Below are 514,211 nucleotides of genomic sequence, written 5' to 3'. Positions count from 1 at the left end.
TTACATTTTGTTTTCTTTCTCATTTTTTTCCCTTTTGATCTGATTTTTCTTGTGCAGCATGTTAATTGTAGAAATATGTATAGAAGAATTGCACATATTTAACATATACTGGATTACTTGCCATCTAGAGGAGAGGGGGAAAGGAGGGAGAAAAAAATTTGGAACAACAAAGGTGAATGCTGAAAATTATCTATGCATATGTTTTGAAAATAAAAAAAACAAAAAGTAGTATTTAATTGTTCTAAACACATGCAAAGATAGTTCCTAAGTCCACCCCTGAAAAACCTATGTTCCAAATCTCTCCCTCTCTCTTCCCCTCCCCTAGAAAGTAAGTAATCCTATATAGAGTAGACATGTACAATTATTCCAAACATATTTCTAGATTCATCATGCTGCATAAGAAAAATGAGATCAAGAGAGAAAAAACATGAGAAAGAAAAAAATAAAACAATCAAAAGATAAAAACACTATGCTTCTATCCACATTCAATCTCCATAGCTCTCTCTGCATGCTGATGGCTCTATCACAAGTCTATTGGAAATGCCTTATTTCGAGAAGAGCCAAGTCCACTACAGTTGATCATCACATAATCTTCTTGTTGCTGTGCACAATGTTCTCTTGGCTCTGCTTATCTCACCCAACATCAGTCCATGCAAGTCCCTCCAGGCTTCTCTGAAAATGGCCTGCTCATCACTTCCTAGAGAACAATACATTCCATCACATTCACCCAAATAAACCTATTTAGCTATTCCCGAATGGGAATCCATCCAACTCCTGCCTTTCCCTACCCCCTGCCACCACAAAAAGGGCTGCCAGAAACATCTCTGCACACGGACTCATTCTCTCTTAACCTACATATTACATTAATTCTAAAGCCTGAACCACTATTACTGTCTTTCTTCTCTGATCTTAGTCATGTGCTTCTGATTGGATCAAATACAGATTCCATGTTGGAGAGCATCTATCTCTCACCCTATTAATAGGATGTTATCCAGGGTCATCTAATCTTCACTTGATTTTTGCTTTGATATGGTAAAACTTTGATATTCTTCTCTCAATAGTTGTTCCAAACTTTATCTCTGTCTTCCAGTGCCTCCTCTTTCCCTCTCAGTAAATGTCTTCAATTTCTCCTTTACTGAGAAAAATTGAAGTCATTTATCATGACTGTCTTCTTCATCTTCATCCATTCTTCCTTCCTGTAGATCTTTTCCTTGCCAAAGTTAATGTCTCTGCCCTTCATCTCTTCCTATTTCCTCCAGCAATTTCATCTTCAGTCTCTTCCTCTGCTGGCTGTTTCCTGTCTGCCTACAGTAATGCTCAGGTCTATCCTCATCCTTAAAACAAAAACAAACAAACAAAAAAAACCTCTTTATTTGACTCATATTCATTCAGTCTATCAGTCTGTTGTTCTGTTCCCATTCCCTGCCAAACTATTAAAAGCAATAGTCTATTCTGCCTATCTCAATGACCACTCCACACACTTCCCTTGCCATCTGGTTTCCACCTCCACCACTCTCCTGAACTGCTTTCTTCAACTGTTTACTCCATTGGTGTAGTGTTTTCTTCTCTAAAATATAGTTGTTCTCTGGGAGCAGGTTTCTTGGGAGCTTCTGGAAGCAGCTTTAGTTTCAGTTCTGAGTAATAATCACCTCAAATGCAGCCAGCTGTTAAAAATTCAGATCCTTTATTGTCTCTTCCAAAAGAGCCAAGTTAGCTTTCTTGTTACTAGTTTTTTTTAGCTCTTCCAGCTTCTGCCTCTAGCTCAACGCCGAATCCTTCGTTCTGCCCAACTGAATTCTGACTTCTCAATCTCCCCAACTGACTCCTGGCTGAGGCTCAAAGAGCTTCTTATATATGATCTCTTAAGGGTGTGAACTCAAAGGTTCAAGTGGGACTCTTCACCTAGAGTGGGATTGTGGGAGCTGTGACTTGTGAATCTCCTCCACTGGACTTGTGAATCACCCGAAGTCAAACTTAGATGAGGCTCTTAGCTTAAAATATGCTCTCCAAAGGTGTGAATTCCAATGTGTGAACCAATTACATAAGCACTGTTTCTATCAACTCTAGTGACTTAACACCTTGTTTCAATTTCTGGCCCATAACACTTTGGTATCTTCCAAGTCCTCATCCTCCTTGACCTTCTTGCAGCTTTTGTAACACTTCTTTTCTGGTTGACTATTCCTTCTTATTCTCTTTTATTGAATCACCATCCATATCCTAGAATCTTGCCCAAGGTTTTGTCCTGTTCCTCTTCTCTTTTTGTCTCTTTATTCTTTCCCTGATGATCTCATCTGTTCCATATATGTTCAAGAATCATCTCAATGTGGATAACTCCCAAATATCCAGCCCTGATCTCTCTTCTAAAATTCAGTCATACATACTAGATATTATTTGGATAGAAAGTTCAAATGTGACCTTAGAGCCTAGTTACTTGACCTCGGCTAAGTCACTTAACCTATGTCTGCCTCAGTTTTCTCAACTATAAAATAGGAATCATAATAATCTCTCTTTTAGGATTGTTGTAGAGGATAAAATGAGACAATATTTGTAAAATGCCTTTTAATCCTTAAAATGCTATATAAAAAGAAGGGAAGGAAACAAGCATTTACTAAGAACTTACTTTGTGTGAGACACTATGTTAAGCATTATAAATACTATTATTAAGCTCTCCATATCTCAAATGGAATTCATTATTTTCCTTCCTAAAACTGTCCTTCCTCTAACCTTCCCTGTTTTTTTCTTGGTTGATTGTGGGATTAATCAAACCCTCTAATCCTGCAAGCATTTTTTTTTTATTTTAATAGTATTTTATTTTTTCAAATATACACAAAAATGGTTTTCAGCATTCATCTTTGCAAAATATTGGATTTCAAATTTGTCTCCCTCTCCTTACCCCTATTCCTCCCCAAGATAGCAAGCAATCCAATATAGGTTAAACATGTGAGTAGCCATTCTTAAAATACTCTATATTTACCTGTTAGGTGATTACAGAATCTCTTAATATATGAAATATAAGCAAAAGTGAATGTTAACATGTTTACTGCATCTAGATAGCATGCTTAATACAGGTTTATTTTACTGAATGCTTAGATCTCCCAGTCAATTAGCTGAAGACTTTGTTTGACCGAAGACAGTAGGCTTACATAAAACAGGTTTATGTAAATCTCAGATGGTGTGAAAATATACATATACACAAATGTACAACACCTGATTTACACAGTCAACTAGAATTTATAAAGTGCCTACAATGTGCTAGGTATGTAGCACTACTATGTGCTAAGCAACATAGAAAACTCTTGGCTTCATATCTTTAGCAGAATTTCCTTTTGACCTTTGCTACTTTCAAAGGGAATCTGATCCTAATAAACTCTTCAGAAACCTACTTGGAGCCATATGATAATTGAATTCATCCAGAAAGGCTCTTAGGTTCACAGACCTCTGATGCCCCATCAGCCACTCTTTCCTATGAGAAGCAGTTTTATTCTCATAAGTCTTTGAAGTCCTTCCATTTGGGCAGAGCAGAAGTTAGAACAAAAGCCACCTCTCTGGAGCTTACATGGATAATGAGGCAGTTGTAGAATATCCTGGGATACTCTGGTCTGTTCATTGGCTAATAACAGATGGCTAACAACAGTCAATATAACTTATGAAAATGAAAATGAGGGTAACCTAAGTCTGGATAAGTTGGTGGTAAATTACTATGAAAGAAAGCTTTATGGAGGAAAAGAGAAGGGGAGAGTCCCAAGCTGATGCAGAGTCCTGTTAAATGTATTCATTGGTACCCAAGTGTGGTGTTTTTCTTCTTTAAAATAGAATAATGGTTCTCTCTGGGAGAAAGCAGGTTTCTCAGGGAGATTTTCTGGAGGCAGCCTTAGTTTCGGTTAAGAGTAATAATCACCCAAAATGCAGCCAGCTGGTAAAAATGCAAACGTTTATTTTCTCCTTCCAAAATAGTCTGGTTAGTTGAATCCTATCTCTCTGCTTGGTTCCAAGAGCTCTTGCAGATTGTCCTTTGCTTCTGCCTCTGCTTTCTTCAGCCTCCAGCCAGCCAAGTGGAAAACGGAATGAATCTCTCTTGCCTCAGAGAGAGGGCTTGTGGGCTTCCTCCCAGAGTGCTCCTCTCCAACCCCAGTCAATGTTCTGAAGTAACTCTCTCTAACCCAAAACTAAGAGCCTCTTTATATATGATCTCCCAAAGGTTGACTCCTCCTTCTGGAGGCACACCTAAAGGAGGTGTGAATTCACAAAGTTACAAAGTTTACTTTGTGACCATCCCATACTTATGAACTCCAATGAATACTGGTGTGAACACAAGCATTGTATCAATTAGTTCTACTTAGTACCTTGTTTCAGGTTCTGGCCCAAAATATCTTCTTGTAAGATCAGATCAGTGATACTGAACCATGCTAAATTAGATAATTATTGTCTCTATCAACTCTAATGACTTAACAATTTGTAAAGATTCCAACACCCGAGGACCTAGGTTATACTGGCATAGTGTTTTTGACAATGATCTCCAGAAAGGGACCACCATGTCAGCTGTACGACTGACAAAGACTGGATTCTACCAAACTGGCTAAAAAGGAGATCAACAAAAAGATCTTGTTCTGAAGAAACCAAGGAAAATGATAGCTTCGAAAGATATATGCCCAATTCTGATAATACATAATTTGGGTGCCTATGGTACAATCAGTTCTTTTAGGTTTAGGTTCCCAAAGTGAAATGAAGAACCCTAATCCTAACCCTAGAATTATCCTTTGGCCCATGTGAATACACAGAATACCATGAAATTAACGGAATTTCTTCAATAAACTCCCAGGATAAGAGTATAATGGGCCAGATTGCCCTCCTTCTTATATATATCTCTAACTGGCACAGGAAGAGAAATAAAAATTGCTCTGTTGAGGTAGCAGAAAGTCATAAGAGATGTTTGGAGAACATATGAGTAGATAGGAGGCCATACTCTTTTCTGCTCTACAAGAAGGGAATTAAAAATCATGAAAGCAAAAAATTCATCTCTTCTATTTCTCTCTATTATTCTGCTGTAATATTTACCACTTCTTGTGTTTATCCATTGAAACTCCCCCAGGTCCAAGGGCTACTACCAAAAGAAGGCCTCCCATTACCGACATTGTGTGAAAAAAGTCATACTTCATAAAATCATGGAGAGGCCTGTTGGCAGGGATGGTCCAAAATGGGTTCTCTAACACATTGATAAGGAGTAGCCAGAATACAAGAGTGAGAGCAGCAAGTTTTGTTTTGAACCCAATGGCCACCAGGATGATGAGAACCATATTGAAGGCATCTTGGAAGATCTAAGCAGCAAGATAGAAAGAGATATGAAAGAAAAATAATCAGTCTAATGACTTCTTGAATGTATTCCTCTTTTCCCTCCAAAGCTGAGTCTATTTAAAAGATGGCATTGCATTTGGTTTTATTTCTCAAATGCACAGAGAACAGTGGAGCCTATAATGAAATTGTGGGTTGACTGAGATAGAGAAGAGAAATAGATTCACAGAATAGTGCTCTGATTGCCTAATTGGTTTGATTTTAAACTATACTGTTACTTCTGGGGCAGATTAGTCCCAAAGGGTAAAGAAACTGGAAAGACTCAATGGGGGTTAAATGGCTCAATTCTACATGGAATATCTATGGCCTGCAATAAACACAAAGAACATGGGGCTACAGGTTGTGGACTGATCTCTGCAGGACATGAGGGTTGTACATTTATGAGTATTGTAACATAACTTGTATTAAGCTGATAGTTGGATTAATTTAAGTATGGGTGAGCTATTGGCCAATTTCCCTTATTAAGGTGAGGGACACTGTTCTCAACAAATGTTGGGAACAGGAGATAAATCCTTCTGGTCAGTCTCCTGAAGAGCCCTTTTCAAAAACCCTGCAGCCCTAATGGACTTTTCTGTATGGCTGCTTTACTAATATATATTGGCAGATGAAAGGGATGAGCTGAACTAAAGATAAAATAAATAATAGTAATGTGTCAAGAGAAGGGAAGTGATTGGAAAAATCAAGGGGAAAAGATGAAACAGAAGTCTGTTGTTTGACTACTGTGGGAGTAGAGGAAAACTTTGAAATGTAGGAGAAAAAAGGATAAATGGCCAGGGAAAGGAGAATGAAAGAAAAGTTTGCAGGTCACTTACAGCGAACATGCTCACTTCAAAGTGTAGGAGTGATATGAACATGAGGAGGAGAAGAACTCTTCCTCCCAGCTGAATGTACTGATGGGGGCAGATGTAATCCAAGGTGGGGACACCTGCAAACATGGACTTTCCTTTTGCTTGGCTCTCAGCTAAGAGGAACAGCAGACCACCACTCAAAGAAACATTTCTAGGAAACCAGGGAGAGAGCAGAAGGGGAAAAAAGATCAGTATGTCATGCAGCTCGAATCTATCAAAGCAAGAACATGTGACAAATGATAATGTTCAACAAAATTAAGCAATTCCTTCATAGAAATTTCTATATCATCCTCATTCTTGCCTTGACAGGAGGACATTTGAGGAGATACATTCTTTTTTCGACATCCAAATGTCTCCAATTTAACAGTAGGCAGATGTTGAGAAAAAATGTATCTGTTTATTTTCATTGTTCAGGAAAGAGATGATTATTTGGTGCTACTTAACCTTTCTAAATCTGTTTCCTTATCTGTAAAATAATCAGATGGGGTTAGACAGGCTCTTTTTATTGTTGAAAGTTCAATCCGTGCTTGTTAAACTGAATTTAAACTGAGGTTCTCTTGAAATTATGATGATAGAAACAGGAAAGGTCTATATTACCCAAACCTCAATTAGTTCCCCTTCTAGAGCTAAAAATGATCATCCAGAGGCAGGACAATGCACAGCTTTGCAAAATTGCCTCGAGCAAATCTAATGTGCATCCATACACATGGTCACCTTCTGGTGAAAGGAGCATTATATTAAATATACCCTGGCTCAGGGCACAACTGCTTTTCCCCTTTTTGGCTCCACTCCCCAAAGGCCAGGCCTTCTGCTTTTCCGTGACTTATTCACCCACAGCAGCACTAAGCATGCTAGACAATCCCCAACAGTTAATTTCATTTACCTCATCAGGAATCTGAGGTTCCACAAAAGGCCATAGGCCATGACCTACAAAAAGAAGGAAAAAATTAACTCAAGAACAAATTCCCACTTGACACTGGCTACATGTGACCACCCTTTACAAAAATCCTTGGATAAAGGAGGAAATTTGAAAAACAAAACAAAACAAAACAAAAAGAGCATCTGTTCACAATTACTCATTCACATGCTGCTTGTGAGGGACTATGGGAAGTTTAGAGGAGGGGGGTTTTATTTTACTGATGTCAAATGGAAGCATGTCCAACAATATAATTAATTTTTTCCATTAATACAATTCATTTAGACAAATACTTGTTAGGCAAAATGGCAAAAAAAAAAAAAAAAAGAGGGATAAGAAAAAAAAAAGGGAGATCTTCCCTTTTCCGTAATAAAATAAGAGGAGCTCCTTTGAGACCAGACAGACACCATCCCCTTACAGGGCCTGCAGCAGGAACAGAAAATATCAAAATATCTTTAGCCTGAGGAGCTCCAAACAATTCAAGTGCTTCTGTTCACCATCACAACACATTGCCTTTATTCTGAAGGTTTCCAGGACTTTAAAATAAAAGAATGAATTTTCTGCTACTTAACTGATGAGATGGTGCTCTAGGAAGGAAAGTATGATCTTGAGGGACCTAGTATTCCTGAAATGTAAAGATGAGGTTTGGAAACAGAGATGCCTGTTGTTTTTCAATGGTCACAAAACATAGATTTCCTTTTTCTGACTGGATACAAAGAAATCAGTTATCTTTTTTTGATCGGTTACAAAGTATCATTTTCTTTTTCTGGTTGGGCACAAAGAATTGTTATCTTTTTCTGATTAATCACAAAGGATAAGTTTTCTTTTTTCAAATTGGTCACAAAGTATCTGTTCTTTTTTTTTTTCTAATGTTTTATTGATGCTTAAAAAATACACTCACTTAGTGTCTCTGCACCCACAACAGAATCTCTTGTATAATAAATAAGAAAAATTAAAAAAAATTGTTTTACTTCAAACAAATTGACCCATTAGGCAGGTGCTGCATCTGCTGCCTACCACCTCTTTGTTATGAGGACAGAGAAGGGGCATCCTTCATTATTAAGTGCCTGTGGTTTTCTTAAGGCTAGGAAACGAGTTATTAAACAGAATTACAAGTAAAAGGTTATTATTAGCTTGGCAAGAGCAAAGGAGATACAAGGAAAGGGACTCTTCAATTCGGCTTTCTTGGTTCAGTGGTGGTGTTTTATTCACCAAATCCTGTTGCTTCTTCTTATTTTTTTTTAAATTAAATGTTTTATTGACAATTAAAAAAAAAAACTACATCACAGCAATTTCCAGATTTGCCAATATCCTCTTCATGCCTAGCTCTCTGACCTTGCAACAGAAAAATGATTAAATAAAACTAATGAACACAGTGACTGCATCTGACTGTATATGCAATGTTTTTGTGCCCATAACCCTCATCTCTCTAGAAAGGAAGGAGGTGCACTTTCTGATCTTTTCTCCAGCACCAATAATGTTGGTTATTTACAATTATGTAGCATGGAATTCATTTTAGTGGGTTTTTTTTTTTATGTTCTTGTATCATTGTTTTCTTGGTTTTGCTATATCAATCGGGTAAATCTTCCCATGTAAAATCTTTCCAAATCTTTGAATTCCTCAAAATGGTAATTTTGTTCTCAGGATTTTGCTACCATAAAAAATGCTTCTATGAGTATAATGGGAATGCTTTCCATTTTTGACTGTCTAGCAGTGGATTTGTGGGTCAAAAGGTATGGACTGCTGATTTTCCCCAAAGATTTTCCAATATTGTTTTCTTAAACGGTCAGACCAATTCTCAATTCTGTATGTGATAATAACAATAAAGCTTATATTTATTTATCATTTTAAGTCTTGTAAAATGCTTTATAAATATTTTCTCATTTTTATCCTCACAGCCATGATGATTAGATACTATTATTATCCTTATTTTAGAGATGAGGAAACTTAAGACAGACAACTAACACAGGCACAGCTAAGTGACTTGACCCTGGATCACACATTTAGTAAGTGTCTAAGACCAAATTTAAACTCAAGTCTTCGTCACTCTAGTCCTAGCACTCTGTGCACTGAATCACCTAGCTTCCCCAGGGATAAAATACTCATGAATTTTCCATTCCTGGCAGACAAAGTTTAATTGGCTTGCCCAGAGAAAGTGTGTAAGCTCCCACAGCTAAGAAGGCTCTAAAGCTAGATTTGAACTCAGGCCTCCCTGACTCTAGCCACTATACTACCTAAAAGCCTTAAATATATTAGGGAACCTGTTATCCTGTAAACACCCCCTCTCCCCAAGACTATTTTAATCTTTTATCATCTTCATCAATTTTGCTGAATGTGAGATGAAACTTCAGAGTTGTTTTGATTCACATTTCTTTTATTCATGTGGAATATTCTTTCCTGTAGTTGTTAACAGTTTGTGATTCTTCTTTTGAAAATTGTCTGTTCATCTCTTTTGACCACTTACCCAATGGAGAAGTGGTTTCTATAGTTGTACTAGTATCCTTCTCACTATTGATCACTATTCTTCTAAAATCTTCAGAGAAAATGCCTTTAAGATGAAAAGCACCTGTGGACCATGATTCTTCTCTCAACTCAATTCACTGATGTAAATATGGAAAGGAAAAGAGGAAATTGGGAGGAATCCTTATAATCCAACTAATCCGATGTCCTAATTTTACACATGGAAGCTAAGGTCTGGATGGAGGAAGGGACTTTGATAAGTTATAGTAAATGGCAAAAAGGGATCCAAACTTTTCTGATTTGAAGTTCAATGTTATTTCCATTAAACTGTAACCTGAAAAAATAGAGGACTCTGTTGGTGACCTTTGAGATAAAGGAAGAGACTCCTGGATGCAGCTCAAGAGACCTGCCAGCTTATATGTAAGAATGCTGGTGTCAGGGAAGTCAATATTTGTAATGCAAATATTCTGGAAGCAGAAAGGTCAGGCAAGTAGAATTTGACTGCAAAGTACATTGCAAAGCAAAGGTCACTTTCTCAGAGATTTCAAGGAAGTTCTGCTTAGATGAAGTGGCCATATTTTTGGCAGCATCATAGGTTTCATAAGATTTTAAACTGGTGGGGAAAGGGCCTCAATCCAAAGCTCTCTATTCATAGAGGATGAAAACAAGGTTCAGAGAATGGAAGTGACATGACCAAAGTCACAAAGAGTGTAATCAGTGAAGAACTGGGACCTAAGCCCAGGCGATTTTTATTCCAAGTATATCAGTCTCCTTAGGGATCAGCATCTTTACTGACACAGTTGCCTATTAACTTACCTGCATGAAAATGATTCCATACAGCACAAAACAGGCACAAGGAACACACTTTTGGACTAAAATCAACACACATCCCACTGTAATGGAAAAAATGGAGAAACAGTTTTAGAGGTGATAGCATTAACTCTCCTCCCTGCATTTTTCAGCCAAGCCTTCCCTTTTCTCCCCAAGTTGTGCTTACCGAAACCTTTATTGACCCACTAACATTTCTGTATCTAATCTCCAGCTGCCTTTTTCCACTGTGATGAGCCCAAGATTAGCAAGAAATCTTACCCAATTGCCCAAATGTATTGAGCATCCCCAAAATTAATGCCAGGAAAGAGTTGCTGATCCAAGACATCTTAATGGATTCCTGTTTATTCCACTGCCACCAGGTGTGAATGCCATCCTCCAGGAAGGTGCTGATCAGACAGAGACGAGCCAAATGGGGCAGGAATCTCTTTGTCAGATGAAGGAACTGGCAAATGTAACAATCAGAAGAAAAATGAGGAGGCCAAAAAATGCAGAATCGAGGGGCAAGAAACAGGGTGATGTTTCTAAGATACCAGTGTCAGATAATTGAAAAAATCTGCCTTCAAAAAGAGTTTAGTTTATAAATTCTTAGTCCATTGGGAGTAGGGATTAGGGCAGGGGAGGCAGGGGATTATTGCTCTGGATTCTTAGAACATTGCACACTTGTTTTCTGGTATTCTCGCTCTAGCATCCTGATGTACTGGCAGAGAAACCAATACAAAATGGTTAACTCAAAGCTGCCATGGCTGGACAGCTGCAGATCCGGGGACATTACCCTGGACCTTGAGGTGGCTCTGGATCAATGGATATATTGCTGGGCCTCGACTCAGGAAGACTTGCATTCAAATCCTATCTCAGACCTTTTTGATCTGATTTTTTTTTGTGCAGCATGATAAATGTGGAAAATATGTATAGAAGAATTGCACATGTTTAACCTATATTAGGGAGGGAGAGAAGGGAAGGAGAAAAATTTGAAACACAAGGTTTTGCAAGGGTGAATGCTGAAAACTAATTTTTGCATGTATTTTGAAAATAAAAACTTATTACTAAAAAAAAAAAAAGAAAGAAAAGAACATCACTATACTCATATAATAGCTTATGGTTTAGTTCTCTCTGTTTAGAATATGTCCTTTCTCTCCCCCATCACTGTCTATCAAAATGCCACCAATCCTTTTGGATCAGCTCAAGTCTTTCCTCCTTTATGATGCCTTCCCCAATCCCAACTCATCATGAATGATCTTCAATGATGAACAACCCCTATGCTAATTTTCTTGTTCTGCATGGTATTCATCATATTCTCCTTTGCATTCTAGTCATATATCTGCTTGAGTAAACGGCTAGAAGATAAGATTTGGGGCAAAGACCTGAATCTAAATCCAGTTTCAAAAATTTGCTATCTCTATGGCAGTCATTTAACCAAGCTCTCTCAGCTGTAAAAAGGGATAGCACTTATCAATTTCCAGGATGTTGTGAGGATCAAATGAGATTCCATATGTAAAGAACTCTTTTTGAATGAACCTTAAGGCATTATATAAGTACTAGCTAACCTACCAAATGGCATCACAAAGAGTCAGACATGACTGAATAAGAACAACTGGAATTTCAAGTTGGAGAAGGAAATGGCAAGCCCTTTTAGTATCTTTGCCAAGAAAATCCCAAATGGGGTCAGGAAAAGTTGATCATGACTGAAATGACTGAACTAAAAAATGAAAAAGCAAAGATTATTAGTTGTTTTAGCTTTCCTAAGAAGATATGTTTCTTAAAGGCAAGAACGCCATAGAATTAATTTCTGCATCACTAGGCGTGCTCACAGCATAACATTAAATAAATTTTTGATTAAATTAGCAAATTTAAATTCATCTTCTTATTCTCATTCCTGGATTCCATTGTCATTTATTAAGTGTTTAATACCTTCAAAATACTGTTGGCACTGGGGGAGACACAAAGGTCGATATGATCTAGTAAGGAAAATAAGACATGTACATTTATAGGAATGACTATAAAACAAAGACATGATAAAAACATAATAAGTATTATGGTTGGGAAGAAGGGTAAGAGCAGAGAGGAAACTTTTTAGGAACAGGTAACTTTCAACTCTTCTTGGAGGACAAGTGGAACAGAAATCTCATGTGGTGTAATTGATGGAAGTTTCCAAATCATTTAACATAGCAATGCCAGCCAAACTACAATTCCTATTCCCTCTCATCTCCTCCAATATATGTGGCCATGAAATATATCACCAGGGTGTCTTGTGCTTAAATACCATAATTCCCTACAAACAAGCTCCTGCTGTTGCTGTGTTCACCACCACCCTAATTTACTTGTTAGAGTTAGGATTAATGAGTACAGCCAAGTGGTAACAATAGTTTGAGAAGAGCTACCACTGGAGGAAGTGTTTGTGGAGCCAGCACTGGAGGCTGGAAGCAGGGCCAAAGCCAAGGAATGACATCCAGAAGTAAAACTACATGAGGCTAGACAAGTAATGAGCTAATTCCTTGTCAAAGATTTGTCACAGCCGGATGGCATGGCCCTGGAAGATTACCTAGTCCAGTACCTTCACTTTGTAGAGGAAGGATCTCATTCTAAATATGTTATCTAATTTGATTCTTAGAACAACTTTAAGACATGGGAAGCTAGGTGACACAGTGGATAGAGCTCTGGACCTAAAGTCAGGAAAACCTGAGTTCAAATTCAGTCTCAGACCCAACCAGGTACTAGTTGTGTGATTTGGGCAAGTCACCCTGTCTAACTCAGGAAATATAAAGGAAAATATAAAAGGAATTGGCAAACCACTCTAGTATCTCTGCCAAGAAACCTCCAAATAGGGTCATTGAGAGTCAGATGCTACTGAATAACAGTAAAATCCCTCTTTTACAGATGAGAAAGATTAAATGATTGAAACTGCAGGATAATGAAGAATTACACAGTGGCCCAATAGGATCAGAATCCAGGTCTTTGACTCCCATTTCTATGTTCTTATCATTATATCTAGTATGCCCTAATAATCAAAACAAGTCAACAAATTTTGACACTTGAATGCAAAACCCACCAGTCTCAGTACCGGAGAAACTTTAGTTCTTTGGTTAAAGACAATACTCTTTGAAAGCAGGAATTGTCTTTTACTTTTCTTTGTGACCCCAGTGCTTAGCACAGTGCCTGGCACATAGTAGTCATGTAATAAATACTAGTTGACTGACAAAAACCCTTAACAAATTAGATAAACATATTACAGTTCTTGAACCTCAATTTCTGATAATAATTATTAGATATTTGTATCCACATGTAAAAAAGTCATTAAAAAAAGTTTATGATCTGCAGGATCAAAGGATTTAGAACTGGAAAGCCTTTTAGACATGACTTAATCCAATCTTCTCATTTTACATTTAGTCAAACTGATACCATTGAAGAGAGGTGATTTAACCAAGTTAAGCAGTACAACTGGGATCTATCTTGGTAATGAGTGGGATATCTAGATGGCTTCTGTAGCTATTACTCAACCTATTACCCTAGGCTCTTTACACCCAAATTTATGAGTATAATTCATGAGCAAATGGATTTCAAATGTAAGCATATTTTTTATTTAAAAAGAGATTAATTTTGGAACTATAATATTATATAGATGGTCATGCTTGGAAAGAATACAGAAATTGAAGTCAGAAGTCCTGGATTTAAGACCCTGTTATTTATTAGCTGTGTGATTCTGAAATCTGGATAATACTATAGAATTGAAGATCAACTCTTTGATCTTCATTTTCATTTTTAATGGGAATAATTATGTTTGCACCACCTACCTCACAGGGTTATTATGAGGAACATGCATTGTAATCTTTAAAGCATTGTAGAAATAAGAGCTATGTAATGTAAAAATAAAACCCTTTGATTTTGGCACATTGATTCATAAGATTTTAATCCAGAAAGAACTTTGGATAGCATCTAATCCGAGTCTCATTTTACAGATGTGGAAATAAAATTTTAGTGACTTGCTCCAAATCATTAAGGTAGTAAATAATAATGAAGGGATATGTTTTAAAGTAGAGGCATATCTCCATTTTTAATCCTCATCAGCTCAGTTGTAATCATGAAGAATTATACATATGACTCAATATTATTAAAGGGATGCTTGTTTGCACTACTCAAAATAGCTTATACTACAGTTGGTAGATTAAAAAAATAAAACTACTGTTTTCTTTTAAGTCAGTCAACAAGCATTTATTACACTTTTACTATGTGTGAGGTATTATAATAGAAGTTAAGAATACAAAGAAGCAAAAACAGTCACTAGCAAGAATCTTGTTGACTGTGGGCACTTGCAGGAGAACAGAGTGTCTAGTTTCAGTTCCAGGGCAGAGAGGATAGCTGTAGTTTGCAAGGTATTGGAGGGACCATAAGGAACAAAATCATTTGTAGGATAGTGTGGCTGGGACCCCTAACTTTGGCTTAACAGTGCAGAGGAGAGCCCTGAGACAGACCTTAAAAAATAATAGTAAGGAGGACCTGAGACTTGGGGCCTTATTCCCCAAATCTTAGAACTACAAATTGATTAATTAATAGCTGTTAAAAAGCAAAATAAAACAAAAATAAATAAAAGCAACTGAGCAAAGGAGAAATAATTCAACCATAGATAGTTAGTGTGGGAATAAGTCTGGGTTCATATTCAAAAGAAGATAGTACAGCTAAAAAAAAAAAAAAGCCATTCTATTTTCAACAAGAAAGATCAAATGGTCCCAAGCGCAGAGTTCTTGGAAGAACTTAAGAAGGACTTTAAAATAAAATAAGAGAGGTCAAAGAAAAATAAGGAAAAAATAGCAATTGGAGAAAATCAAGAAAATTATGAAAAGAAAGCCAACCAACTAGAAAAAGAGAAACAAAAATTTAAGGAAGACAATAATTCCTTGAAAACTAGAATTGGGTGAAGGGAAGCTAATGATGTTCTAGGACCCCAAGAACCCATAAAGCAAAATCAAAGAAAGAAAAAAAATAGAAGATAAAGTGAAACATCACATCTGAAAAATAACTGATTTGAAGAAAAGCTCAAAGAGAAATAATATAGGAACAGTCAGGCAAGTGAAAATAATGATAAAAATATCTTGATGCAATATTATAAGAAATTATCAATGAAAATTATTCTTTAAGTTCTAGAACAAAAAGGCAAAATAAAAATATATTAAAAAAATCTAATGATCACTACATGAAAAAGATCCCAGGAGGAAAACTTATAGGAATGTCATAGTTAGGTTTTAAAGCTCCTAGGTTAAGGAGAAAGTTTTGCAAGCAACAAGAAAAAAAAGACAATTTAAATATCATGGCATTATAAGGATTACACAAGACCTAATAGCTACTACATTGAAGGACTTTAGATCTTGGAATACTATATTTCATAGAGCAACACAATTGGGGGTTATAACCAAAAATGACTTAAATATAATCCTAAGTGGAAAAAATAGACATTTAATGACTTTCTTGGTTTTGTGACAAAAACTCCAGAACTAGAGGGAAAATTTGATATATAACATTCATGAGAAATATAAAGTAAAAATTAAAGACCAATTATAAGGACTCAATAAAGTCAAATTGTTTACTTCACATATATGAAAATATTATTATTGTCTTATGATTGTCATCCTTATTTGAAAAAAATAGGTTTTAAAAAAGGTGTAGGCTGAACTGAGGATGATGGAGTGAGTCTTAAAAAACTGTAGGGAGAGATAAAAAATAGCAATTCTCTCATACTAATGAGGCATAAAAGGAAAAACTGATACAAAAGAAGCTAGTGGTAGGGATGGGGTAGTCCTAGCATCTTACTATCATTGGGAATGAATTAAAAAGGAAACAATATAAAAATACAGAATGGCATTAATCTTCTAAATTTAGAAAGAATTAAGAAAACCAGGGTATGGAGTGTGAGGAGAGATTAAAGGAGGGACTTTTAAAGGGGTGGGTAAGTTAAGAAATAGGAGGGAAAGGTATCTTGTAGAAATAAAGCAAAGGAATGAGAATGGGGTAAATAGAGTCAGAAGGATACTGAAGAAAAATAGGAAAAAATACTGAAAAAATGAGAAAAATTATACAAGTAATTTTAACTTAAAATGTGAATGGGATGAATTTACCCATAAAACAAATGGATAGCAGATTAAAAATTTGAATTGAACAGTATATTACTATCAGGAAACATTATAACAATGAGAGATAAACACAGAGATAAAGAAAAGGGCAGGAGTCGAATTTAGAATGTAAAAAAAAGTAGGGATATAGTAATGAGCTCAAAGTTAAAGTTTAAATAGATTTAATCAAAAGTGACCTTGTGGCAGTTAAAAAAAAAAAAATTTTTTTACTGAATTAAAAAAAAATCATTTGAAAGAACAAAAGGTCAAGGAACTTCAAAGAAACCGGGGGAAAAGATGTAAAAGAAGTAGATTCAACAGGTCTTAAACTAAATTATAACATAACAGCATTGTTGAAATGTAAAAAGGATAATTTCAATTATTTTAAGTTAAAATTTTCTTGAATAAACCAAATTTATGTAGTCAAGAAATGCAGAAAATTAGGGGAAAATATTCATAGACAATCTCTCAGATAGGATGTAATTGGATTGGAATATTGCTGTGGAAGAGGAAATGAGTTTGGTTGATTTAGAAAAACATGGAAAAACTTGGACTTATGAGAGAAAATGCTATCTACTTTCAGAGAAACAGATGATAGGAGAAAGAAATATATGTAATATGATCTTACATATTTATGTATATTTATATCTATCTCCATGTTTAATTGAAGTCTTCTTTAGGGTGGTGATGGGAGGGAAAGGAAAAAAAAAACAGTAAAAAGTATATAGCAGAAAACCAATAAGGAAGCAAAGAAAAGCTGGACAGCTTTGAAAACAATATATAGTGTTCATTATATAGGTTTTTATAAAATGGAAATTTGCTTTATATTGGATCCTCTCTTATGATCTGGGTTTTTTTTCTCATTTTGTATTTAAGTTTAAAATAAAAATTTCATCCCCAAAGCCTCAAACTCCAATTCAACAAGGCAAAACCCCAGTTGCTAAGTGGAAGAAATGGGGTAGGGCCTGAAATTGGAAAGCTGGATATTGAAGCACTATTATTGCGGAGATTTAAAAAGAGAGTGGAAATTTTCTTAGCATGACTTGAAAATACCTGGAAATTAAGACTAAATGGGATGCTTGTTTTGGTCCTTACTACCTTGAGATAATTGATTTTAAAACTGCAAAGGAACCCTAGAGATCTTGTTTGTTTCCTTTCCTTCCTCCTTGCTCCACTTCCTTCATCCAGACTAAAAAAGAAAAAAAGAAAAAAAAAAGAGAAAGAAAAAGAAAAAGTCAAAAGAAACAGGCCTGGGAAAGGAAAATTAATTGCTCAAGTTCAAATGTCTAGTAAGTAGCAGAGCCTGTATTCAAACCCAGGTTTTCTGCCTCAAAATCCAGTGCTAGAGTAAAGTTCAAATTATACAGATCAAAGAATGCAGCAGTTCTATGTTTTCATACTTAAATCGGAGAGGAGGATATACTTAGGTCCCTTACACCTTCCAAGAGACATTTCCTACTTTACTACATGTATAAACTTTTTTTATTATTATTAAAGCTTTTTATTTTAAAAACATATGCACTGATAATTTTCGACAGTGACCCTTGCAAAAGTTCCAAATTTTTCCTTCCCTTTCTCCCTCACTCTCCCTTAATCAACAAGTAATCCAATATATGTTAAACATGTGCAATTCTTCTATATATATTTCCACAATTATCATGCTGCACAAGAAAAATCAGATCAAAAAGGAAAAAAGAGAAAGAAAACAAAATGTAAGCAAAAAACAATTAAAAAAAGTGAAAATACATGTGTTAACTTGAGCATGTCTCATCTCATTTGGTCCTGTTTTCACAATCTATCATATATAGAGCTTGCCTTGTATAAATTTGTTTGCCTATTATCTTCTCCATTAGATTATAAATTCTTTAAGGACAGGAATTGTTTTTTGCTTCCTTTTGTATCCCCAGGCTTAGCATAGTGCCTGGAGTAAAGAAGGCGCTTAGTAAAAGTTTATTGAATGATAAATGTACACGAAAGAATTGGATTAGATAATGCCTTCCAACCTCAAATCCCAGAAGTTTGTTTATAATTTTTTTTTTTTTTTTTGTCACCAGGGCGCACGTGGTACAAGCAATTGTCAGTTTAGTCTGTTTGACTCCCACACTCCATCCCTCTACTATCCTCTAAAGGGGCCGTCAGCATTCTCCTCAAACAACCCATCCGGGAAGAGAAAAAAGATACACAGAGCAACTACTCTTTTGGTGCAGAAAAGTTTTCCCGTTTCCCATATCTATCCAAATTTCTTTAAAACTGCCCCCAAATAAGTGCAAGCAAAACTAGTCCCGCCCTCTAAAGCACCTGCTCTCTACACTCCCGAGAGAGTGGTATAATCCAGCTCCGCTCTCGGGGCTGAAGGAGCTGGGAAGTACCATTGCGATGCTGGAATAGGGGAGGGTGAGTTGTGGATGGAAACCTAGCTCACCTGGTCCGAAAGCTCTTCCGCCGCTTCCATCACGTTGCAGCCTCTGGGTGCCATTGTCGAATCCCAATTACTAGTCGACTGCTCTCTTCTCTTTCCGTGTGAGCCTTAGGGACCGCCCAGCACGCTTCTCCATCACCCTAGGGACCGAGAGCAAGCACGCGGGAACTGGATGCTTGTTCACACCGAGAGGAAGGCGTGGGGTGCCAGACCCTGGGAGGGGCCAAGTTGTGGGGACCGGTTCCTGGTCTGCAAGCAACGAGACTACATTAAAAGTCTGTGACAGGCTACTAAGCCTCAGGATACTAAGCGCTCAGGATAAAAAGAACCGCAAAATGCAGTCTTTGCCTGTAAGAAGCTCACGGTGTTACGAAGAGGTGTTAAGAGAGACAACATGCAAACTACTATGTACAAATAAGTTTTTAAAAGGATAAATTGGATATCATCACTGTGCAGAGCATTATTCTAGGAACCTCTGGAAGATACAAAATTTAGATAAAATGTAGTGCCTGCATACATCAGCGTTCATAATGTCTTTTGGATAAGACATAAATGCAAATTCAATTCCTCATTGGTTTTTTTTTAATTCAATAGTATATTTTTAATCAACAGAAATCTTACCTTTGACCCAATATGGGGTGGAAGAGAAAAAAAATCTGACAAATTGCAAAATTGTAACAAAACAAATTCCATTATAGGTCATATTCAAGTATATGGATACACAGACATAGATATACATATATACATACATACATATATATGTATATATATACACATATAATATCAACAACAAAATACAAAATGTTCTTATAAACATGTAAAATTTGGGAAAGGATTATAATACATGGGGCAGATTTCTTTACAGAAAGGTGCATATATATAATATATATATTATCTTCCGGCAAGAAACTACATATAGCAAGCTCTGTTAAATGCATTGTAACTCTTTAAATGTGCTTATAATTTATTATATACTATTATGTTTAATGGAATACTATTCAAATACATTATTACAACTATATGCATATCCTTGATGTTTGTTAATGCTTCAATTACATTATCTGTAATCTCGATATCCCAGGATAGGATGTACCAAGGCAATCATCAACCCCCTGATATCGGAATATCTCTTAAACATCTCCTTCCGTCCTCTCCTCCCCACTTGTAGGCTTCTTGAGCACATGCGTAGTTGCTGAGGCAATGGGGAAAAATCCCTGGTGGGAAAAACAAGTACCTCTCAGGTCCTTCTGCCTTTCCTCTGCTCAAAAGCAGGTCTAGGCCACAGACCCAACTAGTCCTTCTTGCTCTAGTGACCCTGATTTACTTTTATGGACCTTTCCAACTGTTGACTTTTTCCATATATTTCATACTTTCTGCATAGCTCTGTAGGTTATGGTTCATATCATATAGTTACAGAATGAATGAATTAAATCATTATTCACTAATCTAGCAAACTTTTACTAAATGCCTAGAACAGTCAATGTTCTGTAATAGATGCTGTGAGGGAAATAATTGCCCAGAGGATGATCTTAGTACAGGATATATTTTGGGGCTGCTGTTCCAGGTCCTTAGTTATACTGGCAGGTTGGGTCCATAGAGAATAGCCACTACTTTTGCTTAGGAAAAATAGGACTTGGTGGTTTTCTAATAGTATAATTCACAAGCTCCCACTTTCACCATGATTATCAGTTGATCAGCCAGACTTAATTAACTTTTAGAAATGTAACTTCTAAAATTAGCTTTTAGAAATGGGTATTCACTAAGGTGGTAAGGTATGAACAGGTGGTACAAAACATCTCTAAAAGTCTGTGATAAAGATTATCTGATGATCAACCATGATGGACTTGGCTCTTTTCAACAATGAGGTGATTCAGGCTCATTCCGATTTGTGATGGAGAGTCATCTGCATCCAGAAAAAGGACTATGGGGACTGAGTGTGGATCACAACATAGTATTTTCACCTTTTTGTTGTTGTTGTTTGCTTGCTTTTTATTTCTTTCTTACTATTTTTTCTTTTTGATCTGTGCAGCATGATAAATGTGGGAATATGTTTAGAAGAACTGCACATGTTTAATATATATTGGACTGCTTGCTGTCTAGGGAAAGGGGGTAAGGGGAAGGGAGGGAAAAAAATTTGAAACACAGTTTTTTTGCAAGGGTGAATTTTGAAAATTATCTTTGCAGGTATTTTGAAACTAGCAAGCTATTTTTAAAAATAAAAATATAAAAAAAGAAATAAAATTTAATTTTAAAATTTTGTTTTAAAAAAGTCTATGATGAATTTTGAATCTCCGCCCCATTCTTCCTCTACCCCCAAGAATATGCAGAGTCTAGGGTAAAGTGGTCTCAATCTTAGAACATGTGATTGATAGCTCCTCAAAATCCATCATAGGAAAGTTCTTTTTCTTGATTCATGTGATCCTTATGAAGTTTTCTATAATATGAGGTGGTTATTTGTAGGGTTCATTGTAGAAATGTGAGACTACCTTATCTTTGACCCCTGTTACAGACACTTTTGCAAATCACACAATTAAAGAGAAGTTCAAATTCTTTAACAGAAGGCAGGGTGAGGAAAGAGACACCTTTATCCTTCAAACAGGTCTTTCTCAGGAGCATGAATCTGCTGACCAGACACTGGAATTCTAGGTTTCAAACTGGTTTGTTGTTTTATATTAAATTCATAGGGTGTGAGTAAATCACTTCAGTCAACCTCAGTAAATTTGTTGTACAGAATTACAGAATGACCCCCTTTCATATCGTTTTTTCTTCTTTCCAAATTAATAACCTTTCCAGTTAGGTTTTTGCCATTGATTGATTCAATAAAGGTATACTCACTTAATAAAGGTATCTGGGCTTATCTTGTTAATTAAATCAATTTAGATAAGAATAATTGATTCAATACATCCCCTATCATTACATTAAAGCATCCAGATGGCATAGTGGATAGAACTCGCTTCATATATATTTGTATGTTGTCTCCATTAGATTGTAAGCTCCTTGAGGGTAGTAACTATCTTTTGTTTCTTTTTGTATCCTCAGTGCTTAGCACAATGTTTGGCACAGAGTTGAAGCTTAGTAAATGAATATTAATTGATTTAACAGAAATTATTGAGTCACGGGGATAAAAAATCAGTTTGGAATACTCTGGGAATGGATGCTAAAAATGGGACTGCTAGTGTAGAGCAAGAATTTTGCCTATCCTCCTCATAACAACCAATTCTGGAAGTGGCTGCTTTTATTATCCACAGTTTACCTATGGAGAAACTAAAGCTAAGAGGTGAAATATTTTGTCCAGTATCACTTAGTGACACAGCTTTGGGAGACATGAGCAGAATGCCTACTATTCTGAGAGGGTGACTAAGGATGTAGTATCTTCTAGGGAAGGCTAGTTTCCTGCTGATCCTTGAATGTGGAAAGAGTTTAAAGGGGAGAGCTCTGAATTAAAAGGGAGTTTGGTAATAATAAAGGTTATTTGGTTTCTGGAAAGCATATTAGAACAGGAAGAGAGAGAACAATCTGGACCATGGAAGGGTAAAGTTGAGGTGGATAGATAAGAGGAGGGAGAAAGAACCTTTGGCTCAGTAGAGGCTGATTTTTGATCACAAAGGGGAAGAGGAGCTGGGAAACTGACAGTAACAACAAAGAGCTTGATCAAGGCTCCTAACTTCAGCCTAAGACTATCTCTAGAGTTTTGCAATGTAGTAAGCATGAGCACAAGTATACCTGTGTGCTCATGCAAAACACGTTTCATTAACATTTCTCTTTTTTTGAAAGGAGCATGGAACATTCTAAGTTAAATGATTTGACCAGAGTCACACAGCTAGCAAGAGTCTGAGACTGGATTTGAATTAAGGTCCTCCTGACTCCAGGTCTGGTGGTCTATCCACTGTGTCACCTAAATTTTAATTTTTAATAAAATTTTGAATTCCAAATTTTCTCCCTCCTCCCTAAGATGGTAAGCAATTTGATGTAGGCTATATATATATATATATATATATATATATATATATATATATATATATATATATATACATAGATATTATTATTATAAAGAGTCTATTGTGTGCAATAATGTCTTAAACACGAGATACAAAACATCCTCTTTCTAAAGTTTACATTCCATCTAGATTCAAATTAAACAAATCAGTCTGACCACTTGGGGGAGTACTAGTCAGTGAATTCAGAAGCTGTTAGTCATAAGGTTTCCATGGCAGTGTCATTATGTTGAACACACATGTCCAATTGATGCTTTACAGCTAGATTGCTGTGTCTGCCCCACTCACAGTCTCCATTCTACTCTAGAGGTTATTCTTCTGGAAAGAAGGGGGAAACAAGGCTGCTTCAAGCCTATTACTGAAGCAGTAGTAGCCTCTCTTTCACCTATAACTTACTGCTTTGGGTTCCTTTTTTTTTATTTAAAGAATAGATGCAGGATTCTATCTTTTGGGTACTTTTGAAAGATTTGTGGAAGATAACATTAGTTCTGTAGATACAGCTCCCAGCTTAATCATACTGGACAGAAACGTAATTTTCACCTCTAGAAAGGGAAACATGGGTCTTTTGTTGGTCAGACTTTATTTCAGGGTTAATAACTTAAGAAAGCAAGTAATCATTTGGGAGAAAAGCAGAGCTTCTCAAATTCACCTGCATAGTAGGGTTAAATGGAAGGAAGGGGTATGTGGTCAGGCACAAATAGTTCATAATGAACATATGGAATAGAGATGTCTCTAAATTTGCAAAGCATGAAATAGGTGATCTTTTGATTTGCACATAAATTAGATTTAGATGAAGCAGAGTTATGCAAAATCTATCTTCCAGAATTATTGGTGTACAGTGGCACGATAAAAGTTAAGATGACTGGGTATACCTTGGGATGCAATGGATGACCTTGACATTTTCTATGTTTAACCAAATTTTAAGTACTCTACATCACCTGCTTCAACTGCCTTTATGGTCATTGGAACAAATTATTCTCATCTACCTATGTCACTTGGGGAAGTCTTCACATGCTTGGTGTAGACACCCCCTATCTCACTGATACTCAACTGATAACTCAAGACCCCTTGGTTACCCTCAACCTGGTTCAGTCTCATCTGCTGAGATGATTTACCAGGGTATGACTGCTATACATACTATATATTTTTTGGAGCTACATGTCACAGTTTGGCAGATCAGTGGGCCATCAAAGGTGAAAAGCATCACTGAAAAGGGCAATCCTCATACCAAAGATACTAGTTTCCCCTGAATAGCTATATACCCCAAAGAGGAAGGAAGAGAGAATGAATAGCATCCATAAACATTCAGCTTTTCCACGGAGAAGGAAAAAGCAACAAAGATTCAGTCTACACATTCCAAAGATCTCTACTGTCTCTTCTCCCTCACTCCTCATGGCTTTTAGTATCCTCCCCCTCCTTTTTTATTTCGCACAAGCTCCTTCATTTCAAGGTCAGGACTCAACACTGGAAATTGAGAATAATGGGTAAATGTCCCAGTCAGCAAATTGGTTTCCTCCCCCAACCTTCTCCCTGTGTGTAGTCTAAAGATGGGCTATATAAGAATATATATACTAATTTGAAGAGGGAGAGAACCCTACAGAATTAGGGAGTCGGGAAAAGCTTTTCACAGGAGATGGGACATGAGCTGAGCTTTGAAGGAAGTTAGGGAGTCTAAGAAATGGAGATGGGGAGAGAATTCAGATATGAGAAGAAAGGCTTAGAGAGGGGTATGTGTGTAATAAAATGCCAGGAGTCCAATATGGAGGTTGTAACAATAGTCTAGACAAGAATTTATGAGATTCTGAGCTAGGTGTTAACTGAGTAGAGAAAACTAGATGGTTGTGAGATGAGTTGTGGAAGAAAAATCAAGATTTGGCTGCTGATTGGATATAGAAGGTGATTGAGAGGGAATAATTGAGAATGAGGCTGAGGTTATCAACCTGGATAATGAGAAGGAAGATAGTATCTTTGACAAAGAGGAGAAAGTTTGGAAGAAAGATCTGTTTGGGAGTGATAATAATTTCTATTTTGTACATGTTTAATATAAGATGTTGGTGGGACATCCAGTTGGAGTTATCTAATAGGGAGTGGGTGATGTAGAACTGGACCTCAGAAGAGAGACTGGATTTATAGATTGGGGAGCTATCTGCAAAGAAATAATTGAATTATTGAACCCAGGGGAACCTATGCAATGAGAAAGAGACACATATATACACATGCTCATGCACACATACACACAGACACACAGAGACACAAAGAGAACACAGAGACAGAGAGACACAGAGATATAGAGACACAAACAGAGAGCGATAAAGACACACACACACACACACACACACAGATAGAAGCTTGAGGTTAGGTTGTAAGGACATGAATGGTGATCCAGCAAAGAAGGATGAGAAGGAATAATGAGACAGAGAGGAGAATAAGGAGAGAACAATGTCAGGGAAACTGAGAGAAAAAGAAAACATCTTTAGGAGGAGAGGATGGTCAGCAGTGTCAAAAGTTGCAAAGAGATAAAGATGAGGTTGATCTTTTGTATTTAACGATTAAGATCTTTCTCTGTCTCTGTTTCTGTGTCTTTGTATATTTCTGTCTGTCTCTGTCTCTCTGTATCTCTGTATATCTCTACCTCTCTGTCTCTGTCTCTGGCTCTGTTGGGACCTTTCAACTGCATCTCACAGGAGACACTTCATCTTCCAGCTCCATTCATTTTTACTGTCTCCCATATCTAGAATTTTCTTCCTCCTCATCTCCATTTCCTGACTTCATTGTTTTTCTTTAAGTCCAGATAAAATCCTTCTTCCTACAAGAAGCCTTTCCTAATCCCTCTTAATGCCAGTGTCTTCCCTCTATGATTATATCTAATTTATCCTACTATATCATTTTTATACATAATTGTTTGCATTAAAATGGGAAGATCAGGGATGAGCAGTTTTTTGCCTTTTGAGAGAAATTATTATTTTGCTATCATATTAACAAGCCAGTTATTATATTAGGATTAAGGCTTTCCCCTATTATTTCCTCATTTATTAGTCAGTCATTTATTAGTGGGTCAGTCAGTCAGTGTCTGAAGGACTTGGCTTGATAAATGCTTTGATATGATTTAGCTGATATAATCACAGAAAATGTTAATATGTTAAAATAGACTAACCCCTCTTATCCCTTTATGAAGTATAAAAGGTCTTTCCTTGATTGAATCAAGATAGGTGCTGATTGACCAAGATCCTGATGGACTTTAAAAAAAGTAAACCTGTCAAATTTTTAAGGGCGAAAGGGACAGAGAGAGCCACATAAAAAGACAAAGGACAGGACAGGGTTCTGCTTGTGTTCCCTGGCAGTTCAGAAAAGAGAACCTTGGAGAAAGAAGAGAGGCAGTCAGGAGATGAGCTGGGGTGAAAAGCAAGGTTAGGAAGCCCAGATGAATGACCTGGCTCCAGGGTTGGTAATCCTTCATTTTTTTCCTGAGGCAATTGGGGTTCAGGGACTTGCCCAGGGCCCCACAACGAGGACGTGTTAAGTATCTGAGGCCAAATTTGAGCTTGTATCTTCCTGACTTCAGGGCTGGTACTCTATCCACTACAGCATCTAGCTGCCCCAGTCCTTCATTCTTAAAGAGAACCATGACATCAGGAAATGATGCTATGACATGCAAGTGAATTGGATTTAAGTGAGGCAAGAATGTGTGAAGTTACCAGCCTCACTTTCCCCTTCAGAGCCCTCTGGCTCTCAGGCCCAGGGAGAAGGGGTAGGAACACCACCCTAACAGAAAGGCCTTCGGGGCCTGACATGAGGGTTGCTTTAGTCAGTGTTCCCTGTCTATGGGCCTTACTAGCAGGGTAAATCTGTGCTCATTCTTTTACAAATACCCCCAACATTTGTGAGAAGCCTGGAGACAAACTTAGAGCACAACAGCTTGAATTTCTCTAGGGTTTATCAAAAAGAGGCTCAGCTTTCTAAAAGATATAAAAGATGTGGAAAACTTCAGGTAGCCAATGGCCATGCTGCCATTAATAAAAGGTAACCATATTCCTTTGCTTTGTTTTAAGATATTAATATCTTGTCGCCTCTGCTATTGGGCATCTAGATGGTGCCATATGCATAGAGCACCCAGTCTGGAGTCAGGAAGACTCATTTTTATGAGTTCAAAACTGACTGCAGACACTTATTAGCTATATGATCCCAAATCGTGCCTCAGTTTCCTCATCTGTAAAATGAGCTTGAGAAGGAAATGACAAACCAGTCTGATGTCTTTGCCAAGAAAACCCCAAATGGGGCCACAATACTGAAATGACACAATAGCAACCAAACCTTTGTTACTTTCTTTTTATTTTCTGTGATTGCATCTATTAGACTTGGGCGTGTGGGGAAGGGAATAAATTTCCTATACTACATTTGGTTTCCTTTGAAAAACCAATTTCGCTTGAGTGGTAAAGGTGGGCTGAGAAGAAAATTAAAAGGAAGGAAAGGAAGCCAGTAGTTTGGCTGAAAGGAAGATCGTTTCCTATTTTAATTAGGATATATCTGGCCACTGTGCCAGGATGAAAGGCATTGATGTACATGACACAACTGTGTCCAGTTGTATAGACTGGCCAATTTAGATCATGTTTTTACCTTGTCCCTTGCCATCTGTGTTATGACAGATATGGATTTGTGCCTATACAAATTTTATGTGTAATATTTCGTGTTAAATGATTCTCAGAAATAAATTACTTGTGATTGTTTCTCTGTGCCAGACATTAAATAGCTCTGTAAAAATGTAATTTTAAATAAGTGGGAAAGGTCTGATAATTTTCACTAATCTACTTTCTTTTCCATTTTTTCTTATCATTTATTATTAAAAATTATTTTATTTTTTCTAACTACCAGTAAAGAACATTTTTAACGTTCTTTTTTTAAAACAAAATTTTTTTCATATTCTCTCCCTTCTTCTTTTCCTCCCACTCCCTAAGATGGCAAGCAATTTGACATATGTTATATATGTGAATCAGGTGTTAATATTAAATAACTAATAATAATTAAATCAAAACCACATTTAATAATTAATATTAATAACATCATCTTTGTTTTCATATGACCCTAGATACCCATTTCTTTCTGTTTTTATTTTTGTGGAGGAGGTTCAGCTCTAGATAGGGGGTAGCAAGGCTTTAGAACCTTCTATAGAGTCAGATTTATAGGATCATAAATTTAGAATTGACAGAGACTTCAGAAGCCATCTAGTCCAATGCTCTCCTTTTACAGATAAAAAAACTGAGACAGGCCCAGGAGAGTTAAATGACTTGTCCAAGATCACATGGGTTATAGCATCATAGGTGGAGTTTGAATTCAAGTCTTCTAAATTCTGACTTCAAAGCTCTTTCCAGTATGAATAAAAAGCATTTTTTGAAGGGCTTCCTATATTCCAGGCATTGTGTTTAGTGCTGTGAATATAAACAGAAAAAAAGGGAATACTGTGTGTATTCTTTAAACATAAATGGCATTCAGCCGTTAGAAATTTGTGGGAATATGCTTTTCATTTTTAAGGATCTTGCAGATCAAGATGGTGATGATGATGGGGTGGGAACTGATATATTGTAGGTAGATCCGCTGGGCTCTGGATTCTGGGTCTTGCTAGAAAATGTGTTGAATCCTGTTGAAGCCAGGATCATTAAGAAAGAAACAGGAGGAGTGAAAATGAAAACGGAGAATTTGTTTTGGTTAGTGAGAGAGCCTCTGGGCTAGAGAGGGCTTGGTTTCCTTTACAGGGAGGGCAGGCTTCCACCACCCAAAACTGGAGAGGCTGCAGAAATTTAACGAAAAACAACTCTGAGTCACTGGGGCAATGGCAGCTTAGGGTGTGGTTCAATGGGGCCAGTGCCGACCTCTTCCTTTCAAAAATTTCTGGGACTCTGGACATTTCACACATTGACTTTCGTGAAGCCTGTTAAACCAGTTAGAACCTCTGAATGAGAAAAGTTCTTTGTCTCTTCTTTAGTGACTGAGATGGGTAATTACGCTTGCTTGACCCCTTGAAGCCTGCTGGATAGAGCACCAGACTTGGAGTCAGGATGCCTCGAGTTTGAATTTTGCCTCAGGCAACTCACTTAATTCCTCTGTGTCTCAGTTTCTTCATCTGTAAAATGAAGATAATAATAGCATTTATTTCAGGATTGTGAGGATTAAATGAGTTGACACATGTTAAGAGCTTTGCAAACATTAAATTGCTAAGCAAATACTAAGTATTATTATTAAAGACAGTGCTAGATAAATTTATTTTTTATAATAATGTTTCCGGTTGCTCTCATTGAATTGAGAGATACACTGTGAATTATCTCTCATATTGGTCTCATTATATGGGCTGTCCTTTCTCAGGGATTTTTATATTATGTTCTATCTAACTACTATCTGTCATCTTTGCATTCAGGTCTTCCAATGCTACCTGTTCCAGGATTTTTACATTTCTCAGATCACTAAGTAAATTTTTGGAAAATTTACACCAAAGAGTGGGATGTGGTGGGAATACCATCTGTTTTCCATAGACTAGGCTGTTTTTATTTAAAGGAGTAAGAACTTTATTGGTCTGAACTGGAAACATTGGGGATGCTTTCTGCTTGCATGAAGTATAAAATACCCAATTGTTCCTTAGGCTTGATATAGTCCCCCATTGCTGGCTAATTTATATATATATATATATATATTTTAAATAAGTGCTGCTGCTGTGTGCAAATGCAGATGGAAGGGACTTCGCACAAATGAATCCTGTAAACATTTTTTTATTAAGTAAATTCCTTTTCACTTAATTTTCCATGGATAGCTCATTGCGTTCCATTTCTGAGTCTGAATCACAAGATTTACTTGAGTTAGGACTGGTCTGTAACATCTTCCCATTCCCACAACCCCACTCCTGACCTTCACTTGTCTGGGAGATGCCCAGGCATAAGAAGTGGAGCTTTTAACTTCCTTGCATCATAGTAGCTGGGAGGTGATGGACAAACTGAATTCTCCAGAAGACTTCTGAGATTCTGTGCTTTTCTTCTTTGAGGTCTCCCAATTTTCCCCTTTTCAAAATTTAATCTCTTCATAGTTGCAAAACTCTCCAAAAGTTTTCTTCACAATCCCTTCTTTTTTTCCTCCTTCATACTTAATATTGACTATTTTATAAAAGAGAAAACTTTACCCAAAGAAAGAACTGATTGAATCTGAATACAAATTGAAGCAAACTCTTTCTCTTCCTCCCTCCCTCCCTCCTTTTTTCTCTTTCTCTCTGTCTCTCTCTCTGTCTCTCTGTCTCTCTCTCTGTCTTTCTGTCTCTCTCTTTGTCTCTCTCCTCTCTGTCTCTGTCTCTCTCTCTCTCCTCCTCCTCTTTCTCTCCATGCATGTGTGTTTTTCTATCTTTTCTTCTCTCCTTCTCTCTCTACCTACTTTCCTCCCTCTTTCCCTTCTTCCTCCCCACCTTTTTGCTTTATTTTTCTTGAGTTTTTTGGGGGGAGGGGCGGATCTTTTTTCTTTCACAACATAACTTTTATGGAAATTTGCATAACTTCACATGTGCTTTCTTAATAAGGGCTGGGGGTGGGAATAAGGGAGAGAATCTGGAACTCAAAGTTTTAAAAGTAAAAGTAAAAAATTATTTTAAATGTAATTGAGGAAAAATAAAAATATTAAATAAATTGTAAAAATTAGAAAAAATAAAAGAGATAACTTATAAAAAGTTAATCTGTTACTAGCCATCGAGTTTAAACAGGAAAGGTTTCTTCAGGATTATTTTTGTAGTCTCTTTGTTCTTCATTCATAGTGGGAGGAAAGAATATCTTTATTTTATTTATTACTGGGCTGTACATACAAATTTGAAACACCATTTCAATTTCAATCTTCTTGTTGACCACATGATGGCATAACAATTCTAAAAACACTACCATTATAGAATCTTAGAATTTAAATTTGAAAGAGATATCAGTGGCCATCTAGATCAATGGATACCTGAAAAAGGAATCCCTCCTAGTTCACACCTAGCAAACAGTCATCTAGTGTTTGTTCTTTGTATACTTTTTTGGGAGGTAATCAGGGTTAAGTGACTTGCCCAAGATCACACAGCAAGTAAGTGAGAAGTGTCTGAGGGTGGATTTGAACAAAGGTTCAGCTGACTCGAAGGCTGGTGCTCTACCTACCACATCACCTGGCTACTCTTAGCCTTTGCTTGAGGTCCTCTTGTGAGGGGCAATTCATTGTTGCCATGGCAATCCATTACACTATCCAACTGCTCTCATTGTTGAGATTTTCATTACTGGAAACCTAAATTTTCATCTTTCCAACCTCTATCCATTACTTCTAGTTTTAACCTTTGCGGCTAAATAGAACATGAAGTGTTTCCACATGACAGTATTTCAAAGACTTTAAGAGAGTTATAATATGCATCTTTCTCACCCCACTTTGTCCCCCCATTCCCCAGCCCTCTCTGTTTCAAGATAAACAGCTTTAGTTTCTTCAGTCAATTGTCTTATATGGTACAGACTTGATGCTGTTCACAATTCTGATTGTAGGTCTTTCTATGCTCTCTAGCTTATCAATGTCCTTTCTAAGACTGAGTGCTTAGGACTAAAGACAATACTCCTGAAGTGCCAGAGAACAAAGGAACTATCAGTTTCTTTATTGTTGCTTATCTTGCCTTTCAAAGCAGACCAGGTTTTGATTACTTTTTTGGGATTAGCCAAAACTTGCTATGGGCAGCAAGATGGCTCAGTGGATAGAGTGCTGAACCTGAGTCAGGAAGATTCATCTTCCTGAGTTTAATTGGCCTCTGATAGTAGGTATGAGACTCTAGGCAAGCCACTTAATCCTAGTTGGTTCAGTTTCTTCTTCTATAAAATGAGCTGAAAAAGGAAAAATAAATCATTCCAGTATCTTTGCCAAGAAAACCCCAAGTGGGGTTCCAAAGTAGAACATGAGGGAATGACAACAGCAAAATCACACTACGGACTCACTGAGTTTTCAATCCATTAAAAAAGCACAATTTTTATTTTAGACAAATTTCTGTTTAGCCATGACTTTTATTTGTAAAGTTGATTTTTTGAACCTAAATACTACTTTACATTTATCCTTTTAAAAATTTCATCTTATTAGACCCAGACTAATTTTTTAGTTTGTCAAGATATTTTTGTATCTGGATTCTAACGGACAATATTAGATGTTCCTTCAAACATCTGGAAATTTAATAAAGACACTATCTAGTCTTTGTATGCATTGCATAGAGTTATTTTGCCTTTGTAGATTATGGATGTCCACCTGGATGTTTAGATGTGGCTAGAAGAATAGACATCTTCAGAATCTCCTCCCTCCCTCCATCCATCTCCAAGGGACACTTTGATTCCTGACAAAAGGGAAAGTAGGAGGTTGGGACCAAGGTTGACCATAGTGCTTTCCTCAGGGAGAGGAGGCACTGGGCTGGAATTATATCTGTTTTGTACCCTTAAATACTGTTAGTTGAGAAGTGATTTTTAGATTTTAGTTGAGCCCCTTATCACTATCTCTTAATAGGAAATATAGCCTTAGGTTACATAAGGAAGGTTACCTTCCTTTCTAACAAATGCCTGCTCTACAATGAATATTTGCAGCAACTAGTGGAAAAACTCATTTATCTAAATAGATATGAAACAGAAAATGGATTAAGTATACACAGGAAAGTAAACACCAGACAATCCATAGAGTAATGAAGTTTCTCAATGAGCAAACTAACACAGTTCAACCAATAGAGAGTCTGTTATCTCACTGTTGTAACACCGAAGCTGTTGGAATACACGGGAGCCATCTGAGTGGCTGCTGGAGATCCAACTCAGACCTGCAGAATGGATCTCCTCTTGTGAGAGGATGATACAAGGAGACTGAGAGGCAGTTGCTGTTCTCTAACCTCTCTCTTTTTCCCTTTGCTTCCAATTTATCTCATTCCCAGTCCCCAACACCTGTGTTAGCAAAGGCTGCTTCGCAACTCCTTCAGATGCTATGATCCACAGCTGTGGAGGGTCTTGGAGAATTGACCTGTCCCTTAACATCTCGCAAATGGAAATTCTTCTAAGTGTCTAGTGTGGCAAGTTTAGAAGAGGGACACATTTGAGATCAGCAGCTTCTCTCATATTGACTTCTTCCTAGAATCTTTTTCTCAGTTCAGGGACTTGAAGAGAATGTGTATTCTTTCTTAAAAGTAGAAGTCAGAAGATGGGAATCTCTTCTCTAGAGCTCTTACCAGTTCTGCCTCTCATAGAGGTACAATCTCCTCCAAGTTCCAAACAAATGGCCCTTTGAGACAAGAGTTATACCTTTATCCAATTCAATGATAACATTGTTAAATAGTATAGGACCAAGCAAGTTCTACTTGGTGGAGGTAGAACCATTCTGGACTAATTTAATCAGGAAGTGGTCTTGGTAACTGCACTAATCTGATCTTATTTAATGGTAAAAATCAAGAATTTGGTCTCAGTCTGATAATTATGGTCCTCATCCCATTGAATGTTCATACTGAAGAACTGTCAAATTCCTTATGCTTATCAAAACACAGACTATCTTCTATCCCTTAGTGATACTTTTCATTAAAGGCTCAAGAATTCTGAATTTGAATCTCTGTTCCTTTTCACAGTGGAAGGGACAGAGACTTGGGGCTTGATGTGTACTAAAGCATCTGACCACTATGTTCTGTTGCTGGAAGGGATCTTTGACTGCTGCTCATCCTCAGCTGGTCCATCTTGAAAAATGGGGGAATGGAGTCCAAATCAGCACTTGGCAAATAGAAGCTAGTCCCCAGTGTTCCAACTTAGTATCTTTGACCTAGAGGCCTTTCATTCAAGTTTTCTGTAGATGAGAGGTATGTTATACTTGCTTTGGTTCCTCTGAGTGTTGGATTTATCCCTCCTGGCCATCTTGTCTTTTCACTTCCACTTCCATACTTCTTTCTTGTTCCCTGAAGTTCGTCAAAGTCCTGTTGCAAGAGATGTATGGGTAAAAGACCAAGAGCTGCTATGCTAGCAAAGAGACAACTTGATGAAATGTTTTTGTGTAAATGCTCTAAGTATTAGACAATTCAAGTATTTTTTCAGAAGGGTTTATAGGAGGATCTTTTTGGTGACAATTTTGACAGTTAAAATTTAAATTCAGATCCTGGAGATATATCCTTGAAAACATCAACTGTGTGGAACAAAAGTGGAAGGATTTTTTTGTTTTTTTTTTGTTTTTGCTTTTGCTCAAAAATGTACACACACTGACTCCTAAGCTACTCATTGACATTGAAACAATAATGGAGTTTTAGGATGCTTTTGGTCTGTTTTAGAATAAAATCCAACTTCTTGGTTTGGCATTTAGGACTCTCAGGAATCTGGTTTCAAATCACCTTTATAAAAGTTAGATTTTCTTTTTGATTATGAACTTAATCATCAATAAATATAGATATTTCCACATACAAACAAAAACAAAAACAGCCCCAAAAAAAGATTTTTAAAGAGACTATGAACTTCTGATATGTATAATTTTAAGAAAAAAGAAATATCTTTACATTTAACCAAGTAGTAACAAAATTCTCTATTCATTTGTGTCCCCTGTGGTTTTTTTTTCTCCTTGATTGCATTTAAAAATGTTTTGTTGATTCTCTTTTCCCCTTTCTTATCATTACTTCCTAACCTGCCTCCTTCCAGAAAGGTCTCTCTTGTAACACCCAATGGTTATGTTGGAATTCATGCTCCATTTTGCATATCTAGTTAATCAGCTCTCCACCAAGGGTTGGGAGGTTTGGTTCCTCTGCTTAATTTACTCTGCAGCAGTTCATATAAGCCTTTCCAATGTTTCTCTGAATAGCTCATGTTCCTCATTTCCTCATTACAATAATATTCCATTACATTCATATACCACAGTTTGTTCCAGCATTCCACAAACTACCTTTCCAATTTTATCTCTTGCCATTCCCCCATAGAAATCTTTGGCTTCATCCAAGCTGATCTCAGAGTCATTGCTAGGAATTTGGTGCCGAAGGCAAATTCAGTCTGGAAAAGTGACTTGGTGAGAGGCCTCTGAAATAAGAGTCCGCATGAACCACAGGATTGGTCTCATGGGTATAGATTCTGGGATATGCTGCTGGGAAAATGGCCCAGGAAGAGAAAATGGGATAGAATAAATAGGTCCAGAGTATAAGTAGGACTCAGGATCATACTCTGGCTGACTAATCATTCTTCACTTACATTAACCATGTGTGAACTACTCATAGCTGCTTGCAGTCACGATGATAAAGAGGTACCACAAAATGGGGCCCTTTTTTGTGGAGCTAGGCAAGGAGGCAGGGGTAATTATACTTTATAGGGAAGAGTTGTTGGGTCATAGGGCTCTTTCAGGGAAGGGAGTATTTCCTGTCTCTACTGATGGGGGTGAACCCTGAAAAATGATGGGGGTGAACTCTGAAACTCTCCTCTGACAGAGACCCACCCTTCAGGGCAGTTAAGTGGTCTCATTCAGTTGGAGATCTGGGACTACTCCAGTAGCTCCAACTTCCAGTTATTGAGTGGCAAGATACTGTACTCTCTTTTCAACTGGAAATCTAGGCCTGGGGGTATTGACAACATTGATGGAATCTCCTTCAATGGAAGCCCTAGCCCCAGACTGCCAATAAAAAACAACTCTGAACCCCAAATCTTTGTAGAAGTCCAAAGTAGGATTATGCTTTGCCAGTGAAGCTCTCTTCTTGGCAATGCTGCCTAATCAGGACTCTTGCCCACTATGAAGATATTCTCTTCTTAGTGTTAATCATTATTTCTCTTTTGCCTTTTGCCACTAAAGAGTCTGTCTTCCTGGCAAAGCTGGCTTCTCAGTGCCAAAAAAATCCCTTTTCTTGCTGCAAACAGATTTCAGGTTTGTGAATTCTTTCATGTTGAACTTGCGTTGACCAGAGGGGATTCCCCACCCCAATGCTCACTACCACTGGCACTGCATCACTACCATGTTCGTGTTCTGGGGTGAAGTCCTAATTGCCCCTTGCTAATTATGAGTTTGAGCCTATATACTTTCCTCTGAAAATAATGTGACCATGAGCATGACTGCAGATTTAGAATGAGATCATTGGTGTCTGCTTGACTTTATTTATGTTGTTTTCCCCATCTGCCTTGTCCTGTCCTTTCCCCTTGCTAAATCACTTAACTATAACCTGCCTCAGTTTCCTTATCTGTAAAAAATACCACTAATAATAGTACCCATCTCCCAGGGTTGTTGTGAAGATAAATATGGAATAACATTTGGTACTTTGAAAACCATAAAGTACTATACAAATGCTATCATCAACATTATTGTTATTATTTAGCATAGGCACATAATTTTGTATTTGATTTCATTCTTTCTGTAAATATTTTATTTAGCACCTACTATGTATAAGATACTGTGTTAGGCACTCTAGGGGATACACAGAAGAGGAAGACAGTTAGTCCTTTATTCCCTTTCCTTTTCTAACCCACTTTTCATTATACATGCTGAGGAGGCTGTTACTCAAATCAAGAAAGCATTTGTTTTTTTTTATGTCATGCTGTTTCCCTTCAATACTCCCACATTCTCTCCATGTGATCCAGTGATTATAACAGGCATTTCACCAACAGGATTCATTTATATTGGGCTGCTCCATTATTCACTTTGGGAAGAAACTTTGTCCTTTTCTCATTTTATGTGTTGATGAGAAAGAAAAAAATGCAGCTTAAGATCAATGAGTCCTTAACTTTGGAATTCTGCTAGATCTCAAGGTATAAGTTTTTAAATTGGTTCAGATACCATGCTAAAGAAATATTTCATCTTGTCATTCTGAATGACCTTTGGCTAAGGACATAGTTTATTAAGAACAGTCCAGTTCCTTTTTTCCTTTTTTTGAATAAACATTCTGTATTTATACTGCATTAGTCACTTACCAGGGAGGAATGCTAATGGTTCCCACATTTGACTTAGTATGTCACCATGTACTATGAAAAACTCTGTCCTAAACTGGAAATCAGTATGTTTGCATCCCTATGCCCCTGCACTTTTTATAGTTCCTTTCTATCTCTTTCTCCTCCCACTTTAGTTTGCTGAATTCAACAGATACTTTAAGTATATATGTACTCCTTTGGATTCTGTTCATTTGATCTTTGACTTCTGGATTTTGTCTATGAAAAAAAGAATTGGCACCAAGATTGGAACCCACTTATGAATCTTATAAAAGAGAATTATTGAATAGAGTTTCTTGAACTGCTTATAGGATGCTTAGTTAAGTCAGCAATTTTAACTTTCTTCCTTTTTAATCTTTGTAATTGTTCAATGTGACCCAGAAAATTTGGTAGTAGTTTCAGATAAATTATAAACAGCTGGCATAGACCAAAAGGAGTTGAGCTTCCCTAGCACTAGCCCCAATCCTTTTACATAAGACAGATGTGAAGTTTGAGGCTATATGTATAGGGGGTAACAAAAGGTACAGGCACAAAAAATACAAAAGAGAAATTTCTGAGTTGACGATTATGTGATAGAAAGCTTGAACATCATCTAGAGTGAGGGAACTGAAGTTTGAAAGTGCAGACACTGGTCTTCCAGAGTCAAGAAAATGGTTCAGCTAGAGTCATACCAGAGGCAGAGAAGAGATGCTACATTTGTCCTTGCACTAGATTTGTTGACTTGGAATTTTTATCAAGGCTGTCATTCTACTTTTGGTTCAGAGATTTCACTAATTGGTGCTTGGAGTTTGTGGCAATTATGAGTTGAACCTCTGAGGAGAGAAACAGTGAATGACTTTCCTTACACTGAGGCCTTGGATGCAGGTCCTCAGATCATAGATCTGTAGTGGAAAAAACTTAGAGGTTATCCACTCCAATCTCCTAATTTTACAGATAAGGAAGCTTTTGGGGTGGGTGGGGAGGAGGGTTCATTATTGCCTTAAATAAACCTGTTACTTATTTAACGTTTTGTTAGCCTAAGTATTTTAAGGAGAGTTTAAGGCCCTTTGAGAGACAAGAGCTAGATTCTACTGTTTCTATGGGATCCCTATGATCCATTTAAGATTATCATTGCAGAGAGACTGCATGGTAGGATTTGAAAAGGTTATAGATAAGGCTATCTATTTAGAATTGTAAAGGACTTCTAATGCCATGGAACAAAATTCCTTCATCTTATTGATGCTGATGCTGAGGGTTGTGAAGGTTAGGTTGAAGAGAGGAAAGAAAGCATTAGGGATAAAAAGATCGAATATTATTTGATATTATATTAAAAATCATAAGGAGACTAGCAGATATGTTATATGAAAAGATGTCAAATAAAGATTGGAAATTTTGGGTTTTTTGGCAGGTAGAAACAATAAAGGCAAGAATTTAGAACAAAAGATTTAAAGATGAGACTTTATTCTTGTCTTCTTGTGGATTTGTTTGGCAACCGGTAGCATTTTGAGAGCTGAGAACTGAGCATGAGGTCCCCTTCTCTCCATACAGCAACTTTGTAGTTTTATTGAGTAGAGTTGTTGAAATGGGCCAAAGGGATACAAATTGATCATTAGGGATTTGACAGGAATGAATAACACAGCTAGGTGATATAGTAGAGAGAGCTCTGAACTTGGAATCCTCTTATTTTAAGTCATAGTTGGCTGGAGATAGGGATTTGAGAAATCCCTAATACTAACCTGAGAGCATCTATTTGCTTTTGCTGGATGTCAGATTGAGTATAACTGCATAATTCTTGTGATATGCTCTAAGCCTATAAGATTAAAAATTTAACCCTTTCTTATAAGGGAAAGGCTTACCAGTAGTTATAGTACAGAAGATAGTAACTTAGAGCATCTGAGTGGAAATTGCCACAAAAACTCAGCAGGGATAGTTTGCCTTTATTTTACCAAAGCTTAGAACAAGTATCTCATGTTATTCTTATAAAGAAAATGAAAAGATATGGGTTAACCCAGCAGCATCAAACTCAAAAGAAGTAGGTTTGTTAACCATACCAGGTTACATTTAGAAGTGTTACAGGCTACGGTACAACTCTTGTATTGACACCTTTTATTAGATCATAATACAATTAGGTGAACTAAGACATGATACTCTGCTGTGGAATTAACTGCTCTTTGAGCCCCAAAACTCAAAAGCATCTTGAACAGGCTAGAACATTGACCTGAATTTAATAAGACAGATAAATATAAAATCTTAGACATGGGTACAAAAAAAATCAATATCACAAGTACAAAATGTGGGGGAGATATGTTTTTCTAGACAGCACTTGTTCTGAAAAAGATCTTGGGATTTTAGTGGGCTGCAAGGTTAATATGAATTTAATACACACTTAGGCTTTGTTGAGAGAGGCACAGTTTCCAAGAATGTGAAGGTGGTTATTCCATTATATACTCATTTTATTCTGCTCTTATTTCACCTGGAATGTTGTGTTTAGTTTTAGGTATCTTGGTTTAAGGAGGACATTGATAAGTTGGAAAAGGAAGGCAAGTAGGAAATTCCACCTTTATTATATGAGATTTGGTTGAAGGAAATAGACATGTTTAGTCTGGAGAAGAGAAGACTAAGAAGAAATAAGATAGCTGTCTTAAAAAGTTAAAGGACTGTTCCATGCAAGAAGGATTAAATTGGTTCTATTGGGCACTAGATAGTAGAACCAGGGGTAATGGATAGTGCAAAGTGATCAGTTTGTTTAATGTTAGGAAAACCTTCCTATCTATCAGAGTTGACCAAAAGTAGAATGGGCCACTTCAGAAAGCAGTGGGTTGCCTTCCTTTGAGGTCTGCAAGCAGAGGCTGGATGACCACTTGTTGTGTATGTTCTAATGGAGATTCCTTGAGTTTGAGATGGACTAGATGGCAGCTGGGGTTATTTCTAACTCTCAAATACTGTGATTCCTTTCAAAATTATAATTTAAGTCTTAACTGTTTTGACATTTTGAAGAACTTGGTTAAGGAAACTGTTAGTTGATAACATGTCCTAATTTCAGGGTTGTCCATTTGTACCCAGATTTGGAAATATATGGCAGGCTATTTTTTCAGGCATAGTTTTTCTCCCTTTTTCAAAGCCTTCTTTTGACATTTAATCATTCTGAAATGTATGCAATACACACGCTTCATTTGTCTGACATGCTGTGAAAGGGCGTTTTAAACAGCTCTATTTTGAGATCTTGGCAAAGAAATTCCCTTACCCACCCACTACCTCAACTAAATCTGTTTCCATGAGGGCAGCAAGGCATTCACTTGCCCTGTTTCTTCCATCAGCAGGGCCCCTGTTTTCTCTTCCAGTTGCCTCCGCAATGATGTACCCATTTCCACATAAAACCATCTTTCAGTTTTTTCTTCACCCAAAACAAAACTAGGGGAAAAAACTTTTCACCCTTAAAAACATAAGATACAACCCACTATCACCAAATAAATCATAAATCCTAAGTCTTAAGATTCATCTCTGAACACCTTTGGGAGGTTTCTCCATCTGTGTAGTGATCTCCCCCACTGGTAAGTTTCTCTCAGGTCCTCCATTTTGAGGAACATGCCTAAGTCAGCCATGTTAATGAGCTCCTTTATTCCGCTTACTCTGGTCCTGACTCTCTAGACATGTGGGTACCACAACTCCTATATTTTTTCAGGTCTCTTATGTGTTGTCTTCTCCCATTGAATGTAGAGTACTTAAGGTCAAAGACTTTTTTTTTTTTTAATTTAAATTATCTTTAGCACAATGCCCCAAACCAAGTAAGAGCTTAATAAATGCTGGTTGACTTGACATGAAGCAAGATTTCTTCTATCCTTGAATAATTTCTAGGTGAGTCTTCCAGATAACTGAATCAAACAGTTTTAAGTGACTTGCCCAAGGACTCATAGCTAGCAAGTAAATATCTGAGGTCAGATTTAAATTTAGGAAAATGAGTCTTTTGGACTGACCCCCTTTCCACTGTGCCAGTAGATGCCCTGAACTGGTACTAAAATCAATATTTTATTGCCAGATAATAAAGGTTTGCATACATCTTTAGCATAAGTTTGAAGATCTGATTAAAATCAGACTGGGTTTTCAGACTAAAATCAGACTAAAATTTAGCCTCAAGTCAGTAGTCTGCAATGCAGAAGGATTATGCAAATTTTGAGCTTCCTTTGGTGAACCAAAGGCATTAGAATCAGACCCAGATAGTCAAGAATTCATAGTCACAGCCAACTTTATATACCATATTTTAATCTATGATTTCTTCTAATTGCTGATCAATTTGAACAAGTGTTTCTTTTCCATCTTTAATGATTATTTTTCTTGTACCATTTTTAGCTATTACATTTTTCCAATTAAAAAAAATCCATATGTAATTTTAGTCTTATCATCCCATGAAATTCCTATAGGTCTTTTAGCCTTTAAAATTGTTCTTTCATAGATGCTCCAAGCCATTATTAATCAGAGAAATGCAAATTAAAACAACTCTGAGATACCACTACACACCTGTCAGACTGGCTAAAACGACAGGGAAAGATAATGCAGAATGTTGGAGGGGATGTGGAAAAACAGGGACACTGATACATTGCTGATGGAATTGTGAATACATTCAACCATTCTGGAGAGCAATTTGGAACTATACTTATCAAACTGTGTATACCCTTTGATCCAGCAGTGTCTCTACTGGACTTATATCCCAAAGAGATCTTAAAGAAGGGAAAGGGTCCTGTATGTGCCAAAATGTTTGTGGCAGCCCTCTTTGTAGTGGCCAGAAACTGGAAACTGAGCAGATGCCCATTAATTGGAGAATGTCTGAATAAACTGTGGTATATGAATATTATGGAATATTATTGTTCGGTAAGAAATGACCAACAGGATGATTTCAGAAAGGCTTGGAGAGACTTACATGAAGTGATGCTGAGTGAAATTAGCAGAACCAGGAAATCATTATATACTTCAACAATAATATTATGTGATGATCAATTCTGATGGACGTGGCCATCTTCAGTAATGAGATGAACCAAATCAGTTCTGATGGAGCAGTAATGAACTGAATCAGCTACACCCAGCAAAAGAACTCTGGGAGATGCCTAAGAACCATTACATTGAATTCCCAATCCCTATATTTTTGCCCGCCTGCATTTTTTATTTTCTTCACAGGCTAATTGTACAATATTTCAGAATCTGATTCTTTTTGTACAGCAAAATAACGGTTTGGACATGTATACTTATTTTGTATTTAATTTATACTTTAATATATTTAACATGTATTGGTCATCCTGCCATCTAGAGGAAGGGGTGGGGGGAAGGAGGGGAAAAATTGGAACAAAAGGTTTGACAATTGTCAATGCTGTAAAATTATCCATGCATATAACTTGTAAATAAAAAGCTATTTAAAATTTAAAAAAATAATAAAAAATAAAAAAAAAATTGCTCTTTCATGACCAAGCTATTGCTTTAAGGGCCTCAGACTGGGCTCCAAGTACTTGGGCCTCAAGCAAGGTACCTTCAACTTTACATACAAATTTGAAGCTTTTCATTAGTGTGGTGTTTTCTGGCTTCCTGTTTGATCAATATGAATTTGCTGTTTTTTGTTTTTTTTTTAAATAAAAGCATCAAAAAAAGATGAAAAGATCTAGCTCTTTAACTTTCTTTACAAATTTTATTTTAAGTGAATATTTGATTAATGCCTTCTGTTTTTTTTTCACAGTCATTTCTGAATATAACCTACGGTTTCCCTCCTCAGGGAGCCTTCCCTTATAACCAAAGAAAATTGTGAAACAGTAAATCCATCTGTCACCACATATAGCTTTTGGTATCCATGGTCCCTCACCTCTTTGGAAAGGAAGATTGTATATTTCCTCTTTTATTCTTCAAGGACAAGACTGATTATTGCAATTTAGCTTCATTTAACTTTCTTCTTGGAATTTGCTTTTAAAAAAATTTAATATTTTCCTCCAGGTACATTTAAAACTTTTTTTTACATTTTTTTTTAAACTTTTCAGTTCCAGTTTCTTTTCCTTATCTCCACTCCAATCCCCATTAAGAAACCATATGTGAGGTTGTGCACAAAATTTCCATAAAAATTTCATTTTAATATTCTTTTAATTTAATTTATATTATTGTAATCAGTGTACATTGTTTTTCTAGTTCTAACTTTTGCTGTTGTGTCTGATTTTCTGTTTCTTCATTTGGGATTTTCTTGGCAAAGATACTGGAGTGGTTTGCTGTTTCCTTCTCCAGTTCATTTTACAGATGAGGAACTGAAATAAACAAGGTTTGAATAGGGTTTCATAGCCAGTAAATATCTGAGGCTGGATTTGAATTCAAGATAAATCTTTCTGATTCCAAGCCCAATACTCTGTGCACTATGGCATCACCTAGCTGCCCTTCTAACTTTATTCTGCATTAGTTCATCTATGTCTTCCTATGTTTCTATGTATTCTTTTTTTAATTGCAGGACAACAATACTCCATTACATTTTATGCCATAATCACTTCAGCGATTCTCTTATCTATGAACATCCATTTTGTTACCAGCATTTTGATTACAAAAAATGCTGCTATGAATATTTTAGCATATATGGGGACTTTTGTTTTTCTGTTGTTGAATTTCTTGGAGTATTTTTCCAGCAGTGGAATCTCTGGATCAAACGGTATGAACAATTTAATTACTTTTTTGGTTAAAATTTCAAATTGTTTCTATGAATGATTAAATCAGTTACAATTCCACTAATAGTAGAATGGGCCTGTGAAGATATACATTAAAAGTTCTGATTATATAACTTTGCAAATGTAAAATATATATGTGTGCTTCTGTACATATCCACATGTATTTGTCAAAATGTGGCTTGCAAGAGATAGAAAAAAAATGTTTCTGGAGTCTTCTTTATTCCTCTCAAAGGGAGATTTTGATTCCTGCCAGGAAGACTGGGGCCATGAGGTGGGCCACTTTGCTCTGTTTGGAGAGCAGATATCAGATAAGAGTCATATCTATCTGCCATTCTCCCTCCTGATATTGTTAATGTAGAAGAAATAATATTTATGCTCAAGCCACTTTTCCTTATTCCTTATTCCTTAAGGGAGGAGTACTCAAAGCTATGACTGAAGGCTTGATTTTCTTCCTATTAAAAAACCAGTTACATGAAGGCCATCATAGTGAGTAGTGGATAAATACATTTATTCAAGCAGATAGCAAACAAAAATCATAGAAGTTATTCAGATTGGAAGAGACCAGACAATATATAGAAAGAATGAACTCTTTTATTGGAAGGGTGAGATCTCTGAGAGTCAGAGAAAGATTGAGCCAGAGAAAGAGAGACACAGAGATAGAGACACAGACACAGACAGATATAGGGAGACAGAGGAACAGATGGATAGACAGATATCTTCATCTCATCCAATGGGACATTCCCTGAAGCTTGAAGGCAATCTGGGAGAAGGACATGCTTAAGTCACAGAGTCTTTCTCTTCTTCCAGGGTCTTCTCCCTAGAGAGATCCTAGAACCTAGTATGAATTCTCCCAAAGCTAGAAGTCAGAATCAAAAACCTCTCCTCTCCCAAACTTTTACCATCTCAGTCTTGCTCAAAAAACTTCAGTGGCTACTATTTGACTTTAGAATAAAATACAAAAATTCCAAATTAAGGAGTTCCTCACAGTCTGGCTCCAGTCTATTTCAAGGCTGATAATACATTTCTCCCTTTTCTCCTCTATGTTCTAACCAAATTGGCCTCCTTAGGATTCCCCATATACACCATTCCATTTCTGTTTCTGTGCCCCAGGCTTAGAATGCTCTCCATGCTTCTGTTTCTTGTAACCCCTAACTCCCTTCAAAACCAATTTAAATGCCACATCCTTTAAGAATCCACTTTGAAGCCCTAGTAATTAGTGTTCCTTCCTCAAATTACTTGCTTATTTTGTATGTAATTCCTTCTAAGGTACCTTCTTAGAGATTATCTATTTCCCTCAGGTTACCCTCTATGGATCTGCATTGCTAAAGCAAAGGCTTATGTGTCCCTATCAGTGAGTTTATCTTTAATAGACAGTCATTAGAAACAATTAACTCAGTGAAAAGGCATTACTAAGATGGTGCTAAGAACAGGAGTTAGAAAATATTGTCCCTATAAACCTGGTATGTATTCTCTATAAATACACATAAAACTAGCAGGGAAAATTGCTACCAATTTAGGGTACACTGGTACATTTGGTTAGAGCAACTTGGACCTATGGCACCCCAGATATTCTTTCTTTCCTTGTGAAGTTTTCATGTTGCCTGCTTCTTCCCTCCTCCTCTTTAGTAGCATGGTCCCAGCCAATGGTTAGATTTTCCTAATTCAATCAAGAATTTTTTTCCCCTACTGAATGGATACTTTACATTTAGTTTAACAATTTGTTTTCTGACTCTTACTTTTTGTGGTACATCCTGGGCTGTGAGATTAATCAGGGATCAACTCCTTTCTGCTACATGACAGAGTACTGGGTTTAGAATCAGGAAGGCTCTTCTTCCTGAGTTCAAATCTGGCCTCAGACACTTCCTTGATGTGTGACTCTGTGCAAGACACTTTGTAATACCAGGGAAATTGAGGTGAGTAGAAACTGGTTTAATTTTTAAATGGAGAATTTAATAATAAGCTAGCTGATCGAATGGGAATATGTTTCCAAAGCATTTGGTGCAAAGGAACTGAGGCACAGAGTTTATATAGGATTGTAACTAGCAAAGCAAGCAGGTGATAACAGAAGCAAAAAGAATGAAGTTAGGTGATTTCCTTATTTATCATCAGGCAGCTGTTATTCAAGAAAAGTATGTTTTTCACAGCCTACTGCAGGGGTCCTCAAACTATGGCCCATGGGCCAGATGCAGCAGCTGAGGATAATTATCCTCCCTCACCCAGGGCTATGAAGTTTCTTTATTTAAAGGCAAACAAAACAAAGTTTTTGTTTTTACTATAGTCCCACCCTCCAACAGTCTGAGGGACAGTGAACTGGCTCCCTATTTTAAAAGTTTAAGGACCCCTGTCTTATAGCAATAACAAAATGCATACAATGATGGGAGAATGGGCTTGGGATATATACAATGGTGGGAATGGCTTAAAGGGACCTTCCAGGGTCAGTATTTTTGGAGAACAATAATTGATCTTATCTATAGAAGTATGTCACAGGTGTGATGCCCACTTAAGCAGAAGAACAGAAATAGGCAAGGTAACTTTATGATCATGCTTGTTACTTTGATCTAGTGTGTGAGGCGGCTAAGTTCAGATTCTCGTGAGAAATTTACAGGGTCCTTTTTGGTTCAACAACTTAACTCTGTTTGCCTCAGTTCCTCATCTATAAAATGAGCTGAAGAAGGAAATGGCAAGCCATTCCAGTAACTTTGCCAAGAAAACTCTAAATAGTATCATAAAGAGTCGGACATAATTGAAATGACTGTGTGTGCGCACACATAAGCATATACACATATACATACACACACATTGCATGTTATATCCATCCCTCTCCTTGAATAGAAAGTAAGCTCCTTGAAGGCAGGGAATCACTTGTGTACTTGTATGCCCAGTTTCTGGCATAATATCTGGTACATAATAGACCCTTAATAAACATTTGCGGATTAATTGATAGTTATGTGATAATGGCTGGTAAAATACACTAATCACCAGCTTTCCATGATTTCTTTTTTGAGAAGTCTGATGTTCAAGTCTTCATAAAATATTTAGACTTGTTAGGCTTCTAATTATATACAGAAAAACTAATCGTTTTGGGGGCACAATTTTGCTGCTTCTCAGCAGAAATCCCTCCAAGTCTACTTACTATTTATGTTAGGGTGAGGAAGTTCTCTATAGCTACCATTATATTCTTGCTAGTGCCAAAAAAATTACCAAGGGACTGCACTTTAAAAAATGGGAAAGATACAAAGAGGAAATGCTCTGCATTTGTTGTAAAATCCATATCCCTCTTGCTTACTACTCTTTCACTTATTTTCAGTTTCTCCTTTTCTATTGGCCTGCCTACAAATGTTTCTCCTATCCTGAAAAAAATCCTTCCTTTTTTGTCATTCCATATTGATGAGGGGAGCCCTGAAACTCTTTCTCTTTCTCTCTCTCTGACTTTGGGAATGAGCCATGAGGTAAAACATTTGACGCTCCTTGAAGGAGAGATTCTCCTTGAACCCTGCCTCTGTGAGAGACCACCTCAGGGAATCAGATAAAGTGGTTTAATCTAGGTGGGGCTATTTGAGTCCAAGCTGGAGAGTTCCTATTGAACTGAAGAAAGACTCATTCAATTTTATTAAATTCCAGCTTAAACTCCACCCATCAGCTCCTACCCAGAGCAGGCCTCAGCTTGTAGGTAAGGCTTCTATTATAAAAAGAGCCAATTTTAAACTCACTTCTTGCAGAGGACCTAACATGCCATACCATGCCATACTATGCCAAAGAAACCCCTTCCTGCTGAAATGATATTCTCTTTCAGTGTTACCCTCTCTTTATCTTCACTTATTTCCCTAAGGAAACTTTATACTTCTCTGTTGGGATCTCTCTACTAGAGACTTTACTTCCCTGTTGGGACCTTGCCACTAAGGAATTCTGGCTTTCTATTCATGCATAGCAAAGGCTGACTTCCCAATGACTATAATAAACTTCTTTTTATCAGTCTAGCTTTGTGGGTTCAAAAATTCTTTTACAAAGGACCTCTGTGCTGCCAGAAGGGGCTTCCCACAGCTCCCTACCTTGTGTGAATCTTAAAGAGGATTTAGGGAAGCCAACCTCTTCATTTGGTTCCCTGAATCCCAAACCTGCCACTAACCTCATCATTTAACTCCCTGATCACCAAGAATCCTACTCTCATCATTTTGGTTCCCTGAATCTAATCTCTTCAATATCTCTTTCTCTTTGTAGCTAAACTCTCTGAAAAGGCCAACTACATCAGGTGCCTCCATGTTTTCTCCTCTCACTCTCTTCTTAATCCTTTACAATTTGACTTCTGACTTTCTTATTGAAACTTCGCTCTCCAAAGTTACTAATCATCTCTTAGTTGCTAAATCCAGTGACCTTTACTCAATCATCACTACTTGATGTCTCTGCCATCTTTTTCCACTCTTGATTACCCTTTTTTCCTTGATTTTCTCTTTAGGTTTTTGGGAAACTACTCCTTCTTCGTTCTCCTTTGAACTCTGACCACTTCTTTGTCCCCTTTGCTGGATCCTCCTCTAGATCACCTTCTCTAACTATAGGTGTCATTCAGGATTCAGTTCCTGGGCCCTTTTCTTTTTTCCTACTATACTAAATTACTTGGTGATCTCATCAGCTCCCATGGATTTAATTACCATTTCTATGCTGATGATTGATGATTCTCAAATCTACCTTTTTTCGGGGGAGGGGGAGAATGAAGTGTATATATATATATATAAATAAAAATAATAACTTTTTATTTTTCAAAATATATGTAAAGATAGTTTTCAACATTCACCCTTGCAAACCTTATGTTCCAAACCTATCCCCTCTCCTAGACAGCAAGTAATCTAATATAGGTTAAATCTGTGCAATTTTTCTAAATATATTTCTGTATTTATCATGCTGCACAAGAAAAATCAGATCAGAAGGTTAAAAAATGAGAAAGAAAAAAACAAGCAAACAACCAACAATAACAAAAAAAGATGAAAATACAATGCTGTGATCCACATTCAGTCTCCATAATCCTCTCTCTGGATTCAGATGGCTCTTTTCATCACAAGTCTATTGGAATTGGCTTGAATCACCTCATTGCTGAAAAAAACCAAGTCCATCACAGTTGATCATCACATCATCTTGTTGTGTGTACAATATTCTCTTGATTCTACTCACTTCACTTAGTATCAGTTCACGTAAGTCTTTCCAGGCTTTTCTGAAATTAGTTTGCTCGTTATTTCTTACAGAATGATAATATTACATCACATTCATATAGCATAACTTATTCAGCCATTCCCCAACTGATGGGCATCTACTCATTTTCCAGTTTCTTGCTGGTACAAAAAGGGTTGCTGCCAATGTTATATTTATCTTTCTTTTCCCAATCTCTTTTCTGACCTTCAATTTTATATCTTCAACTCCCTTTCAGACATCTTCAATTGCATTTTCAGTAGACATCTTAAACTCAATATGTCCAAAACAGAACTTATCTTTTGCTCTAAACTCCCCATCCTTCACTTTTTCCCTTATTATGGAAGGCAACATCATCCTTCCATTTTCTCAGACTCACATCATAGAAGTCATTCTGGACTTTTCTGTATCCAATCTATTGCCAAGGCCTGCTGATTTCACCTTTGCAACATCTCTTGATTGTATTTTCTTCTCTTCTCTGATGCTGTCCTGATCACTTCATATCTATTAGAGATATGTATGCTTGCCTCAACACACTCCAATCAATTCTCCATTTAGTTACTGAAGTGTTTTTTCCCCTAAAGGGCAGGTCTGATCTCCCTTACAACCCCTTAATAAACTCCAGTGGTTTCCTATTGCCTCCAGGAGAAAATACAAAATATTTTGTGGTATTCAAAGTCCTTTACAATGTTACACCTTCTTACCTTTCCAGTATCCTTACACCTTATTTCTTGACATACTTTTTGATCCTCTGATACTGGCCTTTTGGCTATTACATACACAAGACACTGTTTCTCAACTTTGGGAATTCTTTTTTGACTATCCCCAATCTCTGGAATTCTCTTCTTCCTCCTCTCTGAATATTGATTTCTTTGGTTTTCTCTAAGTCCAAACTAAAGTCCTATCTTCAATAGGAAGCCTTCCTGAAACTGTCTTAATTCTAGTGCATTACTTCTGTTAATTATTTTCTATTTCTCCTGCATTTAGCTTGCTTTGTATATTTGTTTGCATGTTATTGTCTTCTGTACCCTCTCCCCCAGATTATAAGTTCCTTGAAGACAGGGAGATTTTATCTCTTTTTTTGTATCTCTAGTGCTTAGCACAGTGCTTGGAACTCAGCTATAGCAGTAAATAATCAATCATAATTAATAAATAATAATTTTAAAAATAATTAATAGTAGACACTTAATAAATGTTTATTGATTGTGTTGAGAGATGGGAAGAAACAGATGTGTATTGAATGGGGAATGGATAAAATAACATTAATAGTTGTAACAGAGGTATAGAACATCTATCCTTGTTCTAAGATAATTCCTTTGATTTAATTTTAGAATGAATTCACTTTTTGTCTTTCTAAAAAAACTGACAAATGTATATTGAATGCACATGTTCTGATTGTCTGGCAGGAAGCTTCTTTTTCAAACATTCACTAAATCTATCACATGATATATAGTTAAGAGACAGTTTTGCTTGCAGTATTGAGCAGCAGTTGCTGCCATAAATATAACTTGACTCTTTAAGGCCAATGGGGAGAAATGCCTACTCAGAAATCCCTTGCAGAGATTAGGGAGAACAAAAAATCTAAAGGTAGGAAGTTTAAAAATGAAGTTAATCAAGCCTAGAGATGTTCAGGTTTTGGATCTGCATTCAATAAGATAAGAATAAGGAAAAACTGGGCTGTCAGACAAAACTTTAGTTCCAGATTGCAGAAAATATCTATTTAGTTCTGGGGTGAAATGATATGCCTATTCAAGATGAAGCTTTTTTTTTTTTCCCTAAATAAAAGAGGCTCTATTGTTGCAAGGCTTTATGGGAGCAGGTGCTCTGAAAGGTAAATAGAGGCACTTTTTTGTATATTGTGGGGAAAACAGAGGGTTCTTTCATATCTATTTTTACTGGAATTAGTAGATATTGTCCAATGTTAAAAGCTGAGATCTTGATGACAGCTTAAGAGGCTAGCTTTGTAATTATGTGTTAATATTTGCAATGTAACCTTTAAGTCACTTCCCCTTTTTTTCTTTCCTGTTCTTCAGTGTTGAGAGGCTATTTCTGGGAAAATGGGAAGGAATGCATTATAGAATTATATTTCAAGTGTTTAGATTTCATAGTGGTAGAATGAACCTGGATTTTAGACTTTAGCTTTTATGTGAAGAAAATTTTGAGTTTTGGTTATCTCTAGGGAATAAAGAAAGACCTTTGGTGAAGGTTAGATGAGAAAAAAGAGATATGGAAGGTATAAATATGCCTCTTCCACGATTTGTTCAATACGGCTGCCCAAGAAATGCTCTCTAGTCCTTATTCCCAAAGAATTATTCTTTGTCTTTATATGGTATCTCATTGAGAATTTGGCAGTGGAAATAGAAAACTCAAACAAAGACCAGACCCAAATTCACTGGCCTTAGCTTTTTGGCACTTATTATAGTCTTCTAGGGAAAAAAAAAAGTTAAGAGAGGATTGATCATCTTACTAGTTGTCATGATTTTCTATTGATCAGGAAGCATGTGGTAGACAAGACACAGTAGTGTGCCTGATCTGTAAATGCTGCTCCACTGTCCCACCTGGTCCATGACTGTGATTTCCTTTTGCAAACTGTAGTAGGAATTGGATTGGAGGAAACCTCATGGAGTGCTGAGCCTTTGCTCTAGCTATTTCCAGAGAAATAGCTTGGGGCTGAAGGACTTGGGTATTTTGGAATGATGAAGCAATAACTTCATTGTCTGCTGAGCAGGAAGAGCTGCTGACTTAGTGTACCTTTAAGAGGTAATAACCTACTAGTGACTTCCTTCCCCCAGCCAGCAGCATGGCAACTGGTCCTGCAAGATAACTAGAGGTAGGGTTCAGTGAATTGAGCTCGACTCTGGGCCTTTGGTTTTCTCCACTATTTTGTATTTCTTTGTCTGATCTTAGGTGATTAGGTAGCCATCCTGAGATGGACATTTCCAAGTTTGTAGGCTCCCTTGTGACTTTATGAGATCAGAGACTCTGAGTTCTTAGGTTGGTGTACACTGTGTTAAAAATAACACTCTTGATACTGAAAATCAGGTATCAAGGAAAATTTATTAAAGAAAAATCTCAATATTTCTGGCCAGAAATGGGCCCCACTCCTCTTTGGGAAGAGGGAGCACTGAATACAGAAATGGGGGAACCTTTATACATGCTGGTGTGACATAGCTCCTCCCTTCAGAAAATGAATTGGTTCGTTTTATCTGGGTTACAGTCTTTCTGATACACCCACTACATGTTTCCCCTTAATATGCAAAAAACATGTCCCCTTCCCCATCATACATCCCATGTCCAAAAATGGCAGAAAACTCCTCCTCTGGGGTGTGTTGTTTAATATTCAATTAGCCTATTAAGCAGGCACAGTAGTGATTTCATCAAATCAGGTCACTGATCCCAACTAGTTTGGGCTGGATGGCTATTATCTTAAATTTGTGGTTTTCTCAAAACCACAAGACTCTTCCTGAGTCTTTCTGAATCTACCTGTGCCTTCCTAACTCCCCAATTTCTTGTTTTCTCAAGGCTTCTATTGATCATTTAATTGTTCTGTGAATCTTAATCTTCCTTAACCTCTCACATTCTGAAAACCTCTGGGTCAGTGGTACCCACTATCTCAATCCCACACACCTCAAAGCTTGCAGCACTGTGGAAACCCAACTTCTCAGAATTTTCCACAACTGGTAGCAGAAGTTCTTACATTGGAAAGGATGACCACCAATACTGGCAGAATCTCAGCCCCTTAAAAATCCTGGAGAAAACGTTTATAAAATATAGAACTGAGATGAGATGTAAAATGTCTATTCAACAGTTCTGCAAAAGCCTTTATGTTTTGAGTCTTAATCTCTTGGAAGAGTAGTTAAGTTCCCATCACTTGTTTTAAGTCTTTGTTAATGAGCATTTGTAAGAATTTTGTGCTTAGTAGATCTTTTGTGTGAAGGCACTGAAATGGCTATCATGTTGAACACTGGTTAAATTTCTACTCTCCTCTTTGGAGAGACTCTATACATTAGCCAAAACCTACAATTTAAGTAGTGCTGTTGTGCCACAACAGCACTTTTATTGTTCTGCCTCAGTTTCCCTTAATTGTTCTGCCTCAATCTCCCTGGTTCAACTCCCCTCCCCCTTTCCTCTTTATTTGACTGAGATAATTAGGGCTGTGGAGATCTGGCCACTCCGGCATTCCAAAAGAGCCATAAAACTCTAGATGTCCTATCTTAAATACCTAATTGGCATCCTTTACCTCTATCTCTCAGACTTCCTGTCTCTAACTGAATATTTCCTTCACTCCCAATTTATCAGAAATTATGGCCCTCACCCTCCAACCTGTCAGAACCTGATTTATGGTTCGTTCCTAGAAATTCCTGCTCACCAGTGTTTGGACTTTACCTTTTGCCTTTGTCTCCCTGATCACTAGAGCCCTATAAAAATCATTGGAATCTCACATTTGATGCTGAATTCTTTGATATAAAAGTGTAATTCAGCCCTGGGGGAAAAAAAAGTCTGCTCTGCTCTCAGACAATCTCTCCCTCTCAGAAATTCAAATAAAATATTAAAAACTTTAAAATCTCTATTTTGCCTCAGTTTCTCTGGCATTACAATGCTTATCCAGGGCTGGGGTGGGTTAGACAAAGTCCAACAACTGAAAGGGACTTTTTAGTGGAGAGAGATTATGGAGTGCCAAGTTTCCCTGGGCCTATTATTGGCTTTCTATTTGTTATGATACAATGTGGGATAGAAACTGAGGAAATGCCTTTTCTTTCAGCTGAGAAATTAAAGGGCATGTTGATAACATTACAAAACAGCCATTTGGAACTTTTCTCCTTTACTGGTAGCTCAGATAGCTATTTTCTGATAAATAATATATCTCTCAAGTGCTCACTATTATTATTACTTATAAATCAGTTTCCTTTCCTTTATATAAAAGAAAAATTAGGTAGTTACTAAATTCTTCTGGTAACAATAAGAAATGTAAATTTTGATCATGGATATCTTGCAAGATATCTTGGGATTTAAGGGCTAGTTTCTTTCTTAAGGACCATGCCTTAAACCCAAATTATTCTGTCTTTCATTGATTGGTCAATTGTGGATACTGGCCCAAGCCTATAGGGTCATTGTTTGGTTCCTAATTGTCTCAGGGTGAATGTAAATAACAATTGTTTCTGGTTTGGCTAGAAACCCTGAGGGTCTTCCTCTCCCAGATAATTTTTTTTTGACTAGATAAAAGAAGCCATTCTCTGCCTCATTTCTTACCTAGCCTTAATCACTGAATGGCCATTTTGCTTCAGTCAGACTGGGATCTGGGAAAGACTTCAGGCCATTTTCACATCTTGCTACTAGACCCAGATATAAATGGATCTAGTGAGGAGGACAGGTGAGACTGGTGACTTTGCATGGCACTTCCTCATTTAAATCCAATTCATTTTGCATGTGATGTCCTTCTTGATGTCTTGATGTCCTCTTTGAGAACAAAATATGAACAACAATAACCAAGAGCATTTAGGCCAACCTTTTTTTTTCTTTTCTTTCTTAAGGTATGATAGCAACTGCTTTACTTCAAATATGAAGGACTTTGAGTTATTGTGGAGTCAGAATTCTAGCTAGACCTATCTCATTTTGCTGTGCACCTAGAGTCCGACACAGCTGCAAAGAACTGTAGGTAAAGCAGATATTGTCATTATGAAGATACAATGGGTAAAAGTATGTCTATGGGAAAAAATGCTGTCCATAGACCTTTTTCCTAGTGTGCTTCAATCACTAACTATGCTATCATCAGTTATCTAATTTTATACTTTCCAACTGAAGAGTTGTTTTTTGATGTTCAGTCCTTTTAGTAGTGACTGATTTTTTATGACTTCATTTGAGGTATTCTTGGCAAAGATATTGCAGTGGTTTGACATTTCCTTCCCCATCCCATTTGACAGATGAAGAGACTGAAGCAAACAGGTGAAACATAAGAGACACTGGCATAGGACTGTTCAGTATGGTGTGCCCACATGGAACAAGAGAAGAGCAAAGCAGAATTATAGTAGCTCAAAAGAAATGTGAGATGTGCAAATTTAGAGATTTTTCTACTCCAAATGTTCATAAGGACCATTTATATCCAACCTGTAGTAGAGCTTTCCAACCTCATATTATTCTATAATCAATCACAGTCAAACACATTGTAATGAGATCCTAAAATAGTAATGTCTCTTTGTTCCTTTTCAGGAATGAAGGCCACCAACTAACTAATCAACCCTTCTATTCATCTTTCAATTCTTTATTACCTACTTACTTATCACTACCAATTTATTTTCTATCTTCCCAACTGAACTAGAAAACTTTAATTTGATTAGTCTTACTCCATTTGGTTGGAAATTATGATTATGAGACTTTGTCCATGGTCTCATTCTATTCTTATGAACACAAAGAAATAAAAATGCCTTGGCTAAAAGGAAATTCAGAATATTAAATTACTTCTTCAACAATATGAACTATGATGAATTGGAAATTCATAGGATAGTTCAGAATCTAGCTTGAGAGATGGTTCTAAATTGTTTTTTGGCAGCTTTATCGATTTGCCCAATTCTTTGGGTTGGGTTAAATTCAGGAAATATTGATTAAGTGCCTTATTCTAAAAGTATCACTATGTTAGATACTAGGAAGTTCATTTCTTTCTTAGTCCAGAGCCCTAGGCTTGTTTCCTTAAAACCAATCTCTTCCTCTCTCAGATTTATTTCATTGCTTCTTCAGAAATATACTCTTTTCTGTTCTATTTAAACAACCAAAAAGCCCAAACAACTTTTCTTCAATCCCCAATGCCTGATTTTTCTTGTCCTCTATTTCTAAGCAAGTATTCCATGATTTTCTTTTTTTTTTTTTTCTTTCTTGAGGCATTTAGAGTTAAATTACTTGTCCAGGGTCATATAGCTAATAAGTGTTAAGTGTCTGAGGCTGGATTTGAACTCAGGACTTCCGGACTCTAGAACTGGTGCTTTATCCATTGGTCACCTAGTCATCCCTATGATTTTCTTTTTTTAAAAAATATTGGTATCTTTCAATTTTGTATCACCTTCATTTCCAAATATAGCCTTTTCCTCTAATCCTCAGTGATGCATCCTGCATAACAAAAAATTTAAAAGGGGAGAAAAAAAGGAGGTTCAGCAAAAACAATAATTGTATTCACTGTTTTCAAAAACATATGCAATTTCATACACTCATAGTTATCCACCTCTGCAAAGAAGGGAGGCAGGTGCGTTTTTTCTACTTTCTTCCAGGACAAGATCTGGCCATTATAATTATACAGCAGTCATTTTTGTTTTGTTTTGTTTTTTCCATTTACATTATTGTTTTAGCGTATATTGATAGAGCACTTTGTTTCATTAAAGAGGCTGCCTTGAAAAGGACTGACAGACCCATCTTCTTGCTTTGTAAAGCCCCAGAGTAAGTGACAAGTTCTGGCTCAATGTCTAATATTATTATATGATAACACCTCCCTATCATAAGATCCAAATCAGTCAGGAGCCTTAGTTTGTGCATGTTCCTTAGCAAAGAGCAGAGAGAACATCTAACTAGGAGAGGAACAACTCCAGGGTCATTGATCTAATCCAAGCATACTGTTTTTGCTTTTTATTGTGTATTCTGTATTAGTTTTTATATGCCTCCCCATGTGTCCTTAATATTCATTTTGCATTCTTCACATTCATTTGTTCTTTTTTTTTTAAGATGTCTTTTTATTCTTTGTCATCCAAACTTGACAAATACTGGGAAATATAAGCATTTTCATATACAAGTTTGCTTTATGTACAGTTTTAACATATCCATCTTTCCATCCATCCATTTGTCCATCCGTCCATTCTATCTATCTATCTATCTATCTATCTATCTATCTATCTATCTATCTATCTATCTATCCATCCATCTATCTATCTATCAGCTAGCAGCTAAGTAGAACAGTGGATAGAGTGCTAGCCCTGGAATCAAGAAGACATCTTCCTGAGTTCAAATATGATCTCAAACACCTACCAGCTACATGATCCTGGTCAGTGAGTATCACCTAACCCTATTTGCCTCGGTTTTCTCATCTGTTAACTAGCTGGATAAGGAAATGGCAAACTATTCCAGTATCTTTGCCAATAAAACCCCAAATGAAGTCGCTAAGAATGTGTAAGTGTGTACATACACACTTATACATAACACATACACATACACACACACACATATATACGCACATATACAAACATATAGACATATAGGCATATATTTCAATTTGTACTCAGAATTCATAACTTTTTTTTCTGTGGAGTTGGATAGCATTTTTCATCATGAGTCTTATGGAATTGTCTTAGATCACTGTATTGCTGAGAATAGCTGAGTCTTTCACAGTTGATCATAGTGCAACATTGTTGTTACTGTGTATAATGATCTTCTGGTTAAGATATATATTCCAAACATAATGTTCTGCTGATCTGAATTTCTAGTTCTTTTCCATTAACTGAGATGACACTAATCAAATGCAAACACCAGTGGTTTTGTGCTTAGGGACAAATATCCCATGATTATAGTGTTTGGATCATTGTGTAATCTTTTAGCTTCCTTTTCATCTTTTTATTTCAGTTTTAGGCATAGCTTCTGGGAAATAAGTGTCATGCAATATTAGCCTAGGTGCCTCTCCCTTTTAAAGCAATGAAATAAAATTCTAACAGTCTAGCAGTTATCATTCTGTTAATAAGAGAAGAACTAGAGCTCTGCCAATACTTAGGATTTGATACGGGCTGGCTCAGCTGGATTTTGGAAGAAGGCAAGAGTTTTAACATTTCATTCCTTTTTTCTCCCCTGTGTTCTTTTGCTACCACAGATATGTTTATGGAATGTCTAATGACCAATCTTCCATGGGTTGAGTGGAACCTTTCAAAGTGGGTATCAACAAGAAAAGAAAAGCAGAAAGTAACTTTGGATTCAGTATCTTATATAAAGAACAGTGAATGTGCTTGTACTAGGGAAAGACTGAATGTGAGCAAATAGGCCCATTTCCAATTTCAGCAAGTCATTTGGGCAGTAAAAGCTATATCACTGGAGTGTTGCTAAATCTTTTCTGTTTACCAAATCCAAATTTAGGGAAATGGATTTCACAGTGGTAATGAAGGTTTAGTGTAGCATCTCCATTTTCATGATTTTTTTTTGGTACCTTACAATGAGCAACAGCCACATTGATTGTCTTTTTTACTGTTCCTCTCCTATTCTCCAAGATTATCTGTTGTTAACTTAAAATCATAGAATTTTAGAGTTTATAGAGAATTCTACTACTTTATTTTATAGATGAGAAAAATGAAATCTAGAGAGACCAAGAGAGAACTTGCTAAGTCTCATATAGCTAATCCCAAAGTAGTGTTCTTTTATATCCTTTAATATAAGATTAATCAAGTCAGTCAAAAAACATTTATTAAGCACCTACTTACTGTGTGCCAAGTACTCAATTTCTGAGGATACAAATACAAATAAAGATAGTCTCTGCCATCAAGGAATGTCAGTCCAGTGTTGTGAAATCATTTGCTAAGGCAACTGCAGTTGATGATTAACTGAAAATCAATTACAACAATCTCCCAAATTCTTTGAGTTCTATAAGTTGATAATTTTGTATGGCCCATGAAAAGCGTTATAAATATGGCCCTTAATAGAAAAAAGGTTCCCCATCTCTGGATGGAAGAAGACAACACAAAAAAGGAAGCAGAAAAGCAGGAGGGAGAAAAAGAAGGAAGAGAAAGTACTTTGCAAGGATACATGATACAGAATTTCAAAAGAGTGAAATGTTTCAAGAAAGAAGCCCTAATTTAAAATAATCTAATAGCTAGAATTCTTTTTCATTAAAAGTGTTATTCCTTGAGAGCCATCTGCATCCAGAAAGAGGAATGTAGGGACTGAGTGTGGATCACAACTTAGTATTTTCATGTTGGTTATTATTTGTTTGCTTTTTGTTTTCTCATTTCCCCCATTTTTAATCTGATTTTTCTTGTGCAGCAAGAATTGTGGATAATTGTGGAAATACACGTAGAAGAATTGCACGTTTAACATATATTGGATTACTTGCTGTCTAGGAGTGGGGAGGGAGGGAGAAAAAATTTGGAACACAAGGTTTAGCAAGGATGAATGTTGAAATATCTTGGCATATATTTTGAAAATAAAATATTATTTTTTCTTTTCTTGTTTGGGGTCTTATATAAGTGAATATCACTTTATATAAATCATATCTCTCAAAAATTGACTGTAAAGTGAATTTTTCTTTTTTTTTAAATTTTTTAAATTTTTATTTATTTTTTTAAATAATTTTTTATTGATAGAACGCATGCCAGGGTAATTTTTTACAGCATTATCCCTTGCATTCATTTCTGTTCCGATTTTTCCCCTCCCTCCCTCCACCCCTTCCCCCAGATGGCAAGAGTCCTTTACATGTTGAATGGGTTGCAGTATATCCTAGATACAATATATGTGTGTAGAACCAAACAGTTTTCTTGTTGCACAGGGAGAATTGAATTCAAAAGGTATAAATAACCCGGGAGGAAAAACATAAATGCAAGCAGTTTATATTCATTTCCAGTGTTCTTTCTCTGGGTGTAGCTGCTTCTGTCCATCTTTGATCAATTAAGGCTCTCTTTATCGAAGAGGTCCACTTCCATCAGAATACATCCTCAAACAGTATCATTGTTGAGGTATATAATGATCTCCTGGTTCTGCTCATTTCACTCAGCATCAGTTCATGTAAGTCTTGCCAGTCCTCTCTGTATTCATCCTGCTCCTTACAGAACAATAATATTCCATAACGTTCATATACCACAATTTACTCAACCATTCTCCAATTGATGGGCATCCTTTCATTTTCCAGCTTCTAGCCACTACAAACAGGGCTGCCACAAACATTTTGGCACATACAGGTACCTTTCCTTTCTTTAGTATCTCTTTGGGGTATAAGCCCAGTAGAAACACTGCTGGATCAAAGGGTATGCACAGCTTGATAACTTTTTGAGCATAGTTCCAAATTGCTCTCCAGAATGGCTGGATGTGTTCACAATTCCACCAACAATGTATCAGTGTCCCTGTTTTCCCACATCCCCTCCAACATTCCCCATTATCTTTCCCTGTCATTCTAGCCAATCTGACAGGTGTGCAGTGGTATCTCAGAGTTGTCTTAATTTGCATTTCTCTGATTAATAATGATTTGGAGCATATTTTCATATGTCTATAAATAGTTTCAATTTCTTCGTCTGAGAATTGTCTGTTCATATCCTTTGACCATTTATCAATTGGAGAATGGTTTGATTTCTTATAGATTAGGGTCAGTTCTCTATATATTTTGGAAATGAGGCCTTTATCAGAACTTTTGATTGTAAAAATGTTTTCCCAGTTTATTGTTTCCCTTCTAATCTTGTTTGCATTTGTTTTGTTTGTACAAAAACTTTTCAATTTGATATAATCAAAATTTTCTATGTTGTGGTCAATAGTGATCTCTAGTTCTTCTTTGGTCATAAATTCCTCCCTCTTCCACAGGTCTGACAGGTAAACTATCCTATGCTCTTCCAATTTATTTATAATCTCATTCTTTATGCCTAGGTCATGAACCCATTTTGACCTTATCTTGGTGTACGGTGTTAAGTGTGGGTCAATGCCTAGTTTCTGCCATACTGATTTCCAATTTTCCCAGCAATTTTTGTCAAATAATGCATTCTTATCCCAGAAACTGGTGTCTTTGGGTTTGTCAAACACTATATTATTAAAGTTATTGGCTGTTTTGTCCTTTGAACCTAACTAAAGTGAATTTTTCTAATGATAGTTCTCTATTGACTTGCAAAAAAAAATTAGAGCTCCATTTCTATGGAAAATTTTTTTGAGTTGTAAAATTACATTTAAATGTAGGGTATGTGTTTTGCCCATCCATATTATATGTATGTCCACCTGGGTTTGTCTAAGTAAGGCTTGGAAAAATTTCTCTGGAATCTTAGACACTCTGCTCCAAGAGAGACTTTGATTCTTGCCTGGAGGGCATGGGTTTGGTCACTGTCCTTCACAGCAGAGATGGAGAACTGGACTAGAATTATATTTTTATTTGCCCATTGAATATTGCTAATCTAGGGAATTTTTTTCCTTAAGTTGAGGCTGCTTTCCTGATTGTTATACCTTAAAGAAGAAGGGATGTCCCAAACATCTTCTGAAGGCTGGTCCCCTTTCCAACAAATGTTGGTAACACAAAAGGCCATCACAAATAGTGAATAATAGATAAATCCGTTTATGCAAACACCAAACAGAAATCAGAAAAATTAGAATATATCAGACAATACACATAGTGAATACATTCTATTAAGAGTGAAGTATCTCATCTTAGCCGAGAGCAATTTTGAAATCAGGGACAGGTTGGGGTGCTGAATTTCCCTTATATTTCTGCCTTTAAAAAAAAGTCTATCTTTTTGTTTTTTTGTTTTTTCTTCTAAAGAAGGTCTGGAGCCACATGTGGTTTCAGGAAGGAAGAAGAATGACTCTTCTCTCCCAAGCTCTCATGGCAACTCCACCCTCACTGAGACATGCATTAGTGAATCATTCTCTCCACCAATGAGGAAATGCTCCAGGCTTGAATCCAAGGTTATATTCCAATGCAGAAAACTTGTATTAATTCTATTTTTAAAGGAAAATAATTGTTTATAAAACATAGTTACTAAAACTATTTTAAAATAACCTATATTATCAATTTAAGTAAGCATTTATTAAGCATCTACTACATTCAGAGTCTGGTCAATAAAGACAATACGGCAAGTTTCTTCTTCAGGGAACTTAAATTTTATAGGGGGACTTAACATATACACAAATAAGCATAGCACTTAGGACATCCCCTTTCCCCATGTGGGACCATCAGAAAAACTATTCTGGGTTTAAGGTATATATGTCTGTCTACTTAAAACTATGACTCATGAATATCCACCACATGTTTACTTTTACTAATCATTCAGAAGACATAATTAGTTCAAAGCAAAGGCATTTAAAGAACTAGCATAATAAGAAAAGTAGTAACTGAACATCCATAAATGTAGGACATAGTCTTCCATAGATATACACCATCTGTGGAAAGAGTGATCATACTTAGGGAACATCTGTGCCCAGAGTACTTGTAGAAGAGGGGCACACAAACAGGGAATACATGGGGCCAGGGCACAAGCGTGGAAGGGCAATTCATGCATTTGACCTTTTAGAATTGCCACTATCTTATGGCAATGTCATAAAAGAGCTTCCGCTGGCAGACATTCTATATGTTCCTTGCCAAGCAGTTCTGCTGGTCATGGTTTTGAAGTTTCTCTGTTTCTAGCTTCTTGGTTTTGGGCCAATTCCTCAGAACTACCAGCTGCCCACCTCAGCTTCCATTTGAGAGAGTGTAATCATTATAAAGATATTTCATAATTAGGGGAAGACAGGCAGCTCAAAGCTCTTAGTTCTAGCATCTAGGAGCCACACATCCAGCTATGCAGAACCAAAGCCATCAGCATGCCCTCAACCTAAGATTCAAACTCCCTGAGTCTGAGGTCAAGTCCCAGTCCTTTGTCCACGTGAACTTCTTTCATTGTTGTTGTTCAGTCCTTTTAGTGACATCCATCTTCATGGCATCATTTGGGATTGTCTTGACAAAGATACTGGAATGGTTTGCCATTTCCTTCTCCAGCTTACTTGATAGATGAGGAAACTGAGGCACACAGGGTTAAGTGACCTGCCCAGGGACACATGATTATTTTGAATCCAGAAAGGTGACTGTTCCTGATACCAGGTCTGGTATCCTATCCATTGTACCACCTACCTGCCTTTCCACAAACATCTTACTTAGTCTTAAAATTTCCCAAGATCTCTGGCTTGATATGAAAATAAATTTGAACCAGAATAAAAGCTGAGAAAAGGAGAGATAACGTTATTGTCTTCTATCTACCTGGTATGTATTCCTGAATTCATTCTGCATAGCTGGCCATCAACAAGTCTCCCAGGTTTTGAACTGTCCTACCGAAGTAAAAATTAAGTATATACAGAACATAGTATAAGCTCCTACAGAGCAGAGGCTGTGTTGTTTCTATTTTTCTATCACAGATACTTAGCACACACTCTTGCACACAGTACATGCTTAATGAATGTTAATGAATGCTTGTTGAGTTGAATTAAAAAAAAACTTTAAAATTTTAAATAATATTTTATTTTTCCAAACATATATTCCAACTACATACAACAAGATTATGTGATGATCAATTGTGATGGACTTGGCTCTTTTCACCAATGAGGTGATTCAAGGCAATTCCAACAGACTTGTGATGGAAAGTGGTATCCAAATCCAGAGGGAGAACTATGGAGACTGAATGTGAATCAGAGCATAGTATTTTTACCCTTGTTATTGTTGTTGTTTGTTTGCTTGGTTTTTTTTTTTTCTTTCTCATGTTTTGTTTTCCCTTTTGATCTGATTTTTCTTGTACAGCATAATGAATATGGAAATATGTTTAGAAGAATTGTACATGTTTAACCTATATTGGATTGTTTGCTATCTTAAAGAGGGAGAAAAATTTGGAGCACAAGGTTTTGCAAAGATGAATATTGAAAATTATCTTTGCATGTATTTGGAAAAATAAAATACTATTAACAAAAAAAGACTTTGTGTTCTAAATTTTTTTCCTCCTTCCTTTGCCTCCCTCCCCAAGACAGCAAGCAATCTGATGTAGGTTAAATATGTACATTGATTAAAATTTCTTGAATTGTTCATGGATATTGGAAAGTAGACCATAAATGCATGTTGTTGGAGCTTAATAAACTTCGGAGAAATGTGCTTTGTATGTTGCTAACCTTTAAAGACAGTGTGTTAGTTTTGTCTTTGTCCCAAGGTAAGTATTCTAATCCTTAGAAAAGTGATATACTGGAAAAAGAAGCCCTGGTTTTCTTTGCTGAAGATTCTAGTTCTGGCTCCAATAATGGCTTTGTGAGTCAGGACAAGTCAGTTGACTTCTCTGAGCCTCAGTTTCCAAATTTGTAAAGTGAGTATATTACTTATCTATCTAGCTCAGAGGGCTATTGTCAGGAAAGGGCTTTATAAACATTAAAATGTAATATAAATATGAATTAGTGCTTTCAAAAGCCAAGGCATATAGGCCTCTTCCCAGGTGGGTATGAATTTAAGAATATTGTTTCCATAATTTATTTATATAAGCAAAGATGTTAATAATATGTTACATCTCTTTTGGTATAGATATACATAGTATTTTCATCTTTATTAATAAAACCTGGGCTTTAAGTTTATATATATACATACACACACACGCACACATACATACATATATGGAAGCAAACAGGGTAAAGTGACTTGCCCAGGAACACACAGCTACTAAGTGTAAGAGGTTAGATTTGTACTCAGGTTTTCCAGACTCCAGCTGCAGTGTTCTATCCATTGTATCATTTGGCCGTCCCATGTATACCTTGAGTAAATGCTTGACTGGATATCCTGAACCTTAATTTGAAAGTTGTGATCTTGCACTTCAGTCATACTTTTCATTCATCCCAGCTAAACTTCTTGGCCCAAAAGTAACTCAGGGCATTAGTTGGGTAGAGTGGCTCCAGAAGGCTGCCCAATGAAAGATAACCTGTTTGAGCCACTTACTCTTTTGCTTGACTGTCACTCCCCAAGATCTTGAGGCTACTGTTCATCTTTGCTGGGAGGTAAACATATCATTGGAGCAGTTTTCCCCGAAAATTCCATCTGACTTGAGGACCCAGGATGGGAGGAAGGCCAGGAAGGAAGGAGACACACTCTTAAAGTTATTTATCTAGCCCTATTATAAGTTCAAATGTAGCCTGCCCCAGTCCCTCCCTATCTTTTGCATTCCTAATCTTCTGTGCCTCTGAGAACCTCTCTCTATTATTGTTAGTTTTAAATCTTACTCTGTTATTTCTTCCAACTTTTGGAGCTCATAGAAAACTAGCTTTCTCCTGAAGACATGCCATCCCTTGGCTCCCTTTTCTAAGGATAGTTGCTCCTTTTGTCATACCTCTTGACACACAGTGCCAGAAGGAAGAGTTGGCAAACTCCTTGTTCTCCACTGCTTCTTTCAGATACTCCCTCTGCCACCATGATTCAGCAATATCTTTCCTCTATCATGTTTAACATAATCTAATGCCTATAATTATAACTCTCATCATGTCCAAATCCTCACCACTGTCACATAGGTCCTTTAGATTGTCTTCTCTGGCCTTCTTTGGTTTAATTTTCAAACTCCCGTTCTCCCCGAACTTCTTATTTTCATCTCTTTGTTGCTGTTGTTGAAGTTTTTCAGTTGGTCTGACTCATTGTGACCCCATTTGGGGTTTTCTTGGCAAAGATACTATTGAGTAGTTTACTATTTTCCTCTCCAGTTAATTTGACAAGTGAAGAAACTGAGGCAAGCAGAATTAAGCGACTTGCCTACAGCCACACAGCTTGTAAGTTTCTGAAATCAGATTTGAACCCAGGTCCTCCAAACTCCAGCATTCTATTCACTGTGCCACCTGGCTGCCCTATTTTTGTCTCGGCTGCCTTAAACTTGCATGGGAGTACTCATCCCTTAATTAGCTCCTGCAGGTCTCTATCCCTACCCCTGCCAACTAAATTTGTCTAAGTGCCAGAATTCCTAGTTTTGCCCACACTGATGCAATCACAAGATTTTTGGAAGCGTAAAAGTCCTTTGCTTAGAGGAAAATTAAAGGCAACATGCAATTGAGAACACTAAACATAAACCAAGGTTCAATTTCTGTCTCTAGTACTGAATTATATAGGCTCACTCTATGGTTCCCAAAATTGTGCTCACAGGTTTGGTCTCCAAGGCCAAATGACCTTGGATTCAAGGTACTTTAGGGGTCTGAATTATCAAAATGCTAGCTCAAATCCCTACTAGTCAAGTCCCTTTAATGTTAGTGAGTTGACACAAATAGCTCAGAGCAAAGGCATTTATTTTTTTAAATAGTATTTATTTTTTTCCCCAAATACATGCAAACTTCCCCTTGTGTTCCAAATTTCTCCCTCTTCTCCCCCCTTCCCCTAGACAATAAGCAATCTGACATAGGTTAAATATGTGTAATTCTTCTAAATGTTATTTCCATATTCATTATGCTGCACAAGAAAAATCTGATCAAAAGTGACAAATTCATGAAAAAGGAAAAAAAGCCAAACAAACAACAACAAAAAGGTGAAAATACTATTCTTTGATCCACATTCAGTTTCAATAGCTTTCTCTCTAGATGTGAATGGCACTTTCCATCACAAATCTATTGTAATTGCCTTGAATTATCTCGTTGAAAAGAGCCAACTCCATCATAGTGGATCATCACATATTCTTGTTATTACTATATACAATATTTCCTTAGTTCTGCTCACTTCATTTAGCATCAGTTCATGTAAGTCTTTTCAGGCTTTTCTGAAATCAGCCTATTCACCATCTCTTATGGAATAATAACACTCCATTACATTCATATATCATAACTTATTCAGCCATTCCCCAACTGATGGACATCCACCCAGTTTCCAGTTCATTGACATTACAAAAAGGGCAAACAAAGGCATTTTCTAAAATAGATAATAAACACAATTATAACAAAATATATCTTCTGTAAACTAGGAGCACCTTCTTCAAAAACACCACAAAGTGTCAGCAGAAGGGAGTGGGTACTCATATGGATATAGTAGAGAGCTATGTAGTACATGTGGCCAAGGCAATTTACACTTGTGATTCTGTAGGATTCTTGTGTTCTTTCATTTCATTCTCTGGCATTTGACAGTTATGTAATATGGTGGATAGAGTGCTTGGCCTGGAGTCAAGAAGACATCTTCCTTTTTTTTTTTTATTAAAACTTTTTATTTTCAAAACATATGCATAGATAATATATGTTAAACATGTGCAATTCTTCTATACATATTTCCACAGTTAGGATGTTGCACAAGAAAAATCATATCAAAAAGAAAAAAATGAAAAAGAAAACAAAATACAAACAATAATTGAAAAAGTGAAAATACAATATTGTGATCCACACTCAGTCCCCATAGTCTTCTCTCTGGGTGCAGATGGCTCTCTCTATCACAAGGCCATTGGAACTGGCCTAAATCACCTTGCTGTTGAAAAGAGTCATGTCCTTCAGAATTGATCATCACATAATCTTCTTGTTCTCCTGGTTCTACTCACTTCACTTAGCATCAGTTCATGTAGTTCTCTCCAAGCCTCTCTGAAATCATCCTGTTGGTCATTTCTTATAGAACAATAATATTCCATCACATTCATATGTCATAACTTATTCAGCCATTCTCCAATTGATAGGCATCCATCAGTTCCTTGCCACCACAAAAAGGGTTGCTACAAACATTTTTGTACATGTGAGTCCTTTTTCCTATTTTATGATCTCTTTGGAATACAGGCCCAGGAGAGACACTGCTGGATCAAAGGGCATGCATGGTTTGATAACCCTTTGGGCATAGTTCCAAATGTCTCTCCAGAATGGTTAGATCTGTTCATAATTCCACCAATAATACATAAGTGTTCCAGTTTTCCCACATCCCCTCTAACATTCATCATTATCTTTTCCAGTCATCTCAGCCGATCTGAGAGATGTGTTGTGATACCTCAGAGTTGTCTTAATTTGCATTTCTCTGATCAATAGTGATTTCGAGCATTTTTTCATATGACTATAAATGGTTTTAATTTCATTTGAAAATTGTCTGTTCATATTCTTTAACCATTTATCAATTGGAGAATGGCTCAAGAAATCATTTTCCTGAGTTTATATCTGGCCTCAGACACTTATTAACTGTGTGACGCTGAATTAGTCACTTATTCCTGTTTGTTTCAGTTTCCTCCTCTGTCAAATGAACTGGAGAAGAAAATGACAAACTGCTGTGGTATTATTGCCAAGAAAACCCCAAAAGGGATCATGAAGAGTAGGACACAATTGAAATGGTTGAATAACACCCAGGGTTCTTGTGTCCTTTTCCTTCTCTAGAGGCCTTTATGCTACTCACATTGAGTAAAATGAGTAGTGAACCTCACAGAGTTCTTGCCCAGACAGATTGTTCAGTTAGGGTTCATTTATTTTCATAGCTCAACTTCTCATGGCCAGAAATGGTCCTCTTCTCAATTTCAGAGGTCACACTCATTAGAGCCATTTCCTGCCTTAACTCTCTGGACCTACTCCCTACTGGATGCAATGGATGTTTTCTACTGAAAGAGTAGTTTTGTGGCTGATGGGAAGGAGGACAGAAATTCTTTCCCCCCATCTCCCAAGGATTTCCTCTCAGGGATGGGTCCTTCTATTGCTCACTCGTGTTCAGCTTCTGGAATTCATACTCTACAGAATTGCATATTGCCTTCAATGACTTCTTAAAGAGTGAGATTATCAGCAGGATGCCTGATCTTGTAAACTCTTTTCCATCTTTGACAAGAGATAATAGACATTTTTTAACTTTAAAAAAACAGATGTTAACACCTCATTGTGATTTCACTAATTGTATTGAAAGGAATTCAAATGATTCTGGTTTGTCCTGGTCAATTACTCCTCACTCCACTACAATGATTAATAATTATCAATTATAATGCTTTGAAGTTTTCTAAGTCTTTACAAATATTCTCTCTTTTGATCTTCACAAAAAACCTGGAAAGTGAGTGATATTATTATTTCCATTTTAAAGAAGAGGAAACTGAGTCACAAAGCAGTCATATGATTTGTCCAGACTCACATATTTCAGATCTTCCTGACTTTAGGTCTACTAGCTACTACATTGCATCAATGTGATAAAGAATAGCTCATATAACACTTAAATATCTATCTATTAAATGAGGTACTTGATACCTTTTAGCCCTCTCAAATCCATTGTGAATATTTGAAGTATTAATAAATACTTATTACTCTTTTGAGGGAGCATTTATTATTTTAATGGTTTTTCATGAACATTAACAATACATCTTATCCTATTACGTCATTTTACTCATAGTCATTGGTAATTTATATGCACTTTAAGATGTTCAAAGTTTTTTATATACGTCATCTCATTTGATCCTCTGGGCCCCCCCCATAAGGTGATCTCCAAAGGATTATTGATTCAGAACTTAGAGGTCTGATGCAGAAAATTGAGACTTAGAGCTGTAAAGTGATTTGTTTAGGATCACATAGGTAGTAAATACCAGATGTGAGACTTGATGTGGGATATCCTGATTCCCAGTCTAGCATTTTATCTGCTATTTTATCCACACTGCCTCTGGGAAGAGAAAGTGCTTGTGTGTGCCTGCTGTAGTGCCAATGATCAAATGTCTTGGTGGAAGATTATGTGTTGACACAGGAAGGGAAAAGAAAAAGTGGCCAGCCTCCCAACATAGTAATGATAGCATATCACATTGAATGAGCAAAATGAAATTGTTTACAAAACCTCTTGAGGGAGTAAGAGACCAAAAAACCTAATTTTACCACAGAATAGGAAGTGCTAAATGATGATTTAAAGAGAAATGAATTTAGTACTATATTTTTACCTCTCCTTTACCTCCCTCCCCTTCACCATCTTCACATTTTTTTAGCATCATATTCTTTTCTCTGATTCTACTTTCTTTTGTTTCTTCAACTTCTTGTTCCTGTGATATTTTTAGTTCTCTTAATCTTCTACTATTTCTACTATCATCAGTTGACCTTGTTTTTATAAGTCTTCTTTTTTCCCTCTATAAAATCTGGCTTTTCACCCATTAACCTCTTCCTGGTATTACTTACCATACCAGTACATCATATACAAACTCATAGGAGTTTGTACCTATGTAGAAAGAATATTTCTATAAGATATACTTTCGGGCAAAATCTACTGATACTCTCAGATATAGGATATCTCAGTTCCCTAGAGCTGTAGTGGGATAGAAAATTCAGAATTCAAGGAATCATATATTTAGAGCTGGAAGGGACCTTAGAGATAATTTTTTTTTCAATTCTTCCTCAGAAGAAGAAACTGAAGAAACAGAGAAATTAAGTGAGTTGTCTAAGGCCACATAGCTATTAAGTTTCAGAGTTGAGTTTTGAGCTTACATCTCCTGATTCTGAGTAAATTCTATTTTCTACTATATCATTACCATATAATATATGATTAATAATGTAATATATGACTAATATATGGTATTATGAGATCTTTTCTAGTCTATTTCTTCTTTCCCCAACCTCATATGACAAAGACTAGGCTTCATTATGGGAAATAGAGCTTGCTCTAGTATTTAGCACAGACTCTGGCTTAATAAATATTTATAGATTGATTGATATTAAACCTGAAGTGTTCTAAAAGTAATTGCCATATTTGGGATCCAAGATATTCTAGCTCTTTCTTTGGGTTTGGACACATTTTTGTAAGGGAGTAGATACATAAAACTATTAGATCTTTACTATGCTGTCCTTTGACTAAGTAAATGGAAAGCTTAGGGCCTATTGTAAGACACGCGGGGATATGAAAGAATTGGGCTTTAAGATAATAAAGGTTTCATGGCAAAATATTCATCTAAGTTGATAGAGTGGAAAGGAAAAACTGGGTCTCTGTTTTAAGAATATGCAGTGATTAGGGCAGTTAGATGGTGCAGTGGATAGAGCACCTGCTCTGAAGTCAGAAGGACCTGAATTCAAATTTGACTTCATTCACTTAATACTTATTAGCTGTGATATCGTAGGCAAGTCACTTAACCCCAATTGCCTTATTAAAAAAACCCCTCCAAAAAACAAAACAATAACCCCAAACCCAAACAAACAAGAACATACAATGGTTTTTGGTTGCAGAAAGACTAGGAAGAGGGTCAGTGATGGTCCTATAAAAATTGCCCTAGGACTTGGAATGCCTAAATTATCAGAATTACAGAAGTTGAGAATTAGAAGGGACCTCAGTGGCCAGCTATTCAAATGCATGCATTTTAAAGAATTCCCACTTTAACCTACCCAACAAGGAGTCACCCATCCTTTTCTTGAAGATCTAAAAAAGGAAGATTATGTCCGAATCTTGTAATTCTTCCTAGTTGATGGGTAGTTTTTTGGGGCAATCATCACTTCCATACTGGGGCAGCTTATCTAGGCAAGTGAGTGCTATGAGATGTTCATATTCAGACAAGTGGATTTCTAACTCTGATGTCATAGGGAGGAATATTGCCAAAGATTGGCTAGAGAAAAACTGTAAAAGTGTGGGGCATGGAAATTTCCAGAGGTTTTCAGAAAAAAGCAGGAACATGTATCGATTTAAGGCAAAAAAAAAAAAAAAAGATTCAAAACAGAGGTAGGCTGCTATAAAAAACAAAAGCTAAAGGCCAAGCCTCCCAACTCCAAAGAGGCTTTTTGGTCTATCACATTAAGTATTAAAGATCTGAATGGCTACTGTTCTTCTAAGAAAAAATTACTTTCATGGCAATAGAATATCCATGAATTTTTCATTTGTGGAAAATGTATACAAGTGAAAGTTCAACTTAATATTTGATTGATTTTTGTGTGATAGCTGTAGCTCATGTGCAATGCTATGAGCAAACCTGTCTGCTTGTGTGTTTTAGGATAGACATTCTTAAACCCACAGGAATACAGTGGAAATTATTCCATGAGAGAGAACAATATCTTCATTGTCCAAAAGGTGGCACTCTACTTGAACTAATAGCAGAATGTTGAAATTTCAATTCTTTAGTCATGTCTGATTGTTCATGACTCCCATGACCCTACTGACCATAGTATGAATCACGTCCATGGGATTTTCTTGAAAAAAGATACTGGAGTGGTTTGCCATTTTTTTCTCCAATGGATTAAGGCAGAGAGTTTAAGTGATCTAGCCAAGGTCATATAACTAATAAGTGCCCAAGACTGAATTTGAATTCAGGTCTTCCTGACTCCAGGCCCAAGTTGCTAAACCATTTAGCTGCCCTATAATAGCCACCCTCATTACTAATTCCCTCATTAATAATCTGCCTTTGAAATCCTGCATCATCCCCACTATTTATCAAAGAGTGTTAATATGGTCTGGTTCAATCTTGCTGCCTGGGTCCAGAATTAATTTAGGGAATGAAATGTATTAAAATACAATTTTTTTTTTTGGAATACAGTTCACAATTCCCCTATATTCATGGATTCAAAGTCTTAGCAGTCTGTTACTACATTGTTTATTGGATAGAGTGAAAAAATGAAAGGAAATGGGTCAAATACCCTCATGTGAAATCGTTTGCCTCCAGCCATTACCTAAACCTTATCCTGTTTGCTGTCCCAGATCTTGTATGTATCAAAGGGATTCTTGAACTACATATACCGCAGTTAGTGGAAGGGGAAAAGAAAAGAGTTTTGGTCAGGATGCCGTATTCATATCATAGAATATAAACAAGGAGAAGCAGGGAGGAAAATTGTACCCAGTAAGATTGTACAGCAAAGTAACAGAGTGGATAAAGTTCTGGTCCCAGGGTCAGGAAGGTAACCTTCCTTAATTTTCTCAGCTATAAAATGGGGACATTAAGAGTATTCACCTCTCAGGGTTTCTACGAGGATCAAATGAGATAAATGGTTAAGTACTTAGCCTAATGCCTGCTACATAGTAAGCACTGTATAAATATTAGCTATTATTGTTATTGTTCACCATGGATATCTCTCTCTCTCTCTCTTTTTATTTTTAAATAACTTTTTATTGACAGAACCTATGCCAGGGTAATTTTTTACAACATTATCCCTTGCACTCACTTCTGTTCCGATTTTTCCCCTCCTTCCCTCCATCCCCTCCCCTAGATGGCAAGCAGTCTTATACATGTTAAATAGGTTACAGTATATCCTAGATACAGTATATGTGTGCAGAACCGAACAGTTTTCTTGTTGCACAGGGAGAATTGGATTCAGAAGGTATAAATAACCTGGGAAGAAAAACAAAAATGCAAGCAGTTTATATTCATTTCATAGTGTTCTTTCTTTGGGTGTAGCTGCTTCTGTCCATCCTTGATCAATTGAAATTGAATTAGATCTCTTTATCAAAGAGATCCACTTCATGGATATCTCTCAATACTCTATTTTTGTCCTTTTTCCTCCTTCATCTGTACTATATCATTTGGTGAACTTATCAGCTTTCATAGATTCAGTTATGCCTTTCTGCTTATCATTCTCAGATCTATTTATCTAACCTAACTTCTTTCTTGACCTCTAGTCTGAATACTACCAACTGTCTACTAGACATTAACAGCAGCTTTCTGGTTGGCTTCTCTGCCTCAAGTCTTTCCTTGCTCTAATTCATCTTTCCCTGGGTTGTCAAATTGATCTTTCTAAAGCTCAGGTCTGACCAAATCTCCCTCTTGTTCAATGAACTCCTTTAGATGGTACAGTAGATAGAGTAGTGGGCTTGGGATCAGAAAGATTCATCTTCAAGAGTTCAACTAGCCTCAGACACTTATTGATTGTGTGACCCTGGGAAAGTCACTTAATCCTGTTTGCCTTTGTTTTCCCATCTGTTAGATGGTCTGGAGACGAAAAGAGCAACTCACTCCAGTGTCTTTGCCAAAAAAATTCTAAAGATCATGAAGAGTTGGACGTGACCAAACAACACCAATAACTATTTGGCTTTTAAGGTCCCTTTCATATCCTTCCCTTTTTTTACCTTTCTATGTATATTGTGACACAGTAACACTGGCCTACTTGCAGTTCCTCACATAGGAGAGTCCATCACCTAATTAAGAATTGTAGAGGACCGAAGATATTGGGGAAAATATCTGGAAAGATATCTGGAAAAGTATACTTGAAGCAAAGATACTTACAGCAGGGTGTTAACTCAGTGTGATTGATGAGATGATGTTTCTCTAGTTCACATATACTTAGTACTTAGTATGGTGATGTAATGGTTCTACAGTTGACACATGCTCAGTATACTATAGTGATGTAATTGTACTAAGGTTTATAAGGACTGGGAGGACTTGAAATAAGTAGACTTGACAGAGACTTGAGTGAATGTGTGCTTGAGCTCGGTCTCAGACACAGAGAAACTCTGAACATTACAAGAACATTTTTGTTGGCTGTCCCTCAAGCCTGAACTCTCTTCCTTCCTCATCATCACTTCTGAGCTTCATTGGTTTCCTTCAAGACTCAACTAACCGCCTAACTTCTATAAGAAGTCTTTCCCAGGCCTCCTTAATCTTAGTGTCTTCTCTCGGATCATCTCCAACTCATCTATATCTGTCCTGTTTGTATATAACTGTTTGTGTCATTAGGTTGGGAGCTCCTTGAGAGTATAAACTGTTTTGTTTTATTTTGTTTTTGGCTTCAATTTGTATCCCCAGATTTTAGTTTAGCATCTGGAACACAATAGACACTTAATAAATGCTGGTTGACTTGATTCTTGTTGAAAAGAGAAATCAGTCTTCTCTTTAAGCTTATCAGCTGAATGGGATTTATAATAATAGTTGATATTCTTGGCACGTAGGATATTTTCTCTTGATTTTTATTCCTGAGAAAATGCTAGGAAAGATCAATAGAGATGATTGGCAAACATCTATAAAAAGGGAAATGGTGATTACAGAGGACTAGCATGGCTTCATCAAGAACAGATAATGACGGACAAACCTTATTTTCTTTTTTGAAAAACTTTTAAGCTAGTTTATGAAAGAAAGGCTATGGATATAAACAACTTATAGTTTAGTGAAACTTTTGATCAAGTGGCTATAGACAGTTATAAATGAGATGATAACATAATAAGTGAACACAGAACTGGCTGGCTGGCCATATTCCAAAAGTAATCACGTCAAATGGGTCAATGTCAATGTGGTAGAAAGTCTACAATGGAGTACCCCAGGGAGCTGAACTTGGTCTTATGCTATTATGGATGACCCCCATCTGGGATTAGAGTAGAGATTAATTAATATACTGGATGACAGAGCCAGGATCCAAAAGAATTGTGACAGACTAGAGGAATGAATCTAATGAAAGTCGGTATGAATAAATATCAAGTCTTATACTTGGGGTACCAAAAATCAACTTCAAAAGTATAAGATGAGTGAAACATATTTAGATGGCAGTCCTGAAAATGATTTGGGGGTCTTAGTGGACTACAAGCTCTACATGAATCAGCTGTGTAACGTGGCATTCAGGAAAGATAAGGCAATTAGGGCTGCATTAGGAGGAACTCTTCCTTCCAGGAACCACTAGGGAAGTGATAATCCCACTGTACTCTCCCCTCATCAGATCTCATTTAGAGAATTGTGTTCAGTTCTGGGCACCAGAATTTAAGAAGTATATATATAGTCTGGAGAATGTCTAGAGGAAGCAGAATGGTAAAGGGCTCAGCATCCATAACATTTGAAAATAGGTTGAAGAAACCAGGCATGTTTAGCCTGTAGAAAAGTAGGCATGGAGAAGGGCAATGATAGCTGTTTTCAATCTGAATGGCTGCCATGTAGAAGACCAGGAAAAGCTTCTTGCAGAAAGTAATATTTTAGCTGGGACTTGAAGGAAGACAGGAAAATCAGGAGGTGGAAAGGAGAACAGGCAGGGGAAAGGAATGGGATTGGGATAGAGTGGTATGTGCCAGGAACAAGACCAATGTGGGCAGCTAGGTGGCTATAGTGATAGAGGGCCAACCTTGGAGTCAGGGAAACTCGAATTCAAATCCAACCTTACTAGCTGTGTGACTCTGGACAAGTCACTTAACCCTGTCTGCCTCAGTTTCCTCATCTATAAAATGAAGCTGGAGAAGAAAATGGCAAATAATTCCAGTGTTGGAATTCCAGCTTTGCCAAGAAAACCCCAAATGAGATCATGAAAAGTCAGACATGACTAAATAACAGCAAAAGTGTACGAAGACAAGCAGAGTAGGATGATGCTAGGTTTTGAAGAGCTTAAAAACTAGAGGATTTTTTATTTGATTCTGGAGATTGTGGGGAGTCACTGGAATTGCTTAATTGGAAAATCATATGGTTAAATCACATTTTCAAGATCATTTTGGCAGCTGAATGGAAGATGGGCTGGAATGGAGAAAGACTTGAAGAGGGAGACTAAATAGACCACGATTGTAATGATCTAGCTTCCAACCCGGTGCTGGAAGTGTCAGAGATGAGAAGGGGGTTGTGTACACATGAGATGGTTTAAATCTACAGACCTTGGCAATAAATCAGATATGGGGAATGAATTGGTGATAACACTTCGATTTTGAGCCTGAGTCACTGGGAATATTCTTTTGACAGACCCAGTTATTCTAGTCTATGACATGGAAATCCAGGGATATGAATTTAGTGGTTGTAGAAGCTAACTTATGTAGCTGAGATCACTGAGATCAGAATGTCAAATCTTTAAGGGCACTGGGAAAAAAGGAGGCAGCGAGCCCCAAACACACAGTATACAGATGATGCACTCTTCTCTTTTCATGAGACTTTTCGCTTGTTGCAAGCATGCATTTCCCAAGACTCCCAGTGATGGAGGAAGGATGATCACTTCTCATGTGTGCCAGTATTGTCTAAAACATCTGCTAGTCTCCCTCTCTATAAATCACAATTACCTTGGGCCTAGAGGAAAATAATAATTCAAAAATATAAGGCAGGGCAAGGACATAGGTTATATCTTTTCCCCAAGTGAGATTTACAACCCAGAATTTAGTGAAGAACAAAGCAAATCTAGTTCTTTTCCCCTGCATTTTGTTCTCAAGTATATGGTACTGGAAAGTCTCACAAAATCCATTTGCTGAATAGAGATCCCCTACTGTATTGCAATCAATCTGCCAACACTGGAGAACCTTAATAGCATTTAACACTACAGAATCAATTCAGCCACTGTTACCATGTAAGCTGACATCCTGCTTTCAAAATCACTAATATTCTGCAAATTCTGGGTACAGTTTATTTTCTCAGCAGTTGTGACTCAGAATACATAGTCCAGTTAGAAAATATCAAAGAAACAATGGCAAGATATACCTAAGACTACCTTCCCCCTTTTCCCATCCACCCCCTTACATTTTGAAAGTCAAGATGACTAGAGAGGTAGGAAATATATATTTTTAAATAATAGCTTTTTATTTTCAAAATGCATGCAAAGATAGTTTTCAACATTCACCCTTAAAAAACCTTATGTTCCAATTTTTTTCTCCCTCCTTTTCTCCCACCCCTCTTCTAGACAGCAAGTAATTCAATATATATTAAACGTGTTATTCTTCCATACATATTTCCACAATTAAGGAGATAAATTTTTCTAAAGAAATATTTTTACATTTTTTATTGATCTGAAATACCCTAATAAAACATAGCTTTAGAACCTTCACTTTTCCTTCTCTCTAAGGAGACTCTATAGATCCTAGGATACTGGGGAAAAAATGGATGCTAAAACATTTAATTGTTTTTCTTGTTCTCTAATTTTCCCCTATGTTTTACATAGCTTTTGAGATTGAATGGAATATTGGTCTAAGCTGAAATGGAAATAACATTTTTCATGTATTTTTGGTGTTGTTGCTACTGCAACTTGTTTTTTTGTTTTTTTTTTCTTCCCACTATTGATTATAATTTCCCCTCAGGCAACAGAGTCAGAGTATTGAGTGTCGAGTTGTATCCCATATTGCCATCCTAATTAATGGGAACCAGATGACATGTTGAAGCTTTTTGCAAGAAAACCTCAATTTCCAAATTATGGAACCAGGGTAGAAATAATCAAATAGTGGGAAACCTATCATGATAACTTCCCAAAGTGGTAGTATATTTAGGTGCATTCTCAGAACTTTAATACCAGACAGAATAAATGACTATTAAAAAACAAAACATATACTTCATTAAACAGTAGGTGGTAAAAACAAGGCAGAAAACAGGAATGGGTTTTAGGAAGTTATTTGTTGTCAGCTTCGGATCTGAAATTAAACAGTAACACTATCATGTTTCCAGTTACCTAAATAGTCTGGCAGATTTCAAAATCTGATCTTGTCATCTGCTTGGGTGGCAGATGTGACTGTCTCTTTATTCCCCCAGGGCACATCTGGCTGTGGTGATAGCCACAGGTTCTTTTTAATTATTTGATAATGACAAAGATGATGACACAAAAGACAGGTTGGGAGTTAACAGTCATCATGTGATTAGAATCTTTTCAAATGTGTAGGTGGGTTATTAAAGCTCCATTTGCTAAATTCCTTCCTAACAATTGGTGCTACTACAGTTAGACAGTAATGATATTGTTGTTTCAGTGGTGTCTCCCTCTGTTACCCCATTTGGGATTTTCTTGGCAAAAATCCTGCAGTGGTTTGCTATTTACTTCTCCAGTTGGGGAAACTGAAGCAAACCAGGTTAAGTGACTTAAGCTAGCAAATATCTGAGGCCAGATTTGAATTTAGGAAGATGAGCCTTTATGGTTCCAGTTCAGTCACTTCATATATGGTACCACCTAGACGCTAATGTTGGTAGTGCTAATTCCCAGTGCTTACTGAGGGGGAAACCTGGCTCTGGTCTTAGGACTGGTGTTTGCTATCAATAACTGCCCTAATGCCCCATAGAATCATAGCATCATAAATTGAAGATTGAAGGCTCCCTTTGAGACCATCTAGATGACTCTTCCCACTAATTTAACAGATGAGGGAAAGGAGGCCCCAATAAGTGATTTGTCCAAAGTTTTGCAGATAGTAAGAAGCCAAAATGGAATTTGAATCCAGGTTCTCTGACTCCAAATCCAGTGCTTTTAAGAACATACTTTCAGTTCTAAAATTTTTCTAGACAATAAGGAATTTATATCAGTATCTGGTGAAGAGATAATTCCCTGAGACTTGGGTCTCCTTAGAGTTTGTCCTAGATAATGGTTCCTAAACCTGGGCAACACAATAGATAGAGTGCTGGGTCTGGAATCAAGGACAAGAACTTCATTCTTACTAGCTGTGTAATCCTGGGCAAATCAACTAATTCTATTTACCTCAGTTTCCTCATCTGTTCAATGAGCTGGAAAAGGAAAGGGTAAACCATTCCAGTTTCTTTGCCATGAAAACTCAAATGGGATCAATATACAAATCCCAAGTGGGGGTTAGGGAACAATAGCAATGTTCCCCAAAAGCAAATGTATTTGGATAAATGAGGGGAAAAAGTTCCTTTTTATATAAAGAACTTTATTCTCCCTTTTACTTTGGGGATAAAAAATGTATATTTCCTAGGCTATGACTTGCTTCCATAAAATCCCACTCTTGTGCCATATCATAGCATGGAGATGATCCTTAGTTCTTAAAAATAATGTTAGTGAAGTATAATGTCAGATTCTATTTGGGAAGACTTTGAGTGTCCCTTGCACCAGATCTGTCTGTTGTCTGAATAGCATTCTAAATACAAAGAGCCTGGCCATTAATAGGTTGGACAATGCGGGATGAATTCTTTGGCCATGGCTACTTAATGAAATAAGGCAAAAAGCATAACATGGACCCCAATCCTGTGTGGCCAGCTTTTGCTGCTTTAAGGACTGTGGTAGAGTGGTGAAAAGGGGGAAAGGAGTCCATTGATTAGATACTGCTGCCAATCACTGACTCAATGACATAGAAATAGTTATTTGTAGATTTTTATTTCCTCTGAGAGTGCATGCTCATATGGATGAAAAGTAAAAGAGCCCAGAGTATCAGCTCCAGCAACTCTATATAGCATGGCAATATTTGAATAGGATGAGTACAATGGAAGGTTGTGGAAAGCAGCAGGCAAGAAGAAGGTATAGACATCAGATGGAGAAAGCTAAGGATTCCCTACCTCAGAAAGGTCAAGGAACTAGGTGGTCAAAACTAGAGCCTGAAGTTTATATCTCAAGATTGACTGTGCAGTTAGTGTGACAAAAGCATCATCATCCTTTATCATAGCAACAGCAAGAACTCTGAGCTAAAGTTTCATTCCTATCACGGTTTTTTCTCTTATTGCAGTGGCAGCAAGAGGTCCAAGCCAGAAGTTCTCTGGCCACAGTTTTAAGAATTTCAGTCTTTAGACTATCTGTAAACATAAACATCATTTGAATTGAATACTCTAAATATGAGGTGTCTGGACATTGATTGGTTAATTTGATATATTATGAGGGGAACTGAGTAATATCATCACTGATACTTTTTTGTTTTATTTTTCTTAATAACATTTTATTTTTTCAATTATATGTAAAGATAATTTTCAACATTCATTTTTGTAAGATTCTGAGTTCCAATTTTTCCCCTTCATTCTTTGCTTCCTTCTTCCCCAACAAAGCAAGCATATAGATTATACATGTACAGCAATTTTGAACATATTTCTATGTCAGTCATGTGAAAGAAAAATTAGAGCAAAAGGGAAAAACTACAAGAAAGTAAAAACAAACAAAAAAGGTGAAAATAGTGTGCTTTGATTCATAATCAGTCTCCATAATTCTTTCTTTGGCTGTGAATGGCATGTTTTCATCCCAAGCCTATTGGAATTGTCTTGGATCACCACATTGTTTAGAAGAGCTAAGTCTATCATAGTTGATCATCACATAATCTTGCCATTACTGTATACAATGTTCTCCTCATTTTGTTCACTTCACTCAGCATTGGTTCATATCATTGATACTCTTGCTGGAAACAACCAGATGGCATTAGGAAGTTGTAGCTAAAAGAAAAGATCACTCTCAGGTGTTCTTTAGAGAGGCAAGAAAAAGAATTGGAAATGTTGACTTTATCATGCACTCAAAGAAAACAAGCAACAGCATGAGATTTGATCATCAAGCCTGAAACACTGAGGGTCTTTCTCTCCCAGATTCATTCATTTATTTATTTATTTATTTTGACTAGGTAAAAGAGGTTATTCTTTGCATCCTTTCTCACCTAGCCTTAATGAATGAATGGGAATTTTGCTTCAATCAAAATAAAATCTATTAAAGACCTTAGCTTAAAAAGGTCAAGGTCTCTCACATCATCCAGAGCCATCTCCAATAGTTGTGCTCTCCATTTTGCTACTGGACAGAGATGGTTCTGGAGGAGAAAGTGGGACTGGTGACTTTGCACAGTACTCCCTTACATCAATCCAATTGACTTGCATATCATGATATCACCTTTCTGATATCATGGTCCTCTTTGAAAATGAAGTACAAATAACAATCACATAGGACAATAGGACAATAAGATGGCCACAAAGATAATTGCATCATAGTAATCAAGGATGTTGTTAGAGAGAATGCAGTGGAGAAATTCCAGGGAGAACTTGGTAAAATCATCCAAATTCATATTTTAACACTGAGTGACTTCAATGTTAAGGTGTCCCACCTTTTTAAAAAACATCCTCGTTGGCTTTATTATTTGTTGTAGTTCTGTCTTGGACAAATTGAGTTAGAGATGAATACAAGACCTCTAAGGTCCAAAAGGTAACTGATGATTTCTCACTAGCTCAAGAGAGGGACTAGGCTGTATATGGAGATCTGGGAACCATCTTTATAGAGATGATAATTGAACTCATGAGAGCTGATGAGATCACCATCAAAAAAGAAGTCCCATGACAAATCCTTGGGGGACACCTCTAGTTAGTGGTTGTGACATGGATGAAGAACCAGCAAAAGGCTGAGAGGTAACAATCAGATATATAGAAGAACCAGGAGAAAGTATTGTCACAAAATATCACTGAGAAGAAGGTGATCCACATTATTTAATACTGCATAGATGTTAAGAAGGATGAGGATTGAGAAAAGTTGATCAGTTTGAAAAGATCATCGGTAACTTTGGAAAGGGCAATTTTAGTTCAGTTTGCTATTCAACACCTCACCTCCCCCAGTTACCTCTCTTCTGATTGGAGGGCTGGAGACTGGCTGGAGCTATAAACTCCTTTTTTTTTTTTTTAAATAACTTTTTATTGACAGAACCCATGCCGGGGTAATTTTTTACAGCATTATCCCTTGCACTCACTTCTGTTCCGATTTTTCCCCTCCCTCCCTCCACCCCCTTCCCCAGATGGTAAACAGTCCTTTACATGTTTAATAGGTTACAGTATATCCTAGATACAATATATGTGTGCAGAACCGAACAGTTTTCTTGTTGCACAGGGAGAATTGGATTCAGAAAGGTATAAATAACCCGGGAAGAAAAACAAAAATGCAAGCAGTTTATATTTATTTCCCAGTGTTCTTTCTTTGGGTGTAGCTGCTTCTGTCCATCCTCGATCAATTGAAACTGAATTAGCTCTCTTTATCGAAGAGATCCACTTCCATCAGAATACATCCTCAAACAGTATCGTTGTTGAGGTATATAATGATCTCCTGGTTCTACTCATTTCACTTAGCATCAGTTCATGTATGTCTCGCCAGTCCTCTCTGTATTCATCCTGCTGGTCATTCCTTACAGAACAATAATATTCCATAACCTTCATATACCACAATTTACTCAACCATTCTCCAATTGATGGGCATCCATTCATTTTCCAGCTTCTAGCCATTACAAGCAAGGCTGCCACAAACATTTTGGCACATACAGGTCCTTTTCCCTTCTTTAGTATCTCTTTGGGGTATAAGCCCAGTAGAAACACTGCTGGATCAAAGGGTATGCACAGTTTGATAACTTTTTGAGCATAGTTTCAAATTACTCTTGGAGCTATAAACTCCTAAAGTCTTCCTTTAAAGAGGGCTAAGTACTTTCCAGGTAACTTCATTTCTTATCAGTGTCTCTGATCAATTTTGACTTCACATCCTATCTTTCCCAGGATAAGCTGATGACCTGAAGTCTCATCATCATGTAGATGACTCAGGTTTTGATATGCAATACTATCTCAGCCCCATCAGTCAGTTGCCTCTTTTTTTATGATCTGAAAGCTAGAGACAGGGCAATAATCTTCCCACGAAGCTATCCTTTACAGAAGGCTCAGAACTTCCCAGATATCTCTTTATTTTCTATCAGCTGTTCTGCTTGGTTGCTCTGGGTACTCCTGGTACATCTTCCTTTCAATTCCTTTTCCTAGATTGTGGAGGCAAATGGATAAAGTGGAGGGCTTGGAGTCTGTAGGCATTCAAATTTGCCTCAGACTCTTACTAGCTGTGTGACCCTGGGCAAGTCACTTTGACTCAGTTTCCTTATTTGTAAAAGGAACTAGAGAAGGAAATGGGGAAAAAACACTCTAAGTATCTTTGCTGAGAAAATCCCAAATGGGGTCAAGAAGAGTTGCACATGACTGAATAACAACTAGAGTTACTTGAAGGCAGAGATTGTTTTTATTTTTCTTATTTGAATGCCCTTAATTTAGCACTGTATCTGGAACATGGTAGGCACTTATTAAATGTTTATTGAATCGAATTGAATCAATGGTGAATTGGGAAGCCAGACTGCAGAGGCTTTCGAAGTCACTGAGAGGAGAGACAATTCAGGCACGGAAGGTTTTCTCAAAGAATATAGCTATGAAAAAGAGGGAATATATAGTACAATAACTATAAGAGACTGTAGAATCTAATGAGGCTTTTTTTGTCTTGTCTGCTGTTAAGAATAAGGGAGATTTGTTAGTGTTTGAAATCAGCAGGGAAGGAACCAGAAGCGAGGGAGAAGTGTAAGATAAGAGAGAATGGGAATGATAGTGGGAATGACAGCTGGAGAAAATGAGAGGGGATGGATAGGCTTTGGGAAGAAGTATCACCATCATGTGAGATAGTAGTGAAGAAGGAGATAGTGGGGGAAGGGATTTGAATGGTATGAGATGAAGAATAGATGGGGCAGATGGTCTGTTTTTGTTTTTCTGTGAGAAATGAGATGAGATCTTTAGTTGAGATAGAGGAAAGAGAAAGAGGATACCATGGGGGCTTTAGGGAGGATTTAAAAGTTTCGAGTAGCTGCTGTGTCGAGTAGAATGGTAAATCAAGCGACAAGTGCTGGGCTTGAAGTCAGGAAGACATCTTCTTGAGTTCAAATTTGACTTCAGACATTACTAGTTGTGTGACCCTGGGCAAGTTACTTAATCCTATTTGCCTCAGTTTCCTCATCTATAAAAATAAGCTGGAATAGGAAATGGTAAACCACTCCAGTATCTTTTCCAAGAAAACTCCAGATGGAATCACAAAGAGTTGGACATAACTGAATAACAACAAACACATAATGTACATATAGCATATACATATTTGTATATTCAAAAATATGTATGTATATATGAGTGTGTGTAAATGTATGTGTGAATAAAATGTTAAAACTTATAATTTTGCTAGTGTAGAAAGCTCCTAGATGAAGAAACTCTGTCAATATAGTGGCAACCATTCAACAAATTAGAATCTTCCCTCCAAGGGGAGGGGGGAGAGCACTGAGAACTTCAGCAAATAGATCAGTTGTAAATATTTTGTATTTCTAAGCTCAAGTTTTCTTGGCTTTCAGAGCAGTGCTTTATCCACTGTGCTAGTTGCCTCTCAAGACAGATAAGAAAAGTTAAACAACAATTCCAGAGTTAAATCATCATATAATATAGCATCATAATAGATGACATTACATGGTAGTATATGATTAAGCAATGTATAAATGTTGGAAAGACAAGGCTATAGAATTTCAGAGAAGAGAGAGATCACTGTGTGTGGGAATGATTGAGGGAATGATTCATGGAAGATATTAGACTGGAATTGGGTCTCAAATTACGGCTGGGATTTGGCTTAGCAGAGAAAAGGGGGAGAGCACATTTCAGGCTGGGTGAATAGCATGTGAAGAGGCGGCAATGGGAATGTCATATGTGACAGACTGTGGAGGGTTTTGAATGCTAAGGTGAAAAGTTTGAACCTCATCCAATAGGTAATAGGGAAATCATTGAAGGTTTATGAACAGGGAAGTGACATGATGAAAAGTGTTTTAGTAAGATTGATCTGGCAACAGTATATGGGATGGGTTGTATGAGAGACAGGAGGTAGGAGGCAGGAAGCCAAGTTAAGAGGAAATTGCAGTAATCCAGGATGAAAGCCCTATGGTCAGGGCTGGTGTGGTAGCACAGAAATGGAAAAGATAATTCCATTCCAAATCTGGGTCTGGAAGCATCACTAACATGGATGAATGGCTCTTGGGAGCATCCTTGGTTTATGCAATAAAATCAAACAGATAAAATTTGAAGCTTAATGCTCAGAATGAAGAAGAAAACTACACAAATGAATTATTTGTGAGTACATTGTGATAAATAGATATTTATTATCTTCAGCCTTGAAGCAGGAAACAAAATATACATGGTTTTGTATTTAACTTTTTCCTTTCCTATAAATGGTGTTCTATCAGTAGCTGGGACACTTTCCACAATCAATTTCTTCCTTAAGAAGTACAAGCTTGACACATTAAAAATGGAAATGAGATGGTGAATGAAGAAGGGATTAAAAAACATGTAATCATAAAATCACAGATTTTCATAAGTAGAAGGTTAGAAGATTAGAAGTCTAACTCTAGGGGCAGCTAGGTGGGGCAGTGGATAGAGCACTAGCCCTGAAGTCAGGAGGACCTGAGCTCAAACCTGGCCTCAGACACTTAACACTTCCCAGCTGTGTGACTCTGGGTAAGTCACTTAACCCCAATTGCCTCAGCAAAAAAAAAAAAAAAATCTAATCTCTGTCTTCCATTTAACAGATAGGGAAAACCAATTGTTCCAAAGGGCAAATGGTCAAAGTTTGTTGTTGTTATGACTTCACTGGGATTTTCTTGGCAAAGATACTGGAATGGGTTTGCTATTTCCTTCTTCAGCTTATTTTACATATGAGGAAACTGAGGTAAACAGGGTTAGGTGATTTGCCCAGAGTCAAATAGCCAGTAAGTGTCTGAGGCTAGATTTGAACCCAGATCCTTATAACTCCAAGCCCAGCACTGTATTCACTATTCTGTTGCTGTCCAGTGATCTAAGATTCTGATTCTTGTCCCTTTTAAGCAAGGGAGAGGGGTATTGAACTAGATGATCTCTAAGGTTTCTCCTATTTCTAATATTCCATTAAACTAGGAACCTTGCAAGAACATCTTTGCCTATCTCTACCAGGCATAATTTCTGTTCTTTCTTGTCAGTACTTACATGTTTTTTTTGGTGCATCCTTGACAAAGGAAACTTCTGCAACTACTGGAGGGCTTTGGAAAAACAGGGCAAGGCAGTTTTAAAAACACTTACTTTATGCTGGGGGTAGAGGATGGATGGTGCTATGTGATTATTGTTTTAGCCCCTTAATTATTTCCTTAACTCAGTAATCCCTGGCAGGTGGGTGCCAGTATTTTTTTCTCCCTCTTTTCTCATTCTGGCTGTTAATCTCTAAGAAATGACCTATACTTTCCTGCTTGCTGCTCAAATATCCTGAACTATTCTTGGGCAGGTTCATTATCACTAGTTACATTTCCCCTTTTTCATTTATAAGTGACTAACTTGGCCTCTCCAAGCAAGAGGCCATAGTTCTTTTAACTCTCAGGTGTTATTCTGTCGTGGGTGTTATTCTGCTGTGGGTTTGTGCATAAGAATAAGCTTACTCATTCCTGCATTACTCATGATGACTAGACAATGCTATAGGGATGTAAGCAAAATGAGCCAGGAGACTGAAGGTCTAGCTCTGATTCTGAGGCTGATTAGCTAGGTGACTTTGTCCTTTTTGGGAAAATGTAAAGCAAGGGAGAAGGATGCTGAAATAGAGGATTCTAAGAAATAGAACTACTTCTAATGTTCTATTAAATTAGGAACCTTGCAAGAAAATCTTTTCCCTATCTCTATCATGTGTGATTTCGGTTCTTTCTTGTCAATACTCCCATAGGACTTTTTTGGGGGGAACCTTTGAGACATTTATCCTATGCTATAGGATCAATGTTTGTATCCTATCGCCTTACAATTCTATAAATTCCAGGAGGGCAAGGGTTGTGTTTGATCTAAACTTTGTAATTTCTCCAGCCCTTAGCTTGGTACTCGGCATTTAGAAGATCACAGATGCTTAATAGGTCTTAGTATAGCATCATCTTTGGTCCTCTTTCCCCATCCCAACTTGCAAGTTCTCTCGAGGCACAGACAACTATTTCAAGGTACTTTATGGATTTGTAAAAAAAAAAAAAAAAAAAGCCCTGATCTGTGCATTCATGTTTAATAGTCAGCCATGTAACAATTAACTCAAAGCAAAGGCATTTATTTGCTCTTTCTCTTTCTGTCTCTGACTCTGTCTCCCCACCTTTTCTCCGTCTCTTTGTCTCTGTCTCTGCTTTCTGTTTTTGTTTTTTCTCCCAATCTCTGTCAGTTTATCTCTTTTTCTTGTCTTTCCAAAATCATAAATATGAGAAGTAACTGTTCTCATTCTCTTCTAGTTTTTTTGTGCTATGGATTTTTATATTCAAGTTACATTTTGAGGTTAATAAGTTATATGATATGAGATGTTGGTATAAATTTATAATACTAACATTTTTATTCTGATTAAACATAAAAAAAATTTCTTAAGTTCTTCCTTTGTTCCTGGACTCTGAAGACATATAAACAAAAACCAAAACAATCTTTGTCCTCAGGGAGTTTATGGTTAGAGAAAAGCACAAATACATAGTTAACTAAATACAAAATGAACATAAAGTAAATACAAAGTAGCTTTTTAAGGGGGGAAACACTAACAAACAGAGACACTAGTCAAATAGAAAGAATGAGGGGTAACACGAACAATTCACATATATTATGATTGAAGTAAGAGGAACCGCTGCCTCTAGCTAGGCAGCAGAGTGCATAGAGAGCTAGATCTGGACATCAGGAGACCTGAGTTCAAATTCACCCTTAAATATTTACTAGCTATGTAACCCTGGGCATGTCACCTAAACTTTCTTTTTCTCAATTTCCTCAACGATAAAATGGGGGCTGTTTGAGGAACAGATGAGATCATGTTTGCAAAGCACTTAAGAACAGAGAAGGTGATTAATAAATGTTTATTTCCTCTCCAATGAGATCACTTATCAATCAATTCCATTGACAACTATTTATTAAGTACCTCTTGTGTACTACTGCTGAGGATACATATTTATTTATTTTTTATTATAGCTTTTTATTTACAAAACATATTCAGGGGTAATTTTTCAACACTGACCCTTGCAAAGCCTTCTGTTCCAAATTTTCCCTTCCTGCCCCTCATTCCCTCCTCTAGATGGCAGGTATTCTAATATATGTTAAAATATGTTAAATCCAATATATGTATACATATCTATACATTTATCTTGCTGCACAAGAAAAATCGGATCTAGAAAGAAAAAAAAAACTGAGAGAAAACAAAAATGCAAGCAAACAATAAACAGAAAGAGTGGAAATGCTATGTTGAGGTCCACACTCAGTTCCCAGATCCTCTCCCTGGGTGTAAATGGCTCTCTTCATTACTGAACAATTGGAACTGGTCTAAATCAATTCGTTGTTGCAGAGAGCTATGTCTATCAGAATTGATCATTGTATAGTCTTGTGGTTGCCATGTATAATGATCTCCTGGTTCTATTCATTTCACTCAGCATTAGTTCATGTAAATCTCTCCAGGCCTCTCTGAAATTATCTTGTTGGTTGTTTCTTACAGAACAATAATATTCCATAACATTTATATACCACAATTTATTTAGTCATTCTTCAACTGATGGGCATCCATTCAATTTCCAGTTTTTTGCCACTACAAAAAGGGCTGCCACATACATTTTTGCATATGTGGGTCCCTTTTCCTCTAAGATCTCTTTGGGATACAAGCCTAGTAATAACACTGTTAGGTCATAGGGTTTGAACAGTTTGATAATTTTTTGACAGTAGTTCCAAACTGCTCTCCAGAATGGTTGGATTCATTCACAGTTCCAATAACAATATGAGAATGCATGTTTAAAGATGAAATAATTTCTAATGCTAATAAGAAGTACATATAGCATAAATGTAAAGTGAAAATATAAATACATACAAATAATTAAATGCAAGATAATTTAGGAGAGTAGTAGGGACATGTTGGAACCAGCATAATAAAATGAGAATGGATAACAAAAATTTCAGTACATTTATATCTTAGAAATACCCAAATGCTACGAGTCAGGACTTGGTTCATCATATTATTGGTTGTCTAGACTGAAGAAAGTGAGGGGATTATGTTAATGCAAATTAAATTTAAAAGTGTGTAGTATGTAATTTTCCCCCCTTGGAGAGCCAGTTGGTGAACATTTACCCACATACCTTGGGAGTGAAGGCACAGGAAGTTGGGGAATCAGGAAAGGGAAGGAAAGAAGGAAAAAAAGAAGGAAGAAAGGAAGGAAAGAAGGAAAAAAGGAAGGAAAGAAGGAAGGAAGGAAGGAAGGAAAGAAAGAGGATAACTGAGCTTCATTTGAATGGAAGAGGACTCTATGAGATAAAAGTAAGAACAAACTGCATTCCAGGTATGGAAGGCAACCAGGGCAAAGATACAGAGATGCGAGAAAGAGTATATGGACTGAAGAATATAAAGAAGGACTACTTGGCTATTTGTAGGAAGATAAATAATGTCCGGAGAAATTAAAAAAAATAATTTGAGACCATTCTGTGAAAGGCTATTTATTAAAGGTATATTTATTGAGTTTATTGAGTTCAGTGCTTTTGCAGGTTAATGTTATCAAGAATATAGATATGCACAGGCCATTGTAGTAGTCTCTCTTCTTACAATCCAACATAATCCCTCAGGGACAATGCTGATGTTCATGGGCAGAGCTGTCTAGGTGCCATTGGGTTGAATCTTATCAGGTCCAGAGGAGTCTAGCAATATCCAGTTAGTGGTCAGTGAGGTAATTGGTTTTGAAGACAACAGGACTTTTGTCTTAAGGTGCAGGGCAGTGTTAGGTAGGTTATTATCAAAGTCTAGTGCTATGTCTATAAGATTATCCTCAAGATGGCGCTGCATTTGTTGGTAGAACACCAGGTGTTCAATGTTGGAAATGCAAGTCAAAAGATTTAAGAATACTTTTATTTTGTATATATATAGTTTCACTATAGACTAACAAATCCTACTTTGCCAAGTATAAACTATCACTGATTACATTAGGGTCAGATTAAATGCTACACGCTATTGGTTCCTTCTAACTATATGCCTTAATATTTTCCCTCCAATAACAAAAATTTATTTTCTCACCCTCCTACTTTCCCCAATCAAGAAAAAGGAAAGTAAAACTTTCATAAGAAATATGTTGAGACAACAAATTCCTGCATATTCTCTCTCTCTCTCTCTCTCTCTCTCTCTCTCTCTCTCTCTCTCTCTCTCTCTCTCTCTCTCTCTCTCTCTCTCTCTCGCCCTTTCTCTCCCTCTCCCCATCCATCCATGTAATTCTTCATCTTGAATCCAACACTTCTTTGTCAAGAAATGGACACTATAGTTCATTCTCAATCCTCTGGAATCCTAATTAATCATTGCATTGGTCTTAAGTCCTTCAAAGTCATATATCATTATGATATTTTATAAGTTGTTCTCCTGGTTCTGTTCATTTCATTCTACATTAGTTCTCACAAGTCTCCCCTGTTGTCCCTGAAAGCATCTCTTATTGGTCATTTCAAACTCACATACTATAATTTGTTCATCCATCTGAAGGTACTTCCTTAGTTTCCAGATTTTTACTACTTCAAAGACAATTCCTATAAACTTATTTTTTGTTTATTAAGACCTTTTTATTTTCTTTTGTGTATATGGATCCTTTTCTTTTTTGAAGGAAACAACTCACTGAGTCAAAGGATATGCACAGTATGGTGACTTTTTGAGGATAACTCTAAATTGATTTGCAGAATATGTAGTCCAATTCACAACTCTGCCAATAGTGCATTAACGCATCTGTTTTCCTGTATCTCTTCCAATATTTATCATTTCACTTTCTTGTTACCTTTTCAAATTGGAAGAGAATAAGATAGAACTCAAAAGCTGCTTTAATGTGCATTTCTCTAATTGTTAATGATTTGGAACATTTGAAAAATATGGCTATTGATAAGTTTCCTAGCCTGATTGCCGAAGTGGGGTCCATGACACAAAAAAGGTCAAGAACTCCTGGTCTAGAATGATGTTCTAAATTGCATTGTTCTCTTCGAATAAGACTTTTTTTTTTTTTTGGCATGTGAGATTTCATGGTTGTGATTCAGAGACTATGAAGGATTTAAATCATTAAATGCTCTAGCCCTGGTACTAGTGTGGTGTGCATTTAATCATTTCACTTGTGGCTGGCTTTTGCTTCACTTGGGGTTTTCTTGGCAAAGAAAAAAAAATCTTGGCAAAGATACTGAAATGGTTTGTCATTTCTTTCTCCAGCTCATTTTTCAAATGTGAAACTGAGGCAGGCAGGATAAGGGACTCGCCCAGAGTCATATTGCTAGTAATTGTCTGAAGTCAAATTTGAATTCAGGTCTTCCTGCCTGGCTCTCTAGCCACTGCACTTAGCTTCTGCCCAGTGTATCTTCCCTACCAAAAAGACCATGGAAGGGTCAGGACCATGGAGGTCCTTCATAAAGACAGTTATGAACCATACAGGCATGAAGGAGAAATAACTAGAAATCCTATTTCTCCCTATATTTAGCTGATGCTATGCTATTTGTCCAATATGATGTTACTCCAAATTCATTCTCATCTCTTTCATGTTCCATGCTCCCCTTATAATTCTGCTATTTGAGGTAGGTACCTTTTTAATGCAAAAGTCAGTAAGGGTATATATAGATATATATGTCTATATAGATAGATATAGATATAGATATCTATCTATAGAACATAAGACTATCTATACATGTAAATATAGAATATCTATAGTGTATAATATATCTATGAATATATTCTATATTCTAGAATATTCTCTCTCTATATAGTGTATTCTATATCCATACTAGTAGATATAGAATATATGATATATATAGATATATAGATATAGAATGTCTATAGTATATAGTATACTTATGAATATAATATAGATATAGATTATAAAACATCTATAGTATAGAACATAGAATATCTATACTATAGATATAGAATTTACTTATAGTATAGATTATACAGTACAGAATATCTATATCTATGGATAAGAATATCCATAATATAGATATGGAAATAGAATATCTGTATATTATAGATGTTAAGTATCTATAATATATAGTATATCTATAGAATATCTATAAATATAATATGGATATAGAATATCTATAGTACAGATTATAGAATGTCTATATTTATATAGTATATTTATGAATATATTATAGATATAGAATGTAAAATATCTATAGTCTAGAACACAGAATATCTATACTATAAATATAGAATATACTTATGGATAAGAATACCTACAGTATAAATGTACACTATAAAATACCCATACTTTTAGATAACAATATCCATAACATAGATATAGAAATAACATATATGTGGAATACTTATAATATAGCTATAGAATAAATAGATCTTTCTCTCTCTCTCTCAGTTATACTTACATCTTTTGGTGTCAACTGAAGTAACAAAGTTAAAGCTTAAGTAGAATCATCAGGGGTTTCTTCTGATAGTATAGTAGAAAACATCCTGGTTTTGGAGTCACAAGACCTGACTATAGAATGGCACAAAATGACATCGCTATCTTCATAGGTTTGTTGTGAAGATCAAGTAAGAGAACTTTTGTAAAGGGCTTTGTAAATGAAATTTCTTATTTGTCATAGAATTTTGAATAAGAGGTCATTGGGTTTATTTAATCAGGACTTTTATTCTGCAGGTAAGAAAGCAGGTCTAGAGAAGGAAAGTGACTTGCTTAGTAGAACACAAATAGAAAACAGTGGAATAGTCTTCAAATCCAGGGCTCTGATTCCATCTTTGACACTGTTCACTAGAGCACACGTACTCTCCTTTGGATTAGATTAGAGTTTGAACTTTTATCTTAAAGCTAAAAGAAACATAGGCATAGGGCAACATTTATAAAGAGTGAAAGCTCTCTTCATTCAAGGCTCCAGAAAAACCAAAATGTAGATCTTCAGGAACTGTGGTTTTGGCTTTTAAAATAGAAGCTAAATCCATTTGCAAGTCAGGTCTCTGACTAGCAAGATCACGTCTCCTTTTAGAGTTAAAAATTAGCCATTTCATGACAAGGTATAGATGTACTCAGCAGCTGTATAGAAACAATGGGCCTATTGTCTGGGTGATTTACTATTGTGCTGGCATTGTCTCTCAACTCTCAATTCACCTTTTAGTTTTATTTTCAATATTTATTTATTTATTTATTTCAATAGTACTTTATTTTTACCAAATACATATATAATTTTCAGCATTCATTTCTGTAAAACCTTGTGTTCTAAGTTTTTCTCTCTCCTCCCTCCCCAAGACAGCAAGCAATCTGATATAGGTTAAATATATGCAATCCTTTTAAACTGCTCTTAATATTTAAGTCTGTAAATAAGTACATGTTTCTACATGATTTTCTACTTTGATCATCTTCAGTCAGAGTGTCTTCTTTAGAAAACAAATGATGTAAAGTTAATACAGTTATAATAAGGAAGTTAATTTGATTTTAGTAGGAGAGCATTAGGGTTTGTAAAGTAGGAGAGCATCTCTTAGTAACAAATTGGGTGATAAATGCTTTATATCCTACTGTATTTGCCTCAATTTTCCTTATCTGTAAAATAATCTGGAGAAGAAAATGGCAAGTCATTTGAATATCTCTGCCAAGAAAACCCCAAATGGGATCATGAAGAGTTGGACATGACTGAACAGGACTGATTTCATTAGCTACACTAAAAACCCATGTAGGAGATCCAGAATGAATTTTTTTTTCTGGTGAAACAGAACAATTTAATATCCATGAAGATAAAATTTCAAGTTTCACCTGCTGATTTGACTGCTAAATTGTTTATGAAATGTTTAAGCCGTAGGCCAGACTGTTAAATCTCTCAGCGTTAATGCTTGTTCAGATAACAGAGAGAGAATTATCTTCATTTTCTTTAGAAAAACTTTGATTTGAAAGAAAACACAAGTTCTGCATAGTCTCTAGATTTTTCAAAACTGTTTTGACATCTCCAAAAAGTTTTTCCACACCTTACCTTAGTAGTTAGGGCTTCTTCTTTCTCTGGGATTATAAAGCACCCTGCTTACTTGGCATTTAGACCTATATCATATCACCCTGTGCCTTCTAGAGGATGTCTTTGGCTCAGCAGTGTCTGGCACGGTGTCCATAGCATACTGTAGTTGTTGCTTACTGAATGCTTGCTGAATTTAATCATTGAATAAGGCCATATAATGGGATACTGTCATTGCATAAATACAAAAGAGGGAAATTTCTTAACTTTGGCTGTTTAATTTTATAAATTGAGATCAGTAGGTTAGGATGAGACCTTTCCTAAGCATCATGGCTTGCTGAGTTGACATGATCTCTGGCTTCCAAACCAAGTCTAGTCCACAGTATCTGAGGCTAGATTTGAACTCAAGCTTTCCTGACTCCAGGGCTGGCATTCTATCCACCTAGTTGCCCACATTAAATGAGTAATCTGGTAAAAATGACTAACACCAGAAAAGCTTTGTGGACTGATCAAAGAGTGGGAGTTAAGAAAATTGAGCTCCATCATTGACTTTTTCTGTCACTGCAACAAAAATCAACAAACCCCTCTGCTTCAGTTTCCTGTCTTTGACTAGTAGTTATAATTCTGACCATCTGCCTGGGTAGTACAGTATGGATTAAATCATGAGTCATATGAAACCCTTTGTGTTAATTTATGGTCTGTGCTAAGTTTGGGGATCCTTGAATGTAAAGACCCATAGAAATCTTCAGATGTGAACCACTAGATTCCCCCCATTCAAAAACAGACTATATGAACTGTGACCTAGAAGGGACTGTGAGTTCATATTTGCCAGAAGATGCTGTTTTTCCTCTTTTTTCCTCTTTTTAGTGCTTAGCAAAGTAGTAACACAAAACTGGCACACAATAGGCACTTAATAAGTGCTTGTTGATTTGGTTTGACTGACCTAATACATTTAATTTTGCATTATCTACTCAAAAGTACATGAAATAAGACTGAAGGACACTTGGTTAAACAGCATAGTAAATTAAATGATAAAACAAGATCTGACCCATTTTATAAAGAGCACGATATTCTGTAGGTATGTCTCATACCATCTAGGGGGAAGAACTACATGTGGCCAGGGGCACATGTGTGGCCAAAGTAAAGCAGTGCCCATTTCTGATGCTGTAGACGTGGCAGTGAATGCTTGGGATGTCATTGTGCTGCATCCTGCTGGACGTTGTGTTTCTGCTCCCTTCTGGGAGTTGTATTATCTCTGCTAGCCTCAAGCCGCAGTATTTGCTGAGCTTCCCTCGGTGGCCATCTGTTAATACTTAACTCATTTATGCCATGTGTTGCTCTCTGCCACCATCTGCTGGGGGGCATTGGCTAGTTTTTAGGGAGGGCTAAAGTTCTTTAAGTCCACAGTGTAAGGTCAGGCAGCTATCAAAAGCAAGCAGATGTTCTTTGGTTAAGACTGTCTGCCCTTTGATTTGGTTTTCTCCTACTGCCAAAGCTTCTTACTGATTGTAGCTCTTTGAATTAGGAGCTAGAAAATTATTTTTAACTCCTTTAAAGTTCCTGATTATCAGTCCATGTCTTCTCTATAAGTATACACAGGTAATTAGGTAGAACAGTTGGGATAGAGTGCCAGGTTTTAAGTCAGAAAGATTTATCTTCCTGAATTCAAATATGGCCTCAGATACTTACTAGCTGTATGAACCTGGGCAAATCACTTAACCCTGTTTGCTTCAACAGTTGGAGAAGGAAATGGCAAACTATTCCAGTAACTCCGCCAAGAAAACAGAGTCAAGATGATGTAGTAGCAAAAAGTATACCTGAGTTTCCCTCCATAAAACTCCTTCAAACAGATGTAGAAAATATATCAGACTAAATCCTAATGGTAAATCCAGAAGAAATAACAGTGAGCCATTTGTTCAGCTTAGGTCAGCATAGAGAGATAGACAAAGAAGTCTGTGGACACTGGGGATGGGTTAGTACAGGAGCATACTGCCAGGTCAATACTCCAGCACCTAGAGAGAAGTAAAGGAGGTCACAGACCCATATCAGGGCACTGAGATTGGGATAAGTGTTAGTTGTTAGTTTTATTGACCACTATGGAGTTCTGGGCCACAGACTTAGGGAAGACTTAGATGACCAAAAAAGATACTAGACTTCTTTTTTTTTTTTTTTCAAGAAATACTTGAAAAAGAAAGAAGAAAAAAAGAAATACTAAAAGAAAAATATCCAAATCTCTTAGAACCTAAGGGCAAAATAGAAATAGAAGGAATCCATGTTATCTCCTGAAAGAAACCCCAAACTGTAAATTTCCATGAACATGACAGTGAAAATCTACAACTTCCAGGTCAAAAAATATTGCAAGCAACCAGAAAGCATGAATTCAAGTACTTTGAAACCTCAGTCAGGATCTTACATGATTTAGCACTTGTATCTAAAAAGGAGTGCAGAGTTCGGAATGAACCATTGCAGAAAGCAAAGGATATGGGCTTCTAGTGAAGAAAAATTTACCCAGCAAACTGAATATAATGCTATTTACGGGAGGGGTGGGAGTTGGGGAATAGATACTTAATGAAATAAGAGGGCTTCTAATCATTCTTGATGAAAAGACAAGAGCTGCATAAAACTTTGAACTGCAAATACAAGAATTAAAGTAAACATGAAAAACAATGGTATGTGACTAAACAAGGATAAACTGTTCATAGTCAAATATGGGGAGATGATACATATGTTTCCTCTTAACTCTATCATTGTCACGAAGTCTAATTATATCTAGAAGTTTTTTCTATTAGTTTTGATGACTTTAAGAGAAGAATTGAAAGAGGGGAAGAGAAGGAAGTAGAAGGAAGATTAAGTCATTATTTCATGTAATTAAGGTTCACAAATAGATATCTATAAAAACTAGGAGGGGGTGGGTAGGATGAACTTCACTTCAAACTCTTATCTGAATTGGTTAAAGGAAGGAAGAACACACACACACACACACACACACACACACACACACACACACACTAGTGGATACAGAAATATCCTTCACTCAATAGGGAAACTGGAGGGAAAGGGAAAAAGGTGACTTAGAGGAAGGGTAAATTAAGGGAGTGATTAGGTCTAAGCAAAACAAACCTTAACTAAGAATATACAAAAATATTTTGAGTACGAGGAATGGGAACCTGAGGTAGTACCCATAATTTGGAGAATGGGTGAACAAATTATGGTATATAGATGTAATGGAATAATATAGAACTATTAGAAAGATGAAGGAAATGGTTTCAGAGAAACCTGGAAAGACTTGTATTAATTGATGCAATAAAGTAAATAGAACCAGCAGAGTAATTTATATGACAACAATTTGGTAAAGTCAAACAACTTTGAAAGAATAAGTAATTCTCATCAGAATAATGAAGAACCATGATTTCATAAAATTAATGCTACCCATCTTCTGACAAAAGTGAAAGATTCAGCATGCAGAAATGAGACACCTTAAAAATTGTTTAATTGATTATACATGTTGATAATGAGTTTTGTTTTTCTCTTGTTCTCAATGGGGAGGGAGTTGTGGTGAGCAGGTGAGAAAAAATTTTGATGATTAAAAGACATATAATTAAAAAAATAAAACAAAAGAGTACACAAAAATTGAGTTCTGTTTTGAACTTGTTAAGTTTGAGGTATTGATGGATTTCCACTTGGAGATGTGCCAGGCATAGAAAGTTAAAGGTGCTTTACGTACCAAGTGAACTGTTTGAATTTTTGATAATTGTATACTTCTGATGACTATACAATTTGAAGCGTAAGTTTTTCATGTAGTTTTGTAAGAATTCAAAACTTTAATTGGTGAGAACAACTAAAATGTGGAAGAGAGACTGGGGTATTGGATTTGGGATATATTGGACATATTGATTTGGGAGTTGTATTCATAGAAGTAATAGCTGAATCCATGGACATTGATTAGATTACCAGAGAGAAAGTATCAAGAAAGAAGAGACTAGAGGACAGAACACTATTATACACCATTGCCTACTAGATAGACATGAATGGTAATTTGGAGGAAAATCTGGAGATAAGAGTGTCCAAAAAAAAAAAATCCAGAGCAGTGGAGTGTCTAGGAGGAAAGGTGGTCACATTTTAAAATGCTATAGAAGTTTCTGTTAATGTTTGCTTGCATTTTTGTTTTTTTCTTCTCAGGTTCTTTTTACCATCTTTCTAAATCTGATCTTTCCTGTGCAACAAGATAACTGCATAAATATGTGTATACATATAATATTTAACATATACTTTAATATATTTAACATGTATTGGACTACCTGCCATCTAGGGGAGGGGTGAAGGGAGGGAGGGGAAAAGTTGGAACAGAAGTTTTTGCAAGGGTCAGTGTTGAAAAATTACCCATGCATATGTTTTGTATATAAAAAGCTATAATAAAAAATAAAATTTAATTTAAAAATGTTATAGAAGTACTGAGAAAGGCCATCATACCTTGGAAAGAGTAGTTTGTTTTAGAACTTCCAAGTATGTGTCTGAGGTTCTAGAAAGAAGGAATTTTAATTTGGAAGAATTCTGCCGCTCTATCCTAAGTAAATTAATTTATTGCTTTTGAGAAAACAATTGAGAAAAATGAGAAACTATGAGCAATGTTTACTTTCTCAGTAAAGTTGCTTATAACACTGAAGATTGTCAGTTGTTACTGACTGTTTAATGGTGGTGGGTTTGCATATGTAACTACTGTATGTAACTATCTCATCAATTTGTAAAGTGCTTACCTCAGGTAAGGGAAAGATATTAGAAAAAACACATGGGTTAAACCTGTTTTGATTGTTGATAGAGCTTAGGAAAAAAAGGCCAATCATGGAATAAAAACCCTATACATTCTAGGGCAGGGTGTAAGGGAAAGAAAGAAAAAAAAAGTTACATGATAATTTTATTATATATTTTAAAAGGAATAGGAAATTGTACATAATAGGTTTGCAGTTTCATCTACAATTATCTTTTTTCCCTATTCTACTATGTTATGGAAAACTTGTTTTATTTCTTAAATAAAGAATAAAATAAATTAAAAATTAAAAAACCCCACACATTGCTAATTCTGTGGATCTCATTTTGGAAAGATGAGGGTGAAACAACAAATTGTTTTCTTGACAATTAACAGTGATGCTCTTATGACAAACAGGTAGAATGTTAGATAAGAAATTAAAATAGAAACATGTTGTAGTTTTGGCTTTACCAGTAATTGTGTGCTTTTGGATATATCCTTTGGTTTCTTAGAATCTCAGTTTCTTCACCTAAAAGTGGAGCTAATATCCCTGCCTGCTTTCAAGAATTGTTGTGAAGATCCAATGAAAGAATGTAAGGTATTTTGAAAAGCATAAAGTTATAATAATAATAGTTATTTATTGATATTAGCTGACCTTAGAGTTAGGAAGATCTGGATTTAGCTCTGCCTCTGAGAAAACTTGGCTGTGTAGTCTTAGGAAATTAATTTAATCTCTCAGTTCTCAGAGCAGAAACTCAGAAATTATAACCTGCAGAGAAGATGAAGCTTTATGTTGGTAAAGGAAATCTTATCATCTGAAGTTTCTTGTACAATAACAATGAAACCACAGGTCTTGGCTCTATTTCATTGTTATTAATACTTTCACACATCATTAATTGCCTAATGGACATTTCAAACTGGATGTTCAGTATTCCTAAACTAAAAAAACAAAAAGAAAAAAAGAAAAAATGGAACAGTTGTAAATTGCAGTTGTCAAAAAGAACCCAGCAGAAGTATAATTGCTTTAGGACTTGGAAGTATTTTTTCATATTTTTTTGTGAATACAAATAAGATTTATATTAAACTTAAAATATATTTTAAAACAGTTAAAATTATGTACAAACAAGGTATATATAGAATAAGGAGGGCTAGGAATGGTTTCTTGCAGAAGGTAGGACTATAGCTGAGACTTGATGGAAGCCAAGGATGTTAGGAAGCAAAGAAGGAGAGAACTCCAGGCATTAGGTACAACTGGTGAAATGTTTGGAAGTGGAAGATGAAAGTGCTGTTTTAGAGGAACATAAAGAAGGTCAATATATGTGTCCCAAAGGCTATAAGACTGTGCATACCCTTTGATCCAATAGTCTCACTAGTGAGTCTATATCCCAAAGAGATCATAAAAGAGGAAAAGGTGCAAAAATGTAGCAATTCTTTTTTTTTGAAGTGGCAAGGAATTGGAATTGGATGAAAAAATTATGGTATATGAATGTAGTAGAATATTATTATTCTATAAGAAATGATGAGCAGACAGTAACAAAAAGATTATGTGGTGGTCAACCATTATGGACTTAACTCTTCTTAAAAATGAGGTGATTCAAGGATAAAAAATGCCATTCGAATTCAGAGAGAGAACTATGGAGACTGAATGTAGATCGAAGCATACTCTTTTTTCCTTTTTGGGGGGGGGTTCATTCTCATGGCTTTTCCCCCTTTGGTCTGTTTTTTTTCCTGTACAACAAGACAAATATGGAAATACATTTAAAAGAATTGTACATATTTAAGCTATATCACATTGATTGCTGTCTTGGGGAGAGGGAGAGTTCAGGAAAGGAGGGAGAAAAATTTGAAACATAGTCTTATGAAAATGAATATTTTTCCATATACATGTATTCAGAAAAGTAAAATACTATCAAAATTTTAAAAAAGTGAGTGTAACTGGATCCTCAAGTACAAAGTAAGATGTGAAGGAGGAAATATAAGATGTAAGAAGACTGGAAAGGTAAGCAGGAGTCAGAGGATAGAAGGCTTTAAATGCCAAAAAGGATTTTTTATTTTATCTTGGAGGTAAAAAAAAAACCATTGGAGTTTGCTGAATAAGGAAGTTACATGATCAGATTTTGTATTTTTGGAAGATCAATATGATAGCTGAATGGAAGATGGATTGATGTTAGGAGAGTCTTGAGATGGGAGACCAACCTACCAGGCTACTGTGATCATCCAGGTATGAGATCTCTGGGTACCAGAATGTGAAATACATTATTCTCCTTTTCTCACTATCCTCTGAATAGTGGATGATCAGGGCCTGCATTTAGGAGTTTGCAGTATCAAAGGAGTATGCAAAGTATCAAAAGAAGGGGACAAATGCCAGATGTCAGAAGGGTAGATATATCTGTACTTGGCAAGCGATTGGATGTAGGGGTTGAGAGTGAGGAGGTTAGAATGATACCTATGTGGCAAGCCTGGGTGACTAAGAAGATGATGGTACACTCAATAGTAATAGTGAAGTTACAAAGTGGGTAGAGTTTGGGGGAAGGAGAAAAAATAATGAATTCATTTTTAGACATGTTGAATCTGTCTTTGAAAAATCTAATTGGAGATATTATATAAAAGGCAGTTGAAGATGCAAGACTAGAAGTTAAGAAAGAGGTCCTATAGAGGTGGACAAGTAACTTTGAGAATCATTTGTATAGAGGTGACAGTCGTATCCATGAGAGCTGATGACATTGCCAAGTAAAGCAGTATGAGGATGAAGAAAAGAGAGTCCAGGACAATGCCTTGGGGGACGTGTGGTTAGTGCACATGACCCACAAAAAGGCTCAGCAAAGGAGACAGAATAAATGCAATCAGCATTTAATCAGGAGAATCAGAAAAGAGTCTTGTCACAAAAATACAGAGAAAAAAGTATCAGAAAGAGTGGCTGACAGTATTGAAGGTTGCAAAAAGACAAAAAGGATGAGTATGTAAAAAAGGCCATTTAATTTGGCAATAAGGACATTGTTGACTTGGGAGAGAAGTTCTAGTTACACACAGATCCCCTCCTCACACACTTCAGATCAAAGGCGTTCTGCCTCCAAGGTACATCATCTCCAGCTTGTATACCGTGTTCTGGCTGGAATGTACTGCCTCCACTTCTGTCTCAGAGTGCCTAATTTCCTTCAAGGTTCACTTCAAGAGTCGTTTTTTCCTGCAATCTTTCCTAATTTCTCCATCTGCTCATGTCCCTCAAAATTACTCTGTATATATTCTATCTATTCTCTGTCTCTGTCTCTTATCTTCCTCTGTCTCTGTCTCTGTCTTTCTCTATTTCAACCATGAGCTACTTGGGGGCGAAGACTGTTTTTGCTTTTGTCACTGTGTTCCCAGCATTTAGCACAGTGCTTGGCATATAGTAGGTGCTTAACAAATAACTGATATGCATAAAACCAAGAGGGAGATGATCAGAGAGGCACAGACATGGTAGGATAGTGAGAAAAGGAGAATAATGTATTTCACATTCTGGTACCCAGAGATCTAACAGAAGTGACCAGGAAAACCCCTGATCTTGGACTGGGATACCTTCTGTGGATCTGGTCATGTGCTCTGGCTTGGTACTAGGCACGTGTGCTTTTCGGGGGAGACATAACAATTTTTAATTGATACTTGGGACTGTGATTGGGGTGGGGTGGAGGAAGGGTTGTTGATGACTGGTCACGGAGAATCAGGAGAAGAGCTTCTAGTCAATGAGGAAGATGGACTTTAGTGCGGTCATAAAGATGTGGAAATTTTCTTCTCCTTTATCTTCTTTTGGACCCTTTTCTCTAGGTCTTCTCTTTTGGACTTCAGGCAATGGGTTGGAAGAAAGTGGATTTCTTTACACTTCTCCAGCAGCCGGACATGTGCTTGCCTAGATAAATGGTAAGTCATGAATTCCAGATTCACTTATCAACTAACAGGAGAGCAGAGAGCTTCTTAGACATTTTTCCCATAGCTGAAGGGTTAACTCTGACTGGCCAGAAACTATGGATCTTATGAATTCTGGACCTTATTATGTGTACTAAATGACAGTCTAGGTCTAAGATGAATGTGAAATATCTGCCCAGACATCCCTCAAAGAGTCTTTACCATTTTTATGGGGGGTTATATAATGAATACTTGAGATTTTTGTTCATTTTTCGGGCTTGTGATTGGTTTCTCACCTACAAGTCTTTTTCATCTTAAATATTTTCAGTGGTGAAAGAAATAAACAATTGTCCTATATATAATACCTACATTCACATTTTGGGAATACTCTAAACATGAGTCATGCCTAAGTTTTGTGAGAGATCACTGGAATGCTATTCTAGGGTAGAGCAAGAGCAGTGATATGCTGGTAATTGTTTAACAGCCAACTCTCTGAAAAAAAAATATATATATATATACACATACACAGGACACACTTTTAAATTTAATTTTCATTATTAACATTTTCTTCATCAATTTCTTATGTCTAGATAATCAAAATAATGAATTAAGTTCTGATTTGTAGAATTTGTTTATATCTGAAATAAATGTTTATATTGAAAAATTAGGAATTGGTTCCAGGAGCACCCTTGTGGTAGCATTGGTACAAGAAAATAATGACACTCTTTACTCCCTTCATCTTCCCTCTCATCCTCCAAATAAATTTGGACCAGTATGAGTCCACAGCAAGGGAGGATGTTCTTTGGCCATAGGTGTGAAAGACAGAAACACACTTTAAATATGAAATCAAAAATCCTAAAACTATAAACATTTCTACTGTGATATAAAAAACAAAGTTGTAAATATAGAAGTGCTAAACTATGAATGACAAGTCCATAAGGATGACATGCAGTATCTCATTGCTAAACATCTTGAATAGCTATAAAAATGTCTTAAACTCATTGCCAAAATAAATTTTAAAAAGAGTTCAGTTCATGAGCAAATGTCCATTCTCCACTTTATATGTATTCATCCTCCTAGAGAAAAAAAGTTTAATTTTGATCACTTTTACTGAATACTGAAATTCAGCATTACTTCAGTGTTTGGAGCCATGCTTTCATTGTTGTGTATATTTCGTTCATTGATATAGATCATAGTCTCCCTTTCTCTTAGTAGATAGCATCTAGGAGTTGTTCAGGTCCAAAACACTCATCACTTTGTAGTTAACTACACACTTTCTGGTGATAAGAATTCAATATTAATTCAACAACACTTTATACTTTTCTAGCCTTGTCTAAGTTATAAATTATTAAATAAGCTAAGGATGTCATTTTACTGAAGAAAAAATTGACAGTGATATAGTGGAAAGAACATTGAACTTGAAATCAGTGACCTAGATTTGAGTCTTGACTCTCTTGCTTAACTAGCTTGGTGACTCTCTCTGCCTACTAGCTATATAATCATGGATGATTCATTTAAACTCTTGAGTTTTTTTCTGTATATTTTCGACGTATCTGGGTCCACAGCAGCTAAGGAATGCTTCTTCTAATTAAGGCTATTAAGTTCACTTTTCTGATACTCTTCAGATCATTAACAAACCCCAATCTGGGCATGCTGTTGACATATTTACTCTTGAATTAAGTTATGGCTCATGTCTGTATTTACCCAAAACTGGTAATAAAAAACTTACCTAATGTATACTATGAATTGAGTATAGGAGATGGAGTTTATGCTTATTTGCAAAAAAGAATACTAAGCATGAATGGATGTTAGTACACATTACAGAATGACTACAACAGAATTCAGGAACATAATAATTATGATTAAAACAGGTTGAAAGGCTAATATTAAAGCCTTATGGAGATACACAGAAGTTTAAAAGACTTCTAGTTAACCATGTTATATTTTATCTCAGTTTGCCATTGTCTGATCAACTCTTGGCATCAGTCTGCTAGTGAAATAGCAAAGCTAGACCAATCATCTTTCCAATGGCCTCTTTCTTCGATACAGATCTGTCCAATGCTTTTAGTCCACTTTCTGTCATTGTCATAACTATAGCTTCAGTCAACTACTCTGGTAGAAATTATAATCGCCACATTCTCAAACCTCCCAGAATTTTTTTTTTTATCTTTTAGAACTCACAATCCTAGATATGTCTACTCTGGGATACTTATATGTCCATGATCAGGGAAAAAAATACAATAGGGTTAGAAGTGGTCTCTGTCACATAGAAACTAGGTAGGAGGTAGGGTACCTGCCTTCTCCCCAACCTGGGTCTCAGGACCACTTTAAAATATTTCCCTTACGAAAGGGACCTGTATGTGCCAAAATGTTTGTAGCAGCCCTGTTTGTAGTGGCTAGAAACTGGAAAATGAATGGATGCCCATCAATTGGAGAATGGCTGGGTAAATTGTGGTATATGAATGTTATGGAATATTATTGTTCTGTAAGAAATGACCAGCAGGATGAATACAGAGAGGCTTGGAGAGACTTACATGAACTGATGCTGAGTGAAATGAGCAGAACCAGGAGATCATTATACACTTCAACAATGACACTGTATGAGGATGTATTCTGATGGAAGTGGATCTCTTTGACAAAGAGACCTGAGTTTCAATTGATAAACGATGGACAAAAGCAGCTACACCCAAAGAAAGAACACTGGGAAATGAATGTGAACTATCTGCATTTTTGTTTTTCTTCCCGGGTTATTTATACCTTCTGAATCCAATTCTCCCTATGCAACAAGAGAACTGTTCGGTTCTGCAAACATATATTGTATCTAGGATATACTGCAACATATCCAACATATAAAGGACTGCTTGCCATATAGGGGAGGGGGTGGAAGGAGGGAGGGAAAAAAAATCGGAACAGAAACGAGTGTCAATATAAAGTAATTATTAAATAAAAATTTAAAAAACAAAACAAAACAAAACAAAAAAATATTTCCCTTACTTTACAGAGTTAAAGAGCCCAGTTTCTTGCTCTTGTATATCCCCTGAGATATCAGTTGCTGTGATTTAACATCCATTTAGAGAACTCTTCACTATCACACGATCCAGGGGCATGGCTAGAAGTGAGCTTCCTTTCACAAGGTAGAGACAGACAGAGAATATCTGCACATTTTCAAGGGAATGCCCACTATTGGCCAGTTACTCATGTGATAGATATAAAACGAGAATAATACATGTAGTAGAAACCTTATAGAGTTGCTATAAGAAATGTGTCTTAACTCTGAGATACCACTACACACCTGTCAGATTGGCCAAGATGATGGGAAAAAATAATGATGAATGTTGGAGGGGATGCGGGCAAACTGGGACACTGATGCATTGTTGGTGGAACTGTGAACGAATCCAACCATTCTGGAGAGCAATCTGGAATTATGCCCCAAAAGTTATCACAGTTCGATCCAGCAGCGCTACTACTGGGCTTATACCCCAAAGAGATACTAAAGAAGGAAAAGGGATCTGAATGTACCAAAATGTTTGTGGCAGCCCTGTTTGTAGTGGCTAGAAACTGGAAATTGAATGGATGCCCATCAATTGGAGAATGGCTGAATAAATTGTGGTATATGAATGTTATGGAATATTATTGTTCTGTAAGAAATGACCAGCAGGATGAATACAGAGAGGCTTGGAGAGACTTACATGAACTGATGCTGAGTGAAATGAGCAGAACCAGGAGATCATTATACACTTCAACAACGACACTGTATGAGGATGTATTCTGATGGAAGTGGATCTCTTTGAAAAAGAGAAGATCTAACTCAGTTTCAATTGATCAAGGATGGACAGAAGCAGCTACACCCAAAGAAAGAACACTGGGAAATGAATGTAAACTGTTTGCATTTTTGTTTTTCTTCCCAGGTTATTTCTACCTGCTGAATCCAATTCTCCCTGGGCAACAAGAGAACTGTTCAGTTCTGCACACATATATTGTATCTATACCGTGACATATTTAACATATATAGGACTACTTGCCATCTGGGGGAGGGGGTGGAGGGAGGGAGGGGAAAAATCGGAACAGAAGTGAGTGCCAGGGATAATGTTGTAAAAAATTACCCTGGCATGGGTTCTGTCAATAAAAAGTTATTTAAAAAAAAGAAATGTGTCTTATAAATCTTAAAAACTTATGTGCTGAGGAATTATTATGGATAATGATAATAATAGAACAATAACAGCAATTAGAAGTTGAATATCATAGTTAAACGTATGCCCTTATCCCTATTCATATGGCCAGTACCATAGTTCAAGATGTAATCACTTTTCACCATCTAGGTGCTATAGTAGACAAGGAATAGGATTGGAATCATGAAGACTTGAATTCAAATCCTAACTCAGTCACTTACTATGCAATCTTAGGCAAGTCCCTTAACCATTTTGGGCTAATGAGCTGGACCAAGTGGTTAATGAAGAGCAGAGAGCCACTCAGAGCATCCTTGACCAAGAAAATGAACAAATGAGCAGCATAGAAGAGTGTGAGAATCCACAACTTATCATGCCCCTCAATCTCTTAGTCAAAGGGACTGCCCTCTGTGTCTCATTCAAAGGTAGTGACAGGGAAGACATTCTACAGGTAGAGGTCCTTCTTGCCTGATATCAGAAATAGGCCCTTTTCACTCTTATCAATGGCCTTGGTTAGGCTCAGGGCAACCAGATGCTTCTGGTAACCATCACAATATACATGGGCAGAAAAGGATGCTTTCCTACTCAGGTGATCAGCTGCTCTTTGGTCAGGAGGTTTTTCCATCTCTCTGGGAACTCCAAATAGGGAGAGACGATAAAGATGAGGCTTGAGAGTTAATGGGCCAACACTCTGGAGTTTGGGGTTTTCATCATCCTTGCATATTACTTATAGAAGCCACAGTTATTGATAGTCTCATGGTGGAAATTTTCATTCCATGAGCCTCGAAGAACATGGCATCCTCTGGTTGAGGAGGCCATCAGTCTTCTCCACATCTTTAGTGACCTTGGGAAGCCAGGTTCAGGGGGTCTGGGAGACCCACTCATTAATGGACTGCAGAGTGTTCTACTTGTCTCAGAAGCCGGTTCTAGAGTGTTTATCATGTCTCCTGTTGCTCTGGACAGAGTCATCAGCAAAACCAGTAGAGCTGGGTCCACAGAGGCAGTTCCCTGGTTCCCATGTCACATTGTGAGTCAGGAGATGCTGATGGCTGCAAGCAGATTGGGTTATACCTTTTATCAGCATTGCCTTGGCCTGTGAAGCTGTCTTCCCTCTCTGAGATAAGCCTTAGGGATGAAGTTACTGCAAGGGGGAGAGTGAGATGTTCACCTCTCCCTCCACCTCTGGGCAGTAGAATAGTAGAGTCAAAGGCCAAGTTACAGCCATACTTTGCCAGTCATCATTTCTCACTTTGTTCTGCTTCCCTGCCCTGCTGCCTGCTAGTTTCTTGACCTTCTGCCTAGAGGGAGAGATTGCTAATGAGTTGTGTCAGTCACATGGCTGTTGGGAGACCAAGGCCCTGCTTCTTGCTTCTAGGAACCTTGAAACTCACCCAAAGGAGGGTCAGTGCTTGTCTTGGGGGCACAGAATTGAGGGCTGTTCCCTCAGCTTTATCCTGGCACTCATTCTCCCATAATGGTTACTTTTCACCAAATAATAATTTTCCTTCTAAAAATCAGAACAAAAACCATTTTTACATCAAATAGTACCATATTCATCATTATTATTTCACCAAAACTAAATTTTGGCATTTTCTATAATGTGATTTTTCTATTGTCACCATCTGCTAAGGTCACAATAGTTGGCTTTGATGTTAGAATCTCTTGCTTTCATTATTGTTGTTTTCTACCTGGAGCTTGTGTGTGTGTGTGTGTGTGTGTGTGTGTGTGTGTGTGTATAAAACAAGGGAGATTTCACAATTCAGTTTAATTTCTACCAGATTGGAATGTTTCTGATGCCCAAGAACACACAAAGCTGAGGTGGGGGAAGGGTATCTCATGAGGAAGGTGGATGGTTATAGTTTAAATATAGCACTTCTGGGAAGCACCTCTTAAGGTGCTTTGAACTTGTCATTTTATTAAATTTGGTCATGTAGAGGCGTATTTAGTACCTAGCAAAATATTGGGTATAGTATGGACATTTATTTTATTCTTAAAAAATTTCTTTTGCATTATGAAATGATTATCAATAAACATTAATGTTTCATTTTGCAAAGAACCAAAAAAGGGGATTCTATATGAAACTGCAAACTTGTTACCTAGTTACTCTCCTTCCTTCCTTCTTTCCTTCCTTCCTTCCTTCCTTTTTTTCTCTCTTTCTTTCTTTTTTCTTTCTTCTTTTCTATTACTCACTCATATTCACACATGGCTCCTTCATTGCCCAATAGATGTTGTCCCTTGTAGTTAAAAAATATAGTCAAACAAAACTAATCAACACAAAGGCCATATGTGGAAACCTCTGGTCTATCCTCTCCTTCCTAAAGAGAAATTGGCCTGCTTCATGATCAGTATTCAGAAATTATGATTTGTTGCTGCATTGATTAGTCTTTCAAAGTTGTTTTCTTTTATATTATGTTGTAATATGCTGTGTAAACATATTATATAATATTATTTTAAATATATTGTATAAATTGTTTTTCTGCTTCTGTTCACTTCACTTTGCATCAGCTCATATAAGGCTTCCCAAGTTCATGTGAATTTGTCATATTTGTTCTTCTTATGGCACAATAATGTTCTATTACATCCACATACCACAGTTTGTTCAGCACTCATTAGTTAATGGCCACCCAATTGATTTCCAATTATTAGTAACAACAAAAAAATTGCTAAAATATTTTTGTTTACATGATTTATTTCCATAGTTTAGTCATTTTAAAAAGACATTTAGTAAATATTTGTAGAATGATTATATTCAGTTTTACCATTTTCTTTCATAGAGTGACTCAACATATGTGCTGTGTAAATAATTAATAGGTGCTTAGTAAATTTTGTTTAATTCACTATATTGATCTTGAACAAACATGTTTCTCTGAAACTTGGAAACTTATGGTTATGCTGAACATTTATTAGACTCTCATCTCATTCAGAATATAGAGGAAGAAATAGGGGTTATGTTTGTTAAGTTTGTTGCAGTTTCTTTCTAAATCCTATAATGATATTGCCATTTACACAGGCTGCATTAGGTTTAATCAATAAGTAATGACAACTTTATCTATTGTTCCTTTCGTAAAAGATATTTTTGGCTTAATCAGTACCTTAGCTTGAAACCTTTAAATATACTTCCCTACAGGAGATGAATTGAATTTTGAATAATCTATTAAGACTAGGTAGAGGGAAAAGGAAGTTTACAGAAAAAAAAAATAACCCAGATCATTTCAAGAGCTTTCAAGAATGAAACAGGAAGAGCAACAAATAGAAGAAAAATAGACAGGATCTGTTAAGATTATTGTAAACATTTTTTCTCTGTATCAGTAACAACAGAGTCACTGTATTTTGACTTTAATGTTAGTCTCTAATACTTTACACAAGGAAGTAGAAATAACACTACAGAAAACAATGATGAGAAGAGAAGTAAAATTAGACCAACCACATACAGAAGAGGTCCATGCAGTATTTTACACAATTTTGAAGGCATTGATCTCTTTGGTGGGGGGATAGGGCAGAGTGTCTATGCCTAGTGGTACCATCACTAATATATACACACAGTTTAGTGACTTTTTGGGTATAGTTTGGAATTGCTTTCCAGATAGACTAGACCAATTTGGGATTCTGCCAACCCTGGTGTGCCTGTCCTCCCACATCTCTGCCAACAATTGTAATTTTCCATTTTTTGTCATCTTTGTCAATTTGATGGCTTGGAAGTAGAAACTCACAGTTATTTAAATTTACATTTCTATTATTATTAGTAATTTGGAGCATTTTCATATATTTGCAGACAGCTTGCATTTCTTCTTTTGAGAACTGTTTGTTTATATCCTTTGACTAATGGATGATGACTCATTTTTATATATGTTATATATATATGGGAGGGGGTTGTCTAAATATATATAGACAAGGCTCATGGGTAGCATATAGCATATATAGAGATACGATCTATAATCTGGTCCACTTTTTTGGAGAGTAGGAGGAAGAACACACAAGAGCAAATGGTTCTTCATCTGGGAGTCAGATAAGATTTTAGCTCAACCAGGGAGAAAGTTCTGCATAGCCTTTCTATTGAGAAGCTTGATGAGGCCATTATGCATCGCATGCTATTTAGGGAACTCAAGTCATTCAGACTCTGGGTCTAAACCAGGGAGCACTCTGCATCTGAGAACGCTCTCTATATTAAGTGCCTTTACTTCCTTTTACTCACTTCTAAACTCTTCACAGTCTGATTTCTTACCTCAACACTCATCTAAACCTATCCTTTCCAAATTTCTAAGTATCTATTAATTGCTAAATCTAATGGTGTTTTTCCCATATTCATCATTCTCTACTTTACAATTTTTGCCATTGTTGATCACCTTTTCCACCTAGATATTCCCTCTTCATTAGATTTTTGTGATTCTGCTCCTTGGTTCTCCTGTCTGACCATTACTCCTTTGTTGATTTTTCCCACTTGTTTCATACCCACTAATTTTGAGTGCCTGCCTTCTTCTCATTTCTAGTTTTCTAAAGTACTGCTTTGGTGGTTTATTTGTATGGCACTGAATAGGTAAATTAATTTCAGTATTATAATTTTAATTATATTACCATGGTCTACTCATGAGCAATTAATATCTCTTTCATATGTGTCTGTCTTTATTTTTGTAAAATATATTTTGTAGCTATATTAATACAGTTCTTATATGCATTTCAGTAATTACATCCCCAATTTTATATATTGTGTTATTTCTGCCTTGCTTGGAAACAAGCCCTGAAGAACTAATCTTTCAGTCTCTGGAATTCCAATTTTGGGGCCCCTGCTTGTCTAATTGGTAAGCACTTCCTGAAGCCTATGGTTTCAGAAATGATATTTAATAACCAATGATTAATTGTTAAACAATTGGATTGATTCTCACTTTGAGGAACACTTATTCTTTGAAGGATATATAAACTGTGAGCCCACTGCCATGATTGTCTTTGGTCTAAGAGAGATGGCCAAATGATCATCCCTTTATTAATAAATGTGCTTACCCAGATATTATATCTTTTGAACTTTTTTGATCCCAATAGTGACCTTGCTTTACTTTAATCTGCTCTCATCTCCTTGCCAATTGCTTTGTTACCGTATGTACCCTTATTTCTCTCTCCCTATCCTGCCTTTCCAGTTACAGAACCATAATCAAACCGATAGTGTTACTATGGTTAGAAAAGATAATCTATTCTCCTATGGCTCTACTCATTAAACTGACAATTTTCCAAAACCCAAATACCCCAGCACAGCCACTATAATGTTTTACATCTCCCATTAGAATGTAAACTCCTTGAGGGCAGAGACTAAATTTGTTTTTGTTTTTGTTTTTAAATCCCTTAAACTTAGGTTATAGTAAATACTTAATAAATGCTCTTTGTTTCATACATTCATCATTCATTTCTATTTCTTCCTGAGGAGTTTACTATTATACAGAAAGACTGATATACACTTGTTTTTGTTAAATGATATCCTATAGCTTAAAACCAAAGACTGGAACTTATAAGAGAGGTCAGTGTTGACATATAATAGATGTTTAATAAGTGTTTGTTATTTGAATTGAAACAAGTGGATGAAGAATGCCTTTTGTTCTTGTGATATACATATGGGTGTCTATGGAGTAGATTTGTAAGTATCTATATTTTGGACACATACTAGATCCAGAAGTGAATGGTAGGATGAGAATGGACTGGATTGCATTGGGAAATTGTACATTGCTTTTAATGACCCTGTACCTTAGGGTCATTATTTTACCTGCTATGTGAAGGTTGGATTAAGGGAGAGGCTAGTGGTATGGAGATCAATTAAGTGGCTATTGGCAGTTGAGGAAAGTGATGAGGGCCTGAACCAGAGTGGTGGCTGGTATAAATGGAGAAAATAGGATTGATGTGAAATATGACATGACTTGGCAGCTGATTATATATGGAGGGGATAAGGGAGATGTCTGAGTTATGAATCTGAATCACTAGGAAGGTAATGATACTAACAATGTGATCTTGTGTAATTTTACCTCTGTCTGCCTCAGTTTTTCATATCAATGAAGATAAGATTAGCATTTACCTCCTGGGGTGGTTGTGATGATAAAATTAGATAATATTTATAAAGTATTTTGAAAACTTTAAAATACTATATAAATGCTAGCTATTTTAAGTAGTATTATTAAATAGGGAAGTTTTAAAGAGGAATAAGTTTAGAGAGAGAAGATAATCCTGTTTCTACATCTTGAGTTTGAGATGCTGGAAGTGTTTCTTGAGGAAGATGATCAATAAATAGGCAATTGGAGATGTGGAACTATAGTTTAGGAAGAAGGATCAGGGGTGAAATATATAGATTTTGGGCATCATTACTGGGATAAAGAGTATTAAGAAAAGAAGAGGGTCCAGGTCTTAGTGTTGAGGGGCAACCAAGCTTAGGATATGGGAGATGGACAAGAGACAGAGAAGACTGAAATGTTGAGAAAGGTAAAATAACCAGGAGAGATTTTATTTGTAGGCATCAGGAAAAAGGACAGCAGATAAGATACTAGATTAAAGACAAAACAGAGAAAAGGAATGACCTATGAGCCAGCTGATGAAGGAACCAGGGCCGGATAGAAATGAGCGCTCAAGTAGACAGGGTCATTTTGGAAAGAAGTATCACCTCACTCTGAGACTAGAATAAAGGAGGAGATAAATGAAGACATAGAGCAAGGACTGTCAGTCTGAGGTTCATGGATCTCCAAGGGGTCTGAGGATAGATTTGAAGGGTTCTATGAACTTAGATGGGAAAATTGCATCTTTATTTCAATATAATTGGCTTTATTTGTGATGCTATATATTTCATTTTATGTATTTGAAAATATTATTCTCAGAAAGGATCAACCAAAGAGAGACTTTGACACATAAAAAAGATAAGAACCCTGACATAGGAGTTTTAAAACCATAGTAAAAAGGACATTGGTAAGTTCACAAAAGATAAAGTTGGTTACCACAGTAAAGAGGAAGGGGAATTCATCTGCTGAAAAGGAGGGTGATATGAATGTTGGGAACTTAAAAGAGTAGGAGAAGTAAATTTAGAATAGTAAATCAATAAATATTTATTAATCATCTACTATGTTCTAGGCACTGTGCTAATTGTGGAGTTACAAAGAAAGTCAAAAGATAGTTTCTGTTCCCAAGGAGCTCAAACTAAAGGAAGTATAGTTGTTGTTCAGTCATTTTCTGTCACAAATTATTCTTTGTGACTCCATTTGATTTCCTTGGCAAAGATTCTTGAGTGGTTTGCCATTTCCTTCTCCAGCTCATTTTACAAGAAGGAAACTGAGGCAAAGTGGATTAAGTGACTTGTCCAGGATCACACAGCTAGTAAGAATCTGAAGCCATATTTAAATGTGGGTCTTCCTGACTTCAGACCTAATACTCTATTGCATTACCTAGCTGTCCCCAGACTAGTTCCCAGTTTCAATTTGTCATTTCTCTTCCTGGAATTCCTCATTCTTCTTTTCCTTTAATGATTAAGTAATAAGGATAAAGGAATAGTTGTGCACATTAAGGGACAATAGCTTTGGAAGTTTCATTGGAACTGTAGGAACATAGTAAACTTTAGTCTCCTTTTAGAAATATTCATATATTCAGAGGATTAACTAGCCAGCAACCAAACTACTTCAAATAACACAGAATTGAGAAGTTATATTAGCCTTAATTAGGTGTTGATTCAGGAATCCCAGGTCAGGGAAATAACCGTAGAAAATGTATACTTTTTATATCCTGGGCTTCCCTTTTTTTTCCTGGTCCTGTTTTGGGATTTTCTCTTATGTTCCTGGCTGAATTCCAGGTTCCATAGAATGCTTGGTCTCTTATGGTACTTTTGATTAACAGTGAAAGCAATATTAGTAAACTTGATAGGCTTAATATACTTTGCATGGCTTTCTCTCCCTAATGTTCTTGAAGATAGTCTAGGAATGATGTAGGAAAAAGGGAAGGAGTTAAGGGGATTCAGGTCTAAGATTGCTCAACAGTATCCTATCTGCGGGTCCTGTGAAGTCCCTTAGAACACTTTAAGGGGCCCATGGACATGTAGCATGTTCATGCCTCAGCTCTACAGCCAGAAGCTTCCAGGTTTTCAGAAAGGGAAAGGACATAAAGAGAGAGGAAAAGAAAGGGAAACTATAGAGAATAAAAGATCAAAAAGAAGGAGGATTGATGAAAAGGTACAAGACAAAGAAAGGGTGGGAAAATATCCTTATGGATTTGAAATTCATGAAGGATGAAATAGAACTGCCAGGTCCTGATTAATGTGACTATAATGAATCCTGTGAAGTGGTCACATGTATTTGAATTCACACTATTCCAAATTATAATTATGTAAAATATGGTTATTGGTTCCAGCTTAAAAGAAATAAGCAGTGCAATTTGGAATAATGCAACCATTTCATAGGATTCAGTATTTATACTCATTTTGTGTTTCTGGAGGCTGTGAGATGTCTAGTTTAACCTGGTCATCAATATACATAAATCTATAGTCACATATTTTTAACATCTAGTCATTTGCCAAGCCTTATTGATTTTACCTCTATAGCGTCTATGCCCTTCTCTCCACTCACATAGCCTTTCCCCTAAGTCTGGCCCCCATTACCTTTTTTGGATTTCTTCTTTCCTCTCTCTTCCCTTCCCCTGCTCTCTCATCCTCTCCTCTCTCTTCCCTCCTCTCCTCTTTTCTTCTCTTATGAATCTCATAATAATTTCTACTTAGCTAACTCCCATATATCCTGCTTCACTCTCCTAATGCTTCACTCCCTCATCACTAATTGTTTATTGGATATTTCAAACTGATTATCTCCAAGACATCTCAAAACTAGCATGTACAAAGCATAGATCATTCTCTTTTCCCTCCAACCTTCCTATTTACATCAAAAGCAATTGCATTTAATTCAAGCCAATTCTAATAGACTTGGGATAGAAAATACCACTTGCATCCAGAGAGAAAACTATAGAGACTGAATGCAGATCAAAACATATTATTTTCACCTTTTTTTTGGTTTGCTTTTTTTCTCGTAGTTTTTTTCTCTTTTGGTCTTATTTTTCTTGCACAACATGACAAATATGGAAATATGTTTAAAAGGATTGCACATATTTAACCTTATATTAGATTGCTTGCTGTTTTGGGGAGGAGAAAGGGAGGGGAAGGAAGAAGAAAAATTTAGAACACATAGCTTTACAAAAATAAATTTTGAAAACTGTCTTTATATGTATTTGGAAAAATAAAATACTATTGATTAAAAAAAGTGATTCCATTTTTTCAGTCTTTTAGATTTATAACCTGGTAGGTATTCATCCTTGATTACTCATTCTTCCTTGCCTTGGATATCCAATCAGTTGCCAAATCTCTCATCTGACCCCTTCTCTTCACAAATCTACTACTTTAATTCTGACTCTCATTCCCTCTCATCCCAACTGACCTCCCTGCATCTGGTATCTCCCCATTCCAGTATATCCTAAACATTGCTTCCAAAGTGACTTTTCTGAAAGACAGATCTGATTGTGTCATTTCTCCATTCAGTAAATTCCAGTGGCTTTTTCTTGCCTCTAAGATAATAATATAAACTTGTATTTTAGCTTTCAAAGCCTTTTACAACCTGACTCCAAACTATTTTTCCAGCCCTATTGTACATTAATTCCCCTTCCACACTCTATGATCCATTCAAATTGGACTTCTATCTGTTCCTTACATAGAACACTCTATCTTCCATCTCAAGCCTATGCACTAGTCCCTGCTCCTTGTAATTACACATAGAATCCTCCTCATAAAAGCCCACTTTTCTTTTAAGACAGACTTCAAGCCATAGCTTCTATGAGAAGCCTTTCCTGATTTCCTCAAATAGCAATGCTTTCTTTTTAAAATACCTTTATATTTAACTACATTGTATTTCTTTTCATATAAATGAGAATATTAATATATTTTTATTCTCACATGAGAGTGCATTAATAAATATATGAGAATATATTTGTTCTTATATATGAAAATATATTAATAAATACATTCATTATCACATATAGTATGCTCATATATATAAGTAAACATTTACTTTCACATATGAGAATCAACATATTCTCCTACATGAGAATATTTTAATAAATATATTATTCTTATAGCTATTATTTTCATATCTATTTATTTATTTACCTATTTATTTATTTATCTCTCACTTTGATTGTAACCTCCTTGAGAGAAGGGAGTACTTCATACTTTTATTTGTAACCCTCGCATCTAATAGACTCTAGCACAGAGTAAGTACTTGGTCAATGCACTGTGACTGATAGATTCATTGGACTATTGTAATAGCTTTCTGATTTGCCTTCTTGCTTTTTCCAATCCATCCTCCACAGAGCCACCAAACTGTTATTTCTAAATCACAGGTCTGACCATGACACTCTCCTATGAAAACAATCTTCATATTTCTAATGCTTATAGGATAAAATATTTCACCTATATTTCCAGTTCAATTTTTACTGATTCCCCTACACATATTCTCTATTCCAGTGAACCTGAGCAAACTGTTGGCCAAACATGCCATTCTGTCTCCTGTTTCTAGGGCTCTCTTTATACAGATGGCCCCTCATGTTTAGAATGCATTGCTTTTTATCTAGTGGATTGTGATTTCAGTTCTATTTCTATATAAGGCTTTTCCTGATCCTTTTAGTCAATCACCCTTTTCCCCTCTTGAAATCACTTTGTAAAACTGTAAGGGAAGGTGGTCAATGAGTCAATTAGTCATGCTATTCTACCTAAAGTTAAAAAAATACACTGGCCTGGGTATCTTTATCAGGTTAAGAACATCTCTATTGAATCAAAGACATTGAATTAATGTTCACCTTATTATGCCATGAATCTTCTACAAAACAGCAAGCTAGTTTGGAACCTGGTCTTCAACCTTCTGGCAACTTAGAGAAGAGAGCAATTCCAGCCAAGACAAAATGAGTGTTGTGGCATGAATGATTTCTAAATTTCTGCCTAGCTTGGCATTCTGTTACTTGAATATTATTTTGTGAAACCTAGGCACAAAAAGGTCACCAATAAGAAGGATTCAGGTGGCTACTTCAGGCTGGATACAGGTACTGGGTTACAGAGATGAGAAATCTCTTATTTGCATTAGTTGTCTTTCTCACTTCCTTGCTCTGATCAGTGCCTTTTTGAAAGTCTGATTTTGAGTGCCATACCTAAGAAGAATTGGAAACTGATTAGAATTGTGTGAATATGTCCAATTTTCTACTAATTAGCTATACACTTTACCTTTCCCCCTACTTTGAATTCACTCTGGTTGGTTATACATTGAACATCACTGATTCCATCATTATCCCAGGGCTTTACTCTGGACCTATTCATTTGGTGAATTCTGCTTCAGGGACCCCTTCTAGCCTCCAGACTTATAGCACTATTCTGTGATTGAGGCTCCCCTAAAAGGAAACTCATCTGAGATCAATAGAATTGTAAATCCTACTGGACTAAGTAGCAAGCATGGGTGTGGATAGAGCACAGAATGGGTGCCAGCTTCTATATATACCAATAGTGCCACTATGGTTTTCTCCCCATCCAGAAAAAAAGAAATACACTTAGAGTTGCTAGAGAATCAACACGATTAGATCTACCCATTCCAAATAACCTATAAATATATTGGAGGACCAGGCTTGCTTTTCTACATTGTAAATAGTACTCTTCTATCTAGGAGACTTGGTTCAATAATTTGAGTGGAAGCCTTATTCTCTTTTGGAGACTGAGTCTGTGAGTTCTCAGTGCTTTACAATGCTTTCAGCTATTGCCATCTATGAGACTGAGGAAACCTAAAAGGACAAAATCCTTTCTTTCCCTATTGGTTCAATTTCATTCATAGGATATGTTTCAAGGTACAGATCAGACCCACCATAGCATTCATATGCTATGATTTACTCATAGCATTGATTTAATCAAGCACACAGTTCTAAGGGATTCTTTATACCCTATCATCAAGGGACTCTTTATACCCTAGCATGAATATGTGATGATAATCCCAAATATCATATCAATGGAGATGTTCACACTTTCCATAGAAAGGTCTTAACAAAGACTTAATCTTTTAAGTCTGTTGAGTTGGTCATTATCACTAAATAGTCAATATGAAGTCATATCAATTAATACTTTGCAGTCTAAAGGCAGAGAAACTCTATATAGTCAGCTAATAAAGACCTGGAACTGACTATAGCTTACATCATGAATTTCTTATTGCAATATTTAGATTTCCATTGAAAAAGTAGAGAACAATATCAGATTGTATAGATATGACAAATAACATCATTTATGAACACAAAGTAAAAATGGTGAATAAAGTTAAGGAATTGTAGACAGGGTGCACAAAGAACTATGGAAGAGGTTCACAATATTATATGAGATAGCAAGAAAAAACATTTTAAAGAAAAAGAAGAACAAGAAGATAAAATAACTTCTGATGAAGCTTTATAAATACTTAAGGATAGAAAGAAGGCAAAAACTAAAGGAAAAAGGGGAAAATATACCTAGCTGAATAAAGAATTCCAGAGCATGACATAAGGTTTTCTTAAATGATCAAGACATAGAAAAAAACAATAAAATAAGAAAGACAAGGGATTTCTTTTAAAAAAAATGAGAGACATCAAGGGAATATTTCATGCCAAAATGGATATGATAAAAGACTAAAATGGTAGGGACTTAACAAAAGTAGAAGAGATTAAGAAGAGGAGGCAAGAATATATAGAAGAACTATACAAGAAAATAATGTCATCAATAATCATGAATGATGATGTGTTTACTAATCTAGACTCAGACATCCTGGAGAATGAAATCAAATGGGCAGAAGCATTACTAATAATTAGACTAGTGGAAATGATGGAATTCCAGCTGAGCTATTTAAAACCCCAAAAGATCATGCTGTTAAAATGTTGCTCTCAATATGCTAGCAATTTTGGAAAACTCAGCAGTGTATAATGGATTGGAAAATGACATTTTATGTCCCAAATACCAAGAAGGGCAATATCAAAGAATGCTCAAATTATTAAACAATTGTACTCATTTGACCTGCCAGTAGCTTTATGTTCTGCAAGCTAGGCTTCAGCAATATGTGAATCAAGAATTACCAGAAGAGCAGGATGGTTTTCAAAGAGGAAGAGGAACTAGAGACCAAATTGCCAACATTTGCTGGATTATAAAGAAGGCAAAGGAGTTTGGAAAAAAAATATCAACTTCTATACATTAAAGCCTTTGTGTGGATCAGGACAAAATGTGGAAAGTCCTTAAAGTGAGAGGAATAGCAGATCATCTTACTTGTTGCATGAGTGAAGTGGGAGTGAAACTGTTCCCTTTACTGTGTTCCCTTTTCCTTTAAAATTATCACTCTGAGATTGTGTCCCCTTTTTGATTTGAGAGCTCAGGATCTCCCAGGCTCCAAAGAGTTTAGAAAGGGCCCATCTTCCCTGGATGAGAGAAGTAACACTATTCAAGGGCAAATCAACTCCCATTGATCTTTTTTGAAATTCTAAATTCTCATTCAATTGAGAAATCCTGGTCTGATCAGCTTAGGCTGTCCCAGCCCCCCACCAAGATACCCATATGACAAGCTTCTTTCAGCTCAATTCCTTGCAGAGGGCCAAGCAATTTGCTAGGACCCTGCCCACTGAGCATTCTTAGTGTAAGATTCCATTTCCCCGATAGGACTCTGCCACTATAAAAGTCAGTCTTTTAGCAAAGTTGTTTCTATCCAACAATAAACCTTTCTTTTTGTAATTAATAATTCAGGAATAAATGAATTCTTTCACTTTGAACCTGTGGCCTATTAAAAGGGGATTTTAAACAACTCTCTTGTTGCCACTAACCTCATCACCACCAGGAATTGAGAGGATACAAACCTTATCATGAGGAACTCTCCTGAGAGCCAAGAAGCAACAGTTAGAAACAAGGAACAACTGACTGGTTTAAGATTGGAAAAAGAGTATGACTAAGCTGTATACATTGTCACCTTATTCATTTAACTTATGTGCAGAATACATTTTGTGAGATGCCAGTCTGGAAGAATTAAAAATCAGAATTAAGGTTTCTGGGAGAAATAACAATCTCAGATGAATAGACAATACCACTTTGTTGGTGGAAAATGAAGAAGAATTAAGAAATCTCTTGATGAGGATGAATGAGATTATAAAAGCTGGTTTGAGGCTTAATATAAACAAAATATCAAGATCTTGATAACTGATTCTATCACCTCATGGTAAAGAGGAAGAAATGATTTTATATTTTTGGATTCAAAGATCACTGCAGATGGCAACTACAGTATGAAATTAAAAGATGTTTGCTAATTGGAAGGAAAACTATGACAAATCTGGGCAGAGACATCACATTGTTGACAAAGGTCAGTCTAGTCAAAGCTGTGGTTTTTCCACTTTCATCATGTAGTGCTGAAGACTTATTAATTCATTCAGACTATTCATTGAAAGATCAAATACTGAAGCTGAAGCTTAAAACTTGGACCCCATAATGAGAAGACAGGACTCATTGGAAAAGACCCCAGTGATGGAAAAGGTTGAAGGCAGAAGGAAAAGGGGATGATAGGAGATGAGATGGATAGACAATGTCATGGAAACAATGGACACAAGATTGGTAAAATTTAGGGAGATAGTAGATATTAGAAAGGGTTGCTGTAATAGTCTATAAAGACATGAGTTAGACATGACTGCACAACAAAAACAGGCTTTCCAATTCCTCTCTTGGACACTATATTCTAGTATAAGAAAATGGATTAATCCTAGAATTATAGATTTAGAACTAGAAGGGGCCATAGAAGTCATCCAACCCAATGGTTTCATTTTATACTTGATGAAATTGAAGCCCTAAAGAGGTTAAGTGACTTGAAAGGTCTCAGGAAGCAGAAATGCCTTGGATGTGAGTTAGTAAAGTTAGTAAGAGAAATAACTGATTTCCCACCCCCCTCCTATTTTCTCTTTTCTTCTACAACCCCCCACCCCATCCACTTGTTATGACTTCTCTTCTGCTAGTTGACTGTGGAGAAAATATTCTCTACAGTTACACAGGTAATTAGGATTTGAACTCAGGTCTCTGACTCCCAATGCAGTATTATTTTGTTATGGACATTTCCAGATGGAAAAAAGGAAATAGTATTGCTATTTTAAAGTGACTTTTAAGTCACTGAACAAAAGTTAGAAGAAACAAGATGATTATTTTTCCCAACCTAGGGTCTGGTCACTCTGTTCCTTAGGTGACTCATATAATCAGTATGGTTTGAAAATGAGAATACTTAAGCACTCATGGTAAACTACACACACATACACACACACACACACACACACACACACACATTCATCCTAAGCACATGCCACAAACCACAAACACTATGTCATTGTATGATGGAGAAAGTTGAAGAAGAATACAATTAAAAATGGTTATTCAAAACTGGGAAATTTCCCTTTGCTTCTTAAAGGGGAGAAATTAAATGAGCTCTGGAAGAATCCAACCCAGGTTTTCCTTTTTGCTTTGGAACTCAGCCCTGATTCTTAAGGACAGTGTCTCTTACAGAGTCCAACTCCCATTATGTAGCTGACACATGATCTAGTCAATGGGGTAAGAAGGATTCCCAGCTTGGGCTCATCTAATCCAATCCCATGGGAAAGCTACTTTCTTCTCCCTTCCCTGATTCTACTTTAAGAAAAAGGTGAAAATTATTTCCCCAGATACATCTTACAACAAAGAGACAAAATGTTTTCTGGGGTTTTTGTTTGTTTTGTCTTGGTTTGTTGTTAAAAAAAAAAAAAAAGACACTGCATCCCTTGATTTTCCAGACATCAAAGCCAGTACAACTGAGTCTTGGTACTTAAGAAACAAAATGATTCTGATTGAATTTTTGCTGAATTCCCTTTCTTCTCCTCTCCTTCCCCCTTTTTAATAATATAGTTCTCAATCCAAGGAAGAGGTAGAAAAGGCAATTTAGAGTTAATTGGGATAGGAATGAACAAAACAGCCCAAGGGGAAGATTTGGAACTGTTTTTTAATCCTTTTTTTAAAGGCATAAATAATTTAACTGCATTTGGTTTTAATCTATTTTAATTGGTTAATAACTATAGCAAGGTGACAGGAAACAGAAATGACTTGGGATGTGAATTAGTGGAGATGGTAAGAGAAATAAAAGACCAAAAAAAAATCACCCCCTAAAACCTGGATTATTTTCTCTTTTATTTTACAACCCCACCCCCATCCCCCTTGTTTTGACTTCTCCTCTGCTAGTTGGCTATGGAGGAAATGTTCTCTACCTGGTCTGGGGTGGCAGATGTATCCCCTCCCCCCTTCATCCCTATGGTTTTGTTGGTGATGTTGATTGTTGTTAAAGAAAGCACAAAGCAGAAAGGAGCTGGTGAGAGAACTACCATTATTCTTGAAAATGACTAAATATCAGAGAAGTTAGTGTACTATTTAAAGGGAAACGAAAGACTGCATTTTGTCTGGGAAGTTGGTAGGGTGAAATACACTTGGCCAGGTTCCTGTCTCCAAATCGTGTCCCCTTGAAATACTTCAAGCTGATGATGAGCTGGGTTGGATGACTGGTTCTCTTGCTTTCCTGCTTCTTTCCCTTCCTTCTAGCATAAGGGAAACCTCCCCTCTCCTCCTCCTCCCATCTCTTCTTTTTTTTTCTCCTCCTCCTGCTTGTCCTCCTCCTCCTCCCCCCTCTCCTCCTCCTTTCCCTCCCCTCCAGCAGCCAGGACTCTGGCAACTGGCACATCAGCTTTCTTCTGTTGTTGCTTTTAATGGGAAGCATGAAGCTGTGAACAGAGCTGATCTTCCCATCTCTTCCAGCTACTTCAGAACCCCTTCAGATCCCTTGCCTCTTTTTGACACCCCCCCAGTTATGTTGGAAATGGATTCTTGGCCTTCAGAAGGGATGGGCAGACTAGAAAAGAAGCTGTGGGATACTCAGTGCAGCTGGATCCATTAACCCTTCGCTCACTAGCTGCTTTGCTTTCCCCCCAAGAATCTAATAAAATACAGGTGAGTACATATTGGAAAGAAGGGTTGAATTGGGGGCGTGTGGGGGAAAGAAGTCAGGTAAGGAAGGCTGTTACCAGGAAAGTAGTTATCTCTCATTTTGTGTTGCTACATCAGGTTGATAGGCAGAAATGAAAGTAGAAATGTTCCTTTCCATTTCTCATTTCTATTATTTCTATAGAGGGAGGGCAAACTCAAGCTTATCACATATTTGTTTGGAATTTTCATTTAAAAAAGCTACTTCCTTCCATCCATATTTAACTTTAGTCCAATGTCTGATAAGTTCTTTATCTGAACTGGGTAAGAACTGACTGTTGACACACTGTTCCAGGTACCAGTATGATTTCTGACCACAGTTAATTTTCTTTTGTTAAATTTCTTCCACTTCAAACATTCACTCTGTCTTTCTCACTTCAACATTCAGGCAGGCAAATCATCCCTAGCAAATGACTTGGGTTTAGTTTGGTATCTCATTATCCCATGGTCAGAGGCTTTAGGTACCTATCAAGTTCTTAGACATTCTGGTCTGGGCTCTTGTTTTATGAATAAAATGCAGTATGTATGCATTAGTGAAAGGCAGATGATTGGCAGATGTGATTCACAACTTAGGAACCATTTCTTCCACTTAATATTTAGTCCCTTTACTTCTTATCTTCTTCTGTATCCCACTCAAAATAAGGGATATTAAAAATCTTTATGCCTCCTTTCTACTAATTTATTTTGGTACAGAATTCTCCCTTCAAGATATATAATGCTTTTGTCTCAGATTTTAGAAAGGTATTAAGAAACCAGAATGAGAGAGATTCTAGAGCCCTTCTCCTTCCTGATGGCTTCATAGAACAGATGCTTCTAGGAGGCATACAGTGAAAACATAAACATTCCCAGACTGTCTTTTCCAGGTTTTGCATGTTGGCCTGAGGGTGAGAAACTGTCAGTAGAGAAAGGAGCAAGGGTAGAGGAAGTATGAGCCCAAAGCATCTTTGTTCTGACAGTGGTTTCAGCTGAGCTGATTTGAGTTGATACCTCTCCATCTTTCCCTCCTGAAGAATTTATCATAGTTTCTTAATTCATGGGGTCATCAGTATAGAACTTGGAGAAATCTTAAAGATCATTCAGTCTGACATTATCATTTTACTGATGGGGAAACTGAGATTCAGAGAAATTAGGTGATTTGCCTAATGTCACACAGGTGGTAGTTAGGATTTGAACTTAGGGCCTATCACTCAAGGTTGAATAGTCTTTCCATGATACCTTGAGGGAGAGTTTGACATGAAAAGGTTCAGTTATTTCTAGAGATGAAAAAAAATTTTTTTTTAAAGAATGGTTTAGGAGCTACGTGACAAAAAGCAAAGATTCTCACCAATCAGAAATCACTTCAATGTTATTGTGGGCATTCAGGATTTCTCTAATTTAAACTGGTCCCCTTTCTGCGTGATTTCTAGGAATTTACTGTCCATAATGACCCCAATCTTCAAAGAAGCAAAAGATTGAAGAGAGCTTAAAGCAGGAGTGGTATGAGCCTCAAATTCAAATTTGTAAACCTTAAAGCACTGAAGATGTCTATTGCTGCTGCTGCTGTGGTTGTTGTTGTTGTTGTTGTTGGTGGTGGTGGTATTTTCTAGTCTGATGATGGCTTCTTTCCTTGAGCCTTCTACATCATTCCTGCTCAGCTCAAGAAAGGTTTTAGAACAATTCAGGGGTATGCAATAAGCTAGCTCCTCTGTAAAAATTATATGCACACATACTTCTCAGTTTAACCTGAATTACTCATTTTATTATTGCTTAGTTGTTTCAGTAGGGTCCAATCTTAGTGAACCCAATTGGAATTTTCTTGGTAAAGATAGTGAACGGTTTGCCATTTCCTTCTCCAGCCATTTTTTAAAAAATGAAAACTGAGGCAAACAGAGCTAAGTTATTTGCCTCACTGTAAGTGTCTGAGGCTGGATATGAACTCAGGTTTTCAGGGTCTTCAGGTCAGGGAGGGCCTATTCACTGCAGCATCCAGGTTCCCCAAAATTATTAATATTAATATTAATAAAACAAAGCAAAACAAAAAACAAGAAAAAAAACACTCAATACATCAAGCCCTATTTAATGGCTTATTTCTGAGATGTAAATGCCCACCTTGAAAATTGAACGGTTTATTCTTAAACTAGTTAGAGCTGGCTCCAGCACAATCACCCCTGGCTATATCTAGAGACTGGTTCCTCATTCTACTCATTGGTAAACTGTCAAAGAGAAAGGGCAATCTCTTATCTAAACACTGCATCTCATCCAATGACTCATAATCCCTTCATACCGTTTGGGTGTTAAATGGAATCCCTGGGAAGACTTTTTTCAGACCCTGGAGAGCTCCTATGCTATATCTCTTAGTAAAGTAAGTTTAAATTTCTAGAAATAGCTGAACCCATTTCATGTGAATCTTCTTTTCAAAGTACTGGGGAAAGAGCAAAGAGCACTGAATTTCAAGCCATAGGATTAGAGTTCAAAGCTTGCCTATGCCACCCTATTACTTATGTAATCCTAGGCATGTAAAGAGACACTAATAGGGCCCTGGTTAAGCCGAGGTGCACCCAGCAGCATCTTTGTGACAACTGGTTTGACTTTTTACCTTTGGAACATCTCTATTATAAGACCCCTCTGTGTAGACATTTATCACTTCACACCTGGAGAAATAACAGAGATTGTTATTTGTCCTTAGTTCTGGAAGAGGATCATGACATCAGAGAGGAGATGCCATGACGTGCAAGTGAATTGGATTTAAGTGAGGGAAGGTTGTGCAAAGTCATTTGCCTCACTTTCCCCTCCAGAGCCATCTAGGTCCAATGACCAGATAGGGATCAGTACTATTGGAAATGGGACTTTGGAAGCAATAGGAGGCACTGGGCTTTTTAAACCAAGGTCTTCAACACATCTCATTTTGACTGAGGCTGAACCCATCTAGTGATTTGCTAAGTAGCAATTGAGGCAAAGAATCTTTTCTTTTACTTAGTCAAAAAATCTAAATTATTGGGAGGGGAAGATCCTCAGGATTTCTGGCCAAAGCATAAATGATTGTTATTTACATTCAATCTGACTCAACTGGGACCCAAACATTGACCAAATCGGGTTTGGCCTGGAACCTATTGGTGGCCAGTCAATGAGAATCAGAGTGGTTTTACTTTAGTACTGATCTATATCTGGCCACTGAACCAAGATGGCTCTAGAGAGGAAAGTGAGGCAGGTGACCTTGCACAGCCCTCCCTCACTTAAATCGAATTCACTTCCATATCATGGCATCCCCTCCTTGATGTCATGGTCTCTCCAAGAACAAAGGATAAACAACAACAACCTGGAGTACTGTAATAGCATTCAGGTGGGTCTCCCTGTCATAAGTATTTCCCCATTCCAGTCCATGTTCCATTCAGATGGCTCCTGAAGTGTGGGTCTGACCACATCACTTCACTACTCCCTAAATTCTAGTGACTCTCTATTATCTCCAGGATCAAAGAGAAGATACTCTGGTTTTTAAAGCCCTTTCTAGCCCCCTTCCTGTCATATTAAACCCTACTCAGCATCTTCACTTGCTGTCTGGAATTCTCTCCTTCCTAATTTCTGCTGTTTAGCTTCTCTGACTTCTTTCAGGTTCCAACTAAAATCTAAAAGAAGCCTTTCCATAGTTCCTTTAATGTTAATACTATCTCTCTGTAATTATTACTCTTGAGGAAACTGAGGCAGATATAGAGGTGAAGTGACTTGCCCAAAGTCACATATCCTATAAATATCTGAGGTTAGATTTGGACACTGGTCTTGCGAATTCCAAGCCCAGTGCTCTATCTACCATATCACATGCTGGGGTTAGGGGAAGGGGAAGAAAGGAAACAGTTCAGCAAAAAGAATCACATTTTTAAAAAATCTAGTGTTATATGTCGTATTCTACTACCACAGTATCCCACTTTAACACAAAGGGGTGGAGAGAGGTATCTTTTCATAACTCTTCATTTGGAGTTGTCTGGTCTTTTTTGTTCAAGTTTTTTTAGTCATATCTGATTCTTCCTGTCCTCTTTTGGGGTTTTTTTTTGGCAAAGATATTTGAGTGGTTTGGCATTTCCTTCTCCAATTCATTTGACAGATGAGAAAACTGAGGTAAATAGGGTTAAGTCCAGGGTCACACAGCAAGTCTGAAGTCGGTTTTGGAACTCAAGTTTTCTTGACTCCAGAGCCAGTGTTCTAGATATTTATATATTATAATTATCAAGATAGTCTATAAGAATCTTTGATTCCCTCTTAGTTCCTAGCATGGTCCTTTGAAAAGATTGTATTTGATAAAAGTAAATCTTATATGAGGGTTGGAAAATAATCAGTTGCACAAGTACTAGGAAAGGTGAGCTGGGGGAAATGTGGCTCCATGATCATTTGTCTGAAAGACTTGAGGATTTTAGTACATTGCAAGAACAATGTAATTTTATGAGAACACCAAAGATCTCTGACTTCCTTAGTTTCATTATGTGACTTATACAGGAGGATACAGCTACTGAGTGCCAGAGACAATAGATAAACTCAGGTCTTTTGGACTCCATGTTCAGCATTCTGTTTTCTGTTCCATAGTCTTAACTTTTACTAATGGAAGGTATTCAGAACAAGGGAAATGTGATAGGTCTCTTGTCTTTAGCTCTTTTCAGACCATATCTCTAACACTGGGTTCAGTTCTAGATTCAGAACCCACAGCTCTGGATATACATGGATGAAGTCCAAATCTGGGGTCTAGCTTGAACCATAACTCTTTTTCTCCTTGGTTTATTATGCTTCTATCCAGAGTTTTCTCTAAGAAATCTCCAAATAGACTACTATCTAAAGTTTCACAAATATGGATAATAAGGGTTTTTTGCTTCTGTATAATACTCAAGACAACCAAAACATTTTATTTTTTTATTTCATTCCATGAAAATGCAGAAGATGCTAAAGACTCACAGGAGCCCATAAAGAAATGGGGAAAATATAGAAGGTAACCAGAGGAATTTCTCTTCTTAACAGAACTGAATTTGGGATTGCTTTATGGGAAACCTTTTGACATGCCCACGAATTCCTAGCTCTCCAACATGACCCGACCCACCTCCCATCCCATCATATGGTGCTCTTGGGTGTGTGTAAAGAATATGTGATGTGTGTCACTCAGGCACATCCTGAGAAGAATTCCCCCAGGGAATAAAGAAGGGCCAATAGAAATGCTTCCCCAGGATGGGCTGCCCATGATCTGTGCCTACCTATGGGAGTACCCCATGTGTTGAGACTCCACCTAGTAGACAAGCATACTTTAGAGTTGCTAGGCAGCCAACCTCCTTTCCATCAGATCTGTACGTTTGGATAATTCATTGTAATAGCAGTGGAAGCAAAGTGCTGATATATTGTACTCCTCCTTCCCCACCCCCATGGGAGTTTTGCTTTCTAACTGTAATAGATTATATGTGGCCAATCCTCTTCTTTCTCCAAAATCCAAACCATTCAGGAAATTCCCTTCTTTTCTCTAGAAGCTCCTATTCCCATACTCCTGGGAGTGACTTTTGAGGAAACCCCTATGCCTGCCCAACACATGTTCCTTCTTGATTAGAAGGCCAGATTCCAGCATTTTAAAGCCTAGAGCATTTCCTCCTCTAACTAGGAGGTTAGGATTAAGGAGCATTGTCCATGAACTCTCGTTTCATGGTAATCGGGGCAACAAAATGTAGGTCTTTTTTAATAGCACAGTGGGGAAACTTGGGTTTAAATCCTGTCTCTGAAGATTATTGACTATCTTGGCTAAATCATTTGACAGGAAATACAAAGTGGAAAATGAGATTTCTTTGTGAATCTGTTTATGAGGTAGAATGGACCTTGTAATAAAAAACAACTAGGAATATTGTTTGGTTTAGTTGTCCTTCACTTAGTACTTGTGTGGTCTTGGGCAAGTTGCATACTTCCTAAGCCTCAGTTTCCTTATCTGTAAAATGAAGAGGTAGGGGTCCTTTCTAACTTTGATTCTCTGGTTCTCAAATCTTCTAGTCCTATGACCTAGTGATAGAGCATAATAGTCCCTTTGACCTTATTCTTGCCCCTGACACCATCTTAAAAGTCAATATAATTTGATTATTAGTTACAGGGCCTAATATCCAGGAGACAATTTGCATAATTGAATGCTGTCTTTCTCTCTTTAAATTTCATTCTCTTCTTGTAGGGGATGCTGTAGAAGCATTAAACCAGACATCCTTTAAGTTCTCACATATTCCATGATTCTAGATGGAAACCAGAAATTCTAGATGAAAAAAATGCCATTGTCTAATACAAAGAATATTGTACTTGGAATCCCAAGTCATAGAATTAAAAACCTCCTCAGAGGCCTAATGATAATAATATTAATAGTAATAATGCTGCTGCTGATTGCTGATATATATATATATATAATATATATATATATATATATATATATATAATCACTTTAAGGTTTGGAAAAGTCCTTATACACATCATCTCATTTGGTCCTTACAACAGCCATTTGAAGTATCAATATTTCCATTATACAGGTGAAGAAACTGAGGTCAAGAAGGTTAATTGATTTGTCACTATAAAATGCTGCTTCACCAATCATTCCACATCACCTCATCTATACTTGAATGAGAATCTGCTCTAAAACATACCTGAAGAATTGACATCCAGCCTCTTGAAGACTTCTGGTGAGTGGTGATTGTTTCCCAAGGCAACCAGTCCTGATTTTGAATAACTATAATTATTAGGAGATTTCCCCTAACATTTCCCCTTACATCTAAACCTGCCTTTACAGCTCTCACCCTTTGCTCCTAGTTTTGACCTCTGGAATTTAGCATGATAAAAACTAATTTCTCTTCTATACATCAGCTTTTTAAATACACAAAGACAACTATTATGACCCTACTAAGTCTGCTTCAGGTTTCTCATCTCTGGCTCCTTTGATTAGTTCTCATATGGTGTGACCTTCTGTCCACCTATCATCCCGATCACTTTTCTTTATACATTTTCCAGGTTATTCATGTCCTTTCCAAAATGTGAAGCTCAGAATTGGACACAATAAGCTCCAGAGGTGGTCTGATCAAGACAAAGTACAATGGGATTTTATCACTTCTCTTGTTCTGAACATAATTCATCTTATTATATTGGGTCAAAATTTCAAAATCGTTCCTATCTTTTTGGTTCTCAATTCTAACATCTTAGCTATCCCTCACAAATTCAGTGTGATTTGATCTATGCCTTTATTCAAGTCAGTTAGAATAAGATTTGAGTTAGAAGGAATCTTAGAAGGAGGAGTATGCTAGAGGACCTTCCAGAGCCAACTGTTAAATATTTGGTGAGCATTTACACCTGGGAAATCACTAAATCAGGATTTGATTTGTTGGTTTCTTGACTGTCTAGATTTAAGAAAGATTGCAGATTAAACTCAAAAGAATATCATCTAGGTTCTTTTTTTTTTGAGCTGGTTGTTCAACATTTACCAGCATACCCCTGCTTAGAAATGATCTAGCTACCCTTATTTCACAGATGAGATAGCTATGGCTCTAGGACAGCTAGATGATGCAGTGGATAGAGCCCTAAGCCTGAAGTGAGGAAGATCTGAGATCAAACCCACCCTCAGACACTTACTAGCTGTACCCTGGGCAAGTCACTTATCCCAGTTTGCCTCAGTTCATGAGCCAGAGAAGGAAATGCAAACCATTTTATTATTTTTGCCAAGAAAACCTCAAATGGGATCACAAAGAATCTGATACACTGAAACAAATGAACAATGAAATTGTGGCTCTAGTAAAGTATGATTTTTCTAATATCCAGATAGCAGCAGAGTGAACGTATTTAACTCCAAATTCAGTTCTCTCTCCACTGTATTACCCTGTGCATTGATAAAAACATTATACAGAACAGGGCCAGGCACAGATCCCTATAGTATTCCACCAAAGATCTCTTTCCAAATTGACCTTGAATAGATAGATACTAAGTCTAAATCTACTTCTCTCCAACCTTCATCTTTTGAATGAAAAGGTCATCCAACTAGTTTTAAATCCATCTAATTTTAGGTGAAAACCAGAAAATTATTCTAGGTAATAAAGATGCTATTATGTAATGAAAAGAATATTGTACTTGGAATCCCAGAGTCATAAAATTTGAAAGGTCATCAAACGCATAATAATAATAGTAACAATGATGATGATGATGATTGCTGATATTTATATATCATTTTAAGGTTTGGAAAATCCCTATAGATTTGTATCATTTGATACTCACAAACAACCATCTGAGGTATTAGCATTCCCATTATACAAGTAAAGAAATCAAGAAGGTTAATTTATTTCCACTACACAATGCTACCTAACCAATTTTTAAAAAACTTTCCGTTAGAAAAGCATGAGAGATTTTATCAGTTTGTTAATGTCTATGTAAATCGTATGTATGACATAATCTTGTACTACCAGTCTAGTGATATGGTCAGTAATTAAAATAAAAAGTGGTGAGTCTGGTCCACCCTCTGCTTGATCAAAGGATGATAGGTTCAGAACTGGGGGTGATGGAGAACCTTAGATGAAGCCATCCTTGCTCCCCATACTTATTGCTTCTTTGTCTAGTTGTTCACTAACCATTCCTTTTAATAATACATTCCAGAATTTGTCAAGAATTGAAGTCAAATTCATTGATTTGTAATCTACAGATTACATTCTCTTCCCTTTTGGTCTTAGGGCAAATTTTGAAACCTCAGTGTTATCCACAACTAAATGAGCTCTGATATCCATTGCCTCTAAATCTATGGTTCTGTGATGTCACGGTTCTATTCAAGAACGAAGGACAAATAACAACAACCTCTATGAAATTGGTAGTCAAGGATTATAGGAAGCGCAGGCTGGGAAAGAGACCAGCTGTGACATGGTTTATTCTCACTAGGAAGTAATCAGTTCTAGCTGCATTTTGGGTTGCTTGCAAATTTGTCTTCTCTATCGTGACCCAGCACATAGGCTCTGCCATATGCTCTGAAATTTTATTTAGTTTTGTTCTTATGTATGTGGGGCAGTTCTGGAGTTTTTTTCCCCCAAGCAAATTTAGCACAGTGAAAACCGTTACTCAGGGTCTCACTTTAGCTTGGTTTAACCTTGCTGTTAGTTCATTTGGATGCAAGAATCTCTTTTGTTTATTTACAAGACAGATAACTATGTTGGGGTCAGCTTAGGCTCACTGCTTCAGCCAGATCATCAGGGAGCTGAATAGCACCATGGAAAGTGCATCACTTGAATTATACCCCAAGCTTAACCTTCCTTTGGGCACTATCACTATCCCCACAGGAGCTAGTGAAATGAAAGCTGTATGAGAACTAATAATTTTTTCCTGAAGAATGTCAATTTGAGGTCTTCTCCAGGTGAGTTTTGAATCCTGGGTAGGCTGTCAACACTCATCATATTCCTGGCCACTTTCCTTAATGCCCTGCTATATATGCTCTCAGGGGATGCAAACTAATTTTAATACCAGACTAAACAAAACATAATTAGGAAGATTAATCTGCACTGCATGTCTCTTTCCCCCTCCAACACACCCCATCATAATGTATTCCAAGGCCCAATATAAATAACATTTTCATTATCCCAATCTTATGCCTCTTCAGGAGTGTGGGGAAAGATAAATGATTACACAATTCATACCTGATAATTTTCATGTTACTTTTTATCCTAAATCAGAGGGAGAGAGAAATCATTTCTCCTGGATTTCAGCAGAGTTGGGATTAGAAAATCCAAGTTCCAGTGCTGACTGGGCTATTTCGTATTTGTGTGACATTGGGGAAGTCTTTTTACCTCTCTAAGTCATAGGGTTTTTCCGGCCATTTCAGTCATGAAATATGTGACCTCATCCAGGGTTTTCTTGATAAAGATATTTGAGTGGTTTGCCATTTTCTTCTCCAGCTCATTTTACAGATGAGGAAATTGAGGCAGAGTTAAATGAATTGTCCAGTGTCATACAGCTAATGATTGAGGTTGGATTTGAACACAGATATTCCTCATTCTCACTGTGCATCCTACTTGTCCATAGTTCTCAGTTTTCTCCACTATAAAACAAAGAGGTTGAACTAGAGACTGTATAAAGTCTTCCCAGCACTAGCTTCTATATAGCCTGACACCTGAAATCAGGTGGTTTGTCTGGACCTCAGTGTCCGTATCTGTAAAGTCAAGGTACTGGCCAATATGATTATTATTATCCCTTTTAATTCTATGAATCTATCTCATCCTTTGCTCAAGATTGGGCTAGAAATCCATAATGAAATAATATATACTCCCTGGTGGAACAAGTGTTAAGAATAATTTTTGAAGGAGGAAATACAAATTGTTAATAACCACATTAAAAATGCTTAAATTCCCTAATGATCAGAAGATGCAAGTCAAGAAAACTTTATGAATTAATTAATCAGAGATATGAACTAGGTATAAACAGGGTCCTAGATATGTCACTGAATGACTCAATCATAATTCTACCCCACTTAAAACAACCACTTACACAAACCGGATGAGAATATCTCCATTGAATCAATCAATGAAAGGCATTAGATAAAATGTAGTGACACTGAGTAGAAGGTATATCGATATAGATTGAGCATACACATTCACATCCTTTGGGAATGTCTATAAAATAACTAACTTAATTTGGAACTCTAGACTTCAGTGAAGAGAGAAAATAATTCTAACTAAGTTTATATGAAGGAGGAAAAGAAGAGAAAACCTCTTTAACCTCCCCTATCCCTGTTGACCAGAAGAGAAAATTATAAATTTTGGAGAGTTTGAGGATTTGGATTTACTGATGTCCTAGCAGTGTTCTCAGAATAGCACTGTTGCCAGTAATGTCTGCTCAGGAGCTGAGGACAAGCTAGACACCCTGAGGAAAAGCAGCTTCATGATGCTACAAAGAGCTCAGCAGGAAGCTAGACTATGCCTCAGGAGAACTTCATGAGAATCCTCATAAAAGGAAGAAAAGGACTTTCAGCAAACAGCAACTGTGAATTACTTCTTCTCCACAAGTGTTCTCTAAGCTACGTTTTCCTGGACTCTGTGTGTACAAGTTGAGGATGTTTTATTCCCTCTGCTTTTTCTATAATACTTGAGTAAATACTTCTTCCTTTTTTTCTCAGTAGTATTTTATTTTCCAAAATAAATGTAAAGGTAATTTTCAACATTCATTTCTATAAGATTTTGTGTTCCAAATTTTTTCTTTCTCCCTCCTTTACCTCCCCTTAGGACAGCAAGTAATCCAATATAGGTCAAACATATACATTCTTTCTAAACATATTTCTATATTTGTCATGTTGAAAATTCCTTTCTAAAAGCTAATTAAGTCTGGCTGACTAATTGATATGGACTGATAATGACTGGGGAAAAATACTAAGGGGGGACTTCTGAGTTATAAAGTTAGGGGGGAAAATCCCAGTCCTTAACTCCTCTGGGACAACTAGGTAGTGCAATGGTTAGAGAGCTTGACCTGGAGTCAAGAAGACTCATCTAAATCTGGCCTCAGATATTTACTGTGTGACTGTAGGCAAGTCACAACCTTATTTTGCTTCAATTTTCTCATCTGTAAAATGAACCGGAGAAGGAAATGGCAAACCATTTTAGTCAGTATATTTTCCAAGAAAACCTCAGATGGGATCACAAAGATCAACAAAGTTGGAAAATGACTCAACAATAACTCCTTTACCTTACTTCTAGACCTGGAAGGGGAGGAGTGGCAGCCTTTGGGAGTGGAGAGTAGCTCCAGAATATGTGGTTCATCAGTACAATCCAATGACAAAATTCAATAAGTCATAAAGTTATGATGACTTTTGATTCAGCAACTCTATTGCTAGGATTTTATACAAAAATATCAAAAAGGACCAATTTATACAAAATATTCATAACTATGCTACATGTCTACATGGTTAGAAAATGAATAAATAAATTATGATCTAATCAATGTCATAGAAGATTATGATTCAATAGAAGTATGTAGAGTGAAGGTCTACACCCTCAAGGGGCCATCATCAACCAATTTAAGAGACAGAAATATGAGTCACATCTCACTTACTCCCTATTAACCAATCATGGGCTCATCTCCAACATAAATACTTCTGCCTCCCCCACTTCACTCAGTATCACTCAATATAATTCTATTCTACATAGTCCTACAATTGTCCTAATCTGCATAGAGTCATTCCCTCAGGATGATTATAACCTAACTGGTAACCTAGGTATTTTCAGCAGCTGTAGGAGGCAAAATATTCTATCCCTCTGCTTTTTCCCTCCATCATACCTTATTTCTTCCCTCTCATATCATCTTATGGTTATGGCAGATGCCCAGAACAGGCTCTATGCTCCAGGACAGTGGCCTATGAGTAATAGGAACATCCTCCCTCCTCTCCCTCATTACTGTTTTCACAGAAACAGAGTGAGTCACAAAAGATGAGCAGGCATGGATGGATTGTGTTCTAGAGCAGAGATTTCATTACCTTATCTTTGTCTCTAAACTCTTTCACTTCTCTTTATTACCTTTAAAGTACCACCATTCACAAACCTCCACATCCAATCAGTTGTCAAACCCCGCCATTACTCTCTTCATAGTCTCCTGCATCTGACCCCTTCTTTCTATTCACAGAACTATCACCACAGTCCCTTATTACTTGGATTATTGCAGTAGTTCTAATTGGCCTCCCAGCCTCATCTCTCCCCTTTCACATCTATCCTCCACACATTTGCCAAAGTAATTTTCCCAAAGTGTGTGTCCCTCTACTACTCTATAAATGCCACTGGCTCCCTACTGACACTAGGATCTTGTATTATTTTGTTTTTTATTTCATTATTTTCTAATTTCTATTCTTGTGTAAATTTTATAACACATTCAATGGGGTGGAGAATATGGAGCTATATGCTCAAGAAATTTTTGTTGATAGATGTGTATAATCCAAAAAAATTGGAGACCATTGCTATGAGGGAATGATTTCTTCCCCATGAGGATACTCTAATCCATGCAAATTGCTTTTAACTTACTCTGTAACTTGGAGTCTAAGAGGATTAGCCAGGTCATCGAAAAGTTAAAGGATTTGCCTAGTGTTTCAGAATCCAGGTCTACTAGGTACAAGTTCAATTTTCTGTTCACTATACCATGCTGCTTTTCATGCTATGGAAATAATAAATATGAAGCATACAAGGCAATCTGAAGAGAACTAAGCAAAATGGTATAATTCAGGACCAGCAGAATCATAACTGTATACATGTTGACTCTGTCTGAAAGAAAGGAAACAACATCAAGGTTGTGAAACTTCAAGACCCCTGGCAAGGGGCACAAAACAAAACACTTGTTTTGTTTGATACCAAATTTGGCTCTTTTATTAATGCCAAGGGAAATTTTTGACTTGTGCTTGTTTTTGTTAATGACTCAATTATATTTATAATTTTAAAGTTTTCATTTTATTATAATTTTAAAGTTTTCATTTTATTAAAATTAAAAAAATTTTTTTAAAGAAAACTAAGTGGGAGTGAGGAACAGACTGACCTTGAAAGGAGAGAATCTGTTTAGGACAGAGAGAAACAAGACTATGAAAAGGAGGAGTGGGCCCTAAAGAAGGGAGAGCCGGGAGAGCAGAGCTGAGAGGAGCGGTTTGCTTTAGGGCTGGCCTGTCATGTGTGAAAGGTTTTTATTTTTAGCTTCTTTATAATTAACACTTTGGTGCCCCTGACATTCTGGCTACTGAAGTACTAACACCAATAATGCCAAAATATTATAAAATAACTTAAATAGAATTCACATTGATCCTGTAAAGTGGGAATCCTTTCCCCACAGTGGACCTCTCTGTGAGCAGAAGGTGTTGAGAGAGAGATAGAGAGAGAAAGAGAGAGACAGAGACAGAGACACAGAGACAGAGACAGAGACAGAGAAGAGAGAGAGAAAAGGGAAGGAAAGGGGAGAGGAGAGGAAAGAAAGGGAAAGAGGAAGAAAGAGAAGGAGGAAGAAAGGAAGGGAGGGAGAGAGGAAGGGAGAAAGAGAGGGAGTAGAAGAGGGAGAGAGAGAGAAAAAGAGAGAGAGAGAGAGAGAGAGAGAGAGAGAGAGAGAGAGAGAGAGAGAGAAGAGAGGGGGGATGGAGAGAGGGGAAAGAAAGAGAGAAAGAGAGAGAGAGAAATAGAGGCAGGGGAAGGAGAAAGGGAGGGAGAGAGAAGAAGCAGAGAGGAAGAGGGGGAGAGAGAGGTGGACTTACTAGGCTGTTTTGGAGAGTCTAGCCATGTGGCATTTGGACACCACAAGGTGGTGCTGTGTGGCTTTACTGAAAGATTGTCCAGATTATTCACCAGGGCCATTAAAAAGAACAATATACTCCAAACTGAGCCAATTTATAACTGCTGGCCTGCCTTTCAGATTGCTTTGGCCAGCTGTTCAGCTGATTGGTTCTTAGGGGCGCCAAACTGATTTTAATATTGGCCTAAGTGAAAGATAATTAGGAAAGGAAAATGTTGCTATTACTTTTTATTTATACTTCCTGATGCTTAGGTGATACTTAGGATATATTTGCTGAATGAATGTATGCTATAAAGTCATATAATGCATTACTATAAAAATATAGAAATGATTTTTGGTTATTTTCTCCCCATTAGTATGACTGGAAACTCCTTTCCCTTTGCCAGAAAAGGGAATTAATTTATTTGTAAAGTGAAAGAATTGGGTTATATGATCTCTTAAGGGATTTTGCAATTTCTAAAGCTTATGAAACCCTGCAATGAAGAGTTAATTTTATTAAGTACAACACTCAGTCTGATATCTTGCTCATATTTACTTCCAAAATCTATAATTTCATTGATATGGGTGCTTCCTCTAATGACGGACATTGTACTCCCTCCATGCCTTGGTAGATTGCTGTGGCCTAATCCTCCATCACTTTGTGGAGTTGAGTTTCTCCAAGCTTCAAGTCAGGGACTTCTTCCACTTTGGGCTTAGAATTATGTTTCTTTCATTCTTTTTAATAATAGCTTTATGTTTTTGAAATACACACAAGGATAGTTTTCAATATTTAATATTTAAAAACCTTGTGTTCCAATTTTTTCTCCCTCCCCTCATCCCATCTCCATCCCTAGATAGCAAGTAATCCAATATATATTAAGCATGTGCAATTCCACTATACATATTTCCACATTTATCATGCTACACAAGAAAAATCAGATCAAAGAGGAAAAAATTAGAAAAAAAACAAGCAAAGAACAACAAAAAGGGTGAAAATACTATGTTGTGATCCACATTCAGTCTCCATAGTCTTCTCTCTGGATGTAATGGCTCTCTCCATCACGTCTATTGCAATTGGCCTGCATCATCTTATTGTTGAAAAGAGCCATGTCTATCAAAGTTGAACATCACATAATTTTGTTGTTGCTGTGTACAATGTTCTTTCACTTCACTTCACTTAGTATCAATTCATGTAAGTCTCTCCAGCCCTTTCTGAAGTCATCCTGCTGATCGTTTCTTATACAACAATAACATTCCATTACCTTCAAATACCATAACTTATTCAGCCATTCCCCCACTGATGGGCATCCACTCAATTTCCAGTTCCTTGCCACTACAAAAAGGGCTGTTTTTTCCATACATGGTCCTTTTCCCTTGTTTATGATTCTTTGAGATATAGGTTCTTTCATTCTTTAATCCCACTCTCATAAGCCCTTAGGCCCACAAAACTCAAAATATTAAAAAAATATTTTTCAAATTAATGGATATAGAGGAAAATTATGTAGTATCTCCTTCTTGCTACCTTCCCAACTCAGACATCTATAAAACATTTTTTCCCTCAACCTGAGACCCACTTTATCACCTATATATTTATCATTCATGGGAGAAGAAGATGTAGACAAAGTACAGTGCTAGTGAGGAATATACATAGCCATGGCTAAAGATATGGTGAGACTTCAACATCTTTTCTGCCCTGTTGGAATCCTTATGCTGCTCCCTGAGTGTCTACAAGTGTCTCACCTTCTTTGTATGTAATTCACCTCTTAATTGCCAGGGCTGGTTCTTGGAATTATGCTGGTTTTCTTCATTGCTGCCAGAGATAATGCTTCTTGAAAGCTGTTTTCTTGCTCCCTATTCTATATCTGTGTCTCTCTAGAAAATGTAGCTTTGTATCTTTAACTGTGCCTCAAATTTTCTTAAACTGAATTCTTGAATTGCTGGAGAGAAGGAAGAATGTTGAATCCTGTTGCTTGAGTACTTGTGCTACAAGATGCCTTCACTGGTTGTGAGGAAGGAGAGAAAATTTCTTCTTTGTTCCTTACTGGTCACTGGTTTAGGTTACAGAATCTCATCTACAAAGCAGCTCTTGTTTTACCAGCTTAATCTTTTAGAAGCCTCCAGGATCTGGCCAATTTTTCTCTTAGTCAATGGTGAGCAAGTCAATCAGAAAAAGATGTGTAGAAAGGGACCAGAAGAGTTAACTCCTTGTCATTTGGGATTATAAACTGGTGGAGTAAATAAATTGTCTACTGAAAAATTCCCTCTCTTACATTTGCATTTGGGCCTACAGAATCAAGAAGCCCCTTACCAGAGGTTCCTTCACCTCTTTCTACTTACACAGTCCATGAGCTATGGTACTTCTCTAACTGGGGCTAGAGGAAGATGGGAAAACAGGCTTTTTTTTTCCCCCCTGGGTTTTATTGCTCCCTTCTGAGGTCCCTTCATTGGCCCTGTGGCATTCTTCCTGCCTGTTCAATGGTTTTTAGATTGTCCCCTCCCCTCTTTACCCTCATCCCCAAATCATCTTCTCTTCTCTTCCGACTATATAGAACAATTCCTCTGGACTCTCTGCCTCAGCTTGGTAGGGACTTCTAGAGCTTGAACTTCTCTGGGATAGTCTAAGAACCCCAGGGTTCTTTGTATGTCATGAAGATGGGTGTGTATATTGCTCAAAAATATTTTGGAGCCAACTTTAGGGCCTTCTTTTTAAAATCAGTTTTTGTACACTTGAGTCCCATAATCCCTCCCCTTTCATGCAGAATTTCTCTCTGGTTGCTATGAGAACACTGTCTTCTTGCACTGTTAAATAAACCTCTATCTTCAGCCCTGTTTAAGGTTATAATAGGGGTTGTAGTCTCATTAAGCTTCTACACCTCTACCACTTTGGCTCCATTTCTCACCCCTGTTTGTACTTCTCATGGAGTCTTGGGATTTAGAGGTGCACCCTTACCCTTCCATTACCTATGTTTTCCACTAGTCCTGGGCTTCTTAAACTTTCTTCTTGTGAAACCCTTTTTCACTGAGAAATTTTTATGTTACCTTGGGTATATAGGTATATAAAACAGATATATAAATCAAACTTTCCTGATAATCAATTATAAATTTATTTTAAAACAATTCTTTAAAACAATATCAATAAAATTTTATTATTTATTAAAGCAGAAAGTAAATTTGCATATTAAACAGATGGATATGCTTATTTATTTTTACATAAAGATTTAAATTTTGATTCTGTAGGACAGAAACCTTTTACTGTTGCCAAGTTTTTCTGTGACCCCCACAGTTAGTTATGTGACACCATCCCATATTAAGTATGGACCCACAGTTTAGGAAGCATTGCTCTACGCAGGGGTCCTCAAATTTTTTCAATAGGGGGCCAATTCACTGTCCCTCAGACTGCTGGAGGGCCAGACTATAGTAAAAACAAAAACTTTGCTTTGTGGGCCTTTAAATAAAGAAACTTCATAGCCCTGAGTGAGGGGAATAATCGTCCTCAGCTGCCGCATCTGGCCGCGGCCGTAGTTTGAGGACCCCTAGACTGTACATATATAACGTATATTGGATTGCTTGCTATCTTGGGGAAGAGAGAAATAAGGGAGGGAAGGAGAAAAATTTGGAATTCAAATCTTACCAAAATGAATGCTAAAAACTATCTTTCCATGTAATTCAAAAAATAAAATATATTGAGAAACAAGGAAAAAGAAAAAAGAAGCTTTACTCTAAACACCTGGACATGGTTATTCAAGCTTCATGGACTTGCATTTCCCTTTGCAAATATAGATGGGATATTTTGTTCACCTCCTTTATTATTTAGTAGTAACATTCAAGGACACACTGGTAATTTTTTTTCCTTTTTGCTGAGATAATTGGGGTTAAGTGACTTTCCAGAGTCACACAGCAAGAAAGTGTTAAGTATCTGAGTTCAGATTTGAACTCAGATCCTCCTGACTTCAGGCTTGGTGCTCTATCTACTACAACAAATAGCTGCCTCTACTGGTAAATTTTTTTTTAAAAACAAATGGCTCTCCAAAAATGTAGTCTTGATGTATTTTTAAGTTCAATTTACATTATTAACATTTTCTCTATAAGTCTCCTTAATTTAGAAAATCAACAAAATTATAAGTCAATTGTAGCATTTGTCAATTTCCAAGGTATAATTACTCCCACTGAGAATTTAACATTCGGCTCTTATGATTCTCTTAAGCTAGTTCTAGCACAATCCTACATTTCTATTTCTGCCACTTTAATTATGCTTCAACTTACTTTGATTTTTGTCAGTATGGGCACTCTTCTCCAACAGTCCAGATTGTGGCTCAGCTGTACCTTAGTAGATGAGTTACTATGGCTGAAATCCTTGCCAACCTGATGACCAAACTTGTGGCAATCAACCTTTCCTTACTTAGCTGGGTTAATGTACAGATGGTGTGTAGACACAGGCTTACTAAACCTCTTCAGCTTGGTAAGAACTGCTAGAGCTTGAATGTCACTAGAATAGTCTTTTAGAATCTGTGATTTATATATGTTTATATGTCATGATGAGGGACCAGAGTCAGTCTTTAGTGATTATATCATGCTGCAGATTTTATGTCAATATGATATAATAACATACCCTCTTTTCCCTCTTCCATCTCCTTATTTTACCAGCTAGGTGGTAAGGGGATAGAGTACCAGACCTGGAGTCAACAAAACTTTAATTCAAATCCAGTCTTAGATATTTGCTAGATGGGCAAGTCACTTAACCTATTTGCCTATTTGTAACATGAAGATAATACTAGTCCCTGCTTATTATAATCAAAACAACTTAATTGGATAAAATAAGATAATATTATAAAGTGCCTTGTAAATCTTAAAGCATTGTATAAATACTAGCTCATTATCATTGCTATCATTCATTCATTTGTTTATTTATTTATTTATTACCATTCGCTTTTCACAGGTAGGATATATGGGATTTCTTCTTTCTCTTTAAGAGAAACATTCAGGAGAGAACTAGTATTTGTCAGTGACTGTCTGACACCTGAATATGAACTCCTAAAAGTCTAGAAGGATGGCAAGGATTGAGGGTAAAAGGGACTGGGGGTGGAAACTACAGTGAAGGATAGACTCATCTGTCCCCATACCATATTCTCTAACCCCTTCATTGCTCATTTCTTTCTATCATCTATCTATCAATCTATCATTTATTCATCTATATTTCTGTCAATCAATCATCTATTTATCTATCAACTATCATCCAATTATCATCTACCATCACTTCATCTGTCTATCAGCTATGTAAATATGCTCCACACATTTTGCTATTGAATTATTTTCTTTCAATGACTCAACCCAAATTTCTTCCTTTTAGTTTATTTAACGGTTTCTTCCTTTTTCTTCCTCTGCATTTCACTGTTGATAATGAATGTTTATTCTCATAGACACTGGTCACGTTCTGAAAAAGTGTTCTTTTAATCACAGGTGTATTTTTATGACAATTGATGACATAGGTATACATATATATATCTATGTATCTATATATCTATATCCTACGTACATATATACACATGCATTGTGGCCACCCATTTTGAGGACAGATACATTGCCAGGGTAACTTAGCAGTCTGTTGACATGTTTGCTTTTCAGGTGTACACATATGACTCCTATCTGGCAGCTGTGTCTCTGTAAAAACTGTTTGTTAATGTCTCATCCCAGCGCCCTTTGTTTTGTTTCCCTCTGATCATCTAGCCAGGAGCAGCTGTTCTATTTCCCCTACTCTGTGGTTGCTATCCCTCCTGAGTTTTCCCCTCCCTTCCTGGATCATACACTTTGGAAAATATCTGGGGAAACAGAATCAATCCGAAGTCACTCAGCTTAAGATATAAAAAATGACCTAGGCAGCCTCATTCCCAGGAACACCCCTTCTGATTGCTTTCTAAGATTTTGTTCACCAGTGGGAAGAGTGTTCTGGGCTACTTTTCAGACTTGTGGAATTGTTCAGGGGAACTTTCTCAGCTTTCCGTGGAGATCTGGTATGTAGCACTTCTTCTTCTGAGGAGATTCACTCCAGCTTGGTTTGTGTGGTATTAGTACTGGAAAAGATGCTGTCCTGGGCAGCCAGTCAGTAAACATTTATTTATGTGCCTTCATGTACCAAACACTATGATAAGCTCCGGGATATAAAGAAAGGCAAAAGACAGCCCTTGTTCTTAAACTTCCCTCTCATGAGGGAGACAACAGGAAAGCAATTATGTACAAGTAAGTTATATGTAGAGGATCAATTGGGGGAGGAGAAAGAGAGAGGGAACTAGGATGAAGAGGAAAGTCTTCCTGTGGAAGGTGAAATTTTAGCTGGAACTTGAAGGAAGTCAGGGAAGAAAAGAGGGGAGAGGAGGAAAGTTTTCCAGAAGTGGGGAACAACCAGTAACAATACCCAGAGCTAGTGTTTTGTTCATGGAATAGCAAAGAAATCAGGGTCTCTAGAAGGAGGGGTACGTGGGATTAGTGGTAATGAAAGGAGTAAGAAGAATTGAAGGGTGGGAAGTGGGGAGACTACTAAGTTATAAAGAGCTCTGAGAGGCAAACAGAGGCTTTTATATTTGATTTTGGAGTTAATTGAATAGAGGTGTGACATGATAGGTCCTATGCTTTAGGAAAATTACTTTGGTGGCTGAATTGAGGATGTGCTAGAGTTAAGAGATACTTGTAGCAGGTAGATTAATTAGTAGGCTATTACAATAGTCCAAGTATGAGGTGATGCCAGGGTAGTGGCAGTATCAAAAGAGACAAAGGGGACTATTTGAAATACATACAAAGGTTAAATATCAAGCCATGGCAAAGATTGCATATGGTGGAATGGGATGAGATAGGGGAAGGAAGAGTTGAGCATGATACCTAGACTGCAAGGCTGGGGGACTAAGAGGATGGTGGTACCCTCAGTATTAATAGGGAAGCTTGGAATGGAGGGTATTAGAGGAAAAGATAATAAATTCAGTTTGAGACATATTGAGTTTATCTACTGGACATGCAAAAAGTATTCTTTCTCAATATATAAACTATGGTGCTTCAAGAATTGCTGTGGAAAGAACTTAGAATTGAATTTGCATCCTCTGTGGTCCTGTGGGATTTAGGGTCCCTGACAGATTGCAGTAGAGCATTCTCGGTTTTACTTTTCTCGTCTGTAAAAGAGAAGGAGGAAGGTAGTGCTTTCCTTTTAGGAATGGTTGTAAGAAATAATAGATTTAAAAAAACACACAAAGCAATTTACCAAACATAAAGGACTCCAAATATAAACGTGTGATTGTAAGAGTTAGAATGAAATTTGGCAGTAGAAAATTGAAACTGAATATCTAATAGACCTGTTAAACCTCATTAGTTACACTGAATATTAAATTGATCCCATCAGGGAAGCAAGGAGAGTCTCTTTAGTTTGGGTCCTTAAGATAATTTTAGAGAAAATGGATTAAGAGTAAAATCCTGCCTTCCCACATTCTCAAATTGGTTTGTATTCCTAAGCAGCTGCACTGGCAGAACCCATTTAATTATATCATTGGGTTTTAAAAATGCATTATAATTTTTTTTGCATTCCATTTATTTTCTAATTATGACTGGTTCAGGCTAATATCTAAAAAATCTTATCTTTCTTGAGTGTAAAAGAGAACACTGTAAGATAGATGGAAGGGCCAATAGTGGAGTCAAGAAGACCTGGATTCAATTTCTGTCCCTGATAATATAAAGTTTATGATCATGGGCAAGTCACAATTCCTCAGCATCCCAAAGGAATTTTCAAATGCTATAAATTGCAGATAATTTGCTTAATATATATTAATGAAAGGAGTTTCCACATCAGAAGCTGTCTCTATTGATGAAATCACAAATCTGAACCTTCAATTTTCACTTTCCCAGTTTTCTTCCCTCCTTCCTCCTCCAGCATGTAAAGGCTTCACAGTAAAGAAATTGGTATGAGGCTTAAAATTCTGCAATGAATAATTTACCTATACTTTGGGGACTGGAAAATATATTGTTTTGGAACACAGAGAATTCACTGTCAAATGTATTGGGAAAGGGGCTAGATTTGGAATTAGAGAGATACAAGTTACAATGTTACTTCAGAAACAAATTGTCTGAGTGCCTCTGGGAAAATCACCTGGTCTCTTTCTGCCTCAGCTTCTTCACATGTGAAATAAGAAAAAAACTAGCTCTTCCTTCATAGGGTTACTTAAGGGTTGAATGAGATACTGTATGTAAAATCCTTTGTAAATCTTGAGTGTCTTTCAGACACCTCCAACTGAATGGTCTTTAGACATCTGAAATTCAATACATCCAAAATTGAACTCATTATCTTTCCCACTGCCTTCCCCACCCCTCCAAACTTCCCTATTACTGTTGAAAGCACCATCATTCTCCGAGTCCCTCAGTCTTGAGGCCAGATATCATCCTTATCTCAAAACTATCTCTCACTTACCATATGCAATCTGTTGCCAACACCAGTCAATTTCATCTTTACCACATCTCTGGAATAAGTTCTTTTCTTTCCTTTGATACTGCCATCATCCTGGTGCAGGCTCAGAGGAAGTAATCTTCCTGAAGTGAAAGTCTGACTTTGTAACCCTTCCATTCAATAAACTCTAGTGTCTCCCTAATATTTCCAGAATCAAATATATAATCCTCATAGTCTCATCCCCAATCCCAACCTTTCCAATCATTTTACATCCTACACCCCCTACAGGTCCTCTTTGATTCAGAGACACTGACCTCCCGACAGTTCTTTGAAGGAGAAGCTCCCATTTTTCTGATTCCAGGTATTTTCTCTGTCTCCCATGGCTGAGATTCTCTTCACTTTTAAATCTGTCTCCTGCCTTTCCTGGCTTCCTTTAAATATCAGCCCAGGGCTTCTTAAACCGTTTTCATTTGTGACCTTTTACATGACTCCAGGTATGTAGATATAGAAAATATTTACTGATAATCATAATTTTCTTATCCCCACGTTCAGTTATGAGATCCCATATAGGGTTGCAAACCACAGGTTAGTAATCTGGGAGCAAAAATATCACTTTTTACTTTTGAAATAGACTTTCTAAGATCTTCCTTAATTCTAGTGCCCTTTCTGTTGAACATTTTCAATTTATCCTATATATATCTTGTTTGTACATAGTTGTTTTCATGTCACCTCACCTATTAAATTGTGAGTTCCTTGAGAACAGCAACTTTCTTCTACTTTTGTGTCCTTGAAATTTAGCACAGTGCTGGACACATAGAAGGCACTTGATAATAGTTTATTGACTGACTGATATATAAATATAAGCTAATAGATGTGATTTTTGTTCAAGCATAAATTGGACAGGATGACTCCAAATATTTTCTAGCTGTGAACTTTTATAAATTTGAAAACGCAATTTGGAAAAAATTTACACATGAATTTTTTCATCTAGTAATAATTTTTTTCCAGTGGTGCAAAGTAAAATTTCTCAAAACATTCAAGAAAAATGTACTTATTCTGAATCCAATTCTTCCTTTGCAACAAGAGAACTGTTCGGTTCTGTACACATATATTGTATCTAGGATATACTGTGACATATTTAACTTGTATAGAACTGCTTGCCATCTGGGGGATGGGATGAAAGGAGGGAGGGAAAAAGTCAGAACAGAAGTGAGTGTAAGGGATAATGTTGTAAAAAAATTACCCAGGCATGGGCTTTGTCAATAAAAAGTTATTAAAAAAAAGAAAAATGCATTTATTTAAATAGAAGAGAAGTAGAACCACAGAAAGATTATAGAACCATTTTTAGTAATCTCCAGACCTTCCAGATTTAAAAAAAATCATTATTAATCAGGAACTATACTATCATTATATGAAGAAATTTTAATATAAAAATTTCCTCTTCCCTTGCTACCTGGTAACTTTTCTTCAAATTATAGTTTTAATTAGTTGTCTGGTTTCTGAAACGTAAGTGACTTGTCTGTGGTCCTGCAGGTAAAATATATCAGATGCAGAACTAGAACTACAAGTTTCCTTGACTGCACGGCCAGGTCTCTATCTACCAAAAACACTACTTCTCACAGTTTTTATATAGGCAATTATAAACTATTCCATTTTTTCTAGTCAAGGGATTTGTCTGAATAATTTGGACATTTAATTCAGCATTTGATGCAGTTATAAGTAAATAGCCACCATCCTTCACACTCATTGTGGACAGGAAATCCCATACTAAACACGGTGGAATTAATTACAGGGGTCCTCAAACTTTTAAAATAGGGGGTTACTTCATTGTCCCTCAGACTGTTGGAGGGCTGGGCTATAGTAAAAACAAAAACTTTGTTTTGTGGGCCTTTAAATAAAGAAACTTCCTAGCACGGGTTGAGAGGGATAATCATCCTCAGCTGCCGCATCTGGCCCACAGGCGGTAGTTTGAGGACCCCTGCATGGATGCTTGATAAAATTGTCACTGATGAAGATGCTCTCCCCTTCCATTTTCAGATCTGCCGCCTCTCCCTTCCCACTCTCCCAAAGAAAGCAACACCTCCTTAAAACAGAAAACAAAAACAAAATCTTTGTTAAAAAGAAGCTTTGTCAAACAAACCAACGAAAAAAGCCTCAAATGGCTCCTATGTCTTAATCTATATTCTGAGTCTTCCACCTCTCTATTAGGAGTTTCATCTTAAGTTTTCTGGACTGTGTTGATTATTATGTTGATCAGAGTTCTTAAATCTTTCAAAGTTGTTTATGTTTACAATATTGTTATTGCATGACTTCTCCTGGTTCTACTTACTTCACTTGGTATCAGTACATACAATTCTTCTCAAGTTTTCCATCACATATATAGAACAAAACTTGTTCAACCATTCCCCAGTCAATAGACTCCCACCCCATCCCTTGCCATTAGCAATTTTTGCACCACAAAAAGAACTGCATTAAATATATTTGCATATCATATCATATATATATATATATATGTAATATATAATATAGTTTTGTAACTTTGGGCGCATATTTCCAATTTGCTTTCTAGAATGATTGGATCAAAAGAACTATAATTTTATGTAATAATTGTTAAGCACTTACTATTGCGTTCAAAGTATAATATTGGGTATTATAGATACCAAGACAAAAAGAAAACAGGTCCTTCCCTTAAGTAACTTAAATGAAGCTCAATAAAACTCAATTTTAAAAAGTAGCTTTAATAATTCATTTCTTCTAAAGAGAACATAGTAATTTGCTTGCATTTTCTTACCTATACTCATGTCCTCTCCAAAGTTTTTGCTTGGAGAGAAGACCAGTAACCAGAACACCCATTTTGCAGAAGGGAAAACTGATATGCAGAGAAACTAAATCTTCATTTGATGCTGCTTAATGTGATGGAAGTGGGCTTAGTATCTAGGTCTCTTAATTTGCTCCTTGGACTTATTTCTACTAGTTTACAATGCTTCTTTTGATGAGCAGCTCTTAGGAATTATGTTTCAGTAATATGAATCACGAAGGGACAAGCTGGCCCTGAGGTATGGATGGCTCATGATTCTATATTCCATGAAGCAAGAAAGAAAGGATTATGGGATCTCAAGAAAGACCAAAGAATTTTAGAACTAAAAGGGACCTTGAAAACCATTTGGTCCAAAGACCTGGTCCATGTGGGGCTTTGCCTGAAGGTTCCATGTAGCCCAGAACATTCCAGAGTTCTGGAATACAGCTGGAAAACATTTAACAAAATAAATAGAAATATGATGAAACATAGATAACATAAACATATGATTTTCTAAGTCTATGTGTAGCTTGCAGGGATCCTTATGTACAGCTTAGTGACCCTCATTTCTTTTTAAGTCTGACAACACCGATCTGTCCAACCTTCTAATTTTGTAAGTGAGGGAACTGGTTTAAGAAAAAGGAAATGACTTGCCCAAAACTATTCAAGTAATAAATATCAGAGTCTGCATTTGAACTTAGATTTTCTTGCTCCTGGAATTCCTTCTTCCATTATAGGATGTTCCATAATCTCTTTATCTTTAAAATTTTTTCTTCTCCTTCTAGTTTTACCCTCAGAATAGTGGGGGCAGAAAATTTTGGACCTCCTTCCCAAAGACATATGGATGGCAAAGCCCCACATGGACCAGGCCCCAATGCTGTCTCCACCAAGTTATTATGATATTCTACAAGAACAAGATTCTGGACTCTCTGGCTTGGACTATCCTTTTTTAGGCAAGCCCAGAAACCTGCAAGACATGCACTACCATCAGATGAATGAGAGCCAAGACGGACCCTCTTTCAAGCGTCGAGGTGGTGTAGTGGACCATCGGGATATCATCTTGGCTCACCAGGCCCACAAAATCCACAGTACCCCACAAGCCAAGAGGAAGGAATGGGAGTAAGTATTGAATAGAATTCCTTAAGACCCAGTTAGAACGTGGGCAAGGGGCAAGTATTTTTATCAAATGCAAAGCATTCTACACATGTTTAGCATTATTTGTGCCTCATGTATGGGGATGTGAAAACTAGGCTAGTCATATTTTTAGCCAAGTATCATTTTGTTTCCCTTTCTTCCTCCCACTTAGATGTCAGAGAAAGGCAGGAATGCATGAAACAACAATAAAATATTGCTGAAATCAAAGCTTAGGGATAGTTACTTCAAGTCTTTGGAAGGGGTTTTCATTTGCAGAAGGATGAAAAGAACATTAAGTGGTACCATCACTAGTGCAGGGGAAACTGGGGGCTTTGATAGTCTTCCATGAGATGCCTGATTTCCAGCAATGTTGACCCCCTACCCTTACCTAACTAAAGCTACCTCTACCTGAGGGTGCTACATCATTATTATATCCCTTATTCAGGTTCTGCCTTTTCCCACACCATTCTAGACTGGATGACCCAAAAAATACTATCATGCTAGTGCCATGCTGTGTGGAACATTGAGAATCAGTGGCACTGGGGAGGTGTGCTGACTTTCCCAACAATAGCCTTAGCATTCTTATCTTCCCTACTCTTCTCAGCTGAATTTGTCTTAATTATGGTTTGGGGGTTGGGGCAGGAAAAACAGAAACTACTTTCTAATAGATTTCTAATACTATCTAATAACAGTATGTTTATTTAACTTTTTAAAAAAATTTTTATTTAATAATTACTTTATATTGACAGAATCCATGCCAGAGTAATTTTTTTTACAACATTATCCCTTGCACTCGTTTCTGTTCCAATTTTTCCCCTCCCTCCCTCCACCCCCTCCCCTAGATGGCAAGCAGTTTTATATATGTTAGATATGTTGCAGTATATTCTAGATACAATATATGTTTGCAGAACCGAACAGTTCTCTTGTTGCACAGGGAGATTTGGATTCAGAAGGTATAAGTAACCCGGGAAGAAAAACAAAAATGCAGATAGTTCACATTCGTTTGCCAGTATTCTTTCTTTGGGTGTAGCTCTTCTGTCCGTCATTTATCAATTGAAACTCAGTTAGGTCTCTTTGTCAAAGAAATCCACTTCCATCAGAATACATCCTCATACAATATCGTTGTCGAAGTGTATAATGATCTCCTGGTTCTGCTCATTTCACTTAGCATCAGTTCATGTAAGTCTCACCAGTCCTCTCTGTATTCATCCTGCTGGTCGTTCCTTACAGAACAATAATATTCCATAACATTCATATACCACAATTTACCCAGCCATTCTCCAATTGATGGGCATCCATTCATTTTCCAGTTTCTAGCCACTACAAACAGGGCTGCCACAAACATTTTGGCACATACATGTCCCTTTCCTTTCTTTAGTATTTCTTTGGGATATAAGCCCAGAAGTAACACTGCTGGATCAAAGGGTATGCACAATTTGATAACTTTTTGGGCATAATTCCAGATTGCGCTCCAGAATGATTGGATTCGTTCACAACTCCACCAACAATGCATTAGTGTCCCAGTTTTCATGTTTATTTAACTTAATGGAATTAATAGTAGCCCCTATCTAATTTCTATTTCTTCTTCTCTTTACCAGTGATACACAGAAAAGACCTTTTAATGCCTTTTAGCTAGATGGTGCAATATAGAAAATGCTGGGCCTAGAGTCAGGAAAAGCTGAGTTCAAATTTGACCCTAAACACTGATTAGTTGTGTGACCCTGCACAAGTCATTTAATCTCAGTTTCTTCAGTTTCCTGAACTATAAAAAGGAAATAATAGACTCTACATCTCACAGTTATTGTAAAAATCAAATGAGATAATATTTGTAAAGTGATTAATACCATATTGGTACTTAAAAAATGATTGCTCCTACTCTCTAACCTTCCTCCCTCCCTTCCTCTTTCTTTCCTCTTTCTTCCCTCCCTCCTTCCCTCTCTCTTCCCTCCCTCACTCTTTTTTTCTTCTTTCCTTCCTTCCTTCCTTCCTTCCTTCCTTCCTTCCTTCCTTCCTTCCTTCCTTCCTTCCTTCCTTCCTTCCTTCCTTCCTTCCTTCCTTCTTTCCTTCCTACCTTCCTGGGTGTGTGTGTGTGGGAAAGCATCAATATAATACAACATAATCTTTCTACAATAGAAAGCACTTTGACTTTGGAATCAGAAGAGCTAAGTTCAAATCTTTCTACTCCAATTTACTGTCTTTGTGAATCTGGTCAAATCATTTAAATTCCTTGGGCCTCCATTTCCGCATCTGTAAATTGTCTTTGAAGAAACCTAAGTTTTTGACAGTGCTAAATCTATGACCTTATAATCCTTTGCCCATGCAAAGTCTCTTCTTACAAGGAACCTCAGAGCAGAGGCATATGAAAACTACATGTATTTGGCCACAGCTTATGAATACATATGAGATACTAGTTATTTCAAGGGACTGACCCAAAGCTATTACTGGAAATTACTCAGATACTGCAAGTCTACAGGAAATAGATTTCTTGTTCAGCAACCCTAAGTTTGCTTGCCTTCTGGAGGAGGAGAGGTAGGTGGAAACCATAGGGTGACACTATGAGTCTTGGTACAAATATTAAAGACTGTGGCAAAGAGTGACTCACTGAATGTTATTCAGTTCTCTTCTGAAAGAATCTGATGGGCTGGAGTTGATGACTATCATATGATATAAGTTTATGGGCCCTTATGAGTCCTTTAAGTCTTCTATATTTTTTGGTGGGGTAAACTAAAAGCTGTACTGTGCTGGCTACTAGGTTGGTGTCTTGAATGCCTGTATTGGAGCTGGGACTTACCTAGAAACTTTGATGTAAGCTGCACCTGAGTTCTTTTGGATGTGTTCATGGAGTAATTCTAGATGGGAACAATGAGTCAAAGTTAAATAATGAGATCATTTGTGAGATTAGGTACCCATTAGTGAACATGGGTCCATATGAGCCCCGTCTTGGAGGAATCCTGGGTCCTGAATTACACTAGTAACTATAGTTGCACTAATTCCATTTTAAAATGGGATATGGGGTAAATAATTCGTCGGAGGTTTGAACAAAGGCCAGTTACATCTACACTAAAGATAAGAATAATGATTATAGCTACTCTTCCCACATGTGCTCCTTCAGCCACTGAGTCCTTACATTTTTCACATTTGTTCCCTTCTCTTCGTTTGAAAATCACTCTCTTATTTTAGGCCCTCACACATCTGGCTATTACAACAGCAGCCTCCTAATAGGTGTCTACCTTAATTCTTTTCCAGATTCCAAGTGTCCACATGGTGGCCAAAGTGATTGCCCTGAAATGCATTTCAGTTCATGTCACTCCCCTTGTTTATTAAACTTCTCTATTATCTCTAGGATAAAATGCAATTTCCTCTCTTTTGTATTTAAAGCCCTTTTTAAACCTCAGGGTTCAACCTATTTTTTTCCAGCCACAATAACAAAAATAACCTGTTGTAAGACAGGTTAAGTAGCTTGTCCTGGGTCACACAGCCAGCATGTGTCAAAGGAAGACAGAGAACAGGATAGGATCCAAGTCATGGGGAAGCATGTGGTATAATGGGATGATCATGACTAGGGAGTCAGAGTCTTGGGTTCATATCCTACTTCTGATGCTTACTACCTATGTACCTTTGAACAATTATTTAGCTTCCTGGGGTCTCAGTTTCCCCATGTGTAAAATGAGTAGATTGTACTGCATGAACCTTTAAGTCTCTTCCAGCCCTAGAGCTATGGTGCCTATGATCTTGAGTAGCTAGGTAGAGCAGCCCTGGAGTTGGGAGGATCTGAGTTCCAATCTGGTCTTAAATACTACTAGCCGTGTGACCCTGGACAAGTCACTTCACTCTTTTTGCCTCAGTTTCCTTATCTGTAAAATTTTCTGGAGAAGGAAATGGCAAACCACTTCAGTATCTTTGCCAAGAAAACCCCAAATGGAGCCACGAAGAATCAGACACAACTAAATGAACTAAATGACAATTACACTCCCCATCTTCTTCCCATAGTACATAAAGGGTTGATCATGGAATCAGGAAGACCTGGATTCCATTCTCCCTTCTGACAGGTGCAATGACTCTTGGGCAAGTCATTGAAACTCTCAGGGCTTTAGACAAATCTGAAATGTTTTTTTTTTTATTTTAAATCCAGTTACATTTAAAACAATTTTTTACCAATTTTTTTTTAAACTTTTGAGTTCTAGATTCTTTCCCTTATCTCTATCCTCACCTCCCATTAAGAAACCACATGTGAAGTTATGTAAAGCATTAGGCAACTCTTTAAAATTATTGATTGTAGAGAAGATGCTGACCTGCCTTGGTAGAAGGAGTTTCCTTGTCTAGAAGTTCCCCATACCACTGAAATCCCAAGTTTAGTCTTTAGCCCTTTTTCAAGTACTTGGCGATGCACCCAAATCACCTTTCTTGTTCCTCATATACAGAAAAATGCCAGTAAATATTTGCCAATTGGCTTTCATGAAATTGATACTTTTAAATTACATATACATAATGAACACATTATATATTGTATCTGATACATTGGCATAATATACTACATATAACATAATAATGCATTGATATTCATTATTTTTCTAGACAATCAACAAAGCAATAAGGCCTTGATTTGTGGTACTTGCTGATTTCTCAGGAGTGAAGGCTCACACTAAAAATTTTTATGAGTTAGCCCCAGAACACCTTATGTGTGGTTTTCCTTTTAGATTATAGGAAATTCTTCCTGTTCAGATAGCTGCCATTTAGCATTTCCACAAAAGGAATCCTTTTGTCTTTTCCTAATTTTTTTTTCTTTTCTATCATGTAAATAAAAAAGGTAAAGGTATTTCTAGATCAGGCAGATTTCTTGAATATCAGTCTACCAAGCATAGTTACAGGGGATTCAGACCACTGTAGTTCACTTTTCATCTATGAAAAAAATTGAAAAATGAGCATGGTTTTCTTTTCAGTGAGTCTGACTCTAAGTTGTAAATAGGACTTCAGAGGTTATCTCAACTATCCTATGAATTTCTTCTACAATCTCAACAAGTAGGAATCCATTCCCTCTTTCAGTCATCCATTCCACTTTTGCAAATCTTAAATTATTAGGGAATATCTCTTTATATTTATTTGAAATCTGCTTTTGGGTAATTTCTGCTCATTGACGCACATCTCTGTCTCTCTCTCTCTGGTGCCAAAGAATTATCTATTCTTCCATGAGTTTAAATATCACTTTTTTTAAATTAAAGCTTTTTATTTTCAAAACATATGAATGGATAAATTTCCAACATTAACTCTTGCAAAATCTTGCATTCTAATCCCCCCTTCCCTCACTCCCTCCCTAGATTGCGTTAAATATCATTTTAAATACATAGTAGTTGTATGATCCTGAGTAAATAATGTAATCTCTGTGTGTCTCAGAGGATCATAATACCACCTATTTCCCAAGATTGTTTCAAGGAGCAAATAAGATAATACTTGTAAAGTACTTAATATAGTGCCTGGTATATAGGAAACACTAAATTCTTTCTTCCTACCTACTTTCTTTTCTCCTTCCCTTCCTCATTTTCTCTATTCTTTCCTCCCTCCCTCCCTTTCATTTTTCCTCCCTCTCTCCCTTCTTTTTTTCTTTCTCTCTTCCTTTTTTTCTTGGTAGACAAAGTGCTACACCTGGAATCAAGAAGACCTGAATTTAGGGAAAGCTAGGTAGGGGAGTGAATAGAGCACCAGTCCTGAAGTCAGGAGAACCTAGGTTCAAATCTGGCCTCAGACACTTAACACTTCTTAGCTGTGTGACCCTGGGCAAGTCAATTAACCCCAATTGCTTCAGAAAAAAAAAAGAAAGAAAGAAAGACCTGAATTTAAATCCAGCTTCAGACATGTGCAGGTGATCCCACTAGATCTTATATGATCCTGGACTAGTTACTTAACTTCTTCTTATCTCAGTTTCCTTAACTGTAAAGTAGAGATAATAATAGCACCTATCTAACAGGATTGTTGTGAGACCCAAATGAGTTATTATTTGGAATTTAGCCCAGTGTCTGGCACATATTAAGCATAGTTATTATTATTATTATTCTTTCCATAAGACAATATTTCAAATATTTGAAGACAGAGGTCATGCCCTACTGAGTTTTCTCTTTCCAGGCTAAAATAAATATCTCCAAATTCTTAATTTGATTCTTGAGTGCAATGATTTCATGTTCTTTCATTGTATTTGTTGCATTCCACCAATTGCTTCACATTTTGTCCTCGTTCTTCCTAAAATATGGTACTTAGAGCTGAATATATTAGCTAAGGCTGTTACTTTCCTCATTCTACCCATCATATTTCTATTAATGTTGCTTAGGAATGGATTTGATTTGTTTTGGGCTATTATTCTTATTGATTGATCTTGAGCCCCCATAGGTGGTGAGTGGTAAGACTGACCAGTGTTTCCATAAAGTGCATAGACTAGATCTAGCCTGTGCTGCTGAAACCTATTGAGCCATTTTGCTTTGAGTCTTTCTCTTCCTTGGCCTGTCATGAGTCAGGACAATATGTCTCCAGATGTTCCTCGACAACACATTGATCTATTTATTAGTCCAGGCAAATCCATCAACACTACCTTTATAAACTGAGAGGCAACATTTTCTGCTCATAAGTTTCCTGAGGTAGTGCTGACATCTGGTGGCAATTTTGGTCATCACTTATGAAAGTAAAGTTGCTTCAGAGGGTGCTGTTAACACAATTCTCACTTGATTTCTGTCTTTGTTGTTTTTCATCTTAATGAAATACATTTCTCCCCCAATAAATGATATTATGATCATTTATTTACCAATCTTAATTTCTATTTTCTTCTTTTTATGCATTGTATGCTGGAACTAAAGTGGACAGGTCTTTCCCCCATGAACATGTGCTATGCTCACCTTTGTGTTTTTGCTGACATTGTGATGTCTTGAATATCCTTTATCCAGGAATATGCTGGAGCCAGCTCAAACAGGCTCTGGAGAGTTGATAATCAAATTTTCAGTGTGAGCCTTTACACTTCTGAAATGAGCAAATATTATAAATCACGGTTGATACATTATTTATGGTTGATTTTCTAGACTTAAGAAAGTTACGGATAAAATGCTAATAATGCAGATTAACTTAAAATTATATCATGGGTACATTCTCTCCCCCAAATGCTCTAAAAAGCCATTTGTCAAACTTCTTCCAGTGTACCCTTTCTGTCTCTATCCCACTTTGCCCGTTGAATTCCTGACCATTTTTTAAAACATAGTTCAAGTACCATCATCTCTGGGACCTTTCTCTTGATTTCTACCCTCCATTTCCAACTTGATAATGACCTGTCTCTCACTAGTTTTGTTTTGTAGTCCTTTAATACACTAGTGCAATATTTTGTATTATTTGTATTTGGATGTCATATCTCTGTTGTTATGGAGTCATCACTTGGAATTTTCTTTCAAAGATCCTGAACTAGTTTGTCATTTCCTTCTCCAGCTCCTTTGACAGATGAGGAAGCCAAGGCAAACAGGGTTAGGTAACTTAACTAGAATGACACAGCTCTGAGGTTGTATTTGAACTCAGATCTTCCTGACTCTAGTCCCAGCATTCTATCCACTGTGCCATTTAGCTGTCCTACCAGACTGTAAACTTGAGAGCAAGTTCCTTTGTCTTATGTAAATTTTGTATTTCTCCCTTTACAGAATGGTATTCTAAAGAGAGTAGTTCTTTAATAAGTACTTGTACTTCCCAGGTCATCTGAAAGGAAAGAGGATTTCTAAAGGAGGGAAATGTATTAAGTCTTTAAAATAAAAGTTAAATGTAATCTATGGCTCTGGACTTTCACAGACTAGTTTCAGTTCTGGAGTACACTCCATAAGTTAAAAGTCTTTGGCTCATTTTGCCCCTCAGTAAATCTTTTGTAAGTAATGTCTAGATCTCCATAGGTCTTCAGCTCTCATGCAAGCATGCTGGATAACAATGTATATCAGATACAGGAAACAGTTTAGTCTTCATTTCATATACACTAAGGATAATAGTAAGAGTACAAAACAATCAATACAATTCTCTATCATTTCCTAAAAGTCTTATTTTCCTCAGGGTCTGATATAATTCCATAGACTTATACCATCACCCTGTTATTTGGCCTCTCTTTTTAAAAATGTTATTTTTTCCAATGACATGAAAATAATTTTTAATATTCATTTAAAAATTTTTGAGTTCCACCATGCCCAAAGGGCTATAAGACTGTGCATATCTTTAAATCTGGCCATACCTCTACTAGGTCTGTATCATCAAGAAATTTATTAAAAATGAAGGAGAGAGGAAGGACTTATTTTTGAAAAAATATTTATAGCAGCTCTTTTTCTAGTATCAAAGAATTAAAAATTGGAGGGGATAATCATCAATTGGGGAGTGACTGAATAAGTTATAGTATCTAATTGTAATGGAGTAATATTGTAGTATAAGAAATGATGAGCAGGCCAATTTCAGAAGAACTTGAAAAGACTTAATATGAATTGCTGCAAAGTAAAGTGAATAGAACCAGGAGAAAATTGTACATAGTAACAGCAATACTGTATAATAATCAACTGTGAATGACAACTATTCTCAGTAATTCAGTGATTAAAGAGATTTCCAAAGAACTCATGATGAAAAATGCTATCTGACTCCAGAAAAAGAATTATAGACTTTGAATGTAGATCAAAGCATACTATTGGAAATTGACTGGATGCCCGTGAAGTTGGGGATGGCTGAACAACTTGTGGTATGTGACTGTAATGGAATAATACTGTATTAAAAGAAATGATGAGCAGGCTGATTTCAGAAGAACGTAGAAAGACTTAACATGAATTGCTATAAAGTGAAGTGAACAGAATCAAGAGAACATTGTAGTAACAGCAATACTAGACATAGTATACAATATAACTGTGAATGACAGCTGTTCTCAGCCATACAACGAGCCAAGATAATTTCAAAAAACTCATCATAAAATGCTCTCCATCTCCAGAAAAAAGAACTATAAAGTCTAAATGAAGATCAAAGCATACTATTTTTCACTTTACTATTTCCTGTGTGACTTTTCCCCCCCTTTGGGTTTGTGTCATCTTTCACATGAGTAATATAATATGTCTTCATGATTGAACATGTATACCTATCTCAAATTGCTTACCATCTCAGGGAGAGAGACAGGAGGAAGAGGAGAAAATTTGGATCTCAAAATTTTTAAAGATGAATGTGTAAAAGTCTTTATATGTAATTGAGTAAAAAATAAAATATTATTTAAAAAAATTGAGTTCCAAACTCTTTCCCTTTTCCCATCCTCCCCTTCATTAAGAAGACATGCAATTTGATATGTTATACATGTGCAATCATGCAAAACAGATTTCCATATTAGTCATGTTGTAAAAGAAAACACTGACCAAAAACCAAAACAAAACAAAAACAACCCCAAGAAAAATAAAGTTTAGAAAGTGTGCTTCGATCTATATTCAGATTCCATCAGTTCTTTTTTGGAGATAGATAGCATTTTCCATCATAAGATATTTGATTGTAGACAGCTTTTTTTTCTTCATCTGAAAAATTTGACTTCTCTTTAGAAGGGAAACAAACTTAGGGTTGCAAAGACAGGTACCCCCTGATATTTTGGTGAGTTAAGCTTTTGTTCCAGGAACTTTGGGGAGCATCAAACTTTGTTATTAATTCAAAAGGCTTGATTTCCAAAGAACAGAAATTGATTTAGAGGTTTCCATTGTACCCATGCTTTTTGGATAAGATAGAGTAATATTTATTGTTGGACAGAGTCCAGGGCTTTTGCTTCCTTGTTGTAGCTTTAGTCTTTTGAAACTCTCTGTGGAGCATGCATTCAATCCTATTTTCCCTAAGAGACTAATGCTGCCTAGGAATTCCCTTTTCTCTCTTTAGAGGACTGGGATTAGGAAACTCTCACTCCTTGACCTTGTGTTTCCCTTATCCTAGAACCATATAGTTGAGAATACATATAATTGTCATGTATCTGTGTCATTGTTTCTCCAGTTTTAGGTTGAGGTATGCAGAATTCCTGAATTCTCAGTTCTTCACAGCTTCCCTAGCTGTTGTCATCTGACCCCCTGCATTGAGATGGTTTGTGGGTGCCTAAGTGTAAAAGTCTCCTCCCATATTGTCAACCCCACAATTATATTCTCAGATCTTTGGTTTTTGACTTGTGCTCAGAAAAGGGGAAAAATGGGCAAAAAACCCTGATCCCTTGTAGGTTCAGTCCAAAGGCTTATTTTTAATCTTCAACAACCTGAGCCAATTAATTCAGACCTAATTAATATGAACAGAGTCCAAACAAAGTCTTATAACCCTGTAGGAAGGAAGAAAGGAGACCAGGAAATCTACTATGTTCCAAGCAATGTGCTAATTTACAAATACTATTTTTTAATACTCACAAACTATGAGGAGAGGGGGTAGGTGCTGTTATGATTCCCATTTTATAATTGAGGAAACTGAAGAAAGCAGAGGTTAAGTAATTTGTCCAGTCACACAGCTACTAAGTATCTGAGACTATACTTGATTTCAGGTCTTCCAGACTTTGAACCTACCCCTTTTCCCCCTGTATCATTTATCTTTTTACCCTTAGGTTGATCAGGAAATTCTTTTCATGAACTCCACACATATACACACATCCCTGACTCCTAAGAAAAGGAAAAATTTCCCCAAATTTTGAATATATATTTACTAACAAATAACAAACAGTGAAGACAAGTCAAAGAAGATAGTGATTGGAGAAGCCAGAATTTTTCTTATATACTGTTGACAACATCATTATAAGGAGGTTTGTCTGTATTTGGTAATAGTTGAATGATAGAGCTATACTTCTTCCTGAATCAATAATCAATAGTGTATGTGTGTGTGTGTGTGTTTGTGTGTGTGTGTAGTGAGGGGTTTTTCATCCTGGAGATGCCATATATATAGGTACCCAGAAACTATGTTGAGACATTTGTTATTGTGAAAGGCTGCGAAAGGCTTTTAAAGTGAGACTTGTGGTTCCCAGGAGGATTCAACTTAGTTATTTCCATTCCTCCTCCTCCAGATCCATCTGACCAAAGAGTTCTTCTTTGTATTGGTCATATTTCAGTTTTATCTAATGTCAAGGTTAAAAAGACCAATAACTCAAATGTTTTAGGGTAACACTAAAAAATGTTGTTGATCAATGAGATGAACCAAATCAGTTCCATTTGTTCAATAATGAAGAGAACCAGCTACACCCAGCCAAAGAACTATGGGCAATGAGTATGAACCACAACATAGCATTTCCACTCCCTCTGTTTTTGTCCACTTGCATTTTTTAATTTCCTTCTCAGGTTATTTTTACCTTATTTCTAAGTGATTTTTCTTGTGCAGCAAAATAACTGTATGATATGTATGCACATATTGTATTTAACATATACTTTAACATATTTAACATGTATTGGTCAACCTGCCATTTAGGGGAGGGGGTGGGGGGAAGGAGGGGAAAAGTTGGAACAGAAGGTTTTGCAAGGGTCAATGCTGAAAAATTATCCATGCATATAACTTGTAAATAAAAAGTTATAATAAAAATGTTGTTGATATTGCATGATATTGCATGTGGCAAGGAGACCAACCAGGTGACTCAAGAGAGAGTACTAAGTAGGCTTTCCATATGGTCCATTTCTCATCAGAATATAGGGAGTATGAACCAAAAGAACAAAGACCAGTTAGTCTCAATTACATGTTGCCTGCATCTAGCCCTGGGACAAAGCCGTATGTTGTGTTCATGGAAAGGGAATTAAGACTTGATAGTGGAAAATACACAAAAACAGCCCTCAGGTGCTCAGAATGGAAGACTCTGATTTTCTTTCTGATTAGCTTTGAACAGGATCTGGGGTAGAGAGAAAACCTAAATACAAAAGTTTGGTGGTGGATGTGACTGCTCATTAACACCAAAATAAAGAGTAGGTTAAAGATGGAGTCATTCATGTTCAGAGAGGGAAGATGCAGGGCCCCTTCTCTTTATGCCTCCATACCAGGCTCCTTCTGTGTAGTCCCAGGGATGCCCACAGGACATTGTGAATAATGAGCCTAATCAGGCTAGGAGATTTTAAAGACAGATTAATCTGGATATGAGGATCTTGGACAGAAATGTAATGCTGGGGTAGTTTGCTTTGCATCTTATATAGTTTTGGATTTTGTATTGCATTGTAGAACCCTCAAAGCTACTAAAGAAGCCTCTGCCTGCCCTCCCTCCCCTCCCCCCCACTTTCTCTCCCTTTGTTTCTCTGTCTCTCTCTGTCTCTCTCTCTGTCTCTCTCTCTCCATTACACACACACACACACACACACACACACACACACACACACACACACACACGTATACACATATGAGGAAGCATTGTACTAAGAATTGCAACATTTAAAAAACAAATTCAACAAATATTCTTTAAATGATTGCTGTGTGCAGGACCTTATACTAGGTGTTACAAGGAGGTAAAAGATCCTTCATTCTTCGCCTTTCAGGAAGTTTACATAAATGTATTCTGGCGCCACTCTCTAAGGGCTAGGTCTATTAATGTCCCCACAAGATTTTTATGGATTCTGAGGGGATTCGAAGTATTTTTTCTCTACTGCCATTGGCATAAGCTCCCACTATCTAGCTCACCTTCATTTGTTAGGGATGAAGTTACTGATATTCTAGTTCTATTTAGGTACACAATCCATTAGTTTTTACAAAAGTATATTTAATTCACAGATATGAAAGAATAAGTATAAGTACTCCTCCAGCCCATATATATATATATATATATATATATATATATATATATAGTCAATTGATAAAGGATCCTCCCAACCATGTGGTTAGCCAACCAGAAACCAGAACCAGTTACACATGTCAACACATGCTTCTCAGCCTCTCCAAGGCCCTTTCCTTACATGCCCTCATGATTCTCCCAGAAGCAGCTCCCTAGCATCTTTCAAATTAAGACACCATCAGGCCCCCATTACATATACACATAAGCTACAAGCTTGGTAGATGTGATAAGATTGAAAAATCAGAGAATGAGAGAAGGGGGAGGGAGGAAAGGAGAGAGAAAAAGAGGGAAGGGGAGAAGAAGGGGTAAGAAGAGGGAGGGAAGAAAAGAAGAGAGGAAGAAAGGAACAGTTTCAGTTAGGGGAAGTCAAGAAAGGCTGCATGAATGAGTTGCTACCTAAGCTGGGATTGTCAGGATGATATAAAGAGTAGACCATTAAAAGGGGAGAGGAATCCTGAGAACAAAATCCTCTTAAAGAATTTTATTGAGGGAAGAAACTATTTTCAGTTGGAAAGATCAAGAATTCTTGATTCCCTAAGAACCTTCTTATGCAACCTCTTCTAATTCATGTTTCTTCCCTTAGTTTGCCTTCATAATTATAGCACAAGAATTTCTAGGACTCTTTCTACAGCTTGACTACAAGAAGGTAGCAATCATTTCCTTGCTCCTTGGGAATAGCCCTTGCTACAGGGAATCAGAGGTCAAGCTTTGTTGACCCTAATAATTCAACAGCACCCTCTCTCCCATGAGTCCTGACCTTGTAGGGAAATTCAGACCACAATTTGGGATGTAGCATTTTTTTGTTGCAGTGAGAAACAGTATAATTATAATCACCATCATCAGAATGGTCCCAATTTTGTCATTGTTGTTAGTAATAACAATGTTTTGGAGCCCATTATACTTTTATGGAGAACTTTAATATCCATTAACTCTTTTAATTTTTATAGTAATCCTGTGAAGGAGGTAGGATTGGTATTTTTATTGCCCAGAATAAATGAAACCTATGTAGACTATGCATATAATAAATTTTGGGCAGGATCTATATAAGGATTCCTCAGAGCTTGACTTTTGGTCCAAAGTAAACACACACACCTCTATGTACGCAGGCATGTATATATACACATATACATGTATGTATATTTTAACACCAAGCACAGTACTTATTGATTACACGTATATACATGTGTTTACTCATAGACATGTGTATCGGCACATATTCACACACACACACATATATATATATATATATGTATGTATGTATATTGAGTCATCTATCATCAACCTTGTGGAATTATTTACCTAGTGTTATTAGTATGGTTGCCATGCAGGGGTTTAGCACTTTTAGTAGCTGGGGGAATCTCTGGGCATTTTATAGAGATGAAAGAGGCAAAGAAGGAGGATTCATCACTTTAAACTGATTTGTCTTCTATTTACTCAAGCAGTATCCTGTAGCCTTGCCCTGGAAGGTTAGAGTTATATAGAGATATTGAGTTAGGAATAGCACACTATGTCTACTTGCTAATGTTATTCCACAAAAAGAATCTACATGGGATCCCCATAATTTCTAGTTGCTATGAGCCAAGAGGTAAAGGGAGAAGGGGAGGACAGGAAGGACCAGGCATTTACCAAACACTTACCAAGTACCAGGCACTATGCTAAGTGCTTTATAGATATCTCATTTGATGATATTTGTTAAGAGTCAAGGGACCTGGGATTCTAGTACTGGCCTTACCACAATTTGCTGTGTAGCCCTGAGGTACACAGGTCATTTAACTTCTCTGGATCCCAGTTTATTCATAGGACTGAGAGCTGGAAAGTATTATAAAGATAATCTAGTCCCACTCAATTGTTTTTCAAGTGAAGAAATGAAGATATACAGATTAAATGACTAGATCAAGGTCACAAAGTTAATAAAGAGCAAACATAGAATTTGAACCAGCCATGAAGCCTTAGACAAGCCTGGATCATTTATGACTGCTAGAACTAACCTCTAGTGGTTCTTTATCACCTGGAGAATAAAATGTAAACTCCTTTCTTTGGCATTTGAAGTCTGTCAAGACATAACCTCCTTTTCTGGTCTCATTATACCTTACTTTGCTTTCCCACACTCTCCAATCCAGCCAAACTGGTCTTCTGGCTTTCCACCACTCAGGGCATTTTCATTTTCTGCTCTCTGCCTGTAGTCTGGCTGCCCCCAGGCCTGGAAGGCCCTGCCTCCTCACTTCTGTTTCAGAATTTTTTACTGCCTTTGATTTAACTGCTAGTGTCCCCAAAGCCCCCTAATTCTCACATACTTGTTTTCTCCGTCTTTAGAAGATAAGCTCCTTAAGAACAGGGAGTGTTTCATTGTTGCCAGTGTAACCCTATTAATTAACAAAGTGTCTGGTAGACCTAGAGGGTAAACTCTTTTTGGTTAATTTTTGGATTTATCTGTGTAACTTTCTGCATAGTGGTCAATGTGTCTGTTACATTGCATCCTATCTTTGTCAGTATTTAAACTGCATCTCTGGATACAATTGCCTTTCTCCATTTGCTCTCTGTTGAATTTTTCTCAGCAACAGACCAGTTCACCAGATGGCGTTGTTGTTCTCTTGATGCATGATTCCAGGCTGGGTAGGTTGCCAGAGGTTGAGGGGAAAACTGTCAGCAAACCCCTTTCTGGTCCCTATCTCCCAGGCCAGCTGAGTGTGTACTTTATCTGTACTGTTCCCTGTCCTTTTTTGAACTCCTTGTTCTTAAAAATGGAAAGATGCCTGAGATAAATAATCCAATTCATTTTATTATTTAATAATTAATGAAATTACATTTGTGGTGATTTTTCATCCAAAAAATACTTTGTAAACATACTAATAGGGAGACAAGGTTTTTGGGTTTAGCATCTATCTCCGAATAAAGGTAAATAGGATTAAATCAGACCCTAGGATCCTGCCTCCCGACTTCTATTTTTTAGTTCTGTCTTTGTTTTAACAACTTTTAAGGATAGTCTTTTAATTTTGGAGATTCATTTTGCCCATCTATAAAATGGAAATGGCATTAAGAAGTAGTGATTAAAATGGAATGTAGTAGATGAAGACAATTCATTAGCTTTAGAATATTCTTTCAAAATATTTCTAACCTAATTGATTGAAAAATGTGTCTGGTACCAAGGGGCTAGGTTTTCGGTTTAGTTGATAGATTTATAGTTCAATGAGTCCTGGAATTGTCCTTTGAATTATCATCTTGGGCTTATCAAAGTCAGCATGATCTAAGCAGGTTGGAGGAAGATGGTTATCTACATTTAAATTTGTGTTCTCCTCCCTAATTCCTCTGGGAATTAGACAAAGACAAAGAGAAAAATGAATAAAATCTTTAATGTTTAAAGATGTGAAAAAGATGAGGGTATGCAAAGAGATTTTGTTCACTAACCCTTTATATGAGAACTACAAAAAACCCTTTTAAATTCAAAAGAGACAAATTTAGCACAAATAAAAAGAAGTAAAAATGTTACATGTGTAGCATTTTATGCTTTTCAAAGGATTTTCCTATCCATTATATACTTTGATTCTCAGAGTGACCATATGTTAGAAAATATATATAAACCCCACTTTTACAGATAGAAAAAGAGAGACCAAAAAAAAATTAAGTTGTCCAGACTCAGATAGCAGGTTAGTGGCAGAGCAACAGTGCTTTTTCTATTATACCCGTAAAATCAGAGATCATCTAGTTCAATTCTCTCTTTTGTTAGTCAACCAACATTCCTCCCAGTTTCAATAATGAACAGAGTTGAGGTTCAAATACAATTCTGACTACAAATCCATTGTTTTCCACTATGTTCTCAAGCTAACTCTCTAAAATATTTATTACAGAATAAGTAAGGAAATTTATGAATCTGTAACCCCAAGAGGTGCATACAAATACATTCTAAAAGTGTCTAAGTTAAATTTTGGTAGGATAAATCCGTGATTTATTAAGAGAAAAGAAGTTTTGGGTATAAAACCCATTAGGGAGGATCTTTGTCACTTTTAACAAATCACCAAGCATTTATTAAGTGCTTACTATGTTTCAGGCACTGTGCCAAGCACATTTTAAAGGGGAAGATGACACATACATAAAAAAGGTATAATGCTTGCTTTGAATTATTTTTCTAATTTGCACTTAAAGGTTGAGTTCTCAAAGGCTGTTTGTTACTTTGGATTTTAGGCACAGTCTTGTGGGTGACTACTTCTACTACTGTAGCTCACAAGTCCCCATCAGTGTACTTCAGTACAGTGTACACAGTGATAGTAAAATTAAGCAATTCTTAGTAAAAATATCTTCTGTGATTCTATGTTAAGTATCATCAATTAGTCAACAAGCATTTATTAAGCACTTACTACATGTCAGTCACTGTACTCAATTTGAAAAATATGAATGAAGGCCAAAAAAAAAGAAAAAAAAAACTTTCACATAAACCTGAAGCATACTTTCCCTGAATACACACAGTTTCTAGAGGAAAGTGGGCTCAAATTCAGAATACAATTATAATGAGGGCAGGATTTACATGGAGCAATGAAAACTAATAATTCCTAGTACTGTGGAGTTTAGAAGTCCTTCTGGAAGAGGATCATGACATCAGAGAGCTGATGACATGACCTGCAAATGAATTGGATTGAAGGGAGGGAGGACTGTGCAAGGTCACCTGCCTCACTTTTCCCTCCAGAGCCATCTGGGTCCAGTGGCCAGATATAGATCAGGACAACTAGAAATGGCCTTGTTGTTTCTTGCTTCCTAGAGTCCTTATGAAGCTCCTTGTGAATTCAGCATTTTTTTCTGGGCAGGCCACTCAGCTAAGCCTCCAGGGTTTGCTGCTTTCTTGAATCCATCAGCTTTCCCCTCTGCTGGGAAGGATCATGTTTCCTGAAGTAGCTTTCTCCCTGGGTTGAATATTTCTCCGTGGTCTTGTCTGTCTCTGGGTGATTGTCTTTCCTCCCAACTGGATGATGTACCTCCAATAGCTCTAGACCAATAGCTCTAAAGATACAACTGATGGAAAGTGAGGAAGAAAACATTCTCTCCTCCTTACTGTCCTTGGGTATATCTTCAAAACTCAAATTCAAACTCCTCAACTGTTTTCTTTTAGGTTCAAGGAGTGTGATTGATTCTCTCTGACAACCACAAGATATTCATTTGTATCATCCTTGGGTGATCAGTCACACCTGTCTAGCAGCTAACCCCTTGTAATCTACTCAAATTCATTAAGGAATTGCTTCACATATTGTTGTGGGTTTTCAGGAAAATGCCTTAATACCTTATATTTATCATAATCATAATAACTAGCATTTATTTTGTATTTTCATATTCTAAGTAAGGGAAAAGAAAAGAAGAATGGAACAAGAATTTACAAAGTATTCAGTATGTACCAGGAAGTAAATAGTTTACAAATACCTCATTTGATTCTCACAACAAAGTTGGGAGATAGGTGCTATTATTATTTCTGTTTCACTGAAGAGGAAACTGATGCAAATAGAAATCAAATGATTTTCCCAGGTTCTTAAGTGTCTGAGGCTGGATTTGACCTTTTTTTCCTGACTCCAGTTCCAGCACTTTATTAACTTCTATTTTGTATATGTTTTACATTTACTTAAATTTGGTATTGTCATACCCATACACTGTATCTTCTCCCAGAGAATGTTAGCTTCTTGAGGTCTGGGACTGTTTTGCTTTGTCTTTATATATCTAGTCCTAGTGTATAGTGAGACAATTAAATAATTTCTGGGTAATTTAATCATTTTATTAATAAATCGAGCTGTTGCTATTTGTCCTTCATATTCAAAGACTAAGACATTAGGGAGGTGATACTATGACATACAAGTGAATTGGCTTTAAGTGAGGGAAGGCTACCTCACTTTCTCCTCCAGAGCTGTATGGTTCAGTGGCCAGATATAGATCAGAAGAACTAGAGATGGCCTTGGATGCAGTGGAAATCTTGGCTTTTTAAAGATAAGGTCTTTAACAGGTCTCAATTTGATTGAGGCACCCAGATTATTAATAAAAGAATGGTCATTTGGCCATCTCTCTTGGACCAAAGACAATAGCAGGTAGGACTCATTATTTATACACCCTTTAAAAGAGAAGATAGTCCATTAAACAGCAGTCAAATCTAATTGGTTAATATGATTACACATTCTGGGCTAAATTAAAATGAAGAGCTGTAGGATAGGGATAGATAAGTCTTGGATAGGGAAGTTATCTCAATACCCCAGCTTCTTAAATTATGGTTTGTGACCCCCCCCCCCCGGGGTTTCATAACTACATGTGAAGGTTGGAAAATTATGATTTCTTTTCAGTAAATTTTGATATGTATACCTATTTCATATATCTATCTAATCAGGGTTGCCTAAAAGTAAAATTTTCTCAGGCAAAAAGGGTCCCAAGTGGGAAAAGTTTAAGAAGCCCTACTATATAGCAAAAAATCTATAGTTTTAGGCTATCAGTTCAAAGAATGTATTCTTCACCCAAGCCTGAGCAGAACACAATGGGCTTCCCCACCCTAGATTAAATTCCTTGCAAGGTCCTTGCAAAGACCAAGATGAGGAGAGTCAATGCAATATGTATTATACATTATGTGCTTTAAGAGAAATGGCTTAAAGTCAGACTTTGGAAGAATTTGGGCAGGTCTGACAAGATATTGGTTATTAATAATCATTTCTCACAATAATATATGTAAAGTAACTGTTGAACTGAATCCAGAATTTTATCCCTATTAACATGTATATCAGCAACCAAAAATAAGAAATCTAGAACTCCTATTTTTATTCAAAGGCTAAAAGGAGGAGGAGGAAGAGAGAGGACATTAGAAAGTACCTCTTGAACTGAAATTATCTCTAAAAATCTAAAAAAAAATAGGAAGTCTGCTTTTAGGTAAGAAGTCTTACCTGTCTCAAGCATAGAACTAAAGAATTCTGAAGAGGAAAAGCAACTTGGGACTTTCTTTAAAATAGTTGTTTAAATTAGCATAGGCCCCTAAGTGCAAAGCTTGAAAGAAATCATCCAGGCTTTAAATGAAAACAGACTGTGGGCAAATGGGCATCATAATACAAAATGGGAAAATACTGATACTGGTCTTTTCTCATCTTCTGGTGTTCATTACCATTAAATGCAGCACCAGAATGCAGAAAGCATAGGAAACACTGGGAAAATGTGATGTGCTGGCATAAATACTTTATAGAATAATTGAGTTTTTAAGTTTATCTTCAAGACTGCTTTAAGATATATGGTAGTTTCTCTATTTACTTGCCTTCTCCTCTTTTGGAACTGAGCAAAGGACCCAATGATTTGTCTTTGTACATTGACATAGCATTCATTATGCCTGACAAGTGAAGCTACAATATAGTACAATATTCTTGTAATCTAACCTGTGAAGCATCTCCTCTCCTATGTGGGTCCTGAGAACAACTTTCCCAGATTTGAATCACTTTCTGGTTCTCTACCTACTCAAAAGCATAACTCACAGTTTTCCCTGATATGTTTATTTTAATCAACCAGTCAGAGAATACATTGGTTGAAAACAGTTAATTTTTTATCAACTAGTATAGCAGATAAAGTCATTAGGAAATATTCCTTTCCCATGAACACATTAGGTACCTATCTCATGCTGGGAGGAGAAAACATACATAGAGAACACATGTACTTGAAGTAGCACATGTGAGGAGTCTATGGGACCATATTAATACTCTCTGACTGTGTGTGTATATATATAAATTTCATATGTATATATACACACACACAAAATAATATAGATATACACTATATCTGTGTGTATATATGTATACATACATACATACACACATATATATGTGTGCAGTCCATATAGGAATAGGACCATTTATACTTTCAGTGATAATAGTGCTCTTCTCTGAGAGCCACTCTGCTGTTCTGCTCTTAGCTATCTCTACTTTTTACTAGATCATATTATTTCTATTGGGTGTTGCTGCTGGCCTAGTTGTCACTGAGATTTTTTCTGCTACCATTTTTTGATCCGCAGCTTTTCAGTTTTCTGTTAGATTCTTTGCTCCTATCTGTTAAGGTGCAATGATTAGAAAGCCTTTTTTTTATAAGTAAAGATTGATAGCTCTTTAAGTTCATAGTTGAGACTATGGGCTACTACACTCAGCTAAGGACTGCTAACAAAAGGCACTCAGAGTAATGCAAGCTAAGGTTGTATATTCTTTTGAGTGTCTCTGTCTAATGCTAATTCAAAATTCACGTGTCCAGATAACTCTATAGTTTAAGTTTAAGAAGTTGCAACTTCTTCCTAATGGGAATACTATTTTGCTAAAACCAAAAGGATCTCTGTGAAAGCAAGAGCAATGAAGCTCTCCATTAATTCTGAGATCTCCTTTAACTGATAACTTAAATAAAGTTGAATAGGAATAATAACTAAGTGAAGTAGGCAAATTTTCCTCCTTATCCACATATTGCTTTTATTTTGTATCTTTGCCTGTAACACAAATCTCAGGCCAGTGCAAACCTCATTGTTTCTTCTTACTAGTATTTTCTCTAAAAACAAGATGGCCCATTTAAAACAGCCTGTTTAAAATAGCAGGCCCTCTAAGGATATCTTTAATATTTTCAAATGAAAAATCTGTAGAGAAATGAAATGAGATGTTCTTTTCTTCTCTCAAACTCAAATTAATAACCATCTGGTAGGTAATATCACTTTTACCTTTTGATGTGTAATTCATTCTGATCCCCAGAGTTTACCCTTTACCTGTGCACGAATCCCCCATGCAATATTCCAACAAATTGCCATCCAGTCTTCATTGTAAAACCTCTAGTAAGGGGTCTTCATGTTGCTTCCCAAAGCAGCCTATTTTAATTTTGGATTGCTTTGATTGTTAAGAATTTCTTTTTCCTTATAGTGTATAAAATCTGCTTCTCTTCACCATTCTTCTTAGATCTGCTTCTGGGGTCCAGAAGAATATATTTCTTCTTTCATTTGACAGCCTTTCACATACAAGGTGTCCCAAAAGTCTTAGTGCAGTTGTAAGCTTTTCTAGCTTTAACAGACTTTTAGGACACTCTGAATTTAAATACCAAGATTGTGTCCTGACCAAGTCTTACCATTTGGGGGGCTACTTTTTTCCCATAAGTTTTATTTGATGTTTATGTCATAACCTGTTTGTCCCAAACTCTGCCCCTGACATTAGCAGATTATTTTTGTTTGTAAGGCTCTGTTTCCTTTTTAAGGGGAAGAGGGAGAAGGAGAGAGGAAGAGAAAAAAGGAGGGAGAAAAGAAGGAAGGGAGAGAGGGAAGAAAGGAGGGAGGGAGGGAGAGAAACAGAGAGACAGAGACAAAGAGACAGAGAGACAGACAGAGAGAAGGGGGGGAGGGAGGGAAGGAAAGAACTGAGTCCACATTGGGAGCCTAATATTTACTTATTTTATTATTGCTATGGTATTATTTCAGACACACCTCCATTGTAGATTTTTAATTCTAAGCTAATAATGGATTTTTTCTATTACCATTTGTCATTTTTCATACTTTAAAATCCAATGAAGGCTTCAAAATTTTCTTATTGAGTCTAAATGTCCTGTGATTGAATTCTTTCTGGTTCACCCATTTTTTCTTTTTCCTTTCTCTTCCAAATGATAATCCTTTACATTAAAATATTTTTCCAATTACACATAAAATTTTTTAACATTCAATTTTTAAAAGAAGTTTTGAGTTCTAAATTATTTCCTTCCTTCACCTCCCCCTCATTGAGAAGGCAAGCAACTTCATATAATTAACCCAATTTTAAAAAGTATTTTTAAAAAATCTACTAATCTGGTAGGTCAAGGAGACATAATAGATTTGATATACCTGAACTTTAGCAAGTTCAGGGAGAACTTGATAACAGAGATAGGTAAAACCTGCTTAATAGGGAGGAGGAAAAGGAGGGGGAGAGAAAGTTACAGTATAAATTACATTCATAAATCAAATGGGAATTATTATCATTATATCATCATCATCACTATCATTATTACTGACTTCAGTTATTAACTCTCTGCTGATGATTGCCAAATGTATATTTCCAGATCTGTTCTCTACCCAGGCAGTTTTCTATCTCCAAGTACACATTAAATATTTCTATTTGGATGTCTTTGCCATCAACTGAAACTCAGCATATCCAAAACTTAGCTTGAAAGCTGCTCCTCCTTCCAACTTCCCTATCTCTATTAATGACACCACCTTTTCTAGTCATTGTTCTTAATGTCATTGACTCACTCCATTTTTTCATTATCCCTATTCTTGCCAATTCTTGCTGATGAATGTCTCCAATCCCTTCCTCTCTATTTCAAGTACTCCTGTTTTGGTCCACCTCTGTTATCTGAGGCCTGAATTTTTGCAGCATTATCCTGATGAGTATTTCTGCTTTTAAGTTCTTTTATTTCTTATCTATCTTGCATAGCTCTGCTATACTAATCCTTCCTCCTTTATGATCCTTCTCAAAAATATTTTAGAGACTTGATGTATTAGGACACAGGAAAGCAAACTTCATTGCTGGATTTTAAAAGTAATTTTATTGATGTCTTCATGGTTTTTTTTACCTCATATTCTTTTCCTGATATACCCTTCCCATACCTAGAACACTCTTGTCATAAAGTCAAATTGAACTGCCTAAACCAGCCATTGATTCTGTCAGCATATTTTGCCTCAGATATCAAAAGAGTCCTTATGTTGCCTCCTCCTCCCCTTTCCCCACCCTCTTCCCCTGCTCTGGTTTCTTCATTGAGAGGAAGAAAAAGTGTTTCATCTTCTGGAATTAATATGGGTAATTTCAGGCTGGCTTTTAAATTTACTGAGTAACTGAGTCTAACTAGGGAAGAGAGAGAGATAAACATTTATATATCACCCATTATATGCCAGGCACTGTGTTAAGTACTTTTATAAATATTATCTCTTGGGACCCTCACAATAACCCTGTGAGGTAGGTGCTAATATTATTATTCCCATTTTACAACCGAGGCAAATAGAGGTTAAGTTATTTGTCCAGTGTCAGATGTGCAGTAAGTGTCTGATGCTGGATTTGACTTCCAGTTTTCCTGACTCCAAGGTTTTTTGGGGAGAGAAAGAGGGGAGATGTTCTACTATACCATCTACTGTCCCATTTTACAGATGTGGAAAGAGTCTAAGTGATTCATTCAATGTTATTGATAGTATCAGAGGCAAGATTTGAAACCATCTCTTCTGAATCTAGTACCAGTACACTTTCTACCATCCTATGGCTTGAGATCCTGGAGCCAGAGGTCTTTGGTACTGGACTGGCTCCTTGAAGTAAATGAAGCCTAATGTTGGAGGCTCAGGACAGAATTTTTGGGAGAAGGATGTGATAGCTAGCCAAGGGAAATTTATTTCAAAATATGTAAGTGATGAATTGGCTTAAACAATTGTAAATAAGTTTAAATATCTCTACTCTGAAAATAGTTGATTTGTTTAGATTAGGTGGATTCAGACTATATACTTTATTACATAAATATTATGAAATTATTGAAGGAGCACAAATGTCATAGGTAAGATCCTTCCTTTCCTTTCAGGTCCCTTTACTGTTCTGAAGGGCGGCCCAAGATCTGCCCTCACTGCAGAATCAGCAGCTTAAGCTGGTGGTGCCTTCAGAGTCTTCAGTGTATTTGTTAGAGCTTTAATTATAGTAACACATTGGTCACTCCAGAATGCACATCTATTACTGTCACCAGGACCTGATTAATAGGACTCAGTTCTCATTTCCTCTCTTCTTGCTGTTCTCCCTCAGTGCCTCTCCCCCCTTGCTGCTGTGCCATCTGTGTGACCAGAATGTAATCCTATTTGCCAGTTTGGCATAGAAATCTCAAAGCTCACCAGTTGTCCTGTTCTTAGCTTCTAAAGGGGCATGTTCTGGTACAGACAAATGCAGGTTGGGCTACTATAGGACCATATTGGAGGTGGGATTACATTTTTCCTACCTAAGCTTTTGTCCTTTGTCAAATTTGTTAATAAGCAACTCTCTAAGGTAATTTTACTAGTATTTGCCCTGGTGACCTGGATATTAACTGTTTGCACAGGTAGATAGTCCCAGATGGATTCAGAGTATTATGTGGTTTTAAGTGGGCATGGAGAAAGTTCTGAAAGTACAATTTCTGGAGACAGCATGGACTACTGAAAGGGCCCTGAATATCCTATGAGAGAAACAATTATAATAGAGCATGCTATGCTGGAAAGGAAAATTCACAGATCCCCATTGATGGACTCTAATCCATCCACTGGCAATTGGAGTTAGGAAGTGGCCCTTTTGCTAAAGCTAATCTATGTCCTTGATACCATCTTCTTCATGCTCTTCTAAACTCTGGGTCTATTTGTAGCCCCCATTACCATCATATTCAATCTCTTCTTTCTTCCTTTATGCTTACAAACATGATCACGCCCCCTCATTCTAAAAATGTCTTCCCTTTAAATATCATTCTAGCTTTCTGTGGTTCACATAAAACTTCAGTGAGTCTATACTCTTCTGTTGCTTCACGAACTACTCATTCCTCAATTACCTAAACCATGGCCTCTGTTCTCACCACCCTAAGGACAGCAACATCAATTTTTTAGTAACAATAACAAACTTAAACCACTGTGGAGCACAATAATAAGTATTGGGGAAGATAAGAAGAAAAAACTTTGCTTGAGAAAAGAGTTGAGTATGCTCATATTCTCTTCCATTGTTTCCCAAATAAGTGGCAAAATCCCCTGTACAAAGTTAAACTCTCCTGGGAACCTTTCACCCAAAGAAGAAGATAACTTCAGGGAAATGATCCCTTAAGAGAAGAAGAAGGCAAGGCAAGACCTCAAGAAAGGAGCAAATCAAATTCTTGGAGCCCAGTTGAGTGGCTCTCCAAGTAGAGAGTCACACTCAAAGGAACCTTTGTGAGGCTTCTATGAGAGTGGGCGAAAATAAGCGTTTATTCAATATCTATTATATGCCAGACACTGTGCTAAGCACATTATAAATATTATCTCATTTAAGGGGAAAGAGAACTTACTAGGTTACCGTGTAACCTTTTGTCCCACATGAATTCAACAAGTATGTCTTACTATGCATTTTACACTAAGTTTGAGCCTATATTTCCCATGATCCTTTGTATATTTGAGTTAGAATATATTTCAGGCTTTTGTGGTAATACCAATAATTTTGATTAATATCAATTGTTCTTGTTACACCTTCTTAGAAAATACCTTGGCTAAAAGCAAACCAAGTCTACTGACTGATAAATAATGGAAAGTGGGAATTGAAGAGCTACAGTATTACCAGTATAGTCCCACAGGCTTACCTAAAGAGCACTGAAAATAAGCCACAACACTCTGGGGATCTAACCTGTACATGTGAATAAGAGCACAAGTAGGGCCAGTGTTCCAGAGGTGATGCTGCAGAAGGAATAAAACAGGAAAATTATATTCCCCACAGTTGTTTTCCATTGTTATGGGGGTTTCTATTAATGGAAATCCATTCAATTTCTTCTTTATTCCAAATGGAAGTCCAAATGGAAAGGGATAATAAAATTCTCCAGATGTTCCTATTCACAGATGACATTGTATTGACTATATCAAGCCCTATAACACTGCAAAGCCTATCAAATGAGATCCATAATAACGTAATAGAATATGACCTAATTCACCATTTGGGGAAAAATTAAGTGAATGAAAAATGTCTGTTTTCCAGATTATGATTTGCAATTGTATGGATAGACCATAGTGCTGGCCCATTATCATATATATCTTGGACAGATACTTTAAATGGACAATGAATTGGGCCTAGATTGAATAGGTAGGAGGGGATGATTGATTACATTTGAACAATTATGCAATTTTTCAATGTTTCCAAATTCTTCTATGAAATTAAAAAACCCTAATTTTTAGTAACATTCTTTCAAACATGTAATTTTCTAAAGAATTAAAATTGCAGGTCAATAGTTAATCAGCTAGCATTTATCAAATGTTTATTATGTGCCAGCACTGTGTTAGGCCAGAGGGATGCAAAGAAAGGCAAAAAACAAAAATCAAGCAAAACCCAGAACAAAACAACCAATCAACAAACCAAAAAATAGTCTTTGCTCCCCCAGACTGCACATTCTAATGGAGAAGACAACATGTAAGTAACTACATATATACAAGATATATACAGAGTAGCTGAAAGGAAAACTACCTAAATTAATTTACTTATTCATCATGATACTAATCAAACAGAAAAAATGATGCAAGAGAAAGAGAAAATTATTAACAATTGAAAGTACCCTAAAAACCTTCTGTAGGAGATATATGTTGAAAGTATTGTCTTGAAGGAAGTCAGGGAAGACAAAAGGAGGAAGAGATGATGACCCAGGAAGGCAAAACAGTTAGTATAAAGTTATGGAGAGAGGAAAAGAGAATATTGTGATCAAGGAATTGTCAGTAGGTAGGTGGGCAAGTCACTTAACTCTGTTTGCCTCAGTTCCTCATTTATAAAATTATCTGAAGAAGAAAAGGGCAAACTTGTCTAGTATCTTTGCCAAGAAAACCCCAAATGGGGTTATAGAGAGCTGGACATGACTGAAACAACTCAACAACAACAACAGTGTGGCTGGATTGTAGAAGGGGAATATGGTGTAAGAAGATTTAGAATTTTTATTTTTTAAAAAGTTCATTATTTTTATTTTTTGAATTGACAACCATTTACAAAATTAATCTGTTTTTTTTCTATTAATTCCTTTTCCACATTGAGAAAAGTAAAGGAAAAAACAGAAAAAATTAAAGCTTTCATTACATAGCTTCATAGGATGGCAAAACAAACTTCCATATTAGCCATGTCCAAAAATGCAGTTGTCTTACTGCATTTTAAGTTCAAGCAAGTGGCATGTTTCATCTTAATTCTTTTGAACTCATGGTTTATCATTGTGACCAGAATTCTAAAGGTTTTCAATTTATTTAAAAAGCTGTATATTTAACAGCTATAATATTGTTATAGTTGAATAGATTATTCCTAATCCTCCTCACTTCACTCTATCAGTTCATAGAGATCTTTTCAGTTTCCTGCAAAAGCATCCATTTCACTATTTCTTATGGCACAATAACACCTCATTTATATACCCAATTTTGTTAACATTTCTCAATGGGATACTCCCTATAATTTCTGATTTTTGGTTACCACAAATGATTACAATAATAACTAGACATTTATATACCATTTAAGGTTTCTGAAGCATTTTACAAATATCTCATCTTCAAAATCCCTGGGAAGAAGACACTTTTAATATCCTCATTTTACAGATAAGAAAAATGAGGCAGTCAGAAGTTAAATGATGTGCTAGGGTCACATAGTAAGTATATTTAAACTTATGTATTACTGTCTCTAACTCCAGTGCTAATCATTGAAAAAGACTGCTATAAATATTTTTTGTACATATAGATCATTTCCCTTTCTTTGATTTCTTTTGGGCATAGTTCTAGTAGTGTTATAGCTAAATCAAAAGATATGTACCATTTGCTATTTTTCTGACCATAGTTCCAAATTGCTTTCTAAAATAGTTGAACCAACTCACAACTCCATCAACAGTGTAAGAATGTACCTGGTTTCCCCACAGTTCCTCTAGCATTTGTGATTTTCCTTTGTCATCTTTGCTAGTAGAAATGTATGAGCTGTACCTCAAGGTTTTTTGATTTGCACCTCTCTAATTATTACTGAATTAGAGTATTTTTATATGATTGTTAATGGCTTTGATATCTTTCTTTGAAAACTGGTTATTCTTATCCTTTGGCATTTATCTGTTAAGGAGTAACTCTTAGTATAAATTAGAATCAGTTCCTTATAAATCTTGAATATGAGATGTTTATCAGAGAAAACGCTGCAAAGATTTTTTCCCCCTAAGGTAACTCTTCCTAATTATTATTATAATACATTTTTTTGGCAAAATTTTATATTTTAAATAATTGAAATTATCCGTTTTATCTTGCAATCTTATCTATCATTTGTTTATTCACAACATTTTTGTCTTTCCATAGATTCAAAAGACAATGTCTTCTTTTCTTCTCTAATCTGTTTATGAGGTGACCTTTTTATATTTAGAGCAAGAATCTTGGTGTGTGGCATGTAGTATTGGTCTAAACCTAATTCCTGACAGACATTTTCTAATTCTAATATTATTCATTTAATATTTTCCCCAGTTACATTAAAAACAATTTTTTGTTCATTTGGTTTTAATATTTTTGAGTTCTAGGTTCTCTCCCTTATCCCCACCCTGACAGACAATTTTTTCTAGCAATTTTTGAATAGTTCCGTGAAATGGTTATTGTTATTTTCTTCAGTAACAGGGGGTTTTAAGTTTGTCACACATTGTGTTACTGTGTTTGTTTGCTTCTGTATAGTGCATAGCTAATCTGTTTCACTGATTGATGTAGAGCACCAGCTCTGAAGTCAAGAGGATCTGAGTTCAAATTTGACCTCAGACATTTAACATTTCCTAGCTGTATGGCCCTGGGCAAGTCACTTACCCCCAATTGCCTCAAGGGGAAAAAAAAGTATGAAACCTTTTTAATGATTACTGTTTTGTAGTACATTTTGATTACTTGTATTGATAGATGTCCTTCTTTCCCACTTTTTTCATTATTACCCTTGAGAATAATTTTTGATCCTCCAAATGAATTTCATCATCATCATTTTTTCTGTCTATAAAAATATTCCATTGGGAATTTGATTGGTACAACAATGAATAAGTAAATTGATCTAGATAGTATTATCGTTTTATCATATTGACTTTATCCCACAAGCAATTAATTTTCCTGCACTTAATGTGTCTGTTTCTATGAGAAATATTTCATAATTAGATTCAAAGAGCCCTGGGTGAATCTTGGTAAATATATTTCAAATATTTGTAGTTATTTTGAATGGAATTTACCTGTCTAGGTCTTCCTTCTAGTTTTTGTTGGTTAGCTATGGGAATGTTGATATTTATATGGATTAATTTTTATATCCTACAAATTCTATGAAATTATTAATTATTTCAATTAATTCTTCACCACCAACTCTCCAGAATTCTCTATATCATTTGCAAAAGTGATAATTTTGTTTCCTCTTTGCCTTATCATTTCTTATAGTACAATAATACTCCATTTTTATGTACCACAATTTATTAGCTATTCCTCAGTAAATGAACATCTATTGTGTTTCCAGTTCTATGTTACCAAAAAAAGTGCTACTATAAATATTTTGATGTATATATGACTTCTTACCATTGACCTCCTTGAGGTATATGCCTAGTAGCATAATCTTTGAGTAAAAGAATACAGACATTTTAATAACTTTGAATAAATCTAAATTGTTTTGCAAAATGTTTGTTCTTATTTTACAGTTTTATCAATAATGCAATAATGTATCTCTCCACAACAAATATTTTGTTATTGTTGCCAAATTAGAAAGGATGAAGTGAAATTTTAGGATTAATATGTGAGGTTATTTTAAGGATGCATGGGAGAGACAGACATCTTTTTGGACATGATGGCATGAATGGACTGCAATTAATTTTTTTTTGCAAGAGAGGTAGCATTAAAATATTATATTAGATCCATAGAATACTTAGATTCATGAAGTACCAATTTTAGAGAGAACAAATTCCCTGAACAGTTAAGATCTAGATATATTCCATTTTCATTAAGGAAACAGGGATTACTCATGCTTCTTAACCCATTCCCTCCTTCTTGATAAATTAACCTTAAGAAGTATTAGCAAGTCACAGAATACTTCCAAAATAATTAAACATTTACTTCATATATCATTGTAAAACTGACCATGGACAATGTGGGAATTCATCTTGCTTGACTATGCCTATTAGTTTCAAGGATTGTTATTTTTTCTTTTCTTTTTCTTTTAAATTGGTTGTAGAGTAGGAGGGGGAGAAAACTAAGGCTTGTTAATTGGAAAATAAAATAAAATAACAATTTTTTAAAAAAGATGTTATGAGAAGTATATGATTTAAAAAAAGTGAGCCAGTCATGTACTAAGAGTAAAAGATAAACAATATGCAGTGTCTGTAATTTATTGGTATCTAGGCAAAGTCAAAAGATCATAGGATTGTAGATTTAGAATTGGAAGGGACTTTAGAAGCTATGCAAGTCTAAAGAAAGTCCTCCTTGAATTGCTGAATAGATACCTTGTACAAGATTTATGAGAGGAAATGGATAAGCGTCACATAGGCTGAAAAAGTGAAGATGGCTTGTAATGTATTCCAATGGAGTAAGTAATCATATTGGTGATATCCCAAATCCATCAAAATATCAAATTAAATTGAATTTCAAAATCAGAGTTGTAAAATCTAAAAGCTGGAAAAAGCTTCAGAGTCCTAATCGAAAGTATATCTCATCAAGAATCACCTCTACAATATGCCTAAGGAGTGGTCATTTGGCTTTTGCTTGAAGCCCACCAGTGATTACCACCTCCAGAAGCAGCCCATTCCACGACTATCTAGGTGGTTCTAATTGTTAAGCAATGACAGTGTTGTCTAGTGCTTCATGCGATAAACTTGAAGCTCTTCAGCAAAATTGAACATAGTGCTCTGCATTTAATCCAACTGAGGTGGACCAGGAATATGATCATTCTTCTGGTCTTGAATATCATACATTTCTTAATACAAAGGCCCTTAAAATGTAATTTGCACCTAAAATTGTAATAGTATTTTTGGATATCATATTACACTGTTGATTCATCGGAAACTTGGAGTTAACCAGAACCCCAAACCCTTTTTCTGACACATTGATCTATAGTCTTATCTCCTTTTCTTTTTAAGCCAAAGTGAAAGATTTTAACATTTATCCCTATTGAATTTCATTTTGTTAGATTTAAATCAGCTTCCTAGCTTATTAAGTCCTGCTTCTGTCATCCAGAACTTTAGATATCTTTCCCAGCTTCTGCTATCCACAAATTTGATAAAACATTATCTGTCTTTAGCCAATCCATTGAAAAAAAAATATAAGTAGCCAAGAGGCTAGAATAGATCAGATCCCCAGGGCACTCCACTAGTAACTTGTTTCTAAGTTAACTTTAAACCCCTAATGACTACTCTTTGGGTCCAGATATTCAACAAATTCAAAATTCACCTAACTACACTATTGTCTAGTCCATATGTTTTCTACAGGAATGAGAGTCCTTATATAGTGCTTTGCTAAAATTTGGGTAAACAATTGTGAACAGAATTTTACTGTCTTTGTCTCTAAGCTGTGAATAGCTGGAGCCACACCAAGCAGGGCCAAGTGGCAGGTTTTAGAGATCAAGTAGCATATTGATTAATTACTTTAGAATGAAGAATACAATTTGTAAACTGGGAGTTCTCCTGGGCAGGAGACCTCCCCTATTGCAAGAAAGGTAAAGATTTCACACACAAATCATAAGTAGGGAGGGAACGGAAAAATGGATTACAATACAATCAGTTTCAGGGCCAGAGTGGTTTTCCATGGTAAGTTCATGAGTGTAAGATACTATGGGTGTTCTCCAGTCCTGTGGAAACAGTTCTTAAGTGATTGTTTCAAATCATGGGGGTCATTGCTTGATGGGGGCATAGGACCAGAGTTCTGTGACAGGAAGAGGTTCTACAATCTTTGATTCACTTCACTTAACATGCACAGGAGAACATTATCAAGAATTGATTATTTCAAGTAGCATTGTAATATTCTGATTTCCAAATCAGAATCTGCTGGGGAAAATCTAGATTATTAGTATATTCATTACACAATATCATGATAATTATAAAATTATAATCATTATTTCCCTCACTATATTTAGAGAATTCTCTTAATTTGTCAGTCTCCCAATCTTGTACCCCTATCAAAACATAAAATGTTCTTGACAAAGCCATGATGGCTTTTTGTTATCACTATTTCTTTTTCTGATTGTTCACTAAACTTCCCTTTAATTGTATCTTCTAAAAGATTACAAGAGGTTAAAGTCAAATGCAGTGGTCTAGAGTTTGCAGATTTTTGTCTCTTTTGAAATTTGTGTATTTTCTTATTCTAATTAAAATTAGAATCATAACTAAACATTTTCCCCCTCCCCCCATTGGGACAAGTACTATAAACCATACTCAAGGTGAGTCACATGAAGTATATAGCTGTGTGTGGTGAGATGGGAGGGGGATATGTGTGTGTGTGTGTATACTTACATACATACATGTATTTATATATATAGAACCTGGATAATTAGCTCAGGGCTGTTGGAAGCATCACTGATTGAAGACCAGGGCAAGAGGAGAGTTTACTTCAGTCTGATATCTGATAATTTTCGATTTTGCTGTTCAGTCATTTTTAATTGTGTCTGATTCCTTTATGATTCCATTTGGGGTTTTCTTGGCAAAGATACTGGCAAAATAACTTGACATTTCTTTCTCCAGCTTGCTTTACAGAGAGGAGACTGAGGCAAACAGGGTTAAGAGACTTGACCAGGATCACATAGTTATTAAGTATCTGAGGCAAGATCTGTGCTCAGGAAGACAAGTCTTCTTGACTCAGGTCTAGGACTCTATCCACTGAGCCACTTAGCTGCCCAGCTTTCTATTTTATCAACTTTTATTTGCTGACTAAATGAGGTGATAAATTTCTGCTGTTTTTGTGCTACTAAAGATCTACTTTTGGTTCTCTCTAAAGAGAAAGACCTCTAAATTTGGCACTGTGGGACAAATTTTTAGTTTCCCTGCCTTGGTTATACATCTGGACCTTGCTCTTATTCTTCATGATCTTTCAAACATGTTATCCATGACTCAGCAATCACACTGGCTAGTTCTTTCAATGCCTTAGGTATAGTACAATAAATCATTGATTCAATCAATTAACAAGTATTTCTTAAATGGCTATTGTATGCCAGGTACTGTACAGATTCAAGGTTTGCAAATAAACAATTTGCAAGGAGCTTATATGCCTGGACCTGGTGTCTTGAATCCACTGAGATAACTATGGATTTTCTTATAGCCTCCCTGCTTATCTTGGACATCAACTCCTCATTTTACCTATTTTTGACTAGTCCTTTCCACTCCAAAGATCCTTTTCCTTGGTAGAAAAAGGGAAATAATGAGGTTTCGACCTTCTCTTTCCTGTCCTGAACTTTATTTTCCCAACACAATTCCTGCAGGACTATGCCATGCTTTTCTATTCATTCTATAATAATATCTACATCTGACTCCACATATTACTGACATCTTATTAAAATGTAGGTTGATTAATAAAGTTCCTGCACATACACATTGTCTCTTTAGACAAGTTTCCCTTTTTTTTCTCATTAGAATTATTCTCTCTGTGTCTTCTTTTTAGAATTTTAGGCCATACTATTGATCCTACTTATCATTTTTTTCTGAATGTTTGAAATCTAATTGCTGAAATTCTAGGAATTGTGTCAGATTATATTTAAACTTCCTCTCATGGATCACAAATTCTAAATTGCTGGAAAAAATCAAAAATTTCCCTGAGATTCCCTTTAAAAAGATATCTTTAGATGAAGCAGCAAGGTCCCCTGAAGAAGAAGGACAGCATGTGCCCCTAAAATCAAACCACCACCATCATCTTGACTATCTCCCCTCAAACTTTGAAGGACATAGTCCAGGACTCTAAGCCCAAGAGCCTTGGGAATAGCAATGCTTCCAGCCCTGTGCCAGCAGCCATCATCCTGGGAATTTCCACTTCTGTGGAAATACAGCCTGGCTACTTCTGCAGGTGCCTCAGCCACAGCAACTGAAGACCGAGGAAAGAAAGTTCTTGCAACAAAAGTTCTTGGAACCATTAATTGGTTCAACATCAGACACTGATGTGATCTTTTCCAGGAAGATGACATTAGGGAAGAAGCATTACCATCTGCTTTGCTGCTGCACCCTAAGGACCATGAGACCTTTCCATCTGACTTCTCGCTGAAATCTTTCATATGTGTGGTTTTCCCCAATAGAAAGTGACCAATGAAAGCAGGGTCTGTTTTTATTTTCTCTTAATACCCCCAGTGCTTAGCACTGGGCTTTGCATATAATAAATGCTTGATAAATGCTTTTTTTTCGTTCATTGATTCATTCCTTATTGGTGAGAGAATTAGATCCAGAATAGCAATTACTCTTGCTTGTTCCCCCATCTTTTGATGTATAAAATAATCATCAAGGTAAATTAAGAAATGGTGAGCTGTTCTGCTTTCAGCAAAGAGAATACTTCCACTAATTGAAATCCCCCAACACTACTAGAACATTCATCCATGTGAGGCTTATGATGTGTTTCCCAAACTCTTCATCTTTCTGTCCTCTGATGACAATGCTACTTCTGATCTTTCCTCCATTGATCTTTATCCAAAAGCTTTCTACAGGCTTTCCCCCTCCATTTCCTGGAATTCCTGACATGAAAATATCTTCTTAATGTATAGTGATACTCTGTCCCTAACCCTAACTTTTGCTACTTATCCTAGTCTGTCCTTTCAGAGTTACATTTCAATTTTTGGATTCATCTTGCCAAATCTCAGTAATACCTGTGAGGTTCAATTTTGTTCCTTGTACATTTAGTTGTTACTTATATTTTGTGCTGTTGTATATAGATATCCTAGGCCATGGTTTTTATTGATGATTTCTTTCTTGGATTTTGTCTCCTGCGCATTTTTACAAATCTTTGTATGATTCTTTAACCACATTCTAGTTATTGTCTATGAAATATAATTTGGTAGAGAAACGTAGGTAGTTTTCTCCCTCCCTCCTCCTTCCTTTTCAGTATAAAGCTCTTTTGATTAGATTTGCAAGATTCCTGGCAAATACATTCTTACTGGCTCTTATTTTAGGGTGTGATCCACGTTTAGTCAGGAACATGTTATTCCTTTATTTAAATACATGGTCCAGCAATACAAATTATATTCTTTTAAGGCATCTTTTTGAACTAGCTGGTCACTTCCCAAATCTGCCTTTTTGTTCTTTATCTCTTGAACTTCATAGGCAATAATGGTGGAAATAACACTTATACTTATAAAATCTTCACTTCCTTTACCAAGACTTCTCAATCTTTAGGAATTCCTTCTATATAGCTCCCGACAGTACTGTTTGTGCCCAAATGAATCTCTAGAAGTAGGTCATAAACTTTCAGTCTGAAAGGTTCTCATTCATGCCCTGGATAAATGTCTTAAAATAGAAGATAATAGACTTTATTGTTGCTGTTGTTGCCAGATCAACAAATATTTTACTTCTTCTCTTTTCTTTCTCTGACTCTTGATGAATTCTGTAGATCAACTATTCCTTGGAGGTCAAGCAGATCCTTATCTTCAGTGGGTTGAGATTATTTCTCATTGGCAAGAAGTTCAGATCTCTAACTTAGTTTCAAATGTTTAGGGTTTCTTTTTTTTTTTCTGTCATTCTTTCACTCTCCATCTTTCTGACTTAAGTCAGGATTCTTCTTCTTTAAATTTTTTTCTTCTTTGTTTTCACAGTGCAGCCCTTTTGTTCTTTCTATCTTTTCTTTCTTTCTTTCTATCTTTGCTTTCTTTCTTCCTTTCTTTCACTCTCTCTCTTTTTCTCTTTCTCTCTCTCCTTTCCTCTCTCTTTCCCTCCCTTCCCCCTCCCTCCTCCTTCTTTCCTTCCTTTTTTCCTTCCTTCCTTCTTTCCCTCCTTCCTTCCTCTCCCCCTTCCTTCCTTCCTTTGTCTCTCTTTTTTCTTTATCTCCCTCCCTTTCTTTCTCCCTCCTCCTTTTCCTCCTTTCTTTTCCTTTCCTTTCCTTTCCTTTCTTTTTTTTCCTTCCTTCCTTCCTTCTCCTCCCTCCTCCTTCTCTCTCTCTCACTTTCCTTCCTTCCTTCTCTCTCTCTTCCTTCCTTCTTCCTTCCTTCCTTCTTCCTTCCTTCCTTCCTTCTTCCTTCCTTCTTTTCTTTCTTTCTTTCTTTCTTTCTTTCTTTCTTTCTTTCTTTCTTTCTTTCTTTCTTTCTTTCTTTCTTTCTTTCTTTCTTTCTTTCTTTTTCTTTCTTTCTTTTTCTTTCTTTTCTTTCTTTCTTTTTCTTTCTTTCTTTCTTTCTTTCTTTCTTTCTTTTTTTTCTTTCTTTCTTTCTTTCTTTTTCTTTCTTTCTTTCTTTCTTTCTTTCTTTCTTTTCTTTCTTTTCTTTCTTTTTCTTTCTTTCTTTCTTTCTTCTTTAGTTCATTCTCCTTGATAACTCATAGGATACTGATCAATGATAATACTTTGCACATGACAGAAATATAAATTCTATATACTTTACACAGGTTATTACAAAAACTTCTTTGATGAAAATGAGATCCTCAATCCATTTTTCTTTCCTCCCCCCCTCTACCTCAGAGAACTGAAATGATTTGAATGGAAGGGTATAAATTCTTTCCTGTGCCCTGAATACTTGTGGGGAAGAGATCAAATCCAGAGTACTACCATAAATCTGGAGGAGAGTTACCCTAATCTCAATCTAATCATGAGCATTCTTCTTGTGAATGGAGCCACTTTAGGTAGTATTATAAGATTAAAGTGCTGTGTAGGTCCCTAGGGGAGATAGAGGCTCATCAGAGAGAAGTTGTCTTGATTATTTATAGCCTCAACTAGATGCACTTTGCTTTTATGGCAGGGCTAAGTGAAATCTATTCTATATGTTTTATAACATGTTAGTTTGAGTACTTGAATGGGAATTGAGGTCTGTGTGTGTGTGTGTGTGTGTGTGTGTGTGTATACTTGGGAGCCAATGAAATACTTCTCATATTAAACTCTGTTCATGGCAGCACAGAACTATGGCAATTGGTCATTTGGATGTACTATAATGCACTCTATTATACATTAAGTGTAGTAGAAGTTTTTTTTTAAAGGTATTATGCATGATTATATATATGATGTAGATATGATAGATATGCATGATTATATATATAATATATAATGTATAACTTATTTTGTTAGGATATGTTCTCAGATAATTTTATTTTTTAAAAAAAGAACATTTATTAAATACTATGTCATGATTCAAGTGATTGGATATATGAGAAATGCTTTGCAAACCTTTTTGCTAGTCATAAAGGATAGGATTTTTAAAAAATATGATTCATTATGTGAAAATAAAACTTAACTAAGGTTAACAACTGAACTTAAAATTAAAATAAAAACTGACAAATCAGGAATAAAATAACTTTTTGGAGACATTAAAGTGTACCCTTTCCAAAGTTATCAATGATCTCTTAATTGAGGGTAGCTAGGTAGCACAATGGATAGATCACCGAGGTTGGAGTTAGGAATATCTGAATTCAAATATTTATTAGCTGTGTGATCCTGGACTATTCTTTTAGCTTCTGTATGCCTCAGGTTCCTTAACTATAGAATGGAAATAACAATAATACCCACCTCCCACAGTTATTATGATGATCAAATGAAATATTTGTAAAGTACTTAGTAAAGTGTCTGGAAATATAGTAGGCACTTAATGAATGCTTGTTCCTTTCTTCCCTCCCCTCTTAATTGCCCAGTCTAAAATGCCCAATTTCATCTAAATTCTCATTCTTCTTGATCTTTCTGCAATCTTTGATATTATCTGGGTGATCTCATTAAGCTCCCATGGATTCAATGAGAACACCTATGTTGATGATTCTCAAATCTATTTCTTTAACCCAAGCCTCTCTGCAAGCCTCCAGGCTTGCATTTACAACTGAATCTTGGCCATGTTGACCTGGATGTATCAAAGACATAAACATAAACTTAAATTGAACATCTTTCGCCACAAAAATTCCCTCTTCCTAATTTCTATATTTGCCAAAGATATTTTTAGTCATCTAGCCTCATAATCTAGTGGTGATTCTCAGTTCTTCTCTCTTCTATCCTCTGCCCAACTCCCTTCCCACAAAATCCAATCAGTTGCAAGAGCCTGTCACTTCTACTTTTGGAAAATCTCTCATATGGGTCCTCTTTTTTTTCCTCTCTGACAATACAACCTTCCTGGTTCAGGTCTTTAGCATTTATTGCACAGATTATTACAATTGTTTGCTAGTTGGTCTCTCTGCTTCAAGTTATTACAAAATAACTCCAACTCATCCTCTACCCCATATCACTTCTACTCAATAAACTTGTGGCTCCCTATTAACTCCATGATCAAATATAAAACCTCCACTTGGATTTTTAGAACTCTTTATCTGGCCTCTTCCATGTCATCTGGGAACCAGTGATTTTGACCTCCTTGAGGCTCTTTCATCTTCCAACTCAAGACTTTTCACTCTGCTCCCATGCTTAGAACTCTCTTTCATCTCATTTCAACTTCTTGAATTCCCTGACTTTCTTCTCTCTTTCTACCAAAAGTCCTGTTCAGTTTTCCTTAATTTTAGTGTGCTCTCTTTGAGATTATTCCCAATTTTTCTTGTATATAATTTATTTGTATATAATTGTGTGCGTATCTCTCCTGTCAGACTCTGAGCTCTCTGAGAGCTTTTGTTGTTGTTGTTGTCATCTTGTGTGTGTGCGTGTGCGTGTGCGTGCGTGTGTGTGTGTGTGTGTATGTGCTAGATTTAGCACAATGCCAGCCATATTATAGGTACTTAATAAATGCTTGCTGACTGTTTCACTGCTTGTATATGATCCTGTCATTATGTGAGGTCTGAAAGGAAGAGAAATTGTTTTCTAAGAAAAAAGACTTCTTAGAGAAGAGAGGTGGGAATTTGACAGATTAAGGGAGTAGAAAGGGAAGCACAGGCATAGAATAGATTCTGTGAGTTAACATCACTAAGTTATCCAAGTATCGTATATGTTTGGGAGACAGAGTTGTACAGGTTGGCTAGAGTACTGAGTCATTAGACAGCAGTAATATGAGATAAGGCAGAAATGGTAAAGTGACATCAGACTGTAGTGGACCTTAAGTGCCAGCCAGAGGAATCTGAACAGTACTCAGTAGCCAATAGGGAGCCATGGAAATTTTTGAGCCAAAGAATTTAGTGATCAGAAATATATGCTGGAATTGACAAGCAAGATAAAATAAAGAGTAACTACTGAAACCACTCTTTTCAAGTCACCAGTGACTTTAAGTCCTGGATGCAGCTGTCATGTTTTCAGGCCATTTCCTTTATCTTTCTATAGTTTTTATTTGTTTTACACCTTCTTGATACTTCCTCCATACTGCTGCTCTCCTGGTTATCCTCCTACTTCTTTGTCCTTTTTTGGGGAGAAATTGTTTTTTATTTTTGTTTTCACTGGTTTATCTTTCAACTCTCACTGCCTAAGTATTATGCCTAAGTATCTATTGTGGTTCTCTTTATATATGTTATCCTTTGACAATTTCATCTATTTCTATGGTTTCAGTTATTCTTTCTATGCAAATGAATCCTAAATTTGTCCATTTCTAGGCTCATCTGCTCCCCCAAGGAGCTGTCCCCAACATTGTCAACTGCCTATGAGGCGCCTCCTCTCTAGTGACTTGACCTTAAACATAATATGCTCTGACCAACATAAAATCATACTTATTAAATCTGCTTCTCTCTGTCTCTCTCTGTCTTTCTCACCTGCTTCTGTTGCTGGCATCATGACTCTCCCACTCATCCAGTCTCAAAAACTTGGAACTATTTTGTCACTTACCTTTCTCTCACTTCCTAATTCTAAGCAATAGTCAAGTCCTATTGTGTCTATCTACAAAATGCCCCCTAGCATTTCTGCCATCCTTTCCATTTCTATTGCCATCTCTCTAATTTGGGTCCTCTTACCTCTAGCCTGGATTACTGTAATAGCTTCCTAGCTGGTTCTTTTCTGTGTGCCTCTCTCTATGTTTTTCTCCCCTCTCCTTTTTCCTCCTCCCTCTCTCTTCTTTCCTCTTACACCTATTCTCTCTCTCTCCCTTTCCCTTTCTCTCCCTTTTTCTCTTCTTCTTTCCCTATTGTCTTCCCCCCCCCTCCCTCCCTCTGTCCCCATCCTGCTCTCTATTCCACCCCACCCAATTCATCTCTATACTGCTGCCAAAGTAACTTTCCTATTTGGACACTAATTTCTTCCCTATTCCATCTTCCTTCCTTTCCTAGAAGATGGTTATTTGAAGGAGATGTGAAGGTTTATGGAGGGAAAAAAAGGGAAAGAAGCCTGGTCAGAGCACAGGATTGATGGTCAAAAGGACCCTGAAAACCTTTCATTTTACAGATGGGGAAACTGAGGCCCAAAATCATGCACGTGGTAAGTGGTAGAACTAGGATAAAAAGCCAGAAATCTGACTCACAATGTAGTACTCTTTTTTTTATAACATGATACTGCTAACTTTTGATCTAATTCCAAGGTGGAGAGCACTATGATTGGCTTGCTTTTAATGAGCAAAGTAGAAAGGAGTGCCATCTTGTTTTTGGGACAAATCCATATGAACATATCAATAGCTCTTTATGACTTATATAATGGATGGAGGCCCTGAATATTAGGGTACCTGTTTCTACCACAAGCCATTGTTGCCGGCCCACTTCCTGGACCAATTATGAGAAACACATTCAAGGAACATAATCATACTCAAACTATGCTTCAATCAGAGAAACCCTTCATTTGCTCAGGAACTCGAGGGCCTGCAATCTGGATGAATATGATTCAGAGAGGCTTATTTGGAGCCCTATTTTCAGTTTTTTGTTTTGGAAGCATAAAAAATCCTTCTCTGTATTCCTCTGGTCTTTTCCCTAGAGGAGACAAGAATGGACTGGAATTTCTCCAATCTGCCAGACCAATGGATACGCTGAAACCGCGAGAGCTGGTTCTTAGCCTTTTTGCCTTGGAAGCACTTTCCCTGCCGTTCTAGCATCTTTGCCAGCTAGCTCTTCTGCCTCCTCGTATTCATCCCCTGCTCAGAGGCTTTACAAAGCTCTGAAATCTGAAAGTGCTGAGGCCAAGGGTCTTTTAAGTGCTTCAGTCTCCTGTGACCAAAAAGGACCTGCTGGGAAATTCTGTTAACTCCTTCCTGCTCAGGGTCACTTGTCCTGTTAGCTGAGGAGGAAGGAAGGAGGAGGGAAACTGGGTTGGCAAATGGTCCCAAAGCTCCAGTCCATCACCCTCAATATTGAGGGAGCCTAATACATAGTCACCTACCAAAGTCCCTTCCAAGTCTGTAATGAGAATGGAGCTGAGGGGGTCATGGCCATGGGCTAAGATCAGGGAAAATGTGGGCAAAGTTTTCTTCTGTACCTTCAAGTGAAAATACTTTCCAGTTTCCTACATCCTTTTAATTGGCTCTCTTCTCCTTTGCCCTTTCCCCTCCCCCTTTCCTCTGTCTCTTTGCCTGTCTATTTCTCTTTTGTAAAGTATTTTTATTTTTATTTTTTTCTGGGTGGTGCTGGAGGAGGGGAAGCTGGATTCATCTAATTCTCCTGTGTAGCCCCTAACCAGGAGCCAGGAAGACAAGAATGAACTAGATGAGAAAATCAATTTGGCCTGCTTGGGGAAGGGCGGGGAGAGCTTGAGTCAGCCATAATTGTACTGACACATTCCCCCCTTCTTTTTGTACCTGCATCTCCGGAGGGAGGGAGGGAGAAGGGAGGCTCCTAGCAGGTGGGCACTGGGGGTTAGGCTGTTGGCCACATTCGGAGCCGCCAAAGCAGAACAGGAAAGAGAGGTCTGGCCCATTCAAGTGCCACCTACTCTTTTGTCTGCCTGTCTGCAAGGTCCCTCTGCTACCTTCCCACACACCTAGCCTGCTGTTTAATCAGAGGGTAGGCTGTGCTGATGAGCCGGTAACAGAGCCACTGTTACCAGCACAGCTGTTGACTTCGCCTGCCCAGTTCTTTTCTAAATGAAATTTTTGGCAGCAGAAGGTGACATGTTGCTGCTGGCTGCTGCCCTCTTTTTATCCTTAGCGGGGATAGTGCCAGCTTCTTCATCTTTGCTCTCAGCCATTAGTCTTCCCTCCAGCTGAGAGAGCCCCCAGTCAGGAGAGGAGAGGTTGTCTTCCAGGTGGGGTGAGTTATTATGTTGAGGTGCACACCTGCCCAATCAGGACTGAGCCTGAGCTCCCTAACCATTTCCTATTTTGCTGCTTTACCCCTAGGCTACTCAGCCGTCAAGTGGTACCCTGTTTTCAATGTTTTTCTTTGCAAAGTAATATATATTTTTCTGTTGGAAAGATTGGTTCCTGTCCTAAGGGAATTTTTTGTTTAGTTAGGGAATCAAAATATATGAAAAGAGATTTAGAATCATAAAGCTACATAAATCTACAAATGAGCTCTAGAATCTCACTAATTTGGACTATGGAGGGGAAGGGGTTGATAAGTGATAGAATGACTAGTGAAAAGCCTGGGGAATATATTTTGAAAAGAAATGGAATCCACATGGTGACTAGAACTGAAATAATAGAACATCTTATTGCTCAACATAGGGCCTTCAGGAAGCTACGTAGATAAGAATAATTTGTAGCTAGCATATTAAATTTTTATATGAAAGATAATCCTTTTAGAATATTTGCTAATCATACTTTCAAATATGCTAAACATCCCCTTGCAAACTTTGTTCACCTTATTCATTTGCTTATGAGAGGCCTCTTTTTTCCTAGCCAAATATACTCTAGTTTGGATTATGACAAATTCTGAATTAATAATAATGATAACTAGCATTTATATAGTGCCTCCATGTGTCAGGCACTGTGCTAAACAAATATTACATCATGTAATATTACCTGTTTTAGATTGACCGATGTCTTGGGGAGTGTAAAAATATAAATTTAAAAAGAAAAAATATATCATTTGATATTATCTCCTCAATATCAATTACCCAGGTAATATCAATTAGCTTTTACAAAGAGATAGTATTGAAGAGGTGCTATAGCAAGGACCAAAGAACAAATAATATACAACAACAGGAGGCAGGTGCTATTATTAATTGCCATTTTATAATTTTATTATTAACTCAGGCAGACAGGGGATAACTGACTTATCCAAGAACATAAGTTGAGGCTAGTTTTGAACTAAGATCATACTGACTTCAGGCTTAGCATTTTACCCACTGTACTAGTTAGTTGCCAATTAGTGATTTCTGTATTAATGATCTTTTATTAAATAGTACAAACAGTAGTATATAGAACATAGGCTGTGATTAGAACCACATGAAGCATAATTTAATTTAAGGAAAATTTCCCCCTAATTTAAGGAAAGTTTTTCTGGAAATAGGGTACAAGGAATAAATTCTGGATTGAGTATTAAAGAAGAGGACATGGATAGCAGTGGATAAAATAGTGCACATTAAAGCAGGAATAAGAAATTATCTGGAATCAATATAGCCTAATAAATCTAGGTCTTGATTAGTGTGAACAATGACTGTTTCTAAAGTGGCTGCATTATTTGAATTCACACTGCATATTTCCATTGCGTTGGAACCAATAATCATGTTTTACATAATTATAAATTCTAATAATATGAATTCAAATATGTGCAACTGCTTCAGGAGATTCATTATTTGCACTAATTGGGATTTAGTTATAACGTAAAATGGCTAAGTTGGGAATTGGGAGCTTAGAATTCTAGTTTTTACTCTCCAATTAACCTGTGATTTAGGGTAGACCACTTAGCTTCTCTATGGTTCAGGTTCCTTATCTATTAATATTAATTAATCTATTAATAGTATGTATCCTCTATGGGCTCATTCTCCCAACTTCCTCTCACCCTGGCAGCTTAGGGTTTCCACCAGAGGGCTATTCTTCCCCCAAGGTTTTAGGGATAAACCTGAAGGAGCTGGGTATTCCATTATTACAACTCATTATCTCCCCAGTATCTATTAGCCAATTATCATCTCCTCAATATCAATTAGCTTTTACAAAGAGATAGTATTGAAGAGGTGCTATAGCAAGGACCAAAGAACAAAAACATCCCTCCAAATGGGAGGGGCAATATTCCTTCTACAATATCCAATCTACTGATTGGATAATCAGTCTCTGGGGAGAGTGGATAGACTCAAACTTGAAATAGTTTCCATAAAACATTTCTACAACCTGAGGTGGGTATGGGAACTCTCTTCTCCCTCAAATTCACTTTTAAATTTGTTTTAACCACTTGTCCAGTTGGGCTGGCTTGTTGTTATTCCTCAGGATTGCTATAAGATTTTCTTATCATACTTGACTATTGCTGCCACTGATTGTGGGAAAGATATCTAACTAATCTCTCAATCTCACAGTGGAAACACAATGGGAATAGTGTCACTATTCACAGATAAGCCTGTCAAGCCATTGCCTCTCCCATTACCTAAAAGTTTGCAGCAATCCTTTTTTTTTTTTTTTTTTTGAAAGTCATCAAGAAAGAGATGGGCACTTGGACCTTTTATAAGAACACTCAGATTCTAGCTTGATAGTCAATTAAAAGGCTTTTTAAAAAATCAACATTCAGTAAAGCAAACAGGAAATAGAAAATACTTTCTTGTGCTATGAAGATGAAGGAAGAGCCCTTCCATGATACATACCTGAAAACAGATTCACCAAGCTCCCACACGAGCTAGAACCAGGTAGACTGCATTTCACATATACTAAAAACAAGGGCCCTCAGCTATTACAGTGAGAAGACAACTATGTGCCTCGCAGAACGTGAGGTTAATTTAAAATGGTAATACCAAAGACATGAAAAACAGTGGGTAACTTTGGGTAATAAGTGTTTTATCTTTAAAGGTTTGAAGGTAAGAAACTCTATTTCCTTAAAAGGCTCTAAGGTAAAACAATTCTTTTTCCTTCTTCTTTCTTCTTCCTCTTCTTCTCCTTCTTCCTTCTCTCTTCTTTCTTCTTCTCTTCTTCTTTCTCCTCCTCTTCCTCCTCCTCCTCATTCCTCTTCCCCTCCTCCTGGTCTTCTTCTTCCTCCTCCTCCTCTTCTTCCTCCATCTCTCCTTCTTCCTCCTTCTCTTCTTCTCCATCTTCCTTCTCCTCCTCCTTCTCCTCCTCCTCATTTTCCTCCTGCTCCTCCTCCTCTTCCTTCTCTTCCTCCTTCTTCTCTTACTTCTCCTCCTCTTTCTCCTCCTCCTCCTCTTCTTCTTCCTCCTCCTCATCGTCTTCTTCTTTCTCCTCCTTGTTTTCCTCCTCCTCTTTCTCTCTATCCTCCTCTTCTTTCTCTTCCTTCTTTCCTCTTCTTCCTTTCTCTCCTTTCTTTCTTCTTCCTTCTCCTTCTTCATTATTATCATAATAAACATTTATACTACAAGTCTGCAAAACACTACAAATATTGGCTTATTTTTATTTTCAAAAAATCCTGGGAGATAGATGCTATTTATCATCTCCATTTTATAGATGAAGAAATGAAGACATACAAAAATTGAATGATTTTCCTGGAGACACATAGCTAAGTATCCAAGGTAGGCATGAACTCAGGTCTTCCTGATTTTGGGTATAGCATCTGATTCACTAACCCATCAACTGCCTAGATTCATGGTTATAATTAAGAAATAATCAACAATTTCAATCCATGAAGAAGGAGTCCTTACTTTGCACTGAATCTTCCCAGACCAAGCCAGGAAGAAATACAGTTTGTAAAAGATATTTACTTAAAATAGAATACAAGGTAAATAATAAAGGGTGTAATCAAGCAGCAAGCACATCCACCACCCAGTTCTTCAAATTGCAACTTTCTAAGCCTCTAAGATGGGTTCTCATTTTGTGTCATGAACCTTGCCCCCTCCATTTGGAAGTCTGCTGAACTTTATGGGCCCTTTCTGAAAAGAATGTTTTAAACGCATCATATAAAATACATAAGATTATAAAGGAAATGTTACTGAAATACAGACATCGAAATGTTAACAAAACAAAATAACCAAAAAAGTACACATATCCCAAGTTAAGAAACCTGCTTTGAAAACTGAAGACTGTGTGTGAGTCTCCCAGAGTTGCTTTTCAGACCAGCTCTAAAGCCTACAAAATGGGAATGAATGGATGCTAAAAGATTTGCCCAACATGAATGAAGAGAACATGCATGAAAAAAAATCTTTGTTTTAATACGGTAATGCCAAGGGTTGGGGGCACTTCTCTCCAAACAAATACTAAGACTTTAATAACCCCTGCTGCTCTCTTTCCTTGAAATACTGACATCAGCATGAGCTGATGGGAGAAATGTCCCATGCAGCTGGTCCTGGCAGGAGGTTGATGCAATCCTCATTCATTCTTTTCTCATATAACTTGCCACTTATTTGTTAGCCTTCTTGTGAGAATTCCTCCCAAATTTAAACTCTCTACCCAGAAATAATGATCACCTAGTATCTGATGATCTCTCCATGCCATGGAACCCTATAAGAGGTTCTGGGGAATATAGTCACCCCAAGAATTCGCATTCCCTTTACATTCAAGGAAGCTATAGACTAATTTCATGACCTAAATGCTGCAGAGGAAGATGCAGAAAACAGTCTGTGAGAAGCTCCAGGACTCCAGGGGAGATGCTGATTAAGTGGGAGGCAACTTTCCTAGGATGTGGAAAGAAAGAAAATGTGAGAATTCTTACCTCAGCTTTGACAAGAGCAGAAAATAGAGCAGGAAAACTCCCAAAGCTTCCTAAGGATTGTAGGATCCTAGACTGGAAGGGAACCCCCTGATTTTCGGATGAGGGAAACCAAGGCTGAGAGATCAAGTTACTTGTGTGGCATTATTCAGTTAGTAAATATTTGAGGCAGAAATTGAAGGCAGATTTTCATGATTCCAAGCCTACTGCTTTATCCATTATCCACTTAGCTGCCTCTACAGGACTCTTGGTGAAGGCAGAGCTGAGAAACACAAATGAGGGAACAGAAAGTCATCAAGAGTCAGGAGGTACTATTATTCAACTTTTGGTCTTTTTTCCTTGGTTAAAAAGCTTAGAAATTGGTAGCATATCCCCAGGAAGGAGAAGAGATCCTGGAACCCCTAGAGATTATTAGTGGAAAGAGAGCCTGCTAAGAAAAGTGAAGGGAGCCAGAATACTAGGGGAATGGAGTACCCCAAACTGGTAAGTCAACATGCCAAAGTAGTACCATTAGAGTAAGATGGGCACAAATCTCAATGGAGAATGAAGCAGCAACCAAAAGAATGGAGAAAAGGAGGAGGTGTTCAAAGAGCAATAAAACAGAAGCCCCCAGTATGGAAGAACAAACCAGAATCTCATCCAGGATAGCACTGCAGGTTTTGTGAAGTCTTTAGGTCTTTCAGGATGGTTGACCAACCAAAAGGTTTGGGGTTGTTGAAGGCATTAGAAAAAGCCAAATTCTTTTCCTTAGTACTATATTCCAAGAAGACTGGATGGGCCTTTGATGGAGGTTTACAGAAAAGTAATGAGCTATGAGACCATTTAGGAAATCTTGAGTTACTTCTCTTTAATGAGGGCCCTATCCAAAACAGTGCTCTAATCAAGGAGGCTATGAAAATGCCTAGGGGAAGGCAGAGTACTCTATCAGAGGGAAGCTTTCACTTTTGAGTTTGAGCTCTTTCTGTGTTCTTTGTTAAACTAATAAAGATTATTTCACATTTGATGCCTTTTGACTCTAAGTGCTTGTAAGGGTAACTTCTCCTTCTGGCAAGGCGCCATATCCTGATATTCTTAGGTGGGGAATGAAAGCCAGATTTATAAGATAAATGAGCTCATGGCAATTTTGGGGGGTAGTACCAAATAAATGAGTTCTCAAGAGCACCTGTGTAGGAGTTAATGAACCAGAGAGACTTATGAAATGCACCCCCTCAAAGGGTTACCAGCCTCTCATGTCAAGAAGGCTCTGACACAAAGGCTAAATTTTAGACTACTCCTAGGGAGGTGCAAGTGATACACAAATGAGGAGGAGAAATAAAGAGGAAACCCTGACACAGATTTATGCCCCCAGTAACTGCCATTTAACTCCTGTACTTTCTTCTTTTTTCACCCTTCCAGTCAGGGCCTCTGAAACTCTTGAGTTTAGGGATCTGAAAATCTATAAAGAAAATGGTGGGAGGCTAAAAATACAAGAAAAGATTACAACACGAGGAAAGGACCTGAGCTGTGGACTTTATGTAATGAGCACTAAAGCCTTGTAAACAAATCTCCTTTAGGAACACATCGGACTCACAAAAGCCAGGATGTGCTTTTCTTTTCCTTCCTGCAATTCTTGCCTAAAAGACCTTTCTTCCTATAGGTTGATGATTGATTTGTCAACATTTCCATGTGAGATATAATGAGCTCTGATAGCTAGCTACCACTTTATCACCAGGTGCAAAATTTGTAGACTGCTTTCAGGTTCTGAAGGCACAAACCCAATTCCCAGCTGGTGAAATGGAGAATACTTCAAGGACCAGCACGTGGTCATAAGCTGGCAAAGTTGAATTTGGTTGAATCTCCTTTAATGAGTTTTCTAGATTGCTGCCAGTTTCTATCTTTTACAGGATAGTGTTGAGAGGAAGTGTGGTATATTGGCTCTTTGAAACTAAGAAAACCTGGGTCAAAGTCTATTCTGTCATATATGCTAGATGAATAACCCTGGGGCAATCATTTAGCCTCTTAGTGCTCTGACAGTCTCTAAAACCATAAATTGCAGAATAGTTATCAACCTGCATTAGCAAATAAACTTTCCTAACTTGGGAGTTCCCTAGATTGATCATTGTAACAGTCCCTATCTATCTCTAAAGTTGTAGACAATTTTATTTGTTATAATGTTCTTTGGATCTTTCCATGTCAACCCCTTCTGGCTGGCTTCTTAAAGAAAGTATTCATAGTATGCAGGTCTCTTTTATAGGCCCATAGGGTTTAGAACTGGAAAGAATCCTGGAGATCATCTCATGCAATCCTATCACATTGCAGATGAGCAAACAGAGGCTCTGAGAAGTTAAAGTGATTTGTGTGAGATCACACAGATAGGCAGTAGTCAAGTTCCCACCCTTGACTATATATTTTACAGCTTTGTCCTCCCCCTGCTCACCTTGGCACTGAATTTACATAGTATACATAAACCCAATTTGGAGAATCTTTTCTTCTGCTAAAGATGTTCAATAATAATAATAAAATAATAGATAACTTGTAATAATCTTCATTATGGCCTATTTGCTTATGAAAACACTGAAAGATAAGATATCCCCAAATCCCGTGAAATGATGTTTCTTGTTGTTTTGGGGCTCACAATGAAATCAGCTCTCATAACTCCATTTTCACTTAGCGGTGACTTCTTTATGACTTTTGATTTCATTTATTATGTGACATAAGTATAGGTTGTTTAGGTGCAAGCTTGTTGAGTAGTCCGTGTCATTGCTTAAGGGACACTGGAATAGGGCAGACAGTTCAGCCCGACTCATATGTTGCCTCCCCAGGAAGGCAGGATGCCACTTTATTATTAAATCTGCGAAGATCTGTAAAATGTAATTTGACCACCAGGTGATGCTATACTAAAGACACAGCCTAGTGATCTTGTAAGAGTTGATCTGATTTCTGCTGTAAAAGAACCTTTTTAATAAACTCTCAGGCTACATTTCCTCCCTCTCCTTCCACTTCCTCCTTGGAATTTCTGGGCAGTTAAAAAAAATCCTGAATTTGGGGTTCGAATTTTAACAGGGGCATTGACAAAACATTTCCCAGAAATATTAAAGTAGGAAAAAAAAATCCCACAAACACACAATCTATGGATTGTTAGCTCCTAGCTCACATCTGGAACTTTCCTTTTTTTTCCAATTACAAGCCCCCATATTCATAAGACTCGGGCAAACAACATTCTGTAGCTGTCCTGTTTATTGGACATAAGGGGGGGAAATGGAAAAAGAAATTAATCAGGTATTCCTGCATGAAGCCCAACCATTTCCCAGTCTCCTTTCTCATTTCCTCCTAACTATCCTCAGGTTATAAGAAAATAAAAAGGAGTGTGTGTGTGTGTGTGTGTGTGTGTGTGTGTGTGTGTGTGTGTGTGTTTATGGGGTAAAAGGTCCATCTTTCTGACCCTGATTACTCTTTCACACTCTGCCACAGTTGATGTTCCCCATTACTTTGGAATTTCCTTGGGTAACAGTAATCCCTGCAGTCTCTAAAGGTAGTTTGCATTTCTGTGTTATGGGCCAGAACTTGAAACAAGGTGCCAAGTCAGTGGAATTGATAGAGACAATAGTTATCTGATTTAGCATGGTTCAGTATGATTGATTTAATTCTACAAGGAGATGTTATGGGCCAGAACTTGAAACAAGGTACTAAGTGGAAGTGAGGAGACAATGGTTAAATCTAGTTTAGCATTGATTTAATCCTACAACAAATAATGGTTTCCCAGTAATATAATGATTGATTTGTACTCAGTGTGGAGGATATAAGCAAGAAGCTCTCAGGGCCAGGAAGAACAAGCACTAGAAGCTCTCAGGGGCCGAGACAGATTCATTCCATCTTCCACCTTTGTTGTGGCTGGGGGCTGAAGCACAAACCCTTGGAAGTCGGGGAGATTCAGAGGGCAGAGAAGGAGGCAGGAGCTCAAGTTCTTGGAATCAAGGAGAGAGATAGGCCTCCAGAAAACTAGCCGAGCCCCAAGTGAAGGAGACGAGACTTTGAAGGAGACAATAAAGGATTTGGACTTTAACCCCTGGCTGCATTTGTGGTGATTACGGAACTGAAACGAAGGCTGCCTCCAGAGACCCCAAGGAAACCCCAACGAAAGAAGATTACATTTTTTAGAGAGAATATTACAGTTCTGCTCCAAATTTGGGTCTCAACTCTCTCCTATCTTGGCAGGTAGGGGCTTGAATTGTAGTCCCAGAAATTTAAGAGGTTCCATTATCAAAACTTTTTAGGCTCACCCACATGGTAAAGAATCAGTTCCAGTCAGACAGCCAGTCAGGCAAGTCAACAAGCATTGATGAAGTTCTTTAATAATTGCCAGGCACTCAGAATGTTTGTGGCAGCCCTGTTTGTAGTGGCTAGAAGCTGGAAAATGAAAGGATGTCCATCAATTGGAGAATGATTGAGTAAATTGTGGTATATGAATGTTATGGAATATTGTTGTTCTGTAAGAAATGACCAGCAGGATGAATACAGAAGGCTTGGAGAGACTTACATGAACTGATGCTGAGTGAAATGAGCAGAACCAGGAGATCATTATATACCTCAACAACAATACTGTTTGAGGATGTATTCTGATGGAAGTGGACCTCTTTGATAAAGAGAGCCTTAATTGATCAAAGATGGACAGAAGCAGCTACACCCAAAGAAAGAACACTGGGAAATGAATATAAACTGCTTGCATTTTTGTTTTTCTTCCCGGGTTATTTATACCTTCTGAATTCAATTCTCCCTGTGCAACAAGAAAACTGTTCGGTTCTGCACACATATGTTGTATCTAGGATATACTGCAACCCATTCAACATGTAAAGGACTCTTGCCATCTGGGGGAAGGGGTGGAGGGAGGAAGGGGGAAAATCGGAACAGAAGTGAATGCAAGGGATCATGCTGTAAAAAATTACCCTGGCATGCGTTCTATCAATAAAAAGTTATTTTAAAAAAATAATTGCCAGGCACTGTGTGAGTTAAGTTCTAGGGATACCAAAGGTAGGCAAAACCAGTCTGACTGCAGTGTCTTTATTAGCTCTTTAAAAGGCAGAGGGAGGAGCAATACTGCCACACCTGCATACAAAATGTCAACCCCTATCCTATCCTCTTGTTGACAATTCGTCCATCCTCAATGTACTTGGACACTACTTTATCTGGAAGTGTGGGATCCCTATTCATCTTTTAGGAACTTCAACTGATCTCCACCTTCCTCAAACTGTGCCCTATCAGCTAGATGGAAGAATAAATAAGAGTACTGGGGCAGTAATCAGGAAAATGTGAGTTCAAATCCTAGGCAAATTTAATCTCTTCATGTTTCAGTTTCTTCATTTGTAAAATTGAGATAATAGTATTTATCTCCCACAATGGTCAGGATCAAATTTGTAAATCATTTAGCATAGCACCTGGTATATAATAGATGCTTAATACCTCCCTTCCTCTCTCCCTCCCTCCCTTCTTTCCTCTATCCTTATCCTGCCTTCTTTATTCCCTTCCTTCCTTCCTTCCTTCCTTCCTTTCTTCCTTCCTTCCTTCCTTCCTTCCTTCCTTCCTTCCTTCCTTCTTCCTTCCTTCCTTCCTTCCTTCCTCCTTCCTTCCTTCCTCCTTCCTTCCTTCCTTCCTTCTTTTCTTCTTCCCTTCTTTCCTCTCTCCCTCCCTTTCTTCCTTCCCTCTTTCCTTTTCTTCCTCCCCAGGTAATTTCTTCCTTACTCCTCTAATTTGTTAACGATGTCAGGTTTTCTGTTTATATCATGGACCTATTTGGAGCTTGTACTTGGTATTGAATGCACCTTAATATACAATGCTCCCATCCCCTTATATTCCTATTTCTTTTGAATAAGGAATATGTGTTCAGTGTTGTGTCTTGATCCTCAGTTTTATTCCACAAAGTCTCAATGATATTTATAAGATTCCAAATTTGTCTCATTCCATTATGTCCTTTAGTTTATTTATTGCCTAAAATCTGGGCATTTATGTATAGATGTTTGAGGCCAGATTTTGTCTCCTGTGAACTTTAACTGTCTTCTTTGCTATTCTTTCTAGCTTATCTCTGTGGGATCTAATTTGGGGAATATGCATATATTGTCTACTCCCTTCTTCCATTCCTTTTGATTCATTTAATTGATTAGTTTTGCAAGTCACATGACAAATACATTCTAATCAGATTTTGTTAGGTGTACTCTCTGACCAGGAATCTATCATCTTTATATTACGCCATCATCCAGTGTAAGGAAGGGAGTTTTCCCACCCACCTCAGTTGGTGTAGTTATGGAGGATCCAGAATGTAATCCAGTTGTTAAGTAGGTAATAAGGAATCTTCCAGCACTCTTGTAATAATGTGTGAATTTGTTAGAGTCAGTTTGAGAAAATTCTTGGCCTTAAGCATTGAATGAAGAATATTGGTCCCTCACAAGAAACATTTGTGATGTGAATATCAGTCACATCCCTTGAAACTATATATAAAAGGAACAAGTAATTCAGTGATAGAGTAATCCAGATAGAATTCTTAGGTTGGTTCTAGAAGGCAACGAAAGGGAGAGGGGACTTTGTCTTCTTTCTACTCATGTTGGCCACATCAGTCCAGTTTTATTGGACTGGTAGATATATTCAGCCAGGAGCGGGGACATATTCATAGTCCCCTATCCTTCATAGTCACCCAAAAGAGCATAATCCTTTAAATCAGAGAATGGGGATGACTATCAAATAAAGAGATGAGCAGGCTCTGGGAGCACAGCTGACTGGCCTGCCAAGCAGAGATGCTTTGTTCAAGGGGAACTGTTGTATAACTACAAAAAAGAGATGGATTTCCAGACATGCAGTACCAGGAATTGTGAGTTACACTGCTACATATTAGAGAAAAAAAAAGATGCAAAGAAGGAAATAGAAACTTTAGTTGGGATAGATGGAATGTTAATTGCTGACATCAGAGGGAAGATAGAGCTTGTACAATTCATAATTTGTTTCTGCTCTTCTGCAAAGGAGAACAACCTTCATTCTGGGAAAAATAGAACAAAAATGAGCAATGAGGAGTTGATAGCCAAGATAAACATAGGTAGAGTGAATAATTTGCTTTCCTTTGTTCAAGTCACCTGGACCAGGTGAACTATAGCTTCAGATATTGAAAAAATTGGCATATGCCATTGCTAAACAACTATTAGTCATATATGAAAGATTATGGAAATTGGGAGAGGTACTCCAAGGTTCTACTTTTAAACCTCTCTAACCTATTAACTATCCCACTCACCCTTCTAGCTATTTCAAACCTTTTATTACCTCCTCAAGCCTCCCACTATATCTCCTGCTTTTTAACTGAGGCTTTTTCCTCATATTTCTCTGGGGAAAAATTGAGTTCATTTGCCTAGCTCCCTCTTTTTCCCTCCTTCTCATCCAATATCACTTGTCCATCTTTACTCACCATCTCCTCCCTCTCTCTTGTCTCACATGAAGTGGTGGTCCTTCTTCTTACCAAAACAAACCCTTTTACATACACAGATTTTTCTACACAAACTTGATACCATCTTCTCCCATCTTCTCCAGCTGATTTCCTCCTCCCTCAATTTCACTCTTTAAATTTCAGTCTCAAATTACTGGCTCCTTTCCTACTGCCTACAAACACACCCATGTCTCCCTGATACTTATAAAACCCTCACTTAATCTGACCCTTCCCTCTCTCATCTGCTATCTCTTCCTCCCTCTTGTCTGTACACCTAGAGAAAGACATCTACAATAGGTACCTGTGCTTTCTCTCCTAAATCCTTTGCAATCTTGTTTAAAATTTCAGTGAATAATTCACCCGAAATGACTATCTCCAAAGTTACCAATGTTCTCTTTCAGTTCTAATGACCTTTCCTCAGTCCTCATCTTTCTGGATCTTTCAACAGCATTTGACACATTCACTCATTTGCTCATTCTGGATACTATCACTGTCCTAGGTTTTCCTGACATTATTCTCTTCAGATTTTCTCATTTGGATACTCACTCTTCAAATTCTTTTGCTAGTTCCTCAACCTCATCTTTCTTGCCTTCTTTGTAGCACTTGATGCTATTGATCACCCATTCCATTCTGCTGGATACTCTCTCCCCTGTGGGATTTTAAAAATAAAATAAAATTTAAAATATATAAAAATAAAAAATTTTCAAACAAAATAAAATTTAAAATATGTAAAAATAAAAAATTTTCAAACAAAAATATGGTTTTTCCCACCCCTACCTCCATTAGGAGAAAGCAATAGAAACCTTTCAGGTTTTTGTGATGCTGATTTCTCCTATTTCTCTGCTGCTGAATCTTCATCCAGATCAAGTCCACTAATCATGGATTTCTCAAGGCTCTGTGTTGGATCCTCATCTCTTCTCTCTCTAGTCTAGCTTTATTGGTGAGTTCATTAATTCCCATACCATCAATTATCATCTTTCTATAGAGTAAAGCTTCTTAAGCTGTGGGGCATAACCTCACATAACTGAATGTATATTGTGGAGTTACAAAATTATTATTTATTATGTATAAATATTTGATTTGTATACCTATTTTATATACCCATCATCATGTAAAAAATTGGGGGGCAAAAAGGTGTTGTAAGGGGAAAAGGTTAAATAAGACTCCCAGATCTCAAATTTTAGGTCAATCTCTAATCTTTTCTCCTGAGCTATAGTCCCCTATCACCAACTGCCTTCTGGGCAACTTGAACTGGATGCGCTATTGGCATCTCAAACTCAACGTGTCTAGAACAAAACTCATTATCTTTCCTCCTAAACCTCTTCTTCCTTTCTTATTACTTTATTATTATTACCATCCTTTTCTAATTCACAATCTTGGTATAATATCTTGACTCCTTGCTCACATTCGCCTCACATAGCCAATCTATTGTCAAATCTTATCAGTTCTATCTCTATAGCATCTCTCATCTATGTCCCCCTTTCTCCACTCACACAACAAGTATACTAGTAGGGGTCCCCACCATTTCTTGTCTGCATTATTGCAACAGTTTTTTTTAAAACTGATTTCCCTGCTTCAAGTATTTCCTTCCTCATATTTATTCTAAAGTATCCCACTTTATGCAGAAGGCCTTTCCTAGTCCTTCTTGCTAATAGTACCTTTCCTTTGAGATCATCTTCTACATATTCTGTATATTCATGGATATCTATGTACATATTGTCTCCTTAGAATGTGAGCTACTTAAGGTTAATGATAGTGTTTTTCCTGGTACTTAGTAAACATTTAATCAATGTATATTGACTGACTGGTTCCATGTCAATATGGCAGGAAGTCTCTAGTGTAACACTTCATAAATCTGTTCTTGACTCTGTGCTATTTAACATTTTTAGCAATGTCTTGGATAGAGGCATAAATAGCTCTGTGTACATGACCCAAAGGTAGAAGGGATAACTAGCACCCTGGATGATCTTAAGCACAATCTAATAAAACGAAATTCGACAGGAATAAATGTAAAATCTTTTACACTTAAGTACCAAAAATTCAAATTTATAAATCTTAGATAGAGGAAATATGTTTGGGCAATAGTTGTTCTGAAAAAAGATCTAGGGGTTTTAGTGGGTTGCAAGATTAATATGAGTCAGAGTGTGGTGTGGTGTGACAGTCAAAAAAAAAAAAAAAACCCAATAAAACCCAAACCCAAATGCAATTGTGGGTTGTATTAAAAAAGCATAGCTTCCAGGAATAGCAAGGTGATAATTTTGCTTTTCTATGAAATTTCATCATTTTATGCTCAGAATAGTTGCTAGGGAGGTGGTTCCATGCTAGTAGTATGTATAGCTTCTTTTATGACCTACCTCCTGGTTTCTTCACCCAGTCAGTACTCAGCCAGCATAGCAAAAAGTGCCTCCAAAGTAACTTTTTGACTAATCCATTTACTTCTCAGGGAGAACTTCCCAAGGTCTATTTAATATTTCAATTAAGAGGTGTAAATGCCTTTCAACGTCCACCATGGTCTTGGTTGACCCCATCATTACACTGAAGCTTTACTTAGCTGCCTGGAAAGGCAGGATGGAGATGGTCACCATTGTTTTATATTTTGAAGTCATATAAAATTTTCCCCATTCTCTAATATGTCATGGCAGAATGACATATTGAATTGCCTGCTGTACTTGGTGCCAAGGTTCAATATCTTCCAATAAGCCTCAGTTTATGTAAAAGGGGAATAGCAATATTAGTAACATATTATAGTGCTGTGAGGATTAAAGGAAATAATATATGTCAGACAGTTTCAGAACTTTAAGATGCCATATAAATATTAATTATTGTAACATAGTCTAATTACCTTATTTCATAGATAAGAAAACGGAGACTCCAAGGGGTTAGGGCTCATAACAATCACATAACAGCAGAATCAATATTTGAGCCCAAATTTTCTTTCTTTTTTCCTTAGTTCTTTTTTTTCAAATTTTAATAGTATTTTATTTTTCAAATACATGCAAAGATAGTTTCCAGCATTCACTTTTGTAAAATCTTGTTACAAATTTTTCTCCTTCTTCCCCTCTCAAGAAGGAAGCAATTTGATGTGCAATTCTTATCGAAAAAACATTTCCATATTTGTCATGCTGTGCAAGAAAAATTAGATCAAAAGGTAAAATAAAACAAAAGAAAGAAACAAGCAAATAAATAACAATAGAAAGGTGAAAATACTATATACTTTGATCCACATTCAATTTCTATAATCCTCTCTCTGGCTGTAGATGGCATTTTCCATCACAAGTCTATTGAAATTGCTTTGCATCACCTCATTATTGAAAAGAAATGTCTATCACAGTTTTTCATCACATAATCTTATTGTCATTATGTACAATGTTCTCTTGGTTCTGCTCACTTCACAGCATCAGTTCATGTAAGTCTTTCTAGGCTTTTCTAAAATCTTCCTGCTCATCATTTCTCATAGAACAATGATTCATGTACCATAACTTATTTAGCCACCTTCCAACTGATGGGCATCCACTCAATTTTCAGTTCCTTGCGACTACAAAAAGAGCTACTACAAACATTTTTCACATGTGGGTCCTTTTCCCTCTTTTATAATCTCTTTGGGATCCAGACCCAGTAGAGACATTGCTAGATCAAAGGGTTGACATCAAATTTGTTGAGCTCAAACCCTATGCTCTGTTCTCAGTGTGCTGCCTTTAATAGTTTATGAATGGATAAATGCAAAAACCAATAATTATTATTTACTATGTGTGCTACTATAAGCATTTACTAGAATGTGCACTGTGTTAGTTATTGGGGATACAAGGACAAAATTCAAGGCTATCTTTACCCTTACATACTAGTAGAGAAAGGCAGCACATGTAAAGAAGTGGTGATCAAGAAGAACCACTTAGGTCTGGGAAGTCATTGGGATGGGAAATGGAGATGTAGGGCGATTGATTGACACACTTCTTCCAGGAATGGTAATATGGATTTAATCATTATTCTTAGAGCAAGAGAAGGAAAGTAAGGGGCTGAGAGAGGAATGGTACTGTAGGAAAATGGCTAGGTCATAGTGTGATCAAGTCTGGGGGCAGCTAGCTTTGATAAAATCTCATCAGTGACTATTGTGCATATCTGTGCAATAATTTCTCCATATACCAGTCAGTGAACAAGTAATCATCTTACCTGAGGTTTTTGCCTAAGCAGAGCTTCCACTAAGCGTAAGTGTTCATATGCAAATCTCTCTGGATTTTTAGGGTACATATCTTAAGATAAACTTATTCAATTTAAGCCTATGTATTCATGTTGTAAAGCAGTCGTTGGATAAAATTCAAGGATTTTGATTCAAAGTATTAGCATTTAAAATTTTAGCAAGCAGAATACAAACCAATATTGTTGCTTTTCCACTACCTCTTGGAGTGGCAGATTAATAGCAGAGAGAATGTTCTCTATTGGTTTCTAGAATCAATGAAGAACAAAGAAATTTCTCTCCTGGTGATCCTTTTTAAGAGTTTCCTATTCTAATCTTTTTTTTATTAAAGTTTTTTTATTTTCAAAATGTTCATGGATAATTTTTCAACATTAACTCTTGCAAAACCTTGTGTCCCAATTTCTCCCCTTCTTCTACTCCTTCCTGTATATAACAAGTAGTCCAGTATATGTTGAACATGGTAGAAATATGTTAAACCCAATATATGCCTATATATTTATCCAATTATCTTGTTGCACAAGAAAAATCAAATCAAACAGAAAAAAATGAGAAAGAAAAGCAAATGCAAGCAAACAACAACAAAAAGAGTCCTGCATTAACCTTACAAGATTGAGAAATTTGACAAAGCTGTCATGTAGTAGGAAGAAATGAGAGACCTAGGTGATCTTGACCAAGCCACTTAATGTTCATGGTCTTTAGTTTTCCCATTTCCAAAATGAAATCCCTTAAACTCAGCAGTTTTAGAAATTCCAATCCCTCCCTTGTTGGTTACATCATGAAAATGATTACATAATAAATTAATCTTTAATAATAATAATTGGCATTTGTATAGATAGTAATGTTTTTCAAGCTTTTTACACATGTTTACTCCTTTTATCCTCATAACAATCCTGAGAGGTAGGTTTTATAAATCCCCATTTTACAGATGAGAAAACTAAAGCTGAGAAAAATTAAATGTTTTGTCCAGGATCACAGAGCTAGTGAGTAGCTCATGCATGATTCAAACTCAGAACTTCCTGACTATACTCTATCTGTCATTTATCTGTTGGCCTGGGTCTGGAGGGTCATTCTTTGGAACATGCTGGAGTTGGATCCTGGCCCCTTCCCATGAACTCCATGTGCTCTGGCTCGCCTCTGTAGGATCTCTGCTTTGGGATCTCAGCATCCCTTTTTCAAGTGCTCCTGGACTTTCACTTGGGCATGATGTATGACATCTCAAGGATCATGCTTGGGGATGGGACCAAGTTTTAACCCTTGCCAAAAGATATGCGTGACCAGAGGTTTTTAGTTCCTGTTTTAACCCAGTTTTATTTTTAGTCAAGTCTGGAACATTTTACATAAGACGTTTGTAATTAGGGGAGAAAATGATGACACAATGACTGCATGAGAGAAGTTGGAGAGGGAAGATATTATTTATGCTGTTTTCAAGAGGACATGCTTGGTGTCAGAGGATTGACTCTAGACACATGGAGAGAGAAAGCAGAAGATAGGGAAAGCTGGTTCCTAATTTTGTAATCAAATCCTATAACTAGAGACTTTAGAAAATTTCCCCGTGGGTAGAATTGAAGGCTTCTTCTTTGGGTTTGAGTTGAGATATTTCAATCTGAATAGGAAAATCTCATTCACTCAGTATATTTTCTGGTATATTATAATCTACATAACTTCTCTGATTTCTCTGTGCTATTTACTATTCATTATTTGGGATAATCTTTTGTAACTATCATTTGGTGGGAAGGAATTAAATCTGTGGGTGTAAACTTGGTATAGTCTTCCTCCCAAGAGAGATCAGGAAAGTAATTTTCTTTTGAACCCATTATAGTTCTAGATGAGAACCATTTAGGGGGTCAGAGAAACATAAGAGGGGCAAGAAATATTTTAGAGATATCTGTCAATATTTTCTTTTGAGTTGCTTACCTATATGTTTAGATATCCCACATAGATATATTAAGGTTATAGGGGAATATACACATCTTACATTATTATCGGGGGGAGGAATTGAAACTGCACTAAGAGGACTGACCATAAAGCCAGGAAGAATCCTACCATTCACTAATTTTAGAAGAAATGGTTTCTGCTATCATTTTTTCTTTCTTGAAAGAAAGTATGAATTAGGATTCAGGAAGCTTTTCCTTGGGTATTTCCAGTGAGGTAAAGGAAAGGCAATTTCTCTTCCTTTTCTCTCCTCAGTAGCAGCTATGATAGTTACATGCAACATGACAACAAGAGAGTATTTGCCTGAGAGTGAATCTCAAGGTCCTTGTTATCTCTCAGTGTCTTTTCTGCTTTGTATTTCTTTCCCTGAGCATAGGTGACTAATGAATCTTTTTAGCCTTGGTTACCACCTCATGAATTTGAGAAGTTGAGTCATTTAGAGAGTTTGAATGTTGACAGCAGGAAGTTCTTAAGATTCCTTGAAAGAGAAAATAACCATTGACATAAAGATAAGGCATGCAATCATTTCTGGCTGACCAGAAAATGTGGATCTTGACTCAGTTGCTCAAAAGGTATAGTTAGAAAGTGAAAGTACAATATCTATTCAGCAGTCCTACAAAGTATCCTTGGAGTCTCTACCTCTTGAGAGCAAAATAAGAGGTACTGTTTCATGTTTTAAATATCTTTTATGAGAGTTTTATGTTGTAAGCATTTCTTGTATGGGGGAGGAAATGCATAGCTGATTTATACCTGATATCTAGTGCTCTGTAGATTTTCTAGAAGGGCCCTGTGAATATCTTTTGGGTAGATCCTTAGATATTAGCCAAACATAAGCTATATTTAAGTGATTTCCCCCAGTGCTTCAGAATAGGGGCAAAAAGAATTAAAGAATATGAAGGAAATTCTTAATTTCTTCTTTTAGAGGTCAGACAACTCCAGGGCTGAATTTCAATTTTAGTGAAGCAAGAGTTAGAGTCTGTTGGTGGGAGAATGATGTTTTTTGAATCATAAGAAGGAAGAAAGAAAGAAAAAGAGGGAAAAATAAGGAAAGCAAGAAGGAAGCAAGGAAGAAAAGAAGGAAGGAAGGAAGGGAAAAGGAAGGAAAAAAGGAAGGAAGAAGAGTGAGAAAGAAGGAAGGAAAGAGAGAAAGAAAAAAGTAAGAAAGGAAGAAGAAAGGAAGAAAGAAGGAAGGAACTTATTAAGTTCCTACTATGGGCCAGATTCCATGCTAAGTGTTTAAAGATATCTATTTTAAGCCTCATAACAACCTGAGGAGGTAGGTGATATTATTATTCCTATTTTATAGTTGAATAAATCGAGACAAGCAGAAATATAGTATATTGCCCAGATATGTGTCTGAGGTCAGATTAGAACTCAGGTTTTTCTGACTCTGGGAATCATTGCCATACCATAGGACATATATTTCACGAGCATAGATTTCATAGAAAAATAAGGAGATTGATCTTTCTAGTTCTGTCTCTGGTACTCGTTTGTAGCAGGAGTTCTGGCACACTTAGCTTTCTATTCTTCAATTTCCTCATCTATCAGATAGAGATTATAATATTTTATCTACTTTAGCTATTTCCACATTAAGTTTAAATTGTGGGAGTAAAAAGGCTTAGAAAAAATAAAGGATGGTCTTCTATGCACAAATTGACATACAGGTGATAGATGGATTCAAGAAGCAGATTGAGATATACTTTTTTTTTGAGACTAGTACCAGGCAGCATTTATAAGACACTTTAAAGTCTGCAAAACTCTTTTTTCAAATATTTCTTCATTTTATCTTCTCAACAACTCGAGGAGGTGGGTGCTATAATTATCCCCATTTTATAGGTATGAAAATTGAAACAGACATAGATTAAGTGACTTGTCCAGGATCAGAAAGTTAATAAGTGTTTGGGCAGGACTTGAACTCAAGTAAGGGTTTGTCTTCCTGACCTCACTATATATTGCATCATACCTACCTCTGACATAAAATCATGTGAGAATTTGTTTTTCTTGTTTATGCATATCTGTTACAAAAGCTGTTTTTTTCTTTTCTTTCCTCTTCCATGATGGTGATGGGAGAATGAGGGGGAATAGGGATAAGGTAGCAAAATAAAAAAGAAAGAAAGAAAAGGAAAGAAAAAAAGAGGTCATAGAGATAAGTTTTTAAAAAATACAGAGAAGAGAAAAGAAAGAAGGCAAGAAAAAGGAATAGACAAGGAAGACAACTTTGAAAGCTATAGGATGAACTTACAAAAAGAGTAAACAAGCTATACATAAGAGATATGAAGTTTAATGTGCAATCTTTTTTTTTACTGTTGTAATTTCTATATGCTCATTTTATTTCCTATTTTAAATTCACAATGAAAATTAAAACAAAACAAAAAACTCTTTCACATAAAAAAAGGGAAAAAAAGACGGGACAATAATATAGTATTATTATAATAAACTTTGGGGAAACATTTAAACTTCTCTAGAAGTACATTTAAAAGTGTCCTTTATAAAACTTTAAAGAAATAAGCTCCAAATTTTAAGAAAATGGAAATTATTAGTTAAAAATATACCTATAAGCATAGAATTATAAAATCAGAAGGGACCATCTGGTCCTGCTCCCCTACCTGAAGTCTTCACAATATATTCAGCACCCTTGTCTTGAAGACATCAAATAAAAATCTCCCAATCTAGTTCATTTTACTTTCTTTAGGAAGTTTTTTCCCTTACATTGAGCTTAATCTACCACTTTTCAATTTCCATCTACCAATCTTAATTCTTCCTTCTGGGGCCAAGCAGAATAAATCTAATTTCTCTTTCACAAGCCATCCATTCAAATACTTGAAGGCAGCATGCACAGCCCTTGCAAATCTTCCTAGTTCTTGCAACCAATCTGAATATGGTATGGTTTCTCATCCTTTCACCATCTTGGTGAAAATCTTTAAAATGTTATTTTATTTTTAATTTATGGAATAAAACAAGCATTTCTATAACGCTGTATAATATGAAAGACGATTGCACATGAAACTGTTAATCTACTGTGTACAATTTGCTATTCCTTTCAAATATACAATAAAGGTATGCAAATTTTTTTTTTCCTTTTTTCTTCCTTCTCACCCTTCACCCTAGAAATGTTCACTGTTAGACATAAATAGGAATGTAGATATGCATGTATGTAAAATAATTATATATATATAATTCTATTTAGGAGTTCTTTCTGTTCATAAATTCTTTATGGTTATTTTGGGTATTTCTAATAGTCAAAATGACTTATTTGCTCAAAATTGAAAAAATTAGGAAGTGGAGTCATCATATCCATTAATTTAGGATTTGATTTTATTGATAAATTGATAAAAATCAAATCTTTAATAAGTAATAAAGGATTTGAGATCTTCAGGTTTGGATCAGGATAATATAAACTCTTGTCTTCTTAAAAAAATTTCCTAACTTTGATATTTTTATATACTGTGCTTGTTTGAACATTTTAGTCCAATCTATGAACATAGGAAATCCAATACAAATCCAACCACCCAGGCCTTATTTAGAAATCACAACATTCTCTATGGCAAAATACTCACAAGAGGTGGAGAAACCCATATGTTAATATTCAAAGAGGGCCAAAGTGACTATGTGTAACGAATGGACATAAGTTGTGTTAGGGAAAAGTGCTATCTTATCTACCATATGCTCTTATCTTTCAGAGACTTCTGTTTGAAGAAGGTAATGTAAAGTCATGGTTAAGAACATGATTTAGAATACCTGAATTTGAATCCTGACTTTGCTCTCTATCTAACTTTCAGCAAATCAATGGCCCCAATGTTTCCTCATCTGAAAAAGAAACAGTTGGATGTGATGATGCTAAGATTCTTTCTAGTATTAGACTAGACTGTATGAGCTTTAGTTTAAAAGCCAACAAAACACATTTCACTTTGAGTCTGTGATAGAGACTCAGCCCTTTTTAAGAAGGCCAATAGGAGCTTAATTCCTAGAATTTGAGTGCTCAGTAAAGGATGAATTACTCAATTAAACTTTAAGTTGCTAGTTAACATCCATGAGGCACAGGGAAAGAAAGATATGAATTTATTTAAAGAATTTATCTTTCCACAGAGACATGAGAAAAAATTAAATAAAAGAGAATCGGGGTTCTGTGTCATCTATATCTTATCCATATTGTGATTGATTATAGTCATGGATTGTTGAATATGGTGACATAGATCAAATATTCTTTGTATCTCATACTAAGACCCTATAACCAATTTTAGAAGGGACACCAAGCAATTAGATAATAAGGATTTGAAGCCTTTGGATTTGGACCAGGAAGACAGAAAATTAAATCTTTGGATAGATCTGTTCTTCAAGAACACCACTGTATCATCTGGTAATTGTTTTTGAAACCAAATGTAATTTAAGGTAATTTGTTTCAGAAATTATTCTGGTGATGCTGCCCTGGTTAATTGAATAAAGCATTCAGAAATGGTTTAGTAATGCTGTTGCTGTGTGTTGATCTTGTGAAATTTGGTTTTGTTTGATACATGTAACCCCCAGGTAACAGATGTGAGTTAAAGATTTGAACTAGCCACCTGAGTTAATTTTTGCCAGTCTCTTCTTTTTGTGACTGAGATCTCTCTACTTGGCAAAGAGCAATAATTCAGATGATTGTGCAGTACTTGTCTAATGACTTTAGGAATTCTAGGAAGGTCAACAATACCTTACTCATTTACTAGCAGATACCCCAAATCTCACAATAAGGGGATTATTCCTTTGACTTAAAACTTATTACTTTGTTGCTTTCACCATTATACATAAAGCAAATCTCAACTCTCACATTTGAGAGAAACTCAGGAGCTTCTGGGCCACAAATGTCCCATTCTTCCTGGTGATCAACCTTCTAGCAAGGAACCTCTCCTCTCTTAGCTAGTCTGATTCTCTGAAAACAGACAGACATTCAGTCAGTCAGAGGACTTGTGAATCCTCTCTAGCTTGGCAGGATCTGCAATGAGAACTTCTGTTATGTTAGCATATCCTTAAGGAAACCAATATCTTTGATGAATCATCAGAAGGAACCTTTCCTGGAGTTTAAGACTTTTTTTGTGCCTATAAAATGGAAATATTTATCAGAAAAAGTATAAAAATTCCCACAATAGAATGTAAGTTTCCTGAAGACAGAGACTTTGTTTTTTTGTTTTTGTATCCCTAGCACTTAGCAAAGGTATCTTATTAATTTTTTTCTTTTTATAATAATAGCGTTTTATTTTTAAAATATATGCAAAGATAATTTTCAATATTCACCCTTGCAAAACCTTGTGTTTCAAATTTTATTTTGTTAATTTGGGATATAAATATAAATAAAGAGATGCCTTTCCATCCTTGGTAAGGGCAGAACTCTTTGAAAAAGTTTTCTATAATGCTGTCTCTACTTTTTCTTTTTTCACTTTCTAACGCCTTACAATCTGACTTCTAACATTAACATTCCACCAAACTGCTCTCTCCAAAGTTACTAATGATTTTTTAGTTTCCAAATCAATAACATTTTCTCAATCCTCATCCTCTTTAATCTCAGTGCAGCTTTTGACACTATAAATCATGCTTTTCTCTTGATACTGTCTTCTTAGGTTTCCAAGACACCACTCTCTCCTGGTTTTCCGCCGACCTCTCTGACTTTCTCTGTTCCCTTTTCTGGATCCTCTTCCAGATCATGTCCTTTAACTCTGTGTGCCCCAGATTCTTTTCTGAGATCTCTTCTTTCTATATACTACTTCTTTTAGTGATATTATCAATTCAAATAGATTTAATTATTATTTCTATGCTGATGATTCTCCAATCTATCTTGCCCCAAATTCTCTGCTGTCTTCCAGTCTCACATTTCCAACTACTTTTGAGTTCTCAGATTGTCCAGTCTTAAGCTCAATATGTCCTTAATGAATTTACCTTTGCAACATTTCTCATAAATGTCCTTTTCAACATTTCTCATAAATGTCTTCTTTTCTCTTCTGCCACTGCTATCACTCTTTTGTCACCTCATGCCTGGATTACTGCAATAGACTATTGGTGGATCTTCCTCCATTAAGTTTCTCCTCATTCCAATCTACCCTTCATTGAGCCACTAATATGATTTTCCTAAAGCATAGGTCTGATCATGTCACCTCCCTACTCAATAAACTCCAGTACATCCTTATTGCCTTGAGGACCAAGTATAAAAAGCTCTCTTTGATATTCAAAGCCTACCTTTCCAATAATCTTACATCCTACTCCTGACACATACTCTTTGATTCATTGACACTGACCTTCTGGATCTTTGGCAAACAAGACATTCCATTTCTGGGTTCCTGGAATGTCTTTTGGTGTTCTCCATGCCTGGAATGTTCTCTCTTCTCTCTACTGATCTTCCTGGCTCCTCTAAATCATTCATTCATTCAATAAACATTTATTAAATGCCTACTATGTGCTAAGCCAGGTGAGGGATATAAAAAGAGGCAAAAGACAATCTCTAACTATGAGGAGCTTACAATCTAATGGGAGAGACAATATACAAATGAATATAAAGCAACTGTATACAGGTTAAATAAAAAAAATTAAAGGATGGAAATCAATGGAATAAAGAAGGGTTAGGGAAGATTTCGTATAAAAGGTGAGGTTTTAGTTGAGATTTAAAGGAAACTTGGGAGGTCAGTAGTTGGAACAGAGGCAGGAGAGTTTTGCATGTCTAGGGAACATCCAGAGAAAATGCCCAGAGCTCGGCAGAGAAATTTCCAAAGAAATGGAGTGTCTTGTTCCTAGAACAGCCAGGAGGCCAATATTACTCCATCAAAGAGTATGTCAGGGAGTGACGTGTAAAAAGACTGGAAACATAGGAAGGGGCTGGGTTGAAAGCCTTTGAGTGCCAAACACTATTTTGTATTTACTCATAGAGGCAATAGGGAGCCACTAGAGTTTATTGAATGGGAGTGGAGGGGTGTATATGTGTGGGGGATTGTGTGTGACAGTTGAAATTCTATCTTCTATAGAAAGCCTTTCCTAAACTCTATTATAGTGTTTTCCCTTAATTATTTCCTATTTATACTATGTATAATTTGTACACACATATTTCTTTACTTGTCTCCCCTATCAGACTGTAAACTCTTTGTGGATAGGAACTTTTACCATTTTTTTTAGGTATCCCAAGCAGTGTCTGGCACATAGTAGGTACTTAAAAATGTTTATGGATTCATGAATTATTATTGATATCATTCTACTACACATTATTTCATTCAAATCAACCTGGACCACTCTACTTTCCCATCATTCCTTTACTTAAACTATTCCTTATATCTGAGAGATGCCACCTATCTCCTCTTTACCTGTTGAATTTTTACCTCAAAGACTTCTCTGATACTGTCTATCAATATCATTCTTCCTCCTGTGACATTCTGGTTTTACAACTAATGCGCTTTTGTAATATTCGATACTATAGCTATTTTCATTTGCGTATTAACTCCCTCCTAGACTTGTAAACTCTAGGAGGACAAGGTATTTATTATCTAAACTTTGTAGCTCCTCTCTAGCCCAGCCACCTTGGCACAGACACTTAATATGTTTATTTGGTGAATGAATGTTTCACTGTTTTGCCTAAGGCCTGCTCTGTAAACTATATTAACTGAGAAGAAATAATGGAATATATCAAGGCAGATTCAATAATAGCTCATACTCCCCTAAACTGAAACTTTGATTGATTTCCTTAACTAAGCAGGCTTAGAATAGATTTCTATGGTGGACAAGATACCTTCAGAACAGAGTTCTCAAACCTGAATGCTCGCAGCCCTTCAAAATGTATTATGTAGCCCTTGTCATTTGGTTTAGTAACTCGTAATCAAATGAACAAGAGAAGCAAAAATAATGTGTGTCTGTGTGCTACACACAGATACACATATACTTTTTATCTATCTACTATGTATAATATATGTATATATGTATAGGCAATGGATTAGACACTGAAATCAGAAAGACCTGACTTCAAATCCAATCTAAGTAACCCAGACAAATCACTTAACCCTGTTTGCCTCAATTGCCTCATCTGTAAAATGAGCTGGAGAAGAATATAGCAAACCACTCTATTCTGCCAAGAAAATTCCAAATAAGTCTTGAAGAATCAGACATGATTGAAATGATTGAGCAATAATAATTATACACACGTATACATACAGAGTTATACAGAAATATACATATGTATAAATAGATGTATACACACAGTATATGTTATCTCTCCTAAAAAAACAACAACAACAACAAAGCCACAGAGATTATACAATCACTGTTAACTCTAAAAAAGACTAAAGAGCTCATACAGGTTATCACAATCACAATTAACTCTAAAAAATCAAATCAAATCAAAATGAAATTAAAAAGCTATAGGTAGTTATAAACAAAAGGCTTTCTTTATTTTATTGGAGGAAGAAAACCAGACATATGTGCCAGGATCTCCTCTAGCTGTGGGCAAATTTAGTGTGGGTAAATCTCAGTACTTACATCAAATGGATACACAGTAAGCTGTAGCCCTGATAAGGTGGGGTAGGTAACAGCAACAAAGAGACAAGTTTGCTTCACAGCAGGGTTCCATGACCAGAACAAGGAAACAGCAGGATACAAGGATACAGCTCAGGACCAGAATACCAGTGTGAAACAATTCTGGGATTTTGCTATGTAGAGTTACCTGTCAGAAATTCTGAAAGTTCAGAGCCCTCTGTAAGGAAAGGCTCACCAATGATAAGCCTGTCTTGGGGAAAGTATGCTGTTCTGTGGAATTGAAACCAAGTAGAAGCACTGATGGAAAATATATCATGTGTACCTATATCTACACATATGTATGTATATAAACACACACATATAGATATATACACATTATATTCAGTTAAGTTTTAGTAGCTTAAAACCACAAGAATGGGGTCAGCTAGATGGTACAGTGGATAGAGCTCCAGTTCTGGATTCAGGGGGACCTGAGTTCAAATCTGGCTTCAGATACTTACTATTTACTAGCTGTGCAATGCTGAGCAACTCATTTAACCCCAATTGCCTTACTCCCCCCAAAAAGTGAATATATATTACTAATGACATTTTAAAGGATTAAATAATAATTTTAAAATACACTGATATCCTGTACACATATATACACATGGAAAAGATTATTTTTCTATCTAATAATAATAATAGCCTACATTTACATAGGGCTTTAAGGTATGCAGAGAATTTTATATGTGTTATATCTTTTAATCCTACCATTCTGCAAAGTAGATGCTATTATTAGCCCCATTATACAGATAAAAAAGCTGAGGCAAACAATAATTAAGTGACTTTTCCAGGATCATGTAGCTAGTAAGTATCTGAGGCAGGTTTTGAATTCAGGTCTTCTAGACTTTACTTTGGAGTCCCATCAAGGTGGGCCCCTTGATGGTACTTTGAATGTAGTTGTCTGTTTGGATTCACAGTTCTGAATTCTCACTATTGACACATCTTCTCTTACCACACCAATCCAGATAATATATAAATTCAAAGCAAAAAGCAGTTGGTGAAATAGAATTGCAAGATGATAATAAAGATAGTAAAGCTCTTAAGTTATTTTTCCAACCCACAGTAGTACTAGCAGGTCAGATTCCCAGAGCAAGGCTGCTGCTCTAGCTTTCTTTTAGGATTTTAGTGGTACCCCTGAATGGGTTTTTTTAATAATGCTATTGAGTCAACCCCCAATTCAAGTATTTTCTCCTCAAAATAAATGGGCAGTGATTACTTCTCCATTATTATCTACCACTACCAATCTCTCTGGTATAATTTGTTAATATCTTAATATTATTAATAAATAATTAACATCCATTAAATTTCACAAAGAAATATATTTTTAAATGGTCTTATTCAGTCACATCTCATTCCTTGTGATCCCATTTGGGATTTTCTTGGAAAAGATATTAGGAATGGTTTGCCATTTTCTTCTCTGGCTCAATTTACAGATGAGGAACTGAGGCAGAGTTAAATGACTAGACTAGGGTCACCTAGCTAGTAAATATCTGAGGCTGAATTTGAACTCAGAAAGATGAGTCTTCCTGACTTAAGGACCACTACTCTAGCCACTGCGCCACCCAGCTGCTTTCAAAAAACCAAAGTACAAAACATTTCCCCAAACCAGGAAATATTTTCTCCTCTATATCTAGATTCCTAGGGAGAGTGGACCCAGTCTTTTTTGTTTAAAAAAAAACAGTATTATGTTTTTTATCTTAATTCTTTCCCTCCCATCTTTTCCTTCCCCTTCCATTGAGAAAATATAAAAAGCAAAACATGTTACAAACATGTACAGTCAAGCAAAACAATTTTGAGTGGATTCAAACTTCAGGTAGCTCACTTAGTTCACTTCTGGATGAGGGAAAAGCTCTTTTGCCATGTCACTCCATTGCTGGGTGTCAATGCTGGTAGTTCTCCCAATCTCTTGAAATTCATAAGCATCCTCATTTACCTCTTTCCTCTGAGTAGAGGATTAGAAGGTAGAGAAATAAAAACTCCTCTCAAAGCCTTCCTTTAGGGTGGGTTAGATAACATCTAGATAACTACTTAACATTTTTAGGTAACATCAGCTGCTTTGCTTGGTTTCAACTCCAGGAACATCATGCCTCCTTCAGGATAAGCTTGAAATTTAGTCATCACACAGATTGACTCAGTTCTTTTCAATGCAGTTGATTGACTCAAATATTGAGTATATTTCTTCAGCTCCTTCAGGTGCCTCTCCCTTTGACAGGAGGGCTGAGAAATAAACAACTCCCCAACTTTTTTTTGGTAAAAGACTTAGAACTTTCCAGCTAATTCTTTCCACAAACATCATGTCTTATCGTAGGCATCCCCTGATGGCTCTCCCCTCTTCCCTTTTTAGCTTTCTTTTGTGTATTGTCTTCCCCCATTAGATTGTAAGGGTAGCTAGGTGGCACAGTGGAGAAAGCACTGGCCCTGGAGTCAGCCCACTTATTAGTGGTGTGACCCAGTAATTTAACCCTGTTTGTCTCCATTTCCTTATTTGTAAAATGAGCTGGGGAAGGAAGTGGCAAACTACTCCAGTATTTTTGCCAATAAAACCCCAAATGGGGGTTAGGAAGAGTCAGACATGACTGAAGACAAATGAACAACAAAACATTAGCTTGTTAGATTCTTCAATATTTAATACCTATCAAATGTTTATTTTCTGACTAGCATGGCTGTAGTCTGGTTCTTTCAATCCCAATACTCATGCCCTTATTGCTTGTGGGAGAAATTATAAAGCCCTTTGGCATTTAAAGTACTCCATAATATGTCTTTTCTCAATCTTTATTTCAAACTACTCACCTTCCTATACTCTGTATTCCGATCCTACTGGACTACTGGCCTACTATGGAGATTCCAGTCGCCATAGATAGCACTCTATCTCACCCCTACGTCAGACAATAGAATTCTTAGCCTCTTTCCAAACACAGCTGAAGAACTTGAATTGATTGTAGGAGGTGGGAGACACTGGCACAGGACCACCCAGCATGGCATGCCCTCATCAGAGAAGATGCTGTGCTCTATGAGCAAAACACAATTGAAGTAGTTCAGAAAAAGCACAAGATACACAAAATTAGAGAAGCCATCCCAAATATTCATACGGTCTATTTGTGCCAGAGCTGTGGCAGAGCATTCCAAGTTCCTATTGGTCTGATTAGTCAAAGCCAGATACACTAACTTGACTCTAACATAATGATGTCATTTTGGTCCTCTTTGAGAATGAAGGACAACAATCAACCAGCCAACCAGGTACCACCTTCTGTGAGATATTTTTAAAGAGGTTCCTCTTAAAGTTATTATGCATTCTATTCTATTTACTTATTTGGGTACATGTCATAATTGTTTCTTCCACTCCCAAAGGAAATGTAAGTTTCTTGAAGTCAGAAACTTTAATTTTTTATTTTGTCTTTGTCTACAAAGCCTTACATATAGTAGGTGACTAATAAATGTTTGTTGAATTCAGTAGGTGTTCAACAGTGATGATGACAGACCATGGAAAATATTTGTTGAGCCCTATGGTCTTACTAGCACTCAATCTTATTTTCTAATATTCTGATGACATTTTAGGTCAATAATGAGTGGATAAAGACAGGACCATCAAATCTGAAGATAACAAAACATGAGATGGATAGCTACCAATTAAAACACAGTATAATGCAAAGAAAAGAGCCCAGGAATGATTGTCTGGGAACCTGTTTCAAAGTCCAACCCTGTTATTTCCTGTCTGTGTAGTGTTAGGTAAATGACTTAAACTTTTTGGGAGTCACTTTACTGATTTGTAAAATTATCCCTTCTAGTCTTAAATCTATGATTGTAAGAGAATTCAAAAATATTCCAAAAGGCTAAGAGAATGAAATAAATAAAACAAAATTTAGCAGGGACAAAAATAAAATAATTTTCTAGTTCAAAAAAATCCATTAATAAGTACATTTGGAAAGGAGTGTGTGTGTGTGTGTGTGTGTGTGTGTGTGGTTTCCCTTAACATTCTTTACCAGCTTTATGTTATTTTGAACTTTTGGTATCCTGATAAAATTGGTATGGCACTAATATTACATTTTTGTAATATTACAAGACATTACATTACACATTATACAATTATATAATATAATATATACATTATGCAATACAAAATATTATATTATAAAATATTTTTCTGAGCCATTAGCTCTTGTTTTTTCCTTCCTCAAATACTTCTCAAGAACTGTTTGATCTTCACATTATTGTTGTTGTTCTTCAGTCATGTATGACTTTTCATAACCTCATGAACCATAGCATATCAGATCCTTTTTTCCTCCACTATCTCACTAAGTCTGTTATAGTTCATGTTTGATGTTTCTGTGACTCTATCCATCTTATTCTCTGCCTTCTCCTTTCCTTTTGCCTTCCATCTTTCCCAACATCAAGGTCTTTTTCAATGAGTCCTATCTTCTCATCCTCTTGTGTTTAAGTTTCACATCAGTATTTGACCTTCCAGTGAATAGCCTGAATTAATTCTTTAAATATCGACTGATTTGATCTTGTTGTTCAAAGGATCTCTCAAAAGTTTTCTTGAAAGCATTGATTCTGTAGTATTCAGCTTTCCTTTTAGTCCAATTCTTACAGTCATATATTGCTGCAAAAAATAATATCTTTGACTATATAGACCTTTGTCAGCAAGGTGATGTCTCTTCTTTTTAGTATGCTGTCCAGATTTGCTATAGCTTTCTTCCAATCAGCAAGTGTCTTTTAATTTCATGACTGCAGTCATTGTCTGCAGTGATCTTTGAGCTCAAGAATATAAAAACTGACACCCTTCTATTTCTTCTTTCTCCATTTTCCAGGAAATGATATGTCCACTTACCAAGGTCTTAGAGTTGTTTTTATTATTATTATTAAGTTTCAGACTAGTTTTTACTTTCTCCTCTTTTATTATTTCCTTTGAGCCCAGTAAAATTCCTTGAGGGCAGGGATTATTTCTTTTTCATTACCTGTCTCCTCCTTGAAATTCTTTTCTCTCAAGGTTTTTGTGACATTCCTTTATCTCTTTTGCTGCATCTGCATCTTGTTACATGTCATCTCACTAACTGTAGATGTCCCTCAAATCTCTATCCTGGGTACTCTTCTTTTTTCCCTCTTTATGATTTTACTTCATAATCCAATTCCCATGGATTCAATTATCATTTCTATGCAGAAAATTCTCAGATTTATAACTGTAACCTCTCCTTGTCTCAAAATGGATGTCTCTGAGACGTCTTATATTTAACATGTCCAAAATGGAACTCATTATCTCCCTCCCAACACACACACCTAAGTGTATACATACATGTTTGCTTTACTTTATATCTCCACTGCTTAGCACAGTGTCTTGCACATATGGAGCATGTAAACACATTTGTTGCATTCAATTTGATTGGATCCACACTGTTACCTGTCAAATGTGATAATATTTGTAAAGCACTTAGCAGAGGATGTAGCACATAAAAAGTGTTTCATAAAAGCTTATTCTTTCCTCTTTCCACTTCTTTGCTTCCATCTTCTATACATATCTTTAAAAAATATGCCTTATTCAATGAGTTCCTTTTGTAACCATAGTAGTCTCTTTAGACAGTTCCCCTTTTTCTTCATCAAAATTCCATTTGTGTCTCCAGTATTCAATTCATGAGAACTTTCTATCCCTTTAGGTCTGCCTTACCTTTGAAATTTTTAGGCTGTTCAATCTTATTTACCATTTGTTGAACCCTTTGAAATCTCTCTCAAAAATTTAGTGTTCATATCAGATGATACTTAGATTTCCCTTTTTTTCTCTCAATGGTTTCTAAGTTAGAGGTTCTGATCTTTTCTACTTCAAAAACTAGTTATTTATTAGAATCCAGTCCAGAATAAACAGAACTGTTTATGATTTCCTCTCTTCTTTGAAGAATGGAACAACCCAAGAATCTTATCAGCATCTCTGCTTTTGAAGTGATGTTAGAGCAATGGGTTTGGAGTAAGGAAGACTTCAGTTTAAATTCTGTCTCAGACACTTACTAGATGTGTGGTCCTGGGCAAGTCACAATGCCTGGCACATGGGAGGCATCAAAAATGCTCATTCCCTTTCTCTTTTTGATAAAGAAAGTGTTCTAGCAGTTGTTCAGCACTGAACCCATAGAAGCCCTACAACATGCTGTTTCATATCTCCGTGCTAATTTGTTATCCCAAATTTGTTGTTAATATTTCATCCTTCTGTCCAATATGGCTTTTGTTTCTCCTTTTCTTGCTCTTTATCCAAATTCTTTCTACCATCCTTAAGTGAGAATTTTCTCGCATATGAATGTGTTTTTTACATATAATACTTCTCCATTTTTTCTTTTGAATAATATGTGTTCTTCCAGACAGTCATGAGTCCTATCCCATCAACTTTCAGTAATATCTATGAAGGGGTAGCCCTGATTGCTTCTTTTTAGTTTCTCAGAAGGAAGTTAGGAATGAAGGGATAAGGAGAAGGGCAGCTGTCAGTAAGGCATTCCTTAAAGCCCAAGTAGATAGGAGGTGGCAGGTGAGAGAACCTATTTGGGAATAAATAAAATGTTTCCCACTCCTGACATCAGAGTCAGGAGTTATAGCTATGTTTCACAGATATGTAAGAGCTGCCTTTTTTCCCCGCTTCCTTTAACATTGTTCATCTTGGATTTACTTGTTAACTGTGATGCTAGGAATGTTACTTTTTATATGTAAGTCTCAAAGGGAGTTGGATTAGATGTTTTAAGATGATAGATAGTTAAGAAGCAATCTTAAGGTCATCTTGTCTATTTTCCCCATTTTATTGATGTGGAAAATGAGCCCCAGAAAAGTTAAATTACTTGCCAAAAATCATACAAGGCAATAAGTAGAAGAGCCAGAATTAGAAGATTGTTCTTTGGATTCCAAATCCATTATGCCATGTCAAAGATAGTCTACCTCCAAATCTTGTGATTTTTCTAGCTAACTTACACTGCATGCTAATAGAAGAGATTATGCAAAACAGTTAATAATTTAAAAAATTATTTATTTTTGTCCATTTGCTTTTAAATGCTCTCAGATTCACACAAAACCTTCATGGATTCACCCTTCTCTGTCCTGCCCTTCTTCAAACCCCTTCTTGGCTTAATAATACTTTCTGCAGTTTGATTGCATCGCTCTGGGGAGGATGGGTCCCTATGGACAGATAGCCTAAAAAGGATAACCCAATTGCAGAACCCAGGTAGGAAGAAAGAACACTTTTTAATGTAAAAAATAATGAAAAGAGAAATGGATTTAAGTCAGAAAATGTGAATTTGAATCCTGTATCATTAACAATCTATGTAACCTTGAGCAAATAACTCTGGGTATAGATTTTTTCCCTCCATAAAATGAATGGGTTTAACTCATTGGCCTCTAAGGCCCCTTCCAGCTTGGATACTTGTGAGCTGAGAATTAACTTTTCTCTGAAATTTCTGGGCAAGTTACCTTACCTCCCTGAGTGTCCTCTAGACAATTGGGGGGTGGAGGGGACGCTAATCAGATGGTCCCTTTGAACTCTAACATTCTAAGTTTCCCTGGTAAATTTAGTGAAGTCAGGACTTCCCAAGCCTTCCCAGAAGTCTATGTCAATTAATTGGTATTAATCCCATGGCCAACTAGAAGGAAGAGCTGGAGAAAAAGAGAAGGGAAGTAGGCCTGCTCCCACTGTAGCTGCCACCAGGTTAATTATCAGCCACAAAGAGATTAACCATTTCCTGCTTCTTTGCCTATGGGGACTTTCTGGGGCACTGACTCAGAATTTTCATAGCCCAAGGGTGGTTACTTGTTCCCTATTTGGGGTGCTAACATCTGATAGCAAAAAATAGACTATGGTTAGTTATTATTATTATTTTTTTTTAGTTTAGAAGAGAAACTCCAGAATTCCCAGAAGGGCTTGGTTTTTATTTCTCTTTCAAAAAGTATGTCGTTTTTTAGAGCTTGAGAAAGTAGGTACTATTTTTACATTTCACTCACCTTTCTTCAGCCAGTTTCTCCCCACACCCTCCTCAGGTTAGGAAGTGGGGAGAATCTTAGCAGTTTACCACTTACCATTGGAGTCCGTGTGGGAATAGTGGGGTAGGAAACAAGATCTTCTTTCCAGGCTTCTTGGGGGGAGGGGGATTTGTCCCAACTTCCCCTCTGCCTCTACACCATCTCTATCCCCCACAAACTCCAGTGGGTTTGTCGTGCAGTACCTCCTGTGATTGGTCCCCAAGACATCATGTGCTAAATATTTGGGCTGTTCTTTCCCACACTGAATTGATCAGTCTCTGCTCATTATAGCTCAGCTTGCCAGTGGTTCAGATCTTTTCTCCCATTTTTTTTTTCCTGACTCTCTTCTCTTTCCTTCCCTCTTGATTCCCCCCCCCCCCTTCTTATTTTAGCAAATTCAAGAAAGAAGAGACATTTAGCAGGAAAAAAAAAAGGGCAGACGTTGCAGCACCTAGGCAATGGTCAGGAGTAGATGGTGGATGACACACACTCCTCGAGCTTTCATGTTCGGATTTTACCGAATTTCCTTGCTGCATTCAAGCCCTAAGATGATGCCAAATTGAGACACACGCGCGCTCGCGCGCGCGCACACGCACACACATCAGGGCAGGAGCAGCAGCCACGGGTGGGGATACAGGAAGAGCAAACAGCCCTGCGTCTTCAAGGAGCCTAACGCGATCTTCCGAGCATCTTCCCTCACCCCCATCCCCAGCCCCTCTAACCCCCCAATCTTTTCCTCTTTTCCAACCCCCTTTTCTTTCCCTTTAATTTGTGTTTCCTTTTTTTCTACATATATTTCATATATATTTATTTATTTAGGGATCAGAAGCAAATGCTCAAGTGATATAGAACTGGGGGGGAGGGTATTATCTGCTGGTTTTTCTTTTCTTTGCCAAGAATACATTTTTTTAAATTTTATTTTTCTTTTTTAAATGATTTTTTTTGCGGGAGAAGATAGAACCGCACTCAGTTGCAGAGAGAGATCATTTTTGAAAAATGCAGTCCTGATCGGGACATCGGAGGGATTGAAGGTTGCATCGCGTTCCCGGTTGGGGGGCCGCTGAGGGGGGAGGGGAGCCTCATTTCTTTAACAACTGTCCGTGTGGCAGCTGGGATCTGGGAACCTGCGGTTGATTTTTTGGGGAAGGAAATTGACCTTTTGGAGGGGGTGGAGAGAGGTTTGCCTTGATTTCTTCATCAGGTATTATTTGCGTTGCTTGTCTTGCTCCCCCACCTCGTCCTCCGCCCCCCCTCCCCCCCGTGCCCCGCCCCCGCAACCTCTTTGCCCGCCCCTCCTCCCCCCGAACAGCAAGGAAGATGTCCCGAGCCGCTGCTGGCCCCTGCTCTGGCCGGGCTGCTGCCTGAGCCGCACAGCGCCCGCCCCGCCGAGCCGAGCCACTGCCGCCGCCCGATGGGATGGGATGTGGAGCTGCTCCGCAGTAGCAGCAGTAGCAGCAGCAGCAGCAGCAGCAGCAGCAACAGCAGCAGCAACCTTAGCAGCAACAGTAGCAGTAGCAGCAGCCGCCTTAGCAGCAGCAGCAGCAGCGTCCGCCGCAGCATCCGCCGCAGCCTCGTAACCCTCGGCCCTTTCCTCTTTGCAGGATGGCCCGGTTCGGAGACGAGATGCCTGCCCGCTACGGGGGAGGAGGCGCCGGAGGAGGCGCTGGGGCAGTCGTGGGAGGTGGAGGCGGCCGGGGTGCCGGGGGCAGCCGGCAGGGAGGACAGCCTGGGGCGCAAAGGATGTACAAGCAATCCATGGCGCAGCGAGCCCGGACCATGGCTCTGTACAACCCTATTCCGGTCCGACAGAACTGCCTCACGGTCAACCGGTCTCTGTTCCTCTTCAGCGAGGACAATGTGGTGAGGAAATACGCCAAAAAGATCACCGAATGGCCATATCCTTTGCCAAAGACCCTCTCACCTGCCACTCCCCACCTCCTCTCCCTTCCCCTGCCTTCCCCTCCCTGCCCCCACCACTTGCATGGCCACCCTAGTTTTCAAAAGGGATAGGGCCCTAGGGCAGTGGGTCGGGAGTCAGCCGGGTCCGGGCCCTGGTCGGGAGTAGGGAATCAGATGGAGGATTGGGGGGTAGAGGGGATGGAGGGTAATAAGAGGGAACTGCTTCAAAGGGTTAGGGTTTTGACAGACCAGGCACAAAGCTGGAGCTACCATGTTGCTCTGTGGGGAACTGGATTACTCTTAGTGACTCAAAATTAGGGCTGGGCAGGCCAGGCCATGCCATTCTCCTCCACCCAATGGGCTAAGATTGCAGAGGGGAGCTCTGCTTAGGGCTTTGAGGCCGGTCCAAAACAGTCATTTGGCCATGACAGGACAGGACAGGAGCATTTGAGAGAGGGAAGCTCGGAGGATGAAGAAGGGTGGTAGTTGCTGTGCTTCTGGTCTGCTGCTCCTGTTCATTGATGAGTGTTCAATACTAGCTCATCAGTTGTAGGCCAGTCCAAGGGAGAACCAAGTGAACTCTCCACTGTCTTCATGGGGTTTGGAAGAGAAACAATAGAGTGCCAAACTTGCTTTACCCAACTGCAGCTTTATAGGTAGAGCAGGAGAAGGGAGAAAGGGGACCGTGTGAAGTTTACATGGAAATTGTAGGACTTCTTGCTGCACCCTAGTTAATAGGGTACAGTATGGTCCTAGATGCTTGGACCAGATCTGTGAAGTGATGTATTTGTACATGGGGATTACTGCTATATGTCTGCATGCGCAGTTAACATATTCACTAAAAAATGGTCCTTGGAGGTGTTGGTTGCTATTAGTCAACTTGGTAGAGCAAGCATAGATTTCCACCATCAGCAGAAATCTGACATGCCTTCTTACCCTTGCCCGTGAAAACCCAGTTTGGGTCATTGTGGCAGAGAAGGGAAAAGAAATGAGTTTTCCAGGCTCAGCCACTCATTCCTAAGGCCTCCTCCCCTCCCTCAGTGATAAATACTACTTCAGGTGCCCTGGAGGACTGGGTGGAGAGAACCGGAAAATATTGTCATCTATTTGGATAGACCAACTTCGGTAGGTAAATACATTTTTTTTAAGACTCAAGGGAAAATGGTTGAGCATCACAAATAAAAGAAAATTTGACCCTCTATCAAAATAGACCTTAGAGCTTATCAGACCCCCTTTGGAGTCATCTCTCCTTGAAATGGAAATAAAGGAACATTTAGCATCGGTTGAGCTGTATTCAGAGATTGGTCTTTAATTTGTTGCATGGGTCTGTTCAGTTTCCTAGCAGGTACCTAATCATGACCTAGATTCCATGTGAGCAAATTTGCTGAGATTATCATAGATAATTTTACATCAAAATATGTTGGGTTTTTTTTTAAATTTAAGATTCTTTCTAAGATTCTCTTAATTTTTTTTAATTCTCTGTCTGGGAGCTAGTGGTTAAAAGCTCTGGATTTAATTTCCATTTTCTTTTTTATCCTAGAGTTGAGTGCTTTGTACCCACCAGGGACAGGCATATGCCTGAAGCCTACTAGCAGTGGTGGAATGTTATTGGTGGGCCAAACATTGAATAGAGCTGCTAACTTCTTTGTGTGGAAATTTTAGGGGGGAACCACACACAAATGTTTGGGGTGAATAATTTGATAAGACCTCAGTTTACCCTGAGGAGTGAGAATTAACTGGTTCTTTGGGAGGTCATGAGGGAGGGAAGGAAGAGGGAGAAAACATCTCTAATCATAGGAATTCTATGAAAATTATTGATGGAAAATGACCACTATGATTACACAGCTCTTCAAAGTGGTTCCCTCAGGAAGAGCCTCCTAAAATGAGAAAGGTATTGCTTTGAATAACGGCTGAGGGTTAACTCATCAAAATGGTTGGGAATCCCTTTTCCTTCTAGGGGTTTCTGATATGCTCAGTGATAATATCTGTATTTAGCTTTTCATACCTAAACTTGGGAAGCTGGAGGGGAAGCTCAGAAACTGCATCCTGTAGACTCTTAGAACATGTATCATGCAACAGTAGTTTTCTTTCAGTCCTCTCTCTCTTTTGGAAAATTGTTTCTGGAACAGGCATAATACTGACTTGTGTTTAAATTCACTTTTCCCATCTGATTTTGAAATTAAAGGAAATGAAGGGAACGAGAAGCTTTATGCTGTGTCCTTAACTCGCCTCTGCCTACCCTAGATTCCCTAGTAAGCATCGATGTTGAACAGGGGGACTTCAAAGGGTTTACCTGAAGGAAGGATTTCAGCTCAGCAGTGCAAGACCAGAGAATAGGCCTTCATTTGGAATGCCATCCTTTGCTGTGGTGAGCTCTCCCTGAGCTCTTTGTAGTCCCAAAATAAGACTTCCTGCATTTTCACTTGGCAGGTTGTGTGTGTCATCCAATTGCCCATGGGTGGTAAAGATAGTACTGTCCTCTCCTAAGGTGGAAGGTTTTTGCAGACAAATTTAATCAAGCCTAAGGGGACTGTGAATGGATCAGCCAGGACTAAATACCGAGGCTTAAAGTAATTTTAAGAAAGGGTTTGGGCTAGGTACAGAGAAATAGAATCATCCTCAGTGTATTCAATGCACAGAGAATGGAGGATCAAGGAAGACCCAAGTTTGTGTGCAGACTTCAAAGAATTAAGGTCCCAGGACAGAGCATGGATTTGTCTCCTATCTAGAGATGTTTTCCATTGCTTGTTAGGTTGGGCCTTCTATTTGATAATATCATTTAAGGAGCCGACTAGGAAGGATGTCTCTTTCTGACATGTGGAATAAAGAGAATATGTGTGTTTTTGCAGCTATATCTGCAAATCTAATTCAAATGCTTGCAGAAAGCACTAATTCAGGACATATCATTGTTTTCATAAGATTTAGAACTTAGAATGGTCCTATGATATTTTCCTCTAAGCATAATAATCCCCATATTGTATTGATGAGGAGACTGGAAATAGAATGACTGGCATTGAGGGCATCCAGCAAGTCAGTGGCAAAGCTGATATTCAAATAGAAGTCATGTTAGTACTGGTTCAGCTCTTTCCAAGACAGCGAGCCAACCTTAGAATCACTCCACCTTTTCAGTTGCCCACCTGCCACTCCCCTGGCATTCCTCCCTTCCCTCCATCTCTCCATTCCATGAAGCCTATAAAAAAGGAGGAATTCCTCTCTTTCTTTCAAAATGTAGATAATGGAAATTAATTAAATGTCATTAGAATTGTTGCTTACATTAGTACTTTCTATGAGTGTACAATTGTTTATCCATAAGTGGGCTAACTGCATCCTTCTGATACTAGGATTTTGTCGATTGATACCCAGATTTAAATAATGTCATACTGGCTCCTGATGGTTCCCAGAGAGTTTAAATCTGTCAGCTCAGGAACATACATCTGGTGACTTTGAATTGAGTGAGCTTCCCTTTAATGCTACTTTGTACTTTGAATTTCCTAGCAGAACAAGCAGCATTCGTGTCCTGTTTCTAGGTCTGCTGATGCCAGCAGATCTCTAAATGAACTTGTCAGGGGGGATTTGTCCGTAGAAGGGATGGCAAATTCAGACATCTGGGTTTTAACATAGTCGAGCCCTTCAGTAACAAACCTGTGGTTCCAGCTTTTATGTTCATGGGAAGCCACAGAAAATGAGTTGGAAAGAAGAGCAGAGACCATCCAGTTCAATCCATCCCTGAATAAAATCCCCCCTACAACATTTCACAGAAGCTGTTATTCTGTCTCCATTGGAAGACAGAAATGGGGACCCATAATGCAGCCTATTTGATTTTTGTAGATCTCTATTAGGAAATTTTTACTTTCTAAATTCTAAATTGAACTCTTTCCAGTTTCCATCCATTCTTCCTGCTCCGCACCTCTGAAGTCAAGCAGAACAAGCTTATGACAGCCCCTCAAATTCTTGAAGACTGCAATTGTGCCCTCCCTCTCTTCCTAGCTTTCTCTACAGGCAAAGCTTTTCCAACTGAGCCTCTTGTCTTCCTAATTTTTGAAGCCCAGACATATTGACACCAGGGTATTTATTAAATCCAATGGACCAAAATTTATAAAACATATATCTTTTTACAAGCAGAGCAATTGGGAATCTGAGGGAACTCTTAATTCTAAGAAGCTCTCTTTTTAGGTTCCTCTGAGCCTGTAGGTTGCTAGTGAATTATTGACCTGTACAAAGTAGATGCAATTCTTTTATTAGATGCAAAATTATATGGTACTTTAACTAAATTAACTTGACTGGTTTATTCTGAAGGCAAAGTGATGGGAATGAATTAATTTATCCTGTTTCATTGGGGGAGATGACTTTTTTTTGCTATTGTTAAAGTGAGGCCATAGTAGATTTAGGGCCTCAATAGATAAATCAGAAAAAGTAAATTGCTTCTAAAATGTATCTTTGCAGCAGTACAAAATAGACATGGTTGTTTTTTTTCTTAACAATGCAGTGCAGTAGACAAGATCCTCAGACATTAGGCTAATTGGTTCTGCCTCTATTGTGAATTAAATAGTGTTTTGAATGTTGTGCTCATGGATAATTTATTATTTCCTAAAATTGATAATAATTGTGGTCCTTGACCCGAATGTAAAGAAACTAGATTGTGGGTGGTAGGATGTTCATGAGGATGAATAAGCCAATACCAAAGATGGATTGAAAAAAAAAATATTGGCATTTCTCGAGAGGCATGCCAAAGTTGGAAAAGGCATGAGAGCCAAGTACTTATAATTCTATGGTGAAGCCGGTTGTCCAGAGTTTGGATTGGTTCTTTTCATTTGGGAGCAATTTCCCCCTAGTAAAGGCATTTAGTCCCTCTTTTCCATTTCTTTATCTTGAGCACCCACACTCAAGAATACCCATTTGACTTTGGGGACACCATGACAGTAAGTGTTCAAAGGACAGGAGACAGTACATTTCTGAATAAGCCCATTTGCTCCTTTTTTTTTTTTTTTCCAAATTGAGGGTGGGAATGTCTCCAGATTTGCACTGGGAAAGTACAACCACCAGAGAGAAATAAGAAAAGCACTTCAACTTGACTCTTCAACATCTGGAATCTAACCCTCATGTCCTCCTCTCCAGGCACATACAAAGAAAATGTCTTTTTCCCATTTAATCATAGGGTCATAGGATTTAAAGTTGGCAAGGTGCTTAGTAATCTTCTAGTTTAACCCTGTCAGCTGTAGCATTTCAGTAAATGATAGTTAGGAACCGTAGCAACTACAATAGATATTTTTTGATCACATATTATGACTCTAAGATAAGGAAGGAAGGTATTGGTGCAGGCTTCTTAATGATGCAATGGTCACTTTTCCCAAACTTGTTTAAATTCTGATTTTTAAAAAATGGGGGATTTATTTGTGGGAATTAGTGGGAGGGTGGGAGAAGTAGGAGCCAAGAAAAGAACCTTTTATCATGGTTGGAGAGGGTAGATTCATTGGCATTTATTAATTGGACTCCATTAGAAATAGTTCAAGGACTTCTTTTAACAGAGTTTTGGTATTCATTTCTCTCTGAGAGATTCAGGATGGAAACATCCATGTCCATTTGGCCTATTTCCTATTCCTATCAGTTGTTTTGTCTCTTTAGGAAGAATGAGTAGCTCATTAAGGGGGCAAATCCAGTGCATTTAGTGAGTTCTCAGCCACAGTCCAGAAGCTTAGGACTCTTGGGATCAATCTGAACTCCCTAAAATGATCCCTACACCAGTTATAGTAGCCACCCAGTTTCTGAAACAGAGCTGTGAGCTAAATTTGCTTGTAAACTCTAAAACCAGGAAATGCTATTATTTTCAGTGTGTTTCATTAAAGGCACACACACACGCACACACACACACACACACACACACACACACACACGCCATTCCCTTTCTTATCCAACCTTTTACTCCCCTTGCTGCTATCCAACTTCTTCCTCCCATCACGTCTTATGAGCACACCAGCTAGAAGAGATTTACAAAATGGAGGCCACAGAGATTAACAGGGACATTGTTAGCTGCTGCCTAGGCTAATAGGGCAATCCAAGGGGGAGAAATTGCACCTGCTTCTTTCCTTTGACCCTAATGAATTTTCCTGTTGTATTTCTTCTCTTACTCCATATTGTTCCACTCTTCTTCCTATTTCTAGTACAAGAAAGGAGAAGGTAGAAGGGGAGGTGGCCCGTGGGAAGATGCCATACTAGATTCCTTGTGTATTCCAGTTAGCAGTAATTTAAGCATTATTTTATCAGAGGTGCACACATTTGTAGAGAGGGAAGGAGAAGACAAGTCAGAGTGGTGTTGTCAGAGCATTGGTAGTGAGGTGATTTCTAGTGGAGCAAGTAAACTAGACCTTTTAGTGATGGCCATTTTATTTGAATGAATTCTGCTTAGAAGCTGACTTTATGGAGATGTCTAAAAGCAGGCTAGCATATTGTGACACAGGAGTTCTGAAGGCATCTTGCTTTCATTTGTTTCTGGGTTGAGCTTTGTTCCTTGTCTCAGAGTTGACTGAGGTGTCTATTTTGACATAGTAAATCCAGCGCATTTAGTGAGATCTCAGCCATGGTCTGGAAGCTTGGGACTCCTGGGATCAATCTGAGCTCACTAAAATGACCCTTACACCAGTTTTAATGTCTGTCCCATTTCTTAAATAGAGCTGTGAACTACCTTTGCTTGTAAATTCTAAAACCAGGAAAAGATGTGTCATTTTTTTTGGTCAGTTGTGAATGTTTTATCAATTTTCTTAGAACATTTATACATGAAATGGTATCTGAAGTAGGAACGTGAAACCTTGATAATGCTTTTTCAACCTGGAGACTAAATTAATTGATTCATCTTAAAATAAGACATTAATCCAGAATTTCCTACTCTGCAAGGGATACAAAGATAATGACCTTCAAGAACCAATATTAATAACTTTGTATTCTATTATCTCATTGACCTTTATTACTTTCTTTAGTCAGAATAATGGATGCTCAGTGACTCTGCTGACATTGCATTTTCCTCTATGAAATTTTTATGGTATGTTGTGGATTTTGTGAATGAGAAATCAAGAGTGGAAGTATCACAAAGATAGAAAGGGAGGAACTGGCAAAAGGAGATTTTAGAAGAAGGAAAAAAAATGGGCAGTCAAAGCGTTGATTTTAATTTGTTCTCTGTGGGATAGCTAGCTTCAGCTGGGTTCACCTGAGGTAACAGATGAGCCAGGATGTTCCCCCTTTTCAACCTTTCCAATGCTTAAAGGCAGGGTTCTGTGGCTAGAGAGGTTGTTCCTCTCAAATTAGGGAGCAATCCTTTGGGACTCTTGACAGGAAGTCTTGGATATTTTCAAGTCTCATCTATCCTTTGGCAGTCCATGGGTGAAATGTAGGCTTTCAAATTATGACTCATGAATGGGTTACTGTGCAACAATGGAATGTGGGTAGTGTTTGGCAGATTTTAGTGGGCAGCTGCAGGGAGGGCTCTATTTATTGTATTTCTTTTGGCCAGAGAATGACCGATTTCCCATCATTCCTTGTCAGGTGTAGTAGGCTACTGTTAATGGGTCCAGTTTCCTAAAAAGTACTAATTACGCCTATACAATGTCTTATTGCCCTCTGAATGAGCCCCATCTTGTTTTGAAATTCAAATGCTGAATGCGGTTGATAGTCAATTGAGTTTTTATGGAATGTTTGCTTAATGTTTAGCAGTATGCTAATAAATAGTAGAAAAACACAAGTTGTGTATATTTGAGCTATCTGACTTTGAGACATGAAGACATGATTAACATGCCTGAAACAGTCTGCTAATGATGCAAAACCACGTATGCTCAAATGCTTAATTATGCCTAGTGGATTGTAGTGATAAAGGAGTCAGAAAAAAGAGCTCTATTTGGCCTCGAATGGTCCAAGGAGTACTCCTTGGTGGAAGAAGGTGGAACTAGAGCTGAACCTTTTAAACTAATACTATTTAAATCATTGGAGAAGACAAAGTATAGGCAGAGAAGCAGAAGGGAGCCTAGCTGAGGAGATTCATTTGATGAAAGTGGCTGGCAGGTCTGTGTTGGAGAGTTGTGTAAAATAATGTGGGATAGTACCAATTTATGAATGTCTTTGAGAGCCATATGAAGAAGCTTAGATTTGATGTGGTAAGGAATGGGGAGCCACTACTGATTTGCTGGTTTAACAGAACAAGCAATAACAAGAAATATTTATTGAGCTCACTTTGGAGCAGGTGTTGGACTAAATATTGGGAATCCATATCTACATACAAAGAAAGACTGCCCCTTATTGCTCTCAGGGAGTTAAATTCTAATTGAGTAAGTCTATTGGGTAGCTGGGCAAAACAGTAGATAAAGCACTTGGAGTCAAGAAGATTTGGGTTCAAAACAGACCTTCAACACTTATTAGCTGTGTGATCTTGGGCAAGTCATTTAACCCCTATTTGCCTCACTTCTTCTGTAAAATGGGAACACACTGAAGAAGGAAATGATAAACCACTCCAGTAGCTTTGCTATGAGAATCTCATGAATAAAGTCCATGGGATCACCTAGAGTCAAACATGACTGAATGATTAAATAACAAGAAAGGCAATGCATTTAAAAAAAAAGAAATTAAAAAAGAGAGGTGGGAAGGATATCAAGGTACCTGGTCCAAAGACAGAAGAGAGGAAGTGAGAAGGGCAGCCTGGAAAACAATGAAGCTCTATCTGGCTTGAACCTCCTTCTTAGAATGGAGGCTTGGGGAGAAACCAGCCTGATCAGAGGAAGAGACTGAAGGGGTACAGAGTACTTCCAATTGAGAAATAGTCCAGGAGTGAAGGTGACTTCCAGGGGGAAGATAAAAGTTGTAACACTCTGGAAAAGTCTCTTAAGCTCTCCAAACCTCAGTGTTCTCATTTACAACAAGGGGTTGGGGAGACATAATATTATGTCAGTGTGGCAAATTAGGAGGCTGCTGCAGTAATCTAAGGGTGAAACAGAAAAAGCCTATACAAGGGAAAGGGAGAAGGTAAAAGGTAAGAGAAAAATTTCTAAGAAACAATGGATAGGAGTTAGTGATTGCATGGAGGAAGAGAGATCAGAGGTTTTGAGCTGGGGAGAATGGACAGCAAAATTATGAGAAGGAATCTGAATGGAAAGAGAGTCATTTTTCAGCTTCCAAGTAGACACTGTTATGGAGTAAAAACAAACAAACACCTGATGGATTTGGAGTGAAGAGAGAAAGAATATGGAATTGAATCCTGATTTTGCTACTTTTAGTAAGTGACTTTATATCTCTGAACTTCTGTTTCTCTACGATCTGTGAGGTTCCTTCCAGTTACAAATCTTGTGTTCCTATAAAATACTCAGATGTGAGAAGTGAGCTGGTAGATATAAAAAGACAGGAGATGTAAAAAAGTAGAGTAGGTGATGAGTTGGCCTGAGAAACTCCAAAACCTGGATTCAGGTTTCTAACCTTGGGCAAATGATGCCTCAGGTAGCTTTCAGAGAACTTACGTTGCAGAATAGTTGCTGATCTACAATGAGAGATTCCTCCATTGGTGAAATCATGGGTACAAATGATAATGATATTTTTTTCTTTTAAGAAGAAGAGAAGCTAACAGAATTTTGAGATATAGTTAGAAAGAATTTCACATATTGGAGCAGGAAGGATTTTTTTTCTTGGTCCTGTAAGACAGACCATAGCTCATGATAAGACTGTCTTGGCATTTAACACTTATCTTTATTACTTAGATCTTCTGTAAGCTAAATTTCCTAATTAATTTTGAATCTTGAAAGCTCCTTTGGATTTTTCTGCATTTACACCGTTCTGATGCTTCTTAGCTCAGCTCTAGAGCTAAAAGCCACTTCTTGCTGAGATGGTGTACCAGAAATAATGAGATGGTTGCAGCTCCAATAAGCATTGTTGCGGCATTCTTAGGAGATAGATTTCTCCAGGGCTCCCTGTATCTTTGCTGTAATCTCTTCAATGGCTTCTTCATCAGGTTTTTGAAGGTCTGGGTTATTTGCATTTATTACTTGTTTGGGAACCAGGTCAGGATCCTTTCAGGGTATCTCAGGTGAGTAAACTAGAGACCAGAATCCTTAAATAAGAAATCCTTCTGTCCTAAGGATAACCTCATTTTGTACTTACCTATCATCCCTGATTTCCTCAAGGCTCCTGAAGCTTTGGTGTCACTTCCTACAGAAAATCTATCCTGACTCTTCTATTTGCTAGTATCCTCCTGGTGGAGGTAATCCTTCTTACCGCTACACCTTAACCCCCTCAAATCTCACAGTTACTTTCTATATTTAGTCTTTAACAAAGTAAGAAGGAAAAAAAGAAAGAAGGAAGGAAGGAAGGAAGGAAGGAAGGAAGGAAGGAGGGAAGGAAGAAAGGAAGGAGAGAGGGAGAGAAAGAGGAAGGGAGGGAAGGAAGGAAGGAAAGGAGTTAAGAAGAGAAGGAGTGAGGAAACAAGCATTTAGTAGACACTATGTGCCAAGCAATGTACCAAGCACTTTAGAAATATTATCCCCTTTTATTCTCACAACAGCTTTGGGCAGTAAATGTTATTATGGTTCTCTTTTTATAACGGGGGAAACTGAAACAGATAGCAGTGAAATGATTTGCCCAGGATCACATAGCTAACAAGTTTCTAAGGCTGGATTTGAATTCAGGTCTTTCTGACTCCAGGCTCAGACGACTATCTACTGTGTCTCAGCAGAAATAAATGCTTGAGGGAAGGGACTGTTTTAGTTATGTGTTCCCAGAATCTAAGACATCTAGAATATAGTAGATACTTAGAAAAATCTTATTGAATGAATATTGAAACATGGCTGCCCTTGCTGTATAGTTTAGGAGTCCTGTGGTTGTAGGGGAGACAATGGGTTGATGGCATTACCGTTCCAATATCCTTTGGATCGTATGAGGAGCCCTAAGAGATGGTGGTTCTGTTTCATTCAGGAAGATGCTTATGATGAGCAGAGAAGCTTCAGGGAGGGGCACATGGTAGAGATGACATTCACACCAATTTGGAATGTTTGCCATTCTCTCACTGAGTGATGCTGAAGGTGACAGAGGCTTAGGACTTTTGGGTGACTTAGAGTTTAATTTATACATGCTTTTTATATAGAAGTTTAAGCCAGCTTTTTTTCTGACCTTTGGATACCACATGATCAACAGGCTTGCTGCAGACATATACACGAATACATGGCTGTATATATAGAAGACTATATTTAGAGAACTCTCACTCTATATCTGTTAGCGAATGTTGGGATGAAAGCTACTGCCTCCTCCTTTTCTTTCTCTTCCTCCTGGGTCTTTCAGACTGGGTGTTTGGCCCATTTTATGGATCGTGTCTCACTTGCATGTCTTGGCAGCCTAATTGCTCCTGGTATATATTATAGCTCTATAAGCCTTGATATGCCCAACCAGGTCTGACCTCGGCTGTAGATGGGAAAGGCAGTGGTCTATGTAGCGTGGTTTGGGGAGAGTCCCAATTGCCGCCAAATACATCAAATGTTTCCCCTTCCCTTGGTCCAAAGAGGCCAAAAATCTGTCATTACAGATGCATTTCTTTCAGAACAGATTATTAAAAGGATAGTTTGTTAACATTTAGAAAGGGGAGCTATAAGCACTAAGAATCAGCATAACTTTATCAAGAATAGGACTTGCCAGATTAATCCCATTTCAACTTTGTGATGAGAAGACTAGAATGACTTATCAGGAATACTATTGTCTTTGTAGATCTCGTTTTCAGGAGGCTATTTAACAAAGCCTCTCATGGCATCCTTATGTGGAAGATAGATATGTGGACTAGATGATAGTAAAGTTGGATGGATTTAAAACTGATCAAATTATGGGATCCGAGCAGTCATCGTTAAAGAATTAATATTTACTGGAAGAGTGAGATCTCCAATGGAGAGCCATAGGAATCTACCCTTGGTATTTTCTGTTTAATATTTCTACCAATGGCTTGGATGAAGGAATAGATGTGACGTTTGTTTCAGATGATACAAAGTTAGGAGGGATGTTTAGCACATGCTATATAAGAATGAGAATTTTAAAATGTCATCTAATAAAATGAAATTTTGTAGGAAGGAAGGAGGGAAATAAACATTTGCGAAACACTTACTGTGTATCAGGCACCATACTAGTGAAGTCCAATTTTTGCATTTGATTAAACCCATACAAGGTGGAGGATACATCGTGGGACTATGTATAGTGGAACTCATGTGAGAAAGATCTGGAGCCTTTGGTGGACTCAGCATTGAATGGAAATGAGACATACTAGTTGAATAAGTTAGGTAAACCTTGAATTAATAAAACATGGTGTTCAGTACTTTCCAACCATTGGTGAACCCACTTAGGGTTTTCTTGGCAAAGATACCAGAGTAATTTGCTATTTCTTTCTACAACTCATTTTACAAATGAGGCATTCAATGACTTGCTTTGGCTTATACTGCTAGTGTCTGAAGCTGGATTTGAATTCAGGTTTTCCTGACTTTAGTACTATATCCACTTCACCACTTTGCTGCCCTTTATGAAACAATATCTAGAACAAGAGAGGTGGCAATATCACTACTCTTTTTGTTTACATATTATGGGGAACACTGACAAATTTCCAGAAGAGAGTGGCCTGGGATGGTGAAGAAACTAGAAACTCTTAAATGAGAAGAATAGTGGAGGACCTAACGATGTCTAACTAGGGGAAGAAAAACCTTAGAGAGGGACATGAGAGTTGTCTTCATGTGTTTGAAGAGCTTTTCAATGGAGGAGGTACTTGATTTGTTCTTCCTAGCCCCAGAGGGCAGAACTAGCCTTAAGTTAGAAGTTGTAAAAAGGAAGATTTAGGTAGGAAAAAATGTCTAACTAGAACTGCCTAAATATAAAATGGACTGCCTTGGGAAGCAGCAAGTTTTCTTTCTCTGGAAGTCTGTAGGCAGAAGTTGAATGACTGTTAGTTTGGTTTATTAAAGAGATGATAGCTAGATTCCAAGGGCTCTTCCAATTCTTGAGATTCTGAGGCATTCTGGGCATGGGAATGACCTTAGATTGACTGCCTTTACAATTTTGCTGAGGATTAGCCATATAGTTAGCCATACTTTGGCAAATCGATATGATCTGATTCAGTCCACTTTTTTCTTCTTACTATTTTACTCAGAATGGTATCTTGGGCCTATAGCATCCCATGTTAATTCTATGACTCTCAGAGGATATAGTAGATTTCATTTGATTTTTAAATTCCCTTGGTAGGCAATGTGGCATAGAGTACTATGTGAATTGAAGTGTAAACTAAGATTCAAATCCTGCCTCAGACTTTTACTAGTTACATAACACAACTGCTGTCTATCTCAGTTTCCTCATCTATAAAATGAGGCTAATTGTAGCACTTATCTTTTAGGGTTATTGTGAGAATCAAATGAAATCACGCTTGTGAAGTACTTTGCAAATTCTAAATATCTAGTTATAATTGTTGTTCTTGTTATTTCCCATCATATTCCCATCACATACTTTGTGAACAGGTGCTCCCTTCTGACATTCAGATTCTTGAAAATTCCCTACACTAACCAGTTGCTTTTATTCATTGTCTTTTCCTGTGACCTGGACACCAGGAATGGATAGAAAGGGACAGCTAGATAAGGGAATCTCTATGATTTTTCCTCACATTTTAATTCCTCTGGAGATGAGAGAAAAATTCATCTTGCTTCTGTCCTTGGGTATCCATCTTCATGGAAGGTTAAAGTTAATTCTTCGTGAAGTCTATGTTGGGCTTGGAGGATGTCAGTTGAAGATATTGGAGAAGTGAATCAGCTAAGTGATTCTCTTATGGTGAGATAGTGGCTATTCAATTCAATATAGTTCAATAAATATTTATTAAGCACCTACTATATATGAAATCTTGTGTTGGGTGCTGGAGGGGATACAACTTATAACAGGCATGGTTGCTGTCCTCATGGAGTTCAGTGGGAAAAATGCCATATACATAGATAACTATAGCACAGAGTAATCCCGAGGAACATCACAGAGCTGTAAGCAAAGAGCTCTTCAAGGTCCAAGGAGAGGAAAAACATTGTGAACTGGGAAACTGGGGAAGGCTCCTTGAAAGAAAATAGTGTTAGTCTTTAAAAGCTTGGTAAAAATACAGCAGATAGACAATAGGAGGGTAGCAAAATGAAGCATTCTATGCATAAGAAATAACATGAGCCAATGGACATGTTCTTTACACCTATATACTTTTTGTGGGGAGATCCAATTGTTAAAAATTTGCTAGTACCCCTTCAACTGGTTGATAAAGGGAATCAGAAATCCTGTGAGGCATATGGGAGGGAACAGTATATTGAAAGCCAGTTTTAAGACATAGATCTAGTAAATGTAATGTCTTGTATGGGAAACTACACATAGATCAGTTTGCCTGGGAAAGAAAATGCACAAACAATGGTAATAGCAATTATCCTGGAAAAGTAGGCTGGAGCAATATTTTGAAGGGCTTGGAATATCAATAGAAGAGTGTTTATTTGATCCTAGAGGAAATGGGACCCATGGTAGCTTCCATAACAGGGGAATAATATGATCAGAACTGTGCTTTGGGAATATCAATTTGAAAGTCTTATGGGATGTATTAGAGAAAAGGGAGATACCATGAGGAGGGAGAACAATTAGAAGGTCAAGAGGTACTGAAGAGCAATGCTCACATGAGTGAAAATAAGAGTGCATGTGGGAGAGCTGCTAAGAAAGAAAAATCAACTTTGCAACTGGAGGTAAGTATCCCTTCTTCATTTTGTGGTGCGTTTGAAACTTCTGAGGAATCCTTGTAGATAAAATCTGAAAATAAATGGGGAGCCTTGAGAAGAATTTCAGGACTAGGGGAAGGTGAGATTAATACATGAATAGACTAGAAGATTCAACTGCCTGGAGGTCTTTAGTGCATGCAGGAGACCAGGATTGGATTCCTCAATGGGGAGAACACGTATTTGAGGGAAAATATAGTGTGATGGACAGCCTAGGGATTGAAATCAGAAGATCTGAGCTGGAATCTTAGTTCTTTTGGTTACTACCACTATGATCTTAGTCTGGTCCTTTTCTTCTTTCTATACTTCATTTGCAAAATGAGATGGTTGGACTACATGGTTTTTAAGGTGCCTTCCTAATCTAAATCCAATAATTCTTTGAAAAGAGAGAATTTTTTCTGGGTTAGGTGCCAGGAATGAAGTACTGTGCATTCAGATTCTTGAAAATTCCCTACACTAACCAGTTGGGGGTTATTTTTGCAGAAATATATAATGATATATATAAAATATAACATTTAGAATTCAGAGGTTCTTAACCTGGGGTCCAAGGTCCTGGATGAGGTCCATGGATTTGTGAACTTGGACAGAAAAAAATTACATCTTTATTTTAATTACCCTTTTGTTTCCTTTATAATCCCATGTATTTTATCCTATGTATTAAAAATCATAATTCTAAGCCATAGTCTTCACCAGACTCCCCAAAGTATTTATGACAAAAAAGTTAAGAATGCTGATTGAGATATTTGGAGGAGTCTCAGTTATCCAGAAGAGTCTCTGTCTTGCTTTTTTAAATGCTTGAAGAAAACATTGGTTTATTTGTTACTGAGATGAGGAGTGTTTCACAAAGTTATTCTTTTACCAAGCCTGAGTTACACACTTATCCAGAGGTGACTGAATGTGAGCAAAAGCTTTGTTTGCTTTGCCCTTTTTTCCTACACTCCCTTCCCAATGTTGCCAGTTTTTTGAACTAAATGATCTTCACTACAGTCCTTCCCTGCTCTAACATCCTCTGATTCATTGTTCTCCAAGTCATATGTAGTATTCCTATGCTAAAATGTTACCATCACCTTTCAGTGCTAATAGACAAGAATTCTCTCTGACTGTAAAATGGCAGAGCTCTTTCTGTGAAGCCACCTGTTTTCCTTCCTCGCTTTCCTAGGGAAGGTTCTTTGTAGAAGAGATTTCTCTCCATCTCTTCTTTCCTAATTAATTCCAAATGGGATAACATTATTAAGTGGGACCCATTCAAAAATATTTATTAGAGGGTTTTTATAATAGTAATAATAATAATAATAATAATAATAATAATAATACTCTACCTTGGTTACGTAGGGTGCTTTCATACCAAAAAAACATTATTTGAGGGTTTCCCTGGCTGGAAATGACCTGGCATATGGGAGTTTTAGCCCCCAAGAGGCAGCTCCACAAGATAGTCATGACTCATTAAAGTGCCTGCAATGGAATTTGCAAATAGCATAATGAAATAAATTCATATATGCTAAGTACATTCTAGCATCCCATTCTCTAGACCATTTAACTTCTCTTCATTCCACACCCTTTCCCCTCAGGAATCACAAAGCACCTTTTTCCTAACCTTTCTTGTACTATCTTCCATGATAAGATCCCTTATCAGTATCTCAAAGAAAACAGCCAAACACTACTTTGTTTCTTTCCTAACTGGCTTCTCTTGTACCCAGTGCCCACGGTCTCTACTACTTTTAAGGAAAATTCTTTGAACATTACATAAACAATATTGGAGTTGGGACAACATGCTCTACGTATTATAAATTGGGATCTTTATTTCCTTCCTTAGGAAAGTCTTGGAGGGAAATTAACATTGTATTATTTTGTGTATGTGTGTGTGTTTCTTTAAAATATTTTTTACAATTACATGTAAAAATAATTTTTAATATTCACTTTAAAAAATTTTGAATTTCAAATTCTCTCTCCTTTCTTCCTTCCCTCTTCATTGAGAAGACCAAGCATTTTGATATAGGTTATACATGTGCAGTCATGCAAAACATTTCTATATTAGTCATGTTATGAAAAATGTAGACCAAACCCTCCCCCAAATAAAGTAAAAATGTTATGCTTCAATCTGCATTCAGACTCCATCAGACTCTAGAAGTAGATAGCATTTTCTTCATTAAGTCCTTCAAAATTGTCTTAGATCATTGTATTTCTAAGTATTTCACAGTTGATCATTGTACAATGTTGCTATTGCTATATACTAAGTTCTTTTGGTTCTTCACCCTTTACTTTGTGTCACTTTTTTTTGAAGGCTTTTCTGAAAGCATCCTGCTCATTATTTCTTATAGTATAATAATATTTCACCACAATTATATACTACAGCTTCTTCAGCTATTCCCTAACTGACGAGTACCCACTCAATTTCTAATTCTTTACCACTACAAAAAGAGCTGCTATGAAAATTTTTGTATATATAGATACTTTTCCTTTTTCAAAAAATCTCTTTGGGATACAGAACTAGTAGAGATAGTGTTGGATCAAAGGGAATAAACAGTGTTATAGTAATTTGGGCATAATTCCATATTGCTCTGCAGCTGATTGGATTAGTTCACAACTCCATCAACAATGTATTAATATCTCAATTTTCTCACACTCCCTTCAACATTTATCACTTTCCTTTTCCATAATATTAGATATGACAGGTGTGAGGTAGTACCTCCCAGATGTTTTAATTTGCATTTCTCTAATCAAATAATGATTTAGAACACTTTTTCATATGAATGTAGATAGATAGTTTGATTTCTTTGTCTGTTCATATCCTTTGACCTAAGTGTTCTCCTTCACAAAAGAATTCAAGCTTCTTGAGGTGAGGGATAGTTCATGTTTGTCTTTGTATCCTGAGCTTAATAAATGCTAACTAATTAATTGATTTTTGCTTTTTCTCAAAGATGAGCTTAGAGTTGAAAGGAACTGTTTTGGTGTCCTATTTTTTCTTTCCTTAACTTTTACTTTTATTGTAATATTGAGATTTCATAGAACCATAGTCTGAATATTGAAATTTCATAGAACCATAGCCTTCAAGTTCTTTAGAATCAGAACACACCTTTTCCAAGCTTGGATACCTGCACATCAAAATAGTAGAAAAATACTTTTTTAAAAAAATTATTGGGCAGCAAGATCACTCCATAGAAGCAAAAAGTAACTATCTATAAGCTTTGTAGTCCATTGTCTCATGATTTTCTTAGTGAAAGAAAGATGCAATGCTAGATTTAGTGATCTTTTTCTCCAGTCTGACTCTTTACACTGAGCTCCCTGGGCTTTGCCCTGCTGAGAATGGGTGTAAGCTGGTTAATCCCAGCAGCAAGTCCCATGTCATACTCTCCAGGGTCCTGATATAAAGGCAAGGTTTCATCTCAGCTGGATTTCTCCTAGTTAAATATTTAATAAATAATACATGCAGCCTGTGATGCTGGGGATTGTTTGATAGTGAAATTAATGAGAGTTGTAGGCACTACACATGGCTATTTCAGAGCAAGCCAGCATTCACATTTCAGGTACCCTGGTGATGATGAACCATGCTGTTCATTTTTTTCTTCCCCCCCTTTTTCATTGATCTCTCTCTCTTCTTTTTTTTCCTTGATCATTCTTTTCTTGCACTTCCTTCCATCTTTCTACTTCCTCCCCATATTTCTTTTAGTTTTCTCTTTTCTCTTTCAATTCTCTCTTGGATATATTTTAATTTCTCACCTAGCTGCTGCCCCTTTCCTCCAAATCTATTAAAGACTTTCCCTCTATATTTATGGACCTTTTTCTGTATTCTTGTTTTCTTTTATCAGGTCTTTCTTTTCCCATCTCATCCATACTGCACTTTCCTTTGTCCTTCTATTGTCCCTCTGTCTAATCATAAGGACATACTTTAAAAACAAAACAAAACCATTGCTTAAAGGAGGATATCAGTTTCAAGTTTTTGTTGGATGTGCCCTTGAGATGAGATATTTGCTATAAATATCCTTTGATGGTCCAGTTAACAAGGACCACCATTGTACTTCCGCAGCCCATTAATCTGCCTGGAGAGTTTGTGGGGGGAATTGTATTTTATTATAGTAATAGTTAATATATTCATCAATATATAGTGGTACATCGTTCTATTTTATGTATGATCTGTTTAATGTAGGTATACCTTCAGTGATGCAGATTAAAACCTATCCATGCCTTCTCATCCTATATTATTCTTGTCTGTGTCTTTAAATCTTCAATAAAGGACTTTTCCAGTATGCTAGAAGCTTTCCTTTAAGATTTTCTTTTTATACTTGGGGCATTCAGCCACTGTTCTATGTTCTTATTGTGTGACGGTCTCTCTTTGTTTTCCCATCATATATGTCCTGAATGGTGTATTTTATGCCACCTATTATTTGCAAGGCTTACATGATAATATGATACATGTTACAGTTCTACCATACATTTATCCATAGGTCACCTACAATTTAAAATTTTTGGAGATTGTGACCTTTCATGATTCTTAGCCATATAGACCAATGTCCTGATTAGTACAAATAATGAATTCTGCAAAGTAGTCACTTTTATTTGAGTTCATACTGAACCTTTCCTTTGAACTGGAACCAATGACCATATTTTACATAATTATAACTTCAGATAGTATGAATTTGAATATTTGTGACTACTTCACAGGATTCATTATTCACATCAATGAAGATCTATTAGGGTGTTGTCACTGAAAATAAGTATGGAGCTAATGTGAAAGAACATCTAAGTCTTTGCACTGCATGAGTTCCGTGCACTTATCCTGGATTGATTACACACATTTGAGAGCATTGAAACAGTTGATGGATGTGACTGATAAGCCACTATTAGGAATATCTCAAAGGTTATGGGGACCCAGAGAGGTACCAGAGGATGTGCAACATCAAGTTGCACAAGTGCAAATGTTGATCTGGTTTTCCAAAAAAGAGGAGAGAATGGCTGCAGATTCTTTACCTGTTTTGGAGTCTGTCTTTAATTTTTGGCAAAATTGGGAACAAAATAAAGAAATGGTTAATGAACATCAATAAAAGGCTGCAATGAGCTTGGAGAAACAACTTAGCATCATCTAGAACAAGTCATGACAGACTAACCTCATTTCTGTGTTTGACAAGGTTGCTAGACTGAAAGGCCAGAGGATTGTTGTAGATAGGGCTTACAAAGATTTTAATGAAGAATTGGCAGCATCTCTCATGTTATTCTTGTAGACAAGATGAAGAGATACGTGCCCGATGTCAGTAGCATGAGGTGGATTTTAACTGGTTGAATGGCTCAAACCAAAGTATAATCATAAATGGCACCGTGTCAGCTTGGAAGAAGGTATCTAGTGGAGTGTCCCAGAGATATGTGCTTGGCATTGAGCTATTTAACAGTTTTATCAGTGCTTTCAATAGAGACATAAATCATATGCTTACTCAATTTGAAGAAGACACAAGCTGGAAGGGAAAGCTAACATACTAAATGACAGAATTCAAAAAGATCTTGAATGGCTTGTATCGGGCTGAATCTAATAAGAAGAAATATATTAGAAATAAATGTGCAGTGTTACATTTGAATTCAGAAAAGTGAGGGACTCTTGTCTGCAGTTTCTCTGAAAAAGATCTGGAGTTTTAGTGAATTGCAAACTTAATATGAATCAACACTGTAATTGACAGCAAGGAAAAACCAATGTCATGTCAGGAGCATTAATGTTCAGGATTATGGAAGCACTAGTCCCACTGTCCTGTTTCCTGGTCAAGCCATATTTGGAGCATGGTATTTGAATCTGGGTGCCACATTATGAGACACTGATAAGCTAGCGAATGTCCAGCAAAGGATAAATTGAAATTGAAGGAAAATGAAGGTTCATGAGGTCATGCTGTATGGAGATCAATTAAAAGAACTGAGTATAGTTAGCCCTGAGAAGAAGAAATCTAAGGTTGAGGGGAATGACATGATAGCATTGAAGGGTTGTCATATGAGGTCACAACTTGCTTTGTTTGTTGGCATAGTCCTAAGTTAGGAGCAATAGGCAGAAGATAAAGAGGAAGATTTAAGCTAAATAACAGAAACAACTTCCTAATAATTAGAATCCTTCAAAAATAGAATGGAATACCTCAGGAAATAGTGAGTTCCTCCTTACTAGAGATCTGCAAGTAAAATAGGGAGGATCATATATTTTGGTATGCTATAGAGAGGATTATTATTTTATATGTGAGTTGGACTAAATGGCTCGAGACATCATCCAGATGTGATATTCTGTGGCAAAAGTGAAGAACACATTTGAAAATGTCTCCTGATTCTATGACTCACGTGACATGGATAATTGGGGTTGTTGGACAAATAGATACAACTGCATATTTGTATCTGTTAAAGAATCTTGTATGATCTTAACATGAAAGATAGTTTATTTTTCCCTTTTTATTATCTAAAGAGAAAAGGAATACAAAACAAAACATTGTCATATGCACAGCAGAACATTAGGGAGGATTCAAAATATATAACAAGAAATACTAATTCAAGAAAGTATATATGTATATATGTTAGTAGAAGAAATTATATTCATGAGTATCCATCTTTTCTTTATTTCCTTGTAAATTGTTCTTTTGTTCTCTGCTATGTACCTTTTTACTTTATTCTTTTTCCCCCTTTCATCTCCACCAACACCCCCAAGCAGGCTGTAGTTAAGAAAAGACATATTTATATATACATATGTAGATATATACATACACATACTTATACACATACATACCCCCCCACATATACACATATCTTTTCCTCTCCCTGCTTACCCTTAACTTTAATTCTTCTTCTACCTTGCATTGCTATTACTTAATCTCCTTTCACCCATGGATCCCTCCTTTGGGTTCTTCCTGAACCCTTTGCTTCCTTATCCACCCTTCCTCCCACCTTGTTTCTTTATAGATTTTGAAGGGTACTATATTCTTCATTGTATATGTGCCATGTTGTCTATTTGACCCATTCCTGATGTGAGTAGCTTTTCAGAACTATGAGCCCTCTTCTCTATGCCTCTGTATCTATTCTTCCTTTGCACCTCATTTATATTATATATATTATATATATATATATATTTATATGACTCTTTTTGCCTTAACTCTGATCCAACCTTTCGAGCTGCCCTATTGTTGATGTCAGCCTTAAACATATGCTATACATTGCTCATGTTAAAAAAATATAAATATTTTGTCCATATTGAGTTCTTTCCCTCTCCTCTTATTTCTTTGTAGATTTTTGGAGGGTACTGTATCTACCCTTCATCATATATATGTAGTGAAAAATACTTTAGAAAGAGAACTTATAAGACTGCATTTTACTCTGCTGAGTTGAATGCCTTTTAAAACATAACTAGCAAACAATAAGCACAATGAGATCTTGTATTTTTCATAGCTTTTATACTTTAGTTTTATAATTATGAAGATATGCTTTGATGTAGTGAATCATCCGTTAATTTACCTGTTCTGTTCTGAGATTTTTATCAAGGATATCCACTATGTGAACAGATCATTCTCATAAAGAATTTGTCAAGGTAATTTGTAGAAAAAGTAGGCATAAAGGGGAAAATTGATGTCTTATTGCTCATATTTTTAGATAATGATACCACTTATTATTTTCCCCAATATTTTGATTCTTTTCCTTTCTCTAAGGTTTCTCAATAATGGCTTACTAAACATTTTCAAAATCTTCTCTCATTGCTAATTTCTTATATGTATTTTTTCTGGTCTAATTGTTCCTTTTTTCATTTTTTTTAGTAATATATATTCATATAGTATGACAGGGTCTAAAGAGTTAGTCTAAATGTGGTTCACTCCACTGTCATCAGTAATGAAAATACTTTGTTATAGAAATGCTTATATAGAACTGTTCCTTTTTTTGTCTGTTTGTTATCCTCTTGGTCTCATTTATAAATGCTCATTGGATGATCTGGATTAGTTGAATTTCATGCCAAAATTTTTTTGCAAACTCATTTTCCCTTTATGACTCAGATAATATATAAGACATGAAGGACTTATAGGAACTCATAAACAGATATAAAAATACATCAAATAATCAAATAGCCCATCATTTGGAGCTCATCAGCCCTTCCCTTGGAAGGGAATGAAACTTAATGTTGCTATCAGAATAATCCTTTGATAGTCTACCTGATCTCTTTCCCACAAAATCATAAGCTGTTTCCCTAGACTCTAAGACTATAGATAATATTAATTGTGATTTAGAGTCCCCTTCAAACATATTCTGAGCACTGTAATTTCCTTTTCACCAGACTTTCACTGTCCATGTTATTCACATTAACAGTGGGAAGTGAAGAGGTCTTTTCTCCCTGACACCAGACTTTAATCCATCAACTTTAGCTCCCAAAAAAACCTCACTTTAAAAGTGTCCAAACTCTTGAACTTAGGAACTTTCAAATTTAGGATCACTCACAAGGCAGACTAGGGCAGGACTTCCACCTTGGGCTGAGTGAGCATGTCCACCTCTTCTGTCAAATGCTTCCATAGGAAACTTTTTAACACCCAAGCTGCTGCCATCTTGAACTTGGAAAATTTACTCTCCTGGGCCTTTCTTTTTAAGCCACATGAAAGCTCATTCAGCTCTGCCATGTTTCTGCAGGAATGTTACCAGTGTTCCAACTGCTGCCATCTCTTAGGCTAGGAAAAGTCTCTCAGGAAATCAAGTTTCCACTAGTTGATAAGAAACTATGGGTGGAAACAGGTACATAGGAGTTACCTGTGTACTTCTATGTACTTCTATGTACTTCTATCCTAAGTTTCCTAGAGAAAAGTAAGAACAGGGAGGGTAGAAAAAGAAATCATCTTTTATTTCCCTCACTTCCTTCCCTCTAGAAGGAAGGGAATTGAAAGGAATTGAAGAAATCCAGAAGAGAAAATGAGATGGTTTATCAGCTCAATTTTATATCTTTGAAAAGGAACTTTCCTATTGAATTTCAACTAAACTCATCATGATTTCCTTGGCAAATGTACCTATGAGCATTCTCATACTCTATGGGGAAGTACCTTTCAGGTCTTTCAGATTCTTTTTACAAATAATTTGGTATTGATAAATACATAGATACAGACATATATACATACATACACATATATGTATATATCTTATTTTTATAAAGTGTTTAGCATAATGTCTGGCACAGAGTTTGTTGTTGTTTAGTCATGTCCAAATCTTTGTAACCTCATTTGGAGTTTTTTGGCAGAAATACTGCCCTTCAAGCCAGGGATATTTGAGTCCATTTTCCTGTAGCACATACAAGTTAAATAACTCTGGAAATCACACAAGCAGCCCTTAGTTGAAGGCCAAACCTAGTTCTCTTGACTCCCAGTCTTGGACTCTTTTCCAAAGAGGAACATGCATAATAACAAAAAGCGTTTATGTGATCTTTTAGGATTTACCAATGAGGAAATCCCAGATTAGAAAGATGAAGTAAATTGTGAGCTAGATTTACTGAATTTCCCCCCAACACCAAGGGAGCACGGTTTTTACTCCATCTTCTACCTGTCACATCTATACTTAATTCTTTTGGAACTCATCTTTTCACAGTGCTAGAATAAAGCCTGAACCTCTTCCCTTCTTGTATTCTTTCAGCTATTTTGGAGGACTCACTAAACAGGCAAGGGGACTTCTGGCTTCCTTTTTAGGGAGGTGTTAACTTAGCACTTTATAAATGTGGGGAAGAGAGGGGTACGGGGAAAAGGTCTGAAAGGGAGAAACTGGAGTGGGCTGGGCCAGGTGACCTCTAAGGCCCTTTCCAACTTTGGCATCTGTGATTCTGAGTCTTGAGAAATATCCAGGAGTTGTGCAGTCGCTAGGGTTTTTTCCTGGCTCTCTCTGATAGTGAGTGGCAATGTGCTTAGGAGTTACAATTCAGCAATATCTGCTTAAAAAGGAGATGAGGTGTTGTACCATTCATTCTAGAATGACATCCAAACAGGACTAAGATTTACTGGAAGCGATCAAGAAAATGTTCAGGGAAGGAGTGGTGCAGCATGTTGCCTTGGAAGATCTGCCAAAGCCACACCTTTAGTTTCTGGTTGTTGCTGTGGTTCTAAGGCTTATGTTTGAATCGTTGATGTGCCTGTCTCTGACAAAGGGGGAAGTGTCTTAGTAGGAAGATAGGGAGAGGGGCTTCTGTCCTTACAAACCTGTATGACTTTGGCTAAGCCTTTGTAGTTCTGTGTGCTGATATACTTATTTAGGAAGTACAGATGATATAATAAATATAGAAAAAGACTCAATAGATTTCAAATTAGGTAATATACCAAAAAAGTGCTTTGCAAATATTCACTAGATGAATTCTAGCTGTTATTATTATCATCATTATCCTACCCCTTTCCTAATACAAGTAAATATTTGGAGATCTTTTTTTAAGTAGCAAAGAATACATGACCAGATAATTCTTTGATTTTTGCTTGCAACTCAACAGATTTACATTTTGTTTACAATTAGTACCTATTATTTGTGGAATATATTAAATACTAAAGAAAATATGCAGTTTATATAAGATATATAAGACACAGTCCTTGCCTTCCTGGAGCTTATATTCTAATTTGTGACCTTTTAGAATTTCTTTACCAAAGTACAAAATCAAATGCCATATGTAGTCAGGGGTGGGGGTGGGAGGGAGGAGGAGGGAAGAGAAAGATTGTTACTGACAGGAGAAATCAGATAATGTTTCATGGAAGGAGAAATCATACAAAGCTTTCTCTTTGCTCTCCTTTCTCCCTCTAATGTTACATTATTTTTCTCCTTGCTTCTGCCCCTCCACCTTTGATTTGCTTATTATCTCTGGGGTCCCTCCCCTTGCATCCCTATCATTTCTCACTATCTCTTCATGCTCCATTTCTACTCCCTTGCTTTATTATCCCAAAAGACAGAAAGAACTCATTGTCTTTTCTTCAGAGAAAGAATGGTCCCTAAAGTGTTTCTTAGCCAATTTAGTTTGGTTCTTTCTATCTCCTTTCTCATACTTCCTTTTTCCTTGCCACCCCTCTTCCCCTCCCACCCCCCCCCACAATAAGTACACAGTATCAATATTTCCTCTTTACTTTGAGATTTTCTCTCTCTCTCTCTCTCTCTCTCTCTCTCTCTCTCTCTCTCTATATATATATATATATATATATATATATATATGTGAAAATACAATTCTTTGATCCATATTCACTATCCTTACAGTGGATACAGTGTATCCTAATTGGCTACAATAGGAATATTCCAAGTCTATTGAAATTGCCTTAAATCACCACATGAGACTTGAAAATTTCCATATAACATGTCTGACAAGACTTTCCCAGACCTGCCTGAGCAAACACAATGAGCAGGAATGCACCCATTAGCCCAAACTTAGAATTTCTTTTATTGTCTGATTAGATCTTAGCCATTCTGTCTGAAATGACTTTAGAAAGAAAGATTTCACACAATTGTTTATTTCTGGATGAGGAAGTAGAAAAGAGGAAAAATCTTGGCCCTGATGTAATAATTAGTTATTAAATTAAATAACAAGAGAGAAATATTTCTCACACTAGCCTTTTATTTCCTCAGGTTCCTCAAATTCCATGATCATCGCAAATATTCCATTTCCATATCAAGATTCCTGAAATTCCCTTATCTGACCATAATTTCCTATCAGTTCATTTCCCTTTATGCCTCTCTCCCTCTAAACCTATTTTCCATCCTTATTGTGATTTCCACTTCTCAGCCTTTTGCAGTGTGGCTTCTAACCTCATTACTCAACAGAGATTGCTTTCTCCCAAGTCAACAATAATCTTTTAATTATAAACCCAGTCATTTTATCTTAGTCTGCATCCTTCTTAATCTATAAATGCATCACTTAGCACTGTGGATCATTCTCTTTTCTGATATACTCTTTTCTTTCTGGGTTTTTATGACATTTGTTTCCTTTTATTCTCCTGTTTGACCTCTTCTCCATCTCTTCTGATGATTCATCTCCATATCCTGCACCCTAAATGTGGGTGTACCCTAAGGCTCTGTCCTGGGCTTCTTTTCTTTTCTCCATATGCTGTCTCACTTGGTGATCTGATCAGCTCATGATTTTAATTATCATTCCTATGCTAATGACTTCTAGATCTATTTTTTCCAAGTCTAGTCTCACTCCTAAGCTCCAGAGACATATGTCCAACTTCCTATTGGACATTTTGAATTGGATATCCTATAGGTATCTAATCCCCAACATTTCCAGAATAGATTTTATTATTCTTCCTCCCTAAGCCACCTCTCTTCCAAATTTTCCCATATCCATCTAGGATATTTCTGTTCTTTGAGTCACTCAGGTTCACAACCTCAGAATCACTTCAACTCCTCATTCTCCCTTCCATATCTAATCAGTTGCCTAGTTTTATTGTCTCTGATCCCACAGCATCTCTTATATCTATCCCCTTTTCTTTACTCAACTGGCCAATACCTTAATTCATGCCCTTATTTCTTCTTGCCTGGACTATTGTAATAGCCTCCTAATTGGTCTTCCTGCCTCCAGTCTCTTCTTCCTCCTTTCAATCCATCTTGTGCATAGCTGCCAGATTGATTTTTCTAAAGCACAGGTTTGACCATGTCACTTTCCTGCTCAAAAAGCTCTAGTGGCTTTGTTGGCTCTAGAATCAAGTATAAACTCATCTGTTTGTCTTTTAAAGCCTTTCACAACCTGGCTCCAACCCACCTTTCCAGCCTTATTATATACATTACTCTTCTTGATGCAGTCTGTGGTCCAGTCAAATTGGCCTGCTTACCATTCTTCAGTCATATTCTATATCCTATCTGTTCTTTTCCATTGGTTCTTCCCTTGTGTAAAACAACCCCCCTCCTTAATTTTCCTCTTTGAATCCCTAGCTTTCTTCAAAGCTCAGCTCAAATGTGACCTACAGAATCTTTTCTGAACCTTCCCTCCCTTCCCCTGCTGGTATGCTCCTCTTAAAACTTGTATTTATCTTGTAATTACGTGGGTACATATTGTCTCCCCAGAAGAAAGTAAGTTCCTTGAGAGCAGGGATTGTTTTATTTTTGTCTTCAAATTTCTTTAGCACTGCGTTAGACATTTAATAGATGCTTATTGGTTATCATGGGTTGAAGAATGATTTCTTTCTTTGCCATAGGATACCTTTTCATCTTCCTGCATTCCCCACTTCAAACACACCCTTCATTCCTTCCTACCTCTTTTTGCAAATTTGTCCTTGCTCGTGAAAGGAGTTCAGCTCACTTTCTGCCTCTGAGCATGTCTTTATACTGCTATTCAGCATCTCTGGCTTGGTCCAGCAACCTTGGTGACCAGTGTATGATGTGAAGCAGCAAACCATTCTGAAGTTTTAATATGTGAAAGCATTTTCTTCAACTTACTTAAGTATTCTCTATGAGCTTTTGTGTATCTCTTTCCTTCTCCTTTTGTAAATCTTCCTTCCTGAGTAAGAAAATCATCTGGGGTCAGTGAAGACCTAAGGAGGAGATCTTGGCAAGGGACCTTTTGATGTTAAGTCTGTACTGGGTGCTGTCATATTGATTAAACTCCTGGGATGGCTGCCAGGAGCCTCTAGGATTAAATCAATAAAGTTTGCAAAAGTAAAAGCTTCTTAGTGGAGGCACAGAGTATTTGAGTTTATTTTTTAATGATAAGGCTTCAAGGGGAGGCTTCACTGATAGCTTGGCCAATAAATCAGAAAACATGCAGACCCAAATATGCAGAGATATGGAAATAAAGCAAGAGAACCAAGGCACCAAGGTTGCATAATATGTCCTGGGTCTTCTAGACAGTTGATCCCTTCAAGTATTATAATTCAAAACAGTCACTGAAGGAGCTTAAGGATTGGAGATAGAAGTGAAATTCTGAGAAGGGAACATGGTTATAGCTGCCAGATTGATAGTCCTAAGGCATAAATATGATCATCTCACTTTCCTCCTCAGATAGCTTAAGTGGTTCTCTGTTGCCTCTAGGCTAAAATTTAAGCTCTTCTTTTTGGAATTTAAAACTTCATAGCCTAGTTTCAACCTAGCTTTTAGATTCATTTCATATTAGTCTTCCTTAGCCTTGCTCTACTTTATCCAGAGACTGTTCAGTCTATCTTTTGGGTGCAAAGCCCTCCTCTCATTCTTTAGAAGGGCCCATCCAGGCTCTCTTGGGGTTGTACTTGCTTTAGAACTTGTAATGGATTGGTCATCTCTTCAGTGTGGGTACTTCTGATTGCCTTTGGGGCAGATCCCAACATCTTTTCCTTTACATCCTTTGCTGTTGTTGTGTAAGTAGTATAAGGGCTATCCAGTTTTGAACCCCAACACTCCCTTTTTGGAAATTCTTCCATCATCACTGTAAAAAAAATAAAGGAGCCTCCTGGAACTGAAGGCTGTTTTATATTTTTCTGTCTTTCATTGATTATATTTGGAATCACTGATTTTTTTTTAAACTGACTTGGTTGGCATTTTATCCCATTTACTTCTTATTGATATATCATATTGTTTTTTTTTTGTGTGTGTGTGTGTGTGTGTTTTAAAATAAGTTTTTATTGATAGAACCCATGCCAGGGTAATTTTTTACAGCATTATCCCTTGCACTCACTTCTGTTCCGATTTTTCTCCTCCCTCCCTCCACCCCCTCCTCAATATGGCAAGCAGCCCTTTACATGTTGAATAGGTTACAGTGATATATCCTATTGTATAAATTTTGGGGTTTTCAGTTTTTTATTTCAGCAACTCTTGTGGCCATGGGCAAAAAAATTCATTTCCTAGTATCAGTCTTCTCTTGTTTAGCTAGCCTTTCCATGTTTTATTAAGCTAAGCATTGAACAGTGGATCCAATTCGACTAAACTAAAACCTTTCTAGTTTCATGGGGCTTATCAGGCTCATATTTTTCAGCATAGGCTTCAGGATCTCAGAATTGCTTCCACACTAGAATAAGGCATTTCATATTCTAAATAGCAACAGAACAGGAATGATGATGAGAAGAGGATGTCTATTCAGAGCTTGATCATATGGGGCAAATCCTGAAAATGCATCAGTGTGTGCAGAATGAGAAACACATTTTTGGACATGGCTGATGTGGGAATTTGTTTTGCTTGACTATGCATATTTTATAAGAGTTCCTTTTCTCTTTCTTTTTTCTTAATAGGGTGGAGTGGAGAGAAGAGAAAACAGGCTTTTGTTTATTGAAAAATTAAGAAAAATTCTTTTCAGTATCAATGTTTGATATCAATCAGTATCTTCCTAGAGTTGCTCTCAATTGTTGTTTGCTCTTCTTACTCCAAGATATTTCTATTTGCTTTCCAGTTTTTCTTGTTTTTCATAGCTGAAATTAACTAGTGAATATTGTTTCCATAAAAGTCCTTCTCAGACTTATCATGAAGATGACCCATGGTCCTTGAAAGCTATGTCAGTAGAATGTAAACTTTGACTGGCTAAGAACAAGCCCAGCAATAGATGTGTGTGAGTGTGTGGTGTGTGTGTGTGTGTGTGTGTTTCCAAAAGACTAGCCTGACTAAATCAAAAAAGGCTCACTGCCACAGGTTTGCCCATTGAGAGTGATAAAATTGGGGACCTTGTAATCTCTACATTGTGGAGTAGGCAATTCCCCAGTGAAATGATGGATGCTGGCAACAATAAAGGTTCAAGGCATTGGGGTAATTGTTGTATGTTTACATGATCATTTGAAAAGCAAAATTTTCAGGAGGACTCCTCTCATTCTTAGGTGAAAATATATTAACCCATATTCTATCACACATCAAGGTTTGCAAAATACTTCACTTACAACAGCTTTGTGAGGCAAGTGATGCAAATATTGCCTCTATTTTTTCAAAGGAGGAAACTGAGGTATATATCTATTACATGTCCATGGCAGGTTTTAGACTTAGGTCTTCTCACTCTTAAATATAACAAGAAAATCTCCAAGGATGCCTGGTGAAATTTATATAAAGCCATGAATTTTTCAGAGGAAAATCAGGAATGGCATCTAACATGAATAAATGAATGTATATGTTTAGGGCAGTGGAAAATAAGCAACATTATACAGTAAAAACAAAGGTAGTGGATATTCCCTTCTCATTTTTAGTCAAATCTCCAAGAGAGAGGAGAATTAGGGAAGTTGGCTTTACAGATAGTACAGTTTGTTTATTTAGAAGAAATATTCTTCACAACCAGAGAAATTCATGGGTCTCCAAAAGTGAGGTGAAAATGAAGATTTCAGATGAAGTAGAAAATTAAGAACCAGCATTCATAGGTAGAGAATGAATAAACTAGTGTTTAAAATTCTTTAAGCTGGAGCTGAATATAACAGCCCAAGAAGAAAGAGGGTAAATTTTTCTCAGAACTGAAATGAAAATTTTCATTTGAGTGGTATTGGAAGACATATTCCATTCCATCTGCTGGTGGATTATAAATCGTTACTGCTTAGTTTGGCTTTCCCTTCCCCCCCCCATCTTGTGTCTAGCCCATCTATAACATAAAATGTCTCAGTTAAGTGTTGCTAACTTGACATTGGCGCAGTTCACACATAACAGAGCCAAATGCTTTGGAATGTGAACAACTTTCACCTTGCAGAACTGGCCATGGTACTGAAAGTGTTCAGGGCATATGAAAGGCCATCCTTGTTAGCATTTATTCTTTACCTGAGATCCTTGGACTATTCAGCAAGTGGAAAACTAATGGTGGTTTGCTTGTTTTAAAGCTGAATTGTATGTATGTTTTAAAAATGAGTTGGTTATGGAGGCTACTCCATAACCTTGTTGTGTCCACAATTTGCATTGGAAAATGTATTGGATGATTAAGAGTAAAGATCTCATTACTCTGATTCATTTGGGATATGTATTATATGAGTTGAACAATGGAAATAATGAATGGTGAATCTTATATGGTATGGCAGAGTGAGTATTGGATTTAGATTCAGAAGATCTGGTTCTAGTAGGTGGAAGCTAGGTGATGCAATGGGTAGAGTATTGGTATTAGAATCAGAAAATCCTGAATTCATATCTGGCCTCAGACTCTAGCTATGAAGCCTTGCCACTTAGTTCCATTCACCTCAGTTCCCTAATTGGTAAAATGGAGATAACAATAGCTTCTGCCTCCCAGGGTTGTTGTGAAGATCGAATGAGGTAATAATTGTAAAATACTTAGCATAGTGCCGGGCACATAGTAAGCACTATATAAATATTAGATGCTGTTGCTACTCATACTCCTACACCTACTACATGTGTGTGACTTTAATTGCACTATTTCACTTCCATGGACTTCCATTTCCTTATTTGTAAAAATTAAAGGGTTGTGTTAAGCAATCTCTAAAGTCATTTTCCAGCTCCATGATTCAGCAAATATTTATTCAATCCCTACTATGTGGAGGCTACAAAAATGAAAAAGAAATAGTCCCTGACTTTAAGAAGCTTATCTTCTTGGGGGTGAGGTGAAGGATGGAGGGAGAGGGAGAAAACAATATGTGCATAGAAAAATACAAGTAATATTGTTGATAGGTTTGGGAAGGTCATCAATAACTAGTGGAATGGAAGACCTTCATATGGGAAGATTAATACTTGAGCTGAACCTTGAAGGAAGCTTATCTTAACTCAAATTAGAATTAGAAGACACAATTCCTCACTAACATTTCTCATGCCAGTCCTGATGCACATAATTTACTTGAAAATAAAATCTTGTCACTTCCTCCTGACAAATTTAGGCCCTTTATCTCTTTCCTTTGTATATGCAGACCAGGCAGCATCCCAACTCCTCCTCAACTCAGCCCCCCCATCCTGGAAGGGCCCCAACACCCGGGTGGAAGAACGGACTGACTAGCTAACAGGCCAGATTGTATTTTCTTGGTGGAGGAGGTGGGAAGTAGGAAGAAGGAAGGATAACATGGACAGAAAGAAGTTTGTGCATGGAAAAGGACCAGTATCGTTAATGTTATGGGAGAACGTGAACTGGGGGAAAGAGAGCAGTCATTTCAAGTGAATTGATTCCACTTAATATAAGAAAGTGTCTATTAGAAGTCAGCCCGTCTTCCCCTCCAACAAGCAGTTGGTCATTTTCATCCCTCATTCCTCATGTTACTTGCTTTACCTCTGTATCTAGCTACAGCCCATCTATACCTATTGATGACTCTATTTATGGATGGAGCCATTTTTAGCTGCACATGCTTGGATGGTTCTGTTTCCCTTTACATCCATGTATATAAGAAGCCAGCTTTCCTTCTTCACTTCAGAGCCTCTCATCTCCTTTCTTTTTATGCTCCTCTGGTGCCTGATGTATTCCTAGATTGTGCTGACATCAGTGTATTTCCCACAAACCAATCAGTGGGCAGGAAAGGGCCTGTAACTGGCTCCTTTTCTCAGCATCCAAGGAGGCTCCCAATATATCCAGCTCCTACCTCAGGGTTAGGACAGGATCTGAGTGAGGCTAGAGAATGCTTAGCTGCTTTTACTTCCTCTGATTCATGTCTTTCCTAATTCCAATCTTGGTTTCTACCTGCTGCCTTTAGCATTTCTTTCTCTAATGAGGTTACCCACCCCACCGCAAATATTCCTGGCCTTTGTGCTTTGTGCTTACCTAATTCTTGGATGCTCATGGGACCTGGAAAGAGACAAATTGTATAATGGCTCCATCTTATGTTCCCATGCTGCACCATCACCAGCTTTTTGAAGGATGAACTTTCTGCTTTATCCCAGAGGACATGCATAGAAGCAGTGGGAAGAAGTTGCCAAGGCAGGTTTCATCTAATATAAAGACGTAGAGCTAAAAAGACCTGAGACATCATTTAGTCCAAATTCCTCATTTTATAGATGAAGAAACCGAATCCCAAAGAGGCAGAGTCACCAGTGAATACATAACAGAGCTGAGGTTCAAAACCACATCATTTAAATCCAATGCTGTTTATACCATACCATTCTGTCTAAAAGTAGAATGAATAACCTCGGAAGGGAGAAACCTAAATGGAAGCCTGAGCTGGATGATCCTTTGTTAGAGTTTTTTTTTTAATTGAAATGAGATTCATCTCTCCTTCAAGTATTTTTGGTCATTCAGATAGTAGTTAAGGTCAGGGTTACTGGGCTGAGTGGATAACCACCTTGTGTGAATTTTATGTTATAAAGAAGGTTCCCATTCATATTGCTCTAAGTCACCTCTAATTTCCCTCATAGCTCTGGAATTCTGTGTGATCCTGTGTGTCTTTCTTATTCTCTCTCCTCCAAGAAAATTCAAACATATTCACATTAAAAAAAATAAAAGAGGCTATGTTTAAATTTTAAGCCAGTGAGCTTGACTGATTCTTGGGAAAATTCTAGAACACATTCAAGAGATTTTTTTTAATTAGAAAGGAAAGTGATGCATGACTTCATGAAGAACAAAAACCACACTAGATTTACCTTGTTTCGTTACAAATTTATTTTATATAATTCCAACCAGGCCCTCATGTTGCATGACAATCATTTATTCTTTCCTGATTGCTCTGGGCCAATAGCATCATTTAAACTTTTTCTCTCCTGAAGCTATCTATACCATCTCTCTCTTCCTTCTCAGCAGAAGACCTTGTCTTTTTCTTTGCTCAGAAGATGGAGTCCTTCAGTCTCCTATCTTCTCCTTTGCTTCCATCTCTGATGAAGAAGTAGTCCTTCTCACAAAAGCCAGCCCTTCTATCTGTGTTCCAAGTCCCATCCCTGCCTAGCTGTTCAAACAGATTGCTCTTGAAATCATCATTCCTCCTTTGTTCTAGTTTTCGATACTTTTCAGGCTACTTAATCTTTCCTGCTGCTTACAAATATGTCAAGGTCTTCTCTGTGCTTAAAAATTTTTTTATCTGACTGTCCCTCAAGCTCTCATTTTATAGCTATCCCCCCTTCCATAACAAAACTCCCAGAAAAATCTCTCACTGCTTCGCCTTTCTCTCCTCTCACTTCTCAATCCTTTGCAATCTGGTTTTATAACTACTCACTCAACTAAAACTATACTCTCTAAGGTTCCCAGTGATCTAATGGCCAATTCTGATGGCCTCTTCCTGAGTTCTTTCTGACTTTTTCAGATCACCTGAATTTTGATAACACATCTCTCTTCTGGCTCATCTTTTATCATTCAGCCACTCCTTTGCTGAATCACCATCCCATACTCATGAGTACACTTATTTACCCTAGAGCTCCGTTTTGGGCCCTTTTTCTTCTATATTCTCTCTTTTGTCATAGGGTCAAGTAACATCTCTGTGCAGATGATTCCAAGGTTTATAGCCAGTCTTTTGCCTGAGTATCCCTTCCACATTGCTGAATGTTTTGGGGACATTTTTTTTTGCTGAGGCAATTGGGGTTAAGTGACTTGCCTAGTGTCTCACAACTAGGAAATATTAAGTGTCTGAGATCAGATTTGACCTCACATCCTCCTGACTTCAGGACTGATGCTCTATCCATTGCATTATCTAGCTGCTCCCCTTTTGGACATTTTTCACCTCGATGTCCTGTGGCCATCTAAAGCTCAACAATCCCCAAACAAAATGTACTATTTCAAATTGCTCCTCCCCAAATCTCTAATTTTATTTCAGTTGTGTATACTTTCACATTTCTAGTCATCCAGCTTTGTAACTTCAGAGTCATCTTTACTATCCCTCACCACACATAGCCAGCAAATGCCACCAAGCCTTATTGATTTTACTTTCACAATATCGCTCACATCCATCCTTATTTCTCCACTTACATGGAAACCACATCTCAAGCCCTCATCACCTCTCATCGAGAGTATCATGGAAGTCTCTTCATTTGGCTCCTTATTTCCAGTGTTTTCTTCTCTCCAATCCATCCTCTGAACACCTGCCAAAGTACCATTCCTAAAGATCACATTTGACCAGTTTACTCCCTTCTAAAAAAAAAAAAAAACTTCTGGTGGTTTCATCTTATCTAGTTTTTTTTTTCCAAGGTTGAGGTCAAGTGCTACTTCCTCCATGAGGCTTTGTCTTATTTCTGATAGTTGTTCATGCCTTCCCCCCACTCCACTCTATACTTCACAATTTCTTGAACATAGTTTACATTTACTTATCTGTGATTATGTTGTTTTTCCCCACAAAAATACAAGTTCCTTAAGATCAGAAAGTGCTTTGGGGGGTCTTTGGATCTTTAGTATTCAGTACGGTACTACCAAATGCTTAATGAATGTGAATCAATTCCCTCTTTTCCCTCTCTACCACATCTTCAAGATCTCTCTTCAGCATACCCCATTGTCTTCTCTAGTCTCTGGTGAAAAGGTTGACTTTCTCCTCATCAAGGCTTACTTTTCCATTTGTGCTTTTGGTCCTGTCCATCTTTTCAAGAAGTATGCCCCCTTTATCATCCTTCTTTTTCCTTTTTAGTCCCTTCTTGCCTACCACTTCAAATATGTTCAGGTCTTCCTCATCCTTTAAAAACACTTTAATTTGACTATGCTATCTTTTCTAAGTTGAGTAAAATAGTTTTCCTCCTAGCCAATTCCTTCCTGATCTCCTTTACACAGTCTTAGTTATGACTCCACCATTACCCTGAAATTGCTCCCACTATTGCTACCTAGTTACTAATTATCTCTTAACTGTTATATCCAAGCATTAAGAATGAATGGATGAAAAAAACTTTTATGCATCTGCCCTCAAAAAGCTTCCATTCAAATAAGGCGAATATATAGGAAAATAGTAACCAGGAAGCATTTAGTGAGTGGTATCGTAAATAATAGATTGATATATTCTAGGAGCAAATGCAGCATTGGTTTGATTATAATTCCAGGACTGGAAAGATAGGGGTAGTGCAGGATATTGGAAGGGAAGGAAGACAGCATCAGCTTTGGACATAGCCATTCCCTCTCTGGGGCAATCTTTTCCCCCTTTGCTTTCATGAGCATTGTTCTCTCTTGGTTTCCCCCTCCTTATCTCATCATTTAGTTTTCATTTCTAGATAATCATACTACTCCAGTTTCACCAAGTTTGACCAGTATCCCAAATTTTGACCTGGGTCCTCTCTTCTTTATACTTTTTCCTTTGGTGATAATCAATAATTCCATGAGCTCAGTGATTATCTCTGTAAACATATACACATGCATATGTGTACATATGTGTGTGGATGCATCTATACATATGTGTGTATATATTTCCAAACTTAATATCTTTTAGAAACTTCAGGCCCATTATCTAAATATCCCATCTGAAATTTGGAGGATACAAATTTATTCTTTTAACCATCTAGATTCATTACCTTGAATCATCTTTAAGTTTTCTTTCTTTTTCCATCTAGTTTAAAATCTTATCTATTTACCCACATCTCATAATCGATTGTCCTTTTCTCCACTCACACAGTCTCTATCTTACTTTAGACCCTTATCTACTTTTCATCTTATTTATTGCATTAACCTCCTAAGTGGTCTTCCCATCTCCAAGATTCACACTTCTAGTTAACTTTGTTGGATGTCAGTCAGGACTCACAAGAACTTGACAAGATAGGACCGTGGTCCAAATCCAAAACAATTAAGTTTAAAAGAGTTATTTATTATTGTTTTAGTTATTGTTGTTGAATAATAATAACTAACATTTATATAGAAATTTAAAGTTTGCAAAGTGTCTTAGAATAACATTAATGTAGTGTTTACTATATAATCGTGTGCTAAATACTTTACAATTGCCTCACAATTTGATCCTCACAACTCTGGGAGGTTAGGTAGTAGAGTATGATTGTCCTTATTTTATAAATGAAGAAACTGAGGTTATGAGAAGTTATGTGGCTTACCCATAGTCATGAGGCTAATAAGTATTAAAATTTTGATCTGAAATCAGGTTTTTCCTGACATCAGGTCTAGCACTAGTATTTTGTCTGTTTGAGTTCAAAGAATGAACTGCCACAAGTACAATGTGAAAAAAGCGTGGTTAGATAATAGTTCCTGTGGGGAAAGATCTGATAAACCACTGGCTAATTTGATTTTTAAAAAGAAAGAAGAAAACCAAATAAACATTGTCAAAAATGAAAAAGGTAGCTTGCTACTAAATGAAGAGGAATAAAAGCAATTATTAGGAGCAGTTTTGCTCAACTGACAATCTAAATGAAATGGACAAATAGATACAAAAATATAAATGACCCAGATTAACAGAACAGGAAATAGAATACTGAAATAACTCTCTCTTGGAAAAATTGAACAAGCCATAAATGAGCCCTTTAAGGGAAAAATAAAACAACCTAGGCCGGATGGAATTACAAGCAAATTCTATCCAAGGACAATTAATTTCAGTGCTACATAAACTGTTCAGAAAAAAATTAGGTAAAGGAGTCCTATAAAATTCCTTTCATGATAAACATATAGTCTTAATGTCATATGATGTCTTGATACCATTAACAAGATAGTCTTTGATAAGCTAGGAAGCTTAATATTGGTACAAAAATTTAAAATACTAGCAAGGAGATTGTAGTAATGAATTACAAAGATCATATACTGTGACTAGCTTTACATTAGAAATTCAGGATTGGTTCAAAATGCAAAAAAAAAAACCTATAAGCATAATTATCCATGTAAGTAATAAAAGCAACAAAAATCATATGATTATTTCAATAATTGCAGGAAATTTTTTTAACAAAATATGACACACATTTCTACATAAAAATTTAGAAACTACATGGAGCTTTTCTAAAATGATAAACTCAAGAGCAAATATTAGCTATAATGGAGAAAACCTAGAAACTTTTCCAATAAGAGCAAGTGTGAAACAAGGGTGCCTATTATTACCATTACAATTTAATTTTGTACTAGAAATACTAGCTATAAAAATAAGACAAGAAAAAGAAGCTGAAGGAATAGGTACAGGCAAAGAGGAAACAAAACTATTACTTTTTGCAGATGATGAGATGGTTTAAAGAACCCTGAAGAGTCAGCTAAAAATGAATTGAAACAATTAACAACTTCAGCAGAGTTGCAGAATATGAAATAAATCCTCACAAATCATCTACATTTCTGTATATTACCAATAAAATCCAGCAGGAAGAGAAAAAAATAAATTCAGTTTAAACAACAAACAGTGTAAAATACCTGGGAATCTATCCGTGCAGACGCACACAAGAAGTATATGAACACAGTTATAAAATGCTCTTTACACAAACAAAGACAGCTTTAAATGACTAGAGAAATATTAATTTCTCTTGAATAGGCTAAGACAATATAATAAAATTGGAAATGTGATCTAAATTAGTTTGCTTATTAAGTGCCATATCAGTCACCCCACCAAAGGGCTCCTTTACCAAACTGGGGAAAGGAGGAGGGAAACAGCAACAAAATTCATCTGGAGAAATAGAAGGGCAAAAATATTAAAGGAATCAATGAAAAAAATGGGAAGCAAGGAAGCCTAGTAGTATTAGATCTTAAACTATACTACAAAATTGTAATTGTTGAAATAAGGTAATAAATAGATTGCTAAGTAGAGCAGGTTAGTTATACAACATACAGAAACAAATGAACACAATAAGATAGTATTAGATAAGCCCCAAAATCCTAGTTATTGGGACAAGAACTCACTATTTGATAAAAACTATTGAGGAAAATTGAAAACTAGTCTAGCAGAAACTAGGCATATATCAACATCTCATACCATTTAACAAAATAAACTCAAAATATGTATAGAAAGGGTGATATAATCAAATTAGGGATCATGGAAGAAATTATATCAACCGATAGGGGAAAAGTTCAGGATCTCGGATTAGCAATAGAAAGATTCAAAGGAGGTAAAATGGATAATCTTGATGATCTAAAATTATGCTTTTGTATAAACAAAACTAAGGCAGCTAAAAAGAGAAGAAAACCAAGAAAATAGGAAAAAATCTTTGTCACAAATTTCTCTGAAAAAGATTTTATTTTTAAAAGTATATCTGGAACTGAGCCAAATCTACAAGAAGATATGAATAGGGAGTTTTCAAGGGAAGAAATCAAAGCTATCAATTGTTCCATTTTAAAAGTGCTCTAAATTATCAATAACTAAGGAATACAAATTAAAACAACTCTTACAACACCTTAAAGCCATTTTATTGGCAAAGAGTACTAAAAAAAGGAAAATGACAAATGTTGGAGGATATGTGGGAAAACAGGTACATTAATAATATGCTGCTGGAGCTGTGAATTAGTTTAATCATTCTGGAAACAATTTGGAATAATGCCCCAAAAGCTATTAAACTGTACACACCCAGCAATACGGATACTAGATTTATATCCCAAAGAGATCAAAGAAAGAAGAAAATGATTCATATGTACAAAACATTTATAGCAGTTCTTTCTCTGTTATCAAAGAATTAGAAACTGAAATGGTTTCCATTCCAAATCAAATGACTGAGCAAGTTATAGGATATAAATGTGATGGTATGCTATTGCACTATAAAAAATGATATAGGAAATGATTTCAGAAAAATCTAGGAAGATGTGTATGAACTGGTGCAAAGTGAAGTGAACAGAATTAGGGAATCATTCTACACAGGAACAGCAATGTTATAAAGATAACCAACTGGAAAATTCAGTAACTTATAAACTCTATGATGGATTAACACAATGACAAATCATAATCCCAAAAGACTCATAATGAAACATGCTGTTCACCTCCAGGTAGAGAATTGATGGGTTCAGAGTGCTGACTGAAGCATTTTTTCTTCTCTTATTTTTTTGTTTGCTAGCTTTTTTGGAACATAGTTATTGCATAAATTTATTTTGTGCAACTATACATATTTGTAATGGTTTTTGTTTTTCTGGCCTTCTTTAAAATGAAAGAAAAGGAAATTTGGAACTGAAAAACAAAGAAAAAGTCTGTGCTTAAAGAAAGAACAGAAAAGAAAAAATATCTGGTTGTTTTGGCAAACTGAAAGTTCAGGATGAGCCAACAATGTTACAAGACAATCAAAGAATGTAACAGTATTAGGCATAATAAAGATGAGAGTCATAATGTTTCTTTTAAAACCCCCTTGGGAGAATCCTGTTCAGTTGTGGATGCCACATTTTAGGAAGGACAGTGACAATAGGAAGTGTATGCAGGGGAGGATGACTAGAATGATGACAGGACTGGAAATTGTGCCTTGGTATGATTTGAAATAACAAAGGATGCTTAGTTTGGGGAAGAGAAGACTGAAAGGGGATGAGAACCCTCTTCAAGTGTGCGAAGGACTCTCATATGGAAGATAGACTTAATTTATTCTCTGTGGTCCCAGAGGGCAACATGGTTAGAAATTGCAGAGAAGCAAATTTGAGCCCAATGTTGGGAAAATTTTCCCACAAATTGGATCTAGCCCAAAGTGGAATAGATCATGCAAAGGAAGTAGTGGATTCTCCTTTAGAAGAAATTACTTGAGCAATCTGGGTGACAATTTACTTGGTATATCACAGAGAGAATAACCATACTCAATTCTACTTCTGAAACTTACTTTCCGTTTGATCTTAGACAAATTACATTAACTTCTCTGAGCCTCTCCTCATTTGTAAAATAAGGGGGTTGGACCAGAGTGACTCTGTCCTTTAAGATCCTAAAAGCTAGTTGACCTTTGAGGTAACTTCTAACTTAGATTATGTGATTTTATATATTTATAGTAGCATGTTGTAATGCACAAGGGGGATGAAGGAAGACAGATCAATGAAAGAGCTTCTAAAAAACTTTCACGTTTCAGACTTAAATTAATTTTTTCCACATTGCATTGGTCATTTTTCTTAGCATATTTGCTAGTTTCCAAAATGATTTTTCTTTGTTTCTTTAGGAGCTTTGTTTCTTTAACTCTTTCTTCCTTCTCTTTGGCCACCTTGCTTAATATCTAGGCTAAAAGGTTACAGTTGAAACTTCTTGGGTTACTATTCTAGGGTAAAGGTGAAATCAGGGCAAATGCTTGTGATGAATGATTTAGATCTGAAATTCTGGGATCATTCTTATTTCTTCTGACTGACTATAGGTAAATCCTTTTACCTAACATTGCTTGTTCCTACTTCTGATGAATGAGTCTAAAGTTAACATAGTTTCTTTCTGCTTGTATGTATATATGTATGCATGTGTGTATGTGTTTGTTTATTTGTATGTGTGTATATGCAAGATGGAAAGGGATATAGTAAGTATGGTTTAAATGTTGATACTAACATATTTTAATGAAATTAGGGAAAAAGCATTTATTAATGAATCTGAAAAAAAGAAAAATTAAAAACTGAATCTGTGCCAGAAAATGAACTAAATACTATTTTTTTTGTGAATCATGTTTTTTTTTAAATTAAAGCTTTTTTATTTTTAAAATATATACATGGATAATTTTCAACATTCATCCTTACAAAACTTTGTGTCCTAATTTTTCCCCTCCCTTCTCCCCATTTCCTCCCCTAGATGGCAAGTGATCCAATATTATGTTAAATATATGTAATTCTTCTATTCATATTTCTATAAATAAGAAAAATCAGATCAAAAAAGGAAAAAAATGAGAAAGAAAACAAAATGCAAGCAAACAACAAAAAGAGTGAAAATACTATGTTGTGGTCCACATTCACTTCCCACTGTCCTCTCTCTGGGTATAGACAGTTCTCTTCATCACAAAAGCATTTGGAACTGGCCTCAATCATCTCATTGTTGATGAGAGCCATGTCCATCAGAATTAATCATCATATACTCTTGCTTTTGCCATGTTCTTGATTCTTGAGCTAAACACTGCTGACAAAAATTCTTAATGAAATCAAAAGTACCCTTTTCCTACATGCTAACTGAGGCTTCATCACCTTATACCAGGGAGACCTCAGGCAGATTGTAGGGTCTGGGAGACATTGGGCAACTTAAACCCTGATCATTCACCTAGAGGGAATGTTGAACATTGCTGTTGTACCTTGAACCCTTTGGGGAAGATCTTGTTTTGAAAAAGTCACATCAAAATGATTTAGAGAGCGGGAGACCAAGGCCACAAAAAGAGGAGACCCAGTAAAAGAATAAGCCAGCCAGTAATGAAGGGAAGAGAGGTCTGGCTCAAATAATGGTATCAGAAACCATAGCAAGAGGCATCCAGGGAAAAATATGCTGGGAATCATTTCTTTGTATGTAAATGTTTTTTCTTATTTCCACACTCTGAGCTTGTGGGGTGAGGGAGAGCTGGATATTTACGAAACATCCCCAGCTTTGTTCTCTGTCCTCTTAATTACAAGCCTGCACAGATCCTGCACAGGAGGCAGGAAGCCAGGCATAGCCAATCAAAGACAAGACTTTCTGCTGCTGATTTCCAAAAATGCTGTGTGGCTGATATTTTCTTCGGAGTGAAATGGAGTGTGGTCGTATGATTTGGGCCAAGAGCTGAATGCTGGATGTACTCCTAAGTTCCAATTTGAAATTGAATTCCTTGGCTTTCTTTTTAGGGCTCTGTTTTCCTGCTTTGTAAAGTGAGGAGACGTACCAGCATTTCTCTTACCCCACATCAAAGCTGTATTTGATCATAGAATTTAGAGTCAGAAAGTAACTTAAATTTTATACATGAGGAAACTGAGGGCTCAAGAAATTAAGTACCTTACCTACAACAGCTAGCTAGGTGTTATGTCCAAGCTCTAGGCTTGGAATCAGAAAAACCTAAGGTAAAAAAAAATTGGCTTCTGCCTCAATAGCCTTAACAGTAAAAATGGAGACAATAGAACTTACAGCTTGAGGTCATTGTGAGGATCAAATGAGACAAAATTTGTAAGGGCTTTAGCGTGGTGACTGGCATAAAGCAGGTGTTAAATAAATGTTAATTTCCTTTCTTCCTCCCTAAGTTCATATGGTTAGTAAAAATAGTAGTTCTGGAACTTGAAGCCATGTCCCCTGAGTTCAAGACCAATGTTTGTTTTTTTTTTTAAATTTTCTGTATTGACTCCAAAATACTCAGCCCAATTCTGGTTTACAATCTGTGACTCTTCCTAAATACCTCTAGAGGAACAGTTGAGTCTCAGATAAATTGCCTTTGTGGTTCTGTAGCCTGGGATGTATCTGAATTATTGCACTGTCACAGACTTGTTCTTTGAGTGGATTGATCACTCCTCTCTCCCCCCTCCCTCCTCTCCCCTGTCTCTAGAATTGGTACCAAACACAACAAACACAGTATTTAAGATGCTTTGCAAGAGACACATAGAAACACAATTGTTCCCTCCTTTCTATCCCCCCACCCCGGGCTGCCTTCCTAGTGAATCAGTCCTTGGAGAAGTGCACAACAAATGTTAATGTAAGGGAAAACTCCCTGGGATCACCACACAATGCATCTGCATTTCCCCTCTTGCTCAAAAAGCTTACTTGGGTCAGTTTCTCTCTTCATTAATGGGGCCTAAAGAGAAGAGGCTTGGAACTAGCCCATTCAGACATATATTAAGCACCTGCTGTATGTCAGGCACTGTGCTAAGCACTGAGGATACAAATACAGCTGAAATAAAAATAAAAGAGAGCCCCTGCCCTCAAGGAGTTTACAATCTGATTAAAAAAAAAAAAAACTGTAGACCAAAGGGAAGTGAAAAGAACAGGAGGAAATACTCCATTCAGCAGCATGATGAAAAGTCCAAAGATCAGCCAAGTAGGACATGAAAAAATAGCTGCCTTAGGCTCCCTCTGTAGATAAAAGTTCTGCAGTGGCTCTTCATTCACTCTATGAAGATGGTTCTCAGAAGCATAGGATGTCAAGCAGGTGTGAATACTAAGACTGAAATGATCTTTCAGGATGAGGTTCCTAGGCAAAATGAAGCCCAAAGGAGTGTACCTGCAAGAATTGCCACCCTTTCTACTCAGCTACCTGCAGATAACACCACTTCTGCACATCAGTATGATGCTATAATACCTACTCCCAATGGCTTTGCTAGTCTCTTTAAGTTAGGATGCTAGTAATGAAGCACCAGGTTTTTAGAGAGCAGTTTGAAATGTGAAAAAAAAATTATCATAATTACAAGGAGCCCTTTCTTTCATGAAGGCAGATCAGGATGATCTAGTTAAGTGAAAGGAAATCATTTAAAAGTAGGAGATGAAGAGAGAGAGGGAAAATTAGGGGGAGGTCTAGAATTAGGGAGCAATTTGGGAAAGTCCCTAGACTTAAGGAGTAATTTTTATGAACTCACATGCATTATATCTATGTCAAGAATTACATGATGGGGTTATAGGAAGAGGGATATACTAATAATCATAAGAATGTGGTCTCCATTCATAAGGTTGACAACGGGAACAAGGTGGGTTCAGTCGGAGTTCACATTATTCCCAAGGGCTGCATCATAACCCAGGAACCTGGTTAGATTCAGAGGTGACAAACAATGGCATCAAGAAATAGTTATTCGTTCCTGTTCTGTGTAAGCCCCTGTGCTGAATTCTGGGGATGACAAATGATAGTCTCATCTGGGGATGAGGACATGATGTAGTGGATCGTGTACTCAGGAAGACCTGAGTGCAAACCCATCTTCTTACCTATCCTGTGTGACCCTGGGCCCTCAGTCTCTGTCTGCCTCCTTTTCCTCAATTGTAAAACAAGGATAAAAACAGCTCCTGCTTCCCAGGGTTCTTGAGAGAATTAAATGAGATGATTTTTGTAAAGTACCTAGCACAATGCCTAGCAGCACAATAGGTGCTTAATACTTGTTTCTTTTTTTCCTTTCTTCTTTCCTCTCTCCCTTCCTTTTCTCCTTCCTTCCTTTTTTCCTTCCTTCTTTTCTTCCTTCTTTCATTTTTCCCTTCCTTATTTCCTTCCTTCTTTCCACCTTTCTTCTCTCCTTCCTTCCTCCCTCCTTCCTTTCTTCTTTTTCTCTTTCCTTCCTTTCTTCTTTTCTTCCTTCTTTCCTTTTTTCCTTTCTTCCTTCTTTTTTTACTTCTTTTCATCCTTATTCCTTCCTTCTGTCCTTCCTTCCTTCTGTTCTTCCTTTCTCCCTCCCTCCTTTTCTTCCCTTCTTCCTTCCTTCTCTCCTTCCTTCCTTCTGTCTTTCTTTCCTTCCTTTCCTCCTTCATACTCTAATGGGAAGTTAGAAGATACAACAGATTCACAAATTAATGTAGTACAAAATATAACTGATAAAGATAAAGAAGAGGTCCCATCAAAATGCTTTAGGAAAAAAATTAAGCAGAAGATATCCCTTTGAGGGGAGAGGAGGCAGGAAATAGAAAAGAGAATAGGCTTCATGACAGTTTTGGCATTTTTAGGGAAAAGATGAAGAGGGTGTGCATTTCTGGAGTGATGGACAACCTGTACAGTTGTACAGAAGGATAGAAGAGATCAGGGCAAGGGCAGGGAATAGTTGACAGTCCATTTGGGCAAGATATAAAAAGGGGAGAGAGGAGGAGAATAATCAGCCTGGAGAAGTAGGTCAGGGCCAGATTGTGTAGGGGTTGGAACACTAGGCCAAGGAATTTTTTTTTTATCATATAGGCCAAGGGTCAGCAAAATACGACTGAGCTGGCCCACTGCCTATTTTTGTCTAGCTGGTAAGCTTTGAATAGTTTTGACAAAATATCTTTTACAAAGGTAGTCCCACAGACCTAAGTTGACTGATCCCCAGCATAAGCAATAAGAATCATCTGAAAGCTTTGGGTCAGAGGAGGAATCTGGTCCTATCTGTGCATTTAGTGTGTAGATGAAAATTGGCCAACTGTGAAGAAAAGTTGGGAAAGTGGAAAGGGTGGGGAGAAACTATGTTAAAATAGCATAAGCCCAAAGGATGAGGACATTCTCCTTTGTAATGGGAGCTAACCAACTTCTCCCATCCTTGCACCTCTGCCTCCTGGGCCACCATTCGGTTTTCTAGTAAGGAACTTTAGACCATCTTTCCCTTATTTATTGAGCCTGAATAATTCTTTCTGTCCCTTCCTATTCAATATTTCCAGAACTAAGCACAAGACTTTGCACAGAAAAAGTGCTTAATCAGTGTTTGTTGAATTTGTTGAATTCTGAGTCTCTTTCTCAGTAATATCCGAATCCTTGTTCCTTGAATTTGTTTAAACTGGGGTCATCTCATGAGGAGTCTGAACTTTGACTATACACATTAACATTCACTAGCAAGAGCCCATTCTAACTCGAAATGAAGAGGACAGATTATTGCAAGGGGAACTTTAGAAGCTTGTGGGCCTGTTGCCAGGAAACTCTGGAGACCTTGTCAGCCCATACTGATATTCATGGGCACATAGGATTCAGGGAGGAATATGTCTCTGCTCTTTAAGGGAAAATGCAGCATTCAGGAAAAGGAAATTTGCATTTCCAGGGTACTTTTGTGGAGAAAAGAGAAACTATTTACTTTTTGTGTTTGATCAGAAGCTGACGAGATAAATCGCTAGCTTCAGAGAAAATCTGCCCAGGTCTTGCCATGAAAAAAAGCAATTGTGTTTCTCTTAAAGGAGGTGTTGGTATGGTCCTGGTGGACTCTTATCTTAGAGCCTTAAAGATCCTGGTTCTTCTGAATTTTGAGTTTGCTTTTGGACTTTGGGGCTCAGTTTACTTCTAAGCTCTCTTGTGGGGTGTGTGTGTGTGTGTGTGTGTGTGTGTGTGTGTGTAGACTCAAATGCAAGGTCAATTTTGTAAAAAACATGGCAGAAAGGAAAGGGAGGGGAAAAAGGAAGTATCTCTCCTAAGACATCAGTTGCTCTGTTCCTGGGTCCTTGGAAGGATTTGCTTTAGATAGTTTAAAACAGATGGCTTTGGCAGCTTATGTGGTGGCAGGGGTATGGGGAAGGGGAGATAAGGTAGGAAGTTTGGAAAGCATGAGAAATTACCATTTTCCTAGACTCAAGATGAATCAGACTAGCTGTGGCAATTCCTTCAGGGGAACTTCTGAAATGCTTGGGCCAGAGGGTGCATGCACACAGTTGGACATAACGCTCCACCTCAATGAGCAGATGGAACTTTCCTTAACTCTCCAGAACTCCCTTTGAATACATGATTTTAGCCACCATCATAGCAAACTGCATTGTACTTGCTCTTGAGCAACATCTGCCTGATGAGGACAAGACGCCGATGTCTGAACGCCTGGTGAGTGATTCTTCTGTGCTCTTCTTTCCTTCCCTTCCTTTCTTTTCCCTTTCTTCCTCCCTTCCCTGCTTTTCTCTTTCTCTGCTCTTCCATTTCATCTTCCCTTCCCTTTTGTCTTCCTTTCTCTTCAATTTCCCCTTCTCTTTCCTTCCTTTTTCCTTTTCCTTTCCTTCCTTTCCCTTCCTTCCCTTTCTCTTCTCTTCCTACTATTCCTTTCCCTTCTCTTCCCTTCCCTTTCCTTCTCTCTTCCCCTCCATTCTTTTCCCTCCCTTCCCCTCTCCTCCCCTTCCCTTCCCAAGAAAGAGGGTGGCTCTTGGTCCAGAAATTCCACCTGTCTTATAACCCTTAGCATATTTTATTCCCATCTTTCATGGAATGTCTGTGTATGTCTTTTTGGATTGAGAAACCAAGGGAGGAAATATCTGAATGACTTTTGTTTTGATTAGGAGGTGATACCTGCCTGCTTCATTAGCAGCCTCTATCTGGTCTGCTAAAAGATGACTGGTTTTAGATTGTGGAGGCATCTGTTTTATTTCATTCCTGTTTAAACCCATTTGGTCATTCAGAAGTTGAATCCCCCAGTGAGGAGAGTCAGTGTTTCTGGTTTTCTCCTGGGGAGAGTTGAACTCTGCTTTAATTCATTTTAGTCTCCAGCAAGAATCTCCAGGGAGAATTCTATGTAGGACATTCTGTGTGTGTGTGTGTGTGTGTGTGTGTGTGTGTGTGTGTGTGTGTGAGAGAGAGAGAGAGAGAGAGAGAGAGAGAGAGAGAGAGAGAGAGAGAGAGAGAGAGAGAGAGAGAGAGAATATGTATTTGTGTGTGAACTCCCTGGGGTGGGGAGTTATGGGAAAGGATACCATAGTTGCCTGCTTGTTCCACCTTCTGTAGGCTTAATAGTTCTATGGAATTCCCAGTACTGCTAATGCTGACTGATTTTTCTCCTCCCTACCCCAGGATGACACAGAACCATATTTCATTGGAATTTTTTGTTTTGAGGCTGGAATTAAAATCATCGCCTTAGGGTTTGCTTTCCACAAAGGCTCTTACCTAAGGAATGGCTGGAACGTAATGGATTTTGTGGTGGTGCTAACAGGGTAAGTTGCTTGTACTGTTTCTTTAGGGGAGAAAGTTGGGTGGGGGAGGGAAAGAAGAGCTTTTGGTCTTGAATGCTTGCCTGAAGATAGAGCTGAACTAGCAAGTCTAAGAGCTTCTCCACCTATTTTTCTGGATTTTCTGGCAACTTGACTCTTGGTGCAATGTGCTGGTGACTTGGTTGCAGTTGGCAATTTGGGAGGTATATAGCTGACAGGATCTCTTATGTGTAGCCTTTCAGTGTTTTCCAGGGAATGGTTTTTGAAAGATCTTTGATCTTGATCTCCCTCTGTCCTTGGGTTTTCTTGACTTTAAAATCCAGTTCTTATTCTATTGGACCCCTAAGTGCCTTCCTTCCTCTTTGGATAGGTACCTCTGCTGCTTTGGTCTGCACTCTGTAGTCATATAACTCTGTAGTCAAATAATCTGTTGTGTCAACGTCCATTGCTGCTGGGTTATCCTGGGAAGTCACTATAGGGGTGACTGAGTTTTTTTGATGGATGATTAGTTTCTAATCTCTTGGGGAGAACTGAATGATTACTGTGCCATCACCATGGTGAATAGTGGTGAATCATGTTCCCTGATTTTATGGAATGTGTCTTTTTCATTATTTCCATTGGACTGCTGTGGTTTGTGTAGGGTACGATTATGATTGAAACCTAGGGAGATATCACATTCATATCATCTAGGGTTTTTGTGTTCACTATGGATATAAATGAGGGCTTTGTTCTGGCAGTGTACTATGACACACTTCTCTACAACATCTTGACAAACATTTATTAAATGACTTAGTATGCAATTCTAAATATTTTTGCTATAAACAGGCCCTAGAGTTCCTCTGAACTCAGAGAAATGGAAAGTAGGAGAAATGAATATGAAGAATTGAGGAGCAATGTCTACAACTTTACTTTTATTTCTCTTTTCTGCTGTTATGTTTGCTTATTTGTAAGTTTGTTACATAAAATGTAAGACATCATAAATCATACTTGGAAAACTGCCCAAAAGACTGTTTGCATTTCTTGGTAGTTTTACATCTGACATGATCCCTGACCTTATAGAGCTTATTATTATTGCCTAGTTGGGGGTAGAACACAAGGAAAACAATGTCTGCTGAATGAATGAAAAGCCTCCATTAAGGAAGTGAATTTGATTTTGGCTTTAAAGAATTGGTGGTAATTCATTAAATTAAAGGAAATGCAGACAAGAGGATATTCTGTGATCAAAAGCATGAAAAGAGGACAGCACAGAGTGCATTTAAAAGAAAAAATATTCCAGTTTTGCTTTCATGTAGAGAATGACATGGTATGAAAATCTTCCGGCCATACTAGGGAAGGTCTTGAATGTCAGGTAAAGAATAATCACTGAGAAACTGAGAAGATTGCTCAGCAGGAAATAAGAAAAATTAGTAAGGCAATGATACAAGGGATAGGTTGGAGAGAATGTGAAAGTAAAGGGAAAGAGACTTCTTAGAAAGTTGTAATACAAAGCAGATGGTAATATGGGCCTAGACTAGGGAAATGATATTGGGAGTAGAGAAGAATGCCTGATGTGAGGATTATTATAAAAGTAGAACTCCATGATAATAATAATAATAACTATTGTAATAACAGCTAGAATTTATATAGTGCTTTAAGGTTGCAAAACACTTTACACATATTTCATTTGACCCTCATAACAATACTTGGAGGTAGATGCCATTTTAATTCTTATTTTACAGATGAGGAAACTGAGGCAGATTTGCAGTTGAGTGTCACATAGGTACTAAATAACTAAGACTGAACTTGAACTCAGATTTTCTTGAATCCAGGTTCCATGCTCTATTCACTGTGTGAAAGAAAGGAAGGAAGGAAAAAAGGAAGGAAGGAAGGAAGGAAGGAAGGAAGGAAGGGAAAGAAAGAAAAAGAGAAAAAGAAAGAAAGAAAGAAAGAAAGAAAGAAAGAAAGAAAGAAAGAAAGAAAGAAAGAAAGAAAGAAGAAAGAAAGAAGAAGGAAGGAAGGAAAAAAGAAGGAAAGGAAGAAAGAAAAAAGGGAGGAAGGAAGAAAAAAAGAAGGAAGGGAGGGAGGGAGAGAGGAAGGAAGGAAGGAAAGGAGGGAAAGAAGAGAAGAGGAAAGAAAGGGAAGAAAGAAAGAAAGAAAACAGTTTTAAAAAGTATGCTTCTATCTGCATTCAGACTCCATCAGTTCTTTCTCTGGAGATGGATAGCATGTTTCATTTTAGGTAATTCAGAATTGTCTTGGATTTTTGTGGTTCTGAAAATAGCTAAGTCATCTGCAGCTGATTATTGCACAATATTGCCATTATTATGTACAATGTTCTCCTGATTCTCCTCAATTCACTTTACATCAGTTCATATATGTCTTCCCAGGTTTTTTGAAAGCATTGTGCTCATTATGTCTTATAACACATTTGTATTCCATCCTTATTATATACTACAACTTGTTCGTTCATTCCCTAATTGATAGGCATCCCCTCAATTTCCAATTCTTTGCTACTACCACAAAAAAGACTTTTATATTTATAATCATATATGCATTTCAAAAACTCTATCATTTTTCCATGGATTTCTGAAGTATTCTTTTACCTCTATCAAGTTTGGAGGCAAAAACCACTTATCTTAGTATTTTTAATGGTACTTCTTACATTGTGATTGATGACCTGGTTAATTAGTATATCAAAAATATACATGAGGAAGGCATCAGAAATTCTGATTCTTTTATTACTGATAGCATTGATCTTGTTTCTAAAATATTGATAAATAATAATAAAAAGAAAACTAACAAAAATAAATAATAATACAAACATCAAACTGATGCTAAAAATAAAACAGGACAGTTGTTTTTAATTGAAAGATGATCCTTTCTGTAGTAAGTGCCTCTCAAAGGATAGAATTAGATGGGAGAAATTCCATAAAGAGACTAGCACTAGCACTGGAAAAATGTTTTGGTCTAGATTTGAGACCTTGTCTGGCCACCTTCTGTTGAATTACTTTTTCTTTATTGTCCTCAGCTTTCTGTTACATGAGGGGTTTTAGATTAGGTGATCTTTAAGATCCCTTCCAGTTCTATTAGTTGCTAAAAATGTTAAAATTTCATTTGAAACCATTGGGTGACAAAGAATTAGGGACCAGGTCCCTCTGCTAGATCTAGTGACGGGGGGGAACTGGGAATTCTCCCTTTCCTTTTTCTCCGCACCCAGAGTTCCGGATTAGAGGCAGAGAGAGTTTTTCCGACTTGATGTGCCCAAGCCAGAGCTCTTATTAATGAAGTGTGGGTTATTACTTAGAAGTGGAATTCCATTTTTTGCTTCAACTTCCATTTCCCTGGCATTGAGCCCTGGGTGTGAAATATGAATGATATAGACCACCCAGATGAACAATAGGGGAGGGTTCTAATGCTTCTTCCTAATCCTTGACCTTGGATGTATTATTTTAATTCATCCATTTGTTAAACACTTCTTATGTATAAGGTACTATACTAGGCCTGAGGGTACAAATATGAAAATCAGAAGAGTTCCTGTCCTCAAGAAAATAGAAATCTACTGGGAGTGAGGAGATGGGGAAGAGGAAGTAAGATATATGCACAAATAAATATACTGTAAGATAGACTGGGAGAAGAGCCAAATGGAGAGTATCTTAGGAAACACCCGAGGAAGAGGTCACTTTCAACTTAGTGAGAAGCAGAGGAAGAAACCTCAGAAGACCTCACGGAGTAAACCTTGAAAGTTTCCTTCAGATGATGGTGACTATTAGCCATGACTGCCAAAACTGAAGGGTCGAGGATGAATTTCTTTAGGGAGTGATGATTAGAAAGCCAGTGCTTCTCAAATGGCATTGAACAATTTCCAAGGTCCTGGAAGGATTGAGTGACCCACAGAAGATACAGTATTGCATCTATCTGTCTCTTCACATTCCTCTTGCCTCCACGGGGAAGGAAGGGGAAAGATGGAGAGGGCCCAGCTGTCTATCTGTTCCATTTCTGAGGAATTAGTTTCTGTGGCTAGGATCTTTGGATGCCCAATTCTCACCTGTATCTCCAAACAGTTATAACATGCATAATGACTAAGATGAGGAGATCTCAGCAGATGGGCTAAACCAGACTGATGGTACCCATCAGTGAGCCAGTCTATCTTAAGCATGTGGAACCTTCCCTTGTGGAATGGATGGAAAAAAACAGTCTATTCCAATGGCCCCAAGGGCAGCTGAAGCAGGTGCTATGAAGTGTTTAGAACCTGATCAGACATTAAAAATGCCAGAATTATCCACTGCATCCCAGGCCATCCACTACATCCCAGGTCATTGTCAGTCATCTTGACTTTTATCTTGCCACTGAATTTCGATGACTGAAAGAAAGAATGAGCCTGACTACTTTGTGCAAGTCTGCTTCACTTAAATCTATTTCATGCACAAGTCATCACTTTCTGATTTCACTGGTCTTCTATGAAAACAAAATATAAACAATAATGACTCCAGAATCTTTATACTGTAGTCCTACTTGCCTCTGGAGAAGTCTCTGATGAATGCAAAGCAATGGCTTTTCTTTCCTTTACCAGATGTTGGAGGGAGGGGAGAAGGAAGCAAGCTTTGGGGAGGAGGTGGAGGGCTGAGGGTCTAACTTGCAGGCAGGCCTGAAGCTCTCAGCTGAAAGGGAAGCTAATAAATAACTAAGGTTATTTATCCTGAGGCAATAGACGGTCTGACAGTCAAATGAAGCCTTTCTTCAGAATAGGGAGGCAATGAGGCAGTTTACCAATAATATTCTCCCTCCCTATTGTAAAGGGCACAAGGGGAGGGGGCTTCCAGAAGATAGAGCCATGAGAACTGAGCAGGGGAGATCTTAACCCTCACCTCAGCGAGGGAGGTCACTTAGCAGGACCTGGCTGGCTTTTTAGAACCTAACCAGGAGGACTTGGGAGATGATTTAAGGTCTCATTTTAAAGCTGCCGTATTTGGATCTGAAATTCTTTCCAGATTAAGACTTAAATTTATTTGTCAGTCTGCAGGAATTATACTTACCAGAAAAAAGTGAGTAAATCCAGGGTTTGAAGGAGACTCAACCTAGATCCTAGATCCTGAGATGCTGAAAGTGTATCCCTACTGTCATTGTTGCTTATGATATATGTATTTTGGGGACAGTGAACAGAAGGACAAAGACAGACTTGCCTGGCAAGAATAAATAATTGTTATCTTTATGTACGTATTCAGTGTTATGACAGGAGGAAATTGAGATGTACCTGTGTCTAGAAAATAATAATTTCCACATTTATATAGCAAAGTATTTTCCTTTAATAATTTTAAAAAATATTTTCCTTCTAACAAATAACCCAATGAAGTTGGTTGTTACAAGTATCTTACCATTTTATAAATGAAGAAACTGTGGTTTCAAAGAGATAATTACTTGCCCAGGATCAAATATTAAGTCAGGCTATAGCCAGGATTCAAATGTTGATTTCTCTTGATACTGACCTGAATCAGGTGCTCTTTCTATTCTACCATCTTTTATTCAATGAGATGATTCTGCCTAGAGGAATAAATTGCTATGTCCCTAGCACATCAATCAATCAATAGTCGTTTATTAAATACCTACTATGTACCAGCCACTGTGCTAAATTCTGAAGATAGAAAAAAGAGGGAAAAGACAGGATCTTACAATCTAAAGGAGGAGACAGTATGCAAAACAAATATCCACAAAGCAAGCTATGGGTAGGATAAATAGGAAATAATTAACCGAAGGAAGGCATCAGAATTAGGAGGATCTGGGGAAGATTTCCCATAAAAAATGAGATTTTATTTGGGACATAAAAGAAGCCAGGGAAAGCAGCAGGTAGAATAGAGGAAAGAAAGGGGTCTAGGGATGGGAGACAGTTAGAAAAAAATGCCTATAACCAAGACTTGGAGTGTCTTGTTCGTGTAACATCCAGGAGGCTGATGTCACCAATGAAAGAGTACATTTTGGAGGGTAAGATGTAAGAAGACTACCTGGAAAGGTAGGAAAGGACTAGATTATAAAGGGCTTTGAATGCCAAACAGAACATTCTGTATTTGAACATCATGGGTCCTTATGAAAAAGGAGCATTTTAGAAACAAAACACTTTCACTGTCCATCTCTGCACTTAAGAACTTAATATACGTATGAATGTATGAATGTATATATGTATGGGAATATTGTGTGTCTGGGTATAATACCGTTATCTCTATGTATAAAATTCTGTTGATTGAGTGTCCTGTGATAAAAAACTGCCAAATGTTTTACACCTTCTGGTCCATTTCAGTTCCAAGATGCTATACTTTTATGATTCACTGATTTTTTGAAGGTCAGAAAGGGCCAAAGACTGTTATCTTCATTATACAAAGGGCAGTCAACTATGGCAACAAAGCCAGTCATAGAGGAGGTAAGTGACAGAGCCATGGAAAGGACTATTACAGTTTAGTTACACTGTTTAGTCTAGGCCATGTTAACCTTCCAAGCAAAAGCCTGTGTTCACTTAGACATCTGCATGAAAGAACATTACTCCATATTGTCTGTTAATCATTTAATTAATATGTATTAGTGCTCTACTTGAGTGCTTTGCTACATACACTTGCAGGGGAGGAAAAATAAGTTTTAAGACAGCTATTTGCCATCTACTAGCAAAGTACAGTTAAAGGGTCATGGCATGATGAAATAATATATATATATATACATATATATATATGTACATATATATAAAAGGTTCTAGGCTTTATGGTTGACAATAAATATCTCACTGAATCAAAGTGCTAAAGAGTCAAGAAAGACTTTATGAAAGAAATAGAGTTGAATTAAATAAAAACAGACAAAATAAATCCAAAATAGATAAAGGTATGAAGATTAGAAATATAAGTCACATAGCGATAGAACAATGAGGAGATCATTGTGCCTAGATCTATTGGGAAACAATCAGAAACAAGGTTAGATAGATAGAGATTTGTTATTAAACAGTCAAACAGTGAGCCTTTAGCCAACGAATGTTTTGTAAGCAAGGGTATATGATTTAAATGATTTTAAAGGGAAATTAATGTCATCTTCCACAAAAAGTCCATGTCTGATGCTTCTTTGTGATATAGAGATGTTCCTAGGTTCTTAAAGGATATGCCATGTTTAATCATTCTGAAAAAAATTTTATATACTATGATTTCTGTCCAAGAATCACTTTAAATAAGGACAGAAAGCCTCAACAGCAGCAGGCTGACCTCTAGTTCTTGAATCCTTTGGCTATACTAATCCATGAAACAAAAAATAATAGTGGTCTTTAGCTCTTTGACATCTCCTTCCACTTCTGTAGTGATGGGGGCAATGGACACTAAGTATCTGATTTTAAATTTTTAAAAATTTTAAATTATCAGATGAGTCCCTGATCAATCTGATAATTCTTACCAGTCAACCTAACAAGGTAACTGGGCAGGGGCTTTGTTCAGAGATATCTGTGAGGTTACTATTCCATGGAGGTAGTTATGTCCATTAACTTAGAGGAAATTTCAAAGACTGAGTCTACTTCAAAGATAATTTGCTGATTGGGACAGCTCTTGGTGGAAATGCTTTATTCTACAATATATAAAATTGAGTTCTAAATTCAACTTTCTCTCTATTTTTCTCTGCTCTTCTTCTTCTCTTCCTCCTCCACTTCCTCCTCCTCTGTCTCTCTCTGTCTCTGTCTCTGTCTCTGTCTTTGTCTCTCTTTTTCTCTCTCTCTCTCTCTTTCTTTCTCTCCTACTCTCTTTCTATTGCCAAACATAGCAGGATAAACCTGTATTTGAGGAATAGGGTTGAGAGAAGGAACTTATGCTCCTTTGCATCCCCCAGGAGCATTTAGTTGATGATGACTTGAGGCAGAAGTGGTTTGCATGCAGCCTAAGAGAGATCTTGAGAGTAGACTTTCTTATCTTAACAGATGGTAGTAGCTGGGACACTGATAGATTCCTGCAGAAACACATGGCAGAGACAGATATATCCGTGCCCATTCAGCCTAAGATAGTTTATGGACAATACTCACGAACCTCAAATTTTTGCATGGCATGGAGGTGGGGAGGATTGTGAAGTCCCTAAAGAGTGCTGTCTTTTTAACCAGAAAAGGTAAATTCCCTAGGTAGTTATGTGGATAACCTCAAATTTGAGAATTCATGGATTAGACCTTCTAAAAAAGAGGAGGTAATATCCTGATGTGTCATGCTCCTTGGAGAAAGAAGACAACTGCATAGTTTCTGCGCAGTGTCCTCCTTGAAGAGCAAAGCCAGTGAGTTATTCAGACAGTGCAGATCCAGTGGGAAAGGGCTTGAAGGTTCATTCCCCTCCCCTAAAATGCATTTACCTTCCAAGAAGTAAGCCAGGGAACTTTGGATAGGATAAGCGAGAAATAACATTACAAAAATAAAATTGTGTTTTAACAGATAGGAAATGGTTGGTGACTGGTGTGGGAGTCATTTCTAAATCAGGTGTCTGTTTACAGACAAATCATTGATTTGTTAAAGCAAAGATAAAAATTAACGCCAAATTAGAAGAATGAAAATGATAATGTGCAATGAAAACAGCTCCAATATGATCTATTTAAACAAGCTATTGATGCCAAAAAACATGGGAAATGGATTTCAGAACAGACACAGACAATTACCATTTTCTATAGAAGTTTAACCAACACAGAATAATCACTACAATAAGGAGGCTAAAAGAGCCTACAAACAACCTTCTCAGACAGTAAATGCTTGCTTGTTCTCCTCGCTACCCAAAAAGATATATCAGCTAAGGGCAATACTCTTAGGATAGAAATTCATTTACAAAATCTTTCAGAGGGGGATCATGGAAGATTATGAACAGCACTATCTTATAAGCCAGGAAGTAGAAGTAGAGAGAAAAGCTAATTTTCAGGAAGCTCAGTGTGAGATCTATTTAAGCCGGATCATTTCAAGATCTCTTAAGGATGAAACCAGAAGGCCTAACAACAAAAGTTTAAAAAAAAATCTGTCAACATTTCTATAACAATTCACCTTATCAATAACATTTAGACTCTCACTAAAAATTATTAAAGAAAATAAAGATGGAAAGAATGGCTGGACCAAACACAGTAAAGATCCTTATAGGAGGTGACTCAATTTTTAAGTCTGTAAGTGATTGATTTTCAAGATATAGAAAGAGAAGAAAAAACAAAATAATTGGGGGAAAATCACAGATGTTATTACTGCTGAAAAACAAGTCAATTGAAAGGACATCAATATCTACCAAACCATATGCCTACTTTTTCATCTCTACAAAGTATGAAAATAACCTACACACATATAATTCAGGATGTTCTTACTGAAAATGTGAAAAGGGAACAAATAGATTTTTGTAAATATTATGCTACCACATAACTCCTCTTTATCATTATACAGTTGACAGAAAGGTGTAGGAAATTAAAGATTTCATGGCATTTATTTTGTATTAATTATAAAAGCATTTAATTTGATACATTTTATTATATTAATATTACTTAGGTTAATAATTATAAAGCCATTGCATCAATATCTATATGGATATAGAAAGATAAGACAAAGATAAAAATAGATAGATTAGATGAAATGGGCCCAGAATTGAATAGGAAGAAGGGAATTGGATACATTGGATTGAATGAGAAGTAGAAAATAAACAGTTAGGTGATATGGTTGCTGGGGCATGATGAGTATATATTCAAGAAGACTCAAGTTCAAATACTTCATTTAGACAAGTCTATGCCTATTTCTTCATTTATAAAATGGAAATAATAATAGCAATAATAATCATAGTAAAAATAGTAATACCTCATAATGTAAATATCAAATGAGATAAAATTTGCAAAGTGTTTACTTAGCACACTACCTAGCATATCCATGATGATGATGATGATGATGATGATGATAATGATGAGCTTACTGGAAATTGCACAAGGCTTTCAATTACCCTAAACTTCTCTCTGACATAAAAATTTAAACATCCTTTTAAAAACACCATACTTGTTTTGGTGATTCTGTCCATATGGCATATCTTGAAATACCACAATCTGAAGCATCAAAATTCTGGGTCACCCAAACAGGCTGCACAACATTTTACCAATACTGAACTGCACATAAAAACAGCATAAAAGATGTCATCAAAGAAAGTGCAATGTATTAGGAACAAGAATGAGAAATAACCAAAGTTCACTTCTTTGGTATCCTTGTCATGTTAAGAGATCTAGAGGCAAGCAAGCCCCTTGCATGGTAGGCAGCTTCCTCCTCTACCCCCATAAAATATTTTCTGAAATTTATGAATGTAAGATTTGAAGGTTAAGGAGAAAACAAGTAGGACCTACTATGTGCTGATACTGTGTTAAATGCTTTACTAATATCCCTTTATTCTCACAACTATGTGAGATACAAGCTATTATAATATCCATTTTACAGTTGAGGAAACTGAAGCAGACAGCAGTCAAGTGCTTAGGGTCACACAGGCTAGTAAATGTCTGAGACTAGATTAGAACTCAGGTCTTTTAGACTCTAGACCAAGCATTCTGTCCACTGCACTGCCTCTATGATGAGAAATCCCAAATTTGTCATCTGAATTACTAAGTGAAATGCTCACATTGATGAGATCATATTTAACTGAATTACTGAGCTCTGTGTGTGTGTGTGTGTGTGTGTGTGTGTGTGTGTGTATGCTATATGCTGGTTGATTGAAAAATACATTCCTTCACTAGTTATATTGTGCATCTCTTGTGTTATTTCCCATCAGTGATTATATATTGTAGGACCATACAATCTAAGAGTTACAAAGAATCTTCATCTATTCTAACTTGAACCTAAAATAGGAACCTCCTCTGGACCCAACCCTGGACAACACCTACTTTTTTTGTTTTCTGTATTTTTTACTTTATAATGAAATTAAATCTCTCTTTTTGTAATTTCAACTCCTGTTCTGAACCTAATTTTTAGACCAAGCAAAATAAATAAGCCCCCTTTCCCATATGGTGAAGACAATTTTATTTCTCCCCTAATCTTTTCTTCTCCAAATATTTAGTTCCTTCAGTCACTTTTTGCATTGAGTGGGCTCAAATTTTCTCCCCCTATTGTGATTTCTCTTCTCTGATTCCCTAATCCACTATGTCAGAGTACTTTCTAAAATGTAGCATCTAGAGGGCAGCCAGATGGTATAGTGGATAGAGCATCTGTCCTGGAATTGGGAAGACCTGAATTAAAATTTGGCCTTGGACATTTCCTAGCTAAGTGACCCTGGGCAAGTCAGTTAACCTCTGTCTGCCTCAACTGTAAAATGGAGATGATAATAATAGTACCTACCCTCAAATTTTGAAGGATTGTTAAGAGAAGCAAATGATATAATATTTGTAAAGTGCTTAGCACGCACAGTGCCAGGGACATGGTAGGTGCTATATAAATGTTAACCATTATTATTTGTCAATAAAAATGGCAGTAAAAATGTGCTACAGAGTAGACCACCCAAATATAAGGAAAAAATGGAATAATGACAAGAAATGGATGATGATTAATAGGAAACAATCACAGATCTAGCACATACAATGAAATAGAGATTGAATATGGATTTCACCTATCCAGAAAGATGTCAGAGTTTTCTTTCTGCTAAAATCATTCAGTCAGTAAACATTTATTAAGCACCTACTATGTTCCAGCTAAGCACTAAGGATTAAACAAGTAGCAAAAGACAGTCCCTATTTTCATGTAGCTCATAATCTAATAGGGGAGTCAACATGCAAACGACTGTGTACAACCAAGTTATATACAAGGTAAATTGGAAATATCTGACAAAAGGAAGGCCACTAGGTATAAGGAGGATTGGAGAAAGCTTTCCAAAACTAGGATTTTAGCTGTGAGATGAAAGAATACTAAATATAGAGATGAGGAGTGAGAGAATTCCAGACATAAGAAACAGACAGTGAAAATGCCTAGAGTCAGTCTCACTGTAAGGTGAGAAGGAGCAAGAAAACCAGTGTCCTCTACTAAAAACATATGAACTAATAATTTTTTGCTCACCTTATTAACAAATTCAAAATATATCATAGCTATGTTCATCAAAGAGGCAGAGGAAGAGATGAAGGAAACTACTTTTCTGGACATGACTTTTTCATGACATGACTGAAATAAAAGTGATGGCAGGAAGTGACCAGATCACAATAGACTTGGCTAGAGATAAGAAAGAGGAAATTGGCAATTATTTGATATGCCCCTTTGATTTGGGGGAGAATAGATTCCAGAGATCACAACTCTATCATTTTTCAGGGATTTTAACTTAAGATAGAATTCTCTCAAAAATCAAACTCCAACAATAATCCAATAAATATGTATTAAATACTAAATGTGCAAGCTACTATGATAGGAAGACAAAATAAAAAAGGGCACAAGTACAAATGATTCTGAAAAGTTAAAGAGGGATGCTGTTTAAAGAGCCTAATGGGTATGCATAAAGAATTCATCATCTGTCTTAATGTTGTTGGGGTTTTTTTTAAAGACATATATGGAGGGAAAGGGCAGATAAGTGCCTTCCTGTAAGAATTGTTTTGAGAGTGTTAATGATTTGATGTTGGTGATAAATTCTAGGAATAACAAGAACTTTTGGAGGACTGTGTTGAATACAACATAGAAATAAAATTGATAGGAATCAAAATTAAGAGTTTTAAGGTACCTTAGAAATCATTTATTCCAATCTCTTCATTTAATGAATGAGTAAAGTACCTCCAAATAGCTAAGTGACTTGATAAAAAAAAAAAGTCATATAAGTAGTAAATAGTATAGTCAAAATTTTCACCCAGCCCCTTTCTGTCATCTAATTCGGAGTTCTTTTCAGTATTCCATTCTACCTCCAAATCTGTGGTGCATTAGAATATTGCTATTTGCATGATGAAACTACTTTCCTGCTTGGTTCTATGGGATGATCATAATAAAAGTAGAAGCTTTACTATTTAACTCTATTTTGCTTTCTTTTCTCTATCAAAGAGAGTTATCTTTGGAATGAGGATTGAACAAAAATGATAACAGAATTTAAGCCTAAAAAGAATAATATGTTAAGAAAATATATAGCTTTTTGCAATGAGTTAAAACCACTACATCTGAATGAAAATGAGTTGCAGGTATTGTAAAAACTAGAAGATGCTCCTGTTCTATTAAAGGCAATTTGGCACAAAAGAAAGAATGCTAGACTTGGAATCAAGTGGGATCTGGTTGATCCACCTCCGGCACTTGCGGTATTATGGGCAAAATACTCTTTCTGAGTCTGTTTCCTTATTTGTCAAATGGGCATAATGATACCTGTAATACTTATACAAGGTGTTTTTGAGTATCAGATGAAGTAATATGTTTTAAAGTACTATGTAGGTATACAGTTATTATTATCTTAAAATTTTTATTTAATTTTTCCCACTTACATTTTAAACAATTTGTATATTTGCTTTTAAAAAGTTTTGAGTTCCAGATTCTCTCCCCCAGCTTCCATTAAGAAACACATGTGAAGTTATACAAAAAATTTCCATAAAAGTTGTGAAAGAAAACAAAAATCTCTCACCCAAATAAAGAAAAAAGAAAGAGAGAGAAAAAATCTTCAAACTCTATTCAGATATAATCAATTCTTTCTTTGGATATGGATAGGATTTTCCATCATAAGTCCTTCAAAGCAGTCATGGATCATTGTGCTGCTGAGAATGGCAAAGTCATTTACAGCTGATCATCCCGGAACATTACTATTACTTTGTATATAGTACATTTCACTTTGCTTGAGTTCATGGAGGACTTTTATGGGTTTTTTCCCTGAGAGCATCCTGCTTATCATTTCCCATAGAACAATAATATTCCATCATAATCACATAGCACAGTTTATTCAGCTATTTTCCAATTGATGAGCATCCCCTCAATTTCCAATTCTTGCCCTGAGAAAAGAGCTGCTATAAATATTTTGTTCCTATTATTATTATTTCTGAAAAACTATGAAGAGAAATGACACGCTATTGAAGAAGGCAAATGTATCAATTTTCAAAAAAAAAAAAAAAAGAGTAGATTCTGCCATCCTTAAATTAACTTTTAAAAATTTAACTTTAAAAAGGTTAATTTTGTTTCTGGAAAATTCTAGAAAATAGCATTAAAAGAGATGGTTTATGAAGCCTATAATGGAAAGGCTAGGATGGCTAAGAATCAGCATGAACAGGGCATATCAGATCAATCTCCTTTCCTTTGCTGACAGGGTTACTAAACTAGGTTGGGTAATTATAACAGATATAATATATATGGTGGCAAAGTCCATTATAATTTCCTACTATCAAATTGGAAAGATGATAGAAATGTGGGTTGGAAGATAATGAAGTTAGGAATCAAAGTCCAGTAATTAATAGATTCATATTGACATTTGAGAAAGTCTCAAGTGGAATGTCCTAGTTTGTTAGCCTTGTTTGATTAACATTTGAAACTATGACTTAGTTAAAAGCATGTTTTAATTTTTTTATAATAGATTTTTATTTTTCCAAATACATACAAAGATACTTTTCAACATTCACCTTTGCAAAACCTTTGTGAATTTTTCTTCCCCTCTCCCCTAGACAGCAAGTAATTCAATATAGGTTAACCATGTGTAGTTTTTCTAAACATATTTCCACATTTGTCATGCTGCGCAAGAAAAATCAGTTAAAAGGGAAAAAAACATGATAAAGAAAAAAACAAGGAAGCTAACAACAACAACAGAAGTAATGAATGTGGATTCAGTCCACATAGTTCTTTCTCTGGGTCCAGATGGCTCTTTCCATCACAAGTCTATTGGAATTGCCTTGAATCACCTCATTGTTGAAAAGAGCCAACTACATTACAGTTGCTCATCATATAATCTTTTTATTGCTGTATACAATGTTCTCTTGGTTCTACTCATTTCACTTAGCATCAATTCATGTAAGTCTTTCCAGACTTTTCTGAAATCAACCAAGCATGTGTTCATTTGTTTGTTTAGCTGTTAACATGCTTATCAGATTTTTAGATGACTCAGAGGAAGAAGAAATAGGCAAAACACCATTGACAAATCAGATCCCCAAAAGATCATTGAATCATAGACTCAGATGAAATATTAGAGATCATCAAATTTATTCCCCTCATTTTCCATTTCAACAACTAAGGAGGGCTGTGGACAAAAAATTGCTAAAAAATGAAACTTTATTGGGATAATTGTTGAATTCTGTTTGAAATAACAATTTCAAATATATTGGGAAGGAAGACGTGGCTTGCTAAAGTTCATGGGAAACAAATTGAGAATTTGGTTAAGATTGTAAACTCAATGTGAGTCAGCATTGTTTCAGAACAGCCAAAAAAATTGAGGGTTATCAGATCATAGATTTTAATTATAATCTCCTTAATAGAAATGTAGCAGGAACATAAAACTTCTTCCCTCATAAAACAGGAGCACCCAAGGAAGCAAGTCTTTGTCCTCTCCCTCCCCTCCCTTTTGAAACGCTTTCTCAGAGTAAATCTATGCTAATTTGAAGTAGCTAACCCAGCTATCACAAAGAAAGATAAGGGATGGAGGAGTAAATAAAAAATAGGCATGCCCCATAAAACCTGGGACTCTGGGACATCCAGTTAAGCTCTCAGTCTCAATTTCTTTCTCTATAAAATGGTAGTGATAACACTTATCTTCACATTATCTTTGTAAAGTTCAAATGAGATAATTCATGTAAGGTGGTTTGCAAACTGAAATATACTATGCAAATGTTGGCCATGAAGAAGGATGATGATGATGATGATACAATGATTTAAGGTTGCTGAGAAGAAAAGACTCTCTATGAGCCAACTAGAAGTGAAAAATAAAAACTAATTTAAGAAGTCACAGAGTCATGTAATTTCTGAGCTGAAAGGGATCTCAGCTTCTTATCTAATTCAGTTCATCTCTAAAGAAGAATACGCACTATAACATCATATGGCTTTGGTTTTAAAAATCTCCAATAGGTAGAACCCATTGCTTCCTGAAATAGCTTATTTCACTTAGGATACTTTAATTATTTGGAATTTTTCCTTGTATCAAAGCTAAATTTGACTGTGCAACTTCTACTTAGTTCTTAGTCTTGCACTCTGAATATCTGATCTTTTTTCTATATAATGATAATAATGATAAATGACTGGCATTTATGTAGCATAAGGTTTTTAAAGAGCTTTATATATATTAATTAATTTGATCCTCACAATAACCATATGAAGTAGGTGCTATTATTGACTGTGTTTTAGAGATAAGGAAACTGAGGCTATGAGAGGTTGACTTCCTTAGGACTACACAGCTAATAAAGACAAGATTTGAACTCTTTTATCTTCTTGATTCAAAACCCAATCCTCTATCCTCCTAGCTGACTCTGTGAGAAATCTTTCAAGTAAATTGAAGACAATTCTCATAAAGTAGGCACTTGAGACCCTTTGATCCTGAACTTAGTAATTTTTAACAGATAAACCTCAAAAAGATAATACTTTATTTATAAAACATTGACTAAACTACAAAGGATAGTCTCCTGTCTCCTATCACTTCCATGTTGGAAAGAAAGAAAAACAGAGCTAATTGATGAAAGCATTAAAGCCACAATTTCAAGAGAATGCAAAAACTGTAATAGTTGTGTGTGATATGGGAGTGGGAAAATAGGTAAAGATTTCTCTACAACCTCCATTCTTTTTTATTAGTCTATATTTCTTTTCTGGAAAGTCCAAAAAGGAAATATTTTCATAACTACCTAAAACTACCTTTGTATGAGAACATATAAGGCTATGGAATCCAGGTGTACAAGATAGGATATCAAAAGAATAGATTCACTATTTTGGGCAAAACCAGTGTCTCCAGAATGGTCTCTCCTGGAGGTCAATTGCTATTGCAGATCCCCTGTGGAAGGCAACAAATGCCATCCTCTGGGGAATGACAGAAACGCACAAAATCCTCACATGATCTGCTATAGAAGGGGAGTCATGGAAGAGAGCAAATAAAGCCTATATGAGATGATTATCACCTGCTAAGACTTAAGGGAAGATACAGGAGACAGAGTTTGGAAGATGATGGGGGAAAAACAAAACTGAGCTTCTCTTTTTGTTGAAACATTATCCAGAGCATTACTGTGAGTCATAGACATTGTACAAGTTTCTATAGTGATAGTTTCTTGCAGAATGGGAAGGATGCAGCTTAGATGCAAGTTTTTCCTATTTCAATTAATTTAAAAATTAAAATTTTATATTTTGAATCTTGTAAACCTGAATGCTTATGAGAGAAACTAATGGCTACCGTTGGAGACATGTCAGAGACTGATGTTCTTGGATTTCATATGAGATAGGTCATGAGCCAGAGAATTCATGATCCCTAAAGTATACCTGAAGCCTTTGTGTCATAAAAGAGTCTTTGATACAAAAGTATAACAGACAAATCCAGGGAGATAAAACCCCTGCTTTACTCTGCTCTGGTAATACTATCTATCTATCTATCTATCTATCTCTATCTCTACATCTATCTATATATATGGGTTATAGTGTTTAGTTATGAGCTCCACAGATTCATAGCATCCAGAATGATGAGCAAAGCCATCAAAGCATTCATTCAAATCATTGATTAAAATTCTTGAGAAAAACAGAAATAAATTCCTCTTCCAGATTAATTTTTAATCTATTAAATGGTGCTCTTTGTATCCAGTCTTGTCAACTGGTTTTGAATTCACGTAACTTTGCCATCAACTAGTTTATATCTTGTCCACAGAGATATTAGAGGTTTTGTTGGATGCCTTGCTGAAATCCAAATATACTGTGTCTGTAGCATGTCTCTGATCTATAGAAGGAAATAAGATTAGTCTGATATGATGATATTGAGAAATCCTTGTAGACTTGTTGTGATTGCTGCTTTTCTTAGAATTCATAAATCTTTCTTCTCTCATTCATCAAATATTCATCAAATTCAAAAGAGTTAGGCATTTATTTCATGCAAAATAGTATGCTAGGAGCTGGAGGTACAAAGAGAGAAAAACACAGTTCCTCCACTTGGGTAGCTTATGATCTAACAAAGATAATAGGTGAATATAAATATGTGTGGTACAAAGTAGAACATTAGGACAATGAAAGAGCCAAAGTGATATACAAATAAGTAAGAATAGAGAGATCACTTCCAATGGGAAAGTTAGAGAGAACTTCATGGAAAATATGAGCCTTAAAGGAAGAAAATTTCAGTTTTAGCAACTAGGAGGGAATGATCTGTGCTAATATTCAAAGAAGGAAGAGTACCTGACAAATTGAGTGTATAAAGGGATAAAGTGTGAAATTATGGAAGGTCTACTTAAAGACTCTGGCCTATTCCAAGCATTAGGAGAGCCATCAAAGATTTTTAAGTAGGGGTATAGTTTGGTCAGGCATATTATGCATCAGGAAAATAATTTGACATCTGCATGTGATGAAAGAATTAGAGAAGAAAGAATTAGAGGCATGAAAGGACAGGTGCTTAAGGACAACTCATCTCTAGTATAAAAGAATGACACCATTCTGTAAAGATAACATCAGTAATAATAAAGGTTTTTAAGAGCAGAAAAGGATTCTTGCAGCTATTCTGGGAGCAAGAAGAAGAACAAGAAAGATCCAGAATTAGTTAGGAAGCAATCATAATTATCTAAACAAAAGATAAGAGCAGCTTGAACCAGAGAAGATAGTTATGAGAGAGATTATTGAGGAAGAATCTACAAATCTTGATAATTGGTTGGATATACATTAGACACTAGTTGTGTGTGTGATTCTTGGCAAGTCATTTAATCCTGTTTGCCTCAATTTCCTCATCTGTAAAATGATAATGAAGGGAAGAGAAGAATGAAAGACAAAGCTAAAGTTTTAGGTCAATGGGATCATTCAACAAAGATAGGAAAGTCAAAGGAATGACTAATATGGTAATATATTTTGCATGATTGAACATCTATAACCTATATCAAATTGCTTATTGTCTTAGAGATGGAGTAGCTGAGTGAGAAAAAAGAACTTTTGAACCCACAATTAAAAAAAAAGAATGTTTAAATTGTCTTTACATGTAACTGGGGGAAATAAAATGTTATTTTTTAAAAATGAAAGTTAAAAGGGCAGTGTTATGAATTTAATTTTGAACATATTGAATTTAAGGTGCCAGTGATGAAGAAAGATGACAGTGTTTAGTAGGGATCTGGAAGAGTAGACTTGTAGTTCAAAGGAGATAGCTCTTCTATCAAGAATTGTATCTAGAATCTAGTTCTAGAATTTTGTAAGGAATTGGTATCAAGCTCACCAATCTTGACATATCCATCTTCTTCCTTTAAAAAAATTGGCACCATGTTTATATGTCTTCAGTATCATGGAACATTTCCTATTTTCTATGATTCTTCAAAAACCATTGATTGAAATTCAGTAATCACATCAGCAAGTTCATTCAGCATCAAGAGATGCAATTCATCCATGATTGGTTGAACTCATAACATGTTGCTCTTTTCCCATCTCCTCACTTTTCCTGTGTCTGGTTTCTGTTAAACATTTTTGCTCTGTCTTTTCTCTTTTAAAAATCATTATCCTCTCGAGAATATAAAATTAAGACAGGAGTTCATTGGCACTGCTTTTTCTGTCATCAGTTATTGTAACTCCCATCACCCTATCATCAATTATCATGCCTTCACCACCCCATAATCAGTTATTGTTATTTCGTCACCCTGTCATCAGTTATCATGACTTCCCCGTTCCCCTACTCTCTCTAATCAGTTATCATGACTTCCCCCTTCCCCTACTCTCTCTAATCAGTTATCATGACTTCATTGCCCTAAATAGTGGTTCTGGCTTTTCTTCATTCTTCTAGTTGTCCTTAAAGTAGCTTAAAGGTCTTTTTTGTTGTTCTTTGGTCAAAAAAAAAACCCTTTAAACTTTAACATCACTGATATTATTTTTATAGAACTTTGTAATTTTTTTAAACATTGAATCTGAGTTCCATCTTAATTAATTAATTAATTTCATTTTAAGTACATATCCTTTCTTATCCTGTATATAATCACTTTGGTATTATCATTGAGGTAAAATTATATCAACTGCTCTGCTCTTAGCAGAGAGAAAATTCTGGTGGATGAATAGATAGATAAGGCACCCATTACAACTATAACTCCCAAAAATGAACTTCAAATATTTATTGTTATAGCTTGAAAAACTATTTTCTGATTTTCATTTGTTATTTTGTGAAATGTTGAGAAATAGGATCCACTCTATTGGTCCTTCCTTGGTAGTGGAAGAATGGAAAAATGTGTGTGTGTGTATATATATATGTGTATGTGGGTATGTATTTTACATATCTATATATCTATATGTATAGCTATAGCTATATATATATATATATATATATATATATATATATATATATATATATATATATACACAGAGGTTTGGACCATGGCCCACATGATCACACCACCTAAAATGGAGGCAGTTATGTAAAAAGATAGCAGATCCCTGACGTCTCTGCTTCGGGTGCTTCCATTTAAATAGTTTAGACTGGCATCTCCAATAAGAAAAATCATATTTCTACAGTCTCAAGAACTCCTAACCATTCATTGAACAAATCTTCATTGAACATCAACCATATAGAGAGAATTATGCTAGGTTCAAGTCATTTCAATTCAACTGGCATCTCTATAACTGTGTACAAGGTGGTATGCTAGGTGCTGATGACACAACCACAAAAAAATGAGACAATTTTTTAATTCAGACAACTTACATTCCAATATGGAGAGATGTAATAGATATGTTGATAAAGTAAAAATAAAACGATCAAAGTAACAGAAAGTAATTTCAAGAGGGAGATAATCTTAATACCTGGGAAGGTCAAGAAAGGCCTTGATTAGAAATTCTACTAGATGGAGGGCTGGGATTCATCCCAGATATAGGAAAGCACAAAATCAGAGAGGCAAGGTAAGAGGTGCAATGGGATGTACGGAGACAGCTAGCAGGTTAGTTAGCTAGCAGTGTGAAGAGTAGTTATCAGCGCTGGAAAGGTAGGTAGGATCCATATTGTTGACAACTTTAAATGCCAGACTGACTCTTCTGTATTTTATCTTAGACAAAATAAGAAGACATTTTAAAAAATTTTTAAGTAGGAGGGTGATGTGGTCCAATCTAAATTTTAGGCACATCAATTTGACAGCTGACTGGAGAATGGATTGGAGTGGGGGAGAGCCTGAGGCAGGGAAACCAATTAGTGGCTATTGGAATAGTTCCTTTGAGAGGTAAAGAGGGCCTGAACCAGGTTAGAGGCGGTGTAGGCTGTATGGCGGAGAGGAGGGCATGAAAGAGAAAGATGTTGTGGGGGTAGAAAATGGGAAACTTAGCAACTAATTAAATATGGATGGATCAGTGATTCTCAAAGTGTGCTTTTTGGGCCCTTAGGGGTCTCCAAGACCCTTTCAGAGGTTCCTTGAGGTAAAAAAAAATTGTAATAATAACCATGACATTGCCTAAAACACTCTGTTCTTTCCCAGCTACTTATATGGACGAGGTTGGATATTCTTCATATATTTTAACTAAAACAACACATAACAACAGAATGAACTCTGAGCAGATATAAAAATCTGTCTTTTATGAAATCAGATATTAAGGAAATTTGAAAAACTGAATAACACCAGATCAGTCCTCTGACTAATTTTTTTTGTTTTGGAAATATAGTTACATTTCATAAAAATATGTTATTTAGGGTAACATGTAATGGGATTTATTGTTGTTGAGCTAAAAAAAAAAATTGAGATCCACTGTGATAGATGATTTGCTCAGTCCCTTCAATTCAATTCAACAAAAATTTATTAAATACCTTTTATATACATGGGTTAGGGGTGGTAAGATACTTAAATCTATGATTTGATTATTTTGGGAGATCTTTGAAATGCTGCATGGCATAAAGCATCCATTCATACTCATTCAGAATTCTCCCTTGCTCACCCCAGGAATTCCATCCCATGTGCTAGAAGCCTTCCTCCTTGAACTTACATTCTAATGAGCTTAAATTCAATTGCTATAAATACTATGATTTTGTGGAAATAGAAGAATTCCAGCTCTCTATTTTTCAGTACTGAGAAGATTCCTCTGTTGCCTGAAATCTGTCATTGTTGGCTTTCTGTAGATAAAAGGTATTTGTGAATCTTTAAGAGAAGCAATGTTCATTATTTGGTACATGGAAGAAGCTGACTAGAAATTCCTTCTTAGCCTTGCAGGTGATTTCCCTATTTGTCTAAAAAACTGTGATAAGAATTAACAAAATTCAAAAGATCTGAGCGTTTCAAGTGGAAGATGAAGTTTCAAGTGGGAGAAGGCTGGACCCTGTAGGAGATGGGGTTGAATTGTCAAATTTTCCTTCCCTTAGGTAGGGCAGCATTAGGGGAACTTCCCTTGAGAAGATAAAGGCTCACTTCCTTTGTAAGGTATAGAACTTGAAGTTTTATCATACTGAAAGGAAAATGCCATTAACAGAAAAGCCCAATGGGAGTCTGAGATGGTGAGGAGCATGGTCTTCCCTGTAAGGAAAAGCCCAGCACCTCAGAACCCATCTTCTAAAAGAGGGGAGGAGAAATTTGGCCTTAGTACTTATTTCAAGGAGAGTGTATTAGGCTCGGAGATGGAGGGAGAACTTTTTGAAAGAGTGCCTTTTTTTTTTTAATTTAATAATTACTTTATATTGACACTCGTTTCTTTTCTGATTTTTTTTCCCTCCCTCCCTCCACCCCCTCCCCTAGATGGCAAGCAGTCCTTTATATGTTGGATATGTTGCAGTATATCCTAGATACAATATATGTTTGCAGAACCGAACAGTTCTCATGTTGCATAGGGAGAATTGGATTCAGAAGGTATAAATAACCCGGGAAGAAAAACAAAAATGCAGATAGTTCACATTCGTTTCCCAGTGTTCTTTCTTTGGGTGTACTGCTTCTGTCCATCATTTATCAATTGAAACTCAGGTCTCTTTGTCAAAGAAGTCCACTTCCATCAAAATACATCCTCATACAATATCGTTGTCGAAGTGTATAATGATCTCCTGGTTCTGCTCATTTCACTTAACATCAGTTCGTGTAAGTCTCGCCAGTCCTCTCTGTATTCATCCTGCTGGTCATTTCTTACAGAACAATAATATTCCATAACATTCATATACCACAATTTACCCAGCCATTCTCCAATTGATGGGCATCCATTCATTTTCCAGTTTCTAGCCACTACAAACAGGGCTGCTACAAACATTTTGGCACATACAGGTCCCTTTCCCTTCTTTAGTATTTCTTTGGGATATAAGCCCAATAGAAACACTGCTGGATCAAAGGGTATGCACAATTTGATAATTTTTTGGGCATAATTCCAGATTGCTCTCCAGAATGGTTAGATTCGTTCACAACTCCACCAACAATGCATTAGTGTCCCAGTTTTCCCGCATCCCCTCCAACATTCATCATTATTTTTTCCTGTCATCTTAGCCAATCTGACAGGTGTGTAGTGGTATCTCAGAGTTGTCTTAATTTGCATTTCTCTGATCAATAATGATTTGGAACACTCTTTCATATGAGTGGTAATAGTTTCAATTTCATCATCTGAAAATTGTCTGTTCATATCCTTTGACCATTTATCAATTGGAGAATGGCTTGATTTCTTATAAATTTGAGTCAGTTCTCTATATATTTTGGAAATGAGGCAAAAGAGTGCCTTTTACATAGTATGTTTGGAGAAGGGAACAAGAGGGTGTGGGTGTGGGTTGTTAAGGAAAGGGATCTAGTAGAAGGAGGGGTAAGAGCAAGGTGGAACTCATTTAGGGATAGAGAACAGTACTCTGCTTGTGAATGAAAATGTGTATTGCAGAAGAAGCTTGTAAACAGACTTGCCACCATAGACCTTTTGAGCTTGAATAGCATCTCTGCCTAAAGTACTATGGGCTTGCTTTTGTTATTGTTATTGTTCAAGCTGGTCATTTCAGTCTTGCCCAACTCTTTGTGACTCCATTTGGCAAAGATACTGAAATGCCTTCTCCAGCTCATTTTACAGATGAAGAATTGAGGCAAACAGGGAGAAGTGAAGCCCAGAGTCGCTTGGCCAGTATGTGGCAGAGGCAATGTTTGAATCTGTCTTCCTAGTTTTGAATCCAGTTCTTATGTGTCTAATGGCTATTAAAATAATAGTGAGTCAGTAAACATTTAGTAAACAGCTATTCTGTGCCAGGCATTAGGCTAAGCATGGAGATACAAAAAAAAGGCAAAAGATAGTCCCTGCCAAATGCAAATAAGCTGTAATGTAGGATAGATTGGAAAATAGTCGACCAAGTAAAAGCACTAGAAAAAGACTTCTTGAAGGAGGTGGAGGAAGACTTGAAGGAAGCCAGAGCAGCCAGGAAATGGAAATTCCCAGTGATGGGAAGTGGGGAGGCAGCAGAAATGCTTGTGTTTAAGAGGGTCTTGTTGGAAGCTAATGTCACTGGATTGCAGAGACTATGAGGATGGGGCAGTAAGAGGGAAGGGCACATTATAAAGGGCTTTGAATGTTCAAGGGTGGATTTTATGTTTGATCCTGGAAATGATTGGGAGCCATTAAAATTTATTGAATGAGGGGAGAGTGACAGCTTCTGACCTCAGCTTTACAAAGATTAATTTGCTAGCTGAGATCAGGGTGGACTCAAGTGGGAGAGACTTGAGGCAAGATAATCAGCCAGCAGATTCTTTTGATGAAAGTCCGAGTAGAACTGGGCGATGGCCTGCATCAGGGTGGTAGTGATGTCAAAGGAGAGAAGGGGAGCTGTGTGAGACATGTTGTGAAGGTAAAATTGACAGGATGGAGCACAGATTGGACATGAGAGGTGAGAGAGACAGTGAGAAGCCCAGGATGACACTGAATTTTCGAGTAGTGTTTCCATGCTAGGAATTCCTTCCTGGTATTTCTCAAGAAATTTATGTTGGGTTTTTTTTTTCAAATGTCGAGAAAAAAACAGTTTCAAAATAGAGGGAAAGTAAAATTCCCTGCCAGAATGAAAGGTTAACAATCAACATAAAGATATCACTGGTTCAAAGGAAGCCATGATCTCAAGTCAGAAGCAAAAGCAGCAAATGCAGATGCACAGACTTAAAGGTTAAGGTGGACACTTCTAAAAACCAGGACAGGCTCAAGTAGAAAAAAAGGAGACGTAATCTAATCAGCCTCACTGTAACTATTGTCCTCTTATAAATATGTGTTTGTGTCTTTGTCAGCTGCTAACAGTGAATCATTCTTCCAAATATTAACGTTTATATGCTTAGTATTTGTTGTGATTGTTGAATCATTTTAGTCATGTCCAACTCCTTGTGACCCATTTGGGTTTTTTTTAGCAATAATACTGGAGTGCTTTGCCATTTTCTTCTCTGGTTCATTTGACAGATGAAGAAATTAAGGCAAAACAGGTTAAGTAACTTGCCCAGGATCACACAGTAAGTGTCTGAGACCAGCTTTGAACTCAGGGAGTGGAGTCTTCTTTCAAGCCCAGTACTCCATCTCTGCCTCACCTAGCTGCCCCTAGACGTAGTATACTTTATACAAATCTTATGAGCAGAATTCCAAGAAATAACAAATTTTGGAAGCAAAATAAGTCCTTAAATTGGCAATTTCAATACATGATTCTCTGTTATTCTTGCTAGGAAATCCATATGGTACATTATTCAAATATTATCCAATAATGTTCACTTATATTGTTCAAAAGTTGAATATTCACTTTAGACTACAGTAAATACTAATACACTTAATACTTCTTATTATTGTACATATAGAAGGTTTTATCCCGATCAGGAAAAGGACAAGTTCTTTGTGTGAAAGAGGGGTGAATCAAGAGAGATACTAAAAGGCATCTTCTCTATGTGATGTGAGATGAGGGACTGCCTTTCCACAGTGAGGACCTGGTTGAGATTATGTAACATGAATTTGTAGGGGATCTGATCACAACCCACATGGTTCTGTGATTTTCAGCAGTAGAGAAGAAACAAAGGCAACAGATTATGGGAGTAATCCAAGGCTAAGCCTTAATAGGGTATGTTAAGCCTATCAGTTTATCAGCCAATCAGACAAGATACTCATTCACCAAAAAGTGAAAATAGGGAAGAAGGGAGATTATAGGTAGTATAGGGCTGATGGCATGAAAAAGAACTGAATACTCAAGGAGTTAAAGGTCACGGTATAAAGGATACCTTTATCCTTTAGGATAAAGAAAAAATATTATTTTTCAGGAAAAGGAAACCACATGTAAATAAAAATGTACATATAAGCTATACACAGTGTGAATGAAGGTGATCTCTCAGGGAAGACACTATTAGCAGAAGGGATTGGGAAAGGCATCCCACAGAAAGTGGAAATTGGGCTGAGTCTTCAAGGAAGCTTGAGAAGCTATATACAAAATGCAAACTGCAGATTTTTTCATTACAAATAATGAAATGGATGTCAAAAAATAATATTTATATTTCAAATGACTTTGAAAAAGTGATGGATGGATAGAGCACCAGCCCTGAAGTCAAGAGGACCTGACTTCAAATCTGGTCCCAGACACTAAACACTTTCTAGCTGTGTGACCCTGGACAAGTCACTTAACCCCAATTGCCTCAGCAAAATAAAAGAAAGAAAGAAAAAGAGATGGGCATGCATAGAATGGAATTTTGAAAAGCCCTTAATAAGTCTGATACAAATATTTTTGTACATATGGGTCCTTTTCTCTTTTTTATGATCTCTTTTGGATACAGACCCAATAGAGACACAGCTGGATCAAAGAGTATGCACAGTTTTATAGGTCTTTGGACATAATTTCAAATTGCTCTCCAGAATGGTTGGATCAGTTCACAGCTCCACTAATAAAATAATACAGGCAATATTGAGCACCATATTGATCAATTAAAGGTATGAAAATGAAAATATATATATATAACAGAATCTAGAAATTTAAAATGTCAGAATTCTTGATACCTTTATTCAACAACTGAATGCAAAAGCTGAAAGAGTAAGGAGTCAGAATACTGTGAAGAATTGTTTACTTAGCATCAACAAAAAATTATATTAGAGAGACAGGAGAAACAAAGAAAATCCATTTATGGGTTTCAGGGATGGCATCTTCTTCTTTGCAGGGGACCTTTCCTGTCCACAGAGGATAGAGTGATTCCATTCCTACTTGCTTCCTTATCTGCTGGTCTAGCCTGCCTTCAGAGATAGGAAAGAAATGTCCTTTTATTAGTTCCCCAGTCCCATGCATCCTACCACTAATCCCTTCATCTGAGCTGCCTAAAATAAGACTCAGTCTTCAATCTTTAGTCTTCCTTAGTGAACTTTTAGAATTTTATACTATATTTTAAAAGATATTTATAGATTTTGTTGGGTGATACAAATTGAAAATACTCTGCATAAAATACATAAATATATGTTTGGCCTATATTTGGAGAGGTCACTGATATCATCATTTTTTAAGCCACAATATGTGATGCTTTCTATAATATGCAAGTAAAGCTTGCATCAGAAAACAAAAGAATTCCAAAAAACTTCAAAACTCTATTTAAAGGAACAGTCATCATGATTCGGGAAGAATGCCAGAATCTGAGAGACCTCAGCAGGCATTTAATACCCCAAAACAACAAAAGGATCCTCACTACAACCAACAAATGGTCATCCAAAGAGGGGAAATCCATGACCTCTCAAATTGGAATATTCAACTTTTGAACAGCTTTAATCATTAAGAAGTTTTCCCGAACATTAAGCTCAAATATACCTCTCTACAATTTCTTTCTACTGCTTTCCTCTGGAGCTTAGTTGAGAAAGTTAAATCCCTTTTTTCCATTATAGAGCCCTTGAAATACATGAAGATAGATATCGCATTCCCATTAGGTCTTCTTTACTGGCTAAATATGCTCAATTTCCTCCATCAGTGTAGGTCATGGACAAAAAAATCCCTTCATAATATTGGTTATTTTCTTCTGGACATTCTCCAGTTCACCAATTTCTTTGTAAACCATGGAGCCCACAGTTTCAATGCAAAAATTTCATCTTAGTTCTAATGAGAACAGTGGACAAAGGAACCATCTCATCACCTCATTCCAGGAAGTTTTACCTCAATTATTTGCATTAACTCTTTGCACTGTTAATACATGTTGAACTTCCAGTCCACTTTAAACTCCACTGCTGTCTAACTGTGAAACTGATTTTTGTTACCCCAGTGCTTATCTTTATATTTGTCCCTTTTGAATTTCAGTGTATTAGATCCTTCCCGGTACCAACTTAATAAGATTTTTTGGGGGAGGAGACCATGGTTCTGTCTCATACTAAGCATAGTATATGACATACTAAGCCTTTATTGAAGTAACTGATTTTTTAAAAAAAAATGTTCAGCAGTAGTGAGCCAAGCATAGATTCCCTCATATATTCCATTGGAGACCTCTACTCACATTGATACTGAACCTAATTAACAACTATTCTTTGAGTCCGGCCATCCAGTTATAATTCCATCTTATGGTATTATTATCTAATCCACATCTCTCTTCTGCAGAAGAATTATATGGAATATTTAATCAAAAATCACAGCCTTCCCCTTATATACTTATTTAGTAATACTGTCTAAAGAAGGCAGTGAAGTTAGTTTAGCATACCCTGTTCTTGATGAAATTAGACTGACTCTTTGTAATGACCACTTTACTTCCTGGATATTTGCTGACTATTTAATGTTCTATTCTCGAATTTTACCAAGAATCAAAGTTAAGTTTCCTGCCCTGTAACTAGAGACTCTATTCTCTTTCCTTCTCTGAAAATGAGCACAGCATTTGCCCTTCCCCAGTCTTGAGGCATCTTTCTCATTTGCTACGATCTTTAAAATATTAACATCAGAGGCTCAGCAGTCAAGTCCATCAGTTCTTTCAGGACCCAAACATTTAGTTCATTCAGCCCAAATAACTTGGATTTATTAAGGACAACAAAGTGATATGCATAACCTATATCAAATTGTTTGATGGAGAGGTGAGAGAGGGAAAGAATTTAGAACTCACAATTTTTAAAAATGAATGTTAAAAAATTTTTCCGTGTGATTGGAAAAAATAAAAAAATTTAAAGAGCAGGATATTGACTTCCTATAAGTCATTTTTGTTTTGTCGTTTCCAGTACAAAAATCACTTTTCTTGGAAAGGGAAGCAGAAACTTATATGAATAGAACAGCTCTGACTTCTCTTTATTTTCAATCATAATTGTCCCATCCATTCCTTACAAAGATCTTATCCCTTCTTTGTTCTTCCCCTCTCTTTCTAATATGGGATAAAGGAGGAACAATACAAAATGCTTTTTTGTTGTCCTGTTTCCCTTGCCAGCCTCAATTTATTCTGAGCTTTGGCATTCCTCTTTTTATAAAACTGTACCATACTCTTCTATTCATTTTCTGTTACCTAGTTTTATTTCTGATTTCTGTATATTTATTTTTTAAGTCTAAGTTGGTCAGTGATCTCTCTGTGTCTCTAACCACTTTGGTTTCCTTAGACAAAGCACCTATTCCTTACTGATAATATTGTATCTTCAGGTTTTTAAATCTTAAATATTTCCCATCTTTCTTGAGATGATTTCTGATGATGACACATGCCTCCCATCTCTTAGCAGAGAGTATTGGACTAGACGTGCAGAATACATTCACAGATATGATTAGTGTGTTGATTTGTTTTGCTTGATTATACAGATTTGTTATAAAGGAAAACTTCTATTTGGGAGTTTTATGTGGGAGTGAGTTAATGTCTTAAGATAAGTATGCAAAAGAGATAAATAAAGCATTTTAAATGTACCAAAGAAAACAAAAAAGGACAGAAGGAAAACCACATACGATTTTACTGCTTCATCAAATTATTTATATGATACATAATTCTTGTTTTAAAAAACTGTAACAGAAGTTCAGTTTCTGATATAACATTTTTTTGTATTTCAAAATGTTTGTTTTTGTTGATAACTACATTCATAATAAAAATTTAAAAACAAATAAAGTGAAATATTGAAAACTATGCACTGTATCATCACAGGTTGCAAAAAATTAGTATCTACCAGATGCTTAGAAAAACACAATAGGGTGGTAAAAATTCTATATCAGAAGCTAACTTTCCTTTAGAAACAGTTAATGGATATCCTTATTAGAGCTACAAATGCCAAAACCTTCTCAAGATTTTAGCACATACACTTTATTAGAAACAGAGCATGTGATTATAGAGTGGAATGTTGCACATAACCACTCAAACAGAATACTGATCCATTAAAATCTAAGAACAATATTTTCGATCTATGTTATGATACTGCATACTCATAATCCCCAAACAACATAATATGAAAAGCTTGCAAAATATAGAGACCTAGCAAAAGGAGTTCAAACCATGTGGGAACAGGTGAGGAGAGGTCCATAATATCCTTAGTTGTTCTGTCTGATAACCGAATTATACCAGAGAGATTTTCAGTGAATTTACAGAAGGTAAGTGTCTAACTTAATTCACTAATATAACAACATTTTCTCTATTTTTTGACAGTGAGATGGTGCCATAGATTGAATGTTGGTCCTGGAGTTAGAGAGATCTAAATTCAAATCGAACTTCAGATATTTTCTAGTTGTGTGACCATTTGTCTCAATTTCCAACTATAAAATGTGAATAATAATATAGCACCTACTTCCTAGAGCTGTTGTGAAAATCAAATGAGATAATTTTTTTGGATAATATATATAAAGTACTTAGTACAGTGTCTGGCAAATTGTAGGCACTATGTAAATATTAATTGTTATTGTCATACACTTATACAGTATGCTTGATGTTGTTGTTGACTCATTTCCAGTCTTGTCTAACTCTTTGTGACCCCATTTGGGGTTTTCTCAGCAAAGATAATGGAGTGATTTGCTATTTCCTTCTCCATCTCATTTTACAGATGAGGAATTGAGGCAAATAGAGTTGTCACTTATCCAGGGATCTACAGCTAGGAAGTATCTGAAGCCAAATTTGAATTAAGGGAGAGGAATCTTTCTAACTCCAACTTGGTGCTCTATTCATTATACCACCTAGCTGCCCTGCATGATAGTCTACAGAACAGTTAATATAAAAAAATAATAGCAGGATAGTAATTGTTCCTTGTGATGTACATATATACATATATATGTGTTATATACATTTGAACTTATGCAGGAAGTGAAAAATAAGATAATGAAAAGAATAAGAATAAGATAAAAGAATAAGAATAAAAGGATGAGAATTTAATAAATAAGACTATACTAAAAGTAGACTATTATCACAATTGCTTTGATATGATAAAAAGCTTGATCTATATAAGCTTATGAACAAAGATATTACTAGATGTCATCATACTCATCCCTCATTATTTTAAAGCTAACTGGAATAAAAAGTTTTTAAAATATACAGACCTTAGTGGAACAAATCAAAACCACATGGGAATAAGATGAGCCCATGTCATCCCCATCATCCTACCTATTATTAGAATTGGCCTGAAGGTGTTTTCAGTGAGTCTGCAGAAGATGAGCTTACTTCCCATTATTTTTATTTAACTACAAAAGGCAATTTCTTTATTCCCTTTCTATCATCCTGTAAAAGTCTGCAGAACATTAAATATAACTTCACATGTAAAATGTTAAGCATAAAACATTAAATATAAAAAAATAATAGCAGGATAGTAATTGTTCCTTGTGATGTACATATATACATATATATGTGTTATATACATTTGAACTTATGCAGGAAGTGAAAAATAAGATAATGAAAAGAATAAGAATAAGATAAAAGAATAAGAATAAAAGGATGAGAATTTAATAAATAAGACTATACTAAAAGTAGACTATTATCACAATTGCTTTGATATGATAAAAAGCTTGATCTATATAAGCTTATGAACAAAGATATTACTAGATGTCATCATACTCATCCCTCATTATTTTAAAGCTAACTGGAATAAAAAGTTTTTAAAATATACAGACCTTAGTGGAACAAATCAAAACCACATGGGAATAAGATGAGCCCATGTCATCCCCATCATCCTACCTATTATTAGAATTGGCCTGAAGGTGTTTTCAGTGAGTCTGCAGAAGATGAGCTTACTTCCCATTATTTTTATTTAACTACAAAAGGCAATTTCTTTATTCCCTTTCTATCATCCTGTAAAAGTCTGCAGAACATTAAATATAACTTCACATGTAAAATGTTAAGCATAAAACATTAAATATAAAAAATAATAAAATAACAACCACTCCCAAGACTGTTCCTGTCTCAAACATCCTTGACTCTCATGCATCCTTCCCCATGTTTAGTTATTTGCCAAGTCTTGATGATTCTACATCTTTAGACCCCTATTTCTCCCTTTTTCTCTACTTGCACCATAATCACCCCATTTAAGCCATCCTTACATGTCATCTATACTGAGGCAATAGCCTCCTTCCTGATGGATGTACCTGCATTTGATCCTTCTCTTCCGCAATGCACTCTCCATACATCAATGCTACTTGATACTTTCAGAATATAATTCTTACCATGTTATTCCTCTGTTCTGGAAGTTTTAGTGGGACACCATTGCCTTTAAATTAAAATACCAAATCATCCATGTGACTTTTAGAAGCTTTCATAATCTTGCTCTGTCTGCCTTTCCAAGCTTATGGCACATTTCTCCACCTCATGAACTTCAATGTCTAGTCAAACTGACCCGTTTGCCATTCCAGAACTCTGGGCTTCAAACTCTGGAAGGCTTGAGTTTAATCCACGGTTTAAGCCCTTTATTTCTGTGTGGGTTTCCTAACTATAAAATAGAAGCAATAACAACATATTCCTCCTCCAGTTGTTATGAAGATCAAATGAAATAATATTTGTCAAACCCTTAATACAGTGCCGGCTCACAGTAGGTGCCTAATAAATGCTTGTTTCCTTCCTTCTTTCCACCTCCCACTTTAAATAGCTGATTTACTGACTGAACCATCATTCTTCCTGTCACTCAGGCTTGATTATCCTCACTCATCAGTTCCTTCTTCTCATGGGGCTATAGATTGAGAAGCAGAAAGGACCTCAGGGGTCATCCGGTCTAATTCTCTGATTTAATAGATTGGGACACTAAAGTTCAGTGCTCTATTCAAGTGCTACCTTCCACATAAAGCCATTTCTGATTCCTACAGCTACTAGAGCCTCCCTTAGAAAATTACTTTATGTTTACTTTTTATATAATATACAAAAACAAAACAAAAAGCCAAAAATAAATGTGTTTGTGTAAAATATATTTATAAAATTGATTTTGTATTTATATATGTATTCTAATATGATCCAACTATTTATAATTTATCCTGTGTATAGTATGTTAGTATGTGTATATGTATGGGTATGTATATACATACACACACACACACACACACACACACACACACACACACACACATATATATCCCCTAGATCAAACAGTCTTTTGTCTAGATAACAAGTGTGTTAATTGGGGAGAAGGGATTCATGGAAGGCAGATGACCATTTGGAGGGAGAACTCTGACTCAGGAACCATTGAGTATCTGACTAGTCTCATTCTATCTGGGATCCCAAGCCCCCTCTTTCTTTATAGGAGGATGGAGACAGAAAGGGGAAGAAGAGGAAGAAAAGAGGGATGAAAGTAGTCTTCTTCTTCAAAACATCTTCATTTACAAGCCTGGCCTTTCTTGCTATTTCCCTCTCTCAGATTGGTTAGAGTCTCTCACCTGAGGACAGGACCAGGGTCTTTGTAACTCCTGTGGGACCCTACTCTCTGAACCTCTCAGGAGGTTCCACAGAGGAACCACACAGAAATATCAGGAGTTTATGGGCTAGATTTTTTTCCTAAGGACCATGCCTTAAATCCAAATCACTCTGGCTCTCATTGATCTGCCACCATTAGGTCCCAACCCACATCTCTTGGGCTTTGTTTGGGCTCTGAAAGCTCCAAGTAACTGTAAATGGCAATTGTTTATGTTTTGACTAGAAACCCTGAGTGTCTTTCCCTCCAGGATTGATTTTTTTTTACTAGGAAAGAGATCATTCTCTGCTTCATTTCTAACCTAGGCTAAATCATTGAATGGATATTGTCTCATTAAAACTGAGACCTGGGAAAGACCTTAGCTTAACAATGCCAGGGTCTCCCACTGAATCCAGGGGTGGACCCAGATGGTTCCAGATGAAAAAGTGAGGTTGGTAACTTTGCTCTCCTTCACTTAAATCCAATTCACTTGCATATTATGACATTACCTTCCTGAATCATGGTCTTCTTGGAAAATGAAAGACAAACAACACTTATTAAGTACCTATGAGATAACATTTATAAAATGCTTAGCATGGGACCTGGCACAAAATAGGTGCTTAATACATTCTTGTTTTCTCTTTCCCCTGACCTCTATTTGTATAAGATCATTTTACATTCTAAACTGTCCAATCTCCCTAGAGACAGTTTTTGGGTCTTGAGAACCATCTACCCAATTTAAGTTCAAATTCAATAATAAGTCCATGACTTTTGGGCTAATTAATATCACAAATGCTGAAAGAAAGAGAGGTAGAGGCAGAGGCAGAGACAGATAAACACAGAGAGATTTAGAGAGACGAGACAGATGTGGAGAGAGACAGAGAGACAGAGAAACAGAGACAGATAGCGAGAAGAGAGACAAAGACAGAAAGAAAGCCATAGCACTGTTTACCTCCTTCCCTGACCCAGTGCTGTTGGCTTTGATAAAGACTGGCTTTTATTAACTGAAATTTTTTGATATTTTTCTGTAGAAATGTCAGCTTCTCTGATCAAAGTTGGCTACAAATGTGACTTTAGAACTCCAAAGGCCATGTCTTGTTAAATGGCATATAACAGCTTCTCTGAGACCCTTGATTTTCATTTCTCATGCTCATTCCTATTTTTCTCTTTTTTCCCCTGCCCTTTTTTCCCTTTCTTTTGATTATTGCCTTTTCCATTTCTACCATCCCAACAAGCCTGGATTGTGTGAGATATGGGTGCTAGATTTTCAGGGACCATATCATTGAAATTCTTCCTATGGCACCCACCCATTTTGTTACTTAAAGGTGAAAGATCTCCTCCAGTTCCACTTCTGATGCTAGTATGCAACAGGAAATTGAAATACAGAGACATGAGATAGGATTTTACTGACTATTAAACCTGGGCTTTGTTTTCCTGTTTGGTAAAATGAGAATATTATGCTAAATAGCCTTAGTCCTCTGCAGCAGCTCCAAAATCGTAAAATCTTAGAGCATCCAGTTATTTCTTGAGAATTTATAATGGTAAAAAGAGAGAGAATGAGAGGTGGTATGGAGGATCAAGAATTCTTAAATTATCATTTTTCATCTAAAACAATGAATGACCCCAAAGATATAGAAAGCATACTCAGCAGTATCATAGTGAGGATATTTCCTGCCCAGTCTAGGCAAATTTCTATTTTCTACTAAGGCAATATGGAATTTGGACACCATGGAGAAGGGGCTCTGTGAAGAACTCTTGATACCTAAAGGGATGGTGCTGCTACATATTTTTTAGCTCTTTGGCTTATTTGTTTAAGACTCCAAAAAAGATTCTGAGAGATCAAAGTGACCATTATAGGAAAAGTGGCAAGATGAAGATGAATTCATATGATCCTCTGTCTTTAGGGTAGCATCTCGGCCTGGATTTGAAGCATTTCTACCTTAGCTTTTCTTGGTAGCTCTAACTGCTGAAGAGGATTATGGAATTTTCTCTTTAATTGTAGTCTTACTGTAAATGGATGTGCAAGTAGCATAGACTTCATCAATGATGGTTACATTGAATTAAATTAGTTGTCTTTACTAGGCTCCTGTATTTGTAGATGGGACAGCTAGATAGCTCAATGAATAAAGAGCTGGTCCTGGAGTCAGAAAGGCTCATTTTCCTGAGTTCAAATCTGTCCTCAGACCCTTACTAGATGTGTGACCCTGGGCAAATCACTTAACCCTATTTACCTTAATTCCTCATCTGTCAAATGGCAAGCCACTCAAGAATCTGCTAAGAAAACCCCAAATGGGCTCGTAAAGTCGGAGATGACTAAACAATATAAACTTTTTTCCTGTAAGATGTTTAAAATTATGAGCCCATTGTCAGGAAAAATCTTCAGAGGAATAAAGATTTTGTTGTTAAGTCAGCACTGGCTGATGGAAGTGCATCTGCCTTTCCACGACCCCAAGGCATCAGCTCACTTTCATCATTAATGATAACTTGGGGCTTTTAAAGTGACATTGGATTTGACAATGAAAAGTGACAAGAAATCAAGCGGAGTTGCTCAATTCTCATATTGTGTTTGTTTTCTCTGCAAAGGATAATGACCTTTGTCCTGGAAATGGCAGAACAAAAAATGGCTAACAGGGAGTTGAAACACTAAAGAGGGAAGGAAATAGTAAGAGAGTTTCTAGCTGCCTTGATCAATTCAAGTCACCTGTTCCAGATGAACTACAGCCTTAGGTAATGAAAGAACTGGCAAATGCAATTGCTGAGCTATTGTCAATTATATTTGAAAGATAATGGAGAATTCTATCTTCCATCAAATAATGGAGAATTCTAGAGGTACTGCAAGGCTGGAGGAGAATAAATGTCAACTAGACTTTCAGAAGGGAGAAGAGAATAGAGTTTGCCACCTAGAGCTCAGGAAATTTGACTTTGATTCCCGGGGAAAATTCTAAATGTATATTTAAAGCGATGGCAAATGAACATCCAAAAAAAGAAATGGTGCCAGTTATCATCCAGCATGACTTCATCAAGCATAGGTCATGCCAGACTAACTTCATGTCTCTCTCCCCCCACTCTGACTTTTTTAAAGAGTTATAACCAGTTACTATACTATTAAGTCAGGAGAATACTAAAGATATAGTTCACCTATATTTTAGTAAGACATTCGATAAAGTTACTTTATAATATTCTTGAGAAAAAGGTGGACACTGGCTAACAATCCAACTAATCCAACTAAGATGAATTCAAAACCGGTTAAATGGTTAGACTAAAGGTTTATGGCTCTGTGTCAACTTGGCAGGAAGTCCCCAATAAAATATCCCAGAAATCTCTGCCTGGCTTGTGCCATTTGCAATTTTTATCAATGAGTTGAATAAAGATATGAGTGACATACTTATCAGATTTTCAAGTGACAACAAAGCTGGGAGAGATGACAGGGTCAGAAATAAAAAAAGATCTTGCCAATCCAAAACATCTAAAAGAATATATTAAATTGAAATCAAATAGAAATAGGTATAAGGTCTTAGACTTGGGTTCAAAAAATTAACTTGTACCTGATCAGACCAATGGATCACTATATTCAGATTTGAGCATCTTATTTTAGGATATGATCCCATGGATTATGAAAGTTTCAAGATCATACTGCATGATGATTAGTCCAGGGAAATGGATCATTTAATCTGGCAGGAAAGAAAAAGAGATTCAGGGAGGGGACATGATTATTGTCTTCAGGTGCCTGATGACCTGTCATGTAAAAAAGGAATTGGACTTGTTCTGCTCAGCCTCAGAATACAGAACTAGGAAGATTGGAGTTTTATGTAAGGAAAAATCTCTTAACAATTAGAGTTATACAATAGTGGAGTGGGCTGCTAAAGACATAATGGGTTCTCCCTTTGCTTAGTAAGCAAATCCTGGATGACTCCTTGTTGAATAAGTTATAAATGGAATTCAGATCGCAGTTGGACTGGACAGCAATCTCTAAAGTTCCTTCTGCCTCTGATATTCTGTTCCTCTTTTAATTTCACTCTTCTTTAGCTTCTGTTTGTTCTTGCTCTTTGAGATTTTCCTTAAAGAATCATGTTAAAATTATAAATAAAACATTGGGATATAAGTTCTTTTTAGGATTTATTGTTTCTTTTTTCAAAGCTAGAGTTATTTTATATATATGATACATATGTGAAATTTCATATATATATATATATATACATATTTTTAATAGATGAAAACCCCTCAGTATCTCAGAAATGCTCCAGGTTGTTTTTTTTTTTAATAGCTGTGGCAAAGAAGCAAAATGTAGTATTTAAGACACAAATGCAGGCAGCTGTAAGCCCAGAAAGAAACCAGGACAGGAGCTCTGGGGACAAAGATGATAGGAAGAGCTAATTTTAGTGGTTAAAGAGGAAGCTAGAAGGAGACAAACTGAGGGGGAGTGGAGGGGGAATGTTTCAAAGGTGTGTTGGTTAGTTCATGAATAATAGTATGGAAAAAAGAGAAAGACTGGACAGAGAACAGAGAAGGTTGGGAATGGAGGGGAGGGAGGGAGAAAGTACAATACATAAGGCTAAATGATATGGGTGAAAGAAAACCAAAGTGACAGACAAGGTTAAAATAATATAGTGCCTTATCTATATTACCTGATTTAATCCTTACAGTTACCCAGTAAAGTAAGTTACACAGATATCTTTGTCCCTGTTTCACAGATAAGGAAACTGAGATTCGGAGAGGTTAATGGTGATTATACTAATTAATGTTGTAAATCATGTTTCCAATACAATTCTTCCTGCCTCCAAGTGCCACACTCTCTCCATTGCACCATGTAAATAGAGGAGAAGAGGAGGAACATTAAAAGAGAAGAGATTCACACGTCTAGAATATTGTGTTCAATTCTGGGTACCACATTTTAGGGAGGATATTTATGAGTATCCAGAGGAAAGCAAGCTGTTCATGTCACATGGGGATTATTGGAAGGAATGAGAACGTTCAGCCTGGAAAAGAGAAGGGAGGAATAGAGTGGGGATTGGCAGAGAGGAATGATTATTGTATTCATATATTTGAAGGGCTGTCATGTGGCAAAAGGGATTATTGTTTTGTCATGTCTAATTATTTGTGACCCCATTTTCTTGGCAAAGATATTTTAATGGTTTGCCATTTCCTTCTCCAGATCTTTTTACAGATAATCTAACTGAGGCAAACAGGGTAAACTAATTTGCCCAAGGTCACACAGCAAATAAGTATCTGAGGCCATATTTGAACTGATAAAGATGAGTCTTCTTGACTTTAGGTTCAGCATTCTATCTAATGCACCAGCTAGCTATCTGGCAAAAAAAAAAAAAAAAAAAAAAAAGATTAGACTTATTCTATTTGGCCACAGAAGGCAGAATCCAGAACACTAGCAAAGAGAAGATTTTAGACTTAATGTCAAGAAGCAATTAACAGATCTAGAAGTATCCAACAGTAGAATGAACTCTCTCAGGATCTAGTAAGGTCTCCTTTGTTAGAAGTCTTCAAGAGGGTCCATGTCACCACTTCCTGCCTATGATGTAGAGAGGACTTTTTTTCAGGTACAGGTTATGCTAAATGACCTCCATGGTCCTTTGCGACTCTAAAATTCTGATTCTGCTGAGGGAACAAAAAAGGGAAAATAGAAGAGAAAAAGTAGGTTAAAGAAATACCAGAGAGAAAGAGAAAGAGAGAAAATATGATGGGGAGATATGTCATATGGATTCTATAAGTCAATTTGCTTTTGACAGAAGGCATTGAAACAACCGGCAGTGCTGGGCTAGCAAAGGGGAAATGGTATGGATGGCATTGAAGATAATCCACAAACATTTATTGAATATCTACTAAGAGCTAGATATTGACTCAGGATCTAAAGATGACAGAAGAGATAATATATACATATGTGATTTTATAGACATAAATATGGATACTTATATACATATTTATATATACAACTATGCATACACATCCATATGTATACATGCATACATATATATATATATATATATATATATATGTATGTATGTATGTATATATGTATGTAGGAGGGATAGCATTACCATCTGCCCTGCAACAGGACAAGAATATTAGGGATAATTTGTATCATCTCCCTCAGTTACAATGTGTGTTACCTGAAATCTTGGTCTGTTTATTTTTTTCTCTATTGCCAATTCTTAGAACAGTGCTTGACATATGGTAGGCAGTTAATAAGTGCTTATCTATTCATTCATTTATACTAATGGCTTGAACTAAGAGTGGAAGGAATGGGAGAGCTGGGTGAGCATAGAGAAAAGGACTGCTGTGAGAGATATTATGAAGATAGAAATGATAAGATTTCAAATGGGGAGAGGCAAAAATGGGGAGAAAAAAGCATTTGCATCTTTATTAGGCAGCCCATTTAAGCTGATGCTGATTTATAATTACAGTAGTAATAAAATCTATTCCTGATCCTTCTGTGAGGAAATCCCAAAATAGGCTAGGAACAATACTTGCAAGAGAAATCTGTGTTAGAGCTGCATTGTTGAATTACAGTTAAATTTCAAAAATATTTCAACAGGATGGAATAACAGGTACCACATTTGGAGAAGAATATGGGCAAGTCAGAGGGTGAACAGAATTGAGAGGGACCAAGAAACCATGCCACATAACCATCAATTTAAAGAACTGGGGAAATTTAGCCTGGGAGGAAAAGAGAAGACATGACAGCTGTCATCAAGAATTTAAAGGAGCTGCCTGTGAAAAAGTGATTACACTTGTTTACCTTGGCCCAGAGGGTAGAACTAGGTGGAAAATTGTAAACAGGCCTATTTAGGTTTGTGGTAAGAGAAAACTTCAAAACAATTAGAGCTTCCTCAAAGTGGAATGGACTACCCCAAGAGGTACGAGCAGTGAATCTGGACAGACTGGGAAGGATATCTAGCTGACTAGGTATTGGCCATGATGTTGGGTTGTTGAGGGAGTTCTTAGAATTTATTTGGGTATGGCTTGTATTAAATAGTCTCTGAGCTTCCATTTAACACTGATTTTGTGATTCTGTGACAAGGCTTCCTCTCTACAAGTTCCCTGCTGTCCCAAAGGGAATCTGAGATCTTTGGCCACCTTACCACAGCTGTAACACCTGAACAAGTGCCCACTTAGGGATATGTCCTGCTTCACAACCTCATTTTATAGATGAGGAAGTAAGCACAGGGAAAGTATGTGATTTGACCATGATCACATGGCTAGTCAGAGACTGAATCAGCAGATGGGGTATATCTTCAGATTCACAGTGAATTAATTAGTTAAGCACTGATTTATTATCTGCTCTGGGCCAGGCCCTGTTCTAGGCAATGTGATACAAATATAAAGGATGAAACAGTCTCTTCCCTCAAGAAGCTTGCCTTCTAACAAGTCAGAAAATAAGAACATATTGATAGCTTCTGAGGTCCCATCCAGATTTAAGTCTCTGATTCTCCAAAGGTATATATAGAATTTATAAAAAGAGAATAAATACAAAATGGTTAGGGATGGAGATCCGCAGGAGCTGGGAAGATAGGGAAAGTATGGAAAAAGAAGAAGTTAAGCTGCTTTCACTACTTTTCTTTGATGGGCAAGGTTTTTTGTTTTAAAAGGGGAGGTGATCAATCAGGTCTTCTTTCTAGGCCTTAGTTTACCCATTTGTGGAGGGGAAAAAAGCTAGAGAAATGGCCATTCCATTTGGATATATTCTATCATTTTGATGTTTTTCAGTCATGTTTCAGTCAAGTCCAACTCCTCATGTCCCTATTGAAAGTTTTCTTGGCAAAGATAACTAGAATAATTTACCATTTCCTTTCTAACTCATTTGACAGGTGAGGAACTAAAGCAAACAGAGTTAAGTGACTTGCCCAGTGTCACACATCTAATAAATGTCTCAGCAAGATTTGAACTCGGGAAGATGAGGCTTTCATATTCTAGTCTTGGCACTCTGTCCATTGTATCACCTGTTCTATGCCCATGTTCTATGATTGGTAGGTGCTTAAAGGGGAGTGAGAGAAAATGTTTGGGATCTTTGCTAAGAAGCCCTGTCTGTTGTCCTTATCTCTTCCCTTATCATGTACACAAAAATACTTAAGGGCTGTGATACCTTTTCTGTGGCACTCTCTGATGGCAAGGTTATTGAGGTCATGTGACTTAGAACTTGTAGGAGACCCATTGTAATGGTAAGGGGCCATGACGATTCATGGTTCCCCTTTCTCTTTGCATCTCTACTACCTAATACAATGCCTGGCACCTAATAAGCCCTCTGAAAATGTTTGCTTTCTTGATTGATTGATCATAGGATCTGGAAGCCAAAGATATATTAGATATCATCTAGTTCATTACTTCACCCTCTTTCTCCTCTTCCCCATCAGCCTTTTTATAGAACAAAAAAACAAAGTCCCAGAAGGGTGAAATGACTTGATCTAATAGCAAGACTTGAACCCAGTTCTTTTGAACTCCATATCAGTATTCTTTCCACTATACTATAGGAAACCAACTAATACAGTTTATAGAACACTGGACCTGGAGTTAGGAACACCTGAATTCCAATCTAGCCTAAGATATTTACATGCTCTGGGACTTGAGGCAAGTCATTTGACCTCCATCTGCCTTACTACTTTGTAAAATGGAGATTATAGTAGCACCTACTTCATATTATTGTTGTGATGATCATCAAATAAGAGATTTGTAAAGCACTTTGCAGCCCTTCAGGTGCTATATAATACAATAATAATGCCTATTAGAATTACATTTGTGGTGGGGAGGAACTCTGTCCTAGGTGCTGAAAAGAAAAACATTTTATAGGAATTGTGTCTATGAACATACTCCAGGTGACATAGCAGAAGGACACATGTGGCTGTGTAGACTTTCCAAACTAGGCTATTAACTGAAAGGTTTTTGATTGGTTAAATTGGATTAGCACAGTATGTAGGGAGATAATGTGGTGATAGTGAAAAACATGTTGGAGACCCGGATTGTAGCCATGGTTCATTCACTTCATCTCTCCAGATCTCAGTATTTCAGAGAGTAAAATGAGAAGCTTGGCTGCAATCATCTCTAAGGCAGGAGGAGTTCTAAACCTGGGGTCCACGATTGTATTTCAACAGAATTGGTTTCTTTTGTAATGCTACGTAATGCTAAAATTTCATTTTATTCATTTGAAAACATTCTTCTGAAAAATGATCCATATTCTTCACCAGATTGACTGCTGGAGAGATCCAGGGCATAAGCAAGGTAAAGAAGCCTTGCTCTGAAGTTTCTGCTACCTTTTAAATTGAGTTTACATTCCTAACTACGTTGTGTATCTCTGAAGAGTGACGTATTAATATTCAGGACAAGGCAGCATGTCAGGGCTAAATGAAACAAAAGTAGCAAGAGAGAGACCAGCTCAGGGCCTTTGAGGGGAAACAGGCTTCTTCACCCACCTAACACAAAATGGGCTCCACTTGACTGTTTTCCATTTGCTGGTACCTGTCCCATTTTTCAATGTCATTAACAACTCTTACTATCTCCATTGCTTCTTGCACCCAGAAACTCCAGAAGGAGTGACAGCAGCCCTGTCTCTTGCTTGCTCCTGCCCAATGATGTGTAAGGTGCCCTGAGGGACAGGACACTGGAAAGTGACTGAATGGGTCTGTAGATAGTTAATGTGACACGTTTCCCTCTAGCCCTGGATGAGAGCTGACAGATTGGCAGCCTGGGTCAGTGCCAGATACCTCAGAGGTTTAAGCTTCTTTCTGACCTGGACAAATGGTAGCCTCCTTCCTCTTATAGCCAGGCATTGCTTCAGGGTGGGAGTTCAAAACCTGTTTATGCTGCTAAATACCTTTGTGTTTTAAGTAAATCACTTCATCTATCTGCTCCTCTGTAAAATGAAATGTTCTGAAGTCCCTTCCAGCTCTCACCTCCTGTGATTTGCCCAGCCTTGCCACAAAGTACTTAGAAATTCAGCAGAAATGTAGCTATGTATAGATAGGGAGGGGATGGGAGCAAATGAGGCTAATGAAAGGGGAATATGGCTGGAGTCCAGCCTATGTTACAATTTCAAATCACCAACCCAAGGTTGTTATCTTAAGATAAATATGAAGTTATAGAAAGAAATCTTTGAGGTCCTAAGAAAAATGACAGAGATGGAAATATTTAACAAAACAAAGGAGAATTTAAAAAAAGAAAAGACTGCTCCATCCCAACCCACTTTTGTTCAAATAGCATTCAACTCATCCATCATCAATCTTATTCTTAAACCAAATTATTTGGGACTCCATTCTTCTCCTAGATTTGAAACAATGGATAGAGGTAAATATGTGTTGGTATCCAAATCTGAGTTGGGTTGGGAGTGTTTTGTGCTAATATTAGGGACCTGTGCTTGAATACTGTATGTCCTTCCTCATGATATTCACCCCAGGGTCTGTGTGAATCTGATCAGGAGAATTAAGTCAAGGATGCTGAAGGGAATTATATGCTAGTGTGCGTCAGAAACAACTCCCTCATGCACTGACACTGGTATGGGCACATTGCATGCAGGTCTAGTCTTGATAAGGCTGAAAATTTTTCCAAATCTATAAGCAGATATTGGCCTTTAATACTTTTCAAAGTCTTCCCTCACCATCTTTTCTGTCTTCCTGGATTCTAAGCCATTAGCCCTCACCCTTGGCCTCCCCACCCTATTGATTCATCCAGGAACCCTACTTTCTAAAGAGCAAAGATTGTATCAATGAGCCAGTCACCATGGTAACAGTTATGAATGAGCCAAGGAAGGTAACCGTGGAGATGGTGTGAATGAGAAATGGCCTGTTGCCATGGAGATGTGGTGAATGGAAAGGCACCCACTGGCACGATATGTCATCGAGATGGAATAGCGTGCTGTATGGAGTCGGCATGTCTATTTTCAACTCTTGAGTTATAAAAATATATTGTAATAAACCTCACGATCTTCCTCCTCCCTTCCCCACTACCTCCCACCCTATTCCTCACCCCTCATCCTACAACTCTGCATTCAAGCACGGCTTGTAAAATAGGCCTCAGAGGCAACCCCCCTGTCACTGGCTTTCTATTCCTCCCTTCCTGGGCAGCCCTCACCAACTCCTGGCACCTTGATAGAATACTCTTGTATCAGATTGGGTACATCCTAGAATAGCTGTGGCCTGGCATGTCTAATGTCAGGATCTCCTTTTGGAGGTTTCCTGACAATGGGGGTTAGCCAGTTCCCCATCAGAGGACATTTTTACCTATGGATCTCAATGCATTGGGAATGCATCATAATTAGTGATCTCAAATGTAGTCTAGGCCCTATTCAAAAGGAACTTATAAAAATCACATGCGAGACCTCTGATTTCTAGGGATTTAAGTTGAAAGGATGATATAATTATTTTGATCTCATTAACCATCTGCCCTCTGCCCCACCACTTTTTTCCAAAGAGCCATGATTTCTATATTTTGAGGAGAGAAAATATATCATTTTATGATATTAACCCAGCACCCCCAAAAATATTGCTTTGAGAATTTTTGACATCCCTCAAAATATCCAGAAATCTTTTGCCATGGGTTGTTACAGAGTGTTGAGAAAATTTAAGCAGGAAATTAGTGTTTGGGCCCAATGATGATTAGTTAACTTCTATAAATTAACTTGAGAATTCAGAGGCATCTGGACCTTGACCACACAGGACACCCACAGATTCTCTAAAATAGTAATAGTTGCTAAAATTTATATAGGATTTAATATGTACCAAGCACTGTGTTATTATCAATATCAACTAATATCCAATATTTCTTGAAGATACTCATTCTGCTCACATAATATAAGGAGGAAGGAACTGGACATATATCGTGTTTCTTATTAAAGATTTAACCAGGACCCTCCTAGAGTTTGGTTTCACACAGACTGATTCCAAACCAAAGAGCTATCCCAACAGAATTATATTCTCTTTGGCTTATTATGCTTCCACTCTAAATATGTGTCTGGATTTATCCTGGTATAGGTAAAAAGGCAACCTAGTTCTTATACAAGCACTCAGGATAGCAGATATACATTTCACAGAAAACAGCCATATTTCATATAGAAAATACAAAACACACAAAAGACAGAAGTCCAGAAACAGATAATCCATCACAATAACTCATAAGCTTTCTCTTGGAAAGAAATGGCACACAAGGTTTCCATTGCAGCAACATTTAGTTACTCAGGCAATAAACATTTATTAAGCTCTTATTATCTGCCAAGCAATGTGCTAAGTGCTGGGGATACAAAAAAATGGCAAAAGACTGAAGTCTTTAAGGAGCTCATAATCTAATGGATGAAGATGATACATAAAAAATAAATAGAAGTTAGAGTAAAGGAGGTTACCCAACTCAGGGGAAATGATGAAGTGGTTTGCCCTGGGGCCCTTTTCTTAAACAGATGATCTGGGGGACTCTCCCATATCTCACCCTCTACTATCTATTCAGAAGGAGAAAAGGGACTACAGGGACAGGGAGTACTACGGAGATGGTGATAATTTGGGGGAGACAATAATGAAGTCCATAAACAGCCCAGTGCAAAATGAAGAGGTGGCTGTCCTGTGCCCCGTACAACATTCTGATGTTCTGATAAAACCTTAGTTCATTCAAAGGGCTCTACCAGGGGAGTATCTTTATGGTGTTGACTACACTTTTACTATTTCAATAGGGAGAAACAATTGAGCTTGGCACATAGATAGGAAGAATCAATGGTTAAAAGAGAAAGCTCCAAGTGGCCTCCAATATCTGCTTTGCCCCTAGCTAGCATCACTTTCCCAACAGTGGTTTTTTAAGGTCCTAAGATCCCTTCCAATGAGACACCCAGTGTCCACTTCACTCACAGGGCTTTTGTGTTCCAAGGTCTGAGGTCTCTCTAACAACTGATTTTTTTCTGAAAAAGTGACTTTGAGTACACCTTTTGTTCTTGTCCTGAGAGTATTTTGTGGCCTAGGTATTGTTAAATACAATTCTGCCTCTCTTTATCCCCTTCAGCTGCATTTGGGAGCCTGATTTTAGCGGGAGGTTTTGTTGAGGTTGGATTGAGGCTGTCACTAGAATTGTGAGAACCAGACCATCATGCTGTCTTCCCTATTCCAACTTATATAAATGGGCTTCCTGGAGGGAAGAAGGGAGGGAGGCAGTGACGTGAATGTGTTGGGGGAGGGAGAGAAGGTAAGTGCTTGGCAGGCAGGAAACTGGAGGCAGTACTGGACTTAATTAATATAAAGAATAGAAGGCAGGACTGTGATCAGCATAAGAGAGCCAGGCAGATAGTCAGCCTGGTACAAATGAAAGGCACAAAATGAGCTAGAAACAGACTTCTTTCCTATATTGGGCCCTGCAGCTAGCTGAAGCCAGGCTGTCTCTTAATAATGACTGAACAATCCCTGGGTATTAGTTACCTTATACCTGGAAAGAACTTTCAAGCTAAAGACACACTGGGAGCTTTAAGTATTTTCTGTACATGTCTGCAAAGTGTATAAGGATCTATTCAGATTGTAAGGAAAGAAATAGGCAGATCCCAGCTCCCCTGAAGAGGCTTGGCGGCCCACAAAGACATGTTCCAGTTTGCTACCTGTTTTAAATCTGCCCTCCTTTTCTGGGCCTGCCATTTTCCTTCCTTTTGCAGGGTGGTGTAGGCTACTTCTCACTTACAGCTTTCTTGGGAGAAGGTTTGTTCACATTAGGGTTCCTATAAATACACACCTGACAATATTATTTAAAGGCATCAAATGGCCTAGGTAGCTGCATTGCTAGTCTTGTTATTAAAAATAGCAAGAGCCAGTGGGAGGCATCTGTCAGCTCTTCTGTATTTGTCTTCAACATACCTGTCCCCAGGTGGCGTGGCTGATGGAGCTGGCTCATGACAGTGATCTGCCCACTGGCCATCTGCCCGCCTCCCCTCCAGACTCTCCCTGTGACACCTTGACCACAAGTCACCCACAGATTCCCTGAAACAATAACAATACCTAAAATTTATATAGCATTTAATATGTGCTAAGTACTTTTTAATTTCCAGAGAGTTAGAATATCCTATCATTGGTCTGATTTCATGACCCTAGTCCCTTATAACTAAAATGTAGATATTTTTTAAAAAATTATTGGCACACTTCTAGAGATATCTGGAGACCCCATGCAATATGTTATCTTGGTTCTTGTTTGGGCTATATTTAGAAATGATTTAAATATCAAGTTGGTATATAGATTTACTTTGCTTCTTCCCTGCCCATTATTCTGGTGAGTGTAATTAATGGCCTTACTTTAGAACAGTATTATCAAAGAGCTAAAGTATGAATGAGGAAACTGGAAACCTAGGGTCTTCTGGGTCTCCCTCTCTCCTGAAGAGGTCAGAGAATCTGGGTTCAAATCCTAGCTCTCCTGTTACTTTGTGATTTTTGACCAAGTGGAACTCAGTTTCTTCTTCTATAAAATTAGGAAGTTTTATTAGATAACCTGGAAGGTTTTGTTTTTTCAGTTCTAAATCCTATAATCTTAGGATCCTGTTTCACAGTATAACCTTGGACAAAGCAATATATCTTTATACCCCCACTCTGACCAGTGAAAGAGAGAATCCTTATCCTCAGCTGATCTCCTAGGGCATAGGATGAGGATAAAGAAAGATAAATGCTACAAATTTAAGTGATTGATGGGTCTGCATCAACCCTGATGCTGAGTGGCTCCTGTGGGATCCCTTCTCTTCCTATTTGCGTCCCGTGAATGAAGGACATTGCAGGAGTGGAGGAGAGTAGTAACTCCAGCCATCTAAATCAGAACACTCTCCACCTAGATTTCTGAATCTGGGCCACTGTAGCTGACTCTGCATTGGGAGGGCAGGCGAAAGGGAGGGTGTGATGTGGTGTGTGTGACTGAGCAGTGCCGGCTGGTGGGATGCTGGGGAGGAGGGACAGAAAAGGGAGAGGGAGGCAAAAATTGGGTGGGGCATAGGGGAGAAGAGGAAAAAAAAAATAGTGAGGAGTTTGGGGTTCTCTCTGGTCTGTGAAGTGGTTACCCCGAGCAGAATAACAACTTTTATTTCCATAAAGCTTAAATATTTAATCAGTCAACAAGTATTTGAATGCCTATGTGCCAAGGATTGAGCTAAGTTTCAGAATACAAAGGAAAAGGAAAAAAAAACCGGAGCAGCTACTTGGTGCAATGGATAGAGCCCTGAAGTCAGGAAGACCTGAGTTCAAAACTGGTCTCAGACATTTAGCACTTCCTGGCTGTGTGAACCTGGGCAAGTCACTTAACCCCAATTGCTTCAGCAAATCCCTGCTCTTAAGGAGCTTATAGTCTAATAAGGGAGACAACATATCTATAAGTCAGTACATACAAGGTGGACCATAGAGTAATTAGGAGGTAATAGTAGAGGGAAAAAGCTGTCTGAAGGAGGTATTGAAGGGAACCAGGAATAATAGTCCTATGAGGTAAGTAGGGTGATCCCCATTTTACTAATGATTCCTATTAGTATCCCTTTTCTACTGATAAAAAAATGGAATCATGAGAAATAAAAACTTGCATAGACTGAATAGGATAGGCAAGACAGGAGGCCTTCTTCATGAAGGGAATAAGATGTGAGCCAGGTCTTAAGGGATGAATAGGATGAAGATGAGCTATAGAGAAGAGTAATATAAGCAACCATATGTAAAATAATTGGTCAATTTAAAAAAGAGAGAGAAGAATTAGAAATGAGGAAGGGGAGGTCTCACAGCAAATGCCAAAAAAAAGGAAAGAAAATTATCAGAGACTATCATATCCAACTGTGTGCCATCAAAACTGAGATCATAAAAGAAATGAATGAATATTTACAGAAATATTAAAAGTCCATATTAGCCAAATGGGGCAGTGAGGTGTGTGTGGCCTTGGGCAAATTCATTTAACGAGTGTTTGCCACAATTTCCTCATCTGTAAAGTAGGGATAATAATAGCAGCTACCTCCCAGGATTGTTGTGATTCTCAAAAGAGATAATAATTGTAAAGTGCTTGGCACAGTGCCTGGCACATAGTAAGAGCTATATAAATGTTAGGCTATTATTAGCTATTATTATTAGGAAACATATAGCCTAAATAAACCAATTTTAAAAGAAGAAAAGAAAGTCTGTTTAGCTTCCCTGTTTAAAAAAAATCACAAAGACAAGATATTTGAAATGGAGGCTGAAAGACAGAATATATTCTCTAAGTCCCTATATTAGCAACAAAGCACTTTTAGAACTCACTGAATTGTTATTTTCATTTTTTTCTTCTCTGGGAGTGGGGCAAGTGTTCAGAATGGTTGCCCCAATCTGCAGCCTATTACCGAGATATGTTGCCTCAAACTCCAGCTTCTGGTACTCTTTCAGCATCATCAGAGAAATTTTTTTTAAGGGATCTCAGGATGTAATCCCAAAACTCACACCTCCACTGGCAAAATCTCCTGGGCTTTCTGTTAGACAAAGTTGTCTAACAGAATAAAAAACTTTGCCACACCCTAATTACCTTTATTTCCAGGTACCCTTTCCTAACATTCATTTCTTTGTCTTCTAACCTGTCGCTATACACTTGAGAGCACAAGATGTATTTTCTAGGTTTTATTCACAAGAGAAAAGAGAATATTCAAATTCAGAAATAGTAGGAGGTAAGACTCTTAGAAATATGCTTTAAAGCAATCTATTTAGATCTAAACTAGGTGATTCCAAACTTCTTGAACTTTATAGATTAAAATATCCCCCAGTCTTCCCAAGGCCTGAATACCCTCTGGGCTGGTAGGAAAATAGCATCCTTTTTACAATGAGAATGCCATCTTCTTTTTAACCTTCAGTCCCAGGTTGTATGTGAGGGCAAAACTCAGAGTATTGGTCAAAATTGTAAAGACAACTGTTTCCCTGAAATATAAAACAAACAAACAAACAACATTTTGGATTTGTCCAAAAGTAGAGCTACTTCCTTGGGAATTAGTGGATTTCCCATTGCTATATTCAAATAGAGGTTATAAAGTGGAAGAAATTCCTGTTCAGGTAGAGATTGTATTAGATGACTTTCAAAATGCCTTTTTTTTTTCCCAACTCTTAAGATTCTATGACTTTATTACTGTTTTCTCTCATAGGAACAAGCTTCTTCTCCCTTGAGTCCAGGGTGTTACAATGAGTTACCCTGATTCACTATGTTCTATGCTATCAAACAAACAGGATAGGATGCAGTAGAGTGGGCATTAATAGATACTAATTACCTACCTCCCTTCTCCCTATTAGTGGTGACTTCAGCTTTCCCCCCTTCTCCCCAAAGGACCTAGCCTAGGCTTACAAGACTTGGATTCCGAAGTTCATGCCATGCTGAGATGCTGCTAATTCAGTTCAGGAGATGGATGGTTCAGTAAAGGAAGCAGGAATTCCTGGCTTCTCTCTAATCTCTAGTAATTTCCTGGGATTGTAGCACGCCTTCGCTTTTTCCAGGTTCAGTGTGGCTGTTTGGCAGTCATCATTTATGTGACTCACAGCCCAAACCCAATCTACGTCCTTTCTTGCTAGACCATACCAGAGATGTGTAAGTCTAATAGCAAAAAACATTTCATTAAAAAATTATAAGCAAGAGAATCAAATTGTAAAACATTCTCTGCATCTGTAAACAAAAGAAGGAGTACAATCTATTTTCAGTGGGATAATTTTCTAATTTTCTCTTCATGTTTCTGATTTCCCAATTTAGAGGTGGAGAACACTCAGTCATTTCCAAAATGGTGATAAAAGGTTAGGATGTAATATTACCTGCCAGTTGGAGTTTCTTTCCTGGGATTCTTAACAAAGCTTGGGAATTTTCATGGTACAAATGTAACTGCCCTCTGGATGGTCATCCTCTGTTTCCCTATATCTACTGCAGTTGTACATCTTACCATATCTATTCATATCTCTCTCTCCCCTCCCACATATTCATATCTTTTATTAATGTTTCTCATTATGCAACATACACACATTTTCTCTCTCTCTCTCTCTCTCTCTCTCTCTCTCTCTCTCTCTCTCTCTCGAACATTTCTGACCAATGTGAGCTCTCTCTTAGTGGTCATCATGCTGTTACAGCCTTATGTAGGAGGCAATTAGGTGGCTCAATGGATAAAGAACTAAGCATGGAATCAAGAAGATCTGAATTCAAATCCAATCTCTCTGCACTTACTAGCTGTGTGACCTGTGTGGTAAACTTCTTAATTCTATTTGTCTCAGTTTCCTCACCCTGTAAAAGGAGCTGGAGAAGGAAATGGCAAATCACTCTTTGTATCTTTGCTAAGAAAAAGGAATCACAAAGAGCTGGATATAACTGGAAATGATTAAACATCATCAAGCATACTCTATAAGAATATAATAGCAACAACTAGCATTTATATAATGCCTACTAATTGCCAGACACTGTACTAAGTACTTTGTAATTAATCATTTGATCTTTGCAACAGCCCTGGGAAATAGTTGCTATTGTTATCCATATTCTATAATTGGAAACTGAGGCTAGAAAATAACTGAAGCTCGTTGAACTCAGATCTCCTTAACTCCACGACCAGTATTCAATCCACTATATCATCTAGCTGGTCATCAAATAGATAAAAGAGCTGAACAACAACAGGCTCGTGTGTATATAACCTTCTGGGAAATGTAATACAGAGAATTTCTTCCAATTAGAAATGGCCTCTCAGTTCTCAACACTGTGAGGAATGAAATCCTATGGACATGCCCGTTATTTTCACTGTAGCTTCACTATTATCAGCAAGAGCCTCTGTTAGCATCATCATTTGGGGAATCCTAGGTTATTTATTATCCTCCCCCATCTATGCCCTTTATTATCCAGATCTAGCAGAGCTTCTGTGTGGTTCAATTGAGTTAATACTGGCCCAGGAGTCAGGAGATTAGTTTGATTCCAGAACCTAATAATTATTTTCATGACTCTGTCTTCTTACCCTCTGTTTCTTTTGCTGTAAAATGGGATTATTCTATTTGCTTAACCTTTCTCTCAGAGTCGTTGGGAGGAAAGTACTACCTTAAAGGATTATGCAAATTTTTGTTTCTTATTATTTCTCTATTCCTCTTCTGGAGAAAGCCAGGGCTGGCAACTCTCCCAGAGCTCCCAGAAAAGCCCAAGGAGGGGTGGAAAGGAAAGAGCAGAATTTTACAGCTGTTTCAGGTGTGGTGAGAAGCACGGTTATTGTTCGCAGTGATGGAGCAGAGAGGGAAAAAATGGCAGTTTTCTAGATGTGGCTCTGTATGAGGAGTTTATTAGAATACTTGGCTTATCGGTTCTTGGACAATTAATATAAGATTTGTGGAATTAGGGGGAAGCAGTTTCTAGTAATATTAAAAAAAATTTATTAGTTCCTCCTGCCCTCCCAGGACCTTTCTCCTTTCCCTTCTCATATATGGATTGCGACTTTTGCTGATTCATCAGTAAGAAAGAAGTAAGCAGGGAGGAAATGGGAGCTGCTCATTGACCATTTTCTCTGTCTAGTGACTCAGCTGTGATTCACATTTTAATTATCTTAGCAGAGAAACTTTATCAGTCAAAATGCATATATCCTGGCTGAACATCTAGCATACACAGCCCCAGGCTAGTTTCCTTGTAAAACTATCCTTTTAATAAAATCCCTCAAAAAAAACCCTCCAGTGTGCCCTGAATAAAATGATGATCTCTGTGCTCTTGTCTTTTCCCTGAAGAATCCCAGAGGGCCTTCCTGTTTATAGAGAACCCCCTGCTCTGACCACCCTCTCTGAATTGATAGTGTTGGGTGAATGAATCTGGTAGGAACCGGAGTTTGGGGGAAGAGTTGATAGGAGAGTTCAGGATAATTGGTGCAGGGAAAGTCTTTCTACTTGAAATCTGAAAGCCATTATTAGAAAGAGAACATGGGAACCTTTTAGTGAAGTGGAATAATATATGTAATGGATGGAGTGATAGCTCTGAATTCAGGAGGACCCAAGATTAAATCCCAATTCTGCCCTTCACTCACTACCTTTGTGATTTGGACAAGTGACCTAATCTTCCATCGAGGATAGACACATATTTGTGTGTGTGTGTGTGTGTGTGTGTGTGTGTGTGTGTGTGTGTGATTTTTTTATCATTCAGTCATTTCCAACTCTTCATGACCCACTTGAAGTTTTTTTTTGCCAAATGTACTGGAATAATTTGCCATTTCTTTCTCCAGTTCATTTTACAGATGGGGAAACTGAGGCAAACAAGGTTAAGTGACTTGCCCTGGATCACACACAGCTAGTGAGTGGTCTGAGGCCAGATTTGAACCCATGAAGATCCAACTTCAGATGAGGTGCCATATGCAGTATAACACCTCCTAGGCTAATATGTGTGTGTGTGTGTATGTGTGTGTGTGTATCTGTGTGTATCCACACGGATACATAAACACAAATGTGTGTGTGTGTATAAAATCTATGTATGTATATATATACATAGAGAGATAGACAAGATATCAATATATCTATAAGCGTGTGTATGTGTGTGCAAGTGGGTAGTCAATCAGGCCATCAGCCTTAGGCTAATAAGGAATAGAGACTACTAGGATCTCTTTCTGGAACCGGGCAGGCTAACAACTGTTTAGTCACAGCCATTCTACCCAGATAACAAAGGCCAAGCAAAGTGCCCCCAGGCTAAGATTAGGTCTTTCCTTTTCAGCCCCCTCCTTCTGAGCTGGAGATCAAAACCTTCTGTTCTAGATAACTAGCTAATTTGTGTAGCAGCCCCCAAGATCCTCTCTGGCTTAGCAGCAAATGAATTTGATCCTGGACAAAAGATAAGCAAAGGAGACAAGATCAGTGTTTTCCACCCACCTAGCTTGAAGTTATGAATTCACCTAGCTTGGATTCATAACTTTATTATGTTTTTCTGTCAGTGGCAAAGCCCAATTGCATTGGTGCTGTGTTTTGGTCAGCCAAAAAAACCGGTCTCCTTTCAGTCATGTGAAGGATGAATTGGACATGGGAGTAAATCCTGGGGTATGCTGTGGCCTGGTTTGTACCCACTCCTGAGAACTGATTGTTAAATTTTCAGAATACTTACACCCTGGAAATTTGGCAAACTACAAATAAGGATTTGATTCATACCCTTGTTTACTATCTGATTTAAGAAATTGGATGAATAAAAAGGTGTGTCTTGCCATTTTCAAAAAGAAGGTTGTTAAACATCTACTAAGCACACCCTGATTAACTCTTGAAAGAAGCAATGAGGATGGATGGACATTCTAGGGAGAGAGATGGCATTTTGCAGTAGTGCAGAAGGAGGAACCAGATGGTTTGTTTACTGATAAGCTTGGCTGGAGTTGAAGTTGGAGGGGTAATAATAATAATTCTTCCATTTGCCTACTAGTTTAAAGTTTACAAAGAGCACTCTCAGAATAGGCATTTCATTTGATCTAAAGAACCACACTATGAAGTGAGCAGGGCAAATCCTATGTTCTCCATTTCAGGTAAAACACGACTCAGGACTGCAGCTCGCCAGGTTTGAAGCGCTCTGGGGGTTAGCACCCACTCAAGTCCATCCTTCATGAATTCCCAGTTTTGTGTTTATGTTCTAATCTTCCAGCCAGAAGACACATTAGCTTAAAGTACAAGACATTTCATCTATATAGTAAATAAGATGACAAGAAAAGATTCCCTCATGTACAGATGGGATATATTCTTCCCAGCTTGCCAGACTTAACCAATTTAGTTGGGATTGATGAGAATCAAAAAAAAAAAATCATTGGTCAAGAAAATATATGCAGGGAACCTGAATGTCCAGGAATCATGCACAAAAGGATACGTCTGAATCCCATGTAGTTACATGTCAGGAACCAATATGTCTACAGTCCATGTGTGAAGTACCCGTTGTGTGTGACCAGGTAATTTGCACCTCTAACACTGCAGATGTCCTCTGCTGATGATGCCTTTTTTCCCCTGGGTATCATGTTAATTCCTCTGGTGAATGGTCCACTAAGTTGTTCTCTACCTTCTGCTGTGATTCAGCTCTCCAGGGACATCTATTGGATCAAATGAGATAACACCTGTGTAATGCTTTGCAAATGCAAACCTTAAAGCGCTATATATGAAAGCTAGCTAGAATTCTTTGCTTCCATCTCCTAAGGTGCATTGTGGCCAGAAAGCCTCCCTCCCTCCCATCCCCAAGAGAACATTAAGGTGTTAGTGGAGAGCTGAAACTATGAGCCAGCACAGCTCACTGAGCAAGGGCGGCCACAAGCACAAGTCAGCCTACTATCCCAGGCTAAGACATAATCTGTTCTTTTAACAGTCTTTGCTTGGTGCTGATCCAAAGTCCATGGTCCCGGATGACTATCTGATTTAAGTTTAGGAAATTTCTTGCAACTTCTTTAGATGTTTGATTGTGAGCCCGTCTTCCCAACATAATTTTAGGATCTCTGTCCAGCCAAATGCACAGGAGCTATGACAGAGACTGGTGCATTTTTAATGCATATTTTCCATCAGCAAAAGCACTGTTTGCATTGTATTCTGGTCAGTCCCAAATCTCAATGGTTTCCCTACATTCAGATGAGAGTACTTCAATGACTCATCCAGGGTTTCATGACTATCAAATGGCAGAAGTAGGACTCCTCTCTTCCTTGTACTACACCATGGTGCTTTTAAGGGGAAGGGAATAAGCTATCTAGTCTTCATGCCTTGTTGTGGGGCAGCTTATTAATAATTTTCCCTTTTGGTTTATTTAGTTCATATTTTAATAATAATAATTTCATAGTTCATATTTTAATAATAGTAATATAGTGCTTCCTATATGCTAAGTATTATTTACAAATATTATTTCATTTAATCTTTTCAACAGTCCTGGGTTGTAAGTACTATTATTATCCCCATTTTGCAGTTGAAGGAACTGAGGCAAACAGAGTTTAAATGATTTGCCTAAAATCTCATAGTTAGTAAGCGTCAGGCTAGATTTGAACTTAGATCTTTTTTACTCCAGGTTCAGCACTGTATCCACTAAACTACTAATGGCCTTGAATCATTAAGGTTTAAGAGAACCCTCCTGTTGGAAAGCTCTTAAATATTCCCTTTTTCTTCCTACCAAAAATATCCCATATTAGAAGGAAGGAAACAATAATTTGCTTGTTCAGAAGGAATAAATTAGCACAAATATGTCATGTATCACATTGTATGTCAAGAATATATACTAGACACACTAGAAGGACAGTTGATGGAGAACATTTTGGTAATGATATATACCAAGGATCCAGTTGATGGAGAAGTAGAATATTGTGGTGATACTATACTACAAATTGATGAACAAAAAGGAGGAAGCAGATGATGAGGTCTTCTACATGGAGATCACAAAGCCGGGGTGAAGCATAAGGTAGTAGTGATAGAGAAATCTCAGCTATATACACATCTGCTGAAGATCCTTGTAGCCCATATAAACTCTGAGGCATACTTATCCCAACTCCCACTTCCATTGATAAAAAGAGTCCTCAGAGATTGACTATATCTATTCAGCAGGGTTTTAAAGGGTCAAGAATGATTCTCTAAAGGCAACAGTTTGAGCCCCCACCAGTGTGTTTTACCACCTAGATTATCAGTTAAGGAACATTTAGTTATTGTAACTTTTTAGAAAGTGGGTATTTACTAAGGTGGTACAATGAAACAATTGATACAAAATACCTCCATGCACAAAGTCTGGGGTTCACATAGGGACATAGAGTCCTGAGGAAAGTGGGCTCAAGCTTAGCTTGTACATGTGGCAAAGGGACATCTCACAACTCTTAGTTGCTAGAAATCTTTTTCTTTCATTCAAGGGGTACTCTAAAAAGTCCCTATCTGCATCCAAGCATCCTTGTCTCTTGATGCAGCCACTGCCATCCATTTATCTGGGGCTGCCTAAGGGGAGAGTGAGAAATCCAACATCCTCTGGATGCTTTGAATAAAAGTGCCCCTCTTCCTGAAGGTAGGGAAAGGAAGGAGACCTGGCCATGGCTGAAACTGAGGCTTCTTCTTCCCACTCCTCCAGGGGTGTCCCAGAAAACCACAAGTTTCCTCAGTCTATCTGAATAAAATTTTTGTGCAGAATCATTCTGTTAATTCAGTTTAAAGGCCTGAACTATTACAGTAAGATTTGTCTCCTTGCCTCAAGTTTCTCCCTTTTCCATATACTTCATCCTGCATTCAGCTGCCAAAGTAATCTTCTCTTTAAAGTTCAGGTCAGATCATGTTAGCGCCTCTCCCTTTCACTTCATTAAATTCCAGTGGTTCCCTGTTACATCCAGGATCAAACAGAAAATGCTTTATTTGGTTTTTAAAGGCCTTCTTAAGTTGGGCCTTTCCTACCTTTCCATTCCTCTCATACTTTCCTCCTGCGCCGCTGGCCTCCCCATCCCCACCCCAATACAGTCTGCAATGCAGTCACATCGGCCTCCTTGCTGTTCCTTGAACAAGACATTGCATATCCAAACTCTAGACATTTTCACTGGCTATCTCCCGTACCTGGATGATTCTCTTCTCATGTCTTTCCTTGCTTCTGTTGAGCCTCAATTACAGTCCAGCCTTCTGCAAAAAGGCTTTTCAGGTCTCTTTTAATACTAGTGCCTTCCCTTTGAAATGATGTCCAATTTACCTTCATATATCTTACTGATAAATACTTTGCATGCTTTCTCTCCCATTAAAACATGAGCTTATTTTTGTATCTCCAGCACTTACCACAGTTCCTAGCACATAGTAAGAAAGGGCTTAATAAATGCTTATTGACTGAATGGTTGCTTTTTTAGCATTTGATCTAAAACCAATGAGTAATTGGTTGATTGAAAATTAGGTATTAAAAAAAGAAAATTAAAGTATCAGCACCATCCTTATACTTAGACTATTATGATAACCTTCAAAATGATCTTCCTCTTTTAGTGCTCCCCTTACCCATCTCACTTTCACATAACTGCCAAAATAATTTTCTGACCAAGTTATTCCTGTGATCAGAGGTTTCCTATTGTCTGTAGGATTGCCAGGATACTACCCCCATTGTGATGGAGTCTTTTTTGTGGTTTGAGTGCTTCCTTCCTTAAGCCTACAAAAAGACAGTATGTCACTGTTTTAATTATCCAGAAAGGGAATGTAATAGATTAATTGCTCACCAGCTCAGATTTGTCAATTATTCTTTTTGTGTATGTGAGAAGTAGTCCTTTGCTAAGATACTGCTGTATCCCCAGAGGGCACTTAGCCTTCAAGCATCTAGACTGCCCTCTCCCCTCTTCTCCTCACTTTCTGCAAACTGATTTGATTAACCCTTCATTATCCTGGTCCAAAATTAGTCTATGGGATGAAATGAATATTGCTCAAAATATTAAAATGGGAAATCTGTTGTCTATACCTGCCTTTGAGTCCCTACCCTATCATGTCTTCTATTCTCTCAGTTCACCACTTATAGCAATAATATAAAGATTTAACATGCTGTGATTGAATCGTTTATTGTATAGAGTAAAAAAATAAATAAAGTAAAAAGAAACTAGACCAAACATTCCTGTATGGTGACATTTGCTTCCAACCATTCATCTCCTTTTCTCCTTCCAGCTCTTTGTGCTCCACAGGGGATAATCCCAATCATATACACACAGATGGCTTTCAGAAAAGGTAAAAAGAATAGGGCATTTGCTCTCTATCTCAGCATTCTGGACTAAAATAGGGAAAGTGGGGAACACAGTAAAGGCTTCCATTCCCCAGCACAAGTTCAATGACTAAAGTGAAATCAACTTCTTCAGCTCACTAGTTAAACAGAGTCCATGATAATTAGCAGTCTTCATAAGTCTCCCAGCAACAGTGATTTCCCACTTTGCTGTCTCTACACCAGGGTCAAAATCTCTCCTCGTGGTGCTATGGCTTTTGGAAATATTGGTAATGGTTCCTCTCCACATGATATGGTCATCAGCCACTCCCTTTTCTTTTCTGGGAGGCTAGAGAAAGGAAAAGAGGAATCAAGCAGAGTACACAGAACTATATAAATAATATCCCCTTTATTCTTTCACATGACTTCTGCCCATTGTAAATGAGAGCTCACTAAGGCCCCAAGTAAGAAAGAAGAGGTAATCACTCTCCTCTTGCAGGATCATCATAAACCACTTTATCAATCTTTCTGTCTTCATGAATTAGCTCCTTAGGTCCAGTGAACACCATTCAGTTAGATAAAAGGACCAGGCAGATTTCTTCTCCCCAGCTACAGGATTAAGAACCGACTCCATAGCCCGCAATCTACAATTTGGCTCTCAGTCAGCTTTCCAGCCTTATTTCTACTCTTTCCCTACAGGAACTTGAGCCAAGCTGTACTACTAACCTTTCTCTGAACTCAATATTCTGTCTCCAGCCTTGGGGGCTTCCTCCCCATTCCCAAACCCAGACTGGAAGGCAATCCCTTCCCAGCTCCATCTCTCATAATACTTGTCTGTCTTTAGCATTGATATTAGGTGTCATCTCTCTGCCAAATTTCTCTTGCTTCTTCCAGTCATTAGTTCATAGAATGCTGGACTTGGAATCAGTGAAACCTAAGACCTCAAATTATACTAGCTGTGTGAACCTGAACAAGTCATTTAACCTCTGCCTTCCTCAGTTTTTTCATCTGTAAACTTGAGATAATAATAGCATCAATTGGATTAATGTGAAGATCAAAAGAGATAATATTTATAAAGTGCTTTGAAAGCCTTGTGATGCTCTAGAAATTCTAGCTATTATTGTTCTTATTCTATCTTTCTTTTCCTCTATTTATTTGCATCCATGATGTATCTCCCAAGTAAATTATAGGAAGCTCCTGGAAAGCTAGGATTATTCCCTTTTTTTCATCATCATCTCTAGTACATAGAACATAGTAGGTACTTCAGAAATGTCTGTTGAATTACTATCCATTTTAATTGAAGGAGAAATAATGAGGACCTTGTAATGAAGTTTTCATATCAGTTTAAAAATCAGAGACAAGGAATAGAAATTTGAACATGGGCTTATTGTATTCAATTTTCAGAGAGTATTTCAGAGAGTTCAGAAAAAGATCATGTGGCCGATGATATATGGGGAAAGCCCCTTCAAAAGAAAGAGGGTACTCTTATAACATAAATGTAAAATGTTTCTAGTGACAATGAAAAAGGGGAGCTGTCTAAATAAAAACTGACTGATGTGGATATTCAGGAAATTCATTAACAACTTTTATTTTTTAAAGACATTCAGAATATGGAAACAAGAAAAGATAATTAAGGGTCAATTTTTAAAAACTGTACAATTCTATAAGAAAAGTGGTAGTAATCCAAAGGCCTAGAACAAGATTCTTAATCTTTATTGTGTCATGTACTTCTTTTTGGCAGGCTGGGAAATGCATAAGCCACTTTTCAGAGATATACTTTTAAATGCATAAATAAAATCCATAAGATTACAAATGGAACTACCTCTATTGAGACCTATTTATTGATAGAATAAAAAACAAAAACAAAAACGAGTTTACTAATCCCAAGTTAAGACTCCCTGGTCTAGAATGAGCTGATGCTCGCATTGAATACTCTGCAGTAAAAAGGTCTTTGTTAGAGATCAGCAAAAGACTGAATGGGGAAGTGACCACTGCTTGGAGACAGATGGGACAGTTACAATAAAGGATGGAATAAGAACAGTTTACTACTGTTTTGCTATCATGTTTTTTTCTAAGGAGAATTATTTTCATACTGACAAGTATAGAATAAAAACGATTTATAAGGAATAGAGACCCAAGAGAAGTGAGGGGATGGCAAAACAAAACAAAACAAAATGAAATTAAGAACCATAGATATACTCTAGAAGTTCAAGCCAAGTCATCTTTTTAAAGTACAGGTCTGGCCAAGTCTTCATTCTACTCAGTAAGCTCCAGTGGTTCCCTGTTACTTCCAGGAGCAAATATAAAATTCTCTGTTTGGGGTTCAGAGCTCTTCACAAGCTGACTCCCTTCTCCCTTTGTAGTTTCACTCTCCCTTTTACACTCCAATAATACTGGCTTCCATGCTGTTTCTTGAACAAGACACTCCATTTTCTGGCTCCAAGCTCATTGGCTCTTCCTGTTCACCTACTTCTCCTGTCTTCTCTAGTTTCCTTTAAGTCCCAGATAAAATCCCATTTTCAACAGGAAACTTTTTCCTATACCCCTTAATTCTGGTGCCTTCTCTTTGTAGATTATTTCCATTCCTCCTGTTAATAGTTGTTTTATACATGGTTGTTTACATTCTGTCTCCTATTAGACTGAGCTTCTTGAGAGCAGGGACTATTTTTTTATAAATCTGGTGCTTAACAGTGAATGCATGGCTCATTGTTAATTGATTGACTTCCCAAAATGTTGAAAGAATCAACAAGTGTGATTGCTGAGCTGCTATCAGGAACCTTTTAAAAATCATAGAAAATGGAAGAAGTATGCAAAACTAAAGACAGAGAAACATCCCTATTTTTCAAAAGGTGAAGGTGAACCTTTCAGCCAGTAGACTGGTCAATTTGACCAAACTCCTGACAAAATTCATGATAGAATGCATTGTTATAGGGATGGCATGTACACACTTAGAAAAAGAAAGTGGTGACCATCATTATAAGCCATCATAGGTTCAATAAAAACAAGTCACGTCAAACTCATTTCATTCTTCTTCTGATAGAATTTCTAGACTAATGGATCAGAGAAATGTAATCACATTTCAGAAAGGTATTTGACCAAGTCTTGTAATGGGCTGAGGCTTGAGTTGATGCACTGAGGTCCCAAGCACATGAGGCTAAATAGTAATTGGACCATACTCTATTAATATATAAACTTGGAGAAAGAATGGCGCCCACCCACTCTTTGTGCAAGTCCTGATGTGTTGTATAGGAAATGACGATTTTGGTGGGTGGAGGCAGGGGAGTGGAAAAGGAAGGGGAAGGAGAGACTTTTTGGGATTGCCATTGCGACAACCTTTCTGTTTGTTTCTCTTCTTCTTTTTGCTTTTGCTGAGGCAGTTGGGGTTAAGTGACTTGCCCATGGTCACACCACCAGGAATTGTTAAGTGTCTGAGGCTGGATTTGAACTCAGGTCCTCCTGACTTCAGGGCTGGTGCTCTACCCACTGAGCTATCTCCTCCCCTTCCTTTTTGAAGTCCATAAACAAACAGAAAGGTTGTCGCAATGGCAATCCCAAAAAGTCTCTCCTTCCCCTTCCTTTTCCACTCCCCTGCCTCCACCCACCAAAATCGTCATTTCCTATACAACACATCAGGACTTGCACAAAGAGTGGGTGGGGGCCATTCTTTCTCCAAGCTTATATATTAATAAAGTATAGTCCAATTACTATTTAGCCTCATGTGCTTGGGACCTCAGTGCATCAACTCAAGCCTCAGCCCATTACAAAGTCTATCATGATTTCCTTGTGTACAAGATGGACAGAGGTGTTATTGATGACATTAGTGTTTGGTATAGTGAAACCTGATTTAATGACCAGTTCAACACTTCCAATAAGTGTTGAACTGATATCAACATGGAGGTAGTGATCTTTCATGGAACACGGCAGGGATCTGCTTTTGGTGCTCATTGGTTCAATATTTCTCTCAATGAGTTGGACCGAGCCCTAGATGGCATGCTTATCAAGTTTTCAGACAATACAAAGCTAAAAAAGATCGGTAATTACGCCAGATGACAAAATGGGGATCTAAAAATATCTTGCTGGGCCACAAATGGGTAAAGAAGCTAAACACATGAAATGTAATGCCCTTGGGTTAAAAAATCTACTATACAAATACAGGATGGGAAAGGAGTAGCTGAAGAGGAATTCATATGAAAAATATTTGGAGGTTTTAGTGACCACAAGCTCAATCAGCTTCAAACATGTGATGTAGTAGCAAAAAAAAAAAAAAAAAAGTCATGCAATATGAGGCTATGTTAATGAGATTTTGATATCCAGGAGAAGGGAGGCACATAGCCTGTTGTACTCTATCCTGATCCAATAAATGCATGGTCAGCTACGGGTGCCACATTTCATAAGAGATATCAACTAGCTAAAGGATAACTAGGGGAGAGTGAGGTGAAGAGATTTTGGGAAAATTAGCCTGGGGAAGAAATAACTTAAGGGAAATGTAATATTAGTCTTCAAATATTCGAAGATTATCCCATGGAAGAAGGACTGAACCCTGTTTTGCTTGGTTGCAGAGAATGGAAGTAGAAGCAGCTGATATGGCATGATGGGAAGAGCCAGGGTTCTTGAGTCAGAGGTTGTTGATGTTGAGTTGTTTCAATCATGTTTGACTCCTTGTGACCTCATTTGGGAGTTTTCTTGGCAAAGATATTGGAGTGATTTGCCCTTTCCTTCTCCAGCTCATTTTATAGATGAGGAAACTGAGGCAAACAGTATTAAGTGGCTTGCCTAAAGTCACAGTTTTCTTGGTAAAGTTACTGGAGTGGTTTGCCATTTCATTTTGTAGCTCATTTTACAGATAAAGAAACTAAGGCAAACAGTTAAGTGACTTGCCCAGGATCATACAGCTAATAGAGTCTGAGGCTGCATTTGAACTCATGAGATGAGTTTTCCTGACTTCAGGTCTGGCTCTATCCACTGTGCCACATATCTGTCAACTCTGCCATCTAACTGCCCAGAACCGGAGTTAGAGGACATGAATTTAAATCTCACCTCTGACGACTCCTAGCTTTGTGACCTTGAGCCAGTCATTGGGCTTCAAAAGGGAAGAGCTAAATTAGAGGACCACAGAAGTCTCTTTCATCTCTAGATTCATGATCCAGACTCACCTCTTACAATTTTTAAAAAAATTTCTAACAGTCACAGGCAGTAGAATGGGCTGCCTTGAGGATTAGTGAGTCTCTTTACATAGAGACTTATGTGATGAGGATACTATGGATGGATTTCATGTATTGGATTGCTTTATAAGAAGATGAACTCTAAGGACCTTTTCAAGAACCTCTCAAACGTCATGATTTTCTGATTCATTCACCTTTCCCTTCCCACATAAATAATATGCACCTATATCCACTCCTGACCAAGGAGAGATCCTTGTTCTCATCCCAGCCCCTTCCCTTTTTTTTTTCTTTCAGCATTCTGGCAACAGTTGGCACAGAATTTGACCTACGGACCCTGAGGGCAGTGCGTGTCCTGAGGCCCCTAAAGCTGGTGTCTGGAATCCCAAGTGCGTGAGTTATATAATCCCGTTCCATTACTCTTTTTTTGTTTTTTGGGTTTGTTTTTTTTTTTTTTTTACCTTCCCATGACTTCCTTTGCTTCCTAATATCACGATGAGTAGTCAGCACCTGCTTCCTCTCTGCCACATCCTGTATTTACGATGACAAATGGATCCTGAATGTTTCTCTTGGGGGGAATCCAGGGAGCCTCAAGAAGTGGGAGACAGGGTCTTCAATATGGCTTTAACAGAGACAAGCTTTTGGTTGGGATGGTTTCTCTGAAGCAGATCAGACATGGTCCCAAGCTTCCCAGATCACTAAGGTACATTTCTGAAACTAGTAAGCCACCTTCTCAAGTCAGCATCGTGTAGAAGTTTTATTACAAAAAAGTGAAATAATTTTCCAAAGTCATATTGGTCCTGACCTATTTATGTCCTCTGTCCTCACTTAACATTAAATAAATTGCTGTAGGCTTTCATTTCCTCATTCAAAATGGGGCCAGATTGACATTATTGTTTGCTTCTTCTCTGGGGTTTCTTTGCGTCCAGGTCAAGCAATAAGACATTCTAAGTTGCCCAGCAGTGGGACCTCCCAGAGGAACTTTCTAATAATTAGCACTGTCCAAAAGTGGAATGAGCTTCCCGTGTAGACAGCAGGTTCCCATCACTGCTGTCTTCAAGCCAAGGTTAAATAAACACTAGCCAGAGATGGTGAAAAATGGATTCTGATTCAGGCATCAATTGGATCTCTGAAATGCTTTCACTTCCAAAATTCTCTGATTCTGTGTGAGTCTATGATAGCGATTCTTCCCCCTACTCAACAGAGCCCTTTAAAAAGAAATGGCTTTTTTTTTTTTTTGAGGAAAAGAGGGCTGAGGCCTTTATTAGCACTTACCCTGATATTTTTCACTATTGAATTTGGCTACACTTCCTTGAGTTCTGCCAATTTTTCTCCCTTTGAGGGATTTCTACCTTTCTAGAAGATAGGTACAGCAGATGGCAGATTATATGCCTTCTAGTCATATAGCCAAATTATGCACTATGTATTTAGAGCTTAGAAATCTAAAGGATTTATAGCCATAGTTACTTAACGGCTTTAAAAATCATAAAATGTTAGAACTGAAAAAAACCTTATACACCATTTAGTTCAAATCCACTCATTTCATCATTGAGAAATTCTGTCCTATCCTGGGACTTCCTCTGCTATATCAAGCTACTCCAAATTCACCACTATCTCTCTATTAGTTCACTTGCCTAAAATGGCATCATAGCTAATGACAATTCCTGCTAAAAATTTCATTGAAGTTGGAAGGCAAGAAACTCCCTTCTCTTCATTTTTCTTTCTCTTCCTTCCTTCCTTCCTTTTTCACTTCTCTTTTTCTCTCCCCCCTCTCTCCTTGTTTCTCTTTGTCTTTCTCTGTATATATCTCTTTGTGTCTCTCTCTCTCTCAGTCTCTATTTCTCTCTGTGTGTCTCTGTTTCTGTCTCTCTCTCTTGTCTCTCTCTGTCCGTCTCTCTATATCTGTCTCTGATGTTGTCTCTGTCTCTCTTTCTCCTATACAACAATTAACAATGAGACCCAACCTTTTTGAGTAAGACTCCATTTATGATGTCAAAAAATTTTGCAGACTTCCACATCATAGTTGTATTATATTTTCTGTTGCTGAGCAAATAGATGACAAAAAGCTTCTAAGAATTCAGTATTTTGTTAATCATAGAAACGTTTACATAGATTTGAAAAAAATCATCATCCATCTATATGCAAGGTGTGTTATTTATTCAGTTGATAGAAGGAATATTCTTTCCCTCCCTCTGATCCCCAGTTGGTCCACAGCCCAGAGTTGGCAACCACTTCTGCAGAGGTTAGCTTTTTCCTGAACTCAAAGACTATGAAGAGGTACCTGGGATTCTCTCTTTTAGGATTTTCTGTGTCACTGACTATAGGCTTTGTCTTTGTTTCTCCCCAGGTTTACAAGTTGTTCTGAAGTCCATCATGAAGGCGATGATACCTTTGCTACAGATCGGCCTCCTCCTGTTTTTTGCAATCCTTATTTTTGCAATCATAGGGTTAGAATTTTATATGGGAAAATTTCATACCACCTGCTTTGAGGAGGTAACAGGTAAGTTCCAGGCATTCTTTCCATTTTCCTTCTTTGGTTGTTAATTACAGGAGTCTCTTGGATATGAGCATGGAAGTTCATTTATGTTCCTAGCACTTCTGCAATAAAGAATAGCTTCTCTGAAAAAAATTAGTTAAGACTTGGTTGACCTTGGGCTGCCATTTAAGGTTTTAAGGTGTTTCTGGGTTCTGAAGCAGGGGGAGAAGAAATACTGTACCGCTCTTTTAGATCTTTATTTTACTGAGATGAAAAAAACCAGCCCTGAGCAGAAATCTCACTATATTGTGATGACCCTATTTTCAGAAAGCACCAGAAAGGACAGTAGAGGAATTTGTTCTTGTTCTTCCTGCTCATCTTTTGTAGCCATGTTTCCTAGGAGTGCCTGACTTCCCCACTCCTTCCTATCATTATTATCCCAAGGGACCAAGATGCTGGAAGAAAAGTTGTGTGTTGCAAAAATGAAAATTCATATCGCGGGGAAAGAGGTTCCCTGACCCTCCTCTTGGAGCCATCATTGTTGGCTTGTGGAGAAAGAAAGGTTTTCAGGAATGATTATTGTGTTCCTTCTTACTGCCAAATGTGCTGGCAATCAGAGTTGAGATGACAACTTCCATGACCCTACCCACACCCAATATCTCCACCAGACAGTGATGGGGCAAAGCCAAAAAAATGGGGTAGGATTGTTTGAGAGGCTTCCCCCCCTCCTCTTCTCCTACTCCTTCTGTCTCCTTTTCTCCTGGGCTTGTAGAGTGTGCTCAATATGGAACGTCCTAATTATTTCTCTCCCGGATGGAGAAGGTGTTAATTGAGGCAGAGCTATTTCTGCTTCTGGCCACGTCACCCTGGCGGAACTGGAGACAGAGAGAGAGAGAGAAAGACATAGAGACAGAGACAGACAGAGAGAGACAGAGAGACAGAGACAGAAAGAGCCAGAGAGCCAGAGAGAGAGAGAGAGAGAGAGAGAGAGAGAAAGACAAAGAGAGACAGAGAGACAGAGAGAAACAGAGAGAGAGAGAGAGAGAGAGAGAGAGAAGAGAGAGAGAGAGAGAGAGACAGAGACACAGAGAGAGAGAGAAACACACACAGAGAGAGGGAGCATTGTCCATTGTAAATACCATCTATGATCAGAGTAGCAGAGCCCCTTTTTCACAATTAGTAGAAGAGAATGAGAAGTTGATTTGTTTGCATGGAGATGATGCAGACATAGTATAATGGAATGGAATATATTTTCTTCTTAAGAATTTGATGTGGGCAGGTAGGTAATGCAGTAGACAGAGCACCAACCCTAAAGTCAGGAGGGCCTGAGTTCAAATCTGGTCTCAGACACATAACACTTCCTGGCTGTGGGCCCCTGGGCAAGTCACTAAACCCCACTTGCCTCAGCAAAAAAAAAAAATAATAATAATAATTTGATGGTCAAAATCCATATTATATTTAGAGCTAAAAGCGACCTCAAAATTCTTCTAGTCTAACCCCTTCAATTTACAGGTGAAGAAATTGAGGAAGGTCCTATAGGGAGTAGGTAGCAAAGTCATGTTCCCTACTATATTGTGCTGCCACAAGTATGCAGTTTGTGTGCACACACAATAGATTAAGGGATTTGGGGGCATGATGGAAATGTAATCAAATCTTATGTTCCCTTTGGATCTTTGCTTTTCCAAAAACAAAATTCAGAAACTTCTTCAGTGGATGAAGTGAAAGGTCAATTCAATTCACCTTGTTGTTGTTGCCGTTATGGTTCAGTTGTGATCAATAGTAGCCATGGGGTTTTCTTGGTAAAGATATTTGCGTGGTTTGCTATTTCCTTCTCCATGAGATTAAGGCAAATATAAATCACTCTCCCAGGGTCACATAGCTAGTGAGTGTCTGAGGCCAGATTTAAACTCAGGTTTTCCTGACTCCAGGCTTGGCACTTTATCCATGAGCCACCTGGCCATCTCCTTGATTCACATCAGCAAATGTTTCTTAAACAACTACTTCCTCCTACCATCTATAAGGCCTGGATGGGATACAAAAATAAATAAGACATGATCCCTGCTCTCAAAGAATGTAGATCTCAATGGTGGTAAAGAAGCTATATCTATCAACATATACAAAGTTATGTGAAAGTTCAGGGGAAAGTTCTGAGAATAGGGGGCAAAGAAAGACCACACTGAGGAGGTAGCATTCAAAATGAAATAGGCAGGATTTCATCTGATAAAGGTGTTTGGTGGAGGAGGAGAGCAAGAAAGTCATTATAAGCATCAGAAAGTATATGAGCAAAGTCACAGAGTCTAAGGAACACATGGTTTAAACAAACAAACAAAAGAAGGTCTGTTTTTGACTGCAGTGTAGGCCTTATGGAGGAAAGGACTGTGAGATAAGTTTGGGTGGAACCAGATTGCAGGGGGTAGAGGGAGGGCCTAGAATACCAAACTATGGAGATAGCAGAAGGCAAAGGGCTCTTTTCTATTTTGGATAATTAGATGCTATATTAAACAAACTTCTCAGGATTCATTTTCCTAAGCATTAAGCAAATATTTATTTCTAGCATTGTACCAGACACTGAATGAGAGATGAAAATAATGCAAGATATGGTCCTAACCCTGTAGTCAAGTTGGAGAATCAGGAAAATCACACATAAAACAAAGCTGCCCATTTACAGTTGAGTGCCAAGATGAATTTGATAGACAGTAGATGTTTCAGGAGCTCCAAGAACCATAATTGCTGGTAGTTTTGATGGTTAAAAGAAAGTGGATGGAAGAAGTGAGATTTAAGCTTGATGGATGGGAAGATTTTAGTAAATGGGAAAGAGGAACAGGGTCTTTTATAGCAATGATTTGTCAGAAGTGTGGCAAAAAAAAGAGCCAAACAAATTAGCAATTCAGTTTGTGTCCTCTGCGACCTCACTGTGACAACATGCCAAGAATCCTCATTTTTTTCCAAGAATGAAATGTCAGGTTTTCTGCTTTAATAGAAGAACAATGCCCAGGAACCCAAGCCTGAAGGTACTTAGGTTATCCTTTTTTTGATCTGACCCATCAAGTGACTAGAAGACTCCACGACTCTTGGGAGTGATCTCTTGGAAGAGCTTTCCTTTTGTTTCACATCTGTGCCTCTCCTCTGCCCCATATTTTTTTATTTTATTTCTGCTGGGGTTAGGAAAAGGTTGCTTAAATTGCTAATAAAATAATACTTTCTTGTTCTTGCCACCATGAGCATTCAATGTAGTTGGATATGAAGAGAAAATATCACTGCTAAAGTTTCCATTTCTTTGGGGCTTGATAGGTCAATCAGGTGCACAGAGTTTTGGAAACCTAATTTTGGGATGGTACCTATAACATTTCCACAGTGAGATCTATTTGGTTTTTGGCTTCCATTTCTACATGTCTGTAGGATTCTTGCTTTCCATTGGCTCCCCTTAAAACTAGGCTTTCCCTATCTGTTCTCTGACTCCCATAAGCTTCTAGATGTGATCACTATCTCTTCCCCTTCTCTCTTGTAGATGATATTCAGGGTGAGTCTCCAGCTCCATGTGGAACCGAGGAACCCGCCCGTACCTGCCCCAATGGGACCAAATGCAAGCCCTACTGGGAAGGACCCAATAATGGGATCACTCAGTTCGACAACATCCTGTTTGCAGTGCTGACTGTCTTCCAGTGTATCACCATGGAAGGGTGGACAGACCTCCTCTACAATGTGGGTGCCATCAGGGGCTGGGAAGGGAAAGGGAGAAGGGGAAGATAAAGGCAAGAACAAGGCATTGGTCTATGAGTTACTCTGAGACTAATATAGAGGGAGAAAAAAAGGTGGGGTGGGATGAGAGTTGGAAGTACTTGGGCAACCATATATATGGACAGATGGTGGGGATACAGTGGAAAGAATACTGGATTTGGAATCAGAATCCCAGGTTTGATTCTGGTTTTGCCAACTGCACCTGGTGGTTAAATTAATTTCTAACTTTCCAAAAGACCAAGGAGGAATCAGGTTCAAGGGTTAAGGAAATCAGCTTTGGGTATGCTATCAAAAGCACAGAGTGGTATTTTACAACAAATCCTGTTTCTGTCATTACTTACTTGTATGGTTTGTTCAAATTAGTTCCCCCACTTTGGATCTCAATTTTCTTACCTCTAAAATGAGGCAGTTGAATTAGATGACTTCCAAGTCCTTTCCCATGCTAAATTTTATAATTCTGTGCTCCCAGACACATATTTAGATCCTGAAAGAAATTTCTTTCCTAGCCCATCCATACTAGTGCTACATGCTGCTTAAAAAATTAGTTTGCCCAATTTGGAGATGGTTTTTTCTAGTCCACACTCTTTATCTGATCTTGTGTTCCTTGTGAACAACAACCATATTCTAATTGGTGAAGCAGGTGGTCAGAATTGTGCTATTTAATCTTATAACCAGAAAACAGAACAAACCCAACAAACCATGGAATAGTAGAACTACTACTTCCTTATCCCACTGACTAAGTAAGTTTCTGTGGCCATAGACATGCTGGGAAATATTTCTGACTGTTAAATGCAAAGTACAAAGGCCCTTACTGACTTTTTGAGGATGTGTCCTTGATAAAGTGTGAATTCTTTGCCTTTCCCTGGGTTGTCCCATTGTCTGGTATATTGAAGATGATTGATTGATTCATCATCAGCTCATGCCCTTGAGATCTGGCCTTTAAAAAGAGAGGTTGAACCAGGAGGTTGAGAGAAGTGGAGAAAATGAGAAGAGATCAAAGATACATGAGGACTCCATTCTCTGAAAGGAAACCTTCACAACCATCCCCTCCAGAGGATGACAGTAATAGTCACAAGGAGTTTTGGGGCCAAGTTGAAAGCTACATGATTCAAGCCAGTGAAAGCAGAGTAACTTTAGTAGAACAATGATTGAGTTTCTGTATCTGCAGAAATAATAAGTAGAGTATTTGGAATCAGAAGATCTGGATTCAAATCCTGACTCTAGTAATTACCAGTATGATCTTAAGCAAAATACTTAAAAGTCTCTTCTACTACTGAGTGTAATTCCTGGACCAAGTAGAGCAATCTCTGGACTGAGCAGAGATATTTCTCAAACAAGCCTCTTGAAACAAAAAGGATTTAGAACCAGGGAGTAACTAGGAACAGAAGTGATATGGAAAAGAAAAGCAAGATGTTGTCCTTCAGTGGTACTGTAAGTTACAAGATACTGTGTTAGTGCTGGAGTGGGGTTTCAACTCTCTAGTGAACCTACAAACATGGTGAGACTTTACCTCCAGAGCAGTACTCTAAATCTGGAGGAAACTCTAGATCTCTGAGAAGAATGAAGATGGAAAGAAAATTACTTTAAACTTTGAACTCCAGTGAGAATTCTTTGAAGATTGGTCAATTTACGCAAAATCAAAGGAATCTTAGACTTCTTTTTAAAACATAGACAGGAGATGAAATATGATTTTCCTAGAAGAAATGCCAAAAAAGAGTCTGTGGGAAAAGTCCCCTAAAGTTGAACTCAAAATTAATCCAGAGGCAATAGGCTATATGAAGATGGGGAATCCCAGAGGAACCAAAAAAGTGTATGATAGTAGAAAGGGACCCATGAGTGCCTTGGAGGTCAGCTGGCCAAAATGTTGACAGAAAAAGCCTCGGAAGCTTAGAGTGCATTCATTAAGGATTTACCAGGCAGGACTGGAGGGGACGGGGGAAGTAGAGATTTGAAGAACATCTTCTTACACTGAATGAATGAAAGTTACCAGAAGTCTCCTTCCTAGAAAATTTAAACTGAGAATTGCTAAGACCATAAACTATTATTAACATCAGCCTTTTCAGTGTTTTTAAGATGAGATTTTGTTTTATTCTCCCAATTCCATTCAGCCCTCAGCCTAAAGTGTTGGTTTCTCCACACCTCAGGTCGGGAAGAGGAAAGCCTTCATCTCAATTGTCATTCTTTAGTTAGAAGAGGGATGTGAGGGGAGGGTGATAACATAATTTTGGCTTGGAGATTACCACATTCAATGCCTTTATACCCTGCTGTGTCCGTTTGACTTTGGTAAAGAGCATCATTTGCACTTTTGGACAATAATGGAACAAATGTTCCTTAAACTTTTCTTTACAAGAGCCAGATAGTGCCCCAGAGTTGATGTAGCACTTGCCACATCGGTCCCCAGGCTTGTGCTCCAGGACATTGCCAGAATTCACAGCTAGGCTACTACCTCAGTTTAGTTCTGAGCTGGGCCAAGGGCCCCCACCCCAGTGGAACAATGCGCTGTCCATGGTATCCGAAAGCAGCTTTCTGGTTAGCATCAAGACTAATCCTCAAATCTCTCACCTGGCCATTTGTGTTCCAGCTGTAGCTCTCTTTGGGCTCAAAAAGTAAGGCTATGTGCAGCTTTTGCTTCCATATCAAGGGGGAGCCCACTACCTTCTGAGGTAGTTCACTCCATTTTGAGATAATTCTGATCATTTAGGGAGTAAATTAGTCTCTGCAACTTCATTGTTCCTTCAGAACCTTGGAGACAACTATCACGTCCCCCAAATCTTTCTTTCTCTAGCTTAAAACATTCTTACTTCCTCCAACTAATACTCATATGATATGAAGTTGACTCCTTTCACCATCCAGATTGCCCTCCTTTGAATGTTTTCTGGTTTATCTATATCCTTCTAAAAATGTGATGCCTAGAAGAGAATGTGCCATTCCAGAGGTGGCTGCTCAGGGTAGAAACAATGGCACTAAAATTTCCTTATTCCTAGAAGCTATATCTCTCTAGGCCCAAAAAAAATGCATTGGCTTTTTTTAAACTGATGTGTCATACTTAGTTCACATTGAATTTACAGTTCATCATAAAACCCTTAGATCTTTTTCTAAACTGATGCTCAACCATGCCTTCATCATGTACTTGTGAAGTTGATTTTTTGTATGCAACTCTAACACTTTATGCTTCATCCTATTACATTTCATTTTAGATTCAATCCTATCAGAATTATTTGGAGCCTGGATCTTACACTGAGGGTTTTAGCTATCCTTTTCAGTTTTGCATCTTTATTTGATAAGAGTGCCATCTATGTCTTTATCCAAATATTCATAAACAGGTTTAATAGTGCAAGGCCAATCACAGCTCCCCTGGGCACTCCTCTGAACACCTTTCATGTTGACATTCAACTATTAATGATACTTGGAATAAGTGCTAGCAAAAGACCATCCATCTTGTTGAATTCCTTTTTTTGGTATGATAGCATTTATCCAGAGGGCCAGCCCATTTCTTTTGGTAAATTCATCAAAGTCCCAAGTTGGGCTTGGAAAGTATTTTATCAAATATGGAATGGCTTTCATGCTTTCCATGAACAGGAGACAAATTCTGTGGAAAAAATTTAAAGTTCAGCAAGCAATTGATGCATAATTGAATATGGAAGAGAAACTTTTTAGTCAATGGTTAATCATATACAGTTATTAAGCTCCTCCTCTATGCCAGATATTATGCTAAGATCTGAGGGTATAAAAAAAAGAAAAGATAGTCCCTGTCCTCAAGGATCTTTCTATCTACCCTAGAGTCAATGACCATTTACTGCAGGAGAGAGAGCCCTGTTATATTACAGAAGCTGGGCAGGATAGGTATGCAGAATAAAGGATGGTTCAAAAAGCTAGTTCAGTCAGTAAACATTTACTAAATATATGCCAGGGTAAGCACTGAAGATACAAAAAAGGCATATATACGAGATGCAAGAAGCATAATTAAATAGCAATTCATTTGAAAAAGATCTAGAGGTTTCAGTGGACTACAAGTTTAATAGGAATCAATAGAGGGATAAAGCAGCTAAGAAGGGTAATTACTCTTTACTAGGGCTTAAGTTTCAATTCCCAGTCTCTCTCCTCTCCCCAGGACTCTGTTCTCTTCTCTATATACAAATTCTTCCTAGATGAGTGCCTCCATTTCCCATCACACAGCTGCCACACAGATGCCAAAATAATTTTTTTGAGGCACAGGACTGACCATCATTCTGCTGATGTCTCCCTCTTCCCTCTTTAAGATTAAATCCAAATTCATTAGCATAATACTTAAAGGCTCTCTACAATCTACATTCCTCCAACCTTTCCAACTATACTTCATATTATTCCCTTAATTCATTTATACAGCCTAATAGCTGCTTCCTGTAGTTCATATTCCGTTTCCCATCTCTCCTCAGAGCTGCCTTGTAAAATTCTTATCTTCATAGTTCAAGTCAAGTACCAGCTCCTCCATGGCAAAAATCAATGGATCGTATCTAGTAGGTATTATCTGACCACCACCCCCTTCCAGTTATGTTTACTTCCTCTATAAATGACTTTATGTTTACTTTTCTGTACATATGTTATATTTCCAAAGTAAGGAAGGAATATAGACAGGAATAAGCATTAATTAAGCACTTAATTTATACCAAGCATTGTGCTGAGTCTGATACAAATGTTGTCTGTTGTTCCTCATAACAACCCTGAGACTTAAATGCGATTGTGTTCCCTATTTTACATTTGAGGAAACTGAAGCAGATAGCAGATAAATGACTTGACCAGGGTCAGACATCTAGTAAATTTCTGAGGTTGAATTTAAACTCAGGTCACCTAGCTATCTCAGATTAAATTTTTTTTAATCTTTGTATTCCAGTATCTAGCATAGCACCATACAGTTATAGGCTCTTGATAAATAATTGTTAGATTGAATGGAACAGAATCTATTAGTTCAACCATTTAAAAATACCTAACTTGTGCAAGGAACCAAAAGTTCAGCAAACTTTTTTCACCATCTACTACGTGCAAGAGAAATTGAGATTTTTCTCCATGGATCCTGCAGTATAGTGAAGAATTCTGATGAACACATCAATGACAGTCATACTGAATAGTAGGTGACAAATGCAAGATGGAAGCAAAAGCAACATGACATGTGGGCTGTGAGGGGAGGAAAGAACATTGCCAATGAAAAGAATTAGGGAAGGGATCCTAGGGAAGATTGTATCTGAGTTTGTATTTGAAGGTTGGGTAGGAATTCAGTTGGATGCCAGTTGCTCTGAATTTTGTTGCCAGAGTGTCCTTAGGATTCCAAGTGGGTCAAGGATAGGAAAGAAAATTTTGGATGAGTGGGGAAGAGATAATAAGTCTACACTTTCAGGAAAGAATGGGTCACACATATTCTACTTTAATCCCACCTAAGGTAAGAGACAAAATCCAGTTTGCTAAATGAGAGCCCTATAAGAGATAACTTCCAGCAAAGTGACGAGTTCTGAATACAACACCAAAACTTTTCCAGGGGCCTGGGAAGGCTGAGACCATTGAAATAAAGATCTCTGCTTAAAACAATCTATTAAGGACTATTCTTCTAAACTATCTCCTTGCCAGATACCCATTAGACTTAAGATAACTAATGACTAGAAGAAGTAGGGAAGGATCCACTAATAGTGAACAGATAAGATTCATACTCCCAGATAAGATTCAGAGAATCCAGGAGGCCATGCAATGGAGGAAGACACTTGACTGGAGGTTTTGCAAGAGAAGGCTCCCACAGTGACAGTGTCTAAAAGAGACCTCTTGAGTTGGAAATGGCTGGACCATGAAGATTCTGGACCAAGGAACTCTGTGTTCAGTTGTGTTTCTTCTTCCTGTCCTTGCAGTTGGAATAACCTTCAGAACAAGCACATGTTTGTAATAAGTTCTCATTCCAGCTAATTACTGGGGACTTTGGGTGCTCTGTATGAAAAGGGAAAATCACTGCCTGTGCCCCAGATCCCTGCGATAGAAGCAGGAATGAGAGGGCCCTTTGGTTCTAAGGGAAAAAAAAATCACTGCCTCTCTGGATCTTTACCTGTTCATAGAGACCTCCCAAATGGCCTGAGAACAATGGGCATTTCTCATGTGACAGCTGATGGTGAGTGCCCAGAGTGACTACCAGCATGTGGTTCACAACTCCCTACCAAGTTCTGGGCATTCCCTAGGGAAACCAGGCCTACAGGAATGACTTCCAGAACCAGAGAAAGGGCAGGAATGGAAAAATGGAGATGAAGAAACCCTCTATGGGATGGGAGTGGAAGTGGAGGGGAGGAGAGAAATTAGATGGAGAGATTGAGGGCTGAGGCATAACAGGTCTGGCACTGGGTAAAGCCTCCCTCTTGATAGCTGCTAGAGAGATTTCTCTGCTAGAGCACAGTATAGTTTCTAGACAGACAGGTGTCCCCATTTTCCAGGAACCCCCTCACCACATGTGTCCAAAGCTAGCAACTTGGCAGTGTGTAGAGAAACCAGAGATTGACTCAGCTCCCCTCAGGGGACCCTCTCCCTTCTTGTTTCTTGCAAGCAGGGGTGAGGCAGATTGACAGTGGGTGTGTGGGTGAAGCTGGAACTGCCTCTTTCTAGGCTGTCCCCACTCAGAAGGTAAATATAGAGTGCTAAGCTCATCAGCCAGAATCACTTAACAAACAGGGAAAGGACCTTCCAGATTTATGGATATTTAATGAAATCATCCCTTGAGCTTAGTTGCTATTGGGAACTCCCTTTCTTTCTCCACTCCTCCTCCCATCATTTAATACAGAGATTACCATATTAAATTAATACCTACCTTTGCAAAAGGTTCTATGCTAATGTGTGGGAGGTCAAAGAAGAGAAGAACAACACTTCTCTCAAAGCTTATCATTGTTAACAGGATGCAGATGGAAGAAGGGTGCTCAGGGACTCCTTAGACAGTCTGGAGAAGCTTAATACTACTGTGATTTGCTGCCCACGTTCATAATGGAATGAAATGCTAAATTTTTAGTTAAAACTTAGCAAAAATAAAAATGTAAGGAAAAAATTGTTCAAGCTTACGGACTCTGTAAAATCCAGGTTCCTAGAGGTAGAAGGACGTGAGATCCAGAGGATCTGCTATAAAATCAGGCAACAAGTTCAGAAAAAGCAGAAGAGGAGGAGGAAGGAAGGGGCAAGAAAGACACTAAGAAGGTGGTAGAAAGGAAATTCAAGGGTAAGAAATAGACAAAACCCTCACACATTTCTACTGTGTGTGTTTTTAGATATGTGCATATTCTGTATATGGGTGTTACATTTTAAGCTCAGCACCAACTATGGTCATTGGATAGTGTCCATCAGGGAATTAAGAAATCAGCAGATTGATGCTTAGGCAACTGACAGCAACATCTGCCTAGTGGCGTGATAGCATTTTCAAGCTAACATATGTATGTCAACCTTTTACCCACATCATTGCATTTTGGTGATGTTTGTTTGGATTCATATCAAGATATTAGTCAGTTGGATTAGCAATATTATACATAATGTAATGGAATAGATATTGTTTAATAATAACAGCAATGATAATAGCTGACTAATGGCCCTTTCAAGGCTACAAAATAGTTTGATTGTTATCTCACTTGATCCTCACAGCACTCTTGGGAGGTAGACACTATTAAGAATCCCATTTTATAGATGAGAAAACCAAAACTTGGAACTGTTAAAAAAGACTTGCCCATATTCATACCTACTAAGTGTCAGAAGTGTAAGAGTAAGAGTCAGGAATCCTCCTGATTCCAAATCCAATATTCTATCTACTGTGTTTTTCATCCTGAATGTTTGGGGAATTGAATCTTTTATTAGCTAAATATTCTGGTGACTTTTTTGGAGGAAAGGGAAACATGCCTGGATTATTGGTTCTTAAGGAATTCGAACACACTAAAATATATAGATCTGAAGCTAGTAACATTATGGAAATGGCACTGGGCTTAGAATTATTATAATGATCACTATTACTATTGTAACTTGGGTAAATCCTTGACTTCATTGGTGTGGATACTCTTTCCATTGATACAGATAACAAAACTACCTTGCCTTTTCATCCTGTAGAATTCTTGATCATATTTTCTCATGGTCTCTCTTACTTAGATGGACTGTGCTAATCTATATGCATGTGTTTGTATGTGTGTGAGAGAGAGAGAGAGAGAGAGAGAGAGAGAGAGCTACCAATGTACTACCTGAACTGTATACAATTGACTCATTTTACTATATTATCTGTTCATAAATATCTTCTATAATATCTTTTACGCCAGTCCTCATATGCCCCTTTTCAATACTAATATACTAGAGCCTACTTGCACCATCTTTCCACTGCTCTTTGAGCTACTGGTAAATTTAATTCTATATGATATTTTATGATGTGCAACCTGAGATAATATAGAATATTAAAGAGATGGACTTTTGTAAGAGTGAGCAGACAAGATTTAGCCTAATCTCCACTTCCTATTAATTCTGGATCTAGCTCATTGTTTAGTTGCAATGTCTGTTAAAGAAATTCATACTAATGGATTGATTTTCATAATCTAAGGAGTATATATTTTTCATCCACTTAGTTTTTCCAATGTAGATAGTTAGATCAATCTTTCTCACACTGCTGTAGATTCCATTGAGAAAGCTTTGCAGCATTCTAGAGATACTTTTAATGACTGCAAAATCTTCTGCAAATAAGAGTATTTGGAGAATTTTACCATGAAGAGGCAATTCTTTTTACTCAAGTCATACAGAACTTAATTTAATTTTTGGCAATTCAAAAGGCACTTTAGGGATGCCTCAGCATCTTTTTCTCACATCAAATAAAGTGCTATGGGAAAAGTTTCAACTGTTAATTTTCTTAATATTTATATTTGGATACATATGAGTTTATGGGATTGTCATAAGCCACACAAACACAACAAGAGTATTGTGGGCATACAGTGATCTAGATATCAGAACTCTTGGGTTCTTTTTCCAACTTTATCATTAGCTTAGTAAGTCTCCGTATAATGTAGAGAATCCATTCTGCATAAAGAGAATGCGAGAACAAGTGAAATGATGATTATAAAGACTTATCAAATCTTTGAAAGAAAGACACTAAGGATTTCTAAGTATCATTATAATTGCTTGTTATTGTTAAGTTATTATCGTAATCACTCCTCTGAATTCCATAGCCAATTCTCTATTCAGGCAAGTATTCTTCTATGCCCAGCTCCTACCCCAGTGGGCAATAAGCATGATGACACCTTTCCTGATGCCCGGGGGACCGTCTTCATAAAATTCTCTCAGTGAAAACATGTGCCAGACACCCAACCATTACCTGGATTAGAAAAAGAGGAGAAAACTTTGAGGGGAAATTTGTGCAATTGTGTTTCCTAATGAAAGTATCTGTGGTGGGAACAGTGTTCTCTGTTTGGGAACTTCTTTTTATATTTTCTCTTCGTTCAAACTCCTACCACCTTGGAAAACTGATTTCTCTATCAAAACCTGTCCTCCTTCATCTTCTCCTGGTTGTGCAGGATAAATAGGTTCATTGAATAATTAGACCAGGTTAAAAAGAGAAAGAACACCTTTTGTAGAGAATCATAGAATATCAGTGCTGGAAGTTACTTTAATGATCATCTATCTCCTTGTATAGATGAGAAACGAAGGCCAATTTGAGAATAAAACTGAATCATATTCGCTGCAAAGAAAAAAGCAGATGAGTGAACTGGTATCTGGTGACCATTTTGAATAGCTCCAGGACCTCTTGCTGGCTTAAGCTGATCAAGGATCTTTAAAACATAGATGACTGTAGTCAGGAGCCTGTCCCCTTCATTGCTTTCCCAACACTGTGATCAAAGAAATCCTAAGAGAGAAAGAAAATGAATGGTCTCCTCTATGAGTGCTTCCTATGTTTGTGGCCTGGGATGGGGGGCCCTTAGCTACTTCCCAGATTTGCCCCTGACAGGTCCTATTCCTGCCCTACTTCTCCTGTTTCCACTTCAGCCTCCTCAGCTCTCATTACTGCAGCCCAAAGATTTCTGCCTTCCATCTAGCCCATGTGGGTGCTTTGCTCCCTTGGACTAAATTTAGCACTGAGAAATAGGAACAAGAAATCTTCAGCAGTTCATGTAGACAGATGAGCAAAAGTACAAAGGCTGCTCTGGTTCCCTTCCGGCCCTGTTTTGTCCTCTCTCTGCCAGCAGCAGCCTCACTCAGTACATCTTTGTCCTCATACGTATCAGGCAATGAAGCTTCAGTTCTTTCAGAAAGGTGGGGAGGGCAGGCTTGAAGCAGGACCAGGCCCATTAGCCTCTTCCCTAGGGCCAGATTGACTTTCAAAGCCAGGCTTGTTTGGGACAACATTTCCTCAGGTAACATAAGGGGGAAGCAGTTGCCCATAGGAGATGATGGTTCTTATGGTCCTGAGTCCTGTTTCACATCTCAAACTGGGCTGTTAAAATGAGATATAGCCCGAGACTCATTTTCTTTTTTCTTTTTAAAACATATTTTCATGTTTGTCATGTTGGAAAAGAAAAATCAGAACAAAAAAAAGGGGGGGAAATATGAGAAAGAAAAATCAAACAAAAAAGGGGAAAATAGTATACTTTAATCCCTGTAGTTCTCCTTTTGGATACGAATGGCACAAAGACCCATTTTCTTAGAAGCAGAGGCTGTGAGTGCTTGAGCAATTTGGTATCTTTTTTAACTACTTAAAAACTTAACTGTCAACAGACTATTGATCACGCACATACATATTTGTCATTTGATAGCCCCATAATATTCCATTACATTAATACTGCGATCTATGAGGCCCTTCTCCTAGGCTGTCACTTCCAGTGGCTACTCTCATGGGTAAAGGGGGAGAGAGGGTCTCAGTGTGAAAAGGATGCATGTCACCTTCATACAAGGCCAGAGCTATAGGAGGCAAGTCCACTTGCCAGCATTTCCTGTAACTTGCTTCCCAATCCTTGCATCGACCTAACTCCTAGTCTTCAATCTCAACCTCTTCTGTTTTGGGGCTCAAGAGAAGCCCAAGGTCCCAACCCAACCTAACCTTTCGTTTACACTTGTTCAGATCCCAATTCACACTTGCATCTCTTTTCGCCAGAAGATGCTGACACATGCAGGATGCTTTGTGAGAGAAGGGGTACCATATTTGGCTCCTGACTCTTTTCACTGATTTGTTCAGAAATCCAGAGTTCATGTCTGGATAAACCCACAGGAGTTATAACGGTGGTGGATTGGGGGAGGAGGTTGTGCCAGAGGCTTCTCAAATCTTTTCTATTCATAGGTCTGAGCAAGAAAACAAGGAAGGCCATCACTATCCATTGCGTGGTGAAAAATCCTTCCTTTTTATCAGTTAAGGGTGCAAAATCTCCATAAAATTACCCAGGGCCTGAGTTTTTTCCAATTAAGTTGTGTGAGACAAGATAGGATACTTTAAATTAGCTGGCTTTTGTCTTCTCCCACTTTTCTCTTAATTGCATGTGTATCCAAAATACCCTCCCTGTTTCTCTGGCTTATGTCTGTGTGTTCCTCCTCTCCTCTCTTTTCTTCTCCTCTTCTCTTTTCTCTTCTCCTCTCCCCTTCTCTCCTTTCTTCTCTCCTCTCATCTTATCTCCTCTCCTTTTTCCTCCTCTCCTGCCTCTTCTTCCCTTCCATTCCCTTCTCTTCTCTTCTCCTCTCTCCACTCCACTTCCCTCTTCTTCTTCACTCCCCTCTCCTCTCTTCTTTTTTTCTCCTTTCCTCTCTTTGCTTCCTTTTTCTACTCTCTCTTTTCCTTCTCTTTTGCCCCTCTCTCTCCCTTCTCTCTATTTCATTCTCTTACACACACCATTCTTTCTGATATTACCCTTCATCATATATGTTCTTTGGCTTGGAAAACAAACTCTGTAAAAATTGCAGGATTCCTGATTTGGAAGAAAGCTCAGTAACAATCTTCATTCTGCCTTTGTCTGTGGTTTTTCATGATGGTCTTACCTTAAGCTGGAAGGAGTAAATTTTGGGGGTTCTGACTCCCCAGGACCAGATGATCCCTTGTAGAGGTACAGAGCGAAGTGAATGAACATGGGGGTTTGGGGGGAAGGGAACCAATTTCTCAGTTTGTCCAGGATGTCACAGTTTGAATTTAGGGCACCTCATTCATTTCATTGCTCTTTGTTCCAAACTACTCTTGGCCATCCTGGAATCTGCTGTATTCCCAGCTTAATCATGTGCCCCAGTATTCTAAGAGAAGCGTTTCCCTATGGGACTGTCTGAAGGACTCTTAGCTGCCTGCTGGGGTTTTTCCTATGGGTTGGACCTGTCCTTTACTTGCACTTACAGTACTTGCAGGCTGAAGAAGCCTCAGTCTTCTGGGAGGTAAAGAGACATGACTCCCCAGAGTGCTGGGGCCCTCCACTCCCACCCCACCTCCTGCTCCATTGGAGTCTCACTTAGTATTTCTGCTTTCCCTTTTCCCCCTGCTACAGAGCAATGATGCCTCAGGGAACACCTGGAACTGGTTGTACTTCATTCCCCTCATCATCATTGGCTCCTTTTTTATGCTGAACCTTGTGCTGGGTGTGCTGTCCGGGTAAGTCTCTTCTGGCCTGCCACTTTGTTTCTTCACAACCCCATGCCCCATGTTGTATGAAGAGGAACAAACTGGGGGAGAGAATGGCTTCTCTTCCTTCCTTTAGTACCCCAGCTTTAAGGGCAATGGTATCCTTGATCTATCCCCCTAAGTGTTAACAGGGCCTGTGCTGATCCTCTAGTGCCCCTGCCCTGTGCAGATAGGACCACTGCTCCCACCTCCATGCCCACACCTCCAGCAAGAACAAGGATTCTCTAAAACTCATAGTAAGCCAGACAATGGAACTCTACTTTGTGCTTTGCAGGGAGTTTGCCAAAGAAAGAGAGCGGGTTGAGAATCGGCGAGCTTTTCTGAAGCTGAGACGGCAGCAACAGATAGAGAGGGAACTCAATGGCTACATGGAATGGATCTCCAAAGCAGGTGAGACCTTTACCTTCTGGCCCAGGAGGCAGGCTGTAGAAGCAGGGGGACCAGGCAGCCAGGGTCTGACCATCTCTAAGATAACACCAGGATGGGGTCTTCTGAAGGAGGGGTAGGCAGATATCCTTGAGTGGAAGAATGTTAGCCAAGAAGAAGAGACAAAACTGGCTCTGAGACACCTGTGAGATAATTAAATGATATATTATTGGTATTTCTTTATCTGATCATAAGCATCCATCATTCTACCTTTCCCTCTGTCTTACAACCCTCTAATTCCATTCCTTCATCCTCACCATGACCTTCAATCCTCTTACCCCTCACTTCTTCCCCATGCCTCACCCCTGCCCTGGCTATTCCATTCTCCCTTTCCCATCTTGACTCCTTAGTGAACTAATTTGTCTCTAATTACCATTTTTGGTCCCTGGGTCCTTAATTCCCCCGCCAAATCTCAGCCATGGATTTCTCCCATCATTTGCTTCCTCCACTATTATTTATATGTTACTGAAAGCAGTTGGTTGAAATCACAAAACCATTTTGACCGAGTCCACTACAAATTTATGTTATATAATCTCAACTGAGTCCTCAGTGTTTTAAGGCAATTCTTTTATGTCTCCTGAATCAATTCACTGTCCCACTCACCATAGCAAATTTTCTAACCTTTTCCTCTTTCTTCAAACTTCCCTTGGTGCTTCTTTCCCTCAACCCTCTCAGCTGAGAACTTTGCTTCAAATTTTACTGGGGGGAAAAATGCAGCTATTTGCTTAAAGCTTCCTCTCCTTACCTCTTGCAATATTGCTATTTTCTCTTTCACCCCACCTTACATGGAGAAGGGACCCTTATCCTAGCCAAGGCTACTCTTCTCATATACAAATGATCCCATTCCATCTCATTTTCTCTAATTGGCTGCCCCTCAATCATCTTCAGTCTGACTAATATTTATTTATTCCTTTCCGTTCTACTGACTATGACAAAGACATCTATATCTTCCTCATCAATTCCCCTCAGATACACACACATTTTGATCTTTCCATCCTTAGTAGCTATTATCCTATAGCTCTCCTCCCCTTAAACTCCTTAAGAAAGTCATCCACAATAGATGCTATTTCCTTTCATTTCACTCTTTTTAAAAGGCTACGGTCTCCTATTGCATCCAGGGCCATCTCCAGTCATCCTGATCTATATCTGCTACTGGACCCAGATGACTAGAGAAAAAAGTGACTGATGTCTTTGCATAGCCCTCTCTCATTTAAATCCAATTCACTTGTATGTCATAGTATCACCTCCCTGATGTTATGGTCCTCTGAAGGATAAACAGCTCTCTGCAATCTGACTTCTGACTTCATCTTTCAACTGAAATCTGCTCTTTTTGATGCTACCAATGATCTTTTAGCTTGCCAAATCTAATAGCCTTTTCTCAGTCTTCTTTCTTCACATCTTTGCACTTTTGATACTTTTGATACTTTGACACTGTTGATATTTTCCTTTTTCTAGCTCTTCACGACACTGCTCTCTCCTGGTTCTCCTACTAAGACTCTTAAATCTTCTTTGCAAGATCTTCATCTAGGCCCCAGCTTCTTAAACTATGAGTCAAAACCCTATATGCGATCTCGTAACTAGAATTGTGAAGTTATGATTTGTTATCATTAAATTTTGATTTGTATATCTATTTTATATTCCTATATACTTGGGGTCACATCCAAATTTCTTGGGTGAAAATGGATTGCAAGTGGAAAAAGTTAAGAAGCTCTGATCTAGGCCACACCCATTATAGATGTCTAGCATGAACCATCTTGTGCCTCTATAATCTTCTCTAATGTTTGACTTTATGCTCTCATCAGATCCAGTGGATTCAGTTGTTGTCTCTTTGCTGGTGAGCTACTTATCCAGCACCAACTTCTCTGCTGTCTCCCACTTTCAAATTTCAACTGCCTGGTGAATATCTCAACTAGATGCCCTGTCAGCATCTTAAACATGTCCAAAACAAAACTCATTACCTTTTCCTCTAAACCTTCCCTCCCTTCCAAATTTTCCTATTACTACCAAAGACAGGTACCATCATTCTCCCAGTCATCCGAGTCACAGAATAGGTGTCATTTTTGACTCCAAATTCTCTTTCATTCCCCGTACCAATTCTTCCAATGGGATAATAATTGTAAAAACGTATGTCACATAGTAAGTGCTGTATAAATATTAGCTATTGTTGTCATCTCTTGCCAAGTCCTATTAATTCTTTCTTCTAAACAATCTCTTGGATAGACCCCTTGTATTCCTATGACTCTATAACCACTCTAGTACAAGCTATCATCACCTGACCCTGGGACAATTGCAATAGCCTGCCAATGGGTCTGCTTGCCCCAGGTCTTTCTCCTCTTCGTTCCATCACTTACAGCTGTCAAAATGATTTTCCTAATGCAGATAAGACATTCACCACATACAGATTCAATAAACTCCAATGACTCCCTATTGGATCAAATATAAAATCCTTTCTTTGGCCTTTTGAGTCCTTTATAATCTGGTCCCATCCTGCCTTTCTAGTCTTCTTACACCTTCCTCCTTTCCCATCCAGTGACGTTCTTTACTGTTACTCACACAATAAACTCCTTCTCCTCACTCTAAGCATTTTATATTGCTGTTCCCCCCTGCCATACCTGAAAAGCTTTGCTTTCTCATCTCCATTTCCTGATTTCTGTGACTTCTTTTATGTCTTAGCTAAAATCCACCTTTTGTAAGAAGCCTTTCCTGATCCCTCTTAGTACTTTTGTCTCCTCTCTAAGATCATCTCCAATTTATCCTGTATATGGCTTATTTGAACAAAGCAGTTTGCATGTTGTCTTCCTCTTCAGTCTCTTTGACTGAAGGCTCTTTGAGGGATTGTGTTGTTTTGAGGTTTTTTGCCATTCTTTGCATCCCTAGTGCTTATCACTGTGCCTGGCACTTATTAAACACTATAAATGCTTGTTGATTTGACTCTGGAAATCACCTGACTTGGCTGGTTGGGCCCTTTTTCTCACAGTAAAAGAACTCTGGATACTAACTCATGTTGGGGGGAAAGAAGTCTTCTGTGCTGTTTTTTCAAAAGCCAAAGGGGGACTCTGTGGAATCTTAGTTCTTATTCCAGGGTAACAACATTTGTTCCCTGGAGACATTTTTCCCCAAGAGAACCCACTCCGACTTGGTCTGAAACCTTCCCAGACCATCTGGGATGTGATTCCAGGCCAAGCGTGGGTCCTGGCCCTGTGAGGGGGAAGTTCCATCTGCCTGACTGCAGGAGGTTAATTTGCTCTTCTTTTTCCTCAGAAGAAGTGATACTAGCAGAAGATGAAACAGACGGCGAGCAGAGACATCCCTTTGATGGTAACTCCTCTGAGTTTGACATGATATGTGATAGAGGATATGCTGGGGAAACAGTGGGCAATGGGGGCTTCCAAGGTGGGCCTCTCCTGGCCAAGAGCCATTTTAGGAGATTCTCAAGGAGCCATGTCTAAGAATAACTTAATAATCACAGGAGTTAGCTTGTGGAGATCTATCTCCTAAGGCTAATTTGTGATAGACAAATGGGGCAGCACTGGCTTGGATTCTATATGACCTAATGTTCACTTTGAGTTCTACTGTGGGATACTCCACCAAATCAAGTTTATGTCTGGGAACTGCTTAATCAAAACTGACAATACCTTTAATTGGAGATTCTATTCACTAAGAGGTAGAGTTAAGTTCATAGAATAAGTTACTGGCAAATGAAAATTAAAGCAATTCATGTGGGAGTCTAAATGGCTCTCTCCAAAGATTGTGTGTCATTAACTGCCCAAGGTTTGAATTGTGCAATTGGGCCCCAGAAAGAATTGGTAAGAAGCATCCAAGAGGGAAATTTTAGCTCAATATTAAGGGAAAACTTTCTAACAATTGGAACTTTTAAAAATGGAATGGTCTGCCTTGGAAGTAGTGAGCTCCCCATTACCAGTGGTTCTTGAGCAAAGGAGATTATCTATCATGGGTTTTATAAGGAAGTTATATTCAGGCATGAGTTAATCTAGCTTATCTCTGAGGTCCCTTTTAATTCAGGGAATCTATGATTCTGTAACTCACCTCTGGAGCTGGATCCAAATGCTGAAATGGATCTTTCTTTGGTTCCCCAGCCAAAGCACTAGAACAGGCCAGAGGCTGTTTCCCTAACAAAATTCCCTGTCCCCCCAATCTCACTTTTGTGAAGAGCAATTTCTAAGAACATTCAGAGAGTTCCAAGACTGGGACAACAAGGGTAATGTCTTTTTCTCTTGCCATGTTCCTATTGTTGGAGCTCTGCGGAGAGCCACCATAAAGAAAAGCAAGACAGACCTGCTCAACCCCGAAGAAGCCGAGGATCAGCTGGCTGACATGGCCTCAGTGGGTGAGTTTTTCCTTGCTTTCAACAAGAACCTCATCACAGGAGGCGTGGTGAGAGGAATGGAGGGAGGGGGAAGGACATTGCAGACTTGGTAACATTGACCATGTGAGAACAAGGGAGCATGAAGATGATTGAAACTTTAAGTCTGGATGACTGGGAAAATAATAGTACTACTAAAAAGAGAAGAAATACTGTGGGCTAGAGGATTCATTAGATGAGGTGGCAGAAGACCTGGATTTCAGGGCAATTTCTTCTATTTACTGATCATATGAACTTGGGCAAATTCCCTAAATTCTCTAAATTTCTGCTTCCTCCTTTGTAATATGGGAATAATACCTGTCCTGTTTATCTCAAATTTTTGTGTATATATCACATACATAGTATGTATCCACATATATAGTATCATACATGTATATGTGTGTACATACTATATATATGCATATAGATGTGTGTGCTGTATATATTATACATAAATAAGCACTGTGAAGCACCATAAAAGTATAAATAATTATTACAATGCCTTATATATAGGAGACATCTAATGAATATTTCTTGATGAATGAATGTTAAGAAAAATAGGAAAGTCTAGACCAAGAAGAGTTTGTTTGGAGGCAGAGGGGATACAAAGTCAGTTTGGGACAGATTGGACATCAGAGGGCAATTGGAGATAAAGATCTGGCGCTCAAAAGGCATTTTAGGGCTTAAAAAAATGATCTCCAAGAAGGAACTTTCCTCCTCTTTTCACCTCCTTTGTGAGGTCAGTTGAGGTCTCCTGCTCTCAGTGCTCCAGCCTCCAAGCCTGAATTCTAGATCTCTTTAAAGAGTTCCCAACTTGGTAATCTCCCACTGGACCTGATCTCCTCCAGCCCTGCTTCCGTTGGTTTCCAATCTTCAGCTACTTGACTTACTTAGCTTTAGAAGTCAGCGTCCTCATATAGGATTCAGAGCTGAAATCAGAGTCTCTGAAATTGTTTTGTCTTAATTTTGTTTTTAATGGAGCTCTTCACTGTAGCATCATTGTTTGTTTCTGTTGATGGCCCTTTGCCCTTACACTACTCAGCAAAGGACTGGAGCAGAATTGCAAGAGCTCATATCATTAATTCAGAGCTTTAGGAAAATAAATATGCATGCTGATCATAGCTGCTTTTGCCCAGAGCATTCACTGTGTTGTGGCTGCTAGACAGATGCTATTATTTCCCAAGTTAAACAGAGGTTTGTCGAACGAAGGACCCTTCTTCTTAAATCATCCATATCTATATACATAGATATTCCCCCCATGCTCCCGAAACCTTACCCAGAATCCTCATTACCTTTTGCCTTCATTCTCTGTGTGCCCGGAGCTGGAACTGGGAGGGATGCTTCTCTCACCGTCACCCCCACACACCCCACCCAGGCAGCTGAGCCCAACAACAGCTGCTGTGCTACAGAAACCCCTGTAGTTTGGGGGGGGAGCGAATCAAATTCAGTCCCCATCTATACAGGCAAGCAAACGGCCTCAGGAGACAGATAAATGAAGGTATCATCATTGACATTATGAGATATAATTGTTTGTTTTTTCTTATACTGTTAATTTCAGGGAAACCTTCTTCTTCTAAGAGTCGCAGCTGCAGAGTGGAGGAGGCTGGGGGGAGCGGGCAGTAATATTCCCGAGGCCGGTGGGTTTGCTGGCTTGGCTAATTGAGTCTCTGGCCCCCAGCCTCGCCTTGGGCTGAGTTATGGGTTGGTTTCCTCCACAGGAAGGGCCTGCTGAGACTACCCTGACATTTTCCTTTCTCTCCTTGGCAGGTTCTCCCTTCGCTAGAGCCAGTATTAAAAGTGCCAAGCTGGAGAACTCGACTTTTTTTCATAAAAAGGAGAGGAGAATGCGCTTCTATATCCGCCGCATGGTCAAAACTCAGGCCTTCTACTGGACAGTTCTCAGTCTGGTAGCTCTCAACACGCTGTGTGTTGCTATAGTTCACTACAACCAGCCAGATTGGCTATCTGACTTCCTCTGTGAGTTGCTCCTCTTGCTGCTTCTCCTTTTTGTCCTAAAATTCCTTTTCTTCCCCCATCACTTCTGTTCTTTGTCTTTCCTTAAAAACAAAGTCCCTCATTTCTTCCTTCCTCAGTTTCTTCATGAGTGAATCATTCTCCATGCTGTTTTGTACAAGTAGGCAGGAGGTTGGATGGTACAAGGTTAGAGTGTCTGCCTCAGTTCTTCATCTGTCAAATGGAGATCATAATAGCATCTATCTCCCAGCATAGTTGTGAGGATCAAATGAGATTTTTTTGGTCTCCAAAAAGGAGACAATCAGGACCAGGATCACACAGTTACTAAATATCTGAGGTCAAATTTGAACTCAGATCCTCCTATTTCTGGGGCTAGAGCTCTAACCACTGCACTTCTGGCTGCCTCTAAATGAGATTTTTTTGAGGAGCAGTTGGGTTGAAGTTGGGGAAAGGGGACTCAAAAAGTTGGGGTCACAGATCTGTGTCACAACAGGTCTCAAAAGAATTTGTAGGCTTGAACTAATATCCAAGTCAAAGGGCAAAGTTTATTGTAATCATAATGCCAATTGTAGTAGGTAAAATTCCAAGGCATCAAAGAGAAGGGATAGATTTATAGGACAGAATTAAATCAGAGCTTCGTATTACTTATTTGCTAATTTTATGGCTTACAAGTAGGTTTGAGGGATGATCTATTCACTATTTTCTCAGGAACTTGGTCATTACTGACTGATCTGTGACAGTCAGTAATATTTGTAGGACTATTCTAAGGCCAGAAGACTTTGAAATCATTGACAGGTTATTAGAACAAGAGCACTCAGGTCAAAGGTCTTCAGAACTACTAAAATTTCTAAGGGAAGAAATATTATCACATTCCTAGGCCACCAGAGGATTTCTCCAATCATTGATAGGTTGTCAGAACAATAGAATTCTTAGGTCAGAGGGCCTTGGGATTACTAACACATCTTCCCTAAAATCCAAGGGAAGAAATATCATTATATTCCTCTACAATTATTGACAAACAGGATTGTTAGAATGGAGCATTCTTAGGTCAGATTACATCAGTTGGGGTTAAGTGCCTTGCCCAGGGTCACAGAGCTAGGCAGTGTTAAGTGTCTGAGCTGATTTGAACTCAGGTCCTCTTAACTCTAGGACCTATATGCTATCCACTACTCCATCTAGTTAGCAATTTCCCTAGTTCTAAGTGTCATTCAGGATTCTAAAGTGAGAGGTTGGGTGATGATACAGAAAACAAAGAGAGTAAGGGAAGAGAGATAACCTTTATTTATTTTTAGTATTTCTTCAGCCTATCTATTCTCTCTCTCTTTTTCCCTCCCCCATCCTTCTCTCTCTCCCTTTTCCCTTTCTCTTCATTTTTCTCTCTCCCTCTCCATCCTTTCCTTTCTCTCCATTCCTCTTCCTTTTTTTTCTCTCTCCCTCTTCCTTTCTCCTTTTCTCCCCATTTCTCTCTCTCTTTCCCTTCCTCCTCCATTTCTCTCTCTCCTCCATTTCTTTCCCCCTTTTCTCCTTCTCTCCCTCCCTCCCCCCTGCCTTTTTCTTCATCTTTTGAGACCCTTATTCAATTTTTAATTTCCTGCTTCTTTCCTTTTTGAGTTTTAATCACTTGGACTCAGTCTGGGAAAGTCCTCCCTGCAGAGCTCCTAGTCTGTGCCCAGCAGGTTCCAGAGTTAGGCCCAAGATGCTCAGTTGCTGCTGCAGCCAAAGGCTGTATCAGCAGACAGAGAATATATTGCCCTTCTCAGTGAATAAAGATAGAGTGCCTCTGGGCCTCTCCATTCCGGGAACTAGCAGGCAGAGGAACCCAGGACGCTCAAGAAAAGAAAAGATGTTGAAGATGGGAAACCTCTGACCAAAATTAAAATAAAGAGTTCTGACCAATCAATAAGCACTTGAAATCCAAAGCAGAATAAGAGATGTGGGGGCAATAAAAAGAAAGTTAATCCTCCCCAGGTGAAGAAATCAGTTCAAGGCCCTGAACTAGAAGGACTTTGGTTACTAAGGAGTCTCCTTTAGCTTCTGTCTTGAAGCTGCCCTTTTCCCACAGCTTCCCTTTCAAGTCTGGCTAAAGTGAGTATAAACTGATAGCTTCAAGGTTCACAAGATCTGCCTTCCTGACCTGGGCTCCCTCAGCCTGAGGAGTGAAAAGAGTTTGCCCAGTGGACAGGGTGAGCATGGGAAGCAGGAGAGTTAATGGAAAGATGTCTCTTAGCTAAACCACAATCCCTGCCCACCTCTTCACTGTTCCCTATTGGCTTGGTACAGGAAGCTTTGAAAGAAGAGGGCCCTGACCCAGTTTCAGCTTAAGTAATTACATTCAGCCTCCCTGAAGGCTCCTCAGGAATGAGGATTCTTTGCTTCCTGCCTCTAACTTCTGAGTTAGTAGAATGTTCCTCTATTATTTTCCCCAGGTAGTGGTTTTGCTTGTCCTGGTTTGGGAAGGCCTGGAGATAGACCGCTTCTGCTATATTGAGGGCTTTCTCAGAGATAGGAAATGGACCTGGGGTTCACCCTGGACCTCAGAATTAGAAGACCTAAGGCTGAGACCACTGTCAACTTGCTGAATGATTCCTATACAAATACATCACTGGAAAGGCACACTGGAGTAGTAATTTTTCTTTCCATCCTACTTCCCCTGCCCCTTCCAGTCTCCTGCCTCTAAGAATGAGGATTGAATCAATTCTACTATTTGCCCCAGATTGCATGTGTCAGGCTAGGAACCCCAACTCACCATCCTTATAATTTTCTTTACCAAAATGCCCCTCCTCAACCACTAGTCCCCTACATGGAGTTTCTTCCATTAGAATATAAGCTCTTTAAGGACTATCTGCTTTTGTATTTCTACTCCCAGGCTTGACACAGCACAGGTCACTTATTAAGTGCTTCATAATTGTTTTTTTTTTCATTTATTCACTTTTTAAAAAATTTCATTTGGATTTTTACATGGTTTTTAATCAACAAATATTTATTAAATGTCTACTTTGTGTTAGTAAACAGGGGACACAAGTACAAAGAATAAAAATAACCCCTACTTGTAAACATTTACATTCTAATGATAAAACAAGTCATAATTATCATATATTATAATTATACCCAGTAAAAACAGAACCAAGAATCCAAAATATGAGGTTACCCCAAAGTTACCTGTGTTAGTTGTTGGACTGTGTGATAATATTCTTATAACTCCATTATATGGATTTTCTGCATCAGGAGAAGTTGGAGAAGCTGGATTTTTTTTTCCATGAGAGGACCAGCTAACTTTCCCTATTCAGCTTCATTTCGGGTTGGATGACATCTTTCTTCCCAATACCAGTATTATATATTTTTTTCAATAGTGTCACTTTAGTACCATTAATTCCCATAACTTTCTCACTGGACCAGGCAAGAATCAGAGTCTTCAGGGCAAAACTACAAGCTACAGAAAGTCCTGATGATCTAGCTCTGAGCACCAGCTAGTCCTTTTCATGAGATTTGCTTGTTTTGCTCCCCCTGAGACTGTTCTATGGGGACATGAAAAATTATTCTTCCCCTTTCCCAGAGGAAAAACTGAGACTCAGAAAAAATATGGCATTTACACAATGAGTCACCAACCAAGCCAGAAGCTTATGAAGCACCCAAGTCAAGATTGGGAGCCAAGGTGAAAGTATCAAATGTCCTTAGGATCCTTCTAGAGGAGAAATGCCCTGGAGCACCAAAGGCTAATCTTCCTTTTTATTTCTGTTTCCCTTCTCTCACTTCCAGACTATGCAGAATTCATTTTCTTAGGACTCTTTATGTCCGAAATGTTTATAAAAATGTATGGGCTTGGAACGAGGCCTTATTTTCACTCCTCCTTCAACTGCTTTGACTGTGGGGTAAGTTCTTGAGAGATATACCTGTTCAGCCCTGCCTAGAACCAGTAGGGGCTTTAGGGGTCGGAGATGGTGGCTGGGGAAAAGTCTCATAGTTGTTTTCCACCTCCCCAGAAGATAGCAAAAAAATTGACCCTCTGTGGTTCGGAGTCTAACTTTCCAAATTGATAATAGGGAAGCAAAGCAGGACTGGAAAGAGACCATTCATTATTCCAGACCCACCGAAGATAAAAGTCTGGTAGTCAGGAATTACACAGGAAATTACTCGGGCATGTCCACCATGGGAAAATGCTGTGTGGGTGGGGGTTCAATAGAGGGACCGCCGTCACTGCTGTCCAACCAGCTGCTTCTTGCTCCAGGTTATCATTGGGAGCATTTTTGAGGTGATCTGGGCTGTGGTGAAACCTGGAACATCCTTTGGGATCAGTGTGCTAAGAGCTCTCAGGTTATTGCGTATTTTCAAAGTCACAAAGTAAGTGCTCTCTGTTCTCTGCTTCCCTGACATTCCAGGTGGGAGGTGGGAATGGGAGGAGACGGGAGTGGGATGTGGCAGCTGGCGTCTCTCCAAACACTCGCCAGTAACCGGCCATGACAGGAAACCTGGCATCTGAGCCATTCTCCCCTCGTCCCCCTACCTGACCGACCCGGCCAGGAGTAACCCTCAGTAACGGGGTCTTCTGTTGGTAGATACTGGGCTTCTCTCAGGAACCTGGTCGTGTCTCTCCTGAACTCCATGAAATCCATCATCAGCTTGTTATTCCTTCTCTTCCTCTTCATCGTTGTGTTTGCCCTTTTGGGGATGCAGCTCTTTGGAGGCCAGTAAGTGCTCAGCATCCTGATATCCACCCCCTCGCAGCACCTGCTAGAATTTGCCCTTTCCCGGAGTCCCATAATTGTCTTTGTCCCATCACATCGATCGCATTGGAGCAGAACTGCCCCCCCCCATCTTCCTTGCCCACTGGAGCCATTTTGAAAATTTTCTCCCTGCGCTCCTGGTGTCATTGCTACTGGTTCCTTGCCCCTGTGCTGCAAAGTGGTGGAAAAAGCCTTGGGGAGCTTTAGGACATGGAAACAATGTTAGTTTTTGTTTTGCACAGATTCAATTTTGATGATGGAACGCCTCCCACCAATTTTGACACTTTTCCAGCAGCAATAATGACAGTGTTTCAGGTATGGCTTCTGTCCTGCCCCCTTAGCCCACCTTGATTAAGTCTAAAAGCCTATTTGTCACTATAATTGTGGAGCTGGCTTTTTAGATATACAGTGAGAATATCTAAGCTATTCAGAGGACTGACCACAGATTAAATGCCTCTTCTTCCTCCTCTCTTTCCCCTTCTCCTCTCCCTCCCCTTCCCCTCTCCCTCCTTTCATTTCCTCTCCTCTCCTGAACCTTAACCTCAGCATCTCCCTCTCTTCTCCTCTCCTCCATCCTCTCCCTTTCCCTTCCCCTCAACTTCCCCTTCCCCTCACTCTCTCCTTCATCTTTTCCTCCCTTATTTTCATTCTTTTTCTCCTTCTTTACCTTTCCCCTCTCCTCTTCCTCTCTCTTGTTCTCTCCCATCCATCACTGGTCTAAGCCACAATAATAATTCTTACCTTCTCAGTTTTGTCATATTACTTTCTTGAACTTTGAGGGCTTGGAACACAAAGTAGAGATGGGGGGCGGGGGGCACACTTTGGTACCCAAAGCCTAAGTAGCTTTCAACTAGAGCCTTACGCTCTAAGATGGTACTATATGAGGTGGCAGGGATTTGGGGACAGAGAGTTTAGCCAGCTCTGCCACTAATTGCCTGTGAGACTTTAAATAAGATAATTAACCTCTTCAGGCTTCAGTTTTTTCATTGGTAAAATGAGCAATTGGACTCATGATCTCTAAGATTCCTCCCAGCTCTTAAATAGGAAGGAGCACAGATAAACCCCTTCTTCAAATGAAGTAGCTTCAGCACATGGAAGAGCCAAAGAGGACTTGGGGAGGAAAGCCCTACTTAAAATTTTTTACTCTTTTCAAAGAGCTTCCATCAGGTTTTACCTTATTCTCTATGCCTTAAAGTGCTGCCTAAGTATCTGTTATTGAGTCAATGAGCTTTTATTAAGTATTTATTTCTCATGTGCCAGGGACTGTTCTAAGTCCTAGAAGTATCAAGAAAAGCCCCAGACAACTCCCTGGAGTTGTCTTCAAGGGAGCACCTATTATAACGGGGAAGAAAATAGGTCAGCATTTGTGTATGTACTCAAATCCGAGTAGATGGAAGGTAATCTGAAAGAAGAAGACACTATAGCAGCTGGAAGGACTAGGGCAGGTCTTCTGAAGAAGATGGGACTTCAGCTGAGTCTTGAAGGAAGCTAGAAAAACAGAGATGGGTTGATGCCATTGACATTTCACAATAAATCAAGCCTTAATTTGTAATATGTGATAACAACTGAGGTATAATATTACAAATTAAGGCTTGATTTATTGTTTTGTTATTTGTCTGGGCTTAAGAAAGTAATAGAAGATATATTAATAATGCAAATTAAACATAAAAGTATGTCATGGGCACATTTTTATTTTTGGAGAGCCTGTTGTTAAACATCATACATACCCTGAATAGAATCCAAGAATCCTTATTTCCCATCCAGAGCCCTGAATTAAAAGTGGTTCAGAAAATCCTGTACTTAGTTTTTCTTTTCTAACTATTCAAATATGTATCATTTTTAATTTTTTAAAGAACAAAAACATTTCCATGGCATAGTAGATAAAAAAAGATGATTACACTTGAAACTACAAATCTGTGGTTTACAACTAGCTATTCCTTTTAAATATAGGTTTTCTATTATCAATATAGAATAAATCATCAATTTATTGATAGTATAGATCAATATAGAATAAATGTAAGGTAGAGTTATCAATAGAGAGCTCTTTTTCCTCTTTTTTCTCTTTTCTCTTCCTTGCCTTAGAGACTGCTACCATTAGACACAGATATGCATATATATGTATACACACACATATAAATATATACATATATGTGTAAAATCATTCTATAATACTTCTTTTTATCAGTTCTAACTTTAAGAATTTGGATATGGAAGTGAATGTAAAAGAATAATGACTCGAGCTCAGATATAGGCGGTATTCTTGAAACATTCTCCAAGCAAATATTTGAGGCAGGATTCTGAACAGCATTTCCCACAAGGCAACTGAGGCCAGAGTTCACCTCTAGCCTAGGAATTTGCTTGTCCCACCACAGCAAGCTGAGTGTCTGAGTCCACAGAGAAGCTCCCTCTGGCCATGGAGCCGAGAAGGACATCAATATCATCCTTTTGGTTTTTCAGATCTTGACTGGAGAAGACTGGAATGAGGTGATGTATGATGGCATCAAATCTCAAGGGGGTGTCAAAGGGGGCATGGTGTTCTCCATCTATTTCATTGTGCTGACACTCTTTGGGAACTGTATCCTTTGGGCAACCTAATGGGATGGGGAAGAGAAAGGGAGTCTGGGGTGGGAAAGGTATATGTGTATAGGTTATAGTGGGGCATGGAGGATGTGAATGGACATATCTGTAACTAGCAAAGAGGAGGCAGAATGTGACATCAAGGGATTTGGAGTTAATAGGATCTGAGTTCAAATCCTGCCTGAGATACTTCTTAGTTATATCACTCAAACATTGTCTGCCTCAGTTTCCTCATCTGGGGAAAGTGGGAATAATAGTCATATCTATTTGACAGCATTGTTGTGATGGGGAAAATGGACATAATAGTAGTACCTAATTGTTGGAATTGTTGTGAGGGATAAATGAAATAACTTTAAAGTATTATATAAATATTAGTTACTATTGCTATTATTATTTTCATCATTAATGATATATTGCTATGCTTGCAGTCAGGAAAACCTGAATTCAAATACTTTGAGTCGAATACTTTGAAGTAGTATGATCCTGGGCAAGGCATTTAGCCTCTCTTAGTTTCCTCATTTGTAAAATGAAGGGATTGGACTCAGTGGCCTCCCATGTCCCTTCCATATTGAAATCCATGATTTCGTGATACTGTTGTCTTGTGCTGGCTCTGTCCTTGACTCCTGCTTCCCCAGATACCCTACTGAACGTGTTCTTGGCTATCGCGGTGGATAATCTGGCCAACGCTCAGGAGCTCACTAAGGTGGAGGCGGTGGGAGAATGTTTCTCTGGCAAAGTTACCACCTGCTCATGCTTGATCAGGACAGCCTAGTGGAAGGGGAACCTGGAAGGGTGGGGGAACCTGGAGAAGCACCAAAACTTTTTAGTGTACAGGATCAAAATGTATATTTTAGATCCTAAGGAAGGAGGAGGGAGAAAAAGAGAGAAAAGAAGGAATGAAAGAAGGAAACAAGCACTTATTAAGCACCTCCTGTATGCCAGGCACTTATTAAGTGCTTTACAAATATTCTCTCAGCTGGGAAGTTCCCAGCTAGGAAACCAATTAGCCACAGCCACTCCAACTTCCATAGGCTAAAGAGTGAGAGAGAGGCAGGTCCTAGATGGACTTAGTTCCCTCCCTTGGAGCCCCTGAGGCTGACCTGTATGTTTCTTGCCTATATTTTCATCAGAAAAGCTCTGGGACTAGTCTGATGATTCTGGGCCCTCATAATGGACTGAGGAATTAGGAAGACCTAAGTGTGTTCTTAGTTATTCGTTGTATGACCTTAAGCTAATCATTTGATTTCTTTGCCTCAGTTTGCTTAGCTGCAAAAATGGGGATAATAACAGACTCTTTCCTCCTCCCAGGATCAACCTAAGGCTCAAATGAGATAATATTTGTAAAGCTTTTAGCACCTAGCACATAGTAGGCACTATATAAATGGAAATTTGTTGGAGTCCTGAGTATGATTTCTCAGTCTGCCTAGAATTTGTAAGTAAAGAGGCAGTAAATGATTTGGAATAAGGAAACCTGGGTTGGTTTGAAGCCTAGCTCTGCTATTTACCTCCTATGTGACACTAAGCAAGTTATGTGTCTTCTGTGCCTCCATTTCCTCATTTTTAAAATGAAAACATTGTACTTTTTGACCTATAAAGTCCCTTCCAGCTCTAAAAAGATACTTTTTCTCATCTTCCTTAGAAGATCTTGCGTCCTGAGCTAACTTCCCTCTTTCTCCCTATAACCTGTAAGGTAACCTCCTCTAAAACCTGTGAGTTGATAATGTACCCAGAAGATATAGTCTTGCTTTAGTATCATTATTATCAATTTAAGGAGATAATGATACAGTATATAGAACACTGGGCTTGGAATCAAGAAATCTCATTTTTACAAGTTCAAATCAGGCCTCCGACACTTACGAGGTGCTTGACCAGGACAACTTACTTATCATACTTACCTCAGTTCCCTCATTTGTAAGATGAGCTGGAGAAGTAAATGGCCAACCACTCCAGCATCTTTGCCAAGAAAACTCCCAAATGGCATCCGAAAAAGTTCAATGTGACTGAAAAATGACTGAATATAGAGAGAAAAGACTTTATTTTAGATACAAAATCAATGATTTCTCAATTGTCCATCTCAAATGGTCTTTCAGGAAGTTATTGCTTCCTGCTCTGATCTTGGGACACTGTATCATCTAAGTAGTCTTGTAGTGATTGTGAACTGTGCCCCCTACCTGCCTTAAAAATTAGCCTTTCCTGATTTTTCTAGCTGTTGGACTGTCTTGGAGCCCCACTCATTCAAAAAGCACCTTGACCTAGTTTATGTAAAATTCTAGGAGAAATATAGAGTTGCTTTTTTTTTTAAAAGGCTATAGAACCTGTCCTCAAGGAGTTTGCAATATAGTGTTACTCAGACGTACCCCAGAAGAGGAGTGAAAAACTTCACATTCCTTAATGGACCTTGTGACTCTTGGAAGATCTCAAAGACAGCCTTGGAGGCAGCCAGATAATGAATCTCCCCTATATTGAAAAAAAGGAGGAAGAGTGATTTTTAAGCATAGCATTAGTCTAGATTCTTGGAATATTTAACCACATTTAGCCAATAGAAAGAGTTCTGCTTGATTGCAGGTTAGAAAAGGGCTATCTATACAGCTCTACTTGAGGCTCAATTTGCTGAGAGGTGATTTAGTATGGGAAGCATCTTTATTATGAATTCACCAAAAGATCCAGGCTAAGTAATCAGGTGTGCTTGCCCTTCCAACTCTTCTGTTCCACTTCTTCTAAACCTACTCTTTGTCCTTGCTGCTATTGTCCCACCCTGTCCTTCCAATACATAACCCTTGTTCTGGTCTTACTTTCATCCCTTAATAGTATAAATTATATAATTAGCCAATTCAATTATGCATGGCCCTCTACCTTTGAATCCCTCCAATCCTTGGTTGCTCCCACCATCTGCCTTCCCTGCTCCCAGTTCTGTGCTGCCAAAAGCTGCTGGAAAGAGTTGTTCATCCATGCTGATTGGATTCACTACAAATTTATGTTTTTTCCTCATCTTCAATGGGCTTTTTCAGCTGAACAACTGTTTTGCTTTTCTTAGATTCTTTATCATACTCCTCGTAATGGCTTTTCCAACACACACACACACACACATACACACAACACACACAGCAGATGACCTTCTCTCCTTCATGTTGCTGTCATTGGTGAACTCCCCCATCTCCTCCACTCTGTAGTTCATTCTCTTACCCCATCCCTTTTTTCTTTGTTTCATTCAGAGAAAAAGGAAAGAGACAGAGATAGGAAAAGACAGAGAAAAGGAGGACAGAATGAGAGAGAAGAAAAGAGAGGGGGAGGGAGGAAGAGAAAGAGACAGAAACAGAAAGAGAGAAAAAATATGAGTGAGAATGAATGAGTGAATATATAATATTCCAGATGGGATGGATTGGATCATTGGCTTTGGCAAAGATAAAGGTGTTCGTTCTCTCTCTCTCTCTCTCTCTCTCTCTCTCTCTCTCTCTCTCTCTCTCTCTCTCTTTCTCTCTCCTCTTTTTTCTGTCTCCTCTTTCTCTTTGTCTGTTTATCTCTTCCTCTCTGTTTCTCTCTCCATGTGCTCTCTCCCCACCTCTCCCTATTACTAAAAATTTCTTACTGTCTCCCCCATCTTAAAAACAAACAAACAAAATCACTTTCTCCTTTCATCCCATTGAGCTAATATTAAATGTATCTTCTTTTCATGGTTAAATTTCTAATCCACACCTATTGCTTTCACATCTGCACTAGCTTCACATTTTTCTTCTCCCTTGCAATCAGGCTTCTGTAGTAATACTATACAAATACTACTTTCTCCAAAATTATCAAAAATCTCTTACCTACAAAATCTAATGGCCTTTTCTCATTCCTTCACCTACTTGAATATTCTGCAGCTTTTAACACTATCCCTTTTCCCAACCCCTTTTCCTGGTTACCCTACCTTCTTTTTGTTTTCTTTGACATTGATTCTAGGTACCCAATGGCTTTTTCTTAATATTTTTTGCTAGATCCATCGGTTTCTAGTCACCTGGGCATGAGTGTTCCCAATTCTTTTCCTACATCTTTTTCCATTCTTTCTCTACATTTTCTCCCTTGATGATCTTAACTTTTCTTGTGGGCTCAAATATTATCTTGGCAGGGATAAATAAAATAAATAAGTAGACATACAGAATAGAAGGAATATAATCTTAAAGGAAAATGCTCTGTGTCTAGAAATACTAAAAAAGCTTCCTACAGAAAGTAGGTTTGCACTAAGTCTTGGAAGAAACCAGTGATGTCAGAGCAAAAGTAAGGAGGCAGAACATTCCAGACATAAGGGATAGCAGTCAGCACAGAAGCACAGAGATAGGAGATGAAGAGTCTTATACAAGGAATGGCACATAAGTTGGTATCACCATCCTGTTAAGTTCAAAGAAGTCAGTTAAATAGGAAAAATCTGGAGTGGTAGAAGGAATCCAGGTCATAAAGAGTCTTAAATGCCAAGCAGAGGATTTTATATTTGATCCTGAAAATAATAGAAAAAGATTGAGGTTTGTTGAACAAGAGGATGACATAGTCAGACCTACACATTTTAGGAAAACGGGGGCTTAATGGAAAAAGGGATTGGATTAGGCACAGATTTGAGGCAGGGTGATCAATTTGAAGGCTATTGAAGGACGTCAAATTATAGGGCAGTTATGTGGTGCCTGGAGTCAGGAAGACTCATCTTTATGAGTTCAAAATTGGCCTCAGACACTTACTATCTATATGACTCTGAACAAGTCACTCAACTAGTTTTCTCATTTGTTGAATGAGTCAGAGAAAGAAATGTCCTCCAGTATCTTCACCAAGAAAACTCCAAATGGGGAAAGAGATAATGAGGGCTTGAATTAGGGTTATGATTCTATGAATGAAAAGAAGAGACTTATATGAGAGATGTAGAAAGGATAAAAAATAACAAAATCTGACACTAATTAGATATGTGGGATGAGGGAGAATGAGGAATTGAAATGGAAACTGAGATTCTAAACCTGCAACTTAGAAGGTGGTGATGTTATCAACAATAATAGCAAAGTTCAGAAAGGGGGAAAGTTTGAGTGGAAAGTTCTAGAGGCAGCAAGGTAGAACAGTGGATAAAGCACTGGCTCTGGAGTAGTAGATGTGTGACCCAAGATAAGTCACTTAACCCTGATTGTGAAAGGAAGAAAGAAGAGCAAGAAAAGAAAGAAAGTAGGCAGGAAGGAAGGAAGGAAGGAGGGAGGAAAGGAAGGAGGAAGAGAAGAAAGGAAGGAGGACGGGAAGAAAAGGAAGGAAAGAAGGAGAGAAGGAAGGAGGGAAGGAAGGAAGGAAGAAAGAAGGGAAGGAAGGAGGCAAGGAAGGAGGGAGGGAAGGAAAGAAGGAAGAAGGGAAGAAAGGAAGGAGGGAGGGAGAAAAGGAAGGAAAGAAGGAAGTAAGGAAGGAAGGAGAGAAGGAAGGAAGGAAGGAAATAATTCTGTTCTGGACATAATGAGTTTGAAATGCCATCGGATATCAAATTCTAGGGCAGCTCTGTGGTGCGGAGTCAGGTAGACTCATCATTATGAATTCAAATCTGGCTTCAGACACTCACTAACTATATGATGCTGGACAAGTCACTCAACCAGTTTCCTCATCTGTTAAATGAGCTAGAGAAAGAAATGTCCTCCAGTATCTTTGCCAAGAAAAACCCAAATGGAGTCATAAAGATTTACAACTAAAAAAGTAACTCTACAACAAGAAGAAAAAGAGCCACATCTGAATGTGCATTAAGCTGTTAAAGATGCTGGGTTGGGGCTCAAAAGAGACAGTAGGTTTAGATATACAGAAATGGGAATAGTCAGAGATAATAATTGAGCCCTGGGAGCTGATGAGATCATTAAGGGAGATAGAGGAAGATCTAGGACAAAGCCTTTTGGGGGAGGAGGGGGCGGGGTTAACCACAGTGAGGCAAAGTGGCAAAGATCAGTTGCCAAATCTCATCAATCCTACCATCATAATATCTCTCCTATCTTTTCCCTTTCCTTGCATTCATAAGACCACCACTCTCTTTCAAATCTCAAATACTTTTTACTTTGATTGTTTAAATAGCCTCCTAATTGGTCTTCCTGTTTTTTAGCATCTTCCCTTCTTCAGTTCATTCTCCATACAGCTGCCAAAATAATCTTCTAATCTGACTATGACACTCGCCTCTTCAAAAACTCTTGAGGATTTCCTGTTGCCTCTAGAATAAAATAAAAACTCCTCAGCCTGGCATTTTAAACCATCCACAATCTAGCACCAACATACCCTTCCACCCTTTTTCCATTTTTAACTCCTCCCAATCCCCATCAGAGTTTATATTTCAACCTAACTAGACTATTAGCTGTTCCTCCGAGCTTCACATGCCATCTACTGATACCATCATTTGCCATTCCCTCCTCACGCTTTAGAACTTTATTCTCTTTCTTCAGGCATAAAGGACTCTGTGTAGTATTCCCCAATTCCAGGTTCTTAGTGCTCTCACTTCTTCCTCAAATTCTCTAATATTTGCTTTTGGCGTACCCTGAAATAGAATATAAGCATCCTGAGGACAGAGACTCTTTCCTTCTTGTCTTTGTCCCCAGCATCTCGCACAGTGTCTGATGCACAGTAGGCACTTAATAAATGTTAATGGGACTGAATTTAAATTTAGATGCTGTCACATCTCTGCAAAGTCAATTGGAATTGGAAAATTCCATTGAGAGAGGCCCATTGCCAGTCCTGTAGATAATGGAAATGGCTCAATCAGGTTAGAAAGTCTGGTTCCAAGGGGGTCAGTTCCCTTGGGGATGTTTAGCTTGGAAAAGAAAAGACTTGTGGGGGGAAGGAGGGAGGCATGGTAACTGTCTTCAAATATTCAAAGTGTTGTCAAGTGATTAGATTTGTTCTGGCTGATCCCAAAGGGCAGAATTAGGAATGATGGGTAGAAATTCTAGAGAGGCAGATTTAGGCTTAAGGTAAGAAAAAATTCTTTCACTAATAGTGCTATCCAGAAATGGAATGGACTGTCTGGAGTGGAAGGGCAGGGAGAGGGGAGCATTGTGGGTCCTGACATCCACCCCTGCCCTCCCCTGGACATCTTCAATGTCAAACATGAAAACAGTTTGTCAGGGTTGTTTAAGAGAGTCACATCCACTTGGGTATAACTTAGAATAATAGCCCAACTTTTTCCATTCTCCAATTATTTGAACCATATTACAGACTAGGCCAGAAAAGAGGAAACTCTCCACTTCCCAAGGCAACCCAGCTTTGAAAAGGTCTGGGAAAGGGGTCCTAGAGCTGAGGGTCTTTCCTTTTGCCCTTAACTCCTTGATTCTCTGGTGCTTCTGCCAGGGTGCTCCAATAGTGAGAAATGACAGTACTGGCATTCTTAGCCAGAGAGGTCCCATGCAGAGGGAAAGGGGAACTCCATTAGCCAAAGACTGGCTGACTTTTCTCCATCTGCTTGTCATAGATGACAAGAAATGTCCTGGTCTGGCTGTTTCCTAGGTGGTAACTTTGCTTCTTTATCACAAAGAGCTGTGTCTGGCTAAGGAAGATGCATTGGAGTAGCATGATGACTCTATCGGTGGGGTTTGTTCTGTCCATTTCTTTCTTTCTTTTTGTTTTCTGTTTTACAAATAAGGGGCTGCATGGAGGCTGAAGATGGATTAAAAGTCCAAAACGTCTTTTTATGTATGTATTTTTTTAATGTCTTTTTTACGCCCCCTTTTCCAACTTCCTTCTCTCTGAGTCTGTCCAGCTGGTGACCCCCCAGGGAAGTCCAGCAGCAGTGAAACTTTACCTGGCTTGCCCTTCCCTCTCTATCTCCCCTTCCCCAGAGAGAGCTCCATCCATGCCCCTGTGGACCTGTGGGCTCCCTACTTGTGTCTCTGTGTGGGAGTTCTGTGTGCTGCATGCCACGCATGGACCAGTGAGCTTCCTTCCTGCGTCCCTGCATGGGGAACTGCAAGCACTGTATGCCGTGGGCTGTGGGCTACTGTGGACCACTGGGTTCTCTCCTTGTGTCTCTGTGGGGGAGTGATGAGCACTGCATGCTGTGGGCTGAGGGCAGCTATAGGAGGAGCCCTGAGCACATAGGCGGGGGAGAGGTGGAATTTACTCCCCATGCATGTGGGGCTGGCTGTGTTTTGACTTTGGGGATTCAGAGATCTGAGGAGCAGGAAACCAGGAAGGAGGAGGGAGGAAAGGCTTTGACAGCTGTGCATCAGCTGCTCATTGGCCACTCCCCTCAGAGGCCAGGCCAGATCCCAGTGGGGAGGGGGGACTTGGGGAGGATGTTTTAGAACAGGGTTCTTAGCAATCACCAGTCTATGCTAGGGTCAGAGATCAGGACCCAAGACCTCTATCTATGGTGTGTGAATGGAGAACATATGTGCTCTCTAGGATGAACAAGAAGAGGAAGAGGCAGCCAACCAAAAGCTTGCCTTGCAAAAAGCAAAGGAAGTGGCAGAAGTGAGTCCTCTGTCTGCAGCCAACATGTCCATAGCCATGTAAGTGCCGCCCATCCAGGGGAGCTTAGCAAGAGGCCCAGAGACCCAGGGCCTGGCCATCTCAGCCCCCCCTGGGCTGGAGCACGAACCCTCCGTCTCAGCAGAAGGAATAGGGAGGGTGGCTTCCCGTGGCTGACCTTTTGATGTCACGCAACCAAACCTGTTCTCTCTTTAATATTGACCGTCCCGTAGGAGATGGCGAGAGCCCTTGCCCATAAGTGGGGAAGGGAGCGGTGAGACAAGCCCTTCTACCCTTTGTGGGATTTCCCCACTAGGGCAGAGACGGCTGGAGGGAAACAGTGTTACTGCAGGGCCAGAGTTTTGGACCAGGGTGTCTGCCAAGGGAGGTGGGAGAATTTTAAGGACAGGAGAGACTCCTACCCAATGGGACCAAGACCTCTGCCGTCCTCTCAGAACTGGGGGACATCTGAGTGTCTTCTCGTTTCATACTTCCGTGGTTCCGTTCCAGGAAAGAACAGCAGAAAAACCAAAAATCCTCCAAGTCAGTGTGGGAGCAGAGAACAAGCGAGATGCGGAAACAGAACCTGCTGGCTAGCCGGGAGGCCCTCTACAACGAGCTGGGCCCCGAGGAGAGATGGAAAGTCTCCTATGGCCGACATATGAGGCCTGACATTAAGACTCACCTGGACAGGCCCCTGGTGGTGGACCCACAGGAAAACCGCAACAATAATACCAACAAGAGCAGACCCAGCGATCCCTCCATGGACCAGCGGCTCAGCCAGCAACGTGCAGAAGACTTCCTCAGGAAGCAGGCCCGCTACTACGACCGGACGCGGGGAGGCTACGAGCGGGCCGATTCGGGGGGCCTGGAGCCCCGGAGGCAGAGGAGCAGCAGCAAAGAGGCCGACCTGAACCACGAGGGGTCATATGGGAGGGAGCCCGAGTACCAGACCAAGGAGCGCGACGGGAACCAGGATCGGGGCTTTCGGGAGGGTGACCCAGAACGGAGCAAACCGGGGGACCCCCATCGGAGGCATCAGCACCGGCAGGGGGGCAGCAAAGAGAGCCGCAGCGGCTCTCCCCGGACAGGTGAGGGGGAGCGGGAGCCCCGGAGACACCGGACCCATCGGCGGCCGGGCGAGGAGGGCACCGAGGACAGCAATAAGTCAGAGCGGCGGTATCGCCACCGAGAGGGCAGCCGGCCCAGCCGAGCAGGCGACGGGGAGAATGAGCCTCCGGACGGGGACCGGCGGCGCCGACACCGCCACGCCGCCCCTGCCTACGACAACGACCTCAAGAGAGAAGACAAGGAGAGGAGGCACCGGCGGAGGAAGTAAGTAAAGGGAGCTCCAGAGCCCTGGCGGGAGGGGATGGGGCCGCAGTGTCCCCAGGGTTGCCTCCTACTCTGGCTAACTTACCCAGAGATCGCTGCGATCCCAGGCCAAAAAAGGGGAGGCTTTTGCCCCCCTCTTGCTACTTCTGCCCTTGTAAGCAACCTCTGAACCAATTTCATCTCTTTTAATTTTTCCTGTGATTGTCCGTGTGTGTGCGTGTTTTTAATTGATTCAGTTTGTGTCAATAATGAGGTCCCCCACTTCTCCCCAGCTGCTGGAGACGCCGCTCAGCCGGTTGCCCTGCACCTGCGTGTCTGCGTCTCCCTCCTGCCGCTGGGCTATCCAAAGCTCCCGAGCTCTGGCCTTGGACTGCCAGGGTAATGAGATTAGGTTTGCACAGGCCAGAATGAGGCGTCCAGCCCTCAGTCCTCTGTGGGTTTTTTTATCTTTCCCAGAAAAGGGCAACGAGACATTTTTATTCCTCCCATGCCCCCGATCTTCTGAAAAAGTTACCCAGCTCTCTTATTCATTCCCATGAACTTCCCCTGAACATTCACCACTAAAGGACCACCTGGTCTGGCCCAAGCTCCCATTCTTAGGGTAGGATGGGCTGTGAGGCAGAGGTTAGCTTGGGGCAGGGGGAGCCTGCTCCCACCATCACCACCAGTATCACTGCTTATTAGCCCCACACTCAGTGGGGCGATTCTTCTACACACATTTCCACAATTGTCCTGCTGCACAAGAAAAATCAGATCAAAAAGGGAAAAAATGAGAAAGAAAACAAAAAGCAAGCAAACAACAATAAAAAGTGAAAATACCATGTTGTGGTCCCTCCTCGATCCCCACAGTCTTCTCTCTGGGTGCAGATGTCTCTCTCCATCACACAACCACTGGAGCTGGCCTGAATCACCTCACTGTTGAAAAGAGCCATGTCCATCAGAATTGATCATTGTAAAATCATGTTGTTGCTGTGTATGTTTTCTTGTTCTACTCACTTTTCTTAGTATCAGTTCATGTAAGTCTCTCCAGGCCTCTCTGAAATCATCCTGACACTATGTCTATCTTAATGAAGAATAAGATTGTATTATATAGCTTTTTATCATTCTTTTAAGTAATATTGAACTAGCAATCTGCTGAAACCCCCAGATCTTTTTTCCAAATGGACTGCTATCAAGTCACTTCTCCCCCATCTTGTATTCAGGAATTTAAAGTCCTGGGACCCCAAATTTGAGATTTTCCATTTATCTTCTGGTAAATTTCATCTTATTATAGTATTTCTAATAGTTTAGCCTCGCTAAATTTCTTTGACTCCTATCTTTGTCATCCAGTGTAGTAACTGTCCTTGTGAGCTTGGGTCATCAGCAATCTTGATTAGCATGATGTTTATCCCTTTACCATTAAGTAATTGATAAATACATATACACATATATCTTTATGTAGAGACATATTTGTGTGTGTGTGTGTGTGTGAATGTGAGTGTCTGTAAAGATGGTCTCCAATTTGGGGGTTGTGACCCCAATGATAGCCAGTTGGGGGGGCTTGTCTCCAACATCTATCTTCATCCACAGACTCCTGCAGTCCACTTCCCTCCCCTATATAACTCTGCATCTCCCCTTCTCTGAATCAGGCTTTAGTCCCAACCACTACTAGGCACCCATGTAGTATTTTCACAGATGCCCCTGGGAAAATCCATTCTCCTTCCAGTAAAATCATTCAGATCACTTCGTGGCTATAGTGGGTATGCCTGGGGGGGTTCTGCACATGGAGGCAGTGAAAATCTGCTTCCCCCATCTTTTGGAATGGAACACAATGAGTCCCACAGTATGAGCAAGCATGGAAAGATGCCGATTGCATTATAAGATCTTTCCCCCAAAACTGAGCTCTCTTTCTTTTTTAGTCAACCAGGTTTTCAACCTCAGGGACATCTTTAACTCCTAACCGTCCCTCACCTCATCTCCAATTGGCTACCACATCTTATTGTTTCAGCCTCCACATCTCTGACATTTATCCCCCTTTCTCCTATCACATGGCCAATCTCCATAGCTCAGAATTTCCTTACCTGTCACCTTGACTTCTACAACAGCCTCCTCATTGGTTTTCTTGACTCTGGTTCTCTCATCTCCCCAATCTATCCTCAATACAGTTGTCAAAATCATACTTCAATAGTACGAGTCCAATTAGATTATTTCCCTACTCAAGAAGCTCCAGTGATTGCCTATTGGCTCCAGAATCAAAATTATTTCTTTTTTTCTTATCCTTTTAAAATTCCTCATTCTTTATGGTAAGCTTTATAATGCACATAATTTTAAATACAATAGCACACATATATAATTTATAAATAAATGCATACACATTAGAGTTACATGTAAAAAATGTTTTGTTGATAGGGGTCCAAAATCAAAAAAATTTGGAGTCCCTTGTACCAGACAACATCCAGGCTGACATCAAATTACTACTAAGGGGCAGCCAGGTAGTGCAGTGCATAGAATACTGGCCCTGGAGTCAGGAGAACCTGAGTTCAAATGTAGCCTCAGATACATAGTAGCTGTGTGACTGTAGGAAAATTACCACCCTGATAACTTCCAGAAAAACACAACAACAACCCCAAACCAAAAAGCCATTATTACTAAGTGTCATAATAGATAAGTATTGAATTTGGCATCAGGAAGATCTGAATTACCAGCCTGGTGAAATTGCACATTAACACAACATTTAACAAAGGCTCTTCCTCTCTTCAAGAGGAAAACATGGAGAATTAGAGGCTAGGTAATAGGACCTAGATAATTATTAATAGCTAGCATTGATATAATACTTTAAGGTTGAAAAAATATGTACCCAGATCATTTCATTTTATGCTCGCAACAATCATGAAAATTAGATGCTACTATTTTTACAGAAGTGGAAACTGAGTCAGAGGTTAAGTTAATTAGGTGCTACTATTATCCCCATTTTCATAGTTCTGGAAATTGAGTTAGAGGTTAAGTTATGAGCCCAAGAGCTCAGTTTTGGGGGAAAGATCTTATAATGCAATCGGCATCTTTCCATGCTTGCTCATACTGTGGGACTCATTGTGTTCCATTCCAAAAGATGGGGGAAGCAGATTTTCACTGCCTCCATGTGCAGAACCCCCCCAGGCATACCCACTATAGCCACGAAGTGATCTGAATGATTTTACTGGAAGGAGAATGGATTTTCCCAGGGGCATCTGTGAAAATACTACATGGGTGCCTAGTAGTGGTTGGGACTAAAGCCTGATTCAGAGAAGGGGAGATGCAGAGTTATATAGGGGAGGGAAGTGGACTGCAGGAGTCTGTGGATGAAGATAGGTGTTGGAGACAAGCCCCCCCCCAACTGGCTATCACTGGGGTCACAACCCCCAAATTGGAGACCATCTTTACAGACACTCACATTCACATACACACATACAAATATGTCTCTACATAAAGATTGTGCCCAAATTAGTATCTGAGGCTACATTTGAACTCATGTCTTTTGATTCTGGATCCAGCGCTCAATCCACTGAGCCAGATAAATGAAGACCCCATCAGAGCTACTAAATCCTGCCTCAGGGCTAAGCTTATGGTTTGTTTTCCAAATTCCTTTTCTACTTTCTCTCTTTGTCCAGGTAGTCTAATACCAATAACAATTAATCTGCATGTCCATAACAATATTGCTTTTATTTCTATTATCTCCATCCAGATGTTTTCTACCATGATTCTGAGGATAAGGAGTAAAAGGAGAGTTTATTTCTATTAGGGATGGGATAATTAGTTTATATTTGAAAGTACTATATAGCCTTATACCTATCTGAATTTTAAAATTAAAAATAGGGAACTTAAAATTTAAATATATATGTTAAAAATTGTTTTTATGTGTAATTGAAGAAAAAGTGTTTTCAAAAAGACACAGGGAAAAGAAAATATGTCAAAAGAGAGTGTTTTCATGGTGTAATATCCTCATCTTCCGACCTTTTCTTGTTGGGTTGCTTTTTTCACAACTATAGGAATAAATGTCCCCATCCCTGATTTACCTCAGTTGTGTTGTATGCCTCAACTTTTTTGGGGGGATTTTTAGTAGACTGCTGAGATCATTAAAGGAGTCAAGATTTAAAAATGACTACTCTGTGCCAGATATATGCTAAGTGCTTTATAAATATTATTTCATCAGATGTTCACAATGACTATAAAAAGTAATGATAACAATAATTATAATAGCTAGTATTTCTATAGCATTTATTATGGGCCAAGCACTGTGAGAAGCATTTTACAATTATTATCTCATTTGATGCTCACAATGACCCTGAGAGGTAGGTTCTATTGTTATCTCCATTCTACTATTAAGGAAAGGGAAATTAAGTGACTTGCTCAAAGTCACATGGATAGTAAATAGTTTCTGAGGTCTCTTTCCAACATGACACCCTGATGTAATTTTTATAAGTGAGACATGCAGTAGATGCTCTGAGCAGGATTCTGCTCTTGATTTCTTCATTTATAGAATGGGGGAATTAACTTCTTTCCCATCTTGCCTGAGAGAGTGACTCTTACCATAAACAAGCCTCAAAAATGGAGCGTGACTGGATCAATGTCACCATCTCACACCAAGCCTATATAGTCTAAAGAATGAAAGCAGCTTTACCTATCAGCATAGATTTTGGGAGCCCTGAATCAAGTGAGCTAACAAATATTTAAATTTTTTATTTAAATTTTATTTAAATATTTATTTAGTTTTGCTGAGGCAATGGGGATTAAGTGACTTGCCCAGGGTCACACAGCCAGAAAGTATTAGTGTCTGAGGCCAGATTTGAACTCAGGTTCTTCTGACTTCAGGGCTGGTGCTCTATCCACTGTGCCACCTAGCTGCTCCCTAACAAACCTTTATTAAGTGCTAGCTGTATTCCAGGTACTGTGCTAGGTTCCTAGCACTAGCAAAGTAAAGACCAAAAATTAAACAGTCCCAGCTCTCAAAGGGCTAATAGAGAAGAGAGCCTGTCTGCATACATGTAGCCATATGTATGTATAAAGAATAAGTATCAGGAAAGGAATAGTATGTTGTTGTTGTTGTTGTTGTTCAATCATGTCCAACTCTATAAGAAAATCCTTGGAATTTTCTTAGCAAAGATACGGGACTGGTTCGCCATTTCCTTCTCTGTGTGTCTTCATACTACAGCTGAAGAACTGAGGCAAAGAGGGCTTAAATGACTTGGCAAGGGTCATATAGCTAACAGGTACCTGAAGCTGGATTGAACTCAGACTCCAGGACTGGTGCTCTGTCCATTGGACCACATAGTTGCCCAAAGGAATAGTATAAAGGATGATAACTTAGCTTTGTCTTAAAGGAAGTGGGAGGAATTTGTGAAACAGTACATTGCAGGCAATGCAAAGATGAGGAAATAGGAGATGGAATTCTGTGTGAGAGGAACTGAGAGAAGGGCGGTTTGGATTTTAGAGTACAGGAAGAGGAATAAGTTACATTAAGAATAGACAGGTAGGTTGAGGCCGGGTTTGTGAAGGGCTTTAACAGCCAAATGGAATTTGCATTTGATCCTTGGGCCAATAGTGAGTCACAAGAATTTATTGGGTAAGGGAGAGAGCTACTTAAGGCATCTTCGAGTAGAGTGGATTATAGGAGAGAAAGACTGAAAATAAGAAGAGCAATTAGCAGACCGCTGCAACTGTTTAGATGTGTTAGGGGACTGGACTGAGTGGGTGAATATGCAAGTAGCAAGAAGGTTGGAGATGGGAAGCAAGGGTATAGAAATGACAGATTTTGGCAGCTGATATGTGGGATGAGGGAGAGGGAAATTGGAGGATGACTCTGAGGTTCTGAACCTGGGAGATTAGAAGAATGATGAAGTAGGTAAGTTTAGTAGATAACCAGAAGATATCACACCAAGAATAACAAATTGAGTTGTTATCCGACAAGAATTCTAATATGTGATTCTAATTCACTGGATTCACCTCTTTAGGACTCTACTGAGTCAATGCCTGTAAGTGTTCCTCTCCTGGACTTTATGCCCTGGTCAGATGGCATAATGGCCAATTTAAAAGACCACATTTTTGAAAGGACATTGATAACCTGGAGTAGATCCAGAGAGTGGCGGAAACTAGAAACCACACTTATCAAATAAAGTCCCAACTTGTGGTTTTATACAACTCAGTTCAGATAAAGGAAAAGGAGGTTTTTAGTGAGGAGAAGAGAACATTCAAGATAGATAAAAGAGCTGTGTTCAAGCACTTTAAGAGCTTTTATGTAGAAGTATTAGGATTGTTCTACTTTTCCTTAGAGGGTAGTATCAGAAGCAATGGGCAGAAGTTATAGGGAGGCATAGGACTACTTTCTAGCAATTAGTGTTATCCCAAAGTAAAATAAATTCCTGTGGCAGATAGTGAGCTTTCTATCATTGTAGAGGTCACCAAGCAAAGTCTGGATAATCACTTGTTGGTCAGGACCTGAGAGGATTCTCATTCAGAGAGGAATTGGATGCGGTACCCTCAGAGATTCGTGATTCTGTGGTTGGTTCCCTAGAAAGGCATATTACTTGTGAAAGATTTTTTTTGGATCTACTTATTGGGCTTCACTAAATTATTACTATTTTTTTGTGTCAGCTGCAAACTTGAAGTTTGAATCTTGGAAATGTTGCCAAGATTTTGACTATATTTCCTAACTTGGATTTGTTTGTTTGTTTTTTCCCCTCTGGACTGCCTGCCTCAGAGAGAACCAAGGTTCTGGGGTCCCTGTGTCTGGCCCAAACCTGTCTACCACTAGGCCAATCCAGCAGGATATGGGGCGTCAGGAACCTCCACTGGCAGAAGACATCGATAATATTAAGAACAATAAGTTGGCTACCACGGAATCCACCAATCCTCACAATACTATCCATGCTCTCCACCCCCAGAACCCAGCCCAGATGGGTAACCACACCAATTCCCCACCCATGCGGCCCCCATCCAATCAGCCAGCTGGAAACCCATCCAACCCTGGGCCCCCCAAAAACCCAGAGAACAGCCTTATAGTCACCAACCCCAGCACTCAGAACAACCCAGCCAAGACTGCCAAGAAGCCTGAGCACACGGCGGTGGATATCCCCCCCGCCTTTCCCCAACCTGTCAACAACACTGTTGTCCAAGGTAAGTCTCTCTTTCCATCTCCCTACTAAGGGTAGTGCTCTAGCACCAAGAACCCGCTGGGTAGAACTGGGAAGCAGAACCCATTCTTTCTTTTTCTGATTCTGTTACTCATTCCCTGGTCATGAGCCCCCAACAGCCACTACCACTTTTATATCTTACTGTATTGTGCCTTACTCCCTGCCCCATTGTCCATTTTTAATGTAGAGAAGGTAAAACCCAATAATGTCAGAAGGAATGGGAGCATTTTTAGAAATTTACAATATTTTAAACTCTATCCAAAAAGAAAATCCCAAATGAAATCAGGCTTTAATTTCTATAAACCCCTTGGAATTAAACTAGATGATGATGAAACACCATCTTGCTTAGGTTAGAGAAAGGTTATCCTTCTCTATCCTTTCTCAAGGTGCACTCACCACCCTACCAGATACAGAAGTTGTGCTTAGTCATGATGAGTTTCCAAATTGCATTATCCATACCAGTCAGGATGGTGCAGTAGGGATGGAACTGAATTGGGAACTGGAAAACCTGGGTTTGACTCAACTCTGCATGACAATGGGCAAACTATGTACTCTCACTGGCTTTCAGATACCTTAGATGTAAAACAAAGTTGACTTAGGTCATCTCTAATGTTGCTTCCAGCACTCAATCCTAAAGTCATCATAGCCTATGGTAGCTTAGGAGTGCACAGAGATGGGCAGGTAGCCTGGCCACTGCCAGACACTGCCCTGAATACCCCTAAATACTTATTTTTACTGCCTATAAGCAAACAAATAGCACAGATGTCCTGCTTCCTCTGGAGAGCTGACCTAAAGCTGGAGATCTTGGGAGAAAAATAGTGAGAGGCTTTTTGGTGATCTGTCTCAATAGTAAACAAAAATGCCAACCCAGACCCACTGCCAAAAAAGGAGGAAGAGAAGAAAGAAGAGGATGATTCAGGAGAAGATGGTCCCAAGCCTATGCCTCCCTACAGTTCCATGTTCATTCTGTCCACCACAAACCCGTGAGTATGGCCTCAAGTATGTGGCTTTAGTGGGATTGGATCAAAGCTTCTACTGCTCTGGGCTCTTGATAACCAGGATGGCTGGCTAGTTCTCTGTAGGAGAGGTCCCAGTGCATCAAAGACAAGATAGAGATAGATTGCCATTCAATGATAGCCAGGGAAGAGGTTTAATTCTGAGAGGGTGGTGTGGTGAGGGGCTACTTTTGGTTTAGTGAAAAGAACATGAATTTGGTGGCAGAAGAATTATATTCAAATTTCAGTTCTGCCACCTAGCACTTTTATAATTAATGACTGAGTAGGGATTTTTTTTTCCATCTTAAAAATGAAGGGGTCAGACTAGACAGCCTGTAAACCTTTCCATTTTGAGTTCTGACATTATTGCTTGTCAGTGTTCTGAGCTTTCCCGGCAGGGCATACTTCCTGATAGAGATGGATTTTGAACAAAGTTGTGAATTTGGGGACAAAAAGTTCCCTTAGCAGGTCAGGCCAGAGCAGTGTTTCTTAGACTGAGAACCTGATATCCCCAGAGATAGGGGGAGAGGGAAGAGACAGGTGAGATCGGAGGGCTATGGAAACCAGAGCTATGTTTCCCAACAGCTGTTATGGAGGTGACCAAGGGTTGTGGTTCCAAAAGGTTGGTTTGATCTCTTTCTTCAGCCTGGAGGAGTCTTCCTCTGAGTCTTCTGCCTCTGTGGCAAGGATTGTCACAGAGATACCAGCTAATTGATTTTATTTGATGTGCTGAGGGAGGGAGGGTTCCTGAGAGCCTATAGGGGAAGATTCATCCTATAAGTGGGGGATGACTGACCATCTCTAATTTTTAGCAGTGGTGTGAGTTCTGAGGTCACAAAGCATGTGCTTCCCTCTGTGTGATCCATATCATCTCTCTTTCTCTCCCAGCTTACGCCGGTTGTGCCACTATATTTTGAACCTTCGATATTTTGAGATGTGCATTCTGATGGTGATCGCCATGAGCAGTATCGCCCTGGCAGCTGAAGACCCTGTGCAGCCCAATGCCCCCAGGAACAATGTGAGCAGCTCCCTATGCCCCCCTCTCACTCCTTTCTCCATCACCTAACATTCTCCTTCAATGTGCCAGTTTTCCAAATTAGCATTGGTCTCTTTGGAACACAAATTTAGCTCAGAATGTCCAGGTCCTGGCAGAAAACTCATTATCTTTCAGAGTCTCCTGAGGGTTTTTACACCAAATCCTTTGCCTCTGGAAAGCCCAGCTTCAAGACCCCCCAGAGTGCCATGAGGGCCTGCATACCCAGTTGGTACTTTTCACATAATGGAAGTTACCAAGGAACAGGCCTATAGTTAATGGCCTTGCAGGGTATCTGTGAATTCCTGCTGGGCTGTTCACCCCTCTCACCTAAATAGGAATCACTAGACACACTACAGAAATACCCAACTGGGAATTATCTGTTTGTGGTCATAAGCTTTGGGGTAAGAATTTGGAGAACTAACTTGCATTAAAATACAAGGAGAATATAGATCACAGCTCCTGAATTATGAAGAGTCAGTGAGATCCCTGTATTTGGGGGTGTGCATGCTGAGACTGGATGACTACTTGTGTGAGGATGCTGTAAGGATTGATCAAGCAGGATTTGAATTTGGATGGCTCCTTTAGACCCTTTCTGGCTCTGGTTCTAAGGCAGATCCTGTGGCTCTTCCAGTCTAGAAGGTCTTTTATTTCCTTGAGAACTTCTCCAGTAGAGTTTTGATATACAAGGATCACTGTCTTAAGTTTGTACTCTGCCCTCAGTAATCAGACAGTGAAGTGCTCCTGAATATAGGGGCAGCTGTTAACTGAGAGAAACTAAATCAAAGCTTGTATGGACTTTGCCATCATACTTTGCAGTCCATATTAGGAACCATAACCAAGAGGCTCTTGAAAGTTACTTCTATTCATGAGTTGTACCCACGGTCAGATTCTATTTTTTTCCCCTGAGGCAACTGGGGTTAGGTGATTTGCTCAGGAGATCTGAGTCCAGATTTAACTCAGATCCTCCTGACTCCGGGGCCAGTGCTCTATCCGCTGTGCCATCTAGCTGTTCCCCAAGTGTAGATTCTTGCAGCCTTTACATTTAGAATTTATGGCCTCTGGGGAGATGACTATTTAACCCAGAAATAAGCACTAAAAGTGGCTCAAAACTTTGGCAAAAGAAAGCTTCTTTGGGACTGAGTACTGGGGCCCACCAAAGGTCAGTATGGTAATAACTCCTGCCCCTATTGCTCTAATGCCTTCTCTTTCCAGAGACAAAGCTAGGTTTCCTTTTTCTTTTATGAAAACAGGCAGTTCTTCTTAAGTAGGTTAGGAGCGAGGCCATGGCAAGTCCCATAAATCAGAGGTTGGCACAATCACCCTCTGCAGCTTACCTTGCATTTTCTTTCTTCTACTCCAGGGCTAGATGGAGCCTGCTGGGACCTCATGGGGGAGATTGACAGAAATAATTAGAACACAACTCCCCAAAGGAGCCAGAAATCAGGGCTGTGCTAAAATGTCTTGCACAACTCAAGCTGGTGCATCTTCTATTTTTTCTGTCTCCTCATTTCCACAACCAGCCTCTGGGGGGTTAAAGCTAAGAAGGAGTGGGTCACAATAATAGAACTTATCTTGGACCTAAATGATGACCAAGATGGAATGGGGGAACATATCACATGAAAAATAGCCGAAGGAATGGTTCAGGAGGTGATGTGGGCTAGGGGAAAGAACAATAAATTTAAAGTCATTGTGGTCCAATATTCATTTGCCATATGATCTTGGACAAGCCTTTGGTCTTAGTTTCCAGATTTGTAAAATTAGAGGATTGGATTAGTTCTAAGGGTCTTTCATTCTGTAAACTGGAGTGTTTTTGTTTAAGGAAGAAAAAATTTAAAGGGTACATGATGATGATCTTCAAATATGGGAAAGGCCTGAAAGGAATTTTATATTGTTCGGTTTGGCCTTAAGTGACAGATCTAAGAACACTGGGAAGGTAGTGGAGGAAGAAGGGGATTCAGATTTTGTTTCAGTTTAGGAAAAAATTCCCAGCAATCAGCATTGGCCAATAATAGTTACATTATGAAATAGAGAATTCCCTGCTAATGGAAATATTCAAGCACAGTCCAGTTGACTATTCATCAAGGGTACTATAGGAAAGCTGGGTGAGCTGTTCACTTATAGGCCCCTTCTGAACCTTAATATAAGCAGCTATGTAGAGCTCTAGGCTTGGAATCAGGAAAGTATCTTCATGAGTTCAGATTTAGCCTCAGGTATTTAAGTTGTGTGACCCTGGATTAGTTCAGTGTAGTTGCTGCACTGGAAATGAACAGAGTAGGCTGGAGATAGAAGAGGCCAGAGTCAAAGAGTAATTTCAAACTGGAATGGAAAGGGCCTGCAAGCAAGAACATATGTACCGGTGCCCTGCCCCTAGTGGGAGGACCTGAGGGAGTGAGACTGAACCTTGATTTATGTACTTGTGGCTAGACAAAGAGTCAAAAGATGTAGTGTAGCAATAGCAAAATGAATGAGGCACAAGAGTAGCAGTGAGGCAAGGTTGTCAAGTGACAAAAAGTTCATTCATAGCAGGGCTTCGTGTCTGGGCTTCTTGATGGTGCCTGAGCTCAGAAACCATCAGTTCTGTGATTTTGTGTCAGCAGAATTTGTCCAGAGGGTGAGCACAAAGAATTGTTGGTATGTCACGCTCAGAGCACAGCTTGCTTGCTGGACCTTAGCTCTGGAAAACAGGGTGTTTCCCAATAATGTCTTGCCATTTCCCCCTTTGAAAGAACCCCTGTCCTTCTAGCCAATAAAGAGGCAAGTATAAGCCAAGATGCCATGAAAGACCATTTGGGCCAGAATGAGATATTGCCCAGGGGATTAGTTCCTTGAGTGGACCTATCCAGGAAGTGTGTCCTGGATATCATTGCTAGGGATTGTTTACTTGCATACAGAAAAGAGGGGCGGGCCAAGAATATAGAGGGGGAAAGTGCCAATAAACAGTTGAAACAAGACATTGATGGTTGAGCACATAACAAAAAAAGAGAGGAAAAAAATAGGACAGTATACTTAACCCTCAGATAGAATCTTGGGACATCTGTCTCATCTGGGTATTGACTGTTTCTGGATCCATAATAGACAAATTCTGAGGAACCTGAAGGGTTCTGTCATCCATTGAGGGGTGGGAATATACATCCTGGAGTACATATCCACAAGTTTGACAACTGTGGGAGTAGTCAGAAGGGCTTGATAGAGGCCCTTAAAAGGTATATGGATGATAATTGTGAGAAAACTTGTATCAATCTTTGGATCTGAGTTTCTAATAAGTATAACATAGATCCTTGATTAAGGATCTCTTAAACAGCACTTAGAGATGGCCTAGTCTCTGCATGATTTAGCCATGCAGGGCTAGCTTTAAACAATGCAATAAAGTTTTCTCATAATTTCCATAATTACATTAAGTCAGGTACAGATCAGATTACTTACAGGTCTCATAATGGACTAGTTCTGAGAAGGGAGATTTACATGTCAGTAATTTAACCAAGAAAATTTAAACATAAACTTCTTGAAACAAAAGACAAAACAATACAATAGTTACCAGCAAGTCTCTTTATCTCCTAGTAACCCCTTCCCAATATCCATTTAGCCAGCACATTTTGAGTATTATCTGATCCCTAGATATCTTTTCTTGGACAGTATTGTTTAGGATAGCTCGAAAAGGGGCTCTACTTCTCTGGTTCCAAATCTAGAAGTTCTGAGGTAATTCTGACTTACTCTAATTTAGTACAGTCACTTAAATTTGGTTCAATTTTGAAACTTCAGAGAATTTCAGTTTACAACTATTTACTGTATTTATCCTTACCTAAATCCTGTACCTGATGTAAAAATCTTTTAAAAAATCTCTGAGAGAGGCTTATTAAATGATATAGTATATAGAGTACTGGCCCTAAATTTAGGAGACCTGAGTTCAAATTTTACCTCAACCACTTAGACTTAGTTAACTGAGTCCAAAAATTTTTTTATGAAAGACCAATTATAAAAATGAACTCTTCTGCCTTTTAAAATTATAAGACAAATACTTTAAAAACTAATTTCACTTTCTTTACCATTATCAATACAATTTATGTGTAAAATCTTTATATCCAGCTTTGGGAACTTATCATTAAAACATACTCAAGCCTGAATTTCCATGATAAATTTGGAAGCCAATCATATAATCCTGTTGCTTTCTCAAATTTTACTATTCCATTTCTATAAGACACTTTTACATTACATCTTTGTTTTATTACTTTGCTTACTCAGTTCCCCTTTAGGGGGATGTCATTCCTGTATTATAATTTGACCACAAATATAAGTTAAAATTGTAAAATGTTTGTACTTGAATCTTATGATAGTAACTCAGAATTATTCTAGTTATAAATCTATTGCTTAATAGATTTAGTATTGTATTTACAAAACTTTTTGATTATAAAAATTTGCTATAAAAGAAAAAGGAGGGCTAGTTATAGCAATGTCATATATCGAATGGGGTAGGGAAGATACTCCCTTAGTTCTATTTGATTCCAAACATGGGTCATATCTGTCAGTCAATCATATAATCACAGGGTGTTAAAATCAAATCTCAATATAAGCCAGGTGGTGAAATTTTCTTTTTAGAAAAAAAAATAGCACAATGGGGAAATAAAGTCATGAGGACCCTATCTAGGCCATGCCAAGGTCATATCCAAAACATTTTCCATACAAAGGCATTCACCATTAGCAGTTCCCAGACTGCAGCACATGCAATTTTCTATTATTGGCTTCATGACAATTCAAACAATTGTCCCTGTAGTCAAAACTCAAAACAATAGTAAATTACAAGACTAATAATTTTTATCTTAAATAAACTTCACCAACCACAACTTAGGGCTTGAATATCTCTCCTGATGTTTTCCTAATAGTTAACATTTCATTTATCTTTTACTTATAAATTAAAACTACCCAATATTCTGGGACTTCAGACATACAGCAGATACTTAAAAGTTGGTTCAACATTAATATGTTAAAGCTACATTTTTAGCCAATAATGGTCAAGATTTTCAAATAAAACTCACCATCAAATATCATTATTGTTTGCTTTATAACAAAATGAATCTTGTCAAATAGTTGTTTTCAAATATCTATTTTTACCATATTTGTTTAAAAGCCCAATTAATGTGTAATAGCATCCAGATTAAAAAAGTCGTTTTGTCTAACAGCATTTCTGTTACAATGATCTCTCAAATTTCACAATATAAGAGCATTTAGAAATATAGTAATAACAAACAATATCATGTATTTAAAATATGAAACATAACTTCAGATGACATCGATTGTATTTCCAAATTATCCCATATAAAAAGCATTAATCTTATTACCTCTGATATTTAAAACCACTTTAGAGTTCTCAGGTATAGAACAATTACATTCAATTAAAGAAATAATGTACTGTTTAGCATTTGCCACTGACTGTGTTAAACACTTTGCAATTATTATATTATTTTGATTTCATAACAAAAAAATGGATACCATTATTATTTTTCTCAGGAAACTAGGGCAAACAGAGATAAGATAAATTGCCTAGGATTGCACAGTTAATACATTTCTACAACTAGAATGTAATTCAATTTCCCCCACATTTTCCCAGTATTTTTGTTTCTACATCTTGTTTGGGGAACCTGATTTGAGTTGATTCAGGAAGAGTTAAGAAGAGGTGACTATAAGGTGCAAACCTTTTACCTTTTTTTTCCTTTTTTCACTCTGGATTTCTTCCAAACTAACTGCCTTTCTTCATTGCCCTAGAATAATGAAGCTAACTTTTATAAAATTTAATCTTTATTTTTCTTTAAAACAAATTCTGCAGAATGGTACTCAAAAACTTACTAAGTTATTTTAGATGGGAATGAGTTCCTGGAATTACCCCAAATCCCAATTTCTCCTCTGCAATTTTAAAATGATTAATCTTCAAAACTCAAAAATATGCTAAGATGTTTTTAGCAATTCTCCAAACTTTGATGATCTGACTTTTTTTTTTCACATAACCTAATCTCCCATGGAAAACCTAAAGTTGGAGTTATTCCCGCTTACTGGAACAATTGCTTCAAGTATGAAAGTTCATTAATCTTCCTTACCCTGTGTTCTAAACTCTGGCTACAGCCTTAGAAGTTTTTTGACTTGGCTACATTTTAAATCTTTCAAGGTAACAGTATCTACACAGACATTTTACAAAAATACAAATAAGAAGACAGATACAAACAGACACAAATGACTCTAAAAACAAGAATAATTACAATTCTAATTTTATAGAGACACATAGTTACCAAGGGCTATAGTTTTAAGAAACAAGAAAAGCACATGGTTACAAGTTTACAGAGGAATGCAGTTTTAAAAAAGCAGAAGTGTGCAGAGAAGCCAGTTAACTGAGGTGTACAGTTTAAGAAAGGATATATTCTTACTAGAGTAACCTGAGAAAACTGGGTCACCAGAAGGGTCCTAGAGTTTTCTTGATAAAGAATGACAAGCTTGACTTGTCTGCTAGGGGGTAAAGGGCGACTTTTCAAAAAATAGGCTATCAGTGGTGGCTAATCCATTCCTACTGGTACCAGAGAGTCCAATGGCCCAGTTCTATGTCCAGCTCCACTTCTGACACCATTTAATGTCAACCAGATCAAATCAGCCTCTAGCCTGTAGATGACTGGAGCTAAAAGAACATGCTAGAGATGGGAAAATAGGAAATACAGGAGGACAAGTTTAATTTAAAAGTGAGAGAAATGGTATGTAAGCAAGGACTCGTGCTTGGGGTGGGACGGAGATGAGGCAGTGAGACCGAATCTTGATTTATATATTTGTGGCTAGACAAAAAGTCAAACAGTGTGTTATAGCAACAGTAGTGAAGCGCAACAGCAACTTGTCCAGTGACAAACAATCCGCTCATGGCAGGGCTTCATCTCTGCCTGTTGGTTCTTGCCTAAGCTCAGGAACCATCGTTCCAGAAGGTGAGCTCAGAGGATTGTGGTGTGCCAAGCTCAGAGCACAGCATGCTTACAGAGTGTCTCCTAATAGTATCTTGACAAACTTAAAACCCTGTTTGACTCAGTTGCTTCATCTGTAAAATAAGCTAGAGAAGGAAATGGCTAACTACTCCACTATTTTTGCCAAGAAAGCCCTCAAATGGGGTTATAAATGGTCTAAAATAATTGGACAATAATCCACAATATGACTTGGGGATAAATTTAAAGAAGACATTTATCTATTTATGAGGATGTTTCTATTCAGGAGGCAGGGAGAAATCAGATCTGGATTTTGATGGAGACAGATTTTGGCCCTTCTGATCCCAAAGCATTCACCAGACCACCTGTCCAGTAATTGCCTGCCTTGCTCCAATGAGCAGCTGCCTAGAGCTTGCAGGAGAAGATAGGAGTATAATGCAAGATTTTAGATCCTTGCAGCAGTGGAAAAACTACCCCTACATTCATTTGAATCCTGTAAAAGCCATCCAGCCTCTTCCTCCTCCATTCCATCTATAATATTTCTGGTACACTGATTATCTGCTAAAGAAATTAAAGCTTTCATTATCTCATCTCTTTTCAGCCCCTTGCATTCTGCCTTCTGACCTCATCCCTCAAGTGAAACTGCTAAATCTAAAGTGACAAATGTTCTCTTAATTGCCAGAATTACTGGCCTCTTTTTAGTTTCATCTTTTTTGACCACTTGACAACATTGGATTCTGGAGACCACTTCCTCCAGAATACTCTTTTCTCCCTGAATTCTTATGATATTGCTCACTCCTGGTTTTTCTCCCGCCCATCTGGCTTTTCTTCAGTCTTCTTTGTTGCATTTTCATCTGTGTCCTTATTCTTAATTGTTTTGTATTTCTTGAGACTCTGCTCAAAGTCTTCTCTTCTTTCTTTAGGCCTTATCTCTGTGTGGGTCTTAGCAATTCCCCTGGTTTCCATTATCTCAATATGGCAACTTTCAGACTTCTGTCATAGGTACTGGCACATTCTGATTGAGCACTGTCATTAGTTTGTCTTAAAAGAAAGGGAAGATCCAATGGGAATGCCCCTTAGAATATATCCATACATCCAGTCCATTCCCTATGACCTCTATTCAGTCCTAATTACTTTCCTAAACTCTAGCCCCAAATCACCAATATTTCTAACTGAATGTCCTATAAGAATCTTAAGCTTTGTGTGTCCAAAACTAATTATCTTTTTTCAGAAACCCTTCCTTCTTCCCATTGTCCCTATTTCTATAGAGGGTAGGTATCATCATAGTTGGTGTGCAATGGACAGAATGCTGTCATTAGAGTCTTTAAGACTAAAGTTCAGAGCTCTTTAAAAGGTTTGTAACTGTATGCAAGTCATTTAATTTCTGTTAACTTCAGTTTCCTCACCTGTGAAAAATGGGAATAATAATACACCTACCTCCTAGGATTGTTGTAAGGATATAAAATGAAGAAGTAAAGTACTTGGCAAACTTTAAAGCTTTATACAAATACTAGTTATTATAATCCTTTCAGGCACCCAGGTTCAATATTTTGGATTTACTTATCTGTATTCATGTTATTGCTTTCCTCTCCCCCAGTGGAATACAAGATTCTTCATAAAAGACTGTCATTTTTTAGTCTCACTACCCAGTAGTGTATGGCACTGTGAATACTGAAGAAACACATGGAGAAGGAATGGATGGATGGATGAATGAACTATTTAATTAGTTAATTTCCCTTCTCTAGAGACTATAATGGGCTCTTATTATTGGTCACCTCAATCTAAATTCTACCAGATCTTCAAAGTTTTCTATAATCTAGTCTCACTTCATTTTCCATTACTTATTCATTCATATGACAGTTATCTAGGATTTTAATATGATAAGGGTATTATTGCCAGGACTATGGATGACATTAAAAAAAAAAGTGTGGGCTAGTCCCTACTCTCCATGAACTGGCCATAGCCCTTCCCCCCCCCATTCACATGTTCATTTCTACCTCTGAATCTTTGCTTGTGCTGATTACCCATCTTTCCCTTCTCCATCCATTTCAGTCCAACTTGCTCTACAAGTCTTGTTTTCTCCCTTACTGCTGAGCTTCCCCTTATTCTGAAGTACCAGGGCAACTGTATTCACTGTCACGTATTTAGGCTCTCATTGTGTGGTCTATGTATCACTCTTCTCTCCTGGATTGTACTATGAACTCCTTGAGGTACAGGACCATATTTTTGTATCTGTGTATCCCTCAGAGGGGTGGGTATATAGTATTCACTTAGTGATTTGTTGATTGGCTGAGCTGAATCATAGAAGTCACCTAATGGGTAGAATTTTATTAAACCTAGATTTCTTTAGATCTGATGGCGTGCACAGATTTTAAAGATCACATGCTCTTATTACCTCAGCAAACCATTCCTAGCTCCCTTAGTATCCTCAGGAGTTCCAGACAGATGGTAGCAAGGAAATACAGAAGTCAAACTGGCTTTGGGCCAGAAGATTGAATCTATTATCATCTTACCTTCAGAAGCCTTCTTCCATTCTGCAAGTAGCCTGTTTCAGGGGACTAGAGGAAGAGAAAGGGTGTCTGGTGATCAGGGTGCTGGAATGGGCTCATGCTGGGGCAAGTTTGCTAGGATGCCTGCCCCCAAATAGGTTTCATTGCTCTCTTCAAGTGTCTTTCTTGTCATATCTCTTTCTGTTATACAATGAGAGCTGCACTTATTGCTCCCTATTACAGCTCAAACAGGAGATGAATGGATGGGTCAGTACTAGTGGCTGTGAGGTCATCTTCTGTAGGATAGAGTCACAGAGTTGGAAGTAGCATAAATGGGGAGAAGAGAAGGAGAAGACAGAGAAGAAGAGGTGTCTAGATGGCACAGGGGATAAAATGATGAACCCAGAGGCAGGAAGAACTGAGTTTAAATCCAGTTTCAGACACTTACTAGCTATGTGATGCTAGGCAAGTCACTTAACAATTCTTTGTCTCAGATTCTCCATCTGTAAAATGGGAATAATAATAGCACCCACCTCCCAAGGTGAAATGGATGTTGTTGAAAGGATGTTAAAAGGATGAAATGAGGAAATATTTATAAAATACTTTCTAATCTTAAAGCAATATATAAATACTATTATAATATATATACACATATATATTCACTCACATGCACACAAACACACACAAATATACACATATATTTGTAAATGCTAGCTTTCAACTCTTAAGTATTAACAGCTTCTTGTCTTTTGGCAAGGGGATGGGGATACTGTGGAAGACTAAAGGTGGAGGCAGAAGGTAAAAATTGAGTTGAAGGGACTGGAATGGGGGTGGTGTCTCACCTCAGTGGAGAGAAGGGGTCTTTTCTGGAATGCATTCCCATATGGGATAAGATGTGGACCTATAAAGAAAGATCAGGACCTTGTGATGGATTTAATCTGGGAAGAGTTTGTGCATTAAGCAGCCATACTATCTGAGAAAGTATATCTTCATAAGCAGCACCCTGCCAGGAGAAAGGATTTGTGAGTTTCTAGGAAAATCTGGTGCCCAGATTGCGGGAAGGAGAAGAGAAATGACATAGAGATATGAGATAGTCTTTGAGAAGATTGATCATGTTGAAGGTATAGAATAGGACTGGGCCATTGGGACACAAGGCAATTTTTACCATGAAATACTGCTTATGGATTTCCTCATGAATTAATATTTCTAAGTTCAAGGCATAGCAGGAAAAAATGAAGAATAGAGCAAGATCTATAAGAACAATTACATAAACTTTTTTTTTAGATACTTGATGATTAATGATTGAGATTAACTGTACTAACCTGACACTTTGGAAGCTGCTTAACCCCATGAGTGACATAGACAGAATAATTAAGAAACAGATAAAAGTAGGGCTAATAATTCAAAAACTAAAATTCAAAATTGATTGGAAGGAAAGAGAAATAACAAAAATAAAGCAAAGAAAGGCCTTTTAGGAAAATCAGTAGTAAAAGAAATTTAACAAAAACCAGAAGTTAAGGGAAAAGCTTTTAAACAAATTAATTGGAAAAGAAAAGGAAGAGAATAGGAAAGCATAAATAATAATAAAATTTTAAATGAAAAATAAATTGGTTTAAGTAAAAATCCAAGCTCTTGGGAAAGGGTAGACAAAGGGGATCAAGTGAAGGAAAGGCTTCTTCAAAGGGAAAAGATTAGCATCAACATAACTGAAGGCTTATCTACAGGACAGAGTGCCTGAGCGGCACCCATAATAAAGAGACATGAGATGGAAAATAACCCAGCAGAGGATACTGAGGAACAGTCCTTGGAGGCTATCTAATCCAACCCCTCTCTCCCCAATTTAACAGATGAGCTCCAGCAGGATTTAAATGACTTGTCCAAGGTCATATGGGTCAGTAAGTTGCTTAGGTCCATTGCTCCATTCTCCTTACCCTGCATGGTTAGAGTTCAACACCTGAGTAGCTGACCAACCATCAAGGCTTAAGTGCACCTGAATCTACATAGATAAGGACTAGGGGAAGAGAAGCTCCAGAGGAAGCATTTGCTCTTTGGAGAGGATTTGTCTTCATTAGAGCAACAAAGCCCAGTTAAATGTTTGGTTCAGCATCTGTACATCTAGAACATGTGATTCTACCTTTTGGATTTTATTTATAACTGATGTTGGAAACACAAGCTAGTTTTTCTTCTTCAAGCCTTTTTTAGTTTTTCCTCTTCAAGCTCTTGATTAGAGCTCTGCAGGCAAGCAATCCTGATACTAAAGTCACCAAATCCCCACCTGTTTGCAGCACAATCTTCTGGGATGATCTCCCCTTTAGGCTTGTGTCTGGGAATAGCACTCAACCTTGCCTTCTCTCTTCCAGGTGCTGCGGTATTTTGATTATGTCTTTACTGGTGTCTTTACCTTTGAGATGGTGATCAAGGTGAGTTCTGCGAGACAAGAAAGAGGAGCCCAGAACTAGTGTGTGAATTCTAAAGCAAAAAGGTGAAGGTGGGAATAGGGCCCTAGCCCAGAGACTCTGACAGCCTCTCTGATAGGGCTGTAAGGGTCTACAAAAGCAGAGTGTGGCCTGAGCACTGCAGAAGGCAGTTTGGCTTTTTGGATGCCATGTTGTTTTTTGTTTGTTTGTTTGTACTAAGCTATTATTATTATTATAATTGTTGCGTTTAAGACACGAGGCTGGGCACTTGGAATCCAAAGATGGGAAGGCAAGGCTAGGGGAAAGGAAGGAAAAAGAAGGGGAAAAAACCTTTGTGCCTCCTCCCCACTCTTCTGAGTTTACTTTCTTCCGGAAGTTACAGTAAAGAGACAAGTAAATATAAGACCTTTTGAGAAGGAAGAAGGCACTGGATGCTAAAGACTAGGAGTATTAGGCAAAGCTTCCAGATGCCTCCAGGGGTTCCCTGTGACTTTCAGGATCATACACCAAATCCAGTTTGGTTTAAAAAGATTTTCACAATCTTGCCCCTTCTTACCTTTTCTGCTTTCTCACACATTATTCTCCTCCATACACTTCATAATTCCCCAATCCAACAATATTAACCTCTTTGCTGTTCCTCTAGTTAAACACTCCATCTCTCCCTTTGAGTCTCTGCACTGGCCATCTCCTTATGCCTAGAATGAGCTTCCTCTTCACTTCAATCTCCTGGCTTCTCTGGCTTCCTTTCAGATCAGCTCAAATCTCTTCCTTCCTGTGATCTTTTCCCTACACCCTCCCCTGGTCCTAGAGTCTCCCCTTCTGAGACTACCTCCTATTTATACTGTATATTTCTTGTATATACATAGGATTTGCATGTTGTCTCTATTTAACTGTGAGGCAGGAACTGTGTTTTTGCCTTTAGTGCATTATGCCATGCTTAGTACAATGTCTGATGCATTATAAGTAGTAAATAAAATGCTTGTTGACTGACTCAATGACAGAAGGAAGTAGTGGCAGACCTAAACTTTAATAAGCATAAGAGTTCATCTTTTCCTTCTTTATCTTAGAAGTGGAGGCCAAGTAAGAAGATTTTCAATGAAAGATAAGCACAATTAAGCCTATCCCTAATGCTCTAGAGCAAAAAGGGATCTTGGTGGGGAGAGGAAAGTTGCCTGGCAATAGAGCAAGAGCCTGAGTAGAAAAGAACTGATTTGCCAGCAATTGCTTTGGGCAGATTCAAACTGGAGGGGGGAAAGGTTAGCAGAAAAGACCAATGTCAGATAGCTCTAGGCTGTACATAGTCTGAGGACAAGTAGGTTCAAGTACAAGTCCAGAACAGTTATGGAAGCAATACCCTCAGGCAGGATAATGGAGAGTGCTGAACATATCTGGATACAAAGGTAGTGGCTACAGGTTCCCTCAGAAGGATCATAGGGACTGAGAACGACCCTCTTCTTTTCCTTCACATCCAAGCAGGGGCCTCTGGCTGCTTCTCCTTTCTCAGGATCCTACTGTTCCCTGCCAGGCATTCAAGAGGAGACATTCTCATTTCTCACTTGCCATGGCCCAGAAAGAGGAGTTTTGAATGGCTCCATATTTATTTCCCCTCTGTCCATCAAGATAACTCCATCTGCCTTTTACCCCTCCACCAATGTATTCATTCTTCAAAAGACAGATAGAACTTTAACATATTTAACATGTATCAGTCAACCTGCCATCTGGGGAAAGGGGTGGGGGAAGGAAGGGAAAAGTTGGAACAAAAGATTTTCTAATTGTCAATGCTGAAAAATTATCCATGCATATATCTTGTAAATAAAAAGTTATAATAAAAAAAGAAACTAAAAAAGATAGATAGAAAGTTAAGCACATGTGTATACATCTACATACTATCGCTAACATGGACAGAGACACATCCCAAGAGTCAATTGCCCTGCCTATCAACCACGAGCAGGGAGAGTGTATAAAATCACAGGACACTCACTGCCTTGTTCTCTTTGTACAGATGATCGACTTAGGGCTGGTTCTCCACCAAGGAGCATACTTTCGGGACCTCTGGAACATCTTAGATTTTATTGTGGTCAGTGGGGCTCTGGTAGCATTTGCCTTCACGTAAGTTTCCCAGCAAGCGTCCTGCTTGCCTATCCTCCCCACTCCTCCCTGCCTGGGTCTGCTCTCTCCTCTGGCTCAGGGGAAGAGTGCTCTGTAGTGATGGGGCCAGGTGGAATGGGGATAGAGGATGCACCCTGAAGCCAAGACGGATTTGGATTGGCTTTTTGCATGATGTCCGCCATGGGGAAAAAGGACCTGTCTGTCTCCCTCATACAGCAATAGTGTCTAACCTCATCATTTAGGCCTGTTGCTGTGTTGCTGGTCTCAGGCTAGCCTTGCCAGACCATTTCACTCACTCATCCTCCGGGTTCAGCCCTGAGCAGCTGTCTCTTTGGGGTTGCCCCAAAGAAACAATTGGGAGCAGAATGCGCATGAGTACCCTGGAGGCCAGAGGCCCCTTAAGTGGTAAATGTGGTGCATTTCTCCCAGGTAAACATGACCTCTACCTGCATTCCCAGAGCACTGTTTCCTCCCAAGGGCAGTGCTTCATTTTGGTACTCCAAAATGGCCCTTGAATGTCTGAGTACTGGGCAATCATTGAGCCTCCAAGGTGGCGGAAACTCTTCTAGCACAGGACAGTCCACACCATAGATCTTTGGGCTGAAGTGAGCAGGTCTTGGTGGCTTCTTGCCAGGCTTCCTGAACTTTGATTTCCTGAACTTCCTGAAGTTTGATTTCTGTGACACTCATAGTAGCATCTTCATGGGCAGTTCCCTGAAGTAAAGGTTTCTGAGGTTATAATGGCCTTTAGTCTTCTCTTTCCCTGCCCACCTTGTATTTAATCCCTCACAGGCCATTATGGACATATCAACAAGGTCAGTCACTACTCAAGAAAAACAGTACCTGGTTTGGAGGCTAAGAGTTCCTAAAATTTTGCAAGGTGGTCTGTTTTCAATGCAACCTTATATAGGGGCCTTAAATGAACCACCCTTTATTTCTATATCAGAGACAAGTTTATGTGACTGGATCTGAAACATTAATATGCATCTGCTTATTGAGTGAATAATAATCAAAAATTCTGATTTGCTCTGAGCTCAGCAGACAAAAAAATAAAGATTCTTGGGGCAGCTGTGTTGACACACTAGATAGAGCACTAGCCCAGGAATCAGGAGGACCTGAGTTTAAATATGGCCTCAGACACTTAGTAGCTGCATAATTCTGAGCAAGTCATTTAGCCTCCATTATATTTTAAAAAAGAAAAAGAAGAAAAAGAAAGATTCCTTAATGAAGCCCAAAGTTGAGTATCCAGACTCCTGGTATTTCTGGTTATGTCTTCCTCAGTCAATATTCTCTCTCTCTCTCTCTCTCTCTCTCTCTCTCTCTCTCTCTCTCTCTCTCTCTCTCTCTCTCTTTCTCTCTCTTTCTCTCTATTTCTCTCATTTCTTTTGATGTGAAGCTGGCTCTCAGTACTCATTTTGAATTAGGGGGTTTGGCTCTAATGAGGACTGGGGTAGAAAGATCCTCTATAAATTAGTGTGGCAGCTAAAAAAAAGTGAATCCAGGTTGGAGAATGAGTTTGTTCCAATCAGAATTCCTCATGAGTAAAAAGGCCCAAGCATCTCTCTGACTTTTCAGGCTATCATTAAGTGGTGATCTGTGGATCCCTATGTGGAAGGAAAAGGGCTGCTTCTTGTCCAGTAGGGGTCTCCCTCCTTGAAGAGTTGTTCATCTTCATACATCCATTCATTTCCATTATTCATAAGCACTTAGCCCAAATCCTTTGCATGCTCTGTGCCAATTATCCAGTTCCCTTAAGTACTCCATCATGATCCATACAGGTGACTATTATTCTGGGGATGTTAGTTGGGTATGGCTTCAGTAGAATTGTTTTTGTATTTACTTCATCATCAAATTAACCAAGATTTTCTTTTCTCAACCTTTCCCAACACTGAAAATCTTCAGCCTAGGAATCAGCATTTCCTGAAAAATGTTTCCCTGTTTCCTTTCAGTGGGCAAGAGATCTCTTACCTATATAATGGACAGATGCAAAGGAAACCAGCACCTACTCTCTCTGAGCCTCAGCTTTACTATCTATAAAATGGAAGGGTCAGCCTAGATGATCTCTGAGGTTGTTATATCTAAGTCCTAAGGCCCTATGTTTGCACTAAATGTGGTACACACAGTGTACTGTTTTACTGGTTTTCTCTTGAACCTCTTGCCCATCCTGGAGAGTAACTGCAGGGAGGCCTTTAGGAAGTCATAGAAACTATTGACTTTTTGGTTTACCCATGAATAATGGGAGGGGTTTTTTCCCCCTAATTTAAAGGACCTCAGACTATCTACCCTAACCATGCCTAATTAATCTTTACAAAAGTAAATGTGGTAGATTTTTTTCATGAGTTCAGTAAGCTCTTAAGCACATATCATAGAGTTTCCAAGCTGGAATAGGCCTTTAGATGTTACTAAGATCAACCTTCCATTCTTTCATGGTACAGAATCCTAGAATCTTAGCTTGGGAATCCAGGGGACCTCAGAATACATCTAGTCCAGATCCTATCTAAATACAGTTCATTGCTTTGCAACCAACACTGGCCTGGAAGTCAAAAGACCATTCCCAGATTATGGGAGCTTGGGCAAATAGAGGAAGCATGGTCAGAAGACCCAGTTCCAAATCTTAGCTCTAATACTTACTACTATGTGATCCTGGACTCTTCTCTTGCCCACTCTCTGAGCCTCAGTTTCCCCATTTATCCCTGAAGGGGTTGGGCTGGATGACTTCTAAGGTCTCTTTAGACACTAGCATTCTGGAATTCTGTTGTTAGTGAAGAAAAATATGAGGCAATCTTACTCCTACTCATCCTGTACAGGTAGTCCTTACTTTAAATAATCTGTTTACAGATTATTTGTGGGTTTACACAAAAGAGCAATTAAGGGGATGATTCTTCATTTTACAAAGGATTTACCTTAAGAATCTGCTAAATATCAAGTTCCCTAAGTACATTTAAAATAAAATTAATTATAAAAATTAGATTTGCCCTCAGTTTCTCAGGAACACAGTTTTTTTTGTAATTTGAGCTATACCTCATAACTCAAAACCCAATTTTAGATTTTTGTTTTGAGGTATCCTAAAGCTTCCCTCCCCTTACTATCCTCAATTAGGCTAGTGATCTTAAAAAGGAAAGAAGAGGCTTACAGATAGGAAGGATTCTGGGAGTTCCTTTTAGTATTCTGTATTCTTGCAAGGACCTGAGTTTAAAGACTTACTGTGTTAATACCTATGTGACCTTGGACAAATACTCTAACATTTCTGCGTCTCAGTGTCCTTAGATGTAAAATAAGTCCAGACTAAATTATCTCTAAGATCATCTCTATCTCCTATAATTCTCTAAGTTGATCCAATTTTCTATGGGAATCTAAGAAACTTAGGTGGGAGGAAAAAGAAAGCTTTTACTTTCTCTGAGAATGTGAGACAATTTCCATTAGAAATGTTAGGCTTTTTGGAATGGTGCTGACAGGTTCAGGTTCAGTCTAGAGTTGTAAGTAGACCAGACATTGTCCCTGAGTTCTAGAGTGAATAGGAATGGAGACCCTTAATCCCATTCTCCCTTTCAACTCCTGAGAGAATGAAAGACCCTGGAAACTCTTTAGCTAGTTGCATGTTTCAAATCTTTTATCCTGACTCTAAACTTTCTCATTCCTAGCAAGATCCCCTGATTTTCCTCTTTCCTTTTAAGTTTCTCTTAGGGCACTTGGCTGCCAATGAGAAAACTGAAGGAGAGTCAGGGTCTCTCTCAAATCAGGTGCCTTTATTTTTTTGCCTTCCAACTTTGTACCCTTTGATTCGGCTATACTCTTCTATCTCAAGCACCCTTTTACTTACAGACCCCCCCAAAAAAATTGGTGATAACAAAACCAAAAGCTGTTAGCAGCCCATCTCCTCACTTCAGGAGCCTCCAGCTTTTTTACTAGAGGCAGGTAAAACCAGAAGCCAAATCAAATATTATCCCTTTAGGACTCTGAAACTAATCCCAAGAGTCCATTGCTATACAAAAAGGAAAATGGAATGTAAAGATTTGGGATACCAGGGAAATCCATAGCTAGATAAATCAGCTAAAAAACCCAGATCCATGACTGGGCTGAAGGCTTAGGGTGGGTCTCAACTTCAGCAGAATGTTTTTCTCCATTGTTGCCCTTTCTTCTTCCTCTCCAAACACCAACACCTAGAGTATACATGTTGCTCTTGTGTGTACCATTAACTGTGTCATACCCACTGTTATTTACCCCATCACATTGTAATAGGCTCAAGGCAGTTTCATTAGGGCCAGGCAATGGACATTTCTCAACAGCTGGAATTTTATTATGCCTCAGTCCCCATCCACTGCCAAGAGCCATCTGGATCTTTTGCTCTAGCCAATGGAAAGGAGGGCCCAGGGAAGGCTGGGTGTCCTCCCATCTCCTCTGATTGAAGCAAGAATGGCAATGATGCTAATCATGGCCAGGCTGGGTACCTCTCAGCTCAGAGCCTGTCCTGGGCAGCTTCCAACTTCTGCTTTCTCTTCAAAGGTCCTTCTCCAGCTGCCTATAACAGAAGCCAGTGTTTGGCTAACTTAGAGAATTTCTGAGATATGGAAAAAGAGCATAAGCTGTTATCCATTTTTATAGGTGGATTTAGGCAGGGGAAGAGAGGAAGGTATTTCAAATTGATCTCCAGAAAAATTTAACTCCCCCTTATGGGTCCAGGATATGAAATTAAAATGCTCCCAGGAGTCTTTGGTCTTTCCCCATTGTGTTAAACAGTTGGTTTCATCACCATATTCTCAAGACCTTCCAAGTTATTTGTTAAAGCCACTGAATAGAACTCTCATTAACAGATGGCCCTTTTCCCCAGCCTTTCTAGTAGCTGACTTTATTTCCTGATCTGGTTTGGGGCCATCTTTGCCATGCCCTAAGTAATTAATTCTCCCTTAAAGAGTACTGCAACTGGATTTGATGTCTAGGCACTAACTCCTCTATCTATTTGATCTTGGGCAAGAAAGTCATTTAACCTATCTGATCTCAGTTTTTTTATCCATATAATGTGTGATTTGGATCAGTTAACCCCCATGATCCTATAATCCTTTTTTTCTCCCTAGAAAAATCCATTCCACTTAGGGCAACAACCTAAGAGGGATTTCCATATATGGCCTAGGCCCTCAGCTGAATGGTGTCCTACTAACAGCCAAACAGCTCCAGCTTTTAGTAAAGCCCTCCAGGTGGCCCTGGAAACTTTGAACCCTTCTGATATTTTTACCCATGGGGAAGTTATATCAGCTGTGGAGTAGTGCCTATTAGAACAGGGAAATCAGAACATGTCTTGGCAAAGGGTAAAGGACTAAATTTCTCAGACTATAGTTCTGCTTTTGCTTAGCCAAACAGATATCTCCTTATGTTACTGAAGCCAGAAAGCATGCTTAGCACCCAAAACAACCCCTAAAATTAAAAATAAAAGTATAGGCATTTTCTTACTTCCAAAGTTAGAGCTGAAGTCCAGAGGAAACTCTCATGCCAGAGCAGGGAGAAAGGTCTTGTTTAGGCATGTGTTGTGTGTTTTTTCTTTTGAGGTCGCTCACCTCTACTTGTCTCTCCCTCTCACCGCCACGTGAAACAGGAGTACTGCACGGTAAAGTCTCTCTTTCTGTCTCTCTTTTTCTTCCTCTCATTCTCTCACTCTCACTCTAATACACTCCTTTTATTTCTATGTTTTCTCTTTTTCTATGTTTGTGGTTGCCTACCTGTTACTTTGAGTCATAGGGTCTGGGACTCAATGTCATTCCACTACATGTAAATGCCAGGGAGCATCATAGAAACGCTTACAAGAGGCTTTGGATCAAACATTTAGGTTGAAAGCCAGGATTCCTGGCTCCTTTATTGGCTCAGCCACTGACTCAAGAATTTTTCTGTGATGTGTGCCTCAATTGCCCACATGGAGATGAGGCTAGTGAAAGAAATAACAAAAGTATACAAATTTCAAGAGTATGGATGAAGAAAGATAAGGGAAACTATGTCCTTACCAGATTGTATCTTCATTTACTTTAGAGGAAGTATGAGGAAGGTAGGTAAATTTCATCTGAAGAAGATTCTTCAGCCTCCATACATAAGAGGGCAATGCCCCACCCCCATCATCACCTCTACTCCAGGGAAAGGCATTCATTCTGTTGGTACTTCTGCCCCTTGGAAAGATAAAGATTGATGCATTGTAAAGTTAGTTCCGAATCTACCAGGATTAGATGACCCCAGAGATTTAATTCTGCCCTGTAGAATGAGGGAAGCTTGTTGCATGTCAGATAAAAAAGGGCTAAAGTTAATCTTAAGGCATTTTAAAAATAGATGGTTGTGACTCTCAGGAAACTTATGGTAACTGGGAAATAAGCAATAGCTCCAAGGCTCTGGAGGAAGGACCTGGATTGGCAGGTGGCACTCCTACCTTTAGGAAAGAGGAAATCTCTTCCTTAGGAAGTGTCTTTACTTTTTTTTAGCCTTCAGTTTTCCTTCTCAGAAAAGAGGAAAGAAAGCCCAGGGTTGAGTAGGTATCTAGGGAAAAAAAAGAGCTCTTTTTCACTCTGTCTCCTATTCAGTTTCTCCTACTAACCAAGTCATAATAAAAGAGCTGTCTTTGTGTGGAAACAGCCCTTTAAACAGCTGTCCAAGGTCCTGGACCAGAATTTTCATGAGGAGCTGTCTAATAAGGAATAAGTCTGTGTCACTAAAAGTCCCAGCTACTAGAGGCAGTAAAGGAGCCATCGCCCACCATAGACTTAGAAAATTTTATTTGGAATTATCTAGACTTGTCGGTTGCGAGCTAGATTGGCTCTAGGCAGCATCTTCAGCCGCCTTTAGTCCTCCAGAGGAGAAAAGTCCGTAAGGACAGTGACCCCAATTAGGGAAAATACCAAGGCCAAGCAGAAGCCTTGACTCCCACCCCAGCCAACCCAATCTTTGTTTTTGTGTGTGTGTTTTTTCCCCAGGAGGACCTTCAGGCTGTTTAAGGTTTAGCATTTGATTGAAAGAGCAATTTACCACCTCTCTGTAGTTCTTTTTAAGATCTTGAGATACTTTTATTTGTGAGTGGGGATGGGAAACAGGCAAATATGTAATCTACATCTTTGGTCCCTTCTTTTTTTATCCCAAAGAGGAAAGCCAGAAGACTTCAGAATCATTGACAGACATTGCAGAACAATAGCATTCTACCGTTAGAGAGTTTCAGGATCACTAATATATCTAATAGATCTTCCCTAAAGTTTAAGGGAAGAAATATTATTATATTCCTAGGCCAGAAGACTTTTACAATCATTGACAGACTAGCATTTTTAAATCAGAGGACCTCAGAATCACAGATTCCAAAGCCAGAAGATTTAAAATCATTGACAGATTGTTACAACAGAAACACCCTAAGTTCAGGGGACCTTAAAATTATTGCTGTCTTCCCTAGAAGCTATATTCCATCAAAAGGGCTGTCTCTGGATGCAATGGGTTCTTTGCCACTGAAGGTATTTTAAGTAAGAGCTGGATGAATACTTATTAAGGATTGCCATTGAAGCATGGGATGGGCTAGATAACCTCTGAGAAATCTTCCATTTCCCAGAAGTTTGATTTTGTGATTCTGTGACAGTGTGTGTAGGCAGGAGTCTTCACACATAGCTGCCTCAGGCACTGGATATTAACAGGGTTCATGGATCCCATTCTGGTAAGTGCCAATGTTTCAAAAAGCCCCAGAGCTGAGAACCACAAGGAACAAGCTTCCAACATGTTCCAGAGCACAGGGCCAAAAGGGAAGCTAACCCATTTCACATCCAAGCTGGGGAAAGTCAAGTTCATTTAATTTCCACATTTTTGAGCATACCATACTTTTTGAGGGTGGGAGCTTCATAGAACCAATTGAAGGCTCCTGTGCTGACTCTGAATTTTACTCTCTCTTGCCCCCTTGTCCTCAATTGTTCCCTACAGTGGCAATAGTAAAGGGAAGGATATCAACACGATTAAATCCCTTCGGGTCCTCCGAGTGCTGCGGCCTCTCAAAACTATCAAACGACTGCCAAAACTCAAGGTGAGTTGGGAGCTGGAGGACTTGGAGCACTGTAGAGCACAGCCATGCTCTAAGGCCCATGGGCATCACTGAAAACATGAACACTTTCACCACAATCTTGCATAGACAGCTCTGAATCAGAAGGCAGAAGAGCTAGGCGTCTAGCCTTACAACAGTACGTGACTGTGTGACCTTGAATTCTCTATGCCTCCATTTCTTTGTTCTGTGGTGGGAGTAGGGACAGCTAAGTGGTGAAGGAGGTAATGTCAGGCCTAGAGTCAAGGAAAACTCATCTTGGTGAGCTCAAATCCAGCTTACTACTAGCTGTGTGACTCTGGGCAAGTGATTTAACCCTGTTGGCTTCAATTTCCTCATCTGTAAAATGAGCCAGAGAAGGAAATGGAAAACTATACCAGTATCTTTGCCAAGAGAACCCCAAATGGTCTCATGAAGAATCGGACATGACTGAACAAATGACTGAACAACATGGTGGGAGTAATAATTCCTGATAGGCAAATACAATAATAAGAACCCTGGGCTCTATAAATCACTATTGATTAGAGAAATGTAAATTGAGACAACTCTGAAGTGCCACTTCACACTTCTCAGATTGGCTAAGATGACAGGAAAAGATAATGATGAATGTTGGAGGGGATGCGGAATACTGGGACACTGTTGTTTCCCACAGTTGTTGGTGGTGATGGAGTTGTAAACTGATCCAACCATTCTGAAGAGCAATCTGGAGCTATGTCCAAAGGTCTATCAAACTGTGCACATATGCTTTGATCCAGCAGTGGATCTGTATTCCAAAGAAATCATAAAAGAGGAGAAAGGACTCATGTGTGCAAAAAATGTTTGTAGCAACCCTTTTTGTAGTGGCAAAGAGCTGGAAATTTAGTGGATGCCCATCAGTTGGAGAAAAGTTGAATAAGTTGTGATATATGAATATAATGGAATATTATTGTTCTGTAAGAAATGATGAGCAGGTTGGTTTCAAAAAAGCCTGGAAAGACTTATATGAACTGATGCTAAGTGAACTGAGCAGAAGCAAGAGAACATTGTATACAACAACAACAAGATTATATGATGCTCAACTGATAGAGTTTACTCTTTTCAACAATAAGGTGATTCAAAGCAATTTCAATAGATTTGTGATGGAAAGAGCCATTTGCATCCAGAGAGAGAATTATGGAGACTGACTATGGATCAAAGCATAATATTTTTCACCTTTTGTTGTTATTGATTGTTTGCTTGTTTTTTCTCTCATGTTTTTCTCTTTTGATCTGATTTTTCTTGCACAGCATGATAAATATGGAAATATATTTAAAAGAATTGCACATTTTTATTGGACTGTTTGCTATCTGGGATGGGGGGAGGGAAGGAGCAAAATCTGGAACATAAGGTTTTGCAAAGATGAATGTTGAAAATTATCTTTGCATGTATTTGAAAAAATAAAAAGCTATTAAAATTTTTTAAAAATAAAACAAAATCTAAAAAAAAATCAGTGAGATCACTGAAGATGCCCTGTTACATCTATCTATATAATGAAAAGATCCTTGGATAAGTAGCCAGAGCACCTAAGTTTGAATCCTTGCTCACCAACAATTGCAATTACCTGGGTGATCTTAGAAAAATCACTTTGCCATTCTGGGCCTTTATACTTTCTTCTGGAAAATGAGAGACTTGGACTAGATGTCCACAAAGATCTTTTCTAGCTTAAAATCCCATGGGCCTTTGGAAGGCCAAAACTCAACTGCAATGTTAGGGAAAGATGTAATAATAATAATGATGGTGAGGATGTTGTTGTTCAATCATTTTTCAGTCATGTCCAATTCTCTCTGGACCCATTTGAGCTTCTCTTGATAGATTGTCGTTTCCTTCTCCAGCTAATTTTTAAGTTGAGGCAGTTAAGTGACTTGCCCAAAGTCACAAAGCTAGTAAATGTCTGGGGCCAGATTTGAATTCAGGTCTTCTTGACTTGAGACAGTGCTCTATGTATTATGCCACCTAACTGTTATAATAATTATTAAATAGCTAATTTTATATAATGCTTCCTATATGCAAGCACTACGCTAAATGCTTTATGGTTATTATCTTTTTTATCCTCACAAGAATCCTATGAAGCAAATGCTATTAATATCCCCATTTTAAATATGAGCAAATGAGTTGAATTACTCAGGATCACGCAGCCAGTTAAGTGTGTCAGGAGACATTTTAATTCAAATCTTAACTCCAGTCACAGTGCTCCATGTGCTGTATCTGATTCTACCAAGGAGTTGGGAGGAAAGGAAGGGGGAAGCAATAATAAGATAATTCCAAAAATCCCTAGTATAGGCAGGCGAAAACAACAGTAACTTAAGAAAGAGAGGATAAGTATCAATAATCAAAGAAGGACATGAAACTATCAGGGTCAGAGAAGGCAGGGATTTGGCCTGGCATTGGGGCATTAGTCTGGGAAGGAGAGCTGGCTGAGTTCACTTTCTATACAAGCTCTAAGTAACTTGTGTCCTTTATCTTTACCCTAGGACAGTATAAAGGTTGAAGTTTTGCCAAATAGTCAGGAGTGGGCTAATGGTTGAAGGAAGGAGGGAAGGGAGGAGCTGATAGCATAAGATCTCACCTCCCAGATACCTTCCCTTTCCCCTTTTCCCTCCCCCACCACCCTGGGGAGACCATGGGAAGTAGGAGCTTGCAGATTAACTGTGTCTAGGATGGGGGGGAGTCTCCTGTGTAGCTGAGTGCACTGCTATACTGCTATCTTCCCTGCTCTCTCAGCCTCAACACCAGGCCTCCATCCTGGTCCCTGCCCTGACTCCGGGTGCTTGCTTCCCCTCCCCAGGCCGTGTTTGACTGTGTGGTGAATTCTCTCAAAAACGTCTTCAACATTCTCATCGTCTACATGCTCTTCATGTTCATCTTTGCTGTGGTGGCCGTGCAGCTTTTCAAGGGCAAGTTCTTCCACTGCACAGATGAGTCGAAGGAGTTTGAGAAAGATTGCCGGTGGGTGCCCACCCATGCCCTGCCCATCCGTCCCCCTCCTTTCCTAAGCTGTTTAGCCCTGGACTAAGAACCCTTCTATTCACAATCCAGCTGTGGCTTGAGAGTTGGGATAATGATGGCTTCTCACTGATCTTCCGTGTGACCCTATTTTCTGCCTTACTCTTCATTCATTGAATGACCCTTCTGGCCCTACTCTCTGAAGACCTATATCAGGCCTGTCCTTTTCCTAGGTGAGGGAAGGAAACAGCAGCTGTATGGCCTTTAATGCCACTCTGGTATCCCAGCTTTAAGAACCATCCTTCCCAGGTCTGGAATATAGAGAAATAACTCCGACCACACAGCCCACATTGGGAATTGATGCTACTTGGCTTGAAACTAGCCAACTCCCAATCCCTACCCTTCATTCCTACTCTGCCCCTTTCAGAGCACTGGAGTCTTCACAACCAGTCCACTCCCAATGACTGCTCAGGTTAAACTACTTCTTCAATGATTGCCTTTATTTCCTTTTCAGAGTCCAGGGATATGGCTCCAGAGGGCTTCTCCCTGGGTCCATTAATTGTGTACCTCACTCCTCTTTCCCAGGGGCAAGTATCTCCTGTATGAGAAAAATGAGGTGAAAGCCAGGGATCGGGAATGGAAAAAGTACGAGTTTCATTACGACAATGTGCTGTGGGCTTTGCTGACCCTTTTCACCGTGTCCACTGGAGAAGGCTGGCCACAGTAAGGGTTTTGGGGCTCCTGGCTTCCCACCTGGGTGATACTTAGGGAGCTCTCTGGGACTGGAGGCAGTACAACCTTTCATCTTCGAGCTGTCAAGTTCAGGACCAGGATGCTTTGTCAGGCCCGCTTCTGTGTTCTTGAAAGTGACCCCACATATTCATGTTGATCTTGGTCCACTGCCTGCTGCATCTGTGTGTGTGTTTCATTCGTGGTCAGAAATTCCAGAGGGGACTCTTAGCACAAGGCTCAGCCCCCAAGAGCAGAGAAGTTTAATGAAAAGGGATTGACTACCAGCTCCATCTAGTTCTTAGTGAAGGAGCCTGAAGAACAGTGACTAGTTAAGCAGAGACAGGGCTCAGCTGAGCCAAGGGAGCAGGAAAGGACAGAGAGACAAACAGATTCCCAGCACTTCCAAATACACACACATAGATCTATGATTCACAAAAGCATACCAAGTAGGTTACTCAATTATTTATTAGCCAGTTCTTACATCCCTAACTTGTTTTTTTTTCATATTTCTTTCTTTGATTCCAACTTGTGTCATCATCTCTTCCCATCCTTCCCATCTCAATTTAATTCCCTCTCAACCATCCTGTCCCACTTCCCTCCTTTTGTCCCCTTTATCCCTGCCCTACGCCATCTCTTCCTTTCCTCTTCTGTTATCCTCCCTTCCTTCTTTTAACAGGGTCCTCAAACACTCAGTGGATGCAACTTTTGAGAACCAGGGTCCCAGCCCTGGATACCGGATGGAGATGTCCATCTTCTATGTTGTCTACTTCGTGGTGTTTCCATTCTTCTTTGTGAACATCTTTGTGGCCTTGATCATCATCACCTTCCAGGAGCAGGGAGACAAGATGATGGAAGAGTACAGCCTGGAGAAGAATGAGGTGCAGGCCCCTAATCATCCCTTCCCTTCTTCATTTCAAAACTTAGGAAGTAGGGCTATTTCTACAGGGCACCAGTTATGAGGCAGGGAAGTAAGAAATTCTGGTTGCTGACCCCTTATTAAGAAAGGAAAGCGAGTATAGAAGGAAAACTCTTGGCTTCAAGATCGACAGAGCCTGTTCTTGTTCCCCTGGTTCCATCAATTCATTGAGTGGATGATGCAATCTGGGATTTCTCCAGAAGAGAAAAGAAATATTACTTTAACTACCTTCCTCCTTTTCCCTCTCTCCAAAAGAAAACCAAGATAAATGAAATCTTTTGTAAGGAAATCACGAAGGGAGGCATATTAGATATTAGTTTATCTTTAACTATTCTTGAATAGTAATTATAGCATAGGAAGCTGGGGAGCCAAGGAAGAAATTTATTTTTTGGACCAGATATTTAGACTCAGGCTCAAACATCTAGAATCCATAGCTGTAAGTGGCTCATGGTTAGAGCTCTCCCTGGGACTCTGCATGGTTTAAGCTGGTGTTTGGGACTGAAGAAGTTGGAAAACTAGATACAAGATAACTTAAAAAAATGAAGCAAGAACTTGGAGAGGGAGGAGGGATCACATTGAGATTTGAACAATAGTAGTGGGGATGGAGCAGATCCAATGAATGTTAGAAAAGGATGAATGAGATTTCCCTCTCCCCCAGACCATGTACTTATCCACTGCCCTGTGCCCCTCTTTCCCCCCTCTCTCCCTCCTCTGTCTCCCCTCACCTTCCTCTTCCTCACATCAGTGTCACCTTTTTCCCTGCAGAGGGCATGCATTGACTTTGCCATCAGTGCCAAACCCCTGACAAGGCACATGCCTCAGAACAAGCAGAGTTTCCAGTACCGCATGTGGCAGTTTGTGGTGTCCCCTCCCTTTGAATACACAATCATGGCCATGATAGCCCTCAACACAATTGTACTTATGATGAAGGTGAGACCTGACCACCTCTTGCTGGGGAAGAAGAGAAGGGAAAGGGGGGAGGAAGGTTGGGAGAGGGGGAGGAACTCCTCAGCATTTAGAGCTGAGGGCCAGTGCAGACCAAAATCCCTGGGCCTGCCTTTCAATGAGGGGAAAAACTGGACTCTAGCATTGCCTTACATTCAAAATGAATTGGGTAACCAACTGACTGCCCCCACTTGCCTACTGCCTTTCTCCTTCCTCTAGTTTGATGGTGCCACATCTGCTTATGACAATGCACTAAGGGTATTCAACATTGTCTTCACTTCCCTATTTTCTTTGGAGTGTCTCCTGAAAATCATGGCATTTGGGATCCTGGTAAGTCTACCCACATACCTGGGCAAGGGAGGGAGGGGGAGACAGATGGTTGTCTTAGAATTCATTTCCACGGGCTCCACTGGCCATCTTGCCAGGAATTCAAATTAGCAATCACCTTTCAATCTGATTTTTTTTTTATAATCACAATTTGAGTTCATGAAATAGACTCTATTTTACAGAAGGGAGAAGACTTTCATAAAGTCACACAAGTGATAAATTCCCAAGTTCTTTAATCTGAATGGTGGTTCACATACTGAACATTCTTCATGTTTAAAAAGTCCTTATCAGTGCTTGTTTGTGTCTGATACTGGCTTAAGGGGATGAGTCAATATATTCCTGCAAGAGGAAGGAACCTAAAGATTCTCACTTCATCTAAACCATGGGCATTGGCCCATTCTGAAGAGCCAGTCTACTGACAAAGGCTCAGTGATCCTCTATGGTCTTGACTGGAACCTCAATAGATCCTGTACTGGAAAACCAGCCCGATGGCATATAAGTGTTACTGAGCCTCTGAACCTCCCCGTCTTCCCATCCACGAGAAGCTGGGATCATTGCCTAAATTCTCTTGGGTTTGGTTTTTAGCTCATACAAACAAGGCAGACAAATGGCTTCCTCTCGGTTAAGAGTCTAGTTCATCGTCTAGGAAGATTACACAGTAGGAGATGAGCAGGGGGAAAGAGAGGAGGGGATGAGCATTTAATGAGTACCTGTTTGGTGCCAGGCACTGTCCTAAGCACTTTACAAATATTATCTCATTTTATCCTCACGACAATCCTAGTGGAAAGAGGAGGTACTATTATTATCCCCATTTTCCAGTCGAGGAAACAGAGAGATTGAGATTTGAGTGCCTAGCCCTGGGTTACTCAGGTAATAAGTGTCTGCAATTACATTTGAACTCAGGTCCTCTTGCTTCTAAGCCTAGTGCTGCATCCCTTGAGGTAGCTAGCTTCCTGGGGACTAGAGTAAAAGGCTGAAGGCCTACCAGTGAAGGCACCTAGAATCTAGGGGCTAGACAGTGGAGGAGAGTCCAAAGGGGGTTTCTATGATGAGAGCTGGGACTCTTAATAGGGTCTTAAAGCAAAGGCAGCATGGGATGGTGGACAAAGAGCTGGCCTCAAAGGCAGAAAGTTCTGGGTTCAAATGTGGTCTCTGACACATACTGTGTGACCTCTCCATGCTGAAAACAACCATTTGGCCTGGGTTTCACTCTTGCCTTACTCAAGCAACTTAATTTCTCTGGACCTCAGTTTCCTCATCCATATATGAAGGTATTGAACTAGATAACTTCTTAGGTACTAACCAAATGTAAATTGAAAATTCTAAATTTTAAGGATTATATGAGGTTAGGGATACAGAAAAGGAAGGAGCCAAAGGAAGGCAGTCAAAGGAAAAGGCAGACTAAGGATGTCCAGGTAAAGGAATATGAAAAGATTTATGTTTAAGTCAGATGGGGCATTTCATGGAAAAGAAGAAGGGACTCCAGTACAAACTACCCATTTTATTCTCAATTTTGTCATACACAGATTTTTCATAAAACATCAATAAGTAAATATATATTTTCTTCCTTATGGGTAACATATCAGGTATCAGGATGTAAAAGGCAGGAGCACAGTTTTAAAATTATTTGTATTTGTTTTATTAAGTATTTCTCAACTACATATGAAAATTTTAAACATTAATTTTTTTTTAATTTTGAGTTCTGAATTCTCTCCCTCCCTTCTCCCTTCCTCCCCTCATCTTGAGAAGGCAAGCAATTTGATGTTGATTATATATTTGAAGTAATATAAAGTATATTTCCATATTGACCATTGGTGCAAAAGAAAACACAAACAAAATAAAACAATAAAAGTAGAGTAAAAAAATAATCAACTGTCTGAGTTGACAAACTATATGGGTTATTGGAGTTTCCTCATCCACTACCTTCACAAAGACCAATGAAATCATGGGTTCACTCCCTATCCTTTTCCCTAAAGCAAAGGCATCCAGATAGAGAGATGCAGTGTTAGGAGCAGCTACCCTTTGCTTCCCTAAGGGAAGGCTAGACCCAATGGGATTCTGTAGAGGAAGACCCAAAGCCAGACCTAAGTATCTTAATCTGCATTTTTGTCATGGGAATCTGGAAATGTTTAGCATCTGGTTTGGATCCCAATGAATTCTGGTAAAAAGCAACATCTTGAATTCCTTGAGAAATTTGTGATTGTTAATCATATGACCTTGGGCAAGTCACTTCCAGATGCCTCAGTTTTCTGTGGAGGTTGGGCTCTCTTGCCTCTATGGCCCCTTTCAACTTGATGATCTAATGACCACTACTACTCAATTCTCTGTAGACAGAGATAGGGAGGGAGGGAGGGAAGGAGGAAGGAAAGAAAGAAGGAAGGAAGGAAGGAAGGAAGGAAGGAAGGAAGGAAGGAAGGAAGGAAGGAAGGAAGGAAGGAAGGGAGGGAGGAAGGAAGGCAGGGAGGGAGGAAGGAAAGGAAAGGAAAAGGAAAGGAAAGGAAAGGAAAGGGAAAGGGAAAGGAGAGGAGAGGAGAGGAGAGGAAAGGAAAGGAAAAGGAAAGGAAAGGAAAGGAAAGGAAAAGAAAGGAAAAGGAAAGGAAAGGAAAAGGAAAGGAAAGGAAAGGAAAAGGAAAGGAAAGGAAAGGAAAAGGAAAGGAAAGGAAAGGAAAGGAAGGGAAAGGAAAGGAAAGGAAAGGAAAGGAAAGGGAAAGGGAAAGGGAAAGGGAAAGGGAAAGGAAAGGGAAAGGGAAAGGAGAAAGAAAGAAGGAGGGAAGGAAAAAGGGGCTTTACCAGTAAGCAGGGACCAAAATACACCAGGCCATGGAGAAGACTAATCTGATCCACTTTGTCTTATGGGATTATGTTCAACATTTGAAAACTTGTTTAGCTCTGGAGGAAAAGCTGACCAGACATGGGGTCAGAAAGGGGAGTTGGATAGAGAAGAAATTGGTCAGGAAAAAATCATTTGCCCTTAATGATCCACAAACTGAGCAGAGAATCCAGAGCTTATTGTATATTTCAAAAAAGTTGGAATCCTTCAAGTTGTATTATTATTAAAGCACCTCATTTCATTATAGCCTCTTTGTTCCCTTTTTTCTGTGTTTAATAGGCTGGGATAGATTGAAAGAGCAGGTGAGGGGTTGGGAATGAGCTCAGAGTATCCCCAGGGGAGAGAGGGGAGAGAATTCTGTGAATGTTACAACCAGCCTCCTGACATGTCCTCCCTCTGCTCTGGAAACAAACCCAAAGGAAAGGTTACCAGGCCCAGAGCCTGGACTATGAGGCGAGGGCAGTCCAACTTTTGTTCTCGTCCTCAGTGCTGGAGCTTTGACCATATCTGGGTTTTGCTGTGATTCTTTGTGTTGTAGTCTCTTGCTGGTTGTCCTCCTTGTCTTTCTTTTGTTGTTTTTTTTCTCTCTAGAATTATTTCCGGGATGCCTGGAATATCTTTGATTTTGTGACAGTTCTGGGCAGTATCACTGATATTTTAGTGACCGAGTTTGGGGTAAGTGCCACACTAGCTGCTCTCCGGGCTGTGACTGTGAGGTAGCAAGGCCCCTAGGGCCCATCCCTTGGTCTGGACAAAGCCAGACTGAATAGGGCAAGGAAAGCCAACAAGGTGGCCCACTGCTAGCCTGAGGGCCAAGAGTAGTTTCTTAGAGAGCTTAGGACTTGGCTTCCTCAGCCATCTGAGCTAAAAAAAAAAAAAAAAAAAAAAAAGGGTACAGAGGGGAAGGGCTGAGCAGTTCTCACTTAAAAGCACAGAGAGGTCAGCTAAGAAACTCAAGGTCTAGGAATATAGGATGAGAGCTTTTTCCCCCATTTCTTTATTTCTCAATGATGTGAGACCAGAAGTCATATGAAAAATAATTTGTATTCATAAGCCACTGATTCTGAGAGTTAGAAAGACCTTTCCCAGCCTGTATTGTATACAGCAACTTAGGAGAGAAAGGGGAGGAGCCCAGAGGGAGCCAGCCTAGAGGGAGCATTTGTTATAATTTTCCTGTGGACCACACTGGTTCCTATAAGGCCCTGAGAAAGGGAATTGTTATTTCCAGATTGAAGAGCAGGACATCTCCCTAATTGTCCTCCCTATTCTTACTCAGTAGGAAGTACCTAAATAGTACCCTTCCTTCTTCCCTTTTCTCCCTTCCTGCCCCAGTACCAGCTTGCTCTTTATCCCATTGTGTTTTGGAAGATCCTAGAGGAAGCAGGATCATCCCCCACTTAAGCTGGGTCTCAGTAGCATCCTACCCTCGAAGAAGCAACTGTGTCATAATAGGAGGAGCACAGATTTGGACCCTAAGGATTTGGGTTGCACTCCCATGTCAAGTAATTTGACCTCTGTTCCTCAGTTTCCTCACCTATAAAATAAGATAGAACTAGAATTTCCCTAATGTCCCTTCCATCTCGGACTCTGGTGATCCTAAGGCATTTTCCCACTGACATCCCCTTCCCCTCCTCTTACCCTTTCTAGCTGATCTAATTGACTAAAGCCCATAAAGTAATTCTGTTGGCTTCTTTCCTGAGCCACTCACCAGTCAGCCTGGTCACCCAAGGGACTAAAGCAGATGAAACCTGTAGAGCAACAGAGTCTATGAGAGAGCAGGGACTACTTAAGTGGTCAGTTTCTGGAGGGGGGGAGGTGGGAGGAGGGAAAAGAGGTGAGATCCAGATTTGAGCAGGCTGGCTCTGCACTCTGGAGAGAGTAGAAAAAATGTCCAGATGCCAAGAACAGCTGAGAAGGCAGCTTTTAAAAGCCTTCCCATAGTAGCCTTTGTTCCTCCACAACTTCACTAGTGTATCTGAGCAGCAAAAGTGAGCATTTTCTACCCCTACCCCCATCATTCCATGATGCTGATTGTTCCATGGGTCTAGGAAAAAACTGGAAGGAAAAGCGAGGAGGCTGTTTAGAATATGCCCTGTCTTCTTATCTTGAGAAGTTGTTTATAGAAGGGATTGTTCCCCTAAAAGTAGCTGAGTCCATTCCCCCTATTACTAGTCTTAGGCTGAGGTTTAAGGGTGCTGTCAATTCTGTTCCCTCTGCAAGGGACAAAATAAAGAGTAGCCTCTTCAGCCTTGTCTTCCCCATAATCCTCTGCTGTAAATTCCTCCTCAGGGACCCTCTATCCACCCCTATGTTTTCCTGTTTAAGATTCACACCAGAGGAAATGCAACCTGAGAAAATAGCTCCCTGGCCCAAGGAGGCTGTTTGACTGCTTCCTGTCTCTGAAGGTTCTTTCCTTACCCCAAATTCTCAAATTAGAAATCTACAGTTACTATTTTCATGTACATTTTGTGTGCCTACCTTTTGCCACTACAGAATGGTACATTCATATTTGGAAGTCTATAAGCAGTTTCCTCCTGGACCAGCTCCTTGACTCTGAAATTTTCTAAGTGACCTGAGGTTTTCCTATAAGACCCTCCTGGAAATCTACCTGTAGCGTATGATTGCTGTCCCAGCCCAACTCAACTAACTAATGGCCTTTTAGGGAGAACTAGGGGAGGGAAGGGGAAGAAAGAGCATGCAGGTAAGGCTCAGCCTTAAATACTAGGTCCCTTGGGCTTGGCTAGGAGGCAGGGGAAGGGTAGGGGGACTTGGTTGATTTTTTTCCCATTCCTTATGCAGCTCATGGAAGATGCTCCATTTTAACTGTTCCAATTTAGATGAACCCTGGTTCCTAAGCAGGGCTAGCGATTAAGGTGTGGGACCAAACAATGTACTAATTATTCTCAGTGACAGTGCTTAACTAGAACCATTTTTGGAAAGTGATTTGTGTTGCTGAAATGAGAAAAAGATGGGCATTTTTGCTGGTGCCCCATGCCCTCTCAGAGTCCAATTTGGCTGGAAATCCCCAACTTTTCAATCTCCAATTGGAGCATTTGAACTTTCCATTGGGTAAACGGATCCCATTATTCTCTGCCAGTCAAACACTGGGGCTGAGCCTAGTTTGGCAGAGTAGAGAGTTATCTGCCTGATCCAGTGAGAATCTGGGAGATGGTAGACACTGGGGCTTGAGTATCTTGAGTCCCCAGTTCAGCCAGCCAGGTGGGGATGGCTAGTTGGATAGGATGAAATGCTGACATTGACCGGGGGTGACTTGGGTTTGCCTCATGTGCAGTATATAATGATTGTGTTTCTTGTCTTGTCTCTTTTCATGCTCGCTCTTTATACTGTATGTGCCAATGCACAACGCCGTCTGAAAAACTCATCCAATCAAAATGCACTATGAAACTCATGTGTCCATCCATGACCTGGTCTGTGTGTCCATACACCAATGACTATATCCTAAACCCACTGTCCCTCTCCCCTCTTTGGAACTGAAATCCATTGGGTTTTGGCACTGATAACGAATCAACTTAAAATGCTGAATAAACCTCCCCATCTGCCCCCGCCCAACCCCCCATTCATCTTCAACATCTACATCTAGGATCCGGTTGGTTTTACTTCTTTCTGAAGCCTAAATGCCTTACATTAGCGGAAAGCATCCTCTTGTCTCGGCACTGCATGGCCCGTGCGTTTGAAAGCCTGAATAGCATTATCCTTTCTACCTCCCCACCACCTTACTCTTTGCTTCTCTCTCTTCCTCTCTCTTCTTCCTCTCTCTCTTTCTCTCTCTCTCTCTCTCAATATATATATATGTGTATATGTATATATATAGATATATATATATTTGTATATACTTCTTGCCCCTTTGTTCTTATCTTTGTTGGGTCTGAATTCTGTATTCTTTGGTTGTTTTTAAAGTGTCCCTCTCTCCCCAAATTGGTCTCCTGACTGCCAAGAAGCCCCAGAAGTGCCCAAGAGAGGATCCCAATGAAGCTGCTAACCCTTTGGACTCCTCACTAAAGGGAGCACCTTAGTGTCCACTACACCAGCCCCACAGAGCCATCCCATGATGTGCATGCCCTCTGTGACCCTCCCTTGCACACACCCTGATCCAGTCTCATTACCTACCTAGGGAATTCACTCTTACCGACTCCTGTGTTCCCTGGGCCATTCTCACACCCACAAGCTGCACTAATTCTGTTGAAACTGACTTTCATCCTTCACCCGCTCCCACTGACAAAGGCCGTGTCCAGCTTCCATTCCCCACGTGTGTCCCCTGAGCTAGGGACTTTGGCCACGCGCCATGACTTGGTTTGAAGCAGAGAAGAGACCAGAAGAAAGCTGGCTTTCAGATGGAAAGGACATGGAATGGCAGCTACAGCCCAGTCTACTTTGCAAGACAGCTGGCAATGCCAAGGCAATGCTCAGAGGAGCTCCTAGGTTGCTTGCTGCCGGGGCAACTCTAGTCTCTGTGCAGGCACTTCCATAAAGGAAGCCCCTCGGAGCCTGCCCAGCTGCAGGCGGCAACCTTCACTAGTTCCCTAGTCCCCTACTCTTGCACGCATTCCATTGCCCACAAACACACTGACACTGACTCTTACACTTGCTCATATACAACATACACATTCCCAGGCCTCCCTCTGCTGCCCGTCACCATCCCAGGAAAGCCTACATCTTCGGCCTGCTTTGTTCTTCTCCCCAGATCCTCACTTTTTTCGCTGCTTGCATATGCCTCCCTTTCCCCAAGTGCCAGAGAGTCTCTGCTATCCCCTGGTCCTAAAAGGAAACTCTTTAAATTACCCCCACAACATTCTTTTTTGCATCTGTGCCAGGACTTGTTGGCTGATGATGGAGCCCAGTCCCAACTTATCATTAGAGCTCTCTGAGGGGATCTGAGGGGCCTGCATGTCTACAGTGGGGTTGGTGTCATGACACTCTGACTCACTTTAACATATGGGCTTTCCCATAATGGCCTTTAGTCTCCCCCCTCTCCCCCCCAAAAAAAAAACTTCCACCAAGTCTGTCTACCTCTGCTGGGAAAACATTTAGATTGCCAATCTAGAACTAGGGTTGTGTGGACTTGGAAGTTTCAGAAGCCAAAACTATCATTGGCTCTACCTATAGAGTGCCAGTGACTCAACTAGAGGTAAGGAAGCAGCATGAGGAGAAGGAACCCAGGTGTCCATCCTCCCATTCTGGCTAGGGTACAAAGCTGATGTAGTAAAACTTTCCTAGGCCAAGTGGATCTTTAAATGATAATAAGAATAAAAATTTGTATAGTACTTTAATATTTTCAAAGTGATATATGCATATATATAATCATATATGTATAGATATGTGAGTGTATATGTATGTATATATAATATTAAAATTTCATTTTATCCTCACAACATAGTTTATCCTGGGAGGAAAGTGTTACTATTATTCCCATTTTACAAATGAGGAAATTGAGGTCAAGAAAAGTTAAGGGTCACATACCTAGAAAGTGACTGAGTCAGGATTCAAACTTGGGCCTTCCTGTCCCCAAATCCAGCATTTTGTCCACTACACCAAGCTTCCTTGCAGCCATTGTCCCAACCTCTCAGACACGCAGAATCAGGGCCTGAAATCTCTGACCATTCATAGGGTGTGAGATTCCCAGAGCTTCCTGCTTGTGGTTGGGCAGGAAATACCATGGGAGTCTTGCCTCTCATGATATTGAAGCAGGTTCTGTCCATATGAGAACCAGGAAGCACATGGCCAGATTTGAAGATGCAACTGAGAGAAGGAGTAAGAGGAGGCTCACTTACTCATATTCCCTGTCCCTAAGCTGTCCAGCCCCCCACAGCCCATAGATCTAGCCAAAGGGGAGACAGGGGTGTCCAAAAGAAACTAGGGGCTGTCGGGGCAGTTAGGAGAAGCAGTAAAGCAGGTAGAAGATTTGGGGGTAATTTGAAAATCTGTGATCCCTTTACCCTGGAAAAGAGGATAAGGGATGAGTGAGGTTTAATTCTGCCCTTCCTCCGGCCCTCCCCTGCCCCATCCTTAGTCCTCTCTCTAGACCCCTTGTGTCTCCCCCTTGCTGTCTTCTAAGGTGGGTGGTGGACTTTGTGCATGCATCTCTCCCTCGGAACTGTTCCATGGCTTCTCCAGCATCACCACAGCCGACTGAACTCTTCCTGCACCTGCCCCGGCCCTCCCCTGCCCCTCCCCACCCCCCCCCCGCCTGGGGTCGCTGGCCCACTGTGGGAGCTTCTGCTGCTCTGCATGCTCTGTTGGAGTCCATATGTTATGCTCCACCCATGGAAGGGATGGCTTGCACTTATGGGATCGACAGGAGGGGAAGGGTCTCTGAGGAAGTGGAAGAGGGGGCAGAGAAAATGGCCACAAGGTGGAGTGCCTTGCCAGGGCTTGCTGGGGGGTCTAGTCCAGTTCTATGGGAGCTATCCCGTGGTACCAGCTGGAGAGGGACTAGGGGTTGGGAGTTTGTCCCAGATGTCCTCCATGCGCTAAAGACAACATCAGCTCGACTTGACTCCTGGTTCCCCTTGGGTTAAGCTAGTCTATTAACCGAGGCCAAGGGTATTTGTGTTGTGTGTTCTGTCTTATCGCACCAGCTCAGAGGCACAGGCTGCACTCCTGAAGCAAGAATGCCAACCCAGCAGGCACCGTAATGGCTCCCCAAAGGCAAAGCCCTGCTGGCCAGTCAGGGAGCTGGGGGGTGGAGGCCCAGAGACAGTTAGTGCGGTCTCCGTAAGCTCCAGAGGCCCTTGGAGGGCTGGAGGAGATCCAAGGGCCCAGCACAGAACTAGCCTGAAAAGGTCCCATCATCCAGCCCTACAAATAGAGTGCTCCCTGGTAGCGGTGAATGATGTACGCCAGTCAGAGGAGGATTAAAAGTGGGGTCCTGTTAATGGGTTTTTCATGCTCTTCCCCCACAAAATCTGAGTGGGTTGCTAAAGTAATGGAGGCCAGGACTTTGATGTTCTTTCCAAGGCTAGCCCAGCACCATCTGGCACTTATTTCTGCCTTCAGTTGGCCCTGGCGACTCTTCTCCACCTCCCCTTCCCCAAATCCCATCCTCCTCAGGCCCATCTCTAAAAAGAGAGCAGGAAGACTAATTAACCCAGCTATCTCTTAGGCATAGCACCCACATTTTGTCCCTGCTTTTGCCCCAGCCCACCCCAAAAAACCTCATAGTGCTTGTCTCTTACACCTGCTCGCACCCACATACCCTGACAACACATTCCCACATGAACTGAGGGCTGATCTCACTCTTGTCGGCCAGTAAGGAAGCACTTGTTTCCTTACCTCTTTTTTCCCTCCTTCTCTGCTCTGATGGCTAGCCAGCTGTGGGAAGCCAGGCGGACTCCTGGAAAGACATGCAGCTTATAATAGCTGCCTTGGGTGAGGAGCGAGGGAACGCTAGGGTGATCACCCTTCCCCACACATCTCAACTCCTGCCACAAGGCTCCCAAAGGCCCCAGTGTAGGCCAGGAAATGTGGAGTCCCCAGGGAAGCAGCTCCTCTTGTTTCACCAAACTGGTGCGCCAGAGCTCTCCCACCAGATCCCATCCTGTTCCTCTCTGGGTCTTGCCAATCAAAGTGTTTCCCTGGTGCCTGGGTTTTGGCTTGGGTGGGGAGGAGGAGGAGAAAAGGAGGAGGAGGAGGAAGAGGAAGAGGAGGCGGCAGCAGCCAGAGGTGGTGGTGGCAGCTAGGAAGCAGGGCCCTCAAGTAAAGTCAGTGACCGCAAGACAGGGAGGGGTCTGACAGGGGCCGTGCTGGGGGCAGGAATGGTTCAGACTCCCTGCCCCCAGCACCCACCCCTCTGTCAGCCTGGGACACTTTCAAGCTCACAACACCCATGGGAGCTCCATCGCTTACTGCAGGCTTGGTCCCACGCTGCTCCACCCAATCCCAGAAGCTGTGAAGCCATCCCAGAGAGGGGGGAAAAGGGCCAAAAATGCATCTTCACGGACTCACCGGGCAGCGAGGACTCACCCTGCAGCCGAACAGCCCCGGCTCCCTTCTGTCCTCCCCATCCCCGCTCGCCAAGGGGGTAAGAAAAGATCCTATTCTGCTTCTCCCGATTGGCTCGAGCACTGCTGCTCTCAGCCCTTGGCTGATCGTCTGGGGGTGAGGTCAGGGCGGGCCAGAGCGGGGTGGGCAGCGCCACGCCGCCTAGAGCTGTGCCGTGCGTGCACCTGTTGAGTCCGTGTGACTGATGCATTTCTGGCCCGGATCGTAACATGCACATGTAACACGCACAAGCCCACCAGGCCTGAGCTTGCTGCTTCCCTCTCTTTGGTGTCTGTGCATCGTACATGTGTGACGAGACTCGGCGACGTTACCTGCTTGTGTCCTAGTGTCTCAGTGCATTTGGTTGTTGGGATAAACAAAAACCATAATAATTTTTTTTCCTGATTGGATGATTCAAATATTTTTTGTTTCTTTTCCTTTTCTTCTCTTCTTTTTCTTTTCTTCTGTTATGGGTTGCAGGGTTGGGGCGGGGGGGAGGGTGTTAGCAAGTGGTTTCCATTTTGAGTTGTTGAGTTATTTTCCCTACCTCCTTTCTCTCTCTTGCTTTTCCTCAGTGACATTGTGTTGGCACTTCCTTTCTTCCCTTTCCCTCTTTGGTTGGGGTTCAGATTGCTTTCTCTACTTGGTTTTGGGTTCTGGCGTTGTCCAGATATTGAGTGCTTTGGGGGTTTATTTGTGTGGGCACATGGTCACACCTTCTTTCCGTCTTCCCAGAACAACTTTATCAACCTCAGCTTCCTCCGCCTCTTCCGGGCTGCCCGCCTCATCAAGCTACTTCGCCAGGGTTATACTATTCGCATACTCCTCTGGACCTTTGTGCAGTCCTTCAAGGTAAGGGATTGTGACGACCCAGGGAGGGGCTGTCCCCACGCCTGGCTTCCACTCAGAAGGCAGGTGTCAGGTCCTCCTGTGATAGAGGAAGGAGAAAGTAATGATGGGAAGGTACCCAACATGAAGCTAGGTCTTCAGCAAAGCTCCAGCATTAATTGTGAAGGCGCCCATTAGGAGCCCTGAGAGTGATACGGAGGTTAATTCAGGCAAGGAGGTTTTGATCTAGTCCAAAGTCCAAGGCTCTGGCAAGGGGCTGTCTCCTGTGTAGCTTTTTCACTTTCTACCAGATCCTCACCTGCGCCGTCCAGACCTAAAGGCAATTGATCTAATCAGAGTACAAATTTAGAGAATCCATTTAGAGAAGACTACATGGCCAGCCAAGAAGGGAGGTTGTGGTAAGATGGAGCTGTCAGGCAGGAAGATGTGGGTTGTCACAGGGGGAAGTGAAGTAAAAGTCTTTACCTGGCTTCTCTTTAGGCTCTCCCCTATGTCTGCCTTCTGATCGCCATGCTGTTCTTCATCTATGCCATCATAGGGATGCAGGTGAGTTGTGAATTATTCTCTGCAAGAACCTCAGGGTACCCTTTGCACGAACTCTCCCTCTTCCTCTCCCTCTCCTTCTCCCCCCTCCCCTGTCACTCTGTCTCTCTTTGTATGTCTCTTTTTCTCTATCTCCCTCCCTCCTCTTCATAAAACTTCTAGAAGTTCTACGGGAAGTGAATTTCCCATTTACTTTATGCAGAGGAAGGACAATAACAAATTTGGAGACTGGAGAAATAAATGGGTTCAAAGACTCAAGGTCACGAAATCCCAGAGCTGGAAGGGACCTTTAAGATAATCTAATTCAACTTCATCATCAGTGAAGAGACTTAGAGAGGGAAAGGGGCTTGCCTAAGTCATCCTCAACTATACCATCATTGTCTTTCAAGTAGCTAGGTAGCACCTCAGACAGCGCTCTGGGCCTGGAGTCAGGAAGTCATCTTCTTGAATTCAAATGTGGCTTCAGATCCTAGCTGGGTGACCCTGACCTGAACAAGTCACTGACTCCTCTTTGACGCAGTTTCCTTCTCTGCAAAACGAGCTGGAGAAAGGAATGACAAACCAAGGATAGACAGATGATGCAGTAGATAGAGCACTCACCCTGGAGTCAGGAGGACCTGAGTTCAAAACTAGCCTCAGACACTTAACACTTGGCAGCTGTATTACTCCAAGCAAGTCACTTAGCCCCAATTGGCTCAAAGAAAGAAAGAAAGAAAGGATGGAAGGAAGGAAAGAAAGAAAGAAAAATGAAATGACAAACCACTTTAGTATCTTTGCCAAAAAAAACCCAAATGGGATGAAGAATTGGACATGATAAAAACAGCTGAATAACAACAGCAACAATAAATGTTGCTTTTCTAGTAATGGGCAGTGACCTGCAAGGTTACAGACACTAATAAAATGAAAAGTGGGATTCAGTCTCAGCGGCACATGGCTTCCCCTTGGTCAGGTGGGACTGGGGCTTTACTCAGACCTTCTGTCATTTCCACGCACACCCATTATGTAAGCTCTAGTCCGTGAACGGCCCTGCGACCTACCATCTCTGTGCCTTGGCTAAAGCTGTTCCCTGTGTCTGAAATGCCTTCCCCAGCCTCTTCATTTGCTGAATTTCCTGTTCCTCCTTTAAAACTTTAAAATCGCATGCTGCCTCCCTGATGCCCTCCCTCTGCCTCCTCGTACCTCACAAGGCTGAGGCAAGAATGTCTGTCTTTTCCATACAAGGGAGCCTCTGGCTTGATGGCCCCCACAGGCTACATGATGTTGGGGGCCCATCAGCCGCAGCGATCTGCCAGAAGCAGACAGATAAAAAACAGAGTTCTAGGGAAAGAAACTGGAGGAAGTCTTACTTAAGAATTCTCACAGCTTCTTGGCGTATTTTTCTTGACTTATAGACACCTCAGAGAAGTGTAAAATCAGAGTATCTTCTTTTCAAAAGAGTTTTTGAAATAGGCATTTATAGAACACCAACTACGTGACAGGCGTTTTTACAAATATCTTCTTTGAGCCTCACAGACTTGGAAAATAAGTGGTGTGAATATTCCTATTTTACAGATGAGGAAACTGAGACAGACTTGCCTAGTCAGGCTTACCCAGCTAGTCACTTTCTGAGGTGAAATTTGAACTCAGATCTTCCTGTTTTCAGGCCCAGTGTTCAATCCACTGCACCACCAGCTGCCCAATACTTGGGATTCTTGACAGGCTGTTTTCCTTAGTAGGTTATCACCGCAGGAAATTCTCCTAGTTATCTAAATTTCCCGTGCTGTCCTTTATCTTTGATTTCATCTTCCCTGTCCCTTATAGAGATGTAGAATCACCCTTAATTTTGCACCTCTCCGAACACTTATCCCCGTTAAAGTGACCTGTGTGGTTAAGGTCTAACCCCTCCTTGGCCCTCTTTAAGCTGCACGAGAGCAGGGCCTGCTCTTTCTCTCCCAGGTCTACCACGGCACTGGGCACGTAGTTGGTGCTTATAAAGTGGGTGTTGGCTGGCTGACCGAGCTTCCCGAGTGCTGATCAGGACCAGGCCTGCGATGGCGGAGCCCTCTTTCTTGAGAATGTTGCCTTTCTTAGGTGTTTGGTAACATCGGCATCGATGTGGAAGAAGAAGACGACGATGAAGACTTCCAAATCACGGAGCACAACAACTTCCGCACCTTCTTCCAGGCTCTGATGCTCCTCTTCAGGTAACGTGGGGGAAAGCAGGGAGGCAGAGGCAGCTGCAGGTCCCCAGACCCGGGCCCACTAGGGGGAGGCAGAGGCAGACAGGAGATGACCTCAGGTGCTGACCCTCCATGCCCGGGTTCAGTCCAACTAGGCCTGGCACTTTGGCCTGTGCCTTCTGAACCCTGGGCACAGCTGTGAGTACCAGGAATAGGGGAACACAAAAAGAAGCCCCAGGAACCTTTTCTCCTAACCCTGGGGAAGGTTGAAAGGCCTGTGACTATGGGCCAGGAGGGGATCAGGAAGGGGGGCAGGAGGGGGCAGGGAGAAGGGTTTCCCTTGCCCAGCAGGCTCTGACTTCCCTTCTGTCCCTAGGAGTGCCACAGGTGAGGCCTGGCATAACATCATGCTGTCCTGCCTCAGTGGGAAGCCCTGCGATAAGAACTCGGGCATCAGGGAGCCCGAGTGTGGGAACGAGTTTGCCTATTTTTATTTTGTGTCTTTCATCTTCCTCTGTTCCTTCCTGGTGAGTCTGGGGGGATACCGTTGGTGCGCAGGCTTGTGGGGCGTGGCGCTGGGGGGGGAAGGAGGGCGGCTGCTCGGCAGCTGAAGGGTCTTCGCTCCTTCCACAAACATTGGCCAATCAATGACAGTGCGTAAGGCCCCGTGCGTGACCACGTTCCGGGAATGTACGGAGGAGACAGACGTGTTACCTGCAGGTCCCGTGGAACTCATCAACAGGCGGGAGGGTGATCGAAACACTAATTGCAGTCCAAGGCAGGGCAGACTGAGGATCCAAGGAATAGGTTTGCCACGGTCCTTCAGAGGCCTGTGCAGCTGCTGTACGAGGCTGGGCCCACTCCTTTTCTGCAGAACAGGCCCCTGAGTTCTTTCTCTGACAGGAGGGAGATAGCCCAGGTAAGGGTTAGGAATCTGTAAGATGTGAACAAAGGAGAAGCTCGAAGGTGGGGTAAGGGATTTCTAAGGCAGATGGGGAGAAGGGTAGCCGGAGCCAAGTATACTTTGGTCTTTTCCTTCTGGGCTCTCACTTAAAGTTGCCTCTTCCGCCCCGGCCCACTGCAGATGCTGAACCTCTTTGTGGCTGTCATCATGGACAATTTTGAGTATCTCACCCGAGACTCTTCCATCCTGGGCCCCCATCACCTGGATGAGTATGTGCGTGTCTGGGCCGAATATGATCCTGCAGCTTGGTAAGAAGTTATCTGAACTCCTCCGGCCTCCCCCCTAGCTCCCAGCCTTGGAAGCCATAGTCTGGGAGAGGCCCTGGCTCGTCCCTACACCTGGTTTGGGGGAGTACTTCTCAGACAAGGCTCCGAGATTAACAGCTGTAAGAAGGGAAGATTGGGGGCCCACAGGTCTAACCTGTCTCACCTCCTCAGGAGAAGAGGGGTGCTGGGCTGGCACCCACATGATGTCACTGCTAGCATTCATTCTGGTCTAGGGACAAAGCAAAGGTCTCATATGGTCAGACAGTTAAAAGAAAAGTGGAAGAGCCCAAAAGAGGAAGAGAAATGAAAGTGCCTCCTTATCCTGGATCTGGACTGATCCAGACCCTGCACAAAATCTGAACTCTAAGCTAAAAGCTTGATTTGGTATCAAGGACCAAGGGCCCTTTGGCAGAATATTGGGCTTCACATCTTGAAGGCCCTAAGACAATGCCTCTGTCCCCCTCACTTTCCCCCTCTACTTCTTTTTTATTGCTAATACATCAATACTACCCCGAGAAAATAAGCATCCCCTCTCCTCCAGACCACCTTCCTCTATTCAACAAACCAGGGGAAAGTACCTTCAATCCACTGTAATTATAGCCCCCAAATTTCCAACCCAGTATCATGCAAGGATTCCCTCTCATTCCTGCCTTGATCCCTAAGCTCAAGGGCTGATGGTCCTTGAAAAACCCAGTGGAAGTCTCCCATTCCTGACCCTTTAGTACCTTCTCAGATCTCAACGGTGGGAGTGAGACAAAGAGGTGGATGTTCTGTTATTGCAACCCTTCTACCCTAGGCAGGGCTCCAGGTGCGCTGGCCAGGCCTAGAGGAAACATTAGGGTCAGTGGACTTAGATTGTTGCTGGTGATTAACTTTTACTCTTTTAACTTTAGGTCATTTCATTTGAATTGCATCCAACTGCTTTTTTGATTGATAACCACTGACACTTTGCCTCTGCTGTCTTCACCCAAAGAGGCTATTTAAAATGTCAGCAGGCCCAAGGAGGAGTCACCTTATAAGCCCAACTGTGCTTTGTTGTCATACCACCAGCCCCTTTCCCGGTCCAGTCAAGGGATGGACATGTATTTGTGTAGTGTGTGTGTGTGTGTGTGTGTGTATGTGTGTGTGCGCATGTGCAATGATTTGATCTTTGATCTGGAGGTGAAAGGGATTATAGGGAGCACTTAATCTGAGCCACTCAGTTTATAGATGAAAAGCCTGAATTTCTGAGGGAAAGGGACCACCCCAAGATTCCTCCACTAAAAAGCTACAAAGGCAGGATGTGAACTGGGGACTCCTTCCACAGGGTCATTCTGTCTACTTACCCCTCTGGGTCATGGGCCTCAGAACAAGCTTTGACTCCAATGCAGAGCTTGTCTCCAAGCAAATGGCTGGGGGGTCCCCTTGACCAGTTCATCGGTGTGCTTGCTTAAACGAAACGTAAAAGAATGAAGGACGAGAAAGACTGTATTCTCGTTGCCCCCTCTTTCCTCACTCTCTTGTGTGCAGTTATGTTTCTCCAGTTCCTTTATTCCGGCACAAATGTCTGGAGTCAGTGCTGGACATTTCCAGCCCTGTTATTTATCTCTGTGGCCATGATCCCATGACATTTCTGTGTGATGCTGTGTCTGTATACATGTACATGTTGTATTTGACCCTTAGAATCTGCACTAACACCCATGTATTCTTCTTACAGCGGTCGGATTCATTATAAGGATATGTACAGTTTATTGCGTGTTATATCTCCCCCTCTCGGCTTAGGCAAGAAATGTCCTCATAGGGTTGCTTGCAAGGTTTGATTTCCACTAAAACCTGCTAGCATCAACGGAATGAATGTGGCTTTTGGTTCTTAATATATATATTTCATATATATATATACATCTTTCAATATATCTTGCATTTAATTAGTGACCTCTTAGCAAACAGAATGCCTAAGATAACGCAGTCACTTAGACTCAAAAAGCATGGAGCATATATCTCAAGTTACCTTCCACCATCTCTGCTTGCTGTTAGCTAAAGCTGGGCATTCCAGGGTCTCAACTGCCCCCTTCCCCAAACCAAAGTCGCATTAATATGCATTAATATGGATTTCCATTTGGGGAGGAGTAAAACTGCATTGACGACTCTATCATTGACTCCACTCCCTTTCCCCTCAACTCCTGACGTGCCCTGCCCTCTTTCCCAGGTCCCTCTCCCCCAGTAAAATATCCCTTTTTAGATGTGGGACTTTGTCCAAGTTTAAAGAAAAAAAAGGTTTCCAGGTTTCTAGTAAAGAGTTTCAAGCCATCCCACCCCCCTCCTTGCTGATTTGCCAAGAAACCAAAGTCAGAAGTGAACATGACTTTGCTCTTTCTCTCTGCCAATGAGCAGTGAAGTAATCTTTTTTATTACTTTTCTTCCATTTTTCCCCCTTTTCAATTTGTTTAAAAATATATTTTTTCTTGTTCTCTGCATCTCTCTCTATTTTTTCCTGATTTTTTTGGCTCGTGTGGTTCTTCTCTCTGTGTTTTTTTCCTCTCTTGGTTTTTTGTTGGTTTTTTTTTGTTTTGTTTTTCTTTTTTGTTTTTCTTTTTTCTTTTTGGTTCTGGTTTTGTTGTTTTGGTGCTGCCAGGGGCCGCATGGCTTACCCGGACATGTATGAGATGCTCAGACACATGTCTCCACCCCTGGGTTTGGGGAAGAAGTGTCCAGCCCGAGTTGCTTATAAGGTAGACTAAATCTGATACCCACCAAAGGAAAAAAGGTCACTTTTCTTTTTTTAAATGCTGACAAAGACAACCTACCAGATCTCTTTTTCTATTGATTCTTTCTTTTTTTTTTCCTTGAGCAAAATAATTCTCATCGTCATGATCTTCTTTAACCAATACAGTTGTGTCCATTCTCTTTGGTTAGTGTGTTGTGTTTCAGAGACTCCATTATGGCCAGTAGCATGGGGTGGGAGGGTCACTTGAGAATCAGACCAAGTCCCTCAGTCACTGCCACGAAGCAAACACCTTCAAAGCGCAAGTATCACCATTCCATCCCCTCTCTCTCTCTTTCTCTCTCTCTCTCTCTCTTTTACACACACACACACACACACACACAACACACACACACACACACACACTGCATAATCCTTAGTCCTAACCTGGGAAGTGGGGAATGGGGGTGGAAAACCTGTGGCAAAGTAGAGATAATTGAACAGGACAGGACTATCTTGGCTCACCCTAGAGAGGTCCCCAAGAAGTTTCCCAATCATTGGGAACCATGCTTAGCTAAGGGAAGAAGGGAAATTTCCCATGTGTATCCTGAGCCCTCTTTCCCACTCCCCTATCCCCCCATACACATCCCCTCAATGCCCAGGGATGGCTTTACAGAGCCCCCTGGATGCCCGGCCCCCAACATTGGAATGTGCTTCTTTGTTGTTCCAGAGTAGATGGGCAAGCCGAAGCTGGGGTCCCAGGACAGGCTGGCTCCCTGACACTGTGGATATGCATGCTGCATCTCCCAGGAAGGGCCCAGAGTGGGACAGGGGTAAAGGGGGTGTGCATGAAAGGAGCCCTGTGCATGCTGAAGGGAGCAAAGAAAAAACTTCTCCATCTAAAGAGAGCCCGCAGCAAGAACTTGGGGGAAATTCCCAGTAGCCTTTGAGGTAGAATCTTTCTGAGGTTCCAGCTGCGTTTCTAAACTAAAGCCATCCCTCTAGCCTCCCCTATCCTGCTGACCTCAAGCAATGTCTTCTATCTGTCCCAAACAAATCTCCTCTCTGGGCCCTGCATGACCCTGGGATTCCCATCTCTCCAAGGACAGATTTCTCAGATAAGCCACAGTAACTATCTAAGATTTGGAACTTTAAAAAGAAAGAAAGAAAGTCGTCCCGTGACAAGAGACCCCAATAGCCCCAACCTTTTCACTTGGCTTGTTCCCTTTGCCTTCCTCTTCACAGTATCCCTCCCACCTCCCTCTCTGTCAATGCAGTTCTAGCCTGTCTCATAGCTTCTCTCCCCTGCCCTCCTCATTCATCCTTCCTTCTCTGCGGGTCCTGACTCCCTCTGAGTTTGTCCGGGGCAGCCTCCACTGCTGGCAGCCAAGGCCCTCTGCCTCCGGACAGACTTCTCGTCTTCGATCCCATCGCTGTCTCCCCTCTGTGCCCCGTCTCCCCCTCCTCTCTTGGCCTTTCCCTGCCTCCCCTGGCCCCTGACACCTGCATGTCTGTCTTTGCCCCTGTGTTGGCATCTACTCTCCCTCGGCACCCCCCCCTTCCTGGCTGGGTCCGTGTCTCCCAAGTCCCCATGCCTAACTCCTCATCCCCGTTTCTCGCTAACTGTCCCACCGAGGACAGTGGGCTCAGTGTCTCAGCCCCCTGGCGGGCCTCACACCCAACACCATCTCCATACCACTTACAGTCTGACCTGGCCGTCCTTCCTGCCACATCCCCAGCACGCCCCTGGGACTAGGGAGCAGACCCCACCCCCACTCCTCCACCATCGCACTGAGCCGAAATCTGGACCTGTCACTCAATACTGATCTCTATGGGAGCTATGAATGAGTCTCGAGATTCCATGTGGATGCTTTCCTGTCTGTGACGCCTTGTCCATGGCCGCTGTGTGTTGCATGCCCTGCACGGCTTCCGCTCCCACTTCCTCGGGCCAGTGGCCCACATAACCAGCCCCTGCCTGCCCACCTGCGTGTGCATTGAGCATCTTCTCAGAGGGAATGTAGCGTGTCACGGTCTGGTCTGATCTGATGTCGTCCGGCCCAAGCGGGAGGGTGCTCCTGCCCATCCCGTGGCCCCCGTGCTCTGTGCTTCTGCTCTGCCTCTGCTGCCTGCATGCTCTCCCAGAAATGGGTCTGTGAGGCTTCAGACATGTCCCCTTTTTCTTTGGAGTTTTATCTGAATCGAGTCGTCTAGGGAGAACTCTGTTGGGCCATGGCATAGGAAGACCGAGGAAAATGGTGGGGGAGGGTACAAGATTGCAAGAGAGAGGCTAAAGGGGCTTACAAACAGAAGGAATTTCTGGCTGCATGCAGAGGATGCAGAAGGCCTTAAGTGTGGCTCAAGCAGAGCGCCACAAAGGAGCGCTCCCTCCTTGCAGACAGAAGGCAGGAGTCTGGGGCCGACCCCAAGAAATGGGGACTCTGGGCAATTACCAAATACCCGGCCAATCACAGAGTTCTTCCTGCTGCTCTTTGGTTTTTGAAATGCATTCTGGAAGGGGCTGAGGACATGGGGGATGATGACGGGGCACTGGGCTGATTGGCTCCATGTTGACTCTCTGCAGAGACTTCTGCGAATGGATTTGCCTGTTGCAGATGACAACACAGTTCATTTCAACTCTACTCTTATGGCCCTGATCCGGACAGCCCTAGACATTAAAATTGCCAAAGGTAAAAGAGGGGTGAGAGAGATGGGAGGCACCAATACTGAACCAAGACCTTGGTCCTCTGAAAGGCAGGAGGGCGTGTGGACAGAGAGAGACCTCTGAGACCTAATGGGTTGAGAAAGACGGTCCTGACTGGGCCCACACACAAGGGTCAGAGGCATTGCTCTTCCCTTGCCTGACTGAATAGAAGAAGCTCAATGGAGAACAGTGTCTTTTCTGAAAGATCCCATTGACCACCTGAAAAAATGCCTTCCCCAGGAGGGTAGCTGTGCATAAATGGGTTGGACAAGAGAAGGAAGAGATAAGGGAAGACTCATATCAGGGCCCAAACACCCCACTCCTAGAAAAGAGAGCATTCAATCAAAGTATCTTTGGGGACCCTTTCAAAGGACATTTTCTAAGAAATGATAGAAATAATGAGGAAGTTAAAGACAGCAATTGGACCCCAGAAACCTATGTACTGCCCCTGACTCTGCAGGGTACATAGCAGGGCCTTTACTAGACTCTTTCATGCTCCCCTTGGAAGGAAAATCTACTGAGATGACATTCTGAGATCCCTATCTTTAGAGAAAATATCTGTCTTTGGAGTACTCTGTGATGAAATACAATCACCCCAGTGAAAACCTGCCCCTTGAACTCACTGGTGTGAATGGTGTGATGATTTGTGCAAGCCTTGGTCTGAAGCCAGAGTGAGCAGGGTAACTCACCCAATTGGAGCACAAAGTTGCTTGGGCATGTCCTTCTGCGCTGCACCTGTTTGCTTCATCTGCTTCCATAGCCATAGAGTGTACCCATAACCCCAAGCATCCATCCATCTGGCCAATATCCTTATGCCCAAAGCGATTAGCCAACAGCCTGGAAAGAGAGTATAGATAGCTTAGTGCCACAGAACCCCATTTTAAAAGAAAGCACATCCTAGGCACTAATGAGTTAGAATGAGATGGAAGATAAAGACTTGAGTAAAAACAAAATTGTAGGAGATAATCTTTAACCTAGCTGAGAATGCTCTTAAGTACTTTAGAATAATAACAATAACAGCTAGCATTTATACAGCACCTCCTATGTACCAGGCACTCTGCTAAGCGTTTTACAAACATCTTATTTGACACCTTGCAACAATCCTTTTGAGGCAGGTACTATTATTATCCCCATTTTATAGAGAGTGATTAAGTGACTTGCTTAGAGTTACATCACTTGTAAGTGTCTGATATAGGATTTAGACTCAGTTCTTCCTGATTCTAGGTCCAGTGGTCAGTTCATTGTACTTAGAAGCAATATTCATAATACTCATTCTTATCTAGTCATTAAAGAACATGCTTAACAAAACATACCTCCTATGTTAGCCTGTTACTGTATATATTTGAATCAATCAAATGTTAGTGGTAAAATCAGATTTTTGGTGTGAAGAGAAGGGACAGAGAGAATTAGGGATGAGTACCTCAGGAGCACATAGTGTGGTTAAGAAAAAGGTATTCTAGGTTATGGAAGATAAAAGTATACTCGTCAGTGGAGGGGAGTATTTCTTTAACAGATTATTCTGCTCATACTGTTCATCTTCATTCACTACATATTTACTGCATACCTCCTGTGTGAGAAACAATAGAAACATAGAGATGAGTAAGAAGTGATCCTTGTTGCCCAGTGACTCATGGCTTAATTGATAAAACAAGGATGCATATACTCCTAATGCAAACAGTGAGTTGGAAATGCTCTAAGAAAGCCATCAAAGTTATGCTATAGAAGAAAAAAGCCAGAAAATCCGATTTGTATGATCCATCCTTGATGGATGACTTGAGTCTTGACAGGTAACAGATATCTCCTCTGAAAAAGCATAAGATATGTTTGAGGAACAACACCCATCCTGGATAGAGTAAGAAGTTCCATTGATCTGGTATCTGAAAATTTACAGAGCACTTTTTTCACAATATTGTCATGAGGTAGGTAGTGCAAAAATGACGATCCTATTTTACTGATGAGGAAACAGAGGCAGACAGAGGTGAAGTAACAAGCCCATAGTAACACAGTTACACAAGTCCAAGCTTGTATTCAAACCTAGAGGTCCTTGATTCCCAATTCAGTACTCTTTCAAATATTTATGATATATACATATGTATATTGTATAACTCTTTGAGTTTAAGTTTTATTTTGTGAACCCTGAGGGGCTGTCGAATGGCTCTGTGTAAGACAGGACTAATCAGAGCTGTGACTCAGGAGAAGTCAAGAGGCAGCTCAGAAAAATCGGAAGAGCCCAGGATGGGATAGTATGATAGGCAGGAAAGAAATACAAGAAGTGTAATGGGATAAGGGATGCAGGGTACAGTGTTAGCTGCCACAGAGAATGAGGAGTGATTGGACATGTTCAGGAGAATGGTTTGGGAAGAGCAGTAGGGACAAAAGCCAGAATTAACAAGCAGGCAATAAAGGAAGTAGAGATGACTCTTGAGAAGTCTGTGATAAAAAGAAAGAGAAATTAGAAGGGTTAGCTCACAGAAATAGCTGCATGGAGGAAAAGATTAGTTTGGGTGGGTTGTTAATTTTTAGGATTGGGGAGGCTTAAACATGATTGTAGATGAATAGGAGGAACCAATAGAAAAAAAGAAGCTGAAAAACAACAGAAAGATGGCAATTGGTAGAGCAAGACCCTGAATAATAATAGTTATCATTTATATAGCACAGATATTTTGTTTTATCCTCACAATAAACCTGGGAGGTAGCTGCTGCTATTATCTTCATTTTACAGATGTGGAAACTGAGGCAGGGATTGTGACTTGCCATGGGTCATCCAACTAGTAGAAATCTGAGGCAGGATTTGAACTCAGGTCTTCTTAACTCTAGGGTCATTGTATGATCTGTTGTACCACCTAGCTATCTCTGAAGGAAACAGGATGGGAGCAACAGCCAAAAAAAGGTGGTGGATGGCTTTGCTTTGTCTTAGCAAAGATGAAGCTCCTTTTATCCATGGAGGTCCAGGCAAAAAGAGAAAAGAATGGGTGGTGCTGATAAGAGACTTAGAGATGTGAGGGAGGATGGAAGTATGGAGAACTCAAGTCAGTCTCTGTATTAATAAATTAAGAGTCAAGGTTAACTGGAAAGAAATCAAGTTTGGAAGATGAAGAAAGGAAAAAAGTGAGAACAACTATCATAGGGAATGAGACAGAAAAAAGTTCAGTTACAATTAGAGAACATGAATCTAGTGAGCCAAATCAACTGTCTTGGAACTTTTGAGTAACTTAGAAGTATGATAAGTCCAAAGCTGTAAACATCTTAGGTTTGAGTGAACTTAAATGGATAGGATTAGACAGAGCAAGAATCCCTTAGAAGAAATAAAATAGCCTTCATAGCCAATAAAAAGTTGAGAAAAGAAGTATGATCTCAAAAATGACAGAATGCTATCTGTTTGAATCCAAGACAAACCATCAACATCACAGTAATACAAATCTGTGATTCAACCACTGAAGTTAAAGAGGCCAGAGTTGATCATTTTTTATCAGTTCTGTGAAAACTTACATCATCTAGAAATAACACCTCCCAAAAAAAAAATCATCATAGGGGATCAGAATACTAAAAAGGAAATCAAAAGTTAATTGGAATAATAGGCAAGTTTGGTCTTGGAAAACAAAATGAAGGGCAGAGACCAGTAGAATTTTCTCAAGATAATTCACTGGTTATAGCAGGTGCTCTTTTTCAACAACCCAAAAGGCACATGGACGTCAATCTAGAAATCAGGTTTTTTTATATACTTTGCAGTCAAAGGCAGAGGAGGTCAGTTAAAACTAGACTTGGAGCTGACTATGGCTCAGATCATGAGCTGCTTATTTTAAAAATTCAGATTTAAATTGAAGAAAATGGGGGAAATCATCAGACCATATAGGTATGACCTAAAGAAAATTCTTTATGAATATAAGTGATGAATAGGTTTAAGAGATTGGATGTGGTAGATAGACTTACTAAAGAACTATGGACAGATATTTACAATGTTGTATAAGAGGCAGCAATAAAAACTATTTCAGAGGAAAAGAATAGCAAGAAAGCAAAATGGCTGTCTGGTGAGGCTTTATAAATACTGGGCAAATAAAGATAGCAAAAAATGAAAGGGAGAGATGTACACAAATGAATGGAGAATCCTGGAGAATAGCAAGAAGAGATAAAAAGATTTTCTTAAATGAGTAATGCAAAAAAATAGAAGAAACAGTAGAATATGAAAGACAAGAGATCTAAAATTAGAGCTATCAAGGGAACATTTCATGTAAAAAATGGGCATGATAAAAGACAAAAATGGTAGGGACTTAGAAGTTAAGGAGATTAAGTAGAAGTAGCAAGAATACACAGAACAACTATACAAGAAAGATCTTAACATCCACAAATAACCTCAATGCTGTGGCTATTGATCTAGAACCAGATATCCTGGAGAATAACGTCAAGTGAGCGTTAGAAAGCATTGGTAATAATAAGGCTAGGGGAGGTGATGGAATTTCAGCTGAGCTATTTTAAACCCTAAAAAATGTTGCAGTTAAAATGGTGCATTCAATATTCCAGCAAATTTGGAAAACTCAACAGTGGCCACTAAATTGAAAAAATCAGTTTACATCCCAATCTTAAGGGAGGGAAAGGCCAAAGAATGTTCAAATTACCAAACAATTGTGCTCATTTTACATGCCAGCAAGGTTATGCTTAAGATCCTGTAAGATAGGTTTCAGCAATATGTGAACCAAGAATTACCAAAAGAATTGCCTGGCTTTTGTAGAGGCAGAGGAATTAGAGACCAAATTGCAATCATTTGCTGGATTATGGAGAAAACAAGGGAATTCCCCCCAAAAAAATCTACTTCTGCTTCATTAACTACATAGCCTTTGACTGTGTGGATCACCACAAAATGTGGCAATTTCTTACAGAGATGGGAGTAACAGATCATCTTCTTGTCTCCTGAGGAAGTATGTAAGCCAAGAAGCAACAGGTAGAACTGAACATGGAACAATTGAATGGTTTCTGATTGGGAAAAGAGTAGAGATAAACCTGTAAACTGTCACCTTATTTAACTTATATGCAGAGTACATCATGTGAAATGACAAACTGGACAAATCAAAAGTCAGAATTAAGGCTGACAGGAGAAATATCAACAACCAGATAGGCAGACAATACCACTCTGATGACAGAAAGTGAATAAGAATTAAGAAGTTTCTTGAGGGGGAAACAGTAACGTGTAAAATCTGTCATGAAACTTAACATCAAAAAACCCCAACAGATCTTGGCCATTAGTCTCATTACTTCCTGGCAAACAAAGTAAGAAGAAATGGAAATAGTATCAGATTTTATATTTCTGGACTCAAAGACTAAATGACAACTACAGCCATGGAATTAAAAGACTCTTGTTCCTTGGGAGGAAAGCTATGACAAATCTGGACAACATACTAAAAAGTAGAGACGTCACCTTGCTGACAAAGGTCCATATAGTCAAAGTAGCAATATATGGCTGTGGGAGTTGGACTTTAAAGAAAGCTGAAAACTACACAACTGATTCTTTCAAATTGTGGTGCTGGAGAAGACATCTGAGAGTCCCTTGGACAGTGAAGAGATCAAATCTGTCAATACTTAAAGAAATTAATTCAGACTACTCATTGGAAGGACTAATATCAAAACTGAAATTTACTTTGACCATACAATAAGAAGACAGGACTCACTGGAAAAGACCCTGATGCTGGGAAAGATTGAAGGCAAAAGGAAAAAGGGACCACAACGGATGAGATGGATAATGTCATGGAAGAAATGAACATGAACAGACTTCAGGAGATAGCGAAGGATAGCAGGCCCATGGGTCACAAAGAACCAGACGTAACGAAATGACTTAACAACAATCTCAGAGGTCACCAGTTAGTTCAACCTATACTTCACTAAAAATGTCCTCTACAGCAATATAGACCCACTGTGATATAGTGGAAAGATTACTGGATTTGGGGATTATAGATCCCAACTACACTTAGTAGATATGTGACCACAGACCAGTCAAAACCCCTCTGAGTCTCTTTCCTTATTTACAAAATGAAAGTTGTAATACTTTTGCCTATCTCATGGAGTCACTAGTTATCAAATGAAAGAATGTATATACACATGTATACAGTGTATATACAATGTGTATACAATGCATTACAAACCCCAAAATGCTACATGATACCAGCTATAATTATTACTATCATTTCCAAGAAGTGGCTGCCCAGACTTTGATTTAAGATCTAAGGGAAGGAAAAACCCCTGCCTACAAAGCCAGTCAATCCTACTCCTAATTATTAGGAAGTTGTTGTTCATATTGCATAAACTTGCCTCTCATCTCTTCCATCCATTTTTCTCACTTCTCACCTCTAGGGCCAAACAAAATAAATATAATCCCTCTTCCCTATAGCAACTTTTCACACTTCTGAAGATAGCTCTAAGTCCTCTCCAGGCTAACATCCCTAGTACCTTCATATTACATAGTATCTTATATGATATGATCCTGAGGTTCCCCATCATTGTATTTGTCTTCCTCCGAATGCTCTCCAGTTTATCAATGTACTTCCTAAAATGCAGCACCAAGTACCTGAACACAGTACCCTAGATGTTGACTGCCATAACTAGGAATTTGTACACTTGCCACAAAGGAACACAGGAAGTGGAAGCTTGCCTAGAGTTTAATTTCCAGGAGGAAGAAGCATCTTAAAGTTTCCATACTGCTGAAAAGAGTCTGGTTGCTGCTTAGGTGAGAGATAGCCAGCCAGGTAGCACGACAGGTATCCTGTACTTGTCCCCAAGTTATGATTCTCAAGGCAGAAAGCAAAAAGATTATCTCCTCCTATGTTCAAAATACTGTTCTTCTCTTAATAGCCTAAAATATAAGTTTTTTGGAGTGACAAATTGAATTGCTAATTTTCTGAATTTTCAGAGCATTAAAACTCTTAAGACCGTTTAATATGAACTATTGTCTAGCCGTCTTTCCATATTTTATATTTATTGAAGTTGCAGTGTTGTTGTTCAGTCATTTTTCAGTCATGTCTAACATTTCATTACCCCATTTGGGGTTTTCTTGGCAGAGATACTGGAGAGATTTGCTATTCTCTTCTCCAGTTCATCTTACAGATGAGGAAACTAAGACAAATAAGTTTAAGTGACTTGTCCAGGATCACAGATATGACCAGATATAGTACTTTGCCTTTACTTTTATTAAGTTTCATTTAAATAGATCACCCGTATAGCCCATCATCCTTATAGCCCATCTAGATCTTTTTGGAACTTGACTTTGTCTTTCTTGCTCTTGCTCCCAACTTGGTGCCAGATGCAAATTTGATAAACATATCATCTGGGTATGCCTTTAGGAAATCAGTGATTTTTAAATGATGTTTAAAATTCACTTGGGATGAATGATGTTTAAAAAATGATGTTCTGAAGACAGAGAAACAATTCCACTGAGGAATAAAATATGTATGTGTTCTTATGAAATCAATGCAGATGCACAGAACATTAACCAACCAAGTTAGTTATTTAGAGCACAACCAAGTTAGTTATTTTTCTTTAACTACAGAAGATGGAAGTAAAACTAGGTAATAAAGAGTGAATGTGAGAATGTAGCAGTAACCTGTAAAAATATGTGAAATGCTAAACCTTAGAATGATCTGAAGCTGGAAAAGAGAAGCTAAGGTTAATTTTTTTTTAAAAGGTGCTTTTTAGTTATGTTGAGGGAAAAAGGAACAAAGAAAGGACAGGACTCTTGTTGGAGAAAAATAAGATGATGATAACTGACCATAGGGAAAAGACAGCACTGCTCATTCATATTTCATTTATTTTCTTTGCAAAAAAGAGATGACCTTTACACTGGAAATGACAAAACAAAAATGACTAACAAGAAGTCAGTACCCAAGACAGAAGCTCGTAAGAGTGCCTCACTGCTTCCTTATGAATTCAAGGCATTTGACCCAGATGTGATAGTAACATTTGAGCAAACATAGAAAATAAAAGTGGCACTTTAAAATTAGCAAAGGGTAGATGTCCTGATTTTCAAAAAGAGGGAAGAAAACAGAATCTGCAAACTATAGGTCACTGAGCTTGAATTTGATTTCTGGAAAAAAGTCTATAATGGAGCATTAAAGACATGATTGGTGAGTCTAGATAGGGAAGTAGTGACAGGGAAGAGAATGGAATCACCATTGCTTCATCAAGCATAGCCAGACTAACCTCCTTTCCATTTTTGACAGGATTACTAAACCAATAGATAAAGGAAATGTTTGTGGACATGTTTTATCTCTTTTTGCTAGAGTATCTACATCTTCTTATGGAGAAGATGAAAAGATATGAGCCCTGATGCTGATATAATCAGATGGATTCTGAATAGGGTAGGTTGCCAGATTCAAAAAGTGATTGTTAATAATCTGATGTCAACATGAAAGTATTTAGGGATCTATGCTTGGCTATGTGCTTATGACATTTTTTGTGAATGATTTGGATAAAGGCACAAATGCAATACTTATCACATTTTCAGAAAACATAAAGCTGGGAGGAATAGCCAACACACCAGATGACAGGGTCAGGTCCAGAAGGATCTTGAAAGGGCAGAACATGAGGCAGAACTTAATAAAATGAAATTCAATAGGGATAAATGAAAATTCATATATTGAACACAAAAAAATTACATATGGGAGAACTGAATATGAATAAGAATTCATACAGGAGACGTGTGGTTAAAAAGCAATTGTTCTGAAAAGGATCTAGAGATTTTAAGACTGTATAAGCTCAAAGATGAGTTAGCTAGGTGATTTCTCCTTAAAAAATTTTTAAAAATTAATTCAGTCTTGGGCTGAATTAAGAGAGGCATATATTCCAGGAAAAGGGAAATGACAATCTCCCTCCCCAAGTCTTATCTATACTACTGTGTTGAATTTAGAGCACAAACAGTTTTAAGTATATTGATAAGCTGGAGAATATCCAACTAGTATGGGGAAGGGCCTTAAATGCATGTCTTATGAGAATCATTTGAAGGAACTGGGAGTTTTTAGTCTGGAGAAGAGAAAACTTGGGGTAATAATATAGCTCTCTTTAAGTATTTGAAAAGTTTGTTTTATGAGAAAAGGAATGGACTTCTGTTTGATTGTAGAGGGCCAAAGCAGGAACAGAAGAAGTTGCAAGAAGGCTAGTTTAGGTTTGTATGTAAAGCTATTAGAGCTTAAAAGTTAAGTGGGGGTGTCGAGAACAGATGAATTATCCCTCCTTAGAGGTTTTGAAAATATAGCTGAATAACAAGTCAGATGTGCTTTGATGTCATTTGATAGCACACTGAATTAAGATGCTGAACCTAGAGTCAGAAAGACCTGAATTCAGATCTCACTTAATAGATGGGTAATTCTGTGCAAATCAATTTACATCTATCTGCCTCAGTTTCCTCAACTGTAAAATGGGGATAATAATAGCACCTATTCACAGAGTTGCTGTGGGGATCAATTGAGATAATGTGTTAAAATGTGCTACATTACTAGGCTCTCTACAAATTCTTACTCTTGAGTTCTCCTTTTTTTTCTCCTAATATGGATCCTTATGGATATGGGTTATATTTAATCAGTGAAGAAGGGATTCCAACTTTCAGAATTTATCTTTTTATGATTCTTTGATTTGCCTAAGTCATTAATAGCAGTACACAGTAGTATGGAGCCATGGCTAGATCTCAGGAGCCTGTCATTAGAAATCTTCCACTAGGTTGATATCAAATTATTAGTTGCTCTTTGGGTCCAATTATTGAACTACTAATCTAGCTAACTATTCTATTGTCTACCTTTCATCTCTCCATCTTGTCTGAAAGAATAACATGAGAAGCTCTGGCAAATATTTCACTAAAATCTTTGCAACCTCTATCTAGGATATCTCCTTGGTCTAATATATTAATCTTGACCAAAAAAAAAAAAAAAAAAGGAAGTAGGTTAAGTTGGCATGATTAGCTCTACCTATCTTATCCTCTGAATATCCTCATTGGATCTTGCTATTCCCCCAAGCTACCAAACTATATCTCTCCTCCTGGTCAATGACAAACTTTTTTTTAAATTACAAACATTCACTACTTCCACTCTTTCACCATCAGTGGGAAAGATTTACTCAGCCATAATGATCATGGATTACCATCAACAAAGCAAGGCAAAGAAGTTACAGTCCCTAAGGGAGAACAGACAAGTCTAGGCCCAGGACTGCTACAGCCTGGCCCAGCTTGATTAAAAAGGGGGAGCCTAGCTGGGGCCTATCACTCAGAGGCCAGACAGGACTTTGTTCATCTAGGAGAGGAAGAAGAGGAAGGCTCCATTGGTGACCCCAGACTTTGTCAGTCTCCTAGTCTTGCTATTTATTAGGTTGTTTAAAGAGAAACTTTAGTCTCCTTATTTAGACTTGTTTAGTCTTTTTAATATGGCTTCAAACCCCACTCAACTCAAACTGTGCTCTTCAGAGTTACCAATGACCTCTTCTAACTGCCTTTTCTCAGTTCTCATGCTCCTAGACCTCCCCTTAGTACTGGTACTGTTGGCCATCTTTCCCTCCGTTGGCTTCCATGACACTGCTCCGTCTTAGTTCTCCTTTTGCCAGGGTGACCATTCCTCAGACTCCCTGACTAGGTTATTTTTCATCTTGTGTCCCTTTATTATGGGTACTGCTTAAGTCTCTGTCCTGTGCCCTTTATTCTGCATATATCATCACTTATCATACCATCTCTATGCAGATGACTCCCAAATCTAGCCCCAGTCTCTTTTCTAAATTCTAGTCACCTCCTAGATCATCAAATCAAAGTATCACAGATTTAGAGCTGAAAAGCCCCTTAGGAGCCATTTGGTCCAACCACCTCATTTTATAAATGAGAAAACAGAGACTCAAGTGGATTGTGACTTCCTCAGGGCCATAAGGTAACATCAGAAGTGAAATTTGAACCCAGAACCTCTGATTTCTGAGCCAGTACTCTTCCTATTGCACCTCACAAAAGTCCTACTAGCTTCACAAGCCCAGCATGTCCAAGATAGAACCAATAGGCAGGTTGGTGCTCCTGCAATGGCTACAGTCTCAGCCCCTATATGAACCAAAAAACCTCTACACCATCCTCCACTCTTATTTGCTTTGCCACCTTATCCTATCACTCTTCCTACAGTAGTGCCTGATCTCAACCTTGAATTACTCCCACCTTTGTTACCTCCTTTACTCCTCGTCATATGCTATTGAATGGAGCTAAAGGAAATCACGTCAACTGATTAGGCCCTCTACAAATGTATGTTCTCTAAGTTCAACTGGACCCTCATTGCAGCAAGATAGACATTCTATTCCACTTCAATTGATTCTCTATCTATTTCACTTTCCATAGCAGCTAGTCTAAATCTTCACCTTTCCTTTTAAAGAAGGATCCCTTTACCCCAACCTCTCAGCCAAGCACTTGTCTCATATTTCACTTAAAAAAATCAAGACCAATCACTGACAGCACTTCTTCTTCATGCTTCCTCACCTTACATCACTCATATTATCTCCTTCCACAATCTCTTCCTTCACCACAGTCTCAGATGAAGTGGCCTTTCTCTTTGCCAAAGCCAATCCCTCAAAAAGCATCCTTGATCCTATCCTTTCCAGGCTTCTCCAGCAAATTGCAAATTGCCATTATCATCTCTCTTCTCTGTTTTTCTTCAATCTCTCCCTATCTAGGTTATTATTTCCCTGCTGTCTACAAATATGACCATGTTTCCTTTTCCTTAAAAAATGTTTTAGACATTTCATTTGAATTGATCACTCCCACTAAAACACAATTTTTATCTCTTATCCCATTCACAGTTAAACTCCTTGAGAAAGCTATCTATACTAAGTACCTCTAGTTCCTTTCCTCTATCTTCTAAACAATCTGCAATCTGCCTTCCCACTTCATCATTCTTTCCTCTCCAAAGTTATTAACAACCTCATAACTGTCAAATGTAATGGCCTTTTCTCAAACTTCATTAATACTATTGATCTTCTGTTTACAATCTCTTCCCAAGGTTTTCATGACATTGCTCTCCTGGTATTTCTCCTATTGAACGAGGATTCTTTGGCCTCTTTTTGCTGGATCTTTATCCAGGTCAAGTCCATTAACGATGGATATCCCTCAAAATACTGTGTAAGACCTCTTTCTCTTTTCATTCTATGCTATTCCACTTGGCAGTATCATCAAGGCCCAAAATTCTAGTTATCTTTTTATATGCAGATGACTCCATATCTATATTTCTAGCCCACCTAATCTCTCTACTGAGCTACTTATGAATCCCCGATTTGATGTCCTCTGGGCATCATGCCCATAACAGAATTAATGATCTTTCCCCCAAACACTCTCTACTTTTTAATTCCTCTATCACTTTCAAGGGATACCATCATCCTCCCAGACACTCCATCTCAAAACCTAGTTATCCTCCTCCAATCTCCCATACATCCAGTTCTCTGACAAATCTTGTTATTTTTTCTTTCACTGTATCTCTTATATTTGTCCTCTTCTCTCCATCTCTTGCACAAATACCATAATTTGCTTTCCTGACTCCAGGCCCTCCTAGTGAATACTCTACTCAGGTACCAAGGTGATTCTTCCAAATTACAAGTCTGACCATTTCACCCACCCCCTTCTCAGTAAGCTCTTGGGGTTCCTCATGTTTTCCATGATCAGACAGAAAGTCCTCTGTTTGGTATTTCCAGCTCTTCATAACCTTAACTCCTCTGACTTTTTGGTATTTTTTATACCTTATTCCCCTCTATACACCCTACAGTCCAAGAACATGAATCTACTTGTATTTGCTCAAACATGACACTCCATCTCCCATATCTTAGCTTTGGTGCTAACTGTTCCCCATTAAAGGAATGTTTTGCCCTGCTATCTCTGCCTCCTAATTTCACTAACTTCTTGGAAGTTCAGCTCAGATCTCACTTTCAGGAGGCCTTTCTTGGGTTTCCTAATTGCTAATGCTTTCCCCTTTCAAATTATTTTAATACATTCGCTCTCTATCTTGTGTATACCAAATGCCCACAAGTTTGCAGGTTCTCTCCATTAGGATATAGATTTTCTGAAAACAGAGATTGTAGGATGGTTTTGGAGAGCAGAAAGTGATATTTGCCTTTCTAATTGTGGACCTGCCACTTGGCACTGGGGCTGACACACACTAAGGATTTAATAAAAGCTTGCTGACTAACATTTTACTTTTATTTAATGTCATTGCCCTTTCCAAATTCCACATCTTAGCCATTCTCCAACAAGCTATTTCTCAGAACACTCTCTTCTGCACAAGCCACTGTTTTATACCTAGAACACACTCCTGTATCATCTTAGTCTGTTAGAATTTTTGCCTTCCTTCAGGAGTCAACATAGGGACCACTTCTTCCATAAAGTTCTTCCCTGATCTGTCTAGTGGTTAGCGCCTTCTCTTTATGCAGTTTTCTTTGTGTTATATTTATTTGGGAGGGTGTTATATCTTCTGCTCTACTACCTCTCATGTAAGCTCCTTAAAGGCAGAGATTATTCCATCTTTGTTTTTATAAGCCCAGCATACGACATAGTACCTGGCACATGAATAATATTCGCTGAATTGATCTACTCTTGATGATTCCATGTTGATTTTTTGTGATCACCACTTCCTTTTCAAAATGTTCTCTACCCATACTGGTTCATATATTGTGGTCTTCCATCTACCTACTAAAGCCAGACTCACTGACCTATGGTTTGTGACTCTTTCTTCTCTTCCATTTGGTCTTTTCTGCTGTTGCATAATGTTTCAAAGATTACATGCTGAGGATCAACAATCATATCAGCAGGCTTTCCCAGTCAGTATCCTAAGATAAAACTTATGTGCTGTCTAAAATTCATCTAGGGCAGTTAAGTATTCTCTTGCAATTTTCTTTCTTATCTTGGGGGTCAACCCCCTACTTGCTCTTTGTTTTATTCTTTCCATCCTCCTTTATAGAGATAAGAGCAACTGAAGAGTTGAGTGTTAGGCTACCCCTCCATTGTTTATTATACCTTCTTCTCCCCAGAGGAGTAATTCTGTTCCTTCCTCTTTTATTCTCAGCACTCCTCCCCAGCCTTGGCTTATTCTGAATTTTCATTCTCCTCACATTATTCTTAGCCTGATACCTTCAGTTTGTATTTTATGCTGTTAGCCATCTTGCTTCCAGCTTTTATATGTCTTTTTAAAATAAAAGCTGGCCAGTAAGTCCCCTGTCCATCCACAGTGGTCTTTTTAGACAACTTCCCTTTTCCTCCTGCCAGAAATTCCTTTTCTTAGTGTCTCAAGAATGGCATCCTGCAGAGCTTTATGTTCTTCCTGGACTTCCCTTGGAGAATTTTAGTGTGTGGGTTTCCACTGATCATTTCTCTAAGCCCTTGGAAATCAGTCTTTTTAAAAAAAATTTTAGGTTATATATGTGCATTCATTTTTTATATATTTCTATATGAGTTATTTGGGAAGAAAAAAATCAGAACAAAAGGGAAAAACCACAAGAAAGAAAAAAAGAAAGAAAGAAAAGGTGGAAACAATATGCTTCAATCTGTATTAATCTCTGGAGCCAGTCCAAAGACATGAAGATGGGAGATGGGACATCCTGTTTGAGGAACAGCAAAGACATTGTAGCTAGACTGTAAACTCTGTAAACATGTAAAATATGAAAAAGGGAAAGGAAAAGAAAGATTAGAAAGATAGGAAAGGACCAGACTGTGAAGAGTGTTTGAAGCCAAACAGAGATTTTTATAGGAAGTCACTAGGGTTTATTGAGTAGGGGAGTGACATGGTCAAACATGTACTTTAGAAGATTACCATGGCAACTAAAATAGAAGATAATCTGTAGTAGGGAGATTCTTGAGACCAACCAAATACCTACTGTAGGAATAGAGGACCTGGCCTGGGCAGTGGAATGAAGAAAATAAATACTGAAAAGGTAGAAAAGACTTGCAAGAGATTGGCTATGCAGGGCAAACATGACAAATCAAGGGTGACATCTGAGTTGAAATACTGGATGTTGATACCCTTAACAATAATGGTAGTTCAGAAGAAATGAAGAATTGAGAGGATAGGTAATAAGTTCAGCTTTGGACATATTGAGTTTCATGTGTCGATGGGACCCAGTTAGAAATGGCCAGTAGGCAATTGTTAATGTGATTAGAGATCAGGAAGGAAAGCTAAGGCTTGGGAAAAAAATTGAGATTCATTTGCCTGAAGATAACAAATGAATCGATAGGAACTGATGAAATCACCAAGTGAGACAGAGGAAGGAAAATACCAAGGCCAGACCTTTGGAGCACAGCAATAGTAAATAAACATGACCTGGATAAAGATCCAGCAAAGGAGAATGAGAAGGACCCATCATACCATTAGAAGGAAAACAAGGAGAGAGCAGTATCATAGAAATCTAGAGAGCATCCAGGAGAAGAGGGTGATCAATAATGTCAAAGGCTAGGAAAGGCCAAAAAAGCATGAGGACGGAGAAAAAAACTTTAATTTGATGATTAAGAAATCACCAAGAAATCATTGGTAACTTTAGAGAGAGTTGTTGGTGCTGTTATTATCAATTTTATAGGTGAGGAAACTGAGTTAAAGGACTTGTTGAAAGTTACAGAACTAGTAAGGATCTGAGGACAGATTTAAATTCAAGTCTATCCTGACCCCAAGCCCAGTGAATTATACACAGTACCATCTAGCTATTAAATACTTATTCTGCCAAAGGCATCCTGTCTGAGCACCGAGAATATAAAGACAAAAACATGATCCCTTCTCACAGAGTTCATGTTCTAATGGATAACACACAAACAATAACCTACAGATGAGACCTCTTCAGGGTAAATGGGAAGTAATCTCAGAGGCAGGGAAGGGGGTGGGGTGCAGGCAGGAGGGAAGGATGATACCAAAGTTGTGAGCAGTCATTTTAACTCTTCTTAGCAGGTTTCCCTTCTTGGGAATCCAGTTCCCTATGATCCTGTCACCCTATTCTTTGAGATTTTAGGCCTGAGCCACTGACCCCAGGGATACAGTCATGTGTATAGTCGTGGCTTTTTCCCTAACTGGGAGACTTCTGAAGCTTCATTTTTCTACTCATGGGGTACATCCTTCAGCTAGACCTATTGTGCATGCAACTGGCTTGATTGGGACATTCTTCCCCCAATGGTTAGTGCACCATACAACTAAAGCTCTGTGTTTACCCAGTGTTGGGACTGATGCAGCCACAAACTTGCCTCCTGACAGGCAGAACAGACTAATGCTTAAAGATCCCATATTCGAGAGGCTCATGTTCTGATAGAAAGCAATATAATATATACTTAAGGAAGATATAACAGAACCAAGAATTATGAAATGTTTGCTCAAGAAGAAATCATTTTCATCCAGAAGTATTAGGAAAAGCCACAAGAAACACTTGGTGATTTGAAGTGAGCCTTAAAGATCTCAACAGATGAAGAAGGAAAAGTGAGGTGAGCAAAGGCATAGATGTAAGAAAAGGGAGGGCAAGAACAAGGAATGCAGACTAGGATTCTTTGGCTAAATGAGGTCATTGGTAACTTTGGAGAGAGTTGTTGGTGCTGTTATTATCTCCATTTTATACGTGAGGAAATTGAGGCAGAGAAAAGTCAAGGGGTTTGTTGATGTACCGTCTAGTTATTAAATGCTTATTTTGCTAAAGGCACTGGACTAAATGCTGAGGATGTAAAGAGGCAGGGGAAGGAAGAACAAAAACTAGACAAGTGGGTAGGAATTAGGCTGTAAGAGAACAGAAGAATTTAAACTTTACCAAGTAAAAACTGGGATAGCAATAGTTGGAATAGGGCTGATGTGAACAAAGCAGTGTGTTAGAAAGATTGCTTCAGGCATTGGTATGTACAGGGAATACACTAGAGACTGGGAGACCTGATAGGAAGATATTAAAATAATCTAAGTGAGATAAGGGCCTGAATTAGTCAATTAGCATTTATTAAACCCCTACTGTGTGCCAAACCCTGTGCTAACAAAGGAGAGAAGGGAACTTGCTTGAGTCATTGTAAAGTTAGAACTGTCAGGACTTTATAACTTATTGGATATGAGGTGTGATGGGAAATAGTCAACAATGACAACATAATCTTGGAAGACTGAAAGGTCTACTTTCCACAGAAATGGGAATTGGGCAAGGGGGAGAGAGGGAGGGGGAGAGGGCTGCCTATTTTAGGAGAAGCCAAAGTCAGTTTTAGAAGGATGAGGTGTTTGAGGTGTTTGCTGGTGATCCATCTCGGATGGACCCGTCCAGCAGTCAGGTAGAATTTCAGTCCCCATTGCTGACATTCTCCAGTCTCTCTTTGGGCTTAGCTATCTAAGCTTAAATTCCAGGCTCATGTTCAGTCCTTAGAAACCTCCTGCCAGCCTCAGGTCCCCATCCCTTCCAGAGCTTCTTTGGCACAGGCCTGACTCAAATCAGCCCTCTGGGACTAGAGGAAGGGCTGCTACCAGAAGGCCAGTTTGTGGCCACGGGTGGCCAGATGGGTGGCCCACCAGCCCAGCCCCACATTCACAATGTTCTCTGGCTGGTTTTACAGGGGGAGCTGACAAACAGCAGATGGATGCTGAGTTACGGAAGGAGATGATGGCCATTTGGCCCAACCTTTCACAAAAGACACTTGACCTCCTCGTCACCCCCCACAAATGTAAGAATGATTCCCAATACTTCCTCCGGGCCCCAGGAGAAGAGCAGCCTCTACAGTGAGGCCGTGGGCCAGCTCCTTATGCTGGGGTAGGAGTTTTGGAGAAGGCTCCTGAGTGAATGTAAAGTCTGCAAAGAAAGGATAGGTTGGGGGAACTGTGCTGGAAGGAAGAATGGCCAGAAACAGGAGGCAGGCTCCCCTACATCTGAAGAAGGCGGGGGCATGGTAGGAACCCACGACAGATGCAGCCACCCATCTGTGTCCTGACAGACAATACAAACTAATGGTTAAAACAATGAACTAGAATTCAGATCCTGATCCATGACTTAAGTACCCTCTAACCTTAGCACTCTGGGAGGCAGCAGAGTACAGTGGGAGGCATCAGGGATAGTGGGAAAATCACTTGATTTGGGTTCAAATCCCAGCTTAGTTATTTACCTTTCTCCTCTGGCCTTCTATCTACAATTCCTCTGATTCTAATTGGGCCCCAAGTTCCCTTATGAAATGGGCATGACCTCTTCAGAAAGGCGAAGAGCTATTGGCTGGAACTGGATTGGAGATCCGCCCTGCAGAACAACCTAGGTCTCTCTCACACTGAGCCTGCCTGTCCCATTTGCCCACAGCCACAGACTTGACAGTGGGAAAGATATACGCAGCCATGATGATCATGGAGTATTACCGACAGAGCAAGGCAAAGAAGCTACAGGCCCTGAGGGAGGAGCAGGCAAGTATAGGCCCAGGACCACTGCCACCCAGCTAGCTTGGCTACAAAGGGGAGCCCAGCTGCCGCCCGGCCCAGAGGTATCTCCCAGAGGAAGAAGAGGTGGCCCTGGTGCTCCTGGAGGCCCCCTGGTGACCCAGACTGTCAATCTCCCAGCCTTGCCATGAGGTTGGTTAGAGAGGAGATTCCACAGCCTCCTTGGGTGACTTTCTGCTCCCTAACATGGCTTCTGGACTTCCCTCGCTACCTCACTGGAGCCTTCCTTATCAATATTCTTCATAATTTCCAGTGTCTGTCTAATGAAGTTGGAAAACAAAAAGTACTGATCTCCTTATAAAAATGTACTCTTGTATTCTGGGAGATTGGCACTAAAAACCTTCCCTTATCTGCACTCAGAAACACCAACTTTTTTAACTTTTGTCCAGCTTTTGCCTTTGAGGAGAGGCTCTCCTGCAGTTTCTACAGCCCCTTCCCAAGCCACAGAAGCCTCTCTGAGACCACATAATTCCCACCTTCTCTGAGCTTCAGGTTTCATCTTAATCGCGAGGAGGGATTCTGCCCCTGCCCACGCTTATTTTTCTTCTCCTCTCCTCTCCCTCTTTTCCTCTCCTGTCCCTCATCTCATCATCACCCTCTCTTTTCACACGTGAGCCTCGTAGCCCCACACTGTGGTTATTTCATAGCCACAAATACCCAGCTGAGATACCAGGCTGGCTTGATGTCCCTCTGAATCACCCTCTGTTCCCATAGAACCGGACGCCACTGATGTTTCAGCGCATGGAGCCACCATCCCCGACTCAGGAGGGTGGCCCTGGTCAGAACGCCCTCCCCTCTTCCCAGCTGGACCAAGGGCTGTGAGTATGACCCAGAGTGAACACAGTAGGCTCCCCCTTTCCCCCATCCTGACATTCTGCCTCTTAAAAGAATGAGTGACCAAAAAAGCTCACTCTGCGCCAAGCACTGTGTAAGCAATTGAGACAAATAAAAAAGGCAAAACAGTCCCTGAATTCAAAGAGTCCTCATTCAAATTAGGGAAGACAACGCATCTGGGAGAATCCAGGTGTGGGATACATAGGGGAAAAACCCTGGTTCTGAGGGTCTAACAGTTGTCCAAAAGATAGTGCCAGAAAGCGAGTCAGACAAAGCACATAGAGGCAGAGCATTCAGGAAGGCCCAGAACGGGGTTGGTACCTCTGTGCCTCATGCAAACCACGTGAGGGCCCATGTCCATTTGACAGAGCAAGCCCGAGGTTCCCTCATCAGGGAAGGGGATGAGTGGAGAGGGGGACTGGGGGTTTGGGGAGAAGGGTCCCCCTGTGCTTGCTCTTTTGGTCCCCAAGCAGTTAGATTAGATCATCCTGTTGAGAGGCCAGCAGAGTGTCTTATTCTCTGGGAAAGGGACATTTGCAGAGAACTACACAGAGATGAAGACCCTGCTCTCCAGGACCCCATAGTCTCAGAGAGGGAATGTGACCCAGACTCCTAACTTTTTTAAACAAACTACAGAATATTGAGGAGAGGCCGAGTCCCTCAGAAGGGGACCTACTGCTTATTTCTCTCCCCATTTTTGCAGGATGGCCCATGAAGGTGGCATGAAAGAGAGTCCATCCTGGGTGACCCAACGTGCCCAAGAGATGTTCCAGAAGACAGGGACATGGAGCCCTGAACGAGGACCTCCTGATGATCTACCTAACAGCCGGCCCAGCTCTCAGGTACTTCACATCCTCATACCCAAATGGGGGCCACAAAGCAAGTCTTGCTTGCTAATTTCTAGCGAATAGGATGGAAAGGGGTTGCAGTGATGAGGGAAGAAGCAAAATATGAAGCTGACTCTCTCCCTGATAGTCCAAGCCTAAAGAATAACACAGCCTCAAAAGCACTCTCCATCCACTCCTAGCCTCTCTTGGCCTGGATGAGGACAAAACCCATTTTCAAAGTGGAGCTTTAATAGGTAGGCAAGGAAGGCAAAAATAGAAACAGAGACATCTGCAGAGGCTAGAACTGTTATCCTAACATAAGTATACATAGCCACATGCAGACACAGCTTGGCTTGGCTGGCACACAGCTTTTTGAGTGACTGCTTTTGACCCTACATTACATTACATGGTATCTGCAGAAAAATCTCCCCATCCCCATAGTGTGTTCTTGAAAATAGCCTGAAGAGGTAGGTATTATGATTCCCAATTTATAAATGAGGCAGTGGTGGCTCCGAGAGGTGCCATAACAGAACCAGTGTCCCAGAACTTTTATGAATCATGATTGTCTCTCTATTAATTGTTTGGAGCCCAAGGCTCTGCCTGCAACAGCATATTTGTTGGAGATGATCCTGCATTGTAATGGCTCCAAAAAGCATTGGACTTGTAACCAGACTTGTAAGACCTACATTCAAAAGTCCGCTTTACTACTTTCTAACAGTATAGCCTTAAGCAGCTCAGAATCTCTCTATTCTTCAATATCCCCCCCTCTAAATCCTGTGATCTGAAGTCAGTCAGACCCACAGAGTTCTCTGTTGCAGAGTAATTCTTTTTACCATTTTAAAAGGTCTTAAAAGCTAACTAAGAGTCCATCCTTCACCTCTGCCCCTGTCTCTGTCCTAGGCTGTTTGTTTAAACATTTTAATGAGCTGTTATACATTCTTTGCTCCATTACTCCTGTTATAAACCTCTAGGCCAAATTGCTACAAGGAACCTTTATAAAAGTTTTCAGCCTCAACCCAGTATTTCATCTCATCATCAAAAGGGCTACCTTCTTTCTCTGTTTCAAAGCTACTGCCTTTTACTGGGATCTCTCTCCAGCTCTGTGGTTCTCAGAAAGCATCCTAGTATAGTGTAAAGGCACAGAGAGAAATCGCTCTTGAATCTATAAAGCTATACTACTTATTGCCTCTGTTTTTCTACCTGTAAAATAAAGAAGTTGGACCAGAAGATCCCACAGGTCCTTCCAGCTTTAAATATTATGATAATTTGTATCAGAGAGGCAAAAAACATACCTTAAATCCAAAGAATGATACTGTTGTTTTAAGGAAAGGTCATCGACCCAACCCACCTCCCCGAGTTCCCTTTGATAACATACCTCAGGTACCAGACAAATCCCAGAAGGATTTCCCATAAACCTTGAATTGTGATTTTACAAAATCATAAATACTTTATAGTCAAGGATGCCCCATATTTCTAGTCCCATTAAGATAAGTGTCTGACTTCTTCAAAGAAAGAGAACAATGACAGAAATTGCTGACTTCTAGTAGCCTCCTTTAGTTTTTTCTGAGGACAAAGAGACTATGTGAAGGGCATATATGACTATATGAAGAAGACACGCAGGGGTAAAGGGGCGTGCAGAAGGTTGCAAAAAGAAAAATTGAAAATAAGTAAGGCAATCTCACATCCCTTTCTATTTGATTTCTCACATTCCTTCTAAATGAATTAGCATGGATCTCCTTTTCTCCCCTTGGACATGAGACATGGGCCACTAAGCACGTAGCTAAAATGGAATGCTACATTCTAACGATGCTGAATCTTCCACTCCCGGGCTAGTTCAGAGATGCTAAGGGTTGTGGAAGTAATTGAGAATTCTCTTTCCCCAACCCCACTCCTGAAGTAGTCAGGACAGAAGAGACCTGGAAATAAGGTCTATAGAGTAGCAACCGTCTAGGAAAACCTGTGGTAAAACCCATGGGAGCTGAACATTTTGAAATTATGTGCAGATTACTTATAAAGTATTTACCAGATAAGCATCCATCTGCTAGGCTGATCAGCCAATAGGATAGGAGTCAAAGCAAGTGCCCACGACTCCTGGTTCTGCTTTGGGCTCCCCTTGGCTCCACGCTTCAAGCCTCAGGCTCACCCACCCCCTTGCTGTGTCCCCTGCAGTCTGTGGAGATGAGAGAGATGGGGAAGGACGGCTACTCAGACAGCGACCACTACCTCCCTATGGAAGGGCAGGGCAGAGCCACCTCCATGCCCCGGCTCCCAGCTGAAAACCAGGTGAGGGGCTTTCATCGGAACCTTCCAAGGGGGCAGGTGAGCCCACAGAGGGCCCTCTCCCCCACAGAGCAGCTGTTGCCTAATGAGGCCTCCAACTCTGCTCTGTAGCCCCCACCCCGGAGGGCTGGGGTATTTCCCCCCACCCCCAGATTTTGTACTTTTGAAAGATACCTTCCCTTTCTGGGGAGTTTAAATCACCATTTGCTAAGTGTTCCATTGTGTAGGGAGTTGGGGATAGGGATCAGGACCTAACAACAAGGAATGAAGGAAAACCGCGGTCCAAGGGACTGCACAGACAGCATTTTGGCCACAAGAGGTGACACCAGACTAGCTCGGGGTGGGGGGGGGGGGGGGGAGCAGAGGGGAAGTTCCTTGGGAGTACAAAGAGCCAGAGTTTCCTCTTGGCCCCCCAAGGCCCAGACCTCAGAAGTTTCTACTCAGAAATCCCTTCACTTTTCCCTACCCCCACCACAATAGCCACATATACATGTGTGTGTGAATAGATACATACACACATACAGATCGATTCAGAAAGCAAATGGAGAGGAGCTGGAGTATTAATAATGGAAATCTATTAATCCTCGAGTCAAGTGGTGTTTTGTTTTCACTGATTTGAATGACTTTGGGTCCTCAATACCTATGTTGGCATCTGGCCCAGTGCTGGGTTGGGGGGATGGCAAGAAAGGGGAGAAATTCACTATTGACAAAGAACTTACAGAGAAGAAAGGATTAGTTGTTTCTGGGACTGTCTACAACACAAGTCCCTCGGACTTGTTCCCTTCCCCAAGAAAGGCCCTTCATCCCACCTAGCAAGACTGAGCTCTGTTACTTCCCTGACGGGAGAGACATCCATTACGATGGAGGGGCTAGACCCTTCCCAAGGAGCCAGAGCATGAAGGGCAGGGTGGTGACAGATCCTTGTGTAACTCTTTCTACATTCAGCACAATAAGGTCAGTCCTTAAAGCCTGCTCCTATCTGGCTGAGGGTAGGTGCCCAGTTGGGGGTTCAGGTTGGGGGCAGGATTCCTGGGAATGCGTTTTCTGCTCTGCTACTCCTACATGGGGTCTCAGCCCACCCCCGTCATTCCTGCTCATGAATGCCGAGGCCTAGGCCTATATGCATTTTACATCCAGAAAGGTGGGTAAAATTGAGACTAAAGGTAACATATCATTTTTAACTTGGAGAAAAGGGAGGGAGAGCCTTTTTGTGAACACCCACAGTCAGCGCACTGGGGAATGTGAGGTGAAGCCAGTTATGGGAAAAGACTGACCTTCCTAATCACTTTGGATTGTTCTTGCAACCGGACTAAGAGGCAAGGTTCTGGGGGTCAGTTTGATTCAACCATATAACAAATATGAAGTCCTTCTTCCGTACAGAGCAGAGTGGAAATGGCCGGCTCTCCCATCTGGAGGGTTAGGGGTGGGATGTGGGATGTGCAGGTGGTGACATGGGTCCCCCTTAAAACCACTGGGTTTTTTGATGTTCAATCCAAATGGATACAGGTGAGAATGTGGAAGATAAGGGGGCTCCTGCCTCACTCCGAGGAATTGGTCTGCTAAAGGGAACTTGGCCTCGAACACCACGGCCCTAACAGACAGATGGACAGACAATGGACAGATCCCATCGGCTTCCGGCGCCGCATGAGCATGCTCCTGGCCTCGGGCAGCCTCAGTCTGCCCACAGCAAGGGCCAGTCCCAGCATGGCAGAGGGTCATGTTGACTGTATCTTCCCCTTGATAAAGCCGAGATAGGGGGCCTCGGTGTGGATGTACATGCATGTGTGTGTGTTGGATTTCTAAGTGGCTGAGTCTCGAGCTGCTTTAACAACTTGTCAGCTTCCTCCCATCCATGCTGTGAGGTGTGTGCGTGAGTGTGCTGGGGGAAGGGGAAGGGAAGCGCGACTCCAGGGCCTGGAAGGCAGAGCTGTCCCTTCCCCTCCCCGATTCTTGGTTGGCCTCCTCCTGGAGCCCCACCAGGAAGCAGTTTGGGGAAAGAAGGTGTTAGCAAGCCCCTCCAAGCCCAGGCAAATGTCTGTCCCGGCAGTCAGAAGCTCAGAGTTAGAGTCATGTCTCGGCGGCTCGGCCCTCCCAAGGCTGTTGGATGAATGGATGGATGGCCCACGTGTCTGCCCAAGACCCTGGATGAGTCCATGTCTTTGCATGTTTGGCTTTAGACAAGCTTGATGTGTGGCACTGGCGTGGAACAGTGGGACGCTTCTAGGGGGCAGGAACCTCTAAACCCTACTAAAGGCTGCACTGTTTCCTCTGGGGGCAGAGGTCCATCCAGAAGAACCCCTCCCCTTCCTTTCATATTCAGGGCACTTCTTAAGGAGGAAGGGAAGGGCTGCGGGGCTGGAGTGGGAGGGGCCGGACAGCCTGGATTTCCTGTCCCATACAGAACTGCCCGCCCCAGAGACACACAAGCACACACCCTCCATGTGTAGGACCTCGGGCAGTGAGCAGACTAGGGCCCTAACACTGCAGCTTTTAGCAAAGGCAAGATTGGGCTGCGGAGGCCCCCTGCATATGTTGGGGAGGCAGGGTCAGCGGACGTATTGCATGAGGCAGGGTCAATGGTCAGGGTGCTGGGAAACTCCAATCTTCATGTTGCTTTCGTCATCTCACACTCATCAGTCATGTGCCTTCCTGTTGTCTATCTGTCTGGCCTTTTTCTGTCTGTCCTTTTCAATCTTAACATGTCAGCAGATGGTTTGTTCCAAGCAAACCTGCCCAGCATAAGTAAAGAAAGTATAATACGCTCTGAGATTAATTCTCTGGAGTGGCGGCTCACTGATGACATTAATCTGATCTGATTTTCCTTCTTCTTGCTCTCTTCACTTTTTCTCAGGTTTCTCTCTCCCTATCCTTCCTCTGCTGTCCCCCTCAATGAGTGACATTTTTACATGATTTCTCTTCCCACCAACCAGCTCCTCCTTTTCCTTTTTTGCTTTGATATTTATTTTCTTCTTTCTGTTCTTTCTGTGTGCACCATCCTGTGGGGCTGTGACAGAGGAGAAAGGGCCGGCCTCGTGGGAATAATCTGAGTGTACGTACCTTGATTGGGGTGGGGAGGGGCGCTAACGCTCTAGCCCCTCCCCTATTTTTTCTCTGCTAATCCTCAACATCCCCCACCCTCTGCCCTTGGCTGGGCTCGCTCTGGTAGCCAGGGGACCACCCTGGTGCAGCCCACCGCACCCTTCTCTCTCTTCAGGCAGGGTCTCTGGAGATTTCTTGCTGCTGAGGGGTTGTGTAGCCCTATAGGAGGGAACAGCTCTGTGGCTGATACCAGGTCTGGTCCAAGTCAACAAACATTACTAAGCCTTGGATGTGCAGAGGACTGAGCTTGATGCTGAGGATTACAAAGATGCAAGAAGAGTCCCTGTTCACGGTCTAGTAGACTGGTGGACTTTGAATGTCTCCTCTCTCAAGATGACTTGGGCATCTTCCCTGAGGGCCCCAATGTCTTTGATAATGTGCCCACCTCTTTAGCTTCTCAGTCCTGGCAAATCTCTTAACCATCCTGGAAACCTAAAATCCCTGAGCTAAGATTTCTGTGTTGCAAGCTGGGGCAAGCTCCCAAAGCCAAACCTTCCCAAAAGCTCCCAATGAGGTGTCAGCTACTGAACAACTGTCCCTCTAAATACTCCTCCCTGCTCCGAGGGCCATCATTCCAGGGTCTAATAAAGCAGTAAACTGGCCAACACACTTACCCTACATCCCTTCTTCCTCCTTCCTCTATTCCCCCTGCTTGCCTCAAGGGAGAGACATGCACAATCTGTCCTGTTCCCCCACTGCGTTTTGGCCATAAGTGGGGCAATAAGTTGTCCCTGTGAGTCCTGGACAACAGATCCTTGGTTCCCAGCCTTCTTTCCTCCTTCAGGTATTTTGAAATAATAGAGAATTCCTCTGCACACAGCCAAGTGAGGTCAGCAATGGGAAAAGAGAAGAGATGAAGAAACAAAAAGGGATCTTTGAGGGGGGAGGACTGACCAGCTTTTTTCCTACCCAGGCCTAGATAGGAACAGGCAGTTTTTCCCTGTAAAGCATTACTTCCAGCCTTTCCACCTTCCCATCTCTACCACCCAACCCCTCCACCCATCCAATATCATTTAAGAGTCCAGAGAGGCATTCTGTTTGCTGGCCAGCTCTCTGTGGACCCATCAATAGACAGAGGAATAGCTTGTGGCCCAGCCTAAATTGAGACTTTCCTCACATTACACCACTGTATGTGTGTTCTCTCAGAGAAGGCAGAGGAGGTGTCCCTGGAGAAGAGGTGAGGGGTGGGCAGAAGCTTTGCCATCTTGGCCCTCTGATGGGCCTAAGGCAACAGGGAAGAGCTATATCACAGATGCAGGGACCTGCTTGCTAAGATGGAGATCTTAAGGCTAGGCTCAGCTCAGAAGTAAACCTACTGGAAAGCCAGTGAAGAACAGGAGGTTCCTATCCTCATTTAACAGATAATGAAGGAAGATGCAAAGATATGAGCAAAGATCTGGGCCTAGAACCTAGAATTCTAGACTCTTAGTTCCAGACTAGAATTTTTCCATGGAGCTTTCCTGCTTCTACAGATTCTGCCCTCTAACCCTAGGCCCTCCTACTGAGTACAAGGAAAGTCAAGTAGTCATGGAGGTAGCATTTTTGGAGCGTAGGGCTCAAGGGCACCTGAAGCAGTCTAGCAAAATTGATTTAGTTCCTGAAAGAACAAGTATGGCAATTAAGGATAGTTTATGTGGTCAAGAAATTTTCCTTTCTCAAACACATAAACTGCTGGTCATAGGCAAGACTGAGTTCTTTGGGATCGTTTGAAAGAATTCCGTAAAGGGTCCAAAAAGGCTACCTTCGCCTCCCTCATTAGCCTAGCCTGCTATGCCTCAGTGACTCTCAGAGCTAAACAGTTCTAGGCCTATTGGCAGGAGGGAGACAGAAAAGGGTTTATTTTGCCCTTAAAGATAGCCTCTTCTTGCAGTCATGAATGTTCATAAGCCAGAAAGGTAGTTCAGGGCATTGAAGACCTACTGCCTGCACTTTCTGACTGGGCTCCAAATGGGGGAAATAGTAACCCTTTGTTCCCCTATATACACATTCCACCCCATAAAGGGATGCAGAAATTAGGAGGAAAAAAAGGAATATCACCCTCAGATTTGTATAATATCTAGGACTCTACTCAAGAACTAGCTGGACTTTGCAAAAGCTTTCTCACATGGAGTATTGAAGGTTAGGAAATCCCAATGTCTAACGAGTTGATCATCCTATGTTGTGAGCTGTTCTATCCTGAGATCCCCTTTAAGACTGTCTCAGTTTTCTCCTTAATCGCTCAAAAATCAATGATTGTGACCATGAGGGAAAGGGCAATACCGTAAGTTGTGTCCAAAGATTCCTCCTTGGCAGGTAGCCCTGCCTGCTGTGGGAGTACCAGGATGGGGAATAAGCCCACTTCCAAGCTGCCCTCCCTTTACTGATAGCCCAGTGGGGATACCTCAGGACTGAGGTTGGTAGCCAGCAGGACCCTGTGATGACTTCATTAGTGACCATACATCTGGGCTTGTTATTCTGCCCTTAGACCATCTCTGATACCAGTCCCATGAAGCGCTCGGCGTCCATGCTGGGCCACAAGGGCAGGCGCTTGGATGACTACTCTCTGGAAAGAATCACTCCAGAAGAGAACCAGCGGCACCACCAGCGGCGTCGTGAGCGGGGCCACCGGACATCAGAGCGCTCCCTGAGCCGATATACAGATGTGGATACAGGTTGCGTGTCACCCGTTCCCTCCCCTCCCTGTAGCATTAACCATAAAAGCAGAATACTATCTTGGATCATCTCCTCTGAGGAAAAAACCTGCAATAACAACAAAGGTCCTGTTGCCCAAAGTAGGGAATGAGAGAAGTTTGGCGGGAAGAGGTGGTAAGCGCTATGAATCCAAAGTACGATATGGCAGTCAAAAAAGAACTGATGTGAGACCATCCAGCTATCTCTGTCAAGACCAGGCCACATGGGAATATCATGTTTAGCTCTGGGTACCACATTTTAGGAAGGGCATTAATAAACAGAGAGCAACCAGGGACGTTCTCAAGGTTATGCAATGGAATGGAAGATGTTTAGCCTGATGACAAGAGCTGGCTTCAATCATTTGAAGGATTTTTATGTGGATGAGAAGTTAAATTGGGGCAATAGGTGAAGGTTTCAGAGAGGAAGATTTAGCATCAACAATAGTAAAAATTTCCCAACCATCTGAACTATGGAAAAGTATAATTAACTGCCCTGAGAAGTAATCAAGTCCCCCTCACTGGAAGCTCCCAAGCAAAGGCTAGATGACAGTTGGTTGGGCATTTGTGGGGGTTCTTGTTTGGATTTTGGTTGGTCAGGCCATATGGTGTCTGAAGCCCCTCCCCAACTCTGATAGCCAGTGAAATATGAGAACAGGAGCCTGTTAATCTGAAGTACCAAAAAAGCAAGCCAAAGAACAGTTAAATCAACCTCTCTAGATAATTCCTCTCCCCTTCCCTCTCAGAGGCTTGGGTATATGTCAGAAATGTAATGACATATAGATAGAATACCAGAGCTTGTTTTGTCCTGAGCTAGTGCTATAAAATAAGCTAAGCCTGTCTCCAGGTCACATGGGAGTAATTGCTAAGAGCCCACATCATTGCTGACCTTTCCCTTTGGGGAAAGAACAAATAGGGAAGCTTGTCTACTGCTGGTCTGCACTGTTCTCAGCATTTGGGATGTGGGGTAGAGAGGCAATGAGGGAGGCTGGATAGAACCCCATGAAATACTCAAAGAACACCAGTGTTCAAGTGCAACTTGATAGGCGTGGGAGATTTAGAGAAAAGAGGGGCTGTTGTGAATTGAAGTAGTCAGGGAAGACTTTATTATGCAGGAAGTGGACTCTAAAGGGAGCTGAGAGGAGAGGGGTACTCCTGGCAGAGATAACTGCAAAGTTATTTGAGGCAGGAATGAATGACCCTACCATATAGAGGACACTGAGAAAGGAGAAAGAATGTGATCCCCCACTGGTCTAAGTAGGATACAAAAGATGTAGAAGTCAACATAAGCAACTATTCGTATTCTGCACAAATTTTATAGAGGGGAGGGAGGTGAATGAATACAAAGGGAGGGAATTGTAGCCTGAGCTCCAGGTAGGGTGGACAGTGTGAAAATGAAGAGTTTGGGGTCAGAAAAACTAACTTTATGTCCCACGTTCTGCCAGTTCTTGTCTGTGTAACCTTGGACCAGGCACTCTCCTGTACTGACCTCAAAATTTCCTTGTCTTGAAAATGAGGGAATTGGACTAAGGTCCCTTTGGGCTCTAAATTCTATATTATTATGATTATACTCTCAAGGAAGGCTTCATAGAGGAAGGAGGTATCATCTGGACAAATATTAGAATGTTGGGAGCCTAATATGCATTTCATGATGCAATCAAAACACAATTTATCAAAAAAAAAAAAAAAAAAAGAAAGTAAATAGGATTAGGATAAATGGAGGTGGAAAGGCCTTCTGTGATGCAGGAACTTCATGAGCAAAGATAGAGATGAATAAAGTGTAGATGTTAGGAATGAGAAGACTAATCTGATACAAGGAGGTTTTAGTAATGTGATCCCTGCTTTGCCAAATTATCAGCTCTGTCACTTCTGCTGTAATTATTAATAATAATGCCTACCTAAGTGACCTTGGAGAAATCACTTAATCTCTGTGGGGTTGAGTTTCCTCCCCTATAAAATGAAGAGGCTGAATTAAATCATGCCACAGGTTACTTTCAACTAAAAAACCAAGGCAAAACTTCTAGCTGATGGAGAGTTGACTGAAGAGTCATCATTTGATCATCTTAGTTTTCATCCAAAGAGGAGCATTATAACAATATGGAAGCATATGTAGAAAGATCCTTTGTAGGAGTAGTCAGGTAGTCTGAAGCTGAAGAAAGGATTCCACTGAGAGCAAGTGGAAGCATGAGGAGGACTTAGAAGGTGTAAGATGGCGTGCATGGAAATGAGAGATAGACATTGGTCAGGTTTAAGAAGCAAGTCAAAGGAGGCCTTGTAGATGTTGAATCAGGATAAGAATAATAAAGAGGGCTGATGTTGATGATGAAAATGAGTAAGTTATTGGGAGAGTATAGTTCTGACACTGATGTTTCAAGAAAAAAGGCACCTTAGGAGAGATGTCCTTTAAGCATCTGGCGAGGAGTCAGACTTGGGGATGCTGTAGGGCCATCCACAGAGTGTGGCTTATGGAAACTGGAAGGAATAGAGAATGAGCCACTCAATAAAGAACTAGATCCAAAGTTGGTGGGAGACACAGTTTGGGGGCTAAAGAAGAGCTGTTTGAGGATACCAGGTAGAAAACTGAAAGAAAAAGGAAGCGGGGAAAGTCCAAGGAAGGAGAGCATTTGTGGAGTCTTTGCATGAGGAGGCTGAGGGTGAAGAACAAGAGAGAAGTAAGAAATCTCAGGAGAATGGGTGGGGAGTAACTGGCAGTCTCCCCCAGCAGAGGTTCCTCTTGACTCCTTCCAGAGTTTCTCCACTAGGTCCAAAGCATAAGGGCAGGACGTCCTGCTTCCTTTCCCTCCTCTCTCATATATCATGGCTGTCTCTTCTTATCTCTGGCCCAGGCTTAGGAACAGACCTGAGTGTTACCACCCAGTCTGGGGACCTGCCTTCAAAAGATCGAGACCAGGAGCGGGGAAGGCCCAAGGACCGAAAACACCATCAGCACCACCATCACCACCACCATCACCACCCATCCTCTGACAAGGAGCGCTATTCCCAGGAGCGGTCTGAGTACGGACGGCCCCGAGCCCGAGACCAACGCTGGTCTCGTTCCCCCAGCGAGGGCCGAGAGCATATGGCTCATAGGCAGGTGGGTCTGGCATGTTGCCTTCTTCCCCCGATTTCACTTGGTCAGGGAGAGCCCAGAGATGTGAGGAGTGAAAGGTCAGGCTGACAGTTCTAAGGGCAAAGAGAAATCTAGTTTGGGATGCTGGCAAACCTGGTCCCTCGCGAAACTGTCTTCCACAATGCCCTGGGCAATTCTGCTCATAGCAAAGGGGCTGTTCTCGTCACCCACTCTAGTGATTCCCCCCAGCTCCAGAGTAAACAGAGTAGGGGTAGGTTACACTTCAGGATACAGAGAGGCAGGTAGCAACAGAGAGCTGAGACATCACTAACAAGGAGCACCAAGCCCCTTTCAGGTCAGAAATTTGTGTTGGGAACCACAGAACTGGTGAGAAGGGTCAGCAACAAGTCGCCCCAAAACTAACCAACCAGGAGCTCATCTACAGAGGCAAAGGTCACGGAACTGCTGCAGCCATAAGAAAAACACACTCTGGGCAAGAAAGAGACCCCAACTAACTCCCAGCTAACTCATCTCTCCCTCTGCCCTCATAGCCACACACTCCCTTCCCTTCCTCCTCCCCTCCCCTGTCCTAGGAGGGAACCTGTTAGCATAGGCCTGGAGTTGGAGAAGCCCAGAAACTGTCCTTGCCCCAGCCATGGCAGCTGTCCTCCACGTTCCAGGTCCCAGGATAGCCCCTAATGTAGTGGGAGTAGGAGGAGTTAGCACCCCACTACAAGACTAAGTGAAAACGGGACCTTCTGGAGGGCTAGATCCCCAGCCCTCTCAAGTGGCTACCACCTCCAGGAGGGCACTTCACCAGCCATTAGCTCCCTCCCAAGTGACCACAAATGTGGTGCCCTCTTTTCTTACCCATGCCATCCTCTTCTACTGCAGCTACTTTTGTTTAAGTTGTTTAAAATCCCTCTTTGGTTTTCTGGACAGTGCCTCAGCTCAGTTGGCCCTGCCTGGCCCTGGCTCATGTCCCTTGCCCGCTGCCCTGCTGTGTTTTTTTTTTTTTCCTTTAACCCTTGGCTTCCCTTTTTTTGGTTTTAATTATGATTTATTTCTGTCCTCTGGACTCGTGAGTAATTTTGGGAACTTTTGCTACTTTAAACCCCGAAACTTACAAAACTCCATTTCTCATTTCTCTTCTCACTGTTTTTGTGTTTGTTTTTTACTTTTTCTCCCTTGTTGTCTCTTATTTCCTCTTCCCTGTGGCTGTTGCTTTTCTCCTTTTTTCCATTAAAATGTTGTTTTCCTTCGTCCCCTCCCTCCTGTTTTCTGTTGGGTTTTCTTTTCTGTTGTTTCCTTTGCCTCCTTCTCTCCATCTTGTCCTCTGTTTCCTCTTGTCTCTTCTTGGTTGATTTTGTTGTATATTTTTTTTTGATTTCCTTTGTTTCAATTTTCGTGTAGGGCAGTAGTTCCGTAAGTGGAAGCCCAGTCCCCTCAACATCTGGTACCAGCACACCGCGGCGTGGACGCCGCCAGCTCCCCCAGACCCCCTCCACCCCCAGGCCACATGTGTCCTATTCCCCAGTGATCCGTAAGGCTGGCAGCGCAGGTCCCCAGCCGCCGCAGCCGCAGCAGTCAGTGCGCCCCTGCAGATCCTCCACTCCTGGACCACGGAGGTACCAGGCCCCCTCTGCTGAGCACCAGGTGGGGGAACGGCCCTCTGGAGGGGGCCACGGCAGTAGCCGCTCGCCGGGAATGGAGCGGCACGCCACTGCCCCACCAAGAAATGAATCCCCGAGGGCTTACCGCCATGCTGGCTCCCGGTGGCCAGCACCTAGCCCCCATACCTCAGAGGGGCACTCCGGAGCCCGGCACCATGGCGGCTACTACCAGAGCTCAGACTACGACGCCGACGGCCCGGGGAGCGAAGAGGTAGCCTTCACTTATGACACCCCGCCACATGCCTCCTCTGGTACCGGGCGGTCGCCCAGGACTTCCCGGGCAGGAGGCCCAGCCTCAGTCTCGCCCTCCAGACACGGACGGCGATTACCAAATGGCTACTATCCTACCCACGGACTGGCCAGGCATCGAGGGCAAGGCCCCCGGAAAGGACTGCACGAACCCTATAGCGAGACCGACGATGATGACTGGTGCTAAGTCCTGATGTGTGTGCGCCTCACACACACACTCACACTCACACACACCCCGAACTCCCCTCATTCACACATGAACCTACACCCAGAAGACAAAATTACAATAACTGTCAAGAAAAATGGAGGAAAAATTTTTAATTTCAAACTCTTATTAAATTTGCCAAGCAGAGATGGGCAAGGGGAGGGACAAGTTGGGAAGGGAAGCTGAAAAACGAAGATTTATATAACAGGGAAGAAAGAAAAAGGATGGAAGGAGGAGGGAGGAACAAGGGTAGGAACATGGATCCAGAACATGTTTGTCCTTTACAGACAAAGTTAGGATAATCTTTGAGAAGAAAAGGCAACAACCTGTAGGTCTGGGGACCTGCTGCTGAATCTGCCAGAGCAGATACTCTTCCTGGAACATCCACCTTAGAGACCTTCAGGAGGACAAACCACATAGCTAAAAAGGGTTTGAATTTGTTCAATAACTTTGGAGAACTTTGGGGGAAAGGAAAAAGAGGGAAAAAACATTTTTAAAAAGTAAAATGGGAAGAAAAAAGAAACCTCTATTGATGAGTTTTATCATCTCAATTAAACTTTTCCTTTCCCTAATGAATGACAAGAAGAGTTAGTGCCCATTCTCCTGGCGAAGAGGGACCTGATGCAATATAAATGCACACAGCACACCCCTTTTCCCCTCCCTTGACCCCTATGCAGACCTTCCTCTGCACTGAGACCTGCACACACACACACACACACACACACACACACACACACACAGAGGAGTGCTTGCTGGTTATACCAAACCCTATTAATACTGCCTGCAGAAATAAATTTTAAAAAATAAACTAAATTTTAAAAAGGACAAAAAAAAGATTGAGAAAAGCAGCATTTTTTCTGACATTTGGTCCTGCTTGAAACAACAAAAAACAAAACCACCAATTCCTTTGCTTCTTTTTTTCCTTTTTTCCTACTTTGTTTGAGAACTGTGGGCTTGGGGCTGTGAATTATTGCATGAAATTCAAAAGAAAACAAAAAAATAAAAAAAAACAAAAACAAATCAAACCAAAAGGGTTTTTGGGTTGCCATGTTCTTAGTCCTCCTCTTGGTAAGTGCTCATAATCACAAGCCAGCTTTTTCCAGGGACAACAAAGAAAGTAGTTTTTTCTCTCCTTTTTCTCCAAAGTACAAACTATTGACAAAGATGGATCAGAAAAGCCTTAACCCAGAAAAGGAGGGATGAAGGGAGATGAGCTAGGTAAGGGACTCCCCTGGCCAAAAGAAATTAGAGTAATCTTTACCTTGCCTAACGGAATCGCTTTGAAAAGCCAATTAGAACTGATTTTTTGAGGTAGAATTCCTCCTCTTGTCCCCTGCCCCACAGAACATTTATTGTAGGGATGTCACACCTGGCTACTTTGAGTCAGGGGTGAAAGATTCAGTCCCTGGGGGGCTCCAAGGAGTGCTAACACCTGACTGCTCAGATGGGAAGCCTGGATGCCAAAAGCTGCCTGTGACAGCGGCCTTGCTGCCCTGTGCAGGTTCTCCATAGGACCAGGTTGGCCTGGCCAGGTGAGCTTGGGCAGGCTTCATGAGTCTTATTTCATTTGTCTCTTCTGGTGCCAGGCTGGAGCCAGAAGAATCCTGTGGGCTCGCGGACTGCTAGAAGCAGGGCTGCCTGACACAGCTTTCTGCGCTCACGCAGAACCCTTTCTCTCTGAGGTCTAAGATTCACATCCAAGGCCAAGAGAGTATCCACTTGGGTTGAATCTTGGAGGCTCTGAGGTGAGCCAAACACTACAGGAGAGATAAGCTATTTGCAGTTCTTCCTGGAAGGCTAAGGGAGTCTTTGATCCGCTTGTCTTCAGTTCCCCTCTCCAACCATTGAGGTGGATTCCACATCTCTCTTTCCATGGTTCTCTACTCCATCTAAGATTCTTTATATGAAGGTGTTAAGGAGACAGGATCAGCCAGATTCCAGGTCTGTCCCTGTACCATAAGAAAGTCAGGTAGGGAACAAGAATTAGGGGGTCTAAGCAATTCAGAGATGGATTCCAGTTCTGGTTCCTTTCTCACTACATTCACCTAAATTTTAGTCTAAAGTAAAATATAGTACCTAAGCCTTTTTCATGACTCCTGTGTAGAGATTGTTATGCCCCTAAAACTGAAATAGAGGTTTTTTTTCAAATAGAATTTGGGGTTCACAAGTTACTAAGAAAATACGCATGAGTTCCTTGGTTAGGTACCACTAATGCCCAGATCCTTTCACCAAGTTTAGACAAGGAAGCTCAAGTTAAATCATTGCACATCAGGTAATTCCAGAATAACCCTAGGACATGACTTGGTGGCAGTTGAGCAATGAATCATGGCATCTCAGAGCTGGAAGGAGCCTCAGAAAACATCTAGTCTGTTTTATTCTAGAAAAAGTTCCCTTCTCCCCACAATATCCTCAACAAGTGGGCATTCAACCATTGACTTAATTTCTCAAAGCAGTTAATTCTACTTTTGGTTAGCTCAAGTGATTAAAAGATAGTTTTTGTTTCCCCCCCTTAAACTGAACCTAAATTTACTTCTCTGAAATTTCCAGGCATTAATTCTCATTTTGCCCCAGGGCTCAGAATAACCAATCCTTTTTTTCCATACAGCCCTTCAAATAAGTTGGAAAGAACTATTATGTCTGTCCTTCCCACCCTCTACCCACCACCCTTCTCTTCTCCAAGCTAAATGATCTTCATTCCTGCACCTAAATCTTCATATGATCATTGAGACCCTTCACCATTCTTGTTGCCTTCTGGGTGTTCTTCAGCTTGTTATCAATGTCTCTTGTAAAATACAGCATGCAGAATACCAAATGAGATATAGCCCCAGCAGAGTGCATACAGCCAGACTAGATTATCACCTCTTTCTTTCTGTAGATTGTTTCCCTTCATGGAGCTCAATGGCACATTCCCTTTTTTGACTGTCATTAACTCCTATGGCTTGAAGACCACTAAAATCCTCAATTTTTAGATATACTGTGATCTATATATACCTCCTCCTTCTTGTACCTTTGAAATAGATATTTTTAACCTACATGTAAAACTTGACATTTACACCTATTCAATTTTTATTTCATTAGAGACTAGCCCATCAGATCTTGATGCCATTATACATGCTAACTAGTCCATTCAGCTTTTTGCTATTTGTAAATGTGATAAATGTCGTCTATGCCTTTGTTCAAAACATTTTTAAAGGACAGCTAAATTAAGGGGTACTGGGGTAGAGACTTCCCTCCAAGCTGACATAAAACTCTGATGATTCTTAGAACTGGTCTTTTAACCAGTTCTTAAACCTACTAACCATATTCTCACCTAAACCATAGCTGCTCACCATCTTCTCCAATAAAAAGAGCATAAAAGAATTGATCCAATAGAAAAACTTTTTTTCTGATAAGTTTCACATATTCACCCTGTTGTCCACACGCCCCACAACTCTCTTCTCTCTCTCTCTCACCTGAGTATTTGTCTGTGAAACCGAGTACTTCCCCCAAGTTTATCTGGCTTTTACTGAGAAGGAAAAATAAGACTTCATATGTTTCTTGTCTGTTTGGCTTTTAATCACCATGGAATGAATCCCAGATACCCAGGGCTGGACTTCTAGGAGTTAAGGCAAAAAATTTAGACACAGGGTATGGTAGAAATCTGATACTACATTTAGCTCAACTTCCTTCAAATAAACATGTATTTGTTGGCAGCTCCCAGGGTCTGAGTTCCAAAGTCCAGCTCACTCAGAGATCCAAGCAGCCAATCTGGGAGGTTTCCTCCATGACACTGCTTTGCTTTCTGGGTTTAGACAGCCCTAAAAGCCATGCGTAAGATGAGAACTGGCTGATATAATAAGAGTGCCCCCAAAAGACAGAGTACCTTTTTATATCCATTCTACCCAGCGGGGGTGGGATTTGCAAACATTTATTCTTCTTAACCAGGACCATCTCTTGTCATCAGAAATGGGAAGATAGAGCATATCCAGTGATGCTCCCTAAATACACTAACTTCCCAATCTTCAATTCTTCCTCTAAGGCCAGCAAGGGACAACAATAATCTTATTCCCCAAAGTCACAGATTGATGGAAAGGATATGAGGAGGAGGATACCTATGTATTTGTTCAGTTGGTTTTTTGGTTTGGAGTATTTTTTTTTTTTTTTTTTTTTGGTGAGGCAATCAGGATTAAGTGACTTGTTCAAGGTCACACAGCAAATGTCAAATGTCTGAGACCAGACTGAATTCAGATCCTCCTGACTCAGGGCCAGTGCTTTTTCAGCTGTGCTATCTAGGTGCTCCATATAGTCAGCTAGGGTCACAACCTGGCTGTCATCCTTTTTTATTTTTTAAGGCAATTGGGATTAAGTGATTTGATTTGTCCAGGATCACACAACTGACAAATGTCTGAGGCAGGATTTGAATTTGGGTCCTCCTGACTCCAGGGCCAATGTTCTGTCCACTGTGCCTTTAGGTGGTTTTGCTATTGCCTAAAGATCTCTTTCAGCCCCCCAAAAAAATTTACAATGTTCTTATTAAGAATAATAAATATTAACAATTTATTGTTAATAGTAACTCATCTGTAGCCTATCAAAGGTTGTTATTAAGCACTGTCCTTAAAACAACCCTATAAGGTGAATACCACAAGTATTCTCCACATTTTACAAATAAAGAAATTGAGGCTCAAAGAAATGATTTATCTAGTCACAGACATTGTGTTGTAAAACCTCAATTAGAATCAATCAACAAACACCAATGCACTTACTATACATCTGGCATCATACTAAACACTGAAGATACAAAGACAAAAATGAAACAATTCTTGTCCTCGAGATGCTTATATATGTATGTGTATGCAAAATGTATACCCCCAAAATCCATAAAGACTAGGTAAGTGAGGGATCCCTAGCAATTTAGGGATCAGGAAAAACCTCCCATAGAAGACAGGACTTAAAACTGAAGTTTGAGAGAAAAAGAAATTCTAAGAGTTACAGGTGAGGAAGGAGTGCATATGTGGCATTCCTAATGAAAAGCATGGAGGTGGGATATGGAATGTCAGGTATGAGGAACAGCAAGTTTGAATGGATTGTAGTACATGTAAAAGGAAGTAATGTGCAGCAGGGTTTCTTAAACTTTTTCCACTTTCAACCCCCTTTCGCCTAAGAAATTTTTACACAACCTCAGGTATACAGATATACAAATCAAGAATTTACTGATATAAATCATAATTTCACAACCCCCCCCCCATTCAGTTACCTGATACTATCTGGGGTTACATGTATGGTAAGCCTAAAAAAAGGTAGTTTGGAGCCAGATGGAAAAGAACTTTAAATGATAGATGAGTTTGGTTTTGACGCCAAAGGTACTAGAAAGCTACTCCAGTTTGTTAAGAAAGGAAGTAATGTGGGCTTTCTCCAGAGTCCCAAACCAGATCTACCTCACGTGGCTCACCTGCCCCAGGACATACCTAAGTCCTCCATACTGTGAGTCAGGCTTCCTGGACCTCATAAAGTACATTACCTCCCACCATGAGGCTGAACCTAGAAGGTAAAACTTTTTATAATCTAAGCACCTGCCTACTTAAAATGGACCTTTCTCCAGCCATTCTCTAAGCCTAGATTCATTTCTCAGTAATTTGCATACTTTCAATCCCCCCCTTTCCCCATACCAGTGATTTTGAACTCCAACTGCCTTTCTCATCCTTCCATCTTCTGGCATTCTCTAAGACCTGGCGACCCTCCTGTTGACCAATCATCCCTGGCCACCCTTTCCAGTACTGGTTGAGCTTTCATTCAAGCTTGCCAACTGACAAGAAGACTCCTTGCTTCCTACCATCACTTCCAGATTCTCTGCCCACCACCTTCACTCAGCAATCTCTTCCCTTGAAGTTCACTAACCAATGTACATCTTGGTGGCAGATCTATTGACCACCATACACGCCTCCCTTCCCATCTGCTTCATTCTTATTCCTTCCTTAGTGAGTTCAGTGTCTGACTCATACATTTTTTCACCCCAACTCCTCTTTCATAAAAGAGAACTTCAACATACAAGTGATGTTCCTTAAATACACTAACTTTCCAATTCCTCAGTCTATTAAATTCCCATGACCTAATGCTCCGTTCCATTTTGGCTACACACAGAGATTGTTATACCATTGATCTCACCATCACCCACAAGTCTTGAATTATATCATTTCAGGCCCTCATCACTTCTCACCTGGAAACTACCACAAGAACCTTTTAAGTGACCTCCCTGAATCATTTCTCCTCATTCTGAGCTATTCTCTACTGAGCTGCCAAGATATTTTTTCTAAATTACAGATCTAACCATGTCATCACTTCCTCAATAAGCTCCAGTAGCCCCTATTTCCTCCAAAATCAAAGAAAGACTCTCCTGTTTACATTTAAAACTCTTTATAACCTAGTCCCTTTTCTTCTTTTCCAGTAGTCCCATACTTTACCTCTCTCCTCTCACTCAACAATCCAGTTCCAACAGCCTATTTTCAGCTCCTGGAAAATGGCATGTCATCTCAGTTCTTTATGCATGGGAATCTCTTCTCTCCTTACTTCTGCCTCCTAGCTTCCCAGCCAAGGAGATACAACTCAAATACAAGAGACATTCCCAGGCATTCTTCCCTCCATCCCAACCCAGCCCTCCTTACAGTGTCTTCCCTCTCTTTACATCCCACTACTGTTGTATATATTTTTACGTACAAAAATTGTTTGCACATTGCCTCCCCAATCCGACTGCAAGCTCCTCAAGGATAGAGTTTGCCTTTGCCTTTCTCTGTATTCTGCAGTGTTTAGCAAGTGCCTGGCACAGAGGAGGTGCTTATTAAGTACATAGGTGATTGACTGACCAAAGCATCTCCTTCCAAATCCTGTGTTCAGGGCTTCCTGCTTACCGTGCCCATTTGCCTACTGGACTCCAGAAAACTCTGAACAACTTGAAGAATTAAGAGTTTAAGTTTCTTTTGTTTCCATTTCCTAGTTCTTGAGATCTCTAGGTTTGTATCTAAACTCTGTGAACAATTCCCAGAACAGTTATTGCTAAGTACATAATGAAACCCAATTTTCTTCAGATTTATAAAGCTCCATTTCTTAACATAGACATGGAATTCCAGTCTCCGCCACCACTGCCAGAAAGTCTCACTCCAGAGAAGATCAGGGATGGTGCATCTTTGTTCCGGACAGAAACTAAGTGTAGATGGAATTCAGACCAGGCAACACCAAAAAGATCTCATTTCATTAATGTTGACATTGGCCACCACCCTGGAGAAAAGCTAGAGGGGAGTGAAGGAAAATGCCATCTGGATAGATCATGGCCAGCTTGTGGCTTTGTGATTCTGAACAGTATTATATATGTGTGAGTGAGGGTACAGAGAAAGTTGGATTTGGGAACAGCAAAACAGGGAACTGAGGAAGCCTCTTTCCATCCCATTTTCCAATCACCTGAATTCCTTTTTCTCTTCTCAGTCTGTCCCAATTTTCCATGGCATTTTAGTCATTGACTATGACCCAAGATTTACTCTCATTTTGCCTAGCTTTCTGAAACTACCACCTCCATTCCCCTTCAAGTCATAACCTTTGGATATGCAAAAATTCCTCTTTCTTCCAATTTCATGGGTTTTTCCTCCATCCCTGTCATCAAATAATTATATTTTAAAAGACCAAGACTTCTGCACTTCTTGACATGTCAGACACCAAACTTCTGAGATCTTTTTCAGGGATAAGAAGAACCTTCGAAGTGTAAGACCATCTATTGTTATATTACTGATAAAACAGAAGTTCACAATTAGGAAAGTTTATTTTCCAGGCTCCAGTCCTTGTGGTTAAAGATAATGGAAGAAATATCGCTTAAGAACTGTAGGTAATGGTAAAAGGATGGTGACTAAAGCACTTAGTGTCTGCAGAGCTTCAACTTTGAGTAATCAGAAGCTGTAGAAACTTTCAATTTCTCAGCAAGGCAGAAGAACAGTCCTTGTGGCTTTGAAACAAACTGGCATCTATTCCCACATTTTCATCCTTGTTCATATAACCCAGCAATAGTTTGATGAGGAGTGAGATACACAAAAGCTCACAGGATGGGGGGCTATTTGCTCGCCAGCAAAAGGGCACTGAGAATCCTGAAAGATTTTAGAGCATCTGTCTAAAGGGGACAGGAACCAACTGATTGAACCAATCTTCTACTATTGGGCCTTGGAGTGAAGCCTGAGGCTAAATATCTAGACTATATGTCCATAAACCAGTCCTACAGCAGGGCAGGGGAAGGTAACCAACTGCCAGGGTTACAAGGCATTGGGAATCTTGCAGAAGACAAGGGAAAGGAAAGCCTAGACAAGACCTAGGGCTTGAAAGAAGTATCCTAGCCCAGCCAAGAGATCCTGTGCCCTTGACAAAGGCATGTGTCAGCTCCTATGGTAGGTAACTAAGAGACAGCTCCAGAGCTTGGTCAGTTTTTAGATTCTCAGTCATGAAATTTCACAGTAGCTCAGACTTCACATCCCTTGGCCTGAATGCTGCTACTCTGCCAGGAGAGAGAACTGGTTCCAACTTCCCTTGCTCAGTGGGTCTTTTCTAACTATTCCAAGTCTCAAAGGGCTGTGGCTGCTAATGGAGGTAGTAGTGGTCCTCTTGCCAGGGACTGCTCTTTTTCCAGTGATGTCTGGGAAGGCCAGGTGAGAAGCAGAGCTGGTGGACTAGAGGGTGCTCTCCCCAGGGCTCTTGGGCTCTTGGCTATCTCCCAAATCAAAATCAAAGAATCCCGGGATTGGTGAAACTATATTGGAAACCATCTCTATAATAAACCCTACTAGAATTTCTCCAGAATTGACTCTATTCTCTTCCCTTTTTTAACTTCCCTATTAGACTATGAACTCTTTGAGAATGAGCACTCTCTTGCCTCCCCAGTGCTAGATATGGTACTTGGCAGAGCAAATGCTTAACAAAGGTTTGCAGATTTGACTTGAAAATCAAGACATCTGCCCATCTTCAGTCCTTTGACAACTCTTCCACTTTCCATAATCCTTCAAATACCACCCAGAACAGCTCACCAATCTCTAACAATGTTCATCGTGGGTGACTTGAATTCACTGAGGAAAGCAGTATGTCCTGTTGTGGTCCCCTTGCTTCTCAGTCACCTCCTCTGTAAGCTAAAGGCATTGGAGCAATAATCCCCAAGGTTCTTTTTCAGCTCTAAATCTTTCAAGGCACTGTGGGATCACTGTGTCATGATAAGGTTCCTCGGGGCCAGCTCCTTGGTGGGGAGAGGGAGGAAGAAAAGACGCCACATCTTCTTGTCTCAGTAATCCAGTGTTCCTGGATAGGGTAGCAAGTATTGCTTTGCCTGTGGACTCTGCCAGTTTAGACCCAAGACCTCCTCACTATCTTTAAGTTCCCTTCTAACTCTAAATCCTATGGTCCTACATTGTTCCATGTGTTCACCTAGGTGCAAAAATGCTTCTCCTTGCAGAGACAGTCCTAGTACCTTGGTGAGAGAAAGGATAAATAAAGGTACTTAAAATACCCCTCAACCCACCAAAAATTCCTGGAGACAAATTATGTCTCTTGAAGGTGCTGCCTTTAGCCACAGCTAATCCAGGCAATGATGCTAGGAAGAGAGCATATAGGGTAAATGATCAGTGGTTTTTTCCTGTAAAGTGGGGGAAATAAACAAAGCAAACCCTCAAAGAAGCCTCCCCCTTACCTTCCCTGACAGCCAAAACCACTATTGCATAAGTGTAATGTCTGGGCTAGCTCTCTGGAGGTCCTCGGTCTTAGTGGGGGAGTGAAGGAGGCAGGAGGGCTGTGTGGCTGGTCAAAGATGGAATGAATCATTTCCAGTCCTTCTCAGCCCCTAAATACCTTGGTAAGATTACATCATTACAGCACACTGATTATGTGTAAACTAGAGAACCATTGCATCACCATACTAAGTATATCTATGTGAACTAGAGAACCATCATCTCATCAATTCCACTGAGTTAACACCTTATTTCAAGTATACTTCTCCAAAGTTCCAGCCTTCTACACAAAAGAATAGCTGAGATTAGACAGGCTAGAGGCTTATTCAGACTGTAGTTCAGGTTAAATTCAGCTTGGACCTTGCAATTGGCTTCAGCAAGAAGGCTGCCTCTTCTCCCTCTCTCATCACATGTACAAGATGAGGTCCCTCCACACCTAGTCTGTTCTACTCCAGATTTGAAATGGATATTTAGCAACACATCTTAATTAACCTCAGCTGATGGTTTGGTACTTCCTTTCTCTGCATCAAAACGATGACCAAGGAGGGCTGTTCAAGCCATCCTGCTCTAGTAATTCTCTCCTATGTAACAAAGAGATCATTCATAGTGAAATTCACTTGAAGGAACTGGAAATGTTTAGCCTACAGGAGAAAAGATTTTGGGGGAGCACATAATACCTATCTTCAGATATCTGAGGGCACTTCTAGAATGAAGAGAAATTAGAAATTAAATGAGACCTGTTGAATCCAGGATACTGAATCAAAAGCAATGAGTGGAAGTTGCAAAGAGACAAGTTTAGGCTCCATGTCAGACACAACTTTCTAATGGTTACAGCTGCCTAAAAATAAGATGGGCTGTTTGGGAGGTGGTGGAAGACTCCCTCTCTACACTGGAGGCTAAATGACCACTCATTTCTTAGGAATGCCATTGTGAAGTTCATTTTCAGGTAGAGGTCAGAATTGATGACTAATGATTCTTTCCAATTCTAAAATCTTGTGATGAACAAGTATTAGGCAAATACCTATTGTGTGCCTACAACCACTCCAAGTGTTCAGGGAACAGAGGTAATGGCAACAATCCCTGTACTCAGGAAACATAATAAATAAGATTTAAAGTTGGAACATTTTAGATGTCATTTTAAGCAAAGTCTTTTACATGGGAGGAACCTGAAGCACTGAGGAATGAATTAATTTGCCTAAGGCCACAGAGTCAATAAACAGCAAATTCAAAATCATGCCTTTTTTCATTCATTCATATGACAAGTTTTTTTAAAGTGCCTACTGCATGCAAGTATTGTGCCTGGATCTGGGCACAAGAAAAATAGTCTTTTCCTTCAAGGAGCTTAAATCAGGAAGGGTTACAACATTTAAGCAACAATATACACACAGTATAATTTGAGGAGGGACAGAGCACTGGGGAGAGGGGGGTACACAGGAGGAATAGAAAAATTCTCCAATAAGGAAGTTTAATAAGTTAACTCATTTAAGTTAAGCCTTAAAGTCTTAAAGCCTAGGATTTTCAGAGGCAGAAATGCAATGGAAGTGTATTCCTGAGCTTCAGAACAGCCTGTTAAAGATTCAGAGTTAGGGGAAAGGGACCTGTATGTGCCAAAATGTTTGTGGCAGCCCTGTTTGTAGTGGCTAGAAGCTGGAAAATGAATGGATACCCATCAACTGGAGAACGGTTGGGTAAATTGTGGTATATGAATGTTATGGAATATTATTGTTCTGTAAGGAATGACCAGCAGGATGAATACAGAGAGGCTTGGAGAGACTTACATGAATTGATGCTAAGTGAAATGAACAGAACCAGGAGATCATTATATACTTCAACAACGATACTATATGAAGATGTTCTGATGGAAGTGGATTTCTTCGATAAAGAGATCTAACTCAGTTCCAACTGATCAATGATGGACAGAAGCAGCTACACCCAAAGAAAGAACACTGGGAAATGAGTGTGAACTGTTTGCATTTTTGTTTTTCTTCCCGGGTTATTTATATCTTCGGAATCCAATTCTCCCTGTGCAACAAGAAAACTGTTCAGTTCTGCAAACATATGTTGTATCTAGGATATATTGTAACCTATTTAACATGTATAGGACTGCTTGCCATCTGGGGGAGGGGGTGGAGGGAAGGAGGGGAAAATTGGAACAGAAGTGAATGCAAGGGATAATGTTGTAAAAAATTACCCTGGCATGGGTTCTGTCAATAAAAAGTTATTTAAAAAATAAAATAAATAAATAAATAATTTTTTAAAATTAAAAAAAAAAAAAGATTCAGAGTTAGGAGTTGAAATGCCAAGATCAGGAAACACCAAGTAGCTCATCTTGTTCTAAATCTTAGGCTCTGTCCACTCTACCAGGACACTTCCCAATCCAGCTGGAATACAAGCAATACATAAGAACCAGTACTATAAAATGACTAATGTTTATACATTCAATAAGCAGACATTATTCTGTGCGTGTACTAGGCACTAAGGGGGGTTTCAAAATGATTAAAGTTCAATAGACTACCCTTTTCACTTTGGAGTAGAACAAATGAGCTGGAAGGCACCAAAGTAAGCAGGGAATCAATGAAACTCTTCCATGTTCACCTCAGGACCACCATTAAAAAGGTCCCAAGACAGGCACTGGAACAGCAGAACCAGCAGAGTTGGGTGAAGTAATATATTTATCCAGGAAAGTTGGAAGACTGGCAAGAGGGATCCCTCTCACTCCAGTAAAAGTGGAGTCACAGTCTAGGACAGCAAGCATCCCAGCAAGGCTCATCTCAGCAGATCAGAGGGAGATCCGAAGCCTAGAATACCAACACTAGGACTCCTCAAAAGCCTTAGCATAGTCAACAGAGCCTGAGGACTCCCATCACAGGCTTCCGCCTAGCCTGGAGCAAAGAAGTAGATGCCAACCCTGTGGGTGCAAAGAGGCAGCCACCAGAGGCCATATTTTCCAGAACACCTGCCAGGCCTTATCCCAGCCAGACAACACCCCCTAGGTGCTGTCCCTAGGACTCGGACTAGCACCTTTGGCCTCTATAGCCTCCCCCACCATCACCCCGAGACCAGATCCAAGAAGTCTCCCATGGGCCAACATCAAGGCCTGGCACAAGAAATCTGAGCAGTACTAATTCTTCCACCCTGGGAGCAGGGCTCAAATTTAGAAGGAAAAAGCAGGGGAAGAGGGAGGAAAGGATAAGCAAAAAACAACAAAATCTATTATGGTGACGAGGAAAAACAAGATACAAACTCAGAAGAAGACCACAAAATACCTATGGACAAAACCCCAAAGAAAAATAGGAAGTGTTCTCAAGCTCAGAAAGAACTCATGGAGCAGCTCAAAAAAGAACTAAAAGATCATATGAGAGAGATAAAAGAAAAACTGGGAAAGGAAATGAGAGGTATGCAAGAGAATTGTGAGAAAAGAGAATTTTTAAAATTGCTTAAAAAGTACAATCAGCCAAATGGAAAAGAAAGTTAATTAAATTAACTTTGCATTGAATTGAATTTGAATTGAAGCTAATTGTAGAATACTATTTTTACTTTTCTTTGCTTTTGTTTTTTTCATGGTTTTTCTTTTTTCGCTGTTACTTCTTTTACAACATGTAACGACTGAAATAATAATAATAGCAATGTAGAAACATGATTGCACATATACCTGTTTGTTTATATCCATATCAGATTGTTTGCCATCTTAGGGAGGGAGGAGGGAAGGGAAGAAGGAAGAAAAATTTGGAACTCAAAATCATAAAAAATGAATACTGAAAACTATCTTTACATGTAATTGGAAAAAAATAAAATACAAATTGCAAAAAAAAAAAAGAAAAGAAAAGAAAAAGAAAGAAAGAACAAGATTGAATATACTCCTTCACTTAGAAAGTTCATAATCTAATAAGAAATAGAAGAATAATTCATGGATTCATTCGTCTCTTAATAAGAAATAAATCTTAATATGCATTTTAAAAGGTTTTAGAAAAAGGGAAGGGGTCAAATAATATCTAGAACAAGAGTTTTTGATCATTTTTGTGTCGTGATCTCCCCCCACTTTGGTAGTCTAAAATCTTGGGATCCCTTCTCAGAACAGTCTTTAAATATATGAAATAAAATACACAAGAGCATAAAGGATACTAACTCCACTGAAATATGATTATCAAAATATTTTTAAACAAGTTCAAGGATTCCAGATTTAGAATCCTTGATCTTGAGTATGATGTTCAGTTCTAGTGGTTATATTTTAGGAAGGTCTCTGATAAGACACAATGTCCACAGGAGATTTGCCATATTGATGAAGGGACTAAGATCATGCTACATTAGGACTAGTTGAAGGAAGTGAGACATACATATCCATGAAAAGAAGAATTTGCAGGAGGGCTGATAGCTATCTTCAAGTATGTGAAGGACTATCATGTGGAAGGGGTACCACTATCCATTTCCCTAGGTTCACTATTTCAGAGTCATCCTCACTCGACCTCAGCCCCCTGTATTCAATAAGTTGTCAAGTACTGTTCATTCTTCCTGCCTATCGCTTATAAATATTCTCTCTTCTCTCTATATACTCTACATTCTTTCCACAGCACATAGCCGTAGACACTCATTCTTTTTTTATTATTATTATTATAGCTTTTTATTTACAAGATATATGCATGGGTAATTTTTCAGCATTGACAACTGCAAAACCTTTTCTTCCAATTTTTGCTCTCCTTCTCCCCCATCTCCTCTCCCAGATGGCAGGTTGACCAATACATGTTAAATATGTTAAAGTGTAAGTTAAATACAATATATGTATACATGTCCATTCAGTTATTTTGCTGTACAAAAAGAATCAGACTTTGAAATAGTGTACTATTAGCCTGTGAAGGAAATCAAAAATGCAGGTGGACAAAAATAGACCAATTGGGAATTCTATGTAATAGTTCATAGTCATCTCCCAGAGTTCTTTCACTGGGTGTAGCTGGTTCAGTTCATTACTGCTCTATTGGAACTGATTTGGTTCATCTCATTGCTGAAGAGAGCCACGTCCATCAGAAATGATCATCATATATATTGTTGTTGAAGTAAATAATGATCTCCTGGTCCTGCTCATTTCATTCAGCTTCAGTTCATGTAAATCTTTCCAGGCCTTTCTGAAATCCTCCTGCTGGTCATTTCTTACAGAACAATAATATTCCATAATATTCATATACGACAATTTATTCAGCCATTCTCCAACTGATGGGCATCCATTCAGTTTCCAGTTTCTAATCACTACAAAGAGGGCTCCCACAAACATTTTTGCACATACAGGTCCCTTTCCCTTCTTTAAAATCTCTTTGGGATATAGCCCAATAGTAATATTACTGGGTCAAAGGGTATGCACAGTTTGATAATTTTTTGAGCATAGTTCTAAATCATTCTGTATTCACAATTCCACCAACAATGTATCAGTGTTCCAGTTTTCCCACATCCCCTCCAATATTTCACATTATCTTTCCCTGTCATTTTAGTCAATCTAACAGGTGTGTAGTGGTATTTCAGAGTTGTCTTAATTTGCATTTCTCTGATTAATAATGATTTGGAGCATCTTTTCATATGTCTATAAATAGTTTCAATTTCTTTGAGAATTGTCTGTTCATATCCTTTGACCATTGATCAAATGGAGAATAGACTCTCATCCTTCACTAAATTACTATAATGATCTCCTTACTCGTTTCCCTGCCATCTTCTACATAACTACTAAACTTATATTCTTAAAACACAGATCTGGAACCAAATCAATTCCAATTGTTCAATAATGAAGAGAACCAGTTACACCCATGAAAGAACTATGGGAAATGAGTGTGAACCACAACATAGCATTTCCACTCCTTCTGTTTTTGTCTGCTTGCATTTTTGTTTTCCTTCTCAGGTTATTTTTACCTTATTTCTAAGTCCAATTTTTCTTGTGCAGCAAAATAACTGTATGGATAGGTATACATATATTGTGTTTAACATATACTTTAACATATTTAACATGTATTGGTCTACCTGCCATCTAGGGGAGGGGGTGGGGGGAAGGAGGGGTAAAGTTGGAACAGAAGGTTTTGCAAGGGTCAATGCTGAAAAATTACCCATGCATACATCTTGCAAATAAAAAGCTATAATAATAATTTTTTAAAACCCCACAGATCTGATCATGCAACTCTAACTTAAAAATTTTCAATGACTCTCTATTGCCTCTAAAATAAAATACAAAATCCTCCCTCTAGCACTTAAATCTCCCCTCTATATCACTCCCATCTATATTTCTTAGGTCTTAGTTCATATTACTTCTTGTACTTCTTATTTTAGTCCAACTGGCCTTCTAGTTCTATACATGATGACACCCCATCTCCTGCCTCAGTGCCTTTAAATAACTGACCCCTAATATCTGAAAGGCACTCCTCCCTGATCTGGATCCAGGTACAATACTATTCCACCACACAAGACCTCTGAATGATCTCCATGCTCATCTGCAATCTCTTCCTCTTGAAATTACTTTATATTACATGTTTTATATTTATTTAACTGTATGTTTTATCTTCCTAGGAAATTTTAAGTTCTTTGAGGGAAAATGGTTTAATTTTTGTCTCATTATCTCCAACCTACCCTAGCACAGTACCTTAAACTAAAGCATCTTAAACTGTGGATCATGATTCCAAATGGGGTCAAGTGAATGTGGGAATTGCAAAATTATGATTTATCATCAGTAAATGTTTGATTTGTATACACATTTTACATACCTATATACCTGGGGTATATTTTTCTGGCGAAAAGGGGTTTAGAGTGGAAAAAGTTTAAAAATCCCTGCCTTAAACAAAGTAAATATTTTTGTTGGTTGAATTGAATTAAATTGAAATGAAGAGGATTGAGATTAGATTAGCTCTGCTTAGCCCCAGAGGGCAGAACTAGAAAGAATTGGTACAAATTTCAAAAAGGCATATTTGGTTCCCCATAAGAAAAAATTATCTAACAATTTTGGAACTTTCCAAAAGAGGATTGGCTACCTTAGAATACTGTTGGTTTCCTTTCACTACAATAATAATAATACAAATAATAGCTTTCATCTCTATAGCACAAACTATGTGCCAAGGCTCGGTGTTAAAGGACTAAATCATTATCTCTTTTGAACCTCACAGCAACTCAGAAAGCAGGTACAATAATATCTTGATTCTCATCATTAATTGATCGCAGAGGGTATGATGAGTGGAGAAAACCACCAGTATGGAATGAATTTTTCCCCATAAGAAGAACCTATTCAGTCTGCAGCCTAACCATTCCTCCCCATTCAATTCCTCAAAGAAGCAAAGGAGGTTTTCTAACTTCAGAGAAAACAAACTAGCCCGGCCCAGCTCAGCCAGGCTCCTCCCTTCTTGACTCACCTTACTTTCTGAGAGAAGCCATGAAACTCTCCTCCTCAGTCTGTCCAAGCTTCCTGGGAAGGAGGGGGGAGTAGAGGGGCCAACTATGCTCCCTGCCCACTCTGTCCTCCAAGAGGTTCCCCCATCCCCACCACTGCTTCTGCTACTTCTCCTCCGGGGCCCCCCAGCTACTCTGTGTCCCTTCCATGGGAGGGCCATGTGTTGGGAGCCGTGATGCTGCAGGACCTGCTGACCTGTACAACTCACTGTGGGCTCCCAACCTGACAATCCTGCAAATCACTGCCTTCAATGGGGAAGCCAAAAGTAGCTGGGGCTTCTGAGCAGTGTGCCTGGCCAACTTCACATCCCTACTGCTCAACCAAGACAACAACCAAGTGCTGAACGGAGTCAAGGTGCTGAAAGCATTTTTTTCTCCTCAAAATGAGTCAACTACCAAATTTGGGAGTTTTGAAGCAAATGAATGCCAAGGTACCATTGTACTATTATTAGTCCCATTTTACAGATGGAGAAACTGAGGCAAAGAAAGATTAAATGACCTTCCCTGGGTCACAGAGCTAGCTAGATTCATAAATCCTTTGTTTCTGAGGCTACCAAATTTCAACTCGGGTTTTCCTAAGTCTGAGCCCAGAACTCTATTCAAACAACTATCCAGCTGCATGCAAGACTAGCTCTTCTCACGACTGTTCTTCAAGCAGAGGTTGAGTGAACTTTTGTTGTGGCTACCATCAAGAGCATTCTGATCAAGCCAAGTGGCCCTCAGCTGCCCTTCTGACTCTGGGACTCCTTCAAGCAACGTGTACTTACTAAGCAGCTTCCATCTGAGGAGCACTCCACCAAGCACCGGGGAGACTCTCAAGGTGAGATACCCTGAAGTTTAGTCCAAGGGCCTTAAGACCAAATGCCAACAGAAAGGAATGCAGATAGCATAGGAGATGAGCCTTAAAGAGGGCAAACCCAATGAACCGCAGAGCCGACACAGGCTAGAAAGTAGCGGTTCAGAGGAAGAAAAGATCAGTGTAAGCACCACTGGAAAAAGCCTCCTGAAGGAAGTAAACTGGGTCTGCTGTTGAAGGAGGGGTTGAATCTGAATAAGAAAAGAGCAGAAGGAACAAAGAGGTAAAAGTAATGACAAGAACAAACAAAGACTATTCAAAGAACATATAAAAGAAAAGAGTACTCCTGGTTGGGTGGAGAGAGAGGTTGGCAACAGACGGGGAAGCAGTGAGGTGGGGGGAGTGATGTCAAGTGGGGATAGTTAGACTTCAGAGGGTTTGGTTTAAGATGCCAGTGGTCTATTCCACTGAAGACCTCTCCCTGTCAGTCAGGGATCAGAAATCAAGAGATAGAGGTCTCAGGCTTGAATGAGATGTGAAACTCATGTACATAAAAGTGATTACCATGACTATAAAGACAGAGAAACTCTGAGGTAAATCGAATAATAGTTTAGGAAAATTTGAGGAATACTGGACCCTTTCAGTGAAAGTCAGAAAAATGAAAAGGGGAGGAGTTGGGGGACTTGAGAGAAGAGAGGAAGCTCGGAAAAAGTCACTGAAGTACTACTAGGGACTTAGAGATATAGTATTACATTCCAGCTTCACATTCTTAAATTATTTTTGAGGAAACTCCTTAAAAAATAAAATATTAAAGATTAAAAAATAAAATAAACAATAAAAACTTTAGCCTCCATACACTTTTCAGCAATTTTCAAGAATAATTTGAAATAACTAGAGCAATTAAAGTCAACAGCACCTCCTAGTGGTCGCCCTCTATTAATTAAAAACACAAACTCCCAACCACCCCTTAAGCTAATCAGAAAGAAGACCCAAGCTCCACATCCCAATTGCACTTAGAGAATGGGCAAAGTGGTCTTGGACCACTTTCTTCTAGGCTTAGATTCAACCTAAGATTTTTAACTCAAGGCAATACCTTGGGAATAAGGTAAAGGAAAGGGACCATACTTGCAAAAAGAAATATAATTCTTTTTAATAAAATATAAGAAGCTGATGACAAAAAAGAAAATTTTGATTCAAACTTAATAAAAGTGAGGGTCACAGTAACAAGACCACAAGAGCATCACATCAATTTGGGCCTGGCCAAGCTTTTTAGATTAAAACAGACTGAAGTGGACCAGATATAGATAATCAAACACTGTCAGACCTTTGGACAATTTGTCACAGATCCTATGACTGGACACAGCCAGAAGAAAAGTAGGATAGTAAAGTGTGGAAAGGTACTGGATTTACAATCACAATTGACCTGGTTGACAGTGTTCACATCACATACTTTCCTGCAATATGATTTTTTAAATAAGTGAATCCCTTCCCCTTTCAGGATCTTAACATCTAAATCTATAAAATGAAATCATCCGATTATCTCTAACTTTTAACTCAATCCTATGATCCTACCTTGAACTTCAATGAGCATCTTTTCTCCAAAGAACAGAAAGCAATAGAAGTCCTGTCTTTTTTTATAGCTATCACATAAGATTGCAGCCTAGATGATAATGTTGTCAGGTAGACTGGTAGTTGAATGAATAATTGTGCCCTGAGAATGATGATGAATGGATTAAATGTCATGTAGGAGAGAAAAAGTCTACTTTAGAACTCTATCCTTAATTCTGGTACTGTTCTAATAATTAACTTGGAGTAATTTGAAGGCAAAAGAGATGCTTAAAAATTTACATATGATACAAATCTAGAGTGTAATAACTGATTTGTTGACAAACAGAGTTTAAAAGGATCTTGAAAGGTCAGAACAAGAGAAATGGATAAAGGCAGTTACTTGGTTCATTCATAGATTAGAGAACAGGGCACTCTTTTTGTCTTACCTGCATTCTAGCAAAGAAACCTGTATATAAATATCAATAAATGTTTTTCAAATGAAGCCAATCAAAAAGGAAAGAGTAGATGACAAGCCTTTTCATGGCCTCAAAACGGATTTTATTTGGACCTAGAAAGTCTCAAATCAGTAAGAAAAGATCCCAAGAGCAGGGAAAAACCAAATGATATTGTACACCAAGTTGCTTCTAACATGAAGAATAAATAAGAACTTCAACTATTCTTTAATTTCTATAAATGACTAATTTTTGTGAAGCCTGGAAATCTTAGGAGAAAGAAAGCAGACTTTTTAAAAATAGCTCCAGAACCAAAGTATGCCTAGGTGACAGCCCACACGTGCCAGGAAATCTTTATATATGAATAGTGAATTAACAGACCCATGTCTCCATCTTGTCATTCTTGCTAATCTGTTTCAGAAATTCTTTCTCCTTTGCTCCCCACCCCCAGAGTTAATTCTATGAGGTTTCTTTTTTATTTTTATTATTAAAGCTTTTTATTTTCAAAACACATACATAATTTCCAACATTCACCCTTGCAAAACCTTGTGGTCCAATGTTTTCCTTCCCTTTCCTTAGCAAATAATCCATATACATGTTAAACGTGTGAAATTCTTTTATATATATTTCCACAATTATCATACTGCACAAGAAAAATCAGATCAAAAAGGGAAAAATGAGAAAGAAAACAAAATGCAAGCAAACAGAAAGAGTGAAAATGCTATGCTGTAATTCAAACTCTGTTCTCACAGTCCTCTCTCTGTAGATGGCTCTCTTCATCACAAGCTCACTGGAACTGATTTGAATCATGTCATTGTTGAAGAAAGCCACATCTATCAGAATAGATCTTCATATAGTCTTTTTGTTGCCATATATAATGATCTTCTGGTTCTGCTCATTTCATTCAATTCACTTAGTTCATGTAAGTCTCCCCAGGCCTTTCTGAAATCATCCTGCTGGTCATTTCTTACAGAACAGTAATATTCCATAACATTTATATACCACAATTTATTCAATCATTTTCCAACTGATGGGCATCCATTCGGTTATCAGTTTCTTGCCACTACAAAAAGGATTGCCACAAACATTTTGGCACATACAGGTCCCTTTCCCTTCTTTAGTATCTCTTTGGGATACAGGCCCAAACAGTAACACATATGGATCAATGGGTGTGCACAGTTTGATAATTTTTTGAGCATAGTTCCAAACTGCTCTCCAGAATGGCTAGATGTATTCACAACTCCACCAACAATGTATCAGTGTCCCAGTTTTCCCATCTCCCCTCTAACATTCATCATTATCTTTTCCTGTCATCTTAGTCAATCTGAGAGGTGTATAGTGGTACTATGAGATTTCTTTGTGAGTCTGAAGTGGCAATTAAGTGTAGAAATTGACTTGGTACCACAGGATCCTAAAGCTTCCTCAAAGGCAACAGTTTCAGTCCTCTAGTCCAAGTTCTAACTAAATAGGAGTTCTCTCTGATACCCTTAATTGAATACTGGCTCAGCTACCCGACAGCCTCAGGTACCTTCCCCCCTCTGAGACTCAGTTCCCTCATCCCTAAAATGAGAGGACCAGATCAGATTTCTTTTTTTGTTGTTTTGTTTTATTGTATTTTTATTTATTTTGCTATTTCCCAATTACATTTTTTATCTTTTTAAATAATAGCTTTTATTTTTTTTAAAATATGTGCAAAAATAGTTTCCAACATTCATACTTACAAAACCTTGCTTTCCAAATGTTTCTCCTCTTCTCCTTCTCTTTCCCCTTCTTTCCCTTCCCCTCTCCCGTAGACAGCAAGTAATCCAATATAGGTTAAACACATGCAATTCTTCTAAACATATTTCCACATTCATCATGCTGTATAAGAAAAATCATGTCCAAAGAGGAAAAATGAGAAAGAAAAAAGCAAGGAAGAAAATACTATGTTGTGTTCCACATTCAGTCCCAATATTTAGTCCTCTTTCTGAATGCAGATGGTTCTCACTTATCACAAGACTATTGGAATTGCCTTGAATCACCTCGTTCTTGAAAAGAGCCAAATTCATCATAGTTCAGATCAGATTTCTTAGGACTCTTCCGGATCTGAAGTTTATGATCCTATAAATAAAGAGACCCAGGAAGAAAAAATAGTTTTAAAAAAATTTATTATCTGCTGACTTTAGTCAAGATACTGTGAACACTTGAATCAAACCAGCAGTTCAGGCACTAATCTAAGAAGGTCACAGTTTAGTAGGAATACAAACATAATACAAGTAAAGTGTGCTAAGGAAGAAAATCCAAAGGGTTCTAGGACAATTTGAAGAAAACACTTTCTGCTGAAAGAAGAGGAAAAAGGGAATAGAAAATGGCTCCTCTCCCGATCAAATTAGCTAAAATCAAGGCAGATTTCAGAGTAGGCCACAGAAAGCTAACTAGTGAGAGAAAAGCCATAGCAGACTTGATGCAGGATTCTCCTCAAGCAAGGCTCAGCCCTCAGGGAAGACCAGCTGCTGCCTCCACCTTGCCTGCCTAAACAACGTTAATGCAGGAATGCCACCAGAGGGCTCAGCCACCCTCAACCCAACCCTGCCGACCCTACCTGTCTGAATGATCTTCTTTCTCCGCATGACAATGAAGCAGGATAATGGAAGCATTCATGCAATCACAGAAGGGGAGTGTTGGAAAGGGACCAGAAGGATCAGTTAGTTCAACCCCTTCATTTTAGTCCAGCAGTGCTAATACTGGGCTTATATCCCAAAGAGATCTTAAAGGAGAGAAAGGGACCCACATATGCAACAATGTTTGTAGCAGCCCTTTTTGTAGTGGCCAGAAACTGGAAACTGAGTGGATGCCCGTCAATTGGAGAATGGCTAAATAAGTTATAGTATATAAATGTTATGGAATATTATTGTTCTATAAGAAATGACCAGCAGGATTTTCAGAAAGGCCTGGAGAGACTTACATGAAGTGATGTTGAGTGAAATGAGCAGGACCAGGAAATCATTATATACTTCAACAACAATTCTATATGATGATCAGTTCTTATGGACATGGCTCTCTTCAACAATGAGATGAACCAAATCAATTCCATATGTTCAATAACGAAGAGAACCAGCTACAACCAGCGAAAGAATTCTGGGAAATGAGTGTGAACCACAACATAGCATTTCCACTCCCTCTGTTTTTGTCCACTTTCATTTTTTATTCCTTCTCAGGTTATTTTTACGTTATTTCTAAGTTTGATTTTTCTTGTGTAGCAAAATAACTGTATATTTATATATACATATATTGTATTTAACATATACTTTAACATATTTAATCTGTATTGATCTACCTGCCATCTAGGGGAGGGGATGGGGGGAAGGAGGGGAAAAGTTGAAACAGAAGGTTTTGCAAGGGTCAATGCTGAAAAATTACCCATGCATATATGTTGTAAATAAAAATCTATAATAAAAAATAAAAATATATAAAAAAAGAATTGCACATATTTAACCTATATTGGATTACTTGCTCTCCAAGGGAGGGGGAAAGTAGGGAGAAAGAGAAAAAAAATTGGAACGCAAGATTTTGCAAGGATGAATGTTGAAAACTTTATTTGCATATATTTTAAAAATAAAAGGCTATTATTTTAAAATTGTTTCAAAATAAAAAAGTCTATTATTTTAAAAAATAAAATTAACTCCCACCAAAAAAAGAAATGAAGAATTCGAGAGCTAGTCTAAATGACTTGCCCAGAATCTCACAGATGTACAGAGATGGAATTGGAATTAGAACCCAGATTTCTTAACTCCCAGTAGAATTCAAGACCTTCCCACTACCTGCACAAATTGTAATACTTACTTCCTCCACATAACCACTATTTTTGTGTCTTCTTCCCTCTCTTCCCTCCCCCAACTGATATTCCAATAAATAAATATTAAGGAAGAGAATGCTTCAAAAATCTATTCCAAAATTGAGACTTACCAAAGACAAAATACAAAATGCTGATCAATATGGGGCTGAAAAGAACCTACAAGGAAAAACTAACCACAGCATCTTCCTAGACTATATGGATAAATTAAGAGCTTTTAGAAATGGTCTTATTCCCCTCCCCAAGGCATCTCTTCAGACTGCAACAAAAAGCAAGCAATGAAAATCTCTGTGGGGTACATAGGCCATCATAAGGCAGGAAGCCCCCTTGTCATGCATGCTTCCTTGAGTAATTCCTCTATGGTTCAGCTGCAATTACAAGCAGCTCAGTTCTGATCAGCCTAATTTCTAAGAAAGGACATATAGTTCCTCGTCTAAATACAGAAAGGGGAGGCTACAGAAGAAAAGAAGGGGGAGTGAAATGGTAATGGAAGAGAAAGAAAAAGGAATTATTTAGCAAAAAAGTGTAAGAATCATGAAAGGACTAATAACCTGTTCAGTAGTGACAGATAACAGCACTGAGCCCCTCTAAGATCTGACTGTAAAGATCCTGCCTTCAAGGTTACTCCATGGTAATGGAACGTTTTCTTGCTACAGTTAAACCCTATGCAGTTTACAAACTATCAGGGTGGCCCCAGGGTTCTGGGAAGGCTTTAAGTAGGAAGGGATGACAAGCCATCACAGTCCCAAGATGGGAACCCCCTTGCCCCTTCCCCCACCCCCACATCCGCTTCCCACCCCACCCCCATGTAGAACTACAATGAGACAACACTGACTCCTCAGATAGCACATGCTGAAGACTGATACCTACCTAAAACCAAACGCTCAAACCAACATTTCTCAGCAGGGGAACTGACCTAGCATTAAGAAGTGAAACTTTAGAGCCATACTTAGAACATTTGTCACCTGATAAGATAAGGAAGTTTCTGAAAATCTACCAAGACATCGGTGGGATCAATATCTGCCTGTGAGAGGTACATGGAATAAAATGCCTACTATTAAGTCAGAGGTCTCTTTACCAATGTCAGGGAAAAGTCTATACTCTCTGGCATCAATCATTACCCTAAACTCCCCTTTAGGCCATTATAGTAGCTAACAAATATAAATTGGTTTAGAAATGGAGGAGATAAAAAGGTGCCCGCAGGTCCATACCATTTTACAGATTTCCTTCCTCAACTTCATTTCTGCCCATTAAAAGATTAGTCCTTATCCCCAAACTTCTAATTTTTCCTACTTCAAAAAAACTGCCAGATCTTTGCATTCCACTTGAAAAGGGGGCAGGATGCCTTCTGTGATGTTAGACTTTTACAAGTAGGTGACCTGACTTCCTCCCCATCTTTCAGGCTGGGGCTTGGTACCCGGATGGCTGACCCCCATATACTCTTCCTTTGGCTAAATACATTCCTTACACTGTATTCATTTCCGCCTTCCTGCCCTGGTCTTAATGCCAAGAGAAAACCTCCCTCCCACCTCCAGGAAGACTCTGTGGAGTTCCTTGGAATGTAGCTTCCAGGACCCTGATCCTCTGAGGGAAAAGGAGAGCATGTGGGGACATGATCCCAACGCCCTGAGCATGCTTCTCTCCCCAAAGCGCAGCAGCAGCTTCTCATGAACTACCAGGGCGTTACTCCCAATTCCAGGCAACTCCCGGCACCAAGCCAGGATTTCTGAGGGAGGAGGAAGGGAATCACTGGGTGTGGAGAGACCTACTTTGGCCTTTGGTTCCTTGGTTTCTCCACACCCACAAACAAGAGTCTTCAAAAACAAAATCATATACACAGAAGGGAACAAAGACATCGTGGGAATCTAAAGCCAGGAAGGTGGTTAGGGGAGTCCCTCCTGAGGGCCTCCAGTTGCAGAGTCTGGAACAAAAGCAAGACTGCTCTCCTCTTACCTTCTCCTTGGCTCACACCTGCCCGAGGGCACCGGGGAATGTACAGAACAAGGCATCACAACCACTGCTTCACTTCAAATCTCTAGAGACCAAAGTTCTCACCTGACAAAATGGGGAAGTTGGGTCATGCTTCAGAGTCTTTCCCAGGCCTCGGAGGGAAGAGCCCAATGGCAGGAGCCTTTGCTCCTTTGCTCCAAAGGGCATTCCCTTTGGAAATCCTCTCTATGGGTGACTTCCAGCCCTGGATTCATTTTGCTGTTGTATTTGTGGAAGATAACACAGAAAAACACACAAGTTCAATCTACCAGGAAGTTGTTAAGTATCACTGTGATCTAAACACAAGGAAATACAGAAATATAAAACATGTCCCAGAGCACAACAGAATTCAAAGAATCAGAGAAATAATAACTAACACTTTTGTAGTGCTTTAAGGTTTGCCAGGTGCCTTCTACATACTGTCCCGTTTTATCTTGAAAACACTCTCTGAGCTAAATATTTTTTGAAGCTGAGATAGGCAAAGTGATTTACCTAGTGTATTAAAGGCAAGAGTTGAGCTCTGCTTTCTCTCCTGAGCTTATCTCAGAGGATCAGGTGCCTAGAAGTTGTTGGACCACAGTGCCAGAGCTTGGTCTTTTAGAGTTGGAGGATCTGAATTCAAATCCAGTCTCAGATACTTACTAGCTATGTGATCCTGGGGAAGTCACTTTACCGATACTTGTCTCAATTGTCTCATCTGTGAAATGGGCTCATAATATCTACTTCACAGAGTTGTCATGAAGATCAAATAAGATAATATTTATAAAGTGCTTAACACTGTGCCTGCACACAGAAATTTAATAAATGTTTGCTCCCACCCCACTCCAAGTCCAGTCTCATCTGTACTGTGCCATACTACCAAGGGATGACTGTAGGCTATAGGAGTTAAGTAAGGCATGAGATAAATCTTGAGCTGAAATCTTTAAAATGAGGAAGCACAGAGGAAGAAACAAATAGGAGTCAGGGCCATGAAAATGCCTACAGATTGAAGGGAAGGGTGCAGGTAGGGGGAAGGAGAACACAGTTAGAATCTATGCCTTTCTTCAACAATCATTTACTGAGCATCCAGGACTGGTTCTTTGCTGGGCACTCAGTAAGAAAGTTTATATTAGACAGATGTCTACAGTCATGGAGATTAGAGTCCAGCAGGAAAATAAAACAGTTAACAACACTACTCCTTATTTGCTAAGGTACTACTGAGCTATCTGACTAAGTGCTTTGTGAGATCCAAGAAACTTCTAGAGTCTAGAGCACACGTAGGAATTCAACAGAAGAGGGGAAAGGAATGCATTCTATAAATGCTGGCACACACCCTGGATTCCTAATGAGGATTATTTTCCACCAAAGTTCTAAGGCAGGGACAGCTAGGTGGCACAGTGGGTAGAGCACTAGCCCTGAAGTCAGAAGGACCCGAATTCAAATTTTACCTTAGACACTTTCAGACCAAGCTCAATTCTGCTAAGCTCAGAAGGGTCAGTTCATCTCATCCTCAAGACTGAGAAAGAAGGAAGAAATGGGCTCTCAAGTCCTCCCTTGGGACTGCTGGCTTTAGTCAGAATGCAATTGTTTAGGACACCAAGTAAGCCCACAAGCACTTATGGAAAACTGATTTTTAAAAAGGGGGGTCCCCTCCTCCACAAAGAAGGAGGGTGAAATACTTCATCTGAGAATGAAGTAATTTAAGATTTTTTTTTCCTCAGCCAGAAAAAGGTCATTCTTTTCTTATTTTTTCTTACCAAACAAAATTATAAAAGCTAACAAAAAGCATGTGTCTACAAATTTCCCAATATAGCTTGTGTGCCAAACCAGTCAGGAAGAAGGGTACCTCTCTAGCACTAAATTCAGCAAAGCATAAACACAGATAGTTAAAACATAGATTATGAAAAGCCTTTAAAATCCCGCCACCTCCTAGGAGGCCAAGGAACACATGGAGAGGGAAATAGCAATGTAAAGTCACAGTCTCAACCTTTACTATTATTAAAACTTTACTATAACTATTAGAAAGTTAGTTGATCTCCCACAGTCTCAATTTCCTAATTTGTAAAAATGGAATTACTAATATTTGCAATCATCTAATTGTTAGGATACTATTAAATTGTTAGAATAATATCTAATACTAATATCTAAATACTATCTAAATCTTAAATTACTTTAGAAATGAAAGTTATTAAATAACTTGTAATACATAACCACTTGATTAACCAAAGACATCAAGATATAAGGACCTTCCAAAGCAATCCCAATAGATTTTGGGCAGAAAATGCCATCTGCATCCAGAAAAAAAACTATGGAGACTAAATGTAAATCAACACATACTATGTTCACATCTTTGTTTTGTTTTATTTTGTTTTTCTCTACCATGGTTTTTCCCTTTTGTTCTGATTTTTCTCTCACAATATGATTAACAAAGCAATGTGTATTAAAATAAATAATTTATTTTTAAAAATATATAAGCACTTTCTCTATCAAACTCATTTTCTCCCCAGGGATCATTCTATCCTCCTCACCCCACCCCACCCCCAAAAAAAGAGTTCTGCTAATAGAGAACTTACAAGAATTTTTAAAGCATCAAATATCAGAGAAGAAGAAAGCATTGTTTTGAGCTTCAATTTCCACAGAGGAAAGCTGCACTTTTTCCTTTAAGCTGCACTAAGTGCATATATAAAATAGTGCCAGGGTGGAATTCTAAGAGCAAAAATGCTTGTACTGATGGACAATCTCATCATTCACTTACTGAAGCCCAACCATCTTCAGATTCCAAGGGCTTCCTCCCACCCCAGCTATCATTAAAAGAAGACTTGGTGACCACTTGTTTCAGAGACTATAAAGGAAAATTCTTTTTCAGATACAACTGGTAGAATTTATCTAGCCACTAAGGTCTCCTTTAAATCTGAAATTCTGTGATTCCTGCCAGCACCTTGACTAATGATTTGGAAACTGGGAAAAGCTGCCAGTGACCTAGAAGTGAGTAAGAGTGGTTTTGCAGCATTCTCAGACCTGCTGCAGGAAGCCAGGGCAAGGTTCATCCAGGAAGGGTGTGCCTCAGGGAGGGGGCAAGTCTGCCCGGGTTAGGACTTGTCTGCCTAGCACCACAGCCTAGGCTGGCGCCAGGAAGCCAGAGACAGAGCTAAATGCAAACCTCTAATGTTCCCTGAAATGAGTGGTTTGCTCTCTAATACCTAATACTAGCAAGAATCTCAAAATATTCTGTCAACAGTACTTAATACTCTTGTTAGACTCATTCTGGCTCTATGAAACGGTTTCTGTACTGTTACTAAAAAATATGAAAGGCAGTATGTATGATAGATTAAAGAACAAAGATCTTTCAAACATTCATGTAGCTTCTTTTTACCCAATAAATAATAACAAAAACACTTTGGTCCTTCTCTAAAATCTGGATTCAGCAAAAATCCCAGAGAGGTTTTGTTATGAGCCAATGAAACAGAGATGGGAAAGATATTCAAAGCCACATAGCCATAAAATAACTGATAAGAAAATCAGGAGTACCAGCTCTATAGCCACTCCAAACCCCACCAATTTGTGTGATCCTGGAGCCTCATACCTGCCATGTAGTTAACTTAACTAGCTTTTGGTCCAGTGGTTCGCTGTTTGATCTCCATGGGACTTTTAGCATCAAAAATTACTGTTGTTTTCCAAGGTCAGACTCTCTTAAGGTGACATTTTGAATCATCCTGGTGAAGACAGAGGAGGAAAATAGATTAAACTTCCACTAATATATCACCTAAAACAAACATTTCCTCTCCTAAAAGCTGCCCCCAACACAAGTCCTCAAACTTTAAGTCCTCAGAAATCACTGACACAGAATTTTGCCTTCATTCTTTTAAGTCATTCATTTAATACTATAATTATTCTATTTACAATAAGGAAAATTGAAGCACATCTCATGGAAATAATTTTCCTGAATATCTGTCATAGACAGAATACAGGATTTAGAACTACAAGGAGCCTTCTAGATCATCCAGTTCAACCTCTTCATTTATAGATGGAACCTGTGGCCCAGATAAGTGAAGCCCAAGATTACATATAGAATAAACAACATAGTTAGGATTTGAATCCTGGTCCTCCAATTCAAAATCCAACACTCCTGATTTATGTAGGAATTCTAAGCCTCTGCTGCCAAAAGTATTAACTAATGGCAATGATGGTGTCCCTGCACATCAAAAATAAGGCTGGAAATGGTACCATGAAGCAGTTCTGACCTTCACCAAAAGAAGCACAAGAATGTAACTGTACAAGTGAAAATTATTTACATTTAAAGGTATATTAAGATGCACAGAATTGATTCTCTCTATTGTCCCTTACATTCTTCTCCCCCTCCCCCCATCTCCAGCCTATCGGACTTGAAGAGATACAATTTACACCAGTGAAATAGAAGGGTTAACAGGAAAACTTCTTTCTTCGGTACTGTGATACATTGTTCTGAATTCTTACCCTACATTTCTCTCTTCTCTCTCACCCCCAACCCTCTAGGAAGATGCCCACCCTCCAGGGAGCCCCTTCAAAGCAGCTGTTCCCGTATCTACAAGCTTCAGGCCAAAGGGTGGCTGCTTGGCACAAAGTCAGAAGATAGTACAGGAAAAAGGAAACCCTTGTTCGGCCCCAGGGATAAGGGGAAACAGAGCCGCCACTACCTTTTCTCAGGGTCTCAGAGGAAGGGAGGAGAGCCACATCCATCCTACCCACCCCCACCCTACCCTCCCTCATATACTGCAATAGAAAGCAGACAGCTTCCTGCAGCTAGCTCCCTTTTCCTTTCCACACCATATGGGACCCAGAAGTGCTTTGATCTCAGTTCCATTAAGCACATCCCCAGCTTCTTTATTTCATTATGTTACCTACTCCGCCCCACTATGATGGTTCCAGTCGCCACAGGGAAAAAAAAAAAAAAGATTGGAGGGGCAGGAGTGAGGGGAGGAACCTATGAAAGGTACAGTATTCTCCCGGCCAAAGAAAAAGCATTATCTTTCCTACTAAACGTCCTCCCCTCCCCCCAAGTCCAATTTCAGAGCCTTCCTTCGGTGTCATAATCGTTGTCTTTTACTGTCACTGTCTCCACTCCTGTTTCACATCTGCCTCTGCAGTTGCAGCTCGGGGTTGGAAGGGTGTCTCGGTGGTGGGGGCTGGAGGCAGAGCTATTAAAAATTCCCTGGAACCTCCTGGGGGCGGGTGAGGAGGGAGAGCAGCTGGCAGCCAGATGTGGGTGTAGGATGCAAGCGCAGTGGAGGGGATTAATTGATGCCAGTTGGACTAGAGGGGGACGGGAGGGGGTGCGGCTAGCCTTAGCCTCCGCCGGAGAAGGGGGGGGGAGGGGAAGGCAGACAATTACCGTGGTGATTATTTTAACATTTACGGAGTGCCAACAATGTGCTAGTTGTGCTTTCGATCCGGAGGCCGGGGGTTGGCTGCAGGAAGGGGCCCGCAGTAAAATGTCGGGGCGGAGAACGAGGAGGAAGAGGGGAGGAGGGAAGAGGGAAAGGGGGGAACAAGGGGAGAAAGGATGGGGGAGACCAAAGAGGAAGGACGGGGGAGGGGACCAAGGAGCAGAGAGAGGGAACGAGAAAGGGATCTGGGGAGAAGGGAAGTGGGCCAAGAAGGGGGAGGGGAAGGAGGACTAGGAACGAGGCAGGGGGCGGGCTCTGCAGGGTAGGCAGCCGGACCTCCCGGGTGGTGGCGAAGGCTGGAGAGAGGCCCTGGAGGGGCTCTCAGCCCGGCCCCTTTACCTTTTTACTCTCCCCTTTCCTCTAACCACAAGGCCCAGAGGGACAGACCCAGGCGAGGGGCGGGGGTGTAATAGGCCCCAGCCGCCGCCGCCTCCTCCCCTGCGGAGACTCCTTAGTCTTAGCTTAATGCCTCCTACTCCTCGAGGGACGCGGACGGGAGGAGGGAACCGTCCGCGAGCAGAGCAGATTGAGACGCATGCGCGAGCTGGAAGCGAGACTCAGGCACGCGAGCGGGACCGGGAGCTACATTTCGCGCGCATGCGCCAGCTGAGCCAGTTACCTTAACTAGTACTAGAGGTCGAGCAGATTATCTGTGTCCCACAGCTAAACACCGTATTAGTCTAGGCGTAAAATGGCCCGGCCCCTCCCCCTGCACCCCAAAGAACGGAGTACCCCGCTCCTAGCAAGAGCACTCAAGCCAGAGAACCAGGGTTCAAATACCACCTAGGTGTTTCCTTACTTAACCAGTATACCTAGACCGCACATTTCCTCTGTTATTAGCACCTGCCCCCCAGGGTTGTTGAGAATCAAAAGTGCTCAGCAGAGTGCCCTGGCATGTAGGAAGCTGTGAAGATAAGTTAGCTAGTATCATTATCTCTGGGACTCAGTTTCCTCTTCTGAAAAATGAAGAACTTGGATTAGTTGAGCTGAGATCCCTCAAGCCTCCAGCAGTAGCACGGCAGAGCCGCCTAGGTGTGGGCCAGGGAGAAAAGAGAGGGGCAATGCTGAGGCTCCTTGCCCTCTCTTCCCCTCTCCAAGGAGTGGTGGAGACGTTCACCTTCTCCGATCCAAGGCTGGAGAAAGAATCGGACTCTCCACTTCTTTGTTTTTTTTTCCTCACTGCCCACCTACGTCTCCTCGTTTAGAATCTCCCCAAGCGACAAACCCAGATTTTAGGAAATAGGCTGCCTTTCCCCGCCCCCCACCCAGGTCCCTGAACATTTGGGTTTCATTGGCCGTGTCCCCACCTCCTCCCTTACCAGCGACTTCGTTTGCATACTCCAATTTCCACTTTCCTGAGATTATTTACATATTTGAAACCCCACCCACTTCTCCCCCTAATTCGCTTACTCTTACTTCCCGGGTAGTATGCACCCATGGAATTCCCCAAACTTTCTCACGCCTGAGCCCCTTTTCCTGGTCTGGGACCTGGCCCTAGGAGACTTGTCTCCTGACCCAAGGAAAGGGCCCCGGGTATTGAAAACCGGCAAAGCCGGTTTGATGGAGCTGTCATCAAGAGCTCATCCTCCCCCAAACGCCTGGAAGTTCGCCAAGCTTGGGGCCAGTCACTGACTCCACCTGCGCTTGAAGCAAAGGTGCCTGAGGTCTGGGCTGGAAGAGCATTTAAACTGACCACAGCTCATAAGATTCTTTCCTCATACTTGCGTTCTGGACACGACTCAAGGGTCAGCAACTTGGGCTTGAGAATCTGGGTTCTCTACGGTAAAGAAAAGTCAGTCATCCTAGCTTCCCCGCCCTACTAGACTGGAACTGGGGGCAATGCCAAGAATTCATTCAGAAGGCTGTGAGCTCTTTGGAAGCATGGTCATTCATTCAGATTCCTTGTCCAGCAACTGCTTGCTAATTCCTCCCCTTCAATTTCTCCATCCACCTTCCCCATCATCTCTTTTCTCAGCCTCATCACTCCTAAGAATTATTCTCTTCTAGTGCCACGTGGTCAGTCCCCAGGATGACCGCCTGCAATAACTTCAGGTGGTGAGCATCCCAGTTGGAAAAACCCTGGGAGCCCGAGCGTCCTCCGTAAGGAGGGAACTAGAGCATCAGGGAAGAGGAGTACCTAGGACTGCAGCTGGGCCCAGACAGCAACCCTGAAGGGAAAGGAGTGGAAGGGCACTTGACTGAATCTGGGGGAAAGAAAACCAGTCCTGGGGACGGCTGGCAAAGCATAAGTTGCCTTCCCCCGGAAGGAAAGGACTTGATAGTTCCTGCTACAGGATGTGAGGCCACAGCCCAAAAACTGGGGGCCTCTTTGCTGGAAAGACGTCCCGGCCTCCTCGCTCTCCATCACCGGAAACGTGAGGCCTTACCCGTCCACGTACCTTCTCTCCGCCCCCTCGAGCACGGAGTTCCCGGGACTGCAGGGAAAGGGGTTGGGGGTGGGACCGGAGGAGCAGGGGTTCATTTGCAGCCTATGCTGTCCCACCAGGTGCCTAGCACTAGAAGGAACAAAAAACAAAGATGGAAATCCCTCGCGTATCCTTCCTAGGAGCTAGAAAAAGGGGAGGGGAAACTAGCACTAAAATCTCAGTAATCCTTCTGGCCCCTCCCCCCATCTATTCACAACTCTATTTCTCTGCACAGGATATGTGGGGGCGATCAGCAAGGTTCCCCGGGTAAAGCTGAAATGGATGCGGGACTCAGAACAGAACTCTTCCCTTCCCCCCCACCATCATTCCCAAAGGCAAAGAGAAGGTGGCTGAGACACTAAGAGCACAGGAAGCCTGTTACCGGAGGAGATGGGGGAAGGGACTCGGACTCCAGATGCTGTCCGGTAGGGCTCAGGGGAGGGGGCGGAAGTGAAGGATGAGGTATGAGAGGAAAGAGGCTCCCTCCTCCTCCTGCCCTGCTCTTCCTGCTCTTGGGTCACCAAAGGGGCCGGCTTTACCACGCACAGAGAGGGCGGGCCCAGACCGGATAGGATGCCCGAGTGAAAACCCAGACTTAGATCGGTTTTGGCAATTCCCCAACTCCCCGGGCTGTCTCCTCCCCACCCCCACTTCCCACGGCTGCCTACGCTCAACCCCACCTGCGGTTGTGCTGGCGGGGCCGGCGCCGCCCCGGGCCTCCCACGGATGGAGCCGAGGGTTGGGAAGAGAGACTAGCTGGCCCTGGGTCTAGTCTCCTTTATAACCCCACCCTCTCCAGCTCCTTTTGAGCTCAAAGACCCCAGCCTTTCCTGGGGCGATTGGAATATGACTTTCCTGTCCGTCTTCCCCTTCCAACCCTTAGCCGAAATTTTATCTTGAGGCACGCTGAGTGCTACTTTCTGTGGAGAAATCTATTTGCTATTAGCTATAGTTGTTTAAATCCGACCCTCTGGCCTTTAGAGGCCCTATTCAGTCAACTGCCCAGGGAAACTATTTCACTCTAAGGGGGATGCTGAAGCACATTTCAGAACTTAGATCATGCTATGGAAGGCAAAGGGAATTTCCAGGAAAGGGAGTGGAGTAGTGACTATATTAGTGGGAACTGCCAGGGCAGGCTCCCGCCGCCACCCCTCGGGGTAAGTAGCCTTTTTTCACTCCCTCCCTCAAGATAATCCTGCCCAACCAGTTCCTCAGGGCAACCAGCCAGGAGCTACGTGAGGGAGCCCCACTCCCGCTCCCATTAATTCTCCCTCCCCAGGGAAAGCAAAGAACAAGGCCTGCAAACAGGAGCTTGAATAGAAAAGATCTTTTTATTTTCAGTTTGGCAATATTACAAAAAAAAAATCCTAAGGCTGATTTAAACAAACAACAAAAAATTCAAGCAAACCTTCAAAGAAAGAGGGTAAACAGTACATGTTTGTAGGAAGACAGTTTTAATGGCTTAATAGAACCAGGAAAGAACCAAATTGAGTCTGAAGATTCGTGACAATACTCACTGTTCTAGGTCCCAGTTTTCCTGGGTAAAATCAGTGGATTGAAAGTAACCAACAAGCATGTTTTTTGTTGCTTCTCCAGGACCTCAAAAAGCAAGCAGACCAAGTTCTTTTTGTTTTATAAACTCCAATCCTACAGGAACAGGAACTATAGCTATGTGGGATGCTAACATCTTCATATATTTCTAGTACTTCGTTTCTCCTTCCCACCGACCCCCTTCTTCCAGTATGACTCAGACATAAATGACCAATCTAGTTTGTATCCGAGATGGACAAGGGAATGGAATTCCAAATCCCTATTTCCTGACCATCACTAATGAAGAATCTAGTTAGGAATCACTTCCCTTTCTAGGTTAAATGACTCATAAACCCCTAATAACTCCACACCCACACTTCACTCCTTCAACAGAGCCACTCAACACCCCTGAAGAGCAGTCCCACCACTCCCTCCCAACTCACCACCCAAAGACTCACACTGAGTTCATAAGACAGCAAACAGGAAGTCCCCTGGGGCCATGATGTCAGTGTGACCATATGAACAAGTGTGTCATTGTAGGGGTGGCTGAAATTTTTTTGAAGGGAAAAAAGGAGGCCAGTGATACTCTTGAAACATCAATGAATTTTATATAAAAAAGCTTTAATGGGACAGAAGTACCGCCCCCAATTTTAAAAAGTTTCAACCCTGAGAAAGGAGATTCTACCCAGCCTCCCCCACCTCACCTCCCACCCCAGCAAACGCCCTCATATCCAGCACTTGCTGCTCCCACCACCGCCTCCACTGGCGGCCAAAAACAAGCATTAAGTTAGGGAAGAGGAAATAACCGTCATGTTAATAGCACCATCATATATATATATGTCTCTTTCCTATAGAAAGGTCTGAGGCAGATCTCTTAAAGGGAAGACCACCAGGGTCCCCCCATGAGTCTCTGAAGTCTGGATGGGTGCTGGCTGGTTTCACCCGCTTTCAATCCGAATCGCGGTCCCTTCCACCTCAGCCTGGAGGGTGACTGCTACCGAGGTCAGAAATAGCGTCCCATCTTCTCTCGGACCAGCCTCTTAGCAGCGTTATGGAGCAGATTCTCCAGATCAGCAGCTGCTCTCTTGTCCCCCCACCACCACTCCCCTCTGCCACCAAAGCCGTCACCAGCGCCTGGGGAAGGACAGGAGCGAGGTCAGTCTTCCTCTCCGGGAGGTGGGCGGACCAGAGCCTAAGCCCCCCCCAAGTCGCTCAGGGCTGGACAGCGGCCTCGACTTAGCTCGGGCCAGCTAAAGCTACGGGCACAGTCCGGAGTCCAAGGCTTGTGTTAGAAAGCCACCACCGTCCGCACCAAGATGTTTATCATGTTATCTGTCTGGCGGCAACCCGGCTTGAGTTCACAGGAGGGAGGAGGGGCAGTGGGCTTTGGTGGCCCCCCGGAGTTACTCAGGATGCCGGAGAAGCGCTTTTGTAAAACTCGGGCCAAACTGGGGAAGGGGCCCTCCTCCACCTGAGACTGCCGCTTCCCCAAGTCCTCAGCCTCGACCTCGGCTTTCCCTTCAGCCGGCGCCGTTTCTTCCTCCAACCTAGCTTTCTTGCTGGGGACCAGCCCGGCTTCCCCACCCTGGCCCAAGCTACTACTTCGGCGCTTGCGGTTGGCTTTCAACGAGCGCGGAGGCACTGGAGGCAGGTGGCTGCAGGCGGGCGCCGACTCGGTTTCCCTAGCTTCCTGCGTCTCCATGGGCTCTGGGGCCGGGATCGTCTCTTCAGACATAGGCGGAGAGTCAGCTTCGGCGTCGGCTACGGTCATGGGCTGGGGCAGGGTCGAGGCGGGGGCCAGGGCAGCGGCAGGGAAGGGTAGTTCCGCCTCATCTGCTTCTACCTTGGCGGAGAGGTAGAGCTCCCTGGCGCTCCGCATGACCAGCGACAGCTGAAGGCTCCGGTGCAACCTCAAGCCGCCGCGCTGCATGCGTGAATGGTACATCTTCCACACCGACATGGTCATGATACGCTGCGCTTCCTTCTGTGCTTCCATGCCGGGACCGGGACGCAGCAACACAAGAGAAAAGGGAGGGTCGTTTAGAGGTCGGGCTGGGGGACGACTCTTGGGCAAAGGCCTGTAACAGACGTGGGCAACGAGAGTGATCACGCCCTCTTCTTCGTTTGTCTTCACCCCCCAATCGCCCACCTCAAACTGGAGACAAATTCTTCCCTAAACTCAGGAACAAGGTCGAAACGGTTTACACAAATGAGGCAAACCCGGCCCGAGACCGAGCTCTTTATATTTCTAGTTGCGTCACCGAGGAGCCGCCCCACCCAATCAGAAAGCCGTATCCCGGCTTTTCGACCCGCCACCGGAGGGCCTTTAAAGCCACAGGACGGAAATGCCAGGCCTAATTCAAAGCTCTAGGGAGAGTGGGGGAGGGGAAGAGGGCTGAAGAGACTGGACTGCACAGAGTTGGGGGTGGGGAGAAACTCCTCTTCCCCATTAGCCGAAGAATTTCCTTCTGGTTCCTGCAGTTGGGCGCGTATTGTTCCTAAGCTCGAAGTGAGCTAGAGGGAGGGGAAGAGCCCCTCAAGCGCGTGTTGTGGGATATCTCAAGTAAGCTTTATTTGCAGTCAACGGCTCGGAGACAGGTCGCTCGAAAGAAGGCGCGAGAACTTCAATCCTTCCAGGGCATACCTCGGTTCCATCGTGGGGCCGAGACAAGTTCCCCATTTGCACCTTGTGCAAAGCGATCAGTTCTTGTCTAAGCATCGGGAAAAGCCTGGTGTCTGCCTTACAAAATTCACAATTCCTAAAAGCTAGGTAGCCCCGGCTGGCTTCGAGGCTGAGGGGAAAGGATGAGGAAGGGGACAGAGAACTAGATACAAACACTAAACGTGATATAGCACAGATTCACTCCTGTTTTCCACGCCCGTGCCGTCTCACGATATCTGCTTTACTAAAAGGAAAGACTTTGCGAGTAACTTAAGGAAAAAGGAAGGCGTTTCAACCGTAGCCCCAACTTCCTTAAGTCCGGCCCCTTT

General features: G+C 39.0%; 3 protein-coding genes across 4 annotated transcripts in view; 1 reads left to right on the top strand and 2 right to left on the bottom strand.

The window, feature by feature from the left end:
- Nucleotides 1-3,522: 3,522 nt before the first annotated feature.
- On the bottom strand, nt 3,523-19,067 carry LOC127544820 (surfeit locus protein 4-like). The gene is made up of 6 exons (XM_051971667.1): nt 18,925-19,067; nt 10,663-10,846; nt 10,390-10,466; nt 7,081-7,124; nt 6,162-6,348; nt 3,523-5,315 (listed from the first exon to the last, which is right to left on the bottom strand). The coding sequence occupies exons 1-6, from the start codon at nt 18,976-18,978 to the stop codon at nt 5,052-5,054; spliced, it is 810 nt and encodes a 269-aa protein (XP_051827627.1). The 5' UTR covers nt 18,979-19,067; the 3' UTR covers nt 3,523-5,051.
- A 209,515-nt stretch (nt 19,068-228,582) lies between these two features.
- CACNA1A (calcium voltage-gated channel subunit alpha1 A) lies at nt 228,583-477,150 on the top strand. Of its 2 annotated transcripts, none has more exons than XM_051971665.1 (47): nt 228,583-228,988; nt 276,559-276,664; nt 277,619-277,758; nt 342,452-342,543; nt 344,502-344,654; nt 348,139-348,332; nt 360,830-360,933; nt 361,238-361,353; nt 364,651-364,705; nt 365,640-365,737; nt 367,520-367,729; nt 371,483-371,595; nt 371,952-372,064; nt 372,280-372,411; nt 372,690-372,762; nt 374,905-375,022; nt 375,660-375,727; nt 383,392-383,498; nt 383,968-384,792; nt 391,505-391,920; nt 392,788-392,920; nt 393,821-393,950; nt 405,762-405,821; nt 407,821-407,927; nt 415,851-415,950; nt 418,769-418,929; nt 419,512-419,649; nt 420,335-420,536; nt 421,340-421,504; nt 421,739-421,849; nt 425,268-425,351; nt 433,410-433,526; nt 434,004-434,069; nt 436,137-436,249; nt 436,602-436,752; nt 437,310-437,437; nt 439,152-439,248; nt 442,717-442,822; nt 460,355-460,462; nt 461,083-461,183; nt 461,931-462,034; nt 462,754-462,892; nt 465,047-465,160; nt 468,171-468,206; nt 470,721-470,907; nt 473,769-474,016; nt 475,406-477,150. In XM_051971665.1, exons 1-47 carry the CDS (start codon nt 228,696-228,698, stop codon nt 476,099-476,101), a joined length of 7,428 nt encoding a protein of 2,475 aa, XP_051827625.1. In that variant the 5' UTR covers nt 228,583-228,695; the 3' UTR covers nt 476,102-477,150. The 2 variants fall into 2 exon arrangements, with proteins under 2 accessions (XP_051827625.1, XP_051827626.1); XM_051971666.1 differs by lacking the exon at nt 439,152-439,248 and adding an exon at nt 440,067-440,163 and having other exon boundaries at nt 364,651-364,707; nt 365,648-365,737.
- Nucleotides 477,151-511,002: 33,852 nt separating this feature from the next.
- The window catches only part of IER2 (immediate early response 2), a 3,919-nt gene continuing 710 nt past the window's right edge, over nt 511,003-514,211 (bottom strand). Inside the window, exon 1 of the mRNA XM_051971656.1 lies at nt 511,003-514,211. This exon is cut by the window's right edge and continues 710 nt beyond it. Within this exon, the coding sequence (XP_051827616.1) occupies nt 512,509-513,216 (708 nt within the window). The 5' untranslated portion in view covers nt 513,217-514,211 and the 3' untranslated portion in view covers nt 511,003-512,508.

The sequence above is a fragment of the Antechinus flavipes genome, chromosome 1 (genome assembly GCF_016432865.1).
Source record: "Antechinus flavipes isolate AdamAnt ecotype Samford, QLD, Australia chromosome 1, AdamAnt_v2, whole genome shotgun sequence".
Classification (NCBI taxonomy): Eukaryota; Metazoa; Chordata; class Mammalia; order Dasyuromorphia; family Dasyuridae; genus Antechinus; species Antechinus flavipes.
This window is presented reverse-complemented; position numbering and strand designations above follow the sequence as displayed.

Coding starts and splice junctions, on each gene's coding strand:
- CACNA1A (XM_051971665.1), top strand. CDS start 228,696: ATGGCCCGGTTCGGAGACGAGATGCCTGCCCGCTACGGGGGAGGAGGC. Junction 421,850..425,267: donor TCATGGCATTTGGGATCCTG/GTAAGTCTACCC, acceptor TTTTCTCTCTAG/AATTATTTCCGGGATGCCTG. Junction 465,161..468,170: donor GGCTCCCAGCTGAAAACCAG/GTGAGGGGCTTT, acceptor GGGCTGTGACAG/AGGAGAAAGGGCCGGCCTCG.
- LOC127544820 (XM_051971667.1), bottom strand. CDS start 18,978: ATGGCACCCAGAGGCTGCAACGTGATGGAAGCGGCGGAAGAGCTTTCG. Junction 10,847..18,924: donor CGGAAGAGCTTTCGGACCAG/GTGAGCTAGGTT, acceptor TACATTTGCCAG/TTCCTTCATCTGACAAAGAG. Junction 6,349..7,080: donor AACCTCAGATTCCTGATGAG/GTAAATGAAATT, acceptor CTGGTTTCCTAG/AAATGTTTCTTTGAGTGGTG.